This window comes from Sciurus carolinensis, chromosome 17, assembly GCF_902686445.1.
Source record: "Sciurus carolinensis chromosome 17, mSciCar1.2, whole genome shotgun sequence".
Taxonomy (NCBI): Eukaryota; Metazoa; Chordata; class Mammalia; order Rodentia; family Sciuridae; genus Sciurus; species Sciurus carolinensis.
This window is the reverse complement of record NC_062229.1, coordinates 50,088,997-50,665,712: the sequence shown is the minus strand read 5'-3', so window position 1 is coordinate 50,665,712 and position 576,716 is coordinate 50,088,997. Positions and strand designations below refer to the sequence as shown.

At 41.5% G+C, this 576,716-nt stretch overlaps 5 protein-coding genes, 1 non-coding gene and 3 pseudogenes across 10 annotated transcripts; 4 read left to right on the top strand and 5 right to left on the bottom strand.

The window, feature by feature from the left end:
• Nucleotides 1-21,365: 21,365 nt before the first annotated feature.
• On the top strand, nt 21,366-63,798 carry Galnt15 (polypeptide N-acetylgalactosaminyltransferase 15). Of its 2 annotated transcripts, none has more exons than XM_047531893.1 (10): nt 21,366-22,561; nt 37,454-37,620; nt 40,317-40,521; nt 45,889-46,056; nt 47,827-47,944; nt 49,321-49,515; nt 55,708-55,839; nt 56,250-56,354; nt 59,374-59,517; nt 61,842-63,798. In XM_047531893.1, exons 1-10 carry the CDS (start codon nt 22,020-22,022, stop codon nt 61,986-61,988), a joined length of 1,923 nt encoding a protein of 640 aa, XP_047387849.1. In that variant the 5' UTR covers nt 21,366-22,019; the 3' UTR covers nt 61,989-63,798. The 2 variants fall into 2 exon arrangements, with proteins under 2 accessions (XP_047387849.1, XP_047387850.1); XM_047531894.1 differs by having other exon boundaries at nt 21,369-22,561; nt 59,377-59,517.
• Nucleotides 63,799-74,441: 10,643 nt separating this feature from the next.
• Nucleotides 74,442-74,548, top strand: LOC124969628 (U6 spliceosomal RNA). Its single transcript, XR_007106002.1, has one exon. It is a non-coding gene; the product is annotated as a U6 spliceosomal RNA (small nuclear RNA).
• Nucleotides 74,549-99,885: 25,337 nt separating this feature from the next.
• Dph3 (diphthamide biosynthesis 3) lies at nt 99,886-106,294 on the bottom strand. Of its 2 annotated transcripts, XM_047531399.1 has the most exons (3): nt 106,071-106,294; nt 105,489-105,563; nt 99,886-102,298 (listed from the first exon to the last, which is right to left on the bottom strand). In XM_047531399.1, the coding sequence occupies exons 1-3, from the start codon at nt 106,176-106,178 to the stop codon at nt 102,233-102,235; spliced, it is 249 nt and encodes an 82-aa protein (XP_047387355.1). In that variant the 5' UTR covers nt 106,179-106,294; the 3' UTR covers nt 99,886-102,232. The 2 variants fall into 2 exon arrangements, with proteins under 2 accessions (XP_047387355.1, XP_047387356.1); XM_047531400.1 differs by lacking the exon at nt 105,489-105,563.
• A 391-nt stretch (nt 106,295-106,685) lies between these two features.
• On the top strand, nt 106,686-144,284 carry Oxnad1 (oxidoreductase NAD binding domain containing 1). 2 transcript variants are annotated; one of them, XM_047532398.1, is made up of 9 exons: nt 106,686-106,821; nt 111,932-112,083; nt 113,427-113,550; nt 113,811-113,874; nt 124,845-124,951; nt 133,109-133,250; nt 139,155-139,397; nt 140,167-140,275; nt 140,861-144,284. In XM_047532398.1, the coding sequence occupies exons 3-9, from the start codon at nt 113,435-113,437 to the stop codon at nt 141,013-141,015; spliced, it is 936 nt and encodes a 311-aa protein (XP_047388354.1). In that variant the 5' UTR covers nt 106,686-106,821; nt 111,932-112,083; nt 113,427-113,434; the 3' UTR covers nt 141,016-144,284. The 2 variants fall into 2 exon arrangements, with proteins under 2 accessions (XP_047388354.1, XP_047388355.1); XM_047532399.1 differs by lacking the exon at nt 140,167-140,275 and having other exon boundaries at nt 140,861-140,994.
• A 23,577-nt stretch (nt 144,285-167,861) lies between these two features.
• On the bottom strand, nt 167,862-369,613 carry Rftn1 (raftlin, lipid raft linker 1). Of its 2 annotated transcripts, none has more exons than XM_047532384.1 (10): nt 369,320-369,613; nt 348,472-348,624; nt 287,448-287,634; nt 261,259-261,367; nt 230,631-231,009; nt 222,589-222,792; nt 212,162-212,277; nt 178,431-178,534; nt 177,346-177,427; nt 167,862-169,228 (listed from the first exon to the last, which is right to left on the bottom strand). In XM_047532384.1, the coding sequence occupies exons 2-10, from the start codon at nt 348,614-348,616 to the stop codon at nt 168,827-168,829; spliced, it is 1,728 nt and encodes a 575-aa protein (XP_047388340.1). In that variant the 5' UTR covers nt 348,617-348,624; nt 369,320-369,613; the 3' UTR covers nt 167,862-168,826. The 2 variants fall into 2 exon arrangements, with proteins under 2 accessions (XP_047388340.1, XP_047388339.1); XM_047532383.1 differs by having other exon boundaries at nt 230,826-231,009; nt 369,320-369,447.
• LOC124969443 (cytochrome c oxidase subunit 5B, mitochondrial-like) lies at nt 242,070-242,458 on the bottom strand (annotated as a pseudogene).
• A 14,174-nt stretch (nt 369,614-383,787) lies between the features above and the next one.
• Nucleotides 383,788-384,455, top strand: LOC124969134 (glutathione S-transferase Mu 5-like; annotated as a pseudogene).
• A 59,081-nt stretch (nt 384,456-443,536) lies between these two features.
• Nucleotides 443,537-444,103, bottom strand: LOC124968276 (programmed cell death protein 6-like; annotated as a pseudogene).
• Nucleotides 444,104-451,403: 7,300 nt separating this feature from the next.
• Dazl (deleted in azoospermia like) lies at nt 451,404-466,965 on the bottom strand. Its single transcript, XM_047530544.1, has 11 exons — nt 466,951-466,965; nt 461,412-461,558; nt 461,055-461,146; nt 460,469-460,520; nt 459,294-459,357; nt 459,068-459,207; nt 457,393-457,464; nt 456,665-456,715; nt 455,832-455,945; nt 454,668-454,766; nt 451,404-451,457 (listed from the first exon to the last, which is right to left on the bottom strand). Exons 1-11 carry the CDS (start codon nt 466,963-466,965, stop codon nt 451,404-451,406), a joined length of 900 nt encoding a protein of 299 aa, XP_047386500.1.
• Nucleotides 466,966-576,716: the final 109,751 nt, after the last annotated feature.

Below are 576,716 nucleotides of genomic sequence, written 5' to 3'. Positions count from 1 at the left end.
CAGCTGGCAAGGCCACAGGAGCAGAGATGCTCAAGTACTTCGGAGATCACATCTCAACACTGTGTTGAAGGGGGAGCTATAGGACTTGTTTGCCAAGCTGGGTTTAGATCTTGGTTTTGTTCAATACCTTCTTTCTATACCCCTGTTCCTTCCCTTTTGGAATTAGAATGTTTGTGCCATTGTATATACATGTATATAAATTGATTTTGATTTTTACAGGGGTTCAAAACCAAGACTTTGCCTTGAATCTCAAATGAGACTTTGGACTTGAACTTTGGGACAATACTGGAACAGTTGAGACTATGGGGACTCTTGAACTAAATGCATTTTGCATTGTGAGATTGACATGAGATTTTGGGGGTCAGGGATAAAATTTTGTTGTTTGGATACCAGGTGTCCCCCAAAAGCTTGTGTGTGAGGCAATGTAGAGATGTTTGGATGTGAAATGATTAGATTATGAGAGCTGTAACCTCATTGGTGGATTAACCCATTTGATGGATTAATAATTCAAATAGACTACTGTGTGGTAACTTTAGGCAGGTGGAGTGTGGCTGGAGGAAGTAGGTCACTGGGGGTGTGCCCTTGGGTATTATATTCTCTCTCTCTCTCCCTCTTCCTCACTCCCTTATTCTTTCTCTCTCTCTCTTGCCATACCTTTCCACCATGATGTTCTGCCTCACTTCAGGCCCAGAGCAATGGAATCAGCTGGCCATGAATGGAAACCTGTGAAACGATGAGCCCAAAGTAAACTTTTCCTCCTCTACATTGTTCTTGTCAGGTAGTTTGTTTGCAGCAACAAAAAGCTGTCGAACACAACCTTAGAACCAATCCTGAGTATCTCAGGCTTAATTCTTCCTCTTTGGTTAAGCCACTCTTTTCTACTCTCTGTTCCTGCCTTGAGAAGAAGCAGAACTAGTCCCATTTGCTGGGACTTTCCCTGCCATGAAATCCCTGTGATATGGTAAGCTTGGCAAATCAGGATGGCTTGTAACTCTATGATCTGGTCATAGCAAATGTCCATGGGAGGACCCATTCTGAAAAGGCTCCAGTCATTTCTGAGGGCCAGGATCCTCTGAGATTCATTGGCCAAGAGTCACCCATCCAATGAAGCAGGTCAACTCCTTCACCAACCACAGATTCGTTTTCCCCAATGTTCTCCAAGATATAACATCACTCCAAATCATGTACAAAGGCACCTACTAACTGCAGTTGTGGCTGGTGAGTGTTAACAGTTGCTTTGGGTTTTTTCTTACCTGAAAACCCCACGCATGCCCTGGGTAGTGGTTCTTCTTTCTGATTGCACATTAGAATCCCCTGGGGGTCACTTTGGTGTTGTTCAAAACATCTCTATCATTCTGAATGATGGTTGATACCCATCATTCTAGGGCCTAGAACACCAGGCACTTAATTAACCCCTTCCTCCAAAACAACATTCTGAGGAAAACAAGACCCTACCCATGGTGTCCTGCAGCCCAACTTCCTACAAGTACAGGGTGACCCCATATACAGGCATAAGTCCCAGTTTAGGCAACTTTAAAAAGAAAATAAGAACATTAGTCCCATAGTCCATTTTCATGATAGTCACAGCATTTGGCACTGTCCTTGCTGATGATGTACTTGTTTTCTCTCCAGTTTCTTGCCATTTAAAGACAAAAACTCTGAAAGCTCCAGATTTCATGGGCAATGACCAAGAGGATCTATTGACTGACCAGTTGGGGTGTTCGTGTTCCAGAAATACTGGGAATTCGATGATTAATCATGTGCCTTTCTTTGCATTGGCTGCTAGGAAACTCTGAGCCAATCTGTAGTAAACTTAGCAATTGTGCAGGCTTTTCAATATGCACATTGTGTGCTGTTTTGATTTGGTTGTCATATGTCCCTCAAAAGCTCATGTGTGAGATAATGCAAGAAGGTTTAGAGGAGAAAAGATGGGGTTATGGGAGCCTTAACCAGATCAGTGAATTAATCCCTTGATAGGATTAACTGAGTGGTAACTGAAGGCAAGTAGGGTGTGGCTGGAGGAGGTGGGCAATTGAGGGCATGTTTTTCATTTTGTACCTGGTGAGTGAGTCTCTTTCTCTGCTTTCTGATCATCACCGGAGCCACTTCCCTCTGCCACACTTTTCTGCCATGACGTTCTGCCTCACCTCAAGCCCCAAGGAATGGAGCCAGCTCTCTATGGACTGAGACCTCTGAAACCGCAAGTCCCCAATTAAACTTTTCCTCTAAAATTGTTCTTGTCAATTCTTTAAGTCATAGCAGCAAAAAAGCAGACTGAAACATGTTCCAACTTTACTTTCAGTTTCCTTTTACTTTCTAAACTTACTTTTTCCTTCCACCCAGTATCCTTAGCTACCTGTCCTAGTGAATTGAATGTATGAACAAACTGCCACATATCCTCTCAGAAATGAAGAAGGGCACGATATGTGAGCAAATATAATGCAAGTGGCAATTGCTATTAGGAAGAGGCAGAGAACAAAAAGAACTGGGCATATTCTACAAAGGAGATTATGCGGAATCTCAGGACAGGAGGTTTCCAATCTCTGAGGCAAAGCTGACTCCCCAGGATCAATGGTTTTCTCTCTGATTCATGCAGAAAAAGCACGATTGCTGGGTAGTGCCTTTCAGCCTTCTCACTGAAGTCATCTCTAAAGAGCTTTCAACAGCATGTTATCCTTCCCAATCAAGGATGCAGTTATCTTGATTGGTTTGCAAGCGCAACTCCATGCCCCAGGACAGTGATGTCACTGCTGGGCTGCAGTGCAGTCACAGTTGCTCTAATCTATCTGATTTATTTGCAGGGTTATGGAAGGGCTTTTTGAAATCAATATGCAAATGTAATTTAAAATTTAAATCAATGTTTTGAGCCAAGAGCATGAGCACTTTTAATGTAGTCTTAAACACCTGAAGTTGTGGCTTGCGGTGGCTGATGGCTTGGTTCTCTATGGGGTTATATTTGCAGATGACAGGAAATTGGTTATTCCAAGAATGCTCCTATTCAGAAAGCAGGGAGGTTGCTTAGGATGTTCCCGATCTCTTCACTTTGCTCCTGCATGACTATTCAGAGGTTCTGTATAAATGGCTCAGGCAAAATATCCACATTATAAGCAACCTTTGTATCTCAGTTCATGAACTGAGTGAGATATGGTGTCTTTTTCTGCCATAGGATCTTAGTGCTGACAGTGATTCAGAGGAACATCTAATCCAGCCCTTTCCTTTTGTGAATGGGAAAAGGTTAAGGGACTTGTCCGGAATCATAGAGAATGAGTGGTAGAATCTGAACTGGGATCCAGTTCCCATGACAACTCAGACCAAGCCAGAATCAGGTGCAAAAACTTTAATTCTAGCCCCCAGGTCAACTTCTCAAAGATTTTCTCCAATCTAGCACTACTTCCTACCTACTCAACATATTTAACGTACCCTCATGTTGCCACCTGTGCTCTAGACCATCTGGACATACAGACTTCGGAAACACTGGAACATGAGCCTAATTGAAAGTTCCCATGGCGATGAGAGTTCTGGGTATGGGAAGCCAGGCCTGTCTCCTCTCCAAAGTCAGGGAAGATCTGTATTTTTGCATGCCTTTCTTTGCTGATTAGCAAGCCACTGTTCTCAAGAGTCATCTCCAGGCTTGTACACTATTTCTCTCAGGGATCATCTCATCTTTTCAAGGAGAGGGCATAAGGTCTTCTAAAGCCTCCTGTGGAGACTGCAAATGAGGACACAGTACAAATAACGTCCAGGAAGCAAAGCCCACTCACTCCATCTGTCCTGGGGATGCTTGTCCTTCTATGTGCACATGTGTTTAGGGTTGTGTGTTGATGACATCAGATGATTAGATGCCAAGCTAAAGGTATTTTCTAGTCTTTCCAAAAGGACTAAGATTTGAGTGCTGACAAATCCACCTCTTCCCTGGCTGCTAGGATTTTATGCTGTAAATGGTCCCAGGTTGGCTCTTTGCAATGCCTCCCCATCTCAAATGGCAGCTGAAAGTGGAAGAGCTCAGGCCCTGCCAAGCTGCCAAGAAGTCACAAGCTGTAGGCGTGTGACCCATTGTTTGGGTGTTTGAGATTCTAGTAATGCTGGCTGGAATTCATTTCACACATCCACCCTGCTGTCTCCTGCTCTGATCCAGCCTGCAGAAGGGAGGCAGAAGCTTTTCAAAATGATAATAAACAATGAGGTCACAGCACAGAGCCTCCCAGCCCTCCTGAACCCAGTCAAGAGAAAACAATCTCAGTGGTCACAGAAACCCTAGCATCACTTTGAGTCAAGGAATCAAGGCTGGTAGGATCAACCAGGCTGGAACTCACAAATTGGGAGATCCACTTAACCATTAAGTCACAGGTTTTCAATTGGGTGAATGTTTCAGTGAAACCGACACAGGTGCAAAGTTACCATAAGTGGTATATTTATTGTTCAAGTTACATTTTTATAGGTGTTCCTTACCTGGGAATGATAGGACAAAACAGGTTAAGAGCAGTGGCTTAGGACTGAAGAATCTCACACCAACCCCAGATTGTCTTCTACCTTAGGCTTTAATCTCGATCACCTAATGCAGTGCTTGGCACATAGTAGGTGGTCAATAAACTCGACTGCCTTCTCCCCTAGACTGTGATTCCAGAACCCAGCACAACACTTGGAACATAATATTGGTTGAATGGTTGCATTAATAAACTAATAACTGAATGAACAGATGCATGGAAGGTTAAATGGGTGGATATTAAACCTCTGCTTTAAACCAGTAAGTCAAAAAACTTGACTCTGTTCCTCACAAGGCGATTCCTCCAGTTGCTGAATGTTTACTCTAAATCTTCACCAAGTTCTCCCACTGAGGGAGCCAAAATCGATCACGCTGTGACTTGCCCTTACTAAGTACCAGTTTTCCCCTCTAGTCTTCCTGCTCTTTCTAGAGGAACCTTCCAAAGGCAAGGCAGACTTTGCCTCTGTATTCTCTCTTCATTAACATTGGAAGTCACAAGAAACACCATACTTTCTAGCTGCAGAATCACAAGACAGGCAGGTTTTAAAAAATCAACAGGCATTTATTTCATCCTTCAGGAGTACACCTGCTCTGTTTCCCCTCACATCTTCAGAATGGTTTCTTTGAAAAGTCCTAGGTTGGGCGTCCCTGTTCCCTCTACCATAAATAGGCCTCTTTTTTGGGGAGTGGGGGGTGGGGAGGTACTGCCATTTGAACTCAGGGGCACTTGACCACTGAGCCACATCCCCAACCCTATTTTGTATTTTACTTAAAGACAGGGTCTCACTGAGTTGCTTAGCATTTCACTTTTGCTGAGGTTGGCTTTGAACTTGCAATCCTCCTGTCTCAGCCTCCCGAGCTGCTGGGATTATAGGCATGCGCCACTGTGTCCAGCAGGCAAGCCTCTGATACTGATGTGGCAGCTGCAGAGCACCAAAGCCCTGACACCTGTGTGATTTTGTGTCCATTAACCAGGCTGATTTTCCTAGACTCTTTCTTAAATGTTTGCAGTTAGCGGGGGTACCTTGTTTTCCCCAGTTTGCATATTTGAAAGGATTTCTAGGACTCCACAGAGAATACTCATGTAAGACCTTTATCTTAAGGCAAAAGATTCAGTGAAGGGAAAAAAATAACGCAGGGAAGCAGCAGAAGACAAGAGACATCCTGTAGCACAAGGGCCCAGCCTTTGTGCACATAGGCCACATTGAATCTCTGGCTTGAACTGCCAAGATTTGTGCTAGGAATCCTGGCGTCAGACTATGTACTGCAAAGAGTTAGGTCGCTTGTCAAACAGTGACACAGATGAAAACCACCAGTAAAGAAGATAACACTGGGTTTACCGGGAGAGTTTTGGACTTTAAACTGCATATCCCACTGCTCTTGTCTTGGTCAGGAGTCAAAAACCAACCATCCCTAGAGATAAATGCAGAGCTTTGCCAGTATCTCTTCTGTGAGTCCTAAGACAGATTCTCAGGAGAATCCCAGGGCAGAGGGACACAACAGCCCTTCTGTGACTCAAACGTGTATCTGATCTCCTGACTCTTCTTATTGGTAGGAAGCTGGTGCGGGATTCGACCTTTTCTTGGATCCACCTTTGGAATCTCATCTCCTATCTTGGGTCCAAGTATCTGTGTTTAGCTCCATGATGAAGGGCCTTGGCTTCTCCAGGATGCCTACATTAGCTGTGTCAGAGATAACAGGAATTGACATGGGTTTTAGTCCAGCCCCATGGGGCTCCATCTTGTGCTTACGGGTTCTAGCTTGCTCTTGTTCCCCCCACATATATTTAGATATGTATGCATACGCATATATATTTATACATACACACATACAGTCATGCATGATATAAAGACATTTTAGTCAACCATACATATACAGTAGTGTTCCCATAAGACTGTATCACTTTGTGGCATTGTCACAGACTTAGTTTTATGTAACATTGTTCTGATGTTTATACAAACATGAAAGCATCTAATGACTTGTCTCTCAGAATGTATCCTTTTTGATGTTAAGTGCATGCATGAATATATATATGTATATATATGAAAACATATGTATATACACACACATATATATGTATGTTTTATATATATATATATATATATATGTTTGTGTATCTGTCTATCAATCTGTCTCCCAGTGATTCTGCTTCTCGGGTTGACTCCTAACCTCTGACTCTGCCACCTTCTGGGAGCCTCGTCATTGGTGTCTTCCTCCCAGTGTGTTGTAGAAAATACCAGATGGTGGCCAATTCCCCAGACTCTGCTTCTGCAAACACTGCCGCTTGTCTTGCGAACTTCTCCTGATGATCTCTGTTCTACGTGCAGGTGGAAGGCTGGGCAGGCAGCCCTGTTCTCAGCTATGGAAGTGGGCTAGCTGACTGTGCAAACTAGCAGATGCCAGATGGACAGCCCAATAGGCTCAGCTAATTTCTCACAAGAGGGAAAACGCCAAAACAGTAATAAGAAATCACTGGAGAACTCCATTAGCCACAAAGAATGGAGATCCTTGGACATCTCATAATCCTTGAGGCAGGAGAGTGAGAAAAGGTCACTAGACAGACAGAGGTGCCCTATCACATGAATTTCAGGGCCAACATCTGGGACATCTACTGGCATCTGCAGAATGCCTTCATGTGCACATAAGAAAAAGACACATTTTTTCTGGGCTGGTACCCAACAGGTGGGGTTTTGCACATCTCCTATCAGAGAAGTTGCAAATTGGCAGCCCATGGGCTGAAGTTGGGCTGCCAATATGTTTTGTTTGGCCTCAACCGTGTTTTTTTTTTTTTTAATTTTTTAATTTGTCGCCAACTTTTACAAATTGGGTATTTCACATTTTTTAAAAAAAATCTAAATTTTCCACTTTTTTTTTTTTTAAATTCAGAATATTTGGCGAGTGTAGGCCTTTTCCCTGCGTGACAAAAGTTGGCTGCAGCTGAGTAACAGCTGTTCCCGTTAGCCGAATAGAAGCCGTTAGCCTGATAGGAGCTCTCCAGTTCATGTAGCCACACCCCACCTGCTTCCCTCACTTTTGTTACCTGCCTGGTTTCTGGAGGCATCTAAGTTTACAAGCCCACCTCTTCCCATCTGTAGCCAATGCCATCTGGAATCCTGCTCACATCCTTTCCCATTGTAGTAGAAACCCAGACTGGCCTTCACGCTACCATCATCTACGTGTCTTTGCCTGAAAACTTTCCTTGGCAGTCAATCTCTGTCTGTTTTCCAGTAGGTTGAGCATTCCCCTTCCGGGTAGTCCTCAGCTGATGAGAACTGGTTTGAAAAAACTCTAGCTTCCACCCCCTTGGCTGGAATAGCTCCCAGGCCCATGTAGTACCCTGAGTCCCAGAGTGCCCCAGTGATATTGGACTCTAGTTACCTACAGTGATAGCTGACTTGAATAAGGGCCCTTTAAAGGTCACCTGGCCTTCTTCTTCTCTCTTCTCCCTTCCTCTACCAGTGTTTTCTTCACCACTGAATAAATTACTTATACAGTTTATTGTACAATAGCAAGAATTTTGGTAGTTACGCTCTATAAAATTGCATGGACACTGAATTAGTGCATACTGTCCCTAGGGGGCATGGAGGGTTAGGTTCCTGTGAGCTTCTGGTGATAACATCTTTGTCAACTAATCAATACATCGTCTTGTTGTATGTATGCTTGTTTTTAAGATACCTAATTTAATGTATATTGTTGAGCAATTTATATTCAGTTCAATACATTTTAAATCCAATGCTCATTAATGAGCTCTACATGGCCGGTAGCACTATAACTTATGCCTGAATGAAACTCATTTAACCCACGTTTTCTCTATAAAGCACATCACAGTCTTCTTATGCTGAGGAATGCTTGACAGCACTTGAGTACTACACTTGGGGTTCTTTTAAACAGCAAATCATCAACAAAAATGCAAAAATGCAAAAAGCATGTCACTACATAGAACATGAAGAGGACACTCTTCCCAACACAAGGGCTGAAACAAGAAGGCTGAAGCATCACTATCCGACCTCAGCTGGGAACAGGTGCATCTGGTACCTCAAATCTTTTGTTGCTCTGCACGAGTCCATACAAGTCTGTGAAAATGTCATGAATATTGATTTTGGGGGCTATGAGTACATTTTAGTGAGTGGGCAAATTCACAAATATGAAATCCATGAATGATGAGTATCAGCTCTATCCCAAGGTCCACTTCTAGGGGGCCCCAGATGAAGACAACATCATTAGAAGTGCTTTCCTCTTCAAGTCATTCAGGGGCAACTAAAAAACTGGGAAGGAATAGAATGTAATGGTTTTCAGGCATTAACCAGCAAGAAGCAGGAAGAGAGGGGAAACAGATGAAGTGAGTCCTATGATTTCCTCCATGTATTGCTAAAGAGAGTAACCAGGCTGCAGTGCAGGAAGGAGGGACCCAGGTGGAATCTCGTGGTCCCCTGAGTTAAGGAGACAGAGCTGGAAGTCTAGGGAGGCCTAGGTAGTTAGCATTTGCAGGGCAGAGTACTGGAGAACAGAGGGCGGTACACAGAGAGAGTTCCAGAGATTTGCCAAGTTTTCATGTGAATTATGATCAGATATGCATGTAAGGAAACAGCCCATTGTATACACTGGGAAAAGACTCATTTGAAAGAAGCAGAGGGAACAATCCCCAGCATACACAGAGTGGGAGTAGTCAGTGTTCCCACCAGCCAGAGTGAGAAACCCTGTAACTTACAGGGCAGCAAACTATTCAGAAAGGTCTTGTCTCAGTAGCAAAGGAAAAAACTGGCTTAAATTAAGACTGCTAAAAAAAAAAAAAAAAAATCCAGCTGTATCCAAGTAAGTTTGTTCTATATTCTAGAACAAATCTCAACAATCTTGATAGGAAAATAAAAATCTCTAATACTCAACAAGGTAAAATTTACAATGCCTGGCACCAATTTAAAAATCATCAGACATACAAAGAAGCAAGAAAAATGTGACATATAACAAAGAGAAGAATTAATAGAGAGACCAATATGACATAAAGAATAGAATTGGTAAACAAAGACTTAGAAATAATTTTTATAACCACATTCCATATGTTTGGAAAAATGGGAAAAGACTGTTAAGTAAAAACATGGGATATATTTTTTAAAAAATTCAAATGGGATTTCTAGAGAAAAAATAAGAAAGACTGAGATGAAAACTACACTGGATAGAATTAATATCAGATTATATGTTACAGAAGAAAAGATGAGTTGAAATGAAGACCACAATAGAAACTATCCAAAATGAAATTCAGAAAGGAAAATGTAAAATAAGTCAGTATGGCTTCGGGAGATAGGCCATTCCAGTGTGCGCCTGAAGTCTTATTGGAATACGGGTGCTTGTTGCCCTTGGGAAGTTCCAGAGGTGAAGCTGGATTAGGGACCTAGTTGCCTAGATACAGTGTCAAAATGGCTTCCAACTCTCCCTGACTTTCTTCTTTCAGGTCTTAGAGATTCAGTGCATTAATGCTTTTACGAAAAACATTTTAAAAAATTGACAAATGAACTTGTATATATTCAGGGTTGCAGTGTATGATTTGAAGTTCTTCTGCATTGTGTAATAAGCACCCCAAATTAACACAAGCATTACCACCCACAGTGTGTGGTGGTAGAGTAAGGACTCTTGAAATCTGTTCTGTCATACGATTTCAAGTAAACAAGGCAGTATTATTAACCATAGCCACAATGCTATACATTAGAACTTATTCATTGTATAACAGAAAGTTTGCTCCCTTTGACCAACATCTCCTCCCCATTTTCCTGACCCTCAGTCCTAGCAACCATCCATCTATTCTCTGCTTTTATGAGTTCAAGTATTTTAGAGTTTATGCACTTTTAAGGAAATTTCTTCCCTGGAAGTGAGAAGAAATGGCTATGGGGTTTCCTGTTTTCCAAGTTTTTCCTCCCATGTTTACCCTCTGTAAACACAGGCACTTTTGGTTTTAAGACTTGGCACTGTGTGTGTGTGTGTGTGTGTGTGTGTGTGACAGAGAGAGAGAGAGAGAGAGAGAGAGAGAGAGACTGGGGATTCGACCCAGGAGAGCTTTACCATTGAACTAAATCCCATCCCCATCCTCTTTAAATTTATTTTGAGACAATGTCTCCCTGAGGCTGGCCTTGAACTTGCAATCTTCTTGCCTCAGCCTCCAGAGTCACTGGGATTGCAGGCACACTCTACCATGCCAGGCAAGAGTTGGCACTCTTAAAATAGAATAATAACATGAAGAAGAAGAAAAAAAAAGTCCAAATATCACATTTAAAATTTTTCATAGCTCTTATTTCTATTGGATAGTTAGGTATATATAAAAAAAATAGACTTCCCTTTCTCAACAGACTTCTCTGAACTCCTGTATTAGTCAGTTTTTTTGGTGCTATAACAGAATAACACAGACTAAATAATTTATAATGAACAAAAATTTATTAGCTCACAGTTCTGGAAGCTGGGAAGTCCAAGGTCAAGGTTCTGGTATCTGGCAGGGCCTTCCTGCTATGTCAAAACATGACAAAGTGATCTCTTGGAAAACTATTCCCTTACTGACTATCTCTCAAAATCTATATGAAATATAGATATTAACTTTAAAAAACATGTCTTATGACATCACATTAGGGAAGAACAGAGAGATAGGGGAAGCCTATTCCCACATAATGACCCCACTCCATCAATACAAACCCACCACCACAGTAATGGCCTTAGCCCATTCATGAGGGCCGAATCTTCATGGTCTAAACACCTCTTAAAGGTTCCACCTCCCAGTACAATCACAATAGCACTTAAATTTAAACATGAGGTTTGGAGGAGATAAACATTCAAACCATAGCAGACTCTTCTCAGATAATACTAAATATACCCTGAATAAATGCTGGAGTCCTGTGGAAAACCTCAATAATTAAATAAAGTCTCTTTAAATTATGAAATATCTCAAAATTACTGAAAATAATAGACACCCATGCATTTACAGACCAAATTTTTAAAAGTTGACTTTTTTCATATTTGCATTAATCTTTTGTTTTAATATTTTGAACTTGCAGATATAGTTAAAGCCACTTTCCTCATTCTAATCCTTTCTTTTCCTCCATTAACAGAAATGATAATTTCCTGAGGGAGTTTGTAGTGGTTTTTACGTTACCACATACACTTAATATGGAGTAACATTTTGATTATTTAAAAATATTATGTTTTAAAAATTTATTTGTATTCATGTAGGTTAATTTCATTCATTCTAATTGTATCGAATATGTTACATGATGTCATGTGGACTGTTAGGTTATTTCCCATTTTTTGCCGTGAAAGTGCTTTGGTAAACATCTTTGTACGGTCTACTTGGGAACGTGTAGGAAAGTTTTCCTGGAAGTGGAAAGGGTGGGTTGTAGAGCATATGCATCTTCCACATTGCTGCACTCTGCCAAAAGGTTCACCAAGGGCACCATTTTGCACTCCAACCAACTGGGCAAGTGAGCTGTCCCTTTCCCTTACGTCTTCAATTTGGTATTATCAGACTTTTAACTTTTAAAATCAGTCTGTACCTAGATCCTTTATTCTTTTCCATCAATTTTTTTCTCATGCATGTACCAATACAACACAGTTTCACAGTTTTATGAATCCAGATGATGCTATAGTTCAGATTTTAAATGTCCCCAAATGGCCCAAATATTGAAGACTTGATTCCCAACTTGGCACTTTGGGAGGCAGTGGAAACTTTAAAAGGTGAGACCTGGTGGAAGGTCTTGAGTCACTGAGGGTGTGCCCTTGAAGGGAACAACAAGTCCCCAGCCCTTTCCTCTTTCTTTTGTTCATGCCCAGCCAGAAGGTGGATGGATTTTTCTACCACTTGTTCCCTACCATGATATGCTACTTCACTACAGGCCCCGAAGCAGCTGTGCAATTGATCATAGACTGAGACTTCTGAACCAAGAGCCAAAATAAACCATAAGTTCATTATCTCAGGAATTCATTGTAGAGGCAGCTAACACACTAGGTATCTGGTAAAAGGGATTTCCCTACTTTTCCTTCATAACTCTCATCTCCATTCTTGGCTATTTACCTTTCTGTAAGAATTGCAGGATAGCTTGCCAAGATTTACGGAGAGCTCAATTAGGATTTTAAATATAACAACAGTGAATGACTAGATGAACTTGAGGAGAATTGACATCTTTGGGATATTGAGTCTTACTATTCGGGACAATGCTAAATCTCTCCAAGTTTACTTTTATTCCTTCAATAAAATGTATAGTGTTCCCCATAAACTTGGTGAGATTTATTACTGGGTATCTGAAAGTTTTTGTTGCTGAGATTTCATTTTTCACTTACCAGACAGGCAGAGATCAAAAAGGTTAATAACACTCTCTACTGGTAAGATTATGGGGAAACAAGCATGCTCATATTTTATTAGTACAAGTGTAAATTAATACAACCTCTTTGGAGCACCATTTGCAGCAGCTCTAAATTTTCTTATGTACATCTTTATTTGGCCCAGAAATGCTACTTTCAGAAATTATTCACAAATATATGCACATACATGTGCAATTTTGTGTATATAAGGATATTTAAGGAAATATTAATATACAAGCATAAAATTGGCAACAACCAAAATGTGTATCAGTAGAAGACTGGTAAATTAATCATTGACTAATTAATCCATTCAAAGAAATATTATGCAGTCATTAAATAACATGAAACTGCTTTATAAATACTTACCTATAAGTAAGTATTTTTTCTGTTTATTTGCCTTAGCTTTAGTTTTTATTTCCCCCTGTCCCAGTGTCTTGAAGTAGTAAGTTAGGTCATTGATTAAAAATCCTTCTTTTTTTTTTTTTTTTCCAAAAAAAGTTTTTTAATGAGAAATAAATAAAGAAGAGAGAGGATATTTCTCTATCTTCTTCTTTTTTTAAAAAATACAGGCATTTATAGCTATAAATTTTCCTCTAATTACCCATAAGTTTTGGCATGTTGTGTCTTTGTTTTCATTTATTTCAAAGTATTTTCTAAGTTCCAATAGGATTTCTTCTTTGACTCATTTGTTTTTTAGGTGTATGCTGCTTAATTCCAACTGTGTTAGTCAGCTTTTCATCACTGTGACCAAAATACCTGACCAGAACAACTTTGAGGAGGTAAGATTTATTTTGGCTCATGGTTTCAGAAGATTCAGTTCATGGGTTGGCTGGCTTCAAGGCAGAAACATCATGGCGGAAGGGTGTGGTAGAGGAAAGTTACTCAGGTCATGGCAGCTGGGAAGCAGAAAGAGAGAGAAGAAGGGGCCAGGGACAAGATAAACCCTTCCAGAGCACACTCCCAGTGACCTACTTACTCTAACTAGGTTCCACCTCCCAATAGTCCATTCAGGTATCAATGGATTAATCCATTTGAAGAGTCCACAGATGTAGTCAGAACCCTCATGATCCAATCATTGCCTGAAAGCCCCACATCTCAACCTTGCTGCATCAGGGACCAAGCTATCAAAACATGAGCTTTTTGGGGACATTCCATAACCATAACACAACACACACATATTCACACACACACACACACACACACATTTATCCATGTGTATATGAATTTCTCAAATTCTTCTTGTCATTAACTTCTATTTTATTCCATTTTGGTCAGAGAACATGAAATAGATTCACTACTTTTAAATCTATTGAGGCTTATTGTATGGTTTGGCATATGGTCTATCCTGGAGAATGTTCCATGTGTACTTGAGAAAAATGTGTGTTCTGCAGTCTGTGGGTGGAAAACAGTGACATCTCTTAAAATTCCTTCCTCTCTTAAACTATTATCCCTACAGTTACTTCAGAGCATCTCACCCTCCAAATTTGAAATCTTTCTTTCATGCCCAGTCCATAAGACATTTTTTTCTTTTCTCCTTCTTCCTTCCTCCTTCTTCCTCTTGTCTCTCTATAATGTAGACTAACCTAGCCCCTCTTACTGGGGCTTCTCCTTTTCTGTTTCTTCTTTCTCCTCTGCCTCTCCTTTATTCTCTGCTTTACCCATCACCCCCAAAACAAACTAGAACCTGAGAACTGACCCAAACACAATAATTCACCTGCTTCCCCATGCCTCTTTAGTTCAGTCTCTCTTTACCCTTTTTCCTGAACCTGCATTACAAAAAGCTACCATACAACTGATAAGGAGAACTTTCTATATGGTCAGAACACTAGGGTTAAAAAAGAGCTGGGGAAAACAAAATTCTTCCTGCTAGACCTACCTTCCATGGATCACAGCCCCAGTGGGAGATCCTTGTAAACCAGTCTTCCTCAACCATGGTAGGATTATCCTCCTTCCTTAAAGTCACTGTAAATTCCTTTTCAACCATAATCTATGTCTAAGAGAACTGAGTATAAAGCTTTGATAGTGGCAGCCTCAAAGTGGGAATCAATTTGGCTTTAATTCATTATTAACACATTACCAAAGAACCCTTTTGAAGTCTCAACAACAGCAGATGCCAAGGACACAAGATCCTTCATAGCTTTCTAAGATCTTACAGCCTAGGTAGGAGTGGAAAGGTAAATGACTTCTGTGGTTCATCTCCAGGCTTAGAGAAATGTCAGATCTTTACATTTTAATTTTAAAATTTCCCAAGTATTGGTTTGTACACATCTCCAAGATTGCTCTCAGCATACTACGTGGCTATAAATACTTGAGGACTGCACTGGTCCCATCTTGGTTTTCTTTTTGCTTCCCAGGTCAAGCATCATACCTGTGCATGGTGGATAGTGAATATTGTTTGCACCATGAGTGGAGACAACCCGATAATAAACGTAGCCAGCAGGACTTCACAGTGTGTTTCCAGAAGAATAATTTTGGTTACTGCAAAGCTAATATATTGGTAACAAACACGACTCAGAATCTACTCTGACCCTGTGTGACTTCCTTCCCAGGTACAGTCTCAAAAATCCAGCAGCATCTCCAATCCCTTCAGCTCTACTGCTAGTCAGTGTAATTATTTGTGATCTGTTTCAAATATGTGCCACCAATGGGCACATGGATGCACACACACAAATTGTACATCTTCAAGTTTTAGTACAAAGGACAGTGCACCCCTTCTGCCTTCTGCATTTATTCCCTGGTAGTGGACTTTTATTCTAAGAATTAGAGAGAAAATGAAGGGCAGAGATGCATGATTCTCCTAGACCTCTCAGACCTTCAAAGACACCTGGAACCCAAATTGTGGGATATTTTCCAGGTGCTGATACGTTTTGTTCTCATAATTTTTTCCCCTATGCCCTAGCCCTTTCCCCATCTGACAACTAGATGCAGATAGTTTATTTGGGAAGAGAACCCAAGAAACAAAAGTGAGGGGGTAAGAGTAAGGCAGAGGAGAAAGATGGTGAATGAGGGATGTATTGAAAGGCATATTATTATGGTTACCTTGTGGACAATAGGGTTCAGTCCTATGAAGAACTCTTTAAAGAATTTTGTAGATCATATCTTCAAAATTCTTTCAACCAAGCCTGTTAAGTATTATCTGCTGAGATATTTATCACAAATTTCCTTTTCTTAATGACTGAAATTGCCCCTGGAGTTAAACCCCTAGCATTTCTGTCCTGCTCTGCAGGAAAGGTGACTCAGCATGCTGGGAGCTGGAGAAGCCCTCAGGTAGAGAGTTGCAGCCACCTGCGATGGTAAGTGATCTATGAGCAAGGTAACAGTCCACCTGTGGCTGCAGGTGACTCAGAGTTAGGCTAAGGGGATATAGAGCTGCCAGAATCTCCTTGAGAATTAAAAGAACAAAAGTTAAATATAGATTTTAAATCCCCTAAGCCAGGAGAGGAATGGTTGAAGGGAAAGCAAAGAGGCCTTTGATCCTGGTGGGTCACAGAGTTCTCTGTGCTCCCAAGAAGAGTGGCAGGAGTATGTCACAGAAAGTCCGTGAGCTGAGAAGAATACCTTGTGTTTGAGGAAGCAGGTCGATGTTGCAAAACCTCTGCAGAGACGTGTCTGGGGGCCAGACACGAGCAGGACCCTTCCAGAGGATTCTGACACACATAGATGATAGTGGTGAAGGCATCCTTGATGCTGCATCCCAGTACCTGGGACCCTGTCCTGGGGAGAAGTGGATAGAGAAACCCTGAACCTTCTGAGATTGGTTCCACTACTGACGAAAAGATGGGTTCACAAGCTCACTGATAGAAAAGCCAAAAATATTCATCTGGTCTTGACCATCTGAGTTTGAAGCCTGAAGTTTAAACACACAAAACACTAAGCTCCCTTTCTTCCCTCTCACGTCCAAGCAGAACATGAGCTGAGGACTACAGAGAAGAACTTGAGCTTGAATCCCTTCCTTTGATCTACAAGGACCCATTTCCTCTGAAGGTCTTAATCAGAGGTCCTAGGGTGGGTAGGACACGACTCATCTCCTCAGAGGAACAAAGGTGAGACAGGGAGCAGGGGAGGGCAGGCTCTGAGCCTCACACGCCTGGCAATGGAGGGAAAGGGGTGCATCCCTTTCCCAGTTCTGCATCCTAGATCCTGCTGTCCCACAGAGCCCAGGTAGTGAAGACCCTGAAGGTAATAGCAGGGAATTCTCTCAGGGTTGTCCCATTTCTGAGGGCAGGAGGAATAAGGTGGAGACGAAAACGACTTCTGTGCTGTGTCTTGTCGATCCCTGGTTTGCTCGGTTTTGTTTCTGGGAGGACAAAGAGAAGAGAATTCTAGCTAGAGGAGGAGAGAAGCTAAGCGATAGGGTTGCAGACGGAGGATGCTTTGCTGACATCCAGGTGATGGAGGGAGGATGGGGCCAAGAGAAGTCCCTGGAGAGCCAGGAGTTGGGAGGGAGCAGAGCATACGTGGTGGCGGTGGGGTGCCCTGGGGCTTTCAATTAGGAAAGTCATCTGCCTCCTCCAGTCCAAGGTGACTCTGAGAAGCCTACAGACTTGGGGGAGTCTGGATCCTATGCCAGGGGACTTCTTCCTTTACCACTGTGTAATGAAGCCTTGGTGGGTCCCTCAGGGGCCCATTAGAGTGAACTTCTCCAGGAGACTGATGGGTCTCCAGCCCAGAGCAGCAGGTGCAGCCCTCTGGCAATCATGCCAAGGCAGCCTATTCCAACCCTGAGCCACTGCAGCAGGCATGGAGCAGTTCAAACATTTTTTAGGCGACTGTCCATTTAGGAGTACCTGGGCATTTTATTTGCTTCAGGGTACCTTTAAAATGTCATTCCATAATTAGGGGCTGCGTGGAAACTTTGTAGAGTTGGCCTAAATCCCAGAGTCTCAGAAAACACCCAGACTTTATCTGACGCAACAGCATTCAGTTGTCTTTATATTCATTCAACAAATACTGATTGAGTGGTTATGCCAGACACAGGTTGAGCTCTGGGGAAACGGCCGTGGACAGACAGAATCCCTGCCCCTGCAGAGCTTGCATTGTATGCTGGCGGAATGAAAAAATCTGATGATTGATCCTTGAGTATTTCAACTTGTCAGATGTTGAGAAGAGCCACGGATTCTTCCCCAAAACAGGGGACATGGATAGAGAATTCCACATGTAGATGGAGGGAAGGGGTGATCAGAGGACATTGCAGAAAACATAAAAGTGAAGAAACGAGCCATGTGGGTGGATTTCTGGGGAAAGAGAGACCAAGCTGCCATAGGGACAGGGTGAAGGTCCTGGAGTGGGATGTTCTGATGAGTTTGAAGCCAGTACCACTAGAGAAGAGTGGATGAAGGTTCTGTCCCTGAGGATGGTGACAATGTCCCCTGAATTTTCTGAAAGCCTCTTTGTGTGTCATTTCTTAAAAAAAAAAAAAAGGGCAGGGGCAACTGTAAAATACCATATTCCTGAATGGTTCCCCCAAAACCTAGCCAAGTTAAAGGAACAAGGAGAGCAAGCCTGGGCCAGAAATCCAGATGCATATCATCTTGAAGGACACTGTCTTCCTGTTATGCACCCTGGGAACTAGGGCAGGTTAGCGTTATCTGTGGAAAGTTACTTTCTTGCATGTACACCAGGACAGTCGCTCCTTGGGGTGCTGGCCATGTAAGCAAACTGAGTGAGTTAATGCTGATGTCGTTGCTTCTGCAGCCGGACATATAAACCCCGCTCTGAGGGGACAATGCAGAACTGGGAGCACTGTGGAAAGAATACCCATCAGTCTCATCTAGCTGCTCACCACTGGGCAAAATGCCGTGAGGGAGAACAGGCATTGCTTGGCGCAGCACCTCGAGGGACGGAGGGGCTATCTGTTCAGCCCACTGCCCTCGAATTCTCCTTGGAGCTGTCACTGATCTCTTGTGAGCTTCCCCCGAGTAAGTCATATGTTTCTCTTGCCATTTCCAGGCACTTCCCTTTGGCTGTCTGCAACCTACCCTAGCCCCGGCACAACTGGGCTGTGGATGTGACACCTAACCTCGAAACCTCTTTAGTTATCATCTCATTAACCTCAAAATGTCCCAGAAATTCTGAACTGTCCCAGGGTGCCTGCCTCTTGAAATTGAAAGTCACACAACCTCCGTCCCCCATTCCAAAGTACTCTGATTTGGGATTTAAAAGATAGGATCTGACCATGAATCCCTAAGTGCTGTCCACTGGGCACTGTGATGGACTATTGAGAGAATAACATACAACCCATGAGTCCACCTCTGACATTATGAGTGACTGTAGGGAAAACATATGTGCGTACGTGGGTGCGCAGCTGCACATATGTATACTCGAGCACGCGTGCAGGTGCATGTACACATACACTGGAAGAAGCAACAGAATCAAAAGGAAAAACTGTGTTTTTTTCAAGACATTTTTTTTTGTGTGTGTGTGTGGTGCTGGGGATTGAACCCAGGGCCTTGTGCTTGTGAGGCAGGCACTCTACCAACTGAGCTATATCCCCAGCCCTTTTTCAAGACATTTTTGAGCTCACATTCTACCATGAAAATCAAAACAGAAAGCTCAGGGGGATAAAGAACCTGTGCTATATATACATAATGGAATATTACTCAGTCATAAAGAAGAACAAAATTATGGCATTTGCAGGTAAATGGATGGAATTGGAAAATAAGTGAAATAAGCCAATCCCAAAAGCCAAAGGTCAAAAATTTTCTCTGATAAGTGGATGATGATACAAAACCAGGGAGGAGGGGCAGGCAGCGGTAAGAGAAGAATAATTTTGGATTGTGTAGAGGGAAATGAGGGGGGCAGGCAGGGGGCAGGAGAAGGAAAAGAGAGTGGAATGAGACAGACATCATCACCCTATGTACATGTATGATTATGCGAATGGTGTGACTCTACATCCTGTAGAAATGAAAAGTTGTACCCCATTTGTGGACAACAAATCAAAATGCAGTCTGTAAAAATAAAATTATAAAAAAAAAATTGAAATAGAAAACAATGAACAAGTTTATTGTAAGAATTCCCCAGTGGCAGTTTTACCTGCTTCACTCCCACAATCATCAGAAGAAATACAGCTCACAGTGACGGTCAGCTACGCTTCCTGATGGAGTCAGAAGTCTGAGAACCCCGAGTGTGCTGGATTCCCTTCTGTCTCCCATCTTATCAGGCCCTCAGTGAACTCAGGTCTCAGAACTTCAAGTACCACCTATGTGCTGCTGAAGCCAGAGCAGAGCAGACCTCTCCCCAAACGTCAGCTGCCACATAACCCCCGGCCTGCGCTTTATTCCTCTTGGCTGTCTATAAGACATCTCTTCTGTCAAGTGTTCCTACAGAGCCACTGGTTTCACCTCTTCCACCTGCTCCTCCATCTTGATTGATGGCAAGTCTATTCTTCCAACTCCTCTGACCTCAAACTTGGACCTTCCCTTGCCTCCTCTTTCTCTCACTCCAGGGCATCAATTCATCAGCAAATCCTATAGGTTCTTGCTTAAAATATACCTGCAAGCTGTCCACTTCTCACCACCTCCACAGCTGCCACTTTGGTCAAAGCCAATAATGTCTTGACAGAGCTTGGGAGCAGTTGGTCTCCCTGCTTCTGTCCTTTGCTCCCCCACTGGCCAATTCTCAACCCATCAGATAGAGCCATCCAGTGAAAGCCCAAGTCAGATTGAGTCTCTCCTCTGCTCCAATTCTGCAAGGGCTCCCATTTCGCTCCGAGGGGAAGCCAAGATGCCTTCGGTGCTCAGGAAGTCCTGCAAGACTCCCCGCCCTCACCTCTCTCACTCCATCTCCCAACATGCTCCGCCCTGCCTGCTCTTCCAGCCCTTGGCTGTTCCTCATGCCGGGCACACTCTCCCCTCAGAACCTTCACTTTTGTTATTCTCTGCCCAACACGCTCGTCCCCAGATAGCTGTGTAACCCCCCACCCCCACCCCGCACACATGCTCAGTCTCCCGTGAATCCTTCCCTTACCGTTCAAGGTCGTTTTCAAGCCCGCTCTGAGCTACCCCACCCCCATCTCTGCTTCATTTTCTCTCCTTAGCCTTTGTCACCATCTGACTCACTGTATATTTTAATTAATCATCTGTCTGTCTCCATCATTAGCATGTAAGCTCCATGAGGTACACACGGTTTTGACTGTGTTAATCGTGGCTGTCTTCCCAAGTCCCAGAACAGTTTAGCACATAGTAGGTGCTGGGGGTGGGTTGAATGGAGGGTGCCATGCCCCACCTGCTCCAGGGTGCTCCTCCCCAGTTGCCGTGTTCTTGTGGGAGTGAGAGGGGCTTACATGCTGCCCTCCTCTCGTTTTCAGAAGGGCAGGGGCAGTGGTCCCCGGCAAGGAAAGGAGAGTCCAGTTTAGCCTGGCGGATCACCTGTGGGAGGCTGAGGGCGCCAATGTCCAGCCAGCTCCTCCCATCGACGGCACCAGCGTAGACTTTCTGCATCAGGAGGGAATACTCTTTCCTGCTCCTTTGGGTGGGGAAAGAATGCTTCCTATGAACGAGATTCAAATCTGAACTCCTGGGACATTCCTGTTTTGATTTGGTTCTAGCAGTGACGCCTTCGGGGTGTGCAAAGCCTGGGAACATTGAGGGCATTAGGACCAGGAGAGAGACGCTCGCTTGGCTCCAGGCTGTGTCTGGCAGAGGGCTCTCCGCTGAGCAGAGCTATGTGTGAAAGGAAATCAGGCACTGCCTGCCGGCTTTACATCTGTTGATCTGACCTGACTTGAAGCGTCCAAAGAGGGACGGCTGTCAGCTCTGCTTTGCTGAGAACCCACGAGCTCACCCCAGACATCTCACAGCAGCCTGACCATTCATGCAAAGGGGGAAAGGAACACATGGGACTAAACACCTGAGCAGAATGGACTCATTTTTTTTTTTCCCCATGGAGAAAAACTGGGTAAAGGGGAGCAAGCAATTCAGTTTAAAGTCCTTGTGAATGGGCTCTCGGAAAGCAATTAAAGAAAGCCACTCAGAGGACCTGGGGTGGAACTGGGGTCCTGTGGACTTTCCAATTATAAGTGGAAGCAGGTTTTACACATGCTGTTGGCAAATGTCAGATGGAGAAAAAGGAGCAGGTTAAGTGACTGGCAAAAGAAACTTCCAGGTGGAACGAGCAACCAGGTCCTGCTGCAAGCTTGAAGGAACCTGGAGCCGGATGAGAAAGCAAACTTGAACATGACCTGTTGCGTCTGGCAAGTTGCAGCAACATGCTCCTAAAGAAGCGGTACAGGCATGGACCGTGCAGACTTCAGTTCCTCCTGCTCTTCCTGATGCTGGGATGTGTCCTCATGATGGTGGCCATGTTGCATCCTCCCCTGCACACCAGGCACCAGGCTGTCACAGCCCAGGCCAACAAGCACACCCCTGAAAGCGGGTACCGCCTGGACTTTGGGGAATCTCAGGAATGGGTCCTGGAGGCTGAGGATGAGGGCGAGGAGTACGGCATCCTGGAGGGCCTGCCGCCCTTTATCTCGCTGCGGGAAGATCAGCTGCTAGTGGCTGTGGCCTCACCCAGGGCCAGAAGGAATCAGAGCCAGGGCAGGAGAGGTGGTAGCTACCGGCTCATCAAGCATCTGAGCAAGAGGCAGGATGAGGAAGCTCCAGAGAGGGACTGGGGGGCCGAGGAGGACGGGGAGGTATCAGAAGAAAAGGAGATGACCCCACTCAGCCTGGACTCGCATGGCCTCAACGAGGCGCTCAGTGCCCGCCTCCCGCTTCACAGGGCCCTGCCTGAGGTGCGGCACCCGCTGTAAGTAAGGCCCTCGCTTTCCCTTCTCTGGTGTGGCGGGATCAGGTGGCGGCAGAGTTGGGGAGGTACGCTTGGAGTGCTCAGCCTCCTCTGTTTTAGGGCAGGGCTTCTCAAGGTGTGGTCCCCCCCACTTGTTAGAAATGCTCATTCTCAGACCCCATCTCAGACCCCCTGGGTGGGGTCCAGTGATTTGTATCTAACAAGGCCTCCGGGTGAGAGCCACTGTCCCGAGAACAGAAAGTGAGGAGTTCTTGCTTGTTTGTTCTCTTCCCTGCCCAGAGCTCTTGTCCTGTCTCTAGATCATCAGGTCACACAGCATTTTCTGTGTAACACACAAAGCAGGTTGGAGCAGATGTTCTCCACGCACCTTCCAGTTCCAATGCTCCAGTACATTTTTGTATCAGGCTTATTGTTAGTGTTTGCTCTTATTTTAACATCGATGTGGCTCTTGCTCTGTGCCTGGTTTTCATTTAAGAGCTTTCCATGTACTAAACCCATAAAGTCCTGTAAAGTCTGTACCACTCTGGAGGATGGGTGCTAGTATTAGCATCCTGCTCTTTTTATAGGAATGAAAATAAGGCACGGGGAGATCAAGCGACTTGCCCACAGTCACAGCTAGTATGTTCCAAAGCAGGAATTTGAATTCCGGCATTTAAGCTCCAGACTGCCTAAACCACCACTGTATGCCACCCTCCTAATGTGCTAGACCAAGGGACTACTTCCAGTGCCCAGGAGCTAGAATACGGTGCTGACTGCAGCTTGGGCTGGCAGGGTGCCCCAACCTCAGGAGGTAAGCTGGGAAGTGTGCACAACGTGCAGATCTGTGCCCAGGGAGATGGTAGGCTCATCCTTTACACCCTGGCCCTCCCTTACCATGGCTGGCCAGGGGGAAGGGGGAGGCGCTTTGCTTACCAGCCTCCAGGAGCGATGCAGCTGGTTAGTTTGGGTGATCAAAGGCCCTTCCCTAGAAGTCATGGCTCTTCCCAGAGCTCAGAGGGTTTCCTGGAAAGCAAACATATCCTCTACTCCTTGAAGCAAGAGGATATGTGTATAGCAGCCGCTGGGAGCAGTGCATATGCTTCTCCGATCCCTGATTGGTCCCTCTCAGCCTGGCTGCTCCGTCACTCAGGCTCAGGGCCATGCAAATGCGGGGTCAGCACCTGGGTGTGAGCACCTCCTTAAATTTTGCACTCTGGTGCCTCATCACCTCACCCTGGGCTTTGCACCCCTGCTGCTCTGACCATAGGCCTTGGCTTAGAAAGCTCTTTTCAGGAAACTCCCACCCTATTCCAGTTTTGTGCTCCCTCTGCACCCTGGAGTTAGAACTCATAGCACTTTAGCACAACTGAAGCTAAGTGGTCATTGATGTATTTATTTGTTCAATGCCTACTTCCCCTGCCATGCTGTGAGCCCCAGAGAATGTTAGTACTGAATTTGTATTGTATATCCCAGCACGTGGTAAAGAAATGATTGCTGAATAAAGGAACAGTTTTGAGTTTTTTGGATGCATTTTTCCCATTGACTACAGCAGGAAGAATATCCTCATTTTGCAAATAAGAAACATTACCTCAAACAAGAGTCTTTGGCTACCAAACGAGTGTGCATGTACACTATGCATGTGTGTGTTTGTGTATGTATGGGTTGTGTATGTACTGTGTATGGTGTGTACACTGTGCTGTGTGTACAGTAAATAGATATGCATGTATGTTGTGTGTAGTACATGTGAATAGTGTATTGTGTGGTGCCTGTGTGTATGTTGTGTTTGTCATGTGATGTGTACTTATTAGAGCAGTATGGTGTGTTGTCATGTGTACATGCATGTTGTGGATATATGTTTGTGTCCATAGCACATGCATGTATTGAATATGTTGTGCACTGTGGTAATGTGTACATGCATTGTGCCTATGTGTCCGTGTGTGTTTTGATGTGGTGCTTGTCTTGCCTATGGTCTATGAATGTGTGTGCATTGTATTGTGACCGTGTTGAATGTGTATGATATGCTTGTGTGTGTGTTGGGTAAGTGTGTGTATTGCATGGGTTGCATGTATTGTAAATGCATTGTGTGAGTGGCACGTGTGCATTTGTGCAAGATCGTGTGTATTTGTGCAAGATCGTGTGTGTTATGCATGCGTCATGAAGTAGTATGTATTTGTGCAAGTTTGTTGTGTGTATTATGCATGTGTCATGAAGCATATATATGTATTATATGTATGTGGTACAAAGTGGGTGAATTTTGTGGTATGTGTTTCATGTGCAGGTGTGCATGTACTGTGTGTTGTACATGGGTGTAAAATGTGTGTATATTATGTGTGTCATGCATTTGGTGTAATGAGCACGTGTATTGTGCCTGTGTGCATATGTGCATATGCATATACTGTGATATAGTGTTTTGTATGTGCATGTGGTACATGTGTGCAAATGTTATTTGTTTTGACCATGTTGCATGTATTGTGTGTGTTGCACATGTGTTATAAAAGTGCTGTGCAAAGTGCTACTTGTAAATATATGCAACCATGCTGCATGTTATGCATGTATTGTGATGTGCATGAGTGCGTGCTGAGTAGGTGTGTAGGTATGTGGTATAAGCAGGTACATTTTAAGCCAGGTGTGTTTGTTGTGAGCATGTATATATGTGTGCATATGTGTGTGCACCTTTTTGGTGGCTGCTTATTCCAAACAGGGTAACTACTGGGCTTAGTTTGACTGGGACTGTCCCCTTATTAGCACTGGAAGTCCCTGGTAGTGGGAAAACACAACTCCAGGCTAAGCAAAACAGTTGGTCTCTCCACCCACAGCTTGCCAGGCATCCCACAGCCACAGCTCCGTGCGGAGGTGTGCAGCGCCCTCTGCTGGCCTCCACCGCTAAGTGCAGCCTGTGCAGACAGTTCTCGCCCCCAGACTCCTCTTCCATTTCGCAGGCACTAGTTCCGCAGACACTAGATCAGACCCTAGTTCCCCCTTCCCGTGGTCACTCCTCGATACAGTACGGTTCCTGGGAAGCCAAGCAACAACGCCCACCCTCCCTCCAATGAGACAGCGCTCTCCTCCTCCCACGCTGTTAAAACCAAACCGGGTCGAAATACAAGACACGAAAGAAATAGCCATGTATTAAGCATTTACTGTATGAGGGCCCTACACCACTGCTTGACCAGCTTTCCCACCAGGGCTGGGAGAACTGAGCAGATCTTGGGCAGCGGCCTCCTGTGTAGTGTACGCGGTGCCTGCCCCTGAGCTTCTTGCAAGCCCATCCGGACTCCTTATCTAGACAAGCATCTCTGCTTTCTTTTAAAAGAACCCCCAGGCCAGCCCTGGACTTTGGCCAGCCCCCTTCCTGGTCCCCAGACCTTCTCTGAGTACCCCCGGAGTTCAGACTGAATAGGGGACTTTCAAAGAAAGTTAACAATAATGCAAGACCAAAAAAGAAAAAGATCAATATAAAAATTATCCAAAGATTGCCTCAGACAAGAGAGAGAAAATTAGAGCGAACGTTTATTGAGCATGTACCATGTACTAGAGACTCTGCCAAGAGGTTTTCATTTATTTAATCTGCATAACAAACCCATAAAATAGGTTTCATCTAATGAATGAAAAAACTGAGGCACTGAAAGGTGGAGGGACCTAGTCATCTCACCAGGCGTGTCTGATACCAAAGTCGAACTCAGCCACCATGCTAGTCTGCCACTTCCCAGGCCAGGGTTTGCGCAAGTCACATGGGCTGGAAGCATTTCAAATTTTTTTTTATGTTGAAGTGGAGGAAACTCAAATGGGTCCCTGAGGAGATGTATAGGAGGAGTCTAGAGCAGCATCCTTGGTGATTCTGAGGAGTTGAGGCCACCTGGTGTCTCACCACAGGGCACCGGAGGAACTGGGTGCACTCCATGAAATAATCAACCTCAGTTCGAAGCAGCAGATTCAGCGCACAATGAAGGGAGACCTTGAAAATCTTCTGCAAGAGAAAGAAGTGAGACTTAGAGTGTGGTATCCATAGGGGTGATGTAAGTCCACTCTGATGGATCCCTTCTTTACCAGACAGTCCAGACTCACAGGGACACTTGTGCTGTGGGGAGGGCATACAACTGATTTAGAATACACAGATGAAATAAAGAGAAGGGCCCAAGATGGAGCCAAAGTCCGAGGCATAGGATTATTTTAGCCCTGCAAAGCTGCTGCCAACGAGGGGGCGGGGAGGACCAAGTCTGGCCACTTAGCCTTTCGAGCACTGGCTGCTTTAAAAGCTGTTCCAGCCCCAGCTGTCCTTTGATCACCCTGGCATCCAGCATAGGGTAATGGATTCCTAGGATCAAAGAGGCTCCGAGGGAGCAAGTGCTTCACATCTCACCATCCAGGGAAGCCGCTCTCCAACTTGAGTGTGCATCCAAGCCCTCAGAGGACTGATTCCTGGCCTCCACCCCGCCTACTTCCGATTCAGTAGGTCCAGGTTGGAGCTCAAGCATTTGCATCTCTTTTTGTTGTTGTTGTTGTTGTTGTTCTGGGGATTGAACTCAGAGGCCCTTAACCACTGGGTCACATCCCCAGTCCTTTTTTATATTTTATATGGAGAGAGGGTATCACCGAGTTGCTTAGGGTCTCACTAAGTTGCCGAGGCTGGCTTTGAACTGGAAATCCTCCTGCCTCAGCCTCTCAAGTTGCTGGGATTACAGGTGTGTGCCACCACGCCTGGCCTAGCGTTTCATTTCTCCAAGCTCTCAGATGCTGCTTCTGTTGATCTGAAGCCACCTTGAAAACCGCTGCTCTGAGGCACAAAGCAGAGCTCCTCAAACTCCAGCAGGCCTGCCAATCACTTGGGCAGCTTGTTACAAAGCAGAGTGTGATTTAGTAAGTCAGGGCAGCAGCCCAAGGGGCTAAGCTCTCACCGACGCCACTATTCAATAGCAATGAGCGACACTACTGATTTCCAAAATATGTACTGATTCTCCTGGATGAATGTTAAAAACGGAGCCTTCAGACCCCCTCACTGGAGACTTTCCATAGTTCCGAGTCAGAAACAAGTAATATGAATTTTAAAGACAGATGCTAGACAGTTCGGGGAACTACTGGTATAGAAAGTGAGTGGAGAGGTAATTAAGTTTAGGAAGGTTCCTCCACAGAGGTGGTACTGGAATCAGGAAATAGAGAAGAGAGGCAGAGAGAAACATAGTGTTCCTCCTGATCCTGGGAGATTTGTGTGAAATGTAAATATCGGCTTAGTTGCAGTCAGTTTTATTCTGTTTGTACCAACTTATAATTTGCATCACACATGGGTCTAGTCCTTGTTTTCTGAACCCACAAGTGTGACTAATTCATACTCTCATAGAATAGTGACCCTGGAGTTGACTCCTGTTCCTACCTCTTACTGTTTGACCTTGCGCTAGCCACTGAGCCTCAGTCTCTTCAACTGTAAAACAGAGTGATAATGATGGCCTTACATGGGATTGCAGAGAAAACAATAAAACATGTGATGATCTCCTCCCCCCAGTATTAAAGTCCAAGCAGAAGTTCCCCTTTTATTCTTCAAAATGCTGGGGAAGTAATTTGGAGAGACAGAGAGAAGGTAGAACTGGGGACTCATATCACCATCCTTTCTCTACCAGTTATTTTCTGTCCCTGGGGATTGCTAAATCTTCACAAACTTGGAGGCACACTGGAATTATCTGGAGAAACTTAAAAAGTCCTGATGCTCAGACTCCACTCTAGGGATTCTTATCTAGATATTCTGGGCTGAGACCTGGGCTTGGAGAGTTTAAACCTCCCAGGTGGTTCTGCTGTGCCACCTGGGCTGAGATTCAGGGCCACGAGGCACCAGGTGGTGGACACTTTGCAGCTGCAGAGAGCTGGCAAGGGGTCTCCTCCCTCTTTTTTCCCTCCTGCCTGAAAGGCCATGCTGGGGCAGGACAGGGGCCAGAGAATCACTCGGCCACAGCTTTGTTGTCTAGCAGTAAGCAATGCTGCAAATCACCAGGTCCATTCAGTTTTCTGCAAAGCCTCTGTCCCTCCAGGTCCTGAGTCATCCAGGGTGAGTCCTTGCCCCTCTGTTGGCTCTGTCAGTCTGACCTGCAAATGAGAGAGGAGGCAACGGACAGGACATCAGTCAACCTTAGAGACAGTGAGGGAATATCAAGAAGAGGAGTGGGCTGGGCTGGCACCAGGGCTGGACCTCAGCTCAGCCATCCCCGCCTGCCACCCCCAACTCCTGCTAAAAAGAGGGAAAACACCCAACATGGTCAAGCTGTGCTTCTTGGGGCTGGCTGTCCACACCATGAAGGGAATCCACCAGCTCCAAGCTTTTAGTCCTTCAGGCTAGTGTGGCCATGATGGGGCACCCCTTCTCTGTATCCATCACCCCTCAAAGGGGTTGTGGTCAGCTCAGGGCTAAGTAATTCCCCTCGGGTCAAGGCACTCAGATAGCCAGCGTGAGAGAGTTTCGTCATGTGCTTCTGGACAAACCTAGCTGGCCTTAGGGATCGCATTAGAGGAGGCCTACCTGCACCTTGCCTTTTGTTAATTCCTAGAGGAGACAGTTGGTTTTATTTACGACAGAGCCTCTCCACATGTGGTTCTCAGACCTGCAGCACCGGAAATGCAGGCACTCAGGCCCCTGTCAGACCTCCTGGGTGAAAATGTCTATTTTAACATGATCCATAGGTGATTTATATTCATGTTAAAGTTTGAGAATCTCTGATGAGGCTGGTAGTTCATGGCGTGGTGGCACATTAGGATCAACTGGAGAGTTTTACAAATCATCATGCCAGGCTCCAACTCTGACAATTAAATAGGGGACTCTAAGGGCAACTGGGCCTGAGAACCACTGGTCAAGGCCCTCAAAGGTGAAAAGGAGCTGAGACACTCAAGTTACTGAAGATGATGGGGTTATGCAGGTGGACACTGTAGGGGGAAATGAGGGTCAGGACACAAAGATCTAGAAGCAATACTTTATTGGTGGCACCATAGCCCAGAGGGATAATTTTCAAAGTCTGAGCCCCGAGCACAGCAGGGCTTTTACTGTTTTATATATAAGCAAGTTTTGGGTTCATCAAGTCAAGGGTGCATTCTATGTTCCTTACATGGGTACAAGCTTGTCAACAGCTTGGGGACTCTTAGCTCATACACTTTAGAGACTTTTACTGCACTAAGCGAAAGGGGGATTGTTCTGTCCCTGTTGCTTTGTTTTCTGCTTCTGCTACTGTGGTTATTTTTTACAGGGACCTGTTAGCCACTGCAGGCCTCTGTGGTTAAATGTCAGTAAGCAGAGCTACCGTGTGTCAGCATGCGAAACCACAACCTGTCAGATCCTAAACTGCTGAAGTCCCCATTCTGTCCTACCACAACATGGGGAGTAAGGAAGGGACAAGGAACTGTCCAGGCCAGACCAGAGGAAGGCGACAGGTGAGAGACTCACAGACCATACTACTTTGAGGGCCTTGTCCCTCCTGACATTCTTCATCAGGAGGTGGCAGGACCCTGCTCCAGCACCCTGCTCTATGTTAACTTACCTACTACTGTTTTACCACTGAGCACCACTGCCTTTGACTCAAGCAGTGGAACAGGGGCCAACTGCATCTGCCTCAGCTGAGAACTTACTAGAAGTGCAGACCTGCAGGCCCACCCAACCTGGCCCACTGTGAATCTGCACTTGACCATCTCCAGGGCCATTCAGGTACACATTAATATTGATATTGAGAGGCATGGCTGCCATCTGCCTTCTGCAGCCTCACCTTTGTCTTACCATCTGTTATCCCTCTCTGTGCATCTGAAATGCAAACTCTTGAGGTAGAGAACCTGGAGGCTCTGGTCATAATCCAGAAGAGGCTGTCCCTACCAGATGGAGCCATTGCTCCAGGACACAGCACAGGCCTCGAGCCAGTGTTCAGACTGGTGACTCTCAGTGGGTGCCCATCTCTGACCCAGGGCTTGGGGACCAGGATCAGAACAAGCCATGCATTCCCAGGAGCTCCTCAGAAAGGGGGGTCTTCAGGTAACCCCCACAAAGAGGAGGGACCTGCATACACCTCTTGAGGCCTGTGTCTGCTAATGGAGCATAGCAGGCTGGCAGCCTTAGCCTCAGATGCAGACACGAACTCCATCCACCCTTTTCCATACTTCTCTCCAGGCTGTGTCCCAGCCCTAGTCTCCCCAGGGAAGGCCGGGAAGTTGGTATTCCCAAGAGGAGTCCCAGAAATTACCAGATAAGCTGGACTCAATGCCTGGAGTTTCTCTTCATGTTGGAACTTATTTCTACAGTATTGCTCCTGATAATTTTAATGACAGCTTATGTATGTACCCCTTGAGAATAAGAACAATGTCTTCCTTCCTTCACTGAACCAAAAAAAAAAAAAAAAAAAAAAAAATCAACAACTATACAAGTTGTTCAAGACTTAGCCCAACTCTAAAGAGCAGACAGGCAATCAGGCTGTTATCAGGGCTTGAAATATGGAAGCCCAGCTGAGTGGACAGCCCCTGCTGATTTGGTGGGATCTGGGAGTCAGTAACCCCAAAACAGCTTGAGAAACCCCAGGAGAAATCTTCCTACACCTGCCCCAGTGAGTGGGGTTTGGGGAGAGCCTTAGAGTTTCAGCCAGGCCATCAGGCACCATGCTGTGACTCATTCTCTTCAGAATCATCATCCAAATGCATTTTCCAAGGGAATCCCAGAGCAGCCCTGAGAGAGCACGTGCATCTGTGTCTAAGGACAGGACCTGGGACTCCTCTGATCTGGCTTATGAAGATATAAAGCTGATATGCATTGAAACGCTCTCTGGGACCAGGATTATCCCTTTGAATCCAAGCCCCACCCCTGGGTGGGAGAAAGGTATGGGTCCCCTGTGTTGGCTAATCAAGGATGTAAACAGCTGAGCCAGGATTCAAACCTGGTTTGATTTGATTCCAAAGCCCTAGCTGCCACTCAAAAAATGAATGAATGAGGTCAGGATTGGGTTTTTGGAAACTTATGCAACACATATAAACCAAGATAGTAAAATATTCACCAGATTTCTAGCTGAAGCACAACCAAAATAGCCCCATGATTTGATACTAAAGACATACATTTCTTTCTGGATCCTCTGCAGAAGAACCTAATTGCTTTGGGGCCTTGCTTATAAAATCCAAAAGCCATTGGGTGCAGTGGTGTGCACCTATAATCCCAGTGGCTCTGGAGGCTGAGACAAGAGGATTGCAAAAAGTCAGCCTCAGCAACTTAATGAGACCCTAAGTAACCTGGTGAGACCCTGTCTCTAAATAAAAAAATAAAAAGGACTGGGGATGTGGCTCAGTGGTTAATAAGCACCCGTGGGTTCAATCCCTGGTATCTAAAAAAAAAAAAAAAAAATCTGAAAGCCTTTGCCACCCACTACCTCATTGACTGGTGCGGTAATGCTGTGGCACACTCTGTGTGGCTCATGCAAGAGTCCCATACATTTCTCTCAACTTAAAAAATCAGAGGAACCAAGGGGACTTCCTTGCTTGAGTTCCCTTGCCCGGATCACTTGCTTCTTGGTCCCTTTTTCAGTTACCTACCTTCTTTGTTCCTTCAAAGGATTTGAAGTGGCTTAGATCATAAAATAGAAAATTGCTATTACAGTGATTTTTAGACCAGATAAGAGGAAATAAATTTTAGAATGTCTTTCCTTCAGTTCCTGGTACATGCTGAGCCCCTTCCTGCCCTGGGCCTTGACCAGGGCTGTGACCTCCCCCACCAAGAAGGCCATGACCCACCCGAACCCTCCTGTGCTACCCATCCTTCGGGGCTTCGCATTGATCTCACACCCCTGCCTCCCGCGCGTCTCCTTCCGGCACCCACTACCACTGTTGACTAGTGATTTGGTTATGGGTTTAATGGGATATAAGCTCCATGATTTCAGGGACTATCTTAGTTTGGGTACCAGATTTGGTACACCCAGAGTAGACCTGAGATAGGATTTGTTTTGCAGGGATCCTAGGAACACAGGGAAGACCTCCTGGGAACACAGAGCAGAGTGTGTTTCCAAGGCCTGCCCGGGAACTCTGGGAGACCACATGGAACATGCTCCTGAGCATTACCCAGCCTCTGCTCCAGGGGTTGAGGGTACTGGGTATTAATACCAACTCTCAGAGGGGAAAGAAGGCCAAAGGGCAAAATGTTAAGAGCATTTGTGGGTAACTCTGATGTTACAGAATGGTGGCCACAGATCATATCCTGTCACAGACATATGTGTTTGGCCATACATTTTTTTTTGTATTTTTTTAAACATTGGATTAGTGATAAACATTTAATTATCAGGGAATTTTACATAAACAACCCAGGTTTCCCACTTTTTCTGAAAACCAGGAAGACCTGGCAAAACTGGGTTGAATTTCCTTCTGGTGACATAGGCTGATCCTTTTAGGTGGGTCTCTGGCTCTCAGGGTTGCCCACCAGGCTGCCCAACAGGCCTTGTAGACCTTGAGTTGGTGTTCTCTCTCTGTTCCTGGACACAGGGGTTGGCGAACTGATGAGGGGTTGCCTAGATAAACTTTAAGGCCCTTTAGGAGATCCTCATGGTTGCATCTTGGAGGATTTTTTAAGGCTTCCAGTGAGTTCACTGAATCGCTGCTCAGATTCTCCCTAGCTCTGGTCTGCCCACCCTCATCCTCACCATCCAAAGCTCTAAGGGATTGGGTGGGAGGAAGCAGGAAGAGCAGGTCTATTACAAAGCGGGGGACAGGTTTCAGCACTCTCTCTCCCCATTCCCCACCTCCCTCTTCATACCCTCTTGCTTCAGGATCCTAATGGTGACATCAGGGGTCTAGGATTGCTGAACATCGGTGAATAGAGACTCACTGCCTAGATCTTTTCTTACCATTCTCCCAATTTGTGCACACTCACATCAGCTATGGGGTGAGTGGATGCTCACTCTCACAGACCTCTCCTCCTCAAGGGAAATTGCCCTCCATTTTAACAAAATTAAATGGGAACCACCAAAACCACCTGGGTAAGCAAGGAGTTTGGAGGCTTTCGCTCCCAGTGGCTGTGTGACGGGTAAGGAGCATTTCACTGTCAGGCAAGGACTTTACGGGGATTACTGCAGGTCCAGCAGGGAACGGGAACTTCAATCACTCTGGTGGCCTCCATCGCCTGTGATCTTGTGTAAGGGACTGTACTGCACAACTCCAAGAGGCACCATCCCAAGGTGATCTCAGTGTGGCACCTGCTGGGGATCAAGCAATGCAACAGATCCAATGGTGGGGATGTGATTAAGTGGGATAATGCCTGGGGAAATTCAATCGTTATTCCCAAAGCACCTGACCAGGTCCTTCATCGTCCCCAAACTGCAGAAAGGTACTGACGGACAACCTCAGAGGCAAGTTTACAGTGCCTGAAGTCAGCCAGCTCACAGCGATAGTAACAGCTTTCAGTTATCGAAAGCTTGCTGTGGACAAAGCACACAACCTAACTCTTTGCTTATCTAATCCTCACATGGCCCTCTAAAGTAACTCAACTTCTTATCCTCATTTATAGATGAATAACTCCATGTTTTATAATGCCATCTTTTCTGTCACTATGAAAACACACTTAGCATCTGCTCATGAAACCCAAAATAATTCAGGACCAAGAGGAGTCTATGAAGTTCTCTTTGGAATGCCTACTTCCCTGATTTTCCATCTACTGGAAAGGGACCCCAAAGAATCAAAAACAATGCATCTCAAGGCTGGAAGAATCTTATAGTAATGGTGTGTCTGTTAATCATGGCAGCAAACATGCCGTGCTTTCCCTAATGTTTTATGAAGGTCATTTGGTCTTCACAGAGGCCCTAGCAGGTGAGTGCTATTGTTCCTGTTCTGAGGAAACTAAGGCACCCAGAGCCAAGTGACTTCCCTAGGGCATTTGCACAAGTGGTAAGTTGCAAAACTCCAGTGACATAATCTGAATTATCAGGAGAGACTGTGGTTACCCAGAGAATGTTCTGGAAGGCCAAAGAGAAGTCAGGTACCCTGGTCACCAGCTACTCAGCAGAGTAGGACACTCTTATCTTCTGACTTTGGGGAATTTGCAAGAAATGTGATCTTAAAGAATTAGAATTTAAATGAGAATTTGTTTCATTGAGGGGATCCGTGCCACACTCCTGGTGCTGGGTACTTTGTCAGACTTACTCCTCACCAAAACTTCAAAATGGCCACAGTTGGCATTCCCATTGTGCAGGTGTGCAAAACCAGATGTGAAAATAGATCAGTAGGCCATGGAGTTGCTGAAAGATAGCAACAGCTCACGGAGATGATCATAAAAACAGTATTTGTGCTAAATACATCCTATTTTTCCCCCAGATGGCAACAAAATAGTCACTGAGTTCTATTATTATTCTTCAATTCTCACAATAGGCACAACTGGCAAATATTATTATCCTTTTTCAAATGAGGAAATGGATGCTTACAAATATTGAGTATATTACCCAAGGAAACTTAGGAAGCAGCACAGTGATGATTCAACTCGAAATATGTCTAATTCCAAAGTCTGAGATCTTTTGACCACCTTACTACAGGGACACACACGTCTCCTTTCCAAGTCTCACATTCTGTGGGTTAGGTTGGAGAAAGGGCCCAGACCTGTGGGCAGGCAGGGCAGCCCTGTACTATAATGCCCCCACAGGAATTCCAAATCCAAGCCTCTCTGTCCTCAAATTCCCTTCCTATCTTAGAACATGGCTAACTTCCTGGCGATATGCCTGAATAATACTGTAGGTTTTTTATTTTTCCAATTCCACTGAATTCACTGAAGAAATCTGTCCTTTCCCAGCCACCAGCCCTGGTCCTAAGACCCCTAGATTTGCCTATACCCACAGCCAAAGAAATGGAGAGGACACAAAGGACACTCTGAACCCACTTGTGAGCAGGCTGGAGAGCTTTGAGGATAGAGTAGAAATTCTGGAAGTCAGAGGATTGAAGGAGAAAAGCTCTGGCAGGGGAGAATAGGGAGGAGAGAGAATGGGAGAGGGGGATGGAGGGGTGAGAGAACTCTGCAAAGGCTGCCACGTGCTCTGGGGTTCTCCTAAAACCTTACAGGGAAGCCATTTCCATGTCGGACAAGTTGTTTTAACAGCCCTGAACTCAGACCATAAGAGTTCTTATAAATATGTTCATTGTTTTATTTGTTTTAAGGATGATTCTAAGGACATCATCATCTACAGTCCATAGGAATCTCTTTAATGAATGAAATTGACCAAGTTATGCCATGTATATATATGACTATACCACTGTGAATTTCACCTTTAAGAAAAATGGGGTGGGGGAGGGAAAGGGAAGTACTGGGGACTGAAATGGAGCAAATTACATTCCATGCATGTATGAATATGTCAAAATGAACCCCAATATTAGGAATAACTATAATGCTCTAATAAAAACATTTTTAAAAGTTGGTATAATCTAAATACTCCATATTGAGTTAATGGTATGGAACAATTAAATAGTTGGTCAACTGAATGGTTATGGAAGACATCATTTGGAGATGCTGGTTGTAGAGAACACGAGAACTCTGCACCATTCTTGCAACTTCTGTGAGTCTTAAACTATTTCAAAATCAGATGTTCTAAACTGGAAGAAAAAAATTACTAGAAAGAGCGTTGCTTTCCTTAAAACACCTGGAACATGAGTTTTCTGAGTGATGATTCTGTTTTGGCATGCAGTGTCCCATTTCACTTTGGCTACAAAAAACTCAGAAGCAAATTTCAAATTCGTTCCAGAAATACCTTAGCCCTTAAGAGGCTTCAAATCTTTTATGGAAAGAAATGGCATTTACATTCTTAAACCAACAAAAACACGTAGCAAGCGTGTGAGATGTCGGTGTGTTTTTAAATCATCTAGGAATTCCGTATTCTGTTACCTGAATACACTTACCTAGAACCAATTGACCCCTCTCTGCAGGCAGGACTTTGTCTGGAGAGTCACCGCAGGTTTCCTGTGTATCAAGGGTTTTCAGCCCTATGGAGGTTATTGGAGGTTTAGGGTCTTGAGATAACCCCTATGCCAGCGTCCCTCTGAAGAGGGACATGATTTTAAAGAAAAAAGAAAGCACTTCAGAAACACATTTTAGGAAAGCGCCTTTTGTGAATAAATGTGAGTTCCACATAGTAGGTTGTTATTACAACTCATTCCACGTTGGGCCCACTCAGACTTTCCACCGACCCAAAGCAAGTGGCAAGCAGCCCACTCATCTGGACAGAAGGGAGGGAAGCTCAGACAGCCCCTGAGTGGGCAGTGCACCCTGGGTGTCCACCATTGCTTGGCAAAGCAGTAAGTGCACGAGAGCTCTGAAGGTAGACTAATCCTTCTCTACCACTCGCCAGTGGTATGACCTTGGGAACTCTTGTCCCCTCTCTGAGCCTCAACTGTAAAATGAAGCTGAGATCGCTCAACCCACTGGCTTATTTTGAAAGTGCAGTAATATGTGCAAAAGGACAAACACAGTGTCTGGCTGGTGGTCTACAACGCAAATGTTAATAACAATGAACTAACGTTTATTGTGTGCCAGCCATTGAGTTAGGTTGTGGGGATAAAAAAGAAGAAAATAGTGTCTCTGTCCTTGAATGGATGACAATTAGTGTTCATAGGAGACAATAATACACATCATCCTACCTAAGCCTTGTGGCAGCTCTCAGAGGTTGGTAATGTCATTCATTCCTGTGGTACAGATGGGGTTGGTCATCTGCCAAGAATGGTGCCAACACCCCACAAATACAACAAAAAGGGTGTGAGTTAAATAAAGGAGCTCTTGGGATCTAGTGGATGGCGCCACTCTAAGGTGCTGGGTACATGGAAATTTTAAGAAAATCCAAGGACGGCCTGGATTGGGTGAGGTCATGTGACTGGGGCAGGCCCAGCCAGGCCTGCTGAGTGAGCTCAAGGATGAGGGCCGCCTCCTCCTGACATCTCCCTGGCTCTTTCTTGCAGGTGTCTGCAGCAGCATCCTGAGGAAAGCCTGCCCACGGCCAGTGTCATCCTCTGCTTCCATGACGAGGCCTGGTCCACCCTCCTGAGGACCATACACAGCATTCTTGACACAGCGCCCAGGGCCTTCCTGAAAGAGATCATTCTCGTGGATGACCTCAGCCAACAAGGTAGCTATGGGTTTCCTCCAGGCTCGCTGGCGTGGGGGTCCCATGCAAAAAGGGGGGTTTGGGGACCATTTTAGGCAAAGTTCCCCAGATACAAAGCTCTGGGTGAGAATTCATGTGCAAGGAACTTTTTAATAAAGAGCCCCTAGGAGAAACCAGTAAGGCAGCAGGGGAAGCCAGACAGAAAAAGGGAAGAAGCCAAGTAAGTGGAAAATTCTGGAAGGGTCCTGGGGAGGGTCTCTGCAGTCTAGTCCCACTAGGGTCTCTCTCTCAGGCCCCGGTCTCAACACAGTCCAATAAATGCTGAAGAGTCACAAGAGGGTGACCATTTTTTGAGGGCTCACTGCATTCTAGAACTTGGGTAAAGAACTTTACAATTCACTCTATTTTGACCAACTCAACCACTGTCTAGACGGGGAGATGGGGGCCAGAGGAGAAAACTGATCAAAGCTGAGTCCTGCCAAGTGGGTAGAATCAAGGCTCGGAGCCCAGACTGCAAAATCTGCTCAAATGCTTTCCAGAAGTGACAAGAAATACTACTGGGGACAGCCTGAAAAGAAGGTGAACACAGAGAAGCCCATACCTGACTTAGGCTGGGTGGGAATTTCCTGGCAGACCTGTGAAAACAGGGCCAGAGTTTCTGGATCTGAAGTTGGGCCTAGGAACTCCTATTTCTAGTCAGGTGATACTGATGCTGTTGGTCCATGGCCTACTCTTTGAAAACTGCTGCTCTGATTTTTGCTTCCTACATTTCTGACTTAACTAAATGAACTCCACAGGCCCTTTCTAGCTTTGTAGGAAGACGAGGCTTCTTGGAGGGAAGCTGAACATTTTCTGAGGTTTGAAAAACATGGTTGTTTTGTTTTATCTGGTGGAACAAACTCAGGACCTTGTACATGCCAGGCAGAAATTCTACCACTAAGCCACATTCCCAGTCCTGAGAAGCAAGCTTCTAAAGGAAGTGATGGAGGACAGGCCTCTTTTCTCTAAGGTCTTCATGACAGGATTTTTTCCAACCTGACCACGGCAGAAAGTCAGACTAGCCAGAGGCTCTGGGAGTGTGTGGGTTCCTGAGCTGCATCTGGCTGGCTTTTGGGCAGGACTGATAAGCAGGCACTGGACGGGGCTGGGTCAGCTGGTCAAGGTACCCAGACGCTCTTCCAATGCTTGTCTGGGGTTGGGTCCTCCAGGAGGGTGGGAAGTAGAGGAGCTGGTGTTCGGGGAAGTGGCTACCTCCAACATCTGCAGCGCTGAGCAATCCCCCGCAGAAGGCATCTGGATCCCATGCCCAGAAATTAATGTTTTCCACCTCCTCACCAGCTCTCCCTCTGCCCCTCACCACTAGGCTGGCTCTCTGTCCACGGGAGGCCCGTGTTTCCTGTCCACACTGAGGTGCAAGGCCTTTCCTGCAACTAGGGGTGGCACTGGCTCCCTTCAACCCCAAGCCACTCGCCCCAAGTGACCTGGTACCTGCTGAGACCCAAAGTTCAGACCACAGCCACCACGCGCACAGTCCTCATCTAATCCTTACAGCCACCTGAGGTTACCAACCCTGCTTTACACCTGAGGAGAACTGGGACACAAAGCTGCTGCAGGCTCCCTGGAAACGCCTCACGTGACAGTCACAGGAGCTTAGTAGAGCCAGCTAGACAAGCTTCAGGTTATTCATCCAGGGTAATAATTTCCACATTGAATCATTAAACCAGAAAATGCATGGGATGCCCAACCCATGACAGACCCCCTGCAGATGGACTTCCCTGTTATTCTCTGGGAGGAACAGGTCAAGGGCTACCAGCTCTCTCTGAGCACTCTACCCCCTGTGATCTTCTCATCTGCCTAAAAAAAACTCTGAGAATTTCAAACTGCCCCTGCAGTCTTCCTCAATCTATTCTGGAGCTCTCACTAGATTCTTTCCTAAATAACATTAAGAAGGGAAGTTTTGGGTACATCAAGGCAAGGGCATTGGTACAATTCTATTGGAGGCTGCATTCTACATTCCTTATATGATACAAGTTTGTCAACAGTCAAGGGACTCTTAGCACACATGGCTTAGGAAATTTTACTGCACTAAGCCTAAAAGTGGGATTGTTCTGTCCTGGATGCTTTGTTTTCTGCTTCTGCTACTGCAGTTATCTGTAAGGCACCTTAGCTGCTGCAAGCCTCTGTGGTTAAATGTCAGTAAGCAGAGCTGCTGTGTCACTGTGCAAAGCCACAGTCTGTCAGATCCTAAACTGCTAAAGTTCCTATTCTTTCCTACCACAGTATCACTACAGTGAGACCACTTCAGCAAACACCACAGTGACCTCTCTGATGCTGATTAAACAAGTACTCTGTCTTTACCTGCCTTGACCACTGTCTCAGGTTGGGTCCCTGGGAGCAAAGCTGGAGACAGGATTCATGGACATGTGATTGTCTGAGTGGATGTTTTAGGGGATGAGAGAACATTAGCACGTTCTCTCCTCTCCTGGTTCTGTACACCATCCCTCCTTGGTGTAGAGAATTGTGACCCCTTCCAAACTAAGGAAGCATCTTATATCTTAGCAACAACCACCCTGTAATAATGCATTTGAATTTCGGGACCCTTGTGCTCGCCATGACTTCTAAGAGATAGTTGGCGTCAGTGACCCTGGCGATGGTCATCATAATCCCATTGGCTATGGCATCTGTGACCCCATTGACCAGAACCCTGTCGATTCCAGAACAACTCAAGTCTGCTCTCAGTGAATATGTGGCCAAGCTGGAAGGTGTGAAGTTGCTCAGAAGCAATAAGAGGCTGGGTGCCATCAGGGCCCGGATGCTGGGAGCCACCAGGGCCACCGGGGACGTGCTGGTCTTTATGGATGCCCACTGCGAGTGCCACCCGGGCTGGCTGGAGCCCCTGCTCAGCAGAATAGCTGGTGACAGGTAATGCCCTCTGGGGTCTGCAGAGTGAGAGGTGGGTTTGAGAGAAATAGCCTACAGTCTCAGTCACTCTTCCATGTAGAAGACTATCTCAAAATCACAGTGATTGTGTGTCCCTGGAGGCATACTTAGATGCTGTCCCACTTCCTAATTCCTAATTCCCATCCTGGTCTCACAGACCTATCAGAGGCTATCAGAGGGACCTTGGAGACCATCTTGTCCTACCTCATGATCCCACTGTTGAAAACACCTGAGTTGCAGGGATGGTGACCACACCCCCAGGGTCACAGTCACTAGCGACCGAGCTGTGTCCTGGGCTTCCTTTATGAACCTTGGGAACCCCAAGGTGAACTTTAAGTCTTAGGTGTGTCTAGCCCTAGCACTTTTCATTCCTATGTATGTTTATTTTTACGATCTTCCCACAGTAACCCCCTAAGTGGTGGCTCAGGCAGACATGTTTGCTTCTGTGTCCTGCAGGGGAGAAGTGACAGGATGTGCAAAGGTGTCCAGAGGCAGCTGTGTCAGCTTTCCTTCTCTGGGTCCAGTGTTCTTCTCACTGTGTATGATTTCATTTTATCTTTTTACATTTTTTGAGGAGGGGTACTGGGGATTGAATCCAGGGGTGTTTACCACTGAGTCACACCCCAGCCCTTTATTTTGAGACAGGGTCTCACTAAGTTGAACCCGTGATCCCGACTTGCTGGGCTTCCAGGTGTATGATTTCTTTTTAAGAATTGGAGAAGCTGGTCCCAACTGTGGGACACATGTTAAGCATGGATGTTGAGTCCCTTGTGTTTGCTAGTCACTCTGGTGTCATTTCTTGAATGCAGAGCTTCCTCGCTCTAGGCTGAGGGAGCAAGACAAGGCCATACCTCATTTCCTCAGCTGGAAATAAGTGCTGTCTCTGGGGAACCTTCCAGGACCCAGAATAGACCTACTTCCTGAACTCTTTTGCCCCTTTACCAAACCTTTCTCCCCATTCCCCCCACCCCACACACGGCCTCTGAGCCTGCTGTATTCCTACCTTGCCTTCTCCCTCAGATCCTCTCTTCTACATGATATGTCTATCTTCTCACCCGCCCCACACCTCCTTCATGGCTTCCCATCCACTCTGCTTCCCAGTGTCCAGCTCGTAAGCCTCAGGTGTGAGGACTTCAAAGAATAGTGACCTGCCTGGAATCTGAACTTTCATTTATGTCCACTGGGCACAGCAGTGACCCCTTTGTGGCTTGCGTTTCTCCCACACAGCCCTCGTGGGTTTCCCAAGGCAGTTCATCTCGTGGAAAGCAAAGCCACAGAGGCCACCAGATGCAGCTGCTTACAGTCAGAAAAGGGGACCTAGATGCATCTGAGGCTCATGTCAAGAGACTTTCTGTCCCCAGATGAGGAGGACCTAGTGTCTAAAAGAGAGGAAAAGTCTTTAAGAGTGAGCAGTGTGATAAGCCACAAACCAGTTACTTCAGAGTCGCAACTCCCTCCACACCCTGGTGTCCAATCTTGATTCCCTACCCCGTCCCTGGAGCAGGTCCACCACTAGCAACTTTGAATTATTTCTTTGAATTTTTTGTTCCTCCTCACCCTTTACTACCATTCCTCAGAAAATTTGTCATAATTTACTGATTTTGTTAGAATAGGACATTAAAATGCCAACTGCCAGAAAATTGTCAAATAAATATGCAAATTTATAGTATATATAATATTAGAGGTGTTCTCTAGGGTTGAGCAGTGCACAACCCCCATAACTATACATAGCAACTCTACACAAAGTCTCTCTGTGAGCAGTTGGTTTTAGGGCAGTCCTGGGAGGTGCCAACGATGGTCAGTTTCTATATAAAGTAAGAATGATGAAAATCAAGAACATTTGTATTTTTAGAGCTCCCAACGGCCTTATGCTGACTGCCTGTTCCAGTGGCCCAAGTCAAGGAGTAGAAGTCACACAGTTAGAAAAATGAAGGTTTCTAAAGAGAAGGAGTCTTCAGTAGGGGCCTAATGACAATGTCATTTCAAGACATTGGCCAAGTTGTCTCCCATTTAAAGACTGGATTGGATCCTAAGAGACATCAAGTCCTTAAGTCACCTAGCACTTGGCAAGGCTGATCCTGCTTGGTGGGGAGAAACGAGGTGGGGCTGGAACAGAGCTCCTCCTACCTCTCTGCCCTTCAAGAGGTTAAAGGATGAAGCACAGTCAGGAATCCCCTTTGTGTGTCTGTGCCTGAGCCTGAGAGCGAACGTCTATGTGCCTCCAAAAGAGCAGAAGGGCATCAAGATAACCCCCAGTTCCTTGGGGGAGCAGCCGAGTGCCCCAAAGAAACTCTCCAGCCCCCAATTCTATTCACACTCCTTGGCACAACGAATTCTCTGATCTCTCCCTGAAGTGCTGGGGTCACCAGTTCTGGAGTCACCCCTGAGCAGCAAGAACTCTGGGAGAAAATTCGGAGGCTACCTCATCTCTGTATAGAGACCTTCCCACATAAAAAAACAAAAATATGTGTGAACTTTCAAAATGGCGGACCTGGAGGGACATCCAGGTCCAGGAAAAGTGAAGAGAGATGAGGTAAACGAGGGCTATCCTTCACCGTCATGAAAGCATTGACTGGGAATGTTGAAATGCGGTTAGCTTTGGAATCTCTGGGCAGCAGGGTATTATTAGTTACCCTCATCCACTTCAGTAAACTCATTTTTGTTGACAGTTCGACTGCCTCTGTTTATCTTTTGAAACCCAAACACTTGTCCTCCTGGAACTTAGAAAGGCTTCCCAGAGGCTCTGCCTTATACCTGCCTGGGATTAAGAGGGACTTCTAGGGACTGGGAAGAGTCCTGGGTTGGGGACAGGAAAGGAGATGGAGAGTAGAAGGGTTATCAGACGTGATTAATGAATGGCATATACATGTATGGGAAGATCACAGTGAATTCCATCCATTTTTACAATTAACACATGCTAATATATAATAATTGAAAATTCACAAGTGGGAAAAATGATGGATGAGCAGACACTGGTAGGTTCCTCCAAGTCAAAAGGGGTTGCTTTTCTAGTTTACATTCAATGAATTCCAAGAACACCAGACACAACTGTGGGTACAAAAACAAAGCTAATATAAGACTGTGGGGTGTTTTTGTTTCAAATTAATCACACTTTTTGAGTCACTAGTCTTATGAATTAGTTACTAATTGAGTCCTGATTGAGGCAGCATTGTGATCCATGGGAATAAAAACAGAAAGCATCTCTCCCTTCACTCCTTGACATTCTGTTCTTCTTCTCTAATCTACCTGTACTCAAGGAGGCTCATGATTCATCTCCACGTCCCCACTCAAACTCCAGGAGAAAAGGGGAGTTCAGAAAGAAAGATATTGGGAATCAGGGCTAACAGTTTTTGGAAGTGAGATTTGCCTATGACACTGAGCTTCCAGAAATGCAAAGCAAAAAGAGAAATATGATGAGTTGCTGAGTTCTCATTTACTGATAAAAAGTCATACCTGCTGCGGAGGGACGTGGGCCAAATTATATTGTAATATTGTGTGCTTGTATGAATATATAACAACAAATCCCACCATTATGTACAACTATAATGCACCAATAAAAAAATGTGGAGCAAAAAAAGTCATGCCCACCTTTGTTGAGTACACAGCCTGAAGCATAAAGTGACTGTGTGAATGCCCTTTCCTTTCTTGTCCTATTAGGATGGATAAAGGTGGTACAAATTTGATGCAATTCTTCAGAATTCAGCTACAAGTCTTCCCTGGCTCTTGATTCTGAAATTCCACAAAATGCTTTGCAAATAGCCAAATTTATCCCCTCTATCCAATTTATCCCCATGGTAGGTGAAGACTGGGGAAGAAGTCTGAGTACCCTCTTTCCTTTCTCTTTCATTCTTGATTCACGATTTTCTTAGATCGATGCAGGGTACCCCAAAATAGTAATGACCTGGAAGGATTGAATTCCCCTTGCTTTTCAGTGGAACAATGTGAAAAAGGGAAGAAAAACCTATCTAGATCTTTTTCTCTAAACATAGATACCGCAATGCCCCACACCAGCGTCAATCACTTAAGGCCACAGAGTAACGCAGATAATTGGATTCTGGGATTGGATCCAAATAACTGGTCCTGTCTATATTGTGTGGGCTTGCTCCCGCCCTGGCTGTCTTCAAGATGGACAAAACAGAGATGGAAATCGATGGGTAAATGCTTGTGGCTGGCATATCTCCTTCCAGAAAGCTTGCTTTTCCTGAGCTGTGTCTTTAGCTACTCCTGAGTTCAGGCTGGATTCATTCTACAACACAAATATTAAACATAATTGTTGTGATGGGCCAGAATAAAAACATAATTGAGATATTGAGCAAGTAGAGAGCAGTCCTGGTGTACCTGGGTGATTGCCTGTTTAGTGAAAAAGTGAAATTTCAACCTGTGCCAATTTTCCATATCGCTCTCTCTGTGATCTTATCTCCAGAGTATGCAAAAAAATACAGCCTCCAACAGCAGCAGGAAATGAACAAATAAATCCAGACTCAGGACTTTGCTTTGCTTATAGTTACCATGTGCTCCTATATACAAACGTTAACTCTAGGGACACCTCCCGGGCTTGGTGATCCTGATTCTTCAAGCCAAGGAAGCTTTAGGATACAGGAAGAAACAAGAACTAGATTGAGTCCATGAGTCCTCTGACATTGTGTGCAATCATTTGCATATAAGCGATTTTCTCAGGAGGGGGTCTATACTTTTTCTTGATTCTCAAAAAAGAACCACGATCTTGGAATATTATGCTGAGAAAGATTTTTGTGGGAGGTAGCTCAACCTCTCACTTTACAAGTGAGGAAACTAAGGCCAGAGGGGTGTAATAGCTATTTTAAGATCACACAGCACAGCTCATTAGTGACAGAGCTGAGTCTAGGACACATTTCCTCTGTCTCCTGATGCTGTTAAAAAATGATTTTAAAAGAAAAGCTGGGGCAGGTATACTCTTTAACAAATTGGGCCCCAATTTATTATGGAAAAACATGGTTTTCAGAACGATGCTATGCAACAGAAATATAATGTGAGCCATATGTGTAATTTAGAAAAACTAATAGTCATGCTACAAAGTAAAAATCAGCAGATGAAATTAATTTTAAGAATACATTTTAGTAACCCCAATATATCCAAAATATTATTTCAACATGTAATCAGTATAAAATTTATTGAGGTTTTCTTACATCCTTTTTTCACACTAAATTTGAAATCAGAGTGTGTATTTTATATTTATACCATATTTTAGGTGCCCAATAGGCACTAGTGGCTGGTGGCTGCCATATTGGATAGCCCACGTATGGATTTGGTTTCCGTCCCCTGGCAAGTAAATGGTTTGCATCCTTTATTTGATTCCTCAATTCTTTCCAGGAGCCGTGTGGTGTCCCCAGTCATAGATGTGATTGACTGGAAGACTTTCCAATATTACCCCTCCAAGGAGCTTCAGCGTGGGGTGTTGGATTGGAAGCTGGATTTCCACTGGGAACCTTTGCCAGAGCATGAGAGGAAGGCCCTCCAATCCCCCATCAGTCCCATCAGGTGAGGCCCCATGGCACAGTCTGCCCTTTCCTGGATTCCACACTTTCCTTACAAGGTAATCTGTGCCTCAGTTTCCTTATTAGTAAATTGAGAATAATAACAGTAGTACTTTATAGAATTGTTGTGAAATCCAAATGAGTTAATATGTAAAAAGCATTTAGAAAGCTCCAGGCACTCAGAAGTAAGCATTATTATCATTGTTATATTGGTAGAGTCCAGTGAGGCTCTTCCAGAGAGCTTTGGTGGATGTCCCAATTGGAAAAGTGGAAGAGGCAGAGCTTGACCCAGTTCTCTCACCAGGTAGCATTGGAAATGCCTTCACTTCAAGTTCTTGTTTGGTATAAAGGAAGAATTTAGCAGGATGAATATTAAAACATCATAAGTCTCAAAATACATCCAGTTTCATGAGTCATTCACATATTTGGGTTTTGGACAACTATTCTGTTAAAAAAAGATGTTCTAGATATCTTCTCTGTTTAACAAAACACCTCAAACTTAGTGGTGTAAGACAACAGCCATTTAATTAAGCTCCTAGATTCTGATCATGAGTTCTGAAAGGGCATGGAGGGGTAGGTGGGTGGTTGTCTCTGCCTCTAAGAATCTGGTGTACAAGAAGATTAAATAAATTGCTCAATGTCATGAAACTAGTAAGAGGTACGACTGAAGTTCAAACCTGAACAGCCAGGCTCCTGAGACCATCTGCTTCACTACTATGCTGTGCTGTGTTGTAAGTACAAGCCTATAGTCCACTATTCGAAACTGCAGAACCCAGAGAGTTCTGAAAAACAAGCATATTTTCCTAATTCACAAGGCAGAGGAAACTACCCTGACTGATGTGGGTGGCGGCACAGCCTGATTTATCCCACTTACTGTGAATATTTGAATGTTTCACTAAAGAAATGTTGGTATGTTTGACTAAAGAGTCAAACCAGAGCTTATATGTAGTATATGACTTTTTAAAAATATTTTTAGTTGTCAATGGACATTTATTTATTTATTCATTCATTTGCAGTGCTGAGAATTGAACCCAGTGCCTCAAACACGCTAGGCAAGCGCTTGACCACTGAACCACAACCCCAGACCACAGTATATGACTTTTTCTTTTTAAAGTGATGTTCTTTTTTTTTCAGTTGTAGATGGACACAATAACTTTATTTTATTTATTTACTTTTTTATGTGGTGCTAAGGATCGAACCCAGTGCCTCACATGTGCTAGGCAAGTGCTCTACCACTGACACACAATCTCAGCCCCAGTATATGACTTTTTAAAGTCCAAAAAAATTCTGAATTAAAAACACACTGACCCCCCATGGGTGTCAGAGAAGGAAGAGGGGCTCTATGACACCAAAATTTAGTGAACATTTAAAATATGGTCTCCACAGTGCTTTGCAGTTGACATCACTTATTTTGTCAAATTTCCACAAAGCCCAATTATGAAACACTATTTTATCCCAGTTAGAGGTGAGGAAACTGAGCTCAGAGAAGTTCCATCCCTCACCCAAGAAGGGCAAATAGTGAGTAACAGAGTTGGAAATCATTTCAAGTAGTCATTACAATACTGCTTTTCAGAATTCGGACAATTTTTGTTTCCTTTTTGCAAAATGTTTGGATTTCTGACATTGTTGTTTTGCTCCATTCTTAAAATTAAAAGCACTGAGGTTCATTTGAACCCAGAGTCAGCCCACTGGAGCTCCCTGCCCGGGAGAGCCCCAGCTTCACCTGCTGTGCTCCGGGTTCTGAATTGTCCTCTCTTGCCCATCTTCTCCACAGGAGCCCTGTGGTACCTGGAGAGGTGGTGGCTGTGGACAGACATTACTTCCAAAACACTGGAGCCTATGATCCTCTCATGTCACTGCGGGGTGGTGAAAACCTTGAAATGTCCTTCAAGGTATGTCCTGGATCAAGGGAGGACATGGTGGGGGGTGGGGTGGGGGGGTGTCTCTGGAGCCATGTGTGTGGTTACAGCTTGAAGGCAGACATCAGAAATTCCTTGGGTCAGGGATGAGGCTGTGGCCAAAGTATAAATTCATGACAATGAGGTGTGTCAAACCTCCCATTTCTCACCCTTCACCTTCTCTCTTAGGCCCTGCTTTGAACTTGACTTTCAAAACCTGCTGTCAGGAAAGGACGTACTATCAATCATTTACATCTTAGTGCAAAGATTACAGAGATTCTTGTGTATTCTCTGTTCATAACACATTTGGCATCTCAATTTTTTTTTTCAGTACTCACAGTCCAAACAAATACCAACCCTACCAACCCATTCTGTGTATTGAGTAGTTTGGTCCACACGACTTAGTATTTGTCCTAACAACTTAGTCCCTGCTGGGTACGGCTTAATTTCTCAGACTTTGGAATCAGATTGGACACCCGTCATTTTTTGCCCCACATTGACTTCACCATGATAGTTTTTTTTTTTTTTTTTTTTTTAAATCACAGCAGCCTCCAAAAACCCAACCCAACAAGGACATTCATCATCAAAAGCACAGAGATATGATGTTGAGTATGAGCACCTTGAGCTTTTGTTCGCATAGTGTCCAACAGACATTTTGTCTCTATTTCTCTCAGAAAATTTAAAAAAATATCCCAGGGGCTCTCAGAGGTCTCTGAGGCACCTTAGGGCACAAGGTTTGGTAACCCCTCCTGGGTGTGTTTCAGTTCATATGCTACCTATCCTACCACTTTTTCATTTTAACTTTTATCCTTAAGAAAGGCATGAAAGGCTTCCTGTCAAATGAACTTCAGGCATTTGGAAGTGGGAGGGAGCATTGAGGAGCAGGGAGAAACTTCTGGAAGTAGGGAAGACTGTTTAAGGAAGGCTCACTTTCACATCTACCACATGCAGTCCAGTGCATTTGCAATAGAAGCCTGCAAATGCTTTCAGAAACTCTCTGACAACTAGAGGCATCTTTTTCCTGGGGAAGCATCCTTTGGGGAGTAGGGTGCTAATACACCTGGCTGCCTCTCTTCAAGTGCTGAATCTGCGCATCTGTTTCCATGGTGGCGTGCTCAGGTAGCTGTGTGGGTGTGGCCCCTCACCCCTGCATTCCATTCTGGGAAAACTGTCCCCATTCTTCCCACCTTGTCACTCCCCTGCCCAGATTCCCAGATTTGGAAACTCCACCTTGAGTACTCTCATGATCTTGACCATTTTGTGCTCATGATTTCTGTGCATCTCACCAGACCCTGACCAACAGAGTCCCTTCCTTCCCACCATTCTTGGAAGTGGAGGGTAGAGTCATTTACTTTCTCCCTTCGTGACAGGCCTGGCTCTGTGGTGGCTCCATTGAAATCCTTCCCTGCTCTCGGGTGGGGCACGTCTACCGAAATCAGGATATCCACTCCTCCCTTGACCAGGAGGCCATCCTCTGGAACAAGGTCCGTCTTGCTGAGATCTGGCTGGGGACATTCAAAGAAACCTTCTACAGGAACAGCCCAGAGGCCTTTGTCTTAAGCAAGGTAAGAAGAGAGTCAAGCAGCAGGGAGTTCTGTGCCCAGTATAGGGCCACCCACTGGAGGCTGGGTCAGGAGGACCCCTCCCTCCTGCCTGGAGGGAAAAAATGGAAACTTTTGGCTTGAGTTTCCCTGAGTTGCTCCCTCTCAAGTGGAGGGCCTGTCCTCTGTCTCTCCAAGCATCTCCAGGGGACATTACAGCTGATCTTGGCATAAAGCTCCCTGATGTCTATGAGATGACCTCTGAGGGATGTAACTCTTTACCACAGGGCCAGAGGATAGATTGGATACAGATAAATGATGAGATATGTCTCCACGGGCCTTTCATCCTGAGCAAAGTGCTCAAGGCTATGGAATTATCCAATACAGGAAACAAATGCAAGTATAAAAATAAAGAGTCCAAAAAAGTCCAAAAATTGAAAATTGAAACATTTGATTAATAATCCACCTAGTACATTTTAAATCGGTCAATTTTATGGAGTGAAACATAAATGCTTTTTAATGTGAGCTGTGGGCTCTCATTAATATTTGCCATACTGAGGTGGGTGCTCCAAGGGTGAGATCCCCAGGATTCATAATGGACCTGGAACAGCTCCCACAAGCCCCTCACCAGCCAGCAGTGCTGAGTGTGAGCTGAACATGAGGATCTCATGCTGTAGATGAAAGCATGAACCCTTAAGTGCAGAGACATCCCATAGCCAACAACTAGGCCTTTCCCTGAGTGCAGGGGATAGTCTGACAGGGATGCCCCATGGAGGAGCCCTGTGCCTGCCCTTCCTCCCTGGTCCTCTGGGTTCTGCCCCTGCTTATCCTAGATCCACTTGCTTCCTCATAGGAGTACAGCTCCAAGGCTTGGGCTGTTGGTGCTCTTTGAACCTCAAGGTTGTTTGTTTCTTTTACTGGGAAGTGCCGGGCTGGGGACATGACTCAGTGGTAAGGTGCTTACCTGTCATGTGTGAGGCCCTGGGTATGGGGACATGCTAATGATACACAAAGTCTCAGTTCAGTCCCAAGGTCTAGACAGGTTACAATTCCCTCTCATCCCCATGAGTGAGTGACATTTTTTGCACAGAGTGGCACAGAGTGATGCTACAATTGACAGTCTCCTTATTTACTCCAAGAAGGGACCTGAAATGCAGGAAAAATTCTCACAAGGACACCACACATTTCTTCGCTAGCACCTTTTTCTTCTTCCATTCCCTCCTTCTCTGTCTGTGGTAAATGTTCAACTCCAAACACCTTCTAGAAGTCTACTAGTTATTCCTAAGCACTGTGAGCACATGATGGTTTAGGTTTAAATATTGATTTTTTTAGTTGTATGATCCTGAAAGTTACTTAATCACTTAGTGTTTCTGCTTCCTGACTTGCTAAATCTTCCTTATGTTGTTGGGATAAGTTAATCAATGAATATATCCAAAGTCCTTAGAAGAGTGCATGGCACCAGGGAAATCCTGCCTGTGTATTTACTATCATCCTCATTGTCATGGCTACTAATCATCAACAAGGGTCAAGTGAGCACCTGCCCTGTGCCTTGGAGCTGTTCTATGGGTCCTGCAGGGGACACCGAACCATGCCCAACACTGTCAGATTCCTGATGGGGGCAGGAGCTCCCATAGTGGGACAGTGTCCATAAAGATAAGATTGACACATCTTAGACAAGCCCATGAGGGACACCTTAGGGAAGGTGATGTTTGAACTGTATCTGAACAGTTTCATCTCAGACGTCCACAGGACATCCAGAGGAGTGATTCCGGCCCTTAAGGGTGAGGGTGAGGCTAAGGTTTTAGGTTCTATCCAGTTGGCAATGGGGAGCAGGTGGTATTCCAGAGAGTTCTATAGAAGTTCACAGAGCTGCTCTGGTTTTTAATCTCTTAGCTTTCGTTTAGTCAAAGCATTTCTTTAATTATTTCCTGGGATGTTAGTATTTGCCCTTTGCTTTCAGAGGACAATTAATGTTGATACAGATTTCATTTATAAAGAATTCTTTAAAAAGCGTTCAATATAGCACAGTTTCTAGGGCACTGGATGAACCTCCGCCAGGCAGGCACGCTAGGACATGGTATGATGGCTGCAGCCAGTTCAATGCAGCAGCATGGAAATTATTTACAGACCTTCAACCTTCTTCCCATGATTGTTGGTGCAATTAGAAGTGCTTGTAAATATGCACTTGGCTCCAGGCAATTACAGAAGTTGGGAATTGACGTGATGCTAGCTTTTTAAAAGCCTGGCCGAGCTGCTTTCAAGAAAACTCAATCTAGTTGGTGATTGTTTTTTTTTTAAAGAACTTGTTTGTGTTTAGCCAACCTCTTAATTCTACAAAATAGAAATCTGAGATCCCTTGGGAGAGTAAATTGCTAAAGAAAAATAGGGAGAGATGCAAAACCAGAGTTAGAAGTATAACAGAACTAGAACTTGTTCTACCTTATAGCAGTTTCTTTTCCACCTCTTAGCTCCCTAACATCTGGAAACCCTAATCCTCAAACATAGGCACCACCTACTTCTGGGAACAGCTGGAATCCCATAAAGCATCTCTCCTCTGTGGTTTTGTCTGAATTTGTGGAGAGGTAGCAATGTGTTTGGTATATAGAAGGTGCTCACAGACTCACACACTCGGCAAAGGTAAGGACAGCATTTATCCTGCTTTACTGCTGAAATCTCCAATACTTGGTTCAATCCCAAGTGCACTGTAGGTGCTCCATAAATATTTATAGATGGAGAGAATGAATGGTTAAAAAAAAATTGCTAAATTGAAGCCAAGCTTTGGCATTCACCTTGAAGCTAACAATCCTGGAAAAGTCACAAGAACTGCTGTAAAGATAAAATGAAATGTGCTTTGGAGAATGTAAAGTATCATCTAAATGCCAGGCTTACTTTCATAAAATCTAAGTATGAGTTACTCTTTTGTTTGTCCACTTGGACATTCATTTTCTGACATTAAGATTATCTTTTTGTGGTACTGGAGATTGAACCCAGGGCCTCATGTATGCCAGGCAACTACTTTATCACTAAGCTACATCCTCAGACCCTGAGTGTTCCTTTTCTGATCCACAAACTCCCTCTTTGTTCATTTGATGACTTTTTCAAGGAGAATGGAGTTCCTACTGGTCAGTGAGAAGAACTTTGGCAGGGGATCTCTCTTTGTCTCTCTCTCTCAATTCATGTTTTGGAAAGGTCCTACCACTTAGTTGGATGTCAAGATTTCAGGGACAGGCCTGCCTGATGGTGTTTGATAGCATTCACTTGCTTTAAATTTAAATAACTAAAAAATAATTTTACTCTAAAGATTTCTAGCCCTCCCAAACCCTCACATGCATTTCGAGATATAGAAATTTGGGCACTCAGAAGACAGCCTGGGCCTCACTGCTGGGGGAAGCCCCCTGCCTTCTCCTCTCTCATGTGTAGTTATGCAGGAGGGAAAGCCGTGCATTTGTGTGCCCTGCACACAAGGGTTGAGCAGATTTGCCAATCTGTCTCTTCACCAAGAAAACTGAAGGCAAACTTGCATGAAGGAATGTTTCTACTTTGATGACAAAGTCCAATCATGGGAAGGACTGGGGAGATCTCAAATAAACACCAAGAATGCCAATAAATTGTATAAAAAAGAAACCTAACTTCCTTAAAGAAAAAAGTAAAAGATCCCGTTGGTTTAATGATGGGTAAATATGGTGAATAAACAAAAGATCCCAGACCCAGAGAAGTTGTTTTCAAAGTATGGAGATGACTAGCCAGGAGAAATGTCTAAAACAGATTTCAGGGTCCCTATCTCAACCAACTGAATCACAGTCTCTGAGGCAGGGCCTAAGAGCCTACCTTTTTTCTTTTGTCTATGAAAGATCCACTTTTCAACTTTAAAAAGGAGAATTTTATGATTCACCAATTATGTCTGAATAAAAAAAAAGATATAAATGCCCAATTAATTAACTCAAGAAAATTAAGGCATATCACATTGCAATTTAACTTTATAAATATTTTAAATATTTGTTACTTATTTTATATTATCAATATCATGTTTTTATTGGTCCATTATAATTATATGTAACAGTGGGATTCATTGTGACATATTCAAACATGTTCATAAATTGATCAATTTCATTCCCCAGTAGTTCTCTTTCCCTCCCCTCTTCCCTCCCCCTGATCCCCTTCCTCTACTGATCTCCCTTCTATTCTTTTTTACTGGTGCATTATAATTATACATAAAAGTGGGATTCATTGTGATCTATTTGTACATGTACAGTGAATAATCTGCCTGATTTCATTCCCCAGTACCTCTCCTTTCCTTCCCCACCTTCTTCCCCTTCAACCCCCTTCCTCCACTCTACCTGTCTCCCTTCTATTTTGATAAGACTCCTTTTTATTTCTCTGTCTCTCTCTATATATAGCTTCTGCATATAAAAGAAAACAGTTGACTTTTGATTGTCTAAGTCTGGCTTATCTCACTTACAGTTTTATCTATTTGCCAGCCGATGACATAATTTTATTCTTCTTTATGACTGAGTAAAACTCCATGATGTATATATACCACATTTTCTCTATCCACTCATCTGTTGATGGACACCTAGCCTCATTCCATAACTTGTGAACCACACTGTGATTACACTATTGTGAATTGCACTGCTATACCTCTACAATACACTGATTTTAATACCAAGGAGTGGAAAAGTTGGGTCATATTGATGTTGGTGATGAGAATCAATCAGGGCCAAGGTCCATTTCCCCAGATTTTGAAGATCAAACACCCAAGAAACCCCACGGCAAGCATAGAAAACATGTTTTACTTAAAGGATAGAACAGAGATAGACTTCTCTGCAGAGGCGGGCCCAGAGGTGGGTGTCCAAAAAAGTGGGGGTGTCCTGCCCCTTTTATATATTTTAGAGTTCCTTTGTTCTCATGCCCTCCTCCTCCCCTTATCTTAATGACAAAATGTGGGAGAGAAACCTTCCATGGGTGCCTCTCTGTGTCTGCCCAAACAGGCAGGAAAGGAACTGTCCAGGTTGTGCTTCATTAACAACTGGTACAACTCCCTGCAGGGAGGAACAATTCCCTGGAAGCAGATAGCCTTGGCAACAGGCTGGGGAGGAGGAGGAAGTATTCTAGAGATATTAGCATTTCATTTCCTCCTTTGGAACCAACTCCCATCTCTCTGACCCAATCATTTATTACCTACACTGACTGTCTTTTTGTTCCCTGGCCTCAATGTGGTAGGAATCTACATTTTTTAACAAGCTCCTGGGAATGCAGGTGCTCAGAGCATCACACTTTGAGAAATGTCAAAAGGATGTCAGTATGGCAGACTCTTACTCTTCCCAATATTTCTATCTGAGAACTACCACAGGAAAAAGCAGAATCAAGCCAAATTCACTTCACACAACTTGCTGGTCCCATTTCTTATTGTCAGATGAGAGGCCATCAAGGTAGAACTGGGACAAGGACCATGCTCTTCCTCTCATCCTGACAAGGAAGAATGATGCTGTCTGTCTGTCCCTGTCTCTGTCTCTCTCTTTGGTCTTCGGCTATTGCAACCCCTCCTTAGAGTCTCTCTTTTCCCTAAAAATATCCAGGACTTAGTTCTAAACTCCTGGGTGGTGTCCTTTGGGTCTTATCAACATAACCCAAAACATTAATTTATGCTAGTGTGAAGGATTTGACCAGATATCTGTCCTAATACAATTGTATTCTAAAGGAGGATCTCAAGGAGTGGGTATAGTGTAGCCCTAACAAATGATACATTAAGGGAGGAAATTGGGGACCAACAAGGAAAGAAAGATAAACTTACCTCATCTCATCCCTCACCCTACAGTTTCCCAACTGATGTCATCTCAGCTATCTCTAGGCCAGTTCCTGCCTCCAACAGGCCACCACACCAACCCAGGTGCAAAACCCCACTATTTCACCTGTTTCCACAGAAAAGTCACAGATATTATGGTCTTTGTAGACTAAAGATTTGGGAGGTTTTGGAAAAGGGGTCATATCAAAATCGTGCTGGTTCCACATCTCTGTCTAGGGAAGCTCCATCCAACTCTGTCCCTTCCAAACCCTCTACTGACACATGACTCCCCACCTTGGCCCGGCAGCCCTAGGAACTGTGATCATGGGTCCCTCACTATTGTCCCAGTCCTTCAGCCTCTTCCCAGCCACCTCCGTCCCTCCCCTACCATGTGAACTATCCTCATCTTCCTGCTGGTCCTTCTCCTCCCACAGGCCGAGAAGCCAGACGGCACAGAACGCATGCAGCTGCAGAGGAGACTGGGCTGTCGGACATTCCACTGGTTTCTGGCCAACATCTATCCTGAGCTGTACCCATCTGAACGTAGGCCCAAGTTCTCTGGAAAGGCAAGGCATGACCCAGGGGAGCTGTGGAGGAAAGAAGGGAGAGGGAAGATTCTCAAGACAAGAACTGCATGTTCAAATGCTCTTCCGTTGCCCTGGATGAAGTCACAAGCTCAGCAGGGCCTCAGAAACCTTCAGTGCCTCCCTGGCCTCTGTGCCAGCCTGAGGAAGGTGGCTAGGTTGCCTAGAACCTGCCCCAGATCCCCTCACCAGAACAATGTGACCTGCCTGTTCCAGGAGGTTTGTCCCTTAGGATCAGTGGCTTCAAGTTGGCCCCACACAGTGTGGCCTTAACACTGTGCCCTAAGCTTCTGCCCAGAGAATGAAGGAGAGGAGCCAGGCCTGGCCAGGGTGTCTCTGCCATGGAGATTACAGACGCTGGGATTCACTTCTGTGTGCATGTCCGCTTTCAGCTCCACAACACTGGATTTGGCTTCTGTGCGGACTGCCAGGCAGAAGGGGACATCCTGGGCTGTCCCATGAGGCTGGCCCCTTGCAGTGACAGCCAGCAGCAGCAGGTGGGTGATCAAACTTCTCAGGAGGGATAGCAGCCCAAGGAAGACTTGCAAGTGGGTGCCATTTTTCTAAAGTGCCCTTCACTTACCTCTGAAGTAGCCCTTTTCTGTGGTCCCATGTCCCCCACTGTGAAGACTCAGAACAGTTCTGTTCACCTCACCCCAAGCTATAATAACAGACATGGGCCAGAATCTAAGAATGCACTATCTTAGTTAGAGGGAAATATGGAGGTTATTCAGCCTCCTCTCTCACTTGGCAGATGAGAAAGCTGAGGCATAGAATCACTAGCTCAGGGATTGCAGAGTCAGATGCCTCCAGGGTTGAGGCAGGTCCAAGTGTCTAAGGAGAGAAGAAGGTAATTGAGTCAGGGGAAGAATCTAGATGCAGCAAGATCACTCCAGCATCCAAGTAGGACTCTTGGTCATTTGGAAGGTCTCAGGGTATTTCTTAATCTCTTTAAGATTTCTATTGTGGGAATAATGCTAAGGGAATAGAAAGCCCCCTTTGATACAGAGGGTTGATGGGTCCACTTCTTTTTACAAATTGGATGATAACCTAGCAAGTGTAGCCCATCCCCGAGTGTGTTAGTCAGCTTTGTATCACTATGACCAAACTATCCAACAAGAAAAACTTAGAGGAGGGAAAGTTTATTTTGGCTCATGGTTTCAGAGATTTAGTTCATGGTGGGTCAAGGTGAGGCAGGACATCATGGCAGAAAGGGGTGGAGGACAGAGGCTGCTCAGGATATGGCAATCAGGAAGTAGAAAGAGGGAACGGAAAAGCCGCCACAGGGAAGATGTACCCTTCTAGGACACACCCTCAGTGACCCACGTCCTTCAGCCACACCCCACCTGCCTATAGTTACCACCCAGCCAGTCCATTCAAACTAGAATGGACTGATTCAGTTACAGCTCTCTTAATCTGATCATCTCACCTCTGGATAGTCCTGCATCAACAGGAGCTTTTGAGGGACACGACACCTCATATCCAAACCATAGAGTCAAGTCTCTCTGCTTTCAGACTGTGATAGGAGTTAAGCTATCATACCCCCAAGTTCCCTAGAAAATAAGCAACAAGGTACAGTTTCTGGAGGTATTCATTGGACAAGTCAGGTGAGGTCCCTGAGCCTGGGGTGAATGAGGGGACGTGTGGAAGGTCTAGAGCGGGCTTTGCAGAGCAGACCCTGGACCTGGAGGACACATAAGGAAGGAAAAGTTCAGGATCCACCTGGCTTCTTCTGGCTCTTCCCTTTACCAGGCTTCCAGAACATACTGTTAGGCATTCACACCAGACACAAGGGATGAGGACATAAATATAAAGTGCTAAGTGAGGAAGCTAAGAGTGAGGATGACAACTGTTCAGACATAGCTGAGTTTGAATTGAAGTGCTCCCATTTGTGAGTTGTGTGTTCTTGGCAGGCATCTTACCCTCTCTCAGTCTTGGTTTCTTCATCTGGAAGTGGGGCATCTTAACCTCTCTATCTGGAAGTGGGGGTGATGGAGCCTCCTTCATGCAAACAGAAGATTAGTTCTTTTCTGTGCTTTTATTTTTCATTTTTTAATTTTTTATTTTATTTTTTGGCGGTACTGGGAATAGAACTCAGGGCCTTGTGCTTGCAAGGCAAGCACTCTACCAGCTGAGCTATCTCCCCAGCCCCTGTGCTTTTATTTTGAGGAGTCTAGTGAGGACTTCTGGAACCAGCAATATTGTAAACTAGATAAGCTGAAATTTCCTCTCTTAAATACTTAGATAGGATATGCTGGATTAAAAAAATATATGTAAAAAGTCCTTTCTTCATGAAGAAGTAATTAATTTTACAAGAAATAGAGGAAAATCTCTAGGGACAAAATCAACAGGCGACTGAACACGGAGTCATAGGGTTTGGGCTAAGCCACCTACCAGGTGGGAGGGCATGGTTTCCATCAACCTTAGGAATCCAGGGGCGTCAGCTCCCTCAGAGAGGGGTAAGCACCAAGAGCCCTCCTGCGGTCCAGAGGAGATGAGAAGGTGGAAATGAGACTCCCATATAAAGCCAGCTTTAACCTTCACAGAGGAACTCATGCTTGGAAAGTTCTAGAAATATCCACCTCCTGCTACAGGGAAATGGCAAAGAAAAATGTCACCACAGGGGATTTAAGTAGGAAAAAATTACTCTCCCTTAAGAATTGCCCACAAGCTTGCCTCTAACATGTGTTCAGTGTTCAAATTTATGCTAATTGTGTAGTCTGGAAATCCTCAAGCAGGACAAGCTACTTAATTCGCAGGGCCCAGTGCAAAATGAAAGTGTGGTATCTCTAATTTGACAATTAAGAATTTCAAGACAGTGACAGCAGAGCAGAGTATATTAAACCAAGATCATTAAACCCTAAGTAAGGCCCCATGTGATTGCATGGGTTGCATGCCCATGAAGCCAGTCCTGTCACTAGATCACAAAATTAACATAAAAATCAGTTCGGGTTGCATTCAGCAGGAACAAACAGAACAGGTTTTGTCAGGTCGTGCCTTTCAATTAGCCTCCACAGGCTTAGTGGACACAGGTAGAGCCCCTCTACAGAGATACGCACAATCCAATACTACAAAACACTGAGGGTAGTCCTGACCAGAGCAAATCAGCAGATACCATCAACAGCAGGGAAATGAGTTTCAGGAGCAGGTAAGTCCTCTTCAGAAAGAGATCAACTTGGGCATCAGAGAGGTTCCTCATCTGCCCTTCCAACAGTACACTCACAAAACTCATGGCATTCTTTATAGCTTTACCTATGATATAGTGAATAAAATAATGGAGGACCATGCCAATATGGAAATATGAACATGAGGGCAGCCTGAATGTGGGGACTTCAGAGGTCAGGGCTGAGCCTGCAGCGTGTTTGTGGACTTACCATGACATACAGTCCTGCAGACCCTAGTAGAATCTGAGGATGGCCCCTATGTGCCAGCTCTGTTGTGAGTTCTTTTTGCCTCATCTCCATCTCTGGGAGGGTCTCTTGCTAGCAGTGCTGACAACCATTTCCTCTGTCCCAGCAGCTGGAGCACACCAGCAGGAAGGAGATCCGCCTTGGCAGCCCACAGCACCTGTGCTTCGATGTCAGGCGAGAGCAGGTGATTCTTCAGAACTGCACGGAGGATGGCCATGCCATCCACCAGCAGCACTGGGACTTCCAGGAGGTGAGCAACACATTTGGGAAGGTTCAGCAGTGCTGCTGGTGGGAAAGAACTCCCAGTCAGCACATCCCAGGTTCTTCCAAGAGGTCAAGTGTTCCATAAGGCCTCGTGGAGGAGGGGGTGGGTAGGTAAAGGCAACCCATCAGAGAAATGTACCATTGAAATGTACAACCAGCATCATGAAATGTACTCCTTGCCCCACCTCTGCATATCTCTGCCCTTGATTTAGAGGGAGAGAGGGATCAGCCCCATTTTAAAGTTTATTAGCTCAGGTCACAAGTAGAATGGTAGAAAATGTTATAGAAATTGTCAACCACCTTGGAGGTGTGGTGTGGGAATAAAGCAAAGTCCCTCTCTCACTAAAAAAAAAAAAAAAAAAAAATAGTATGGCCATAGATGTATAAATATCCCTTTCTTCCTTTTAATGCACATTCCATTATGAGCTTTTCATCCTTTTGGCAAAATTTTGACTCCTATGATCTCAGGTGAAAGAAATTCTAGATCCTTCAAGAGGTCATGAAGTTCCAGACCCATCAAGAGGTTATGAAGTTCTAGATTCATTAAGGGGTTATGAAGTTCTAGATTCATCGAGAGGTTATGAAGTTCTAGATTCCCGAGATTATGAAGTTCTAGATCCATGAAGAGGTTATTCACCAATAGATAGGAAATAGGGAAAGGAAGTACTTACAGAGAATGAGCAAGTCCCAGACACAGGATTGAGAGAGAAAGTGACGGTATCCACAATATGTGTCTGCACGCAGCTTTTTCTCCAGTTCAAATCTTTTTCGAATTGAGTTAGAATATTAACATACCAACAAATCTGCATATTTTTTTAACATTTCTTTTCTTTAACTCTGCTTGGGAGTAAAGAGGATAAAATAACTAAACAACTGTATGTGCTAGTACTATCAAAGCAGACCATGAAAAGAAGAAATGTGCATAATGGAAAATTTAAGCTGAACTCAATAAACAGTTGAGAACAAAGCTCTTGGGACTTTGGTGACAAGTGAACCCAGGACTCAGGGGCCCACACATGTGCAGAGAAGTCATAGAAATCAAGTTAAGGTACATTATGGATGATCATAAAGGATCATTCTAAGCAAAACCTGTGAATAAGAAATATTTTAGAAACAGCATTCTTAAGTAAGTAAAATATTAGCAAGACATGCCAAGCATATTTTAAGCATTAAGAAATAAGACCTTAAAAAGGTTTTATCATTCAGTTTGTAAAAGGAATGTGTCACTATTTATAATAGCCACGAGTTGGAAGTAACCCACATGTCCATCCAAGGAAGAATAGATAAAGTGTGAATATACATTTATTGTAACAGATTAGTGATTTTCGTGGCTATGAGGCAGGGGGAAATGGGGAGTAATTGTTCATGGGTAATAGATTTCTATGGGCAGTGATGAAAACATTCTGGAATTAGGGTGATGATTGTACAACTTTGTGAATGTGCTAAATACCACTAAAATATCTCTTAAATAAATAAACAGGCATTTTCAGCACTGCTGAAAGTTTTTGCAATTTCAAAAAGAAATCAGATTTTTCTTGAACAGGGGATGTTAGATTCAATATTAAACCTGGTAATTTTTTTCTCTTGCTACATTTTTTTATGGTACCTTATAATTGTACATAATGATGGGATTTGTTGATACACATTCATACATGAAATCTGGTGGATTTTGAGTAGGGAGCAGTCTTCTGAGCATGACTAGTTTAGACTTTCAGTATATCCTTGAAGTCTTTCTCTCTGTGGTAACCTGGTTGCTGAAATCCTGAATTTTAGCATTAACAGGGTAGAATTGATTCAATCATTTTCTTAAAAAAAATTTTTTTTAGTTATAGATGGACACAATACCTTTATTTATTTATTTATTTTTATGTGGTGCTGAGGATAGAACCCAGTGCCTAACACACGCTAGGCAAACACTCTACCACTGAGCCACAACCCCAATCCCTTGGTTCAATCTTTTTGAAAGCAGAAATGTATAGGTAAAATGATAATGAATGTCTCAAATACAAGTGTAAATACTGAACATACTCTAGTACCTTGAATTATCATAACTAAATCTTTCTAAGAAATTGTACAATTGTACAACAATAAAGATAATTGGATTAATGATCCTCCAAGTCTTTGAATGACATCAAAATTCTAGGACGACCTAAATTAGATATTATAGGAGCCAAAAATGCTACTGTTCCTTTCCAGGCCAGTTCACACCACCTCTATTATTCTCTTAATGATCAGCACAAAACTTAAAAATATCTTTCTTTGTTGACTTTTGTGGGGAACTGGGTTTTCCTCTTTCTTTTCTCTTTTCAGAATGGAATGATTGTCCACATTCTTTCTGGAAAATGCATGGAAGCCGTGGTTCAGCAAGACAATAAAGATTTGTACTTGCGTCAGTGTGATGGGAAAGTCAGCCAGCTGTGGCGATTTGACCGAGTCCACCCTGTGGGTGAACGATGAATGGCAATGGCAGAAGGGAAAAATGTGGGCATTCGCGGTTCTGCCCCAAGGGAACTAAAGGAGTATGTTTATTCCACAAAGCAGATTCTTTTGTGCTTGTGCTCCTGGTGCAGGAGAGAAGAAAGCTTTGTGAGTCCATATCAGAAGCCCCTTCTTCTCACCCCTTATTTCACTGACTGCTGGCTGTTGAAAAAAAAAGAAAAAAAGAAAAAAAGAGTGAATTCATTGTCTTCATCACTGGAGATGATCATCATATATCACAGAAGATTATTATTATTATTTTTTTTACTAAGCACATAACACTTGCTTTTATCCCTGAAAGACCTGGGCATGTCTGGCAGCATTGGGTACATCAATCCCATGGGTCAATTTCTTGATCTTCAAGTAGTCTTAATTTGGATTATCTGTGTGGCCAAACATGAGAAGTGAAAGAGCAAGAGGATATAGTGTTCTGATAGTCCAAAAACTTTGATTAGGTTTATAGGCACCAATTTCATGTTCATTGGTTGAGCCATAGCTCAAAACGAAGGAAAGACACAGGGAGAAGCAAGGTAGGGTTAAAGAGAAGATGGAAAGGAGCTTTGGCTTGACTCTCCAGCTCAACTTAGCCAGCTGAAAAGAGTCCATAGACCTGGGATAAGACATTTTCATCTTAGTGGGAATTTCCCTGAAACTTTCTACCTCCATTCACCTGCACTAACCCTTCTCTCGCTTAATCCACCGTTGCAATAGTCATTGGTGTTAGAAGGAGCAGCACAGCCTGAGCATTCTCATAATAAATGTGTTTATACTTGATAAATTTCCTTGATGCCCTTTTATGGGATTTGCATTGACTTGAAAAGAAATAATGAACTTTGCAAAAGTGCAAAACTCCTTGGAAGGGAAATGTGAGAGCCTGAGTCAAAATTCTTACAAGAGTAAACAGTGCTGGGTGTTAATGTCTGTGAGACCTGACAGGGTCATCTCTGAGACCATAGTATTTGTCTGGGACCCTTAAATATGTCTGTTGAATTCTCAAAACTTTGGGGACAATAAAATCACAGCAGAGATAGGCTAACAAAAGAGAATGGTTCTCCTGGCTGTGACCTAGTTTGGCTATAAGAGTTGCTGAGTGGGGTTAGCTCTGCTGTTGAGAAAGCACCATTTATGCCCACTTCTCTCCCAGATGGAGCTAGCTCTCTACATGGTAAGCTTAGAAACCTTCCCTTAAAGATCCTTCGGGATGTGTCAAATAAGAATAACTAGGTAGGAAATGTTTCCAAATCATACCTATCATAACTGTGTATTCATTCTCTGTCTGCAAAGTCAATGGCCCACTGCATTTCTCCATCCTTAGAATGCATCTTAGACCTGTGTTAATATGGTAGCCACTAGTTAAATATGGTGCATTTAATGGAAATCCACTAAAATTAGACAATAGTAAAAATAGTTCCTCAATTCTAGTAGCCACATTTCAAGAGCTCGATAATCACATGTGGCTAATGGCTATTGGAAATCACAGATATGGAACATTTCATCATCGCAAACACTACTACTGGACAGCATTAGACGCATCGCCTTTCTAGAGAGGAGATTTTAGCCACTGTCTTCTTGCTTCAGACCTCTCTCTATTTAAAACAAATTCCCCTGACATCCTAAGGCTGAGATGGAACTAAAAATTCTCAGATGGCAACTTTGCAAAGGGTATTAATGATTTAAGAATAAAAATTAGATAAGACGTCTATTTTTTTAAAGAACCTTATTGTTGTCATTGTGGGTATTTGAAGTTGCTGGGATAAATTAATATAATTAAATAAAAGGCTGAATTCAATTGTGTAAGTTGTATTTGGTAGTAATTAACAAAAGGACCCAGATGGCTTATTGCTTAATTGGTTGAACAAAGCAAGAATGTGGTGTTTCTTGCTTCCTTAACCATCCCCATGATTTATGACTTTATTACAGAAATGGCTGTCAACTCAGTCCCTGGCTGGTACTTACAGACCCTTAATTTAAACAAAACAGATGACTCTATTTAGTTCTAAAAGACCCTCTCCTTATACTGTAACTAGAATTCAAATTCCTTTCTTCTCTGTGGACTCAGTATTCATTTTATACACAGTGATCAATTTAAAAGCAGAGAAACTTGGCAGTTGAGAGATCTGATTCCTGATCTTAATTTTATTTATTTACCTGAATTTTATGATTGGATTTTTTTTGCAGGGGGAGGGTACTGGGGACTGAATCCAGAGGCATTTTACCACTGAGCTACATCCCCAGTCCTTTTTACTTTTTATTTTGAGACAGGTTCTCACCAAGTTGTTGAGGGTATCACTAAGTTGCTGAGGCTGGTCTCAAACTTCTCATCCTCCTGCCTCAGGCTCCTGAGTTGCTAGGATTACAACTTAGCAGTTGTGAATAAGGCATTCACAACTGCTCCTAGTGACTGGAAGATTGAATTTTGACATTACTCCCACCAAGCTCACCATCATTCTTAAGTATCCCATATTCTTTATGCTATTTCACAACAGTAAAAGCAGATGTCATCCCTGAAAATACCTTGATTAATTTCCTATTTTGCCTCAATGCCATAGATCCCACTGACAAACTTGGAATTCTAACCCCATAGATACCAGTTTCCCAGGCCCATGACAATGATGCTGTCACTGCAACAAAACTTGACATTTTAGGGCTGGGGTTGTGGCTCAGTGGTAGAGCACTTGCCTAGCCTGTGTGAAGCACTGAGTTTGATTCTCATCACCACATACCAATAAATGAATAAAATAAAGGTCTATCAACATCTAAAAAAAAAACTTTGACATTTTAGAGGTCATGTTATCACACCCACCTTTAGGGGGTTTCATTTTCTACTAACAGGTCTTGAAAGAGCCAGTTAGACAACAAGTGACCTGCGACCAGTCACCAAATCTGGACATACAAAATGTAAACAAGTCTCATTTTTTAAAGCACTCCAAAACAACATATGTAGAGTTGTGAAAACACCAAACAAAACATTGACGTAGGCTGCCTTGTTGGACACAGTTCTGCTTACTCTACTATTTATACTTGTTCTTTTTTTTTTTTTTAACCTTTATCTTATTTATTCATTTTTATGTGGTGCTGAGAATCGAACCCAGTGCCTCACACATGCCAGGCAAGTGTTCTACCACTGAGCCACATCCCCAGCCCCCATTTATGCTTGTCCTTTAAAAGTTTTTTAAAAAGTACAACTTGTCAAATGCTTTTAGCCAAAGCCCAAAGCACCAATGGGTCTTGCTTGATCATTCAAACATCTCAGTTAGGCAAGCATAATACCCAAGGAGGAGCTATTTCCAGGATTCTAGAACCCTCTGGTATTTCTATATTAATAATAGTCCCTCCAATCTTCAACCTTCTTTCTAGTTTCAACTCCTTCTTCCATGAAATGCACTCTAGGATATGGAAGTGTGTCCTTTACATTATTTTATTACTATAAAGATCTTTGTTGGATCGGGAGTTCTTTCCACACAGGTGAAATGCTCATATTTTCTCAATGCCAACATCTTTGCCTGACTCTTGGTTTTAGAACAGACTCATCACCGTCAACTCACAGCTAGAAGGATGATTTGCAGATTCAGCCCAGACAGGATTCATGTTTGAAAATTGAAGCTTTCTCAGTTGTGAGACCGGAGCTGTGGACCCAGCGCCGGCCACCCGAACCGCGACAGGGCGACAAGTGTCGAGGCCCAGGAGTCTGGAGCTGGCCGGGTCCTAGTGCTGAGGAGCAGGGCAGTTGTCCTGCCCAGCCGCACACTGCCGCTCTGCGCTGCCTCGGGTGGCCTCCGCCTCTGGGGCCATGGCAAAGCACTAGCAGATCCTGGCCCTCGACCCACCCACAGACCTCAAATTCAAAGGGTCTTGCTAAGTTGCCCAGGTTGGCCTTGAATTTGGGATCCTCCTGCCTCAGCCTCCCCAGCTGCTGGAATTAAAGGCCTGCACTACACTAAGTCTTTAATAGAATCTGTTTATAGGCCCCTTCACAGATGAAGTCACTACAAACCTTAAACTGCGAAATCCCTGGGACAGGAAGGTGTGTTTCAAAGTGAAGACTACCGCACCTCGGCGGTCCTGTGCGCGGCCAGACAGTGGGATCATCAACCCAGGGTCCGCCTGACCGTTTCAGTGATGCTGCAGGCCTTTGACTATGACCCCAATGAAGAGAGTGTGCTACACACACACGTGAGGCACTGGGTTTGATCCTCAGCACCACATAAAACAAAATAAATGTTAAAAAAAATTGTAAAAATGACTTCAGGGAGAGATGATGAAGCTGTCAGAAGAAAATCGACACCTGAGGGATGAAGGCTTAAGGTTCAGGAAGGCAGCACACTCGGATAAAACGATCCTTCTCCACTGAATCCTTCAGAGATAACGTCACCAGTCCTCTCCCTTCACTTCTGGTTGTGACTACGGTCATTTTCATTGGATTCTTTCTAAGGAAATTCATCTTGTAGAGCGAAGTATGCGGAGTACTGTTTCTTTCTTTTTTTTTTTTTTTCTCTTGACCAGAAAAAGATTTGTTTATCTACCATTTCATTGGTAGTATGGCCCGCGGTGACCATTATTTTTGTGAGTGTATGGCATCATATACGTTTTGCCTTTAATGATCTCTTACGGTTAGAAAACACAAAAAAAACAAACTGTTCTGCTCCTGGACAAATTGTACATTACCAGATCATCACTAGCAGATGTCAGTTGCATATTCAGTCCTTTATGAAATTCTTAAATAAATAATTGTTCTTTCTTTGTGGTTTTAATAAAGAGCTCACGAATTGTTCTATGTCTTATAAATGTTATTTTAATAATCCCTTTAAATTTTATCTGCTGCTGTTGCCTCTTGAAACATGATTTGTAGGGTTGCTAATCCCACTCATTCAGGAAGCACCAAGAGGTGTTCTGTGGGAAATCCTGCCTCTTAGTGTAAATTTCCATCTACCTTTGCTAATATCATGGCAGAACTTTTCTTAGACCTCCTGAGGCAGTTGTTGAATGAGTTTTCCATCCTTACAATCCTGTCCCATGGTATTTAACATAAAAAATAAAACTGTTAACAGATTCTTGAAAAAAAGAAAAGAAAAGTGAAGCTTTCCAACAACTCCCAAACTGACAGTTGACTGACATCCCAGGACCCATGACAGATGCTAAAATGGTAGTCTTCTCTCTCAGAAAGAGACCGGGGCCAACTCTACCACAGCTTAGGCTTATAAAAGGCTCTTAACTTTTCAGTGAAGTACATACTTTGCTTTTTTTCAGAGACCATCATAAAGGCACTGCTGATCACTCCTCAGGCACAGGCCAAAGGGGAGCCCTACTTAATGTCTTATCTAAATAAGATCCAGGAGCTGGATCTTCAAGCACTGACTTCCCCCAGATGCACCAAAGCTGACTTGTTCTGAAGGGGTAAAAGGTGGCAGCTAATGGGATTACCCACCCTCCAACTCCAGCCATGGAGCAATAGTGGGAGCTGCTTTGTTCTCCAGCAGGATCTCCTGCCTTTCTCCCTGCTAATTGGCTCCAGGGAGAACACCTGACCCAAGCTGGGCCAATCAGCATATTCCTCAACAATTTCATCACTCAGACTAAGAAATTAGCCTCTCTATAAGTCACCTAAGAGATAATGTGCTGGGCATGGTGGCGCACACCTGTAATCCCAGTGACTTGGGAGGCTGAGGCAGGAGGATCACGAGTTCAAAGCCAGCCTCAGCAAATGTGAAGTGCTAAGCAACTCAATGAGATCCTGTCTCTAAATAAAATACAAAAGAGGACTTGGATATGTCTCAGTGGCCAAGTGCCCCTAAATTCAATCCCTGGTACCAAAATATGAGAGAGAGAGAGAGGGAGAGAGAGAGAGAGAGAGAGAGAGAGAGAGAGAATGTGAAAACGTATAAGATTTTGGCACCTTTTTTTCCCCACATGAACCTCGTAAGCAGATAAATGCAGTCTAAAGAGAGAATTAAAGGGGGAGGAAGAGTTTGGAAAGGAAATATAGAAATAGGAGCACAGGCAAGAGCTAGAGCATCATGATTGTATTCTGGTTGCTGGTTCCCAATTGTTCCCCAACCTGTGACTTGCTAGATCCCTGTCCCTGAAGTCCTCCCAAACATTTTGGTTTAATCCAGTGCTCCTCAAATTTTACTGTGCCCACAAATCACCTAGGGATTGTGTTAAAATGCAGATTCTGGTTCAGTAGGTCTGTGTTGGGACCTGATATCCACATTCCGGCCAGCTCCTGGGTAATGCTGACACCACTGCTCTGCCAGCCACTGTTTGAGTGGCAAACATTTAAACTATTTCAGTAGCTTTTTTTTTTTTTTTTTAATGTTATTTGGAGCTTGGAGAGTCCTCACTGTACAAGTTTTTCGATTATTCTTCTTTGCTTCTCACAAATCTCTTTTGAATTCATGGGATAGGATGGTTTGATCCTATATTTTATAGGACAATGCATCTAACAAAAGTAATAACCACCATTGTGAATTAATTTTCCTCTCTTCACTTAGTGCTCTTCCTCCTTCTCTTCTACTAGTTTTGTTCTTTTGACCACTGAAATTCTTTTTGTTGTTGTTTTAGCTATTCATCTGTGGTTTTAATTGTACCTCCTTCATTTTCCTTGCCTTGCCCTCTACTTCTCTCTTCTCATCTTTGATCAAAAACTGTTTTTCCAGGACCATGTTCTTATGACAACTTTTATCTTACACTCACTTTTCCCTTCTGAATCTCTGTGCCCTTTCGTCACCAATTCCAACTGACTTATCTTGATAGGGTGGGTGGTATCAGTTTCTCCAAAGAATTTTTTGAAGCACTGAGCAAATTCATGGCTCAGATTGTAAGCTCTTTCCAGTCACAGTTCCTCTCCTGAGGGACTCCACCAGGATGAAGCACAATAATGCTATTTAATATGAATTTGGAGGTGCTTCTGGGAACAGAGGGCAGGAATATGGCACCCATCTTGAGGAGGCAGATGGGGCCTTATGCAGAGGATCTCCATAGAAGCAGTTGTCAGGGACTCCCTGTAGAAAGATAGGCCAGGATCTGTGACCTCTAAAAGTAGCTACAACTAATAACCAAATATGAAATTAAATGAAAAAAAATCCTACCAAAGTTCAAATTTTGATTTTCTCAGTCCTCAATTCCTGCAGTAAAATTAAAACAAACATAACTAAGAAGGAAAACCACATTCATCCTCCAACACCAAAGTGACATAGTCCCACCCCCATCCTTCTAGTCTTACACCAACTTGCTCATAAACAACTTTCAACTGTCAGTATCTGTATTTCTTTGCCTAGATTGTTTTCCCCCCCAAAGTCAAAGAAAGCTGCTTTATGATATGGGATAGGCCCTAGATAGCTTGGAAGTCACATCACCCTGGAGTGCTTCTCAATCAATGGCTGACAAGAGTTGGTACATAAATACCTAAGCTACCTCCCCTCTCACATAGGATAACTCTGAGGTGCATGTTCTACACTGTTTCCCAGAGATCAGTATTGGGATTAAGTGCTAGTCACCCACGGTCATGGCTTCCTTAATAATGCACCTTTAATTGTTGACATTCCCTTTCCCACTCCCATAATTATGCTTCCTAGACTTATCCTCCAAGTAAAAACCACTTGTACTCAAATTCCTGACTCAGTGTCTCCAAAGACACATGACCAGTCTCAGTGAAAGCTTCTGTCTACAAAGCATTTTGCTTATCGAATCCCATTCTGCTTATTCATCAGTAGTCCACCCCATGCTCCAGATACTCTCTTAGTTGAACACATCGCAGCAAATTTCAAGACCAGAGTAGTGGTTTCCAGGCAACTCCGTCCAGAAGAAAGAGACTAAAGAGGCAACATGCTTAGTCCTTATGCCAAGCTTATCAGTAACATTAGACATCCCTTCTCTTGGGGAAAAGTGAGTAAGGGATGAAGAGAGGCCATTAGTGTTCCACTAATTGATGTCCCTTCTCAAAGAAATCTGATGCCTGGAGAAACAAGGTTCCTATGCATCACATGCATACATATGTGCACACACACACACACACACACACACACACACACACATTTCCCTCTCAAATTTATCTGTGTTAGAGGATATTCAGTTACACCACAGAAGTTAGGAGCAGAGCACATGATGGCTTCCCGTGATAAAGTAAGGAAGATTCAGATATGACTTGGGTACTGAGGAAGAGATAGGGTCCAATGATATGGTGAACACCTGAGATTTCATAATGAATGCCAAACAGGGTTAGGCGTATAGTCTTCAATATAAAGTTGTTTGCCTTATTGCTATTGGCAAAATTTTTAACCAAGACTTCCTGATTTGTGTGGTATGTTGGGGATGAGAATCAAGGTACAAGGCTGAGTTCCTCCTTAGCACAGGGAGGGAAATGAGTAGTCATGCAGGTTGAATGGACACCAAAGAGATTGAGTATCTGTGGAAGCAGGAACAGGGGGGCCAAGAGGGATGGTGGTATAGGAAGAATTAATCCAAATTCTTGATACACAGCACCAAACAGGGCCAACCAGGACAAATTCACTTAGTTAAGATAACATTTTAAGATTATATTAAACTGTGAACAAGGGTGGTTTTGCAAACTTTTTCTGTAAAGAACCAACTAAGGATTAAAATTTTTGGTTTCATGAGTGCTATAGTCTCTATCATAACAATTCAGTTCTGCCATTGTTGCACAAACAGGACCATGGACAATAATAAACAAATGAGTGTGGTTGTGTTTCAATAAAACTTTATTTATAAAAACAGGGGGTGGTCAGACTTGTCTGACAGCTGCTACCCCTGGACTAGGGTAATTGGCTCAGCTACAAAAGGAGATGGATTATAAGTTCTTTTGGGGAGGTGGTTTTGGAGATTGAACCCATAGGTACTTAACCACTGAGCCACATCTCCAGCTCTTTTTAAATATTTTATTTAGACACAGTGTCTCTAAGTTCTTAGAACCTCACTAAGTTACTGAGGAGGGATTTGAACTTGCAATCCTCTGTCTCAGCCTCCTGAGCTGCTGGGATTACAGATGTGTGCCCCTGCGCCCAGAGAATCATGGATACTTTAAAACACACACACACACAAATAAATTTCCAAAGAAATCATGAATGAAAATCACAGAATTATAAATTTTAAATGGGTACATTGTGTGATACGTGAATTTTATCTCAATAAATCTGTTTAAAAAAAGAAATTGTGAATGAACTTGAAAAAGATAAAACTAAATTTTTATAAATAAAAGCAAAAACAGGAAAAAAAAAGGAGGGAAATAATGTACATAACACAGGTTCTCATGAGAAGTAGACTCTAGTTCACTTTAGAAAGAGGTAAGAATAAGCAAACCTATTCTTATTAGAAAAGCAAATCCTTTTCTAAAATCAAAATAATACAACTCTGACATGGTAGCCCCTGCCTCTTTCTTAGCGGGACATACAGATTCCAGGTTCTGTTAATAGAGGTTAATAAAGCAGAACATGCTTTCCTAACAAGACCACAGGCAGCATGGAGAACAACGTGGAAGTGAAGGTTGGTAAAAAGAAAGAAGTAACTCGGAATTTTAGCCAAGCCAAAGGGATTAAATGACACAAACAGATACAACTTGATATTGATACTTTTTATCCTATGACACAGAAGACACAAAGGGCAGTGTGTGCGCATACACACACACACACACACACACACACAATTCCCTTGCATTTAGGATGGAAGGACAATCAGACACAAGCTCTTGTGTAGGGCAAGAGCAACAACTTTTACAGATTTATGCAAATCTCTGGTTTCCAATTTCGCCAGACTAACACTAACAGTAGGAGTCAAGCCGAGGAAAAGGACTTCCAATATTGAAGTTTTAGGCAAAGGCTACATGAAGCCAATAAACCTTTCTCCTTGTGCTCAGAAAACAACACTGGCCCATAAAACATTTAGCAAACAAACCCAATAGTGCCTGATGCCTGTTACTCTATGTTTGAGGTTGTCAGATTCATCCTATCCTTTCAGGTATTAGTATCAGTATATCCAAGGCTGATTTTGGAGAAAATGAAGAGCCCCAGGCACCTACCTCTCCCCCAAATCATGGAGAGTTCCAAAGAGATCCAACCCCTAGCTCTACTGCTGATCTCAGTTGTCATTGTTCAGTGAGCCTTGGCCATACATACACCAGGCACAGGGGGCATTAGCGATCTGGGCAGACAGGGGGAAACCATAACTCAGGTCTATTTACTTTTATCTTGGAGAATCTCCCCCCGACCCAATATCAGTCAGATGCCTGAAGCAACAGAAGGATGAGAAACCCCTATTCTGACTGTTCATTGGGGAGGTTCTTTTCCTCTCCAGTCAACTCTTTGAGACTGGCCTCTCCAGGGAGACCCATGGAGGCTCTCAGTGGTGGGTTAGTTTGCCTAGTGGTGGAGCCATCACTGTCCCCTTGAGGTTCCAGCTCTGTGCCCTTGACAATGACATCGCCTCAAGATCCCATCTGGTCAGGTCTCCAGCAGCCTTCTCCAATCCATCTGCCTCCCTACCCAGGTGGCTCTAGCCTAGCAGGTGGGATCCATGTGGAGATGTGATACATGTTGCCTGAAGGTGGTTCTTGTCCTACACTGTTATTCAATATGGCTCATGGTAGACTTATTGTCTAGACTAAGCAACAGGCTTCTTTTAGCAAAGAGCCATGGTCCACACTTCCTTAGTTTAATCTTAGCACTTCCCTTAGGATTGGATGCTTGATTTCATGGCTTCTACCATGGAAGAACAAGGGAGATACAGAAGCAAGGCATTTCAAGAGTTTAGAGAAAATTCAAGTAGAAAACAAAATCATGAACATTGATTGGGCAATAGACAGTAAGATCTCTGTGACCAAACATATGCACCCATCGTTAGAAATACTAGTAATAACCACAACCCTAAGCACCCAGTCAGTGCTAGATCTTTTACCCACCTTATTTCTTTTTATAATCATAATAGGTCAAGGAAATAGGCACCTTTATAATCCCTACTCTAACTTAGCTCATTTTATAATTGAGTAGTAAGGCTTCCACTTGTAAATTTTCTCAAGGGCTAGAAGAAATTTCTAAATTTTTTAGAAGGGTCTAGAGCTGGATCATCTGGTTCCAAGACTCCCACTTTTAACCTCCATGTTTGATGGTTTACTAGTATCTGTGAGTAAAGAAAATGAAGCCAAATACTGACCATCCAAATAGGAATGGGTAAAAATATGGGTCACGTTGTTTCCGAGTCTGCCAAAATTAGGTGCTTCAGTTGGGATGAGGTCAGGTGCATGTAACAGAAGAACCAACCCCCAGGGGATTAAAAATAATGTCCTTCTGTTATCTCACATGCCCAAACTGAGGATAGGCATTTCCATTCTTGGAAAAATGACTGGCGGGCATCTGTGGTCTGGGTTTTTTCCCTGAACCTTCCATTCACCATTCCTGTTGGTTTTTGTTCCTGCTATCTTTATTTTTGTTGACCAACATGAATACCACAATTCAAACATTGCACCTTTGCTCCAGTAACCCAAACAGAATGGAAAGAAGCAGCAGAAGTTCTCTAACAACATTAAAACAATAAAATTTTTCCAGAAGTTCTCCAGAAGACTTTTCTTCCTGTCCCATTGGCCAGAACTGTGCCATATGGTCACACTAAGCAGCAAGGGAGGCTGGGAAAGTAACTAAGAAAGTACCCCAGCAACAGGGCACATGGACACCAAGAACCTACCCAGGTTCCGGGAGCTGAGAAAATGGGAGGTTGGCTGATAAGTGGCCTGTAACAGCCTCTGCATTGGGGGAATGCTTCCTCTCTTAGGTAAGACTGGGTTCTGCTTCTGTCTTTTATCATTATGAAGTAAAACTGTACCACACAGAGACCGAAACCTATAAAATTCTGTGCTCACACTTCTTGGATATTATTCATTTAGCTTCTGCCTTTTTAAAATTTTTTTTTATTTATTTTTTTTATACTAGGTATTGAAACCAGGGGTGCTTAGCCACTAAGCCACAGCCACAATCCTTTTATTTTTTAATTTTGAGACAGGGTCTTGCTAAGTTTCTTAGGGCCTCACTAAGTTCTGAGGCAACTCATGATCCTCCTACCTCAACCTCCCACTTCAACCTCCCAAGCCACTGAGATTACAGGTGTGTGCCAATCTGCCAGGCTCTAGATTCTGCCTTCTGACCAACGTAGGAATCTTCGGCTGCCTCAGAACCAGCTCAGTGTCCTCAGTTTAGGGTACATGGAGGGCAAGAAGGGCACTTGCCATCTGGCTCTGAACCTCTGCCTCTAGAGTTAGTGAAACATTGTAAGAAGCAAAGGTGTTTTGATCTCTTTTATTCCACATCTTCCATCATGACAACCAATAAAATCCTACTTGTTTCTGACTATGAGAAATAGGTTCTTACTTGATTTCTAAAAGAAACATGAAGGTGAGTGATCATGGCGTATCAGTAAAGAAAATGAAACCACGTGCTCGCTTCAGCAGCACATATACTAAAATTGGGATGATACAGAGAAGACTAGCATGGCCCCTGCGCAAGGATGACATGCAAATCCGTGAAGGGCTCCATATTTTTAAAAGCACTGGAGGTACCCTCTGGGTGGACATTCATTTACCTGGAAAAGTCAACCCTGGGTCCCCAGGAAACAGATTACTATTTATATAGGAGCCCTGTCCAGATTCACTCCTTCAGGTCCTTTCCAGACCACAGTCCTTCCTGAGATGAGAATCTCTTGTTCAGGTTTCTGCAAATTATCCACTACATTTTTCAGGCCCAGGCATCCACATTTAGGGTAGTTTGGCTCAGTTCTGTTTCAGAGACAGCGTGGAGGGTGACTCTTTGATTTGGATTTGGGGCTGACAACAATGGTGGGGCGAATTCCAGAGATGAACTCGAGACCAGTGCTGTCCAATAAAGTAGCCACAAGCCAAAAAAGAAAATGAAACCAAGCAGTGATCATCTGAATAGAAATGGGGATTCACATGGGATTTATGATGATTTCTTCCTTTTTTGTATGTCACGTGAAAACCTATGCCATAGGAAGCTGACTGGAAATCTTGCTTATAACAACAGTGACAGCCTTTTAATCCCATTTGCTTTCCTTCATTGGCAAAGGGGATTACATGATAGTGTCAAGGGGTCTCTTATTTCCAGAAAACTTTCCTATAATGCAGGTGCTTAAGACACAATCCTCCAACCCTTAACTTCCAATCCTTCTCTTCTTAGTCCATTCAGTAACCACAGAAGGAGCAGCATCTGGCCAATACTCAGCTGGGCTGGGCATTGTGCTGCAACTAATTTCAATGACTATGCTTTAGGTTGTCTGCAAAGCACAAATTGTCTGGGTGACATGTTTACAATCAACACTCCAGATTATAATGCTTTTTCCAGAGTTAACTCAAGTTAGTTATCTCATAGGATCACTTTCCAGATTAAAAACAATAAATATTTATTCAATGCCTATTACATGCCAGGGATACTTCTAGGTCCTTAGCTCATGAATTTTCTGAACCACTCTGGACAACTTGATGAGTCATCTATGAATCAGAGAATTACGAAATATCATCTTCGCTGTATTTTATGTCAGCCCAGATTCAGAGTTGAGTATGTACTCTCTGGTTTCTGGGAAGGCAGAGATACTTCAAAAACAATTCCAGGAAAGTAAATGAATGTGCCTTTTGATGCATTTGCCAAGTGGGACACAGAATAGACCTAGATTTGTAAATATCTATTATTTTTTCCAACCTTGCCACGAGGACATGTTCAGCATACAGTGACCCTGAAAGTACAATTGTGTAGTAAAACTCAACCTATATCCTGATAGCTCCCAGGGGCGTCTCCAACCTTGACCCCCGCCAACCCTTGAATCTCAGATTCACTCACTTAAGCACCTTCAACCTACACTAGAGCCCAGGCGAACCATATAAAGGGTTGCCCTGCTGAAATCCCTCTCTGGCGCTCCCTCACATTCAGAGGAACACATTCAGCCTCCCCAGCACAGCCTGTCTGTATGCTCCGCACCCTCTGGACTCACCTTCTGCCACCCATTGCTCCATCTTTGAACACCAAACTATTTGTCATTCCCAAGACGATACTCTTTTCTTTTCCCTGTTTTTGCCATGCTTTCTGCCCCGAGTGCCCTACACTCCTATCACCAACCTGCTCTTATTCAGCAGGCAAGATCCAGTTCATGCACCATCTCTCCAGACTCTTCCCCACATCCCCAGGTTGAGTTAAGTGCCCATTTCTGGAACACTGTGTAGGTAGCTCTGGTTTCACATAGACCACTTTGTATCACAGGAATCACACACATTTCTTCCACGAGACATTAAACATTTTTGCTTATCTTTTTTTCCCAGAGTACCTAACATGGTATCTGACTTTGGATAGGCACATAATATACCCTTATTGAACTTGAACTGAAATGATTGTTATCGGGCACAACTTAAGAACGGACCAATCACCACTGAGAAGTCCAAATCTAAGTCTTTAAATAACTGGCCGGCTGACTGTCTCACACAATGCCCCAAAAATGGTTATTGGGAGAACAGCCCCGACCATTGGGTTGCAGGGGTTCTTATACCATAAGTCAGTACATCAATCATAAGGGTCTGTTGCTATGGTCCAAAATGACAAACTAACATCTGAAATCATTAGCAGAAGAGGAAGTCGGTCAAAATGACCTTACTTAGGTACAAACTAAAGAATGGTTACTAATATCGAAACAATCACTGTTGACATCACCGTTAACATGGTACATTGTTTAGGAAACTAGGGATCAAAAAGAGAACAATTTCTCATTATACAAGAATTGCCATTTTGTCATTTTGTATTGCCAAACAAGTCAGGCTCAGCAACTGTTGACGGGTACAGAGGTGGGGCGTTCCCATGGGAGAAGCATTTCCTACATGACATGGAGTCTCAAGGTAAAATGGAATCTGTTTAGTCCTTGCCCATATAGCCTGGCCTATAACATTTCCATGGAGTCAAATATGTCAACATGTCACAATGATAAGATCTTTCTTTTGGACCCAGAATGAGGATGAAAAGTAAAAGTTACAGAATTCAGCTTAGACACCTGAGAGCTCTTATCTGAGTTAGAATTTAAAAACCCTTTATCCTGATCTCTTTCCAGATGGAGTTAAGTTCTTCCCTTGTGGATATGACAATTCCATAACCCACATCCACCCATTACACTGCTCCAGTTACTTATTGCTGTAGAACAAGCTACACCTAAACTTAGCAGCTTAAAAAAACAGCTTCATTATTATAATTCACAATTTTGTGGGTCTGGAGTGAGTTGGCTCAACTAGGCAGTTCCTCTGCCTAATGTGATACCGAGTGATATCACTCAGTGGCATTCAGTTAGGTTGGTCTAATCTATAGGTCCAAAAGAGTTTTCCTCTCATGGCAGGGGTGTCTGGCAGGCTGGGCTCAGAGTCCCTTTCCTCTCCATGTCATCTTGGGACTTCAACTCCCATGTCTTCTGCAGGAGAGTAGTCACGGGTCTTATACCATAACTCATGTGTCTAGTTATCAATGTGGGCACCAGCCCTCTTAAAGGCCAACCTGGAATTGAAATAGCATCTCTTCAACTATACTCCTCTCCTCCAAATAATCCCAGACCAGCTCCAACTCAAGCAGGAGGGGAAACGATCTCACCTATAAAAAGGAGGAGTGGCAAAAGATGTGTAGCCATCTTTAAACCACCTCGCCAATAGGCCCAGTGTCCAAGACGGAGTCTATGTCCTAGAATCCCCAGCAAAAGTTCTGAGGTTCACTCTGACTAACAGATGCTGCCTGCCCTGAACCAATTTCTGTGATCAGGAGCTTGGGAAATACTGGTTGGAGCTGGAGGTGGAAATAATTCCAGTCAAGATTGTGGTTAAGAAATCCTGTAGGAAGGAGAGAGTGGTGGAGGTGACTGGGGAGGCATCTTATTTTGGGGTCATATAGAAGTAGAACCCAAACAGGGCCTTGGATGCTGGTGGTTTATTTGGGAGGTGACCCCAGGAAGCAAGAGCAAGGGAGCATAGACAGAGAGACAGGGAAGGAAGAAAGCCAATGAATGGTGTTTTGAACAATGGAGTTCGATGTTTCCAAATTTGAGATGCTGGCAGAACCAAATGCTCCAGAGCTGTCCCACTAACAGGCAGCAGGCTAGGACATTTTTCAACAAGCTCTCATCCCTTATTGGTTGAAGTTTATACCCAGGACCAATAGACCTTGCAGGCTGCACTCGCAAGAGCAGAACAGGCTCTGAGGTTTCTGAAGCTCCAAGGCAGAAAACTGGAGAGGTCTGAACCTGACCTGAATGTTGTGCAAGATGCATCTGAGCCCACGTGGAAGTGTCCATCAACTGAGGCTGAAATCCCATGTAGGGCCAGGGATGTGACATGGGACACCAAAAACATCGGCAGGAGGAACCTACTAACAAGGGTTCCCTGAGGGTCAAAGGCCAAACTGGACCCAGAGGGAGCACTTCTGGATCTGGGTGAAAACCCAGAGAACATCTCCTTCCATTTTTTTTTTATTATTGTAAACAAATGGGATACATGTTGTTTCTCTGTCTGTACATGGCGTAAAGGCATACCATTTGTGTAATCATAAATTTACATAGGGTAATGTTGTTTGATTCATTCTGTTATTTTTCCCCTTCCCCCCACCCCTCCCACCCCTCTTTTCCCTCTATACAGTCCTTCCTTCCTCCATTCTTGCCCCCCTCCCTAACCCTAACTGTAACCCTAACACTAACCCTTCCCACCCCCATTATGTGTCATCATCCACTTATTAGCGATATCATTCGTCCATTGGTTTTTTGAGATTGGCTTATCTCACTTAGCATGATATTCTCCAGTTTCATCCATTTGCCTGCAAATGCCATAATTTTATCATTCTTTATGGCTGAGTAATATTCCATTGTATATATATATACCACATTTTCTTTATCCATTCATCAATTGAAGGACATCTAGGTTGGTTCCACAATCTGGCTATTGTGAACTAAGCAGCTATGAACATTGATGTGGCTGTATCTCTGTAATATGCTGATTTTAAGTCCTTTGGGTATAGGCCAAGGAGTGGGATAGCTGGGTCAAATAGTGGTTCCATTCCAAGTTTTCTAAGGAGTCTCCATACTGCTTTCCAGAGTGGCTGCACTAATTTGCAGCCCCACCAGCAATGTAAGAGTGTACCTTTCTCCCCACATCCTCGCCAACACCTGTTGTTGCTTGTATTCTTGATAATCGCCATTCTAATTGGGGTGAGATGGAATCTTAGGGTGGTTTTGATTTGCATTTCTCTTATTACTAGAGATGTTGAACATTTTTCCATATGTTTGTTGATTGCTTGTAGATCTTCTTCTGTGAAGTGTCTATTCATTTCCTTAGCCCATTTGTCAATTGGGTTATTTGCATTCTTGGTGTAGAGTTTTTTGAGTTCTTTATAGATTCTGGAGATTAGCGCTCTATCTGAAGTATGATTGGCAAAGATTTTCTCCCACTCTGTAGGCTCTTTCTTTGCATTGCTGATAGTTTCCTTTGCTGAGAGAAAGCTTTTTAGTTTGAATCTATCCCAGTTATTGATTCTTGCTTTTATTTCTTGTGGCTATGGGAGTCCTGTTGAGGAAGTCTGGTCCTAAGCCAACAAGTTGAAGCTCTGGACCTACTTTTTCTTCTATAGGATGCAAGGTCTCTGGTCTGATTCCGAGATCCTTAATCCATTTTGAGTTTAGTTTCGTGCATGGTGAGAGATATGGGTTTAGTTTCATTCTGTTGCATATGGATTTCCAATTCTCCCAGCACTATTTGTTGAAGAGGCTATCTTTTCTCCATTGCATATTTTTTGCCCCTTTGTCTAGTATGAGAAAATTGTATTTATTTGGGTTTGTGTCCATGTCCTCTATTCTGAACCATTGATCCACCTTTCTATTTTGGTACCAATACCATGCCGTTTTTGTTACTATTGCTTTGTAGTAGAGTTGAAGATCTGGTATTGCGATACCCCCTGCTTCACTCTTTATGCCAAGGATTGCTTTAGCTATTCTGGGTTTTTTATTCTTCCAGATGAATTTCATAATTGCTTGCTCTATTTCCGTAAGGTACATCATTGGGATTTTAATTGGAATTGCATTGAATCTGTATAGCACTTTTGGTAGTATGGTCATTTTGACAATATTAATTCTTCCTATCCAAGAACATGGGAGATCTTTCCATCTTCTAAGGTTTTCTTTAATTTCTTTCTTTAGTGTTCTGTAGTTCTCACTGTAGAGGTCTTTCACCTCTTTTGTGAGATTGATTCCCAAGTATTTTATTTTTTTCGATGCTATTGTGAATGGGGTAGTTTTCCTGATTTCTCTTTCTGAAGATTCATCGCTTATGTATAAAAATGCCTTAGATTTATGTGCATTGATCTTATATCCCGCTACTTTACTGAATTCACTTATGAGATCTAAAAGTTTTCTGGTGGAATTTCCTGGTTCCTCTAAGTATACAATCATATCATCAGCAAATAGGGATAGTTTGAGTTCTTCTTTTCCTATTCGTATCCCTTTAATTTCTTTGGTCTGTCTAATTGCTCTGGCTAGAGTTTCAAGGACGATATTGAATAGAAGTGGTGAAAGAGGGCATCCCTGCCTTGTTCCAGTTTTTAGAGGGAATGCTTTCAGTTTTTCACCATTTAGAATGATATTAGCCATGGGCTTAGCGTAGATGGCCTTTACAATGTTAAGGAATGTTCCCACTATCCCTATTTTTTCTAGTGTTTTGAGCATGAAGGGATGCTGTATTTTATCAAATGCTTTTTCTGCATCTATCGAAATAATCATGTGATTCTTGACTTTAAGTCTATTGATATGGTGAATTACATTTATTGATTTCCTGATGTTGAACCAACCTTGCATCCCTGGGATGAAACCCACTTGATCATGGTGCACTATCTTTTTAATATGTTTTTGTATGCGATTTGCTAAAATTTTGTTGAGAATTTTTGCATCGATGTTCTTTAAGGATATTGGTCTGAAATTTTCTTTCCTCGATGTGTCTCTGTCTGGTTTAGGTATCAGGGTAATATTGGCTTCATAGAATGAGTTTGGGAGGGTTCCCTCCTCTTCTATTTTATGGAATACTTTGAGAAGTATTGGAATGAGCTCTTCTTTAAAGGTTTTGTAGAACTCGGCTGAGAACCATCTGTTCCTGGACTTTTCTTTGTTGGTAGGCTTTTGATGACTTCTTCTATTTCATTACTTGAAATTGGTCTATTTAAATTGTGTATGTCCTCCTCATTCAGTTTAGGCAATTCATATGTCTCTAGAAACCTGTTGATGTCTTCAAAATTTTCTATTTTGTTGGAGTATAGATTTTCAAAATAGCTTCTAATTATGTTTTGTATTTCAGTCATGTCTGTTGTGATATTTCCTTGTTCATTCCGAATTTTAGTGATTTGGGTTTTCTCTCTCCTTCTCTTTGTTAGTGTGGCTAAAGGTTTATCAATTTTGTTTATTTTTCGAAGAACCAACTATTTATTTTGTCAATTTTTTGTATTGTTTCTTTTGTTTCAATTTCGTTGATTTCAGCTCTGAGTTTAACTATTTCCTGTCTTCTACTACTTTTGGTGTTGGTCTGTTCTTCTTTTTCTAGGGCTTTGAGCTATAGTGTTAGGTCGTTTATTTTTTGAGTTTTACTTCTTTTATTAAATGCGCTCCATGAAATAAATCTTCCTCTAAGTACTGCTTTCATAGTGTCCCAGAGATTTTGATATGATGTTTCTTTGTTCTCGTTGACCTCTAAGAATTTTTTAATTTCCTTCCTAATATCTTCTGTTATCCATTCATCATATAATAGCATATTGTTTAATCTCCAGGTGTTGGAATAGTTTCTGTTTTTTACTCTTTCATTTATTTCTAACTTCAATCCATTATGATCTGATAGAATACAAGGTAGTGTCTCTATCTTCTTGTATTTGCTGACATTAGCTTTGTGGCATAATATATGGTCTATTTTAGAGAAGGATCCATGTGCTGCTGAGAAGAAAGTGTATTCGCTCTTGGTTGGATGGTATATTCTATAAATGTCTGTTAAGTCTAAATTATTGATTGTGTTATTGAGATCTATGGTTTCTTTGTTCAATTTTTGTTTGGAAGATCTGTCCAGTGGTGAGAGAGGCGTGTTAAAATCACCTAGTATTATTGTGTTATGGTCTATTTGGTTTCTAAAATTGAGAAGGATTTGTTTAACATACATGGATGAGCCACTGTTTGGGGCATAGATGTTTATGATTGTTATATCTTGCTGATTTATGCTTCCCTTAAGCAGTATGAAATGTCCTTCTTTATCCCTTCTGACTAACATTGACTTGAAGTCCACATTATCTGAAATGAGGATGGATACTCCAGCTTTTTTGCTGGGTCCATGTGCATGGTATGTTTTTCCCCATCCTTTCACCTTTAGTCTATGGGTATCTCTTTCTATGAGGTGAGTCTCTTGCAGGCAACATATTGTTGGATCTTTCTTTTTAATCCAATCTGCCAGTCTATGCCTTTTGATTGATGAATTCAGGCCATTAACACTCAGGGTTATTATTGAGATATGATTTGTATTCCCGGTCTTTTGGTTCATTTTTTAAATTTTATTTATTTATTTATTTATTTTTTGACACATCTTGGTTCCTCCTTTATTTGACAGTTCCTTTAGGGTAATTCCTCCCTTTGCTGATATGCTTCTTTGTTTTTTATCTCTTCCTCATGAAATATTTTGCTGAGAATGTTCTGTAATGCTGGCTTTCTTTTGTAAATTCCTTTAGCTTTTGTTTATCATGGAAGGATTTTATTTCATCGTCAAATTTGAAGGTAAGTTTTGCTGGGTATAAGATTCTTGGTTGGCATCCATTTTCTTTCAGAGCTTGAAAAATGTTGTTCCAGGCCCTTCTAGCTTTTAGGGTCTGGATTGAAAAATCTGCTGATAACCGTATTGGTTTCCCCCTGAATGTAATTTGGTTCTTTTCTCTCACAGCCTTTAAAATTCTGTCTTTATTTTGTATGTTCGGTATTTTCATTATAATGTGCCTTGGTGTGGGTCTGTTGTAATTTTGTGTATTTGGAGTCCTATAAGTCTCTTGGACTTGATTTTCCATTTCATTCTTCAGATTTGGGAAATTTTCTGATATTATTTCATTGAATAGATTATTCATTCCTTTGGTTTGTTTCTCTAAGCCTTCCTCAATCCCAATAATTCTCAAATTTGGCCTTTTCATGATATCCCATAGTTCTTGCAGATTCTGTTCATGATTTCTTACCATCTTCTCTGTTTGTTCAACTTTGCTTTCGAGGTTAAATATTTTGTCTTCAATATCTGAAGTTCTGTCTTCCAGGTGTTCTATCCTATTGGTTATGCTTTCTATGGAGTTCTTAATTTGGTTTATTGTTTCCTTCATTTCAAGGATTTCTGTTTGGTTTTTTTTCAATATCTCTAACTCTTTATTGAAATGATCTTTTGCTTCCTGTATTTGCTCTTTTAACTGTTGATTGGTGCTATCATTCAATGCCTGCATTTGCTCTTTCATCTCATCATTCAATGCCTGCATTTGCTCTTTCATCTCATCATTCAATGCCTGCATTTGCTCTTTCATCTCATCGTTTGCTTCCCTAATCATTTTAATTATGTACATTCTGAACTCCCTTTCTGTCATTTCTTCTGCCATGCTGTCGTTGGATTTTATTGATGTAACATCTAGCTTTGTTTGGGGCATTTTCTTCCCTTGTTTTCTCATATTGTTCAGGAATCAGTGGGTCATTAAGATATTGCAGATTTCCTCTATCAACTTATAATGTCCCTGAAGATTGCTAGTATATCCCCTCTTATCCTTCAGTAGCCTGAAGTCTTGGAGGAGGTTGATAATGCGGAGCTCCACGAAGAAGCTGCCTCTCTAGGGGTGGTGACCCTCAGATGGCGTATATTCCCTGCTAGTGGGCAGAGGTGCCTCCACTTGTTGACCAATGGTCATCCAAAGGGGAACTAGTCTGCGGGCTGAGGCAAGGCCTGTTTGTGCCTGTGTCTCTGGTTTTACCGTCCCTGTGGGAAAACCTCCCCCGGCAGGGAAGACTTACTCGGTGGGGACGTCTCACTGGTCAGTTCCCCTCCTAGAGGTTCCCCTCAATCTACAACTACCACCTGGGCTGGGCTGTCTTCCTCTGCAACGTTCCCAGGGGCCTGGACCTACCTCCTGGGCCTGGGAGCCTCACCCTCCGCAGGCGAGTCTCCTTAGGCTGCCTCTCCCAGAGAATCTGCCCGCAGTCCTGGAAACTTCGCTCCGCCCCTAGGCGTGTCTCTGTGCAGCTCTTCCAGCAAGAAGCCACCTAGCTCCTGGGACCCTGCTCTGCACCTAATCGCTTGGCTATGCGGCCCCTCCTCTGAGCCGCCACCTGGAGCCCCGTACAATAGCTCCGATACCCAGAGACCCACCACACACCTCCTCCTCCGGACAGCGGCCCGGTTTCCGACGCAGTCACTAGGAGTCCAAGCAACTCACTTCGCGTCTCCTCCTCCCGCCAACTGCCCTCAGCCCTAGGCAGTCACTTCAAGTCCGAGTGACCCGCCCTGTTCCTCCTCCTCCTCCTCGGGGTAGCCCCCCGGGTGTTCAGGAGCAGTGGCTCCGAGACCAAGTGACCCACCATGCTCCTCCTCCAGGCAGGCCACCGGTGTTCAGGAGCGGTCGCTTTGAGTGCAATCAACTCATCACTCGCCTCCTCCTCTGGCAACCGCCTGTGGCTCTGATGCAGTCACTCCTAGACCAAGCGACCCGCCGCGCTTCTCCTCTTCCTCCGGGCAGCCCCCCGGTGTTCAGAAGCGGTCGTTCTGGGTCTAAACAGGTAGCCACGCACCTCCTCCTCAGGCATCCGCCCGGAGCCCCAGTGGTTGCTCCGAGTCCCAGCGCTGTGCTGAGCCGCCTCCTCTACGATGATCCCAGTTGTCCGTGTTTACCGCTCCAGTGGGGGGAGGGGCGTCTCGCCGAGCAACTCTACTTCACAAAGTTCCCTGTGTTCCGGGGCTACCGCCCCATCCGGGATGCCTCCCCAACGGGAGAGACTCACCCGGCGGCTTTGAGTTGGTCCCAAGTCTCTCACTATCTCCTCTTTTGAATCTTGTGTCCTGGAGCAACGTGAAATGCAGCCGCCCCCTAGTCCGCCATCTTGAAACTCTCTCTCCTTCCCTTTTTAGTGGATCAACACTAGCCATCTTCCCTTGGGCCTGTCTATGTTCACCAGGAAAACACCTCTGGTCAAATTTGGGTGTATTGGCACTCACTGCAACAGGAAAGACAACACGCCACTGGGATTCATGAGTGTTTCACAGGAGGGTGTTCAGGGGGGCTTCTTAGGATATCAGAGTTTGGGTTAGGTGACCTGGGGAAGGTTTAGGAAGCCTACTGCTCTGGATATTGCGCTGTCAGAAAGTGGGACAATTTTACGATTGGGCATCTTAATAACTGGTAGGTAGGAGTTGTGAGAGGAAACAGAAGGGCTAGAGCTGTAATTAATTGGCAAATGCCACTCTTGTTTGCTAAGAGAGGAGCCATTTGATCATCTTTGTAGTTTTTCCGTGTTCTTTCTGTCTTTGTTCAGACTGGATGACAGTGTGGTATTGCTATTGTCTCACTCCATCCCCGTCCCAGATCCACCTGTCTGATGTTGGTGTTCCATGAAACTGTGTGCATTGGGCAGGGTGGAGACTGGGGATCCAGGCCTAGTGGTTGGTGCCTTTTTGTTTCTCAGGTGTCAGGTTTTATATGACATAGGCTCTGTGTCCTCAGAAAAATGGCAGTTGCCCACATTAGCCCAGCTTCCTGACTCTAAGCAACAATCAACTCCAGAAGCACCCAGGGCACAAGAAATAAGTGCAGATCGAGAGAACTCTTCTGGCTCCTGAAAAGCTTTTTCAAAATCTGGCTGAGACATTTGAGTGGCTTCTCTCTACCTCCTCAGTGACTCACAGCGGGAACATTCATGGAGGAAACTTGGAGTGATGCCACCAACAAGGAAGCTGACAGGGCTCACGGATCCATCTCCTGTCATTCATTTAAGGGTGACACAGGATGATGGTGACAATTCAGATAACATACCTGGTCACAAAATCCTTAAATGAATTCTGGTTGCCAGGGAGGAGAGTGACAGGCATTCCACGTGTTACCGACTCTGCTGCTGGCTTCAGCCTACACAGGAGAACTTTAAATGGAACTTGGAGCCTGTAGAGAGGTTTCTGGGACAGGATTTATGTACAACCACTATATTGAGCAATACTAATAGACAGCCCCAACAGGAGGACAGCACCAGGTATCCTAACACCATTAGGCAAATCAAAAGTTTAGGGAAATCAGCAGTTGGGGCACACAGTAAAGAAAACTACATTTCCAATGGAGGTACAGGCTCCTTGAGCCCCACCATGGCTGCACCATTGGCACTTAAACCATGCAAAGCCAAAAGAAGATCTCACTGCAACTTCTGGAAGTTCTGTTCTTTTTCATTAGAACCATGCTTAGGAATAGAGTCTTGCACAGAGGCTAGCATTCTGGATCTGAGTTGGAGATCACCTCACCTAGGCCAGGGGCAGGCTGCCCAACCTGGGGCTATGTCATTTATAATATAACTGCAAAGTTCAGAAGGGTCCTGTGGGGCACCTCTGACACCGGCATCTGTTGAGCATCCACAGCCGCTGAACAGCTCTGTACTGGCTCAGATTCCCTTGGCCCTGTGCTAAGGGCTCCACGTTCTGCCTGTGTCTTGTTCTGAAGGCAGAGCTCGTCACACAGCCAGGGAGCAAGCTGACTTGCTGATACAGTTAATACTCCCAGGCAACTCTCAACCAGTGAGGGGACAGGAACCTAAGGACAGATGCCCCAGCCTCTGGTTCTCATGTAGATAATTCTAGGAAGCATTCTGTATGATTTTGGGGTGCGTTCGGCAGAACCAGTCAACAACTTTGATGACGTGGTGATGTTGACATTTTCTTCCATCCCATCTCACTTTCCCACCCCCACCGCTATGTCCCAGGTTCACCCCCCAAGACTTCTCTTTGGGTTCTACTTTTAGGGGAACCAAGCCAAACCAGGCCCAAATACAGTCTTTCCTTATGACTCAGGCTCCCCAGACCCGTATACTTTTCAAGTGACTAACTCGAGAGCCTAAATCAGTATCCACAATATGATACATGGTTAATATTTATTGGGTGTATGAATGAATTAATATGAATAACAGAAAAGAAAGAAAAAGAGAGGAAGTGGGATGGGGAAAGAGGTTTAGGGTGGGACTGAGGATGAAGTTATCTAGCCTCCAGCTTTGGAGAGACCCCGTTCTTTCCAGAGGTCATGACTGGTAACATGATCCCATCATCCATCATTCCTCAGCTCAGAAGGCTGCTGTGGCTCCCTTTGCCTGGTGACAGACACTGACCTCCTTAATGTTATGTGCAATGCTATTCCTCCCAAACTTGACCCATACACCCTCCATGCAGGGAACACTGGTCCACAAGACTCGGGTAATTCTGAGAAAGCTGTACTAAGACAGGGTCATTTGGGCCAACTCTGAGGAAAAAAAATAGACATTTAGAAAGGGATTTTAAATTAGTTTTGTGGAGGCAACATATTATCTTGCCCATGGAACACTCCATAGCAGAACCCAGTAGGGAATAATAGATTCTGCATGTGTAGTAATACCCTTATAACTTTGGAGGCAAAAGCATAATATCATATAGCTAGAAAGAAATGTATCTCCATCAGTGAATATTGGAAATGGAAGGACTATAGTAGTAAAACATTTTAAATAAAAATGGGAGAGGGGGGAGCAGAGCTGAGCATGATGGCACACACCCATAATCCCAGTAACTCAGGAGGCTGAGGCATGAGGATCAAGGGTTGGAGGCCAGGCTCAGCAACTAAGCAAGGCCCTATCTCAAAATATAAAATAAAAAGGGTTGGGATGTAGCTCAAATGTATAGTGCCCCTGAGTTCAATCCCTAGCAATATTCCCCCTACCATTTGTTGGGGGAACAAATGAAATGCTATCTCGAGTTATTTGGTTCGTGGTTTTAATTTCTCAGAAAGCTAAAGAAGAAATATAAAAAGAGTGTCTTCCCAGTGTTTTGTTGTTATTGTTGCTACATACCCTACTGTTACCTTACCTCTTTAGAATGTGGCTTTTCATGCATAAATGCAAGAATAAATTTCAGATGAATTAGATCTGGGGTGTGGAAGATGTCTTTTATTCCAGCAAGTAGTGTGTGTGTGTGTGTGTGTGTGTGTGTGTGTGTGTGTCTAGGACACCTGTTATATTGTAGAATGCTTAAGGACAAAGGCCTTGTCAGTCATGATAAAGAAATATGGATCAATAATTGTATCCAATGGATGAACGAGGAGAGGTGTTGCAATTATTAATCATTGACTGAATGCCCGACACTGTGCTAGGTGCTTAGCACAGGCCATCGCATTTAATCCTCACGCCCACCCTACAAGGTGATCTTCAACATTCACAAAAAGGGAAACAATGTCTCTCTCAAGGTCACAAAGCTAACAAAGGATTCAAATCCAGGGACGGCGGATCTCAGCGCTGCGTCCTCCGCATTGGCCAGCGGCCTCTCTGAAAAGCAAGCTTGCGCCCTCTGGTGGCAGAACTGGAACAGGCACCAAGTCAGAGAAAAGGAATATTAAAACAAGCTACATGCCTCAGTGGGTTTGTGAAACCTAGAAAAACAAGCAGGCATGCCTGAGTCTTATTCTCACCCACAACCCTACAACTGAACAGAGACAATGCAAAACTAGAATCAGATAACCCTGAAAGGGTTTCTCTAGAAGAAGCATAGTTTCCTATTGAAATACAATTTTTTTTTCCAATACTGAAACAAAGAAAACCCTCAGCACCTCACAGCCCCTTCCAAATTTCGAGGGCTTTCCTTTACCTCAATCTGCTGCCCCCACCCAGACCCAGCATCAATAACACAGAAGATCTAAACTTGTGACCCAGGTCTCCAGTTCCTCTGAGTAGCCAGGGTTATTTTGGTGATTGCAACTCCCCAGGACAATATTACTGACCTGCCACCCACCAATCCACTCCCCTCCCAGGTACAGTCCCACCTGCTCTATTTTCCTAGGTTTTGAGGAAGGCTGGTGTTCTGTTTCATGCAGTCTGTTGACAACATTACTGAGAAGTTTTTGTTCAAGTTGCTGTTCCCTGCCTCCTGTCCTCCTCCAAACACACTACGACTAATTTTGCCCTAGGAAACATCATAGGCACCTTAGGCAGCAGACAGGTAAACAGCCTCCTAGCTTCCCCGCAGGGGGTTGGGTGTCATTCCCGCCATCTCTCCTTTCTGAAACCTCTTTTCTCTCTCCTTCCTCCCTGTAGGCTCTGCCTCCCTCTTTCATAAATACAATGAGCTAATGTAAGAACGTGTATAAAACTCTATCTAAGGATACTGGAATACAAACACAAAGTGAGTACAAAGGTGTGCCCAGAGTGAACTCCGCAGAAAGGCTGGGTTTGTGTAGGGGGAGGACACCTGGGCCACAGATGACACACCCTTCTCTAAATCACATCTAGATTGGACGCAGTGCAGAACACTGACCATTGAGATCAAAGGTGTCTTCGGCTCCTTGATGAAAATAAGATAGGGATACAAATAACTGTGACAGCAATGGAGATGGAAAGGAATCATCTCTGTGTTTTTACTTGAAATAGGGATGTATTTTTAAATGCACGGCTTTGCTCAGGCCAGGGGTGAAGTCTAAGGTACTCGCATGGCCTACGTGTTCTACTTACATGTTCACAGGTAACTACCTCCGAACACCTGTGGGAAGCATCACCGAGTGCTCTCTGACAGCTGAATTTGTTTCCTCCAAGAAACTATGACTGCAGCATAATTTTCCCAATATGTAGCAGGTCCCATCCTTGAAATTAGTCCTCCCCACAACTTTGGAATTAGGTGATGGAGGCAAAGGAGATCCAACTGGGCCCCAACAGAAATGTGGTTCTGTGTGTGTGTGTGTGCGTGTGTGTGTGTGTAAGGGGCAGCAGCAGGGCATGGAGGAACTTCCTGTCCACCTTGGAGTGTGTGGAAAGTAGATTGATTAATAAGTTAGTATTTCTTTAGCTCCAGGCACATAGTAGGTGCTTAGCAAATCTAAATAGTAGTGGCAACACTTACTAAGCACTTTCCACTGGCCTAACACTGTTCTAAGTTAAGCTAACTCACTTTATCCTTCAACAACCCCATGAGACAAGGGATACTATTCTCCCTATTTTACAAATGGGAAGACTGGGCAGAGAGAAGCTAGAGTTCTCCAGATCAAACCAGAGACAAAACAAAGATGAGACTATGAAGTGGATTCTGTGCTACATGTTTGTTGTCATTTCATTTGATTCTCATAGCAACACTGTGAAAGAATGATGTCCCATTTTACAGGAGAAGAAACTAAAGTGCAGAGATGGGAAAACATTTCCTAGAGTCACACAGCTAATAAGTGACAGATGCAGGATTTGAACAAGGATGAGTCTTACTATGACGGAGACAGAGGGACTTATTCCCCTTGCTCCTTACTGTCAGCTCATGTGAGTTGTTAGGTTGTCAGGAAGCAGCCTGGCAGTGTCCAGTGTTGTATAAATGTCAGCTGACCCTGACCGACAGGCCATGACCACTAGCACCCCGGGATTGGTTGGAGATTTGGGGACTGCAGAGGGGTGCAAAGATCTCTCCATCCCCTCTCATTCTCAGGGCGTCCTCATATTGGCAAGGACAAATGGGATTGGGGGTGAGAGGCCTGCAGAGGGGACAGTGCTTCCAAGAGGAGGCAGCTCTGGAGTCTCCCTAATCCTGGGGCCAAGGGATGAGAAGGGAGGTGGCAGGGTAGTCTGGACGCTGGAGAGGGTGGGAGTGGAATCCAGTTCACTTTTATCCTGCATGTGCTGGACCTCAGGGGCATGTTGGGTGGGGAAGGCAGAACACTGGTTGCAAAGGGAACTGGGTCTCGGGCCACCAGGGAGCCTCAGCAGCCCAAAGATTCACTCTTTCACAAATTTGCAAGACTCTTTTTTTCTTCTCCTTTTTTAATGCCTATTATTTCTGTTTATAATAATAAATTATTGGAATAATCTAATTTATAATAATAAGAGAATTTCTGGAGGAAGTCCAAGAATTACTGAATTGTTCATACAAACTGTGGTAAGTTAAAGGCAAACATGTATAGAATTCCACTTTTGTAGAAAAAAGGCAAATGCATGCCTGAATGGGTGTGAACACACACATGTATGCATGTGCAAGAGAGAGAGAGAGAGAGAGAGAGAGAGAATTGGAAGATATACAGCAAGATATTGCGAGGTACTGAGTTACACTGAGTTATTGAGGCCAGAGGGTCAAAAGGACAATCAGTGTAGGTGATGAATGATTGAGTCAGGAAGATGTTGCTGATTCAAGAGGAAATAAAATGCAAATACCTCCAGAGCACTTTCCTCTCCTCTGCCTGTTGCCAAGGCACCTGCCTCCAGGGAATTGTTCCTCCCCTGAAGGGAACTGGAGGTGATATTAATGAATGCCCCCTGGGCCACTCCCTTCCTGCTCGTACCCTGGAAGGCTTCCTCCCCACCTTTTGGCCCACCTTTTGGTCACATAGGCAGGATGGGAGAGGAGAGCATGAGAACAAAGGAAATCTAAACTATATAAAAGGGGCAGGGCAGCCCCACTTCCTTGGACACCAGCTCTGGGGCCCCCTCTCTTCAGAGAAGCCTATCGCTGCTCTATCCTTTAAAGCAAGCTTGTTTTCTACACTTGCTTTGGTGTTCCTTGGGTGTTCAATCTTCACATCAGGGAAATAGGACTTGACCTGATTCTCATCACTGGTATCATTGTCAGGGAAGCTGGGATTAAAATACTCTTGTTCTTTATTTTCTTTGTGTTTTCTCCTTTCGTTTTTCTGTAGTGAGGATGTGGTATTTATAGAACAACACGAAACACTGAAAAGTTACCAGGCACAGTGGTGCATGCCTGTAATCCTAGTGACTTGGAGGCTAAGGCAGGAGGATCACAAATTCTTAGAGCCTCAGTAACTCAGCGAGGCCTAAGAAAGAGAAACCCTGTCTCTAAATAAAATATTAAAAAGGGCTGGGGATGTTTCTCAGTGGTTAAGCATCCCAGAATTCAATTCCTGGTACAAAAATAAATAAATAATTTTATTGCAGTTTGTACCAATTGATCTCCTATTTGTCCACACGTATGTCCTTGCATCTTGTAATTACAAGCAATATGGAACCCAGAATATTGTCAGAAAATGAATTAGTTATAAACCAGAATATAGTGAAAGTTGAGCAAAAGTGTATAAATAAAAAGCAGTTATCAAAGTTCTATGGTGTAATAAAATTACTAATATTTCAAAGCATATAACTAGAATTTTTTTCTTTTTGGTTTTGACCAAATTCTTGTTTGGAATTGTCACCTGATTTGCTTTTGGGGGTCAGTTGGGGGCCCCTGGGTTTGGCAGAGGAGATGATTCCTGCCTTGTTGGTCTCATGTCTCACAAACATTAGGCACCCTTCTGCCCTGCACTCAGTCCCCAAGTGGCCTGTAATTACATGTCTGTCTGCAAGAAGGGACCCAGGCTTCCAGAATTTGCTACCTGCTTCCATTATTGAACAGTTTGACTTGGGGTTCCTTTCCACTTTCTTGAAGGAAACTTTTTTTTTTTTCTTTTTGAAGTTAGGTGATTTCAAATCTCATGTAAGGCAAAGCCCTATAGCATTTACAACATGGGCTTTTAAGAGAAGTAACATTTTGGGGTGTAAGGCCCCATACCTGGCAAGGCAATCTCTGAATCATCTAAAGTTTCTCTCCCTGTTGGTTTTGTCATTGATGGGCCTCTGCAAACCTCAGCAGCTGCTCTCTTTCCACTGTGTCTTAAGGGCTGGCCTCTGGGGAATGAAAATGGATTGGGCATCCAGGCTTCCCTCTCCTCTGAGCTCCTCTCCTCTGGAGGGATGCTTTCCTTGATACTCCATCCCACATAGAAGCAGCACAAGAATTCTTTGGTCCTTTGGGGGAACTAAAACAACCCCACCAACAAAAAAGCTCCTTTTGTAACATTGTAGAAGAGAGCAAAGATGCTGCTTGTGATTGGGTAAGCATTAACAGACTTGAGAGTAAGGTGCAACAACATGACTAAAAGGTCTGGATAGAATTTCACAGAAATTTATTCAGTGAAGTAGAATAAAGAACAATGAAAACTTTTTTATCTCCTTGAACAACAAATGGATGGGCTTCGTGATTGTTTTCTGTGTGCCTCCAGTGGCTGCTGAGTTAACTTAGAAGTATGTTTCCCATTCCAGGGGCAGAAGGAACAAAGCTGTGAATTATAAAATCAAAAAGTCAAGAGGACTCCCCACGGGAGTGTTTCCCTCCTCAAAGGAAATGTTATCATTTTATCTGTACCATGTCTTCTGAAAAACCTTTGATATTATTCTGAAAAACCATCTTTTTTTTTTTTTTTAACAAAAATTTACAGGCAATTCCCCCTCTCTTTCCTCTCTCATTGCTTGTCATTGGCAGGGATTCATGCAATAAAGAACTTACCAAAAATTTCATGTTTATTATCCCATTTGATTTTCACAATCCTGAGAGATGAGTTTATTATTCTCATATTATTGATGCAGAAACAAGCCCTAAGCAATTCTTCTAAACTTGGTGTGAAGAGCTGAGTCTCAGACCCAGGTCTTTCATATCAAATGTTTCATCTTTTTCACCCTCTAAGATTTTGTTGTCAGGACACTGTAACACAAGTGAAAAAAGAAAGGCAATGGAAGAGCAACAGGAAGTCAGGAGAGGCTTTGGTTTCTTCAGTATGTGAGTACCATGTCACATTCTGGAAGGGAGCTGTCCGGTAGAACTTTCCGTGATGATAGAAATGTTCTATACTTGAATCATCTACTATGGCAGCCACAAGCCCTGGTCACATGTAAACGTTTATACTTGAAATATGGTGGTGTAACTATCCAGGAACTGCCTTCTTAATCTTAGTCAATTTTAATCAATTTAATTTAATGTTTAAAAAGCCACGTAGAGCTAGTGGCTGCCATGTTGGATAGACCAGGTGCAGAACACAAAAACCCTGCTGGGTACTTTTCAAGAAGTCACTGAGGCTAGGCTGTGTTTACCTCAGCTCTCTGGGGTGAAGTCCTGCAAATGTCAGTTTCCTTGGGCATTCACATTAAGCAGGCTGTCCTTTGGGAAAGAGAACACCTGGTCCAGAGAGTTTTTGACTGTACCTTGCCCTGCTGCAAGCTGGTCTGGGCTTGGTCTGCCAAAAACTGGAGTCCAGTGGGGCTCTGGTTCCCCCTACAGGTACATTCTAGTATTGCTGCCAGTTCACTTCCTGCTCCCCATCCCAGTTGTGGACCAGTCCTCCAAAGGCTTTTAGACAAGCCAAGAGTAGAGACAGTCATTTGCGTATTCAAAGTTATGTCAGACAGAGATAAGTGGGACTTTAAAAGTCACTTCCCATCCCTGTTTTAATCGTTGAGAAATCAAGGCCAAAAGAGGTGACCAATATGTCCTTGTTCCATTTGTCCAAGGCACTGATCCACTGAGTTCACAGATGGGACAAGAACACATGTACAAAAAAGAAAAACAGGAACCATCTGGTCTAGGTCAGGCATTCCTTCTGCTTCTTTATGTTCACACAGTAATTCTTCAAAAATGTTAATGAGTAAGATATATGTTTGGCAAAGAGAACAAAGCTGCCAATCACCAACATATACATTTAGGTCCTTATTAGAAAAACCATTTCTGTATTGTTTTAAAAGACTTTCTGTAATGCAATTCTATTATTTAAAAATCTCCCTTGTGCAGATATTAGGCTCAGCACTCATAAACAAAAAATGCTTGGAACATATTTATTGACTGAATGACACCATTTATCCATTTTGGGATGAGTAACTACTAACACATCTTAACACATTTCCAAGCAGAAAGTTCTTCATGTCTAACTTCACTAATTTTTTTGCTCCTGCAACTCAGTATGGTACAGAGAATGCTTAACCAAGCCAGATGGACAAGTCATTAAAGACAACATTCTGCTGGGAATGTATAAGCTATATCTGGCAAACTTTATTCAAGGTCCAAAGTTTGCAGTTTCAGTTATGGCCATGCTGATCACATCAGACTTGAAGTAAGAGCTGCTTTCCTGATTTGAAAGAGTCTGGATAACAAATTGTTGGGCACCAGCGAAACGTATCAGAGAATTAATTGCAACAAAAATTCTCAGAATGAGTCATCCTCAAGTTGCAACAACCAGCAAGCAGACACAGTAGGTGAGTAGTCAGATCCCCTGGGTGCTATTTTTCACTTTTAATGATCTTGTATGAGTTTATGATCCCATTTTTCTTTATAATTAGAGCAAATAAATGTCTTAAAGTGGATGCTTATGGTAGACTTTGGAAATATTAACCTTTTATTACCAGAGTTACCTTGTGAAGGATAAGACTGAATTTTAATATGGAAAACACAGTCAAAATTTTGCTCATCTCAAAACAAAAAGCTAACAAAAATTAATCCCATGGGGCTGTTATTTGATGTCTGATCAGAGAGATGAGAGTAACTGGCTTGTTTTAATGCTTCAACTGCTTCCATTTTATTACTTGGAAAGTTGTTCAATTATTCAAACACTGCCACAGGAGAAGGAAAATGGGATTTGGAGTTAAAAGTGTTAGATTGAAATGCCAAGTCTGCCATTTAATGAATGGTAGATTTGATTAGTTTTCAGAAATATTCACTCCTTCCTTCCAACCACCCCTGTAACAGAACTGTATTTCCCTGCTGCTTATTGTTGAGATCAGGTACATGACTTGTACTGGCCAGTGGAATGGTGGCAACTGTTGACATAAGTAAAGAATGAAATGAACATGTGCCATGTGAATGGGCTCTTGTACCTCTGGCCCACCTTGTCCACTGGTCCAAGGAGGAAGAGAGACCTGGGACCAGACCCAGTCCAACCTGTACTTCAGTGTCACTCTGCCAAACGCAGCCAGGATCAGCCAACCCCCAGTTGACCAATAAACATTTAAGCAAAAATAAATAGTTGTTGTTTGGGGATGGTTTGTAATGCCTCAATTCTTGACTGACACATTGGCAATGTCTTGGATTTAGTTAACTTGGGGGTTATTATGGCTACATTATAGAGTGATCTAAATGACATGGTGTTATTTAAGAGTAAATAGTGTCCCACTCCTGCTTAGGCTTCCCAAATGTTATATGTGATGACAATTTAGCTAAATCAGGATGACACTTCCCAGAATTCCCTTTCCTATATGGTCCTAGGTTAGCACTGACAAGAGAAATTTTGTGCAATATTTGGAAGTCCAAAGTGAAGCAACGGACATCCTTTTTTATGCTCTGAAAGTTGAAGCAGGGCACCAGCAGCAGCAGGTGCTCGTATGTATTGTTGCTAATCTGCTAGCTTGCTTTGTTGTGGGCCAAGTGCCCTGTAACTCTGTGGGGAGGGCACAAGCTTCCCATGGAAGTCACCCACAACGTTGAGGTTAAGGTAGTGAGACACAAGTAGGACCTAATTTGTATTTTCTCTTGTTCACAATAGCAACCTTAGGTTCAACATCAGATGCAAAGATCACAGCCTTCCCTTAATACTTCCACAAACACATAAAGTAATCCTTATTTTAAAAATCCTTCATTTTCTGTCACTTGTGGTTTCTCTGCTTCATCTTGATTGCATCTTGATGCACTGTGGCTGAGCCTGTTGGTGTTTTAACCCAGACCATAGCATCTCATCATTTCTGATGGAGCAAGAAATGTGTAAGATTGAACTATCATTTACTGAGTCCTAATTATGGGCAAGTACCGTGCTAACTGCTTTTATGTGCATTATCTCATTTAATTCATTCCAAATCCCCCACCCAATCTGGTTCACTCTCATCCTCATATCAACTGGTAGTTCAGAGATACCTGCTATTGCATTAATGCTCCAAGTCCTCACTGCCATTTGGGATTGTAGGCAGGGCACTCCAATGCCCTCTGGGGTAACCCTGGGCAAGCTCAAGCACATGTGGTGCCCACTAAAGGCTTGTTTTCCCCATTCTCAATCTTCATTTTTGTCCAATGGCACAAATTTTGACCCCCTCTAAGTTAAAAAACACAGACCCCCTCTAAGAATAAAGTCTGGCCCAAATCTTCGCCTAGTGACCAAGTCCTGCTACCATGGTCAGATCTCAGATAGGAACTACCTCATTTCCAGGTGTTGTCACCCCCTGGGCTGAAGCAATGCCTGTGGTTCTGTGCCAGACCTTGGGACCCTCATCTCTTACTCGATATTCCTTCTGTAACGAACCATTCTGTAATGAAGCCCTCCCCCCATCAAACACCTCATCATTTGTCAGAAGACCCAGGTGGCTGCCTTCTTGGGAAACAGCGTACTGGGTCTACTTGTGCCTCTAATCTGCCTGGGTAGCCATGTCAGTTTCCCAGCATTTGCCCTATCTCAGGGAGTAGGTGTTGTCACAAGATTTTCCACAAAGATTAACGTTAGTGAGATTCTAACCAAAGTACTCAAGTGGGTTTGAGTGGTCTGTGCGAATCAGTAACTATGGTAGTTTTGTACTGCGTTGACTTGGCTAAGCTGGGAGTTTTCCAGAATTCTCTTCCTAATACGGTTCCAGGTTACAGTTGGCTAAAAACAAGATTTATAAAAGGTTTGGAAGACAGAAAGGAAGTGGCAGCTTGACTCTGAAGAGCACTGCTGTTAGAGGTGGTGAGGGACAGATGTTAAGGGGCTGATTGGGTGTTTCTCTTCCCTCTTTCCTGCAGGACATCAGCTTTATCCTATGAGCTCTACTGACCAACAGCACCCCCGAGTTCCCCACTAATGCTTGGGTGTAAATTCACAGAAGTAATAGTGACATTAGCCCCCTTCATGGTTCCCACTTCAGCAGCTGACTGCACCTCACTTCCAGATTTCTCTGCAAGCTTGAACTTGTTCACTTGCATCAGGACTTGGGGAAGGCTGGTTAGTGACTTTTCTTCCCTAATATTAGTAGTGAAGTCTGAAGACTGGAAAAAATTTTCTTTTAAAAAATGCTAATTTGCCTTCCTAGATTTTGATCAATATTCATTCAAAAATCTACAAAGAATTTTTTTTCCTTCTGTTTTAGGGCTCTTCTGCAAGTGTGTAGAGGAGGGTGGTGATTCCCTCACCCCACTTCCATCCCCATTTTAAGCAATTTTTGGAGCCAGGGGTTAGTATTTTTAACTGTTTTATGCTTTGTTTTAAACCCTTAACAGGAAATAATTTGTAAAATGGCTTCCCAGTGGAATATGTAATCATTAGCAATTTGCTTGGTGGGAAGTAGGGAATGGCAGGTACCCCTCACACAAGTTAAAGAACTCCTAATTACTTACACCTGCAGAAGCTGTCACTTTTGCAAAGTATGTAATTAGCAGCCAGTGTGAATGCTGGAAAATGTGATTGTCTGTTTAAAAAGCGGACACAGCCCAGAGGCCACCCAGATTGGGGCTCTCCCACTGGGAACATTAGCCCAGCCTGGGCTCCCCCTGCTGGCTGCTCATTAAGGCCAATTGCAGGCCTGCTGCAAGCACGTGGCCAAATGGGCTCACTCATTGTTCCATGTGCAAAGCAGGTGTGAACATTTTTTAAAAATTGGGTCCTTTTTACTTTGCAATTACAAATTTTCTGCTATTTTAGCCCAGGGGCTCTCTACCTTGGCTGCACATTACAAACACCAGGGACACTTTTTAAAAATCCTGATGTCCAAGCTGTACCTAGACCAATTAAATTTCTGTGACATATTTTTAAAGTGACCCAGGTGATTACAAATTTGTCAAGTTTGAAAACCAGTGGTTCTCAAACTTTGGCTGCATCAGAATCAGCTGGGAGGCTTGTTAAGGTACAGGTTGCTGGGTCCCATCCCCAGACCCAGTAAAGTGAACAGTGGGAGTGTCCAAAACTTTGCACTTCTAAGGATGTTGTCAATGCTCAAAACAATGTTGAATTTTTTGCCTATGTACCAAATATTCTGTATTCAAATATTTCACAAAGCTGTTTCATTCTCACCCTTAGGTCTCAGAAAAAGTGCCACACACTTGATATCTGTCTTTAAAAAGGTACCTGTCCCCAATACTATCACATTATCTGGTCTGTTTCCCTTAGGACCCTAGCCAGTCTATCTTATTTCCTTGGCTCCATCAGGGCAGTCTTCTTCACTTTGTGCCTAGCACATGGCTGTCTGCACAGACCCTTGCTGAATGAGTTCAGAGCAACCCTACTGAAGTCATATGGTCTACATTTTGTGGAACAAGATACAGATTTAAGTAACTTGTCTAAGATCATAAGGGAGGAATTAAGATCCAAATTGTGTCCTGTCCAGAGCTGGGCTCTCAAACCACTTCAAGAGTTGATCACCAACCTTAAACACAGTATCTATTCTTTTCCAGCAATAAAATGAATTACTCATCTAAGAATGCCAAACATCTTTGGTTTTACTGACAGTGACTCCAAGCTAACTTTTTGTTCAAATAACAATAAAAACCCAGAATCCAAATCCAAGTGGCCAAACTGTAGAAACAATGGCAATTTTTTTTCCTATTTAAAAACTCTTATTGTCTGCTAAGCTTGGTGCAGTGGTTGTAGTCCCAGTTATTGGAAGGCTGAAGCAGGAGGCTCACTAAAGTCCAGGGGTTCTAGGCTACTTTAGGCAACATGTTAAAAAAAAAAAAATGAAAACTTTACTGTTTGTATCAGAAACCTACTTACAATGCCCCCAAACAGATCAAGATTTCTACCTTATATAAAATCATCACACCAAAACCTTTCAATATAATATTTTGATACTTAGGAGAAAAGCTATGTGAAAACAAATGAACTGAAATTATCAGATTTTATTTAGCATGCCAATACAATTTATCCTGGTAATAAATTAATATGTACAGTTAAAAAAAAGTTTGGTGCTAAGAAAAATGCTTCTGAATGTATAAAATATAAGCAGAATCCTTTAAACAGCCAACTTAATTTTCAAACTCAGAAGTGTGGTAACATCAAGTCACTGATGAAAACTGGAGTTCCCATTTCCTGTAATTCATGATTCAGACAGTTTCGAGTTTATAAAGGTTTTAATTACCCATTCCATTCCAGTAAGCTCCCACACCTGAAATGAGAACTGACAGTTGAAAACCTTCTGACCCCATCTCCTATACCCATATAGGTGAGGGATCCACTGGCCTGGCTGGCCTCAGACTCCAGAGCTAAGCAGAGACTGGGTTAAATCAGTTCACAGAGGTGCTCCACAAATGTTTGTGGGGCTAAATAAGGCACAAGCATCACTCAGAACTCCAGTCACACCTGAAAAACCTTGGTTTTACTTTCTGCTTACTATAGGATTAATTCTTGGTATGTTCTTTCTCAAACTTAACACAGTTGCTTTAAAACAAAATCATTCTATTATTGCAGTATATCAACAATCACTGACTGCCAAAGCTGTTTATATTTCTTTTCTCCTGGGATGTTTGAACTTGGGCAACTTTTCTTCCTGTTTTATGCTCACAGTAGACCTACATGAAGGTTGTCTGTTCATGGGCAGGAGAGAAAGTTTATGTTAGCACCACCTATGATGAGCACGGGACAGTTCATTTCTCTTTGCAGGTCGCTGCCACCAGAATCAACCTGTACCCTGCTCTGTTCATCTGAGCAGTCACTTTGCTTTTCAAAGAGTGTGGATTATTTCTGGGCTGATAGTGTTCCAAAGAATCAATGAGATTTCTCACTGTATCACAAATACAGCATATAATGTACCAATTACGTCAAGCATACAATTTTGATTTATTATGTCTCAACCTAATGCCTGCATATAGCCATGCTGCTGCAAGATTAAAAAAAAAAAGTCCACTTGTTTTAACTTCCAAGGAGTGTGCAGTTCATTTATCAATCAGTGTAGAACAGTGATACTCTAGTATGCTTTTCTAATTACAGGAGTCACCCAAAACAACTTGCCAGTTATCAGTGCATTTTCATATATGCAGCAAAGTTGTGTTTACAATGGAAATTTTCCAATTTTCTCATGATTCTAATTTCTTACTACTCTCAGCACTCTAGCAAAGGAAGACCAATAGTCTATTTTCATATATTTCTCTTCTCCATGGCAACACTTCTCTGTAGAAGTGAATGTTTGGTTTGGTTGCATGCTATAGAGGCTTATTAGATGTGTCCATATGGATGTATTTACTCAGAACAGGCCTCCCGTTTTCAAGTTCATTCTCCATTGTAGATGCTTTACTTTTTAGAAGTGACACAATACTGTGATAGGCTAAAAGCACTGGCACCAGTCACAGAGACTTGGCCTTAACCCCTCTATGAACTACAATTTCATTAGCTTTATCAGAAAATAAACAAAAATACAGATACAAAAATATTTGCTCTGATCGGTAAAATAATCAAAGCATTCATTTACTAACTTGGCACGTTTAACTCCTCTCATTAACAACTTTGCTTCCTTTTTTTTTTTTAAATCTTGTCATGATTTTTAAGGAACATAAGGAATCGCCTCTTTGACCATTTCACTTTAGACTTTTCTTCCTTATTCACTAACTTGTAGTGATGGAGAAACTGTAGCCCATCTTTTCTCTTACTAGAACTCTGTGCATGAAGTGTAACACACATGACATGCTAAACAGAACATGAACATTCTAATAATGGCAAGATTGGAGAGACTGGCTTGGTGAGGGAATCTGAAGTGCAGTACTGATGAAGCAACGGATTTTCTTTAAGTTAGAATAATAAAGCTGATTCAAATTTCAAAGAAAGGGCTAATTTTAACCATCTTAGAAACTAATTAAAAATATAATCTCATTTTAACTAAGAAATCCTAATGACTGAGGTAGATGATGCTGTTATCAGATACAGAATTAGGTTTAAGGTATAAAAATGATAACTAAGGGAAAGAAAGCACTGATTTAAAATGATCTTCCTTTAAATTCAGGTGGATAATTAAGAATGCTTCCAATTCAATGTTCTAAACATGAAATCTGGGTATGACATGTCTGGGGCTCACTTCTCTATTTGAAGATGAACTCAGCAGTTGGTGAAAAGATACACATGAAAACAGAATGGCCATCCACGAAACAGCTGTCCCCTTGAAAAAAATCAGTTTCTCTGCATTTGATATTTCCATCTGGGCTCATTCTTAACTGTTCAGGATGTGGATTCCTGAAGGCTTCTTCAGCATTTTACTAATTCTTTGTTGGTTGAAGGGGCTGGGACTGTTTCTCCACACATAAATTGATCCTAAGACAGAATGAGAAATGACACTGAGTTTCTATGTCATAGATGCATTAACATTACCTTCATTTTGTTACAGATACTATCTAGTTGTTGATTTTCCCATTGCTATGTCACTTCATTTGTGTTCAAAGGCAGCACTAGAATTAGAACTTTGAAAGCATACTGGTTTTCAGTACTGAATTCATTATTTAATAAGTGCCTTATCTTATAAACATGCCCATCTTCACTTGCAAGCTACCGTTTCTAGGTAATAACATCAGTGCATGTTACATTTTCTACGTTTCCGTATTCATTATTTCAATATTTGGTCATCTGAAGTCAAATCCTTTTCAGAGTAATTCCTTCTTTCAACTAAAAGGGAAAGGGCTTCATGTGTTTTTCCAACACAGATAATCTGTAATGTCAGCTACTTTGTAAATCAAGTCCAATCTCTGATCATTAATCCTGATTTATGTCAACTGCCACAAGAACACTCTGCTACCCCTGCAATTTGATCCCTGAAGGATCAGTTACTACTCTGCCCCTATAGCTTTATTTTTCCCACCTACTGGAAATCTTCTACCTTGCTCTTTGGAATTCATGGTCCATCATGAACACAATAGTCCTTATTCTCAACTCTTCTTTAAAGTGTTCCTCTGCTCCCGATGTCTGGAAACATTTTAGGCTGACACAACTGAAGGCTGCTTACTATTATCCAATGTGAAGAGGCCAGGGATGCAGCTGAACATCCTATTAAGTACAGGTTACCTCTGCACAACAAATTATCATGTCTAAAATGTCAACAGTGCTAGGCTGAGATGAAGTTATAGCCAAGGACAGTTTCCCCTAGATCCCCTTCTAGTGTTTTCAGAACCATAGTACCACAGGGCCTGGAAGTGGGATTGGTTTCTCTTTTCTGCCACCATTCTCCTCCCCTCTCTAAAATCAACCAACTTTGAATCTTATCTCATGAGACCACACCATCGCTACTATTCTCTTTTGCTGCCATCTATCCCAGATCCCATATTTCAACACCCCTGGACAGCCACTGTATTCCTCCTATCACCTTTTCACAGTCCCTCATTCCCTAGATGTTCTCTTTACTTGGTTAAAATTCCATGGTCAATGATTATATCCACTGTTCTCTCCCTTCTTTATATTCACTTGCAAAACCACAACAGTGGTTAAATCTAACTTCCAGTGTCTATACTCACTGATGGAGCTGAGTGTTTATGATCTGAAACTGTTAATCCTCTATCACTACCAGTTACTGTACCATGTCTCTGCTTCTCTTTGCAGCAAACTACTTTTAAGAAATGCCCACATTTGTTGTCTTCTATTTCTCCATTCTTTCTGATTTGTTTTCCAACCACCATGTTTCTCCAATCAGGTTGTCCTCAGTTTTTCCCTGTACTGTACTCTCAACACCATCACAAGTTAACTGTGTTGCCAAAGACAATAATAGTTAATTCTCAGTTTTCATGTATCAGTGGACTCTGACAAGAATCTCATTCCTCCACCTTTTCTCACCTGGCTCCTAAGATATGGCACTGTTGATTTTCCTCCTTCTGCAGCGCTTGTTCCTTTTCAGTTAGCTTTGCATATTCCTCAACTTCTTCCTTGACCTTTTAATACTGGAGCACCCAAGACTCAGTTCTTTCTTTGGCCCATTTCTATCTGTATTCTTGGGATATCATCCAGTCTTCTGGTTCTAAATACTACCTATGGCTGTTAACTCCCAAATTTATACTGCTAGTTGACATGCATATTCAATTGCTTTCTCAGCAGCTCCACCTGGATGGGAAATAGCCTTCTCAAACTTAGTATATCTGACTCCCACCTATTCGTCTCTAGTTACATACCCCCAGTTGATAGTAATTCTATCCTTCTAGTTAGACCACAAATGCTGAAATCATTTCTGATTCCTCTCATACTCCATATCCAACCACTAAGAAAATCCTTATCAGTCAAAAGTGTATCCAGAATCCAAAACTTCTCACTACCTCCATTGCTCCAGCCTGGCCCAAGCCATTTCTTGCTTTGATTAGTTTAACAGCCTGCTATTTAGTTTTTCTATTTCTTTTCTTGCTCCCTCATCTACTCTGAACACACAAGCCAGAATCATTCTTATAAAATATAGGTGGGGTCATAGCATTCCTGTTTAAAAATTCTCCAGTGGTTCCCTGCATCATTCACAGCGAAAGCCAAAGTCCTTAAAGTCCTTCAACGTCTTTGTGACCTGCCCAGTTCTTCTCATTTCATCTTGCACTGTCTTCACTCTCATTTGCTGTGGTCACACTGGCCTCTTTTTTTCTTTGACAAAACCAGGCATGTTCTCATCTTAAGATCCCATCACTGAATGTTAATTTGCCCAACTCTATGTACCATGTGTAAATGGTCCACTCCCTTATCTCTTTCAAATCTTTACTTAATAAGGCCTTTCTTAATAAATTCTGTCATGATTACCTTATTTAAAATTATAGCCTCCTCCCAGACTTGCACTCCTGATCTCTCTTACCTTATTTGCTTTTTGTTCTAGAGTACATTTTAACATAAGAATAAATTGTTCAAGTTCTACATTATGATCTAAATTATAGCCCACTTCTCTTGAAATCTTGTCCCCACTTTTCCTATATTCATTTTTGAGTTCATCTTTAAGACTCCATTCAAAGTACTGATAAACTTTGGGTGACAGTGGGCAGTAATGTTTTTTTCTATCATCACCATCCTTGTGAAAGACAACAGGATAGCTAAAGATAAAATGCAACTGTAAAATTGCAAAGAGGAATTATGTTCAAACAAGGTAACTGAGTCCTACATACAAGTCAGGCAAGAAATAATATGTAACTATACCTGTCAAAATGTGTCCAGGAGCTCTAAGTTTAGTTACATATTACATAGAGGAAGAGTGTCAATTAAGATAACCTTTAAAATTATTTTTTCTTCTATTTAATACATAATACTTTCCATTAAAAAGCAGTTTTCTTTATTACTGTTTCAAAAGATAAAATGAGTTATATAACCTGAACTTTAAAATTTTAATTTATGATATGGCTGTTTGTTGTAATTTAAAATATTGTTTTAAAAAACAGTACTTAACCCAGCACATTATTAAGAGACAATCTTCTGTATTTACATATTACAGTCGGGATGTTCTAGGTCCTTGCTACTACCTCACTGTCCCTCCCTCCCCCTTTTAAAATTGATCCCTTACTTTGTCATAAATCACTTTTATAATGAGAGAGCAGCTAGGACAGGTTGCCACGTCTTCCCCATTCTCCAAATCTTCCTATAACGAAATCAAACAACGTTTGGTCAGCATAGTTTTCCCTTCGCTATCTCCTCCCCACAAACCTCTCCCACCCCTACTGTACAAATCTCTTGGAGGCTTGCCTCCCTGCAAGGTAGGTGCGCGCCAAAAAGGTCTTCCCCTTCAATTGGGAAAAACACCCAGGAAGGTAAGGCGACGTTCCGCTGTCTCAAAATCCCTAGGAAACAAAAACGATTCCCCTTCTCCAAACAAGTATCCCAAGAAGGTATCCTTAAGAGAGACACGGGAGTAGCAAAACACGGGCTCCTTGCTATCCACTCCTGGGCTAAACTGAAGGCCAGAACGATGTGCCCACCTAGAGCTCGGGGTATTATTTCGGGGTGGGAGCGGGGTGTTCAGAAGCAGGGAATAGAGAACGTGGGTGACTAAGAGCCGCAAGGGCGACGAAACCCAATTGCACAGGGAACCCAGGGGAGCGAAAACGCGCCTGCTCCGGCGAATCGCCAGGAGGGGCCCTGAAGTTACCTTGGTGATGGAAAAGTTATCCCCACACGGGCAGGGGTAGAAATACGTTTCGGAGTCCTCGTCATATTGGAAGTCCTCGATCTCCACCTCGTCGTGAAACACCGCCATGGTCGTCGGGACCGGCAAAACACTGCCGCCCCGGCCGTCCTACAGCTCCTCTAATTGGTCTAACTTTCTCAAGGCCGGCCCGGAACCGGCGTCTTCCCCACACACAGGTGCAGGAAGGGTCGCTTCCGGCGCTTAGATGATGACGCAACTCCATCCTTGGCGGCCAAATGGGTGACCGGTCGCGGTCACCATGGAGATGACTGAGCTAGGGGTGGAGACTCTGGGAAGATGGCGCTTCTTGCTCAGCAGTGTCGCGCAGCCCTACTCCCATTGGACAGTAGCGACCAATAGCGTGCGAGGCTCGCTCATGCTACCGTTACGTCACGTCTGGGACCGCGGAGACTCACCGGGGCAGGGGTGGAATCTGGTGCAGGGCCATAAAGTAGGTGCCCGGGGCAGCGGTAGACTTTGCATCAAGTCGGTGACTGTAGAAAGGCCTCGAACTGCTCGCCGAGGGCTGCAGCCTTCACCCGCCTGGCCCTCAGGAAAGGGAGGACCCTGCTCTACTTTGGTTCCAGACGGCAGTGGGAGCAGCTCAGCGTCCTCTCTGCCCTTCACGGGTGACAGACGACCAGCTCTGGTGGGGATTTCGCTTCACCAAGTGACCTTGAGCCCAGGGACAAGTTATAGCTCCTGGCTGCAGGTACATATCCGCCTCTTCACCCCAGGCATCTTCAAATAACCCATTTTGTATTGCCGAGAAGACCAAGACCTGGAAAGCAAGAACTGAATTCTAGTTCTGTATTTGCCAGGCGTACAACATCATTAACTACGATGATATGTAGTAACAGTAATAACGTCACTTTTTATTATTGGGCTTTTGTTATGTGCCAGGTATTGAGCAAAGCATAGTTTTCCATCAATCCTGGGGTTTTTAAATTCCATTTTTATTAATCTTTAAACTGAGGTACAGAGTGGATATCTTGACCAAGATCACTTACCTAGGAAATAAGGAAGAGCCTGGCTATCTCCAAAGCCCAGGAACAGACTACTAATGCGAACCCCAGTTTCTTTGTAAAAGGAATGGTGTTGATTGGCAAGATTATCAGCAGGAGGCCTCTGTATATCCTGAAGCTAAATGCCAATAAAAAGTGGTTTGTCTTGAAAGCAGTGCTAATATCTGTTTGGGGACAACCCCCCTACAATGGGGTACTGCTCCATTGCTAGGCAGTTATTCATGTATCAGTATTAAGGAATGTAGTGTTGAAAAAGCACTATTGAAAAACAAACTCTTGACTTAGAATCTGATTTGATTGCAAATGAGCTCTGGGAGTTGGAGATTTACATTCTTCAGGCCTATTCCTCTTCCAAGAAAAACTGGGCTAGATATAATCTAAGATCCTTTTCAAATCTAGCATTCTTCTTTCACCTGGAAATTAAGCCTCACTTGCTTTGGCAATCACATAAAACCTTTCACATTTTCATAACACATACTTAATACATCCCTATGCTTGTGTACTTACACTCAAGTGTTTCCATGAAATTTTCAATTTTGTGCACACTGGATAAGCTCTGCTTGGTTTTAGCTCTTTTTACTTTTTTGTTTGTGATACTAGGGATAGAACCCAGGGCCTCACACCTGATGTCAAGCCCTGAGTTTTATCCTCAGCCCTTATTTTGAGATTGGTTCTCTGGAAGTTGCCCACACTGGCTTTGAATTTTCAATCCTTCTGTCTCAGTCTCCTGAGTAGCTGGGATTACAGTTGTGGGCTTTCAAGCCCTTTTAAAGCTTGAAAAGCATAAAAGCAGAGAAGTCTTTGGGAGAAAATTCCAGAAGTACACTGATGGAGTTGGTAGAAGGTTGTTTCAGAGGTTTCACAAACAGTATTTTTGCTTAATTGGTGATCTACCCAGCAATTAGGAAACATTTGAAACTTGTTGAGGGTTAACTATGGAGATTCAGGTGTGTCTGGGTAGAGAAGTCACATCAAAGCCCACACAACTCTGGTTGCCCCTGGTATTACTTAGACAAATACCTCCCAGATAGCCTTTTGGAGACAGGCAGAAGGAGGATTCTCCTGTGTTTAGTCCCAGTAATCACAGAACTGACTTTAGTTCTTAGGTGAGTAATTTTTGAATGTACAGAAATGGGTTCAGCCATGTTTTGGCTATAGGATCTGTAAATTGGAAGGTTTATTTTTGGGGGTTGCTGGAAATTGAACCTAGGACTGTGTGCATGCTAAGCACATGCTGTATCACCCAACTAAAAGCCCAGTCCTAATAGGCCTTTTGGAAAGCAATTTGGACCTATCAAAAACAGTTTGCTGCCAGACATGCCTATAATCCCAGTGGCTCAGGACACTGAGGCAGGAGGATCAAGAGTTCAAAACCAACCTCAGCAAATCATCAAAGCCCTAAGTGAGATCCTGTCTCTAAATAAAATATGTATAAAAGAAAGGGCTGGGGATGTGACTCAGTGGTTAAGTGCCCCTGGGTTCAATCCCTCGTACCAAACAAAACACACCAGTTTGCTGGAGCATCTTAAAATCTGAGGTTAATAGTCCTAAAAGTTACAGGGGGTGTCAAGTAGTTTTTCTTTGTAATTTTACAACTTTTAAGAATTATCTAAAATGCAAAAAAGCAGCACATAACTTACTGATAGTTGACACATCGTGCTAGGTGCTGTACAAATCCTCTTTAGGCATCGCATTGTTGAAGCAACCCAATAAGGTATAGGTATCATTCATCCCGTCTTTAACATTGAGGAACCCGAGGTTTAAGGGATAAGGAACTTGTAAAGGCAAATTAGTGAATTGCAGTGAGCTATGGTGACAACTCAGATCTTTCTGATCCTAGAACCTAGGTTCTTAATTAACTGCAGTGCCATTTATGATGTGATGGTGCTTCAAGCAGAGCTAGATGAAACAACATTGATTTGGTTCATGCTGGTTCCCTTGAGACCTAGTCTTGGGAATGGCGATACTATCCTAGGCCTTCCATACTGTTTTTACCTTGCCATCCATTGTCCATCTCCTTTAGCTACAGGTAGTTCTTGTGGTTCTGCCCAGTTTGAGCTTGTACTGTGAACAAAGTAAAACCATAGTCAAGCACATGATGTAGGTTCATTTTGAAGTTGTTTGTTGTTTTTTACCCAGTGTATTTAAAGAAAACATTACAGTGACTACTGATCTTTACATTTATTCCTAAAAGGAATAGACATATTTTGTAATTACACATTTTTGAACCCCGAGAGTATGACAGCAGATTTACTTGTTTCTATAGTCATTTGAGATCACAAGTTTATCTTTTATCATAAATGTTAACACTGCTTGTATGGAAAATAATAGTGACCCAAATTCTTAGTATAAGATAGGATTTAGAACCAGGGCATAACTGTAACAAACTACATTTGATGACTGCTATTGTATGTCAGGTCAGGGGGTGTTGTTTATTGGCATTATCAAATCATTTTTTCTAGGTTGTTTGGCAAGGAGAAGAGCCAGTTAATGTTTAAGGATTTTATAGTAATGCTCTTGCTTACCAGGTACTTCCATAGACGTTATTTTATTTATTTCAGCATTCCAATGAAGCACTGTGGGTATGGTTAAAATGGTAAAAAGATGCCTTCCCCAAGATTAGAAAAGGGCAAGAAGAGCAAACTCAAGCCCAGTTCCACTGATTCAAAGTCAAGCACGCTCCTCAAACTACATGTACACCACTGAGTTTCCCTTACCAACCCCTGGGAGTCCCATTGCTTCCTCTATGACATCTAGGATTCTGAATTGACAGGTGCCTTGCTGGTCTTCAAATTACTTCATTTCAGGGGATTTGTGGTCTTTGAGGCATTCTCGTTGTCTTTCACTGCTCTGTCTCATCCAATCTGTTAGCAAATTTTAGGGCTCTAATTTCAAAGTATATTTCATGTTAATCTACTTCTGCCATCTCTGTTATCCTTTCCTAAAGATAACAACTGTTATCCTTTCATAATCTACTCCCCTTTGGCCCCTGTCCTGGGGATTGAACCCAAGGGCAGTCTAAACTAAGCTGCGTCCCCAGCCTTTTTTATTTTGAAACAGGGTCTCACTAAGTTGCCCACGTTGACCTTGAACTTGTGATCCTCCTGCCTTAGCCTCCCAAGTGGCTGGGATTACAGGAGTGTGCCACCACACCTAATTCCTAGCATTCTGTTAGACTGGAACCTCCTAACTGGACTTTATGCTTTCACTTTTGCCCCTGGATAAACCATTCTTCACAAAGCAACCTGGATAATCATTTAAAAATAGATCATATCCTCCTGATTTATTCAAACTTTTCAGTTGCTTTCTAGTGACCTTAGGGTAAAGTTCTTTTCTTTGCCATAACCTACTGTGAATTGGGTCTCTTCTGCTTGCTCAACTGCCTATCATTCTCATGTGGGTTATTAAATTTTGTTCCAAAATATTAAGCTTACTGCCCTCTTGTGTCACTGACCTTGGTTCTTTTAACATGCTAGACTTTTTCCTTGTTTTTACCTTTGTTCTTGCTTATCCCTGTGGCAGAATGCTCTGCCCTTAATGCTCTATTTGGTTGGCTCTTAATCATTCTGATCTCATCTCAGGTGTGATCCCTTCAGAGAGGCCTATCCTGATACTCCCCCACCTACTCCATCTTTCCTTTATCATGGTCATCATTTTTTGGAATCCTCCCCTTAATTTTCTATTTATTAATTTTCCTCTCACTGTAATAAAACCTCCATGATGGCACAGACATTGTACCTGGCTTCATCTCCTTGGAATAATATAGTACCTGGCATCCCTGGACTTGTTGAATGAACTGAGTGTACTTGTTGAACTGAAATCACTGTAATTTTTCTCAAATCTTATTCTATTGCTTGCAGTAATTTGTTTTACTACTTATTATTTATCAGTTTTATCATTTATGATGATTTTTCTGTTTTAGAAATAGTTACAAATCTTTGATAAAATAGAGCTTGTGAGGATACAAACATCTATGGAATATTCATTACATAGTTTTGGGAATTAATTTATGTTGATCTCCTTTGATTAGACACTTAGACTGAATATGTTGGAACCCTTGGACATATAAAAGTGGGTAATTTTTAAAAAAATACCTTATCCTAAGGACTGGCATAAAAACTTTGGAAGGCACTTTGAACATTTTTATAAAAATGCTCTATTTACCAGTAGATGGCATTCTTGGTCATGGTTATTATAGAATTTAAAAATTTTAAGAAAACAGCTTTTAAAAATTAAAATTTGTTTCCAGTTGAAGTAGACCATTCAAACAACATAGTCACTAAGATGTAGATTGTTGTATCTATTGTAAAGATACAATTTATTTTGGCAATAGTTATCTAAAACAGCAGAAAAATAATTTTTTATATTTCACTGTATAGCAGTTAAGTTTAATTGGGGAACCTGACCTCAAGTGACATGTAACTGTCATTTTAGCCTTTGACTATGGTTGTACTTTCTTCAGCATGGTAGTATCTCAAACTGGGCAGAACCATAAGAGGAACCCCCAGTAGCCAGACAAGGTGGGTGGCCAACAGATGGCAGGATGAAAACAGTGTAGAAAGGTAGGTCATGGGATGGGTCTCCTAAGTTGCAGGAGTTAAGAAAGGAAGGAAGACGGACAAGAGAAGCAGTAAGATGAAGAAGTGGGACCATGATGAGGGGGAGGAATTGAGTGGGCTTGCTATGAGTACATGCCTTCTGATTATAATGAGCCTTTTCTTTTGCAACTGATACTTACTAGGGCTTTTTCTCAGTTTCCGAAAACATTGTTTTTATGTGTCATCCCTGTCATTGCAGGAACTTAGAATGTTAGTATGTGGAAAAAGTGTCTATATTCCAACTGGTGTATATTCAAAGATGCCAGTGTAATACCAGGAACAGAATATACTGTGTCAGTCAGTCAACCAGCCATACACTGAATGACTCCTAAAATCTCATGGACTTCTAAAGTAAGTTCACCTTCTTTCTTTCAGTGATTAACAAATCATTTTTGGTTTAGCACATTTAAAGGAGAGAAACTACATTTAGTAATCTCGCATGAGGCAAAAGAGACCTTATGCTTTTTTCATTTACTAGAGAAAAATAGCCCATGGCATGTTTGTTCATAATGATGCTGCATTATACAGTGGGAAGAAGAGTTTTTATCTAAAGACTAGTTATGAAGCAGTGGGTTTTTACAATATGATTTGATTACAGCTGACTAAATTACATCTGACTTATATCACCTCCTGATTTAATCTTATGCTATTATAGAAGTGGAGTAGATTTTGTAACTGCCTGACAACTATGTTCCACATGATGAACACCATCCAGTTCTTTAATATTTCTTGTTAAAGTGCAACAGGAAGACAAATTTAGTTTCCCAAATATTAAAAACCAAAACATTTAAGAATACTGTTCAGAATAGCCCAAACTAGAAAATATCCAGAAGACTACTAACAAGAATAAACAAATTTTGCAGCATGTGACTTTATACATGTTCCCTACTGATCTCCCAAATCAGCCACATGCTGCATGATCTGTCTTCAGAGGACTATATATGACCATATCTTACATTCTCTACAATTATGTTGAAATTTTCCTGTTGCTTTGTGACATTGTAGCCAATAACATGATAGAACAGTACATTACTCGTGCTTTTGGTGATTCTGGTGTAAACAAATCTGTACTGCCACTCACATAAAAGTATAGCATGTATAATTGTGTACTGCCTCATGGTAAAGTCACTGTAAAACAGTGTGCCGTGTTATGCTGTAAAACAGCAGCCTTTCATCTCATGGTTACTGCATCTCTTGATTGCATCAAGAGGCCATGTCGATTAACTAACCTACACAGTCTACATTTATGTAAGTACTGTATGATTTTTGTATAATTACATTATCACCTGATGAAGCAGTTCTCAGAATATATCCCCATTAAGTGATGCATGATTGTGTTTGATAGCATCGAGAATTACATACTTACATGCTGTACAGTTACACTGAACCAGCGCTGAATGGTGGCAAAAATTTTGTCAGATAAAGTCAGACCCTTACTTTGCTGACTGAAAACTCATAACTGTACCAAGAGAAATTCAAACTCTTTTTCACTATTTCTTAAAATAGTCTGATGTTTCCCCACTTAAAATATTTAAAAAAAATTTTTTTTTCAGTTGTAGATGAACATAATATCTTTGTGTTGCTGAGGATTGAACCCAGAGCCCCACACGTGTGAGGCAAACACTCTACCACTGAGCTACAGCCCCAGCCCCTTTTTCTTAAAATAATTTAAAATTTTATTTTTGTTTGCTCAGGAAACACCATGGCACGTGTTGTCTTAATTTCGGGGTTGTTGCAAGGCTATGTGGGAGCAGTCTGCACTCAGGCTGCTGCTTCGAAGTTGATGCTCTGCACTTTGCGCCACCTCAGTCTCACCAGGTCAGTCATCAAGCCTTCAGAGCTGCTGATGGTTGTGGGAGGCACATCCGACTTCAGAAAGAGGCAGCATCTTGGCTTAACTATGCAGATCATCAATAGATCATTAAACTTCAGTTATATGTGCAGATTTTCACTAACCGTTTTATAGGATCCATAATATTATGTTGTATTTTGGGTAGCCGTGGTATTACAGGGGAAACTAATTTTATTATTTTTTATGAGAATAATACTTAATAACCTAATTTTACTTTTTATTAAAGCATAATGAAATCACAAAGGAAAACTGATCACTTGGAGAGAACTGCAACTGTCATGCGCCGGGAGGTCTGTATCTTTGGGGCGTGTCAGGTTTTCTGGTTGAACGGTTTGCACGTGGTTATGACTGGTGTGGGGAAGGCATTAGATGTAGTTGGTCCCTTCAAAGTGTAGTCGGGGGAAGTTTTTCTTTTCTGAAAACTTCTAAGCAGGATACGTGATAACTAATTTGAAAAGATGACAGAAGTCCTCAAATTTTTCCTTTTAACTTGGAATGAGTGGGTTGATTTTGATGGCTGTAGTATTGTAGCAATTAAAGGAAACATTCTCACAGGTTTGATGTTTAGAGTTACTTTAGGGATAGAACTACTTTGAGAGCCTACATATGAATAGCTTACCGTTTTTTCTTTTTCTTTTTCTTCGGACACTGTCTCAAAATCCTTGTTCATCCTTACTTTAGAACCACTTCCTATTTCATCAAGGGAGAAAGCACTAACATCTGAGAAAGGAAGGTGGACGCGCTTGTTACCCTTCCCATGTACAGTTTTTCCACCATATTCAGACTATAGAAAGCTAATCTGCCATCTGAAGGGGTGTCAAGGGCTGGGAGCTAAAGGATCCTCACCCTTTACCTCAGTGAGTAACTGTATTTTCATTTAAAAGCATAAATGGGATATTTGATTTTGTTTTTTTGAGTGTTTCTCACATATTCAGATATATTTAGCCTTTTTTAACACTTCTACAAACAAGATCAGAAATTATATTGTCTTATTAGTTTTAGTGTTAATAGAAGGAGATTCTATAATATAAAGGGAATTGTTTAGGCTTTCTTTAAATACTAATTCTACTTTGAGAAAATTGCTTTGGAATGAACTGAGGGTGATGTTTGTTGATTTAGCTTTAAGGTTTTTTTTTTTTTTTAAATAAGATGTCTGTAAAATTAGCTCAGGAAAGTGGGTTTATGAGCTTGTGGGCAAATACTTTTCCCATTGATGATAAATCTGAAAATACTTTGTTTACACAAAAATGCTGAATCTCTAAATGTGAAGTTTGTTAAGATTTATTTTTAAGAAGTGAAAAGCCCGTCAGTTGTGGAGAAAACTGGGTGACGGGCTTGGACTGTGCTCTTGCCTGTCTTATTTTGAGGAAGATAAATTAGAGAAAAGTGTTGGCAAACCTTTTTAAGGATCAGATAGCAAATATTTTAGGCTTTATGGACTATATATTTACAACTACTAGCACTTAATTCTCATGTGAATTAAGAACAAGTTTATTAACAAAGTTTGACTATATTGAATAACATAAAATCACAAATCCAGCAACCACTTAACTGTCTTTATAATGTGAAAACATACATGATGATATGTGCACAAATTGTTGTGATTTACCAAAACAGATTTGGCCTTTATTTAACAGTTGCCAGTCCCTGAATTAGAGTGGTCATTTCAGGATTTTACGGGACAAAATTATTGGGACTTTGGAGTCGGGGGTGATTTTTGAACCTAGTTTAGGACAAAGAAAATTAATGTAAATTCTAATAGTTTGATTGAAAAGTTGAGAATTTTAGTGCCCAGATAATGAGAAAATTATAGGATTAAAATTCTAATCATATTACTACCTTGGAGGAAGGATTTGCCAATGGCAGTTCCTCTTTTGTTTCTAATTTCCATTCTCCCAAACAAACTGAGAATTGGGAGGCAATGAGAGGAATTGGGGAAAAGCTTAGGACCACCACCTCCGGAGGACACTCCTAGCCAGGAGCAGGGCTTGGTCTTGGACTTCTTGAAATGAACAGACCCTCAGGTTGGGCCTTAACAGAACTGCCTCCCACGCTTGCCTTTAATGCAGTGTGCTTTACAAAACTCCCACAGCTCCATGTGCTCTTCACCTCAAGCCCATGAGATAGCCTAATGATAGGAAGCCATCCACATTTTACAGAAGAGGACATTGCCCAGGAGATGTCTTACAGCTTCTCCCAGGACCAAATGGAAGTGCCGGCTTAGAATTCCTAAGCCAGAGGGCCCTGTTGTCACTCTGGGAGTGAGTAAAGAATGGAGCAGTCACTTGCTAAGAAATATTCTTTCAGAATTGGGCATTGTGTTCCCTCTGGAAAACTCAGGGAATGACATTTTATGATACTGACACTTTTTGCCTGGAACTCTAAATGTAACCAGTCTGAATTGAAAACTGGACTCTGAATTGAAGGACATTTGACTGTATTGAAGTTCATATTTTTTTTCCTTAAGAACCAAAGAAAAAGAAGTCTGAGTAACCTTAGAAATGTCAAGAAGATAAGAGTAGAAGTATTGTAAATATTGTAAGAATTGTTCAGGCAAGGCTAACATTTTACTAGAGGGGTCACTGTATTTGGCTTCTGCAGAGTATTGGCCACTGAGCAAGATGTATTCTATTATAATTCGATGGGAGAGTTTGGCAGTGAAACAATTTTTAAAATTCTTATGCATTCGTTTGGAAATATGCCAGATACTGAGCGAGGTGCCAGGCATTGAAAATGATAGACCCCTGTCCTCAGGTTTTAGTGGTGCCCTAGTCTAAAGAAGTGATTTTATGTACCTAATTGATTTTGGAAAAACTAATTTTATTTTGACTGTTTGTTTGCTTTTAGAAGCCCTTTCCATATTCTGCAGTGCCTTAGTATATTGTTGCCTTTTGGTTTACAAAGCATTTAATTATATAGTAGGTTGGTACTTGCTTGTCACAACCACCCTGTCAGGGAAGTGTAGGGATCTTTATTCTTGTTTCACAGGTGAGGGAATTAAGACAACTATTTAGATACAATTATCCTGTTTCCTGATTTGCCTGAGATAGTACTGATTTATGCCTTTTATTCCTAGAGTAATTATTAGTAGCATGCCTTTTGCTCAGAACTGTCCTGTCTGACATTATATTGTTGACCTGAGTTTAAAGAACTTCTTCAAGTAAGTGGAGGACTCAGATCTTTGATAATTGAATCAGCTCTTCTTACAACAAAAATGGTGACAGTTTTGTTGAGCAGCATGTTACTGGGCATAAGAAAAGGGAGAGTCACTGAGGCACAATGAATAGGTAATAAAGCCGAAGGGCCAGGCTTCTGGGGCAGAGGCTTTTGAGGATCCTATGGTTCCCAGTGCTGGTCTTTGAGTGCTTGGCTTATGGTTTTGCTCATGTAGGGGTATGAGTGGGAGGGCCTGCTAGCTGGAAAATGGACTGTCTCCTGAACAATTCTCTGCTGGTCTCTGTGGTCTTCAGTGTGAGTAAGGGGGACATCTCTTTAAAGTACTTTACTTTTCAGTAGTTTTACACCTGATTTACTTTGATTATCAGAGTCTGATGGTCAAAGAACCTTTTGAAGATTAACTAGTGGGGACAAGCAATGCTTGGTACTCCTAGCCTCACTACAGTGTCCTCAGTGACAAATCAGAGGGTGGTAGAGAAGGACCTCAGGCACCTAGGAGGTGTAGGGAGACTGGGCCATAAGCTCTCAGAGAACTCCAGAGAAGGACAGATGGTCTGGTGGTCTGGCAGCCAGCCTGTGGCTCTTATTAGTGTCCTGGTCACTGAGAGTTGGAGCCCACAAAGGAAATAGAGGCTCCTTGGGAAAGGCATAGCTTAGCATTTCTGTAACCACAGTATCTTACACAGGGCTGACATGCTATAGACACTTAATACTTGTTTCACTGGGTAGAATAAGCAAGTATTAATCCAATTCTAGCTGATTACCCATACTACCTGAATCAGTCACTTTCTGAAATAGGAATGGTGGTAATATCCATCTTAAGAAATGAGCTGATGGTACTCATATAGTCTGTTCTTCACGAATAGAAGCTATGGAAAGCAAAAGTTGCCTGTACTACTGCTGCCTATGTCCCAAACTAGGTAGTCTCTAAAATATAGTGGCAGTATTTTTCACTGACACACTTTTGTTTGGTAAATGAAGCAAATCTAAAAGGTAAAACTCTTTTCCTTTTTTCCTCAAGGAACCTAATCAAGTAAAACAAATTTTATTTTAAATTCAGCCAACACGTATTGAGTGCCTGCTCTGTGCCCAGCCTTGTTCAAGGTGCTGGGGTTATAACAGTGCATGAGGCAGCCAAGGCCCCTGCTGTTAGAGGAACTTCATTGTGATGTGAATAACCCAAAGAATGTCACGTGAGACACACTACGAAGGAAATAAAACAGGGCCATGGGAGGCAAGAATGGCCCAGGGCAGGGGTGCCATTTTAAATCTGTGCTTAACATTTGAGCTGAGACTTGAAGAAGGAAAAGAGCTAGCCATGTGCTTAGCATTCGTGGCAGATGCCACAGTTTTGGGGTAGGAATGAGCTTGGCATGTTCAGAGCAGAGTAGGTATGAGAGAAGATCAGAGGTAGACGGGACCTACCTACAAATCACTGTGGGCTTGGATAGGGACTTGGAAGGTTTTAAGCAGGGAAATGAGTACTGTTTCATTTTAAAAGGGTCATTTATTAGCTTGATCAAGAGTTGGATTTTTGTTGGACTTTGACACCAGGTTGGAAGTTGTTGACATAATCTCAGGAGAGGTGCTGGTGGTAGTGTTGGAGAGCAAGAGAGGTACAGCCAATGGGATTTACACAGCGGGTGGGTGGCTATTAGAGAAGAAGAAACCAGGATGATTTCTAGGATTTGGGATTTGAATAATCTAGGGAGATAATGATGTAATGATGGTGGCAAATTTTCATATAAATGGAGAAGAACATGTTTAGAGAAGGAAGGGGACTCAGTTTGGTACTAATGTGGGCTAGGGAGGGAGCAGATTGAGTTACAAATGAGATAAGAGTATGAGTTTAATCAACTCATAACAGGTCATTAACTATTGATTCTGGGTCATCAGTATGTGGAGGTGCATTATACTATTTTCACTGCTTCTGTATGTGTTTAAAATTTTTCATAATAAAAAGGGAGAACATTTGGGAGAAAAAATAGTTCTGTATTGAGTATGTTAAGTTTGAAATAGAAACTCAAATAGGCAGTTGTATATATGAATTTTGAATTCACTGCTGGAAATAGTCTAAGCCATGTAGAGAATGAGGAAGAGGCCTGGGACTCAGCCTTGACCATGTCAACAATTAGAGACCACACAGAAGCAAGGGCCAGCAAAGGAGATGGACAAGGAGCGGGCAGCCAGGCAGGAGGGAAATCAGTGTTGTTGAAGCCAGGACAGTGTTTTAAGGAGGAGGGATTGGCCAGCTCTGCTAAATTCTGCTGGAAGGTCATCCCCTGATTGGCCAGAATGGGGAGTGAGTAGTCAGAATGACTGGCCTTAGTACCCTGCTGAGAGTGAGAGCACGGCTGCTTGTGTTGGAGAGAGAATGGGAGATAAGAAAGTGGAAGCAGAACCATATATAACTCTTGAAGTGTTTTGATGTGAATGGGAGCAGAGAAATGGGGTGATAGCTGGTGAAAGACTTGTTTTTCTTTATTAGTTTTTGAGAAGCAGCAAAACACCCAAGTGCCTGGATTCAGGATCTTTGCCCTGCCACTTACTGGCTCTGGGACCTCAGTTTGTGCCTCTGTAAAATGGGGATAATTAGAGCTGCCTTTCAGCGTTCTTGTGAAAATTGAATGAGTGTATGTAAAGTGCCTGACACACTGTAGGTGTTTGTCTGTGTCTCCTGATGATGTTATCTGAGATGGGAGATGCCAGAGCTTGTGTGGTCTCAGGGAGAGCCAAGAGGGTGATGCAGGAGAGTGGCTGGTTGCTGGAGTGAAGACTCAGGAAGGTGGAAAAGAGGCCAGCGCAGTGGTGGGAGTAAGGTAGTTCACCCTTCATACTGGGCACAATGTTGACTAACATAATCCAACTACAATTTGACAGAATTTTGTGGTCTTTATCAGTAAATCAGTTGAGTAAAGTCGCCTTCTTTAATCAGGGACCAACGTATCAGATTGGTATTCTGCCACCATTTAAATAATGTGGGGCTGGGGAGATAGCTCAGTCAGTAGAGTGCTTGCCTTGCAAGCACAAGACCCTGGGTTCGATCCCCAGCACCGCAAAAAAAAAAAAAAAAAAAAAAAAATAAATAAATAAATAATGTGTCTGGATCTTGGTATCCTCATGTATAAAGTGACATACTGTTCTCAGCAGTTTCCCTAAATTGTGAAATTTTCTGAACTCCAACTATATTTTTTTAGGCGCCTAAATTTCTAAGCTAGAAAACAGCTTAACAGGAGTGAACAGGGGAAGGCAGTCAGTTTTCCAAAGACCCGTTTCCTGTACAGAGACTTTTGCGTGAGTAGTAACATCAGAATATCCTACATAAAATCAATTTTTAAAATAAATATGATGGAATTTCCTCTTAGATGCTGACTCGGTCAATGCATTAAAAATGTGTAACAGTGAAAGTTGGCAAATGTATTGTTATTTTATTGAACGCTAGAAGAGTCTAAATGTTATTTTATGGAAAACTTCATTTCCTGCCATGTGTTTTAACTTAGGACATGGCTAGTTGAGGTTTTAGTTGTGAAATCCTTCGATCCATTAAGTATAAGAGCAAATGCCAATGTTAAAAGTTCCTTCATTCTGTTTTACTTATTCAATAAAAGAGTGGCTTATAACAAGGGCCACAATTATAGATCCTAATTATGTGAACTAGCTTCAGAATGAATGTGACCTTTGAAGAGATTTCATTAATATTTTTACTACTCAGTTTTAGAAATATTTTTAGATATGTATATGTATTAAACAAAATAGTTGTAAGAGGGAGACATGTTTTAAGATTATGGATTGTGCAAGGCATTTTCTATTCCAATCATGACAGTTTTGTTCAGATTATTAAGATGAATACCAGGATGTACATCACTGTGTTAATACCAAGGGATGTAATGCATCTGGGAAGATTTTTGGTCACAGACACTATCTAAATGAAACTATGGCTTAACCTAAGTCTAGCTTTCTTTCCTTCATTAAATGTTGGATGGTGAGAAATCATTAATGATTTTATTTCACATAGTCTGTCATTTTATTGTGGAGCATTCTTACTTGTCACTGCTAACATGATAATAGAGGTTTCCTTGCTACCAGGTGACTCTTGTGGGTGTTTAAAGCTTATGCATATCTAGTTTTGTGAATCCAACAGATGCCAGTTAAGCTATTAGAAATGAAATAATGTAGCTCTAGGCCATGTTTTTACAAATTATTAAACTGAAAGAAAATAATTTTTGGAATAGCTTTTCTTTTTTGTAAATATAAAAGGGAATGATAAAGGAACAGAGACTTGTGATAATTCTCATTACTTGTTTTTGAAATTAGATACTTAGAATGTGTAGCAAACAGAGGAAGATACCAGTTCTTCTGATGCAGTCCCTGCTCTCTTGTACCTTTTCCACATTTTTGAACACGAATCTGGATTTTCTGTGGCGTTCACCCTCACGCACCTCCCCCCACAACTTGTGGTGCTGGGGATTGAGCCCAGGACCTCGCATATGTGAGGCAAGTGCTGTACTACATACTCAGCCCCACCTCCCCCTTTTTAAGCAACAAAATGCTCCCGAATTTCTACCGGTCTTTGTTTTGGAAACCAATTCTAAGGGACTTTTAAATTTTCTTTCATTCTGCAGATATTTCATGAGCCTTACTACATGTTGGGCCCTGAGTCTGATCTAAGGAGATGATTTAGAGGTGTATTCTATTCAGTACCTAATTGCAGGAGGTTTGTGATTTGTGGTGAAAAAGACATGCTCATCAGTATTTTTAATTTAATATGTGCTAAATACAATAAGGAAGGCAATATATTGGTAGGGAGAGGATAAAGAGGGTGGAATGTAGAGGGAAGACCTTAAGGAAGGGGGAGTATTTGTGCAGGGCATACAGGGGTGAATGGGGCTTGATGGAACTCATTGTGGTGCATGCTGAGTGACTCAGCAAGAGTTTGGGAGATGGGCAAGTGTCAAGTGCCTTTGAAGAAGGAACTCAAGGAACTTAAACTGTTATGAGTTACTTGGAGTTACATTGGCCTTTCAGTTTTAGTTTGTTTAGTTGGGTGGTAGAGCCCTTGAAGGTTTTTGGATTTTTGGTTTTGCTGTGTGAGGCACATAGTATACCACTGAGCCACACCCCAGCCCCTTTGGGGGTTTTGAACTGGTAACAGCTTGGGTTGGAACATTAGCCATGTTCACTGATTGACTGCTTTGAGAGACATAAGAAGGAAGCCAAGAGAGCAATTAAAGTGAAAAGAAAGATGTTATCACCTGTGACAGTAGGGGTGAGGAGGGGAAAGAAAAGGTGAAATGAATTCATGGAACTTGGTCGGGTTAGGGACAGAATCCTAGAGTCAAAGTTTGTATATCATTGAAAATAGATTTGACCATGTCCAAGAGGGGTCTGGAATTGAAGTCCTGATGTAGAAAGAAGCTGGTTTTGCAGGGGCAACCTTCTTCATCTCTACATCCCCATGCTAAGCACAGTTTCAGGTGTCTGGAACTGAGTGAAGAATATGGTGGATTTAATTCTGTGCTTGATTGTACCATTTGGACAGTGCTGCCAGATGATTAAGGGCCAGCTGACCTAGGTTTGAATCTTGACTCAGCAAGTCCTAGCTAGGTGATCTTGAAGTATCGAACCTTCAGTTTTCTCATGTGCAAGGTGAAGGATAACATTGTCTCTTGAGATACAGTAGATTATTCATACCAACTGAATGCACATAAAACATTTTAAATGAGCATCTGGTATATATCCAGGATAAAGGCTCCTCAGGCATTGACTGTTGTTACCCTGGGAAGTGTAGATGTGAGCCAGGAATTGGCAGAGAAGTGGTGATGAGTAGTTAGCAGTGGGTTGAGGAGGACCTAGAGATTGCTAAGGGCCTCAACCTGGAGGTGGGAGAGGGAGTGGAGTGAGGCCCTTTAGGGAACACTCCCATTGAAGAGTAGAGTAGAAATAAAAATGGAAGAGGACCAGGTCAGAGAGGTAGGATTGACCTAAAGAGTTCAATATCAGCTAGCACAGGCAAGGAGAATGCTTTAGGATGGACGGTACTGGATTCCAAGAGATCAGGGAGGGTTGGAATTGAGGCTGAACATTGAGTGTGGGTTTGCAGGAAGACATTGACAAACCTGGGAGGAAATTACAGGAAAACAAAAGTCAGATTACTGGTGGTTAAGAAAAAAAATCAAGGAAAAGAAGATTCTGTAGGCTGAGGAAGAACTGATTGTCTTAGTAGAGGAAGGAATGGAAGACACGATTTTTAAAATATCTTAAAGACATATGACTTTTAAGTTTGCACTTGCACAATAATGAGATAGGATGTATATATAGTACAAGCCCTCCACAGTGCGCATTTGTCATCCATGTGAGTGGTCCCTTGGGGAGTGTGCAGTGGCATATATGTTAATAAATTAATAAAGCATATAATGTGAAACCAATATTCACACATTAATGCATTATAACACTTAAGTACTTACTGCGGGCTGGCAGGGTTATAAGGGCTTTTACACATTTTATCTCATTTAGTCATCTCAGTAATATTATGAGGCATAATATAAACTATTCTTAGTTTATAGCTGCCAGAGGCTAGGTAAGCTACTCAGGGTCACAGCTGCTAAATGGTGGCACCTGGTTTAAGTACCAGGCAGTGTAACTACAGAGCCCATGCTGTTAAGAGCCATATTTTGCTGCTTCCTTCATTTTGTTGCTGAATTGCTTAAGACAAGCTAGTGGCATTAGTTATCACGTCTGATGAGACAAGAAGGTGGCTATAGAGAGAGGGTAATTGAATGTGAAGGAAAGAACTGATGTTTGCTGATGGAGCAGTGTTTCAGAGGGGTAGGTGGGACCAGGTTCAGGAGTGCTAGTAGAGGGGCAGTCATGGAAAATCACCATGACTTGATCACCAAGAGACAAGGGAGAGGATTGGCAATGATACAGAAAAAGAGAGGCAAGGAATTTTGCAGGAGAAAGAGTAAGATAGGAGATATTTTAGGAGATACTTACAGGTGGTGAGGGAGATGACCATCCATCATGACTAGTCAAATGGATTTTTGAAAATGTCTCCCATTGGTGGTTTGATTAGACCTAGTAGTCTGTTGGAGAAAGTGGCCAGAATGAACTAGAATTGGGGTGGGAGGTTCATTGACCTTAATGGTTTTCCAGAGCACCCTTTGGTGGAGCTGTGAAGGTTGCCCTCCAAGGAGAGGATTGCATTTTGATCAACCGTTGCTGATATGATTTACTGCCACAAGTGGAGTTGAACCCAAGTAGGAGGTTGAAGAAAGAGTCTTACTGTCTTTCTCCCTCTTTTTTGAAGATATCCCAGGTTTAGAGGAGGAAGAGAAACACAAAATGGAATAAAGAATGAACAAATGCAGTGGAAATATTTTGAAGTTGAGGGGTGCATAGTTCTTGAGTTGATCAGTTCTAAATAGTTTCCAGGAAACAAACCCAAACTAATTGTAAGGAAGGACTCTTTGTTGCACTCACTGTTTTAAGGTCTTGAAATGTTTATATTTTGTAAAATTTAATACATAAATTAGAAGAACTAAATCAAAAAACAAAAGCATGAGTACTAACCCAGTTTTTATATTAGATTCAACACACATTACTCTGTAAAATTGCTTAAAAAGGGGTGGGGTAGTGCTTGCTTTTAATTTCTGAAATGAGTTCATCATGGACCCTGCAGAGCACAGTGGGCCTGACTCTGCCTAGTTCTGATGGAGAGTTTAAAGGTCAGGCAGGGTTGCTTACAGGTTCTGATCCCCTGTGCTGTTACTAGAGTACCTAGCCCAGTGCATGGCGTGTGATAGATACTCACCAGAAAAATGCTGGTTAAACAATTGCTCTAAAAGATGATTTTATTTTTATGCAGAGTATGATTAATATTATAACATGTCTTTCAAAAAGAACTTAATTAAAATTTATTCACTCGATAGTCAGCAGACCCAAAGCAAAGTGTACTTTACCTTGAGTAATTTTCGAAAGCTACGTCTTTGTATATTTAAAAAATATCTTAGTTCTCAGAAAGCCCCTGTTTGCCCCTTAGGCTGTGTACACACTAACCTGAGCCACAGCTTATTTCTGGCCATAGGTGGTTGCAGCGGCTAAGGTGTGTGGAGCTGCCAGTGAGTCGCCCTCAGTGAAGAGCCTCCGCTTGCTTATTGCCGATAAAGACTTTTCCTTTAAAGCTGGCCAGTGGTAAGTGGCTTTTCTTTTTTTCAAGGGTGTATATTTAAGAAGGTGTCATCAGATAGAAGGGATTATCTTTTCTTCTGGAAAGAACTTCCGTGGCTAGCTGTGTGCCCTCCCTCCCATTCCCCCAGAGAAATTCTGTTCATGGTGTGCCTTTTTTGGTATGGAGAATCTGATTCCTTTCTTAGCTTGAGCCCACTTCAGTTTTGACCCTTTGGCCCTGTCTCTCAGTCATACAATGGAAACTGCTTTAGTTTTCCAGTTTAAACAAAGCTGCTAGTTCTAGTCCATGAAACTGACAGCTCTGATTATTATGCTCTCAGGAATGCTTCCTAAAAGAATGCATTGCAGTAATCTAATCTGCCTGAGTTTTGTGTTGCTGGGAATTCATAGATTTCTAAAAATTAAGTTTTTTTTTTGTGTGTGTGTGTCTAATACAGAGTAGACAAAGCAGTCTGAAGAGAAGAACCAGTTATATCATCCTCTCGACTGAATTCCTGTGTTACTCATACCTTGCCTGGGTTAAGTTTAAATATTTTGCGTAGTTTACTCTCAGGATTCCCCAGTCAGACCCAGCTCACACACAGATCTTAAGTCTGTTCCATTCTACTCTAAGGACTAATCAGTATGCTGACAAGCTAGTAGGCCAGCTGTCCCACTGTTCCTTGGAATGGCCTCACTGAGCTGCAATTCAAGTTGAATTGTAAATAAAGCAACTTGTATTTCCCTAGGAAAGGTGTGTTTGGGTGTGTGTGTGTCCTTTATTTAAATAAAGCATTCATTTCTAAATGAGTTTTCTGGTATGTCAATCTCCATAGTATTTCTTAGGAGTCACTTGACTAATTTTGGCAGTCCATCTGGAGATGTGGTTTTGTTAGGAGGAGGATGTGTGATAATAGCAAGTGTGATAATAGCAAGAGTTAGCAGTCTTGTGTTAATAGTTTGCCTTTGAATTTAGAACTAGAAAACAAGATGCTGATTGCAATAATTTGCGTTTGTGAAGCAATTTACTGCAATCTTTGCACATGTTCGGTGATACATATTAAATGCATTTTGGCAGTTTTAGGGGGTGGGCAACATATTTACCCTTCAAAAATGGTTTAGCAGTTATTACATTGAAAAGTGAAAACTTTAATTGTAATGATCTGTTTTTCCATATTTCACTTCTGTGGAAGTGTTTGTGTCCTGTGCACAGCATTGTCTCTGTGACTTCAACTCTGAATTCTGCCAAGACTCCGACTCCAGTCTCCTGGGTAGAAAAAGCTTGTGCCTTGGTTAAAATGCTCCACCAACCATGGTGTGCCTGCAGTTGCATTAGCTCTTACAGACTGCAGTTACCTGATAGGAAAAATGTCATCATTCCCTAACTGTGTATATAGAAATGGGGTCCCCTTGTGATTCTAAAGAGAAAGTTATTCAGAGCCGGTGTTGGGTATCTCATTCCAGTGAATGGATTTGTTCCTTTCATTGACATTAGGATTGGTTTTAGTAGATGCCTCACTGACTTTTGCTTCAGAAGTCACATGAGGGTGGTGATCACTGTCTGGTTGGCAGTGACCCTTTTCCTACCAGCTGTGGGTCTGGTCCTCAACTCTTCCCCTTTTAAAAGATTGCACCCTTATTGTTGTTGACTTATTATATAGCTCTGGAGTTGTGAATTCTTTTTGGTATTTGACTTTATGATTACAAAATGACCATTTTGCGTAGGTTGGTGTTGTCCACCTGTTCCTTGCTGTTGCTAGGATTGCTTTGTGCTCTTAGGTGAGCAGGTTAGTAGTAACCTCCATGTGACATTTTGGAGAAGGCAAGGATTAGTAAAAGAAGGATTTGGGATGTGGCCACCTTCTATTCAGTGCCATTAGGATGATCAGAGGTAAAGAGAAGATTGTTCTTGAGCTCATCTCTGGGGTGAGAGATTGGGCCATGGTCCCACGTCTCTGAAATTTTTGATGACTGACAGCCTCTGACACCTGCCAAACTCTCAGAATGAGGTACCAGGACTAACTCTAAATAAATAAATAAATGTTGTCCATGACCAACTGGAGCTCTGGCTGCGCATCCCCATGTAGACCCCTTCAGCCCAGACCAGAGAGAAACCTTAGGGGGCTTTTTCTACACTACAGTGTTTTTACTGGGCATTCCAAAGGGAACTGGTTCCTATGCTGGGAAACCAGTTCATGAGCTCTAGCAATTCAACCCAGATAGAAAGGCCACAGGAGGAAACGATCTCAGAAACATCTTTCATGTGAGCAGGGCTAAACCTCTTGGACTCCTCTCACCAGTAGGTTGACAACTTGCTTAGCAACCAACTTCTTTGTGAGTCCTGCTCTTGACCTTGTCAGGGCTCCTCCCTCCTTGTGGAAAGATTGGCACTCCCTCTCAGGGCTGAAGTATGGCACCAACAGTCCTCATGCCAGGTATGATGACTCTGTTGACTGTGGTACTTGCCACCTGTCTTCAGTGACTGAACTGCTGTGGATGGGGTCCATCCCCAGAGGGAGGCATTGTGGCCTCATGCCTAGAGACTGCCCTGTTCATGTTAGAAGTCTGCCTACTTGCTAGTTCTGTGATGTGGGCTGTTCTACATTCCTCTGGGCTTTGGTTTTTCACATCTTTAAAGAGGGAGCAGTAGTGTTCCTGTTTGGGGCTACTTGGTGTTTTTTCACAATGACTAATGTTAACTTCATTAGTTTGATTTTATTTTTTATTAGTGTACTAGTCAGCTCATCATCACTATAACGAAAATACCCAATAAGAACAGCACTTTCAAAGGTTTCAATCCATGTTTAGCCAGCTTCCTTTCTCTGGGCTCAAGGTGAGGCAGAACATCATGGTGGAAAGGATGGCAGAAGAAAGCTGCTCAACTTATGGAAGCAAGAAAGAGCAAAAGAGAGAGAGCATGTGCGAGAGAGAGCACAACTGAGACTGTATGTTCACTCTAGGAGCCAGGAACAAGATATAATCCCAAAGGGCACACCCCCAGTGTCAGTTCCTCCAGCCTTGTCCTGCCTGCCTACAGTTACCACCCAATAATCCATTCAAATTATCAATCCATCAGATGAATTAATCCACTGATGAGGTTACAGCTCTCTCTAATCATTTCACCTCTGAACATTTCTGCTGTACCAAACATGAGCTTTTTGTGTTAATAATTAGTGTTTCACTCAGTCAGCTGGACAGGTGAAACCCAGTGGTCAGATTCCTGTTGTTAGTTTCTTGGCCAGTTCTCCTGCAGTGAGATGTTGGTTCTGTCTTTAGAGCTGTGGTTAAGTCAGTGGGTGAGTGAGTGCACACTGCCACATGACATCACCGATGGTGCTGTCAGTGATCAGTCCGTTTTGGGCTGTCCAGAACGTGCCTGAGAGGAAGCGAGGCCAAAGCATTTTTGCAGCAAAAAGACTTGGTCCTGATATAAATTTCTTTGCTAGAAAGCAACTTTGGGGCCTACTAGGAGGACACCAAGAAGAAGCAGATAAGAGAAGTAAGATTAGATACTACCCACCATTGAGTAGGGCCACTGTGTTGTAGACAGCCTACAAACTACACGGCTGGGTGCAGTAGCACTGAATTTCACACAACCATACAAAGTGTGCATTCCCCTGCTCTTCGTCCAGGCTCTGTCCTCTGTTGCACTGTGTTTGACTCTGTTTAAATAGCACCCCCTCTTAAGTCCTTCACTCTTGGTAGAACTGACTATCCCGCCTCTGCTCTGTCTCCCTACTTTAAGCAGATTTTATCATAGCCCACTTATATGTATTTATGTGTTGTTTTTTCTCCCATTAGAATGCGTTTGTTGGGGGCAGGAACCGTAGTCTCTGTACCTCCCACTGCAATGCTGTCTGTGGTAGGCAGGTCCTCTCAATGGTGTTCACACAAGTGAGGAGCTCTGAGAGCTGTAGCAGGGGACTAGAGTTTGGGATCTCATAAATATCATTGTCATTTGGCCATGGTTTGCATGCCCTGTGTGCTGGGCACTGAGATCATCTCTGTGGATGGGACTTCGCTGCCTGGCATGTCAAAGTTGGACATGAACGTGTTGCTTTACTACATACCTGGATCCCTTTTCAGTTCTGCTTATACATAGTAGAGGCCTCTGCTCAGGGTTCCCAGAGTGCCTAATCCTACAAAGGGTGTTTTTTAAAGGTTTGTGTTTAAAGCTTAATTCTTTCACAGACAGGTATTTTATGAAATATGTACTGTGCATATTTTCTTAAGTACTATCATATCAGAGTTTTAATATATTTGAATTTTTCTGTATCTTTTAATTTAGGAGTTTTTTTTTTTTTTTTTTTCCTGAAAATAGCTTTCTGAAGTTACTAAAAAGGGTTGATCCCTTTCATCTAAGAAAAAGGAATTTATCAGCATCGAGCAGCAGAGGGTGCTGGAGTTCAGGAGATGAAGCAACAAAAGTAGCTCATTGATTTTATTTATTTTTATACGTGGGTATAGGGTAGACACTGTTTCTCCTTTCTGATAGCATACGGCACACATGTAAATAAATGGGTACTATGGTGTTTACAGTTTTTATATCATCCAAAATGAAAGGGGAATGAAAATATTCATGGAGGAGAGTCGAGTGAAAGTCGTAAAAGTAGGGGAGGTGACCTTTCCTGGAGCACTTCTAATCTAGAGCTGTTTTTTTTTTTTTTTTTTTTTTTTTTTTTTTTTTGGTATTGGGATTGAACCCAGAGGTGCTTTACCACTGAGCCACATCCCCAGCCCTTTTATTTTTTTATTTAGAGACAGGGCTTGCTAAGTTGCTGAGGCTAGCTTTGAACTTGTGAGCCTTTTGGGATTACCGACATGTACTGCTGTGCCCGGCTAGAGCTGTTTTTAAAAACTATAAAAAATGAGCAAATATTTAAGGCTGTAGATTAGAGTAAAATATATTTTAAGGTTATAGATCAAACTGATAGGAAGCCCCTTGTGCTTTTCATTTAAGCAGTGTATAAGAAAACATCTGGAAACGAGATACTTTCTGTTGTTGATGGCAGAGAAACATCTAGAATGAATTTTAAAGTTTCCAAGACATGGGGATGAGAATTTTTTTTTTTTTGATGCCAGGTTCTAATAAATTTTTCTGTCCTTTTTACCAGATTTGTTGCATTTCCTATAATTCTCACCAAAAAGGATTTCTGTGGCATAGAATTTTTGGAAACTTGAAACTCCTAAGAGTTTTAGGCTGTAAGATGTGGTTAGAAGAAAAGGAGAAACAAGCCTTTCAGAACACACAAAACCCTATCAGCCTATTTAAGTTGGGCAAAATACCAGCAGAAGTGTTTTTGTCCCCTTCTTTTTTGTACTTCTTTTGAAAGTATTTTATTGAGATACAATTTAATGCATAAAATTCAGTCATATAAAGAATACAATTCACTGGGTTTTTGTATACTCAGAGTTGTTTGTTCATCAGTCTAATCAAATGTTAGGACATTTTCATCATCCTACAGAGAAACCCAGTACCAATTGCCATTCATTCCCCATCTTCCTGCTTCCATAGACAACTATGGACCTACTTTCTATCTCCCTGGACATTCATATAAATGGAAACATAAATTGTGTGATCTTTTTGTGACTTCTTTATCTGACTTCTTTCAGTTAATGTGATTTCATGGTTCAACTATGTTGTAGCATGTATTAGTACTTCATGTCATTATATGCACATATCATATTTTGTTGATTTATTCATCAGTTAACATTTAGCTTGTTTCCATTTGGGGGCTATTGTGGATTATGCTGCTGTGGCATTGGTGTTCAAGTTTCTGAGTGGACATATATTGTCCTTTCTCTTAAGCCTAAACCTACGAGTGAAATTGTCAAGCCATATGGTAACTCTGTTTAACATTTTCATTCACTGTCAAAACCGTTCCCTAAAGTGGCGGTTTTGCCATCTGACATTTCTACTAGCATTATGTAAGGGTTCCTATTTCTCCAAGCTCTCATGAAACTTGCTGTTTTCTCACCTTTGGATTATGGTCATCCTATTGTACATGAAGTGGTAGATCACTATGGATATGATTTACATTCCCCTAAGAACTAATGATGTTGAACATCATTTCATGTGCTTATTAGTGTTTTTATTTATTATTTTTTTGGGTGCTGGGGATCGAACCCAGGGCCTTGTGCTTACAAGGCAAGCACTCTACCAACTGAGCTATCTCCCCAGCCCCCTTATTAGTGTTTTTAATATCCTTTTTGAAGAAATGTTAGTTAAAACCCTTTGCTTGTTTTAAAGTTTGGGTTTTCTCTATTACTCAGTTAGAGGGATTCCTTAAATCTGTGAATACAGGTCCCTTAGTAGATGTGTAATTCTACTAAGGGACCCATTCTGTGGGTTGTCTTTTAACTTTCTTGACCATATTTGTAGCACAAATTTGTTCATTTTTATGACGTCTAGTCTCTGTTTGGTTTTACCCTTGTGGTTTGGTGTCATATCTAAGAAACCATTGCCATGAAATCATCTCCTGGGTTTTCTTCTAGGAGTTTATTATTTTGGCTCTTATTGTTTAAACCTCTGCTCCAGTTTTATTTTTTGTATGAGGCGGGTGTCCCAACATAATTTTATTTTTTGCGTGTAGATATACAGTTGTCCCGGTACCATTTACTCAATAAACTATTCTTTTTCCATTGATTTGTCTTGGCACTTTTGTCAAAAATCAATTGACCATAAATGTAAGGGTTTATTTCTGGATTCTTAATTCTTTTCTGTTGATCTTTATGCCTGTCCTTACACAAGTACCATGTCTTCATTACCCTAACTTTGTGGTAACTTTTTCAACCTTTAAATTTCTTTTCCAGGATTGTTTTAATGATTCTGGGTTCCTTAAATTTCCATTTGAAATTTTTTTAAATTGTCCATTTCAGCAAGGAAACCAGCCTGGGGTTTGGTAGGTATTGCACTGAATCTATAGATAAATTTGAGGAGTATCGCCATCTTAGCAATATTGTCTTCTAATCTATGAATGTGGAATGTCTTTCCACATATTTAAATCTTTAATTTTTTTCAATGTTCTATAATTTTCAGGTACTTGTTAAATTTATTCCCAATTATTTTGTTCTTTTTTAATGCTATTACAAAAGGAATTTTTTCTAAATTGCACATTTGGATAGTTCACTGCTAGTGTATGGAAATAGCTTTGTTTTGTTTTGTTTTTGTATACTGAAATACTACAGCCTTATTTGCAGTTAGTAATTCTAATATATTTTTAGTGAATTCCTTTCAATTTTCTATGCATGGGATGATGCCATCCGCAACTTATTGCTCTCCAATCTGAATGTCTCATATTTTCTTCTCTTGGTTGCTTTCCTTGGCCAAACCTCTAGTGCAGTGTTGAGTAGAAGTCATAGGATTAGATATCTGTGTTTTATTCCTGTAGGGAGGAATTTTCATCCTTTCATCATTAAATTATAAGGTTAGCCATGGGTGTTTTGTAGGTACCCCGTGTCAATTTGAAGAAGTTCTCATTCATTCCTGGTATCTTGAGTGTTTTTATTGTGGAAGAGTGTTGCATGTTATCACATGCCTTTCCTGCATCTAGTAAGATGATCATGTGGGATTTGTACCTTATTCTATTAAGTAGTATTGCATTGATTGATTTTCAAATGTTAAACCTTGTATTTATGGGATTTTTAAAAAAATCTTTATTCAGAAGGGGTATTGTTCTGTAGTTTTCTTGCAGTGTCTTTGATCTCAGCATCAGGGTAACACTACTGGCCTCATCGAATGCATAAGAAAATGTTCTGTTTTTGGAAGAGTTTGTGAAAGGTTAGCATTACTTTAAATGTTTAATGGAATTTACCAGTAGTGCCATCTGGACCTGATCTTTTCTTTGTGGAAGTTTTAAAATTACTGATTCAGTCCTTTGACCCCTTATGGATCCAGGCCTTCTGTTTCTTCTTGAATAATATTTGGTAATTGTGTCTTTTTAGGAATATGTGCTTTTCATCTAAGTTAACTATGTTTGATACACAGTTGCTTATATAATTTCTTTATTTTCCTTTTATTTTTGTAAGGTTGATGATGATAACCCCTCTTTTATTCTTAATTTTAGTAGTTTATCTTTTTTTATTCCTTGGTCAATTTAACTAAAGTTTTGTCAATTTCATTTATTCTGCCTGTTTTTAGAATTGCTTCAACAGTAATTATTTATTTATCTTTTCTTTTAGGATTGATTTCTTTATTCCAGGAGTCTCTGTAGTTGGTGGGTTTTCAATATGCTCCAGTCCCAGACTACTAGAGCAAGAGAGAATGATAGAGCTGGCAGTGAAATATACGAACCACCCGCCTGCCCTCTGGATTCACAATAAGGTAAGCAACCACCTTCTTTATATTTGGAGATCTGGGCATCTCTGCCTCCCCCACATTTGTGCTTGGCTCACTTGATCCACCTGAAAACCCTGGTATTGAGTATAAAGGGTACATGTTCACACATAGTTTCCTAGAAAGGGTAAAGAAAGAGTCTTGTTGGTATGTTAAGTATGACTCAGAAGTACTGGGATTTGGAAATAGTTTGTCTTCACCAAACAATATTTGGTGAAATACTATTATAAATTTAAAACATTTTGCATTTTATCCAAGTTTTTGAAAATTGACCATTTGTTATATAAATGGTAAATCTATAAATTAGACTATTTTACTATAATCATCCAAAATAAAGGAAATTAAATTATCATTTTTTCCAGTATTCAGAGGGGAAATTACCTCTGATTACATAATACTGTGGTGCCTAGAGATGAGAACAACTAAATCCATGGTGCTTTCCATTTCAGCCCCTGGAGAGCTCTTCACACAGCATTCTGAGAGCTAATCCAAATGTAACTGCATACTTATATTTAACACATACATTACCACAGGGCTCAACCAAATCCTATGTAAGCTGCCTGTCATTGCTAGAACTCTGATAACAAAACCTGAACTCAGAACAGATCAGTTGCTTAGTTTTTGACCCTTGTCTCCTTTATTGCCATCCTCTTTATGATTAGAGTGTGCCTCCTATATTTACCAACAACCTCCATCCTCTTCCAGGAATTTTAAAAAATCTCCTTTATCAAAAAGAAATGTATGATACAAATATGGCTTAAAAAATTTAGTACTGTCCCTTTATTTTCATGGAAATCATTGTCAACAAAGGAAAACAAAAAACAAAACGTAAACCTTATTTTCAGCAGAACCTGGAACATACTCCAGTATATTTTTAATTTTGCAAAGAATTGTGTTTATGTAGGAGTCACATGAGACTAAGTAGAAGAAAAAGGCCAATAGTAGTGGATCCTACAGAGCACCAACAAATACATGTGTTGGGGTGAGACATATCTCTTATCTGCCTAAGTTTGGAAACAAGGTTGAATTCAGTGACTGCAGAAGTCCCACCTGGTTGCAGCACAGTTTGTTTAGGAGAGAGGGCACACAAAGAATCACATTGACCGCCATATTTGTAGGAAGTAATATGCCCTTGTAGTGGCTGAAGAAAGCTGCTGTTCTGGTAAAACTAACTAGCTTAGGACACTGTCTTGTCCCATCCCCCAATACAGAACCTTCTTGCAGATAATTGTTCTTCCAGAAGATCATATTTGATCTTAATTTCTTGAAAGAAATCAAGGAAGGCGTGAGTAAATATTCATGAATTAGATTCAACATAATAAGTCACTCTTCCTTACATTGACTTTTAGATTTATTATAACATTAATCAAAATCTTAACAGGAGTTTTTGTAGATACAGACAAATGATTTTAAAATTTATATGGAAAATAAAAGAAAATGGAATAGCAAAATAGTTTTGGAAAAGAAGCATAAGAAGTAGAAATCACATTACTCAAATTTAAGGCTAAAAGTAAAGCAATAGTAATCAAAATATTGGGGTACTAGTGAAAAGATACAGATCAGAATATAGAGTTCAGTAATGTGGCCATTTATTGCAAAGGTACTAAAGAAGTTCAGTGGAAAAAGGATAGCCTTTTAAACAAATAGTGCTAGGATAATTTTACATCTATATGCAAAGCAAAACAAAGAGTTTGACCTAAACCTTATACTTGAAATTTAAAATTAACTCAAAATGTAAACATATTTTGAAAGTTCTAGAACAAACAAAATACTGAGAACTTGAGGGCAGGCAGAGTTCTTAGACATGACACTGAAAGCAAGAGTCAAAAAAAAAAAATAGGACTTAATCAAAATTCAAACTTTACTTGCAAAAGACTTAATTTAAAAATAACCTACATATAGACTGGGAGAAAATTTCGCAAATCAGATACCCAACACAGGACTTGTACCCAGAGTGTTTTATACAAACACTCAAAAACTCAAAAAAAAAAAAAAAAAAAAAAAAAAAAAAAAAAAAAACTCAAAAATCAATAAATTTTTTAAATGGGCAAAGGATTGGATAGACACTTCACTAAAAAGGATATGAAGATGTCAAAGGATATTATGTCCTTCTACATGTCCACTGTGTCTGTTCAGGACTGTCCCCAGGTGCTTGCTTGCCTTGGCATTTCCACTGTAAATGTATCCTGTCACATTTTTATCCTCTTACCTTCTGAGTCTCCTTTGGTATGACCTTAGCTGCCTCGTTCCTTTTCAGAATTATCTGTAGATTTTTCAACCCGTTACTGTCTTTAGGTTCTCTGAGTCTCTAAAACATGCCATTGGGGTGAGACCAACAAGATGTCTACTTGCCCCTTGTCAGATTTCAAGTGAGCACTGCCATCCTAGTTCCTAGTGCTCTGTGAGTGTGTGAGCATACAATACATGCACACGCTGCCCTGCAGTTGTTCTTGGCACCCACATGACCTGACCTGGTGCTGGTCCAGCCCTCTCTGCTAGGTTTCATGCCTCATTGGCATTTCAATGAAGGAACTTATTCTTAGAGGCTGTAGAAAATTTCAAAGTGGCATTGCCTGAGTGCACCTCCTAATTGTGGTGCCTGTTCTCTGCCCAGTGGGAGTTACAAACAGCCTTTATGAAGTCAGATTTTCCTTGGAACCACTTTCAGGTGGCTATTTTCCTCCTGAGGATTTGTCTTATTAAGCTATTAGGGTGGACAATGGAGGCACGTGAGTGTCTGGGTGGCAGCAAGCTGCTCTGTTGAGACATGGGATAAAGTGCCATAAATGTCTTCCTTTATTTTATTGGCTTTGGCTCAAGCTCTTGGCAGGGTAAGGGGTTCTGGATAGCTATTGTGTACTGGGCTTCAGTTGCTGTGGAAAGGCTTTTTATTTCATAAGTACAAAATCTATATGCGAAGTTGATACATTTCTATGTAATTGAAGGTAATGTCCTTTTACTTACATGTTATGCTATGCAGTGTTTTTTAGTCTTGTGTTCTTGCTATCCTGGCAGTTTTTATTGATTGACAAGAGACAAAGGTGGCTTTTGATTCTTTCCAGATGCTAGCAAATTAGAAGATAGATCTATTGAATATTTTTGTCACTAAAAAGACAGGTTTCTTGGGTATTATCCTTCTCTGGGGTATATGTTCTTGCCAGTTCTGGGGTAGAACATACTCTAGTTCCTAAAAACAGTGAACTAACAGCTTTCTTTATTGTCATTGCTAAGCACATCAAAGATGGCCATTGGAAAAAATAATTTCTCTCAGTGTCTTTTACTCTCAGATTCTTATTATAAAGAGAGATGTGTATGGGAAAGCAAGAGAGATGGAAGATGTAGGAAGATGAAATCAATTGTCATAATTTGGCAGAGTTTCTTATTTAGATTCTATTTTCAAGACTTGAAGGAACATTTTAAAGCACTTTGGTAGTCATTGCAACCATTCCTAGATTGTGATTCCTAACCAAATGCTCCCTTGCTGCTAATTTCTTTTGTCAAAATGAAAACCCACTTACTCATATAACAATCTCCTGCATATTTAAAATAGTTAAATTCAGACATTTTTCCCCTCAGAGAAAGGATTTCCATTCATTTAACAGTTGTTTACCAAAAATGACCTATTTTATGAATTCAAATAATTTTCATTTTTTCCCTTATTTTTCTCTAAGTTTAACTAGTCTTTAAGTATAGAGCCTCAAATAAAATTCCTGTCCAAAAGTACTTGCCACTCACCTGCCCTATGAGTTGCCAAGGTATGAATGCCAGAGGTTTGGTCCTCAAAAGATGTGTGTATGTTAATACTTGAGAGAGTTCATTTACTTGATTTACACCAGGAACATGTAATGGGACAAACCTATGCTTTTAATACAGATTTCTTTTTCCTAGATTCTGTTTTTTTAGTGATGAAAGAAGGAAGCAGGCCCACCCACCACCTGTTCTCTGTGACAGCCACAATAATGAAAATACCCTCTTACATAGAGCCTGATACCAGCAGGGAGTTACCCCTACTGTGAGTCATTTGATGCCCACAACAGCCTGAAAGTGGACAGGGCAGGTGCCGCAAAGGCTCAGAAGTTAAAGGACTTACTGAATTTCATTGAGCTATATTAAAATTCATTCCTTTGACTAAGATCAGTATGTTTTTCTCCAGAATGAGGAAGGGATTCTCAATCTTGTCAGATTCATTGCCTCCTTTATAGAACTATTATGAATGAAATTCATAATTGAGACACATAAATTTAAAAAGAAACTATACTACAAAGGAGAAGCAAAGCAAAGTGATCAGAGAATACGTATTTCATTATATAAATGTGTAAGCATATCTGAACTAGATATAGAATGGAGTGGTTCAGTGGTTGTTCCTAAACATAGAATAATCATGAATACCCAGTCTGCAAATGGTGATACAGAAATGGTATATAGGTGACAAAAGAACATGTCACCACCAGAGCATGTGGTTTTCCAGCACAGTGAATGTTTGATAAGGTTCTGAACACAGCCAAATAAAATCTACGCAGTGGTACATTCTGGAAAATTAAGACCAGATAAAACCTATACAAAAAAGTCTGAGCTGGGTATGGTGACGCACGCCTATAATCCCAGTGATTTGGGAGGCTGAGGCAGGAGGATCACAAGTTCAAAGCCAGCCTCAGCAAAAACAAGGTGCTAAGCAAGTCATCGAGACCCTGTCTCTAAATAAAATACAAAATTGGGCTGGGGATGTGGCTCAGTAATCGAGTGCCCCTGAGTTCAATCCCCAGTACCCCCACCCCCCCCAAAAAGTCTTGAGTTTATTTGTAAATAAATTAGAGGCTAGTCTCAAACGTCTCAGACCATTACAAACCAGCTTTCATCTGTGCATGAACTATGGGCCATTCAGAAGTCACTGTCAGGACAGTCCTGTGTGCTGCAGATAATGGTGTGGTGGTCAGCCAACTCCCTGAATAAAATAGCCCTGATTTGTATTGTTTGCTGATTTCTGTGCTGTAACTACTCCAATGACTGCCTTTATACTACCAGGAGATACTGGCTCACAAAATTCCTGCAGATTTAACCATCGGTTTAGTAGGTGTCAGCTCTAGAACTTCACTAATTTTGTGGGACATCTGACATCTCTTTTTCTCCCTAAATGCCAGTTGGGTTCCCTAAATTGTTGTGACAACACACCACAAGTTTTCGAAACACCCCATCAGGAGCAGTTTGCCCCACTGAGAACCAGTGTTAAACTCTGGTGGTATTTCTGGTATAAGTGACCTCACCAAATAATTCCTTTACCTGGGTGGGTCTGTGTGAGACTCACTCCTGGTGTGATTTCTAGCTGCCTGTTTCTGATGCTCTGGGGAGAAGTGAGCAGTGTTGAACAGTATTGCAGTGCTGGTCTATTCCTGCAAAACTGATCTGACTGTACCCTGCCTGGGATTAGGAGGGAGACTCCAGTATACTTGTCAGCTCTGATGAGCCCAGAGCACCCTACATCATGACACTTGTTCCATCCTGCCTCTATTAGCCTTGATCAGAACACAGGAATACCACTTGGATAAAAGGAGACCCATACTCCAGAGCTCTCCTCTGCTGGAGTCCATTACCACTTTTTTCAACTTCATTACCTGAGAAGTTAACAAATGGCAGAATCACTGAAGCAAGTCCCCTTTTTTCAGTACTGGCGTGGGTGTGCAGTTTGAATCACAGAGGTTGGGCAACAAATGGCCTGCATCATGTACAAATGGAAGTAATTCAGAGTCCTAGGACAACTGAGAGCAAGCTATACAAATAGTCCTAAATAGTGATAAAAATGCAGAAGGTGGATTCGGTGGGTTTTATTAAAGTGGAACATTTTGTTTAACACCAGTACTATAAAGGACTAAAAGATCTTTTTCTTTCCTGTCTTAGTGTACACTTGACTCTGAAGTGGCTGTAAGAGTGGGTGGAGATTTCTTCTTTGACCCTCAACCCACAGATGCCCCTAGAAACCTTGTGTTGATCGCAGGAGGAGTTGGAATTAACCCCCTGCTTTCCATCCTGCGGCACTCGGCAGATCTCCACCGCGAGCGGGCAAACAAAGGAAGTGGATATGAGATAGGAACAATAAAACTGTTCTACAGTGCAAAGAATACCAGTGAACTCCTGTTTAAGGTAAGGGGTGGGAGATGTATGTTTCATCATTTGCTGTAAGCAAACTTGTGTGGTGGTGTTAATCATCCACAAACATTTCTTCTCTAGGTTCTGATTTCTCTGCAGGGGTTCAAGCAAAAGGCTTGCAAGGCTTAATAATGCTCAAATGAGAAATAACTGACACGTCTTATCCAGGACAATTAAAACTACTGGTGTTGAGGAGGCTCTTTGTTAAGGGACGGGATGAGGTGGATTTGGGTGGGAAGGAATCTAAGAGATCAGGTGACAGGAAAGTCATGATGACACTGTGAGTCTAGAAAAGTCAAGAGACCCACAAGTGGGCTCGTGTGTCACAGGAGTAGGTAAGACCTAGATTGTTTGGACCCAGCTGGGTAAATGAAACCCCAGCAGTTGCATCTGTTGGAACTAAGTATATTCCATGGAGAAGGCTTAGCAGCTGCAGGAGTGAACAAAAGAACAGAAACAGTTAAAAGACAACTGTGGTCAGTGAAACTGCTGCTTAATTGCCAATGCTTGAGAAAAAGGAAAAAGAAAAACTCCCTGAGAGTTAGTAATATGCTTGTTAGCATATTCAGATTTCAATTAAAGCCAAATAGCCCTCTGTACTCTGAATGCTCTGGCCTGCTAGGCTGCAAACAATATCTCTCTAAGTAGAGCAAGAGCGACAGACGTGTGTAGAATGTGAGTTGTGGTTCGGCATCAATGGTTGGGCCCATCTGTTTTGATTATTTAAAAATTGTAGTGTGACCAAATATATTTGACATTCCAGAAAAATATCTTCGATTTAGTAAATGAATTTCCTGAGAAGATTGCATGCAGTTTGCATGTTACAAAACAGACTACACAAATCAGTGCCGAACTTAAGCCATACATCACGGGTGAGTGCCCTAAAGATATTTTGACTGTCTCCATGCAGTTTTATGGTGGACAGGGCTGTCATTAGTTGGGCATAGATGCTTTATCGTTGGGAGTTGCTGACTGGGAATGTCACTATCGGGAATTGAGAAATGATTCATCAAGGAAAAATAAGGAAATACTTAGTTGGATTTTTGTACATCCAGGTTTCCTATTGTCCATGTTAAAATTTTATTTTTCACATATTTTAGGAAGCTTTTGCATCATCACTATACTGTGCATGAAAAACTTATATTTCATCCTTGCTGAATGGATTCCATTTGCTATTAATGATCATTTAAATTACTTGTGGTTTCCCCTGTTTGGAAGAATTTTGGTAAAAGTTTTATTTACTTTGCTGAAGACAGCTTTACATCTCAACCAAAGGCCAGTATTGGCCCTCTCTGCAGTATACTGTGATTAGCTTCCCCTAGGTTTAAGAATCCTGGAGATGTACTGAGCTTGAGTTACAGCAAGTAAACACTTTGCTGAGTTGTGGTTAATCCATCCTCATTTCAGAATACCAATAATGTCTGGCTTAATTTGGTGTTCATTCTGTTTTTTGGTAGAAGGAAGAATAACAGAAGAAGAGATAAAAGACCATATTTCAAAAGAGACTTTGTTCTATATTTGTGGCCCACCTCCAATGACAGATTTTTTCTCCAAGCAACTGGAAAACAACCATGTTCCCAAAGAACACATTTGCTTTGAGAAGTGGTGGTAGGGAGCCGGCAAAGGCGGAAAAAAGAAAGAAGTGAGATCCATTCCAGAGAGTAAGAGATGTTACTTTATATCTTCTGTGGCAAGGTGGATTTACCTCTACTTGAGTTGTCATAATTTTTAAGGCTTCGAACTAAATGACAAGCTGGAGAATAAAAGAAAAACTGGCTGACAGAAACTTCTTACAAAGACTTCATTGATCAAACTATTTTTTACTATATTGATTTTCTTTTATCAATAATTATTTATCTCAATACAGATGTTTCATTACCCTTATAAGAAAAATTGTACTTAGGTTTAATCATGAAATTGTGGGGTTTTGTGTGAACTGTAGACTATCTTTAAATTATTTGACAGCAATCCATATGTCTTATATTCAATGAACTTAGAATTTTAAATACATTCTTAATAATTTACTTTGAAAATTATTTTAATGCCTGAGTTAACTTTTACCATGGCCTGAAGCCTTATTTGAACATCAGAGCTGAGTTTGGAAATGGAAAATTAAGAAAACTGCTTTAGGGAGTTGAATATCTAGCATATTTGCTGACATCCTACATATCATGACCAGTTGTTAATTTTTTCCCTAGTGAAGCTCTTGATGTCTTAGCTCTCTTACTGCTTTAGGTGGCTTGTTTGGGACAAAGGTGTTGACTGCTGTGTTCCATGTTGAATCTGCCTTCCCAGACTGTCTGGCTGTGGGAGTGTGCATAGGATTGGTTAGGGAGATAGAGCCACTTAAAAATTCTGCTCCTCTGCTATTTATTTCCTTGTTTTTTCAGGGTTGTACCTGGCACCAGCCAGTACAGAACACATAACTGGCTAGATAACTGAGAGAAAGCAATAATGTTTTAATACCTTAATGGGGCAATTCCCAGAGTAGATGGAAAGAGTGGTATAGATTCATCCCAAGGCTGCTGTGTTGGAACTGCTAAAAAGCAGATTGTAATTCTTGCCTTTTTTTATTTTTAAGATTTTTTAAAATCCAAAAGAAGTTCATGGGCTGCCTGAGGGCTGGCCATTCTTTTTGTGACAAGAGGTCTTAGACCCAAGGCTGTCAACTTGGAGGACAGTACAGGGTGAAGGGAGCCTAGCAAGGAGACTCAGAAAGTGCTAGAGACTCGGAAAGCCCAGTTGAGATTCTGTTCTTGAGCTGATGAGAGAAGACAAGTTGCCCTTTCTTTGTTGTTGCAGCCTCCCAGGGACTGCAGGGCTTGAACACATAATTGGTGACCCCTGAAGGGGGCTGGCATCACCACTGTAGGCTCTGTACTGTTTTGAGTTTCATCAGGTTTCAAGCAGAGATTATTTGTCAATTACATTTAGGTACCACCTAGTGACTGGGGTATGTCCTGAGAAATGTGGTGTTAGGTGATTTCATTATTATATGGCCATCAGGATGATGCTTCACAAACTCAGATGGCTATGATATCAATTGTTATATGGTGAAAGTGCAGGGTGACTCATTGTTGACCAAAATGTCATTATGTGGCTCATGACTATTTGATTCAGATTTGAATTCAGTGGGAAGAATAGAGGGGCTTTTAGCCTGATGGGCATTCTGGGAAATGATCACCTGAGTTTCAGAGGTGAGGGGAATGTCAGAAGCTCTGAGCTGCCACAGGGAGCCCTGACTTACCAGTTGGATCCAAAGTGTCCTGGTTGAAGGCTAGGGTTGAGAGCTGAGTACTCAAGAGGCACAGGAGCACAGCATGATGACATTCAGGTGTGTGGGGTCTTCTTCAGGGGCTCTTCTGCCAACTGGTGAAGGTAGCTGGCAGGGGAGAGACCTGAAGGCACAGAGAAAGAACCCAGCCCAGGCCTCTGCGTCAGGAGTGGAGGTACAGGCTGAGCATCCTCTCTACAGCAGGGAATAGGAGCATAGCGGGAGTTTGCTCCCTGCCTCTGTCCAGCCAGCACCATGCTGTGTGCCTGCTGTTGTCCGAGAGCAAGGGCCAGCTGTCCTGGAGATCCCAGCTCTGCCTGCCACCCTGCTGCGGACTCACTGTCACCATCTGTGAACTGCTGAGATGGGCCAGGTCTTGACCTTTGTTTGCCTGCAGTGTTGTTCCTTTCAGCTCTGTCGTTCCCATGCTCAGTGCTGAATATTGTTTTCTGCTCTGCTGGCCAAGAATGTCCTATTGTCCTTACCTGCCAGACCAGTCCACTTGTCTTTGGTACTCCAAGTGAGCAGACCATAGCTAGGGTGGCTTGGAATTTATAGGGTGGTTACTGAAGAGAATAGACTAGAGCAAGCCCCTGGGCCAGGCTGCCCAGGTTCAAATCTCAACTATACTACCTGCTATGTAGAGGACCTTGAGCAACTCACTGAACTGCATTGTGCCTCACTTAAAATTACCAACTTGCAGCTACAGGTGAACAGGCAACATAACTACTACCTCCCTCAGGACTGTTACAGGGATTAAATATGATCACATGTAAAGTGCCATGCGAACACACTGCATGGGTATTTTTCATTATTAATTTGCTGTTCCTTGTCCTATTCAGAAAGGATTTCAAGAGGCCTGATGACTTAGTATAGTAATTTGTAATTATCATATGGGTAGGGATCTGTCATTTAGCACTATACGTAGCACATAGTAGGTACTTTATAAATATTTGTTATGTAACGGTCTGCACAAAGACGAGCTGAATTAAAGGACTCATTAAGGATCCTTTGGCCCTGTGAGTTTGTGAAAATGTTTCTCATGACAAGAAATAGGTTAGTATGAGTCTTGCTCAAATTTTAAATGTTGGTATGGTCACCAGTGTGCATTAGAAAAATGAAACAAGTACTTGGCCTTCCCTAAATAGTTTACCCTCACAGGGGCTTTCTACAAGGCAGGGTGAACATCATCACCAATAGGATGTCTTCAGTTGGTCGCAGAGCCTGGAGATGTTCACTGGGAGCCTGATTCTGTTCAATAGCCTCTACTAAAAAAAAAAAAGAAAAATTCCAAGCATATACCATAATAGAGGAGATAGTAGAGTGAATTCCCATGCATCCATCCTCCAACTTTGGTGACATAAATTCTTCAATGTGTATTTCTAATAGATACAGCACCTCAACATGACCATAATGGAATCATCATACTCAACACAGGTCACAGTGATTCTCTTCTATGATCCTCTGTGTTGCATACCCTCTGCCCCTTACTGGCCTCGTGGCCTCAAAAGTCCATGGTTTGGATGTGAGGTGTCCCCCAAAAACTCATATGCAGGAAGGTGTTCAGAGGAGAAATGATTAGGTTGTAAGAGTCTTAACCCAATCAGTGGATTAATCCCTGATGGGATTAATGGAAGTGGTAGGGTGTGGCTATGGGGTATATATTTTGTGTCTGGAGAGTATAGTCTCTCTGCTTCCTGATCACCATGATGTGAGCTGCTTCCCTCTGCCACCCTCTCCTGCCATGGTGTTCAGCCTCGCCTCGAGCTCTGTGGAATGGAACCGGCCTTCTATGGACTAAGACTAAGACCTCTGAAACTGTGAGCCCTCAGATAAACTTTTCCTCTGTAGTTATCCTGGTCAGGTCATTTAGTCACAATAGCCAAAAAGCTGACCAAAATAGTTCCTATGGCAGGAAAGATGAGTTCTGACCCTTAACTTGGCAACTGGAAACCCTTGGTGATCTTGATAATGTGGATGGTAGAAGTAAAAACCTGGGAGTGGATTTAGGAAGAGTTGGGAGAAGAGAAATTATAATGAGTGAGCATGAATAATAGTTTTGAGGGATTTTATTGTAAAGGAAGTAAGAAGATGGAACCGTAGCTGGAAAGGAAAGTGGAGTCAAGAAAATACCATTTATTTTACTTGTTTTTATTTTTAAGAACTTTCTTATTGGTGCATAATAATTATACAGAATAGTGGGATTCATTGTGGCATATTCATACATGCACATGACATAATGTGAACCGTTTCATTACCTCCCCTTGTATTCCACTCCTCCCTCTCCTTCCTCTATCCTGTTGTTCTGTCTAGACATTTTCATGTGATTCCTTTTTTTTTCTCTAGAGCTCCCACATATGAGAGAAAACACCCAACCCCTGACTTTGAGTCTGGTTTATTTTGCTTAATGTAATGCTTTGCATTTCCATCCATTTTCTTGCAAATGACATAATTTTTTCTTCATGGCTGAATGAAACTCCATCGAATATATATACACCCCACATTTTCTTTATCCATTCAATAGACAGACCTAGGCTGGTTCCATAACTTGGCTGTTGTGAACTGTGCTGCCATAAGCATGGGCATTTATCTCTACAGTATGCTGACTTTAATTCCTCAGGGTAAATAGCAAGGAGTAGTATGGCTGGATCATTTGGTAGCTTTAGTCTTGAGGAACCTCCATACTGATTTCCATAGTGGTTGTACTAATTTAAAGTCCCATCAACAGTGTATAAGGGTTCCATTTCATGACATCCTTGCTGACAGTTATTTGTATTCTTAATTATTGCCATTGTCACTGGAGTGAGACAACATCTGCATAGTTTTCATACGCATTTCCCTGTCTGCTGAGGTTGTTGAACACTTTCATATAATTGTTGTCTGTCCTTTTGAGAATTGTGTGTTTAGTTCATTTACCAATTTATTGATTGGGTTTGATTTTTTTTTTTCAGTTTTTTATATATTCTGGATATTAGTCCTCTGTCAGAAGAGTAGCTGATAGATTTTTTCCCATTCTGTAGGCTCTCTGTCCACGCTATTAACCCAGTGAGTCCCAAATTTTCAATTGCAAATATTTCAACAGAATTGACACAGGTGCATTAAAATAGAATGAAATCATAATCTAGAGTTTATTCTTTATTGTCATTAAGAACAATAGTGCAGATTGTCCTATAAATAGGACACTGGTACAGTATAGTATATGTGTAAATGTATAGGATAGCTTATATACACATGTGTATATCACACACGTATGTAAGCCATCCTGTAAATGGGACATTGGGCAAATATAAACATGCGATATAAAAAGTGATTTTTAATGATGTGTTCAACAATGTGGTGGAAAGGAGCAAAGCACTTCAAAGGGTTGCAGTACATTTTTGTAATATGTTGTTGGTTTCGCACAACGTGGCTTATTTTGACGTTGTTCTTGCCACTTGAGAATAATGCTTCTCATGTCAAATCGACATCTGGGACAATAGGTCTGGGAGTATGACCTTTCCTGATGGTTTCTCCGTACATTGCTTTAGGTACACTAAGCACATGTCTCTTTTTGAGATCTCTCTTGTCTTTGTTCATACATCTTGAATAATCCTTACATTTATGATGACTATATCAATTATTTGTGCAAAGACCAATACCATTTTTACCTCTAATAGACAATTATTTGACTACACAAAGACCATTATAATTTTTTACCTCTAATAGAAGTGGACTATTTGGAAACCAGTTGTGTTTGTCCACATCACCATTGAAAAAGTTAGACACCCACTACCTTTGGTTGAGGTATATCGATTTTACTTTTTTTTTGCATTTTTGAACTTTGCCAAGTGGTTCCACCGTATTATAGGTTGTTCCAACAATGACACGTTTGTTATCAAATCATTTTGCAATGAGAATTTCATTATTTGTATTGAATTTGTAGCATTTGTATTGAAATTGTAGCTTGCATTTTCATCAGTGTTGTTGGTTTCAGAGGACCCTTGTTTAATCTGGTTTTTTTCCCTCATGGTGCCCTTAGCTTGGCATTCAGTGTTTTGAAGGTGTACCAAGTCATAACTAGTGAATAGGTTGTCAAATGTGAGTGTGATTGTGGATTCTCTACCTTTTCAAACAGGTAAAATGACCTTACTCTCAAGCAAAAGATTATTGTTGGATCCTTCTTGAACACTTTTTTCCCTCATACAAGTTAAAGTCAGAGCAATATCCCTGTATTCTGCACAGGGCCCCAAATTGTAGCTGAATCGCATGGGCTTACCTCTTATAAATTGTTTCAGTGAGTTTTGTCCATAACATGATGATCATTTCACCCACTGTCAAATATTCTTCAGAGATGCCAAAAATTTACCAGAGATTTTATTTTTCTGAAGCATTCAGAATAAATGTTTTCTCTAATATATTCTTCAGAGTGTGAAAACACTAGTCACAACTTGTCAGCAAATAACCACAAAGAGCAACATGTTAGTGTTTGTCAGGTAGTAACACATGCAGTACAGTACACACTATCATGAAGTATACGTTGTCCCAGTGTCCTGCTTATACGACAGGTAACTTTGATCATTTGAAATACAGTAAATTCCTTGAAATAAAATGAGAATCTAGTTCTAGAAAATGCTTTCATGAGTGCATTTCTTCAGTTATGCATGTACTGTTTTGTTCAATTGAACATTTAGTAAAAGTAACTTTTGAAGTAAAGTTTGTCGTTTTCACAATGAATTTTAAAATATTTCAGCTGGGCTGGATGGCACATGCCTGTAATCCCAGCGTCTGGGGAGGCTGAGGCAGCAGGATTGCAAGTTCAAAGCCAGGTTCAGCAATTTGGTGAGACACAAAGCAACTTAGATGACCCTGTCTCTAAATAAAATGTAAAAAAGGACTGGGGATGCGGTTCACTTTTTAAGCACTCTACCTTCAATCCCCTGTACCACCGCCCCCACCAAAAATTCAAATACTCTGTTACTTTTCCCAAAAGAATGGAACTCTAGAAACAGTATTTGTTTCAAAGTTACTACAGGTAGTAAATTTTCTGTTTTTTTTGAAATAATTGTCCAGTATTTGGGATGATGGGACAAAATTTAATAGTTTCCTTTGCTGTGTGAAGGTTTTTAATTTGAAGCCATTCCATTTATTGATTCTTGGGTTTATTTCCTGAGCTTTATGAGTCTTACTGAAGAAGTCATTGTTTGTTCCTGTAAAATTGTTAGTGAAAAAAAAAAAAGCAAGGTGGGAAAAAAAAAAAAAAAAAACTTAGTGTTTCACCTTTTTTCTTCTAGCACTTGTAGAGTTTCTGATCAAATGCCCAAAACTTTGATCCATTTTGAGTTGACTTTTATGTAGGGTGAGAAATGGGATTTAATTTCATTCTTCTACATATGGATATCCAGTTTTCCAAGTGCCATTTGTTAAAAAGGCTGTAGGCTCTTTTCTCCCAACTAATGTTTCTGGTGCCTTTGCATCTGGGTTTGTCTCTGTCTTCTGTTCCTTTGGATTACTGTTTTTATACCAGTACCATGCTGTTTACTTTTTTACTGAAGCTCTGAGCTGCAATTCAAAATCATGTACTGTGATACCTCCTGCATTTCTCTTTTCAATCAGAATTGCTTTGGCTATTTTGGGTCTTTGTTCTTCCATATTAATTTTAGGACTTTTTTTTCTAATTCAGTGGAGGGTATCATTAGTATTTTGATTGGGATTACACTGAATCTGTAGATTACTTTTGGTAATATGGTCATTTTAACAATATTAATTCTACCTGCCCATACATATGGGAGGTCTTTCCATTTTCTAATGTCTATTTCTTTTTTCAGTGTTCTGTAATTATCTTTGTAGAAGTCTTTGACCTCTTTAGGTAGATTATCCTATGTTTCTGTTTTTGATTTTAGAGCCTTTGTGAATAGACTTGTTTTTCAGATTTCTTTCTAAGCAGGTTCATTATTTGTTTATAGAAAAACTACTGATTTTTGTATGTTGATTTTTGTTTTTTAATTCTCCTACTTGCTGAATTTATCTAGAAATTTTCTGGTGGAGCCTTTAGGATCTTCTAAGTATAGGATCATACCATGAATAGGGATAATTTTACTTTTTCTATTTCCCCCTCTTACCCAATCCCTCTGGATAAAATTGCAAATACTATATTGAGTAGTGAGAGCAGACATCCTTAACTTGTTCCTGATTATAGGGAAACATTTTCAGTTTTTTCCCATTCCACATGATTTCAGCTTTGGGTTTGTCATATATACTTTTGTTAGACTTCTGTATCTTGTTTTTTCAGGGATTCGTCATGAAGGGGTGTTGCATTTTGTTGAAGGCTTTTTCTACATCTGTTGAGAGGATCATGTAGTTTTTGTCCTTTATTCTGTTTTTGTGGCATATTTATAGATATAAAAATGTCAAACCATCCTTTGCATCCCTGGATGAAGCCATGTTGGTCATAATGTATGATCTTTTTGATGTGTTCTGAATTCAGTTAGCAAGTATTTCTTTAAGGAGTTTTGTACCTGTATATATCCATGGATATTGGATATATAAATTTTATTTTATTTTCTTGATGTGTCTTTATCTTTTAGTATCAGTGTGTTGTTGGTTCTGTAGAATGGGTTTAAAAGTGTTCCTCCCTCCCTGTTTCTCAAAATAATTTGAAGAGTATTGGTGTTGGTTCTTCTTTAAAGATGTGGCAAAATGTAACTGTGAATCTGTCTAGTTCAGGGCTTTTTGCTGGGAGCTTTTTTATTACAACTTTTATCTCATTGCTTGAAACTGGTCTGTTTAGATTTTCTATAGGCTCTGGTTCCAACTTTGTAGGTCATGTGTGTCTGGAAATGTATTAGTTTCTTCTAGATTTTCCAATTGATTGGAATATGGATTTTAAAAATAGTTCCTAATGATCTTCTGGAATTTCAGTGGTGTTTGTTGTAATATCCCCTATATTATCTCTGATTTTATTAAGTTTTTTTTTTTTTTTTTTTTTTTTTTTTTTTTTTTTTTGCGGTACTGGGGATCGAACTCAGGGCCTTGTGCTTGTGAGGCAAGCACTCTACCAGTTGAGCTATCTCCCCAGCCCTTATTAAGTCTTTTTTAAGGGGCTTATCAATCTCATCTTTTCAAAGCTAACTTTTTATTGATAACTTTAATACTTCTTAAAAAAATCTGTTTTATTAATTTCAGCTCTCATTTTGTTACTTCTTTCCTTCTGTTGGTTCTGGCATTGGTTCTTGTTTAAGACCTTGATGTATCATTATGTAATGTACTTGAGATCATTCTGATTTTTTTTTTATGCAGGTATGCATAGCTATAAATTCTTCTCTTAGAACTACCTTTACTCTATTCCACAGGTTGTATTTCTGTTCTTGTTTGATTCTAAGAATCTCCATGTGTTTGTGTAGTTTCTGTAGGGTTTTTTGTGGGAGGGAGGTTGGGTTTTTTGTTTTGTTCTATTTTTTGCTGTTGATTTGTAATTGTATTCCATTATGATCAGATAAGATGCAAGGAATTATTTCACCCTTTATCTCTAAGACTAGCTTTGTGGCCTAAAAGATGATCCATTTTGAAGACAGTTCCATGGGCAGCTGTTGTTGAATGAAATATTCTGTAGAAGTTTGCTAAGTCCATCCATTTGATATGCAGTAAGTTTTCACTTTGTAGTATCTTTGTTGTTTTATGTCTGGATGACCTGTTAAGAGAGGTGTATTGAAATCACCCATTGTTATCATATTGAGGACTAGCTGAGCCTTTTTGTTGAGTAGTTTGTTTTATGAAATTAGGTGTGCCAACATTCAGGGCATAAATATTTACAATATTCTTCTTGTTGGATTATTCCCTTTACCAATATGCACTGACCTTCTTTATCTCTTCTAATTTTGGCTTAAAATCTGTTTTGAGACTAGCTGTTCCTTCTTGTTTTTGGATTCCATTTGCATGGATTACTTTCCATCTGTGAATGTCTTTGCCAGTGAGATATATTTCCCTCAGGCAATATATAGTTGGGTCTTATTCTGTCTTTTTTAATTGGAGAATTAAAGAGCATGTACATCAGTGTTGTTATAGCAAGAAATATATTACTTCATGACATTTTATTTCTAATGTTTGATTTGATCCTAATTCTCATTTGCTTATCTATTCTTCTAATGAGATTCATTCTTTCCTTACCTCTCGTTGTTTTTATCTTCTGTGTGTGGGATTCCTTTAAGATCTTTTTCAATACTAGTTTAGTGGTCATGAATTCCTTTAGTTTATGTATATCTTGAAAAGTTTTTATTTCTTCTTTAATTATGTAAGATTTCCTGAATATAGCAAACTAAGTTGGTAAATATTTTCCTGCAAGGCTTGAAATACATCCTCCTGGCCTTTAGGGTTTCTATTGTTATTCTAATTGGTTTATCTCTGTAAGTGACCTGTCATTTCTTTCACAGCTTTTAAAATTCTTTGTGGATTTTTGGTATTTTAAGTGTAATGTGACATGGGGAGTTTCTTTTCTGCTTTTGTCTATTTGGGGTTCTACATGGCTCCAGTATCTGAATTTCCATCTCATTCCCAAGGTTGGGAAAATCTTCTGCTGTTATCTCACTGAATAGTTATCAGTATCACTAGCCTGTCTATCTTTCCTTCAATACGAGTGATCCTTAAGTTGGATTTCTTGATGTTTCAGAGTTCTTGAGTATTCTGATTATAGGATTTTTGTTTTGTTTTTATTGCCTAGTGTTCAGATACCTTGACTTGAAGGCCTGAAATTCTTAGACTTACTGATATCTTATTAAACTTTCAATTGAGTTTTATTTGAATGAGTTTATTTCCAGAATTTGGTTCTTTCTCTCTCCATTGTGATACTCTTGTATAACCTACATTTTCTCCCTTAGTTTATTCCTTAGGTCATCTTTTAGTTCATTCATCATTTTAACAGTCAACATTTTGAATTCTTTATTGGGCATTTTTTCTACTTTGTCTATGAGATCAGTTACAAGTGTTATGAATTCTTGGGGACATCTTGTTTTCTCCTGTTTCCTATATTTCTGTGTTATTTGTACATCTCCTGGAATGGATCTATTCCAGTGTAATATGAGGAATTTTTAGTGAGCTGCTTTCTCTTTACCATGTGCCTCAGGCTGTCAAAACTCCCACTCAGTGTGATCATGGTGCTGTGTTCGATCCCTAGAACCATTCTGAGATAATGATCACTACTGTGACCACCAAAAGCAAAGCTATATGCCAGTAAATCTTGAACATATTGAAAATGTTTTTCACGACTCCATTAATCTAAAAGTGGAAAAGGAATAATGCTCGAATATAGAGTGAGATACTGTGTATTAAAGTTACTATTAAACTATATAGGGCATGAAAAGGGGTGGGGAGAAAAAAATGAAGGGGGCAGAGATGCAAGAAAAGGGAGGAGAGTATAAAAATGAGCAGGGAGAAAAAAAGACTAAATCCAATTAACATTTAAAACATTAAAAAATAAAGTTGGATAAAGGAATGAAATACCAAATCATGGAGGTAACCTGTCACATCAACACTGAAGATAATATCAGTGAAATTTTTTTAAAAACTGACTGTTAGAGGGTCTTTAAATTATTCCTTGCTCAACTATTTGAAAAAATGCAGAGGTTTCTTATTGGACCATTGGGACTTGAATCTCATCAGGTTTTGGGGTGGGAATGTTAGTAAATGGTCACACCTCAGCTTGTCCTCTTGAGTTTCTCTAGGTGTAGAGGGAATATCCACATCAGTCATTTTTACTGTATTGGGAAGCTATATATTAAGTTTTTCCCTGTCTAGTTGAGGTTTTTGCTTCAAAAACTGTACAGAATTTTGTCATCTAGTCTGTCCCTACAGACCTTATTCCACTTGCCTCTGACATGAATCTGGTAGTCTCCCTCCATTTTTTGGTATGTCCAGATACCTATTAGCTCTTGGGTCAGAGAAAACATCCTGCCTGTGGCCTAGCAGCCAGTTCTCTACCTGATTGGGACTGCGATCTTGTGTACCTACCTGTATAAATGCTTTGTGCACCCAGCATTGTCAAAACAGGTGTGAGTTCACCTGTATAGTTTAGGGGGTGTGGATCATGGCAGCCCATAGCAGAGGCATGGGGCAGTGACCCTTGGCTGGGGTATGTTTGGTTGCTGGCTTCTGAGGCACATGTATTGCTGATGGGCTCCATGTAGCTTTGGTGGGTCACTGCTGGGACCCAGTAGTGGCCAGCATCTGGGGCACACACATCTGTGGGCTGCTTTTGGGGTAAGTGTGGCACTGTTGGGGTGTGGGCAGATTCTGCCAACTGTTGGAGTGCTTGTGGTTGCACCTGCAGTGTCAGCAGCCTGGTGCTGTGGTGTAGTTGGTGGTGGCTGGTATCTGGGGCATGAATGTCTGCAGATGGCTTCTGCTGACTGCGGGGGTGGCTCACTACTAAAGCCAGCAACAGGGACTTGTACAACTGTGGCCAGTAGCTAGGGCACTTGCCACTCCCCAGGTGCCACACTAAGAGTGACTTGCTTTCTGTTCTGCACCCTGTTCCTCTTTGCAACATTACAGGAAGGGAGGTTTGGCAACCTACATTTAGCAGGGTTCCTCCTGCCCAGATTACTCAGCTTGTTTCAGAGGCCTGCCTTATGATAGTATTTGCTCTAGGTGATAATTTTGCTCTAGTTGATAGATTAACTCCTTCCAGCATGGCAGGCTTAGGAATGGTCTCTACAAAATGGCTGCTTGCCACAGATTTGCACCAGCAATGTGAGATAAGCTGTGCACTTCTCACCAAGTGGCTTTGCAGCTCCTGTCTCTGCTTAACAGTCTTTCTTTTCTATGGTCATTGTTTCTCAAGTATACTTGTTGTCTCATCCACAGCCCAGTTGTGCCAAGATAGTGGGGTAAGTTGGAGAAGGGCCAAAGAAAGTCCCCAGAGACAGTGTGTGAGATGGTTTACCGGGGAAGGCTTACAGGAAATCAGTGACTGCCCCAAGAAGAGATCAGTGGCAACAGACCAAACAGATAGCACCTCCATCCCTCCAGGTGCTTCACCAAGCTGCTATTCTCCACCCCATGATGTTTTTGTCCAGTGGTGGCTGGCTAGGTGAGTAACACGTGCCCTCTGCAGTGCCCTCAGTTTCATGCCCGTCCTCTCTCGGGGGTGTTATATGTTAGGCTGCAGAAATAGTGACATCTTCAGCATTAGCTTGCTTATATGACCATCCCAAGAAGCAACTATCATGCAGGAGCGTAGCTTTCCACGAATAACACTAACTTGCCCTAGTTTCCAGTGTGCATGAGAAAGCTTGTGTCCTTCATAGTATATAGTAGGCCTTTCTTGGCCCAGCCATGCTTTCATTGTTCCCTCAACTTGGATAGGTTTTTGGGAACAGAAACCTAGCACTCAGGAACATGCTGCCCTGTTGCCCGGGGGATTTATGGACAATACTACTTGTCAGCTTTGCCTTTCCCTTTTCTTCTTTGTTACCCCTACCCCGCAGCCCACCCTGGTGAGGGTTAATGAATTCTTTTCTATTTTGTTTTAGTAATCAAAATTTGAGTCCAAGTGACTGCCCAGTATTGTGTCTTAGCACATTCCCTGTTACCCACCTCTCTGATCAGTGTTCTCACTGCTTAAATTCCAAGTTGTGGAAGGGTTGAGATTTGCTGCCTAGTTCTACTCTTCCATCTTGCCAAACCCCTATTTGTTGTTTTTTAAACTTTTTATTTTGAAGTAGTTTTATATTTAAAGAAGAGTTGCAAGATTCACAAATACCCTTCCCCCAGCTTCTCCAAATGTTAACATATTTATCAAAACAAATTAACAGCATAGTTAAATTGGTACAGTATTAACTTAGCCACAGATTTAAGATAAGAGAAATAGACCAATTGTTTAAAAACTGAGTCATTCAGTGGGAATCCAGTTTGGGAGATAAGTTTTTCTAGAGATGAAGAATTGATTAACTGTCATTTATTGATCATCTATATGCTGGCATTGAGGAAAGTATAAGACAAAAGTTATCTTGAAAAGTGAAATACCTTGATAAACTATTTTTAATGAGGCTAAAGAATGATATAAAGTATCTTCTGTGAAGTATATTACTGAAAACATTTCAAAAAGATTAAAAACAGATGATCTGGAGAAAATGTGTTTTTGGTACCTGTCAATGGTTAGAAGAGAAGCTGTGGACATTGGATGACTGAATAGTTGGAGTGATGGCATCATTAGGGGTAGAGGGTAGGAGGGGGCCGTGGGAAAAGGCTGCACCCAAGCTTTGCAGACAGTGCTTAGGAGGGTACTAGGGTTAGGGCTAGTTATACATGTGTGCTTGCAGGTACAAATACTTGCCTGTGAACAGTTGACTGCTAAACGATCCAAGTCTCTGAGAACTTTTTTCTTTCTGAATGGAAAATAGCAATTTCCTTCATTCCTGGTATTACAGATGATCATATGCTGATACTTTAACCTGAGAGCTGTTATTGCATTTTTACTTTAAATCAAACTGAAGTATATTTTTCTCATCTCAGAAAATAGATGTCTTTAATATTACTCTTCCCTAATATGCACGTAATCTGTCAGTGTGGTGATGACATATAAAGATATCTACTAACCCATTATCAAATCAAGGCATCATTTAAAAATGTTCTGTGTCTAGGAATCCAGACTTTCCCAGTTGCTGATTGGCCATCTTTATCCAGTCTGTTCAGATTTCTTAAAATGCTGCAGGAGCCTATTGGCCTGACCTAGTCCTTTTTCTCATCCATATGTTCCATTTTGGTATACTCGAGCATAAGATTTTTTTTACTTTTTTTTTTTTCTTCTTAAATTACCTGATAAATATGACCATAAATTAAATGATATGAAAGTAGGAACTCTAAAACGATGAAGCCCCTTCTCCCTCATCTCATTCCCATCTCATTCCTTCCTGGAAGAAACCTTTATATAAAGAGTTTGGTAGGCATCCATTTAGACATTTTACAGTAGATTGTCCTTGTATAATACCTAGCTGTATGTGCTTCTGTGTATCACCCTTTTAACACACTCCACATTATGGGTATATACCATAATGTACTTAACCGTACCTCTGTGGCAGACATATAGATGTTTTGCAGTTTGAGATTAGTACAAACAGTATTGCAGCAAATTTGTTCATATAAATTTTCTACATGTATTCCTATAAAATTACTGAAGTGTCATTGCTGGTAATGACTAGAGTTGATTGCCAAATTACCCTATAAAATGCTTAATTTATATTCTCGTAAGTTATGAAAATGTCCATTTCAAGCCAATAGTAGATACCCAATAGATATGAAATAGATATTTCAGTCTTCAGATATTTTTTCCCTAACCTGTTGAATGAAAAATGAGCTTTTTAGATTAACTTTTTAAATTAGATTTTGGATTTTTTTCCATTGCATTTTTTACCTAATGTTTTCTTTTTGGCCATTTGTTTTTTTGAGAATGGTGTGTTCTTTTATGTCCATTTTAATCTTACTGCTTCGAATTTCCTTATTAAAACAGCTCTAATTCTTTGTTTATATATATATATATATATATATATAAAAATTAGATATTTTTGTCTGATCTGTTACTAGTCCCTTGTAACTAATACCAAAAATTTAAATTGATAGTCTTTGCCCTTGGATTTTTTTGATATTTTCTTTAGATAATTTATAGATCTTTAATCCACTGGGGATTAATTTTTGTGCTCGAAAGGAATAGGGATCTGACTTTTTCCGTTGACTCTCCAATTTCCCAGCACCATTTACCAAATATTCTGTACTTTCCCCAGTGATTTCAAATGCTTCCCTTATCACATACTAAATTCCCCCCAATAGATTTTCCCTCTAGACTTTCCACTGTTTCATAGACCTTACTTTGCTTTGATATTATATTTAGTTTCTTAATATCTACTTTTATGAGTATATATTACATGTTTTAATGGGATTCACTTTGATTTTCATACATGCATACAGCATGCATTGGATTTCCTTTTACCCTTAGCCCCCTGTTTTCCCTTACTCCCCACTCTCTGGCACCCTTCCCAGTTCCTAGTAATCAGTAGTCTACTTACAGGTTGGGTTTTTTAGTTTCATGTATGAGAGAACAGTTGTCTGATCTCATATCTGGTGTGGCTTGCATAACATGATATCCTCCACTTCCATTCTTTCTGGCTGAATAATGCTCCATTGCATATATATCCCATGTTTTCTTTATCAATTCCTCTGTTGACGGACACCTAAGCTGATTCTGTATCTTAGCAGTTGTAAACATAGTGGTGCAGTAAGCATGGACATGCAGGTATCCGTGTGCTGACTTCATTTTCTTTGGATATATACCCAGGAGTAGTATAGCTGCTATAGTTTGGGTTTTTGAGGAACCTTCATACTATTTTTCATAGTTGCTGTACTAATTTATATTTCTACCAATAGTGGCTAAGAGTTCCTTTTTTCCACATCCTGGCCAGCATTTTTTTTTTTTTTTTTAATAATAGCCATTCTTACTGATGTGATAATGGGATCCCATTATAATTTTGATTTGTATGTCCCTGATGTTTAATAACATTGAGCATTCTCCATATATTTATTGGATTTCTTCTTTTGAAATGTTTGTTTAGATCATTTGACATTTTTAAATTGGATTAATGTGAGCTGCTTCCCTCTGCCACCCATTCCCACCATAATGTTCAGCCTCACCTCAAGCCCCAAGAATGGAGCCGGCCTTCAATGGACTAAGACCTCTGAAACTGTGAGCCCTCAAATAAACCTTTCCTCCTCTATAGTTGTGGTAGTTGGGTCTTTCAGTCACAGCAGTGTAAAAGTTGACTGAAACAGTCTATTTGTCTGTTTTTATGCCACTACCCTGCTGTTTTGTTACTATGACTCTGTAGACCATCTTTAAATCGGTCGTTATTGTGATTACTCCAGGCATGTTCTTTTTTTTTTTTGCTCAAGACTGCTTTGGCTATTTGTCTTTCCTGCTTCTGTATGAATTTTAGAATTTTTTTTTCTATAAAGAATTTCATTGGCATTTTGAATGGGGATCGTATTAAACCTGTAGATCACTTTTGGTAATGTGGACATTTTAACAATATTCTTCCAATCTATGAACATGGATGATCTTTCCATCTTTTAGTGTCATCTTCAATCAGTGTTTTTTGATTTTTAATTGTAGAGGTTTGTTACTTTTCCCATGGTTTCTGGCTGGGCTGGGGCGGGGGGAGTCTATTACTAATGGGATTGCTTTTAGGATTTTTCTCAGCAAATTCATTGTTGGTGTACAGAAATGCTACTGATTTTTGTATGTTTTGTGTCCTGTTACTTTATTGAATTTCAGTTCTAATAGTTTTTTAGGTAACATCTTTAGATTTTTTCATGTAAAAATATAATAGCATATGCAAACAGGAGTAGTTCGACTTCTTTTCCTATTTGTATGCCCTTTTTTTTTTTCTTGCCAACTTCTCTGTCTAAAATTTGTAGTACTGCATTGAATAAAAGTGGTGAAAGTGTATACTCTTCTTGTAGAGGAAGTGTTTTCAGTTTTCTCCCATTCTGTATTAATGTCGACTGTGGCTTTGTCAAATGTAGCCTTACTATGTTGAGGTATGATCCTTCTATACTCATCAGGGCTTCTATCACAAAGGGATGTTGAATTTCATTCAATGCTTTTTCTGAACTAATATTTTTCTCCTTTCTGTGTATGCAATGTATTATGCTTATTTTGAATTCCTGGAATGAAACCAACTTTATCATAGTGTTTATCATAGTGTATTTGACATCTTGTCAAATTCAGTTTGCTAGTATTTGGTTAAGGGTTAGTGCATCTTTTTATGTTGTACTCTTGTCAGGTTTTGATCACAAGGTAATACTGGTCTCAGAATGAGTTTGGAGGGATTTCCTATCAATTCTGTGGAGTAGTTTAAGAATCATTGGTAAGATTCAGCAGTGAACCCCCCATCTTTAACCCTGGACTTTGCTGGGAGAATTGTATTACTGATTCAGTCTCATTATTTGTTATTGGTCTATTTAGGTTTCTTATATATCCTTGTGGTTCAGTTTTGATAGGTCATATATGTTCAGAATATCTATTTCTTCTAGATTTTTACTTGTTAGCATATAATTGTTCAAAATAATCCCTGATAATCCTTTGTATTGCTCTGGTGTGAGTTGTTACCTTTCTAAGTTTTATTCATTTGGGTTTTATGTCTCTCCTAGTCTACAATTTGTTTCCTTTCAAAGAATGAACTCTGGGTAGTTAAGACTTACATCCTTGAGATGAATCATGAAGTGGTCTCAGGTGCTTCTCTTTGATGCAGGCACTCAAACTACCCTCTTAGTACTGCTTTTGCTGTATCCTACAGGTTTTTTTTCTCATTTTCAAGGAATTTTTAAATTTCCTTTTGACTTCCTCAGTGACCCACTGTTGATTCAAAAGTGTGTTGTTCAGTCTCTATTTGTATAATTTCTAAAGTTTCTCTTATTCATTTCTAGTTCCATTCCATTGTAAAAAAAAAAAAAAAATGAAACAATTATATCAAGATTTGGAGGTGGGGCTATTGATTTCTTTTGTGACCTAATACATGGTACATTCTAGAGAATGTTCCATGTGCTATTGGAAAAGTATATTCTGCAGCTGTTTACAGGAATGTTCTGTAAATGTTAAACCCATTTGATCCATAATATAATTTATCTCAAATTTTTTTTTTTTTTGGTCTGGAGGATCTACCCATTGGTGAGTAGGGTATGAAAATCCCCTGCTATTATTATATTGGAATATCTTCATCACTTAATGTCTAATTGTTTTATAAAATTAGGTGCTCTGCTATTAGGTGCTTAGATTTACACTAGTTCTATCTTGATGAATTGGTCCATTGACTGTTATATAGTGCTCTTTGTCTCTTAAAATGTTTTGTCAGATATAAAAAACTACTGCTGCCTGCTTTAGGATTCCATTTGCTTAGACTATCATCTTCTCAGTCTGCCTTTACTGGTGTTTTTTAAATAATTTTTTAGTTGTCAGTGGACTTTTATTTTTTATTTATTTATATGTGGTGCCGAGAATCAAACGCAGTGCCTCACACATGCCAGGCAAGTGCTCCATCACTGAGCCACAACAGCAACCCCATGGTGAGTTTCTTGTAGGCAGCATGCTATTGGATTTTTTAAAAATCCATTCAGTCTATCTTTTAATTGAAGAATTAAGTTCTGTTTACATTCAGCCTGTCATTTTGATTTTCTTCTATTTGTTCTGAATATTGTTTGTTCCTTTTTACTCATTTTTTTGGTTTATTGAAAATGTGATTGTTTTGTGCATCTATTCTAATAAGAGTTATACTTTCACATGCTATTGTGATGGTAGTTACCTTTCACTTATGGATGTAAACTCACATGAGCATCTTTTGTAAGGCTGGTAATGGTCATAAATTCCTATTTTTGCTTATCTTGGAAAGTCTTTATTATTTTTCTGTAGGCTGCCCTTGCTGGGTGAAGTAATCTTGGTTGGCAGTTATTTCAGGACATCAGATACATCATTTCATGCCCTCATGGTATATAGGCTTTCTGCTAAGAAATCTGTTAGTCTAATGGGGTTGCCCTTCTGTTGTGACTTGGTGCTTTTCTCTTGCAGATTTTAAAATTCTTTTCTTGTACTTTTGACAGTTTGTCACCATGGCATATCATAGTAATCTTTTCTGGTCATGTCTGTTGAAATTCTGAGAGTATCTTGTACATGGGCATCCATGTCTTTCTCAAGATTAGGGAATTTTTCTGTGCCCCTAACCTTTATTTCTTCCTCTTCTGATATGCCAGTGATATAGCCATTTAACGGTGTCCCAAAGGTCTTGAGTGCTGGGTTTTTCTTTTCTGAATGTGATAATACAAGGACCTGTCCTCAAGCTCTGATCATCTTTCAGTCTTTGTTCCACTCAAATCTAGTTTTCTGTTGAGACTTTCAACTGAATTTGACTTATTCAGCTCTCCATTTCCAGGATTTGTTTGGTCATTTTTCAGAATCTCTATTTCTTGGCTGAATTTCTCATTCAGATCCTGCACTGTCTTCCTTATCTGCATTTTCCTGGATCTCATTGATTTTTTTAAATTATTCTTTTGACTTTATCAGGCATTTCATTCATTTCAGTGTCTTTGCAGTCAGTTACTAGAGAGCTTTTTTTCGTATTTGTTCTTCACGTTTCTATCACTTTTGTGGGGTGACCTTCTTAGCAAACAGCTTTCTTCCGAATATGCGTCTTGGGATATTGATACGTTATGCAATGCTGAGGTTATTTCCAGCCGGGTGCCTCTGTGTAGTCTGTCTATAGCTTGTTTGGCTGTGTTTTGGCACACAGAGTCAGACAGTTCCACCCTCTCTGTGGGTCACACAAGTGTGTGGACACTCTAGCAGTTCAGGGAGATGCAGTGCAGACAGCAGTGTGTGGGTGCACCCTGGTTACTCCTGCCGTGGGAGTGGTGGCCTCCATCTGGTTGAGGGGGTTTTCCCAGGCATTGATGATAGTGGCTGTTACTTGAAAGGGTCTCTGGCACTAGCTGCTCCAGTAATGGTGAGATGCCTGACAAACTAGATAGTTGTGCAGGCCCCGGTGTTGCATGGGGAGGAACCATAGCTCCCTCTGCATGACACGCACATCCTTGCTTTTCAGCAATGTGCAACAGGCAAGGTACAGAGAGGTGACTGGTGTAGGTGAGGTTACAGCAGCTGTAGTGTTCCTCTCTGCTGTTTCTGAGTGTGCCTGTTCAGGAGCAGGACCTCAGAATCCACTATCCTTGCCTGGGGGTGGGACATGGCTGGGGGATGGAACAGGAGTGGGTCCAACCAGGAAAAATTCTATGGGGTGCTTCCAGAAGCAAGGGAGAATGGAATGCAGCTGACCCCTGTTTCTCTCTTTACCTAATTCTTAGGTTGTGCACCCACAGGATTGGGTGACGGCCACAGTTGCTCAAGACTGCTTCAAATTGGTTCCACTGCTCTCCTGCCCACAGGAATCTAAGAGTTCTTTTTCTGAATTGTTAGTGACAGGCGCCTGTGCACAGGGCCGTGGGAATCATGTGGGTAACTGTCTGTATCCTGGCACCAGTGTGAAACCACACATGCCTGGCAACACGTGGACTCAGAGTGCAGACTCCCCAACTTCCCAGTTCTTGAGGGCAGTACTATCCTCTGAACATCTGTCCCCTGCAGTGCAACTCTGTCAAGAGGGTTTGTGTCAGAACCATTCTATTGAACCAAGTTTGGTTCTTGAGGCACCTACCTGCTGAGCCCGTGCAGTGAAATGTCTGTGGGGTCCTAGAGGCATCTGACCCCCAGAGCAGTACAAATTCAGAAAATAGGTCCTTTCTAAAGATGGCTCCTGGTTACAGCCTCTTGGGGGATGATAGAAATTCCTTTTCCAGAGCCAGGCTACTATGCAGATTTCAGGTTAGTTACCTAGTTAGACTGAAATTTTTCAGTTTCCTGTGCTGGATTTCTAGTACCTGTGCTGATAGTTTGCTGGGATTCTTTCTTCCAACTTTATCTCTGTAGAGGGGCAACTCCTCATCTCCAGCTGTAGAGTTGGGCAGCAGGCTCTAGTATATATTGTTTCTCTTGTATGCTATTGTCCCACCTCTCAGGAGCTTACAAAGTTTCCAGCGTTCTCCTATAATCACTCACCTTGATATGCCACTGTACATCTGTTGCTTTGGTGTTTCTTTGTGGAGGAGCTTATGAGTGATAGGTGCCTCTAATAAACAATCTTGCTGTCTCCCCTCAATTACTTTTGCTTTTTAATATATTCTGTATATTCCTTACTACTTTTTTTTTATTTCCAGGTTATTTAAATACAAATAGATCCCATGCTTAGTGTTATATCCGCAGAAGTTGTAATGGGAAATAGTAATTCTGGGGTTAAGCTGAATTCAGCTGTGATCTGGATTTTGGTTGGCACTCTATGAGCAATTGAACATGACAGCAGTACCTCTCTAATGCCAAGTGTTTTATCTCATTAAATTGCCCTGTAATATTTATGTCAGGCAGTATGAACGATGTTCTCCCATTTTACTAACAAGGATAATGAGACTGAGTGGACAGATTGCTTGCCTTAGGTCACATGACTGGGGAGAGTGACAAAGTAAGGACTATAGAACTTGGTCATCTTCTCTCCATGGGACTTTCCTCTCTTACTCTTAGCCCCAGACTTCTTCCAGAATCTTCTGCACTATTAAATGGGGGATCCTCCTCCATTTTTTTTTTTTTTTTTAAACCCAGCCAACTAAAGTGCCCATTTCCAGAGCTGTCTAGTTAAATTTGTTTTGTTTTAATCCATCCAGGCTTATTCTTAAGAGACTTCAGGAGCCTAGAGAGAATGGTTGGTTTGGTGGCTCAATGGAAAGAACATGGCACCAGGCTTCTGGAAATGTTGGTCATTCCTTTTCTACAATTTGTTGCCTATGTGACTTAGTCCACCTCTGTCATGTGGTCTGCTTTCCTTATCAGTCAAGGTGGGGGCAGTGGGTAGGACTTTCAGCTTTGCCACTTCATAATTTCATGGGGGGAAAAATAGGCTTTAGAGAGCAAAGGGACTTGAGGTTGACCTTCTGTTCAGAGATGACTTAGATGTGTCTTCACTGGCTTCAAATGTTTGATGAATTGTTGCAATGACTTGTTTGCATCTCCAACGCTGACAGAATAAGGAGGAGCTGTCTTGGAATAAAGCAAGAGAAGTTTGGCTTGATGTAGAGGACTTCTAAGTCTAGAAGTCTAAGTGTATACTGTTGATTAAATTCTGGAGTCAGGGCTCAAGAGAAGGATAGAATCACCTTCAGTAAAAATTAGCACTTGCCTGTTGGGGCTTAAAGTGGACTTGACTGAGGCAGGCCAATTGATAACTCCCCAGGTTCATAGTGAGAGTTTGACAGGTACTAACTTAGGCATCTGATGGTCCAGAAATTCATCAGTTTTATGGCTATTCATTCTTTTAAGATGGTTTTCTTGCTTTCATAATCAAGGTTGGAAGCACCCAGGACTAAAGGTTGACAGAGAGATCCATTACGGCATTTTAATGCTTCCCCTGATAAGTGAAATATATTTCTCACCATTATTAAGCCTTTGTGTTATTTAAGAGCAACAGAAAATACAAATATTTGATTAATTGTTGCAATAACTATTGTTTGCAACCCCAATGCTGACATTAAGGGCAACAGAAAATACTAAATACAGAAGTGTAAGTTTTAGTCTATCAGTTACAGGGTGACAAACTTTTCTTCTTTCACCTGTCAAAACCTGATTAAAAACTGTTAACCCAATTCATTCCTAATCCACAGTTTCTGCAGTTGTCAACCAGGGTGGCTTCCCTTGGATGTGTGGCCAAGGGTATTGCCTCAAGTACCAGCATTACCATTAGAAACCTTCAGAGTCGAGTCAGGCAGTGCTCTTGTGCAATTCTCCTCCTTCCAAACTTTAAAGACCTAGTTCATCTGTCAGGAGGCATCAAGACTTTTTCTAAGACTTTGCTAGTGACTTTTTTGACTAATGCTGAGTTGATCATTTGAGCCCTGAAAACATCCGTGCAAGCAATGGCTGTCTCACTGGAGTGCTTGTTACTTCCACGAAATGCCTTTGATAAGGACAGTGCTTATCAAAGGTTCTGGTAGGGTGGCTTCAGTAACTCCCAAATTGATGACAAACTCCAGCCAATTTTTGCTCCTGCTCTGATTTGCCGCCCTTCTCTGCTATAGGCCACCAGCACTCCCCATCTGAATTAAAGTACTGATCTGTTCACTTGCCTCTGCACACCATTCCCAATCAGTAGCCAGAGAGATCTTTTTAAAAAATGCAAATAGGATGTCATTTCCCTGCTTCTGGGACTGACCAGAGGGGTCCCTCTCAATGCTCTTACCACAGGGACCAGAATCTTTAGCCATGGGTCACAGGGCCCTTTGGTATTTCTTCTCAGCTCTTAGCACAGCGTGTAGGAATTTAAACTACTGTGCAGTGAACAAGCTTATCCCTCATTCCCATGTAAACAGTCTCACTGGGCACAGTGGCACATACCCATAATCACAGCAGCTCAGGAGGTTGAGGTGGGAAGATAGCAAGTTTGAGGCTAGCCTCAGCAACTTAGTGAAATCCTGTGTCAAAATTTAAAAAAGGGGGGCTGCAGCTCAGTGGCAAATTGTCCCCAGGTGAAATCCTCAGTACCTACCCATTCCCAAAATAAATTCTCCCACACAGCTTGGCTGCCTCTGCTGGAGGAAGTGCCCATGTCACTGTCTGGCAGGCCTGGGGAAGCAAGTGCCAACCAGGTTCCCAGAGCCAGCTGTTCTGCAACCAGAGTTAGTCGTTTCTGTGACCAGACTAAGAAAACTATCAACAGGAACCTGTGGTGAACATGGCTTTGCTTCCTTCTCTGGCAACAACCAGCTCAGAAATCATAGCCAAGGGCTTAATGGGTCTTGTCCTTAGATCTAACGTCCACGTGCTTCCCTGTTGCAACTCTGGGCGTCAGGGACAGGAAGCACGGACTCTCCTGGGAAGCTGCATTGGTCATTTTGGTGGGTCACTGAACGGGCAGAGCACTGTGCAGCAGGGGCCCACCCTGCACTGCTTATGGTCTGGCAGGACCTCTGGAAACAGGACCTACAGCAACAACTGGGAGTCAGTGCCCAGCTCCTGGCTGCCCATGAACCCCCTTCCACCTCTTGCCAATCCTTTCATGGCTTCCTCTTTATCCCAGACTATTGTGAGCCCCAGCAGAGTGCCTGGGCCACTGCTTCCTGCAGCATTCACCCCGCACTCGGCATGAGCTCAACCAAAATGTGGTGCATGAGTGATGTTTAGGGACAACATATTCCTATTAAGGCCTGCCACCACTGAAAACTGTCCCCAAAGACGGTCTGTGATGGAAATTGGACCTTGATTGACTTGTTCCAAGTACTGATAAAGCAGGCTTCATAAGCAAGGCTTTGGAATGCTCCTGCTGAAGCTTTTTAAAACTGCTGTCTTCAGGCATCAACTCTAGTGAAGTGTGATCAGTTTGGAGATTTGAAAAATTCAGATTTTCAACTGAAACTTACCTTTTTGTTACTTAAAACCACTACCAAATAAATTAGGAGTTTATAAATATCACTACAGTATGTCTGTTAAGGTAGGATATACTATGCTGTAGTATCGAAAACACAAACATCTCAGTGGTGTGGCTTAGAGCAGAGGTTATTTAACAGCCATGATGGTCCATCTTGAACTATGCCAGGGGTGCTGGAAATAAAGGGCTAAGGGTTCTAGGTGTTTTTAAAGACCAGGCTCCTAAGTGGCTTCCATCTGCTCATGGCCCCAAATTGCAAGAAGAGGAGCCCATGGATCCTGGGCAAGGCTACCAGTCACTGCTACCCACAGCCTAAGCACTTTACAGCCATCTTTATGCTCACAAAAATCTGATAAGGTGAGTACTCTTAGCTCCTTTTTTAACATTTGAGGATAATGAAGAAATTAATCTGAGGTTAAAGGTATAGATTGCATGTCCTAACCAGCTCTCCAATTCTGAAGCTTGGATGGGCTTTTCCACTACATGAGCCCAGTGTAAAATCGCGTCACCACTTCACAAACATAGATTTCCTCATGCTGTACAAATGTCAGTACTTTGACTTTGTGGCCCTGTCACTTGAGAGCAGTGCACCTGCATTACTTTAAACATTTGATAAGAATTCATCTCCTTCTTCCTCCTGCCTAATGAGTGATGCTAAACCACCCACTACTTTATCCTGACCCTGCAGAGGTGCCCAGTGGGTCTTGGAAATACATTCTCAGTGAAAGAATCGGAATTCATCCTCTGCTTCCTAGGAATGTCACATTTCAGTCACCTAATCACCCTCAACTCCCATTCCTTGTGACCATTCCAGTAGCCACAACCCCAAAGACTAACACCACATGCACAAGCCACGGCAAATCTGCAGCTTTTGCTAAGTTACTGGGGCCTCCTCGAAGGATGGCCTTCTACCCTGTCATGGTCACAGGAAGATAAGATTTCCTTCAAGAGCCCTCCCACTTGAAATGCACATGCAGGAGGTTGTGATTGAGTGTTGGGGGCCTTGGTTCACCATTTGGAAAAAGTGTTTTATTTCCTGAAGAACAAGCTGTGATTCCATTCACAGAGATCCTGTGGCTTGGCCACACCTTAGAATCCCTAGGGAGCTCTAAAAAAAAAAAAATCCCCATGGCCAGGCCACCGCCCAGACCATTCATTCACAGACTCTGGGAGTAGGCCCTGGGCATTGGTGTTTTTTAAAGCACCCCCAGGGATTCAAGATGCAGCTAACTTGAGAACCTCCACCGTGGACTAATGTTTTGCCGGAATCAGCAGGAATGCAGAGAAGGGAGGGAAAAAACAAGACCTTCTGGAATTATTTGTTAGCCTGACACTAGGGCAAACTCCAAGGAATTCAAATTAGCTACAGTCACCTTTAATTCCTGCCCAAGCAAATACAGTCAACATAAATGTCACTTAATAATTGAGAAATGCACCCAAAGCTGAGTGAGATAAGGTCCTCCAGCCTGGGATTGTATAAAGTTTCTAGAGTGGTTTTCATCCAGCCTCTTAGGACTAGTGTATTTTTTCAAAGTAATGATCCTTTAAACTTTGTGCCAAGAGAGATTTGTATTAAATCAAAGTGCTGAATAGAAATTAACAGTGCAACTGTGGAAAATGTCATTTTAAAAACTAGGTATCTTTTTAAGAAAAAAATCTAAACCTAGGTGTCTTTAAATTTGAGTCTTCAACCTTTAAGCTCTGAGGGTTGGGTGGGGGTTTGTCAAGAGGGAACCACTGAATAATACAGCTGTATACAGGTTCTCAATTTTGCTTTATAAACATTACAGATGGGTTTTGTTTTAATAAACTTGCAAATGGAAAAGACTTGCTTCATTAACTAATTTACTTCAAAGCGTGGGAGCATGCTTAGAAACTGAAGTGGGGTTTTTGGTTTGTTTAGGAAGGTATTTGTCTCCTCCCCCCACACCCCTTACTTACCTGGTGGCATCTGAATGTCATTTTCCATCTTTCTACAGACGACGAGAAAGCACAGCATGTCCAGCTGCTCTGCAGTGTTCCATAGGAGCTTTGTTCTCTTCCCACAAATCATCAAGCTGCCAGGAGTCAGAAACTTGTAAAACATGAATAAGGGAATCCTTTGGACATTAGGCCAGGGCTTTTGTTGTCACACGATAAATACTCACAAGGCACTAAACTCAAATGATTTATTGCTTTAAGTAACTAAACAAGAAAGAAGAAACAGGCTGTTGTTTCAATCAAGACAATTGGCATTCTCTCTCCAAGGTTTGCCAGATGCGTCTACTTAAAGCCTTAACAATACTTTCTGAACAATATAAACACATGAGACATAGCATACATGGGTAACAACTTGGCCAATGATACACTGATTAAAATAGCACATAACGAGGGCGCCCAACCAGCCTGGATGCCCTGAAGTGACAGAAGTAACGTGTATTCATAGGATGTGCTGAATACAAAACCTTTCAATTCTTTTTTTGGCATTAGTACTAACACAGAACACTTTTAAACATTCTGCAAGAGTAGGTGCACAAAGAATCACCTTTTCATTTCCAAATTCCCAGTATCTAGCACTGTTTTGAGAAAGCCAGGAGGCTGGGCACCTCCCCTCCCCACTGTTGTCACTTTCTTTGCCAAAGCAGCAGGGTCTAGCTGGAGAAGAGAGCCCACAGGACTCTAGGAGGTGGTTAAAAGTCACCAGGCAACTGCTGCACAAAGCAGCAGGGGACAGACACTGCCCTGGCAGGGTGGGAGGGGAACAACAGTCTTGATTTGGAGCCAGGGATGTCCATGGATTTGACCCAAATGCGCCCTGGTGGTCCTGTGGGGTGGTATAGGCACTGGATGGTCCAGACCCTCCCTCAGGAGGAGTGGTGGAGTCAGGGCTGGGCCGCCAACCCTGAGGTCTAAAGGAAGTCACCTGACCTAGAATCCTAACACAGGGTCATTACGCCACCTTCCTATCAGATGTGCAGAAACCAACACTGTCAGAGACCGGCCCTGGGAGGGCCCAGGTGAGCTCACAAGGAGAGGTCAAGCCAAGCCAAAGGGTAACACACAACACTGGGCAAACCAGCTGCTGGCAAGGTGCCTCGGGTTTGCCAGCTCATCTAGCTTCAGCGCAGATTGCCCGAGACTCAGTTTTCTTCTGCTGGAGCAGGCTCTCCAACAACTTCCTCCACACCCCCATTCCCAGCATCCTCTCCAGGATGGGAGTGCCCGGGGGCCACCGGAGCCCTACTGAAGCTGGCAGGACCATTCTGCACAGCCCCACACTCCACAGGCCCCCCACCCAGAAGGCCGGCAGGGGCCATCTCTTCTTCCCTGACGTCTTGCACAGGGACCTTCATCTCCTCGGAGGCCCCATCCTCTTGTTGCCTAGCCAGCACACAGTTTCCCACATCTCCATCTTTGGGGAACTGGTCTTCTAAATTCTTCTCATTTTCTTCTGCTAGTCGTTTGTCTCTGGCACTGAGTTTACCTTTGGATTTTCTCATTTGCCTGCTGTGCATGTCTTCTCGGGAAAATCGCCACTGAAACTAGAGATCAGAGAGTGGGGATAAATACACAGCCTCTGTGACCCCAGCTTCATGCCCACGTCACGCGAGCCTGACAAAACTGCCAGGATTCCTGCGTCAGCACCAACCCCAAGTCAGCCCACCCCTGTCCTGCCCACCCTCAGTCTGCTCCATGCTGAGGGGGCAGTCGGGTGCTTGTTCTGATGCACCCCTTACCAAAGTGGAGAAAGGGGTCCTGAAATCCTGTCATTTGGAGCGCCAGGAATGGCTCCTGGTGCCATTTTTGCAGCTGCTCATTTCCATTCTGATCTTACTGTGGGTTACTAAGCACTGGGCCTGCATTCTCCCCCAGCACAGGACGTGGGGCAGATGCTGTTCCGTGTCACTCAGAACCTTCTGCAGGACTGACAGACCCCTTCCTCAGTTGCAGGGACTGCTGCCAGCCCTCAGACCATCTTACAAAAGGTCCTTCCCCGGCACCATGGTGACAACCAACAGCTAGTCCAGGTGGGGCATCCTAAGGGCATGCCCTCCAAAAACTTCCTCCACTGAACTCTATCTAGCAGGCTGCTTCCCAGGAAGCCCAACTCACAACCAAGCATTTCCCCATGTGACAAGGACTCAACAGGTTCAGAGTCCCAAGGTCACAGGACCAATAATAGACCTGAGCAAGAACCCTGGTCTCATCAAAGTGCTAGAGAAAGACTGCCCAGGAAAGAAGGCCCAGTCACGCCACTCCCTGGCCAGATTGCTCAGCCCGTTTTCTCAGTGACCTACAGGATACACAGGGATTTTGGTTTTAAGGTCCCGCCATGGTCACTTCCTTCCACTTCAGCTGTACCACACTGGTTACACCAAATATGTACTTAAATCTTAAGACACTGTGCAAGAAAAAGGGAGCCTTTAGTTCCTACAGTGTCTCACATGGCTGGAGAAGGGGGCCCAGGAATGCAATTGCGCCTTCAGTGGGAAACTTTTTCAAAGCACTCACTTTTGAGTGCTTTGCTATGAAAAACCAAACATATGTAAATTTTTAAAAACCAGCCCATCTTTGCAGAGTTTCCCATGGCAGAGATCTATTTCCTTAAATAAAACATTTGCCTAAACACTCACAGGGTTTTGAGATTTAGTGTATCATGGGATTCGCTGGATTTTATACCTTTTGGACAAAACTGGTAAATTTTGAATATTTCATCGAAGTAGAGAAAAAGGAGTGAAATACATGTTAAGGTCAGGATTTGACATGTATCCTGTCCTCCCCCACCTCACCCCCCAAAATCCCCAAACAAGTTCACTTTACAGTGTTGGGTGGGTTTCACCCTTGGTTGCTCATTTCTTGGGACATTGACACTGTAGCTACAGACGTTCCTTTGGGGACAATTGGAACTTCTTCCACACAAGCTACCTGTTTCCCATGGTAGGACCACTCCACAGGCTAAGGCACCTTAGACCCCACTCAGCTTGTAGATATGCTCACTTCAGCCAAGACTGCCCAGCAGGCATCTGGAGGTGACACAACGCACCAGAGGACACTGATTTCAGACCCCAGTGTGGCTGCTGCTGCCTGCCACACCCACCCTCCAGAGTTCTTGGGCACTGAGTTACCACAGTTCCTAACTGCTGCCTTGTGATTTGTAGCTGCCATTGCACTCGGATTCTGGCCCAAACAGAAGAGCCCTTTTAAAAAGTGGATATTCCCAAGTAGTCAGAACCTCTTCACATTTTACATATTTTTAGAGAGAGGCCAGTTAAGCCTGCCTAGATAGAAATAATCCTCAGAGAAGGAGGTCAGCTATTGGGGAAGTCAGAGGAAATTTTGCTTCTACCATAAAGTGGTGTGATTGTTTTGGCTAAGTGGCCCTTCATGCTAAAATGTCAAAGTGCTGTAGTGTGGCAGCTAAGCCCCGAGTTCAGATGCATTCTGGTATCTGTTAGCTGTCAGTCTTTGGGCAAGTGGTTACCCTCCGACCCTCTTCATGTCTAAAACAGTTCCTATCTCTAAAATAGTTGTCTCTGTGCCAGGGCCCGTCCACACCATCACTGATGTGAACAGCACCCTCCTCAGTTGTGTGGTGTACTGCTGAGAGCAGTTCTACCACCGGCCAGAACTTCCGTCCTTGAGACTTGTCAGTTTCTAACATGAGCCCAGATATCCTCTCAGGGGCTGCTCTGGCCAAATACACAGAACTCCCACAGTCCCCTCTGGATGCCTGGCCACATCGTTTCCTGTTCACATTTTGTTGATCTCATACAGTCCAAGAGAAGTGCACAGGCTGTGGGAAGGCCCATGGCAAGCACACTGGTCACTTTCTCCATGACTCTCCTGGATTGTTGGGCAGAGAAAGATTCAGAACTGTCCGTGCTGAGCTTCGCGGGAACTATTTCACCATTTTCTATCCTTCAACGTCATGACAGAAGAATCTACCAAGCCAGATGCCTTCTAGGACTACACTCTTTTCTGTGCCCCCAGATGGATTTGTGGGTGACCTCATGACTCCCTGGCTGCCCGTCCCACAACAGCTGTCATGGGTGCTACAGACAGATTCCCAGGAAGCTCTGACCCTGCCCTTCCCTTTCCTCTGTCTCCCCTTTGCAGGGGGAGGCTCTCAGGAAGAGGCAGTGGCCCAAACTCAGGAGCTGCATAATCTGGAAGCTGAACTTAGTTAAGAGTCACGAAAACAGACTGCCTTAGAATACCTGCTGAGGAAGGAACAGGAACACACTGCAACAGCCACTGTGTCACTCTGGATCAGGGGTTTTCATTTCCCTGAATCCCAAAGCAAGACCCTCATTCAGCATGAGTAGTGCTATTTTAAAGATGATCACAGAGATTCAGAAGTAAGCAACTTGCTCCAAATCACAGAAAATAGTGCTGGAATTCAAACTCTGATTTTCCCAGCTCCACCCTTCTAGCCTTTCTTTCTTGGCTACAGGCTTGAGTCTCTTGCTTCAGAAGGAAGTGAGGAGAGGAATTGACAGGAGAGGCCACACCTTTGGAATACTTAGCCCAAAGCCTACTGTCTTAGCCTTCAGGCTTTACAAGGACAAGATGTATCTGCTAGGTCAGGTGCTTGACTCATTAGGCTGAGTAATGAGCTAATCAGAGTCCAGACTCAACTGCCATTAAAAATACTTCATTTCTGCTTATTACAAACAAATATCTACACTGAAGTCTCCTTGACAGGCACTTTTTTTTTTTTTAAACTGGCAATTGAACTCAGGGCACTTAATCACTGAACTACATCCCCAGCCTTATTTTGTATTTTATTTAGAGACAGGGTCTCACTGAGTTGCTTACAGCCTCACTAAGTTTCCAAGGCTGGCTTTGAACTTGCAATCCTCCTGCCTCAGCCTCCTGAGCCATTGGGATTACAGGTGTGTGCCACTGTGCCCAGCAACAAGCACATTTTTAAAAAACCAAGTATGATAAAATTGGAATGGAGGTCCACAGTTTATTCTGAAAAACAGGCCAAATTAGTCACTAAGATCCTGGCCCTTTGCCCTCAGCAGATACCAGGATCACTGGAGGGCTCCTTAAAACAGCTGCCCACCCTCCCAGAGGGTCTGCCCCAGTGCACCTGGGAAGGGAAGGCAGACTCTGAATCTGACAAACTCCAGGGTGATGCTGATACTGCTGGTCTATGAACCACATTTTGAAAACCACTTAACTACGAAAAAACACCTGGGCAGGGTTTTTTCTAGTATCTAGGGAAAAAAATATCTCCCCAGCCTCCCTCTGCCATCAGGGAACAACTTCCTCTGTCTCCCTCCCTTCCACCTTCTGCCCATCTCCTTCACCATGAAGGCCTAGCTCTTTGTCCTGTAAGCAGAGGACAGTCACAGTCTTGAAAAAGCAACAAAAACTTCAAGACCCAAGGCTCAAAAAGGAAACACCTCAGAAAGCAAAGGAGAAGCCAGGGGCACGCATGCTTCTTTGGCTCACCTCAGACAGTGTGTTCTGCTTTCTGAGCAGAACCAGGCAAAGTCTGAGCTCAGCCACCAACAGCCTTCCAGAACCAGATCATGTGCAGCACCTGGGTGTGCCACCCAATCCAGCTGGCCACCCAACTCAGAACTAAGAGGAAGAAAACCCTTCGCCTTGCAGTAGTGTGTGTCGAGAGTTCAGCGGGGGCTGATGCATTTAAATTGCATGATTTAATAAGTCGTCTACCATGTGTCCACTTCAAGAAGTTTAGCTGCAAGGAAGACTTCTGCCTAATAGAAATCACCTATTCCCTTTGAAGGAGTTTAGTAGTTGCTTTGAAAAAAAAAAAAAAATCACACATACACAGAGGTTTCTTTCAAATGCTGAAAAGTCTTGGAGAATTTCATCCACGTTGCTCATTAAAAGCGGACTGGATATGCCACATTGTTGATATGCCCATCTTGCGGTTTCTTTCAAAGTTTCAATGCTAGATTGTAGCGTATATGTGTTCTGGGCTCAGAATTGTGATTACTTATTCATCAATTCAACAGATATGTGTCGAGCTCCAACCAAAATCCAGGGACTGGGTGAACAGTAACAGAGGGAAAAGTCCTTGCTCTCCTGAAATGAACGTCTGACTCCCAGGAGAGGGTACACCAACGAGCACAAATCCTGAGACACCCACCGAAGAGTTCTGTAGGGAGGTTCTTCCCCATTGTGCTGTGAAGAAGCCTGGCTTGGCCTCGAAGGAGAGAAGTGTCCCAGGAAAAGGGTGCCGGAGGGGAGAGGAAATGGGAAAGTATATTCTAGGCAAGGGAACGGCCAAAGCAAGGCCCTGTGGCCAAGGGGAGCAGAGGAGTATGGACGCTGGAATGCAGAGTAGGGGGCTGGCTGAAGTAAGAGGGGGCCAGATCACACTGGACCTTGTGGGCCACAGTATTGATTTCCATCTTTAAAAATAATACCAAGTTTTTTGGATGAATGGGTAAAAAAAAATATGGTACATATGCACAATGGAATACTACTCAGCCAGAAAGAATAATGAAATTATGGCAATCGCAGGTAATTGGAAGGAACTGGAGACTTAAGCTAAGTGAAATAAGCCAATCCCAAAAAACCAAAGGCTGAATATTCTCTCTGACATGTGATGCTCGCACACAATGGGGAGTGGGGAGAAAAGTTCATGGGTTTAGATAAAGGCAAATGAAGGGAAGGGTGGGGAATGGGAATAGGAAAGAGTAGAATGAATCAGACCTGACTCTCCTGTGTTCATATGTGAATACACAACCAGTGAGACTCCACATCCTGTACAACCACAGGAATGGAATCCTAATCAGAATAAGTCACACTCCATGTATGTGTAATGTGTCAAAATACACTGTCATGTATATCTAAAAAGAATAAAAAATGGGACAAAAAGAATAATACCGAGTTTTAGAAGTGTCCTAAGGAGTGGGGTGATGAGATTCATTTCACTTTTTAAAAGATCACTTTGGCTCTGAATAGAATACAGGCCTGTTACTCATTGAGGTAAATCATGGGAAAGAGACATGGAGGGATTCAGGAGTTTCTAGGACCTAAAGCTGACAGATCTTAAGTGTAGGCTAAATATAGAGGGAAGGAGAGGGTAAGTCAGGGGGACTTACCCCTGGGGGACGGGTGCTGTTCCTCTAGATGGGGCCAGGTGGGCCAGGTATGGAAGGGCAAAGTCCTGTGCATGCTCTTGGGTGGAGCAAGGGACAAGAGGGATGGAAAGTCCTGTGCAAAGCAAAGGCTGAAAGTGCAGGCGTAAGAGCCATCGACGCTGAGGTCCTGAGCGAAGCCCTAGGGATGGACGATTTTCCGGGAAGACTCTTGTTAGCGGAGGGGAGAGAATCTCAAGGAACTTGAGTATCAGAACACGGTGGAACAGAACCAAGAGAAAACAATGTGGCCCACAGTGTCAGAGACGTGGGTGCCATTATGAGGACTAGATGGCATCACCAGGGGATACGGACCAAGGGGGCAGAGGCATGAAATGATGGGACAAAGAGATACGCTGAGGGCAGAGGAGGCATTCAAGATGTTTGGTGGCATAGTCCCCTCTCTCTGGGACTCTACCAGTGAGGTGACTTGGAGGGTTTCACGAGAGCACAAGTGTTTGACACTAGCCACCTCCAATCTTGAAATGATACACAGGCACATCAAAAGAGAAAGCAGTTTATCTACATTTATAGCACTGATTAGGGCTGGAAGTTCTTACTACATTGGGGGTGTTGGGGGAGACTCCCATCTTCTCCAGTTTTTCCCCCAAAGAAAGTCCATCCTACCTTCTTGGAGATTGAACTCTCTGTAGCTACATCCTCAGCCCTTTTTATTTATTTATTTTTTTAACTTTTGAGAGAGGGTCTCACTAAGTTACCAAGGCTGGCCTCTAACTTTCAATTCTCCTGCCTCGGCCTCCTGAGTCAGTGAAATTACAGGTGTGTGTCACCACACCCAGCCTGACTTATGGCCACTGACTTGTCCCTGCCCTGCCAGGGCCTTCCTACCAAAGTCAGATTGCACCACAGCAGACACCTGGCAAGGAAAGACAGCACTGTCTCCTTGAGGGCCAAAGCCGGATTCCTTCCAGCGTCTGGCAGGAGACCTCACGTGTGCTGCTTGTCGAATGTCACTTTCTGTGAATAACGCCGTCCCGGGAGCCTGTGGCAGAGCAGCACTGACAGCGGCCGTGGCCATCCATCTCCCAGCCTGAAGCTGACTGCTCCTGGCGGTTAATAGTGGATCAGCGGCTGCCTGCTGGCCCACTGCTGCTGTCACCTGTCACATTACCATCCCGGAGCCTGGAGAGAGCCCTTCCTCTGCACTCAGCCCATCTGGCTTCAGGTCCCCACTGCCTTGGCATTCCTTCTGAGTGGGCACCCCCTGGATTTGTTGGCTGGTGAAGGGCTACTCCAATCTGTTCTCTGGCTGGATGCTCCTGCCTGGGCCTCTGTGTCCAGAAAACACAAGGAACCAACCAAGAGTGAGGAACGCGGGGATGGCGCAACCGTGCAGAGGCGAGCAGGTCGGGCAGGTTCTGCCCAGAGTGTGGCCTTAGCCACCAGAGTGGAGTGAAGTGGCTCCAGAAGATACCTAATGAGCTTTGGTGGATTCGTTCAAGTTCCTGGACTCTTCCTGAGCAACCGGTGACAAGCCCACAGCGTTAGACAGCTTTCACAAAATACCCGAGAAAAATCAACTTAAAAGGAGGGAATGATTTATTTTGGCTCATGGTTTCAAAGGCGGGTTCAGTCTGTGGTCGGTTGGCACCATTGCTTTTGAGCCTGTGGTAAGGCAGCATGTCATCAGGTAGAGGAGCTGCTCACATTTTGGTGTCCAGGAAGCAGAGAGAGAAAGGGGCCGGATCCCTGTAGCCCCGTCAAGGGCGTGCTCTGATGGCCTAACTTCCTCCCACTAGGCTCCACCTCCTACAGTTTCCACCACCTTCCAGTAGCTCCATCAGCTGGAACCAAGCCTTCCACACATGAGCTGCCGGTGGATATTGAATACTCAGGTAAAGGCTGCAAAGCATGGGAGTGTGAAGCCTCAGAGTCGAATGGGAGGACTTGAACTCAGCTTTAGGTGCAACTGTACCCAGGACCATTCATGAGCAGTCTAGCAAGGGGGAAAACACCCTGGGAATCCCTGACCATCGCCTGGCCCGGGACTTGCTGCCACATGCTGTGGCTAGCCTCCATCTGCCTCACCGGCTATTACTGTGACCATCCATCCTTGACAGGTCAGAGCCTGTCAAGAAGGGACTCTAACAGGGTCTTTCCGCCAAGACCAGCAAACATTTATGTCCCGAGGGATCAAATGGGCAAGCCAGCACGCCAACCAGCTTGTCGTGGGATTACAATACAGGGAAGCCAGCTATGAGCTCGAGCTGTCCACAGTCAGACTGCAGCTGATGTGGTGCCCCTGATTTTGGCCTTATGAGACAATCTGGCATCTGGGGGGCATCTAGAAGAGCCTGTGTCCTCCCTCCCAGCCTGGCCTGCAGGAGGCTGGCAGAGTAGCCCTCCGGCTCCCTCGGCAGCCCCATTTTAGCAGCCTCAGGTGTGATTCGGTTTGCCAAGGACCTCAGGTGTTCCCTGGGCTCCGAAAGCCCTTGGAAGTTGGAGCAGGCTCCCCACCCAGCTGCTGTGGAAAATGCACCGGAAGATGAAGCCCTGCTGGGGTTCCTTACCTTTGACTCCTTCTTCTTGATTTTCTGAGGTAGACACGGTCTCTGGAGAAAGACAATCTGCTTGGTGGAAACGCTCCCTTCCCTGCAACACAGCGAGCTGAGACTGAGTCATGCTACACCTGGAGGAACCCCAAACCCAGCCCGGGTGCTACAGTCCCTAACTTCACGACAGTGAGCATCATCTCGCTGCACCGTCTGCATCGCGTGCCTGAGCCTGTGATGTCCAGGTCCTCTGCCCACCTTCTGTCATGGTGGGAGAGGCCACCACAGGGAAGGCACCACCAGATGGTGGGAGGTGAAGAGGTGGCTCCACTCCACTCACCCACCCCCCAGGCTGGGAGCTATCTCAGATGACCTGCAAATGCATTCTGGGTATCCCTGAAAAACAGGCTCCCTAGCTGGAAACTCCTTTCCCTTGACGTGAAGGAGCAGCTGGCATCTTGGTCTAATGGGGACATGCTGGCTGCTTCAGTGAGTCTCAGAGGCAGGTCCTCTCTCAGGTCTGTGTTTGGTAATTATGGCAGGGATGGGGGTGTAGAGAAGGACCTGGGTGATGAGCTCAGTCCTCCAGCTGTGACAGGACAGCTGGCAGAGGTATGGCCAACATGAGCTCAGCCACAGCGCGGCTCCTGCAGACACGCAATGCCAGGTGGGCAGCACCATGGCACCTGCTAATGGGCTCTGATCCACATGAACAGAACTGGCAAGGGTGGCTCGTCCCTGTGATATGGGAAGGCAGGCCCCACAGAGCTAAAGATGACAAATAGTGTAAAGGAGAGCATCGTTTTCTCTTGCCTCCACCCTTCTGGTTACCTTGTAAAATCTCTACCTTGCAAACATTTGGCCCAGATGGTTAATCTTATTCCCCCGGGGCAGGACGGATTCACAGGGCAGAAAGGGGGAAGAGGAGCTCTGTGTGATGGTGGAGAAGGCCAGATTCTGGCTCCGCGCCTCCCAGCTGGAGGGCTTAGGCACCAGCCTTGTGGGCTTGTCGCAGGATTCAGTCATCCACGTGGAGTGCTTGTTAGGAACAGTGCCTAGCACAGAGTAACTGTTCAATAGTAACAAAACCAAGTCACTGTTACCTGGTAGTCTTGACGACGGGAGTTGGTAGCACACAGGTGAGCTGCCAGCCGTAGGCTGCCAGTGAGTTCAGCAGGGGCACATAGTCAGTCTGAATCTCCACACCCTGGGGGAGAAAGGCCACCATTAGCATCACTGCTACCTCGAGCCACCTCCAAGCCACACAGGACACTGTTCCATCTCCCAGCCCAACAAAGCCAAGAGGAGGTCTGATGTGTGCCCAAGAGTTAGATTTTGGAGCCAAACTGCCAACATGGGATTTCTCTGACACAGTCTGTGTAGTTGGCAAGGAACTGGAGCCAAAAGATTAGTACATTAATTTTGTTTTATTCTTGTCTGGACAAATAGCCTCCTGTGAGTTGCACTGAAGAAACACAATCACCTCGCCTCAAAGACACGTCCAGCGCCTATGATAACACACACTGCTCTGGATGATTTCAGAGTGTCGAGGGGTGTTAAATTGCATTTGCCAAATGATGGAGTCATTTGCATCCAGTCACGGCATGGCGTGCACACGTGCACAGGTGCACACGCACACCCATGCACACGCAGAAGCAGCTTCACCTGTGCTACCCACCCTGCCGTCCAGAGAGCGGTGAATGCTGCCCATGCTTTATTTCAAATTAGCAACCAGGGGACTAACACTGATATTTCAATTTTAAAATGCAGCCCTGCTCACACAGGGAGACGGCCCCAAGGTCAGGCCAGCACGCCAGCTAGGCTCCTCAGCAAACCTGAGAAGACACCCCGGACTTTGTCATTGGCCTCAGAAACTGTCGAACGTGCTTCCAGATTCCCTGTGTCCCACAGGTCCCCACAACTCATTGTCTAGTGTTTCAGAGATGCAGTGGTGGCACAGGTGAAAGACAGCACAGCCTGCCCCGGGAGGTCACAGTGCACAAACAGGACAGTCACCAAAGTACAGAATGGACTGCTGCCAGGCCCATAGGCTTCGAAGCGTCAGCCAAAGGGAAGATCCAGGCCACAGTCAAAGCAGGCTTTCAGGAACATGCACAAATTATAAGACGAAGCTGGGCCTCAAGCTCCGAGCAGAGTGGGCTTCGCTTGGAGGTTTCGGTGTGCTATACCCTGGAGCGCTGTGCTGGCGAGGGGAGTGGCCCTGGTGAGGCTGCCTGCTGGTGGCCATGGGGGAACGAAATCAGCTCATCTGGCTGCCCTGCACTTGGGAGCCAGAAGGAGATGAGAGAACAATCTGCCGGCCTCTTCAGATGGCATTTAAAGTTTCTCTAACTGGGCACCAGTCCCACCGTGCCTACACCAACTCAACCAAGCCCCTCGCAACTAACATGTCCTTTGGGAGACTCAGTTTTCTCAAATGTGTCCAGTAAGTATGGGCCTAGGCAGTGGCTTTCAATGCCTGATCCTGAAGCAGGCAGCTTGGGCCTTACCTGGAACTTGGGAGAAATAGATTCTCAGGACCTGGCCCAGACCCACTCAATCAGAAACTCCAGGAGTGGGTCCCAGAAACAGTATTTTAAAGAGCTCCTCTCAGTAGTTCCTTTACAGCTAAGCATGAAGCCACTGCCTCGATAATCTCTTAGGTTCCTTTGAGCAGTGGGGGAAAAAAAAAAGTCTAATTCTCCAGCCAGAATCTATCAGCTGTCACTCCTAATCTAAGCATTCCCATTATTCTCCATGTAAGGAAGAAAAAATAGATGGACTTTTAAAGGATCAGCTGTCTCTGAGAAATGCTGCTGGGGCAGAGAGTGGAGGTGGGAGGGGAGTCGGGAAGAGAGGGAAGGGAGGAGAGAACCATGTGATCCGTTTACGGGAGGGTGCAGCAGGGGATGCCACTGGGCCCCTCCCCAAGCCCCAGTCACAGGACATGGCCCAGCACTTAGCCAGCGGGCTCCTTTCCGCAGGCCCCCTGGGTACACGGGCACCCTCCCTTCCAGCCCAGCACCCTCAGCCAGTATCCCTCCTGCCAGGCTGGACGAAGAGCCCCGTGGCTATCGTAGCCAGAGAGCCCCTGCCTCCACGCCTGCACTCCCGGTCTCAAGAGAGAAAGGGGGGAAATTTGTAAATCCACATTCTACAGCTTTGCGAGGTTATGATTACTTGGGCCTATCAAGAATAACCTTCCCACTTTATCAAGCACTGTGACAAACCCGCCACAATCAGACAGTAGCCATAGCAACCAGGACAAGCTTTGGCGCCTCACAAAGCCCTGAGTGGCAGAATGGAGTCCTTTTATTGGTGGCTGTACCCTGGCCGGGTTTTCTCTGCGTGAGCCCAGAGCTGCAAGACAATGAAGGACCCCTGCAGCAGCCTGACCTGCCTGCTCAGACGGGCCTCACCGGGGTGGCTTCTATTTTGCTTCCATTTTATTTCATTTTGTCACCTTAAAGAGAAAAACAGCAGGATTTCACCCAAACAGGGTGGGAGATGTCAGCCAGAGGGTGTGGAATCATAAAAAGACCAAAAGGAAAAGGGAAAACACAACCAAACATTACTGGTCCTTGGGAGGGTTCAATCCCAAGTGTTAATTCCTGGTCATCAATCACGTGGCGAGTTGATGAGTGAAATCCAAATGGTAGGATGAGGTGTGACGCTCTGCCAGGCTCTCCCACTCCGACTATTTGGGCCGTCTCCATTTAATTAACGTTCAGTGTGGCTTTCCGTAAGCATCTATCAAAGGCAGTTTGCATATTATCAATGCAGGAAGAAGACAGCACTTCTAAAACACGAGACCAGCCCCACGCAGAAGACACTTTTAAGTCCATTAGCCAAGAAAGGTGGTAGGAAACGGATCTGGATGGAAGGCTCACTTTGATCTGCTTTTTTGTGACACTCTAGTGAGGAGAGAAGAAAGCAGTAACCGGCACTCTAAAGCCAGCCTGCTTATCAAACGAAAAGACATTTCTTTCTGTGAGTCAGAGCAAAAATTTTAATTAACTCTCCACTCTCTTGTGGTGGATACGTAATCTCCCATCACACCTGGAGTGTTAAAAAAAAAAAAAAAAAAAGTGGAGCATGTCCTGTGGTTTTTCAACTTGTATAAAAGGAATTAATTTGTATTTATGGCTCTTTTCCCCCTTTGTTCCCTGTAATTTCTCCAGTGGTTGCAAATCAGCTAAGAAAACAGACATCCAACACAACCTTCCCTTAACCCTGCAAAAATGTAGCAACAGATCATAGAGTTTACTAAGAAATGCATTTGTCTTTCGATAATTTTTAAAGATCCTCTGTGCCGGCAAAGAATGAGGAACTCACATATTGGTCCAGTGAGAAAGTTCAGACCCTGAATACAATTTGCTCCTGCTTTTTCCCGTGTTTCGATTTGTAGAAACAATCTGGGAGAAACACAGTCTGAAAGAAAATATTTTGCTCTTTATACATGACAACAAATACATGATTGTAGATGAAGAGAGGAATTCAATTTCCCTGTCGAAAGGTGCTGGGAACCAAGTCCTGCACAGTTTCCGTACCTGAACAGTGACTCGGGACAGTTTACTTCTGTTCCTCAAATCCACAGGACTGAGTGAGCCTTTACCTTTCACCAGGAGGGCATGTGAAGTCAGAGTCCTGCATAAAGCACTTCTACATCTTTTGTAATTACTACCAAAATACAAATGCCCCAAACTCTGTCAGGGTATGTTTATTTGCTGGTATTATACTTAGCAGTTTTAGGTATCTTTTGATTTTCTACTATGGAAAATAAAGGTTTAATGCTCCCATACACATTTCTCACATCTGTGTGTCCCAAAATGGTTATAATCTTAATTAAATCGAACATCAGTGTTTATATTATTACAACTTAGTAAATATCCCTCAAAGCTGGGTCAGGTCAAGTATACACTGTGACCATGCCTTCTTTTTTAAATAAAACCCTTTATTTTTCCTGGAGTTAACTATTACTTCAATTTTTTTCATCTCCCTGGTAGTATGTGAACCTACAATTAATTTGTTCTACACAATGCAGTACCTCTGTTTTATGCCTAAGTGCATTGTCCCATATCTTTCTATTGGAGACATCATTTCTGGGAGCTCTCTGAATCGTTGCTCCAATGGTCTGGCTGCTTTCCATGCCTAAGTTCTCCATACACTGGTGTAAATGGATAGTGTGTATGGTATATTGTCTTTTTTGGTCTCCTCATTTTACTGAAGCACATCTTTTAGTGGCTCCATAGCAAACAGTGTCCTGGGAGTCATTTGAATCCCTGCATTCCTTCCTCAAGATGCCTTCGTCTTTACCTTTAACTGACATTTAGGATAAGGAAGTTGGGCTTAAACCTATTTTCCATCAAAATTTTGAAAATACTGCTCCATTAATTTCTAGCTGGTGGCATTGCTATATATACACACACATATACTTATTTACACACGTATATGTGTGGTGTGTTTCATTCCTAACAATTCTTGAGTATAACCTGTTTATAATGCTCTGGAAATTTAAATCTTTTCACGGTATTCTAGAATTTCACAGTAATGTGCCTTACTGCAGGTCTTTTTGACTCAAAGTAATGATCTTGCAATCTGAGTATTCTTGTCCTTTAGTTCTAAAAAGGAGATTTGTTTTTAATTAACTTTCCTCCCCTCCAATTTCTGTCTTCTCTCTGTACCTTCTACTAGTCTACATGTGGTATTAATGTTTTAATTTTATTACCATCTCCCCTATTTTTTTATTCTGTATTTTACCTTCTTAGAAATTTCAGATTTCCTTCACTTTACCTTCCAATCTTTTTATTATGCCTTTATATTTTCTGTTGCCCTATTTTTAAGACCCAAAAGTTCTTTTGTTTCTTTTCTTATAGCATCTTGTTTTTGTTTTGTGGATACATCATTTACTTTTAAGAGGTTTCTTTTTATCCCTGCATTATCTCTACAGTTACACATGAGGGAGATGGAGAAGGAGGGACCTTAGGAAGATGGAGAAGGAGGGACCTTACGGCACCCAATTAGGTTAAGCCAAATTTCTGGGATTTCAGCTCCGCAGTTCACCACTGGGGGCGCTCTCCCCTGGTGACTTGGCCCTCTTCTCACCCAGGTGACTGCTTCCTTCACTTTGCTAGATCAGTTAGATTTCTCCACTTTCCTTCTTCTAAAACTTTCTTGAAATCACTCATCTTTTCCTTCCTCCTAATCTTTTCGTTCTTGTGAGTATCTATCTTGATCCTCACTATAATCTTGGTAGTTAGGTTCTATGAACTCTGAATCAGTGACTATCCAATTGCTTCCCCTAGGGGAAATACAGGGTTAGGTTCTTATGAGCCTCAGGTTAAACATTTTTGTTGCCTGATCAGCCCATAACCTTGTTTTCTATTGGTTTTGGCTTCAAGACACCTTATTAAGTATATATTGTTGATTCATTAACACTGAGCTCACAGTCAGCAGCACTCAAGCCTGAATGCAACTGCTGTAACACCCATATTGCTCCGTGAGATACGTGACAGCATTCTGTGCTTACAAACACTAGAGCACCTCAGCACTGTTCTTGGGGGAACCATTTAACAGCAAAATCACCGAAAGACAGCACAAAAATGTAAAAGTGTGGCAGTAAGCAGACTGAGAAAAGGAGGGTTGCTCACAGCAGGAACACTGAGACAAGAGGCAGAGGAAGGCCTTGTACCTCCTCAGCACATCCGGTGGCTCAAATGGTCTGTTCTGCCCACGTCTGCAAATGACCATGAAGATGCCTTGTGGATTGATTTCGGAGTTTCAAGGAAATTTCCGTGGGCTGGTGAATGTGCAAATACAGAATCTGTGAATATGGGGATCACCTCTATTTTCTATTTTTAGCACTTCTTTAGTATCATTTCACTTGGATTTTTCATAACAGAAGTAGATGCCTGTGTCAAATTATCCTCATTTAACACGATTTTCTTATTTTAACATTTAAAGGGCCCACCAGAAGCCCTTTCCTAATAACTTAGACTCCAGAAACCAAACAATAATATTGATGACATAAAAAATCCATCTGCATGACAATAGACAACATACCAAATTCAAAAGACAAATGAAGAAATGGAAAAATATTTGTAGCTCATATTACAGATAAAAAGAGCTTCGAGGAATTGATAAGGAAAAAGTCCAATAATCTAAAGTTTGTCAGTTGGACAGGATTTGAAGTTAGATCAAAGAAAAGGAAAATCAACTGGTCATTAAACACATGAAGAAAAAAGCAGAATCTCATAAGAAGAGAAATGCAAATTAAACTACCCTGACATTGTTTTCTTGCCTATCAAATTAGTTAAAAAAAAAAAAAAAAAAAACCCTGCAAGTTTGACAACATACTTTGTTGATAAGACTGTCGGGAAACAACAATTTTTTCACATTGCTGACAGGAGGGCAAACTAAGTCAACCCTTGTGGAGGACAATTTGACAGTATCTCTCAAAATTACAAATACATTTACCCTTAGACCTAGCAATCTCACTTCTGGGAATTTATTCTACATATTAAAAAAAATGAAAAATGTACAAAGTTATTCACTGGAAAACTGTGATAGCAAGACGCTGAAAAAGACCCAAATGCCCATCAGTGTTAGACTTGTTAACTACATCATGTTTTCATATGGAGGCTGGAGGAACTGGGAATTAATGGCGGCTCATGTGTTGAGCCAGGGCATATAGGACAAGGGGTGGGGTGATGAGAGGAATGGATGCTCCTCTAAACATGCTGAAGTTGAGGATCCTGTGAAGATGTCTTGGAGGCAGCTAAATGAAACAGCATGTAGGTAGACAGCATAACAGCCCCAAAGATGTCTACACCCTAATCCCCAGAGCCTATGCATGTGTTCCCTTACATAGTAAAAACAAATTAGTACAAACACTTTGGAAATCAATATGGAGATTTCTCAGGACTAGGGATGGAACTAGCACATGACCCAGCTATCTCATTCCTTGCTAAACTGGCAGACTACAGTGATCCCCGCACCCCAATTCAGAATAGCCAAGTTAAGGAACCAGCCTAGGTGTTGGTCAACAGATGAATGGATAAAGAAAATGTGGTATATATCCACAACGGAGTTCTATTCAGCCATAAAGGTTGAGTGAAATTATGTCATTTACTGGTAAATGGATTGAACTGAATAGCATCATTCTAAGTGAAATAAACCAGGCACAGAAAGTGAAGGGTTGAATGTTTTCTCCTATGTGGAAGCTAGAGAGAGATAAAGAATAAGAAAAGGTGGATCTCGCCAGGCAAGGTGGCACACAACTATAATCCCAGCAGCTTGGGAGGCTGAGGCAGGAGGATCACGAGTTCAAAGCCAGCCTCAGCAAAAGCAAGGCACTAAGCAACTCAGTGAGATCCCACCTCTAAATAAAATACAAAATGGGCTGGGGATGTGGCTCAGTGGTCGAGTACCCCTGGGTTCAATCCCTGGTAACCCCCCCTCCCCTGCAAAAAAAAAAAAAAAAAAAGAGTCCTGCCTATCTATGATAGAGGGAACAAAGAATCCTGACCTAGAACTTTTCAAAGAAACCATTCCAAAGATGTGAGGGGAAACAGAGCAGGTGCACTCCTTGAGGAGGAAATAAAGATCTGTTGATTTCTTAAAATCTGCCCTTCTTGTGATTCTGCAGCTAGAAAGTATGGCCATGAGCCAAGGAACATGGGTAGTCTCTGGGAGCTACAGAAGATGAGCAACAGACTCCCTGGTCCTCAAGTTTCCAGAAAGAATGTGGTCCTGGCAACACTTTGACTTTATCCCCTTAATACCCATTTCTGATTTCTGGTGTCCAGATAATGAACCTATGTTGTTTCAAGCTATCCAATTTATGGTAATTTGTTATAGCAGCAAAAAGAAGCTAATCCACCACCAATGTCAGGCTATCCTTTGAGTGGAGATAAGAACTTGGAGGTGTCAGTCAGCACAGGATGAGGTTCGCTGAGGACCAGGTTTCCTGGGGAGGGGGATGAACCAAAGATGACGCCAGCCACAGCAGTACATGGGCAGATGAGGGTCCAAAGTGGAGACTCACAGATGGGGAAGGAGGAGAATGCCAAGCCAAAAGGGAACATTTCACCCTATGACTGGATGCAAAGTGGATGGGACAACACTGGGGCAGGCTTGCAGAAGACTCAGCATGTCTGTCCCTCAGCATCCTGAAGAGTGAGGCTATACCTGGTACCACGATTCGTTCAGTCTCCACATTCAGTAACCCTGGCTCTGTGCTGGGCACTGACGCAAAGATGTGTGAGCTCTTCTGCCCCAGGAGAGCCAGGGCCAGGGGGGGAGGAGAATGGGCACATGGCTCCCCACCAGATGGAAGCTCATGCACACATGGGGGAGGGAGGGACAGAAGCGATGGCTGGCCCCTGCGTTTTCTCTGGATAAGGGCACACACCCCTGAAGCCAGCCGCGGGCCTCACCCTCATCCTCCTCCAGGCCTCCCCTGTGCCTGCCAGCCAGGGGGAGGGACAGGCGGTACTGGCCGGCTGGAGATGTTGTTTTCCTCTTTGTTTTACACACAATGCCCCAGAAAAACATTTTGCTGATATGTAATTAGGCCAACATAATAGAGTCTAAGAGAGCAGTCATCTCATTTTCCACAACTTTGGCTTTCAAAATGTTCAAAGAGAATAAGTTAAAAAAAAAAAAAAAAAGCTTAGTTCTTAGATGTAAAAAAGGGGGCAGATGAAAATACACGTAGCCTGTAGAAAGCTTCAGTTCTAAGACCCCTCGCCCACCCCTGCTGGTGAATTCATATCTTTGCTTGATTTTCTGTACCAGGCAAGCAGGGCAGCTAACTCCACTGTAGCATTTTAGGAGCTCGACAGGATAATGGATAATAGTTTGGATAATAGTTGTTATTATTATTTGAAGTACATTGTTTGCAAAAATGGTCTCAATTACAACCTCCCTGAAAAGGCCACTTTACAGCGTTACTCTGCAGCTTCTTGCATAAAGAGGGAGAGACCATTTCTCCACCTCTTGAATCCAGGCTGGTCTTGGAACTTGCTCTAACAAACAGAATCTGGCAGATGAGATGATGGAAATTCTGAGCCCAGGCCTCAGGGGACCTTGCCCCTGCCATGAGGACAAGCCCAGGCTAGCCCATAGGGTGATGCCAGACACATGCCCAGTCCATCGGCGGACATGTGGGAGATGCCATCTTGGACCAGCCAGCGGCCAGACAATCCATCAGCAATTGCATATACATGAGTCCCACTGAGCTTGGTGGAGCCTCACCCACATGATGAACAAGATTCCAGCCAACCTTTTTTTTTTTTTTTTGGTACTGGGGATTGAGCCCAGGCGAGCTTTACCAGTGAGGATCCCCATCCTTTTTTGAGACAGGGTCTCACTAAATTGCTAGGGCTGGCCTTGAACTTGTGATCCTCCTGCCTCAGCCTCCCAAGTTGCTGGGATTACAGGCTTGCACCACCACACCCAGCCTCCACTGCTATTTTAATTCACTAAGCTTTGGGGTGCTTTTCTATGTGACAGAAGCTAACCCGTATCTTATTCTAGGGAGAGCTGACCCAAGCAAACTTTCAGGAGGAAAATCTTAGTGAAAGTCACCTTGATAGGGAACAGACAGACCTAAGTGGAGGGCAACATGAGGCTAAGGGAGTAATTCTATAAAAAGGGCCCAGTGCTGAACCCCACATGCTTTCCTTTCCAAGAAGCAATCTGCCTGCAGCCCTGCCTGGCTTAAGTGGACAGAATATGTTACATTCCTCAGCAAACTTCCTGCTATCTCTGTGTGAGTGTGTGTGTGTGTGTGTGTGTGTGTGTGTGTGTGTTGTTTTTTTGTGGTGCTGGGAATTGAACCCAGGACCTCATGCATGCAAGGCAAGCACTCTGCCAATTGAGCTATATCCCCAGCCCTCTTCCTGTTATCTGAAGGAGAAATGCAGACCTGAAATAATGTCAGTAAGAGAACACAAGATGCCCTGAAGGGAAGACTTTTGTGACCCCTTCCACAGAGCAGATGCTGGAACTCAAGGAGATAAGGATAATTCCTCCTAACCATAAAAATCTAAGAATTTATGGTTAAGAATCCAATTAGAACCAGTCAGCTTGGACCAAAGTGACCTAGAGTTGTCATGTCAGTGGGGACTTGGAAGTCTGATGTCACCCTGCTGTCAGTCAAAAGTCAAGAGGTGGACCTGGGCAGGACTCTCTGGAAACTTCTCCAGGTACCCTACTAAAGCTAGAGGGCAGGAGAGGCACTTTGAGAGTGTCACCTTTTCCCCTTTCTCATCCCTCCGAATAAACTCATTGCTTGTTACTCTGAGCAACATGTCTGAAATCTTATTGACCTGATCGCAAGAATCAGGGTTTAAGGAGGGCCTTCACACTGCCTCAGTTTTACAGAATGTTCTAGCTGAAGGGTTATGGAAAACAATATTCCAAAAAGACAGCTCCCCAAGAAAAATAGAGGGACAGTGTGGCTCGGGAGGTGGGAGGGGAAACTAGCCAAGGAACAATGGGCCCTGGGGGAAAGGGGCAGATACTGAATGCTAGACCCTAAGCCATGACCTTCCTGCTAAACAGAAGCACAGCAAATACCAATAGGCAAGATTTGAGTACTCATCCCTGGGATCTGGACTCTCATCTCCCCAGACAACACTGAGTTTCAACCATTTTACAACTACCTTCCTAAATTAAAGTGTTAACCTGTACAACTAGCCCCTGACTGTCAAAACTGCAGGTACACAACTCCCAATGATTACATCATTGTACTCTATAACACCAAAATCCCCTTTGTAACTGATGGCCATTTTCCCATCTGGAAAATGGGCCCGAATGGCACCCGAATCTGTGAAGGAATAAAGGTTTCTCTCAATCTGTCCAGGTCTGCCTCTGGTCCTTCGTGCTTACACTAGCCATGTAACAACCTCATTTGATTTAAGAGAAATAAATAACAGGTACCACCGGAAGAGACTCAGTGTTGCCAGTTTTTCACCATGCTCGATGCTGGCACGCCTAGCCTTCATTTCCTCCATGCCAGACACATGGTGACTTTGCATGACCTCTGGAGGCCTGATGTCTAATGAATGGTAACCCACCATGAGGCCCAGCAGTGCCACCAGCCTACCCTGAGAGGGAGAGATAAAAACCCAATGTCCTAGCTTAAGAAGCTGCTGCCCTGGCTTCTCCCAAAGTGCCATGCCAAACTGGCAGGAAAACCAAACCTGCATGTGTAAGATAACAGCGCCCCGGATTCTGGGACACGCTGGTGATCGGGTTCTGGTATGCAAGGTTTCTCTGAAGTCCTACTTGGAAGGCAGGTAGGGCAATGAAGAGATGGGATGGAGGGTCAGGAGACTGATGGCTGTACCTGGTTGCATGCACACAGAGACTCTGGTCATCGGTAGGGACAGACGCTATGGTTCCATGTGCAAACAGTGCAGTAACTCAAAGCTGACAGATCTTGTGAGCCACTCAGCAGGACCACACGGAGCGACAGCCTGGGGCTGGGAGCCTCCGGAAGCTGACACCTTACACACACACTAACTGCCTGCATAGGGGGGAAGCAGCTTTGTTTGATAACAATTAAACAAGAAACATTTTCTCCATCCAGGGACTTGCCAAGTCCTTCCCACTTGCTTTGATGAGTGGGAGGAAATTAGACTTTCTGGGAGTCAATGAGATTTATCACTTTATTACTCTCTAATTTTTCACCTTCTCTGTTAGCTAGGAAAGCAAGAAGATTGAAAAAAAAAGTGCTTTCCTAAGGTATACGATTAAAAGATATTTATTTGAGAGTGGAGGGACAGGAAAGGGAACTTGAAGCGATGTCAGTTGTCACCTTTACAGTAGATCCTGACAGCTTACCAATAATCATAAAATGGTAATCCAAAAGGTTTCTTTGAATAAAGCTTAGTTCAAAATCTTGAGAAGGAAATGGAAATGTTTGTTCCACTGTCCAAGTTAACAAGGGACAGAGCCACATGAAACACCTGTGATTTTTCTCACCCTTTCTCTACCTGGTATATTTGAGGTGCCACATTCCGAATCAGCATTGGGGCAATCACAAATTGGTCAATATTCTCTTTGTCGTGACCCAAATGTCAGCATCTTGTTGCTATGGTTACCACCATTCTAACTCAACCATTCTTCCACGCCCCTCTCCTCAAACCAAATTACACTGTGTTAATCCCACAGCATGGCCTCCGAAGACCCTGCTCCTGGTAAATGCATATCTATTAGGGCTTCTGAGGCACCAGGAACCTCCAGCTGGAATATCCAGCCTGCAGGACATGTCAGACCCCTGATTATAAATGACTCCCCACTGCCGCAGCAATCTACCTCCCACTCTCTCCAGCTCCCTGCTCTGACAGGGATAAATCCACCAGAGCCTGCAACAGATGCACTGCTGGGTTCCCGTCAGCATCTGGACAGTGACCTGGCAAAGGACAAGCTAATGAAGAAAAAACCAAAGTCAAGAAAATTAAAATAGTCCCAGAGAGTTTGGACAGATCTAGAAAATCCTCCTCCCACCCTCGGTTCCCTGCCTTAGCATTTTAAGCACGTTAATCATGCTTAGCATTTGTTTTCTGTTTATTCCTTTCTCCTGCACAGGAACTCAGTCTTCACAAGAGCAAGGAGTTTATCATGTTCTCAGTAAATCCACACCCCCACTTAAGGAAGCATCTGCTCAATAATTAGTTGAATAAACAATTATTAGTTAAATAATGAATGCACCCATCCTAGTAATTTGTGGGTAGGTTCTGCTATCATGTCTTATCTTCTCAAAGTCTTATCAAAATTCTTGTCAATTACTTCTACCAAGACTTGAGTTTGCTCCTGGAAATGTGAATTTATCTGCCACAATGCTGCATTACCATTCTTCTGGGCGTTCTGTATATGGAAGTAGGAATTATATTTATATAAGAGGTTAAAAGCAGAGAGTCATATGCTGGTCACCAAGCACCAAGGCCACCTGGCATTTTCATAAACACAAGTTATTAAGCTGGCTACACACAAATTCATCCCTTCCCTGCTTCTGTGTCACTGCAGTGTGTCACTGACTGTCCTATCGGGAGGTGACATCTACTTCTCCATCTTGACTCTGAACTGGGTTTTGTGACTTTCTTGTCTCAATTTATGACCTGCCTTCTATAGCGTTCTCTTGTGGTCCTTACTTTTTATTTCATTTTATCTTATGTGGTACTGGGGGTTGCACCCAAGGGTACTCTGTCACCAAGCTACATCCTCAACACCACCTCCTTTTTTTTTTTTCTTTTTTTAAAGACAGGAGCTCACTATAGTTGCCAGGCTGCTTCAAACTTACAAATCCTCCTATTTCAGCCACCCCAGTAGCTAGGATTATAGGCATGTACTAATCAAGGAGACATTAACAAATGTGATACCCACGAGGGCATGAAATAAGCCAGCACTTTGGGGCTTGCCTGTTTGCTGCTCTTGAGAACACCCTATGATTTCACCTTGTGAAGAATCCTAGGCCAGCCCATGGGTATCAAGATACTTGTGGCTCTGGTGCCCTAGACCACAGCCAGCCAAGTGCCAGACATGAGTGAGGCCACACTAGATCATTCAGACATGGGTTGACAGGATAGCCCAGCAGTGAGAAGCCGACCCGCCCTAGAGAAGAATTTCCCAGCTGACCCAAAGAATCATGAGCCAAATCAATGGTTCCTGGAAGCCACAAGCTTGGAATGGCTGTTACACAACAAAAGCTAACTGATTAAATCTAGAAAACAAAATATCCAACAAACATTTAATAAGAGACATTCTACAGGGTTCTCTCAAAAGTGACTGTCTACATATCAGAGGGTGTCTGAAGAATGCTATGGTCCTAGTAGATTTTTCAATAGGATGATGCTTTTGTGAAAATCCTGATCCCTTTCTTGCCCAAAACCTTTCCTCAAGAATTTTCAAGATGAAATTGAAGGTAAAATGTGTTTCCATGGTTTAAAAGTTCACTATAGTAGTTTTAAAAAGTAAGGACCTCTCTGGTACCATAGTGCATGCCTATAATCCTAGCTATTAGGTTGGCTGAGGTAGGAGGGTTTGTAAGTTTGAAGCCAGTCTGGCCAGCTATAGTGAATTCTTGTCTTAAAAAAAAAAAAAAAAAAAAAGGTGGTGGTGCTAAGGATGTAGCTTGGTGACAAAGTACCCTTGGGTACAACCCCAGTACCACATAAAATAAAATGAAATAAAAATAAAAATAAGGACCACAAGAGAACTCTACAGAAGGCAAGCCATAAACTGAGACAAAATATTTGTAAGAGACATATTTGATTAAGGACTATACAAAGAAATCTTAAAATTGAACAAGATAAAACAATCCAATGAAAAATGAACAAAAGATCTGAACAGACATCTTACCAAAGTAGGTACACATTGATGGCAAGTCAGCATATGAAAAGATGCTCAGTATATGCCATTAGGAAAACGCAAATTAAACAATACGATACCACTACTACACAGCCAGAATCCAAAATGTTAATACCAAATGCAGTCTAGGGTACCTCTGAGCAACAGGAACTCCCAGACATTGCTAATGGGAATGCAAAATGATAAATCCACTCTGGAAAACAGTTTATCAGTTTCTTACAAAACTAAACATACTCTCACCATATAACCCAGCAACTGCACTCCCTGGAATTTATACAAATGAGCTGAAAACATTTGTCCACACAAAAACCTGCTCATGGATGTTGATATTGGTTTATTTATAAAAGCCAAAACTTGGAAGCAACCAAGATGTCCTTCAGGAGATAAATGAATAGATAAACCATGGAAATCCATACCATGGAAAAAAAATTTGTCACTAAAAGGAAATGAGCTATCAAGCCATGAAAGACATGGAGGAACCCAAAGTCCATGTTACCAAGAGAAAGAAGCCAATCTGAAAAGGCTACTTACTGTATGATTCCACCCATACAGCATTCTGGAAAAGACAGAATAATGGAGACAATAAGATCAGTAGTTTCTAGGGATAGGGTGGGGAGGAGGAATGAGCAGGCACAGTGCACAGAAATTTTAGGGCAGTGGAAATTCAGTCTGATACTCTGAGGGTGGATCCATGCCATTATACATTTGTTTAAACCCATAGAACAGAGCTGGAGATGTAGCTCAGTGGAAGTGCACTTGCTTAGTATATTAGAGGCCCTGGTTCAATACCCAGCACTACTTAAAAAACAAAACTCCCACAACCCATGGAATACACAACACCAAGAGCAAACTCTAATGTAAGCTACGACTTCTCGTTATCATTGAAAGCTCAATGTAGGTTCACCAGTTTTAAAAAATGTACCCTCTGGTGTGGGCAGTGGATGCTGGGGGAGGCTACGCTTGTGTGGGCAGAGGACTCACAGGAATTCTCTGTAGGTTCAAGTTCAGTTCAGTTTTGTTGTGAACCTAAAGCTGCCTGCAAGTATAAAGTTCATTCTTTTAAGAATGAGGATGTTTGAATTAAAAGTGATAATGAACTAACTACAATGATAAAGAATATTCATGATTTACAGGGGCAAGAAAACTAACATCACTGAAAATCTACCAGTGAGAAATTAGTTAAATAACACAATTGTTCATAAATTGGAGTATTTTATGGCCATTATAAATGATGACGTAAAAGCCTACATAATGACACAGAAACATTTTCAGAATATACCACTGCATGCAAAAATTTATGATAGTATGAATGATGTAGTCCCATTTTTGTATTAAAAAAATGTGCACCATGTAGAGAAAATACACAGTGAAAGGCTAGACACCAAGATATGGGGCTCTCTTCTCAGTGATAATGACAGTAAGGCTATTTTTCCTTTTTTCTTTTTCTTATTTGAATTTTTGAAATTATCTTTGATGACCAGGTATCACTTTTTTCAACTTTTTTTTTAAAGACTTTTTTTTATGTTTTAAGTTGTTGATGAGTCTTTATTTTTTATTTATTTATTTATATGTGGTGCTGAGAATCGAACCCAGTGTCTCACACATGCCAGGCAAGCGCTCTACCACTGAGCCACAACCCCAGCCCCTCAACTTCTAATTGATAGAATTGAAATGAGTCTCCTAAAATTCACCTATGTGATGTCTACAATTCAATGGTTTATGCTGTATTTACAGAACTGTGCAAAAGTTACCACAATCTAAGTTTAGAACATTTTCTACCTGTACCTACTAGCAGCCTCTCTCCTCTCCCCTACTCATCCTCAGGCATGTACTTTCAGATTTATCCCATCTGGACATTGCATATAAATGGACTCAAATAATGTGATCTGCAACTGGCTTCTTTCACTTGAGCAAACGTTCAAGATTCATCCCTGATGTAGCAAGTATCAGTATTTTATTCTTTTTCATGCCATACAATATTCCATTATATGAAGAAGGTACCACAATTTTGTTTATTCATTACATCATGAACATTTAGGTGGCTTCCATTTAGGGGGTATTATGAATAAAGCTGCTACAAACATTGACATACAGGTTGTTATGGTTTGAATGTGGTGTCCCCCAAAAGCTCACATGTGAGAATGCAGGAAGGTTCAGAGGAGAAATGATTGGGTTGTAAAAGTCTTAACCCAATCAGTGAATTAATCCCAGATGGGATTAACTGAAGTGGTAGAAGGAGGTGGGAATGGGGGTGTGGCTATGGGGTATATATTCTGTATCCGGAGAGTGGAGTCTTTCTCTGCTTCCTGATGATGTGAGCTGCTTCCCTCTGCCATGCTCTCTGCCATGATGTTCTGCCTCACTGGAGCCTCAAGGAATGGAGTCAGCTGTCTATGGACTAAGACCTCTGAAACCATGAGCCCTCAAATAAACCTTTCTCCTCTGTAATTGTGCTGGTCAGATCATTTTAGCCACAGAGCAAAAACCTGACAAAACACAAGTTCTTCGCGTGGACATTTTTTCACTTCCCTTGGATATACGCCTAGGAGTGGAACTAAATAGTTATATGATAACCATGTTTAACATTTTGAGTGATTGTCCACTTAACACTTTTGTAAAAAGAAAAGTATAGGGCTGGGGATGTAGCTCAGTTGGTAGAGTGCATGCTTTGCATGCACAAGGCCCTGGGTTCAATTCCCAGGATCTCACACACACATACGCAAAGTATAAAATTAAAACATAAGATGAAGTCATCAAAAGCCTATCAACAAAGAAAAGTCCAGGACCAGATGGGTTTTCAGCCGAGTTCTACAAAACCTTTAAAGAAGAGCTCATTCCAATACTCCTCAAACTATTCCATGAAATAGAAGAGGAGGGAACCCTCCAAAACTCGTTCTATGAAGCCAATATCACCCTGATACCTAAACAAGACAGAGACACATCGAGGAAAGAAAATTTCAGACCAATATCCTTAATGAACATCGACGCAAAAATTCTCAACAAAATTTTAGCAAATCACATACAAAAACATATTATAAAGATAGTGCACCATGATCAAGTGGTTTTCATCCCAGGGATGCAAGGTTGGTTCAACATCAGGAAATCAATAAATGTACTTCACCATATCAATAGACAAAGTCAAGAATCACATGATTATTTCAATAGATGCAGAAAAAGCATTTGATAAAATACAGCATCCCTTCATGCTCAAAACACTAGAAAAAATAGGGATAGTGGGAACATTCCTTAACATTGTAAAGGCCATCTGTGCTAAGCCCATGGCTAATATCATTCTAAATGGTGAAAAACTGAAAGCATTCCCCCTTAAAACTGGAACAAGGCAGGGATGCCCTCTTTCACCACTTCTTTTCAATATTGTCCTTGAAACTCTAGCCAGAGCAATTAGACAGACCAAAGAAATTAAAGGGATATGAATAGGAAAAGAAGAACTCAAACTATCCCTATTTGCTGATGATATGATTGTATACTTAGAGGAACCAGGAAATTCCATCAGAAAACTTTTAGATCTCATAAGTGAATTCAGTAAAGTAGCGGGATATAAGATCAATGCACATAAATCTAAGGCATTTTTATACATAAGTGATGAATCTTCAGAAAGAGAAATTAGGAAAACTACCCCATTCACAACTGCATCGAAAAAAATAAAATACTTGGGAATCAATCTCACAAAAGAGGTGAAAGACCTCTACAGTGAGAACTACAGAACACTAAAGAAAGAAATTAAAGAAAACCTTAGAAGATGGAAAGATCTCCCATGTTCTTGGATAGGAAGAATATTGTCAAAATGGCCACACTACCAAAAGTGCTATACAGATTCAATGCAATTCCAATTAAAATCCCAATGATGTACCTTACAGAAATAGAGCAAGCAATTATGAAATTCATCTGGAAGAATAAAAAACCCAGAATATCTAAAGCAATCCTCAGTAGAAAGAGTGAAGCAGGGAGTATCGCAATACCAGATCTTCAACTCTACTACAAAGCAATAGTAAAAAAAACCGGCATGGTATTGGTACCAAAATAGAAAGGTAGATCAATGGTACAGAATAGAGGACACGGACACAAACCCAAATAAATACAATTTTCTCATACTAGACAAAGGGGCCAAAAATATGCAATGGAGAAAAGATAGCCTCTTCAACAAATGGTGCTGGGAGAATTGGAAATCCACATGCAACAGAATGAAACTAAACCCATATCTCTCACCATGCACGAAACTAAACTCAAAATGGATTAAGGACCTCGGAATCAGACCAGAGACCGTGCATCTTATAGAAGAAAAAGTAGGTCCAGAGCTTCAACATGTCGGCTTAGGACCAGACTTCCTCAACAGGACTCCCATAGCACAAGAAATAAAAGCAAGAATCAATAACTGGGATAGATTCAAACTAAAAAGCTTTCTCTCAGCAAAGGAAACTATCAGCAATGCAAAGAAAGAGCCTACAGAGTGGGAGAAAATCTTTGCCACTCATACTTCAGATAGAGCACTAATCTCCAGAATCTATAAAGAACTCAAAAAACTCTACACCAAGAATGCAAATAATCCAATCGACAAATGGGCTATGGAAATGAATAGACACTTCACAGAAGAAGATCTATAAGCAATCAACAAACATATGGAAAAATGTTCAACATCTCTAGTAATAAGAGAAATGCAAATCAAAACCACCCTAAGATTCCATCTCACCCCAATTAGAATGGTGATTATCAAGAATACAAGCAACGACAGGTGTTGGCGAGGATGTGGGGAGAAAGGTACACTCATACATTGCTGGTAGGGCTGCAAATTAGTGCAGCCACTCTGGAAAGCAGTGTGGAGACTCCTTAGAAAACTTGGAATGGAACCACCATTTGACCCAGCTATCCCACTCCTTGGCCTATACCCAAAGGACTTAAAATCAGCATATTACAGAGATACAGCCACATCAATGTTCATAGCTGCTCAATTCACAATAGCCAGATTGTGGAACCAACCTAGATGTCCTTCAATTGATGAATGGATAAAGAAACTGTGGTATATATATACAATGGAATATTACTCAGCCATAAAGAATGATAAAATTATGGCATTTGCAGACAAATGGATGAAATTGGAGAATATCATGCTAAGTGAGATAAGCCAATCTCAAAAAACCAATGGACGAATGGTATCGCCAATAAGTGGATGATGACACATAATGGGGGGTGGGAGGGGTTAGTGTTAGGGTTAGAGTTAGGGTTAGGGAGGGGGGCAAGAATGGAGGAAGGAAGGACTGTATAGAGGGAAAAGAGGGGTGGGAGGGGTGGGGGGAAGGGAAAAAATAACAAATGAATCAAACAGCATTACTCTATGTAAATTTATGATTACACAAATGGTATGCCTTTATGCCATGTACAGACAGAGAAACAACATGTATCCCATTTGTTTACAATAAAATAATAATAAAAAAATATATATATATAAAAGAAAAAAATAAATAAAATAAAATTAAAACATAAAACTTATTAACCTTATCAGACCAGTTCTTGAGTCTTCTTAAGTCTACTTTCTATGTGATATAGGCAGTAAGAATATCTTCTTCAACCTCAGCCAAAGAGTGTTTAAGAGTCCCCTCAAAGAGAACATGGATTTAAAAGCAATGGATCAACTACACATCCAAACTTATTAAAGATGGAAGGCATGAGGTGGTCCACCAATTCAGTGGTTCTTGGGTCTGGCTGAATTTTTTTTTTACACACAGATCCCCAATCCCCACCTGCAGACCTACTGACTGAATCTCCAGTGGGGACAGAGAGGCTTGGAAATGCATGTTTTCAACAAGCCCATGGTGAATCTGAGGATTGACAAGGTTTGGGAACTTCTCAAGTCCTCTGCCCACCTGGATCATTCCAGTATCTGGGAGTGGACAACCCCAGGCTCCAGTCACCGCTGAAGAGTTCCACATTCACTCTTCAGCTGAACCTAGTTTCTCTGTCAAAAGTCAACACAAATAGAAGCTATACCTTTTATTGCAAGTCAGCCCTTCAAAGATACAAAGCCAGCTACCTGGTGGCCCTTGCTTCTTCCTCCTCCAAGAAAGGTTATGCCCAATTGTTTTCAGCCACTTCCAGACACATCTTCTACCCATCTGTCCATGTTGCTCATCAAACATGGGGGTCGTGGTAGAACACGAGACTCCAAGACAGCCAGCCACAGATTGAAGAACACAGGGATCAGTACCTCCTGTGTTACATCTTCAGAAACGTGACCAAAACTACCTTTTCTAAGCCACCTCATTCAATTTATTTGTTCAGCCAATGTTTGTTAAAATCTCACACAAAAGGAACTAATGTGGATCCAGGGAGCATAAGTGTCAGAAAAGGCTGGATCCTTTTCACAGCAACTTGAAAATGTAAGTAATTCTAAGATAAAGCCAAATACGGTTGTTTCAAAAGGAGGGGAGAGCAAATCCAGCTGACGGTGTCACAGATGGCCCCATCAAGCTGGTGGCATTAGGAAGTGTGAGTATAAGGGTCTCAAAAATAAAGACCTGAGGTAGAGGAGGGTACTAGCAAAGGGTGGGCAAGAAAGGAAGTGTGATCTGAAACTCCAGTTCGACACAGCCCAGAGCCTTTGGAGGGGAACAGCAGGTACATCCTTGTCTTGCATTAAACTCTTTTTCATTAGAAGTGCTGTCAAATCAGATATTGCCCATTCTGTATTATTGATTCTTTTCATTTAAATGCCATTGAATTTTTATACTTAAATGTATCCTTATTACATTTTATTGTACTGGTTTTGGTTCAACATTCATAAACTAATAGATAATGAGATTGGAAAGGGTTTAAAAGAACAGTAAGCCTACCAAACAAGGAAACTAGATCAGTCATTTTCAAGTTTGACTTGTGTCTTTTTTCTTTATTCTTTTTTTTTTTTTTTTTTTTTTTTTTTTGAGTAGTAGTGGGATGCTTCCCATAAGCATCAGTTGTAATCTTATGCATCCAACATGAAAAAAACAGATAAATCCAGCTGGGTGTGGTGGCGCATGCCTGTAATCCCAGCTGCATGGCAGGCTGATGTAGCATGATTGCAAGTTTGAGGCTAGCCTGGACAGCTTAGGGAGACCCTGTCTCAAAATTTTAAAAAGTTAAAAGGGCTGGGGATGTAGTTACATGGTACAGTGCCCCTGGGCTCAATCCCCAGCACCACAAGATACAAACAAAACCAGATAAATTCAGAAAAAGCAGCCCTGGTTGACACTGGCATATGTGGATTATCCAGAGCCTTCTCCAAACACCACTGCAAATGTGCCTTGGTCCTCTTCCACTATGTCCAACTGGAATGCTTCTCAGATCCAAGAACATTCTTCAGATCCTCATGGCCACCCAGGATATCCCATGGCCTTCCATCTTGGGTCTCTGGTAGGAGTATCACCTTCTAGACCTCGGCACAAGACCCAGAGAAAGGACAAAGCCCAGGACGACATCATAGGCCCATGAACAAAGACCTCCCTGCAATTAAAGCGTGTCTTTGCTGAGCAAAGACTCTCAACACTCCATACATAGCCCCTAATGTTTAATTTAGCTTAATTAAAATTCTTGGCCAAGTGAATTTTTAAAAGAATATATTCCAATGCATGGTGATAACTAAACAACTATGAGAACATCCTCCAACCCTTTAGGCTCATTGATACTTCAGTTCTCTTTGGAGAACCATTTGCTCTAACTTCATCTTTGGCTCTTTTTAAAAAAACAACTTTGTTTATATTTTTTTATGTGGTGCTGAGGATCAAACCTGGTGTCTCACATGTGCCAGGCAAGTGCTCTACCACTGAGTCACAACCCCAGGCCCCACCTTTGATCTTAAGTTGCCTATGTACTTTAAAAGTTATCACAGGAGGCCTGCCTTAGTACATTTTCTGTTGCTATAACAAAATACCTAAGGCTGGGTACTTTATAAAGAGATTTATTTAGCTCACAGTTTGGGACCCTGAATACTCAAGATCAGAGAACTTCATATGTTCAGCCTCTGGTGAGGGCCCCCTCAGCTGGGTCACAACATGGCAGAGAAACAGAAAAGAAACTGGCTGCTTGCAGACAGTACCAAGCTTGTGGGATAGCCTCGCTTTATAACAACCTACTTTCACAAGAAGTTACTCTGAGAACAGCATTGATCCCAAGGGCAGTGTCTTCCTAACTTAATTACCTTGCACAAGATCCACCTCTTAAATGTTTTCAATACCAGCACATGGGGGACCAAACTTTCACGCATTTGAGTCTTTAGGGTACGAATCACATCCAAGCCATAGCAAGGCCACATGGAAAGCCTGAGAAGGAATGTTCAGCCCCTCTGAACAAAGACCAGCTCCTGGCTCAGATCAGCAAGGAAACAAGGATCTCAGCCTGAAACCATAAGGAATAGAATTTACCCACATATCAGAGTGAGCTTGCATGTGAAATCTACCCCAAAGCCTCCAAACAGGAACCCTGACCTGGAGATGCCCGATTTTGATCTTGTAAGACACTCAGTGGGACTGGGTAGAGTACTTGACTAGCGTTTGCAAGGCCCTGAGTTCAATGCCTAGAACCACCACCACCACAACAAAAAGTCCTAATTAGAAGACCCTGTCAGATAACTGAGCTGTGACACGGTCTTCTCCCCTCGATACTACTGGCTCTCAGGCCTTAGGGCTTGGGACCTGGCCTGGGATCTTCACCGCAGACCTTTGAACCACAACACTGGCTTCCCTGCATCTCCAGCTTGCAGACTGAAAGACGGCCTCCATAATCGCATGAGCCAAAGTCTTCTAATAACTATGTACCTGTACACCCATGTGTACACACTCTCTCCCGTTGGTCCTGCCCTTCTGGGGAGCCCTGATGCACACATCCTCCTTATGCTGCATACACCAAATGTTTTAAGCATACTATTTTTCAAAACCGCCCTTGTCAAATGACTTAAAACCGTGGTCATGTCTTTCTCACTCTTCCCCGGCAACGAGACTCTAAATTCACCGTGTCCCATGACCTCCACCAGAGAGGCACACTTCCTCTCCCGTCTCCTCCACTTTAAAAGGTCCCTGTGATTGAGGGGCTGACACCACCCCACAGAAAATATGACAACGGAAGAGAAATTGCTGATGGGTGTGGAAAAGCCCAGGGGCAGGGGCGGGGGTTCATTTTTCATGAGCGCAGTCCTTCCATGGAGTTAATAGCAATCAATCCGTCCTGCCCGAATTTCCTCCATCCATTAGGCGTCAGTTGCTGACACACCGTAGGAACTGAATGCATTCTACTGTCATGTACAACTAATAAAAATAAAAAAAATTTTTAAATTTTTGAAAGGCCTCACTTGCTCTTATTTGTACCCAGAGTGGAATAGGGACATCAGAGAGGAGAATGGAGCTTATAGAAGAGAAAAGTGTGTCTGTCATTCCTCTGTCCAGGCTTGCAACAAGTCCAGTCTTCTAAACACCTGTAGGAGCATCCCTTGCCTTTCTGGTCCCACTCAGTGGCACATGCTGTTGGCTGCCAGAGGCAACAGCCTCTGGATGCCCAAGTCCCACTTCCCAGCTGACACACCCTCTCCAGCTCCAGGGGACTGTGACTCTTGACAGGGTCCGTGACTCAGCCTTGCCCAAGGAGACCCAAAGGAAACACAGCTGAGGCTTCTGGGAAAGGTGTTTACTTGCTAATAAGGATGGACACATGGCAAGAAAACACTGATTCTGTTCTTTACTGTGCTCAATATGTTCACCTGTGATGTCTGGATCTGCTGCAGCCACCTTGTGACTAGAATCATGAGGCGAGCGCTGGCAGACAAGCTGAGGACCAGTGTACAGAAAGGTCACAGGATCTGGGTCCCTAAGGATGTCCTTAAGCTGCTGGAATAAAGTTCACTCTGCAACCACCTTGCTTTCCTCCAGACGTCCTGTTCAGTGAGATGAGGTGAAAAATACCTACTCCCTGAGCCATTTTTAGATGGACTTTCGGTGACTGACAGCATCCTAACCAATACCCATGACCACTGCCCTTGTTCTCTGACCTGGGAACCTCTCCCCACGCCTCTCTCCCCTCCATTCTGGTTCATCTCTCCAAACCACATGATTTAAGAACTAGTCATCCTGATGTATTACACTGAGGAAGTCCCTACCATGGTTCCCTTCAGCCCCTACAAGAAGTTCAGGATCTCTCCAGCACCACTAAGTTCTCACCAACTCTTCACATGCAAATAGGCTGTCAAGTACACCCTCCAGGGCATCCTTGGAGAGAGGTCCCCAGTGTCACACCAGGTTCCCAGGGCTGCTGTTTACACCAACTTGGTGGCTCACAACAGTAGAAATTTATTCTCTCACCGTTCTGGAGGCCAAAAGTCCCAAAGTAGTATCACTGGGCCCAAACCAAGGTCTTAACAGGCCTGCACTCCCTCTGGAGGCTCTGGAGAGAATCCACTCCTTGCTTCCGCCAGCTTCCAAGGCTGCGGGCATGCCCTGGCTTGTGGATGCATTACTGTCTTCTGGCTTTGCAACGTCTTCTTCCCTCCGTTATGCAAATCCCCCTCTGCCTCTGCTTATGTGGACATATCTGATTGCATTTAGGGCCTGTGCAGATACGTCCCATCTCAAGACCCTGAATTTTAAGGCCCATCCAGATAATCTCCCATCTCAAGACTGGCAAGGATCCTTTTTCCAAATAAAGTAACATTTATAGGTTTCAGGGATTAAGACCTGACATTGTTGGGGGGTATTATTCAGCCTGTTGTGTACCCCCAAATCCCCAACATCTTATTTTTACTCCTACATAATCTTCCACTTGGTACTAGCACCCCCCCCCCCAGGAAGCCAGAGGTCTAGCCATCATCTGAGTCCTCCACTGCTCCAATCCACACGACATTAGGGACCCCAAAACCAAGGGACTGCTACCAAGGAGGGAGAAGGTAAGTTCTGGATGAAAATTATGAGAAAGAGACTGCTATCCAGGGCCCTACTCCTCAGCATAGGACCAAGGCTCTGGTTAGAAGTCAGGACTTGATGACTTGATTTTGTGGATTTTTTTGGGTGGGGTGGGGGGTGGTCACCGTTTTTAAATATGATCCCTATGGTTTTGAGAAGACAAATGACTTACTTGGGGAACAAAGACTACGCAAACTAAGTTCTCCTCTGTTGAGTTCCTAGCGGTTATGAAGCCCTTTTTGGAGACCAGAAGAGAAAAACTTTCAAAAGTTCAAACACATTCAGTTCAGTATGGCTCTGTGGCAAGAACTGGAAGGGAAGCTGGTTCCAGGTGGAAGTGTCCCCCTAAAGTAAAAGTTGGAGAAACCAAGGAAACCTCCGTGACTGCAGAGGTTGGCAAGTGCGGATTTCTGAGGCTAGAAGTGGGTACCTGACTCTCCAGGAACAGTGACACAGTGGAGAGAGGAGAGAGGTTAAGGGGGAATGAGTCAGGTGCACAGGACTGTATTTATACACAGGGACCTTTGGAGATCCAGTTCAAAGCACAGGATACAAGGAAAAAGAACACTGAAGAGGATAAAAGTGCAATTATTCAACTCCTATTTTACCTCCTTTTCTACAGGGAATCAAGTAAAACTAAGGTCTAGGGCTGGGGTGCAGCTGATGGAGCACTTTCCTAGCACGCACAAGGCCCGGAATGGACACCCCGCACTGCAAGATAGATGAATAAATTCTAGGAGACTTCTGTCAACTATTTTCCCCCATTAACGGCATTGAGTTATTGGTATCTGTATTAGTCAGGGTTCTCCCAAGAAACAAAACCAACAGGATATATGTAAAGACATTCGTATCAGTTATCTATAGAAACTTATTTGAAGAATTGGCTCACACGATTGTGGGGGCTGGCAAGTTCCAACGTTTCAAGGAAAGGTTGACAGGTTGGAAATTGCAGCAGGACCTCATATTGTAATCTTCTCGAGTCTGCAGGAAGAATTCCTTCCTCTTCTGGGGACCTCAGTCTTTTCTCTTGAGGATTTCAACTTATTTGACAAGGCCCACCCACATCATGAAGGGTCATCTGCCTTAGCCTTCCACTGGTGTGAATACTAATCACATCTAAAAATATCTTAAGCAACATCCAGACTGGTGTTTAATCAAACAGCCATACTGGCACATAAAATGAACCATCACGGTATCATTCTGCAACTTTTTCTTCTTCACATTTTCTGGAAGTCCTGGTGTCAGTTTAAGGTGAATGACCTCCTCCCTAATAATGTATCATCCTTTATTCAGTCATTCCCCTACTGATGGACATGTTTGGTGTTTCTTTCTATTCGTAATGCTGAGATGACATCCTCACGTGTACATTCTTGGGAACACATGCATATGTTTCTCTAGGAGAGATGAACGAGAGATTCGGAGCTGCTCAATCATGGGTGAGGTGGGAATTTTAAAAATTTAATAGAGGCTGGTGATCTGTCCTCTAAAGCTCCAGCCTAGAGATCTAAGGAAAGGGGACAGCACACTGGTCTGTCACTCTCAGGGCCAGGTGGGACACAAGGAGAGGATAAAAGTCAAACCACTGAGAGTTGCTACAACAGATCATAGGTACGTGGAGCCTGGCCCATGCCCGCTGCAGTGACGAGCAGCCACCTGGGAGGGCTGTGTGTCTCCATTCCTGTCCTTTTCATGGGAATGATTCTTCACAGAAAAACCATCTGAATGAATCACAGGGAAAAGGCAGAGAATGGCCGACTTTGGCACCAAAGGCTATGATCTCAAAGCCAAAATAATTATCTTGGAGAAACCATGGCAATGAAAAAAAAAAAAAAAAAAAAAAAAGCCAGATGGTTAAAAAGAACAAATATTGGCTTCTTTGTCAGAGCAGAAGGAGGTGCGTTCTAACACCCTAGAAATGGATGGGTTTTTTTTTCCTGGAAAATTCTAGTGTGGATTCTTCAAAGAGATGGTTGGGAGTCTCTGGAATCAACATCGATCCCCAGAGCCCAGCAGAAGCTCATGAAGCACAGGTGAGACCCAACGTACTGTGGCGCAGGATTAAGGGACAGGATTTCAATTACAGCAACACTGTCTTACATAGCCTCTCGTGAGACCCTCAGGGATAAATAAGATGAGGAAATATACTGGGCCCAAAGGGTCATCTGAAATGCCTACAGAAGGGTCAGGTTAGCGCTAGGGACTGGAGGAGAGACCCCCACAGCACGCCAAGGGGCAGTGACCTTGATCCAGTCTGTTCAATGCTGGGATGACATGGGAACCACTTTACATGTGCAACTTCAGAGAAGCCCAAGCTAGGATGGCCCTCCAAATCCAGGATGATGTAACCATGACTATGAATGTCCCAACAGGCTAGAAAAAGAGCAGAAGTTAATAGAAGGAGATGAACAACAGACAGAACTGAGGATGGAGAAGAGTTGCCTTCCTGGCACTTCACGGGACCAAACATGATGTCTTAGAGGCCGTCATGGGTGCCTCCACGCCATGTCCCTCTTCGGTACACTAGCAGAAGTCTACAGTCCAGCCCAGGAGGTCAGGGCCTCAGGGGCAGCAGCTGCTCTCCAGTCTACCTGTCACGCCCTTCTGCCAATCACCAACGGAGCACATTGGTGTAGGACCCGTGTGTTCCCAGGCCTGTTTAAGTCAGTTAGACCCAGTGCCAGCATTACACATCTTAATTTAAGTTATCTAAATTGATAAACACCAAGTGCACAAAAAATGTGTCTCTGAAAACCAAGGTGAATCCTTCACAGAGATCCAACGAAGGATAGCTGGTTAAAAATGACCAACTCTGGAGCCACACTGGGTGGTGCACACCTGTCATTGCAGCAATTCAGAAGGGGGAGGCAGCAAGTTCGAGGCCAGCCTCTTGGCAACAGAGAGAGAGACCCTGTGTCAGAAAAGGCTGGGGTCTGAGCTCAGTGGTAGAATTCCCATGGATTCAATCCTTAGTGCCAAAAAAAAAAAAAAAAAAGGAAAGAAAGAAAGAAATTAGATGACTGTGATGGAATTAGATGTGGGGGAGGGGAGACTGGAAAAGACTAGAAACAAATCAAGACAATGGGCTCTGTAGTCAGACCCTTCTGTTCTACTTTCAAGAAACGAACGCCGCTCACTGTTGGTAGCACACCTCGAGCGGGGCTTATATAAGACAGGTGAAGTGGAATTCCAATAAGCGGAACCCAAATTCAAAATGACTGGCAAGTGGATGTGGATTTCCACATTTTACATTAAAATAAAATGTTAGGTATAAATATGATCTTAGGTTCTCTGTCTCTGGCCTCTTCAAGGAACCCACCCGCTCCATACCAACTGCATCTGCTATGTGTGCTTTTTCCACAAGTTTATGTTCTTTTCTGGCACCAAATGTCAACAGGAGCACTAGTGAGCTAGAACACAGTCCAGGGAGAGGGACGATGATGGAGAAAGCTGGACGGACATCTGGAGGTGTCCACAGACTCTGATGGGCTGTCCAGTCCAGATGCACAGAGAAGAGGGCCTCTGTCAGCCCGTCTTGCTCTTTACCTGTTCACCTTGCAGTCCTTCCCCTTCCTTCCAAAGAATCACCATTCCTGCTTACGCTCCGGGTCGTAAACTCCAGGAAAGTCAACAAAATATCTACTACAAAGGCCCTATGAATGGACCCTTACCTTCCTCACAAATGCTTTTAAATCTTAAGCTGTGGGTTTGCAACTGAGAAAAACGCAGCCATCTGTATTTGACAGCCCAGCGCCCAACCCTCTGGTTTTAGAAGGGAAGGCAGTAGGTAGAGGATCTGTCTCACTGAGGATCCAGGAGACTGATAAAGTGGTGTTTGCTGAGGGCTTACTCTGTGCCAGGTTCTAAATAGTTTCTCCTTTAAATTTTCATCAATTTTGACACACTGTTACCAGTATCTCCATTTATAAAACTGAAAAATGGAAAAACAGGGATTGGTTTGCTTTTCCTACACTCAGTTGCTCAGCTGGGAGTTGGGGAGCCAGGATGCTCTCCTTGGCCAGACTCCGGAACCTACACCCTCTTCTCAACATGCCGCACTGTCTGCAGAGCTAAGAGCCGGGTCGGCTTTCTGGTGAAGTGGTGTGCGCCGTGCTCATGGTGTGTGTAAGGAGGGAAGCCAGGGTGAAGTGGCAGGGTTAGAACGGTGCCCCTGCAAACAGAGCTGGGGTACAGGGACAATGAGGCAGGAGAGGGGCAGAGCAGTTCCAGTGGTGGGAAAAGAGAGAGAGCTGGAAAGAGTGTTTTGTGGTCAGAGTCCAAGAGGTTAGGCGCTGGTCTGGGAGGACAGTGGTTGCCAGAAAAACAGGGTCAACTAGAAGCCAAAAGGGACCTGCCCAGGGCTGAAACAGGAAAGAGCTTTCCCACAGGTCAAAAGGGTGGGGAAGAGAGGAAGTAGCTGGACTCGGTAGTGGAAGATGTGAGAGCTGGACAAATACCCACATGCCCTGGAGAGGGGCTCTCTGTGGGTTGGAGCAGGGGTCTGATAGCCTCTGTGAAGAGCTTAGCCATAGAAAAAACTGTCCCCAAGTGAACATTGTGCTGGTAGCAAGCTCTAAACACTAAATTCCTCCAAGGCTGGAATTCTTAAAGTGTGGTCCCTAGACCAGCAACATGGGCTCACTTGACAATTTGCCAGAAATGCAGATTCTTGGCCCCTCAGATACACTGTTATAGACTGAATGTTTTGTGTGCCCCACCCCCACCAATTCACATTTCAAGGCCCTGACTCCCATAGTGCAGATGGGGCTTCTAAGGAAGTAAAGTTAAATGAAACAATAAAGGCAAGCCCCTGATCCTATAGGATTAGTGTCCTCATGAAGAGACATATCAGAGGGTTCACACGCTCTGCCCACCAGCATGCTCAGAAGAAAGGCCATGTGAGGACAGAGTGGCCACCTACAAACCAGGAAGAGAGCTCTCACCAGAAATCAAATCCTGGTCAAAAACTGATCTTGGACTTTCCAGATGTGAGAGAATAAATTTGCCGTGTAAGCCACCTCATCTGTGATATTTTGTTCTGGAAGCCCTAGGAGATTAGGATACCTACTCAGGAGGAAATCATGAGGTTAGAACCGAGACATCTGTTTTAAAAAGCTCTCCAGGTGATTTTGACACAAAATCAATTTCGAGAACTAGTCTACCCGTGGGCAGAATCAAATGGCCTACAACCTAATTCGGAGAGCGTTTATTGGAATGCCTTGGAGAACAGAGATGAGTATTTTCAGGCCAATGCATGGAAAATCAGTCCATATGTAGGAAGGGGGGGGGTCCTTTTATTCAGCAGGAAGTGACCTGTGAGCTGGGTCCTGAAGACTGCCCATGCCAGCTACAGGGGGAAGAGACCCCTGTAAGATGGCAATCTCAGAGGCTGGTGCTGCTAATGGGGGCTGGGAGCTGCTTCCACTATGGGAAATTCAGAGCTGCTTCAGAGAACAGAGGGAAGAGCAAGCCTGAAGACTGGTACAGAGAAAAACCAGTGAACAACAATAAAAATTATATTATAAAAATTAATAAGACTTGTTTCTGCCTAATTGGCAATCTTTGTATCATAATGGTGAAAGGTGAAGAAATAAAGGCTCATCCAGTGGATCTGGTAAAGCTTAAAACTAGCTCTCCAAAGAGGGGTTAAAAAAAAAAAAAAAAAAAGAATCCAGGGGTTGCCAATTTCCATCATGGTCAATTTCAAATTACCAGCCTGATGTCACTGAATGTGGAGTTTGGGAGAGAGGTGCAGAACTGGTTTTGAGGACTAGTAAATGCCACTGAGCCGACCATAGATCTTTAAAACCCAATTTCCAAGGATTCCTGAAGGGGGGAAACAGCGCCCAAAACTAATATCAAAGAGATGATGGCATCAAAATAAAACATCAAAATGAAAAAAGTTCAAACATCTGATAGAGAAAGCAGATGAACAAACATAATGAAAATCAACCTGCAATTCCAGAAAACAATTGTGAATAAACATTACTCTTTCCTGATGGAACATCTTAACCATACAAGTGATCTCTTTTTTCAACTATAAAAGACAACTATCTCCTTATTTTAGTCTATAATCTCATCTCCCTCCCACAAACATTTTATGTACAGATGACGCATACTTACAGTGGTTGGACTTTTTCAGACAATGGTTCAAAAGTTATATGCATTCAATAAAAACCATACATCCGATTTTGAATGAGCTCCTTCCCCAGGCCAGTGACAGGTAAGATGATACTCTGAAGGGCTGGGCAAACGCAGGGAGGTGCAGCTCCCAGTCAGCCACACAATCATGAGGAGAAACAACTGGAACTTCACTGTGTGCTAAGTAGGGTGCTCAATAGGCTAGGCATATCAAAGGCATTTTTGACCTCAAATATTTTTTATTTCAGATGTGTTAATGATTACCCCATCATAAGTGAGGGTACCTCTGAGTTCACCTATACTCTAGGTATTCACCAAGGCTGCAGTTTCAAAGGCTGGAGAAAGACAAATCCGTGAGTACTCTTTCCCTTATGCCCCTCATCAAATCACCACAAACCTCTACAGAGTCCTTCTAGACCATCCTTCTAGACATTGCTCCCCCCTTCCCACAAAAGAGATTTTATTAAGTGGACAGAGTGTCTGCCCACAGGGTGAGAGAGAGACAGAGAGAGCGCACACAAGAGAGAGAGCAAGGGAGAGAGAGCTAGACATTGGTTCTTAATGGAGTGAAGCATCAGAATCTCCCGGAAAAGTTTTCAAAATACAGTAGAGTTTCTGACTCAGTAGGTCTGCGTTTGGGCCTGAGAATCTGAATTTCTAACAACCGTCCAGGTGGTGATGATGCAGCTGGTCCGGGGACCACACTTTGGGAACCACGTTTGAGACAAGCACTGCCATTAAGTCATCTTTTTTGAGGAGACCACAAAGCCCCTCCCTGAATGGCCACATCCAGAGGCCAAGGAGATCCACTCATCCCTGTGGCCTGCCAATCACTTCCACACACGCACATTTCTGGGTGCAGTCGCGTATCACTACTGTTGCAGAGAAAACTGAATGGTCCTGTTTTAATCGGGTCCTGCTACTCTGCTTTATTTTATTTCATAACTCCCCCTCCCCACTCCTGGCCTTTTCCCGTGGGCTGGATGAGCAGCACTGTGCCAGTGGAGAAAGTGCAGGGTCCTGAGCGGTCACACGCCCCGCCCACACTGGGCCCTGCATTCTGGACTGGGCCTCGCTTCCTCCAGACTCCAATTCCAGTTAGGGGCTCAGAGGCCGGAGAGAGTCTGGGGCACGAGGGTCTCATGAGAGTCACTGACGGAGCCTGATTGAAAACCAGCTCATCACCTGATTTCTGATTTCCTTTACAACATACACCCTCAGGACTTCTGGCCCCTCTACCAACGGGCCCTGGATGCTGTGGACGTCACAAGGCTTGTTTTTGATTATTCCAGCTTCTCTGTGTCCTCACAGTTGGCACACTACAAACAATTATTCCCCATCACTGCTGGAATGAGGCTTGGCCTCAGCAGCCCAGCTCCTCACTTCACACCCCCTGGGAACTGCTGTGGCTTAAAGGTTGAGTAGCAGTGGCCTGGGGGCATCTAATTTCTACCCACTAACCAGGCACCAGGGACTGCCTCAAGGCTGCAGGCATGGCAGAGACAGCCGGTGTGGCCAGCACTAGCTGTCTGGGGGCCTGTGTGCCCCACAAAGAGCTACATCCACCTCTGTCTCACTCTGGCCTGGAGAGCCCTGGGGTAGTACCAACCCTGGGCCCTCAGGGCATTCAGAAATCAGTCCTTGATGTCCAAAGATTCCCTTTACATCCCAGATGCTGTATGCACAAGACTGGTTTACAACTTCTGCACTTCATAGCTGGACAAAGGTCAGCGAATCTTAGAAGTCGGTCAGCTCCTTCAATGCACCAGAGGACCGTGGCCAGAGGAATTCCTCTGCCCATGGCTATTTGGTGGCCTCACGGTTCATCATTTCTCAGATACATAATGCGACACTGAATGCATAAACCTTGGGTGTGGGACTTCATCTCTCTGTGCCTCAGTTTCCTAACTGTAACACTGGGGCGATCACAGCACATATCTTATAGGTTTATCATGAGGATTAAGCCAGCTCCTGGGCAGAAGTCTCTTCTAGGGATGGCTGGCAGAGGGAGGCCAGGAACTGTAGCTCCAAAAACAGCATTGCTCTTATTATTACGGAGGCCACAAACTATACACTTCCCTCATTATGTCACGTAGAGTTTTCAGTGATGTGCAAATTAATGAAAGACGACTCTTTCTACCTGACAGTCTGGCACATGCAACATAGTTAATTTTGCAGAATGGGACTAGTGAGGCCCACCCCTACCTGGGCGGGGAGGCCTGGGAGGACTAAGGGGGTCCTCATAGTGTTTACCCAGGTGAGCTCCATTTCAGACCAGAGCCACAGCTGAGCCCCACCATCAGTTGGTCTGTCAGTTGCATGGAGCAAGCAGATAAAACAATCGCCGCCCAAACAAAAGAAGCGCCCGCTGCCAGCCCCACACTTACTTCCAGGACCGTCCATTGTTCAACAACAATAGCATCATAGCCCTGTATGGTTTTGCTATCTTCTGTGGAAACAGCTTCAAAGATGAATACTCCATCTGTCAAGCCGGGTAAGGAATCTGTGGAAAAGAAAAAAAAAAAAAAAAAAAAAAAACCAGGGGGGCTGTGTAAGCCGTCTGTGGCAGAAGCCTTACAAGCAGCAAAATTTTCACTGCATTCATTAATAATCCCAATCAGAACATCTTTTCAGCATGTTAATTAAAGAAGGCACACACAGCCATAGAGTCTAGCCCCATCAGAATGAATGAGACTAATTTACCTCGCAGTTTTGAATAATATCCTTGATTTTATGAGCCCACATTTCATTGTTAGCAATCACCATTGATTTCACGCGTTTACCTTCCTTTTCACACTCCAGCGTCAGGATGCGCTGGGGAGAACTTATCCAGGGTAAAACACGTCCATTTGGAGGCATCTTTTTTTTTTTTTTTTTTTTTTAAGAAGAAAACTATATTTAGGTGAGGGGGATTTTTTTTTTTTTTTTTTTTTAAGGAGGGGTAGATGCAACAAGATCTGAGCCTGTCGGGAGCCTTCGAGAAGCGTTGATTCTAGGAGACTCACATGATGTGGCTGTTGTATCCATGACATTTCAGGCAGCTCTTGTCAAGAGGTGGAATCAGGTGGGGGAGGTCGGGGGGGGGGTGGATCTAAATGACTGACCACTGAAAACCTTTCCTTGAGCAATTGCTCTGGTCAAGGCATTGGGTTCTGAGTTCTGTACAATTCAACAACCACATATTAAACACACAGAGACGGTCATGGGCAATGGGGGTTTAAAGAAAAATAGAACAGGGTCCTGTCCCTGCAGAGGATACAAAGGGAAGCCTCTTCTGTCCTTTCTATGTTCAGGTTCCTAGATGTCCTAGATTCATTTAGATAAGATTGTGGAAAAAAGGGCAGATTTAGAAGCCCATGGTCTGGGTCCAGGCTCTTTCAAGGAAAGTTCTGTGGCCCTCTCAGGAGCTTGGCTTCTCATCTGTGAAATGGGGTTGTGGACAGATACTTCCTCCTAGCCTCTAGAGTCTACCAACACTGCTCCATCATACTTTATGGGCTGAACTGTATCCTGTCCACATTGGTAAGTTGAAGTCCCAACCTCCAATGTGAACATATTTGAAGATAGGGCCTTTAAGGGTCATTAATGTTCAATGAGGCCTTAAGGTGTGTGACCCCAATCCAAATGGACTGGTGTCCCTGGAAAGAGAGACAGACAAACACTCACACACCAGAGATCTCTCCTAGTCCCCCACCCTGGGTGTATACCCTTGGCCATGTAAGGACTCAGCAAGATGGCAACTGCCTGAAAGCCAAAAAGAGAACCCTCACCAGAAACCAACCCTGCTGGCACCTTGATTGTGGGCATCCATTCTCCAGAAATGGGAGAAAATAGACATCTATTTACTTTATAAGCCACCCAGTCTGTGGTATTTTACTATGGTGACTCTAGTTGACTAATACAAATAAAACAGTGCCTGTTTCAACAATATACTATTTTCAAAGGACAATTTTTAATAGAAGAAATCCATATTAATGTGACTTTTTTTTTTTTTTTTTTTTTTTTTTTTTTTTTTTTTTTTGGCAGAGAGGGAAGGGAGACAAATTCAGAAAGTTCCCTAAATCACACTGGAGTTCCTAGAACTGTATTTTCCAGAAGTGTCTCACACACAAATGACAAATGTGAACACTCAACTATCTGTAGTGTGTCTTCCTACAGACTCCCATAAACAAAATGAAAAGGTCATCAACAGGAGAAAATCATTTACAAGCATAACAAAAATTAATATGAGGCTAAGCTTAACATTCTTCATATATAAAGTGTTTACAGATCTATAATTAAAATATTAGAAACAGGCAAAGACTATGAACTAACAATTATTTAATTCTCTCTCCATAGCTAGCAAATATTGGGAAGAAAACCTCAAACTCTTTTTTTTTTTCCCCTCAAATCAGCAAAGTTTGAAAAGAGAATTCTCACTATGAGTAGAGGTATGTGAATATGGAAAAATAAGGGGATAAGGGAATTTTGACTGTACCATCTTTTTAGAGGGCAATTTAATAATGTCTGAAGTGCCTACCACAAAATTTGACCCAGAAATCCTACCTCTTTTAGCTTGTCCTGAGGCAATAATCACCAGTGCCATCAAATAATTATCTACAGTCATCTTTTATAAAATTACTTAAAAACTTAATCGAAATGTGCAATAATCCAAATATTCAATCATGGAAAAATAGCTAAATAAATCATATTTCCAAACAAATACTATACTGTTTTCCCCAAAATACCCTGGGAATTTAATCTTTCAGGAGAATGCTTCACATACAATATTATGGGGGAAAGAAAACAGGATATGAAATTGCAGTATGAGCTGAGTAGAGTTCATATTTTTTATGTTAAAAATGTGAATTTTTATGTTAAAAATGTCCAGACAAATAAACTTTAAGAACATACAGAAGATCCTAGAAATAGGTGCGAGTGGTGGAATCAGGTATAATTTGAATTTTCTCATTATCCTCCTCTGCAGCGTTAATCTAAGAGTCAGACAGGTGTGGCAAAGTAAATGGACAGCACTCCTGTGCAGCTCTGGAAAGCAGAATTAGATTCCAAACACTGCAGAAACAATGGGGACACCATCTAAGCGGAGAGGACCTTCCTTAGAGTTAAGTCTAGAAATGGAAGATTGGGCCTCAAAAGGGTAAGCAACATGTTCCTGGAAACACTCAAGCTCACCCCAAGTGACCTTCTGGCTACTGGCTGGTTCATTCTGACACCTCCTGACCACCATTATGTGCTGAGCTCTCTGTGGTCACTGGAGATCTCTGAAGCAGCAAGATAAAGTCCCTGTCACCACAGAGCTTACCTTGCCATGGAGAAGGGAGACAAGAGCAGAACCTCAGAAGCGACAGTGCTATAGGAATAGTGAGCTACAAGGAGAGCCAAGGTGGAGGGGTGCCAGTGACTACTTCTTTCTGAAAGGTGTGCTCAGGTTAGGGCTTTCCGTTCTGAGTAGAAACAGGAACTGAATTAAGCAAGTAAGGGGTATGGATCTGCAGGGTTGGAGACCCAGGAAGAGGAGGGAGCAGCCTTCATGTAAAAGCAGAGTAGAAAGCAGCCAAGGACCGATGAACCACAGAATCATGAGGGACATCAACACTGAAATGACTGATGGGGAGAAGAGTGAATAAGGGGTTTATCCATGTGGCTTGGTTGACCTATGGGATGCAAGCGGGTGAGATACAGAGGCTAGAAGAGCATGCGTGTGGTTTAGCTTGATCTCCCACGTCTCTGCTACCACTGTGAAAACCAGTTAGTTCCCGGAAGATAAACAACACATGAAGTAGAGCTGCCCCAAAGGTGCCGGCTTGTATTAGTTGAACTACAGATCTGTGAGTGTGCCTATCTGAGATCATCAGGGCTGCCAACAAAGCAGCTCAGGCTAACCAGAAAATCCAGGGGGATAAACCCCTACTCTCTACACCAGTGAGTTCTGAAGCGGATTGTTACACAGCATTATTGTGGCAACAGCTGACTGATAACAGTGCCCAACCTATATGAGACCAGTGTGCTCTCCTCAGCCTGGGGGATAGGGATAGTCTTTATTCCAGAACGACACAGAATCCTGAACAACCTAATAAACCATGGCAATGAGGGTGTTTCCTGGAGCATAGAAGCCTTATCCAGATAATAACTCAAGCTGGTAAGAAAACGTTCCATTTCCAGTAAAATCCCTATGGGCAAAGCAATGCCATGCACCAGTTTCTTATTTCCTATTTGGAGAGTCTGTTATTAAATAGCCTCAGCAAATGTAAGCTTGCCTCTTTCATCTGCTTCACAGAATAGATTCCCCCAAGTGTTAGTTCACAAGCCTCCTGGGATGGTTTTTATAGGTGACCTGGGAGAAAGAGCCACTCCTCAGATGACCATATGACAAGTATTTCAGGGTCCAGGACAAGCAGCTTAGTCAAAACTCTCAGCAATACTCCAGAGTTGGAGCCTCTGTCACAACAGGGTTGCCTGAATAAACCCCTTTAAATAAAGCATCCCAGTCCTGACCTGGGGATGTTTGGGACCAGAACACTCAGTAATTCCTTTGGGATCAAATCAACATAACACATATTTCCTCGAGGCTTCTACAATAATGTGTTATAGTCAGCCCCTCGATCTGCAGGTTCCACAGCCATGGATTCAACCACTACAGATCAAGTTGAAAAGGTTGTAATGAACAGGTATACACTTTTCCCCTTCTCCTAATTCCCTAAACAATACAACTATTTACATAACATGCACATTATATTAGATGTTATAAGTAATCCAGGGATGACTTAAAGTATACAAGAGGATGTATGTAGATTATCAGCCATTTTAGAGTAGGCACCTGAGCCTCCGTCCACAAATTTTGGCATCTGAAGGGTGGTTCTGGAACCAAGCCTCTGTAGATACCAAGGGATGATAGTAATCTAATCTCCAAAGCTTCTACACACACATCTCCTCAATGGAGGACCTCAAGTCCCCTAGGCGTGCCTACCACGTGCTTTAAGTACTAAAGTGCCCAGTTCAACATAAATAACATAATGGGCTTTCACCTGCCAACAGCTGAGTGCAGCAGAGTTGGGACCAGGAAGAGGAAGGGGTCACTTACAGTCCATCCAGACTTCCTCTCTGCCTCCTGCCTGGCTTCCCCTCCTTCCTCCCAAGTTCCAGGCCTAGGAAGGGGGCTGTGTGGGTCCTCATTCACCATCTGCTCTGTGCACTGCCTGCCTCCCACCCCTCCACCCAGGCTCTGCTCACCAATTCCAAAATGCTGATTCACCTGCTTGGCTAAGAAGCAAGTTCAGAACAGCTGTCAAAATTTGGTCATCTGTAACAGCAAAAAAGTCAATGAACCACAGAGAGCAGACAGCCAGGCTTTTAAAGAGCCCCTTGTTTTGACGGCCCTGTCCACTCCCCATGTCCTCATTACCTTCACGGCTCAGCCTCTCTGAAATGTGCACCGAGTTGGGTATAAATAGGTCTATCTGAGAGTGAAGCCTCCCGATGTAGAAAGGTTAAACTGCCCTCCGTCTATGGAAAACATTCCATTATCACTGCATTTTTTATTAAAGTAAAGATGCTCCCCTACTGTGCACAAAAAGCTATTTGCTCTGGTATTGTATAAATATTTGATGCTGATCTTTTGGCAAAAGGCCACCTTGACATTCCAAGCTTATGATTTACAAGAAGGATGTGGGAAAAGAAGATCTGCCATGCTATCTCAAGAGGTAAGGTCTATGAGGCAACCACTCTCTCCCATAGGCGTGAAGACTCTGCCCATCAAGCTGGACCCTTGTGTTGCTCTCCAGAGTGTAACCTGGAATGTGCACGCCAGGGCAAGCAGTCAATGTATTCGGTCTACTTTTGCAGGTTTACAAACAAATGTTATTATTCTCCTTTTAACAGGCGAAGCTGGACAAACTGTCCACACTGGGGAGCAGGATCGTGGATTCCTTGCTCTCAGGGCCCTGTTCCCCACTGGAAACTGCATAATGTTCTCAGTACTGTGATTCCAGGAATGGCACTGGCCAACCACAGAGCCATAATTGCACATGTGGTCATGCCGAGGTGCAATCCAGTGCAAACCTAATCACTGGCCAACCAATCTGGGACAACTGTGGCATGTTGCTATCCAATCATGCTACTACTAATGTGCTCCATTAACTGAAGAACGAGCAGGCTGCTGCCTTCTCTTACCTCTTGAACCCCCCACTGCTGCTCCAGGCCTGCGTGCCTTTAGGATTCTCATTTTGAAATGCTGAAGCATCTAGAGAAGGTGTTACTCTTCTTCAGTGACAGCAGGGATTAGCCTGTAAGTTTCAGTGTCATGAAACTGACTAGAGTATTTCTGGCTGAATGTGAGGCTCTCTGCCCACCTGGGTTCATGGCTTCTCATAGAATCCTCCTAAAATTTCTGCAAGCATCATCATTCCCTTTTAGATGAGAAAAGGGAGATGATGAAACTTAAATAATTTGACCATGTTCAAATGGAATGCAAGGGTCAAACTAGATCTGAAATGTGGTTGGTTTGATCCCAAAGCCTGTGCTCTTGTGACAACTAAGAAACATTTATTGAGCTACTACTAAAATGAGCCAGATGCAGGTGATGGACAGACAGACTAGATTTCTAGTCATGGAGCTGGTGCTCTCTGGCCATTGCACTGTACCCTCTGCCTTGGTGTTAGGGTGTTCAGGCACTGAGATGCTAAGAGTGGCCCAGGGAATTGCAAGCATGACTGTATAAAATATATGTTTCTCTGTCTTTAAAATTTGAAATATGCATTTTTTTTAACGTCTGTAGGATATGCTAGGTGTCAGAAAATGTGGGGTAAATACACAGTGCCACTTGGATTTAGATGAAGCTGGGACATCAGGGAATTCTCCAGGATGATGTAGTGGGGGTTGGAATGGAGAGACATGGGCATAATGTGACCCCTGTGTCACACAACATGCAGATCACTGGGAATGTACTCTAGTCAGATTTTCATTTATCAAGGTTGTAGAACTAACTTCTGTTTAAAGGAAATAGTGGCCAAAAAAAAAAAAAAATGACAATAGCTGGGCATGGTGGCACACACCTATAATCCCAGCAGCTCAGGGGGCTGAGGCAGGAGGATCTTGAGTTCAAAGCCAGCCTCAGCAACATGAGGCACTAAGAAACTCAGTGAGACCCTGTCTCTAAATGAAATACAAAAGTAGCTGGGGATGTGGCTCAGTTGTTAAGTACCCCTGAGTTCCATCCCTGGTTAAAAAAAAAAAAAAAAAAAAAAAAAAAGGTGATTAAGGACCCCACGAGGCACTGATCCAGACAGATCTAATGCAGGACATTCTGCAGGATATGAGGCTAGCTTCCTCTGAAGCAAGCAGGGGCAGAGAAAAGGACGCTCCCAGGTGAAGAGAGATGTGAGGACAGGGTCATCTTGTGCAGCATGTGTTGCGGGACTGGATTCTGGTTTGGACAATCAGCAATAAAAGGCATTTTTTGAAACAAAGAGAGGAAGGACCACCAGGGTAAGAAAGGGCAAGGACAGGAGGAGGGCAGGGCAGGGGCAGGGAGAAGGCCAGGGGAGCAGAGTGAAGGTGGAGATGGGTGAGGGCAGAGTAAGGAATGCAGGGCAGGTGACAGAAGGGGCCAAGGCAGGGCAGGGAGAGATGAAGGTGGCAGCCAGCTCTGTGGCCGGTGATGGCAGCAGGGACTTGGTGAAGCCCTTGGTGAGGAAAGAGCCTCCCAGCCAGGCCTTTGGGTGGGGCCTCTCCCACTCCTCATAAAGAGCCCGGTCAGGAGGGTCCCTCCCCGTCCCTAGAAATACAGACTCTGGCCTTCGCCTCACTGTATGGGGGGCTCCTGAGGCTGCTGTCTGCTCTGCCATGTGGTCCCTGGGCTCATTCCTGCTGTTCCCTAATGGCGACCTATGAGCCTTCCTCTCCCCATCGGCAGGCCACCCATGACCCTGTTGGTGGCCTCAACCTCCCACCACATAGCCACCTCTCTCCTCCCCTGGCCTCACTCTTCCTTCCTCTCACTGCCTGGCCATGTTCTTACCAGCTTGCAACCTTGACAATGACATAATGTCTCTGTGCCTCAGTTTCCACATCTATGCTGTATTCCACTGGACTGAGGACTGAATGAGGTGCTGTTAGAAACACCTGGAGCAGTACCAGCACTGAGTCCTGCAGGCCCAGGTCCTCTCACTGTGCTCTCTGCTGTGCCTGGAGCTGGCAGGGCTCAGGGTGGGGCCTCCCCAGCCAGAGACACCGGCCCAACCCTGGGAGAGGAGTCCTGGAAACCACCAGCAGAAGCCCAAACCTGGGGAAGGTACGGGTGTTTCCATGTCCTTGGAGGTGTGAAAACAGAAGCTGGAGTCTGAACTGGGTGATCTGGATAAAGTTCTCATGAGTTTTGTGACTCTGGAGTATAACTTTTATGATTTTAGACTATAAATACCCTTTTAAGAGTCATGAATGATACTTTCCCAGGTGGCAAACAGCTTGAAGGTGCATCTAGCTCTGCCAGGTTTATTAGTAAGGATACTAATTACCTCTTAGAAATAGGTTCCTTTCATGATTATGATTAGTTTGCCTTTTTTTTTTTTTTTAAATTCTGGGAAAAGAACATATGCCCATTTCTTCCCTGCAACAGAAACCCTGGGCTTTCCCAGAGCAGAAAAGCCTTAACCCACTAACATCACCCCGATTCACACGGTCCTCCCAGCAGAAACACACCGGGAAAATCACATCTCAAGCCAGTGTGGGTTTCAATGAACTCGGTTCAGAGGCTTTTCAACCCTGGCTGTGATGAAGCTGAGCCACTGCCCGTGGCGCTAGACTAGACGCTGCAGATGCCTCGGGCTCAGCGGAGGACTTCACGGTTGCACTTGCCAGGGGACGTTTCACGTTCTGTCTTCAAGGCAGGAAGGCTGCCTTTAACGCAGCTAGAGCCAAGGGAGGCTATAACAGCCTTTCACACGCCGAAGGCAAATCTGAAGAAAAAGCTGTACAAATTCTCTGTGCTTTTGGATGCATGGATGGAAAGAGGGGGAGAGGAGGTGAACTCAGCCTTGACTGCCAAAACCATAATGGTGAGAGACACTCAACGGCTTTGTGAAATTTCAAGGTGTTCTCCCTGGGGGGTTCGGCTTGCCCCTGACATATTCAGACAGAGAAAACTTCCGTTTGGATGCACCAATCTCCTAAGAGGAGATAAAATTACCAGGGGCATCCTATGCTGCTGCTACTGCCAGCGCATCCTTAAGAAACGAGCCATCATGTGCCCAGGGAGAAATGTAAAGCTCTACACAGTCACAGAGAACTTCTAGGGGCACTAAGATAAAAAAGCTGCTATTGCCCCAACCTAAGATGAGTGACAGGAGTCCCTGCAGGAAATATCGGGCAAAGAGCCCGATATTTAGGAATAAAGCGTGCTGCCCCTCTATTCTATGGTGCCTCTCGCCAAACAGACAAGAGCCCCTGCAGGCACCATCACCATGGAGGGTTTCCTTGTGCACAGATAGGTTATCAACCTTGCTGCCAGGGAACAGAGGTTAATTCAGTTGCATCCATGAAACATATACTCTAGAACTGCACTGTCCAATACACTAGTCACATATGGTTCAATTTGTGAAAATGAAATAAATTTCAAGTACTCAGAGCCCATAGACGGGCTGCCACACTGGATAACACAATATAAAACGTTCCACCATCAGAGAAAGTTCTATTGGACAGCATTAGTCTGACTGTATTCTTAGTGAGCTGATCGCCTTCCTTATGTCATTCATCCATTATAACAAATGGCTATGGCCCAGTGCACTACGCAGTGCCTGCTGCTACTATGACATGTTGAGATTGGACGTGGATATTTAGAGAGTAACAAGGGATTGCATCCAAACTAAGACCTATTAGTGCTGTGTCATCTTCTGAGGCATTGAATGATTCAAATATGTACATTCAGAATTAAGAATAGCATCTCTATTCTAAGGATGCCTGTTGGCATTTCAAGGATTGCCAATAATATGGAATCCAAACTCCATTCCTGACTCTGTTAATTCTTGAGAGAGAAAACTGTGGTACGGTTGATGCCCCCTGCCAGGTTTTGCTGGAATCAACAACTTTGGTGTGACGCTTCGCTTGCTTAGGAACCCTGCTGACTGGTAGTCCTCAGGATCTGCACATGCTGGCAGGTAGGCCCACTCTCCAAATTGCCTCCCAGCTTCAACACACCCTGGAGACTTAACTCGCCTTCATGTTAACCCGAAGCACATTCTTTTCTTGACACCTTTTCCCACTGTGGGCAGACTTCCTTCCCACCTTGGAAGCTGACGTTCATAGTACTATTCCATGCAGCAACTCCCCAGAGATAACCCACTCCCGGGGAGGGGTTCAGGTGCCATGACACCCAGACACTGTGTGTGTAGCTTACAGAAACTAGGCGGTGCCATTTGTTTCTCTGCCGTCAATTCCAAGGTGCCGCTGCTACTTCAAACTGTAATAGCATCTGCAAACAATTCACACTCTGGCGTGGCATGATCCCATGGGGTAATTAACAATCCCAGGGAGTCATCTTTTTTTAAAAATCTCTTAAAAGCAACAGAAACAGAGGCCATCTTCATTGAAACAGAATCCCACCTCCACACCTCCCCCATTTCCAAAGATACCTGGCTGACTCCTGCTCAGGTCACTGACTTCGTGGGAGCTGCTCAAGATGTGTTAATTAGAAATCAAATGCTGCAAGTTTATTGGCTGAATGAACAGCTTTCTAAATGGAGCAGGCTCCAAAGACAGGTTAAGCTTATAAAATTTAGAAGCAGAATTCTTAAGGACCACCCAACTGTGGTGGATTCCTTACCATTCGCCATTCCAAGGTGGAAGACTGCATTCACCAGCACTCCTCCTTTCCGGAAGTGGTCACTCATGTGCTCCAACCAGTTGGCATCCAAACTGCTCACCGTCTGGCCATTTTTGGAGACCCGGAGAGGAATAGTGACAGGATAGTATTGCCGGCACTTCTGATGGTTCTTGGGTTTGTTGAAAAGGGCAAAGATCTCCATTTCTGTTGAGATTTGTAAAGAGGGTGGGGAAAGAAGAGGTCAACCAGTGATAGAAATCTGCCTCGGTAGGTTTAGCGAAATCTCTCAGGAGCCTAAAGAAAGGATACCAACAGTGAAATCTATGAGGCTGCACTGTTGCCAAGTAATAAAACTTGATTCCAAGTAGTAAGTTGTGGCTGGGCCATGTCAAGTGACATGGGCCTCAAAGGCTAGGCTTCAGATGGGGGACTTAGGTTTCGAATCTGGAGTATAATGAATTAATATCTGCGATTAGTTTGTACAGTTAGGAGATAGAGCAGAAATTTCTAGAAATACATACAAAGACATGTTGGAAGTGAAAACAGACATACCTGAGTGAGATATGGACTTTTATTTAAAAAAAAAAAAAAAAAAAAAAAAAGCAAATGTAGAGATTCACATAAAAATAAACACACTGCTCTAATTCCAGGAACTTTGTCCACCCCTGAACTATTTATAGACTACAGTGGTGTTTCCTGGGGCCTAGCCCATAATACTTAATCAAGTACATCAAAAATACATCGATATGTAAAAATAAATATGCGCCCGTAATGAGGGTTCCTGTCTGCAGTGGCAGATCAGCTCACTCAGCCCAGCAGGCTCTGGGAGTGAGGCTCTGAGCTTTCCATTCTTTCATTTATAGCTCAGTTCTTCAGAAATCAATAGTCACTACCACCCAGCTGATCTATGCCTGCTGTACATGCTGCCAGGTATGAGTTAGCAGTAGCTGCCTCCCAGAGCAAAAATCTGCAATTTCAACCTAACTCTGAAGGTCTATTTTTGCAATACTCATTTAGACAAGCAATCAGAGTTGACCCAGCTTAGAAAGCTTTGCTTACATAGGCTTCTCAAGAATATGCTTTGGTTTCCAAAAATATCTTTTGGAATCTTAAGAAAATCCCCAGTCTTCTATCAAAGAAAAAATTTAAAGGTCATAAACAATGGCTGACATTAGCAAAAAGGACAAAGGACATTCATGTTCCCCACATGGGATACCTAGACCTACATTGTGGGATGCTGTTTCCCAAACTGTAGTATTTCACAATTTCTGTGGTATCCAAATACTGGTTGGATTATTATTTTCTTAAATTGGTGTACTTTCCATTATTTAAATAACTGCATTTTCAAAGGAAAATTTGCTACATGACCATAAAGGCAAACCTCTACCATTTGCCATAAATAAGAGGAATAACAAGGCTCATTAATACAAAATATAGTAATCCATGTAACATCTAAAAGTTTCTCATATAGGTACTGTATTCTGGGACAAAGGAGGTCTTCTCACAGTCACATCTGAGTAAGCCTCAGTGGCGTTCTCTGGGCCAATGAGACTTATCAGCAACAGCTAATGAACAGGAAGGTCATTTCAAGCTGTCCATCCAAGAGAACCAATACCTATCTTCAGAAGTGACCACCAGGATTTTAAACACCAACTCTAGCCTGGTCAACATCCCTACCCCATATTACCTTACCTTTCTTAGTCCACCTGACTGACTCGAGATGCCACCTCCAACTAGGAAATAATTTCACACAAGAAATGAGATCCTGGTGTATGGAGCCAGCAACCACTAGACTATTTCATGACTTTTTGAAATATCAGGCATGGTGGCATATGCCTGTAATCTCAGTGGCTCAGAAGGCTGAGGCAGGAGGATTGTGAGTTCAAAGCCAGCCTCAGCAAAAGCAAGGTGCTAAGCAACTCAGTGAGACCCTGGGGCTGGGGATGTGCCCCTGAGTTCAATCCCAGGTGCTCCCCACCTCAAAAAAAAAAAAAAAAAAAGAATGGAATGATAAAGAGGGAAACAAGCCATACACTGGGGAGTGGGAGTCGGGGTAAGGATGTGAACTGAGCAATCAGGGGTTTTCTATCCCAGATGCCAGGGATTCAAATAAAAATGGCAGCTACAAAGGTTAAGAGGATGAGCCATGCTTTAGTGAATCCCTGAATCATTTGTATTTCTTCAAAAGCAGACTCTGCAACCCTTCCATGTGCAGGCTGTCTGGAGAGTGATGCTAAGAGAGAGAAGGAGGGAGGTGGGATGGGAAATAAGGAGGAGATGAAGCCAATGAAATATGCATTAATGAGCAGGTTACCACTGGGGCAATGGGGGCTGAGTCCCACAGGGCACCCTGAGACACTATATAGAAAACACCTCAAAGGGACCCCCCAAGAGCAATGCAGTTGGAGTATTCACTCTCATGGTCTGGAGGTCACTCCCGAGGAACTAACTCCCCAGAGTATCTACCCTGCATGTTCCCATTCCCGAGAAATGCTGGTGAGCTTAGAGGCTAAGGAAACCGTTAGCTTGGCCAGAACTACCTGCAGGTGACCCCTATGGTGGGCCAGAGCGCCAGTCCCTAAGTTATGTTACAGTCACGCACAGACACAATAGAATTAAAAAGAAATCACAGTTGCTTCACGAGGAGTTTGGAAGTGACCAAAGTCCAAACCTACAAAGTAACACTGGATCCCACAGAAAGATCCCACACTCAAATGACCAGGCAAAACCCTCAACTTTCCCCAATGCGTAATGAAACAGAAAAAGGGGAAGTGTCAAAAGGAGAAGCGAGGAGGCTGGAGTGGGCGGAAGAAGAGAGACTTCTGACAAGGTACTCGGTGCTCAAAGCATTCCGGCCTTCCCGTCCTGATCCTCCCCAGGGGCAGGACTGAAGCCAGAGACAGAAATAAATTTTTTCAGGAAGGAAAAGGAAATGCTGCTGGAATGAACAGTCTCCAAAGCCTCAGGGGCAATGAAATATTGGGAGAAAACCTGATTTCAGATGCGTAACCCTTTAGGAGACTCCTCTGTCCCACTGCCTCCTTGGCCACAGTCTTCTCTCTACTCACATGGAAACCAGCCAAGAGAAACTGTCCGAACATGATCCCCTTTGATGTTTTTATGGTCCGATTCTTCAACACACATCTTCACATGAGCAGGCATCAAGGATTCCAAAAAGAAGCCCCGAATTTGTCTAAATTTTCTCAGCTGCTCTGTGACTCCGCCATGACCTCAGCAGGAAGATTTTTCTAGACATGGGACAAAAAGTCCCAAAGGAATAGGGAGAGTATTGCTTCCGAGAACATTCTGAGAATGGTTGAAGCACTGCTCTAGCTGAGGGCCGGAGAAGCACCTACTGTCTTCTTGTCCTTCCTCCTGGTTCCCGCATGGGGGCCTTGCCTGGTGGCAGGTAAGATTCCTCATGTACAGCAAAGTGCTGGCACTGTGACAGGAGCTGTGATGTGTCTGCTAGATTGACCTGAGCCAGACAAATGGAGAAAGCTGGGAAGGACAAGCTGGGGCTGGCTAAATGGCCCCCTCCTCTCAGGCCTCCTGGGCTACGGGCAAGTGGGAGCAAAGAGGCAGGTGGCCAGCTCTGAGGCCTATGCCTGGGCACAGGGACTTGGGCTCAGGATGGAAGTCTGCACTCTTGTCTTCAGGTTCTGCCCCAGCAAGCTGTGACTTGAGGGTGAGCCATAGGGGCTGGCTGGTCAGGTTTGGAGTCAAGGCTGAAGAGAGAATATAGAGTTTGAACTCAAGTGTGGGCTCCGAAGGCCAGACTTAGGAGGAGAAGGCTGCCAACAAGTTGGCTGTGTTGGAAGGAAGAAGTGGAAGTCAGATGCAGCGGGTGGCCTGAGCTGGGTGGAGTCTGCACTGTGCCAAGGCCAGGCGCAGGGGGAACTGAGATGAAAGGTCTGCCCTGGGAGGGCAGGTGCTGTGGAGGGAAGGGAGGGCAGAAGGGCCTGAAGCTCTCCATCCAGATTCCAAAGTCTGGGGAAGGCTGCCTCAGGCTCCGTCAGGCTCAGGACTAATACAGGGCCTCTTGGTGGCCCACTTGCTAGGACATCAGAGGTGACGTGCACACACAACAGTCCACAGGTATTCAAGTGTGAAGTCCATAGCAGTCCAGGCACCTGCACCATGCTGATACCACCCCTGTGACGCTCCACTCTCCAACCTCCACAGAGGGGGCAGCACTAGCTCTAGGCCCAGAAGCATTAAGCAGATGTCCCAGATCCACAGACGGTGTGGGAGAGCCAGGAGTCTTGCAGATCCAGAGCCCTGGGCTCCTTCCCTAGTCCAACAAGAGATCAACTTCATCAGGACACAGAAAGTGGGCACCGGTGGCCACAGGAGGGACTCAGTAGCTGTTTTTGTTTCTGGACTGAGTCAAAGGCCTGAAGGAGAGGCAGAATCATAGGGTCAGACTATCCTGAGGGTATGAGGAGGGGAGGGTATTGGCCTGGGGAGGGAAAGAGCCCACACATCAGAAAAGCCCCTGAGTTTCAGGTATCTACACTGAGCTGGCTGCCAGGGAGATCTACAGAACAAAATCTCCTCAGCCAGAACTGCAATTGAGAGCAGCGACTGCAGCTTCTGGCTGGAAAGTCTTAGCAGGTAGGAAAGCCAGTGCGTGGAAGACTTAGAATAATGATTTTGGCGATAGTGAGAACAATCAGAATTTGAACGAACCTGTTCAGCCTCATTTCTCTGACTGAAGTTGTCGCAACAGAGACACTGGGGCTCAGAGGATCACTGCACAGCCAGGATTTCAAACCAATAAGAAATCCCCTGGTGTGTGGTGGGTGCAGCTGGGGTTGTAGCTCAGTGGTAGAGCACTTGCCTAGCATGTGTGAGGCGCTGGGTTCGATCCTTAGCACCACATAAAAATTTTAAAAAATAATAAATGAAGGCATTGTGTCAATCTATAAGAACAAGAAAAAAGAACTTTTAGAAAAACAAAAAGAAAAGAAATATTTCCAGAACCAGGAAATAAAATTCAATGAGCAGGAAGAGAAACCCAGGAGGGCCTAACTGGGCCCTGGGCTGCAGGGGTGGGAGGGGTGGCCTGTCCCTGCTTCCAGGTGGAGACTCAGGGAAAGTCCTGTCTGAGCTGTCACCTCCTGGAGTCTTCTCCCCTAGGCTTCCTATATAGGAAATAAATTAAGCGAGAAGGAGAAGGAGGGGGAAGGGGGGAGACTCCCTCTGGATGTTTTTTAATTGTCTTGCTGTGATTGCCTATTTAAGCCCACCTGGCAGAACGAGGAGTAAAAACACTTCACCCTCCTTAGGGGGCCCCAGGAAAAAGGCAAGCGAGATGAGAGCGGCAGGGAGGGGGCCGTGTGTGTGCCGGGGGTGACGGTGAGCTGTCACCTTGTTCCCAAGGAAGGAAATAAGATTCCACAGGGAAAAGATTAGGAGCGAGGCCAGGGTTCAGGTGAGGGCCATGATCCATGGGGACAAGGTCCTGGATATCCAGCTTTGGGGGGGCCAATGACCTGACTGTGGTAAGAGACTTAGCTGCATGCAAGGGACCTTCCGTATCTGTGGAGTGGGCTTCCTAGTAGTGTCTTCTGTTAGGAGCCGTGACGAGGAGTAACTGAAATGACAACCAGGGAGGAGTCATAACAATGCTCTCAGGGTGACCACCATCAACAGCCTGCCCGTGTAGCCACTAGTCACCCCAGGGTGTTACCACTGATGGAAAAGCCAAAGGCTCATTTTTTCTACAAAAAGATAATTTTTTTTTTTTAAAATAACAGTGAGATCCTAAATTGCAGAGACCTGTAACCTCACTTACTCTTGAAAGAGGTAGCTGAGTACCTGGAGAGATTGGAATTGGGGAGGCTTAGAGAACCCACATAGCTGAAGTTCCCCTCCACTGTTGGGCTTACACCTACATTAACACCCATTAGCCATTTACCAGCACTATCTGGGTCACCAGCAGAAAATAGGGTCTTGGGGTGGAATACAGGCCCACATGCTTCAGGAGGAGGGGTTTCTGTGCATTCAGCTATGGGGAGTCTAAGTGAGGTAAACAGGTAGCCACAGGGCAGCAGGAGGGCACTGGGCACCTGGGGACAAGTCTTCCCAGTTAGTAATTCTCTGGGGTCAAACAGAGGCAGGAAGCCTAGAAGGAGTCTCTGAGAAAGGTGGATTCTGGAAGGCTGCGGGTAGCGGCACACTCCCTAGGGAATCTCAGTATTAACCACCTCCTTTCTCAAACCAGGGTTCCATGAGGGGTGGAGGTCAAGAGCCCAGTGCCTGAGCCCAGGTGGTAACAGCTCACACTGGTGAGCTGACAGCACTGAGCAGCTTTGAAGGTACATCTCACCTTCCCATATGAGAAGGCAATCACGGCATCCAAGGCTACTGCCTAGCCACAAGGTGGCTGGAATGGACAGAAAGACTGGACTCTCAACCATGATGCCATATGCTTCCTCACGACACCTCCCCCTCTGCAGGCCCTGTGGCTGGCCTGAACCCTCCCCCAATGCTGGATGACAGCAGGTGTCCCCAGAGTCCCACCCTCCTCCTTGGGATCAGCATGCACACCTTACCTACACCTCAATGAGAAGACAGCTTTGAACACTGATTGGGAGGTGCATGCTAGGTCTAAATGCACTCTCCGAAAGGGCGGAAGAAGTCTTCCAATCCAGTGAAAGCAATCAGGCAAAGGGAGAGCACTACTTCAGTACACGTTTAAGAAGGATCCAGACCTTGATTAAATAATAGCCCTATATATCCCAGAATTGAGGTAGCTCCAGTCTCTCCCTCCAAGTAACTTTGCAAATAAACCCCCAGAAGAAAGCATCCTATAATTTTCCTTTCAAGAAATACAAATGTGGCAAAAGAAATCTTTTCACCTTGTTCTTCACTCTCAAAGCATAAAATGTTCCTTATCATTTGTAAGAGGCCAATTTCAAGAACGAGTAACTAAATAGTAACCACATTAACCAGGGATATGATCCAGAAAGTCCTAAACAAACAGCCCTCTGGGGGCCGGGTGATCTCCTGCTGTCAGTCTCAATACTTGTTCATTTTCCAAAGACCGGAAGAGGCCCCACCGCTAATGTTAAGTACCTTGCTGTCAGGAAGTAGCTGGATGCTAGATTTCCTGGAGAAAGTAGAGAAGAGGGAACTCTACGGAGGGAAATAAAGAGAAATGTCACTCCCTGTCAACCAAGGGCTTCGGGAAATCTTGTCAGGAAAGACCAAGCAGAGAGGCAAAATGGGATGGAGGTCCAGTCCCATGGCATTCATGTTCCAGATCTGCCAGTTTCCCGCCTAGGACAACAGGTTTCCTCTCTAAACCCCGGATTACTCCTCTGACAAACGGGCAATGATAACAGAGCTCACCCACATACATCACAAGGCTGCCTGGAGAATTGAGGTCGGTCTTTTAAAAAGCGCATTGGCACAGGGCCTGGCCCTCAGGAAGTATTGATACACGTTGCCTATGATTGTTGCTGTGCTGTTATTTGAAATCCTCACACCAATGTGCCGGCTCTCATGTCTCCTTACAATGTGACTAAGAGGATTCTCAGGCTGGTGGCCTTTCCTCGGTGGAGTGTTCTACCACAGTGATTTGTCCCTGAAAGCTGGCTGTTTACATTGTCATGAGTTGAATCACAGTTTCCCACACGAGCTGCCCTCAACGGGTGTTTGTGACTTCTTGCTGTAGGCAGACAGTCAAAGCAGTGACGTGCAGGGTCTCAGTGGTTCCCGGCAGGCAAACACTTCCTGTGCAAGGGCACAGTGATGCAAGAGTGCAGGAGGTGCAGTAACTCAGCGTCTAGAAGTCACTAGAACCGCATCTTTTGGAACAACTGCAAGTCAATTTCATATGGCTCTGCTCGACCCTGAAGTCAACTTCAGCAAGTAACTAGCTGGGCGGCCCAACTAAGTAATTGATAAAGTTTCTAGTGTTTGATGGACTGCTGTGTCTACGCTTCCCTCTCTTTTCCCTAAAATGCCCTGGGAAGGACTGGAGAGCTGTTAACCTCTCCAGTGGGTCAAAACGCGCAGTGCTTCATACTTACTCCTAGAGAGCCGCCCTGCGTGTGTGTCCGATGGGTCACCATCTGGTCCATCCAGTATAGGGCTCATCCCTCGTGGGGAAACTTCTCCACCCTCTCCAGAGGATAAGCTGGGCTCCTCAGTGAAAGGCGGCTCTCCTGTGTGGCCTGGGCCAGACTCTGGGCTCCCATTCATCCCTGCGGGAGCAACACACACACCTGCAGCCCCTGGGTTCTCATCCTCCAGCGATTCGTGATCCCCGCGTGCCTTTTTTGCAGCCCTGGCCTCTGTAGCACTGTTGGCCGTGGGTGCGAGAGGGCTGCCATCCGCCGAGTTCACCGGGGAGTGGTACTGAGGAATAACGCCGACGAACTTCAGGCCCCGACTTGCAGCCTCCTGGACCTGGGAGGTCAAAACAAAGGCAAAAGCGTGAATGGGATGGTTTATCAAAGGATGCCTGCAGCACCCCGCATCTCACTGAGCTGCTTCACTGTGAACAGGGAGAACAGCAGGCTGCAGAGGCCCCGTGCCAGCAAGGCACCCTGGACCTGGCCCCACAGGGATATGCAGGCTTGGTGTGTTCACTACCGATGGAAGCACGAAGCTTTGGGGAAGGGTTGGGACCATCCCTCCTTAAAATGCTAATGCTAATGGTCCCTATTGTTTTTTTTTTTTTTTTTTTCTTTAAACAGGTTCTAAAAGGATAAGCTCAAATAAATAGAGTTTGAAAGAAGTTCATTTTGATAACAATTTTTTTTTATTTCTTTTTCAGATGAATTACCTACTTCCTGCCCATCAGGCTACCTTATAAATATAGTGCATCTAGCCAGGCATGGTGATGCACGCCTATAATCCCAGAGGCTTGGGAGGCTGAGATAAGGAGGATTGTGAGTTCAAAGCCAGCCTCAGCAACTTAGCAAGGCTCTAAGCAACTCAGTGAGACTCTTGTCTCTAAACAAAATACAAAAATGGGCTGGAATGTGGATCAGTGGTTAAGTTCCCCTGGGTTCAACCCCCGATACCAAATAAATACATAAATATATACAGTGCAGCTTACAACTGCATGGTAACCACCAGATGGCATCTTATGACCCAAAGAGCTTCCTTTTTGAGTCCCTAGTTTTGACAGAGAAGGTCAGAGGTGGTGAAAGACTCCATGGGACCCTCAGGCCTCAGGGAAGCCAAGGAGCTAGTAGTCTATAACCGACCCACTGCTGCAGGCAGGCCCTGGGCTCTCCAGTGCCTCATAGCCCAGACAGCATGGGCAACAGGAAACTATTCCTTCTTCCTTCCTGTGCCCCCAAGATGGGACAAAGAAATCTACAGAGTCCTGCAATACTTGAACTCTCTTTTGCCCTAAAAAGTAGCCCCAGCACCAGTGCATTTAATAGTCAAAACTTTGAAAGAAAAACTGAAAGTGGTAGCCTAATAAAATCAAGAAGAGCCAGAGGGTGGGCTGTAGGGGACTTTCCAGGCAAGGATGCTCAAGACACATACGTCACCACTGCATAAGGAGGCAGAAACCCCAGAGCTGTCTAAGTCTTAGTCACCACCCCCTAAGTGGATGACCTCAGAAAATCTTGAGTTCTCCACAGCAAACATCTACTGCTGTTAAGAATGAGTAAGAAATACCATGGGGAGCTCTCTGCGCCAAGGGGAAGCTAGTCTCACAGCTCTCTAATACACCACCCTAACGTGAAGTAAAGGGTCGTTTCAGTTCCACACCGTACATTCTGGAAAAAAGTCTAGAGCACGTGCAAATGTATGGTCCAATCTTTCTACAAATTACAGCCTGTACTAGACATAACAACAATAACTATCATCTGCTGCAGGCCTATTATGCGCCAGGCACATGACTAGGTATTTTACAGTAAGTCACTTCGTTTAATTCTTCAATGACCATTCATGGCATCGTAATCTCCATTTCAAGATGAGGACACTGAGATTCATATGAAAGTCATAAAACAAGCAGTGAGAAGCCAAAGTTCAAGGCAGGCCTGACCCCAAAGTGGACTCAAGATCAAGTGGACACATCTCAAGACATCGAATGCATACATGTCCATGGTCACATCTGTGTCCACTCACACACATGCTTCGGTCAAATCATTCATCAAAAGTTAAAAAAAAAAAATACCCCTTAAAGTAATCCTTTCCATTCTGAAAATTTACTGTTCATTCATTAATTTGTGATGTCCACCTATTTTAGAAGTTATCTTGGAAAGTTTCTAAAAGAAAACTCAGGAAATGAAAGTTCTTTAAAAGAAGTTTGGGGAGATAATTATACCAAGAACCTTATGCTATCACCTACAAAGCATAGCTCTGAGCTTCCCGGTGACAAAGGCAAAAAGAGAAAAGGCAATGAATTTTACAGGCCCCAGATGAAATGAGGAAATCACCTTGCACTAGTAGTTCCTGAGACTACTGTCTCACCACACAGGAAACATTTCTAGAAACGGATTCCACCGAGGGCTCAACCACAGGCCAATCTCAACAGGAGTCAAGGCAATGGCAGAGACACGTGGTCTGAAGGCTCTCAGAAAGGCTGGGCTTGGAGCCCAGATGTATCACCCACTGGTGTGGGGAACCACACTGGGTGAAATAAGCTCTGTGCCTCAGTCTTCACATCCATAAAATGGGGAGGGTCGTGCTTCCCTTTTGCAGCGACTCTGAAGGTCAGACATAACATAATGGTAAGCATGCTAAAGGGGCCCAGAGAAGGCACATGTGGCCATCATGATTGCTGAACCTCTCCCAAGATCAGCCCTGGGCATCTGTGGCCCTGCAGAGACTGCTAAGAGTCATCCATAGAGAAAAGAGGATGATTCTGGACACAGGGCATTTTCCAGTCCCCCTCCTTCCTCTCTGGGATGTGAAGAATCAGAAAGGCTTAGACATGTAAATCAGACTTCAGCCCTCTTCCCCACAAACCCAACAGCTGTTTCCTTTTGCCATATTGTACCATGAATTTATCCCTTAAGCTGGGAATTCTTAAGTGCGGTAGCCTCAGCATCCCCTGGGAATGTTTTAGCAATGCAGGCTCTCAGACCCTCAGACCTACTGAATCAGCAACTCTGGGGGTGAGGCCCAGGGACCTGCAGTTCACAAGCCTGGCTGGGGACCCTGGTGCACCCTAGTGTGTGCAAATCACTGCTGGGGAGCACACACTTCATGAGGCTGGGGCATTCTGCTGTGTCCCCAGTGATAGAAGGATGTCCGGCAGATATATAACAGTTGAGTGGATGAATAAATACATTAAACAATGAGTGAATAAGCATGTCTTGTCTCCTAAACAAGTTCCTTGAAGGCTGGATGGGGACAGGCTAATTTTTTAGCTTCAGAGTTCAACACATATTAAGTCCCTATACTGGTCCAGACCAACACTCTGCTTAAGTACTGGGGAATCTGGACCCTCAAGATGATCCAGCCAATTACTGTAAACATATTTTAAAAATAATTACACAAACACAGAACAAGTAATGCTCATATTATTATGTTTTATAAAAAAAATAAAGATTCCAAGCTTTATAGACATAGTATTAAGATGACTCAAATATTCATACATAAACCATACCCAGAAATATTCACTAACATAAAAACATCCATGTTCTTGGAGAACGGGAGATATAAGTGACTTTTTCCTATCTGTGGGTAATTTTTTCAAAATGTATTACCATTAGAATTGAAAAAGGTAAATATTTTAAGAATTACTCATAAGGGTGGTAAATGGAGTCATGAATGTAAAGGTATTACTAAAGTGACAAGGACCAAAGATACACTTTCTACCTGAAGGAAGGTGGAGAAACATTTGTCACTGAAAGTCAGGGCTGTAACCAACAAAGTAACACAATAGGGAGGAGGGTGGTAGAAGTGGAGTGTGAAGCCTTCAAACCCTATTTGTTCTTCAAAATGCTGTGCTTGACAAAATCTATTTGGGTAAGAAATCTGAAAGAGGCTTTGAAGGATGAATAAGAGTTCACCAGAGAGGTGAAGGAAAGAAAGCAGGGCAATCCATGTAAAGGCAAGAGTTATCCTGAGTAAAAACCTTGATGGTGTAACAGCCTGCTAAAGAAACTTCTAGAAATATTTCTCAAACACGACAAGAGAAGCCAGGAGCACCAAAAAAAAAAAAAAAATTGAGGCTGGACTAGAAACCACTAGGACAGACCACATACATTTTTGGATATCAAGTCAGCAAAGGCTATGAGCCAGCAGACCCTGGGCTTTCCCACCACAGTAACTTCAATAGCAGAGGAGAGTGGCATCTCAGGGCAAAGCTAGATTTCTCTGAATACTCATCTTGTATTTTAAATATCAATGCAGATTTCATATCCTGTACCGTGGTACTGCGTGGTATTCAAACCTTTCTAAATAATGCTATAGTTAAATGCTCCCTCCATCCCAAGTCTTCCAGAAAAACTAACAAGATGATGAAGTATCTTTGTGCTTAAATCTTTATCTGCATCCTCTACTTGCTTGCTTCAAATGGATTCCTGAAAGTGGAATTAATAGGTCAAGGGTTATTAACTTTTCAAAGGATTGGTACAGGCTGCCAAATTGTTTACCAGAAAGGATGAGTAGTCCTTTTTAACCAGAAGACTGCATTTAGATTTTTATAAAAATCGATATTTGGCTAGCCCTTAGGGGCCTTGAGTCTTCTGGTTTTCTACCTTACCCGAGGATAGACACTTTCATTTCTCTTTTTCGTAATGTCATTTGACCATGTATATAGCTAAATGGAATCCTGTTTCTCATTCATTTATGGGCTTCTTTGAACAAGTCTCAAGTGCATAGTAATGGCAGGCACAAGTGGTGGACACCAGGGTTCATCCTCAGCCACCAGCTCTCCTCAGCTCTACTCCCCGCTTGGTGACTCTACTCGTATAGGTGTAGCCACCAATCACATGTTAATTATTCCCAAATTTGGACCTCTAGCCCTAACTTTCCTTGGAGGCTCAGACCTACAGGGTCACCAGTCACAGATGATAGGTCCACCATCAACCTCGTCTCTGAAGCTGGAGTCACTCAGACTCCTTCCTCAGCTCTTCCCTTTCTCTGATCCTATGCATCCATCCACCACATTCCACCAGATTCACCCTGATGTTTCTGTAACCCTGCCCCCATTCTCCACACACCCAAGGTCACTTTACTTCAGGCCCTCTTCATCTGTAGATGGACACCACCGTGACTTCATGCTCCATTAGGTTCTTCATGAGCCTGGGATCAATTCAGTATGGAAGGACAAATCAGGACTCGTCAGGTCCCCTTAGCTGTGGAGTTCCCAGAGACCGTCACATGCATGACCACAACTGCGATCAGTGAAAATGACTATTGACATTATGCAACTCTTCCATAAAGAATTTTCACTTGCATTTCTTTTAGGCCTCAAAATACTACCTTACAAAAGAGAAAAGTGATTAAGAGATTATATGACTGATCGAACTTCTCAGAGTTAATCAAAGGCTTTGCCTGGATGTAACTCCAAGTATCTAAGGCCCCAACTGATGCTCCTTCAACAATACTAATCTTTCCACTTTGTATAATACAGCCTGGACCAAGGTGCCCACTTGCATCCCAGTGTAAACTGAAATGTACTCTTATTTCTGCTGTCTTCTTAAACCATCCTGCACCTAATCCTTAAAGGAGTAATAATGGCTGGTTCAGGAATCAAGAATTAAATAGAATCATTTTAACTGATCCAAGACTTTATTCAATTACTCTATATTGTATAAGAACAGTTTCACAATAACCCTAATCCGGGATAATGTTATGAAAAAGATTTCTTTTTTAAAATTAGTTAAATAAGAAGTCTTAAGTCTGTGAAAAATTGTATCATCTTTGGTTATTTATCTAAGGGATCATTTTTATTAAAAAACAACATGACAGTGGGATACCCCAGAAAAATTTAAAATGGATTGTGTGTTGGTCAACTTTGCATCGCTCCTGCCAATTCACATGATGAGAAAAACTTAAGGGAGAAAAAGTTTACTTTGGCTCACAGTGTCAAAGGTTCGGTCCATGATTGGCCGACTCCATTGCTCTGGGCCTGAGAAGGCAGAACATCATGGAGGAAGGTTGTGGCAGAGGAAAGCAGCTCAGGACATGACAGCCAGGATGGTCAGAGCTTGAGTGCAAGAAGTCAGAGATAATATAGTCCCCAAAGGCATGTGCCCAGGAACCTACTTCCTCCTGCCTTACCCTACCTGCTTACAATTAACACCCCTGAATCCAAAGTATTAATCCATCAAATGGATTAATCCACTGATCAGGTTATAGCCTTCATAATCTAATAATTACACCTCTAAACATTCCTGCCTTCCTTCACACAAGTGTTTTTGGGGGACACTTCATATCTAAACCATAACAGTTAGGAAGGTCACTCTAGCCCAGGTAAAGGAAGCTTCTCCCACCACGTTTGACAGATAGCTGCTACACATGTATAAGTTCCATCTGAATGATAAATGTGATAGAATCTCTATTATTAATGAGCTAATTAATGCCCCAAATCAGAAACGTACTGCTTTAAAAAAAGTACAGAATACTGCTACCCATGACAGCTATTGGCCACATGTGGTTATTTAAATTTAGATTAATTAGAATCAAAGAAAAATTAAAAAATTCCTCAGTCACATTAGACACATTTCAAGTGGTCAGGAGACACTTGTGGCTAGTGACTATCCTATCAGACGGTGCAAACAGCATTCCATCATCAAAGAAAGTTCTATTGGACAGTGCTGCTGAAGGGCCTGATAAATCACATAAAATGCTGAACAACAGAAATAGGAGTTTTTGACAATGATTTGGTCAAAATCACTGGTGAAATGAGACAGACATCATTACCCTATGTACATGTATGATTACCCGAATGGTATGAATCTATGTCATGTACAACCAGAGAAATGAAATGATGTACCCCATTTGTGTACAATGAATCAAAATGCAGGCTGTAAAAGAAAAAAAAATAGATTCACACACACACACATATCCCAAGTACACCCTAGACCAGGACACTGTCCACTCTGACCCTCGCTCCTCACTCATGGCCACTTTGGCAAGCCATGACATTTGCAAGGAGCCCATAGACAGACATGCACTGTATGTCAAGGACAGCCACAAAAATGCTGTTCTGGGTTTCACGGTTTAACATGAGAATTTACAGTGAATATTTTATCATACCCACTCAGCCCTTCCCATCTTTTGTCACCTAAACTCTTGTACAGATTTTTGAAAAGGAAGACTCAAAAATAACACAGGTTTTAGCTCACATCTGAAGCTGTCTTTAGTTCTGATGTGTTAACACTTTGCTTCAGGAATTGAAAGATTTGCCAGGCATTTCTGGGTGTTCAGCTTTGTTATGGGGCCATAAAGAAAGATCACATCGACCTTGTGGGTAGTATTTTCTCTTTTGGTGACTGCCTGTTCTTAGCACAAATCTTGACAGGCGTCTGAAGACCTAACGCTTGAACCCCACTCTGCCACTCACTAGTTATGCTACTGGTCAGTTGATTTATCTGGGCTTTGGTTTCCTCCTTTTTAAAATGGGGTCAATAATATTCATTCATTCATTCCATTAAACTTACTGAATACCTACTATGTTCTGGGTTCTAGAGAAACAGTAGTGAGCTGGGGAAATGGGCACTCCTTCTGCCATTTTGGATTTCATGATTTGGCTTAACTCAAAAGGTAACTCAGACTCTGAACAGTTAACTGGTTCCATTTTTCTCAAACAATCTTACTCAGTTTCAAGGACCTCTGCTTGTCCTCAGACTCCTGGAAGAGCCGGGGTAGCAGGGACGAGACAACCCTTTTTTCTCCTCTGCTATGAAGGGTGATTTGGTACGAAGCTTGAAAAATGCTATAAGAACTCAACAAAATAAAAATCCCCCTAAAAAAACAAAAGGAAGAAGTAGAGGTCAGCGTTCTAGTGGTTCACATGGAAATCGTACAGCTCTCAGATGAAGAATTACTTCAGGACAAACAAAACGAACACCTAACTATCTCTCTTATATGTACATTATTTGATAGGAAGTAAAATCCAAAATTTGCTCATGACATGCAAATACTAAAATGAAGAAAATATCAAGCAAATGTTATATAAGATAATTGATATGTATAGCAAAGAAAACCAAATAAGCAACCAAACACTGTGATACATGCTGCTATCCCAGTGGCTTGGGAGGCTGAGGTAGGAGGATCGTGGGTTCAAAGCCAGCCTCAGCAAAAGCGAGGCACAAAGCAACTCTGTGAGACCTTGTCTCTACATAAAATATAAAATAGGGCTGGGGATGTGGTTCAGTGATTGAGTGCTCCTGAGTTCAATCCCCAGTACCAAAAAAACAAAAACAAAAACTAAGCAACTCTCCATCTATTACAAAATGTTGATATTCTGGTCAAAACAGTTTATCAGTGCTGTTGATTATTGATCTGCATAGACACAGCCTTTATCTACTTCACAGAAGACAACTCTGCATACCTCCCTCAGGCTGTTTATGATTGTTTATTACTTTCTGGAGTCACCACGCAACCTCCAACCACTTCACTCCACAGAGTAGGCTGCCCTGATAGATGGACAGTCAGACAAGAAGGGGCACAATGCAGAGCCAACATGCTAGAGCCCCCAGGAGTCACTGCTGGCTAATTTTCATTGGCCCGGCAAATCCTTAATCTCCCTCAATATATGACCCTCTGCAGAATTGAGCCTTGAGTAGTTTCCTGTGCTTGGACCAGAACAATGGAGCTAAACAAAAACTTCAACCCAAAAGGACGGTGTCCCCTAGGTGGAGCACTGAGGACAAGAGTTGGCACTACCACTCAAGATGTAAGCCCCTCAGACTTCTGTTAAATTCTGGTGCATACACACAGAAAAAGAATGGATAAACCAAACCTCAAAACATTTTGTAAGCAAAGCATTTAAAAGAGACTTTCATTAGCGTTCCACAGGTGTCAAGAATGTGTGCCAGACTTCAGCTTGTTTGTTTTGAGGTTGCCTCAATCCATGGCTGGCAAAATAACCATACCTCGGGTAGAATCTATGAGTGCAGAAATGGTTTGGGGGAAGAATTCATATAAGGATCAAAGCTAGCCAAAGTCAAAAGGTAAGAAAGTATCAGAAATTCTGTAAGGAAAAGCAAACATTCCATGTGCCTGCACCAAAATCCATAATCCCAAGAGTTAACATTTACTGAGAGTTTACTGTGTGCCCAACACTGTTTCGAAGACTTTACATGGATTAACTTGTTCAATCCTTATGATAATAATAGTAGGCATTCCTTTTTGACTCCCATGTTACAGATTAGAAAGTTAAGGCACAGAGAGGCTGGGCAATTTGCCCAAGGTCATATACCCAATAAACAGCACGTTCTCCTCTGTTACGATGCTCAGCACTAGCATTCACTATAACATATCCTATACTCTAATGTACACTGACAAATATCAGGGGCTAGATCTTAGAGTCGTGAATCTTTAGAGTCTGGACTTTTTATTCAGCGAGATGTGTTTTAGTCAGCTTTTCCCACTGCTCTGACCAACAAACCTGACAAGAACAATTTTAGAGGAGTAAAAGTTTATTTGGTGCTCATAATTTCAGAGGTCTCAGTTCATAGACAGCTGGCTCTGTTGCTCTGGGTAAGAGATGGCAGAGTGTGGTGGAGGAAAGCAGATAGGAATATGGCACCAGGAAGCAGAGAGAGCAGGTTCACCAGGAACAAACTATACACCAGAGGCATGTCCCCATCGACCCAGCTCCTCCAGTCACATCCCACCTGCCTACAGTTACCACTCAGTTAATCCCATCAGAGGATTAGGTTAAGACTCTCATAGCTCAATCACTGCACCTCCAAACCTTCTTGCATTGTCTCACACATGAGTTGTTGGGGGATGTCCAATATCAAAGCCATAAGATGCTACGCCATGGTTTCTAAGCATCAGTGACACAATCAGACCGGCCTAAGGAAAATGAAATTTCCCACCAGGATGCAGTATGGATGGAGGCTGGGATTGGTAAGGCAAGAGCTGGGCGATAGGAAACAAAGAGTGGCTGGGGGCCGTGCAGTCACTTCAGAGTCCCTGGGAGAGGTCCTAAGAGCCTGTGCTCGCCACAGGAAAGAATGTGAGAGGCAGAAAGTAACCAAAAGGAGAGACAGTAGCCTGTTGACTAAAATGTGACACACCACTGGACTCTTACATGTAAAACCTACCATTCAAAGAAGGACTTTTTAAAGCAAAAGCAAAGCAACTAATTACACTAGGATGACTGGCATGAACTGAGACTGTCCAAGCAAATGGCCACCTATTAAACATGACCAGCAGGAAAGACCCAGAAAGCTGCTTGAAAAGACACACAGATGACTGCTCTTTCTCATCCTTCCCCATCCAGCACACGATCCACTTCTTCCAACACCATCCTGCTCCGACATCCTCAGCTCTCTCTGTCTGGCCCATCCCACGGAGGTCAACCCACCACAGTCCACCTGAGCCACAAGGAAGGCTGCTGTAGGCTACACTGTCCTACAGTTCTCCACTCATCCCTGCCCAACTATCTGTGCTTCCCCTCAGAGCTTCTCTCTCCCCTCTTCAGTCCCACTTCCACTCCTCTCCTGTCCCCTTATTTTCCAGAAATGACCAAAGATGAATCAGGCCACTGCTGAGAACCCCTGACCCCATGACCTGTTCTTGCCACCTCTAAGTACAGCACCCCTCTTTCTGCCCCCATATCAGTGGGGTCTGGCCAAGGCTAAACCTGGATGGGGGAGGTCACCTTCTCTGGCCAACTGGAGGACCTGATTTCACTTTTCTGTTGTAGCCTCAACCTCTCCCTCTCTACTGGCTCTTCCCACTTAGCATACAGTTACATTTAAGCCATCTTAAAAAAAAAAAAAAAAATGGGGTAAAACCAAGCAGCAGGAAGTAAGCTTCCTGCCCCACACCCTACCTCACTGGCTCTACCTCCACTTCCTGCCATCCCCTGGACCACACTGCTAAATTCCTCAGGCCCTTTCACAGTCCTTGCCACCATCCTCTCTTGGACATGCCAAACAGCTGAGATTCCCTCCCCACGAAGAGGCTCCGCCTTGGCCTCGCTGCCACACCTCTGCTGGTTTTGCTCTTCCATGCTTGTCTGTTGACAGTCCTCACAGCAGCTGGACTGGCCTCTGGAAGGTGCTTATCAGTTAGTGTGGCTTGTTAAACACTCCAACAGATCCCAGCTTCTGCCCCTGGTCTGCAGCACCCAACACCCTCCCCACGCCCCCACCCCACTTTGGTCTGGGGTTTGCCCACCTCTGAGGCCATATCCCCTGCCGCCTTCTTCACTCCCTGCCACCTTCACAAAACTTTTGTGTGTGTGCGTGTGTGCGTGTGTGTGTGTATGTGTGTGTGTGTGTGTGTGTGTGTAGTCACTGCAGTGGCTGAACTTTATTGGAAAAAAGAAACTTTACAGCACATCCTGAGTGAGCGAGCTCAGGGGCTCAGTGGGCAAACTGCTGGGGAACCAGCTTGTAGTGGGTTCCACACTTTGGGCAAGCCGAGTCTCGCCTTTGTGCAGCCAGAACCAGATGACAGCACTGCTGTCCTCGTCACAGATGCAACCCACAATTCGCTTGTTGGTGATGGATGGGACTAAGTTAGGGTCTTCCTTGGTGCCTGAAGCTGCCTTAGGGGGAAGTATATTGTACGGGTCCTGTCCCTTCCTTGCAGCCATCATGACCTCCTTCTCCAGTCCCGTGGTCTGCTCATCATCAGTAGGAATACCACCTCCAGAAGCCATGGAGCGCCCGGCAGTCACCCCGTTGGGACTGCGGGCCCTCAGGGCCTGCACAGCCAGCACTCCCGCTCTGAGAAGTAACCCTGAAGCCATCACGCCTGCTTCAAGCAACAGCACTTTCGGGCACTTTTTTTTTTTTTTTTTTTTTTTAACCAGCAGGGGCTGCAGTATGTGCAGATCCCCATTTGGGATGCTGCTCACCTCAGTCTTCCAGTGACTTACTCCTCCAGTTGAATGGGAGCACCATGGGGACAGGGACCTTGTCCATTTCATTCTGAGCTACGTTCCCAGCACCTGGAACTATTCCTGGTACGTAGCACGTAGGCAACGAACATTCATTTAAGGAATGAATAGGCAACACATTACATTTTAAGCATCTGAGGCCACCTCCAGATGGAAACTTCTATGGGTCTACAATTACAGGAAATAGCCATCTGAGGCCAATCACGTTTTGAAAATATGTTTATCTGAGGTTCTGAAAACCTGTACACCATTTGCTATTCCTATGGTCTTAATGGCAAAGAAAACTGAGGCCTAGAGAAATGAAGGGAGTTGTGGGTCTAGGGGTACATTTCAGAAAGCATCACCATTAAAATGAGATTATTTGCAGCCCTTAGGTTTCCTTTCCGTCTCTTAACAAATCAAGTCAATCTTCCCCTCAGGACAAAGAAAAGAGGCAGCAATACAAAATTTGTTAATATCAGTACTTCTTAGCAAGGTAAAAAATGCCGTGAAACCAGACTCACCAAGACTAGGCAATGAATTTCCTTAAAAAACAAACAAAAACAACAACAACAAAAAAAAACAAGCATCCCCAAACAAACAACCCTGGAGCTGTCAAGTTGACAATCCCAATTTTACACTTTGGTAATACCAGTGACCCTGGAATTATAAGTGTGGGGCTGGGAATCTCAAGGGCTTATTAGAACTCCTGGGAATGTTCTGGAAAACCAGTTTTAGAGTCCTCATGGAACCCAAATCTCAGCACCACAGTCAAATGATTGAGGCAAAAGAACATAAGTTTTAAAGAATTTAACCAGGAACAGATGTTTCCCTTCACACCATGTTGCTTTAACATCTAGTATTCCGACTTTTCCTCCCCCCACCATTCCCTGATTTACATAGACTTCCAAAACATTAATGAAAGGCACTTTAACAAAATGTTGAGACGATGTGGTCAGGCACTGCTATCCTAGTTTTAACCCTTGATTTAAAAACCTTGTTCTATTCCCATGACTCCAGACCAACAAAAATATAACAAGGTCCTAATGGTATTTGAAACTCCCATGGTAAACAAAGCAGTTAAACTAAGTACTTGGGGATGGTTTTCATTACAATGTGCTAAAGAAATGAATGTTTTATTGTTCTTTTGTAAATACCCTGGAGAACCCTGGGACGGTTTTTCTGGAAGATGGAAATGATTTGAGAGTTTCAGATCTCATGAAGATATGTGATCCCTTTGAGTAATAATATGTTCTGGAGGGGGAAGAGGGAGAATTTTAAGAAATATATAGTTAAAAATTATTTTCAATGCTCATTACCCTTACATTTAATACTACATTCAGTTTCTGTTTATCACAAGTTACAAATGTACAGAGCATGAATGAGCAATGATGCTTTGTTCTGATGCCTTGCCTTTGTTTTTATTTTATATTCTCAAAGTTCTCTCCTAGTAGGACTGAGACTGAAAATGAATATAGCACATCTGATTTCATGTAGGTGACAGACTGCATTTTCCAAAGATGGCCAGGACAATACTCCTCATCTCATATGGTCACACAAGAACCTTGCTACACCCCCACCAAGTGGAGGAGTCTGTGTTCCCTCAACTTGAACCAATGTAGATCTTTGTGATGCCTCATGAGTAAGGTGAGAAAGAATACTCACCTCGAGGACCACTTAAGGACTGGTCATAAAAATCCCATGAACTTCTATCTCGTTCCCTTGGGATACTTACTCTTAGAACCCAGCTGGCATGTTCCAAGGATGCCCAAGCAGGTGGTGGAGAGGCCCATAGCTAGCATCAACTCTTCAGCCATGTGATTGCGCCATCTTGAAAGCGGATCCTCCAACCACCAGCAAGCCAACCACTTGGTACCACATGGAGTAGACATTAGCTATCTCTGCCCCGTCCTGCCCAAATTGCAGACTTTTGAACAAAATAAATGACTGCTGTTATTTTAAACCAATACGCTTTGGGGTGGTTTGTTACACAGCAAGAGACATCTCTAGAAATACAATAACGCTCACTAATTCATACCCATAGGCAATACCAAGCTGCAGTGATTTCTTGAAGTGTAAAATCCACTATCATCTATAAAAGATGCAGTTAGAAGCACCTTCAAATATGCAGAAATGTAAACAAGGGTAACACAAAAGCTCCCATGAAGTGGGTGTTCCAGGACTTGTTTTAATGAAGAGGTAAGAGCAATTTGTAATTAGCCTCTCAGTTTGTGATGCTGCATCCAAACTGCTGGAACAAACAGGTACCCTGAGGTAAACAAACACTGCCCCTGCAACGTGGTTTACATTATTAATCTGCTTAGCAAACCTGTAGGCAAACGTAGTCTCAGTTCTTGTTTATCACAAGTTACAAATGTGCAGAGCATGAATTAGTGATGATGTTTTACTATTCAAGAGTGACAGAGTGATGCCCATGTTCCCAGGCACAACTGGAGTCTGCAAGGGTCACAGAGATGTCATGCTTGAAGCTTAGGAAAAATCCCATCTGTGTTGTTCTGTAGGCATCATAGAGAGAAGCTTCCCTCGCCCCCTGGGGAGTGGCTCAGAAGTTAGAGAAGCAACTGCAGCTCATTCAAAATAAGAAGTCATTGAAAATAAACTTTCTACACCAACTGAATGATGAACAGTTCCATCAAAAAACTATTTCCACCAGGAATACATTTAAACATTTTCTTTGAAAATTTTCTATCTCTTCAGGCATTTTGTTCTTCTGACATCTACTCCCTGTATCCTCCATATCCCAGCCTTTCTGAAAGTTTAACTGCTTTCTGCCCAATAACTCCATAATCCCCACCAATAATACCCCAATCATCTAAATCAATAACATCCCTACTTCCCATCTCCCCGAGGCACCTTCTCAACCTAGGAATGATGCCATTGGGCTAACCAACTAAAGATGTAGAATGGGAGAAGTAATGAGATGGGAAACCTTGGTTTAATTCTGTTTTCTGGTATTGTTTAGGCTCATATTAATAATTTATTATTCAAATACTCAGGCCTCTTCCTGACATACATATCTTGGTTTATAGCTACAAATTATAGCACCACCCTCCTAATGGTAATCTGTCCAGTTTTCCATTGTTTTAAACACTTAGGCCAAAATTTGTTATGGTTTAGATATAAGGTGTCCCCCATGTGTGAGACAATGCAAGAAAATATAGAGGTGAAATGATTGGGTTATGAGAGCCTTAACTTAATCAGTGGGTGGTAGCTATAGCCGGGTAGGTATGGCTGGAGGAGCTGGGTAGATGGCGGCCTGCCTTTGGGGTATATATTTTGTCCCTGGTGAACAGAGCTCTTGCCATGTGCTGAGCTACTTTCCTCCACCATGCCCTCCCACCATGATGTTCTGCCTCACTTGGGCCCAGAGCAATGGAATTAACCATCTGTGGACTGAGACCTCTGAAACCCAAAGTCAAAATAAACTATTCCTCTTTTAATTGTTCTTGTCAGATCTTTTGGTCACAACAATGAAAAAAATGACTAAGACCAAAGTGATCCAAGAAGTGAATCATTTAAAGTTTAGATTTTTCTCATGTCAGATGTGTTCTACCAGAGCATCAGAAGGCAATGTTTATTTCTAACCTAAAAAAAAAAATTGTAAAAATAGCAACCCTTGAGCTCCAATTACATTTATTAAGAAAAGGGACAATAGTTACCCACCCACCCATCAACATCATTGTATTGGATGAAGACCGGAGGGAATGCTAAGAAGTGCCAGCAAAGCCACCAAACAAGAGCCAAGTCTCAGCTTGCCACCCTCCTAGTCCTGACCTAATCAGGATTCTAATGAGGGGGAAATCATTTAAAAGCAAATTGATCATAGAGTCACAGACTATTAGAGTTATTAGCAATCTTAGGGATTATGATTCTAGGCCAAAGGTTTCCCTTCAGAGAAAACCAAAAGAGGAAAAGTGGGAACTTCACCTCAATGACAGCTTATGTTATTTGGTGGTGAGTTTCCTTTACTGGAATCAGAAGAAAATTCTGGAACAGAGCTTTTAAAGTTCCAGATTTCTCCTGGAAGAGGCAAATCAGTTTCAGTAACTGAGTGTCTGGTGTCCAAGTGCCTTCTCCCCCTCCCCCAGGCCCTGGGGCCACCTTTGACACTGCTCGCTTGGAATCCAAGGGGATCTGGCTCTTTGACTAGGAGTTCTCCAAAGGCAGAAAAGGGAAAAACCTTACATAAGTTGTAATCCTGCTCTCAAAACCCTCAGGAAAGGCAGCACAGAATCACAGGCAATCCAAGTGAAAGTTTCCAGTGTCAGGGGAAAGATACCGCAGGCAGCTGAGCCGGCTGCCAGGATCAACTGCGCTGCTTCTCGGAGGAGACACCCCGCCCTCCACATGCCTCGAGGTTAGTCCAAACTCCCACTCTCATTATCTGTGCTGGATCCCAGACAACCGTGACAGACAGGAGGCTTCACGGAGGGGGGTGCTCAGCACCTCTTGACACGCAGATGGGGGGCGGTTCAACTAGTGCTGTAAACCCAGCGGCTCTCACATGTGTTCACTGGCGGTGCATAATTAGCACTCAAAACATGCTCCATCTTCATAAAAAGTGTACGCACACACATATACACACACCCTTCCCCCGCCCCCCATGATAACAGCAGATTCCACATTTGTCAACCTGTCTGCTGAGAAGTATGAGGTGGAAACAGGTGACATCTAACCCTCACCAATCATTTCCCAGAGGGGTGACTCAAGTTTCAACCACCCCAACCATAGAAAAAAGCTACTGCAAGTTATAGGGTTGGTGGGCAGGGCCAGGGGGGTGGGGACTGTATAAATGTCTCCACCCTCTATCTACTTATCCTCATGGGGTTGACTTTCAGGGACATGGTCCTGTGCAATTCTGATGGCCTGTCAGACTTGGAGTCACACAGTCCCTTGTTCCTTCATCCCACAGCTACTCATCGAGCACCTTCTACATGACCAACAGTGATCTCAACGTGGAAAGAAAAACAAGAAACAAACAATAACTAGGTACAAAGAGCATCTCCAGAGGTGACAAGAACTACAGATCAAAGTAAAATGGAGAGGTTAAAAAGAATCAAACACTAGAGTGGAGAGAGGGCAAGGGGAAAGGTGCTCTTTTACAAATGAGGGGGCAAGGTGACCTTGAGCAAAGATTTGCAAACAGGGTTCCAAGGAGGTATCTGGAGAAAAGAAGCCATAAAAATCATCTCCCCTGCCAACAGTTAGACCCATATTTGGCCACTCCAGCAGGATGATCCAATTCATGCTGAGCTGGGAGGTGACCCACAGTCCAGCAGTACTCAGACACCACACAGCCTGGGCACAACATGGAGATCGCCAGCATTTCACCCAAAGTGCCCCTTCTCTGAAATGAGGGAACTGCTGTGTAAATTCACACCTTTACAGATCCTCACAACACAAGGACTCTTGACTCCCAAGTCACTTTAAGTGGGACAATGAAACATTTATTGGGGAAAATAATACATTCATCAAAGCAAGTTTGGGACATTGAAGTAATCTGATGGACTTTTATTATTATTTTTTTTTTTAAAGAAAATATGTTTAATAAAAATTTAGGACTGGGGTTGTGGCTCAGTGGTAGAGTGCTCACCAACATGTGTGAGGCCCTGGGTTTGATCCTCAGCACCACATAAAAATAAAATAAAGGTATTGTATCCACCTAAAACTAAAACAAAGTATTTTTTAAAAAAATTTAAAAGAATTCCTGCAGCATAAAAACATTTAGGGTGCTGTAGTAGGCAATCTTCCTTAAGAGAGCCTTTAAAAAGCTGGAATTCTATGCACAAATGAACGGGAACGTACCATCACGATGTGGTGAATGCCACAGTCACAGGGCTGAGCTACAGATCCATTAACATAGTCTGAATCGTGTCCTCTGCTGCTAGGAATCACCTTTGGGAGGAGTGAGTGGCTCTAGAAGGGTCCAGCTGGTGGTCCTATTCTTCCTCCTGACCTGGGTGTTGGGGCTCTGGCACGTCATTTTGTGCAAGTTGTACACTCGTGATTTATGCACCCTCCTGTATGCATGTTACCTTCAATAAAGAGTTTTTCTTTGAAAGTGACAGTGGTTCCATTATGCAGATTTCTCATTCACCTCTGAGCTGCACAAGGAAAAACACCTTATCCTAATGTTAGATGAATGAGCACTTGTAACTCAGGATAGAGTTTCCAGCAATGCATCACAAATGATCACAGTGCTGAATCCCAATCAGGATGACAGTAAATAAGATGAACCTAAAATCTATTTGATGCCGCCACCCCCCCCAAAAAAAAAATCACTGTATGGATGAGGTTCCTGAAGGCCAAGATGGATGAGAAAAAGCACAGGAATAAAATTGTTCCATGAAATGTAAGCATGTGGGGGTGGGGAGCCCTATTTTCAAATGTATGTGATTTAAAACACACATGTATAACTAAATTAATATTAGAAGCAGAAACTTACTTATTTCAAATGTATTCCTAAAAGGTTATATCTTAAAGCTGGCCCCAAATTATGTTTTGGAGGATTTTTTCATGGAGAAATGGGAGATTCTCTTTAGTGACCTTATATTTGGGCACATATGCCACACACAGTTCTGGGCTCCACCTTCCCCTGGGGCTGACAAGACTCAGTCACAAATGTTTTGTGTCAATTCAACTTAGCAAACTGAAAACTGTTTAAATAAATGAATTCTGTATAACGGTAGTCAGATATGTCTAATAAGTACTTACAAGAAGACCAAGAAGTGAAATTTTTTATACTATTTAACTTGAATTAATTTTAATTTTTAAAACTGAAGCAGTATAGAATGTTTCTGTTCAACACAACTTTATTTTGTGGGATGTTTTGTTTTATTGAAAATTTTGCATCTGAACTGAGATGTGATGCAAGTGACAGGTTTTGAAGACTAAAAAAAAAAAAAAAGAGTAGATCTCATTACATGTTGGGAAGGATATACAAGGTTACATGAACTATATTAAGACAATTTCATTCTTTTTATTGCTTTTATAATGTGGCTATTAGAAAATTTAAAATATATATTTAGGTGGCTCATGCTGGATTTCTATTAGAGCAGTTTAAAAAGAAAATGCTATTTTTGATCAGAGACCTTAGGGGAGAGATTTAAAAAATGAGAAATCAAAGCTGGAAAAGAGGATCTACGTGAATATCTCATGAACAGCTATTGCAGAAAACATCCAGGGCCGGGGAGCAATAAAAGAAAGTAGAGGCCCAGGCAGAGAGAGAGGAGGGAAGGCAACCAGCACATCTTTTAAGAGTGGTCAGATTAGCTGGGGCTGACCCAGATAGCAAAGTAAATGCTATCTATGATCCCACAGCTGTCAACAAATCCAATTGACCCAATTTTTGCTGACTAGGTGTTGGAAACCCACTATGTCTGTTATTAAAGAATGACAGAGGTGCCGAGCACTCGCCTTTTGAGGGTGACAAAAGAGGGAGATTTTGATTGCTCTGCTCCAAATCTTCCCTCCGTTAGAGGTTTGAGTGAGGATGAGAAAACACAGTTACCCAGAGTATCTGGGCAGAAAGACTGGTTTTAGTGAACCAAGAAAATACAATAAAGTACTTGACTCATGGGAGTCTATGGTGATTCTGCACAGTGTTGGTGTTGGAGATGGAACTCAGAGCTTCATCCATGGGAGGGAAGTGTTCTAGCACGGAGCCACATCCCCAACCCAGTGACTAATTTATTTATTTATTTTTATGCATTTTTCTCAGTAACTCATTTTAAAAAGAGAGGAGACCTGCTGATGGATAGATGAAAATATTGTGGTGGGTGTGTGTTAATTAGAATATTTATTCACTGCTTTAAAAAGGAGATCCTGCCCTTTGTGACAACGTAGAAGAATCTGGAAGGCATTATGCTCAGTGAAATATGTCAGACACAAGAGGAAAAGTACGGTACTGTATGATCTCACTAGTATGTGGAATTTAAAAAAAAAAAAAAAAAAGCCCAAATTCACAGAAACAAAACAGTGGTTAGTTACTAGGAGTGGGAGGCAGGGAGGAAATGTGGAGCTGTAGGGCATAATTACAGGTCTGCAGGATAGACAAGTCTAGAGGTCTAAGATATATCATGAGCACTATGGTTATAATATTATATTGTGCCTTTGATATTTAAGAGATTTTATGCACTCTTGCCACAAAAACAAGGATAAAAAATGATGGATATGTCAATTTACTATAGTACCCATTTCACTGCACATAGCAAAACATCATGCTGGATACCTTCAATATATCTAATAAAAACAACTTTTTTAAAAACTCAATGAAAATAAAGAGAATGACCCTCACCCTCTGGTGACTACCTGTGATTACCTGTGGATTGTAAGTGGTCAACGGATTCCTCATTTATTTAGTACATTTTCCAAACCATGCTCCATGATCTAAAGAGCAGTTTGGCAGGGAGAGGCAAGGGGAAAGATCTCAAGCTGTATTTAAGACATCCTGAGGTTAAGTAAGCAGGTTTCTCACTGCAGACCTTTTCAGAGCTTTGACTCTTCTAAGGAGCATCATGAGAGCTTCTAAAAGATCCTCTGAGAAGTTTATGATGTACATGTCTCCCAAATACACTGGACTGCGGGAATTCATGGAGGAGCATCCCAGGGTGGGCACACATCCAGAGCCTTTTGCTTAGAAGAAAGAACTCCAAATCTTCAACTCTTTTGGCTTCGTTCTCAACCCAAAAGGAACAGACTATCTATTGTAAGCAATGACAGCCAAAACCTGGTGGCTGCTCCAGCATGTCCCTCACTAGACTCCTCTGGACCCATCTCATGACTGTAAGAACCAGGTAACCTCAGCTACCTATGGCCATAGCCGTGCCCCAGAGAAGCAGCCATTTGACCCTCACTTTCAGGGCTCCCAAGCTGCTCTATGAGCAACCCCATGACCAGGCGTCAGGCAAAGTGGTGGAAGTCTCAACACCATCCTCCTCCTCCTGACAGGGGAGATTGTGGAGACCACGCCAGGAGAGTGGCCAGGCCTCCTGAGGTGACAGTGTTGCAGACAGGTGACAGCATTCACAGGCACATAGCTGACACCTCCCTTAGGGACCTTCAGCTTCGCCTACAATTAGGCTCTAGAATAATCTATTTTTCTGAATTTGGGGCAATTTCTCTGCAGAGACCACACAGGAGCACAGGCCTGACAGATGCAGGCTGCCCACAGCAACAACAGGCCACCACTCTGTTCTTATGCCATCATAAGGGATCTCAAGTTATTTTTTTCTGATTTAACTATGAGTTCTTTCATTGTTATTTCATGTGACATGCCCTCTGAATGCTAAAAATTACATAAGACGGCAATGTTTTCCATGAACACGTTCTAATCCCCTGGTGGGATATTAAAATTCAGTTGCTTAATAAACAGTTACATTAGGAGAACAATGAAGATAATGCCACAAACCAATGGAGACGACCTTAAATTTTAAAAAACCAGACAAAACTTCAAAACTATCCTCAGAATAACACAGGAACACATGAGTTCTGTGGGGGAAAGGGCAGTGGGTTTTCACTGGAACCCAGAGATATTTTGGATCAGGCTTTGAAAAGATATGGACTGGGAGGGGCAAAGTCACCTAAACAGGGATCACTGTGACTTACTGGCCCTCCAGTGATGGCTGTTTCTGACTATCAGCCCCTGGGGCACTGAGAGCAGTGACAATTCCCCCCTGAATTGTCCCTTGGCATCACCCCCAAGCCTCCCTCCTGCCTCTGGAGCATACTTTCTGTCTGCGTTCTCTGCCCCGCAGTAAATGCTGGAATTCCCCGGGCTCAGTCTTAAGCTCTCTTCCTTCCTGCGTGATTTCATCCCTGACCACAGTTTCAACCACCATCCTTCAGCCATCGTCTCCGCTCAGACCTCTGCCCTGGACAGTTCCATACTCATCCTATCTCAGCAAAGCCCCCCGCCCTACCATGTCCTGCTGCACAAGTTAATCTGCCCAGTCCCCTCCCTCACTATCATGCCGTTATCTCCCAGACCACCGCTCCTGCCCCAATCCAGGCACTACCCACAGTTGTTCCAATCTTTCCAAAAGGTTGCTGGGTCACAAGAATCCTTCTCCAATGGCTTCCTTCCACTGCACTTAGGACAGGGACCCAAATCCTTAGCCTGGACTGAGAGCTTGGCACTGGGGACTCTCCAGCCTCATCCCATGTCACCTGACCACCCTTCATTTCTGTGGTCAAGCCAAAGCAACCTCCTGTCTGTCCTAAAACAGAAGGTGCTCCCTCCCACCACATGGCCTTTGTCCAAGCTATTCCAGTGCCCACAAGCTCTGCCTCTGATCTGGGTGCAAACACTTCAGGGACTGCCACCCTGGGCAGGATCCCTGCCCACTCTACTTCAGGGCACCCCCTCCCAACCTGCCATTATACATCTGTCACATGACTCTGCACTCATGTTTCTGTCCTCCACTAGAATGTAGGCTTCTTGTGACCAGGACAGGATCCACATTGGTTAAGGCATTCTCGTACTGCCACAGAACAGGTCTCCCAAGATCCTCTCAGAGAAACATGAATGAACCCTAACCCAGGGGCACTGGGGCATGGGTTCATGCAAACAGAGGAAAAACGAAGTGCAAGAATATAGCCCCTTTTCCAGGGAGTGATCAAGCCCAGCTAAAGACCTCCTGCCTCCCTGTAGGCTCAAGCTGATTTCAGCTAATCTCCCCGACAGAACATGAAGATCACAGGCCAATAAAAATAGCAGGAGGTCAGAGGATCAAGAGAGGCTGGGGTTGGGGAGAAGAACCTTATAAGAAAACAGAGGAACTCCGGACAGCAGTTTCTCCATCTTCTCCCCCAACATGAAAATCTAACCTTCCTCCTACCTCCTCTCTGCCCCTCAAAGGAAGAGGGTCTCTGTTTCCAAGTATGCAGCGGATGCCCCTATGGTCTCATCCCCCCCTGGCCAGTCTCCGTCTTTTATTATCTCTGATTTATATGAACTTTTCCCTCACTACTGGCACCTTCTAGTTTTAAAAAGACTCAAATCTCCCACCTTACAACATAATTTTCTTCTACCTGGACCTATTGCAGACATCACTCTCTCTCCTCTATACATTTACTCTTAAACTCTGGCGGGGTGACCCCACCACCATCACCCACCACAATTGCTCAGGCAAGACTGATCAGAGGTCTTGGGTGTCCCAAGTCCAACAGGCCCTTCTGACTTGAGTGATTTCCTGCTTTTAAAACTGTTATCTGTTTTTGTTCGTTTGTATCATAGATTAAACCCAGGAGCACTCTTTTTCTGAGCTATAACCCTGGCCCTTTTTATTTCTCAGACAGGGTCTCGCCAGATTGGCCTTGAATTTGCAATCCTCCCAAGTCAGTGGGATTATAGCTGTGCACCACCACACCTAGCTCTGGTTTCTTTTAAAAAAAAAAAAAAAAAAAATATATATATATATATATATTTTGTTGTTGTTGTTGTTGTTGTTGTTAATGGACTTTATTTTATTTATTTATATGCAGTGCTAAGAATTGAACCCAGTGCCTCACACATGGCTAGCCAAGTGCTTTACCACGGAGCCACAACCCCAGGTCTCTGGTTTCTTCTTGAAGCTTGCTTTTCCCTTAGATTCTGCAATATCCCACTCTTCCATTTCTCCCCCTACTTTGTCAAAGTTCTTTTTCTCTTCCGAGTGACACAAAAATATTGCTTTGTAACACACTGGAAAAACCTGTTCCTTTACTGCAGTCAGTTTGAAAAATTCTGGTCTAGATCTTGCAGTATTTTTTAAATTGATCTATGTGCTCACATTAAAAAACCAAGAGACTTCACGAGAAGAAGATAAACACCATCAACTTCCCTAAAACAAAGCAAAACAACTAACCAATCAAACAAGAAATCTCATAATGCTGGCTATGTATTTCTACCGGGCAACAATGAGCTGTCACTCAGCAGTGGCTGCCCGCTGGGACAGGCACGTGCCACCCAGATGACACATCCTCACGTTTCCTCATTGTCTTCCCCTGCGGGCCTCTGTGGGCCTCTGAGTTTACAACTGCATCTCCACTCCTAGCCTCCTCCTAAGTTCCATCCCCACAGCCACAACGGCCTCTGGAATGTTCCATCGAGTGTCTCACTGGCCCCTGACATGCCCATCACCAATCTTACCACCTCTCTGCCTGCAAATGGCTACTCACGCCCATCATCACAGATGACCCCACCTCATACCTCAGTGTCTCAGCATCATTCTGGGCTCCTCTCTCCCCTTCTGTGACACCAAGTCTTAAGGATCCTTCCTCCAAATTCCTCTTAATTCATCCATGACTTGACAAACTTTGATTTAGTTCTGGAGACACAACAGTGGATAAGACTCCCCCACCCAGCAAGACCTCTGTCAGCCTCCAGCCTCCAGCCTCCAGCCTCCTCCTGCCTTCAGGATGCCCTCATTTCCAGGATTCACCACCACCACGACCCCCATTCCATTTTTTTTTTTTTTAACCTTTCTCCCAACTCTCACCAGATTTGTCTTTTTTTTTTTTTAAACGTCACCGTTCTCTTGGTCTGGGGGTTGATGGGGACACAGTGAGGATAGGAAAACCTTTGTAACATCATTTTCTTTTTACTCTGAACCAACGTCTTGTGCTAATTAAGACTGTACACGGCGCTTATAGAAATCAGGCTCTGGATATTCCATAATCATCCAGAAAGTAAATGAGGAGTCATTTGTCTGTGGACAAGGTTTTACAATCCTGGGATTGTGCTGCATTAAGAGGAACCATTGAGATTTTAGAAGGCAGGTTGTGTGTGCAGGCTGGGGCAGCAACAGCAGCATTTGGGTGTCTGAAGGGCAGTGCATCTTGCTTAGTCCAGGCCACTGAGTTTGGGAGTACGTGTTCTTCAGGCACTAGACAAGGCAGGGATGGGCATCAGCCTCCCTGCAGAGGCTCAGTGTAAGACACACTAGTTCATAAGTAGATCATTTGAGTCATTGGTTCTACCACATAAGGGAGTAACTCTCAGGAACAGAGTCCAGTGCTGAAGGCCTGAGAGCACAGGTCGAGTCTCACCTGGACAAGAGCAGGGAGTGTGGTTTTCTCCTGTGGGCAGGATGAAGCAACTTCCATCCAGAGAACCAGACACCCAGGCCTGGAGCCCCAGCTGTGCACCAGACACGGGTTACCCACCTGCCTGTCATGCCCAACCTCACGTTCGGGCTCAGAGAGCATCACTCTCTGTCCACAGAGTGATGTACTATGCAGGACAGGTGGAATAGCCAAATGACCACAAGTGTGGTCTCAGAGTTTAAATCCTAGGCCTGTGGTTCACAGGCACAATTTTGGGCAGAATGCATCTGTGCCTCAGTTTCTTCGCCTGTCAAATGGTGATCCCCACTTGACTTCATAGGAGTGTGATAAGAGTTATGGATATAGTGCATGCAAAGCACCTCCCGTTAGGTTCTGCCCCATTAATACATAAATATGGGTCCCTGAATTTTTTTTTTTTTTTTTTTAATTTTCCTGTATTTCTGCCCTGGGACTCTATGCCATTTCCTGTATCTGACACACTTGAGCTCAGCTGAGTAGGGCCCTGCTCCAGGCAAGCAAAAGAACCTTGCAAGGACAGACCTCCTTTTCCCTTTGTCCATCCAAACAGGACTTGGAGTGCTCTTAGCCACAGGCCTTCGTTCATGCTCCTGCTCATGCCAGGACAGCACTGCGTGCCTCCCTCTGCCCCTTGGAGCATCCATCCCTCACTCCACACTGTCCCCCACACCTCTCCCCAAGCTTCCCCAGCCCACCTGGCCAAACAACCTTCCTGCTGCTTCCAAGTCCCTCTGCTGCCCACTGGGGCCTCTCCTAGGGAAGCACTGATCCAGGCTCCCTCAGTTAATGGTCCCAGCTCCTAGGCAGAGCCCTCATCCCCTCCGAGCTTAGTGTCCTCATGTCTAGAAGGAAGATGTCACCATCGGCCTGGCCTCTTGACAAGAATTTCTGTGAAGCACAAGTGAGAAAATGTATGAATGAATCTGAAAAAACTAAAGTGCTTTCTGAACATAATGCACTGTCCCAAGAAGCTCCAAAGACTGCCAAGTCACTGGAATGAGCATGCAGATTCCTTATTCTGTCCCTCAGTCTTCTTAACGTACCTCTGGGATCTCTGAAGAGTAGGAAGTCTCAAGAGACTACCACAGACCCACCAGCCACACAAGGCAGGCTCCAGATGTACCTTGGGGGACAAGGGCTCAGTCCTCTTCCCAGAGGAATTCAGGGGACACTTGCTTTCCCACAGACTCTCAACTCTTCGTCCCTTGAGCACTCAAGCTCTGGGGTTTGGAAAACACTCTCTCCATGTCTGCCTGTAACCCTGTGCTTTAATGTTCTGTGGTCTATAATAAAATTTCCATAAAGGCTGCCTGGCTGAAACACAGCAGGATAAACAAAACGTAGTAACTCAGAGCTTCCATGACTACAACCAAGAGAATGGAGTCACCTTAACACAACTTCACCCTCTGCAAAAAAACCACGCTGGAGAGGGGCTGTGAATCGTGGCATCTCCAAGCTAATTTTACACGACACAGATACAAATGACTGTTTTTCCTAATTATGAGAAATAATGAAATCTCCTCTCCCTCTTTCTATTCATGTTCTCTAGTCAAAGGTTCCTGCCAATTTAAAACATTTGGTGCAAAAAAATAATACTGGGACATTGTTCTTAAGGAAAAAAAATTTAATGGGCTTAATTCTAATATGCAGAGAAGAATATGAGCTTATCCTGCACAGTGGTACAATGAGTTAATTACCATCTCATCCTAAGACAGATCTACTTGTCACAGAAACAGGAGTCATTATTTCACACAAAATAATGACCCATGTAAAAAGTAATGACCGCAAGCTGTAGCAGTCAGTGTCACAGCTTCATCTGGCCTAACTGAATGGCAATTAACAAGTGTCACCATATATATGTAAACAGGGACCAAGCTATTCATTAAATATTTACAATGAGAAAACACAAATGGCATTTAGTCTACTTCTCAGGAAGCACCTGTGTTCTTCTACCTGTGTGATGACAGAAAAATTTACACACATAAAATTCTGCCATCCATGGAACAGTCACAGGTCCTGGAGAGGGGCATTTGGATTCCCTCTCCAGGAATACAGAGGTGGCATTTTCTCTAGAAATCGTGTCCAACAACAGAAAACAGGAGCAGAGGGAGAGACACCCAGTCACATCATTTCATCCCTCTTCTTGGGTTGTCTTGGCCACTGGCCCAGAAGCTAAAGCCACAGAAAGCACTGACAGTCAGAGATGCTGAATCCTTCTAAACCCTGGTCTTCGCTACTGGTAGGCAGGGTGGAGGTGAATGCTGGGGTGCATGTTGGGGTGACCTCAACACAGCTGGCTCCTCCAAGGCAGCAGTGATCATAAACCATGCTTCTGTTGAGAGGTAAGAGACTTGGGGATACACATCTGGTGACAAACTCCAGGTCAGAAATCTCAGAGCTGCCCTACTGTGCAAGATGTCCAGTCTGTCCAGATCTAATAATTTTTATGTGGAAGCTAACGTTACAAGAGCAGCAGAGTGAAATGGTGGGTTCTAAAATATATACCATTTCCAAATGTTAAAAACAGAATTCTCATGCAAGTACAGAAGGAGTATATGTCAATCATCTATTTAATAAATTACTGAACAAATCTTTAGATACTGGTGTGTATGTGCATGCACACACATATATGTACTGAGTAGGAAATAAAGATGCTGGAATAAAATCTAAGTAAAACCTGTTTGTGTTGATCAACTTTTTGTCACTGACCAAAATACCTGACAAAACAACTTAGAAAAGAAAAAGTTTATTTTAGACTCCTGATTTCCAAAGTCTCAGTTCATGGTTGACCAATTCTATTGCTCTGGGCCTCAGAAAAGGCAAAACCTCATGGTGGAAGGGCATGGAGGAAGAAAGCTACTCAGCTCAGGAAAGCCAGGAAGCAGGGAGAGAGCTAGGTAGCAGGGATAACATAATCCCCAAGGGCACACCCCCAGTGACCTACTTCCTCCAGCCATGCCCCACCTGCCTACAGTTACCACCCAGCAATCCATTCAAATTATTAACCCATCAAACGGATTAATCCACTGACTAGATCACAGCTCTCATAACCTAATAATTTCACTTCTGAACACTGCTGCTCTGCCATGTGAGTTTGGGGGATGCCACATATTCAAACCATAAGATTGGCTAATGTCCTCTAAGGTATAAAACCCATAACTTTTAGGTTATCTTCTGTTGGGCAGATGTCCATCTCTACCTCAGTATTAGAGGAACACAGCATCTGAGTGGTCCATAAATTAGACTCTGGATTCTTTAACACCCTACATATGCACAATTCAATGGCTAGTCATGTGATAATCTGGTTTGGTTGAGACCAAGACACTATGTCCCATGTTTTCCAAAAGCATATTTGATAAAGTAGATAGAGCCTCAGGTCCTTATCCAGATACTCCTCAGATATTCCAAGCATCTCGGTTTTCATTACGACACCTTCTTTCAGAATTGTGTCTCCTTAGCCTTCAGATCCTCAGGTGATTTCCCCTCTAGGAGCCCCCACCCAGTTGACTAGAGAATTGTATTTGCAACAATCCAAAGGAGATGGTCCCATTTACACAACATCTACATGAGTCAGAAAAACACTCCTGTTCTCAGACTTAGACGTGTGTAAACAAAACTCACTCTCCCCCCACCCTTCCTAAATCATCATCTGAGTTCTACCACCATCTTAGTAGAATTACCAGAAACTTTGACCTAAGACATCATCCGATTCCTGATCTACAGGTCTTGGCTCTTTCCATAAGGGTGGTTATTCCCAGGGCCTTTTGGGGTCTGGATACTCAATAAATGTTGTGGGGACAAGAAATGTCCTTTAATTTTCTGCAAAACTCCTCACAATAGCTTCCCACTGTTTTACTGCTGAGTGCTGGCTCTCTCTAGCCCCTTCTCTGGCCCATTTCTCTTTGTATAGTAGCTCTTCTGATCTTTTTTAAAAGCTAATCTTTAAAAAATTTTTTTTGGTTGTAGGTGAGCACAATACCTTTATTTTATTTATTTTTAAAGTGGAACTGAGGATCTAACTTAGTGCCTCACCTGGGTTAGGCAAGCGCTCTACTCCTGAGCTACAACCCCAGCCCCACTTTGGATCTTTTGATTCCATCAACCCACTTCTACCTCAGGCCTTGGATTGGAGGCTTCCCAGCCTGCCCCAGCGGCTACGTCACTGACTCGTCCTCATCTTCCTACCTCAGCTCAAGGCACCATCCAGATCCCTGCACACACTGGACCTGGCATCCACTCGCTCCTGGGCTCAGCTGCTTTCCTCCTGCCAATACTCATGGGCAGGTGTCTCCCTGCCCATCAAGACAACTCCAGGGAGGCACCACAGCTAGTTTGTTCTCTGCATCCTGGTACCTAGTACTATTCCTGGTCAATGCTATTTATTAGTGAATTCACTAACTGGCTCATTTGGCCCCAAACCAACCACACTTAACTGTACACTGAATTGTCAGTGACAGACTGCATATACCATTGTGGTATCAGAAGGTGATAATGGAGTGGAAATTTTCCTATTGCCTAGCAATGCCATAGCCACCCTAACATCGCCGAACAGCACACTCACATGTTTGTGCAGATACTGGTATAAATAAACTGACTGCACTGTCGGTCCTATAGAAGTATATCACACATAAACACATACAATCCATAAAATGGATAGTAAATGACAGTTACTGGTTCATTTAACATACCACATTTTATCTTTATTTTAGAGTATACCTCATCTACTTAGATAACCTTAAAAGTTTACTGTAAAATGTGTGCCATGTTCTGCTTGCAGCAAACTCATGCTCCATGGTTTTCATCAGAGAGGTTTGCACAGGTCGAGTTTCGGACCTGTACCGCGTAGGTTAGCCTACGTACACTCTGTGATGTTTGCACAATGAGAAATCTCCCAGTGACGCAGTTCTCAAACACATCCCCATCATTAAGTGACTCACAGCTGTACTCTGGAAGACTGGGTAAAGGAGGTCAAGATGAACATTAAGAAAGAACTCAGCCCAGTTGGGGGCAAGGACATCCCTTCTGCCGTAAATGTACTGATTCTCAAGTAAACCCTTCAGTTAGGCACAAAACCTCATATAGCATGAAAAAAAGCTCAAAACCAGACACATTTCTGGGTGGATACAAATTCCTTACTTCTAGGCAATTATCTCTGATATGACTGCAGGCCAGTGCCCAGAGACTCTGGCGTGTCCCCACGTCAGGAAAGGAGGGGGCTGGTGGCAACAAACATTGGAGTAAGGGTGGGATCTGGGCACTCACACCACCTTGAGGGTTTGAGAGCAAGTCTCAGTCGTGGGCCTGCAGGTCTGGCAGCTGTTAGCAACACTCTAGCCCAAAAAGTCAGGACCCAGGGTCCTGATGGCCTAGAGTGGTGGGGGCAGCCACCTTTGGTGAGTCAACTCTAGCCTGAGCCGTGAGTGAGAGGGGAAGCTCCCTAGGAGCACTGTTCAGGGGGTCTAGGTCACCGTTTCCCCCAAAGCCTCTGGAGTATGTCTGACCTACCCTAAACCTGTGTGCCCGCCTGGTCACTCAGGCAGACGCTCCATGAATCTGTGCCATCGAGTCCCGCCCCTAGCACTCACCTTCTTAACGAACTCTGGGATGATTTTTTGGTCTGTCAGGTGGTCTAAGGAGGAACAGCAATCTAATTCCAAGACGTAACCTTCATTGTGAAGATCAGTCTTCTGAGATCTGAAGAGAGAAATACACACACAAAGACTGAGATGTTGTATGATAAATTTTTTTGTTTGTTTTAAAGAATCACTGGCTGTTTCATGAACCTCCATTTTTTTTTTCCTGAAAGTAACTGCTCAACAATAATTTATGGTACACAACTCAAAGAATATATATAGTTCTATACCATAAAAAGTCCTTCAAGACATATGGACCATGTGGAAAACCTCACTACAGAAGGATAGGTTCAGTATAATATGGCTTATACAGTAGGACACACGGACACACAGACACACACACACATACACACACACACACACAAGTACACAGACTTCAGGAACATGTGTCCCATTTGTTTCCAGCTTCCAGGGAAAGACCTAGTATGACCCACTTCATGTCAATAACAGAAGTTACTTCCAGGCATGGGGTGGCATGGGGATGTCAATTCAAAGACACTTTAGCCATAAATCTCTCCATTTTTCACTTTTAATGAAGAGAACATAATCCTATATTGCTTAGAAAATTAATTTTAAAAAGACTTTCAAAGGGTTCAACCCCTAGAGGGCGATCTGGCAAAAATCTATCAAAATTAAAAATTGAATCAAAGAAAGACCATGAGGCAAAACTCCATGTAGAAATTCTGGGAAAACTCAATGTGCAGGGTGGTATGAACTAAAGGCTTTTGGACTTGGGGTCATGGAGACTCTCACCAGCATGCCCGGCCGTCTCTGCACACAGGGTCCCTCCCTGCGTCCCCACCATGGAGACCTGTATAGCTCCCAGCTCAACGCTGTGCCATTCAGGAGAACCAGCAGCAAGTGGTCACAGAAGGAAGCCCGACCCTCAGAGTCATCCCTTCTCAGGCCTCTGTGTGACACTAAGGGGGGGTTGGTCTAGGGAGTTCCTGGAAGCTACAAAGTTGTGGGAAATTGAAGGGGATTTCACTGGCTCAACCAGACCAAAGGCAACAAGAGGAGCAGTTAGAGATCAACAGAACCCACTGTCTCTCCAGGAAGGCTGGCTGTAAGGCGTAGAAATTAGAGACCAGGGCTCTGAACTGCTGGTCCAGGGCTCACACCACATACACAGCCACTCTGCACTGGCAAAGGAGTGAGCAGGGCCTCCTGGCCCACTTCTGCTCCACAGAAGAGGGGTCCCTGCCACTCCTGGACAGAAAATACTTCACTTCTGAGGCACAGACATCTCACCAGTTTCTGAATGCGGATTTTTACAATATTTTTTAAATGAATATCCAAGATTCTTAGGTAGCATTAAAAGCAATTTATGCTACCATTAACCATCTGGGTATGATTTATGTGAAATTTAAAAATGAAAAAAAATGAAAGAGGATTTGCTTTTCCACAGGTGTACAACTGTGGTTTGGTAAGCAAACTTCAATAGCATATTTTTGTTTTATTTTTCCTTCTAACACATCCTTTCTAGGGTAGGGTAATGAGGTGCATATGCTTGAAATGTGAAAGAATAAATTATTTCAAACTGGTCAACCTGGAATAAATGAAATTCTAACAGCATAAACCAATTCTGAACCCTAGTCTTCTTGCCTTAATACTTGATCAGAGAACTAGACTCGTGTTTTCATTTCTCCCCCTTAGAAGATCTAAAACAGAAGAGTCTAGACTTTTTAAAGAGAAGACTTGACCAAGACTTGCTATCATATATATCATATGGGGTCTCAAACAACAAAGATTGGGATAGGGCTGGAAGTTCCAAATGTAAAATCCAAGTTGCTCTCTCTGTCACACAGAGACTAGAGTCACACTGTACAATGTTATAAATATCCATTGAGATTTTAAATGATTAGGTTGAAACATTATGATCATTTCAAAACAAGTCAACACACTGGGTGTGGTGGTTCATGCCTATAATCCCAGCAACTCAGGAGACTGAGGCAGGAGGATCATAAATTTGAGGCCAGCTTGGGCAACTTAGTGAGACCCTGTCTCACCATAAAAAATAAGAAGGACTGGGGATGTGGCTCAGTGGTAGAGCAACCCTGGGTTTAATACCCTGTACCACATACATACATACCCAAATAATAATTCAATACCCAATCCACTCATTAACACTCATAAAACAAATGGAGAGAAGACGAGTCCCTCTGTAAGCAACCCCCAATCCAGATTCATAAGGAATAATCTTCAGCACAGGAGGAGTTAATAGCCACCATCTTTGGTTCTGGAAGAAAGTTCTGGAAGAAGACAAGCAGCTCTGGTTCACATCACCAAATAATCACTCCAGTCACATCTGAACTGAAGGAGGACAAGGATCAACAAGAACAGAAATTACAAATTTTCTACATGAACTCTGAACAAATTACAGCTCAGCTGATGGTTTCTTGGAAAATCAAACCAAATGCATGCTGGGAGAATATGTGAGCCACTGGTAAGCCCTCCCTTGCCGTTAGGAATTTGCACCACAATTTGAAATGAAAGGATGATGACACTGAGGAAGAGGTGGTTAAGGTTCCCTCTTACCACCTCTGGGGACAGGACACCAGCTGCCCTGGCCTGGAAGTTTGCTCTTTGGGAGGGTACAGTTGTGGCCCAGGAGGGGCAAGACTGGGTGGAGGGCCACAGTTACACAACACCCTCTCCCTGCCACTAACCCTATGGGAGGATCCACTTGCAAAGTTTGCCTACAGAGCTTCTGGGCACTAGCTGGGGAGGTAACATGGTTGTCAAGGCGCACACTCCCTAAGGTGACTCCCACCCCTTGATCCCTACCTCCTAGAGTCCACACCTTTGAGCATCCCCCTCCCTAGAGTGGGAACAAGATTTATGTCTTGCTCATACTCAATGGCACTTGGTAAGGAGGCACACCTTACCATGTGATGCCACTCCTGTGATCACATGACCTCCTAAGACTCCACTTTGCAGGTTGGAGTTAGAGATTCCCCTGCTGCCATGCTGTGAGAAGCCACATGGCAAGGAACTGTGGGCAGCCTCTGGTCCACAGCTGCAAGAAGACAAGATCTCAGTCCTATGACTATAAGGATAAAAACTCTGTCCGCAACCCTTCCAGGGAGCTTGAAAGAGGATCCCTGCCCATTCGAGCCTCTGAAGAGACCACAGCCAAGCCAAATGAAATCCTGAAGAGAACAAGACAAGCTATAGAAACTGAGATAATCAGGGCATGCTGTTTTGAACCCCTAATTATGTCAGAATTCACTCCAAAGCAAGAAAACTAATACAGTTCCTGAGAGGGAAGACATGGCAGCACTATGCTCAGAATAGGCCTCTTGCTGGTGGACACTTAGGCTCAGACCCATGAGATCCAGCAAGACACCTGAGAGCAGTCTCTTGTCAGGTGACCAGTGCTCTAGGTCCCTGAGGGCAGGAGCCACCCTGGGACAGAGAAGCAAACATCTCCTAGAAGCAGCCTCCACAGGCCAGGGCCTGGCTATCCAAGGGACCAGCACAGAAGGGAAGAGAGATTGTGAAGTCAATCAAGTGTCTAAGGAAGAGGAGCTAACATGAAACTCCCAGCTGAGTAGGTTCCTGCTACCTCCCATGGGGAAGGGGACATGCCAGTCATGTTGCCCTAAAGATCATGCCATTGTATTATTTCTGTTTTTGTCAGCTGATTCACCACTGCGACCGAAAGACCTGACAAAACAATTACAGGAGGAAAAGTTTATTTGGGAGCTCACAGTTAGAGAGGTCTCGGTCTGCAGATAGGCAGCTCCATTGCTTTGGGCTGAGGGAAGGCAAAACATCAGGGTGGGAAAAGTGTGGTGGAGGACATGACAACCAGGAAGCAGAGACAGCTCCCCTCACCAGAGAAAAAATTTACCCTACAGCACACCCCCATGACCCGCCTCCTCCAAGTTTACCCTACTCGTCTACAGTTACCGCCCAGTTAACCTCTCTCTGGGGATTAATTCACTGATTAGATTAAGGCTCTCAGAACCCAATCATTTCACCTCTGAACTTTCTTACATCGTCTCACACATGAGCTTTTGGGGGATATCTCAGGGGTAAACCATACCAATCCTGGAAAAGGACATGGGAAACCACCAAACTTCCCCTGCACTAGAACCCTGATGGCTCCCACTTCTGGAAAGGACAGCGATCTGGGTTTAAACAGTAAGGAAAAGGAAGGTCCCAGAAGACGTTTCTGGAGATGTGGGATTGACTACCAGCAAAAATCTCTCAGTCTACCTCGTCTGAAGTTCAATACCAATGGTCTCCAATTAAATAAAGGTGCTCAGAGAAAGCGTGGCTAGCAGGGAAACGCACTGCCTCACTACTCCTCAGCCCCAATTTGATAAATCCCACTAGACTAGTTGGAGGCTGCAGGTTCTAGGTTAACTAGACGTGGGTCATTTGCTAGTTGTGAGACTTTAGGCAACTGACCAGGCTTCACTCTTTCACTGTTAAGTGGGAATATTGTGAGCAGCTCTCTCTCAGAGATCCCATGGGGAACTGGAGAATAGAGACCCTACCGGCCACGGGGAAGATGGTCTCCAAGACCTCGAAGGGTGCTGAAGTACTGTAAGCTGCTTAATTTTTAAAAGCTCCCTCTGGGTATGGGCAGGGAGATAAGAGACCACCTCAGGAGTCCAGGGCAGAGAAGATGGTGGCTCAAAGTAGCCTGGCAATGTTAGTGGTGAGAAGAGCTAGAATCTGGCTACGTTTTCAAGACAGAATCTTTATCATTTCTATGTGGACAGGTTGTAGGAAGGGAAAGGAAGAAAGCAGACGATTCCAAAGATCCTTGCCCCTGGATTTAGAGAACGGATGAAGGTGTCACAACTATAATGGGAAGGCTTAGGGGGCACAGGCTTGGCGGGGGTGGTGATTGGCAGTTCAGTTTCAGATGTGCCGACACTGACCTACCCAGCCTACATTCCACTAGAGACGTGCTGTGCAGTTGAAAGTCTTTCGAATCTAGAGGGGACCAGAGATATAAATTTGGGGGTCAACAGCTTACAGGCGGTCTTTTTAAAGCATGAAGCTGGATGAGATCTTTATTAATGAGGAAAGAAAAGAATCCAGGACTGAGTTTTGAGATCTTGTATCATGAAGAGGTTAGGGAGAAAAGAGGAGGTAACAGAAAAAAGGACAAAGGAGGGGTAACCAGGGAAAAAGGAAGAAAGTGAAGAGGGCAAGTTATTATAGAGGTTAATTCAAGGAAGTGTGTGCCCCAGAGGACGGAAGGAACCACCCTGTCTACTGCTTCAATGAACAAACTCACAATCCTCACTCTAACTTATCTTTGTGAAATCCCAAGAGGGACCTGTCCTATGAAAGCAGATATGAAGAATCTGTTTAATATGTGATTATCCTGTTAAGTGGGCAGATTATCAAATTATTATGTCCTTTTGGTTCAGAATAGCTTGGGTCTTGGACATGTCTCAGAAATGACAGGGGGGGAAATGAACTACAGAGAACTCTGACGCATCTCACTTCAAAGCACTAGGAACCAGAGGGGGGGGGTCTAATCTCAACCACTGCAATGGGATTTCCTAATAGGAAAGGGGAATGAAAGGATATTACTGAGCAAAGATGCAATATCTCGAACATCAAGAATGAAGAAGATGAAATGAATTCAGATTCTTAAGAGTGTAGCAATGTGGTATTTACAGGCATGTAAACTTGGAGATTCTGACTGCTGGAGACAACAGAGTTGCAACTAAGACATCGGAGCCCAGTTAAGTTTTTAGAAAGTCATCATACCAACTAAATGCAGTATGGGTACCCTGGACTGGATCCTGGAACTGAAAACAGACATTAATAGAAAAACTGGTAAAATCCAAATAAGATCTGCAATTTAATTAGCAGTAATGTACCAATGTCAATTTTTTAGTTTGACAAATGTACTATGGTAATGCAGGATATTAATAGCCCATTAGATTGAGGTGAGAAACTTGGTGAAGGGCATATGAGAATTCTCTTTAATATCTGTGTATCTTTTCTGTTAAACCTATAATTATGCCTACCCTGGGTACACTGGATCTGTCACTCTCAGGATATTTTTCTTGGGAGATAACAGGGAGAGTCCTTGGAAAAGGGAAGACACAGAAAGACTGGCGAGACCAAGAATGAAACTCTGACACCGTCAGAAGAAAACAAACCTTCAAGTAAAAGGACCACAGAGTGGTGAAACCTGAAGATAAGGTGTATGTTTCTTTTCTCAGAAAAACTCAAAGGTACTTCCAACTTCTTGCTTTCCTCACATTTTATTTTTTATTGTGGTAAAACATACATCACGTTTACCACCATCATCATTTGAAAGCATATAATTCAGTGTCATCAAAGTACATTGACAATATTGTACAACTACTATGACTATCCATTTCCAGCCCTTTTTGATCATCCCAAACAATCCTCATTTTGTGGACACTAGGACTTGGATCAAAATATAACTTGGATCAAAATAGAATGTCAACAAGTAAAAAAAAAAAAAAAAAAAAAGAAGAAAGATTAAACACATGCTTCACTTGTTAAATAAACACATAAAAGTAGTTTTATACACTGAGCATGTGTACACAAATCTTTGCTAACTGCAAGGAAGGGGAGCCAAGAGCCCTTGTGCCCATGTGCTGAAGTACCTCAACTGTCAACTCCTCTGGCCACAGATGTCAGACTGCTCAAGAGCACGGTAAGAGACCACCTGCACTGTGTCACGCTGACCCTCCTTACTCAGACACTAACATAACTGAAATAAAAACTGCACAAGCTCAGAGACCAACCTGGAGATCCTCACTCATCACAATGGTCGCTTCTGCTAAGGGCCATGTGTGCATTCCCCAGGTCAAACGACAGTGGCAAATGCAAAGGTCCACAGGCAAAGAACGAAAGAATGTACATACATGTTCATCATGTCCACATATCCATATGTGCACATGCAACATACCTACACACACTTTGTTCTGATCAGAATACAGGAATGTCCACCAAAAAATATGTTCTTTCCTACTTTTTTTAAAATTTTTTTATTGTTTTATTGTAAACAAATGGGATACATGTTGTTTCTCTGTGTGTACATGGCATAAAGGCATACCATTTGTGTAATCATAAATTTACATAGGGTAATGCTGTTTGATTCATTCTGTTATTTTTTCCCTTCCCCCCCACCCCTCCCACCCCTCTTTTCCCTCTATACAGTCCTTCCTTCCTCCATTCTTGCCCCCCTCCCTTAAATATTTTTTTAAAAATACTTTTTTTAGGACTGGGGATATAGCTCAGTTGGTAGAGAGCTTGCCTTGCAAGCACAAGGCCCTGGGTTCAATCCCCAGCACCCCCCCCAAAAAAATACTTTTTTTTTTAAAGATGTTGAGAGACTTTTATTTTTTTCATTGATTTATATGTGGTGCTGATAATCAAACCCAGTGCCTCACACATGCTAGGCAAGCGCTCTACCACTGAGTCACAAACTCAGCTCCCTCCTATTTTTCTTTGGAGACCTATCAGATGACTCCCTCTCACATTGCCACTTTTGAGAGCAATGTGGTCCCATGATAAAAGTCCAAGCACGAGACTGGCGACACGTGATAAGCACTGCCATGGTGCTGGGGAGTGTGGTGGTTTAGATATGGTCCCCAGAGGGTTTATAGGTAGGAAGCTTGGACTCCAGCTTGGTGATGTGAGAGGTGACGGAAACTAAGAGGTGGGGCCCAGTGGGAAATAATTTATTAACTGGAGGCTCTGCCTCGAAAGGCATTAATGTAGTTCACATGGGACCCTAGTTACGTCTCATGAGAGGTAAAACAGCAAGACAGGTCCCCGCCTGCTCTCTTGCTCCTTGTTTCACCCTGTCTCCTTCTCATGCTCTCTATGATGCCATTTGCCATGCTATTTTGACTTAACCTCCAAAATTGAGCTAAATAAACCTATTTCCTTTATCAAGTACTCAACCTCAAGTATTTTGTTACAGCATCACAAAACAAACCAATATAGGAGGACAATGGGGAAACTGTTAAACTGAGCAAATTAAGAATGTGAAAAGAGAACCTACAGAATGGGAGAAAATCTTTGCTAGCTACTCTTCTGACAGAGGATTAGTACTCAAAATGTATATAAAGAACTCAAAAACTTAATACCAGGGCTGGGGCTGTAGCTCAGTGGTAGAGTGCTTGCCTCACATGTGTGAGGTACTGAGTTCAATCCTCAGCACCACGTAAAAAAATAAAGATATTGTGTGTCCATCTACAACTAGAAAAATTTTTTAAAAATCTTAATACCAAAAAATAAATAACCCAATTAGTAAATGAATTAGACACTTCTCAAAAGAATACAAATGGTTAACAAATGTATGAAAAAATGGCCAAATTATTAGCAATTAGGGAAATGCAAATCAAAACTACACTGAGATTTCATCTCATACCAGTCAAAATGGCAGTCACCAAGAAAGCAAACAATAATAAAAGCTGGAGAGGATGTGGAGAAAAAGAAACACTTTTATGCTGTTGGTTGGATTGTAAACTAGTACACCCACTATGGAAATCAGTATGGAGCTTCCTCAAAAGACTAGACATGGAGCCACCATATGACCCAGCTACACCACTCCTCAGTATTTATCCTAAAGAATTAAAGTCATCTTACTGCAGTGATACATGCATACCCAAGCTGATAGTGGCACAATAGTCAAATGTGGAACCAGCCTACATGTCTGTCAATGAATGAACGGTAAAGAAAATGTGGTGTATATATACACACAATGGAGTTTTACTCAGCCATAAGGAAGAATGAAATTATGTCATTTGCCAGAAAATGGCTAGAACTAGAGACCATTATGTTAAGAAAAATAAGCCAAACTCAGCAGGTCAAGGGTCATGTTTTCTTTCATATGTGGAAACTAAAGAAGGAAAAGGAAAAGAAAGGTGGCAGAGGGGTATCTCATGAAAATAGAAGGGAGATCAGTAGAGTAGGGGAAATGGACAGGGGGAGGGAGGGAGAGAGAAAGGGGAAAAAACTGAGAAATGAGATTGGCCAATTTATATTGTTAAATCGTGTGCAATGAATCCCACCATTATGTACAACTATAATGCACCAATAAAAAACACGGGAAAAGAAAAAAAAATCAGTAAGTACAATTTAGGGCCAGGAGTAAAGGCATTAAACACAATTTAAAATTCTTTTGAAAGGGAATACTCTGTAGGATTTCATGTCTGATTTTAAATTACTTTTGTTTACTTATTCTTACTTGCTTAACCAAATTTATTCATTTTTATTCCTGTCTTTGAATTTCAACTCAGTGATTTCTGGAGCACATATTTTTCAGATAGTGTTTTTTGATGACTCTTCTCTTTGCCTCTAAGACAAAATAATGTATTTTTTTCTCCTTACCTTGTGGACTATTTTTCTCTTTTATCCTTCTTTAACCAGCCTTTAAAAGTTGACATCTTGGAAGAGCTCAACACTAGATTTTGTTCTCTATCCACTTTACATTTCTTACCCAGGTGATCTGACCCATGACTCAGTATTAACTACTTGTTTTGCTTTATGTGTTATATATTTTGCTTTAAACCAAATCCTCTGAGTGGCAGATCTGATTCCTTTTTTCTTTTCTCACTCTTTTTTTTTTTTTTTTTTTTTTGTACTGGGGATTGAACCCAGGGGTACTTAACCACTGAGCTACATCCCCAGCCCTTTTTATATTTTACTTAGAGTCAGAGTCTCGATGATTTGCATAGGGCCTCACTAAGTTGCTGGGGCTGGCTTTGAACTCATGATCCTCCTTCCTCAGCCTCCGGAGTCACTCGGATCACAGGAATACAGCATCATGCCCAGCTGATTCCTTCTCTTAAGAGTCTCAAAGGCATCTCAGGCCGATTATATCTAAAACTAAATATATAATCTTTGTTTCAAGCCTAGTTCTTTCCTTGAATTCCCTTTCTCAACAAATTGTGCTATCTTCCAAACATTTGCACAAGCCAAGAAGAGATGATCCCTCAAACCTCTATTTTCTCCAATGGTGTCTAATCTATCACCAAGTCCTATTGATTTCACTTTCCAAACATTTCTGGAATCAACCTGTTCTCCATCTTCACCATCAGTCTAGGCCAACAGACTACTGCCACCTGCTAGAAATATTGAAGTCCTGAGAACCCTACGGTACTTAAAAGGTATTCTGAGTACTCCATAGACTGCTACTATTCAAATTTAACCAGAGTGACTTTTTTTTTTTTAAACATCAATCAGATCTTGTCAAAACAACTGCTTTTACCTAGAAGACAGAAGTACAACTGAATTTTGTATTGATTTTGTATTCTGTGGCTTTGCCAAATTAGAGGTCAAACCCTTTTGTAGATTTTGGGGAACTTTCTATGTCTATGAAAAAAGACAGTTTTTTCCTTACCAAAAATAAATAAAAACTGAGTTTATACCCTAGCCATTACTAGGAATTCCAGGCCAGGGTTGCCAAATCTTCTAATTTTTAAAATGAAATAATTTAATTGTATATTTTTATTCAGGCCACAACTGTCAAATCTTGGCTCCAAACAATGTGGTTTTGTTTGTTTGTTTGTTTGTTTTACTTTTAAATGGTATGTAGGCCAATGTCTTTGGGATTGAAATTATCCTATTGCCACTAGACTGTGGTCTCTGGGTTACAAATACAAAGTTCCAATGGGAACCACAGAAGGCTGAATGTCAGGCATGGATAAGAGCAAACAGATTATCTAGTTGTATCATAATCAAAATAACTACCGTATCAACCTAACACAGATATATCAGTATCAACCTAACACAGATATATCACTCATTGTAATGGCTCAGCAGGATTTTTCACCAGAGAGAATGACAATGACCAGTACATTTACACAACCCCCAACTCCACTCTCCATGGTTGGGGCATAACCTTTCCTAAGCCATTAACAATACCCGTTTCCAAGAAAACACTATTAACCTGTGTGAGTGCATTAAACATCCCAGATCATAGCAAGTGTGACAGGGTGCCAACTTGTAAGTCAAACACTTGTTCTTGTCTCGTGGGCAGATCTGATCTAAAGCTAGTAAAAAGCAAACGTCTGTCAAAAAACGATTATAAACCATTCTTTTAAATAATAAGCATGTGACTAAAAACTATCATACACATTACTTTTAAGTAATAAACATGTAATAGGTCTCACTTCAACACATAAATCCCTTAGCTCACTTCAAAGACCATGAGTTTAAACAACGTCTTCCGTTTCCAGGCATGGCTTAAATTTCAGTTATAAAGAGAAAAAAGAATGTGTAGCTCATCAACAGGGTTATTTTTGCTTCGTTTAGAAATAATCATAAGAAATGTGACAAACACTAACTTAAATTACAGGGCACTTCTCCAACCAGAAAAAAAATTTACTAAATGTCAGTTGATATAAACAAAATTTTTTTATCTCTGGGAAAAAGGAAGAAATTGTAAGCTATATTTTTCCTCCAAAGCAATACCAGGTTCAAGTAGAATGACAGAATTTTTTTTTTTTTTAAAAAAGGAACAGTAGGGAAATAAATTAGCTTATGGATCTGAAAAAGATTTGTCAATGAAAGAAAAAGAGACTATATATACTTTTATCAACTTATGCATTACTAGTGGCAGTAGAAGTATTTATTCATTCATCTATTCACCAGCTGCTAGGCCACCAACCACACATGAGAAACTGAAGGCACTGATTTAGATTCTGCCCTCAGGAAGCTTACAGTCTATAGGGGAAGATAAACCATACATGAACAGAAGTGCTATGAGAGTTCAGTCATTTCCAATATGAGGGATCAGGGAATTTTTTAAAAGCAAAGGAACATGTGAGCTGCTGGAGGCTGTGTGGAAATTAGCCATGGGGCAATGGAAAACAAGACATTCTAGGCACTGAAAACAGAAATTAGTAAAGATCTAGATGGGAAAAAAAGAGCATGAGTTATACGATGGAAATAATAAATGTCAGTTTGGAAAAAGGTACCTGAAGGTGGGGCTGCTTGTTACTCAGCTGAATCAAAGTCATGACCTAACAATTGCAAGAATGAATTCACTGTTAGAATGAACCTGTGATGGAGGCCTCTGCAGTGGCTAAAGCAGAGTGGGAAACAAAGATGTAAAGATGGGACTCAGCTTAATTCTGGTAAAGGTGAGTCATGGGTAGTGTAGAAGATGCTGAGATAAAGATTTTAAATAATTAAGCAGGTGATATTGTGTACAATGTAGTAAGAGGGGAAGAATGTTCTAGGAGAGCAGGACTGAGAGGTGAGCTAAGATTCTTGTAGAGGGAGTGGAGTAGCTGGATAGGACAGAGTATTTGCTCATCCCTGCAGTTGGGGGGTGGTGGTGGTGGTAGTTAGGGTAATAAACTGGTATTTGCCCTGATGTTTTCAGAACAATGGGGAAGAAATTTCCCAGAATGTTTAATGACTACTCCTCTAAAAAATGAATCTACAAAAATAATATGATGTATAACTATATAGAACAAAAATAAATTAATTAATTAAAATAAAATGAGGGTGCTGGAGTGGAAAGTTTCTCTTAATTGTGAAGCTTAATACTCCGGGGGGGGGGGGGGAAGTCAAGTAAACAAATCCAAGTGACTCTTCAAATAAAGCACCTAACTTTAGAGTCCACTGGAGGAGTTTAGAGGAGGAAGTGGAAAGGAGGAGAATTAACACATCCATGATGGGTCACTGTCCTTTCCTCCGATTTTCCCTCTTTCACCAATGACACTTACACACTTCTGTTGAAAGGATTTTTCATCTACCAGAATATTCTAGAAATAACGGGAAAGGATGGGCAACAGAAGCCCTCACCTCTCTCTCTCTCTCTCTCTCTCTCTCTCTCTCTCTCTCTCTCTCTCTCTCTCTCTCAGGGAGCCCAGCACAACCTGCTGCTTATGCTAGAGAAATCTTGCCACATCCTGTCTCCATACTTACAGTTAGGGCTGGCTCCCTGGTGATAAATCAAGCAACTGTGCATGACAAGGAGTTCACCGCAAGTCTTAAAAAGCCAAGAGAAAAAAAAACAAACACACTTTACCTCAGTGCTCCATGGATAACACAGCTATGAAAGAATTTCAATCCCCAGCAAGCTGGGCTACAGAAAAGAAGAGGGCAGTCACAGAGAAAGGGATTAAGGAGAAGTCCTGCTCTCCTGTAGGCTACTCCCTTTCTTGGAAAGGAGTAGAAGGAACTAGCATTAGTAATAACACATAATTAATATTTTATCACAAACAACACTGAATAAAAGCATGTCTTCCTGACATCTGCTGATTCAGAAAAAAGTCACTATCTGCAAACAAAAAATAATGATAGTAACACAAGAATGGCCTTCAAAAGACTTTCCTGGGCTGTGACCAGTTGCGTGACAGGAAGTCTCTTCTCTATTTGCGTTTACAGCATGTGTTCTAAATTCAAGTTTGCTTACTGTGTCTTCTGTTCTAGATCTTTCTACCTGCACCCACTGACTGTGTTAGGCAACTGAAATGTTCTATATTTGTATGTTTGATCAAGAATCATTTTGCCACTTGGACACCTTGAAATGAGGCTAGTGCAACTGAGGAAGTGAATTTTTAATTTATTCAAATTTAATGAATTTAAATGTATGTGGTTACTCATGGAGAGTGACTACAATATAGGAATAGCTAAACTCTATTCTCAAACTTTAATGTACCCACCCATTATGGCTTCTTCCTAAAACGCACATTCTGATTCCAGGTCTGGGGGTGCAGGGCTGAGAGTCTGCACTTCTAAGGAGCTTCTAGGCTATGTTGATGCTGCTGGTCCATGAACCACACTTTGAGTAGCAAGGATTTAACTGGTTCAAGAGTGACAGTGTGGCCCAGAAGTGACATGAGTCAATTATCTTCTGTGTGTGTGTGTGTGTGTGCGTGTGTGTGTGTGTGCGCAGTGCTGGGGATTGAACCCAGAGCCTTGTGCATGCAAGGCAAGCACTCTACTAACTGAGCTCTATCCCCAGCCCTCAATTTTTTTTTGAACACATACTCCATCAGAAAAAGAAAAAAAACTCCCGAGTATCACTGTACTAACACCTAACTTCTTACATGTTATAAAGCATACATACAAAGCAAAAAAAAAAAAAAAAAAAAAAAAAAACTGAAAAGATAAAACAAGCTTTTCTCTATAAATCACAAGAATTTCATATTAATATGTACTATCTTGAAGCATAATGTCCACTTGAAAGGAGATTCATTGTTAACAATAAAACTAGTAGATCCACATTTCACAAAGTCTTCCTGATAATCCCAAATTTCTCCAGATCAATTCTAAATAGGTGGGCACCAATGCTTTAAAATTACACTAACAAAAATTACACTAACAAAGCTCTTACAAATGGTGAGAAGGATCAAGTAGTTACGTGTGTGTGTGTGTGTGTGTGTGTGTCTGTGAGAGAGAGAGAGAGAGAAAGAAGGATAGATTTTACATTTATATTGATATTCTCTTCAACCTGCAATCACCTGATAGAACTTTTTTTAAAACCATAAGTGTATTTCATGAGGTTTAAACACTACAGAAAACAATCCATAAATCCACTTTGCTGAGATCCCAGCTGAAAGTATCCTTCTGAACCCAGCCTGCTCCTAGGACACTGCCCAATTCCTATAGGACATGTGACCTGTGACCTTCACAACAGGCCAGTGCAGCTTCACTCTGAATGCTAAATATCAGCAATGCTTCATTTCTCTAATTTGTCAATAAAAATGAAGAGGCTCTTCAGTTCTTCCTCATCGAGAGGGGTATGTCTATCCCTCCCTGGTAACCATTGGTCTACGTATTTATTTTCAGAATAATCCCAAAACTCTAAAATAAAATTTACTTCCAACAATAACATTGAACTTTATGTTCTTGAAAATATATGGTGGACATTATTCTCAAATTAGTATGTTAATGTAATTACAATTCCAAAAGATTTTCCTGGGAATTGGAGAAAATTGCTTTAGGCTTTATATGGGAAAAATCCATGTACAAAGTTGCCAAGAGCCTGTAGAAGAACAGTGCTCTCTCACCAGAAACACCACAGGTTATAAGCAGAGTAGTGTGGTGTAGGGGCTGGGGCATAGCTCAGTGGTAGAGCAGGTGCTTAGCAAGGGCAAGGCCCTGGGTTCCATTCCTAGGGTGTGCGTGCACACACACGCACGCACACACAGAGTGTGGTAATAGTGTCATAATCAGTAAATACAGCAAAAGAACAATTAAGAATCAGAGTTAGATTAGGGCATACACGGAGGATAATGTAAGAAACGCCATTGGCAAAGTCGGCTAGAAGAAAATAGTTAGGTTGTCCCAGTGGAAAACCTCTCACACAGCGGTTTTCCACTGGGACAATTTTGTTCATTAGCAGACATTTGGCAGTCTGGAGATTTGGGGGTGTCACAACCATGGGGATGTGGGGCTTCCAACCAGCACCTAACTGACAGATGCTCAGAATGAAGCTAAATATCCTACAATGCAATTATCTGTCCTAAAATGTCAACAATAGGATCAAGGCTGAGAAATTCTATCCTAAACCTTAAGCTAATCCCACCCCTACTCCCCAAAGGTTAAAAAAATTAAAGAGGAATAGTACAGAAGTAGACAGATTCAGACATAAACCCTCATTCCTCCTCTCGTGAAGTATGTGGACTTCGATCTGGACAAGTCATTCTGAGGCTTATTTTTTCTTTATTTTGGCTTCAAGAGTAAAGATAACATTCATCATGAAGCATGAGCAAAGACTCAAGCCAGCCCCAGCAATAATAAACTATTGCTATTGCAATTATTATCCCAAATGATAAATTGCACTAACAGCGCCTACAAACATGAATATTCTTCACAAGAATGTTTTGTTGTTCCTAGTAAGATCCAGGTTTTATACCAGCAATCTTGGGGATTTAAGCTTATCCAAGTTTGAGAATGAACATTTCAAGGACACAAGTTAGGTACATTATAAATCCCTGGTGCGGGGAATACGTTTACCTCATTCTTTAACAAAGGCTGCTGTCTTAGAGGACACACAACAGACACCTAACAAACACATTTTAATTTTGAGGGAGCAGAGAAAAAATAATGTACTCATGGCCCTAGAGCCATCATTTGCAGACACTGATAAGCCCCAGACTGCTTGCTGAATGGGGCCATCCTGGGAGCTCTAAATGGTCATGGTGGCAGCCCTAAGTACAAACCAGTCTGAGGGTTAGCAAGACCTCTGGTCCTCCAAGCCCAGTCACAGGGACTGAGGATGCTGCAAAGTCCAGAGCACCGTTGGAATTCTCTAAGGTAATTTTCTGTACGTGCCAGGTTCTTTACCATGAACCACGAGATGGACGTAGTCCTAAACTCACTGCACATCTCTCCCCAGACACACACACTTCAGTCCTGGATAACTTCTTCAGCCTCACTTTCCCAGGATATAAAGTGGGACATGGGAGATAAGGGAAGATAACAGAATTTTTTGGCTACAAAATAGCACAAGTATAAAACCTCTGATGCACGCATAATAATGTTTTCAACAAATATTAACAAAAACAACCATCATGAGGACACAGTGAGAATTAATTATAATACTTAACACACACGGGAATGAAGCAAAGTGCTCTCAGACCCTCAGGAACAGGTGTTGTATGAATACAAGCTACTAATTTGGTTTTTAAAGTCTTTGTAGCCATTTTAAGTTCCAACTCAGGGTCTATGAATAGGAAGCAAATGAAATGATCTACTCCACTAAATCATATTTATAGCATTTACCTCTTTGTAAAATGGTTCCATCTTTCAACTATTTAAAATATTATAGAAAACAGTTGGGTAGATTATAGAGATGATCATTATACCAAAATCTCAAGAACGTTTAAGTCACTAATAATGTCTTCATGTGCATGTGACAGTTATTTCTCACCTGCTTCTACATTCATACCCAAAAATGTAAAATTCAATTAGTACTAGTCTTTTCTAAGACTTATCATAACCAATAATGTCTGTTATCTTTTGGTTTGAAAAACATACAATCTAAGTTATCTCTGATTGACAAAGAGGAGAAAAGATTTTTTAAAAAGACTGTTGAGAAGATTTAGAGTCAATCTGAGTTCCTAAATTTAATATGGAGTAGACTATAAATCCAGAAATCTAACACTTTGATAAAATTATTTGCAACTAAATTACCTACTCTGCGTGCAGATGGCCCTCAAAATCGTATCTAAGTGTCCCTATGGTGTAGGTACACCTGCAATGCCACAGAATAAATCTTCCTTAAGAGTCTGTTTTTATTTCAAGATTGTACACACATGCAGGAGGAGAGGGCTTTTATTTTTTTTAATTTAAAAACAAACACGCATACTTCAGGGTACTATGGTATTCGCCTAAGTTTTAAGATCCACAGGAAATTTCAAAGAAATTTAAAGCTGGTGCTTCTGTGGAGGTTACCAGCTAGAGGTTCCCAGCCATCCCAAAATACTTCTGGGGAAATCTTGGAAATCACTAGTATGCTAATTCTCACTCTCAGAGGAGACAAAAAATAAAATAAAAAAATAAAATGTCGGGAAAGACACAGGCAATCAAGGGCAGCTATAAAACTGGGGGGAAATGAGCTCTCACACAAACTGAGCACGTCCCTCTCACTCTCTCCACTGGGATGAAGGCAGACACTTTGGAGAAGAGAATAAGAGTAAGTAGGCAAGCCATTTAGGGGTGTGGATTGGAAAAGAGCTCTCCTTCCCCAGGAGAATGTGGCATTCCACTGGCATATTAGATTGGAAAGTGCAAACACAATAATTAACAGTGAATCTTGAAACTTCAACACACCAGAAAAGGGTGTTACTCCAGAGCAAGACAGGGAAATAGGAGGAATAAATTAAAGTAGCCTTGGTGGTGCTGGACAGCTCCTCGGGGGGTAAGGTGGCAGCCTGAGAGCTAATCAAGTTCTCCACACACCTCGGGAAGCTCGAGAAAGCTATAAAGGATGATACCACTCCAGAAATGAGGGGCAGCTGCCAGCAGGAGTGGGCGCCCTTCCTAGTGCTGAATCCAAAATAATGACCTCTGTGCTAAACAAGCACCTTCTTATTCCCTGATCTGATTTAAGAATAGAACTTCAAATCTCCCTCCCTGGATTTCTGCTCTCTGGGAAAACAACCGCTTCTGCCGTTTCCCCATCATAGTAACACACGTCAATCACAGCTGAACCCAGTGCTACTTTCCTTCCCCACGTGTGGTTCCAACAATCAGCGCCGCCCCAGGGCTGATCCCTAGCCTCGTGTGTGAGCGTTTTTCTAGGGCACACCCCCGTAGGCGCTTCCACCCCCTGTGTATTTCGCTTAATTATGAAACCTCTTTCTAGAAGCCCTGTAATTCTCCCAAGAGTCAAAGTAATTGGTAAAAATTAGACATAAAGAGATACAAGTCCACTTAAAGAGGATACTTTTGACTGTAATTTTAAAAATAATTTCCTTTTTAGTTTCAATATAATTTTGTACTTTTCCCCAATTTTGCCCTTTTCAAATGCCAAAGTAAATGTTCGTGCTATCTTGCGGACTATAAAAAAGGCAATGTAATGCATTTATACCTCACTTAAGGTCTACAAAGGGTTTCTTTTCTTTGAAGGCCATCCTGTGGATGTTTTTCTTAAAAAAAAAAAAAAAAAAAAAAAGAGAGAGAAATAACATACTCTTGTGGCAAATCACTGTTATTCTGGCAATGAAAGGATTGTGTGTGTGTGTGTGTGTTTTCCATTACTCGGAGTCCATGCTTTGTGGCTGCATTATCAATATGCACTTTTGGTATTGGTAAACAAGTAAACCAAAGACAAAGCCACCTTGTAATGAATTTATGATTTTGGGGTGGTGGTGTAAACAATAGTGCAAAATTCCATGGCATGTTTTTTTTTTTTTCCCAACTTTATCCAAGAAAATTGTCAAGTAACACCCACTAGCACTTAAAGTAGTGAGAATCCAAAGATGAAAGAAGGTTTGGCAAGGAGGAAAGGAGGTGGGAAGACATAAAAAAAACAGTAACAGAAGAGTATGAGAAGTCCAATGACTACCATGTACGAAAGAAAGAACCGGGACTAGGGTTGTGGCTCAGTGGTAGAGCGCTTGCCTAGCATGAGTGAGGCACTAGGTTCAATTCTCAGCACCATATAAAAATAAATAAAATAAAGGTATTATATCCATCTACGACTAAAAAAAATTAAAAATAAAAAAAAAAAGGGGGAGAACCGGCCACCTGAAAGATGTGTGATTAACTCCACCAAAGTATCAAACAGAAATCTGAGGCGGCATGAAGGCAGTCACTGGGATGGTTTGGGGATACACAATGCTATCCTATCTTGAAAAAGTGAGGCCACATTTTTAAGAGAGAAGTTTTCACAGAAAAGTCCAGTCTTCTGATTTTTCTCATAAAAATACAAAATCTGGAAACAGCAGGGCAGAGTGAAGGCACTGGGTGTCTAATTCCCTTGTCCTTGCTCAACAAGCCCTGTGGGCATCTGAGTTTGCAAGCCCTCTCTTAGATCAAAGGCAGAATCTTCAGGAATTTAGACTCCTTGCTTTAAAAGGGGAAACAAGAGGTAATGGCTGACCACTCTTTAATACCACTCTCTAAGATTTGCTTTCCTGGAAATAAAACAGCAAAAGCCAAAAGAATTTTCCCTCTGTGCATCACTTGACACCGGGTGGCCAGAGCTGACTCATTCAGCAATCTGTGCTGCTCATAAGTACTGGGGAGCACAGCCTGCTGATGTGGTCTAAGAGGGAAAATTTCTCAGACTTCAAGCATATGGTCAACTTGGAACAGGGCGGTTCACTACAGCTCTCAGCAATGCCTTGCATCTTTTCAAAGAATCCCTGGGGGAATCTGGAATAGAATGAGGACCCAGCAGCCTTGGCTGCATCAGCACATAGAGAAGTGGGCCCAAGCCTCATGGGCTTCCCACGGCTTCCCAACAGCCTCACTCCAGATCCAGGACCCAGTCCTCTCGTGCCTCTGCTTCTCCTCAGCCCTGTGCTCCAGTCACTCTGTGGTCCACGTTCTGCTTTTCCAGGCCGCAGGCTGTCTTGGGCATTGCTCTGCCTGGGAGGCCCTTCCTACTACCTCTCTCTCTGCTCCAACCCACCCATCATTCCAGACCCAGAGCAAATGAGAGCCACAAGCCTCCTTTTCTAAAGCTCCCCCATTATCAAATTCCTGTTAGAGAGGCAAAACAAGACCGTTAGACTAGCTGGGCAATTCCGTAACTTGTACAGAAAGTTTATGGCCCCCTGGTAGATTTTGAGATCTCAGGGCTCCTTAGTCATCTTCACACAGTAAATTTATGTAACATTTATTTTAGAAAAATCCAACATATAGGGAGGAAGATTTACCACTTAAATGAGTACCAGTTGTTCTACTCAACAGGAAGATGAGCCCCAGAAATGGACTGGAAAAGGGATACGTTGCGTTCCTGTTCCTGCAGTTCTCTTTCCCACAGATGCCTCTCTAGGACAAGCATCCACCCCACGTGTGAAAGTCCAATGAGCACTCACTACACGCCCAAACCAGCTGAATTCCCCAAGGGGTTCATCAATGGAAACAGTCATCTGATCTGGTCCTGAAGGAAAACACATACTGGTCAGGCCTAAAGCTGCTACAGTATTACATTTCAAGGGCACTTAAAAGACTTTCAAGGGCAATTTTGATTATATGCATTTTCTACCCCTGTGCATTAGTTATAGTTCCTCTGTGTGCCCCACCCCTGGTCAAAAGGCACCTGATGGTGCCTGCAGAGATCCTAAGTGTCCTGGTCCCTGTGCCATATGAGGCATTAGTCCTGGGGACCTAGACCTAAGAGGCTTCAACCCATTAGTGAGGAAATACACCAACAATACTGAGTGAGCTCTAAACTCCAGCTGTATATGTGAACGACAATGGCCAAAAACAGTAGTACTTCCATCTACAACTATAAAACAACCTAGAATTGAATCAAACTCACAAAAATTCAGAAGTGACATTTTAATAACTGAACTTCTCTTAGCTATCAAGTTGTGAGATCTGTAGCAACCCATTCTAAGGAAAACTACTCCCACCAAAATGAAGGACAACTTAACAATATGTAGAATTCAAAGTGAATTCAACTATATTGTCTGTTAAGAATCACTAAGTGATCCAAAGAAAAAGTCGAGGAAAGGAAGCACAAACTTTTCCTACTTATTTGTGAAGTATTTCATATATTCAGCTATTCATTCCTGAGTCAGTTTTCAAAGTAAGTGACTTTGACTCAATTCAATGCACTTAAATCAAGAACAATTTACAGTTAGAAGTGTAGTTGGACCTACCATCTTCAAATGAAATGGCAGTTATCAGAATTTTCAAAAAGAAAAGATCTGATAATTTCCCATGGATTCAAGTGAAATTTGTCAAAATGGTAGAGATTTCAGAGAAATGTTAGCGCCTCTGGAATGACTCGTTAATCGTTTAGCTAGACTATCAATGATGCTCTTGGATTATCCTCAAGCAACCAGAAAAACATTATAAAACTATCCCACCCCATGTTCAGTTCTCCTATGTTTGCCCAAAAGAAATATGGTCCGAGTTAAAAGCTCCTTCTTCCTTACAGTTCTTGGTTTCCTTTCCAGTAGGAGGTGACACCTCCTTTTTTCAGAGTCCCACAGCATAAGAGACACACCTGAGCTCAGCAACATGCAAGTGTTCTCAGACAACAGGTACCTGGAGGGTAGGCTCTGCACCCAGCCGAGCCCTGTACCTGCACTGCTACCTTCCCACTAAGTACAGCTCTTGGCACAATACCTTAAAAAGGGTACAGGCATACCTTGTTTTATTGCACTTCGAAGATTTTCTTTTTGGGAGGATACTGGGGAGTGAATCCAGGGGCGCTTAGCCACTGACCACAAACCCAGCTTTTGTTTGTATTTTATTTAGAGACAGGGTCTCACTGAGTTGCTTAGGGCCTTGCTAAGTTGCTGAGGCTGGTTTTGAATTCATGATCGTCCTGCCTCAGCCTCCTGAGCTGCTGGGATTACAGGCATGCACCACCACGCCCAGTTTGAGGATTTTTTTTTTTTTAAATAAAAATTGGAGGTTTGCGGCATCCCTATGTTGAGCACATCAATTGGTGCCATTTTCCCAACATCTCAGCTAATCATAAGTGTCTTTTAGCAAAATTTTTTTTAGCAATAAAGTATTTTTAAGGTGTGTACCTTGGTTTTTTAGCTACAATTCTACTGCACTTAAGAGACTACAGTATAGTATGAGCATAACTTTGATATGCACTGGAAAACCAAAAATTTTTTGTGACCCACTTTTTTGTGATACTCATCATGGTGGTCTGAAACCAAACCTACAATATCTCCAAGGTCTGCTTGTACAAACCCAACAAGTGTTCACAAATGAATGAATGAGGGAATCAACGCAAGATCAAATTGTTCTTTCCTTTTCCTTGGTGTTGCTAAATACCCCAAAGCCCAGTTATTTGCTAAAAACGTTGCATTCACCTTTCAAACACAATAGATTGATAGCCAAGTTTCAAGTAGTCATGTCATGTTGCTTCTTGGTCACAAACTTCATTTGGACAGATAGTAACATAGAAAGTCTAGCCAGATCTCTTTCAATGTGCCCTACTTAGAAAATGTTAAACAGACATTTACTCCCTTTTTGAGAGCTAAATAATTTCATTTAACAGCATCTACAGCTGTCAGAACTTTGGCAGTCTTTGTGAAAAATATCACTTTAACTGTCCATATTAAAAATTAATCACATAAGGTTTTCTTTGTTTTGTTTTTATTACTTGAATTCCCTACCGACACAGAAAAAAAATTCTGTGGGTTTCTTTGTTTGCTTATTTTTAGTACAGTGGGGGTCTTTCCCTCATGATGTGAAAACATATGGTTATCACACTGGCCAGGAGAGAAAATGCCTGTGCTTTAGAATTATATTTATAATGACCCTGCTTCCAACTTCCACCACTCCACCCGCCTAATACCACTGAGGATGGAAGTACAGGAGATTCTCTCAGCCATTTTTGCCTTGCTTCATATTGTTAATTACCAAGTTTCTGTGACTTTCTTCTTAAAAAGCAGTTCTAAAGATCCAACATGAAGTTAACATAGAAATTCCTTTCTCTGTCTCTCTCACCAAGGAGCTCCAATGCTCACTGAAGTGCTCAAGGCAAGTCACTCAGGCATGTTGGACCAGAGTGAACTCAAACCCAAGGAGACCACCATCTTCCCTGTCGTGAAAGCCTTCCTGCACACCAGTGTCTTATTCTTCTTAAGAGCTTTACCCATTTTTCTCTTGTGGAAATTTAGTTCATCTGCCTGTACCTGTTCTCAGCAGGAGTGAAGAACTCCTCTTTAACCCCTGTCCAGTTCCACTGCTGGCTTGTAATGAACGATCTGTCAAAGTGGTGGTTCTTATTCCTGAAGAGGCACTTCCTCACTCACTTCCCATCAGACAACTTAAAGTGCGTACAGGACTTTCAAGTCATGTGGTACCAACCCCTCACGGTATCAATTAGATAATGGGAGGCCCAGAAAAAGCCACAGAGGTGCTCCCCATGCTCCACCACTTAGTAGGAGCCAAATGCAGTCTGGAACACGGGTCCTGCCACCAGAAGCTCTGTGTCCTTGCTCACTTTGCCGGGTCTTAGAGCTCTTCTGGAAGTAGAGTGGCATTCCCCAATAGTGTTGCTGAGTCCAGGCATGGAGCTAGACAAGTAGTCAGGTCTTCTACACCCTTGCTATTCATCGTGTGGTCTACCGGCCAACAGCATCAGCCTCATCTGGGAACATGTTGGAGATGCAAAGCCCAGGCCTTATCCCAGACCTGCTATTTAATAATATCCTCAGGACAGTCATTGGCACTTTCAAGTTGAGAAATGCTACTCCATGGCAGGGGGGGAAGAGGACACATCTTCACATTTTGAGTTGATGTATTTACAATGTGCTGACTTCATGCCCCTGCTGTGCTAATATCACCTCCTGTTGCAGCATTATACTGAGGGATACTCCTGCAATATGACCCTAAAGGATTTGTCTCTCTAAACACTAAGGTCAACAGAAAAAGTCTAAAGAATAGGATCACCAGAGCCCACTGAATACTTTATGTAACCTGAAAAGCACATAGTCAGCATTACTGTTTAGATGAGGTGCCCCTAAAAGCTCATGTGTGAGACAATGTAAGAAGGTTAGACGTGAAAGGATTGGGTTATGAGCGCCTTAACCTAATCCGTACATTACTGGGCAGAGGGGGTGTGTGGAGGAGGTAAGTCATCAGGGACATGTCTTTGAGGTATTTTGTTCCTGGCTTGTGCTGTGATATATATACGTTGTCTCTCTGCTTCCTGGTGTGATGCCTTGAGCAGCTTCCCTCCACCACACTCTTCTGCCATGATGTTCTGCCTCATCTTTGGAGCGGAGTCAGCCATCCATGGACTGAGATCTCTGAAACTGTGAGGGGCAAATGCCTCTATAATTGTCGTTGTCAGGTCTTTTGGTCACAGCAAGGAAAAAGGTGACCAAAATAGTAAGCCTATTTCATTTTGTTGCATTTCTGAAATTGTTTTATTTGAAGACTCGTGAGTGATAAAATGGAAGGAAGAATTACTTCACCCAAGATCAAAGATACCCATCCTCACTTTTTTTTTCCAAAAAGAGGTTGTTCACAAGAATTGTGGGTGTAGGAACACAGCAGGTGCATCATGCCAGCATTAAGAATGCAGAATAGGAGCCAATTGTCCTGGGAGCAAGTCAGAGTTCTACCTGTTGCCATCTGAGTGCCCTTGATAAAGTCTGCCTCAGTTCCCTCCTCTTTAAAAAGGGAATGCTGGGTTCAATTCGCAGCACTGCACATAAATAAAATGAGGGTCCACTGACAACTAAAAAATAAATATTTTAAAAAAGGGAATGCAAACAGCACCCATTTCATGAGCTGATGGAGATGAAATGATACTTGTAAAGCTTAGCACATAATGCACGCTTCATAAATGTGAGCTGCAGTCATTACACATATCCTATGTGTCAGTGTAACTTAAAACCACTCTGGTCCCCAGAATAATTTCCTCTTGCGATTGACCCAGGTATTGATCCACAGCCAGTTGACAAAATACGGAAAAGGCAGACACTGAGCAAAGTTCCACCCTACAAAAAAGAAAGGGTTTCTAGACTCTAGCAAAGGCGTGCACTACCTTCCACTTGGAATTCTAATGCATGGTGACATGGACTAAGTGCCCTAGAGCATGATCAGCCATGAGGAAATAAAGGAAAGAGAAGTCCACCTTAGTCACGCAACCTCATGCCTTGCAGCTGTCCCTTGTGGGCACACTAGTGAAACACTGTCCACTGCAAAGCAACTTTTACACAGAAAGAAAGAGGAGCAGTCCTTAGCACCCTCTCTCTCTAAAACATGCCCGGTGTTATCCTTCCTTCCATGTGAGTTAGCCAAAGGACAAATCTGTTTTCCAGACTTCATTTCAGTTTTTATTTTTATAAAAGCAGCAAAAACATTGCACTCTCCATTCCATCCTTTTTGTTTAAAAAAAAAAAAAAAAAAAAGCACTTAAAATTAAATTTGCTCTTTTGGAAGGATCAGTCCCACTTCTTTTCCTAATTAGGCCCAATCAAAATATAACAGTAAGCATTCTGCTGGACAAGCCAAACTGAAAAACATCCTCCAAGCCTTGAAAATCAAAATCAGATCAAACCAACAATAGTACATGATTTGAATGCGTTTTTATTTTACCTCTCGAAGGTGACCGACAGAACTTACGGGAGGGGGTTTCAAAATTTTTAAAGCATTCCTAAGACTTTCGGGGGGAAGACATCAATTGTATATGGTCTTTAATAAAATCACTGTGTTTTCCAGCCATGCTTTTTAGATTAATAGTATTGTTATATTTTTACTAGCTGCGCCATGCGGGGAGTACACCTATTCAGAGGAAACATTTTTCTAGCTGAGTTTAACCCAAGAAATTAAAGGACGGGATATAAAAAAGAACACTCAATTTGCAGTCAGGCGTGGCATTTGTTTTCCATCACGGGAGGCTCTGAGATTTCTCTCTGGTTGTCTTTTTCCCTAATCTGCCAGAGGGCAGAGGCCCTGGGAACAGCCTGCATACTCCCTCCCATCCTCTCCCCTCCCCTCCCCTCCTCCATTCAACACAAAGTAGCCACCACACGATGCTCACTGGTCCTTACCTGTCAGTCTTCTTGATCAGGATGGCCCTAAAGATGTGCTCGAGGGGCATCTTCTCCTGCTTGTGAGTGGGCTGCACAAAGGGGTGCAGGGTGGCCAGAGAGAACCCCTGCTGGTACAGCTCCAGGAGCTGGGCAGGCAGGTCCCTCAAGGAGGCCAGCCTCACAGCTGAGGACCGTGGGAGCTCCGCTGGAAATGGAGAGAGGAGAGAGGCTCATCAGAGACCCACAAAAGCTGCCCTCGGAACCCCACTCTCATCCCTCTCCCTTTGCCCTGGGGGAGGACCCTCAGGGTCACCTTTTGCTAAACATGAAATTATTCCTGTCTTTACTGCCTTCAAGAGACTTTATAAGCACCCTGTCATTCACAACTCATCCCAAGGCATCGGTGATGGGAGGTCTTACATCTAGACTCACTTCTCTCAGTGACCTCAATGGAAAAGTCATTTCCACCCCAGGGGGAGGGAAGGAAGGGAAAAAGAAAAAGACTATACGCAAATATAAAACGGCCAGGTGGCAAAAAGTGACATAATCGGTGTCAAAAGACAAAAAGAAACAAAATTTCAGTGACACTTAAAGGTGAAAGTTTCTTAATTTGCAAAGAAACTACCATCTTCCACCTACATCCCCCTCAAAATAGAAAAACGGGCAAAGTGTATGAACAGGCAGTTGCTTAAAAAATGTAAAAGGTCAGTCTTTATTTGAAAAGTCACATCAACTTAGCAGAAGTTCACATATCAAAACAAGTAAGATTTTCCCCTATTATACTATTTTAAAATTTGGATCTTAAATTCAGTTATTTTTGAGAAGGGAAGACAAGGCTCAAAAGTTAAATGTTCATGTGTACATGTAATGAGAAGTCTACATCCTGGTCCTACCTCCCCTTTTATCCCTAGAGGCAATGATTTTTATTTATTTTTTTTTGTAGATGCATTAACAATTATTGAATCAGGCATAATAAAGACTTGTGTTGTGCATAATCTCCCTCCCCTTCTACACAGATGGCCGGATAACATTACACACCTGGTTTTTCATCAATTGATAGTATAATTTTCCTACAGACCATTCCACAACAGTACCCAGAGCTTTTCCTCATCAATTTTCAAAGATCAGTAGTGTGTTATGTCATAGGTTATATAAACTTCTGCTTCTATAAGGCTTTAATAAAAATATCCCTTCGTAATTTCACATATATATATACATATATATCACATTAAAAAAATAAATTCTTATATGTGGAATTGCTGGATTACAGAGGATAATTTTTTTAGATATTGTCAGATTTTTTTCCATAGAATAGTATAGATTTACCCACTGTCAGTAATATAGGAGAGTGTTTCTTTTCCCATGTCCTAGATAATCTCCTAGAAAAAAATTATCCCTGTGAGGTATGAATTTTTACTTCTATGTAATTTGTATTTTTTCTTATTAAACGTATCAGATTTTAATGCTGCTTCTATTCTGTGAACTGTCTTATGTATAATCTTTACCTAGTATTCTATTGTATTATTGGTCCTTTTTTCTATTTGGTTGTAGGAACTCTCTATATATTAGGGAATTCAGTTCTGACTTGTGATAGCAGTTGCAAATCTTTCCCCAATTTGTAACTTGCCTTTTGACTTTGGATTTTATCATGAATTCTTTTATGAAGCTGTATTTGTCAATCCTGTCTTCACTGGCTTTGAGTTTCATGTTATAGAAGACATGGGATTATAAAACAATTTTCCTGTGAATTCTTATAGTACGTATTTCATTTTTTCATATACATCTTGGGTATATTTAGACTCTATCTTGTCCAAAGTACCAGATGTGAATTGAACATCTTTCCCCCAAAGTTTATCCATTTTTCCTCATTGATTTGACTTTTATCATACATTAATAAATTTACTTAAGTTTAAGACTATGATCTATTTGTGTATAGCACTTTTTTTTTTTAAACAATGTTTCATATTATGTTTTCATATTTGGTTAGGCTATTTCTTGAATCATCCTACCTTCCTATTTATTTTCCAAATCTTGTCCAATTTGTTTTATTTTCCAAATGGTCTTTAAAAATCAGCTGATTAAATTCCTCCTTCTCTTCCCCCAAATGTTGGTAGTTTTATTGGCACATGTTCAAATTACAGCTTACCTGAAGGAGAATGGATATTTTCCACCATGCTATCCAACCATAACTGATTTATTCAAGTCTTCTTTTGGGTCCCTCAGGAGCATATTACCGTTTTTCACTTGGATATTGCATATTTATCAAGTTTATTCCTAGTTATTTTATTTCTATTAGAATAATAGATTTTTTTTACTTCTATAATGCCCATGCTGGTCAAACAACCACACATCACAGCTGGTAGGAACAGACCTTTGTGGAGGATGCATTCAGACCTAAACACCAAATACACACCCCTGCCCAACAAACCCACAACTGGTGTTAATCCTACAGTGTATTCATAGATTCTTTCAAGATATATGGAAATAGCAACAGCATCACAGCCACACAAAACAGGCCAAGACAGTCGCCGGCTCACCAGGTTCCAACCAGCATAGAGCCACTCTCAATGGAGGAGGTCAACCTCTCACTATAGAGGAACATGAGGGCACGACACCCACATGAGTACAGAGATGGCTGTCCTGGAAGATTATCCTTGCCTGGCCATGCTCCTCCACAAGCTGTCCTGGGCCCGGCTGCTTTTCTCTACCTCCTCTTCCCCAGGAGATGGTCTTTCAGATGAAGGGGGCTTTGAACAGCCACGATCTTCCTCCAAGCACCACTGCATCCTGGACATGGAGATGTATCTCCTGCTGGTTACATACGTTCACCCGAAGAAGTTTGTCACGACAGACCTGAGACTTGTGTCTCCCCTGTTGAGTGTCCCCCCAATAGTCAGTGGCTTCGGCTTACACCAAGTTATTCAACAACAACAAAAATTCTGCTTCCGATTCAACATTTCTCAAAGTGGTAAGTCAGTTGGGGAGATGTGAATACTGACTGGATATTGAGGAACTACAGAAATAGTTTAGGTGTGATCATGGTACCTGGGCACACACAAAAAAATGAATCCTGACCTATTAAATGCAGTTTGAGACATGATGCAATGAGACCAGATGTCTTAGATCCATTTTAAAGTATGTGCTGTTGGGCAAGTGGCTAAGTCTGCAACAGGAGACTAGACAGATAAAACTACCTGTAACACCTGGATAAGGAAATCTGGGGGTCATCATTCTGTTTTATTTTTATAAATAATTGGTTGTCTAAATGAAAACTGCAGAAAAATAAACACTAAAAAAATATGGATATTCACTATACTATTATTAAAACAGCAAAAACCTGGAACCAAACAGTTCTTTCTTGAGGACTAGTCAATAACAGGATACCCTAATGATGAATCCTATGAACATTAAGAAAGTTAAGGTAGGGGGCTGGGGTTGTGGCTCAATGGAAAAGCGCTTGCCTGGCATGTATGAAACACTGGGTTCTATTCTCAGCATTACATATACATAAATGAACAGAATGAAGGTCTATCAACATTATAAAAAAATTTTTTAAAAAAAGAAAGTTAAGGTAAATCTATTATGTACTGATATGGGTTATGTCCAAGCTGCATTGCTAAGTTAAAAAGAAGTGTCTCACAGTGATGACATAGTTACTCTTCCATTAAAAAAAAAAAAAAAAAAAGACACAAATAAATTTTTTTTTTCTGAAAGAAATTACAAAGATGTAAACATTGAACAGGGACAAGAGTAGGGAGAAAGATGTAGAGAGGTCATTTTTACTTAACACTATCAAAACTATTATAGGGTCTGGTGCTGTGGCACACACCTGTAATCCCAGTAGCTCCAGAGGCTGGGGCAGGAGGATCACGAGTTCAAAGCCAGGCTCAGCAACACAGTGAGACCCTGTCTCTATAATAAAATATAAAAAGGGCTGGGATGTGGCTCAGTGGTTGGACACCCCAGTGTTCAATCCCTGGTACAAAACAAATAAAAAACTACTATGGGGATCATTTCAATGGAGAGTTTATAAAGTATTCTTATTTTCTTCATTATATTTAAAAATATTTAAAGGAATGTTTTTTAAATGCTCATTGTTTTTAAAAATTTAAAGTCAAAATCTAGGGTATTTAAGAATTCTGTGTATCATTAGATGCTGTGGCTCTCATTTCCATACATCACGCAAGAAATTTACAGGAAAAAAAAAATCCATAGCAATGATTCACTCTAAAGCAAGTGTCCAGCATCTTGGCGAAACCTCCATTAATAACAATAACCAACTGTAAGACGGGTCAGAAAAGCAGAAAAGCATGCAATCTCTCCCCTAAAGGATAGTTTCTGGGTATATTCATAGAAAACAAAAATCCAAAGGCAAATCTGGTAAAGACTGCAAGAGCTAGAGTTGGAGTTCAGTGGCAGAGATCTTACCTAACAAAATATAAGGCCCTGGATTTGATCCCCAGCACTGCCAAAAATAAATAAATCTGAGCCCTTCTGCAATTTTCTCTACAGTTCAACCTTTTTTAAATGTGTCTGGTATTTCAAGTTCTTACTGCCGTAATAAACCTTTGCTAAGATTTTGTATTTACATATTTGTTTCCTCTTATGCATTCTGCTATAATAATAATAACAACAACAATAATAACAATAATAAAAAAAACCCAAGCAGCTGATGTATGTAGAATTCGGTCCTTTTTTTTTTTTTTTTTTTTTTTTTTGTAACAAGGTCTCACTCATTGCCCATTGCCCAGGCTGTCCTCAAACCTTGGAGGAGGAGCTCAAGAGATCCTCCCACCTCAGTTTCCTGAGTAGCTGGGACTATGGGTATGTGCCTCCAAGACCAGACACAAGATAGGATTCTACTGTCAGCAGCATTCCTCACTGGTTGTTGACCATGGCCTGTAAACTATTTCCACTTAGAAGTGGAGAAACCTCACCTGTCTTTCATCATAAGCAGTTGTGACAATCAGATGGATTGATGTGCATGTAATCAGCAAAGCCCACCACCGACTGTCAGTCAGCAGCGCTGGCAGTGGTGGGCGGGGGTGCCTGACTGGGGGCCTGGCTGGTTGAGCATGGTGATGACAATATGGGACTAGGGCCATTAAATTGTTCTCCACTCGCGCCCCTCAATCTCCGCATTCCCAAACCAGTGCACTAAAAATATTAGTCAATCAACTGCTTTATAGTTAAATACTTCCTGAATAAAACATAATGCCTTTAAAATTTTTATCTTAAAATCTAAAGATGTATCTCCTGTCAAAACTCAGCAATTTTACGGCTTTAATTTTTGGTATGCGTACCGTCAAAGTAAGTTTAGCTTCATGGTTAAAAAACAAAAATGAATCTCAACAATCTTATCACAATAAAAAAAGAGTACCATTGTAAATATGATTAAGAGCCTTAATTTCATTTTTCTATTTGAACCTTAACCTTAAAAGGAGAAAAAAAAAAATGAAAACCTGAGTTCTTATAAAGTGACCAATCCCCCAATGTTATTACTAGAAAAGTAAACAAGGGAATGACTTATCTGTTTGGATGTTCATACTAATGGTAAGCCGGTTGGTCTGTTTCCCACCCTACCCATCAGAGAAATCTCTTTGCTGTTTTGTCATAGTTGTCTGATTTCATTTACTGATTATGTAACCTTGGATAAGTCACAAAACTCCCTCCCCATCTCCTGGGTCCTTTCCTCATTTATGAAATGAAGACCCTGGACAGACCATTGCAAAAGGAGTTTTCAGCTTTAAAGATGTAATGACTTTATTCTTTCTACTTGGAGACTAAGGAATCTGTTTCTAACTGAAAGGTAACATTGGATAATACAATGAATGTTTCAGTGTGAACTGAAAAAGTCCCCCCTCCCCCACCCCGGGTAGAACCAAAACAGGAAGACATCTGTTGCCAGCAGGCAGGGTGACCAGCCACAGCTGAGGGTGTCTGCCTCCAGCCTGCCTGGACAGCAGAGGCAGCTCACCAGGGAGTGCAGGGGCTTCCCAGGGGAGTTCTAGACGGTACGACGTTTGCTCAGGGGTAGGGCGGAAAGGGGTGTTCTAGGAGCATTGCTAGGGAAAATGGTCCCTGTCATCCTGGAGGAGTTTTATCAGGAAAATGGTATTATTCTGAAGTTACATAAACCAGTATATAACAAGTTAAAATTTCTAATCACAACTTCAAATGTAGAAGATAAGGGACATTGATGAGGCAGCCCCAGCCACTGCTACTCTGCATGCAGAGGAAATGTCATCCTGCTCAGAAGCCAGGGAAAGAATGATGATCCCTGAAGTCCCACCTGGCCCAGGGAGGCAGCATCTTGCCCCACCTGGTCAGGTTATTGCCTATGGGCACATGAGCTCACTGGTGCTGGAACCTCTAATTCTACCTTCAAGAAGTCAGAAATTGAAAATCTGTCAATTTTCAACCCAATACAACTCAAAGTCAAGACCTGGCAGGCTACCAAGTCTAGATGAGGCATTTGATAAATGTGGGGGATGGGTGCCCCACACTCCTTCCTCACCCTGTTCCTGCACTGTTGAGGGGCAGCTGGAGCATCAGCAATTCCATATTGAAAAGTGCATGTAACCAGTCACTCCCACATCTCCATCATGTGTATCAGACTTCAGGGACACCTGTGCAGGTGTCTGACACTGGTCTCTATTTCCTAACCCCCCCCTTTCCTATATTGGTGTGGAGATGAACAAAGAGTTTAGGATCCCATAATTATATTTTCAATCTCTTGAAAATCTTTTTTCCTGACAATTACCAAAAGCAGGCTTTTCTAAAATCGAAATATGGAAACGACTGTTGAACAAAGGTATTTTGGGGAGCATGAGAACCCTAAGTTCTTTTTAAATAAGTGGGTTGTTTTTCTTTCAGAAAGTAACCATTTAAATAAATAAACCATTATTCCAAGAGTTAAAAAAGAAAAAAAGAAAAGGAATGAAAACAGAGGGAAAAACATAATCCACAAAACCACACATTTCTCAACACTCCTGGGATAGAGTAGGTTTTGTTTTTGCTATGACTATGTTTTGTTTAGCAAAAACATTCGCAGCCACAGTTACTCCCTGGAAATGAAGCTCATCAGACACCCTTGGAAGAGACCAAGAGATAATGTCTTTGCCTCTCAGACCTAATAAGAAGCCACCACAGGCCATAGCTGCACGCCCCGTTCCACTCCGCCACGCAGGCCACGGCGGCAACAGCCCCTATTATTTTACCCAGCAATCATTTGTGACTTTAACCTAATTATTCAAAGTCCGACTTTGCTTTTCTAATTACATCTGCTAATGGATCTGTCAATATCAAGGAGCACAAAGCCAGGGCGACAGCACCTCTCTCGGGGAATTTCTCACAGGTGAAGCTGATAATGACACTGTTCAACCAAAATAACATTTTTTTTAAGTTCCTTAAAGACTGCTATTTCTACATCAGTCTGCCTGGCCTTTGTAGTAGAGTCCTTTTAGCAAACTACTAAAAATCAATCATTTCTCAATGTGGAGCTTTTCAACCTATAGGTAAGGAAAAGGAATTCAATTCTCTAAACCTTTGCAACCCATGTTGTCTATATGTGTCATTTCTAAATCTGTGAAACTAGTTAAAATGTTCACTGTAGGGCTTTTAAACTTCTCATTTCTGTCATCTTATTTTAAAAATTAAAGTTTCTAAAATGCAGGGGGAAAAAACGAAATTCAGGAGATCACACCATTGTGACAATATTTTTTTTAATTAAAGTAATTCCCATAACATAAATTTAATCACTGTAAAATGAAGAATTTGGCATTAGTACATTTATAAGGTGATGCAGTCATCAACCCTCTAGACCTAAAACATTTTATCACCTCAGAAGGAAACCCATACCTAGGAAGCACCATTCCCCAATCCTCTGAACTCTGGCAACGACCAGTATGCTTTCATAAAACACCATTTTTACTTTTGTAATTGCATATATTTAAGGTAAACCCATGCCTTGATACACAGGTATTGAGTGATCCCTACAAACTGCCACACACCTCCTCTCTTGGTGACCTTTCCCTGACACGGATGCACATGCACGTGTGAGGGGATCTAAACTCTACTCTTAGCAAATGACCAGCATACAATATTGACTTCACTTCACCCTGGAGTTCTAAGACCACTCGCCCTATGTAACTGCGGCTTGGTCTCTTTTTCTCTGCCACCCAAACAGCTATTCTACTGTTTACATTTATTTTTTTCAGATTCCACATACAAGTGAGATCATGCAGCACTGTATCTTTCATTCTGCGTCTGGATCATTTCACGCAGAGTGTCCTCTAGGTTCATTCATGTTGTTGCAAATGGAGGACTCTCTTCTCTTTTAAGGTTGAATAATATTTGCGTGTGTCTGCACCACAATTCCCCTGTCCACTGACAGATTCTTGGGTCGTTTGTGTCTTGGTTATTGTGAATAATGCTTCTGCAAACACAGGAGTGCAGATACTTTACTTTGCTTTGAGTATATACCCAGAAGAGGGATTGCCTAGGTCTTCAGGAACCTCCACACTGTTTTCCATGGTGGGAATGTAGGTTGGTGCAGCCACCAACAGTGTACAAGGACTCCCTTTCCTCTCCGACTCTTGCTATCTCTTGGCTTTTTGGTAAGAGTCATTCTAACAGGTGTGAGGTGATACCTCATTATGGTTTTCATTTGCATTTCCTGGATGATTATTAACAAGCACTCTCTTATTTATCTGTGGACCTTCTTTATGTCTTCTTTGGAGAAATGTCTATTCAGTTACTTTGCTCATTATTTCAATCAGGTTATCTGGCTTCCCGCTATTGAACTGTGCGAGTTCTAAAACACGCTTCTTAATAACTTAACTAAATCATGGATAAATACAGAAGGGAAATCTCTGAGACTAAAAGCACTCCTTTCAGCTTCTATAAACCAAGGATTCTGCAGGCCAATCAGGGAGTAAGTAGCAAAGCCAGGGAAGCCTCATCTAGTGAGTTCTTAAGAGGCATCCACCAGACTCCACAACACTAGCAAAGCATCAGGCTGTCATGGCAACAGGGAAGTGGGAGGAGGGGGGAGTTACTGGTTTGTCATTTCAAAGGGTCACATACAGTCACTGAATTACACATACACACAGACAACGCCATATTGTAAAAACTTCAGTGTCGAAGTGATGAAAGGAATCTACCTGAGTAATTCCCATGACTGTACCACTCATTTCACCATTTTGTCAGAAGACCCAGGCTGATATTCTTCAAAAAATACCAGGCCTCCTCCTGCTTAAGTTTAGCGGTGGGTACTCATATTAAAAAACAACACATTAGAAACTGAACCCTGGACTATTAATAAAACATTTCACACACTTAAAAATACATGTGGTAGAGAAGAGAGGACACAAAGGATCACCAAGTCTTCAGAACTGCTAACCAAAGTAGTCCACACCAAATCCAAGGAGAGTTTACGAGTCAGAGGGAAGCTAGGTGTCAATATTTTATGCCGTTTTCCTAATTGAGTACAACAGCATGATAGCTGACACTCTTGGTAGTTCTTTTTTGATTTTGAGAGTACACTGAACTGATTGCATCAAAGACCAGCCGCTAATGAATATGTACAAACAACATAGAAATTAAACTACGTAGAATGTGAATGAGACCCTATATGGATTTCTATGGCAAAGTCTCAAGACGCTGTATAGAAGTAATCAGCACTGAAAATATAACACTGTTGTGGTGATATATCAGAAAAATAATGCATCTTTGCAAGGCGCTTACGAGAAGTCTCAGCTTCAACTAAGTGTGATCACTCGGATAGCTTCTAAGACGGGCGTGTGAAAAGCTGAGGATCCCATCAAAGGAGCGCTTCCACAGGCAGCAGGTACTGAGTCTGCAAACCCATCCGACCCTGGGGTCCACATGGCCCCTCTACAGCTCACACATACTCTCACCCCTCCATCATCTGGAAAAGCCTCTAGGAGCCAGGCAGGGAAGGAACACTGCATTTTCCAAGTCTGCAACAACCAAGCACCATTTAAAACCCCCACACCCACACAATGTGGCCCTTCCACAGTAGAAAGTCTGGCGACACCATGGCTCATCCATAGTATAGACTGTTTAAAAACTTTTAAAACTAAGTTGGGGGGAGGTTGGGATCATGGCTCAGTGGTAGAGCATTTTCCTCGCACATGCAAGGCACTGGGTTCGATCCTCAGCACCACATACAAATAAATAAGATATTACGTCCATCGACAATTAAAGATATTAAAAAAAGATTTAAAAAAATATGTTGGATCCATAGCTCTCACCTGGAGTGACAGGTAGCACAGACTGAGAAGAGCACGATGCAAAATGATACCTGCACTCTGTGCCCATTTTAATACAAGCCAAACCCCCATGAATGTGTCACTGGGAGGTTAGCATTATTAAAATCAGGGGGAGGGGGAAAACAGATCATCAACCCTTTTTAAAATTACTTGCAATGCTTCACTTCAAAATAGCAAAAATAATGTCAAATGTGACAGAACTGAGTAAGAGGGCAATTACACTGAAATAACACTATTAAGTTTTTGATGGTCACTGTCAGGACCTGGATCATCCTCTAAATTTCATGGGCTTAAAGAAAAAAAAAAATTCATGAGGGGGAGTGAGAGATTTTCTTTATATCTACTAGTTAATTAAAGCACCCTACCAGAAGCTCCCTCCTTCTCTAACTCTCTCTCTCTCTCTCTCTCTCTCTCTCTCACACACACACACACACACACAACTTGCTACCTGTGTTGTTCAAGACAGCAGCCACTCATATAGCTACTCAGCACTAGAAAAGTGGCTAGACTCACTGAACATGCTAAAGTATAAAAATATACACCATTTTCAAAGACTTAGCAAGAAAAAGAATGTAAAATATCTAAGAAGTTTTTTGTATTAGTAACAAATTGAAATGACAATATTTGGGATACATTGGGATTAAGCTGAATAATATGAGTAATTTTACTTGTTTCTTTTTCCCATTTTAAAATGTGGCTACTAGAAAATTCAGACTCCACATGTGGCTCCATAGAAGCGTATTTCCATTGGGCAGTATTTCCATTGGGCAGTCTTGTTCTATATTACCACTTACCAATCATTTGTTTCACAGCATTAATCACAACTTTTAATTACACAAACTACTCAATGACTCCCCCCTACCCCCATCTTCCCCACTAAATAAACTCCACTAGACCAGGACCCATAGGACCCAAGCCAGGTTTATTTGCCAATAAGCAGGCCAACCCAGAGTGCCTGGAGCAGGTTCATCAACAACCATCATTAAATGAAGAAATTCTCCATTGACAGGGCCACAGCCCACATTGAGAGATCAGCATTTTCCATCAGACAGAGTCCAGTGTAAGATGCTACCTGTGGTCACTCTGGGGGATGGTGAGGTCTGAGGTGCCCACACACTCTGGGCCCCAAAGTAGATTAGCTATGAGATGAACATGAAAAAAATCATTGTTCCTGGAAAATCAGTGGTCAGGGTAAACTCTGAAAAAATTTGGGAACCTTTTAAAAATTGGGGTAAAATTCATATAACATAAAATTTACCCTTTTAACCATTTTAAGTGGCATTAAGACATTCGGGGTGTATAACCACCCCTCCATCTGTCTCCAGGAACTCTGTTGGCTTCATCTCCCACTCTACCTCGCACCTCACCTGCAACAAGGACAAAGGCTGCCTTGCCTTCATTTCGCTGTCCTTCCTTTCTCTGTCCCCGTGAGTATGAGTGGGAGATACAGAAGCAGCAAAAAAGAAAAACGCTGGTAACAGGTAGTCAAAAGAAGCTGCTAAGAGCTGGAATAATTCACGACGGTGCCACTGAGAAAATCAAAGAGCAAAGGAGGAACATAAACATTGCCCTTTGTAGAGAGGGCCAAATAAAGAACGGACAAAGATCAGGGCTGCGTAACAAGGAGGGACTGGGAACCTTCACCCCATGTTGCAGAAAAGGAAAAACTAGAAATTTCCCAGGAAGTCTGGTACACCCAAGGGTCTGAGCACACATCAGTTTGGCGTGTACATAGGGCACAAGGTAATATGACTATTTTTATCCCAAGTTATCATCATCAGGGTCCCAATACTGTAACAGAATTTTACACTGGTTTAATGTCTTGGGAGACTTTTCAAAAATTTCTGAATGATATAAAATAATGCGTGATGGAAACAGTTGGAACGCTAAAAATTCACCATATGCAATACTTATTTCAAGAGGCTTACGGCAGAATAAACTCCACTCTCTGTGGGCTGAGCACAACTTCTGCCCCTAAGTCAAACCCATTTGTTTGTTCAGAGGTGCTGCCCCACCCCCACACCAAGCACCAGAAAACTACCACCAGTGGATTCTCCCTTTCCTCACTCTCTGTGGAGAGAGCCTATGTTCACTGGGACAGTCACATAAGCCATTCATAAAACTCACAAAAATCCCATATGTTGTAAATGCATTTTAATAAATAATGTTCTTCCATGTAAAATGTCACAAAAGATTCAACAAAACTCAGTCAAGTAAGAACAGGAGCGGACAGTCCTCGTGCTCTAAATAAGGCTTCCACACCTGCGTTCTCGACTTTGCATGAACAATTACCATATTCACGTGCAAACTCCCAAATTGGTGCATGGAAATAGATAATCGTACACATGAGTTGAGAGGCTCCGCTCTGCAAGCCAATTTGCATGCAAAATTGTCATCAGTACCTCTGGTTTATTTTTTACCCGTATGAGATGGAGTCTATGATGCCTTGGGAGGCTGCTTTTATGAGATATTTTTGCTCCCACTATAAAAATGAGGTCCCTTAGGGCATTTAGGCGTCTATACACACCCATATGTCTCCCCCACACGTACACATACTGCCTTCTCATGTATTCCAATGGAAAAGGAGGAAAGTTTGAGAATAAGATCAAGTAGAACAATGAGGAGAGAGCAAATGGCCAGCGAGATATTATTCAGAATAATAAAGGAAAATAAATTTAGTGAAAATCAACAGTTGGCACAAGAAGGCAAAGAGGGATTTTAACCAGGCAAGAGAGAGGACCTTCCTAGCTTTCCAGAAATGACCTACTGAAATGGACCCCTGGGAAGGTCTTGGAGACCATCAGTGAGAATCTGACAGACATCTCCTATAAGTGTGTACAGGGAGTCTAGAGGTTTTCTCTCACACTGCCCTTCTTCCCTCCCTTCAGACCCCCTTCTTCCCTCTATTCTACCCAGTGGTCACCAGCCACACATGGTTAAGCATGAACTGAGATGACTAAAAGTATAAAATACACAGTATTTCAAAAACTTAGTATCAAAAAAAAGGTAAAAATCCCCGCAAAATTTTAAGTTGATTACAAGTTAAAATAACTTTTTAGTGTACTGGGTTAATATTGGGTTAAAATACATCGTTAAAATTAGTTTACCTATTTTCCTTATTCATTATGGCTATTAGAAAATTTTAAATGACATGGCTTATGTTCTATTTCCATTGAATAGGTTGGTCCTGAAACCTTTTGTTTTAAGCAGATGTGTTTTATTATAACCCCCACCCCCCCCCAAAAAAAAACTATGATTTCCTTCTCTACAGTTTAATATGGTGACAATTTAATTCCTTATCAAGCATCCTTTAGCTATAGCTAAACCCGTGACACTAAGGAATGGGGAAAAGCTACCCAAATCTCCAGTGTGGGATCGAATGAGCAACTTTATTCAATCTTTGTTTTTTTTTTTTAAATTAAGCTTTTTTATTTATTTGTTTTTATGTGGAGCTGAGGATTGAACCCAGGACCTCATCCTAGGCAAGCACTTTACCACTGAGCTACAACCCCAGCCCTCCCTCAATCTTCGCTTTTTACTAGCTGTTCCTATTCCACACTGGAGAACACAAGCAAAACTTCATCCTGCCTTCAGTTTGATGTTTTGCTCCCCGAGCCCCTTGAATGCCTGCTCTTCAAGAATCGTTAGTAACACAATCGCACCAGTTTCTAAAGTGTTTCCTTCCCAGGAGCACTTGGGTTTTCAACCCTTTCCTGACCCTACACTGTTTGCAAGTCCAAAGCATCCTCCTTAGTCACACCTTCCAGCCTACATGGGATTGGGGAGTTGCAGGCTGCGAATCACTGCTCTGCTGTAACTGCTGGAGGCTACCAGCCTGCCTGCACCCCAACAGAGACTATTCACAGCAGAAATGTCAACAGACTCTGTGGCCCCTCTGGTTTGTTTTGTGAAGTCCCTGGAAGTGCTTTGTACTGGATTTTCCAGAAATGCAACATCTCTTCATAAATGTGTCTGTGTGGTTTTAATGTCCCAGCTTAACCTCCCTTCCTCCCTTCCTGTGCTTCTTGCCAGATTCCTTAGTGGGTGGAGTCTGGGTGCTTCGCAATATCCAGAATTCCCATGCAATACCAAAATGTGAGAAGTGGAATCATTTTGTTATAACCACAAAGTTGGTCTTCATTCTACATAAAGCAGATCAATGCAAATAAATAGAAATTTGGAATTGAATTATAGGACAGAAAACTAGTTATTTACCAAATCTGGCTGAGGCAGAGTGATGGGTGGTGTAGTAGCTCAAATTTCTGCTTCAGATTCAGATTATCTGGGTTTGAAGCTCAGTGCCACCCCCTTACTAGTTATATATTTGACTTTAGATGAATTATAAACCTTTATGGACCTCAACTTTGTTGATAAAGATAAAACTAACACCTGCTATCTCATTACTAATAATAATCCTCACAAATTATTGCCAAGCATGACAGATCATCATTGCCATAAATTGATCTTTATGGCTGAAATCGGCCTAGTGCTACATCAATGTTCTTTAGTTTTCACACAAGACTTTAAATCCGCAGCCTAGGCCATAGGCCTGCATGTTTTCTTGGCAGACCCTTTTGAAATGCTAGTGTAACTTCTGTTCTTTTCTGAATGGGAGCCCAAAAATAGGACCATAACTCCAGGACTCTGAAAAATAATTAACACACCCAAGCTACTGCTTGGGTGAGTAGTTGAGGGACTACTGCGTCCAGGACAGACTCCGCTGTAGCTTCTGTGATACCTATGGCAGGGACGTGAAGGGAAGGGAGAGAGACCTCTGACAGAGGCAGCCCAAGCCTGTGGAGCTGGTGCCAGAAAACAGCACTGTCCCTACGAGTGAGCAGAAACCAGATGGAGGACAGCAGGTCTCAGTGAAGTCCTGACAATAGTGCAGAGAGCTAGAACCCTGGTAGGAATATATTTAGGGCACAGCACACAAAGGGCACCGTCAAGAGGGAGGTATCAGGCATCAGATGAAAGGTGATGGGATGTGGTACCCCCATTCTGACCACGCTCCTTGCTGTCTTAAATCCATCCCCAAATGTGTAAAATTAAGCATGTGATGAGCAATTGCTTTTATGAGGGAGTCACAGAAAGTCAGTCTCTCCACATCCTTCCTGTTAAATTTTAGATATGAGGTGTCCCTCCAAAGCTCGTGTGTGAGACAATGCAAGAAGGTTCAGAGGAGAAACAATTGGGTTACGAGTCTTAACCTAATCACTGGGTTAATCCACTGATAAGATTAATTAGGCAGTAATTATAGGCAAGTAAGAGTGTGGCTGGAGGGTGGGTCACTGGGGATATGACTTGGGGTGTATATTTTGTCCCTGGTGAGCAAAGTTCTCTATTGCCATGTCCTGAGGTGCTTTCCTCATCCGTTCCCTTCTACCATGATGTTCTGCCTCATCTCAGGCCCAGAGCAATGAGTTGGCCATCTATGGACTGATACCTCTGAATCCATCAGCCAAAATAGCTTTCTTCTCATTGTTCTTCCCAAGCCTTCTGGTCAGTGATGAAAAAACATTAACCCATAATTCCTAAAGTCCTCTAACTGCCACAAATGCAGAATCCTATCCTAAATTCTTCTATCCCAGGTCCACCCTGCCTATAACTCTACACGGGAATACTTTAGGAACAACGTCTAAAATGAAAAAAATAAGCCCTAAATGTCTGTCCGTATCTATGGCTAAGAAAGGGGAGGTTAAAAAATTATTCCCAGCCACACCCTGGCACACAGAGCAGGCCGTGCCAGAGAGGGACTGCAGGCAGGTTGGGGGACCTCAGGGATCCACTCCCCCAGGATAGGATGTGACTTTATGGGTTTAAACAAAAAGATACAAATCTTTAATCAACCTAAACCCTATCAAAGGGACAACCCTACACCTAAAGATGGGTGGATGAATGCACATTTTGTGTTTTATGCTGAAATATTTCATATACGTAGACATAATATATATACATTATATATAATCAATATAAACTTTTAAAGATAATTCCTTGTCCCAAACAACTTTTTGTATTTACTGACCAATTACAAAGCTGTGATGATGGGGGAGGGGGCTCAGGACGGTGAGGAATGGTACCATCCCTCCCTAGACTCAAAGATAGTTCTGGGCAGAGAAACGCAATGAAGGCCTGTGAGAACAAGTCAACAGTTAACTGACAACCTCCCTACCTGTTCTTGCCCAACTATCAAATTCTTTCCCACTTTGTGTTTTAGAGTTTGTTTTAAGCAGATGGTTTCAAAGGATTTTGCAGCTGAGAAAGCCCTTAGACATGATGCTAGCATTAACAGATAATATTAACACCAAAGAAACTGGCATCCACTGAACATATGTTATACACCAAAGTGTTTTATGAGCTTTATAGGTATTCTCACTTTGACTCTCAAGCAATCTCTCTGCTCTGTACCATTATTATCTCCAGCTTAAAGATGACGAAACTAGACCAGAGAGATTGAGTAACTTCCCCATGGTTGCAGATGCAGTAATCTAACATTCAAATCCAGGCATTCAGCATCTATGTTCTTAAACTCTTCCCTCTGAGGTTTCTCTAGTTCTCTTAGCCAATCTTCTCGTTCAACCACTGAATGAACCAAGTCAGTCTTCTTAGATCATAAAGTGATGTCTGAAGGGAATAAACAATTGGCTGCGGGGACATAGTTAGCAGCAGAACAGGACTGGAGAGAACCCCACATTTCCCATTTCTGTGTTCCCTCCACTGTGCCTTAGAACTGTAGTGAAGGCAGCAGTACAAAGTAACTCTGGTCATGAGCACCTGCTCTTTTCTTCTGCACAGCTGTGGAGCCCTTCAGAGTCTTTGCATTTTGCTTAGGTCTGCCGATAGTCTACTGCTTGGGCTCAGTGGTTGCCTTGAAAGGTCGATTACAGCTGAGAGAAACAAAGCCTTTTATAACTATGAGAAGGTTTAAGTTGTTCAGTGAATTTGGAAGTGTAATCATGATTGGAAAAAAATTAAGTATGAATGTGTGCAACATGTTTACTGCCACAGAAGCCTATATTGGGAAAACCAGATAAATAAGAATAGCTCTGGAGTGATATAAATAACCACCACAAGCCAGACATGCTTAATTTCAGGGTATGACACAGGAAAATAAACAAAGCTAGTGTTTTAAAAGCAAATCTGATTTTCATATTTAAGTTTTCATAGTGATATTTAAAGATTTATAAAGAGGGGGTGATGAAAATCAGGTGAGCAAATGCAAATAACATGTTATTGACCTTGTCTACATCCCCAGACTTCCTGCCCACAGTGCAGAAATGGAAGGTGGAAGAGCCAAAGCCAGAAATAGGGCATCAAGCCAGCCCCTCCACAGAGTATGCTCACCACCTGGTCTGAGCCTCCCCTGGTCTGAGACAGGGCCCACTGTGACCAGGATTGCTCAATCACAGATCTGCCTTCCCAAGATAATCATGTGTACCGTTTTCAATAATTTCTATCACAAGGATGATTTTCTAAAACCTATGCTCATATATCTTTATAGGCTCAAGGTCTGACCAGCATTGTCAAATTGCCTACGTTGATCTCGTCAAGACACAGCCCAATCTTATGACTATTGCCCCATGACATCACTAACCCAATAGGTGACAAATGATCTTACTGCTTTAATCTGAATTTCTGTAATGAGGTAAGAATCTTTTTACATATTTCACAGGTGATATATTTTCATAGTATATAATTCTTCCTCTTACCTACATTATATGTACATAAACATGTACATAAATACAATTACATATTTCTTGACATTGAATATTTCTGACCATTTTTCCATAACCTATTTTTAAATCTGTAGTAACATTTTATGTAAGATGGATATTAGTCCTTCATCTCAGAGTCCTTACACATATTGCAGTTGTGTTCCTCTTCTCATTACCTAAAAGTTTTTAAATTGCATGTGGTCAAAACTTTCAAAACTTTAAAGCTTCTAGACTGCAGGGTATACTTGGAAAGAATTGGGACAATATCTTCACATTTAAAACTCCCTCTAATTACAAGTAATGTCACTGTTCCCCAAAATAAATGCTCTGAGCTAGGTTTCCAAAGGTGACAGGTTGGGCTTGGCCTCCAGAACAGGCCCAAGCAGTAGAGTATGCACATGCACTGAGGCCCAGGAACAAAGCATTTGAGTGACAGCCTCTCCAGAGGCTGAGTTAGAGATCTAGGATCCTCCTCCCTCTGAAGTTACTAAGATATCTTTCTTTCTCCCTGTTTAATTTTATAAATTTTTGTGTTCACACCTAAGGTTACATATTTCTTGGTTATTAAATAAACAGAGTTAGAAAGAGTTGGAAGAGACTCCCATTTTACATAAAGGGCAACTGGGATTTCTCTGTTCCTGGCTCAACGTTATGGTAAGTACTGCTGGAAAAGAGTCACAATAGAGTCATGGTCTCCAACATCAGCAGGATCGTCGATGCCCATGTCCCTATCACCCCTCTCCTAGGAGGAGGTCCTGACCTGAACCACACTTCATCTATGTCATGGCTCCAGTCACCATTTCTTCCCCATCACTTCCACGTGCCCCCTACTCCTAAATCTCCATTTCCTGCTGGGCCCGTTTTCCTGAGTCCCAGGGCCACATCTTCAGTTGATACAGAAAAATCTTCACCTGCAAACTGCAAAGGCAATCTAAACCAAACCCTACCATCTTCCCAACACTGGTTCTGCCTCTTGCATGCTACATGGCCTATGGCATCCCAACCAGGCAGCATGAGTTCCAAACCTAGAAGACAGCCTCCTCTCCTCTCTTGATCATCTGTACATCTGATTGGTCACTGAGCTGTCAGTGCTCTCTTGAGCTCTCCTTTCTACACCCCTTCCTCGGCACAGCTGCCATCTCTGCCTTGAGGAGCCTCCTCTCACTGCTGACCTCCAGGTCCCACTCTGCACCGTGACCACATGCAAGATAAGAGGGCTGAAACATAGGGCAGGCACATCTTCTCCCTGCCTGAAACCCAGGCCCATCGTCTGGCTCAGAGAGTCTCAGAGAGGATGGTTCTGCCTCCTGCGGAGCATTCTGGCAATTTGAGGGGCACCACTGATAACCACAATGGTGGAGAGTCACTACTGAAGGTGAAGACCAGGCAAGCTAGACACCTACCATGCACTGGGCAGCCCCACAAAGAATCATCCAATTCCTACACAGTTTTTGAAAATACCACCGCATATTTTTTTATATGTGAAAAACCTGTCTAATTATCTAAGACTAGACTCTCACTCTGCTTTACATAGAAACAAAATAATTTTGCACAGTTTTTTGTTTGTTTTTTTGTCTGTTATTGTTTTTTGCAGTGCTGGGGATTGAACTCAGGGCCTCACACATGCTAGGCTAGCATTCTAATGCTAAGCTACATCCTCAGCCCCTGCAGTTTTAGTAGAATTGAAGTTTCCAGGAATATACTCCTGGCGTAAGTCAGTGGAGATCAACTGCTAGGAAACTTTTCCTACCTAGTTGTTGAGCCCACATGCATCAGGATCATCACTTGGGATGGGGAAGAGTGTATTTTTGGAAAGCAGACTCTCAGGCTGTATCCCAGATCTACTAAATCAGATCTGCATTTCAAAAACCAGGACCATGTACTTCCTCCACCCACTCATATCTAAGGATTGTATGAGAGGCTATCCGGAGTTACATTTTGTAAAAGATTGTTAGGCCAAAGATGAGTTCATGGAGAAACAGTCCCCCATCAATTAATAATGCCTGCATGGTGGTAGGAATGGGGGAATGCAGATATAGTCAACCCTCTCTGCTCCAGATCCTCAAGTTCCAGATCTGTGGATTCAACCAAAGTCCAATCAAAAATAATTTTTAAACAGAAGAAAGATCGATGGAGTAAAGGAAGGGGATTGAGGGAGAGGAAGAAAGGGAGGGATAAGGTAAAAACAGTGGAAAGAATCTGACCTAACTTTCCTATGTACCTATATGAATATACCATAGTGAATCTCACCATCATGTATCCACAGGCATTAAATTATTAAAAAAAAGAAAAAAAAACTAAAAATAGCAGAAAGAACAGTAGAGTAGAGGGAAAGGAAGAGGGGGAAAAAAGAGGGAAGTACTGAGGACTGCATTACAATAAATTATATTCTATGCTTTTATAATCATGTCAAAATGAATATAACTACAAGGAACAAAAATTATTTAAGACGTTACAACTGTATTGAACAATTTCTCTTCATTGCTCAATACAGTATAAATAAGATAGTATAACAGTTTTCACTGTATTATGTATTATAAATAATCTGGAGAGAATTTAAAGTGTAAGGGAGAATTTAATAGGTATATGCAAATGCACCTTTTATTGTGCTGGGAATTGAACCCACGGCTTTGCACATGCTAGGCAAGAGCTCTGCCACTGAGCTACACTCCCAGACCTTTTTGAAAAATTTGAGGCAGGGTCCAAGTCGTCCAGTCTGGCCTCAAACTTGGGATCCTCCACCTTAGCCTCTTGAGTCGCCGAGATTACAGGTGTGCACCACTGTGCCTGGGTAAATGCACCATTTTATATAAGGAACTTGAGCATCTGCAAATTTTGGTATTTGCAGGGCACCACAGAACCAACGCTCCATGGAGACTGAGGGAAGGCTGTGTACATAAAGATCCCAACTCTCCTTTCTCCCCCCCTTCTCGTTCCCTGTCTACTTAGGGCATCCTTACCCTTCTTCACAACCCGCCAGCCAAGGCCTCCCTCCTCCTCTCAAGGCCCCATCTAGCAGTTGTAAGTATTAATATCACAGCTTTATAGTGTGAATCTCTAGGGAAGGCAAGAGAAACCTTGCTGGTTTTGTTCTCACAACTAGCGCTTTGCCTAGCTCATAACCACAATGAAATACTTAGCAAATGAATGCATGAGCAAAGAAAAAAAAAAAAAAAAAAAAGAGCAAATACAAGCAGTTACAGGGAAGGACTAGAACGTGGTACCCTCCTCTGCACCATGTTGCCTCTCGTCAAGATCCTGGTCCACCAACAAATGGCAAGGAAGGGCAGGCTGATAAATAAAGCCTGGCAGTCAGCAACCCTCCCATCTGGGGTCCGAGATGGAGACCTCCAGGCCAGAAACACCCACTTACTCACAGGAGCCAGCCGCTGTTAGGATCAGCAAACAGCTGAAGCAACAGCCACACAGGACAGTCCAAGTTTGTTTAGCTGCCGTGTGTTTGTGAGGAAAACTTGCCCTGCGGTGTTTTTCTTCAACTCTCACTTGGAGAAACGATGTTATTTTTAGCAGGTGGGAGACACCAAAGAGGCTTACTTGGCAAATGAGCACAATCTGTTCCCCTCTGCTTTGTGTGTACACATGAAATGTTCACGCTAGTAGCCGGAGGTTTTCAAATCCACCGGGGACAGACTCCATAAACAGGTTGGGGGCAGGAAAACAAAACCCAGGGATGACAAGAGTGCAAATTAACCCTGGAACCAAGCAAAGAACTAGTGTTGATGGACAGAAAACAAAGCAGCCAGCCATATACAAGGATTAGAAAGATTCTGAATAAGGGAGCATTCTGCCCAGAAGTTTTCTTAGGAGGAGACGTTAACACCATTTATGGTCCTCCAAGTCCAGGATATGAGCACTGGGGAGGAAGTATCCACTGTGTTCAAAGGACAGTGGCCCTGGAAATTCACAACTTGGGGACACTGCCATCCTAACTCAATCCTCAAGCTCTCAGATAATCAACGAAGAGTCAACATACTCTCATGGTGAAGTAATAAACGCACATGGCAAAAATGCCACAGCTATACTGCTCCACAGAATCAGGCACGTGTCACGATGATAACGAAGCATCAATCTGTGAGGAGACGATGCCAAGGAGAAATACAAATTGGGCTTCTCCAACCCGCATGGAAATGAGAAGATTCTGAACTAATCAATTAGCTCGCCGTCCCCGACCTCTGCTCCCCCTCCATCTCTGCATCATCCTTCCTCTTCTGGAAATTTCCCGGGAATCCACTTACTACTTTGTGATCACGACAGTAAATGAAAATCAAGTTCTCTGCCGAACTTGAGAGAAACTTTACATTGTAATGCAAGACGAACTGATTAAGGGCACTTATCTGCACACAGCTAATTCTTAAGATCGCAAAGCAGAGGGGATGAGATATCAGGAAGGGGGAAGCGTAGTCCTGATCACACAGAAAAATGGGTCCCGGCACTCGGCAGGCGGCCTTATTAACAATTACAGCAACCAGGGCTCTTCAAAGTAATGCCTTGGACATCGGAATGAAGACTCGAGCTTTGGGGGACTGAAGTGGGAAGAATACCTTCCCCTTTAGAAATTAAGTTGCTCTGGGTTTGGGGAGCATGCTTAAAGACACCAGGTAGCTCAAAGAGGGCAGTGGTCTATATTTCTAAGGTACATTTCATCTCACCTGACCTTATGCCTACTGGAAGAGAACTGCAAACTCAGGTATGTTTAGAATATATTTATTATGAAAAATAACATACACCCTTCACTGACCTCACTTAAGAATCCCAGGATGACTTTCACTTTTAAAAATTCTTGAGGACTCCCTAAAAGCTCTTTTTTGTAAGGTGGGTTACATGTTTTATCTATTGGCATTTATCATATTAGCAAATTTAAAACTGAGACTTCCTTTTTTTTGGGGGGTGGGGGTTACTGGGGATTGAACTCAGGGGCATTTTACCACTGAGCTACACCCCAGCCCTTTTTATTTTGAGACAGGGCCTCACTAGGTTGCCAAGGATGGCCTGGAACTTAGAATCCTCCCGTCTCAGCCTCCCAAGTCCCTGGGATTACAGGTGTGCACCACAGCGCCTAGCTAAAACAGACTTTTTTCCCATCCCCATTCCTTTTCACTGGTGCATTATAGTTGTACAAAATGATGGGATTTGTTTTCATATATTCAAACATGCACAAAATATAATGATATAATTTGGTCACTGTCCCTGCCCAGCACTTCTTCCCGCCCTCCCCTCTTCCTACCGCCTGGCCTCCTTCCTCTAATCTACTGATCTCCCTTTGCTATTGGTGCAATCACCACCACCACCACCCCCACCACACACACACACACACACACACACACACACACACACACACACACTTTCCTTTTTCCTCTCTGGCTTCCACATATTGGAGAAAACATATGACCCTTAGCCTTTTGAGTTTGACTTATTTCACTTAACATAATGGTCTCAAGTTCCATCCATTTTCCTGCAAATGACAATTTTATTTTTTCCTTTCTGGTTGAAGAAAACTCCATTGTGTCTATATGCCACATTTTCTTTATCCATTCTTCTATTGACAAACACTTACGCTGGTTCCATAGTTTGGCTATTGCTGTTATAAACATGAATACGCATGTGTGGCTATAACATGACAACTAATTCTTCAGGATAAATACCAAGGAGTAGTATAGCTGGGTCATATGGTGGTTCCATCCCAGGTCTTTTGAGAGCCCTCCATATTGATTTCCATTGCGATTATACTAATTTACTGTCTGACCAACAGTGTAAAAGTGCTACTTTTCCTTCATATCCTCTCCAGGATTTATTAGTATTTTAAATTTTTTTTTTTGTAGTTGTAGATGGACAGTATGCCTTTATTTTTTTAATGTGGTGCTGAGGATTAAAACCCAGTGCCTCATACATGCTAGGCAAGTGCTCCACCACTGAGCTACAACCCCAGCCCTTATTTGTATTCTTGATGGCTGCCATTCTGACTAGTGTGAGATAGAACATGGTGATTTTACAATGTATATGTAGAGTTTATCAAAACATCACTTTGTATACCTTGAATGCACAGGACTTTTATGTATCAATTATACCTCAATGAAGCTGAAAAATAAAAACAAAAAGGAAAAAGATGTCAGTGTAGTTTTGATCGGCATTTTGCTAATTGCTAATTATGCTAAAATTTTTTAATATATTTGTTGGTCATTTATATATTTCTTCTTTGGAGAAGTGTCTGTTTAATTCACTTGCCCATTTATTAATTGGATTTTTGGGGGGTTTTGGTGTTAAGCTTTTGAGTTCTTTATGTATTCTGAATATTAGTCCTGTCAGAAGAATAGCTAGCAAAGATGTTCTCCCATTCTGTGGGTTCCCTCTTCACATTCCTAATTGTTTTCTTTGCTATGCAAAAGTGTTTTAATTTGATGCCATCCCATTTATTAACTCTTGGCATTGTTTTCTGAGCTTTGGGGTCCCACTGAGAAAGTCATTGCCTGTGCCTAAAAAAGCCAGAATGTGGACCCTACATTCTTATTATTTTTTTTTTTTAAACAAGGGATTGAACCCAGGGGCACTAAACCACTGAGTCACAACCCCAGCCCTTCCCCCCTCCTCATGATTTTTTTTGTTTTAATTGTAAACAAATGGGATACATGTTGTTTCTGTTTGTACATGGAGTATCAGCATACCATTTGTGTAATCATACATTTACATAGGGTAATGATGTTTGATTCATTCTGTTATTTTTTCCTCCCCCCCACCCCTCTTTTCCCTCTATACAGTCCCTCCTTCCTCCATTCTTAACTCCCTCCCACCCCCCATTATGTGTCATCATCCACTTATCAGTGAGATCATTCGCCTTTTGGATTTTTGAGATTGGCTTATCTCACTTAGCATGATATTCTCCAATTTCATCCATTTGCCTGCAAATGCCATAATTTTATCATTCTTTATGTCTGGAATATATATATATATATTCCATTGTATATATATACTACAGTTTCTTTATCCATTCATTAATTGAAGGGCATCTAGGTTGGTTCCACAGTCTGGCTATGGTGAATTGAGCAGCTATGAACATTGATGCGTCTGTATCTCTGTAATATGCTGATTTTAAGTCCTTTGGGTATAGGCCGAGGAGTGGGATAGCTAACCCCAGCCCTTTTTATATTTTGCGACAGGGTTTCGCTAAGTTGCTGAGGCTGACTTTGAACCTGAGATCCTCCAGCCTCAGTCTCCCAAGCCACTGAGATTACAGGCATGCACTATTGAGTCTGGCTGAGCCTACATTTTCTTCTAGAAGTTGCATAGTTTCTGGTCTAATTCCAAGGTCTTCGGTCCATTTTGAGTTGATTTTGTTCAGGGTGAGAGATAAGGGTCTAATCTCATTCTTTTTACTTCTGGATAACCAGTTTTCCCAGTACAGCGATTAAAGAGGTCGTCTGTTCTCCAATGTATGTTTTTGGCATCTCCATCAAGGATCAGATGACTGTAGATGTGTGGAATTGTTTGTGTCTTTTCTAAAACAGACATTTTTAAACCAAGAATATCCAAGCAGGAATGAATCATTGACAGTGCCTCTGGAAAATTCCACTGTATGTTTGAGAAATTAAGAGTGAAAAAGGCAAACAAAGAACTTGGTATTATTTTGAAAACAATCTGGAACATGGGAGTTCCCAGGGGTCCCAGACCACACTCAAACACTGGCCTACAGACATGTCTGCTTGACACAGATGTCAACTCCGCCAAGAACCACTTCTGCTCTAAAAACACACACTCCGTGTATTATGTGTCAATAAAAAAAGTTTTGTTTTATTTTTAAATGACAGATGTCAGCTCTATAAGAATTTCTGCAAGTATATGTGAGGCTTTCTGGTAGCTGACAGGAAAACGGGCTCTTTAATCTTTTACAGTTCAGCACATTTGTTTTACAGCCTCTGCAAGTACAGATGACTGAGTGCTTCTATAGAGTGGGGCCACTTTCTCACCAAGACTGGGCCTATCTGAGCAGACTCGGTCCCTCGCATCGACCCAGCATGCAGGTGGGCCTCTCCCAAGAGGCAGTTTAGCTTAGTGGTTCAGAGTGAAGGCTCTGGTTTTAGGCTTCCTGGGTTGGCCACTTGCCAAGCGACACTGGTGGGTGACCTAGTCTCTCAGTGTCTTGTTTTCCCCAAGTAAACAAAGGAGAGTAACTGTAATTGTCTCAGTAATTATCTGTTTGACACCTCAAGAGATCTAGGTCTGCTTGGGGTGTGGGGTTGGCCTCAGGTACCGGAGTCCTGATCCTAGGCTGGAGCAGAGAGGAAAGGGTCAAGTTCTATACTCACTGACATTTGGAAAACATTTTCCCTGAGAGTGAAGTGAATTTTTCCTTTCCCTTGTCATTAATTCTGTTCATCTGCAAGAAGCCCATCTATCTTCAGCTTTTCCTTTGTGCCAGCTCTTCAATATTGGATTTTTATTGAGCTTTTCCGTCTTTGTAAATCGTAAATTGTCCTTTTGACGTCCATGAGGACAAGCAATTTGACCCCCACACTCTATTTGCATATCATAGTAACAGCCTCTTATTTAGATGTCAAATTCCAGCAACTAAAAACTCAGATACATACACACACACACACACACATGCCAAGAAGCCAAAATAATTCTCAAAAATCATAAAACTTTCCATATACTTCAGGCCCCCTCAGAGAGTCCCTCAGGCCTCAGCTGCTCATTTTACGCACATATATAACGTGTCCATTCATCCGTTTTTCCAGTAGATTAGAAGTATAAAAATCAGAAAAATAATTTGAAAATATGATCCTTAGTTCCATGAATTCTTTTGAAATTACAACCAGTACTATTGGGTTTTGTAAATGAAATTAGTCTTAACAGAACCAAAACAGAGTTAAGTCATGCCCAGAAAGTATTTTAGACATCTTAATTCTTGTATGAAGAAGAATTTGCCCTAGTGAAAGCATTTTTCATTTTCTCGTATCTCAAAAGACCGAAAATTAAAAATCAAACTCCACACCTGAAATTTTAAGATGTTCTTCAAAATTCTAGTCCATGCTCCAAATTCACTTGCTTAAATGGCTGTCACTTATATCTTTAACAACTTCATCAATGTCATCTTATATAGGGGAAAACATGAAAAATGAACCATTATAGAATTGCTGGCATTATTTGTTGAAATGCTAGGAAAAAGTAAGTTCTAAGATTTCTATAAAATAGGTTTTAAAAGAAGTTTATGGATTTTTGTTTCTATAACTTTTAGTCATATGGCATTTGCAAACTAAAAACTAGGAAAATTATATGTGATTTTTTTTCTTCTCAAATGGATGAAGCCAAGATGCTTTTGAGAGCATGAATTTTCCAAATGATTGACTTACTTCAACACTTTGTATGAGGCACAGCTTTGTTCTGAATTTTTATGAGTTTTAAAGTTGGTCCAGAAATCATATGTGAATATTACAGGAAAAAAAAAAAAATCAGACAACGTAGTATATGTATAAACATGGTGGAAGAAGCAAATCCTATGGATAATTCTGGCCCTGCACAACAGCAGAATTGTCAATTTCTCTTCCAATGTGATTTCTATCTATTATTTTTATATTTGTATATTTATTGGGGGCTGGCAAGATGAAGTACAAGAGTTTTTATATGAAATAAATTCAGAACAAATTCCTCTTTTTTCCTACCCCCAAGGCCCAACAGGCTTATTAACAACCCCACAGTCAGGTACAGTGGTACACACCTGTAATCCCAGCAGCTCTGGAGGCTGAGGCAGGAGGATCACAAGTTCAAAGCCAGCCTCAGCAACTTAGCAAGGCTCTAAGTAACTCAGTGAGACCCTGTCTCTAAATGAAATATTAAAAAAAAAAAAAAAAAAAAAAAAAAAAAAACTCCACAGCCCAGAGAGAGTACTTGAGGTGGTTTGGGTAGACATTTCATTGGAACTCATGAGCCTGGTTTTATCTCAGCAGACCTCATTCTCTTTGGACCACATCTGGGCAAGTCAAGTGAGGCGGGAAACAGTGATGACATCGATGATGTCAACAACCAACACCACTGCCCAGGACTAAAACCTCACATTTCAATTAGAGGTTGGTTGGGTGGGGAGTACACTTTTTAAAACCTCAATTATCTTCCCAGTTTTCTCCTTTTTTGGCTAGGGAGAGGTATCATGAAAGAGACCTGTTACACAGATAACTAATGTAAGAGACATGTAAGCAGATGTCTCTTGGGGGTCTTATTTTCCAAGCCATCATTCAGGATTTAAGGTCTAAAACTGTAAAGAATATTTTAGAGCCAGTTGGTTCCAGAAAATCTGAGACATGTGGCCACCACAACTGTGATGTGGCCCGTTCTCTCCCACTCACTCACCCCTGCCCTGACTCTGTGCTGGACTGGATGGATTTCAATAAATGACATAGCAGGCTGGTCCCATGGTAAAACAGACAGGTCTCAGAATGCAGTTTAGTCATTCTAGATCACGATATGGAAAGGCCACCAAGGTCTTCAGGGCATCACAGCTGCAGTGACAACATGGGCCAGAGCCAGGAAGAAGAAGGATCAAGTTCAATGTATGTGACCTGATAGCACAATCACAACATGGGCCCATTAGGCAAGGTGTAGGTAGAAGCTAATGACCTGAACCTAATTTTCCTTTGACCATCTTTGAAGAGGAATAAGCTCTGCTATAATGAGTCTCCTAGGCAATTTGAATATAGACATTACAGCAGGACTCAATGAACAAAAACCTCTTACAAAGGGTAAGTCTCTTGGCATACACTCAGGAGGTAAGTTGGAGACATTTGTTTAAAACTCTTCCATGAATTCACAATAATCGAACTTTAAAATACTCCCTATATTCCCACTTTTAGTTAAAAATACATCTACATGCACAAATGCATACACATGTATGTACTTTCCACTAGTAACCCAAGTTAAGTACCTAGGCCTTGTCTGTAATAATCTGTCACACTATAACCCAATGGCCAGGCCCCAGACAATGGTAGAAGCTTTAAGAGAAAGAATAGAGCCCTTTCAGCCAATTATACAATTACACACTATGACCATGTTTACATTATCAAGGGGAGGCAGACCAAATTACCTAGCTACTTCAAATTAATAACCCCATTTACCTCAATTATCTGGCAGGCAAGGTCTAAATAATCTAAGTAATTACCTCAATTTATTCAGACAGTATAGATTTGGCCTGTGCATTCAGAAGTAATTTTTTCCTTCCAGAACTCTTCAACCATCAGCAAATACCAAAATGCACAACAGCAAGCTCACATTGGCTTCGTCTATAAGCAGTGTAAGCAAATTCTCCCCATTATCTGGCAGATTAAAATTTATGACACTCTTGATAATCCAGGTTTAAAGTTATGGGTTTCTTTTTTTTCACCTGACAAAAATTCATAAAACCACAGAATTTTCAAAGTAGAAAGTATTGACCAGGGCCTGAGGTCTAAAAGCCAGTTACTAGCAGCAGTTCATGCAGAAATCCTACCTACTGACCCACCATCGCTAAGGAAAGGAGGAAGAAGTCCAAAGCCCCAGAGGTTGGGTTCCAGTCCTAGCCACTGACTAACTACAACACTTTTGCAAGTTTCTTCACCTCTCTGAGTCTTCATTTACATGATGATGGCGATAATGGAACCCAGCTTACAGAATCGTAAGTAAAATGAGATCACGCATATAGTACATTTAGCACAGTTCTTTGCACATAGCTACTGAGGCTAAGTGCTTGCTTTTATTATTTCAGCATCATTACTTTTAATGGGCTCCCCCAAAAGGATAGGTCCATGTTTTAAATCCTCAGAACCTATGAATATCACCTTCTGTAGCAAAAGATATGATTACATTAAGGATCTTGGGAAGAAGAGATTAGTTTGGATGATCCAAGTGGCCCCCAAAACAATCACAAGTACCTATACAACAGATAAGCAGAGGGAGTTTAGAGCAGACACACAGGACAGAGGCAATATGGAGATAGAGATGCAGCTAGAAGCCAAGGAATATGGACAGCATCAGAAGCTGGAAAAAGCAAAGAAAGGCTTGGCTCTCTGGAGCTTCCAAATGATGTGTGGCCCTGTGACACCTTGATATCAGGACTTCCAGGCTCCAGAACCAAGGAGAACATTTCTGTCGCTTTTAAACACGGTTTGTGGTGATTTGTTTCAGCAGCCCTCAGAAACACACACTACCTTACTGGACCCAGCTCTCGTTCAACCATTGAACTATGCAGATGATGTTAACAATGACAATAAGGCCACAGGTAAGGTGCCCGGGGAATGGGAAACACCAAGCGTTACAAGGTAAGCTTGAGAGAAGCAAAGCAGCAGGACCATCCAAGTGACAGTGAGCAAAAAGGTCTGTTTGGAGGAGAGGGTTCAGGAAAGTCAACACACTAAGCACGAGGCTGGGGGTTCACCCTGAAATGGTCTTATCCACAAGCTACAGAAACCTAAAATGCCCACATATTGCTTGCTTTCAAATAGTACTTTTGTCTGTTCGCCACTTATTTTTTCCTTTGTGTTTTGTATGCTTGGAGTTTGTACGACTTCTTAAATCTATGGATTGATATCTCAAAATCTGGGGAAAGTCTTAGCTATTATCTCTTCAAATACTGCTTCAAATCCCCTCTTCTCCTAATAATCCAATTATATGTATCTTAAGACTACTGTGTCTGACCTATCCCTTATGATCTATTCTAAATATTCTATTTTTTTCCTTCTGCACTTGAATTTGAATGATTTCCATTAACCCTTCTCCCAGCACATACTGTCATCTTCTGCTGTGAAACCCCCATGCACAGGGTTCCTAATTTCAGATATCTACCCCCAGGAAGAGAATGGCTGTTAACTCTTTATACTTTCCCATTCGTATCGAAATTTTCCATATTTTCATCCATTTAAAAAAATACTTTTCTTGAACACATTAATCAATTATTTTAAAATCCTCGTTTGCTCTGTTCATTCTGGATCACCTGTGAGTCTGTTTCCACTTGTTTTCTTTGGGAGGGGGTCACACTGGCACACCTAATAATTTTTGAATGAATACTAGACATCATGAATGAAAAACTGCAGAGATTTCTGATGGATTTATCTTGCTCAAGAAATGGCTCTCCTCTTCTTCCAGGCAGATGGCACTGGGAAGGAAGCCAGGGCCAATCACCTAAGCCAGTGAAGGTTGCTACACTCCCGCTCCTGGTTTGCCCATGTTGCTAGGACTTGGGCCCCTAGGACTTGCCATTACCTGATGCGTTTAATATGCTCCCCTCCTCCTGGCCTCCCAAGCAGATCCCGAATTTCTAATCCTGATCATCTCAGCACCTCCAGGCTTAGATTTTGAACCTCCTATCCCATGTGGTTTCAGGATTTAGTATCTGTCTTGATGGGGAAAACCAAATGAACATCTGAGACTTCTAAAGTCTCCAATTCTCTCTCTCCAGTCCACTCCCATGAGACTACCGAAAGTTTTACTCATTTCTTTTTCTGAGAGAAGCAATCCTCTGTCCAGACAAAGCCAGCATCCAGAATCAACACCCTGCCCTCGCCCCCACCAGGGAGAAACCAAGCTCACCTCTCCTCAGCTCTCCCCTTCCTGGAACCTTAGCCCCCTGTTCGTGACTGTGTCAACACTTCCCAGATGACTTTAAACATGATTTGGAAAAAAATTATATGGGATTTTTTTTGCTGGAGGGGAAATTATTAGTTTGTCTCAAACCACCCAATCCTAACTAGAAGCAAAAATCCCCTCTTTATTATATTTTTCAAAACCCTCTCACTATAATATATAATTTCCCCTATTAGAAAATTAGGGCAGCATTTATTACTCTCATTTAGACCAGGGGTGGGCAAACCACAGTGAGTCAGCCAAGTTCAGTCACTGCCTTTTTTATAAATAAAGTTTTATTGGAACCCAGCCATCTCCATTCCTGTACATACTGTCTATGGCTGCTTTGGCACAACACAAGCTTTTGCAGAGTTGAGTAGTTGTGACAGAGGCCATGTTGCCCAAAAGCCCAAAATATCTGCTATCTTTCTCTTCATGGAATAAGGGTTGCCAGGCTTCCCTTGCTTTACTGGGTAGTGACTAGAAAGAAGTCACTAGTCACTAGTCTGGAAAGAAGACTGCATCCAAGTTTCCCTGATTCTTATTCTGGTCACTTCCCCATTCTTTTAAATTTTGTTCTTATCACAATGATTTATTATAACCATTCTTCAAGATGAACACAACAAGGAGAGCGAAGCAAGTCTGAGACAGTCCTGGTAAGGAAAAGGAAGCAGTCTCAACACAAATAGGTAAGGTCCCTTCTGTCTTCGGAATGTTAGGGGAATTTCAACAGTCACCTTGGAAATCTGCTAACACAAATAACAGAAGCAACTATTCAAGGATGCCACTTCGAGGTAAGAAAATCTTAATATTGCACAGCACTTTTTGTTGTTGATGTTCAGAAAATGAACATATAAGGAAGAACAATGAGAAGAATCCTGAAGAATGTGTTCAATTTTTATCCATTTGATTGCTAAAAGCTTTCATCAAGGCGATTCTCTAAGCTGGGGGAGAAAAGAAATCCCAACAGAGGATGGCAGCTCAGAGGGACACACACATGCTATGCCTGATTAAACAAAACAATTTGAAAAAATCTGATACAGTTCCAAACTTAACAATGGCTCAAAAGAAAGGCCAGTTGTTTCATTTTCCTCCCCCCGCTTCTGTTTAATACAAGTACATGGTAATTTACTTCTTAATAAAAATTGTACAATCTGATGAGTGGTACAATTTAGCACCCAATGTCAATTATGGATGCTCAAATTTTCAGAATCTTAACACCACCCAAATTATCTATTCATCTCTCTCTCTCACACACACCCCAACCCCTCTGTTGGAAGCAGTCAGTCTTTTTCTTTTTACTATATCTTAAGCAGAAGGCTGAGCAGGACATGTCCACATCCTGACAACAATGGAGCCCCATCTTCCCAGGGAAGGATGGCTTGAGAGGGCAAAGCAAGACATGAGAGAAAGACTAATTTATAAAATAGGGGAATCATGCCCTTAAAAAAGAAACTCCTCTAGCAGGGAGGAAGGAAGGTCTCTCAAGGGCCCCCCAACAGGATTCTACAATTGTTTCTCCCAGTATTTAGATTTCTCTGTAGACTGAAAGGCAAAAGCAAAACTTAGCTCACATGGACATGAATGATCACCTGCCCACTCTGTGCCACTCCTGTGCTTTGAATTCTTCAATGGCTCCCCAGTGTCCAATTTTGGCATCTACAGCATTCACAGTGCTGCACAAGCCTGTCTCTCTCATCACACTGATTTTTTTTTAGCCACTTTTTGCCCTGGATGGTCAGTTCTTGCAATAAAAAACACTGCCAAAACACATCCGGTGGGAAGGCAAACTGGTGCAACCACTCTGGAAAGCAGTATGGAGATTCCTTAGAAAACTTGGAAAGGAACCACCATTTGACCCAGCTATCCCACTCCTCAGTACACACCCAAAGGACTTAAATCATCATACTATCATGATGCAGCTACATCAATGTTCACAGCAGCTCAATTCACAACAGCTAAGCTATGGAACCAACCTAGGTGCCCTTCAACAGATGAATGGATAAAGAAAATACAGTATACATATACACAATGGAATATTACTCAGCCATAAAGAAAAATGAAATTATGGCATTTGCCAGTAAATGGATAGAACTAGAGATTATCATGCTAAGTGAAACAAGCCAATCCCAAAAAGCCAAAGGCTGAATATTCTCTTTGATATTCGGATGCTAACACACAATAAGCTGGGGAGGGAAGAATAAAAGTTCACTGGATTAGACAAAGGGGAAAGAAGGGAAGGTAGAGGGAATGGAAACAGGAAAGATGTAAAATGAATCAGACATAACTTTCCTATGTGCACATATGAATACAGGATCAGTATAACTCCATATCATGTTCAAACACAAGAATGGGAAGTTATACTCCATGTAGGTATAATATATCAAAAGACATTCTATTGTCATGTGTAACTAAAAAGAATAAAAATTTTTTAAAAACCCCACACCATCCATGATCCCAACTCACAAAGGAATACAGTTACACTGTATATTAAAAGGGTGGTATATTAAAAGTTCAAGCATTTTGCTTTATTTTTAAAGGAAAAAATCTCTGTAGTCATGAACCTATGATAGTAAAAAAGATAAAAATTACTAAATTAGAGAGCTCCAAGAGACCTCTGAGGTCATCTACTCCAAATTCCTCAACCAGTGGTTCACGAGGCCCATAAAAGGATTCGGAGGATTCCTTCCACTCCCTCATAAACACTACAAAGGCGGTGTCAAGGGAACAGCCAGCCCGGTTCCTTTCTTTCTGGGCCTAAATCGTGTCATTCCCGATTTTCAAAGAAAACACCAACCACCCTCAGAAACCAACTCCCTTTTTAAACGGGAGTTTCTTTCAACCTGTTACTGGAGAATTTGAGAAGCAAGCCTGCAGAACAAAATGGCCTGCTTCACCAGGCCAGGACGTACTACTGATGGAGACGGACACACACGAAACTGGACACACGAGAGACGGCTGGCTGGATGACCACGCAGATGGCCAGTCGGCAGTCACGTCAACACATGCGCACATCATGGGCTCTCCATCCATGATGCAGCCCCGCAAGTAGCCCCGACCAGCACCAGGCAGAACTGCCCTGCCAGGTCCGGTTGAGCCACAGATCCACAGAGGCGTGGCAAGTAAGGCAGTTTGGTTTTTTTGTTTTTGTTTTTGTTTTTGGGTACTGGGGATTGAACTCAGGGGCACTCGACCACTGAGCTACATCCCCAGCCCTATGTTGTATTTTATTTAGAGACAGGATCTCACCGAGTTGCTTATTAGCACCTTGTTTTTGCCGAGGCTGGCTCTGACCTCACGATCCTCCTGCCTCAGCCTCCCAAGCTGCCAGGATTACCGGCATGCCGTCACCAGGCCCGGCACATAAGGCAGTTAAGTCACCAGTTTCAGGGTAGTTTGTGACACAGCAATAGACAACAAAACAAACCATCGCAAGCCCCTTCTAGACAGGGTGCCCGATGTAAGTCGAGACACAGTGGTCATGCTACAGAGAAGGGGAGAGCATGAGGGGAGGCCACCTGACGAAAGAGGCTGGTTAACCAGGAAAGAAACACCAAGGCCAGCCGGGGATGGAGGGAACAAAGCAGCACACCCAGAGGTCAATTCTTCCCTGGACAGTGTGGAGAATGGGTTTTTATGAGCAGTGCTCAGTCTAATGCCACATGTGAGGTGCACAAAACTAGAAGCGTGGGCGAGGTCTTCAGGTAGCAGAAAGCCACCCCACAGGCGACTCCTCAGGCTGAGGGCCTGCACTGGGGAGCCAGGAGGAGGGAGGAGTGAAACCAAGGGATAAACAGAAAGATGCTGGAGAGAGGATTCTAGTTGATGTGATGCATCGGGAGTGGCAGGAAAAGACAAGGATCAATTAGTGCACCTTGGGCTTTCGATCAGGGGAACGAACAAGTAAAGGTCAGCAACACCTCACTTATACTGAGGCCATGTAGCTCACAAACCAGCTGTCCAGAATAGTCACACCCCTTCACACACTCAAACAGCTTCCGTGGCATACCACGTCACTTGGTAAGAGTCGCACTCCATACCGCGTGGCCCGTGCCACCTCGGGGCTCACGGCTACTGTACTTCACCTTCTCTACCTCACCCTGACCCTGACCCTGACACCTGACCCCTTTCTGATGCTCACGAGGTGAGGTGCACTCCTACCCAAGAAGCCTCGCATGAGAGAAGGGGACAAGGCCAAACTTTAGTGAAAGCCCAGAGATTAAGGGTGTGACAGAGCAAGTGCTTAGATGAGGCCCCAGAAGCAATGAGGGGACAGAGCCAGGGGAGGGGAGCTGCAGATGCAAAAGAGAACAGCATGCCAGGTGCGGTGGTGCCCACCAGTAATACAGTAGCTCAGGAGGCTGAGGCAGGAGGATGGCACATTTGAGGCCAGCCTCAGCAACTTAGTGAGGCCCTGTTTCGAAACTCAAAATAAAGAGTGTTGGGAATGTGGCTCAGTGGTAAAGTGCCCCAGGTTCAAAAAGAAGAAAAAACAAATAATAGCAGTGGACAAACTCCATGCTTCAGGCAGATTAAAGCAAATGGATACAAAGTTCAGGGAAAGGACAAAAAGAAAGGAAGAAGAAATGGAGGCAAACTGTCCACAGGACCTGGGGCAGTGGGGAGTGGGGAGGAAGCTGTAAAAGCAGATTGTCCCCCACCCCCCACCACATGGCATTTCAGCAACACCCAAAGAGAGATGCCACTTTGGGGAAAGAGGCTGGGAGAATCAGGCTGTCTCTGACGAGGAACCCCAAATTAATTCCTCAGCAAACCTTTCCCATTCATTATCGTCATCTTTTCTTCATAAATCAAGTCGGCCAGACTCGAAGGCCGGAGCCTTCGGGAAGTGCTGACTCAAAACACAAACATCAATATGGAGCCTGCAGACCCCAGGACGGTAACAGGGTGAGACGTATTTATATTCCACAGTTGGCAAGGCCTCAGCACGCTGTTCACTTGCTAGAAATTGTCGGCTTAATTTATGTGGCTCATACCTCATTCCCTTTCAGACGGCAGGCTTTTTATCTTTTTCATTTGGAAACTTATCTTTAGGATTTTCCAAATCCTCGCTGTCATGAATTTTTGATGTACTGAATTCTGTCTCGAGTTTCCTCACAGAGAAGCAGGGCTCCTTTCGAGGCTGTCTGCCGACAACCCCAGGACTGTCAAATGCGTCCCCAACCCCGAGATCAGTCATCAGATCCCGATGGCAGCCACACAGTGAGAGGGCCAGGCTGCTCCCTTTGATGGGGTTCTCTCTTCGAGCCACTGAAAGACTTGAAGGCGTTTCTTCCCATCTCCACTGTCTTTCAAGGAGATGCTTCATGTGCATCTCAGCCCAGTGAGCAGGAGGGCAAGGGGAGGGGGAGGCATTTACCAACAACCCAGCATTTCAGTTAAAAATTTTTTTAAAAGATTTCATTCAAGCCAGGCACGGTGGCACACGCCTGTAATTCCAGTGGCTCAGGCAGAGGCTGAGGAAGAGGCTGAGGCAGGAGGATCAAGAGTTCAAAGCCAGCCTCAGCAATTTAGCAAGGCCCTCAGCAACTTAGTGAGACCCTGTCTCTAAAGAAAATATACAAAAGGGTTGGGAATGTGGCTCAGTGGTTAAGCACCTCTGGGTTCAATCCCTGGTATCAAAACAAAAAATAAAATACTCAGAGAAGAGATCAAACTCAAATCAGATCTGAGATGATCAATGGTAAGGAAGTTGTGACTAGCTGAGTCAATTCAAGCTGAGTCAACCATCAACCACCGTAAAAGATGACTTATCTGAGACCCTGCTGCCCCAGGACAATGGGGCAATAAAATCTTTATAATGGAGACAAAAAAAAAATATGCCACATAATTAGACAAAGCCAGAAAAGGGTACGTACGCTTCCCCTTCCTGTGGCTGACCTGAAGGGCACACGTGCAGCCATTTCTATGCTGGCAAAAGGCCGTCTGCTCCCCACTCACTCAGCCTGCCTGAGCCACATCCGGCACCAGGCCACCGAGGTGGAGTTTCCTTTGGCAACAGGTCACTAACAATCCTTGAGTTCCCCGGCCACCTCAGGCCCAGATAAATACCAGAATAAGTGTCCCTACTGCACAGGTACCCAGCTATGTGTGAAACAGACCCCAGCTGTGTAATGAAGCAGCCAAGCACACAGCTTCTAGAGCTGGACACCCTGGTTCGAATCCTAGCTGTGCTCCTCCCCAACGGTTTCCTCATCTGTAAAATGGGTATAATCACAAAACATACTTCATCGAGTGCTACGGAAATTAAATGAGTCGAGATTCGTTTTGAACAATGCCTGGCATATAGGAAGTGCCGCACAAGGTGACTCTTGTTGCCATTATTGTTCTTAGTAAGTACTTTCCAATGGTATCATTGTTATTCAGCACTCCACAAAAGCATGAATTGCCATCCATTGCCAGTAATGAGGAGGAGGAGGAGGAGGAGGAGCAAGAGTCATCACTCCACAACAGGATCTTTACTATTACAAAGCACTCCACAATAACAAGAGTTGCCATCAGCAGCCAGTTGGGAGGCTATCACAGTTAGGACAAATCTGGGGCACTGGCCATAGGAATGAGAAAAAGAGCCACACCAAGAGGTACCATAAAAGCAGGTGTGTTGACTACAACAAAAGCCAGGTGCAAAAGGTATGGGAATGCAGATGTGAAGTGGGACTCCAAGAAGCCACACCAAGAAGAGGAGGAGAATGGGTTCTGCAGAGAAAGGGGGCAGGACAGGAGACCAGGAGCTTGGTGCACATGCCCAGGTCCGAGGCCCCTCAGGGACTCACCCGGAAGATGGCCCCCGAGCTCCACAGATGTTTGCTCACCTTGACATGAAGCTGCTTTTTTTTCCCCTCCTCACACTCAACACTGACTAGACACAGAGCCTGGCCCCCATGGGAAGATGGGGCAAATTATCACAACAAATGCATCCCAGGGACACTTTCTGTTGACAGAGACATCTCCCAAAAGTTCGCTCTGCCCCAGGCACTTTAGGTAAGTTACCTCATTTCACCCTGACAATGACTCTGGGGCTGAAGACTCAGAAAGGTGAGGTATCTTGGTCAAAATGGCAGGGTCAGCCAGGAGAAGTGACGTGTGTTAACCTGGAGATGGCGGACTGTAAGCCTGCCCTCTGAACCCCAAACCACAACCCCACCCTCACCAAAGAGGGGCTCTTCAAGTTCACTGGAATTGGCAAGGAAGGGCTCAGGTATATTCTCAGCAACTGTAAAGTGGAAAGGAAATTTCCCTTGGACAACCACTAAGCAAACTCACACGAGTGCAGAGCAGATAGGCAGCAACAGAGAAAGAGGGTACCAGGCCAGACCAGACACTTGGGTTCTGTCATCACTAACAAGCTCAGAGATGTAACTGCGCGGGACCTTCATTCATGCACCTTGAAAACAGGGATAGTAATATCTGCGCTTCCAGCTCCTCTTCTGCTATGGCTGAGGAAGCTCCTATCAGATCAGCTCTCCTGCAGATCACAATTATAAACTCAGGACGCAAAAACCAAAACAACTTTCTAAGGGCACAAGATAAGCAGACACTGGGGGGAAGTTAAGTACTGAACTGGGACACTTCTTGTTATTGATGGCTGTTAGCCCAAGAGCAGACCCAAGTCTACACCACAGGGGCAAGGCAAAAATTCAGACGGAAACCCACAGTCTTACTGGCTTGAAGAAACAGGACAGAACACAGGGTTATTTCAGTTACTGGAACATGAAGGGGAATTCCCAGAAAGGAGAGATTCAGAGAGGCCTGACATCTATGTATAAACTCTGGCAAATTCTCTGGCAGATCCCTGCACCACACATACACGAAATACTGTCCAAGCAGCTCAGCCAAGGCTAAAAGAACAGTTCTGCTGCCATCCAGGAGACAGAGCCTGCAGCTGGAGTCCAACTGTTTGCCAAAACAAAATCAACACTCATCAGAGGAAAATAACAGAATCCAGAATTTCCATAACATAATAGACATGATGTCCAGGATATAATCCAAAATTATTCCAAATGTCATAAAAAAATGACCCAGTCTTAAGAAAAATGACAACCTACAAGGAGTAATCTCAAGTTACCCTAGATGTTAAAATTCAGACAAGACTTTAAAGCAACTATCCCAACTACTCTCAATATCTGTCCAACCTATGTCACTGATGTGTTTAACACTAAACTATGGTCAGGCAAGCAAAGTGTGCTTTGAGAGGTTTCTTATATATCATGCTTAAAGAACAAAAATATAAGTAATCCCACTTTTCAGACTAACCATTTAACTATGTATCACCTTTCTCCTAAGGACAAGTTATATTCAAGGACTAAATTGGGGCAGGTGGTACCAGGGATTAAACCCAGGGGTGCTTAACCACTGAGCCACATCCCCAGTTTATTTTTAAAATATTTTATTTAGCAACAGTGTCTTGCCAAGTTGCTTAGGTCCTCACTAAGTTGCTGAGGCTGGCTTTGAACTCCTGATTCCCTGCCTTGGCCTCCAGAGTTGCTAGGATTACAGGCATGTATCACTGTGCCCAGCTTCAATGGCTGAAATTTTTTTTTTTTTTTTTTTTTTTTTTAAGTCAAAACCCTGTTTTGGAGCCTGGGGATATAGTTCAGTAGGTAGAGTGCCTACCTTGCATCCCTGGGTTCAATCCCCACCACACACACACAAAACAGGGTTTTTTGTTTTTGTTTTTGTTTTTTTTTTTGTTTTTTTTTTTTAAGTAAATCACAAAGACAACCAATAATGAGTTGTTATAATTCAAAACTTATAATGCCTACATACCACCATAAATCATTTTTAAAAAGCAAAATAAGTCACATAACAGTCTCTCTCACTCAGTGGGAAGGGTCAGTATCATAGTGGTTCTCATCGTGAGCTCTGAGGTCAGACAGCCTGGGCTCAGATCCCAGCTTCTCAGCATAAAGGCTCCCCAGCCTAGGTGAGTTACTTAGCCTCTCTGCACCTCAGCATCCTAATGGAAAAGTTGAAAGCAAAAACACCAGCTTCTCAGGATGGTTGCAACAACTCAGACTCTGCAGCAACTTGGTACACATTCACAGAACAAACGGTGACTGAAAAGAAGGTGAAGAAGAAGTAACCTGCCCAGCATTGGCCAGTCAGCCAGTGACAGAATGGGAGTCCAACCCTGCAGCCATCTTTGCCTTCTAAATCACCTCTTGGATTAAACACTCATCCTTTAAGTGGACCCCAAAGCATTGTAAACCATTTATCCTTAAGTATTATAGAACATGCCAAAGCCAAAAATCACAACTTTGTCATGATACAATCTTATAAAAATCAGAGTATTTTAAACTTCTGTTTATCCCTTTGAATTTGAAAGGTTTTACCATGTGATTTAGAAAGACACCACTCTTTTTAAAAGGTGCTCCTAGGAAATTCACACAAGTCCCTTTTCTAATCAATCACTTTCACCGGCACCTCCATGGGGCCTCAAAATCCACTTGCACCTCATCACCAAAAGCATCCTCGGACAGGAGGGTATCACTGCTGTGTGTGTCAGTGTCCAGTGGGGTCTTGGTCCTGAGAACTTGCAGGTTCTCATTTCTTACCAAATGAGGACTGGGCCAGAGGTTCTCGGCTCCGATCTGTACCTACTTAAGATGATCTCTGTTGCTTCCTTATATTCAGTGCTTAATTAATAGCTATATTTCACTTCTACAGCCCTTTGCTCAGTCCCAGGGAGGAAGAGCTATGTGGCGAAGGACACGTCGCCTCCCTTGTGGCTTCCCGTCACCCCACCTTTTTTTTTTTTTTTTTTTTAAAGTTCCTACTCCTTGGACAGCCCTCTGCCTGGACATCATGATCCAGGGCCAAGCACCTCCTCAACATGGTTCTCAACTTCTCTCTTCCTTCCCATTTCCCTACAGCTGGCACAGCAGTCAAGAAGTTGAAGCTGAAATAAAACTACCTGAGGCGTCTAGGAAGGAGAGTCACGCTGAATACATTTGGGACTTGGCCTCTTAAAAAGCAGGTGTGGCAACGGGAAGCCACCGAGAGAGGCGACGTGTCCTTCCCCACATAGCTCTTCCTCCCCTAGAAGTGAAATATAGCTTATTAAGTAAGTCCTGAATATGAGGAAGTAGCAAGATCATATAAATAAGATGATACAAATCTGAGCCAGGAACCTCTGGCCTAGTCAGAGAAAGAAGAAATGAGAACCTTTAAAAGACCCATTTAAATGACAGGCCCAGAAGAGGACTGAACTGGGAGAAGTCCAAAGGGTTATGGAAACTTCTGGCAGGCATATATGGTGGAGCACTGGACCAGAAGGCACTGATGAGAAAAAGAACATTCTAGAATTACAAGGATGGACTGGTCTGATTGAGGTGTGGCACCTCACAAGGCCAAGACAATTCTTAGTAATGTTTCCAATTTCAGGAGAATGTGATTTCCTGTCTGAAATAGAGGTGGGCTTTGTCCCAACACATGATGATATTCACAGGTCTGGTCTTCTGATTACACCGGAACCATGACTTCTTAACCCAAAGTAGCTAACACAACCTTAAATTGATTAAAAGTCGAGGAAAGAGTGGCCACTGTAGAGCATGGTGAGAGGAGTCACCTAGAGATCTGGATTCTTCCAGTGGCTGGCACTAGGTTGACTGGCCCCCTGCAAGTGCTTTCTCCACCAATGACCTCAGTTTATGCATTTGCACAGGGTCAGACTTGGCTGGGGGCGACCTCAGAGGGTTCCTCTCCCTTCTAAGCATTCCTGGGAAATCACTGTTGTCCATAAATGTCCTCATCAATAACATCCATTTCCCAGATTTTCTGAGGAAGTGACTTTGAACTGTCACACACACATACAAATAATAACCTCAGACTGCAATCGCCCATCTACTCCTTTAGTACAACTCAATTCTGTTGGGTACAGTACACCACCACCATCCCCAAAACTAGGCAAGATGCCATGATATCAGGTCACAGGGAATGTTGTCCACTGCCAGATTTCCAAACCTGATCATCTTATTACACTCGCTGATAAATTCACTAAGACCCAAAGTTTCTTAACTGGATGATCGCACAAGGCCCACAAAAGCGCTCAGTATTCTTGAAAGCACTGTCAATATAAAGCATAACTACTGCACCCCACCCTACTGGCTTCTGTTGCCAAGAGACAGCTTCCCCAATGTCTCCCTTCTCTTCCCTACCCTGCCCTGTATCTCTGGGCCACCCTTGTCCTTTTGAACACCAACTTCTCTGACATGCCTATGGCCCTGGTGATGCCACATTCCACATTCTACCCTGGGGTTGGGAGGCCTCTCTGCCACATCCCGTGTGAATGAGAAAAGGGTTAACTGCCGGAGGAGGATGTTGGCTGTATATCACTCAATTACCCAAAAACTTATCTGCTCAATAAACACACAAGAGCCAATACTCCTTTTAAATGAGAGGGGGCATGATGGATCTGGCCATATCAGCTCTGGCCTCTAACAACAACGACCAGTCGCCCAACTCTCTTATTTATAATATACAGGTAAAGGGGGTCCAAGACCAGGAGGAGCTGTCTGTGACGGACAGGATAGGATGGAGTTAGGGGAGCCATTCTCTTAGAGGGAATATTCCAGAAGGAGACAGGGAACCACTCCCAGGCAGCACCGCATACTTCCCGGCAGTTCCTAGAAGCTGGGCATCTACGTCCCATGGCTCAACCTAGTCCGATTCTGCTAAATAAGGACGGCTTCCCACACTACCCTGCTGACAGTCACCCAATAGGATGTTCAACATGCCCTCTGACAACATCCTAAAGGTAGACAGGACCTTGGAGAGGGGTCCATTAGGACAAGCATCCTTATTTTTCAGATGAGGGGAAAAAGGTCCAAAATAATCAATCATCTCCATCATTCCTTCTTAGGCAAGAAATTCTCCACTTGTATTTAACTCTTCTCTGTATTTGGGAATAGTTACCACTGACCAAGAATTATCTATGGTTCTAACCAATGTCTTTTCTGATAATTTCATTCATTTCTAACACTAAGAATCTTACAGATAAGAAACTGAGACACAGAGGGGCCAAGTTACTCACCCAAGGTCACAGAGCCAATGGGACAGGTCTCCCACCAGGTCTACAGGCCTCAAGCCCAGATCTGTGCCAAACCAAAGTCCACACTTTTAATCGCTCCACCAGCCCTACTCTCCAACGTGCAGGGTGATGGCCTGGTAAACAGCTGATTAATTAGTTAATGCTGCTGCCATTTATCCTTCCCCAACATAAACTCAGGCTTATCCTGGGCCTTGTAAGAAAGATGCCAGCTTGTCCCCAGGAAGCCAGCAAGCCTTCTGGTGATGACTGATGCTGGGAACAAGAAGCTGGACATCTATGGGTGTCTGATGGCCACTTTAAAGCACTCAGAGAGGTAAAGAAAAAAAAATAGGCTCCCATCCAAAGCAATTTTTAAACCACTGATTCACCGCACAGCACAGCACTGAAGTCAAAAGTGCCTTAGCCACCACTGTGTTTGCAAGACTCTGTACATTTACCAAAGCACCATTTATCAGCCCAACAGTCCCTGTGAGGCCAGCTGGGAGACAACACCCTGACAAGGTACAGTGGACTCTGACAGGATGGGAATAGAAGTTGAACCAGTTCCATTTCTTCCAAAGCCAGAATATAAAGGTCTAGCAACTGCAGGGTAGGAGAAGTGGGTCCTCTCTTAAGCCTTCTATACTTAGAATTTTGCTTTCTGGCCCCACAGTTTCTTGATCTGCTGGTTTCAAGGTCTTGGTTCCTGAGAGAAGTGTGCTGTCTCCAGGAGACACAGCTATAGTTTCAGGACATTGAAGCCAAGATGTCTCCTTGGCCATTTTTTGGTTTATAAATGCCTCAGAAGCAAAAAGGCAAGGAGGGTTGATTGTCATGCTTGTCGGGGTGAATGATCCCAATTCCCAAGGGGAAACTGGATCCCTGTCACAAGGTTGAGGGCAGGGAAGGGTATGTGTGGACCCAAGAGTCACTGGAATGTCTTGTCTCTTGTTCCTTCCATGTCCAAGAGGAGACAGCAATGGAGAACTAAAGCAACTGAGACAGGAAGAACCACAGAGGACTTAGCTCCACAGATTGTTCTGGGAGGACCTAGACCCCTACCCCAGGCCACATGCAGAGCCAGCTGATGGTTTCCATATCTGAACAAGGCTAATCCCTCAACTCGTTCCGCCAGTCCCATCTTAATATTCTACATCCTTCAGTCTGAACCAGGAAGATAACTCATGCCATCTAGAGACAGACACCACGCCCACTGGGACTTCACGTCGTTGAGTGGAGGAAGCACGGTTGCATGGAGCCAGGAAGAAACAAAATTGTTTTGTCATGTGAAATTACAAATGAGAGGGGAATGTGTGGAGGCTGTGAATCTGAAGGAGCAGGTTGTGCTGGTCCCTTAGCAGCTTCAGCTCCAAATGTACCCTTCTAGGTTCTGATGTGTGAAGGGCCCACACTGCATTCCTCCCACGCCATCTGAGTGCCTACCAGGTTCCTGCAGTGGGGAGATGAGGTGGCAGAAGCGAAGAAAGGGACCTCCTCCTCCTCCTATTTCCAGCACTTCTAGCTGGTGCCAATCTCCAGTGTCTATTGCTACCCTGGGAACCAGTCTCACCTAATTCCTCCACACATACTGAGGAACAGTAACCAAGATAGAAATGGTCTGTATCCTCCACATACTTAAAATCCAGCAAAAGACACTGCCAGGAAGGGTGTCAGTGGAATGGTGACATTCTGGGACTTCTGACCACTAGCACAAATAGATAAGGACAATGGTAGCAAACCACATTCAGAGGGTCAACTCAGACTGTCGTCTATGGGAAGTCAAGGTACCTTTAAAGAAAGCCAGTGTGCACATGCAAGTTTAAATTATCCTGCAAAAATGGAGTTTTTACGTGAATCATTTCACTAATTAGGCACTCAACAAATGGCTTTGGCCTGGAGGCTCAGCAGTGGACAAGGCCAAGTCACGCCCTTGGGGAGCTTAGTACAGCTGGAGGACACCATAAATAACAATAAATGATAACATAACAAGATTTCAGATGATGACAAGTTCCATGAAGAAGATAAAGCAGGGAGCAGGGGTCAGGAATGAGGAGGGCGAGGGGAGGGAATGTTTGGGACAGGGCGGGAAGAGGAGGGTGCTCCGAGCTAGGAGGAAGCCCTGAAGAGACCTGGGACGAAGCCTTCCCAGCAGAGGGGCTCCAGGACACCACCACAGAGAAGCACCCGGGGTCACATGTCATGGGGTCCTTGGAGCCATGGCACTCCAAAGGAGGCTCTCCAGGGCAGGGATGCCATTAGCTGGCTTCCAGCAATCCCTTAAGTCAGACACAGCTCAGCAGCCGAGTTCACGTGCCCACTCCGGCACGCAGTTATTTTTCTTTACTTTCAATTTGCATCGCAAGCTGGAGAGAAATGAATTACATCCCCCTGGGTTTCTCTGTTCCGTACAATTAAGAAAAGCTATTTCTTAGTCACAGGGCGGATGACGACACCAAGATTTCCCATTTTCTCTCTGCAGGAAGGCTGTCATCACTCAATATTAATTGATCCTACTTTTCATCCATAAAGCAGGGCTGAAACAAATTTTTGGTCCCCAAAATGGCAACTATTACACTATTAAGGTAAATTATTAATGGCGTCTCCATCAAAGCACACTGGCGTTCACAGGGCATCAGCTGCTTCAACTCGTGCCGTGTTTCCTTAATGGGGAAAAATGAGTAAATTATTATATTTCTTCCCCACGCTGGATAAATCACCAGCACCCATTCACTTAAGGTTTGCCAGGGATTTTCCACCATTTCATCAAAACTAGGAACACACAGAAAGGGTGCAATGTGTCTTCAGCTCCCAGCAGGAGAGCATGTCAATCGAATGCAATTTCATTTTCCTGCTAGAGAGTGGATAATGCGAAAACAGCAAGAAGATGCAAGAAGCTCAAAAACTGGGGAGACCTACTGCCGTGTGTGTGTGTGTGTGTGTGTGTGTGTGTGTGTGTGTGTTTTCCCATAGACAAAAAAATTTGATGTTTATTTCTAAAGCAGGAGGACTGAATTAGAGGATCCTAGTTTTAAAAAGAAAGGAAAAAAAAAAAAAAAAACCCCTAGTCGTTCATATCTACAAGTGAACAGCCTACAGTGAACTGAGGGCCTATGGGAAGAGCCAGCCCTTGTTCCTACTGAGGGTGCTCGCCAGACGCGGGCATGTAGGGAAGAACAAGTCTCAAATTCAAGGGAGGGCTCTGTGGCGCAGTTCTTCCAACCCCTGCTCAGTCATTTATTTACCAGGAGTGCTGGGGCCTTGTGGAAGGCGACCCACGGGCCATTTGCATTTTGTCAATACGTTTAAATGTCACAAGGCTTGACTTCCACAGCCGGAAGCCAGGCTTCTCCACTCACAACCAGGCTGCTAAAAAAACTGTGGTCCAAGCAGAAGGCTTTTCTTAAACATATAATTTAGTTTTGAGAAGAGATGAGCTCTATTCAGCAGGGCTGTGGCATGAAATTAGAGATGCTGGGAGGTGTCTCCATGGCGTCAAGGAAATGATAAGGGTGGAAAAGTGAACACAGCCGTCATTTGCTTCCAGACTAGGAGAAAATCACTGAGGAGATCACTCTTGTTAATGGCCTTGAAGGAGCAGTGCACTGCTAAGGGCTCACAGCTGCCCCTTCCTCTGGAAACTGCCCTCCACCAAAGTCAACAAAGCCACCTCCACAGAAGCCACCTGGTGGGTGAGTTTAAGAGAATTAAAACCCATTTATACCCTTTATTCTAGCTATTTTTCCTGGAATAGAGAGGCTGGAAACAGAAGAAAAAAGAAAATCCCAATATTTCCCATTTACAGATGGGGAAATAGTGACTTTCCCAATGTCACACAGCTAATAAATGGCAGAGCAAGAATTTGAAGCCTGTGTTTGACAATTCCACAGGCTACCTGTCATAGGGGGGAAGATATTTGTAACATAAACTGCCTGTGTTAATACATAATGATGTGTAACAAATTAGCACAAAACTTACATTTATTCTCTCACAGTTTTTTGAGTCAGAAATCCAGGTGCAAGCTTAGCTGGGTGCCTCTGGATCAAGATCTCTCAGAAGGCGGCCTCAGGTATCATCCAGGGCTGACGTCACCTCCAGGCTCCCTTGGGGGAGGATCCACTTCCAAACTCCTGCACATGGCTGTTTGCAGGATTCAGTTTCCCTAGGCTACGGGACTGAGGGCCCTATTTCCTCAGTGGCTGTTAGCAAGTCTCTCAGTTCCCTCCCACTTGAGCCTCTCCAGAGTACCATGCAAAACATGGCGGCTGGCTTCCCTCAGAGGGAGTGAGCAAGAGAGCAAAAGTCCAAGACAGATGCTGCAGTTTTTTTGTGACCCAACCTCAGAAGGGGCAACCCATCATTTTTCCTGTATCCTATTCACTAGGAGCAAGTCACTAGGTCCAGCCCACTCAAGGGGAGAGGATTCCACAGGGCTTCCATACCAGGAGGCTGGGATCATCTTAATGGACACCCACCAATGTTACAATAAGCAGAGAAGTGGAATTGAAAGTTGCTTCCCCCACCCCCTCAGTTATCTTGGTTCCCAGCTCCAAGTTCAGTACAGCACTCCAACATTCCTGGGGGAAAAAACCTTGATGGGTTCACCTCGCTGGGACACTGATTTCCAACAACTGCTTTAAAGGTTTCTTTTTGATTTTAATTGTTTCTGTCTAATCCATTTATATGAAGTTCACAGTAAGAAACTACTGAGTAGAAATGGGAAAGGTTTTTGGGTTTTTTTTGTCTTTTTTTGTTTGTTTTAACAGTTTACAGATTGGTAAGAAAAGAGGCAAGAAGAGAAGCAGTTGGGCCACCAGGTTGGGGGATAAAGCGAGGCAGTCCAGAAAAATGTCAATGACTTTCTCTCCATTCCTAGTGCATCTTTGTGGCAGCACCTCAGCCCAGGCTGTTAGGAGAAGCTGCAACTTTTTTTGTTTTGTTTTGTTTGCAGTGCTGGGGATCGAACCCAGGGCCTGTGCATGCGAGGCAAGCATGCTACCAACTGAGCTATATCCCCAGCCTAAAGTTGCAACTTTTAACAGACTTCATCACATTCTGGTCAAAGAGACCATTTCTCACCTAGGAAGCCATATGGACTGCAGGGGGTACATGCCCAGGACACCTTCAAGGCATCTCTGAAGTCCCCAACAGCTCAGCCTGTCAACATCAGCAGCCAACCCAGGAAGCTGGTTTGACAAGACACTAACATAGGAGTATTCAAAATTACAGCTGGGTGAACCCAAAGATTAGACTTGACTTAGGATTTCCAGGGCCTTCTTGGACCATCAAACAACAGACAAATCTACAGGCATGAAGGATCCACCAGGTCAAAGATAAATGACGTGAGTCAAGACAAATGCTTCTCCACTAGGGCTGTGCCTAAACTAGGCTGGTTTCAGAACACATTCATCACTCTAGAATTCAGTGGAACGTTTTAGACTCCTTTTTCTACACTGTAGGTCATCAGTAAATATTCAGTTAATTAATGTTAAATGAATGTCAGACAAGACTGCTTCTTCCATTAAACCAAATCTACCCAACAAGCATACCAGGAATATGTTTCCCATCTGTGTCAAAAGCAACACCGATTCCTCATGACCACACGTGGTGCTCATGCCTACAAACCAAGTTTAAGCCACAATGCCCAATGGAAATAATCCCCTTCTTAACAAGGCTCAAGGAAGCCGTCAAAGAAATGTATACTCCTCCTGATAAAAATCACATATAAGCACCTGAAAAGCACATTCTTACAAGAATGGGAGAAAAAAAAAAAATCAGCAGCCAAGTATAGAAAGTACTCCTTGCCTACATAACCTTTATTTATCACAAGATCTGACCTGTAAACAAAGAACAGCATGTTTGAAATGGAGAACTCAGGAAATGACTTTCTAGACTTAATGACAACGACATGCACCTTGAAGCCAGACTCACCCACCTTTTCACACCAGAATTGCTCTCAAAAATATTCTATAGATAAAATTCAACAGGTCTCCCTTCCTCTGAAATAGCAGTGAAATCTGCTCAAAGTCTAAAATGATTCTGAACCCCACTGAAATGGGATAAAACCTCTCAATACAAATTCTCTGAAGCAATATTGATAATAATCATTAGTAGGGCGCGTAGAACATTAACTTGTTTTCTGTTCCACTTTAACCAAATTAGATTAAGAAATTATTACCATTATCACAGGGCTGCTTTTATGAATCCCTGCAGAAAAAATAATTTGGTTTTGCTTTGACAGATAATAGCCATCACTAGGGAATTTCATTTTACTGAAGACAGCCTTAAGTCACTGAAATTTACTAGTTGGGTTACACACACACACACACACACCCGCCCCGAGTCCATTTTCACACAAGACTGAGTATTATTTCTTGGGTCTGGATTTCAAGTGTCTGGGAAAAGAGCGTGAAGAGTTTTTACATTAAGAAAGGAATGCAAAGAATGTCAGGCTTCTCTTAAATCTAATCTTACTACCCCCATTAGTGTGTATGTAACAATAACATTAGTGCTAACAGCAGACACGGTTGCAACATCAAAAGCGACCATAGAGGAGGTGCATACAGCAGCTCAGAAAGGTCGAAAGCCATGTCACTCATACTATCTCATTCATCTTATAAATCCCTGCGAACTGCACAAGCACATTTATCTGCTGTGAGACAAGTCTAATGGGAACCGATTTCCTTACCACTCTGCATATTCTGTTTAAAAACAGGGTCTGTTTTTAGCACACCTCCCAACAGTGCCTCAACCCATAACTCATGCCACTCACTTCCTTGCATGAGTCTTAAAAACAAAAACCAACCCTGAGCAATTATAGAAACCGGAAACAAAAATGAAACCCAGGTAGAAAACTAAGTTCATGGCACCCAACAATCACTTTTGCCCGAACGAATTAAAGAAATATACACAGGCACACTCTCCATGAAAACACTGCTGCACAGTTTATTAATGAACAGTGAAAGGAAACAGAAGCTGAAAGTGGGTCAGAAGAAACTGTTTAATCTAATAGTCTGGAAATTATACTGGAGGGAACAGATGGTTTCACAGAAGTCGATGCTACCTAGAGGACCAAAGAGCAATTTTCTAGGAAAGAAAAATGCTTCCCTACCCTATTGCACATACTGTTTTTAGCAAAGGAGTCTATATTCAACACAGGACAAACTGAGCTTGGCATGTTTACAAAACTAAGTGGCAGCCATCCACACATCCAAGTTCACACTAGGCCTTCTCGATCTGAGTTAGAGGTCAAACTTAGCCCTATTAGCAAAGAGTAACACGATATTCCAGCGGGTGATTAACCAACATTCACAAGCTTGGTAGTAAGAAAAAGTGACCTTCAATGTAGCTCGTAATGCCCAGACACCCTGGGCAACAGTGAGATGCACGTGCCATACAGAGATGGAAGGCCTCAGTGCAAGATGTGTCTGCACCAGGCAAAACCACCCTGCCGCTGTGCCTCCCTGTCTGTCGAGCAGAGCTAAACAAAGCAAGCACCTCCAGAGCTGTAAGAACCAAATGAAGTATATGAAACTGTGCTGCAAACCACACAGTCCGGTACAACACTGAGGTGCTAGTCACATCCCACCACCTTTGATTCACAAAACATACAGGTAAGTTCTCCCTCCAGGAGCACAATCCAGAGGAGACCAGTCTCTGACAGGGGCTTCAAATGACACGTCGGAGCCTCCTCAATCTCAAAGTCATAAACTGCAAGACCTTTGATATGGTCCACATTGCTTAAGAGCAAAGGATTTAAAGACAGCAAGTCTGACTCTAGCCTACTACATATTTGAGGCAAGACCGTGGGCATGCTGGGAAACCGCATTGAGCCTTGTTTCCTCATTTATAAAATCTCGATCCTTCTGAGGATTGATTTACACCAAGCACAGGGTGTGGAGCCTCTGCTCTCATGACTGTTAACACCAATAACATCACCAAGCCTGTGGCTCTCCTCACAGTGGGTCATCTGCAGGGGTGCCCTGCAAGGCCAGGGGCACAGTGGCAGAATAGCCTTTGTGCCATTAAGATTATGTGCTGTAACATGAGGACCCTCCCTCCAGAATGAGCTTAAGATTTGGGGGAGGTAGTAGGGCATAGTGGTGCATGCCTATAATCCCTGAGGCTCCTGAGGCTGAGGCAGGAGGATCATGAGTTCAAAGCCAGCCTCGGCAACTTAGTGAAACCCTGTCTCTAAATAAAATATAATAAGGGCTGGGGATGTGGTTCAGTGGTTAAATGCCCTGGAGTTCAACACCCTTATACCAAAAAAAGTGGGGGGATATAAAGAGTCAACACCCCAACTCAGATTGTAGGGCCTCCTACTTTCTGCCATAATATCAAGGGAAACTTGGGGTCTCCCTCCTATCCTTCCACTTTCCCTCCTCCCTGGCTTCTAATATTTTGCCTCAAGGTTTTTGTTTGTTTTTACCTACCAAAATATGCCATCAACGTCAGGGACTTCCTCCATCCTGAGGAGTTGCAAATGTTATAGATGAATTTGTTATGTTCTAAAGCGGCAGGTATCGTATTTAGAGAGAGATAATAAATACCTCATTAAGGGATTGCAAAACAAACACTTCAGGGTCCTTGAAGCGCTATCTAAAGGAACCCCATGGTGAAACCCACTTTAAACCAAGAATCCTCTTGTGATGCAAAGAGCTACCCAGTTCCCCCGATTTTTCCCTCCTCCCTTTCCATAGTTTCCTAGGTGGGGCTTCCTTCCCAGTGAGGGGGGCTACACCTGCAGCCAGCCGTCAGTGCTAGCAATGCCCTGATACATCACTTAAAACCTTAAATGGTCGTCCACCAGGAAAAGTCAGCATCTTCTAACTGGTTCACTTCTATCCATCTTATTTCCCCCTTTTATTTATTTTTGTGGTGCTGGGGATTAAACCAGGGCTTCATGCATGCAAGGTAAGCACTCTACCTCTGAGCCACATCCACTCCTATCCATTTTACCTTCCTTTCTCACCCAGGAACCAATCCTGTCCCTCTGCCTTGCTGTACATTTCCTCCACCATGTGCCCCCCATGTGAATCCTGGTCCTCCTTCTCCTTCAAGGTCCAGGGCTAAAAGTCCTATAGGGGACCTTCCCTAAGATTCCAGCCTTTGGAGCAGTTCATCTGCATGAACAGCTCATTTTTACACCACTGACTGTACCAGGATTTCCCACTTTATGCCATATCACATACTCACACAACGCAGTAGGAGAGACCAGGTTCTCAGTACTGGAGGAACTGCAGGAGGTTCAAGCAGACCTGAAGGGAAACACAATCTCCATCCACTGCAACCCTCCTGAAGGTCATTTATTGGGATGGCCCATGTTCATATCAACCACTGGGCCCTAACACATGCCTGCTCACTCATTAGCAACTTCAGTTGCATATTGGCATCACCTGTAGTTTCAAAAAGTACTGACATCTGGGTCCCTTCCTCCAGACTGACTTAATTGGCCCGGCAGGCAGTCTGGGCATGGGAATTTCTTAAGCAAAGTTGTGTCAATTCGTGATTTTTTTAGGACCATGGTCTGTCTTCCCAAATACAGTACAAAGTCACTTTAAGGAAACACTTAGAAGTTGGTCATAATATAGAAGTAGATAACTATTTACTGAATTTATTTTATGCTAAAAAAAATCATGCCAGCATCTTCATTTGTACCATCTCTACTCAAGTAAAAGGTATCTGTACTCTATGTGGTAAAGGTTCTCAAAGTGTGGTGCCCACAGAGTATCTATAGGTACCACCTGGGAATATGTTACAAAGGCAGATTCTCAGGCCTTACCCAGAGTTACCAAGTCAAGAGACTCTGAGCTGGGGCCTGTTTTAACAGGCCCCGGGGTGATTCTCCAGGTGATAACGCTCAAGCTTCAGGGTAATGATCAGTTCCAAAGGCTTGCAGTCTTGTCTGGAGGTTCACATTATTTGAGGCAACTCCTTGGAACTTGCCTATCATCTCTGACTTCAGGAGCCCTGAAATCAGAAGGGTGAACAGTGCCAGGATTTATGACTAACTATTAAGTACTCAAGCTCTTAGCCAAAAAGAAAGAAAGAAACCCTTTAATTTCTTAATTTTTAGAACATGTGACCCATCTTTTCAGATTAGTGTTTCTCCCAGCTGAGAAATGAGCACAAAAGGACAGTTATGTGGACAACCATCAGCAGCTGCTTCTGTCGCTGTTTAGGGTTAATGTTACCCAGACTGGGAAGTTAAATCTGGACCAAACATTAAGTGATTCATTGCACAATATACATGTTTTGAATAGTGACTATCACCCTGTGTTCTTATCATGACCACCCAAAATTTATATACAGTTTAAGGCTCAAATGCTGGCAGCCCAAATCCAAGTATGAGCCTGGTCAGCACAATGTGGAAGAAAACATCCCCAAGGTCAGCTCTTAAAGACCCCTCAGACAGGAAAACCACAAAGATGGGAATTTTAAAAATGTGGCCATGCGGCCCAATCCTCAAAATTGTAACATGTGTCGTGGGAATGTTTTATAAGCAAGAATTTAAGAGGGGAAAAAGAAGGCAAGCTAGAAAGGACAGATAATGGGGCATAAAGACAAAACCTTGAGCGTTTTCAGGTTGACACCCTTTGATTTAAACTCACCAGTGTGCAGGAGACTCAGAAACCAAGGAAGCCCAGAGAGAAGACTCGACCATCACAGAGGCAAGGAGTTGGTCTACAAACTTCCAATAGTGTAGGGGCCTACAGCAAGTGACATTTTTTTCTGGGGATTGAACCTGGAGGTGAGCTACATACCCAGTCCTTGTAACTTTTTATTTTGAGACAGGATCTCACTAAGTTGCTGAGGCTGGCCTTGAACGTGGAATCCTCCTGCCTCAGCCTCCCAAGTTGCTGGGATTACAAGTGTGTTCCACCACACCCAGCAGCAAGTTATTTTTATAACCTCTCCAAACATAGTTTTTTGGTGGTGTTGGGGATTGAACCTTGGGCCTCAGCACGTTAGGCAAGCACTCTACCACAGCCCTTATAACCTCTCCAAACTCTCACTAGGTTTTGCTATACTATAGAGGTGACTCCACCCACCTCATATTACTGTTGTTAGCTGGTTTAAAAGAGATGAATATCCTGCTGAATAAATAGTAGCTCTAATTATTACATGTAAAAATTTAAGCTACTAACCCACATGCCTTCTTATTGGACACATAAAACTTACAACCCCTCTGGAAAACAGGCTGTGTCTTATAAAGGTAAATATACATTTGCCAAACAACCCAAAAATTCTACTTCTGACATATTTATTCAATAAAAATGAACATATGTCCACACAAGACTTGTTCACAAATGTTCACGGCAATTTTTTTCATAATAGCCCCAAACTGGAAATAGCCCAAATGTTCAATGGGAGAGAGATTAAACAAATTGTAGTGCATCTAAACAATGGAATATCACTCAAAAACAAAAGGCAATGGGTTCTGGATTCATACAACAGCGCGGATGCATCACCAAAACATTACGCTGAGTGAAAGAAGCCAGACGCTAAGGAGCACATCCTGTGTGATTCCATCTACTACGTTATTTGCAGAGAGGCAAAATGAATCTGCAGTGGTGGGAAGAAGGTCCGTTGTCTGGACTGGGGCCCCCTGAGGAAGCGCTCCTGGGTGAAGGGAAAGTTCTGCATCTTGAACATGGAGGTGGTTCTCCAGGGGTTTATAATATTGAAGCTCATCACTTAATACAGGTGTATTTCATTGTGTAGAAATTCGACCCCAGGACATCTGTTCACACAAGCAGCACTGAGAGAGCACGCAGCAGCACTCACAGGTTGGCCCTGAGCTCTCTCCTTCATGGACATCAGACAAAGCCTGGCGAAAGAAACATGGGCTTCCGGTCTGTGACTTACTACCTATGGAAGCAACTCCCTCATCTGAAAATAAATAAGAGAAATAATGCCTTGCCTCCAGCTCTCAGGGCTCCTTGGATGATTGAGCAAGCGCATTATTGGAAAATGCTTCAAGAAGAATCAAGAGCACCTGGTGTGTGACCTCATGCCATCCATCCAGGGGCGCCATTAAGTCCACCTTCTCTACATCCAGCTCTCCCTCAGCCTCCAAGCAGGTCCTGGGACCTACCTCCTGATCGCTCTTGACCCACCCACTTCCTCTTGTCCCCATTGCCACCATCTTGGCTGAAGCCATCTGAGCTTTGCTGATGACTACAATGACTTCCAAATGGTTTTCCCTCCCTGGCTCTTGCCCTTTCTATTCTCCTTCATTCTAAACTCAGAGAGATCTTTCTAGAATTTGAATCTGATCATGACATACTCTCTTCTGACCTGAAAACCTTGAGTCCTCCTGAAAAAGCCATGACTCTTTAACCCAGCACTGAAGATCTTTTGTCCTCTGCAACCCCCCCTTTCTTCTCCCAAAAGTCACACTCCAACTAAACTGTGGCTTCCCATAAATGGAATATTGCCTCTAAGTTTTGGTCCTTCCCGTGGGTTATCCCCTCTGCCTGGAAAGTTTCTCTCCTTCCCCCCTTTCTCTTCCATCCATCTTTTGCCTGACTAATGCTAAATATACCTATACATCTTAAGCCTTTCGCCCCTCCATCAATATCTGGGGTTACCACCATCCCCATTGTCACCATCAATCTTGTTCTTCCTCTGAAAGACATTTTGAACCAATCTAGAGTAGTGGACAAGACTGGTGCTATAAACTGAACCATATCCCCCAAATTCCTATGAAGTCTTATTTGCAGCTGACTATATCTGGGGTAAGCAATTAAAGTCAAATGAGGTCATCAAGGTGGGATCCTAACCCAGCAGGATTAGTGTCCTTAAAAGATAAGCACCCACATGCTCTCTTTTTTTCTCCTTCCCTCCCTCCACCTCCTCTCAAACTCCCTCTCTGCTATGAGAGAACACAGTGAGGACATAGTCAATTCTCACAGGTTACTATCTGAGAGCCAGGAAGGGAGTCCTCACCAAGACCCAACTAAGCAGTATCCTCTCCAGTACACAGACTTTCAGTTTCCAGAACTGAAGAAAATAAATGTCTATTGTTTAAGCCACCAGCATGTGCTATTTTGTTACAGCAGCCCAAGCGGACTAAGGCCATTGGGAACATCTCCTGTCTGGTTCACCCATAAATTCCCAGAACACAACATCTGGCCCCAAGCCAACATTTAGTCAGTATGTGTAGAATCAATAAAATGCCATCCTATGGTCACTATGAACCCAAGGACAAACACACATGATAAATTTGTACATTATTCTGAATGAGAAATGCAGATTCTGACCTAAAACCCAAGTCTTTCTCCCTTAAAAACAGAATAGTGCTGTCTCACATAATTTTCTGAGATGGTGGAAATGTTTTCTATCTGTACTGTCCAATATGGCAGCCACCAGACATGCATGGCTACTGAGCACTTGAAATGCAGCTAGTGTGAAGGAGGAAATGAATTTTTAATTTTATTTAATTTTAATGATTACATTTAAAAAGCCATGTGGCTGGGGGATCCTGTACTGAACAGCACAGGGCCAGAGAGTTCAAGCAAGGCCCAAGTCCCGTGCACTCATCTCATTATATTTATCACTCTCTGTGCCAACTGTCCCTAGAACCAAAGGAATAAAACACAGTTGATTCTCACAGAGTCGACACAGGTAGCTTTCAAGTGGTATTAGAGTGGCCTGGCACAGAGAAGCTGGCAAAACACACATATCAAAGGGATAATGAGGCACCATTTTGCAGAGACTGTGATGCTTTAGGGGCCTCCGTCTGCGATGAAACTCAGCAAAGGGCAGGTTCATCCCTCGGTGACCAGACTTAATTGAAAATTTAAGACCCAATCAAATCACCCAGAATTGAGATTTTTGGCAGCTTATGTGCGTTGCTGTGAGGTTCCTGCTGCTTTTCGCCTCTGCCAACCTTACAAGTGAGGCTGCATGTTCTAATATCATCCACAATGGCACCAAGCTTCAAGCAAGGGACAAATCCACGTTAACTCTAATCCTGATTTTTTCAAAAGTGCACATAATCCCTGTCCTTCCTAAGCCATGAGATGAACACTGGCCAATACTCTTCCCCTAACTTGTATTTGCTTAAAAGTCAGAGGAGCATCTTCTCTGTGAAAAATAAGGGTATTAAGTGCACTTTTAAAAAATCTCCTGTGGAAAATTATGTCAAAATCTTATGGAAGGGCTGGGGATGTAACTCAAGGGTAGAATTTGCCTAGCATAAGCAAGGCACTGGGTTTGATCCTCAGCATCACATAAAAAAATAAATAAATAAAATGAAGGTGCTGTGTCCATCTACAACTAAAAACAATTTTTTAAAAACCTATGGAAGAGGAATATTCATATGCCTTTCCACATAATGCAAGTTTCTCACGAGAGTGTTCTAACTGGTATTAATGCCTTATTCACCTAGAATCTTGTAATTTACATGAGTTCTGATGCCCAAAAGATCGAGGTCACTTCCTAGATCTAGGTCACTTCTCCTGTAACTTCCCGATACAGCATCTTTGGGCAGGTTACTTAACCTCTCTGAGCATCTGTCTCCCCATCTGCAAGAAGGGCTGAGTGTACCCATATAATTTGCTGGGTTACTGCAATGATAAAAATGACAGAAGCCACACAAGATGAATATTCATAGCAACTTAATTTAGAATGGTCCCAAACTGGAAACAACCCAAATGTCCGTCAACAGGTGAATGGAGAAACAAATCGGCACATCCATACCATGGAATAGTACTTAGTAACACAGCAGGGATGAACATATGCAACGTGGATGAAGCTCCAAATGGGCAAGCTGAGGGAGTGACAGAGACTGCATACGACATGACCAAAAAGAACACACACTACCCGACTCCACTTATAAAAAAGTTCTAGAAAATAAAATCAGTAACTGAAAAAGTAAAAGAAAGCAAATCAGTTGGGAAGGGGGAGGGATGATAAAGGGGCAAGAGGAAACTCTGGGGCAAAGGAAATGTTCTGCATCTTGATGTGGTGATGGTTTCACAGGTTTGAACACTTTAAATACATGCAGGGTAGTGCACTGCATTACCATTTAATAAAGTTGAAAAATCAGCTAGGACAAAGCGAGATCAGGAATATAATGGCACATAGTAGGCACTTAACAAGTGCTAGCTCCATTCTGGACAAGGGTGAATAAGCTCATTAGAAAAGTTGGGGAGGGCCAGGGATACGGCCCAGTAGTAGAGCGCTTGCCTCACATATGAAAGGCCCAGAGTTCAATCCACAGCACCTCCCAACAAGGAAAGAAATAAAAAAAGAAGAAGAAAGAAAGAAAAAAAGAAAAGAAAAGCTGAGGACGCTGCCAGGGAAATGGATTAACACAGAGAACACACACCTCTGGGTTTACCAGGACCCAAACATTTAGGACAGGCTCTCCTCAGCTAGAAAATGGGAACAAGGAAGAGGAACAGAAAGATGAACAGGCTTCGTCTTTGCCCTGAAGGAAATACAAATAGGTTTAATGCATGATGTAATAAAAGTGTCATAGGACGATGCTGACAAACTGCAGGCGTGCAGGTGAGTAATGCTGGTGGGATGGATGTCAAGAAGGAAGATGCCAGGTGGGTGGGGTCCTGACAAGCAGTAAGGGGCGGGGCCTGGCCGAAGCAGAGAAGCTGGGAAAGGAGGGTCCTGGGGGCGCAGGCCGAGCTACAGCCACAGCACATGCTGTCCTCCAGGGCATGCGTGGGAGACAGTCCCAGGGCCAAGCTACAGAAAGCCCCGAGCATCAGCCTGAGCCTCAACTTCATCTGCCCAGGGGAACCTGCCAAAGAGTTGAGCACGATCAGATGTGTGTTTTACACAAACAGGTCCTATCTAGAGGGCAATTTGGCGATTTATCAAAAGTCCTGACGTTCGCATCCTTCAACTTGGCAATTCCTGAGGAAATAATCAGAAATGTACACAAAGATTTATGTACAACATTGCTTATCACAATATTATTTATAATAGCCCAAAGCCCAAAATAACTTAAGTGTCCAATAAAAGGGGACTGCTAAATAAATTATAGCACACTGAGTGATTAAATCATATATAGTCGTTAAATCATACTTGCAGAGCATGTGGATGACACAGCACATACCTCACCATACAATGTGAAATTGTAAAAAAAAGCAAGAGGCAAAAACACATGTTGAGCGTCCATTTGACAAATATTTATTGATTAGGCACAATCCTGAGCACCCAGGATGCAGTAGATAATAAAACAGACACCATTCCTACACTAAGGGAAGGAGATTCTGCTTTTCCAAGAAGGAAGGCAAACAGAAAACAAGAAAACAGCCATAAGCAAAATCCTTTGATGATATGAAGGAACTCAAGAGGGGAAAGAGATGGGGGAGTTGCAGGGGAGGTAGAAATTTCAAACAGATGTCAGGAATATCTTCAGAGAGGAGGGGTTTAAGAAGATGAGGCAAGAGGATCTCTGGGGAAGACTTGCAGGCAAAGATGGGCAGCAGGAAAGCCCTGGGAAGACCTGGGGGATCTAGAAAGAGGTAGGCAGAAGCAGCAGAACACAAAAGACAAGCTGCAGGAGAATGAGATCCCAGGGAAGCAGTGACACCAGCGGGGGAGGCGAGAGGCCCCGGAGGGCTCTGAGCAGAGGAGCAAAGTCATCTGTAAGACAGGGGTAGAAGCAGGGAGGACAGGCAGGACTTTTCCCAGTTGTGGTCCAAGCTCGTTATAATGGGCTTACATTCATTTTATAATCAAAAAACAAAAGATAATGCAATCAAAAAACTCAGAGCAGCAATGCAGATGCAGCACTCAAGCACAGGGAAACTAGCAAGGAGGTCAGGGAAACTGACAGACACCATGGTGGAGCAGCAGGAGGCAAAGAAGAGCACATATAGCTCATGTTCCTGGAGCTTTCGTATGAGCAAAATTATAAAAAATTACTGAACAACCCAGGGGCGCCTCACCACTGACCTACATCCCCAGCCCTTTTTATTTTTTATTTTGAGACAGGGTCTCGCTAAGTCACTGAGGCTGGCCTGGAACTTGCAGTACCCCTGCCTCAGCCTCCTGAGTCTGGGATTATAGGCATGAGTCACTGTGCCTGGCTTAAAATGACTCTTCTTAATAATAAATATAACCAAGATGCAAAAGTCATAAAAGAGAGAAGAATTCCCCCGTAATCTCAGCACCCTAACAATGGCATTTACTAGCTTGGATACTTCCCTCTTGCTTTTTCATATAAACATCTGGATTCCTGTAAACTGTCCCCTTCAGGCAGGCCTGCCCTGGTTCCTCACAGTCCCTCTCCTGCCCACTCTTCCTCTTAGGCTCCAGCCAGAGACCCTGTGAGGGGCAGGGCTACATAGCCAGGCAGGCCCAAGCCCTCGGGTAGGTCACCAGGAAAGCCAGGCTGGGGGTGTACTCACCAGCACTCAGAGTGGTGAACTCCAGGAAGCGGTACTCATAGGCCACATCCACCTTGGTTTCCACCTGAGGCCTCTTCAAAGTCGAATAAATATTCCCAGGTCGTTTCTCATCGCGCTTCTCGAACTTGTTCAATCCGCAACCCATTTCAGCAGCTGCAAGGCAGAAGGAAAACAAAGAGGGGGACAGGACTGATCATTTTCCCAGATATTTTGTTTATAAACACCAAAATATCTCTAAAAGACAACAACAAATTTTCCTGAGGAATGTGTAAAGGAACTCAGCCTGTAAGAAATCGTGGATATAAATTTCATACAGGTCCAGAAGAGAGGACTCCGCTCCATGTCCAGGTGCTGTGTCCTTCTTTAGGATGCCATTACTAGCCATCTTGTGATTTTTAAATGACACCAAAAGTACACCTGTTTATATCCTTTTTTTCCCTATCCGAGGAAAATAATACCTCAGAGTGCTTCAGTTCCATGGCAGTCAGTATACATGATTAAAAAATGGGATCTAAAAAGCAATACAGTGCATTATGGTGTCATCCCGTCTGTAGAAAAACAAGAGATGTGTCACCTTCCCTGTGGTTGCTAAGAGAGAATAATAAGTTGTTGTTACAGTTTCTAAACTCTGGAGTCCTTTCTACCCTCAACAGTAATTATTTAGACAGGATATTCATAAAACATCTCTCAGAGTAGAGGGCCATAGTTTTATGGGCTTGTCTAAAAGTCCGCCTTTTCTTTTTTAGCCCAAACCACAGGAAATAATAGCAGCCATCCACACTCCGAGAGTCATTTCAGACCAAAATGAAAACTGACTGAACACTGATAGCAGAGCCAGGGAGATTGGAAGCAGAAATCCATGCGTACTAGAGTGAAGATCTATAGCTTCTGTTTGAAAAGAAAATGGAGAAATGTTAAAATAATGTGCACACTCGGGTGGGCTGAGCTTCTACCCTTTCAAGGGATTAAAAACAGTGAAGCTGCTCTGTTTATTTAGGCAGAATGACATTCACAAAATGACTCCGTCCACTCCCCAGACTTCAGGGAAAGATATTTCCTTTTGTGCCCTGAGCATGAGCCATATACTTCCCTCCTGTCTGGGGTACCGGGGCTGCCACCAAAACATACTTCACAAAAATATTAACTGGCCAAGAATATCACCCACAGAAACACGGTGACTGTTTCCTCTTGCAGATAAGAATTTCCTTTCGCTCAATCCATTCACTAGGTACCCAGCTTCCTAAGGCAATTTAGCAAGTTCCAGAAAAACGAATGGAACCTCAAAAAAGTCATGAGGGTGGGGAGAGTGGAAGGAGACGGGTGGTGTAACCACCACCAGGCTATACTTTTCAGTAATTAAAAAAAAATGTCTGAAAGAATGGATGAGAACAGGAAGCCTTACTTATGCCTTAATAAGGGAACATTAGTGTCCAAAGGGCCAAAGTAGACATGATTTATGTGCAGTCTGCATGAACTGATTACTTGTAAAATACTCTGTAGTTCTGCAGATATAATAGCTGATGTGTACAGAGGCCGCATATTTAACTGCCAAAAAGCAAGCCGATTGGCATCCACTGCAGCAAAGCAAAGAGGAAATGAATGGAGAGGTTCCTAAGTGATGGGCACAGAGAACACTGGTGAGATGGGCAAGATGGGCACCATCACCACAAGAACAAGAATGCAAATAGCCCAAAGGCTATTGCTCACTGGGTGCATTTCCTGCATGCATACTATGGGCAAAAGCACCATCAGGAATCCAGACAGCGTGGTCTTTGCCCTCAGGAGGTTAGCCTGGTGAGGGAGATAGGACCCTCGAATTATAACACAAGACCAGAAGTGGAGAGGGTACTGCAGACAGCCTTCGTCGCACAGATTTGGAACAGGACTAGGTAGCAATGGAGCAAGAGCTGGGCAAGGGTTTAGCCACGGAAGCAGGAAGCTGTGAGGTGTGGAGGGGAAGGGCAGGCTGGAAAGGTAGCCTGAGGTTAGAGTGTCAGAGAACCGGGGCCACACGCTCACACACTTGGTGTCTTTGTGAAAATCAGAAAAGGTGTCCCCTTCTCTGAGGAATGCAGTCCTGCCCCAGCTGTGGCTTACTGAGTGGATCAAGAGGTGCATTTAAAATAAGCTCCTACTTATCCCCTTTACAACCACACACGGCCAGGCTGCCTCTGTAGGGGGAAAGTTAAATAGAATATTTCAGGATTGAGCTAGTCGTAGACAAAAGCATGGAGGTGGAGGTAAAGACTTCTTAAATAGGGCACAAAAGTTTTCTAACTACAAACAGTAAATCTTTATAGAGTGGCATAGATGAAGACTAAATTTTTCTGTTCCTCAAAACACATCTTGAAGAGAGAAAAGGCGATCCAGAGCATGGAAGATGCTGCAGCACATTTATCTAATGACCTGCTGGTCAGCCAGCTCTCTAAGAAGGGGAAGAAGCCCTAACTTGCAGTGTTTGTCCATTTCTGCAGTGTAAACGCTCCCACTGTGCAGATTTCAGGTGACCAAGGTGATATCACTGAAACTCTCATGAACCAGTGTGAACTGGCTCTGCACACACCGCCTTCACTTAACAGAGTGATTTTATCCACAATCAGAGGACTCCTACGAAGCAGCAAGGAATAGACCCACTACCCACAGCAAACTGGTGAGATGCCTGAACAAGCTAGTCACAGTGAGGATGTATAGTGCCCACCATGGAAGGTCAGAGGAAAAGTAGCTCAGCCTCACTGCTCATCAGGGAAATCAAAGGAGCATTATTATGAGCCACAACACACTCCCTATCAGAACAGCTAGTAAGGTTTTAAAGTTGATACTACAACTTGGGCATCCTTAATCCCAAAGTCCAAAATCTGAAATGTTCCAGAATTCAAAACTTTTTCAGAGATGATGCTCAAAAAAGTTTGGATTTTAGAGCATTTTGGAAATCAGATTTTAAGAGGAGGTAGGGGAGAGGTGCTCCACTGATAAAGTCTCAGCAAATATTCCAAAATCTGAAACACTCCAAAATCTGAGACTCCTCTGGTCCAGAGCATAATGAATACACCTGTACTAAGTGTTGGTAAGGACATGAGGCAAATAGAATTCCCCTAAACTGATAGCAGGAATGTACATTTGTACATTCTGGCAATGTAAGGAAGCTGAATATAAGCCTCTTCTGTGACCCGGCAATTCCTCTCCTAGGTACACACAAACCACCATGTTTACATGAGGGCATCAAAGGACACATACAAGGCTCACACTATCACCCCTCCTAATGGCCCTGCATTGGGAACCACCCAAATGCCTCTCAGGAAAAGACATGAACAAATCGTGGTATATTCATACAGCAAAATATTATAAAGCAAAGAAACACAGAAGCTAAGAGTACACTTAGCAACATGGTCCAATGTAAAAATAAAAAAGGAGAGGGGGAAACCAGACACGAAAGAGTACGTCCTTCCTCTTCTCTCTACGCAGAGCTCCAAAACAGGTAAAACTACAGCACAGGGTTAGAAGCTGGGGTCCTGACCATCCTGGGAACCGTGACTACCTGAGACCACCAGGGCACTTCTGAGGAACTAGTCATGCTCTTTCTCGATCTGGGTGCAGGATACTCAGGTGCTCAGTCTGTGACAATTCACTGAGCCTCTCAGTACTTGTGTACTTTACCACTCTCAAATTTCACCAAGGTAGGCTGGGGATGGAGCTCAGCAGTAGAGAGCTTGCCTAGCATGTGTGAGGTTCTGGGTTCAATTTCTAGCACCATAACAAAATAATCAATTTTCCCTGGGTTCGATCCCCAGTATTACAAAAAACTTTTTTTCTTTCCACTGAAAAGTTCAAAAACTAACGAACATGTGGTCCTGCAGGTGTACAGAAACATCTCCAAACAATAAAAGTAGGTTGAAGTTGCAAAACAGAACTGTCCACACACTGGGAGTGGAGCCCTCTGAATTAGAAGGGAAGGCAATGGTTATAGTGGGCATGTCATCTGAGGTCAGCTGCTCTGATGAAGTTACGGTGCGTACACCACAGAGCTCTGAGGACAGAGGACTGTTTCCTATATCAGGTTGGAGGCATGTTTTCTATCCCGGGCCCGACTTGGGACTTACGGGACACAAGGCTGAGGAGTGCACAGGTTGTCAAGCAAGGGAAAGAGTCGGCCTTGACCTGCCACATACTCCTGCAGACCGCCTAGCTCTGGAAGTCTAAGCGACTGGGGACCCCCAAGAAGAAACCTCTTCTTCAAACTTCCTCCCATTTTTATTACCCTATGTTAAGGTTTGGATGTGAGGTGTCCCCCAAAAGCTCATGTGTGAGACAATGCAAGAAGGTTCAGAGGAGAAATGATTGGGTTGTGAGTCTTAACCCAATCAGTGAACTAATTCCCTGATTGGGATTAACTGGGTGGTAACTGAAGTGTAGGGTATGGCTGGAGGAGGCAGGAATTGGGGGCATGGCTTTAGGTATATTTTTGTATCTGGTGAGTGGAGTATCTTTCCATGCTTCCTGATCACCATGTGAGCTACTTCCCTCTGCTACTCTCTTCCGCCATAATGTCCTGCCTCAACTCAAGCCCCCAAGAATGGAGCCTGCTATCTATGGATTGAGACCTCTAGAACCATGAGCCCTAAAATAAACTTTTCCTCCTCTACAATTGTGCTGGTTGGGTTCTTTTGTCACAGCAGTGAAAAAGCTGACTAAAACATCCATTATGTAAATCCTAGCATTAAAGGTTCCTTCTTTTGAAATCATAATTGCCCTTCAACACCACAAATATCTCCAGAGAAAAGGCAACAAACTAGGTTCCTGGCAGCCACGAACACTATAGTATGATTTAATCTTGTCTATAGTTTTCTATTTAATTTTTAAATTTTAATCTAACTTCTTCTACAAAGAACAGACTCCCTGACATCGGAATGGAAGGTGTTATTAGGATATATAAGAGAGACTCAGAAACTGTAGAAAATGGCAGAAGGCCAGCAGGTACCAAGCAGCATTAGAAAAACTTCCAATATATAACTTTGAATTTAAAGTTTCAATCAGACTGTTTCAAACTTGAAGTCTCTGTCCAAGTTCACCCCAAAAGTTCATGCACTTGATATCAGAAGACATAAAAGAGTTCTGGGCAAATCACCCATGTGATCAGACACAGAAAAGATAAAATAACACCAGCCAGACCTGAATCCTTGGGGTCTCAAACTTAGAGATCTACAACCCTGGTTAAGCAATCACTTTTAAAGCATGGCTCTCTTTGAGAAGGGAGACACACAGAAGAGTTGTTGGCCATCCGAACTTTGGTATGAATTTGTTTCCCTTAGTCGGGAGTTGTGGGCCCTACCCTGCTGGCTAAGGGCATACCTGTGTTCCTTTTGTTTACTCTCTGTATTCTCCCATCAACCCCTACACCTGTCAAAATAGGAAAGAATTTTGCTAAGTCCCAAAATATCAATTACAGTGCCTACTATGCACAAGTAGGAAACAAGTAGGAAAACAAATAGGAAAAATTTAGCTTGCAAAAGGAGGAAAAATACAATATAACTGTGCTACGTTAATGTTGAGTTTTGTGAACTTTACTGTTTACTATGCCAGGTTCCCAAACCATCTCACATCAGAGGCTGGATGGGTCTGGACCTTTGAAGGCAATGGGAAGGAAGCAGAGAGAAGAGTCCATGTAACAGTACTGTTGGATGCAGACAGAAGACCCCTGGTGTGCTACTCAGGGAGTGTTTCTATACAGATATGTCTCCCTCACGGTTCAAGGTCTCTAGAAAGGCAGAAGGTAAATGGTGAGTGAGATGGTTTTTAAGTATGGCTCCCAAGTCCACTGACACTTCCCCACATTGAGAGGTGAGGTCTATGTCACCTCCGCAAAGTTGGATTCTGGGACTGCTTAACCAATAGAATATGACAGATGGGGGCTGAGGTTGTGGTTCAGTGGTAGAGCACTTGCCTAGCATGTGTGAGGCACTGGGTTTGAGCCTCATCATCACATAAAAATAAATAAATAAATAAATAAAGTATTTAAAAATTTTTTAAAATGAATATAACAGAATGGCAGTGTCAGTTTCTGGACCAAAGCTTTAACAAATGAGGAGCATCCACATTCTGACTCTTGGGATGCCTGCTCTTGGAAATCCAGTCATCATGCCATGAGGAAGTTCGAGCAGCTTCAAAGAGGTCCACATGTACGGGAACCAACAGTCAGCACCAACTTGCCAGTGAACCATCATGGAAGTAGGTTCTGTACGTCGGGCAAGCCACCAACACCATGTGGAACAGAGACAAGCTGTTTCCATCAAGCCCTGCCCCAACTGCAGGCCCTGAGCAGAGTGAACCACTGCTGTTTTAAGTCTCTACGTTTTGGAGTGGTTCATTTATACAATAGGTAACTTATACACCAAGTTGCTCAAGATAACCACCACCTGTCATCTCTCAGTTGAGCACTAGTTGAAGTTGGTCTGCATTCAAGGAACCTGAATGGTTTAGTCATTCACCCTTGACAGGACATTTTGGTTGTATCTAATTTGAAGTGGTCATAAACACTCATGTAGAGATTTTTTTGTGGATATATGTTTTCCTTTGTTTAGGACAAATGCCTGTAAGTGGGGCCACAGGGTGCTATGGTAGGTGGAGGGGCCCTGTATATAAGCAATGCTTTTCTTTGCATGGGCAGGATGGCCAGATACTGCTGCCACTAACAATGTGGTGGAAAGCATGACCCCTGGGAGACCAAAGAACTGGCCCTCCACCACCAGCCCACACTGGGGCACTGGAGCTCCAGGAAGACTCATGAGCAGCCATGCTATTTCTTCTTTGGTGTTGCTTGTGTTTATAAAGGACACATGCTAAAAAATCCCTGTGTCTAGTGAGACTCCCTGGTCTCACCTATGGTCCACCAAACTCCTGTAGCTCCACCCCTCCAAATTCCTATGGCCACCTCACCTTGACACTAAAGTAAATCAGTCTACTTGTTTTGTATGTGAGCTGATTGTTGGATCGGCTTTCATGGACAGCTGTAGAGAAGTTCGGTTTTCTTCTTATGTCTTCGTCTTCTCAACAGACATCCCTGCAACTATGTCTATGGGACCAAAGGACCAAGAAGAACCTTCCTTCCAGGAAGTCTTCAAGTAAAAGAAAAAGAGGAGGCCTTTCCTTATTCCTACAGGGAAACTGGGAAAAGGGTCAAAATATACATCTATTTCTCTAGCAGAAATTGGCTAAGATTATTAGGAACTAGATGCTTTCTAAGAAGGAAGAAACGTTAATCAGAGGAAGGTTCTGAGACTCTAGCTGCAAGGAGAGGATGTCAGACATTGCAAAGACCAGTAGGAAAACATCCCCTGAATTCTGACATCCTGGAAAATCAATTCTTTCTGAATCAAATCTAAAATCTACAGTGGACCAGCTGTCAGCTCCATGAGGGAGGGAACGCCTGTTCCAAATTTATTCATGCAGCCACTGAATTAACACACATTTAAGGTCTACTCTGAGTCAGGCGCTAGCTCAGCAAACTCAAAAACTGGGAAGGCTAGGCCTTGTACTCGAGGATGTCCCAGATGAAAGGAGGACAAAGACAAGGAGCAGTCACACAGGATACAGAAGTCTGGTCAGAGTGTGGGGCATTGGACAGGTATTTGGAGAAAATCACTGTTATGTGAAACAGAGATCACCATAGACTTGACTTCAGATGAAGCTGAACAGTAATGGGGCACAATGTCCTTTGTCATTTTAAGTGTTGACATGTTGAAATTATTATTTTAAAAGCATTGCTAACTTGTTTATGAATTGCTTCCCAAGATACCCGTAAGACACTGGAAAATCACTTCAAAAGATCACCTTCTTGAAAGATGATTCAGTTGGAGTTTATAAAAGCCTCAGTTTAAAAGTTCATTTTTACTATGAATTAAGCATGCACACATTTAAATAATGGGGGCAATAAATGTACTTATATTTTCAAATACAAATTAAATTCATTAAGAGTGAGCCCTCATTTACCACACTTGCCAGTAATCTGAAGCAGCCTGTAAAGCTAATTTTAACAAATGCCAACAGCTCATGACAAGCAACCAGAGACGGAGCAATTATATGCAATGATGCTGGATCAGCTGGCAAACTCATTTTTTTCATTTCTACACTCAAATTCCATATTTGAAGACTCAAATGTGTTTATTACATCATTCAGTCACTCAAAGTAAGAGCTGATGATCTTAATTAAGAAGTCTTAGCATCTCTCTCAATCCAGAAATATAAATGAAAAACTTGAAATTTCAGTCAACTATTCAGTTGGTGTCAAATTTTGATATCCTGCAAACATAGTCTAAGAAACCCAAGGAAAAATAAAATTTATCCGTTGAAAGCATTCATGATCCAATGCCAAGTATAAGGAACAATCGCTATAAAATGGCATTATAATATGTTACCAACGTTTTAAAGTGTCTATGGGTGTATTTGTACAAAAGATCCAATCTTTTTTTTTTTTTTTTAAGCGAGCAGGACGCAGACCACATGTCAACAGAACTTTCCTCTGGGTCATGAGAACATGTGTGACATTTTCAAGTTCTCTACTTTGAGCATGCATGGCTGTCACCATTGAAAACAGTGGCTTTGGTGAGCCTCCTGGTATTTCATTCTGTGTGGTCCCCTCCCACACTGAGTAGGGCCAACTTCCGTAGCCAATAGCTACTGGGGAAATGACAGAGTGGTTTCCTAGATGTTGTGGAAAGGATAGAGTGTGATTTCCAAGGTGAGGTTCTACCTATCTCTCTCCTGGATCATTTGCCCTGGGGGCAACCAACTGCCATATTGTGAGGACTCTCCATCAATCCCCAAGGCAAGGAACTGAGAGGTCTCCGGCAACTAACAACTAACTAACTTGACACCCCAGGTGCAAGAGGACCTGCTGCCCAGTTGACATCCCCCCCGCCCCCCCACCAAGCTGGGGCTGGAACCCAGAGCCCCACACACACCAGGCAAAACACTCTACCACCTATCCACACCCCTAGCCCCCCAGACCACATCTTGAGCGCAACCTCAGCAGAGACCCAGTGGGATGATGAATGTTTGTTATTTTAAGCCTCAGAGTTTGGGGATAATTTGTTATACACTGATAGATGATATACAGACAGTTTAGGTTAAAAGTCTTGCTCCTATTGGAGAAGCTGCACCGTGGGGTTGTTGAGAGCAGACTTTTCAGCTGCCAAGTTTTGGAGTAATTTGTTACATTAACAAAAGATAACTAATACAAGTGGTGTTTACAATATAAAAGAAAACTCTTGCCTACCACCCCCATCCCCACCCTACAAACTATCAACATCTCCGTGGGGGATCCTGAGTATATTTCAGCCCTGCTGCTGTCTCAATCACAAAACAGCTCCCTCTGAGAACCTGCTACACAACCTGTGGTCCCTAGGACCAGCACCATCAGCATCACCAGGAACCTTGTTAGAAATGTAGGTTCTCTGCCCCACTCAGGCCCGTGGAATCCAGATCTACATTCTAACAACTAGTGAAGTGTAAGACACCCTGGCTGCAGCTGTGGTTCTCAATCTTTGGTTACACAAAAGAATCACAGGAGATCTGTTAAAGGTCTTGATGCCCAGGCATTGGGGGTGGGGCCCAAGCACCAGGACTTTATAAACCTCCAGGTGACAGCATACAGTCAGGGTTGAGAATCAACACTCTAGGAGTCAACCTAGTCTTTTTCCACTCCCAACCCTGTCCCAACAGCCGGGGCTCAATGGGTCCCAGGATCTTTCCTGAGCCCCACATTCAGGGCTGAGAGCTAGAGAGCAGAGCTCAGTCCTTTGGTTCCCCACCCCCAATCTCCTGAATCTCTTTTTACCTCTGATGTCCCTTCCCCAGTTCCCTTGCCATCCTCCCAAACATAGGCACACCCTGAATTCCCATCCTCAGGCCTCCTCCTGTCTCATTTTCCTACAATTATTTTAATTATAAATCACTTCAAACATATGGAAAGTATAGAAAATGAGACATCCAAGTGCCTGCCACCTGGATTTAACACATGCTTACACTTTACCTTATTTGCTTCACATCTTTTTTTTTTTTTAATTTTTTTAGTTGTCAATGGATCTTTTATTTCATTAGATGTGGTGCTGAGTATCGAACCCAGGGTCAAGGACATGCCAAGCAAGCACTCTACCACTGAGTCACAACTCCAGCCCCACATCTTTTATTTTTTGCATAAATAAGACTTCTTGGACACAGCTCTATGCCCTCTCTCTGTAATCCTGCATTTACTCTTTTACTCTCTATGCGTGACACCCAGAACAACAGAGAACAGATTCGGAGACATTCCCAGGGCCCGGTGACCTTTGTATTTCAGTACCTATTGCAAGGCACCCCAGGCTACAAAAATGCCTAACAGTCCTGCTGATTGCGTAATGAAGTCTAAACAACTTAGTATTTGTTTGTAGTCCGATAACCTAGTGGGATCGTGAACAAAACAGTATGCTTAATTGAAAGTAAACATTTTCTTTCCTTCTTAAATAACCATGAACACTTAACTAATTACTTATTAGAAGGTGGACCTTGCACAGCTTCTCAAAACTTGAAGTCACATTGGACATCGGCATCCTCATTTCCTGTTCTACAGTGATTTTCTTAGTGACCACTCAGAATCCCACTTGACAAAGGTATGATGTGATCAAGAGGAACATGTTGCTCTCTTAATACTGATTTTGTGAACCACCTCCAGTTCATAGTGCCATCTGACAGGTGTTGCTGGGTTTCCCTAAAAATGGCAAACTATCCTTTGGTCCTGCTATGAGCTTGCTGCAGTGTCCTGGGGTGCAAAATTTGGGTTCCACCAATATATGGCATTGTTGGATGCGCTAAGAGATTTCCACACAGGCTATTGTCTCCCCCTTAGCAATCACATCCCCTCTCTTTCCCTAATTGAAAACTGTTCTAAGCAAACACTTTCCATCTCCCTCCCCAGGCTGTTACCCTCTCCAGCTCCAGACTGACATCCCCTAAGACCTGTTCCAACATCTACATCTGGAACTTTCTCACCACTTCCAGAAGTCTATGCCCCGAAGAGAACTTGACATCTTGCCCAACAAACCCGTTCTTCCTCCTGTTTCTGTGGGCAGCACCACTGCCCTGTTAACATCCAAGTTCAAAACCCCAAGTATCAGTCTGCTCCTGCCACGGTCCTCACCCTGCAACTGGCCTGGTGACCAGTACGGGAGAATGCTTCCATTCCTCTACTCCATTTTCTAAACCAACCTGCCATTTCAGGATCATCCAAAGCCTTCCTTGGATCTGACTTCTCCTCACCCATCTAATTCCAACACCAGCTGCCAGATTAACTATTCCATACCACATAAGTGGCTCAGAGAGTGTAATCGTGTCTGCGGTCCAGCCTGGAGTCCTTAACCCCAATCTCACTCCAGCCTCCCTTCTGTCCAGTCCTGTCTCTCACTGCTGACCCTAAAGTCAAGTCAGACCACCGGCTGCTAACTCTTATATGCACCCAGAATTCTTCAAACACCCTGCCTCTACCTCCACTGGAACCTTCCCCTGACATTCCCTTCTCTTCCTCCAGGTCCCCTGGATTAGTCAGGGTTCCCGGAAAGACAGAACCAACAGGATGTGTATGCATGTGTCATGTGTGTGTACGTATGTATAGACAGGTAGGCTGATAGACAGACAGACAGACAGATGAGATAGTGACAGAAAGAAACAAACATGTTTATTTTAAGAATTTGGTGTATGTGATTGTGGGAGTTAGTGAATCCAAAATCTTCAGGGCAGGCCAGAAGGCCAGAGACCCAAGGGAAAGTTGATATTATAGTCTTGAGCCTGTATAGAGTCAGAATTCCACCTTTCTTGGGGTCCTCAGACTTTTAAGGACTTCAACTGATTGGATGAGGCCCACCCACATTACAGAGGGTCATCCGCTGTCACTCAAAGTCTGTTGATTTAAATGTTAATCACATTTAAACAGCAAGAGGTAAACTGGTGTTTGACCAAAAACTGAGCCCTGCAACATAGCCAAGCTGACAGAAAATTAACCATCACACCCTGCTTCAAGGCTGGATTCTAGCAAGACTGCCTAAGTCAATCCTGCATTCTACAAATATGTATGGCGCATTCAGTAGATGCAAGGCCCTGTTCTAAATGCTGGTCATACCAAAGTAAAACAAAAGTAATAATAATAACTTTACCTTCATGGGCCCAATCCTCAGGACCAGAGAAATAAACAACAGACATATAAATAAAAATAATAAATAAAATTCAATTTTTTAATTATGTCAAATAGAAAAATAAAGGAGAACGGAGGGAGAGCAAGAGATAGCAATCACAAGATTTGCAGGGCTGGGGTTGTGGCTCAGTGGTAGAGCACTCGCCTAGCATGTATGAGGCACTGGGTTCAATTCTCAGCACTGCATACACATAAATAAATAAATAAAAATAAAGGTCCATGAACAACTAAAAAAAGATTAATTTGTAAATTATATATATATATATATATATTTTTTTTTTTTTTGGTACTGGGGATTGAACTCAGGGGCACTCAACCACTGAGTGACATCCCCAGCTCTATTCTTTTTTTTTTTCTTTTTAATATTTTCGCTATAAATGGACACGATATCTTTATTTTTTTATGTGGTGCTGACGAAGTGCCTCACACATGCTAGGCAAGTGCTCTACCACCGAGCCACAACCCCAGCATCCCCAGCTCTATTCTTTGTATTTTATTTAGAGACAGTCTCACTGAGTCGCTTAGTGCCTCTCTTTTGCTGAGGCTGGCTTTGAACTGGCGATCCTCCTGCCTCAGCCTCCAAGCCACTGAGATTATAGGCATGCACCACTACACCCAGCTGAAATTTGTATAATTTTTAATATAGGATGATCAGAGGATGCCTCATCCTAGTGACATTTAGGCAAAACCATGAAGGCAGCAGAGCAAACCCTGGGATAAGGTGAGGTAGTCCTGGTAAGGCAGTATAAGAGCAAACAAGCTGGAGTTTGGGGCCAGGTTGGGGGGCGGTTTCAGTCTGCTGGAGGGCAGCCAGCCTGCCAACACAAAGGCAGACCCCACCGGGGAGGCCAATCCTGCAGGCCTGGCTGTGGGCTGTAAACATTTTGGCTTTACCCAGACTGAGCCGGGAGTCTGGAGGACTTGGAGCAAGGGAAGAGCAATCACCTGGCCATGACCAACCATGCAGTGGGGAGACCAGAGCCAATGAATAGACATGGGAGCAGCGATCAAATTCTAGGTCTCTTCTGAAAGTAAGATAATGAATTTATTGATGGACTGGAAATTTAGGAGGAGTAAGAGGGCGTCCAAGACACCTCCAGGGTGGGTCACCTGACCAAGCAGAAGCTGGAGTGACCATCTTCTGAGGAAGCCAGGAGTGTGTTTTAGCCACATTAACTGCATCCCAGTGGGGGCAGGGGCATGGTAGGCAGCTGGATGTACCAGCCTGGAACTTCTGCCACATCTGTCCACCTGAAAGCAGACCCTCGGAGGCAGCAAGCAAGTCTTCTTCATCCCCAAACACAGCATCCCGAGGCCCTCTCATGGAAATGCCATAGATACTGACTCAGTCACATTCTTAGGGAGTAGGCAAAACACTTTTGTACTAAAGAATGAAGAGTCGTCTTTGAATTCCCCACCCCTGCCCCTTGCCACCAAATTCCCTTTCATAACAGTCCAGCAGAAGGTACACAGGTTCTGGAACCATTTTTCCTGGGTTCAAAACCTACTGAGCATATTTCCTGGCTCTGTGACCTTTTCAGGGAAGACTTTTAACCTCAGTTTTTTCATCTGTAAAATGGGTATGACTGTAGGGTAAGGATTAGATGGGGCAGGATGAGTTAACATTTGACAGTGCTTAAGAAGGTTCAGGTACACAAAATGAGCAGTATAAATGTTAACCTCTTCAGTACTATATGAGCATCACTTGCTGTCCATTCTAAAGAGTCCTTTTAACCTGCTCAGTCCTGTAACCATAATGACACCACACTAAAAGGGTGCTCATAAGGTGTCACAAGACACTTCAAAATCCCAAAACCTCTCCAAACTTAAAAAAAAAAAAAAAAGAAAAGAAAAGAAAGAAAAAAGAGTATTTAAATTAAAAGTCTGACACCTTTGTATTTTGTAGTTCTAAAATTTGGTCACACACAATGCGGTCGAGTTCCACCAACAAGAATCCATGATTAACCCAATCTCTTCTGTTTTAGTCAGCTTTTTTGAGGCTGTGACTAAATGGTCTGACTAGCACAAATATAGAGGAGGAAAGGTTTATTTGAGGGTGCACAGTTCCAGAGGTCTTAGTCCATAGGAAGCTGGCTCCATTCTTCAGGGTTCAAGGTGAGGCTGAACATCATGGTGGAAGAGTGTGGCAGAGGGAAGCAGCTGGCATCATCAGGAAGCAGAAAGAGAGAGACTCCACTCACATGTACAAATATGTACCCCATAGCCACACCCCCAATGAACCACTCCCTCCAGCCACACCCCACCTGCCTCCAGTTACCACTCAGTTAATCCCACCAGGGATTAATTCACTGATTGGGTTAAGACTCTCAAAACCCCATCATTTCTCCTCTGAACCTTCCTGCATTGTCTCACACAGGAGCTCTTGGGAGACAACTCACATCCAAACCACAACATCTTCTTAACTAACTTTATGGGTACGATCTGTTACAACAACATCCCCAAATCTGAGGAATTGAACACTCATTCCTTAACACTTGAAAGGCTCCTCAGGACAAGTGTGAAATCAAAACAGGGAGTTTCAACACACACACACACACACACACACACACACACACGGGGAGCTGGTGATCATTTGTAAAAAATTAATTCTGACCCTCAAGGAGGTCTGCCTGTGGAACAACAAAATGGGACAAATTCAGTGATAAAAGTCAAAGGAAGTTCTCAGTGAAAGGCAGCTCGCTGCCTAGTCAAAAAATACGGAAACCTCTGGTCCAGGATCATAAAACAGCGCCAGTCGGTCAGTATCACTCACACAAAGTGACCAAACATACCTTGTGTTGATTTTCCACCTCTGACTGTTCACACTGCCTCTGACACCTGAAGATTAGCTTCCCCCATCTTTTGAACCAGATTCTGGTACAACGAAACTCACAGAAGAAGAAGCCACAGTACAACTGGGACATTGAGATTGCCAAACCTCTCCATCACCCTCTGCATCCCAGGGCAGGCCAGACCCAGGAAAACCCCAAATGAGCCTTCAAGTACACCAAATGGAGTCTCTTCCATCTCAAGTCTTGGCAGGTAGCCATCACCATAGAATGCGACCTGATTTTCTAGCTCTTGGGTTCTGGCCCGCTGAGAGTGATTTTTCTTCCTGAATTCAGCCCAGGTAGGGAGTAAGTCACACAAATGCATATTTAAAAGCTGAATCGAATCCTTATTTGGAGAGCAAGGAATTAGCAGGGCTCAAGCAGTGGCTATCACTCGCCCGCTGTACTGATCTTTTATGAAAACACATCTTGGTGAAATATGCAATGATAATAATGAAAGCCCCTCAGGGGGGGCCCAGGAGAACAGGGAAATTCAAATTTATGTCAAAAACTGAATGTGAATGGGAAGAAAGATTACAACGCGCGCGCACACACACACACACACACAAAACCTTTAAAAGGTAAACATAAAAGAAACATCAGCTAAATTTATCTCTTTGTCAGTGAAAAATAGCCTAAGCCTTAGCCATAGCTATTGCCAATTCCTTTTCCCTCCATATTTCTTACTGGTACATTATAGTTGAACATAATGGTGGGATTTGTCATGACATATTTGTACATGCACACACTATAGCAATATAATCTGGCCACTATCATTCCCTAGTATTTTCCCTTCCCCTCCCCTCACCTCCTCCCTCCCCCTTTTCCTTTTCCTCTATTGATCTCCCTTTGATTTTCATGAGACCACCCTCCCCACCTTTCTTTTCCTTTTTCCTCTCTAGCTTCCACATAGGAAAGAAAACATACAACCCTTGACCTTCTAAGTTTGGCTTATTTCCCTTAACAGAATGGTTTCAAATTCTATTTTCCTGCAAATCCCATAATCTCATTTTTCTCTATGGTTGAATGAAACTCCACATTTTCTTTATCCCTTCATCCATTGATGGACACCTAGGCTGGTTCCATAGTTTGACCATTGTGAATTGTGCTGCTGTAAACATGGGGATGCACATATCACTACAGTATGCCAACTTCAATTTTTTTAGGATAAACACTAAGGAGTGGTATAGCTGGGTCATATGGTGGTTCCCATGCCTAATTTTTGTGAAACCTCCATACTGACTTCCATAGTGCTTATTCTAATTTGTAATAGGAAATGTTTACTAGGGAGGTGCACTGTCAAACAGCTTTGGGCAGTGAAAAAATATTTCATATCTCTGCTATTCAACTTGGTGGCCACAAGACACTTGGGAGCTAGTGAAACTGAGGAAGGGAATTTTAATTTTATCTAAGTTTGATTCATTTATATACACACATAAATAGCCACCTATGGCTAGTGGACACTGTTGGGGCAGCTCAGCTACGGACACTTCAGCCCAACAGCTGGCAATATTTGTTTTTCTTTCAATAAAATCACAATCCTAGTCAACCAATGTCTTAAATTGTGGCCCAAATTAGTACTTCTACATAGGGCCTGGCCACACTGAACTCTGCAACCTTAAAAGAAAAAGAAATTCTAAAGAAAGTGCTTCAGTGTACCATTTCCTGTAACTTTGTTCTGACTAACCGGCTGACATTTCTATTAGACGACGGTTTCACGTATTTGGAACTCTGTGCCTGTAGATGGATTTGGTATTCGTGAAACCAGAATGTCATAGTCTTTCCCTTTAAGGTCTCAAAAACCCGACAATGAGAAGTTAGAGCAAACAAACCTGGCTAAGTTTCAGTTTCCTCAAGGCTAACATGAAAATAGCATCAGTACTCACCTCTCATGCAGATTAAATTCAGATAAGGCATATAAAGCTCCCAACAATGCCCAGCAGAGTAAGCTCTCAGCAACTTCTAGCTGTACTTATTTTGTTAACAACAATCACAAAATGTGGTACTAATAAAGAATGGTGCTAAACAATGTAAGTTTACAGTTGGCAAAGTTTTCCTAGGTTCAAATATCTGTCTCCCAGGCTAGGCTAAAGTGGCCTCTAGTAAAATTCATCTTGGGGCCCTGACATTTTGGGACCTGCTGTCAAACTTCAGAGAAGCAATGGCCTAGATGGACACTGTGAGTTATTCAGTCAATGGGCAGGCCCTATGCTAAGCTCTCTATACTAGGTTGAGTGGAACAGTCCCCAAACCCAGCACAACATCTCAAGACTGCCCTATTGGTCATCTGACCCCCTGCAAAGCTTGGTCAGCACTGGGACACATTGAGGAAACGTAAAAATTTCATCCTGGATCCCACCAGGAAGACAGGTTAACTTTCTGCTTCCTGACCCAGCCAAGGTCAGGTTCTGTGGCAGGCCCCATGGAGAGGAATTAAGGTGTAAGGGGACCTGAGGGGGCCCAGCCCATTTTCTCAGCCAGGATAATAAGAGGGGTGTTGACAAGCCATGTTTCCCACTGAGAGGCCAAATCACTGTCACAGGAAAGCTGTTCTATGAGCCTTCAAAAAGCCAAATCTGACCTGTCTCACAAAGCAAACACAATCCCTTTCAACAGCCAGCTGCCCAAACTAGTGAAATCCAAGGGGAATCTCTACCAAATTCACATGGACAAGACCAACAGGCCAGAAATCCCACCAGGAATTTCTAAGCAGAAGTTTAGTGGAATTCTGTGGGGCCCAAGGGTTATTTTTCTTTTTATAGAAAGCACTCAATCAATCTTTCACAACCAAGGGTACATTCCCCAGTGGAATACCCTTCTCCGATCTCTAAAGATAAAATATTCATCAGATCATCTGCAATAAAATTTAAGCTTAAGCCCACTTCCTGGCAGAGTCAGGGACTCTTATAACCCCTCTACCTACAAAAACAACATGTTCCAGACTGTCTCAAGTGGTCCCAATTTCTGGGTCCCTCTGGCCCCAGGAGAACACTAATCAAACCATGGTCTTGAATTTGGGATAGGAAAACAGGATTGTGGTGTACTTTTCAAGAATCTCATACTTGTGTTCTTTCCTGGTAGGACTGTAAAATGGTAACACCATGTTGAAAAAAAATCTGGCAATTTCTTACCTCCTCTGGGACCCAGCAATTCACCCTATTTATCCATGAGACATGAGAACATATGTTCCTGGAAAGACTTGTGCACAAATGTTCAAAGCAGTGTTGTTCACAATAACAACAACAAACAAAAAATCCTGTGCAAAACCCACGTGTTCATTGACAGGGGAATATATAAACACACTGTGGTACAGACCTGCCTCTGAAATATTACACAGCAGTAAAAAAGACAAAATTACCAATATACACAACATGCTTGAATCTAAAAAACAACATACTGAGTAAAAGGAGCTTTACATCCTACTGTACACAGAATTCAATTTATATGAAGTTCAAGAACAGGCTAAACTAATGTATGCTAAAAAACAGCAGTGCTTGCTGTGGATAAAGTGGGGACGAGAAGTGACTGGCAATGGGGATGAAGAAACTTTCTGGGGCGATGGTAATGTTCTCTGTCTTGACAGGGACTAGGGTAACCCAAGGGCCTGCCTCTGTCAAACATTCTGCGAATGGCACTCTGAAGATTACTGCATTTCATTTTATGTATATAAATTTTTCCTTAAACCATGGTTGAACTTTCATAAAATGTGTGCTGAGATGTTTGTAAGTGACCTGTGCCAATGCCTGTAATTTACTTTAAAATGAATAAAACAATAAGCTGCTCTGATGGATGGGTTAAGGGGCAGATGGACAGAGGTATAATGATGCTAATATAACAAAATATTAATTAGAGTCAAGGTATGGTATTTGGGTGGTCTCTGTTCTTGTAACTTATCTTAAAAATGGGATGTGGAGTGGTGGAATAGAGTAACTGCCCTTCCCTTAGTCCACCAAGTGAGAAATTTGGCAAGGCACCCAGGACCACCACACCACGGGACCACCTAGTTTCAATTCTGATGAGAAGTGAAGACTGGAGGAACAAGTAGCTTTACAGGAACCCACATCACTCATGCCAAAGATTTTCTGCCTGTTTCCCTACAGACAAAGCAATTATTTGAACATAAGCCAAAAATTCCTGCTCCAGAGGGAGAAAAAGAACTCACTGACTTGTATTCCCAATTTATTCTATTTCAATTCCTGCATCAAACCTATTAGCCAACTGCACAATAATCCACTTCCATTTGCCCCATATCCATGCAGCCAAAAAACAAACAAAGAAAAACCAACCTAGTGACTCGCTATACAAATGCAGCCAGAGGATGATGTCCCAGTCCTGGGGCTGGAATTTCTCAGAAGGGCCAGAAACCCCACTGAAGGCAAAAGAGGATGCAGAGCTCAGTCTGAGGTTAGAGTGATTTCACTGAGGTTAGTGCATACGCACCAAAGAGCCCCAAACAACTTGTTGCTTAACCCCTCTGTGGGTTGGTGACATCTGGGGTCACTTGCACTTCCTTGGAATTCAGCTGTTCGAAAGTACAAATTAGGAATCCCAGTGGCAGGGGCACGTGGGGTGCATAGTGGCCCCATCCACAGGCCCAGAGGTCGCTCACATTACAACTGGCTTCCTTCCTGGCAAGGCCTCGCTTATCCTGAGATGACACGCGATGGCAGAGGTTGGAGACGCCCTAGTCTGACTGCACGCCCAGCATCTGAAAACTGCTGTACCAACGACAAGAGGAGGCTATTGCTGGGGACCAGGACAGACACTCACATACGGAGATCTGTGCCAGACTTAAAAAAAAAAAAAAAAAAAAAAAAAAAAAAAAAATTCTTTTGACCTGTTTATTTTTAAGCCCCCAAACAAACTCACTGACACCACCCAGTGTCCCTGGGAACCACCCACAGCTACAGAGGCAGCTGAGCCCAGCAACAGAGGCAGCAGAGAGCGTGCCTGGGTCTAGAACCTTGGCCTCCACGCGGTTCTCCCTGCCAAAGACAGTGATACCTGAGGTGAAGGGCACCAACCCTGGCCAGGGACCCAGGTGCGCGTGTCTGACAACCGGTTTGCTGAAATATACACCACCTCCTCCCTGCACTGACTCAAACCCATCCTAGTGTCCCCTGCACTAATGAAAGTAGTTTAGGATAAAGAGAAAATCTCTTAAAGAAGGGAAGATCCCCATTTGAGTGTCAGGGACTCTCCGCGTCTCGAGTCTCTGTGCCTACGGCGGTAGCAGTCCCTCTTCTGAGAGCGCGGCACGTCTGCTTCCCCCTATCCAGCGCCTGGGTCCTGGGTGCAAGCCCACCTCCGGGGCGCATGCACAGCGGCAGTCAGGCGCAGCTCCACGCCGCCCTATCCCACCCACCCCACCCCAGGCCCGCGCACTTCTGAAAACCTGGACTCCAACGCCTGACCTTTGCCGAGGACCCTTGCAGCAGTGTACTCCGAACCCACCTGTAGCCTCAAAACTCCCCCTCTGCGTCCTTCCTAGGCGCCCCTGAGAGCCCAAAGCTCACGACCCCCAACAAGCTACTCCCGAGTGCCTCTCCACAACGAGCCAGGGATGATGTTTTTTTTCCTCCAAAAAGTTGGTCTGAGACCCTGGCGTCCCATCGATCTGCCCGGGTCCCCATGCCACCCGGGGCAGGGGGGTTCAATTGGCACCTCTGGAGCCCCGGCACAGGACAACCTGCAGGGAGGTGCCACGGAGGGCTCGCCCTGCCCGCCGGGTACCTGGTCCTCAGGGCCAAAAGGAGGGGCCTGTGCACGCCGACACCCTGAGCCCTGCTGTGCCCCCACCTACCTTTCGCGACCGGCGGCGGAGAAGGCGCGGACTCGGGTTCCCTGAGACAGCGTGTTGCGTCCCGGGAGGAAAGTTTGTGCCATACAGAGGAGGCGGCGCACGGAGGACGTGGGCGCCAGTGGTGGGGGCAGAGGATGGTGGCGCGGCGTGCTCCTGTGTTAGTCCCTCGGGTGATCAGTGCTTGCGTCCCTCCCCGGAGCCCGCGGCCGCCGCGCTCCCGCTCACTGCGCCCTGCGCCCGGCGCGCTCCGGCTCCAGCCCCGACGCGCCCCCGCCGCCGCCGCGCGTCCGCCGGCTACACTTCCTCTTCCTCTGAACTCATGTGCAAAATATGCTGCGCTGCATCTTCAGGGGAAGCCAAGCGGCCCCTGACAGCCGCCGCGGGAGCAGTGGGCCCGCCCAGCGCCCCCTCCGCGCCCTGCGCCCTCTCGGAGTTCTGCGCTGCCACATCCACGCGGCCAAGCTGTGAGCGATTCTCGCCGCCTTACAACCCAGGGGTCCTAGGCTTACGGACCCTCCCTCTCGACCCCTCCTAACCAAGGTTGTGTGCAGTCAGGAGAGCCAGTGGGATACTAGGATCCCTCAAGATTTGAATCAGGATGCTGGAAGGGCGACTGCCATCAAGGTGCTGCTGTCTGGGGGCAGAGGGAGGGGAAACCTTAAGAGAGGACCATTCCTCCACCCCATTCCACAGGTGGGTGCGTCTCCAGTGCTGCCCAAGTTCGTTCTTGGAAGTTGGTGCTTCAGGAGAGGATTAATGCCACTGTTCCCTAACCGAACGCTATTGTACCTACTCCAGGTGTCCACAGGTCTGAGACTATCTGGGAATCATCTAGCTTGGCATCTTGAGGCCGCCCAGGGGGACGACATAAAGCGCCAGGGCAGGGGTGCATTACCAAAGTGAATATGTGAAGCATTGTGTCCATTCTAAAAGATTTTCTTTTTTGTGGGGGTTTTGGGGACTGAACCTGGACAGGATTTACCACTGAGCTACATCCCCGGCCCATTTTCTTTCTTTTTTTTTTTTTTTTACTTTAAGACAGGATCTCACCAAATTGTTTAGGGCCTCACTAAATTGCCGAGATTGTTGCCCTCAAACTTGCAATCATTCTGCCTCAACCTCCTGAGCCCCAGAGATTACAGGCATGTATCGGGAGTCCAGCAAGATTTTCTTCTTGAAACTGTTTAAACAAGGCAAAATTACCATGTAGAGGTTAAGAGCGGAATCCTAGAGCCAAATGGTCTGGGTTGGTTTCCTGGCCTCTGTGCTTACTCCTGTGTGACTGCTTTGGGCCTGTTCATTTGTCAAATAGCACTTCCCCATGGGTTATTAAATGTAAAGTATTTAGGAAGCACTCCATAACTTAGTTATTATTATTATAAAGAGACTGGAACAAGGAGGCTGAAATAATTTAGTTAATTATCTCCATTTTCTGGTTGGACAAGGAGGAGTTCCTAGGCATCTGAACCTCCATCCACCAGGGCTGGTTTAGGCCCCAGTGTATTTTAATAAGGTTCTTCTGGCACTAATAACACCCCCAGGGGGTAAGGAAGCACTATTTTGTTTTCAGTAACTTGTCTTGTTAGCACAGTTTCTCAGAGATATTCCCTTTACCCCTTCCAGTTGTCTTCCTCCCCTCCCTCCACCACTGGGTTTTTGCTGCTGTTGTTGTTTGTGTTTGTTTTGTTTTGGTTGGTGTTGTTTCCCCTTTTCCCTTCCCACCTATCACTTTCTGGCCGCACTCACTAGCATTACCCTGATTTTCTCCCTCCCCGCCCCCATACACACTTGAGCTTACCATTTTAGAGAAAATAATAAGACCAGGTGCCAGTCCACTCCCAGGTTCAAATAGTAGTGTGTGGAAAAAGGGTCCAGTGACACCCATCCATGAAGCCAAAGGGAGGGGTATTTATGTCACTTAATGATCCTGCCTGAGGCTTTGAGTTGCTGTCAGGGCCCCTCTGAAAAGTCAGGACCCCTCTGAAATCTTTCTGATCCTTTGATGGCCACTACCCTGGAAAAAGAAAGCAGCATTTATAGGTGTTAACCAGTAGTTCACATGTCAATACAGGGTATATAAGGGAAGAAAAAAGATAAAAAGGAGTGTCACATCACATGGTGGTACTTGGGGGAGGTAGTTGATTTAAGCAAATCATTCCCACTCTAAAAGAGTTTTGTACACAGTTGTGTTCTGGTGCGTGGTTTCTTTTGAAACACCAGGTCCTTCAGGTTAATAAGCTATTCTGATTGTTTCCATTTTTTTCCACTCAATATTTTCCTGGGTACTAATGCTGTGTAATTGCTTGGATCTTTGTCTTTGAGGATTTTCTAGAACTCTTGACCTTTCTTCCTAAATATTCTGATTCTTCCTATCTAGCACATAGTAGGTGTTCAGTGAACATTTATAGAATTAAATGGAAGAGGCATTAGCATCCAGAGCTTTTAAAGCTCTGTGTAACCCACATTCGGCAATTCCTATTCTCTTTCACCTGAATATCCAGCGAGGAGCCAAATGTTGTATTCGCTTATGTTATAGAGGAAGCCACCTTGATTTTCCACTTGGCTGCCACGAGCTGGCCAGCCAGGGAACAGATCCTGGGCAGCTGGGCCTTACCTCTAACTGACCTCGTCTACCCAGCATCAACCCCAAAGATGCTGGAACTGTATCCTGGTGGGTTACCTTGGCAACCTCACAATGTCATCTGTTAGAATGTCCTAGGGCGGCAGCTTTTAATTCTATCACAGCGGTCTCATCAGGGGTCATGTAATAGTGCTGTTTTTCCTCTGCTCACACTTCCTCCCCCTATGATTTAACACTAAGTACTTGGGGAGGGAGCCGAACACGGGGAAAACCAAGCTATTACTGCACGACAGGTCACAGATGTCCCCAGAACTGGGGTCCCGAGTGATCTAAATCAATAAAATGCAGGCCCCGAGTTAATGGGGCAGCTGGTTCTTCTTGCCCCCACCCCCATGGAAAGAAGAGGAGTTGAGCCAGTCTAGGCAAGTGTAAGAAACAACCGTGGCCAGACTGCACAATTTTTATAAAAAGCTCAGTTAAAGGAGTCCCTGCTGGTGCAATTCTTTCTTGGCCTAAGCGGCACCACCCAACTCTGGAGATGATTGAGCCCATGGGTACCAGCCGCTGAGCAGTTTTGCTATATCCTAGCTGTGCTGAGGCTTGGAAGGAAGGACGATCCTTCTATTCTGCCCACCTGCTTCCCACCCCAACCCATGCCCAGCCCCATAATCTCACTGAACTCAACTATGCCTTTACTCCCAAATCTACTCAAAATAACTCCATTCCCCATTATTCTGTAGAGAACAATAGCAACATATGGCAGAAAATGAGCCCATCAAAAACTTTGGGACTTAAAGAGTTATTGTCTGAATTGTTTATTTACAGGACCACAAAACCCAGAACTTATACCCACCACTTGAATGGCAGCATTTTGGGACTGGTAAGAGAGATAAGAAAACTCAGCTCTACCCCAGAGGTACAAGAGTTAGTCATCTTTATTATCACCTTTAATATTTTAAGTGGTTTTATAGCCATAGTGAGATCACAGTTTGGCCAGTGTTTTATACCACACAGTCACCAGAAGCCCCATGGAGGGTAGGCAACAATGACTCCTGTAAGGAGACAATGGCAGAGGCTCCTGTGCCCCAGAGCCAGGGATTTCGGAGGAGTTCCCTGCCCTTTGTTCATTGTGACAGGCACAGCCCTGACAAGCTCTTGCCACCAGGTTACATTGGAGCAGAACGCACTGGTGCCGCTGTCAAAACATGCCTTTGACTCCCTCAGTGGTGTGGGAGTGTGAATTAGGATGGGGGACAGGGAGCTTGTTAGGGTGTTTTCTGCACATGCATTGATCTGCCAAGGCCAGGCACTCTTGTCCAAAGTATAGTCAAACTGATACTTTGAAAATGCCACCCACAGGCATCACCAATTTGAGAAAAGGTTGAATGACAGCCAAATATTCCATTCATTCCCATACAAAAAATATATATTTCATTATTATTATTATTATTATTATTATTATTAATTATCCAGCTCCTGAATCCACTCCTCATTTTACCTCTGAATTCCCAGTCTGAGTCAGGCAATTCAGGAAGCAGGAGCCCTCCTGTGGCTGAGACAGAATTTGCTCTCTGGAGCAAAGAACCATTAGAGACTGAATTTCAGGAATATCATGTGAAGCATGCTGCTATTTGCAGCCTTGTTTCCCTCAGCTGCCTCGAGAATTGTCTGGCTTTGCCAGAAGCCATCCATATCCACCCTTCTTCATGGTTTAGTCCACTCGTGAGATGCATTTGTGGACTGACATTTGTGAACAAATTATTATTAGAGACAGGATGATTTTACACATACACACACACAATGTGTTCCACAGCTGTCAAAAAGAAAAAAAGAAAAAGAGGGATTGTGGGGGAAATTGTTATAAGAATATTAGGATGTTATTTGTATGTATTGATTGATATTCTCCTTCCACCACCTCTCCTCCGCCTCCCACTAACTGCACTGTACTATCTGACCTTCTTCCCATCAATGTAGACAGGGAGAGGACACAGAGTTGACATTAGGGAGAGTTAGCATAAAAATACCAGAAAAATAAAAGTCAAACTCTTGGCTTATGGGTTTCCAAAGTCAAGGTCCAAATATAAAATGGACAGATATGAAAAAATAGGAAATCAAGCAGAACCACTGTTCCCTACCATATCTCTTATCCTTCCACTACCCACCCACCATCCCATACACACATGCCTTCCAAGAACCCATGAAAGCTGCCAGACTAGAGAAAGGGGAGCAAGGAGAGTCAGAGGGGATATATCACTAGGGAGGGACTGGGAGGACTCAGGAACTGACTGGAGTCAGAATTCAAAAGCCCACCACCCCCAACTCAAGTGAAAATTATCCCTCCATATCCTTGGGAGTCTTGTGCAGAACTGTTGAGCTGTGGGAACTTATGCAGAGGGAGCACTGTAGACCTTCAGCGAAGAAGGACAGGTGCCATTCTCCCACTGACACTGGGCAATGAACTCCCATCAGCAGCCAGAGCACAACCTATGAACCATCTGGAAAGAGTAACTCTTGTTCCATAGGTTCAGCACTCACTTAATAACTGGGATGTCCATAAGCCCTTGAGGTGGAGGGGACAGCCCTGGTACTCCAAGAGGCAGCGAGAAGATCCAAACTCATGAAACTTCCCATCAGGCCTGAACTTAGAAGAACCTGGATGAACCAGCTCAGGATCTCCCTTATGAGGCAGCACTTGATTGTCATCTATGCTGTCCCCCAAGTATTTGTTCCTCCACTTCCATGGAAATTGCTCTCCTGGCTCCTTGTGATTGCAAGAAACTGTAACTCATTCTGGTTGATGAATTATGAGCAGAAGTGATATGTATCATTCCCTAATAATTAGTTAATTGTTAGGACAAGATCCTCCAGGCCTCTCTCTTCCCTCTATCAAGGCCTCTGGCAACATTTCATATGATACTGCTCATCAGTCAATGTTACCGAGTGACTGTGAGAAGCTAAGCCCTTTATCTGGCCTGTACTGATTATATAACATGAATAAGAAATGATTTATTTGTAAGCTAATGAGACGACAAAATTGTTTGTTTCTGCAGCATAACCTAACCTATCCTAACTGATATACCCTACTAGAACCCATGGTGCATTCTGGAAGGCAGCACAATCTTATATGGGAGCTGGAAGACCAAAAAGAGGGATCCAATTAGAGGAGCATTTCCCGCATAACCTGGAATCCTAGTAATTCTCCAAGCACCCTGTAAGAAAAGCCTATAATCCAAACAGCAATAAAAGTGATCACCTAATCCGTCATTTAAAAAATTTCTATTGAGGACCTGCTATGTGCCAGCACTATGTTAAGAACAAGCACTGTTCCTGCCCTCAGAAAGCGTTCGCACTACACCCTCAGCAGTTATCCATAGATCTAAAATGAAATAACGCCTAGAGAAATTGGGAGACTTGCCTAAGTGACACAGTCAATAAATGCCTAACTGGAACTTAAGCTGACTCCAAATTTTGAGCTCTCTTCACTCTTCTGACTACTTTAAAATAACAATCAGTATAGCTTTAAGTTTGCTCTAAAGAGTAAGTGGAATTCAATTCCAGGCTACCTTGTCTCCCTCCTTAATGTTTACTGATACCTGAAACTTCTCATTCCATAATTAGTACCTCAAACAAGGCTTGACAAATAATAGGCATTCTGTAAATGTTTGTTGACTGAGAAAAGCATGCGTGAATGAATAAACGAGTGAATTGAGAGGCTTAAATAATTGCAACTATTGATTGAAATATTGGAGGCATTCGATCTTACTCATACAGAATCATAACCAAAATTTCACTCTTGTGCCTGCTATGAAGGAATCATTTTGGAAGTACAGATTGATACTTTTTAAAATCCCAGTATTTCCTGCTGTTTCCTGTTAATTCTCCCTTTTTTAAATCAATTTGGAAACCAGCTTAACTATGTGGCATCTGAAACCCAGGAATGGTTGTTTTAAAGGAAAGATTTTTTAAAAAATCTTGGACGTCTCAAAAATCTTGGACTCTTGAGTTTCAAATATCCAAGGCAACTCAGAATTTAGAAGAAGAAAAGAAAGGAAAGAGGGTGTGAGAGAGGGAGAGGCAGGCAGCAAAAAAGTGTCCCCATCCCCTCAGATGCAATAACACATATCCAGATTGCAGAGGGAGAAAAGGCTGTGAAGGGAAGCAGGAGGGAGCACACGGTAAAAGGTGAGCAACAACCTGCGCCTATGGCTTATTCAAGAGGAAGGGCAGCAAGTGTCACTGACTTCAAAGTAGTTTGTATTGAACCAACTATCCTACAGAGAAACTCTAAACACAACTCTCTGCAGACAGTGGAAAGTGACTACAAATAGGCAGAAACTAGACAGGAACTGACATTTAGAAAATGGAAGCATCAGTGGGAGGGTTTCCCACATTTTTATGGCTTTTCAGCAAGGACAGACCTCAATTAGTGCCCCAGAGGGTGCCAAAACTTGGACAGAAACCCACAGTCATGCCACCTGAAGAATCAGAGGACAGAGTTCACAGCGACCACTGCAGCTGACGATAGAGACCTGAGGAACCCCCCAGGGTTCCCTGGACCCCCAGCATACCATGGAGACACAGATGACCCCTGATGTGACAATACTGAAGTGCTAAAGGACTCTAGTCCCACAAAGATGCCCGTGAAGGTACAAAAGCAGCAAGATACTCTCTTGTCCTGCAAAAAACAGGGAAGTTAGCTGAGGGACCTGCCCAATGGAAGCCTGGTGACCAACCTGAGGGACGCTACAGCAGAGAGCAGAATGAAATGCCAGTAGGCCACCAGATGCTGTGAAGATTCCCTCAGACGCCACCCTGGATGTGGAGGACACAGATCGGGGCAGTACATCCTATTCATGCCTTCGCCCAGAACTCCAGGCAGCTGGGACCGAACTTAGAATTGATTAGATACAAGTTTCTGTCACCTCTCTCATCCTCTGATATGGGCTTAGAGAAACAGAAGGTAAGTTTTATTCCTAGCACCCCTGAGTACCTACTAATATGCTAATATTCTAATGCTAATATGACCTAAATGTGTGTGTTTGAAGCAAGGGAGAAGTTGACAGTTGAAGGTTGATGGATGATCCACAGATAGGAACAGAAACTCCACCTAGAGTTATTTCCCCCATGACTTTCGGGGACAGTTCAGGCTCTTAAGCATGAGCCCAGCTTCTTCAGATACCTGCTCCTCCGCCCCCTCCAGCACAATTTCATGTACAGGGATGTCCTCCCGCAAGATTTTGTTAACTGAAGTTTGTCTGCATAGCCATTTATTCTTCTCCTATTTCCCCAACCACTGAGGGTTCTGATCCAGTCACTTTGTTGCCATGAAAATACCCTGGCTTTTAAAATAATACAATGAAAGAATGAATGGACAAATTTGAATGAAAGAGTGAGCAAGTGACTGCAGTCATGCCAGGAACCTGTGCTTGCCTCTTGGGTTAATCTGGTTTCTTGCAAAGCCTGCTCTTTCCCTCCTCCTGACTCCTGCTCTCCGATCCCTCTGCAGAGGCATTTAGAAGGTTTGAGTGTCATGGCCCTGGCCCATTTTCCTCCCTCCCATTGTCTAGTCGACTTTCTACTCAGCTGAAATGGAGGTTTTGGAATAGCCCTCTCTGTCAATCACTGCCGAGGTCCTTTCTTTCAGCCCTGGAGTGTCCAGGCCCATGTATGGCAGGCTGACAGCCCTGCCAGCCAGGGAAAAGCATTAGAGACGCTTTTTAACAGGACTAAAATCCTGGTTTTGGCACCCGGCCCTGGCTGAGGAACAGCTGGATGGCAGTAGGCCAGGCTCAAACATCTGCCTTCTTCTCTGGGCATTAGTATCAAGCATCGTTGTTAATGCTATTATTAAGGAATTATCAATATTTTACAAGTGTTGCCACTTCTTGAAAAGACAGCTAATTAAGTCAGGCAGGACAGGACCTCGGTGGTCAAGACACAACAAGGGAGGGCCTTATTCTCAACTCCCCTTTCCTCTCAAGGTCATTACACTGATTATCTTAAAGAGAGCAAGGCTGAATCCGAAAGGCACGGCTCCCCTTGTCCTTCCTATAATCCCAATCTAGTCCCCAAGCAAGAGTCCTTAAGTAACTTTCATTGTGGATAATTAAGAGCGTGCCAACCAGGGTAGGGTTTGTATTGCATTCCAGAGAGATGGGCTCTGGTCACCTTAAGGTGTAAAGAAAATTATAAACACACATTTGGATAGCTCACAGGATTCACGGGCACACTGAGGAACCAGGCTGGAGCCGTGGCTGTTTTCTAAAGGTGGCCCACAGCTATGTCTCTGGCCTCACTTGCTCTTCCAGAGCCCTCATTCTTCCTCCAGGAGGTAGAGACTAATTCTTTTCTTCTCCTTCATCTGGGCAGTCTGTGATACCTTTGTGACCAATGTAAAGCCACATAAAGCAAAACTGTATGATTTCTGTGGCTGGAAAGTAAGGTTTCCACCTAGATAGCTGGAATATATTCACAAACAGCTACCATGCAAGCAATCCAACAGCTCCAGGCCACCATGTTTTGAGGACTCCTAAACTGGCCAACACCAAGACCACAGAGAGGACTTGAGATCACATGGAGAGAGAGAGAGAAACAGAGGAAGAAATGCCCAGCCAGCCCTCAGCCACTCCAGCCCCTCAGGGACTTAAACTGTAGGAGAGACTTGAGTCAGAACTACCCACCCAGCCCAGCCTTCCCCAGATCCGGACCACAAATATTACAAAAAATAACAAAAGTATTATTGTTACTTTGGGCCACTGTGTTTTGAGATCAGTGGTGATACAGCTGATCAGTCAACAGAGCAATCAGGAATGAAGACATACAAGAAAAGGATCAGAAATGACTTGTTCCAACAGGACCTTCTCAGGAGCTTGATTCCTGCCACCTCTCCCAGAGTTCACACTGCTCGGTCTCTGGTTCTATAGAAATGTATAAGAAAGTGGACAATGCAGGGCTCAGTTGGTAGAGATATAGCTCAGTGGGTAGAGTGCTTGCCTTGAAAGCACAAGGCCCTGGGTTCAATCCCCAGCACCACAAAAGAAAAATAAATAAATAAAAGAAAGTGAACAATGCTTGTGAACCCCAAAACATCAGAGTGTCAGATGGATTATTTTCTTAAGGGCAAAGTTAATAATCTAAAGCCTCAATTGTGCAAAATGATCTCCTCCCTCCCCAACCCGTGCCATTCACTACTTGTTCCACTGTCAACCAAAACTAAGTTGGGTGCTCTTCTGTCTGGGTAGACCCCTATCTTGTGACCACATGCAAATTTATTTTTAAAAGGATACTACAGTCTAAATGTTCCCACAAAAATCATTTGGAGAATTAATCCCCATTGTAAGGTATTAAGTAGGTAGAAATTCAATCCGACTATGGTGTTTTTGAGGTGAGACATTTGGGAAGTAATTAAGGTTAAATGAGGCCAGAAGTTTGGAGCCCTAATCCAATGGGACTAGTGTCCTTTTAAGAAGAGCAGACACCTGAGCTAGGATGTTCTGGCCACAGGATGCCCTGTACTACAGAGTGTCCATCAGCAAGGACCTCACCAGACACAGCTGCCTGAACCAGAGCTGAATAAACCTCTTTTTCTTATAAATTACCCAGTCTGTAGTATTCCCTTATAGGAGAAAACAGACCCAGACAGGGGCTGTATTTGGAGGGGGGTGGGTGTCATTTTTTATTTTGAAAATGTTGGTTGAAATATTCAAGAAAAATACCTCTAAACCCTTTAAAACACACACACACACACACACACACACACACACACACACACACACTCACACTTGCGGCCTTCGCATATTAAGACTCATCAACCTCAAATCATTTGGAGAGACAGCCCTGTGGCCCACAAGGGGACTATGATAAAAAGTGTTCCTGCTAGTTTTTGAGAACCTCTAGCTTACCTTGGCTTCCAGTTCCTATTTTTGGTTCTCATTATGACACTTAGAAGAAACCTTCATTAGCATTTTTACTTAAACAAAACCAAGATACAATTAGCAGCTGCTTCAGGGTTTTCAAACCCTGACATCTGGGAATTTCCCGGAAAGCATTATTAATATTACAAGCAAAATGTGTTCAGGAGGGGAAATATAGCCCTTGACTCATCTGCCTGACCACACAGCAAGCACAGCACCTCCTATTCTCCATGCACGACCCTCCTGGATGTACCCAAATGACTATAACTACACACCAGTACCCATGCTGCCCCATTTCAGGATGCTGGAAACCTGGAGAGCCACAGCCTGCCTGCCTGTGTTTGCCAGTGGGAACATCAACAGCTGTTGCTAAGACTTGATTATTTTGGGGTTGCCAGACAGGACCAAGCAAGATTAGGTCAAAATACATATTTGATAAAGTTTTAGGATTGGCATCTTGGGTCATGTTTCAGATCTTATCGCTGAATAACAAATGCATTGATCTAAAACAGAAACGACCTTTTAAGATTTTCTCATGGTGTCTGTGCAGCAGGAACTCCAGAAAGGCTCAGGTCGGGGGGGTTTGGCTCAGGGTCTTTTACATGACTGTTGTTAGACGAAAGACCCTGAGATGGAGCAGAGTGCAAGATGCTGGAGTGGCCAGGGCTGGCAAAGTCTGTCCCTTTCCCCGCTTCTCCCCAGGCCTCTCTAAGTGGTATCTCTATGGGCTAATCAGAACCCTCACACAGAGGCCAAAAGTTCCATAGAAAAATTCCTATGAGCAAGGCAGAAGCTCCACCTTCTATGACCAAGCCTCGGAGCCACAGACAATCACTTTCACCATACTCTGTTGGCCAAAACAAGTCCACCCAGAGGACAGGGATACCCACCCAAGTGAAGAAGGACCTTTTAGAAAGAACTTGTGATGGGAAGTAGTGTGTCGGCCATATTTGAAAATGGTAATTTTGCTGCAGATTGAGTGCCCTAGAAGCAGAAGTTGAAGTAAGAATTCTCGTGTGAGTCATTTATGAAGGAATAGGGAAGGAGAAGCTAAACATGGATATAGTTTCAAGCAAAAACTCCTTGAGCCTGGTTTTGCAGGAAGGGCTGGCACATGCATTATCTGCAGCATCTGTCCCGCCATGAGGCAAAAACATTAGGACTTTTGTAAATGCACATCAGTCAGTCACTACCTTAGGGAAGCCCCAGGTACCTGGGTTATAACCCCCCGTGACCTCATCACATGGTGACTCCAGTTGCTCAAGGGAATTTTTCAGGCAAGTTTTGCTGTATGAGACCTTAATAGCAGTTGGTAGAAAGGTCACTGAAGATCGGAAAAGAGCCTCAAGAACCTCTGCTACACTAGGGTGTGAGGGCTAATTTCTGTAGTGACTAGCAGGTAAGGAGCTGAGTTTCAAGGTAAGTTCGAGAGGGTGGTCCTCAGGATGGACGGTGTTGAAGAGTTGAGTAGAAAGTACATGCTTGGGGCATCCAAAGTATCTAATTCATCCAGGATTTGGGGACTCAGTCAGAAGACACTTAGGATCCACTTAAACTGGCTTAAGCATAAAAAGAAAATGTATTGGTTCATGAAATGTAAAAGTCAATAGAAGGTGCTAAAGCAAGCTGGATCCAGGGCTCCAAGTACTTTCAAGATCTGGTTGGCTCTTTCTCTCTCTCTCTTCTGCTCTCAGCTCTTCTTTCCTCTTTGCGGATTCTATTCTCAGGGAGTTAGGCCTTTTTAGATGGCCAGATGACTACCAGTGATGCCAAGCTCATTTCCTCTTCTCTCAGCAACTCCTGTAAGAAAAGGGTCTTCCTTTTCCAGCCAGCGTACCAAAGTCCCATCACTGAGTGTCATTGTCTCTGATTAGCCTGATTGGTCCCTGAACGAATCACTGTGAATGATGTGATGTGACATTCTGATTGGCCAGGCCTGAATCACATACCCACCTTGGGAATGAAGATGTAGTTGATTCTCTTAAAAAAGCACGAATTGAAGGTAAAGGAGAGGCAATGTCACAGGAAAGGCAAGGAGCACTTACCAGAAATGGGATAAGACTAGAAAGGGATAACATAACAGGAAATTCAAGACCACACCAGAATCCAGTCGCTGGTGAACTAGAATAGCAGAGTTACAAGGATCATGGTAGACACACTGACTCTATTCAGAGTCAGACATCCCTGAGCCTACGTTGACTCCAATTCCTCTGCCTGGGGAGAATCTCGATTCCAGAATTTGGAGCCAGAGTCATGCATGTGAAGAGTTAGCCACCCAGGAGAAGCTGTGTTGCTCTGCTTTGGGGGCTGGAGGATTTGAAAACAGGTCAAACAGCCGAACCATTTTGTTCTCCAGAGGGGGTCCTTAATGACCACCCAAACTTTAAAAACTCTACCAGTAGGTTTTGTTTGATCAAATCTCTGATTAAGATTTGAAATCTGTAAAATAAGATCATTGAAGAAAGTCAAAGAAGTTGATTTTAATTAACCAGGAGAAACAAACTGAAGCACATACACGCAACAGAGATGGGAGAGTATTTTAATTAAGTCATCTTTCCTATTAAAGAAAGATGGTAACTAGCCATTCTTGGGCTCTACTGAGGATGAAATAAAAAGCAAATCAGCTTAATTGAGCCACCGGGGAATTAAACATGAGAAGGAATTCTTTGTTCATCATTGGCCTAAATTTTAAGCTCTATTTAATTGTAAGATTCCTCTGGGTAAAGAGTTGTGTCTTCCTCATCTTCTCCAAAGTCTGAATGGAAGGATAACTGAAAACTCTGAGAGTAAATCAGAAAGACAAAGACCTGAACTAGCTTTTTTGAGATTTTATGTCTGACTACAGATGAATTTATTGTATCAGATATATTTTGATTGCAAATACCAGATAACCTGATTTTGGTGGTTTAAACAAATGGCAGTGGTGGGGGAGTGTTACTCATATAACAAAAGTTCAAAGGCAACAGCAGCCGGCTCGGTTTATAGCTCATGATGCTTTGGGCTTTTCCCTCACAGTTGCAAAATGGCTGCTGTAACTCCAGGTATCACAACCATCAGAAAGATGAAGGAAGAGGGAAAAGACAATATGCATATCAGGGAAAATATATAACTGTCCAAGAATCTCAGAGTAAACATACACTTATGTCTTACTGGTCAAAATGTGTAACCTGGCCACCCTACCTGAAAGATAGCTTTGGGAAAGAGGTTTAGAATAGAGATTAGATCAACCCAATCCACAGTAGTTGCATTATTTTTGCAAATATATACCTGTGAACAAGGTGTGGACACGTACATATTTACTATGGTCAGTCTTCTTACTCCTGGGATTTATATGGATCACTTATCCCTCTCAAACTCAGCTTCTCTTATTACTTGTTCACAGTTGGCTCTGTATGTAGGTTTGGGAAGTACTTCTCCCCAGGCTTAATCATGAGATGCTTGATCCCCAAAGATGGCTACTCTGGCCACAGGTGTAAGCACATGACCTATACCTAGCCATTCCTGATAACCCAGTTACCCAGTCCCGGTGATTAGCCTATCACATGACCCTAGCAAAACCAACCAATTACTCCTCCCCCAGGATTTTATAATATTTAGATTTAGAGAAAAGAATCTCTTATCATTTTTGATGATAAAGCTGAAAACAGGATCTACTGGCCAACATCTCCCTGCCATGTGGAGAAAGCATATCTTTAAAGGAGAAAATGAGGCCCCACAGAAATGTACAGTTTAAAAAACATGCGAGAGGGCTGGGGTTATAGCTCAGTGGTAGAGTGCTTGCCTAGCACGTGTGAAGCACTGAGTTTGATCCTCAGCACCATATAAAAATAAAATAAATAAGATTTTAAAAGTATTGTGTCCATCTACAACAAAAAACATTTTCAAAAAATTAAAAATAAAAAAATAAAAAATGATAAAGTCTCACTGCTCTAGGTTTTACTGCCTGTCTTGGAAAGCCTGCAAGTTACCTCACCATGTTGTCCAAGTTGTCTATGGTTCTGGGTTCTGGGGATATTCGTGGGCTGGTGCATGCGATCCGCCTGCTCCTAGAGTTCACTAATACATCCTATGAGGAGAAACAGTATATTTGTGGGGAAGCTCCTGAATATGATGGAAGCCAATGGCTGAATGTGAAGTTTAAGACAGACTTGGACTTTCCTAATCCTCCCTATCTCATGGATGGGAAGAACAGAGTAAAGCCATCTTGCACTACATCACTCACAAGCACAACATGTGTGGTGGATCCAAAGAAGATTCGAGTTGACATCACAGGGAACCAAATAATGGATTTCCACATGCAACTGGTTCACCTCTGCTACAACTCTGACCATGAAACAATGAAGCCTCAGTACTTGGAACAGCTACCTGGACAACTGAAACTTGGTCCCCTTATTCCTGGGGAAATACTCATGGTTCACAGGGGAAAAGGGAAAAACTTACCTTTGTGAATTTTCTCACCTAAGATGTCTTAGACCAGAACCATATGTTTGGGTTTAAGTACCTGAATGAATTTCCAAATCTGAAGGCTTTTCTGTGCCGCTTTGAGGCCTTGGAGAAAACAGCTGCCTACTTGCAGTCTGACCACTTCTTCAAGATGTTCATCAATAAGATGGTCAAACGGGGCAACAAGTGTATTTGCTGAGCAAGAGAAACTGCTTGTTTTGATCCATCCTGAACCCAGGGACCTGTACTCTTCTCTGCTCATTCCAATAAGTAACACTTAGGTTAAAAATAATTAATTAATTAATTAATTAACATAAAAAGCATGTGAAAACAAGTGGGAGAGAACTGTTGCCAATCTTGTTTGTGTCTTTGAATCCGGTTGTGGATAGACATCCACCTAGGTGGCCCATAAATTCCCCTTCTTGCTCTCGCTGGTGTAGTTGAATTTCTCTCCACTGCATGTAAAAGTCTTGATAAAATAAGAGGTTGGACCAACACCCAACAATGCAAATGCCATTTATTTGGAATGAAGGAAGAAGTTTGCCAGGGGGAAACCAGGGAAATGCTTAGTGAATTTATGTCCAGCTAATAAGATTTTTTAAGCACTTAGAAATACCATAGTATGCAACTGCTGCTGTCAATTACATTTCTGTAATTGTTTTCTGTCATTTTTTTTTAGAGGTCATTTAAGGATCTCTAAGATGAGCTGCAAATGCTGGCTGTCCCTCTGCTGTAGTTACTTTATGTACTGGAAAATCTTACCATGGAAGGGACTTAGAAAGGCAGCCTGGTCAGATGAGAGTGGCTGGAATAGGAGCCAGATATCTGAGTTCCTGCCTGTGCTGGGTGGCTTACTGGTGGTGTGGTCTAGTGCAAGTTTCTTGGTCTCTCTAGGTTTCATTTTTTTCAACTGCTCAACCAAAGGCATGACCTAAAAGCCTTCTGAGGCCCCTATCCCCTCGACTGCTTTTTTGTAAATAGGATCACTTAGACCAAGGCCCTGATTTTGCTCACAGGGTTCAGGGACTTCTCAGATCACACAGCCAGGACACAGGCTAACACTGAGAACTCCTGACTCCTAGAATGTTCTCTGGGTGCAACTGATTTCCTTGCCAATTATAAAGAGCGGGCTCTCCTAGGTTGTTAGGACATTCTTTCTTTGAACAGCATCCTGACTATCTACCTCTGTTTTTCCAAGCATGAAGAACAAGACATCACAAATTCAGGTTCCACATGGGTCACTTCTCTTGCCTCTCTTCATGGGCCAGGAGTCACCCCCAGTAACTGACTGCGGTCTTGCAAATGCTTGCACTTGGCACAAAAGGGCCAGAGACAGAATTTAAATGCATCCTGAAGTTCTGTTGGGGCATAATGGGGAAAAGGCCATTTGGCATCCATGTCCCATAGTGGTGGCTCTCTGTGTCAGACACCAAATCATCAACCAAGAGGATGATCAGACACCACAGAGGCTTGGATTAACTCAGAACATGTCCAGCCACCTCCTTCTCTCCATTGTCACACCAACAAGAATAGTGTAGGAGGGGGAGAATGGTCCTGATCACTGTCTCCTCCCCACCATCATGTATGACTGGGGAAGGGGTCACAGGTGCTCCACAGTAGTTAAAATAAAGGGAAGAGGGCACTGGGCTCTCCCATGTGCCTGGGAAATTCTTGGTTTGGTAGATTTGATGATGCATGAAGAGCATCTCCAGGCAGTCTGGGTGCTACTGAAGAGGATCTCTTCTATGAGAACCTGCCACTCACTTAGCTTTGCTCTGCTAATCTGATGAGGAATTTGCTTTGGAAGGAACATCTCAATTGATAAATGTATCCTGGAGAAATGCTGAATGACATGATCCTACCAGATGAGAGTTTTCCAAACATTTTTGACCATGACCCACAGGAAGAAATACATTTTACCCCACAATCTGGTACAAATACATTTGTATGTGAAAAATTGAAACCAAGCATTGGAGACATGAAACCAGCTCCTACTTTGTGTGTGATATTTATCTGCACCCTGTTCTGTTCTGTTTGACTCAGTTTCACTATCTTTTGGTTGTTCTTGTTGTCGTTGTTATTTTGGTACTGGGGATTGAGCCCAGGAGCACTTAAACATCGGGCTACATTCCCAGTTCTATTTATCTATCTATCTATCTATCTATCTATCTATCTATCTATCTATTTATTTACAGGATCTCACTAAGTTGCCGAGGCTGACTTTGAACCTATGACCCTCTTGCCTCAACCTCCAGAGACATTGGGTTTGCAGGCATGTACCAGCATGCTAATTTCTTGTTTTAAATAAGGAAAATTGATCCAATGCTGTTAGGAAAACAATGCTTCTGAGACTTCTTGTAGCTGTTTGTTGAGTGTCTAAGACTTTGCTTCCTGGGTATGAAGGCCTAGTAGGGAGTTGTTATGATTTGAATGTGAGGTGTCTCCCAAAAGCTCCTGTGTTAATGCAGGTATATTCAGAGTGAAGTGATTGCACTAATCAGTCCATTCTAGCTTCATGAACTAACTAGGTGGTAACTGTAGGTACGGCTGGAGGGGGTGGGTCACTGGGTCTAGAAGGATGCATTTTTCCTGCAGCCTCCCAGCCCCTCTCTCTGCTTCCTGGCCATCCATGAGCAGAGCAGCTTCCCTCCACCACATTCTTCTGTGATGATGCTGTGCCTCACCTGGGACCCAGAGCAATGGAGTCAGTAGACCATCAACTAAACCTTTGAAACTGTGAGCCAGAATAAAATTTGCTTCCTCCAAGTTGTTCTTGTCAGGTATTTTGGCCACAGTGATGAAAAACTAACACAAGAGTCTTGGTCCAAAGTTGGCCATTCAGAAATGGATGGAGCTGGAGAATATCATGCTAAGTGAAATAAGCCAATTCCAACAAACCAAAGGTCGAATGTTTTCTCTGATAAGTTGATGCTGATACATAACGTCGCGGGGAGTGGGTAAGGGAAGAACGGAGGAATGTTGAATTGTGTAGACAGAAATGAGGGGAGGGGAGGGAACTGGGGGAAGGAAAGATGGTGGAATAATACAGATATCATTACCCTATGTACACATATGATTACCCGAATGGTTTGACTCTACATCATGTACAACCAGAGAAATGAAAAGTTGTGCTCCATTTATGTACAATGAATCAAAATGCATTCTGGGGTCATGTATGACTAAAAAAAAAAAAAAAAAAAAAAAAAAAAAAAAAAAACTTAAAAAAGAAAGAAAATTAAAAATTGGCCATTCAGGAGGTTCCATGTTTCCCAGCAGGACTGCCTCAGGGTCCCTGCTTTGCTGAGCCGTGAGTCATAGTGACATGACTCTGTCATTGGAGGCTGACCTTAGAGCAACAGTAATGGGGCCCTTAACCACCTCTGTCCTTGGAGGTCTCCTCCTTCTCCCTCTTGCTCCTTCCTTTAATTAACAGTAAATGAATGTCTGTCCTACAAACAGCTATAATAGTAGAGACTGGTGAGAACCCCGGTGAACCCAACCCAGTCCCTGCCTCCTGGACCACACCAATTATGACTGGTTGTCCAGGTCTAATTGACAGTGCAGTTGTCCTGGGGATAGCGATGAGGCCTTGGCTGTAGTTATGGTGGGAAGGAGGAGGATGGCAAGGTAGGAGAGATTAAAGAGGCTGTATGAGTAGAAATTAGAGACAGAACATAAGTAGTGGGGGAGAGGAGACCGGGATGCCTCCCACATCTCTTAACTCACAATGGCGCAGGTTCTCCTTTTAGAAGCAGTCATTGGCAGTGAATGCAGAGACAGGACCACTGCCCTGCCAGGTCCCCATGTGGACAAGACTACTTGCTCTCTCACCCCCAGACACCCTTTTACATTCTGTCTTCCTGCCAACCCCAGGACCTCTGTTCCTCTTTTTTGGCATTCATTTACCTCAGCTGCACTGAGTTTTCTGGATTCAGCCTCCAGGGATGCTGCATGTTAAAGAAGTCATGCATCCCTAAAGACCTGGAATAATTCAAGATTTACATAATTCAAGAGCAATCCGTCCAAAGCACGATGTGTAACTCTGTTTCGGGACTGCAGTGGCTCCTCCATGTGCCAGCAGCATAAATCTACCTTTTAACCCACTCAGTCCTCAGCTCAGAAATATCACCTGGTCCTTAACAAGTTTTAAATTTAAGGGGTTGAGTCATTTTTGTGTCTTGTATATAAAGTAAGACTTTATATTTTCTATTGCTGTTTAGAATGCCCAGAATGTAAATTTAAGTAGATCGTGGTTACTTTGGGTTTATGCTTCCCTGCAGCCTCTGCAGTGTGCAAGCAGTCTCCCACACCTCCTGGAGCCAGATGCTTGTACGCAGATTTGTCCATGGTCTTGGACTCCTATTCCAGGCTGGCTCTTCCCAAAATGGTCAAGATCTGTAAGCAGACCTTGAAGGAGAAGACAGGACTTCTTGGGCAGGGACAGGCTCAGAGGGCTATTTGGAGATAGTAGAAAAAGAACAGAACTTTGAAGGATGGATAGGGCTGAAGGACACAGAGAGGAGGAGAGAGGCCACTCAGCACAGCATACCTAGGTGCCTCTAACAGGCAGTCTCAGGTAGGGGGACAAGCGGATAGAAGAAGTTGTCAGGGAAAAAAAGTATTCCTGTTTCCCCATATCCAGGCATCTTTTTCCTTTAGGCATCTGTTTTGACTTCCACAGAAGGGACAGAGATGCTATTTTACATATATTTGCATTGCCAGAGCTCAGCACAGTGGCCTATATTAGGAATGTAATAAAAGTTCACTGAATGACTGAAAGTGAAAGCATTACACAGGGTCACAAGACACTTGTCCTGCTTAAGAGCTGATTAGTTTTCCAACATATGTTAATGGAAAAATTCAAACCTGACAAAGCATTAAGAGAATTGTACAGTGATCACCCATGTGGTCTTCACCTAAATTCTACAGTTGATATCTTATTTACTTGCTTTATCACATCCCTCACCATTGGGAAACCTACCTACCCACCTGCCCATGCATTTTCTTTTTCAATGCACTGTGAAGTTGTAGATGTAAGTAGGCTTCACCCCTAAACATTTCAGCCTGCACGTCATTACCTAGAGTCTGATATTTGTTCACATTTCTTTTTCCTTTTTTTAAAAAAATATTCATGTGGTAAAACACGTAACATCAAACTCGCCATCTTGACCATGATTATGTGTACAATCAGTGGCATTAATAATTTCACATTATTGTGCAAACTTCACTGCCATTCATTTCCATAACTCTTTTCATCTTGCAAAACTAAAATTCCATGCTCATTAAACAGTTACTCCCAATTCCTTCCTCTCCTAGCCCCAGAAATCCATCATTCTTCCCGTCTTTCTGAATTTGACTACTCTAGGTATCTGATATATATGAAATTATGAAGTGTTTATTCTTTTGTGCCTGGATTACCTCATGTAGCATAAAGTCCTCAAGGTTCACCCACACTGGGTCCTTTATAAGGCTAAATAATATTCCATTTTATGCATACATCACATTTTTTCTGTTCCTTCACACTTGAATGGACACTAAGGTTGCTTCCACCTTTGGGCTCTTGTGAACAATGCTGCTAGGAACACAGGTGTACAAATATCTCTCCAAGTCTCTGCTTTATAATTCTTTTGACTTATACCCAGAAATGGGATTGCTGGATCCTGTGGTAACTCTATTTTCAATTTTTTGAAGAAAGCACACTGTTTTCCACAGCGACTGCACCATTTTACATTCCTTTCAATGATACAGGAGAGTTCCAGTTTCTCCAAATCCTCTTAATGTTTGTTTTGTTTTGTTTTCCATTGTAGTCATCCTCTTGGTGGATGCGAGGTGGTATCTCATCATGGTTTTGATTTGCATTTCCCTAATGATTAGTAATGTCAAATATCTTTTCATGTGCCTTTTGGCCATTTTTATAGCCTCTATGGAGAAATATCTACGCAATGTCTTTGGCCTCTTTTTTGCTTTTGAAGTGAAATTTACCTATGATGAAATGTGCACACTTTAAGTGTACCATGACATGAGTTCTGACAAATACATCTTGAACCTCTGCCAAGGTATGGAAAATTACCATTATTCCAGAAATTTCCCTCTGACCCCTTCCCAGTCATTTTTTTACCCCTCACCCTTCAGAGGCAACCACAATTCTGGGGGATTCTCTGCCATAGATTAATTAATTTTCCCTGTTACAGAACATTAAATATGTGGCCTCATACGATATATGTTTGTGTCTGGCTTCTTTCACTCAGCAAAATGGTTTTGAGACTCATCCACATTGTGAATATTGTCATTCCTTTTGATTGCTGAGCAGTATTCTTTTGTATAAATAGGCCAGAGTTTGTTTATCTATTCTTTTGTTGGTGGACTGGGCTGTTTCTAGTTTGGGGCTCTAATAAATAAAGCTGAGAACACTCTTGTTCAGTCCTATTTTTTATTATAACAAAAGCAAAATATCATGAGCTTGAAGCTTTGATACAGATCTCCAACTAAGCCTGATAACACTTGTGGGTAGAAAAAAAAAACAGCAAGTAAGAGTTGCCCTTTTGTGGAGGGTTTACCATGAGCCAGACCACCTGTGAGTTCTCCTTTATGATTGATTTCACTGAATCCACTTGGCCCTGTTTTCCAGATGAGCAAACTGAGGCTTAGAGGAAAAAACTGACTTGCCCAAACTCTAATAGCTAACATATGGCAGCCCTTAGCTTGCCTTCTGGAAAGTACCATAATAGTGACCCAAAGGCCAAGAAGAGATGAGTATGGCATTTTGATTTTTTAGTTATTTGCAATTTGCTATGATACTGCTATCTTTTTTGCCTTCTGTGATGGGCCTTAATTATAATGAGGAAAGTAGATTACAACTTTAGAAATAAAGACAATTTCTTTATTGTGAAATCTTCAGCCATAGCAAGGATCTTTAAATAAAAAAAATTATCAGTACAGTCAACAAAGAAACTTTCTTATTACAAATTACTAGAAAATAATAACTCCAAAAGTGTTTGCTCAGCTTTTTGTCAATACATAAAAGCAGATATGTCCAAATTGGAAAGTTTTTCCAGGCAACTTGTGGAGGAAGGAAGGCAAGGTTTATGACTAGTGTTTATCTAATATACAATAAATGCTGGGATAGCCCTCTGCTAGGTCACTGATGTACATTTAACCCATCTCAACTTCTCAGCAACCTTGATATCCATTCTCTCCTTCTTACTAAGTAATGGAACTCCTGATTTTTTAACTAGACATGTGGCCTCACAGAATAAAGATATATTTTGTAGCTTCCTTGATCACTAGATTTGGCATATGACTGAATTCTGATGGACGGAATCTGAACAGAGGGGGTGTATGCACTTCCAGGAAGGATGTGACCTAAAAGGGAAGTGCACCCTTCTTTGCCTCTTCCTCCTTCCAAATGAATGGGAGCAGATGTACTGGAGCTACAGCAGCTATTTAGGACCATAAGGTGTAAGAAATGTGGCAAGAATGACAGAACAAAAATACAGAAATCCTGGATACTTGATGACTGTGAAGCCTCCATGCATGTTCTGGACTATATATCTCAGAGTTTATGAGAGAGGGAAATATACTTCTCTTATTAAGCTACTGTTACTCTGTGTTTTCTGCCATTCTAGTTGAATGGAATCCTGATATAGGAGATACTGCCACCCTCATTTTACAAATGAAAAAGACTTGAGTCTCATGTTTCCATAACCAGAGTAAATTACTTCCTTAAGGAGAATAATTCTCCAACCCTGAAGACGTTTAATTTACCCAACTCCTAAAGCTGAAAGTGTTGAAGTGCCAAAATATAATGTTCCCTTCAGGTTTCACTTACTGGTACCATGCTATGTGCCCACAGATACAGAATCACGCACTCTTTCCTAAGGGTAGTCCTGGAGAGACTTCAAGTCACTGTGGGTTTTTAGTCAGGTTTCAATGGGCAACAATTCTCTGCATGTGACTTTGGAAAATTACTTAACATGCAGACCTGTTTATTCTCTAAATTGGAAATGAGAGCAACAGGGTCCTTGCAACAGGGTCCTTGGAGGGACAGAGGCTGCACAGTGCCTGACTCACTAAATGACCAACACATGGTAGTTTGTATTATTCATCTCTGGGCCTGGGCTGGAGTCAGACCATCTAATTATTTCTTTTTCCATATTTTCCTCTTGTCCATTTTGGGGCTTATTTCCTTTAGCCTCCTTCCCCAAACATAATTGAACAAATGTTCCTTTTCTTCTTGCAGAGACTCCCCAGCCTGCCCTATGTTCACTCAAATCCCTCAGATGATAACTAACTGCACCTTTGCCTTAACCAGGAAATAAAACATGAATTACATGGTTGCCAAACCACAGCCATGGGCCTAAGTTCTTAAACGAATTTTGGCAAGATATTGGATGTTCCTAAGTCTAACATTTCTGCTGCTCATTCTCTAAAAGAGTTGGGGAAAAAAACCCATATTACAGAAAATTTTGTTCTTTAAAGCCACACACTAAGCTAAACACCCTCTCAATGGTGCCTGTAGAACCCATGTCTATGTCCTTGTGGGGATATCGTCTACAGATCTGTTTGAGCAGGGGAGACTTCATCAGACATATCTGCCAGTGCACTGCTCCTTCTGACCCCTTCTCTCTGTCAGATGAACTGTCCTGATGTGATAATGAACACCCAACAGATTAATGCAATGGCTTCTCACCCATAGTCAAGAGGTATTTCAGGGAAGGGGCATAGAGTTTTTATACAATGACCTTCAAATCCAACTGCATGCTTTATTATCCATGAACTCAGTCTTCTAAATGTTTCTGCAAAGGGTTATACCCCTACTCTTTTAAGTGTGTATATGTTAATGTGATTAACAAAATACTTAATTAAAAAGCATATAAGCATTGGATAATCAATAGATACTAAATACATACTTACAATCATGCAGGGGATTAATAAACCCCTAGTTTAATGATATTCAACAAGAACTTTCTAGAAAAAGTCCCACAGCTAATAACTCTTATGGTGGAGCTTCAGACACAGAAGCAGTTTAGTGAATGGATATTTTGAGACCCCCAGACCATTTGATTAACTTCTAATCACACTGAGATGTGATCGTGTGCAGCCCTGCTCTGCTGAGAAACATAAACCTAGAGGTTGAGTCAGGGCCACTGGTGTCCAGGGAGCATAGCATGCTCCACCTCCTTGCCCCCAGCAAGATCAGTCCCCCAAAGCATCAAGCACTCAGTGCCTGACAATCATAACCATAGATATAGCAAGGAAAAGAGACAGAAAAATTGAGAAACTAGCAGTGGAAATGTGTATGGGTAGGCAAACTACAGACCACTCATTTTGGTAAGGGATGTCTGATTGCCAGCAACAGAAATGAACTCTGGACAATGCAAACCAGAAAGTAAACATGAGAAGATTAGGTGAAGAACCCAGGACTCAGGAGGGAAAGAAGGAGGATCATGGTAGCAGATGCTTTTGGGAAGGGATGAATCGGTTCCAACCATTTTCCACCTCTGGGTTACTTTACCAAGATTTGGATTCTTTGGAAAGAGTATAGGACTGTCCAGAAGAAAGCAGATGCCATGAGTGGTAGCCTCTGCATCTGTTCATCCACACAGGGGAAAGCATGTTCCTCAAAGAAAACTAGGACACTGCTACCAGAAAAAGGGGGAAGAAGACTGAGCATGGAGGAGACAGTCTTAGCCCATCTCTCTAGAACTCCATCTTTTCATCTGTCAAAGGGAAACCGTTGTGGACACAGTATGATACTTAATGAGATAACCCAGCATAGTGTGTCATAGGGGGAGGGGCCTAATATGTAGTCTTCAGAATTTTTATCCAGAGATCGATAAAGCGATCATTGAATCTGCAAAGAACGCATGCCCAGCATAGGCTAAAGACCTTTCAAGTCCAGTCACTCCATTTCACACATCAGAACCTCAACTGAGGGCAAGCAGTGGATTTCTGCATGTGTGACATATCACTTCCAGCTAGGGTAATAAAAAATAAACTGAGTTTTGCATGACGCCTTTCCTGTAGGCAGGCAGGGGCTCTGGAGGAAGTCAACCCAATGGACAATTCATCTGAAGTCAGAGGCCAATAGAACTGTTATTTGTTTCCTGATATTAAAGATCCCCCCCCCAGCACCTTTATAGTGCACAGCCAATTGTCCACTGAGGAAACTACTGCAGCCCGAATAGATTTATTCTCAAATTGTATTTCGTTTTTATTTCCCACAGACAATCACCCATCCCTTCCCCTTACCAAAAAAAAAAAAAAAAAAGAATGACTATCGGTCAAAGTTACATTTTACTCACAAATTTTTCAACTTTTAGGATCACTTATTCTGACCTACCCCTGGGCACTTACCAGGCCATGCCTGATGGATGGGCTTGGCTGTTTTCTTCATTCTTCCATGGCTTGAATTTTTGCCAGTTTACATATTTTTGTTTAGTTTCAACATTTTCTCATCAAACCAGAAGTTTCTGTTTCTTTACTATTTCAGTTTTTCCCTGGCAAAAGTGAAATTTGACAGAACTGATAAAGCATTATTCAAAGATGATGCTATTACAAGGAATGAGTTTCAAAATCCAGGTCTGTGAATATGTTTGAAATAATGAACTAAAAGGCTTTTTTACCTTTCAGGGTTATTTTTTGTTTGTTTTGTGATGCTGGGGATCAAACCCAGGCCCTGATGTGTTTTTGAGTTTGGCCCAGTTGCCCAGGTGGGCTTGAACTTATTTTTCTCCTACCTTAACCTCCTGAATAGAGGGGATTAAAGGTACACACCACCTCATCTGACCCAGGGCATTTTTTAAATGTTAAAAATAAAATGATAATGGCAGCCTTTTCAGCCTGTTAATGGTTGGATTTCACCCTAAGAACAATGGAAAGATACCAAATGATCTTTGAGACAATGAGGTGACAAGATTTGTGTTTGTAACAGATTTCTGTAGTTGAGAATGGATTGGAGAATGGGGGCTGAGAGTGAGAATGGAGCCAATGGTCACAAGGTTATTGTGTTAACCTGGACAGGAGGTGATGCAGCCTGGACCAAGATGGCGGCAGCAGAGTTGGAGAGAAGTAGATAACTTGAGAGAATTGATTAAACTACTGTGCTACAAATACAGCTGAATCAAAATCTAAGATAGTAAGCTAAATAATTCTATACAAAATAGGGCAAAATTGCATTCATAATTAGATATCTCGTCCTTTTTTTCGGAGTGAATATTATAGCCAAAGGTAGTCAATAGTGTTACATTCACATCCTTTGGATTTGCCTAGAAGGTCAAGAAAGTCAGCATTCAAAGACCCAAATTCTTAATGTTTTAGAATGATAGTTTAAGATAGTCAGTGCTGAATAACTACTGATAAAAATTTTTCAAGAAAAATCCATTTTCCCCTTTTTCCATGGCAGATACCCCTTAAATTGAACATTAAGTGTATTTATGGAAGAAACATTGTCTTTATGCTTTCTCTCCTGAGATGGATGATGTTCTTACTCAGAGGTAAACTGTCAGGATAAAGAATATCAGGAGGATGAATTGTATGATGTTTTAGTAAAGTAAGGTAAATATTTTCAGAAACACAATTGTGGCTTTAAAAAAACAACAACCATTTTTTTTTCCCCGTGGAGAAGAGTTCTCCTTTGAGAACAGAAACCTTTCTTTATAATTTTTGTAGCCACACACAGATGAAGAATACGAAAAAGGTATAGCATGTCAATTACAAGATCATGGTTGAATTTAAACAAGAATGGGTTCTTTCTAGAGACATCTTAAATCTTCAACTCAGGAATTCTAGTTTAAGATGGGAATGATTGCTCTTGTCTTTAAAGTCACTCTAATTTCCTTCTCGTTAAATATTTTATACCAACAACACTGTAGATACCCAAAAAAAAAAAAAAAGTTTGAGGATGAAAACCTGTTTGGAAAAGGGCACTGTATTAGTCAGGCTATCTGCTTCTACATAAAAACTGATTTATGACTCTTGTGAATCAAAGAAGAAGTGCTGTAATGTGTTTTCATCCATTTCCTATTGCTCTAATGAAATATCTGAGACCAGGTCATTTTTAAGGAAAAGAGTTTTATTTGGGTTCTGGAGGCTGGGAAGTCCAGAAGCATGATGTTGCCATCTTCTCAGTATCTGGTGAGGATCTTCTTGCTGCACCAAAACATGGCAGAGATTATTACATATGAGACAGAGCAAGTGTGCTAGCTTGGGCCTCTCTTCCTCTTCTTATAAAGCCACAAATACCACCAGGGGACTCCCTCCTCATGACCTCATCTAATCCTAGTTACCTCCCAAAGGCCTCATCCCAAATACCATGACATATGAATTTGGCTATAAAGTTTCCAACACATGAACTTTGGGAGACACAATCAAACCATAGCAGAAGGAAATCTAGGGCTCACTAACTCGATGTTAGGTTGGAGGTCCTAGAGCCAAGTGGCGTCTGAAAAGGACCATGTCACAGGAACTACGCATACTTTTTCTCAACCTGAAGTGGACCACAGCTCCACTTGCCCTATAGTTTTTAGGATCCAGAGTCTTCAGGGAAAGCTGAGCCAAGGGGCAGAGCCCTTTTTCCTGGCTGTGTTTCTACCTCCCAGGCCCTACACAATGGAACACCGCTCAAGAGGAGATTGTCAAAGGGGAGTAGATGCTAGACGGACTCCAAATGACCAATGTCCACTCCAGGCCAACTCCTCCTCTCCAAGGCCACCTCGCAAAGAGTTCTTTACTAGGTTCCTTGAATTTGATAGATTTATCCAAAACGGTTATTAATTCATATCCTACTAATTTGATATTTATTGTAAGAACACATACAGGGACAGAATGGAGTTTAACAATGGCATTAACAAAGATAAAAAGGTTTTTAATAAATAAAAGGTATCAACAAAATGGAAGATTATTTAACTAATAACTAAATTAAGATATCTAAATGTTCTGAGACAATAATGAATTGATTGATAGTAAAAATCACAGAAACAGATAAGTGACTGGGGCTAGAATTTAAATTTGACTTTTTTTAAATTGTTAAAACTTAGGTTCTATCAGAATCAGACCAGAGACCTTGCATCTTATAGAAGAAAAAGTAGGTCCAGAGCTTCAACATGTCGGCTTAGGACCAGACTTCCTCAACAGGATTCCCATAGCACAAGAAATAAAAGCAAGAATCAATAACTGGGATAGATTCAAACTAAAAAGCTTTCTCTCAGCAAAGGAAACTATCAGCAATGCGAAGAAAGAGCCTACAGAGTGGGAGAAAATCTTTGCCAATCATACTTCAGATAGAGCACTAATCTCCAGAATCTATAAAGAACTCAAAAAACTCTACACCAAGAATGCAAATAATCCAATCGACAAATGGGCTATGGAAATGAATAGACACTTCACAGAAGAAGATCTATAAGCAATCAACAAACATATGGAAAAATGTTCAACATCTCTAGTAATAAGAGAAATGCAAATCAAAACCACCCTAAGATTCCATCTCACCCCAATTAGAATGGCGATTATCAAGAATACAAGCAACAATAGGTGTTGGCGAGGATGTGGGGAGAAAGGTACACTCTTACATTGCTGGTGGGGCTGCAAATTAGTGCAGCCACTCTGGAAAGCAGTGTGGAGACTCCTTAGAAAACTTGGAATGGAACTACCATTTGACCCAGCTATCCCACTCCTTGGCCTATACCCAAAGGACTTAAAATCAGCATATTACAGAGATACAGCCACATCAATGTTCATAGCTGCTCAGTTCACCATAGCCAGATTGTGGAACCAACCTAGATGTCCTTCAATTGATGAATGGATAAAGAAACTGTGGTATATATATACAATGGAATATTACTCAGCCATAAAGAATGATAAAAATTATGGCATTTGCAGGCAAATGGATGAAATTGGAGAATATCATGCTAAGTGAGAAAAGCCAATCTCAAAAAACCAAAGGATGAATGATATCGCTAATAAGTGGATGATGACACATAATGGGGGGTGGGAGGAGTTAGTGTTAGGGTTAGAGTTAGGGTTAGGGAAGGGGGCAAGAATGGAGGAAGGAAGGACTGTATAGAGGGAAAAGAGGGGTGGGAGGGAAGGGAAAAAAATAACAAAATGAATCAAACAACATTACCCTATGTAAATTTATGATTACACAAATGGTATGCCTTTATTCCATGTACAGAAAAACAACATGTATCCCATTTGTTTATAATAATAAAAAAAAACTTAGGTTTTTTTTTAACTTGGAGGAGGAAAAGTTTATTTTGGCTCACAATTTCAAATAGGGTGATAGCCCTTATGAACCAATAAAGTTTGACCTTTTTTACTTTTTTTTGGTACCCAGGGGCACTTAACTACTGAGCCACATTGCTAACCCTTTTTTATTTTTTAATTTTGAGACAGGGTCTTGCTAAGTTGCTGAGGCTAGCCTTGAACTTGCAATCCTCCTGCCTCAGATTCCCAAGTCACTGGGATTACAGATGTGCACCACCATGCCCGGCTAGTTTTTTAATTTTTTTTTAAGTCAAACTTTAGCCAGGCACAGAAGTACATGCCTATAATCCCAGCAACTCCACTGAGGTAGGAAGATTGCGAATTTAAACCAGTCTCAGCAACTTAGCAAGACCCTGTCTCAAAATTAAAATATTTTAAAAGGGCTGGGATAAATAAAAAATGAAATTATATAATTTGCAGGAAAATGGATGGAACTTGAGACAATCATGGTAAGCAAAATAAGCCAAACTCAAAAGGTCCAGGGGTAAATGTTTTTTCTTGTATGAGGAAGCTAGAGAGGAAAAAGGAAAAGAAAGGTGGTGGACAGTGATCCCATGAAAAGCAAAGAGAGATCAGTAGAAGGAAGGGGCGGTGGGTAGAAGGAGGGGAGGAAGGGGTTAAGTGCTGGGGAGTGATAAGGGCCAAATTGTGTTCTTATATTTATTGTGTGCATGCATGAATATGTAACAACAAATTGTGCATCATATACAACTATAATGCACCTATAAAAAATGTGGAAAGAGAAAAAAGGGAATGGGAATGTGACTTGGTGGTAAAGCACCCAAGTAACAAAATGAATGAATGAATGAAACATTTAAAAATAAGAAACTTGGTTTTTTACTGGTACAGAGACTAGAACCCAGGTCTTGCGCATATCAGATAAGTACTGTACCATTAAGCTAAATCCTCAGCCCCAAAAGAAGAAACCTGATTGTTCAAATTCTGTCATCATTTAGAATTTCATTCTTACTGACCAGATCCTTTTAAGAAAGTCCCTTTAATCATCAATTTCTTCATAAATGTTTTAATAATGAAGACTTCTTATATTTGTACACTTTTCTAACTATTTTCATGGTTATTAACTTATCCATTTTCCACCCTCTCATACCAGGTGGGTAAATTGTTCCCGTTTTACAGATGAGGAACCTGACATTCAACAATCCCAGGTCAGTAGTAGGTGTCAGTGTTCATTGCCTTATTCTTCTCATGACCCCTTGTTACTATGTCTTCATTTTTTATTTTATTACAGTTTTGGGAGTATATCTGAAATCTATAATAATGGAAGAAATTAATGCCAAGCCTATTCATTGATAAATGCTCACTGAGACCTGTTGTATTGGTTAGGGAACTGGCTTAAGTACAATGACCCAAGCAAAATAAAAGTTTGTTTCTCTCTCACAGACCACAGGTCATGGGTAGTTCAGGGAGGTTGATCAAGGGACACAATTTATTTTAGTTTGCCATTTGTGTTGGTCAGCTTTTTGTCACTGTGACCAAAATAACTGATAAGAACAACTTGGAGGAGGAAAAGTTTATTTTGGCTCACAATTTCAAAGTTCAATCCATGGTCTGCTGACTCCATCGCTTTGGATTTGAGCTAAGGCAGAACATCATGTTGGAATGATGCTCAGCGCATGGTGACCAGGAAGTGGCAGGTGGGGCAGTTGCCACAGGGAAGATGCACCCTTCCAGGGAAAGTCCCCAGTGACCCATCTCCTCTAGCCACACTCCACCTGCCTACAGTTACTACCCAGGTAGTCCATTGAAACTAGGATGGACTGATCCGGTTACAGCTCTCACAGTCCGTCATTTCACCTTTGAATAATCCTGCATTAGCACAGGAACTTTAGAGAACACCTCTCTTTCAAACCGTAACATCATTCCCACTACTATCTTCTAGGCCTGAGATTCTGAAATTTTCTCAGTTTATAGTTCCCTTAGTATCTCAGTAATTTTTTCCTGACATCAGGAGTTCGAAAGAAATATCCAGAAGATTTATTTATTTATTAGTTAGGTCGGAACAATTTAATAATTATTTATATCTTAACAACTTCGTAGCTATTTGAGAAAGAACATGAATAAATGGAAATATATAGAATTTTTATTTCATCTTTAAATAACCATGATTTTCTAAAATTATAAACATATATGCCTGCTGGTCACTGCACAACTGCTCATTTCTTGGACTCTGAATACTGCCATTGTCATTTCCTATTCCACACTGATTTTTTTACAATGCATTTTTTTTTATCACAGCAACCATCTGAAACCCAGCTTCGTATAGACATGATGTCATGATCTAATGTTGAAACTGTGAATTGCCACTGTTCTATGGTGCATGCTTGCAATCCCAGCTACTTGGAAGGCTGAGACAAGAGGATTGCCAATTTGAGGCCCAGCCTGACAATTTGGTGAGATCCTGTATCAAAACAAAATATAAGAAGGTCTTGGGGTGTATCTGAGTGGTAGTGTCCCTGGGCTCAATCTCCAGTACTAGAAAAAACAAAACCAAGCAAAAAACTGAGAAGTACTTTGAGCTAGTAATTTTTCACTGTATCATACACATTAATGAGTTTCCTTCAACTCTGAGAAGTTGGTATACAACTTTGAGAATCCTGACCTGAGATTGTTGTCTTTGTCCCGTGGTTGTGCAAGAAGTCACTGTGCTCTGCCTCAATGTGGTGCCTCTGGAAAAGCAATGCCTTTTGACCTCTCTGGCAATCACTTCCTCCGCTCTTCCCAGAGTCCTCTCGTTGCCTATCAGCACAGGTGTTGTGGCAGGAAGAGTAAGTGCGAATGATTTTATCAATAATTTCCTTGCTGCTGTTCCTTAGCTAGTGGGGACCATGCTTTTCTCATTCTGTTTGCCTTACCCCTAGTGAGAAGCCTAAAGAAAAAACTCACCCTATTTATCAAGTCCAAATGATGATCCATAGGCTCCTACATGTATTCTGAAGTTACCTATGCAGGTGCTTACAGACACAGGAGGAGATGCAGAAGACTTTAAACTGTATTGAACTATAAGGAGAGAACAAGTTTCCCCTGCTTCCATGCATGCCCCTCCTGAACACTGGCAGGTTATGTTTTAAATAGCAGGGGATAGAGGAGAGCCCATTCTAATGAGAGCTGAACCTTGTGAAGACATCTCAGGCTCCTCCTGGTGAAGGACACTGGAACTACTGGTCATCTCAAGAATTACCTGGGGTCACATAATCTGTCAATTCAGTTCAGTGAGCCCAACATGGAGCTCCCAAGCAGGTGGGAGAGAAATCCATCTTGTTTGACTATGTCTAGAATTGATTTCCATTTCAAACCCTTATTCTGCTGGATGATAGAAACTTGATCAAAGGCAGTTCAGTATTTTCCAATATTACACTGAACGAGATGAAATTGCTGCTGTTTGATCATTTCTAAACAACAAAAATGGCAACTGTCTATGATTGAAAAGATAAGTCAGTTCCATTGTTCTCAGGACTTGTGTCTCAGTTCCAGGGGATTGTGTGGTGATGGAGCAGGCAAGGAAGGGCAGTCGTGCAACCAGGGGCTTCCTGGTTCCACTCTGTGGTGCTGGAGGTGTCCTCGGGCTCTCCATCATCGGTCCATGATGGTCTCCTCTCTGCCCCTGCCCCGTCTACACAGCTTCCGTGAGACTGCACCCTCTCAGTGAGTCCCACATCCCTCTCGGGTGCTGGGAAGTGTATGTGGTAGGAACCAGACACGGCCTCCTTTCCTGGTAAAATTCATCAATATACAAACTCCCACGGTGCCTACCTCTCTCCTCTCTTCCCCACTCTCTGGGATGAGAAAACCAGCTCCTGCAACCTCATGTGTTCTGCGGAGTCTATTTCTCCTGGCATACACTTAGTGCCTTTGCTCCTGCAGGATTCAGGTTTGAAGCTCCTGCATCTCTGAAGCTTGGGTGCGGGAGACAGAAAACACTTGTTTCTCTTCCTCTCCCTTAGTGTCCCTCCTCTGTGACAGTGAATGCCTCCCAGTGTGGCTCAAATAGAAGAAGCCTCTACAGCTATAAATAATTATGAAGATTAATCTCAGAATATAACTCTACTGTGTAGTGGGGTGTCTGGCTTCCCCTCGTGCCTAGGTCTTAACCAGGTGCCTAGAAAGGGCACAGGGAATCAGGAGACCGGGTGAATCCTTACTTCCCATTTCCAAGCTGTGCAATCCTGGGCACGTCACTGCACCCCTCTCTGAAACATCAGTTTTCTCAGGCCCTTAGGGTCAGGAAACATACCATCCTAAGTGGTCAGAGATAGGCAGAGAGAGAAAAGTCTTCTAGTCAATGAAAACCCAACTACCTCCTGGCTGCTTTAGGAATAGCAAGACTGATTGTGTTTGAAAAGTCTCAATCTATTATATTTGAAGTAATCTGTGTAGACTTAATTCCTCCTCATGTATTCTCTAGTTAATCCAAATGAAAAAATACACAAAGCACATTTCTGGCATGGCTATCACTTGTTTAGATGAGATGTGTGGGGATACACCCATTTTCCCACTCAGCTGTATTCCTGTTTATTCCTGTGAACACACGGTCTCTGAAATTGGCAATGACTTTCTCTTTGTTATATTTACCTTCCTTTCCAGGGCCAGCCCAGACTCCTGGGTGGATTCGTTTCCCATTGAATTACCAGAATAGGGCAGAATCTGATAGGAAGGACTGCGTGGAAGAAAGCTGGGTTCCCAGGCCCTTACACAAGGGGATTTGTCCTCCTATCGATGCTGCAGCCCCGGGGACATCCTGTCCCCTCCACCAGCATTCTTTCTCCAGGGGCAGTGGCCTTTTCCTTTGTGCTTTCACACAATTAGGACTAGGTGGAGCCTCCTGCCTGGCATGACTAGAAAGACCCCGCCAGGCAGAAATGGTCCCCTTTTCCCAAGCCAATGCTAAGGGCTCAGATGATGGACCCTTCTTTGGGGTGTCTCCACCTATGATCCTTTTAAAGAGGAAATAGCCCCCAAAATGGGTTGAAACACCAAGCATTTATAAACCAGAGGCCTTACAAACTTCGCTTTTAGCACGTGGGACACTTTTCAAACCGCAGGACAGTTCTGATCTCCAGTAATTGAGGAAGAGTCAGTAAGGGGCACAGAAGACAGCAGTCAGGTTGTGCTGGAGACCAACCTCAGGGCTTAGGGACAGGTAAGGCCAGAGCGTCATTTCCTGGGTCTCCAGTTAACTATGGGCCTGCCTCTTGTCTGCTGTGTCCTGGATGTGGTGACACCTTTGACCTTCTGCCTGCTAGATATGTGACTCCAGATAAGTCACTTGACCTCCACCTGAACCTCAATTTCTCCTATAAAATAGGAAGAATAAATAAACACACCTACTGCACAGGGTGATTTCACTGAGAGAACGTGAAGATTAACTGAGAGAACGTGTCTCGGGATTTTGTGATTTGTACAGCAACATGTGAATTTAAGCATAGTTTTTCCTGACTTATTTTAGAATCTTTTGGAAATAACTTTAAGTAAGTCCTCATGTTCAACCTTTACCAATGCAGGAATCTGCTGCCTGAATCTTTTCTATTGGGAAACTTACCTTTCTTTGATGGGAAACTCACTACAACAAAGCATTTTGACTTAAGCCACATCAAGTTCTAGATGGGACTTCACTTCCCCAGTAACTGAGGAAGGAGCATCATGCAGATTGGGTTGGCCAGGTGTTTACAGATGTGTCTAAAACTTGAAGTGATTGTCATTCATCTTCCCTTTGAAGGTTAAATGTGTTTGTTTTCACCATCAGAAATATATTAACATCGGCTTAGGGGCCATGGTCAGAAAAATAAAGGGAGAAGGTAGATTCACATGTGCAAGGCAGTGGATCTGTTGTACAAAGTGGAGTGAAATGTTTTGTTGAGGACTACCTCACCTCATTTAAAGAGGTTTCCTGTGACCTGTGTAAATGTGGAAGAAAGCTTCTTCCTTTTTTTTTTTTTTTTTTTTCCTTTTTTTGGTACTGGGGATTGAACTCAGGGGCTCCAACCACTGAGCCACATCCCCAGCCCTATTCTGTATTTTATTTAGAGACAGGGTCTGTCTGAATTGCTTAGCACCTAACTTTTTGCTGAGACTGGCTTTGAACTCTGGATCCTCCTGCCTCAGCCTCCCAAGTCACTGGAATTACAGGCATGTGCCACTGCACCCAGCTTCCTCCATTTCTTTTTATTCAGGAAAGCTCAGAGACATTTCAAAATATTAGCGAGACTATTAACTTAAATTTGTGGTGCTTTGGACACCAACATATGCTCCCAAAGTCAACACATTTGTTGAGGTTTAGTTTCAGCATGAAGGTAAATGACTTTTAATTTTGGACATAAGATTTGGTAAACACATGAAATTAAGTACTACTTTGGGGAATTTTTACAGAAGGGAGATAGGATTTTCTGAGTGTCAGGGCTTAAGTTTAAACCTTATGATTAGTACGAATACATCAAGGCAAGGAGAGAGATACTGGAAAACAGCGTTTTGCAAACAGATGTGCAGCAGAATTCAAAATCTCACACATGTATTACATCAGTGGCCTAGAAGGAATCACAGAGAGCGCTTAGGAGAAATCAAAGGCGAGCATTACCAGCTCGCAGAGAAGTCACTGACCTTGAGCCTTACAGAACTAAATGACAATTATGGCAGAAGCTGTTGTTCATCAGTCCTCCTTTTTCTTCATGAAAAATTAATTCTGTTCAGAAATTGAGCAGCAGAGATTCTAAGAGGCTGGGTCCCACCGAAGTCTCAGAGTGCAAACTGTGATTATTCTGCACCCCAAATCATATTTCCCTGGTCAGTGATTGATTTAAGATGGGACATGAGACACGATTCCGGCCAATGAGAAGTCTGCTGGAGGTATGTCTAGGGAAGCTTTCCTCAGTCTTAAAGAAGCCAAAGTAATGTACTGTTTCTGTCATTTGGATGCTGCTAAGAAAGAATGTGCGTGATTCTTGGGGCTGTGGCAATCATTTTGCAATTATGAGGGGAGATGCCTGAGACAAAGGCAACATTCTTAGGGTGGGAGTAGGAAGATGGAAAAATCACACAGTAACATCTCAATAGAAAAATAAATACGTAAACAAAATTATTAGAAATGTGAAAAACTTACTACTAATTTAACTAGTGACTATAATATCAATTATAATGAATTTTAGCAAATTAGAAATATTTTGAGGGTTGGGGCTGTAGCTCAGTGGTACATGTGAGGCACTAAGTTCGATCCTCAGCACCACATTAAAATAAATAAATAATAAAGCAAAGGTATTGTATCTATCTACAACTAATATACATATAGATATATAAAGAAATATTTAGAAAGTTATAATGCTCAGCAAGAATGAAGGGAAATGGGCATTTTTGTTCTCTAATTTGGTAGAACCATTCTTGAAGGCAATTTAGTAATATGTATCAAACATCTATGCATTGCCTGCACGTTGACACAGAAATTCCATGTTTGGAAATTTATCTTAAGAAAATTACAAAGGATATGAGCAAAATGTTGGTACTTGTTTATGATGTTTAATAAATATAGAATTAAAAAAGTGAATCACCTAGCCACAGAATGGGGATTTTATTATACACCCACTGAAATGTGTTTCCCAACATGGAAAAATATTTTTATTCATTCATAAGAAAAAAATAAGTTTCAAAATGATATGTATAATATGATACCATTTAGTAAAAATCAAATTTTTGAAGCTACACAGTAAAATATGACCCATGTTTTTCTCTGGTCATTTAGAATTGTGGGCACTTTTAACCCTCTTCCTTTGGCCCAAATACATTATTTGTTAATAAACGTATCATACTTTGGAAATGAGAAAAATGTCGTTAAGCTTAAAAGCATTTTCCTAAATAAAAAAACAAAAAATAAATAAGAATTTCATTTGTACGTTTTGACCAATTAGTATATTATAAGACAAAAGAAAGAAGAAGGATAATATGTCAGGGAGGGAAAAAAAAAAAAAGGAAAACTCCAGAATGGGAGAGACAAAAAGAGAGAACAGTAAACATTTCTTGGTTGCCCCATGTTAAAGAAAAGTCTTAGTTGAAAATACCGAGTCCCAACTCAAACTAGCTTGATTAGAAAGGAGAGCTTTTAGGAGGATATTGAAGTATCTGAAACAATCAAAGGCAAGATTGTCGGAAGGACTGAGATGTACAACAGACATTTCTTGCTTCCTTACTATGGGCTGGGTATAGCATGAGTTTGGTGCTCCAGCTTCAGTGAACTGAAACTCAGTCCTCCCTTCTCAGATGGGTTAGGCTATGCTTCAGTAACAAGTAAGTCCATACCTCAGTGGCTTAACACCACAAAATAATTTCTCTCTTCTTTTGTTGGGGACCAGTGCAGGTTGATGAAGGGAACTTTGCTTCACACGACTAGCCACTCTGCCATCTTGGAGGAATGCCATTTGGATCACGTGGCCTCTAGGATCTATGAGGCAGGGGAAGAGAAAATGGCAGAGACACACTGGTTCCTAAGTGATCCATGACCTCCACCATATTCAATTGCCAGAACTCATCTATACAGCTCAACTCAACTGCAGGGGAGACTGAGATGTACATGACCCATCATCCTCTTTGCTATAGATGCCTAGCCTTTTTCTAGGAATCAGAGAAAGACTGAAACAAAGGGTTGAAACTGAGAAGCTTTCTGTGTATTCTTACGTATGTCCCAAAATTAAAAAAAAAAAAAAAATATATATATATATATCATTCTATAATTAGAATATTTCACTACTTTATAGATGAAACTCCTCTTTCTCATTTGATGATCTGAGTACATCTTTACAAGAAGCAAATTAACTAAAATTAAAGCTGCATATTGGAATTATATCTGTTCTCTTTTTTTTTTTCTTTTTTCTTTTTTCTTTTTTTTTTTTTTTTTTTTTTTTTTGCTTATAGTAAGAGATTGCAAGGCCTAATGCTGGAGTGAGTGATTTATTCAATATTCCTTGCAAGTGGGAAATACAAAAGAATAAATATATTTTGATTTGAGAATAGATTCCCCATAGTAATGTGCTGATGGTTAAAACTGATCTGGCCTCTCTGGGTGTAGCTCCTTACACCTTCTTACACTTTGAAATAAAAAAAAGTGTGGGGGGGCAGGTAAAGAGGGGCAGGCCTTGGTGTTGCTCAACCCTGGGGCAGAAGCAGGTACAATGGGGCTGTCAGAGTAGCCCTCCCTGCTGTGCCCAGCAATTGGCTTGAACTTGAAACAGAAGTGTTAACCTCATGGAGTGCAAAGCCCATCCAGCCTCTCCATTTTCCTCATTGTGGCTTTCAGCAGAGCTTGTTGGGGGGAAAAAAGGTGCTGTTTAATTCCTAATTGTGCAGAGCAGCTGATCAGTGTCTGTGCGACTTCTTGAACAAAGAATGCATTTCAGACCTTCTTATTGCTTGCTTACTTCATTTAAAATTTAACAGATGTCAATTGTGACACATAAACACTTTCTCCCTAGGCGATGGATTAAGACAAATTTCATTTTACGCCTGGCACGAAAGCCACGCTGTATTGTGTGTTGAAAGACCATTTTTTTGAAAGAAAGAAAGAAAGAAGGAAGGGAAAAAATCATTCTGACTTAAAATCCCTTAATAATAGAAGAAAACCAATTTCCGCAAGGGCATTGTCCTGGAAAGCTTTGTTGGCTGAGGGCGCCACCTACTGGGCATGTTGAGGATGACATGAAGGTTGTGGCAGTTATTCGTGCACTGTCACAATGGTGAACAGGAAGGCCATGTGGGGCTGGGAATGCAATTTGTGAGGATTTCCGGCCGGATGAGACGTTATCTTCAAGTTCTGTGTCTGCTTCTAATTAGTTACATAAGCCTGGGCAGGTCCCTCTCTGAACTTGAGGATCCCTACCTAAATGGAGCTTCTCTGGGGCCTTCTTTGTGAGATTGTTGAGAAGTGTAAGAAAGGCTGTGTTTGAAAGTGGGCTGAAAACCGAGGCTTTCAAATTCTGGTTACTAAATTTGAAATTCAGAATTGATGTAATATAATCCCGAGGATCTACATGTTTTGTGCTTCCCCTTTTGGGATAGGCTTGGTTTCAAAGGTCTGCTTCTCAACATGGGAAATGGTTAATGGATGCCCTCAAGGTTGGAGAGGTCACAGGAAAGTGTGGGGATGGTGGTGGATGGGACATTTCAGGGGGTGGCCAGCTGAGACAGGCCAGGAGACATGGCCAGGTTTTCCTGTTTACCAAAAGAAACCAACTACCCCTATGTGATCTCCTGCATCATAAGTGTTCCAATTTTTAAAACACTACAGGGACTAAGAAATGATAAGTGGTGACTGAGTTCAGCTTGGCTGTCTGGAGCTGGTGCTTACTGCTATTCATTTCTACAGACATGTAAGGATATGGCGAGCTAGGAATGCAGCCTGCTCTGCCTAGGAGGCTGTGTGTGGGGAAGGGGACCCCCAGCACTCTGTCTGGGAAGAGGAAAGTGGGGATCTAATAACAGGAATGGGAAACAGTGGTTCTAAAATCACCATTTTACTAGCTCTGAGGTAAGAGGCTCAGCCTGATGGAGCCTAAGTAAGCCTCTCCCTGGTCTCAATGCCCCCTTCCCCACCCCCACTTCTCTTTCTCCCCTCTTTCTGAAGCCTCCAGGCTTCCCTGCTGAAAACTGCCAGGCAGTTGCTGGAGACCACTGAGAAAACTATCAATCTGGGAGTCACACTCCACAGATACTGTCACTTGCTATGTGGCCCTGGGCAGCTATTGCCACCTCTCTGAGTCTTTGTTTCCTTGTTTATAATGTAGGAAGGGAGAGAAATGTCTTTCCTGGCTTCTTAGAAGGGAACCTGGTCATAGGTGATGATGGATGAGACAATGCTTTGTGAACTTGAAAATGCGAGCAGGATCTGAGAGTTATTTTAAAACTCTGCCATGTGCTCCCAATGATTCTTAAATCCTGGAGGTACAGCATTAAGATAGGATCGTCAAGGGCTTGGAATGTAGCTCAGTGGTAGAGAACTTTCCTAGCATAAGTGAGGCCCTGGGTTCCATCCCTAGCAAAACACACACACACACACACACACTAAATAAAAAGAAGTAGTAGAAGAAAGCATCATCCATCCATTCATTTTCATTTTCAGTTAATCACTCATTCATTTTGACAAACATACATCAAGAATCCATTATGTGCCAGGCACTTCCAAGGAATGACCAAGATGAACATGGATCTTCCTGTCACAGAATGTCAATTCTGGAATAAGAGAGAATAAAAGGAAAGAAAGAAGACAGGGAGGAGTGATGAAAAAAGAGAATGAGCAAAGGAGGAAGGGAAGGAAAAAGGAAAGCAAGAAGCAGGAAATGGGCCATGATAAGAGTATTTATACCACGAACACCGATAAACTACAAATCAGGGTCCTTCTTGTGTGCTGGCCATAAACATTTACCATCCACCACTGGAGCCAGACAGAGGTCAGATCCCAGGAGTGAAGAGCTAAGGGAGAACTCTGAGCACAGGATAAATATGATTTGCTATCCATTCTATCCATTTTTCACAGGTTACTCTTCTACCCTGAGGACAGACTGTAACCAGGCAGCAGCAGCAGGAGGACTAGAAGGTCATGGCAGTGACCTAGGCAAGAGATGGAGGCTTGGGTCAGATGCACATAGGTTGGGGTGTGTTTTGGAGCAGGGCTGACAGCGTCTGTTCATGGCTCGGCTGAGAGGGAAAGATAGAGGTGCAGCTGGTAAATCTTATAGCCGCACTTCCTGTCCATGAGGAGCTTATGGTTAAGTGGGAGGAAAGACACAGGCAATAATCTAGGAATTCACAAATAACTGTGTAGTTATACTGGCAATGGATGACACAGAGGGGACCTCACGGGGACCTAGCCTACTCTGGAAATGACATTGAAGCATTATCAAGGTGAGGCAAGGTCCAGTTATGTAGCCATGGAAATTCTTAGGGTATTTCTTCAACTTTGATTAGTTCTGCAAACACCTGAGTCCCCAAACATGTCAGTATTTAGTAACGAACAGTGTCAGGAGAAATCGACAGCATGTGAGCCCTTGCAAGCTGCCTGCCTACCAACTTCCGTGTTCTGTCTGTTCAGTTCAGGTCCTTGGTGAACTGCTGGAGTAAGAAAGCAAATGGTGGAGATGCAAATAAAAATGGAAAATTGGAACAGATTTTCTAATGGGCAGGGAATGCCAAAGGAGAAAGGATTTCTAGTGTGAGTGGATTATTTGATAGTGTAGGAAGGAGAAAGATGTGGAGGAGAGCAGGTGCCTTACTGAGGACAGTCGGTTGTTTTTTTTTTTTTCTTTTTGGTAGCAGGGATTGAACCCAGGGGTGCTTAACCACTAATTCACATCCCCATCCCCACCCCTTTTTATTTTTTATTTTGAGACAGGGTCTCACTAAGTTGCTCAAGGCCTTGCTAAGTTGCTGAGGCTGACTTCGAACTTGCCATCCTCCTGCCTCAGTCTCCCAAACTTCTGGGATTATAGGCATGCGCCACCATGCAGGGCTTGAGAAGAGTCTTGAGGAAGGAGATGGTGGTGATGAGTTTCTGTAGGGCCGATAAAAGATAGCCTCATTCAACCTATTCTGTATTGACCATCTCTGGGCTTGTTATAAAAGCGCAGAATGTATTCCATCACCCTTGGATTCGGGGTTTGACTATGTGACTTGCATTAGCCAAAAAACTGAGATGAATGGAAATAACAATTAACTTAGTCCCAAGATTTAGACCTTACAGACTTTCCACCTTTGTTACTGCCAATTTGCTATTGTCTCTCACAGGAGAATGAAAGACATGCTGTAGAACCAGTCTAACAGCATCCTACCTATGTCAGCCACAAAGCAGCTGATCTTCAGACAGGTGACTAATAATACATAATTGTTGTTCTGCCTCAATGAGTTTTGGGGAAGTTCATTACACAGTAATAACTGACCAATACAAGAATAGACTAGGTATCCAGCAATGTAATTTTCCCATTGGCCCTTCTTTATAAGACTAAAGTAGAAATTTTAATTACTTCTAAATTCTTTCCAGATATTTATTATTTCCAGATTATTACTTTAAAATAATATCACCTTGTCAAGACTGGGTAGGAAGTGGCCTTTGTACAATCCAATTAGACGTGTTTGAATTCAGGCACTTACTGTCACACCTTGCCATTATCCATAGAAAGTTCATCTATGGAATTTTAAGGAAAACAGAGTAACTATAGCTCTTTCATGTAATAATTTGCTTTACCCATATCTGATGTGCTACTTATTAATCTCATATAATCTACTGTTCTTACTCTGATAACAATTTTAAAGGAAATAATAAACTATTTCTCATCTATGTCAGTGCACATTCTAAATCACATTCCCAAATTATTTTTAATATGAAAGAACTCGGGTTTCATTGCTGGCTTTGTGTTTTTTAAAGTGTCATCTGTAGCTCAATGTAACAAAATCACAAAAATCACCTAGGGCCTTTGCTCAAAATGCAAATATTGTTTACTCTTCCTCTTCCCTTCCTTTAATAAACAAGGCAGACTTAACACCACAGCTGGGACAGAGCAAGACAGGTGCCTACACCGGCAGCTGAGGGTGGAAGGAAGATGAGTCAAGGTGGCTTAGTAGCTCAGAGCAATGTCAGAGCACAAGCAGGGCAAAGGAGAGGGTCCTGCAGAAATGCCACCAGTGTGTGAACCACAGCTCGAGCAGGGTGTCGAAGAGGCAGCCCAGCAGGGAAGTCAGATTCTGAGCAGGATGAGCTGGACGTACATCCATGTGTGTGGCCTGTGGCAAGGTGACAGACCTTGAGCAGAGTGAAGAGGGCAGCTGTCAGAGAAGCAGCATGACACAGGCTTCTTAAAGTCCAAGTGGAGTGAGGTGGGATTCCATGTGGTGGGTATGGTGGGGAGACGTGGCCCAGAGTGTGGGTTCAGAGTCCAGCCCAGACAATGAAGGCATCCGCACAGAGGGACATTCTGGTGCGGCGTGTTGGAACCCAGGTTGGGCAATATCATCTGTGTTCTGGACAGAATGGTGGTGTAGGTGGGAGATGGGATCATCAGAATAAAGAATTATAGTAATGTCTTATAACACATTGACTACAATAAGACATCTCAAGTCCACATAGATACAAATGAATGAATTGGAAGTTTCATGAGGAAGGGGCATTCATATATATTTATATATTCATATATATTTCAGTATCACTCTCCACCAAAAGAGGGGCTGGGGATGTAGTGTTAGAGCCCTTCTCCAGCACGTGTGAAGCCCTAGGTTTCATCCCCAGCCATGAGGGGAAAAAAAAGGAGAAAAAGACTACCTTTTGGTGGACAAACTTGTTACCACCTTAATAACATAATTCAAATGGGCATCATAAGTAATGACAAATTGGAATCATGCATCACTGAGAAGAACTAGCATCTGTACTGTGCCATTTTGCCAAAGACGCATAATTTTAATTTAACCAGAAGAAAATAAACAAATTGTGGCACATTCTACATAATAACTGACCCACAATCTTGCAACGTGTCAAAAGCAAAGAAGTCCAGGAAAGACCAAGGAAGTTTTCCAGATTAAAGGAGACTAAAGACACAAGGTAGAGAAATACAACATATGATTCTGAACTGGATCCTTTTGCTTTAAAGAGCATTATTGGTATAAGTGGGGAAACCTGATGAGGTTTGAAGTTTAGACTGTTGAACTGAGTCAGTGTCAATTTTCCTGACTGCAATGCTTATATTGTGATCTCACAGAAACAAGTCCTTGTTTGTAGGAAAGGTAGACTAAAATATTTGGAGATTTAAAGTGTATCGTACTTTTACCTTTTCATAAATTTGCTAATTGTGTCAAAATTTTAATGTAGCATTTAAAAGTACTACCCAGGACCTTCTAAATCAGATTTGGTAGGAGGCCCAGGAGCCACTCTTTCCTCAAAACACTTTACTGCCACCTGCTGGGAAACTGTCATAATAAATAAACAAATTTACAGTTGACTCTATAGAAATGTCCTCTAGAATTTTGCAGTGCATGTCTTATACAACAAACTATGTGTCAGTCCTACTGGTAGGCACCACTGAAATAAGCGCCTTTTCTCCTCGTCAAAATAAATAGGAGGAACTTCTGTGGGCACCCACGATAGAAAATAACAGCAACTATAATTATCTTCTCACTTGAGACAACCAAAATAAAAACACAAATTAAATGACACAATGGCTTTTAAAACACCAGACATCAGCCAATGAAGGGCAATCTCTGAAAAATGCGTAACAAGGTGAACCTTATTTCCTTGAGTGACTTTTCAGACTTTGGCCCAGAGAAGGGAAACTGAGGTACATCACAGAAATTCCCTGGATGGAGGAGACAGAGATGAGTCCAGGGAAATAAAGGCAGGCAGAATTGTTAAGACGGTAGCAGTGAGGTCAGGGCTATACAGAGAAAGGGACTTAAAGATCGGTAAATGGTCCCCCTCAAGTATTCTGCAGGGTGCTGATCAGCACATGCATGTGAGAAATTACCAGAGGCACAGAAAGACCCATCTGAAAAATCAGTGCCTGGCACGCATGCTTAATGGGTTTGGAGTATCTGTTTGTTATAATGAAAACCTTTTGAAAATACATAGTCTTAATGTTTGTAGAACATTGTGAATGTAATTAATACCACTGAGTCATGCGCTTTAAAAAGGCTAAACTTTTTAAGGCTAAATTTTATGTTATATATTATCCAAATTGAAAATTTAAAAATGACTGAGGGTGTAGTTCAGTGGTAGAGTATCCCTGAGTTCAATGCTCAATATTGTACCAAAAAAAAAAACCAAAAAAACTGAATAAAGATGATCGACTAAACAAAGATAAGGTGTTAGAGGGGTTATCACACATATAAGTTAAAAAACAATAACATACAGGTTGAGGGGGGGGACATAATGTAAGAGTCTTACACTATATGTAAAGTGGTCTCCTATCACTTGAAAGTATATTGTGATATAGATATGCTGAAAGAATACCCAGATCAGTTAAATTTAATAAAGTCTACTTGAACAAGAAAAAGGTTCTGGAACCTGGCAGCACTCCAGGCTGAAGATGGTTTAGAATGCCTTTCCCCACCACATGTACAGTTTATATTTATACTCAAAGGGAAGTGACATATAGAAACAACCTGATTGGCTGCAGCTGGCACTTGCCTTGTGTAGACATGAACTGGTCAGGTGGTAGCCTGTGATTGTTTAAAGTCCTACTGCCCTAACTGGCTGAGATTTAGTTGCTGGGTTACAAGGGTATACTTTTATGTTAGGTTACATTTTGTCTATGTATCAAGCTAGAGTACAATTCACTATGTACAGAGGCTGATTTGGGTCAAAATTTATCACCCCAGTATGGAGACAAGTTTAGACCAATCTTACTTCAGTTTAACAGGTGAATGCAATTACTAAAATGATAAAATAAAGAATTAAAGCTAAAAACTCTATAAAGGAGATAAATCAAAAATAAGAAGAAAAGACTCAAAGTAATTACCTCAGCATCCATCTTAAGAAATTTATTTTTTTAATGCAAACTAAGCCCAAAGTAAGCACAAAACAGAAAATAATCAAGATTAGAACAGATCTCAATTGTAAAGTGAGATGAAATTGACAAATTTCCTAAAAAAAAACATAAAATGCTGGGCTAGGGTTGTGGCTCAGTGATAGAGCACTTGCCTGGCATGCATGGGGCCCTGGGTTCGATCCTCAGCACCACATAAAAATGAACGAATAAAATAAAGGTATTATGTCCATCTACAACTAAAAAATATTTATAAAAATAAAATGCTAAACTCAGTCAAGGAGAAAAAAATCTGAACACCCTTATGTTTTTAAAGTAATTCAATTTGTACTTAAAACTTTTCCTACAAATAAAATTCCATACCCAGATGGCTTCGCTAGTGAATTCTACCAAACATTTAAGGAAGAAATAATACCAATTATAGACTATTCTAGAAAATTGAAGACATAGGGATACTTCTATAAGACCAGAATTACTGTGATACCAAAATCATATAAAGCTATTACAAGAAAAGACAAATACAGGACCCAAATTCTCCATGAACACAAGAAAAAATTTAGCAAGTCCAATTCTGAAATACATCAAAAGAAATTATCATGACCATTTGGAATTTTTCCCAGGAATGAAAATAATTTTAAAATACTTAGGAATAAATTTAACCAGAGAAGTTAAAGATCTCTATGTTGGGGGCTGGGGTTGTGGCTCAGTGGTAGAGCCACAACTGGCACATGTGAGGCAATGGGTTTGATCCTCAGCACCATATAAAAATAAATAAGTAAAATAAATGTACTGTGTCTATCTACAACTAAAAAAAAAAACTTTTAAAAAGTTGTCTAAATTATGGCATTTGCAGGCAAATGGATGAAATTGGAGAATATCATGTTAAGTGAGATAAGCCAATCTCAAAAATCCAAAAGACAAATGATCTCACTGATAAGCGGATGATGACACATAATGGAGAGTGGGAGGGGGGCAAGAATGGAGGAAGGAGGGACTGTATAGAGGAAAAAGAGGGGTGGGAGGGGTGGGGGGAAGGAAAAAATAACAGAATGAATCAAGCATCATTACCCTATGTAAATGTATGAATATGCAAATGGTATGCTGTTACTCCATGTACAAACAGAAACAACATGTATCCCATTTGTTTACAATAAAAATAAATTTTAAAAAAAGTTGTCTATGTTGAAAACTGTAAGACATCAATGAAAGAAATTGGAGCTGACACAAATAAATGGAAAGATACCACATGTTCATGGACTAGAAAAATTAATACTCTTAAAATGGCTGTACTATCCAAAGTGGTATATATATTTAATGTAATCTCTACCAAAATTCCAATGGCATTCTTTACAGAAAAAAATAATCCCCAAATTCATTAGGAAGCACAAAAGACCTCAAATGCTGAAGCAATCTTGAGAAAGAACAAAGCTGAAGCTTTGTTCAAAGCTGTGATTCAAAGGTACATAACAAAGTAACAATAATCAAAACAGTATGGTACTAGCATAAAAATGGACAAGTAGATCAATGGAACGGATTTGAGAATCCTGGGGGGTGGGGAACCCCCATGCGTATATGCATGGCCAACTAACATTTGACAAGGGCACCAAAAATACATGACAGGGACAGGACAGTCACTCAATAAAGGGTGTTGGCAAATGGCTATCCACAGGCAAAAGGATGAAATTGGACTCTTACACCATTCACAAAAAATAACTCAAAATAGATTAAAGATTTAAATGAAGACTTGAAACCATAAAACTTCTAGAGGACAAGAGAGGGAAAAGCTTCTTGACATTGCTTTTGGCAAAGACTTTTTGGATAGGACATCAAAAGTGTAAGCAACCAAAAACAAAAATAAATAAGTGGGACCGCATCAAATCAAAACTCTTCTGCACAACAAAAGAAACAAGAAAATAAAAAGACAACCTGCAGAATGGGATAAAATGTTCATAAATAATACATCTGATAAGAGGTTAAAATCCAAAACAATTTTCATACAGCTCAACATCAAAAGAACAATCTGATTTTTAAATGGGCAAGGGAGCTAAATAGACATTTCTGCAAAGAAGACCTCTATGCTTGTCAGATATCTGAAAAGATACTCAGCATCATTATTCATCTGGGAAATCAAAATCAAAATCACAATGCGGTATCACTTCACTCTATTAGGATGGCTATTATTAAAAAGGCAAGTGATGACAAGCATTGGTGAGGATGTGGAGAAAGGAAATTTTATATATGGTTGGTGGGAATGAATAATGGTCTAGCCATCATGGAGATTCTTCAAAAAATTGAAAAAAGAGGTAACTTGCAATCCAGCAACCCCATTTCTAAGAATATATCAGGAGGGAACAAGATCAGTAGCTGGAAGTTATCTGCACTCCTATGTTCCTTGCAGCATTATTCACAAGAGCAAAGACATGCTAACTACTTAAGTGTCTCTCAATGGATAAATGATTGAATTGTGGAATTTGGGGTTATTATTCAGCCATAAAAAGGAGGAAATCTTGTCATTTATGACAACATGAATAACCCTGGAGAACCTTATGCTAAGTGAAATAAGCAAGGCACAGAAAGACCATTACTGTATGATCTCACTTACATGTGGAATCTAAAAAGATCAAACTCATTGAAACAGAGAGTAGAATAGTGGTTGCCAGGGAAGGGGAGTTGGAGAAAGGAGAAAATGTTGACCAAAGGGTACAAACTTCTACTTATAAGACACACAGGTTCTGGGGATCTTATGTACAACATGGGTGGTGATGGATATGATAATTAGTTTGATTGTTGTAATCATTACATAATGGGTATGTACTGTCTACCAACTCTTTATGTACAATCTTTATTAGTCAATTAAATATTATAATATAAATAGAACTTTAGAAAAAGGGCAGATGTATTAAATGAAAGTCTAAAAGAAGGAAAGTTCAGTTGAGTTTGCTTGTAATTAGAGAATAAATGAACCCAAAGAGGTTACGCTTTCCTTGTTCAATTAAACATCATTGAAAATGGAAACCATCAAGTATTGTGCAATAGTTCTGTACAGTGTGGTAATCTACAAGATCAAATTCCATGCAGTATCTAAAAAAAGCACTGTGAAAATGTTTATGGTCTAATACTAAATGAATAAAGATGGAAGAATTATGCTTAAAATCATGGGTGACAACTCTTTTCTCAGTATTAAAATGATTTGAGCAATAACTAGTAAAAATAAGAAGGGAAATATTTAAAAGTTATTGATTTTAAATGTATGGCTAAAATTGGTCACACCTAATTATTTTTTTATGATTCAGAAGCTAAACAGATGGTTTAGGGAGGAAAACCCAGTGACCCCATGAAGCCAATGATTCTCTAGGTACTGATTTTTAAAGAAGGCTTTCCTGGAAACTAGGCAGCACAACAGCAACCATCATTTAAACCAAAAAGTCAGTTTGAAATATCGACAGAGTAAAGTTTCTTCTCTAAACCGTTTTATTGGAAGGTCCAATTTTTGTAGTGCTGAAGTAGAACCTGAGATCAGGCATCACAAATCTGCAAAGTTAGTAGTTAGGCTCCATGAAACTTTCTAGCCAGGAATTCCATCATCTGAGTGCCTTGGCAACTCCAATCAGGCAAGAGATGAAACTCCTTTCACCCAGAACCTGTGTTCCTGTCATTCCTGAGGCCCCCTAGGTGTCTATTGAGGATTATATGAACTACAGTTCACAAAGGCACTTTGCCTTCACTCCACAAGGCCTATTGAACACCTATATTGTGGCAGGTTCCACATGCTGGGTGTACAATAATGAATAAAATGGAGTCCCTGCCTTGGAAGAATTTACAAAGAAATAGTGGAACTACAGGTGCTAGGAAACTGCAAAGAGCATGTAAATGTTAGCTTAATGGCTTCTTTTTAACATCAAACATTTTTTGTTTTATTTCTTCTGTTCTTACATTCCCACTATAGAAAATGCAAACAGTGCAGAAAAGAATAAAGAAGAAAGTAAAAAAAATCCCTGAAATTGTACTATCAAGAAGTAAGCACCGCTAACGTTTGGTGAATATCTTTCTTTTGCATTCATGTATTAAATACATGGGAATTATACTCTAAATGCTATTTTTTCAGCTTTTGTTTTCTAAGCGGCAGTATGAAGTAGATCTCCTGAGATGTTCATTTTTTAAGATAGCATGTCAGCTATTATTATATGCCTTGGCCTGCCAGGCATGGCAGCATAGGCCTATCAACCCCAATGGCTAGGGAGATTGAGGCAGGAGGATCACGGGTTCAAAGCCAGCCTCAGCAACTTAGCAAGGCCCTAGGCAACTCAGTGAGACCCTGTCTCTAAATAAAATATTTAAAAAGGCTAGAGATGTGGCTCAGTGGTTAAGTGCCCCTGGGTTCAACCCTGGCATCAAAACAACAACAACAACAACAATAAAAAGACAACAGAATCTAACTCAAGCCACTGTCTTCATTCACTCCATCTTCTCTTTAGGTATGTCTCTTGTCGCAGGGTGAAAGGAAACCTGACCTTGGAATTGAATAGTCTAGGTTCCAGTAGCTCATCCTACTCTGACCTTGGTCATCACTTAAGGCTCCCCAAGTTCCAGTTTTTCTCTTCCATAAAACAAGGGTATTTGTCCTCCCTCAGGGTCTTCACACTGGCTGTTCCTTCTGCCAGAAACTGCTAAGAACAGGTAAGAAAAAAGCAAATTATGAAGCATCGTGTCAAGGGCTACCTCTCCCTGGTACTCAAGACAGTCTGCTTTTGACTCAGCATCCAGGGTTACGCTTCAAACATGTGAACCAAAACACATCAATTGCTCTGTTCAAAAACATTCCAGTGGCTACAAACTCACTCAAAGTAAAAGCCAGGGTCCTCAGTGTGGCTTTCAAGTGCTTATGTGATCTGGATGCCTGTTACCCATTTGTGTTCCCCGCCACCCCGACTCCATGGCAGCCATGCTGACTACCTTGCAGCTCCTCAAAGCCACCTCACTCTTGCCCCTCAGGGCCTGTGCATTGACGGTATCCTCTGTCTAGAATGCCTTTCCCCAGATACCAACATGGTTTTCTTCCTGATAGCTGAATCTCTGCGGAATTGAAACTATCTGAGTTGAGTAAGGTCTGTTCTGACCATCTGATTTAAGCATTGATACCCCATCCTGCTGCAGCATCCTGAATCTCCTTCACCACCCTGCTCTACCACTCTGACACTTGACACGGTTCTGTTGGCGCAGAGGATTCAACACTTGACACGGTTCTGTTGAAAGATCATCCTCCCTCTTGGGGCCATAGGCATGGCTTGTCTCCATGTGCAGTTGCTTTTAATACTAATAATCAATATATTCTTAGATTCAGATTATAGATAATACGGCAGAGATTTCATGGTGCTGGGACACAAAATAACATACAATAAAGTTTAATATTAATACTTAGATGAAATCATAAATAAGCAATTATGATATGCTCAAATTTGTAAGGAGTCTGTGATTTCTTTTAGTATACAAATTCTCTAAAATTTATAAATGAGAGTGTATTCCTCTGAGCTTTGATGTGGTGTTTGGTCTTCATTGCTTTCTTAGTGTTTATGATTAAGTTTAAGGATATTTTTCCCACTTAATAAATAAATAGATTAATCATAAGTACAATTTGTATTTTTCCTATGTCTAGTTAGAGTTTTAGTCCATCATTGAGTACATGAAATAGAATAAATATTAACTATAAGCTGATTCCTCTATTCTCTGTTAGTAATAACAAAAACATTCCACTGTTAATAACTAACATTAGTGTTCTTGAAAGGGGTAACTTCTATAGAAATTTAATGACGTATTCTTTCAGGGAAATTAAAACTAAATGGAGCATGGTGCCCTTTACCTTGCTGGGAACTGTTTTTCTTTTTAAGCTATCATACAGTAAAAACATGTTTCTTGAAAAAGATCATTAATTGTACTCCTGAAGATTTTTTACTTAACATTTCCTTGTATTAACTATGAAATGATGTAATCAATACCAAAGAAAAAACATACAAAAAGAGTCTGTGAACAATAAAGATTCAGACTCAGCCTCAGAACACTTGGTGTCTCTGTGTGCTGTTTCTCCACCGCACCCACGCCTCCCATCCACCTAGGACTCGCGACCGCTGCTAGGACTGGACCCGGGCACTGCAGCATTCTGAATCTCCTTCACCACCCTGCTCTGCTCACTTTCTAACAGACTAGCATATATTCACTCTTTATTCTGCTTACTGCCTTTCTCCCTGACTTGAATGCAAGCTCCATGAGGGCAGGCATTTTAGTCTGCTTCGTTTGCTGATACTTCTGCTGCACTGAGCACAGTGTCTGGCATACTAGATGTGGACTGATTACAGCTGAATGGGAGATGGGAGGGCTGCCACATCCCTCAACTCCAGGGGCCACTCTTCATGCTGGAGTCCATGTGCCTGGCATCTCTTGGAATTATGCACTGCACAAGCTATATGACCCTGTGTGATGAACCTAAAACAACCTAGAATTACTTTGTCAAAAAATATGTTATAACATAAATTTTTTTCCCTGATATACAAAAACATAAAGAAGAAAAAAAAAAACCCAAATCCTTCAACCTATCATTTGCTGAATGTCCTTCTAGACACTTCCATATTGATAAACACATGAATCTTCATCTTACATAAATGGCTTCATAGTACCTATGATAGACTAAAATACGCTTCATTTCCCCCATAGTATATTATGATGAACTCTTCATGTCAAAAAATACAAATCCATATCATTTCTTTAAGCCATCTTGCAAATTAAAACCCATAAACCAAATCAACCTGGGTTTTGTTTTTGAAAACACAGTTTTATTAGAATATAGCCACACCCACTGCTTTACATATGATCTGTGGCTGCTTTTGTTCTGCAATGGCAGAGTTGATTATTTGTGACAGAAGTCATCTGGCCCACAAATCTATGATATTTACTATCTAGTCCTTCACCAAAAATTTTGCCCATCTCTGTTTTGAGGCCAAGTATTAAATAGAGTTAAAATAAAATACTTGAAGTATTCCTCTTTTGGTTCACATTTAGCTTTATTGCCGATTTTGACTGAACAGGTTATATGCTGTACATCTTTGGACAAATGCCCAGTATATCACCTTAGGATAACTTCCTACACGTGATTTGACTGGGTCAAGTGTGAGCTCTGTAAAGGTTTTTGAATACACAATTAAAATGTCCGTGGAAACACATTCTTAAACTTCATCTACTTCTTTTTTGGTGTGCAGTACTGGGGATTGAACCCAGGGACACTTTACCACTGAGCTACATACCCAGTCCTTTTTAGTTTTTATTTTGAGACAGGGTCTTGCTAAATTGCTCAGCCTGGCTTCACACTTGCTGAGGCTGGCCTCAAAATTGCAATCCTCCTTTCCCAGTCTCTCAAGTTACTGCAATGAAGTGTGTTGCACTGTGCCTGGCTGATTTCATCTATTTCTAGGCTTTGGTATTTTCTTTGTGTGGTTTGGTTTTATTTAGTCAACTTAGTTAGTTCCTTTTGAAAAAGTTCCACCTGTATTAGCTCAGCTGAGGTCAGGAATTTCTGTCCTCATGGAAGTCACCAGCTTGCCAAAGACAGAGAGAGCTCATGGTTGGCCGACCTCCAAACAGAATAGACCAGAGATTTGGTGGAGAATAGAGGCTGAAAACTTAGGAGAGAGGCTGAAAACTTAGCCAGGGGCTGAAGCAGGATACTTTGACCCTACCATATGAGGTGCCCTCTGCACTCTGGATGTTTCCACTCTGTCCTTTTGACCTTAACCAGTTACTAAGAGTTTAACTCTCGGTACAGGATAAATGTAGCTTTCCTTCTCTTTCTGTGCACCTTTGACTCTGCTTCATTAAATTTCCTCATTTATTATCTGAATGGTAAATACAACCAATTTTTGTCTAATTTCTAGTTGCCATTACCAGTAGAATTAACACAAAATAAAACTGACCAAATGAAACTATACATGGCCAAAATTTCTATTGCTTAAAAATGGACAGAAGGGTCAAAAAAAAAACTTTTTTACAAAATTTAAATCTATAAAAATTTGACCTTAGAAATTTGGGTTTGGAAAACAAAATCAGAAATCAGAAGAGTTGAAATTAAATAAGGGAAAACCAGTCATAGCCTGTGAGCAAATACCAGGAGAAACATATGTCCATTTTATTTTTATTAGGACTCCCTATGACCTCACTTAAGACATTGTTCCTAAAGTTGAATGATGTATGAAGGTACAGAAGGTGGGAAGCAGGAAAGGAAAAGTGAAAAACCAATGAACCAACATCTCCAACACCATGAGTGACTTTGTTAACTTTTGTGTCCCCTCATCAAGACTGACTCTCGGCGAGGGTTACAAAATTTCAAGAAAGACCAGTTAAAAACTAAACTGTCTGAAATGATTGTGGTCACGCAGATGAGATTTGGTTTTCAAAAGAGGAAAAAAAGACATTGTTAGGTTCTTGAGGGTAGGGGGTTGTATTATCTCTATATTTCCAGCACTTAGTAAAGAACTGCTGTAGTTCTTTCAGAGAAATGAAGGACGAGGGCGAAAAAAAAAAAAAAAAAAACCTGACACATAAATAAAGTATCTGTCATTACTTGAATACTCAAAATTTGTCTAGTTTAGCTCAGTGTTTTTCAACTTTGTCTGCACATCAGCATGATTGGGGAATGCTCCTTCACTTTTTATTGATATATTATATACAGAAAAGTATACCTGTCTCGAGGAGGTTTTAAAAATTGATGATGCTCCCCAGGAAGGTAAAAACTAAAGACTGACCATACCTGGTGATGTGGCAAACTTATAGAGCAACTGAACACTCTCATATCACTAGTGGAAAAGCAAAATAGTACAATTACTTTGCAAAAGAGTTTAGAAGTTTCTTATAAACAGAAACTTACCATATGACCCTGCCATTCTATTTCTAGACATTTACTCAAGAGAAATGAAAACACAAGGACTTTTACCCAAATGTTCATAGGAATTTATTTATAACTGTCAGTAACTGGAAATAGCTCAGATGCCTACTAACAGGTGAATGGATTAACATAATGTGATACCTTTATACGATGAAATACTCAGCATTAAAAAGAATAAATCACTGACACATATAAAAGTATGATGACTCTTAGAAAACTATTCCAAATGACAGATGCCAGTCTGCTTGATTCTGTTTATATGAAGTTCTAGAATAAGCATGATTAATCAAAAATAGCAAGGTAAATCAGTGACTGCCTGGGATGGAATAAGGGGTGTTTGGGATGATGGAAGTATATTAGAATGGTATTTATATAGGAGAATATACATTTGTCAAAACTTAAAATAGATGCATTCTCTTGTATGTAAATCACACCTCAAAAAAGTTGATTAAAAAAAATGATTGTAAACCAGACTCCACCTCACACTAATTAGATTGGACTCTCTGAATGGTATCCAGACATTGAACCTATTAAAAAGAAATTCCTGAGTGGTTCTATGTGTAGCCAGAGTTGAGAACTATTGGTTCACCTCTAAGCGATTACTGGGTTAGAAAGGGGAATAAAACAAAATATTTTTTTAAAGGAGAGGACATGAAGGCTCAAAGATAACTTGTATTTTCTTCTTTCAGTTACTCTGTATTTTCAAATTTTTCATGAATTACACAATTTTTGAAAGCAAAGTTATTTTATTATTTCTATTCTATTTTTATAGACTAGAAAATAATATTAAGTAATATATTTAAAATAATATTATTTTATTTATTTTCTATTCTGTTTCTCTTTACTCTTAAATTTTGTTCTACTACTCATTTGGTTATTAAGTCTTCATCTTATTTGTTCAGATAAACCATTACTTGATATTTATTCACCCAAGGTTGATTAAACATCTCCCTTATACAAAGGACTGGTTTAGGAACTGAAAGAGCAAAATAGAAGACAGAAATCTCCAGGAAATCAAAGGCACAGGTAAAGTAGAAGTACACATTTATTTTTATGGGAACCTCCAAACATTATAAGGAAACAAAGTCAACAAGCGATAAGATGGTGTTACACTTATTCTTAGGCTTCCAGAAAACAATTTTGAAATTCTTTTAAAAAGTTAAAATGCAGGGGGATTCAAGATGGCAGATGAGAAGCACCCAGCACTCATCTGCTCCTCTGCAAGATAGAAACAGAACAGTAGGTGTGCAGCAGTTCTGCGAGGTGGGTGGCCATGGCCAAATGTTGGGATTCAACAACAGAAGAAGACCTGGAGGAACCCAGAGATTTTGGATAACTAAATTGTACTGATTGCACAGCAGCACAGCAGAGGGAAAGGGGGAGAGTCCCAGAAAGCTGTACCAGTGTAGAATTTGGCACCTTTCAGATATTGTCTAAATAGATTTAAGACCTGAGAACTGCATCGTGAGCTGGTTCTAGAGAAGTTCTCTGCACTTCCCAGTGTATTGTCATGGAATTGTAACCAGGAGCCATCTTGAGAAAGGTCCTATGGTCTGAGCTTACTACTCTGGGGATCATACGTCCCTGCATGTTCCTGCCTTCAGGACCCCTGAGCCCCATGGCAATTTCACTGCACTAGTTCAGTGGGTGGCTGCTTCATGGATCAGATCGGCTGGAAGAAGAGACACTGACACAAACCTGCTGACAATTCAGTGCAGTGGGAAATCAGAACATGACACAGACAAGAGCAGAAGGGAACCAACTAACAGAGTTCAGAGGAGCAAAGAGTCCTGTGTGATTCTGCCTGGGAGCCCAGTCGGGGTGGGGGAGCACCAGGATCATGTGCAATAAATTGCACAGAACCCCCAGTCTCACATCCTCACAGCACAGATCTCCCTGTTTTCATTGCTTCCCCCATTTTTGGTGGGGGGGCATCTTTGGATGTACCAAGGGTTGCCCCACACTCAGAGTATGCAGTCCATAAAGCACCAGAGAGAATCTTTGCTTAGTGATCTACATTTTGTTCTTTCTTGTTAACAAGTCTCAACACCAGCCTTAGCCTTGCCCTTGGAACATGCAACCTGAAAAGCAATGGAGACAATCTTTTCTGGGCAAGCTCCCCATTCTGTACTAGTTTATTTCAGGATTCGAAGAAGTTGAGAGGAGTTCCAAGTAGCTTCACCCACAAATCACTACTGCTCGTCACTTGGTAAGCACCACAATGGAAAGAATTTTGTCCACAGCCTGAGAGGATAGTAATAAGAGAAATGCAAATCAAAACTACCCTAAGATTCCATCTCACCCCAATTAAAATGGTGATTATCAAGAATAGGTGTTGGAGAGGATGTGGGGAAAAAGGTACACTCATACATTGCTGGTGGGGCTGCAAATTAGTGCAGCCACTCTGGAAAGCAGTATGGAGATTCCTTAGAAAACTTGGAATGGACCCACCATTTGACCCAGCTGTCCCACTCCTTGGCCTATACCCAAAGGACTTAAAATCAGCATACTACAGAGATACAGCCACATCAATGTTCATAGCTGCTCAATTCACAATAGCCAGATTGTGGAACCAACCTAGATGACCTTCAGTTGATGAATGGATAAAGAAACTGTGGTATATATATACAATGGAATATTACTCATTACTCATAAAGAATAATAAAATTATGGCATTTGCAGGCAAATGGATGAAATTGGAGAATATCATGGTAAGTGAGATAAGCCAATCTCAAAAAACCAAAGGACGAATGATCTCACTGATTAGCATAATGGGGGTGGGAGGGAGGAAAGAATGGAGGAAGGAGGGACTGTAGAGAGGGAAAAGAGGGCTGGGAGAGGTGGGAGGGGGAGGAAAAAATAACAGAATGAATTGAACACCATTACCCTATGTAAATATATGATTACACAAATGGTATGCCTCTACTGCATGTACAGAGAAAAAAGTTGTACCCCATTTGTTTATGATAAAAATAAATAAATAAAATTTAAAAAAAGAGAGAAGCTTTGATCAACACAGGGTGTGATAATCCACACCCCCGCCCCTTATTCAAGGACCTCAGTAGGGAGAAAATGCCTAACTTTTTATTCATATCATTTTTTTTTATCTTTTCTCCTCTTTTAAATTCTTTTTCCTTTTCCCTTTTAATAATTTTTTACTTTTATTTTATTCTGTATTTTCCCTTTTCTGTTGTTGTTGCTGGTATTTGGTTTGTTTTAATCATATTTTTTTATCTGTTTCTCTTTTTTTCCCCTTTGGTGATGGGGACAGAGTCTAGGATTGTTAACATTTTGTGGGTGGGGGTATTCTGCCACTAAGCTACACTCTCAGGACAGCTGCGAGGGGAATTACGCCTAGTTACAGTCATGACCTAGTTCTGCTTGAACCTTGGTGGATATTTCAACTTAAAGAATAGGGAGGAAAAAAGACCCCAGCTGATGATCTGTCCCTAAGTGGGTCCAGTTAGAGGGTCCAACATCCTGCTCCTGGACAGTCAGCCCCACAGTAACAGAAGAGAGAAATAATACAAATGTGTGTACACCATACCTATAAGGGTCCTTGGCATCAGTCACTTCCATGCCCTGTCAGACTGCAAATCACTGACATGACGGGATGTGAGTGTCACAGATGGGGAACTGTGATAATGGCCCAAGCCTCTCCCTATTAAACACTAGAAACTGCACTAGTGACTTAACAGAGGGTAAGTGCTTCAGGCCCCCTTCACTATGACTGCAACAGTCAGTATCAGAATTGCTTTCAAGTATGGTCAACATCAATGGTACCCATGGAAACCTCCCACCATCTGGTAGGGGCTTCCACTCCCACAGTAGGAGTAACCACAGGGGTGTGCCCCCACATAATCTGCTATCTATACTATGTCTGTCTAAATTACCAGAGAAACTCCACTTTCATTAGACTTATACAGAAAGAAGGTCCCTTGGTCTTCAATGTAGTTTGCAAACCTACTAATCACACACAAAGAAGCCACAGGGAAAGTCCAATTGGAATTAAACTGAACACTACACAACAAACTGATCCTCAAGATACATCAAGATTAGGTTGCTTACTAAAAAGGCCCTGACATCAAAGTGGCTGAGATAACCCTCCCAAAAAACACCCAAATCTCAACTTAGAAAACACAAGAAATATGAAAAACGAGGTAACGTGACACCTCCTAAAGTTCATAATTCTGTAGTAACAGGCTTCAAAGATATCAAAGTGTATGAAATGACAGAAAAAGAATTTTAAAAATGATTTTTAAAAGTGAATTCCAGGAGAGTACAGATAAACAGTTGAATGGATTAAGGAAGACGAGGCAGGCTATAAATGAGAAGATCGGTAAAAAGATGAAGATTTTGAAAAAGAACCAAACAGAAATCTTGGAATTGAAAAGGTCAGAAAGTCAGATTAAAAACACAGCAATAGACTAAGTCAAGTGGATGGGAAAATATCAGAGCTTGAAGATAAATCTGACAAAATAATACACTCAGACAGATATAAAGAAAAAGTAATGAATGGACAGAGCACACAAGATTTCTGGGATACCATTAAAAAAATCAAATATCTACATAATTGGCATACCCAAGGGAGGGATATACTGAAAGCATAGACAATCTATTCAATAAAAGAAGAGCATAAAATTTTCCATATCATGGGAATGACACAGATATCTAGATTCAGAAGAAATTAATTTATAACCACAAACAGACATGACCATGAAGAACTTCTACACAACATATTGAACTGCCGAAAGTACAGGACAAAGAAAGAATACTAAAATCTGCAAGAGAGACACATCAAAACATTTAAAGGTAACTCATTAGACTAACAACAGATTTCTGAGAAGAAATGTAACAGGACAGGAGGGGATGGAATGATGTATTTCAAGTCCTGAAAGAAAATAACTGACAAACAAGATTGCTATTCCCAGTAAGACTATCTTCTAGAAGCAAAAGAAAAAAAGGGATCTCCAAGATAAACTAAGGGAACCAATGACCACTAGGCCAGCATGACAAAGGATATTTGTGTGAGTCAGCTTTTTGTCACTGTGATCAAAATACTCAACAAGAACAACTTAGAGGACAAAAAGCTTATTTTGGCTCAGTTTCGGAAGTTTTGTCCATGGTTGGCTGACTTCATTGGCCTAGGCCTGAGCATCATGGCAGAAGGGTATGGCAGAGAAAAGCTGTTCAGTTCGTAGCTGCCAAGAAGCAGAAAGAGGAAGGGGCCACAGGGAAGATGAATCCTTCAGGACATGACCCCAGTGACCCACCTCCTCCAGCCACTCCCCGCCTACCAACACTTAACACCCAGTTAGCTCATCCTAACTGGGACATACTTACTAGGTTATAGTTCTCATGATCTAATCATTTCACCTATGATTATTCCTGCATCAGTACAGCAGTTTTTAGGGACACCTCATATCCAAATCATAACAACACATAAGGGAATCTTACATCCAAAAGAGAAAGATAGATAAACACAATTATAAGAATACATGAAAGAATAAATCCACTTATCTACCATAAGTGTAGACACACAAATGAGAAGTAGAAAAGAATCAACATCAATATAGTAAGTCATAAAACTTTTAAGATGAATAAGAGAGGAAGAAATGAACATTGAATATTCAAAATAACCAGAAGAAAAAGAAAGGGACAGAAACAAGTACATACTTTTCATTAATACATCTGGATGTAAATGGCCTTAATTCTCCAATTAAAAGGTGCAGACTGACCAAATGGATTTTAAAAAATGAGACCAAACAATATGCTGGCTACAAGAATCTCAAAAGACATGCACAAGCTGAAAGAGAAAGAATGAAAGATGATATTCTAAGCAAATGAATCTGAAAGCAAGCAGGGGTAGCTATATCCATATCTAAAAAAATAAGGCTTTAAGACAAAACATTGATTAAGGGAACAATTCATCAAGATATAATAATAATAGATATGTACTAAACATCAGAACATCCAATTTGATAAATACTACAAGACATGGTGTTTGGTTAGTTCAGCCAAAGTTTTGTCAATTTGTTTTATCTTTTCAAAGCAACAACTGTCTCACTGATCCTTTGTATTGTTCAAGTCTCTATTTCATTTCTGTTCTGATCTTTATTATTCGTTTTCTTCTACTATTGATTCTACCCCACTTTTACCAGTAGATCATCAAGATCAAAAAATCAACAAAGAAACAGAGTTAAACTGAAGATCAAATGACTTAACATACATATATAGAATATTGCATTCAACAGCTATAGAGTACACATCCTTTTTTTGTTGTTGTTTACCAACTAGTCATTTCTTTACTGAGATTATCTATTTTGTCTTTTTTTTAATTATTTTTTATTTATCTTTTAATTTTTTACAGACTGAATATTGATTCATTGTACACAAATGGGGTACATCATTTCATTTCTATGGTTGTGCATGATGTAGCTTCATACCATTCGTGTAATCATACATGTACATAGGGTAATGATGTCTGTCTCATTCCACGATTTTTCATACTCCTCTCCCTCTCATTTCCTTCTGCATAATCTAAAGTTTCCCCATTCTTCTCTCACTCCCCATAGAGTACACATTCTTTTATCAGCATATGGAACTTTATATAGACCATATATTAGGCCACAAAGCAAGTCTTAACAAATTTTAAAATATTAAAACAAGAGAAATTGCCAACAATATACAAATGCCTGGAGACCGTTGGACATTCTACTGAAAGCAGTGGATCACTGAAGGTTATCAGAGGGGAAATTGTAAAAAGTATTTGAATCAAATAAGCAGTACTAAGAGGGAAGTTTATATCAACGAGTGCATTCAAATAAATAACCTAATACTGTATGTCAGGGTCTTAGAAGTACAAAAACAAACCAAGTCCCAGATCTGTAGAAGGAAAGGAATAAAAAAGATCAGTTCAGAAATAAATGAAACAGATTATAAGAACAACAGAAAGGATAAATGAAACCAAAAGTTGGTTCTTTGAAAAGATAAAACAAAATTGGCAAAACTTTAGCTAAACTAACCAAAAAGAGAAGACCCAAATAAAACCAACTTAGAGATACAAAAGGAGACATTACAAGAGACACTACTGAAATTCAAAGGATCATTAGGGACTATTTTGAAAAGTCAGATGCCAATAAACTGAAAAATCTAGAAAGAATAAACAAACTTCTGGACACATATGACCTACTAAATTTGAACCAAGAGGATATAGAAACCTAAATAAATCAATACCAAGTAATGAGATAGGACAGTAATAAAAAGTCTCCCAACAAAGAAAAGTCCAGGATTGTGTGGATTCACTGCTGAATTTTCCTAGACTTTCAAAGAAGAAGTACCACTGATTGTCAAACTATTTCATAAAATATAAAGGGAAGAAACCTTTCCACACTCATTCTATGAAGCCAGTATTACCTTGCTGGCTTCCAAAATCTGTTAATGATACACACCCCACACCCCCCCACACACACAAAGTAAAACTAAGACCAATATTCCTGATGAACATAGATAAAAGTGTTCTCAATAAAATACTGGTAAACGAATTTTCAACAGCACATTAAAAAGATCATACACCACCACGTCATGATCAAATTTCACTCTAGGGATGCAAGGATGGTTCAATATACACAAATCAATAAACATAGCACACAAATAAAATTAAGGATAACAATCACATGATCAACTGAAAAAATGTAGAAAAAGCCTATGATAAAATTTAATATCCTTTATGATAAAATCCCTAAGTATAGTAGGTATAGAAGGATTATATCTTAACATAGTAAAGATTATATATAATAATCCCTTAACCAACATCATACTGAATAGGAAACAATAGAAAACATTTCCTCTAAGATCAGAAATAAAACAAGTATGTCCACTTTCACCACTGTTCATCAATGCAGTGCTAGAAATTGCCTAAGCAATGAGGCACAAGAAAGAAATAAAAAGCATACAAATAAGAAGGGAAGAAGCTAAAGCATCCCTGTTTGATGATGATATGATTCTATACACAGAAAATTCTAGGGACTCCACCAAAAGACTTTTAGATTGATTTTTTTTTTAAATCAGTAAACTAGAAGGATACAAACCAATAAACAAAAATCAATAGCCATTTTTTTTTTTTTCGGTGCTAGGGATTAAACCCAGGGCCTTGTGCTTGCAAGGCAAGCACTCTACCAACTGAACTATTCCCAGCCCTCTCAATAGCCTTTTTTATACACCAATAATGAACTCTCTGAAAAAGAAATTAGGAAAGTAACCCCATTCACAATAAACACAAAAAGTATATCTAGGAATAAGCCTAACTAAGGATGTGAAGGACCTCTACAACGAAAAATCACAAAACACTGAAAAAATTGAAGACGACACAAGAAGGTAGGAAGACTTCCCTTGTTCATGGATTAGGACAATTAATATTGTTAAAATATCCACTCTAACCAAAGAAATCTACATATTCAATGCAATTCCCATCAAAATACCAATCACATTCTTTGTAGAACTAGAATAAAATCCTAAAATTCATAAAGATGCACCATAGATCCCAAATAGACAAAGAAATCCTGATTAAAAGAATAATGCTAGAAACATCACAATGCCTGATTTTAAAACATACTATGGGGCTGTGGTAACAAGCAACAGCATGGTTTTGGGCATAAAAATGAACACATAACAATGGAACAGAAAATACAGAAATAAATCTACTTATTTTCAGCCAACTGATACTCAACTAAGATGCCAAAAATATACATTGGAGAAAGGACAGCGTCTTGAACACATGATACTGAGAAATCTAGAGACTCATATGTGAAATTACTGAAACTATACCATTCTTATTCTGTATAAAAATCAACTTAAAATCGATCAAAGACCTTAACACAAGACCTCAAACTTCGAAACTACTAGGAGAAAATATAGGGAAAGCACCTTAAGGTACTGGCATAGGCAATGATTTCTGGACAGGAGTTCAATAGCTAAGGAATCAAAACAAGAATTGACAAATGGGATTACACCAAATTAAAAGGCCTCTACACAGCAAAGGATAACCAATAGGATGAAGAAAGAACCTACAGAATGGGGAAAAAACCTTTGTCAGCTATTCATCTAATGGAGGATTAATATCCAGAAAATATATAGAACTACAAAAAATCTGATAATAATAAAACAAGCAATGAAATAAAAAATGGACAAAACATGACCTAAATAGACACTTCTCAAAAGAAGTACATATGGTAATAGATAGATAAAAATTGCTCATTATCTTTAGTTATCAAGAGAATGCAAATCAAAATCACATTGAGAGTCCATCTCACCCATTAGAATGGCTATTATCAAAAAACAAACAAACAGGGGTTTCAAGATGGTGGACTAGAGGGTGGCTGCATTTCATGTTGCTCCAGGACGCAGGATTCAAGAAGAGGAGATAGTGAGAGACTTGGGACCAACTCAAAGCCGCCGGGTGAGTCTCTCCTGTTGGGGAGGCGTCCTGGATGGGGCGGTAGCCCCAGAACACAGGGAACTTTGTGAAGTAGAGTTGCTCTGCGAGACGCCCCTCCCCCAGCTGGAGCGGTAAACACGGACAACTGGGAACTTTGCAGAGGAAGCTGCTCAGCACAGCACTTGGATTCAGAGTAACCTGCAGGGCTTTGGCAGCTGCCCAGAGGGGCTGCATAGGCAGGCGATTAGGTGCAGAGCAGGGTCCCAGGACCTAGGCGGCTTTTCAGTGGAAGAGCTGCAGAGACAAGCTGAGGGGCGGAGCGAAGGTTCCAGGACTGCAGGCAGCTTCTCTGAGGAGGGGTAACCTAAGGAGACTCGTCTGCAAAAGGTGAGGCTCCCAGGCCCAGGAGATAGGTCCAGGCCCCTGGGAACGTTGCCTGGGAAGGCTGCCCTGCCCAGGCGGCAAGATACCCTTCTCCCCGCTGGAGCAGTGAACACGGACAGCTGGGAACTTTGCAAAGGAGGCTGCACAGCACAACGCTTGGTTTCGGAGCAACCTGCCGGGGCTCCGGCGGCTGCCAGAGGAAGAGCTGGGCGGCGAGCTGTTTGGACTCAGAGCAACCTCCTGAACAACAGGGGTGGGGGCTGTCCTGAGGAGGTGGAGGTGTGCAGGGAGTTGCTTGGTCTCCAAGTGACCACACAGAACACCGGGTGACTGCCTGGAGGAAGAGGCGAGCGGCAGGTCGCTGGGGCTCGGAGCATCTGTACGAGGCTCCAGGTGGCTGCTCAGGGGAGGGGTCGCATAGCCAGGTGAATAGGTGCAAAGCACAGTCTGGGGTCCTAGGTGCCTTTTGGTGGAAGAGCTACACAGAGACAAGCTGAGGGGCGGAGCGAAGGTTCCAGGACTGTGGGCAGCTTCTCTGAGGAGAGGCAGCCTAAGGAGACTTGTCTGCAAAGGGTGAGGCTCCCAGGCCCAGGAGGTAGGTCCGGGCCCCTGGGAACGTTGCCTGGGAAAGCTGCCCTGCCCAGGTGGTAGTTGTGGACTGAGGGGAACCTCTAGGAGGGGAACTGACCAGCGAGACCTCCCCACCGGGTGAGTCTTCCCCGCTGGGAGAGGTTTTCCCACAAGGATGGTAAAACCAGAGACACAGGCCCAAACAGGCCTTGCCTCAGCCCGCAGCCTAGTTCCCCTTTGGATGACCACTGGTCAACAAGTGGAGGCACCTCTACCCACTAGCAGGGAATATACCCCACCTGACGGTCACCACCCCTACAGAGGCAGCTTCCTTGGGGAGCACCGCATTATCAACTTCCTCTAAGACTTCAGGCTACTGAAGGATAAGAGGGGATACACTAGCAATCTTCAGGGACATTATAAGTCAATAGAGGAAATCTGCAACATCTCAGCAGTCCACTGATACCTGAACGACATGAGAAAACAAGGAAGAAAATGCCTCAAACAAATCTAGATGTTACATCAATAAAATCCAATGACAGCATGGCAGAAGAAATGTCAGAAAGGGAGTTCAGAATGTACATAATTAACATGATAAGGGAAGTAAACGATGAAATGAAAGAGCAAATGCAGGCATTGAATGATCGTACCAATTGACAGTTAAAAGAGCAAATACAGGAAGCAAAAGACCATTTCAATAAAGAGTTAGAGATATTGAAAAAAAACAAACAGAAATCCTTGAAATGAAGGAAACAATAAACCAAATTAAGAACTCCATAGAAAGCACAACCAATAGGATAGAACACCTGGAAGACAGAACCTCAGATATTGAGGACAAAATATTTAACCTTGAAAACAAAGTTGAACAAACAGAGAAGATGGTAAGAAATCATGAACAGAATCTCCAAGAACTATGGGATATCATGAAAAGGCCAAATTTGAGAATTATTGGGATTGAGGAAAGGCTTAGAGAAACAAACCAAAGGAGTGAAAAATCTATTCAATGAAATAATTTCAGAAAACTTCCCAAATCTGAAGAATGAAATGGAAAATCAAGTTCAAGAGGCTTATAGGACTCCAAATACACAAAATTACAACAGACCCACACCAAGGCACATTATAATGAAAATACCTAACATACAAAATAAAGAAAGAATTTTAAAGGCTGTGAGAGAAAAGAACCAAATCACATTCAGGGGGAAACCAATACGGATATCAGCAGATTTTTCAATCCAGACCTTAAAAGCTAGAAGAGCCTGGAACAACATTTTTCAAGCCCTAAAAGAAAATGGATGCCAACCAAGAATCTTATACCCAGCAAAACTTACCTTCAGATTTGATGATGAAATAAAAATCCTTCCATGATAAACAAAAGCTAAAAGAATATACAAAAAGAAAGCCAGCATTACACAACATTCTCAGCAAAATATTCCATGAGGAAGAGATGAAAAACAAAGAAGCAAATCAGCAAAGGGAGGAGATATCCTAAAGGAACTCTCAAATAAAGAGGAACCAAGTCGTGTCAAAAATAAACAAATAAATGAATAAAATGAGTCAAATGACCGGGAATACAAATCATATCTCAATAATAACCCTGAATATTAATGGCCTGAATTCATCAATCAAAAGACATAGACTGGCAGATTGGATAAAAAAGAAAGATCCAACAATATGCTGCCTACAAGAGACTCATCTCATACAAAGAGATACCCATAGACTAAAGGTGAAAGCATGGGAAAAAACATACCATGCACATGGACTCAGCAAAAAAGCTGGGGTATCCATCCTCATTTCAGATAATGTGGACTTCAAGCCAAAGTTAGTCAGAAGGGATAAAGAAGGACATTTCATACTGCTTAAGGGAACCATAAATCAGCAAGACATAACAATCATAAATATCTATGCCCCAAACAGTGGCTCATCCATGTATGTCAAACAAATCCTTCTCAATCTCAGAAACCAAACAGACCATAATACAATAATACTAGGTGATTTTAACACACCTCTCTCACCACTGGACAGATCTTCCAAACAAAAATTGAACAAAGAAACCATAGATCTCAATAACATAATCAATAATCTAGACTTAACAGACATTTATAGAATATACCATCCAACGAAGAGTGAATACACTTTCTTCTCAGCAGCACATGGATCCTTCTCTAAAATAGACCATATATTATGCCACAAAGCTAATGTTAGCAAATACAAGAAGATAGAGACACTACCTTGTATTCTATCAGATCATAATGGATTGAAGTTAGAAATAAATGAAAGAGTAAAAAACAGAAACTACTCAACACCTGGAGATTAAACAATATGCTATTATATGATGGATGGATAACAGAAGATATTAGGAAGGAAATTAAAAAATTCTTAGAGGTAAATGAGAACAAAGAAACATCATATCAAAATCTCTGGGACACTATGAAAGCAGTACTGAGAGGAAAATTTATTTCATGGAGCGCATTCAATAAAAGAAGTAAAACTCAACAAATAAACGACCTAACACTATAGCTCAAAGCCCTAGAAAAAGAAGAACAGACCAACACCAAAAGTAGTAGAAGACAGGAAATAGTTAAACTCAGAGCTGAAATCAACGAAATTGAAACAAAAGAAAAATACAAAAAATTGACAAAATAAATAGTTGGTTCTTTGAAAAAATAAACAAAATTGATAAACCTTTAGCCACACTAACAAAGAGAAGACGAGAGAAAACCCAAATCACCAAAATTCGGAATGAACAAGGAAATATCACAACTGACACAATTGAAATAAAAAACATAATTAGAAGGTATTTTGAAAATCTATACTCCAACAAAATAGAAAATTTCGAAGACATCAACAGGTTTCTAGAGACATATGAATTGCCTAAACTAAACGAGGAGGACATACACAATTTAAATAGACCAATTTCAAGTAATGAAATAGAAGAAGTCATCAAAAGCCTACCAACAAAGAAAAGTCCAGGACCAGATGGGTTCTCAGCTGAGTTCTACAAAACCTTTAAAGAAGAGCTCATTCCAATACTTTTCAAAGTATTCCATGAAATAGAAGAGGAGGGAACTCTCCCAAACTCATTCTATGAAGCCAATATCACCCTGATACCTAAACTAGACAGAGACACATCGAGGAAAGAAAATTTTAGACCAATATCCTTAATGAACATCGTCGCAAAAATTCTTAACAAAATTTTAGCAAATCGCATACAAAAACATATTAAAAATATAGTGTACCATGATCAAGTGGGTTTCATCCCAGGGATGCAAGGTTGGTTCAACATCAGGAAATCAATAAATGTAATTCACCATATCAACAGACTTAAAGTCAAGAATCACATGATTATTTCAATAGATGCAGAAAAAGCATTTGATAAAATACAGCACCCCTTCATGCTCAAAACTAGAAAAAATAGGGATAGTGGGAACATTCCTTAACATCGTAAAGGCCATCTACGCTAAGCCATGGCTAATATCATTCTAAATGGTGAAAAACTGAAAGCATTCCCCCTAAAATCTGGAACAAGGCAGGGATGCCCTCTTTCACCACTCCTATTCAATATCATCCTTGAAACTCTAGCCAGAGCAATTAGACAGACCAAAGAAATTAAAGGGATACGAATAGGAAAAGAAGAACTCAAACTATCCCTGTTTGCTAATGATATGATTATATACTTAGAGGAACCTGGAAATTCCACCAGAAAACTTTTAGATCTTATAAGTGAATTTAGTAAAGTAGTGGGATATAAGATCAATGCTCATAAATCTAATGCATTTTTATACATAAGTGATGAATCTTCAGAAAGAGAAGTTAGGAAAACTACCCCATTCACAATAGCATTGAAAAAAATAAAATACTTGGGAATCAATCTCACAAAAGAGGTGAAAGACCTCTACAATGAGAACTACAGAGCACTAAAGAAAGAAATTAAAGAACACCTTAGAAGATGGAAAGATCTCCCATGTTCCTGGATAGGCAGAATTAATATTGTCAAAATGGCCATACTACCAAAAGTGCTATACAGATTCAATGCAATTCCAATTAAAATCCCAATGACGTACCTTACAGAAATAGAACAAGCAATCATGAAATTCATCTGGAAGAATAAGAAACCCAGAATAGCTAAAGCAATCCTTCGCAGGAAAAATGAAGCAGGGGGTATTGCAATACCAGAACTTCAACTATACTACAAAGCAATAGTAACAAAAACGACATGGTATTGGTACCAAAATAGACAGGTAGATCAATGGTACAGAATAGAGGACACGGACACAAACCCAAATAAATACAATTTTCTCATACTAGACAAAGGGGCCAAAAATATGCAATGGAGAAAAGATAGCCTCTTCAACAAATGGTGCTGGGAAAATTGGAAATCCATATGCAACAGAATGAAACTAAACCCATATCTCTCACCATGCACGAAACTAAACTCAAAATGTATCAAGGACCTCGGAATCAGACCAGAGACCCTGCATCTTATAGAAGAAAAAGTAGGTCCAGAGCTTCAACATGTCGGCTTAGGACCAGACTTCCTCAACAGGACTCCCATAGAACAAGAAATAAAAGCAAGAATCAACAACTGGGATAGATTCAAACTAAAAAGCTTTCTCTCAGCAAAGGAAACTATTAGGAATGCGAAGAAAGAGCCTACAACGTGGGAGAAAATCTTTGCCAATCATACTTCAGATAGAGCAGTAATCTCCAGAATCTATAAAGAACTCAAATAACTCAACACCAAGACTACAAATAACCCAATCGACAAGTGGTCTAAGGAAATGAACAGACACTTCACAGAAGAAGACCTACAAGCAATCAACAAACATATGGAAAAATGTTCAACATCTCTAGTAATGGCATTTGCAGGCAAATGGATGAAATTGGAGAATATCATGCTAAGTGAGATAAGCCAATCTCAAAAAACCAAAGGAAGAATGATCTGGCTGATAAGTGGATGATGACACATAATGGGGCGTGGGAGGGGTTAGTTTTAGGGTTAGAGTTAGGGTTAGGGAGGGGGGCAAGAATGGAGGAAGGAAGGACTGTATAGAGGGAAAAGAGGGGTGGGAGGGGTGGGGGGAAGGGAAAAAATAACAGAATGAATCAACCAACATTACCCTATGTAAATTTATGATTACTCAAATGGTATGCCTTTACTCCATGTACAAACAGAGAAACAACATGTATCCCATTTGTTTACAGTAAAAAAAAATCTACCAAAAAAAAAGTAAATGGGAGGTTTTAATATTTTATATGTAAACATATATAAATATGGAATTTAGTATATTTAATATTTAATTTTTAACACTTAATATTTTAACACACAATCAATACTTTGAAAATTATTAATGAGATCCTTTTTTTTCATACTAAGTCTTCAAAATCTGAAAAAAAAAAAACAAAAATAGCAAAAAACAAATGCTGGCAAGAATGGGTAGAAAAAGGAACTCTTATACATTATTATAGACATTATGGAAAACAGTATGGAGATTACTCAAAAACCTAAAAATAGAACTACAATTCAGCAATACCTCTGGATATATATGTGAAGGAAGTCAGCATATAAAAGAGATACCTGCATCCCCATGTTTACTGCAGCATTATTCACAATGGCTAATATATGGAATCAGCCTAAGTACCCACCAACAGATAAAAAGATAAAAAAATGTTTCTTATCTTGACTGCTGTGGTGGTTTCACAATTGTATATATATTAAAATTCACCAAATTGTACCATTTAAATGTGTGCAGTTCATTGTACTCCAAATATATTGTAATATAGTTGTAAAAAAATTTTTTTTGTAAATGAAGGAAGAGAGGGAGGGAGGAAAGGAGGGAAAGAGAGGAAATTAAAGCAAGAAAGACTGAAAATGTGCCTGAATGGGATTCTTGGTGTATAATTTGTACCTCTGTCTACAACAGAGATCCATTTTGGGCTAGGGAGAGAAACCTAGCACACTCCCTAGAGTTTGAAGTCTGTTACTAATAGATGAAGCTGCTAGTGGAGAGGTGGACACTTAGGCTAGTCCTTCTCAGAACCTTGAGATGGGCCGTCTCAGATCCCTCAAAAGAACCTGTTTGGATGGCAGACATATATCAAAGATACATGGGGCAGAGTTCCAGCATTTCGGTCTCACTGATTCTTTAGAGTAAATGTGATTATAATGTGTCAAAGTCTACAAAGAAAAAGGTGCCAAGAACTTTCAATGGGGAAAGAATAATTTCATCAACAATTGGTACTGGACAACTGAACACCCACATGCAAAAGAATAAAGTTATACCTCTACTTCATAACATATAAAAGATTAACTCAAAATGGATCAATGACCTAAATAAGAGCTAAAGCTGTAATTCTTAGAAGAAAACACAGAGGCAAATTTTCAAGACTTTGGATTTGGCATGGATTCTTAGATAAGACAACCAAAGCACAAAAAATAAAAACAAAATAGGCATATTAGACTTCATCAAATTAAAAATGTTTGTACATCAAAATACATTATTAGGGGTGTGTGTGGCTTAGTGGGTAGAGTGTTTGCCTAGCTTGTGTGAGACCCTGAGTTCAATCCCAGTAGTGGGATAAAAGGAGGGGGAAATTTTTTTTTTAAATCAATCAAGAGGACTGGGAATGTGGCTCAGTGGTAAGTGGTACAGCACTTGCCTGTCATGTGTGAAGCCCTGAGATCAATCACCAGAACTAAAATATAAATAATTTTATTTAAAGTGTTCAAGAAAGATAAAATCTAATCTATAAAAATGGGACAAAATGTTTGCAAATCATTATCTGTGGTAAGGATATAGTATCCAAAATATATGTATTAAAAAACCTAACAACTGAACAAAAAAGACAAACCAATTAAAAATGAGTAAAAGACAAAATATCCATTTCTACAAAAAATATATACATTTGGCATACAGTATATAAAAAGACACTCAACATTAGGGAAGTGAAAATCACAATGAAATATCACTTCATATCCACTAGGATGACAATAATTAACAAAAAGAAAAAGAAAAAAAGAAGTATTCATGAGAAATTGGCCCTGGCACATTGCTGATGGGAATGTAATATGGTTCAGCTGCTGTGGAAAAGGGTTTGGCATCCCTCAAATGATTAAATATGTGACTCTAAAATTACACTTCTGGGTAATACCCACAAGATTTAAAAATAGGAATTCAAACAAGTACCTGTACACACATTGTCAGCAGCACTATTCACAATAGTCAAAAGGTAGAAACAGATCAGATGTCCATCAACAGATAAAAGGATAAACTAAAAGCAGTAAATCCAGACAAAGGAATATTATTCAGCCTTTAAAACAGATGAAATACTGATACATGCTACAATGCTATGCTAAATTAATGAAAACATGTTATGTGAAAGAAAACACACAAAAGGTCATACTGTTTGAATTCATTTACGTGATTATCCAAAATAGACAAATCCAGAGACAGAACATATGTTGGTGGTAGCCACTGACTGTGGACATAAAAAGGATGGAGACAAATTGCCTAATGGGTAAGAGATTTTTCTTTGGAATGATGCGAATATTTTAGAACTAAATAGAGGTGATGGTTGCATGATACTGTGAATGCACTAAATGCCATTTTAAATTGTATTTATTCTTTTTTAGTTATACATGACAGTTGAATGTATTTTGGCATATTATACACACATGGAGTATAACTCACCATTTCTGTGGTTGTACATGATGTAAAGTTACACTGGTTGTGTATTCATATATGAATATAGGAAAGTTATGTCTGATTCAGTCTACTGTTTTTCCCATTTCCCTCCCTCTTCCATTCCCCCACTCCTCCCTATCTAATCTGGTGAACCCTCACTCCTACCTCCCACCCACAACCTGCATATTGTGAGTCAGCATCTCCATATCAAGAGAACATTCGGCCTATGGTTTTTTGGGATTGGCTTATTTCACTTCACATGATAGTCTTCAGTTCCATCCATTTACTGGAAAATGCTGTAATTTCATTGTTTTTAATGAATATTCTTTTTAATATTCCATTACACACATACACACAAACACACACACACACACATATATATATATCACATTTTCTTTATTCATTCATCTGTTGAAGGGCATCTAGGTTAGTTCAATAGCTTAGCTATTGTTGAGTTAAGCTGCTATAAACATTGATGTGGTTGCGTCACTATAGTATGCTGATTTTAAGTCCTTTGGTTATACACTGAGAAGTGGGATAACCAGGTCAAATGGTGGTTTCATTCCAAATTTTCTGAGGAATCTCCATACTGCTTTCCAGAATGGTTGCATCAATTTGCAGTCTCACCAGCAATGCATTAGTGTGCCTTTTCCCCTACACCCTTGCCAACATTTGTTACTTGTGTTCTTGATAACTGACATTCTGACTAGAGTGAGATGAAATCTAGTGTAGTTTTAATTTGCATTTATCTAATTGCTAGGGATGTTGAACATTTTTCTATATATTTGTTGACCATTTGTCTGAAGTGCCTGTTCAGTTCCTTTGCCCATTTTTTGATTGGGTTATTATTATTATTTTTTGGTGTTAAGTTTTTGAGTTATTTATATCATCCTGGAGATTAACGCTCTATCTGAGGTGTAGGTGGCAAAGATTTTCTCCCATTCTGTAGTCTCTCTCTTCACTTTGTTTCCTTTGCTGTGAAGAAGTTTTTTAGTTTGATATCATCCCATTTATTCTTTTTTTTTTTTTTGAGTCTGTACCTTTACTTTATTGCTTATGCTGCCTGTTCCAATGAATACAATAAACTCCTTTTAGAAAAGTAAGGCACATGAAAGCCTTCTATGCAAGTTCCATATTATTTTAAAATTCTATTGGATGATAAAAGCATTTCCACTACAGAACTGGAGATCTGGGAAAGCACACGATGTAATTTGGGAGCAAAACACCTGAACCATTTCATTATTACGCTTAGCCTCATGGCACAATTAGCAAGCCAGCAAACCCAGGGTTTACTACGATGTAGTGGCTGCTACAACTGCAAAGCCCTAGTCAGCTTATCCACATATGTACAGTCAGGTCCCCAATTGTTAACCACACAAGATCTGACAGAAGAACAGCATCCAACTGCGTCTGGGTCCCGATGTGTCACAGAGAAGGAATTTGGCATTTTCAGTCTTTTCTCGTACATTGTGCAGTAGTCCCCGAGGCCCGCATTATACGACGCTAAAGACCTTGGCAGAGATACTGCTCACAGGATACCTGAATCCAGCTGTTCTGCTCCGTGTCGTAACATCTGAAGATACCTGTCAACCTCTGCAAGACAAAGCAGCCCTGGATGAAGTCATCAAAGGCGATCTGCCCTCGTCCTTGTCTGTCAAACTTCAGAATTAGGATGGCGTGGAACTGGTCAGAGAGCTGGTAGCCCAAACCAGAGAGTGCCTGCTTGAGCTTGTTCTTGTCCATCATCCCGGAGTTGTCCCTGTCGTAGGTGCGGAAGACATTCTGCCAGTCTGTGATGCACTTCCACACGCCCGTGAACTCACTGAAGTTCACACCAGCCTTGTTCTCCCGGTCAAACATTGAAATGATTGACCTGACAGTCACGGGGGTTAAACGGGGTCCACGTGCCACTGGATAGCGCTTGCTGAAGTTCATTGCCTGATATCACCCCACTGCTGTCTTTATCAACTCGCTGGAAGACATTCCTCAGGAAGCTCTGGTCCAGCAGGGCTGCGCCTGCAGCTGGCCCTGGGTCGTAGCCCGGGCCGGGCGATAGGAGTAGGCGGCCATGGATTCAGGCGCCGGCAGTTAACGCGGCTCCATTCGGGCGGCTCAGCTTCCGCTTCCTTGATTCTTGATTTCACTTCATACTCTCCAGGAATCCTGTTGAGGAATTTGGTTCCTAAGCCAACAAAGAGATTTGGGCCTATTTCTGCTTCCAGTAGGCACAGAGTCTCTGGTCTAATGCCTAGGTCCTTGATCCACTTTGAGTTTTGTGCAGGGTGAGAGATGGGGTCTGATTTCCTTTTTGGTACATATGGATTTCCAGTTTTTCCAACACCATTTTTTGAAGAGCCTATCTTTTCCCCAATGCATGTTTATGGCGCCTTTGTCTAATATGAGATAACCGTATTTATGTGGGTTTGCCTTTGTGTCTTCTATTCTGTACAATGGTCTTCATGTCTGTTTTGGTGCCAATACCACGCCATTTTTGTTACTATAGCTCTGCAGTATGATTTAAGGTTTGGTATTGTGATGCCTCCTGCCTCACTTTTCTTGCTGAGGATTGCTTTGGCCATTCTGGGCCTCTTATTTTTCCAAATGAGTTTCATTAACTTTTTTCGATTTCTGTGAAGAATAATGTCATCAGAACCTTAATAGGTTGCATTAAATATGTATAGAGCTTTTGGTAGTATGGCAATTTTGACAATATTAATTCTGCCTATTCAAGAACATGGGCGATCTTTCCATCTTCTAAGGTCTTCTTCAACTAAATGCCATTTTTAAATGGTTAATTTGATGATAATTTCACCACAACAAACTATTTGTTAAAGATTCTGCAAAGGAAGAAAGTTTTTTCATTTGTGACACATGTTCCTACCACCACAAATGTTCTATGTAAAACCAATCATTGCATTGTTGAGTGTTCTCAGTATTTAAAGTTCTCCCAGAAAAAGAATCTTTCTAGAATATATTATGAAGACCCTAGCATAATAAGCTGCTTTCTGCTGACAAAGGTGGTACACAAAAAAACTACATCTCAGAACACAGCATGGCATCTATTCACTAAGCCATGGTCAGTGCATATAAGGAATATTTGTGAAGTTCTGGTCCCTAAATGTAAAGACTAGATAAAGACTAGGTAAGCCTGAGTGAGAGGTGGGCAAGTGAGTGGTGGATGGGAAGCTAATCACATTAATATGTTGCCCAATTTAATCTCACAGAAACCCTATTAAATAGATACTAGAATTACTGTTTCATTGAGGAAGAAATTGAAAGTCAGACAGAAGCCTGTTCAAGCTCACTCAGGAAGTGACTAGGGCTGTCTTAAAAGTTCACATTTTTTATGACATTCTAGCATGTCAAAACTCAATATCTAGTATCCCAAGGTGGATTCTAAAGTGATCAGAGGCATAAAGGATTTAAAAATGTTCACAGCAGCATGTTAACAGCTATCGACCAAATCAGTAAAATTTAAATAATAAAAATTTTAAAATAAGGCCCAATTGTTCCTCAGCAAGAAAAACAATAAGCCATGAGATATTCAACTAATATACTAAAGGACAGTGAAAATACAATTTGCAGTATGTATGATTCTAACAATGTGCAGGCAAAAAGCACGATGCAGTATAAAGTCCTTTCAAAGTTCAAAGCCATGAGAAGAGAAACAAATTATTTAGTAGATTAAACCAAAATTAAAATTTAGTGGTTATTTTTCATTGGGGAGAAGGTGTGATCAGGGAGGGCATATAGAGAATTTCTAATTAATAGAATGTCCTATTAAGTAACCTCTGGTAGTTTATTATTCTTTAAAGGTGTACTTATTTTCATATACATTTGTGGGAATTATGAATTTTAAAAATATACATATAAAAATGATATAGATAATAAATATCCAAGACTACCTCTGGCATTTGTACTTTTAACATATTATTTCTGATTTTTCTTATTATAATTCTTGTTAAGGATATAAAAAAGTTAATTCCAAGACAGGAAAAAGAGCAGTCAGGCTATACTTTTCAAAAGTCATGGGTGGTTAACACCATTTTTCAAATTTTCCAGATGGGCCAAAGGCATGGTTCTCTCTCTTCAGGAGACAAGTATAGTATCTCTGCCTCCATAATGTCCACCCCACCATGGGTCAGCTGAGCCTCATCCTCACCCCCAGCTTGGCTGCACTTGACCTTGGAACTCAAGTTTGCCTTTGTAGTCATCTTCTCCTATCATTCATCTGTGGTCACGTCTTGGTCTTCAAACTTCATTCAATTCACTTTTTGGCCTGTTCATGAGTTACCCTCGACAATGGACAACTGGTGCTCCTGGGCACAGGTTTGTTAGAAAGATGAATTAGGTCAACAAAATCCCTTATGAGCCATAATGGACTGGACAGGGACATTTTCTGAATCTAGCTATACTAAAACTAGGGGTAGCCTGAGATGTCATACTGAGAGATCCTCATCTAGGGCAATATTTCTCAAAGAACATGTTGTACAGATCAGAATCACCTGGGGAACTTGGTAATAGTGCAGATGTTTAGGCCTACCTGACCAGAATAAGAGCATCTAAGAACAGGGTCCAGGAGTTTGCATCTCTGAAAAGCATCCAGATGATGGTTCAGATGTTCTTTGACTTCCCTGTGAGATTGGTATCATGGAGGATACTTGTGTATCAAATACTGATCTGAACTAATCATTGACACAAACTTTATAGTGAGTATATAGGTTTTTATTTTGTCTAAGATAGACACTCCATTACCCAAAATGAGGAGCAACAACCAAGTCATGTCAGAAGAAAAAGGCAAGTTATAAATTTTTCTTATATAGCAGGTATGCAGTCTTAATATTATTCAGGTTTTACTCACACAGTAAAGCAGCCCAAACACAAGAGGTCAGCATAGGTAAAAACAAAGAGGAAATGACACCTGTATTTTAAATGACCTCTCTCCCTTTTCACTGGCTCAGTCAGATTTACTGGGGGAGAGGGACTAATGTAAAAAAATTTCAACGAGGGTACAAGGAAAGAGGGGACATGCCTGGTCCATAAGTGTAGGGTAACTGTCAGCTCTGCCTTTTTTCTATAAATATTTCATCAAAGATTGAGCCAGAACAGTGCATTTTATTCTGGGGAAAAGACAATAGATGTTGACTGTCGCCTTAATGTATTTTTCCTGGATTGTTTTCTGTAAAAAGGACTAATTATGTATTATAAAACTTCCAACTTTCTGAACTGCTTGAAATGTTACTATTGCTTCAAATTTATAAAGAGTTTTCATGACCTGAATATCCCCATCAAGCAAGCATTTGTTCTACTGTTAAAGACCTACTGAACTGGATCTGAGAGTTTTATATGTGGAAAAGGCACATTCCTGGCAGGCAGACTTAATGGAGGTACACATAAGATACAAAGTCTTGCCTTGGGAAAATGAACTAGAGACTCAACTAGAAAACTTTCTGTTTCAGACCAGTTAAAAATGTAAAATATAGCTACCATAGAGCTTAATTGTACAGTGGTACTTTCAACTTCTGTACCAGGAGACAATTTTTTTGCACTTTCTTGGGATTGGCCTACAGCTACAGCCATATTGGACAGATGTTTTTAACTCTAAATGCAATACAGAATTACCTATCATTTCTTTGCTATGCAGATTGAATATTTTGCATGAACATTCAAAAACGCATGTTTATAGTTTGAACTTCTTATGTTTATTGTTTTCTACTACCAAATGTACTGTCTACAGATGGAAAACTCGGAGTCTTTGATGGGTGGTGAGGAATTGCTCAAAAGAATCAGTTACACACAGAGAGACATATTACACATAATGCTGGGAAGGCCTAGATTACAGTTATCAAAATATGTACAGGAGCAATCCTCATCTAGAAGAAGTGTTTCAGGGATTCCAAATGATCATACTCAACAGCTGGCCATATTTGCAAGACTTGGTCAATGGAAAATACTGCCGCTTTTTTCTCCCTTATGGTTTCCCACCCTCTCTATTGCCGTCTTTGTGAAAGCAGAGTGGCATGCCGCCTTACGCTGCTGCTCCTTATTACCCTCAAACGACAGCAATGAAAGCAGGCAAGGCAATTAAACAGTATGGCAGCCCATTTTTATGAGTTTACCTTTAAAGACAACCAAGAGAATTTTAGAGTGGATAGAGGGGTTTTACAACTACAGGGAACTGCTGTAGAATTTTTTTTTTAAGTTAATGACTTTTGCAATAGGGTCTTATCAATACTGAATAATTAAACAATTAAAAAGGAAGTTTTTTTAAGAAAAAAAAACTTTTAAGTTTTGATTTTATCATAACCACAACTCTTTACAATAAAGTGCTATATGTAGTTTTTAATGCCAAAGATTCAGTTTTGTGTTAAGAACTGTGTAGTAATCTGCAACTGCAGATATACTTGAGATATCATCAAGCAGTTTAAAGCAACTGTTTTAAAGATATGTGTAGTCTAGTTTGGGATTTTTAAAATATTAAAACATCCAGCTTGGATTAGAATAACCAAATATTCTGAGTAATGGTTAGTATGTATATTTGCAGGTATACACATGAATATGTATGTGTATGTATACACAACACATATATACATACACGCATCTAAAGACCACTAATTTTCAGCAAATTATACACTGAACAATCTTTGGTGATTCAGAAGCCACTCTTGGTGTCATAACTGATTAATTTTCTGGCAATGAGTCAGTTAATTAGAGGCTAACAAGTGACAAAATACAACACAGGGGTGTCTAGAGTGGAAAAATTTTTTTTCCATGGCCTCAACTTCCAGAACTCAAGAGTACTGGAACTAGAATTGGAAGAGGTAATGAATATTGATTTTCTGGACACATCCTTATGTGAAATAAATACAATATGAAATATCCAAGGTTTGTTGGACAAGCACAATACCCCAAAACAGAAAGACCAGGGAATCAGGCCCAAAGTGTGCAACAGACAGAATATTCTTTCATCAAGGGACTGCAGTTAGACATGTTCTCCAGCATTCCTAGTAGGCACTCTGTTCATGCACTGCAATGGAACCCACTGTTACCCATTTCCAACTCAACATTGGAGGGATGTATTGTCTCATGAAAATATGTATATACATGCATATGTGCACACATGTATACAAGAGTATATACACTCACATATATATATATATATATATATACACATCTCATTTCTTCTAAAAGAAAGCAACAAAATACAACATACCAAAATTTGCTTTTATAAGCTACCAGTTTAGTAAATTGAGCAAAATTTATGCTCTTGAATCTCAAGGATCTAAACCTTGTCACACAAGATCCAATTTCCCATTTCTTTAGATAATATGACAACAAATAGTTCAAAAATACTTTTGAAAAAATTTTCTTTATTTATTCATTTATGCAAAGACAATATCAGCAATAGGTTATAGGAGCATATTCTACGTTTAAAATTAATCTTCCATTTTGAAAGGTTCAGGAGTTTGCCTCTTCTTTCTACCATACTGTAAATACCTTACTCCAACAAAACAGTGGACAAATAAGTTTATTTCCTTACTTTTCCTTAAGGTCATACTGGGACAATTAGAATTGGCTCTTCAAAATTTAGGTATCATTTATAGTAAGCTAGAGATTTAATCACAGAATGACACATGTAAGAATATGACAGCACCAAAAAAAAAAAAAAAAGTATTTTTATAAGGACAAATTTTAGGACATTTTCTAATTCTGAGGTTTAAAAAAATCCAAAATCCTTTTTGGAGATCTTTAAGGCTCTGCCCTTCAGATCCAGAATGAAAATTATTAAAACTTATAGACCATAATGGGCATTAGTGATAGGGCCCATGGTAATTATATCAGATTAGGGACAAGCAGCCTCCACATTTTGGGGAAGGGGCCAAAGGAAGGCCAGGAAGGCACTTTAAACTCATATCCATGGCAAGTCAAATAATTCTGATACAACTACTTCCCTTAAGAAAGTATTACCCCATTGTTACCTTTCCTAGGCTTACCCCTCAAACTGCTCATACTGCTACTTGACTTCTCTACACAGTTCTAAAGGCAACCTCCTGGAAGAATACAGGAGTACAGACTAGAAAAACAAGTCTGGATACAACAGGGGCCCTGGTATTCTAGTTGTCTGTCACAAAGCACAATGTTCGATATGGAGACCAGCTAATCTAGAAATAGATTATTAACTTTGACTCTAGCGTGTTCTTGAAATATGTTTATGAAACAACTCTTGTGGTTTAGAAATGCCAAAACTACCTACTTTGACTCTTAGGGACATCTTACTTTACAAAAAGAAATACAGTAGACTAACAAAAAAATCTACGTACTCTACAATAAATAACTAATTTTAAATGTTTTTACAAAAACAATTCCTTTCAGATACTCTGATTAACCTTTAAGTGACGTAAAAAAATTTCAGCATTCTTTAATACCAATATTTTTCACAATTTAAGATACAGCCATCGAGTTTAGCATTTCAAGGAAAAAATAAATAAAAGAAAAAAAAAAGAAAATGTTAACTCACTAAGAAGCTATATACCTAGTAAAGTTTAGTTTGTCTTGGATTCTTTAAAAACAATTAGGCCCAGAATTTTAGTTATCCTAATTATCATCCCAATCAAACAGGGTATGTGTGTGTATGCATGTGTGTGCATGTGTGTATGGTTATATTTGTGTGTTTGTGTGGTGTGTGTGGATGTGTGTTTGTGTGTGTGTGTGTGGATTCTAGATAAAGGTAAAAATATTTTAAATAAATCTAAGACCCACTGATTGGACTGTTTAGAATCTGTTTTACTGGGTTTAGATAAGAAGACTTGAATAAAGCTAACTGTATATTGAGTTCCACTGATTAAAAATGCAGTTTAAAAAATGTTTTGTGGTAAATTTTTAGGCAAATAAATGCAAAGCACAATACTGTAAATACTGTACTGTTCAAAGGTATTTGTTGGAGAAGTGAAATGCTTGCATTCAAACTATCAAAATTCTGACCTTTCAAAATAAGTTTTTAAAATAATTGACTATTAGTATTTGCTTCTAAGCCTTAAAATGCTAATTCCAAAAAACCCCTTAGAGATAAATCTTAAATTATTCCAACTACTTTTTCAATTATTTGAAAATTATTTTTATACTTATTTACTTTCAATTATCTTTTACTTTTAACTACATATTGAACAAGGAACCAATTTCTAATTAAATATCTAATAAAGAACAATTTCAATGTAAAGTAAAACTAAATAATCTAATGTAACTTAAATAGAAAGTTTGAGTGCGATGTCAAAATTTAGAATTAAAATTTCTATAGTAGTGAACAACTTTCAGTCTCTTCTTAATATTCAAAACCAGCAACTTCCTGAGACTAGAAAGTTAGCAGAGAAGATCAAACAGATTTAAGCACTGCCCGACTTCTTCTAAAGTGATGCACTCTTTTATCCTAGAAAAGACAGAAACAGTCTTTACTTCACTGAAATTTTCCTATTATTGACCTAAAAGAGTTGCAAATTACCTAACACATTTGTTTTAGTTTAAATATTATAAATGAAAGAAAAGGAGATCCTTTTGGAAACACTTTCCTGAACTTTGCAATAACAAATGCACCAAGGTTGGCTAGTTTTATTAAAATTAAAAAAAGTATACCAGTGAACACAGAAATTAAAGAACACAGAATCAATAATAATTTTAAGTACTTCTTAATGCAGTATATCCCAAAGACAACTGGTGAAAAATACATACAATTCTTAAAAGTATTGTTTTTACTATCTGAATTGCACCTGGTAGAAAGCATAGTTTGAGAAAAGCATTCCACATCAGTCTGAAATCCCGCATTTTTAGGTTAAAAGATGTTAACTTTTGGTATATTTAAAGGCATATCCTTAAGTTATGAAGATAAACAATTTAGTAGGAAGAAAAGAGAAAAAATTTTAATAGTTGTCCTCTCTGGTTGATTGGTCCTAGGAATGCCAATGGATACCAAAATACTGAAAGTTCAAATCCCCTATATAAAATAACAATGTATTTGCATATAACCTATGCAATCCTCTGGTATATTTATTTTTCTTTCTTCGTGGTGCTGTGGATCAAACCCAGGGTCGCTACATGCTAAGCAAGTGCTCTACTGTTGAGCTACATCCCCAGTTCATGCTATATACTTTAAATCATCTGCAGATTATTTATAATAACAAATACAATATAAATGACATGGAAATAGTTGCTACACTGTTTTAGGGAATCACAGCCAAAAAAAAAAAAAAAAAGTCCATATGTGTTCAGTACAATTTAAAAAAAATTTCTATCTGTAATTGCTTGAATTTGAAGATGCAGGACCTGGTGAATAGGGAGGACTGACTTGCAAAATGCAAAATTTTCTTTTCACTCTATGTTGCCAACAGAGGTGCACATAAAAGGAAGTAAGGTCATAAAAAAGAGAATAGAGATCAATAAACCAATAATAGTGTTAGTAATATTTTCTTTTTCTAAACAATTAACTGTGCCCTTTTCCTAGGGATTAGATTAAGCTGTCATTACTGTCATTATAAAGAAGTGACTTCTAGAAATCTTGTAACCGGTCAACAGGGTAGCATCCCAATAGGTTAAAGCCTAGAAAAGTGGCCACAATCACTATATTTCATATATCAGGTAAGAAACATAAGATAGTGAAGGGGACTGAATTAAGAATGAAGAGTGGAATTTACCATGGAAATAAATGTATTCCATGGATGCATCCAATTTCAATCAAAACATTTAGTCAATTTAAAGGTCTAGATGTTAAGACAACCGCAGGCTTCCAACTTCTGACTCAGCCCAGAGGAGCAGAAAGTTCTAGAGTTTAAAGGGAGGCTTTTGTCTAATACCAGAAGAAAACTATCTAAAGGCTATTTTTTGCTTTCAAACAAATCAGGTATGTACCACCTATTTAAGCTTCAGAACTCTGGGCAAGGTAAGCTGTCATATAACCCTAACCCCAGTTCTTTCTATATTATACTGTTCTATGTAGAATAAAGCAACAAAAGAATAAACATCAACTTTAAGTGAAAATGCTTAAGTCCTGTTACAAAGATGGTAACTTAATGCTATTATGGCTCTACTCTTTTGCATTACAGAAGTGCCTTGATAGGCCTATTTAAAAGGTTTTAAGTTATATCCTAAGGTACCCATTCACAGATGAAATAAAGCTAATCTCCTCTTTAAACACACAAAAGCGGTAGTTAAAAACTTCCCTTTCAATTTAAAATGATGCAGCAATTTTGAACAAATTCTGGAATTCTGGCAGTTCCTCAAAAGGTTAAACAGTTACCACTGCTGACTCCATAATTCCATTCCTAGATATATATTCAAGAGAAATAAAAATATATGTCCACATAATAACTTGTACATGAATGTTCATAGCATTATTAATAAGAGCCAAAAGGTAGTAACAAGGAAAATGTCTTAGCAACTGATGAAGGGATAAACAAAATGTGGTATATTCATAAATAAAAATTTTTGAAGTACTTAGTGCTATAACATTGACAAACCTGGAAAGTATTTTGCTAAGTGAAAGACAATCACAAAAGTCATGTATTTTATAATTCTACTTATATGAAAAGTCTACAATAGGAAAATCCTTAGAAAAAGAAAATAAATTAGTGGCTGTTTAAGGCTTGAGGGTTTGGTGGAAAATGAGGAATGATGGCTAATGGGTAGGGGCTTTATTTTTAGAGTAATTAAAATATTCTAAACTTGATAGTAGTCATGGTTGCACATTCTGAGAATTTACTAAAAACTATTGTATGGCATCTAAATTATAATCTCTACAAATATACCATTAAAAAACTTCCCTTACCAAACACGATATTCCTCTTCATTGGACTAATCAGTTGCATACATCTTTTTTATACTCACAGACTCAGAACTACAGGGACTCTAGGGAATTTAGTACTATGCATCCTCATTTCAGACTTGTAAAGACTATAATCTTAAGGTCTGGGCATACAGTTGAGTGTAGAGAGAATACTTAGCATGTTCAAGGCCCTGAGTGCAATCCCCAGTGTGTGCACATGTATGCACTCACACACACAACACACAAAACCAAAACCAAATCTGGAGTCTTAAAAAGAATTAAATTAACTGTCCAAGGTGGATAGAAGGATTAGAAATCAGATCTTTCTTAAATTCAAAAACCTACATTTATCTTCTACTTCACCAACTTGGAATCAATTTCCAATTCTTTCTAATTCTGTTCTTTTTGACTTTACCCCTTCTTCCTCTGTACATTGTTCAAGTATAACATCTGAGCAGACCACTGCTTTTGCTCTTTAGTCCAATATCCATGTATTAAGTTCTGCTTTCTAAATTTTTCTTTTAATAGTTGGTCAAGTCAATGTTTTCTTTCAACCATTTCCTCTCATGAACTCTTTAAATTACAAGTTTCTGCTTGCTACAAGTTTCTTCTATAAAGGCAAACTACATTTTATTAATGTTTAAGCACTACAAAACACACTGCTAGATAAAACCCATTCATAGTGGTTTACTGGGTTACAGTTAAAATGTCAATACTTCAATTAAATGCTAATTTAAGTAATCTCAAAAATAGGTATACTGTAGGGGGAAAAGATAATTCGATACTAACACTTGTACTTTTTTATCCTGCATATTTCTTTCATACCTTGAAGTAGTCATCTTGACTAACAAGAGAGTTTCTCAGTCTGTTCTCTGGATTAAATAGACAAGATACCACTGTCTGTATACTTCTGTCCACAGATTTCTGAAACACAAAAGTTCATGGTAATCTAAAGACTACTCTCTTCACTGTTAACAGATTTTTCAAAGTTTAGAGAACATTTGTTTATTTCTAAAGAATTCTTATGTGATTCATAATTCTTACCACATATCAACTAGTATGTAAATTTTCTCCCAAATTAAGAATCTTAGTGATAGAATAGTTTAAATAGCTCAAGTTATTAAAACTCCACGATATTCTGCTTAAAGGTCTTTAATTTCTCCCATTACATTAAGAAATAAGACACTCAGTGTTTCAAGAAAAGTATTCAGAACAAAAACCTGATAATGTAATTTTACTGTAAGCTATTTTACATTTTGTCAACTTTTAAAACTGTGTATCCAATTAGGGAATTTTTTACTCAGTAGTTCTCAGCATTTTTTTCCACCAATAAAAACAGCATGGTATTGGCACCCATGCAACAAATGGATGAAGGATTCCTCCAATTCATCAAGGTTATGCCTTTTACCAGCATGTCAACTACTTCTACACTTCCACTGAACAACATACATTAGAATTAAAGGGTTAGAGTATTGTTATTTAGGAAACCACTCTACTTCTTCAGTATTTGAAATAATTTCTACTGCCTCCACCATTCTTGAGAGATGCTGTTATATATAATGTTATGGAGAGAGTATCATATGTATTACCATTTAGATAAGTAAATGTTTGAATCATTTGTAAAAGATTAAATTCATGCTAATTCCTCTTTCAAGGAATAAAGTTGCAGAAACCTATCTGTAGCATTCTGCTAAATCACATTAATACAATATTTATTAATGTATAATTTTAAAAAACTGAAAACAATGAAATTGGGATGAGAGAAGGACTGAGTCAGAAACTATATGTATACATGGAAACTTTTGGAGTGTCTGAAATCTTATTAACCTTTATATTAATTGCTAAATACTAGTGAATCATGTAAGCTCTCAGTTTATAGCTTTCATTTTTAAATCTGGGCAAAAATGACTGCTTCTCAAAGGGTCATTATTTAAACTTGAAAGAATAAATATAAAATATGAATATCAGTAAACAAAATTAGATGTTTGCCTTTTGTGGGCCATTTCCAGAGGACGAAGTAGCTTCATGAACTGAGCATTCATTTGGTAAAACTTCAGCTCCTGGATCAACTTCATTGCAATGGTAGTTAACAGCTGTGTAAGCCTACATTTGAAATGATAAAGTGTAATTAAAAAGATACACAGATACATTTCTAAATAATACAGTCAAAATTATGAGCTGATATTTTAAGGTTTAATGTAGGTTCTGCTATATTATTTCAGAATTTTGTTTTAAATTGAATAGCTAAAACAGAGTTTTATCTTAAAATTTCTCAATATAATAAAAGGAAACTAATTTGTATTAAGGGAGTGCCTGAGAATTTTAACCAACATATCCTTCAAATATCCAATCCTGATGAAAAACAGAAGGTAACAAAAGCTCAGGTGTTTTAGAGGTAGCACCCACTTTTGTTTTATTCCTTTTCTTATTTAACTATATTAATAGCAAAACACCTCTGTTTCTCTTCAACAGATCTTTATGGGTAGCAAAGTCAGAGGCTGATTTGGGGCATATTAAAAATGCTAATTCTGAATCTGTATTAATACTATCTTTCTTGGATTACATATTGTATCAACAGGTAACTGAGCACTTATATACAGAGCAGCCATTACTTGGGCACACAAAAACTTGAGAAATAAAATGCAGTTTTCCCCATGGGAGTATATAACTGGATGAACAAAAAATAAAATATAATACATAACATAAAGGAGCATTTAAAATATTTATATACATACATGATATGACAAAAGGTCAAGAAGCATACATAAGAAAATACATTTAAATTAAGAATAGGAACTATATGCTAGGGTAATTTATTTTACCGGAGGTATAACATAACTCCTTTGTTCCCCAGCAGGCCACTGCGGTGGCATCTTTAAAAAAGGAAACAGAAATTATTCAAATATTCCTACACATCTTTACAAAGACAGGAGACAGAAGAAAGATATACTTTACATTTCCAATACTTGAGGTTCTTTTGGTTATTTCCACATATAAACCCCGACTTTTTCTCAAATTTCTGGAACCAGCATTTGGTAATATTCAAAGAATAGTGTTCTTTGAAATTATTACTACAGATATGGTCATGGGTCATAAATATGGTCATTATCTATGGGAAGAAATATAGAGAACTACTATGCTGTAGCAGCCAGTGAAAACAAACAGTATGAAATGGAATTAGAATTTTGTGCTCTAAGAATTGGGTAATAATTTTATTTCAACCTATACTCCTAGAAAATTAAAAGTCAGACTGAATGTTTCATGTATTTGGCAGCTATGAAGAAAGAATGCATCTTGAAATAAAATAAGAGATACTAAATCTTAGAAAATAGTTCTAGAGAAAAGTTCTTTCCTAGTCAAAATAACATTCCCTTACTTCCAAGTAACATAGAAATAATCTTAATATACCCTTAATTCTAAACTAACTCTATTTTTTCTATAATTTTAGGCACACTTCACTGGTTTAAACAACATACCATTTGAGAAATTTATATAAGTAAAAGTCACAATAATATTCCAAAGTAAGTCATTTTTCTTTCCCTTAAATTACCTGATAATTATAAACAGGCAGCTGATATCCAGTAATAACCTGAACTGGTGAACTTGGATAAGGAGGATATGCCTGAAAACAAAATTTACAGAAAGAATAGATTTATAAGGCAAATTTTCTTAAAAATAGTAGAATTAAGGAATATTATTACTGATACAACAAAAATTAGAAAATTAAGAAATCTTAGTTATGTTATATATTTAGTTATATAATTATTTATTTTTATATATGCAACAATTCATATATTGCCATGAATATATTCATGTCAATTCATATATTGTCAATGAATCAATGACTGGCTTCTAAAGAAGACAATATTCTCTTCCAAATGTTAGCCTTTTGGGAAGAGAGAAGGGCAGGCTAAATGACAACCTAACTGGTTTTCCAAGCTTCTGTTCACCTCATTTGTATATTTAACCCCACCCAGAAGTTCCTTCTTACATTGGTAACAAGACTTTATTAAGACAGATTTCCATGTAAGCTAAATTAATATATCTGTTATTTTTATAAAAGGATTTTTAGTATTGGATTCCTTGGGTACTACTGATGGGTAACCTGTAGTACCCCTACAGGCTGTTTTTTTTTTTTTTTTCTGTACTTTATTTCTGAAAGTTAAGGACAGTATAATCCAAAGCCAGAACAGGGACAGTATAATAATGTCTTACATGCTTCAATATTTATTCACTGAAAACACAAATAGCATACACAAATACATAAGACTCGGTAATGGTTCACAATAAACGGTCCCTTGCCCAGCACATACAAGGCCCAGGTTCAATTCCTAAAATGAAGAAAGGAAGGAAGGAAGAAAGGAAGGAAGGAAGGAAGGAAGGAAGGGAGGGAGGGAGAGAGGGAAGGAGCAAAAGAGGAGAGGAAGGAAGTAGAAGAGAAAGGGAAGAGGGAGAAAAAGAAAGGAAGAGAGAAGGAAGACAGGTAGGATTTTTCTTCTAATTATGTTGTTTAGAACAAAAAAAAGATACACCTTACATTTCAGGTAGATGAAAAATGTAAACAAATAGTTACTGTAAAACTATTTTACTAATTTTTTTGTTTCTCTTCTGGCAGAGAAAATATCAAGACAATAAAGTGAAGAAAATAAAATGAACTAAGAAGAAAATAAAAGTTATTTATCATCAAGGGCAAAAGTAAGTATGTCAAATTCCACTTTAAATACTAAACAGGACAATACAAATAATACACTAGAAACTTGTTTAATGATATGGTAAAACACATCAGAAATCTATCCAGTCTAGAACTAGAGTAAATACAGAAATCACCAACCTACATAAGGAGGTATCTGGACATTACTGCAAATAAAGAATAGGTAGAATTGAAAAATTTAGAAAAAATAAAACTAGGCTGACGCGCGTGTGCGCACACACACACACACACACACACACACACACACAAAAGCTTCCTTCAAATATATTCAGAGCTACCACATGAGAAAGAAAATATTTATTCTACATGACTACAAAAGGTTTATGATGTAAACAGGAGTAGGTTTTAGTTTTAGCATAAGGAAAAACCCCAAAATGAGAGATTTCTAACAGAAGTAACAAGTTTCTCAGGTATTCCAATAGGGACCATATTATCGCTTTTTCCAGAAATTATGGATATGATTTCAGAGGGCAAGAAGGCTTAAATAAATAACAGGAATGTAGGCAACTCTTACCTGAACATATTGAGTTATAGGATTCATCATGGTTGGAGGCTGCATGTAAGTTTCAGTGTTAGGATTACTCCAAACACTTTGAAACTGTGGTGGAGGAGGAGGATTAAAAATCAAAGGACGTGGCTGCACATGATAAGCACCTTTTTAAAGAATATAAATAAAATCTAGTTTTAGTTTTCTGAAAGCCTATAGATATTTCAATAAGAACTATTTCTTTTTTACTCACATAAATTTTGTTTCCTGATTGCAGGGCCCAGTTTCAGCTTTTTACCATGGAAATTTATCTGTGACTGAAAACAAAACAATAACAAAACTCTAAAATTCCTATCATAATAAATGTTGGCAAGGATGTAGGAAAAAAGGTACAGTCATACATTGCTGGAGGGACTGCAAATTGGTGCAACTACTCTGGAAAGCAGTATGGAGATTCCTCAGAAAACTTGGAATGGAACCACCATTTGGCCCAGTTTTTCTCACTCCTCAGTATATACCCAAAGGACTTAAAATTGGCATTCTTCAGTGACATAGCCACATCAATGTTTATAGCAGCTCAATTCACAATAGGTAAGCTATGGAACCAACCTAGATGCCCCTCAACAGATGAATGGATGAAGAAAATGTGGTATATATACACAATGGAATATTACTCAGTCATAAAGAATGACTTTATGACTTTTGTTGGTAAACAGGTGGATCTGGAGACTCATGCTAAGTGAAATAAGCCAATTCCCCAAATCCAAAGGTCAAATGTTCTTTCTGATATGTGGATGCTAAAATACAATAAGGTGGAGATGGAAGAACAGAAGTTCAGTGGATTAGACAAAGGGGAATGAAGGGAAGGAAGTGGGGACAGTAACAGGAAAGACAATAGAATGAAGTGGACATAACTTTCCTATGTTCATATATTAATACATTACCAGTGAAACTCCACATCATGTACAACTACAAGAATGAGACCCTAATTAGAGCAAGTTATACTCCATGTATGTATATGTCAAAATACACTCCACTGTCATGTATATCTAAAAAAACAAATAAAGAAGGGGGGAGGAGTTCCTGTAATCAGAGAAGGTCAATGATAAGTATATATAAAATAATATTTGTCACCATGAAACTACCTTAGTTATTCTTGCTACACTAATCAAGGTCAAGAGCTATCAAGTAGAATTTGATCAAAAGCCTTTCACCCTTTCTCCAACACTTTCTGTCTCTATTTCATGAAGTTAAATGCTCCAAAATAAGTTCTGACAAGTTACATAAGGTTATTCTTAATTTTTGATTTTGAATAGGAACAGAAGTATATCTTTCTTCATATTTTACACAAGACTGAGTCTACTCAAGACTCAACATTAAATACTGTATCAATACACTATGTAAGTTTTCCATAAGACTACTACTTACTTCTACTATCTTCTGCACATCCACGTCATTGTAAAATGAAACAAATCCATAGCTAGAAAGGCAGATAAATAAAATATAAAATCATTATCATATAGTATGTGATTAAGAACTTCTAGTATTCTATGAAATGATAGAAGTGATAAAGATAAAAGATGAATAAATACTATGATAAACAATTTTAAGATATCAGGTCCTTTACAAATACTGGGTTTTAAAAAAAAATTTTATCTATCTCAGAATGTGCTAAGATTAAGGTAGTATATGAACCTCATTCACTAACAAAGAATTCCTACCTATTAACCTGAATTTAACTTATATAAAGCAAGATAGTTAAAATATAAGACAATGTGAAATGTGCAAATAAAACACTTATTTGATAAAACTAATGAATCCACTTGTGTGAAATACAAACTTTAAGAAAATGATTAAATAAAAGAGCCAAGAACAAAACTTTTACCCTTTACATGAACAATTAACAAAGCAATGAACTTCATTTATACAGTGTCAGAATACTAGTTCTGAAAACTTCTCTTACATGCTGAGGTCAGATATTTTTGTTGGTTTATAGTGAACATGTTTAACTCACCCTTTGGACACACCAGTTCGATCCGTGATTATCTTCACTTCTTTTACTGAACCATATCTAGCAAAGAAACTTCTGATTTCAGTTTCATCCATCTATGGAAAAGAGTTTAAGAGTAAAAATTCAACATTCAAAAATCTTAATTCTACTATAAGAGGAGATTTGGTGAAGTGGAAATATCTTTCAAATGCATACCAAACTACCTGTAGCTCTTTGTCAAATATTTTTGGTACCTATGGGTTAAACACAAAACCAATTTCAAACCTACATGAACTATGAAAAACCTCAGGTTTGCAATAGGGCCTAAATCCTATTATTCATAGTGTACTTAAAAATGTAAATAAAATATGAATACAATACCCTAACATCAATTCCTCCAACAAAAACGGTGTTTGGCATGATTTTGCCTTCTGGTAAAACATAGCCTTGGCTGGTGGTGGTTGATGAGGACTGGGTGCTGGCCTCTCGGGAGATGGTTGAGTTTGGAGTCTCAGAATTTGCAGCAGACTATAATTTTGAAGGCAAACATTGTAATTAGATACACAGACAAAAAACATACACAGTGTGAAACCTAATTTTTGTATTTGAGTATAAAATATTGTGTAAATTATTTTCATTACATGATAATTAGATTTGTCTTCAATATATCTTAGTTTAGGCTCAGCATTTAAAGTTAGCAAAGCTAGACTGGCATAAAATTTTAACCAAAGGACATAGTACTCATCATCATCTTTTGTACAATGTTACGGAAAAATAACTGATTTTATATTTTATAACAATATACATAACTTGGTATAAAAACAAAGTTTAGATTTATAAAACTAAAATTTCTCTGTACTGATAAACTTTCATTTTACTGAGTACATTAATAAAAAGTACGATAAATCTTAAAAGCCCAAAGTAAACAAAAAAAGCTACACACATAAGAAAACAAACATGAAAATGTTAAACCAATCATTTTGCTTCACCTTTCTAGACACCAAAATTAAAAGGAATTTTCAACTTTAACGTTCCCAGTGTTAGTATACTTGCCTTACTTTAGAAACGAATTGTGAAAACATTTGCTCACCTATTATAGCTCCTGCTAAGAAGGGGAATATAATCATCTTCCCAATACTAAAGGTGTTCAAAGTATCAGTTCCATTGATAATTCTAATTTTCAATGATAACATCTTTATTGTCAGATAAAGAAAGCCCCCCACACAATGCATTTTTTTTCTGAATTCTGATAACATCAGTTTTTAGTCTTCCTCTGGTAGACTCTAAGGTTAACTGTAAATTTTCTAAAGCAAAATTTACTGGCAATATTTATGGTGAAGAGGCAAATATAGCTCAGTGAGGAAAAAACTGATTTAGTCAAGAGATCTAGATTCATGTCTCTTACTAGGTTGTAAGCCATTTACTTGCCAGCTGTGTGTCTCTAGGCAAATTACTTCAAGAATGAAATGAGGTAACATCTGTGAATTCATTTTGTGAAGTATAAAGTAGTATACTGCCAATATAACTTAGTGTCCTAATATTCTTATTTATTTTCAATGGATTTTTTGAAAAGCATTTCTTCTAGTTTTACTATTTTAGATTTTAATATTTAGTTTTATTATTTTTAGAAACTTATTTTATAGGTACTTTATTAACAACTAATTGGAACTTCAGAAAACTATGACACACCCACTCATCTGGCATACATTTATGAAGTAAACTAACTATAAGAATAAACACTAAAAGCTTCAAAACAAAGAGAAAGCTTTTACATACTTGTTTATGAAAGAAAATTAAAGACAAGAGAAACCATCCGAACAATTAAAAGAAAAAAAGGAGAGTGATCTTTATAGAAATTTTAGAGGTGAAATCAAAATTGTCTAATCATCAAAGTTGAGGTTTTTTGCATTTCTCTATTCATTTAAAGTAATATTTGCTGTTTTGTGTTTCTACTTGAATACTTTCTTATTATACAATGGTATTTCAGGATACTGGAGTAGCAAAGAGTAAAAATTTCCAATTTTTATCCTTCTTTCAATGTCATTATATTTTTTTAAAACAGGAATACATTACCTAAGCTGCATATCTTGGACTCCTGAGAACCTGATTAGATATACCTTCCCCATTGAATCCCTTCTCAATTAGATCAGTCGACAACCGAAAACACAAAAACAGCGGTTCTGAAATTCTTACAAAATTCCTTTTCACCTCAATCTTCCTTCATTTTTGTATGAACTCTGGATACATTTTTTTTGATAAATAAACCATTTATAGTACTATCTGTCTCTGTACCATAATGAACAGATGCATTTTAATTTACAGTTGTAACATCTGGATAGAAAACCATGCCAGATTATAAAGGGTTATGATTCTCAATAAGGGGAGATTTTGTAACCCAGGGGTACTTGACATTGTCTGGATATTTTCAGATATGATAATATCCCACAATGCAAAGGATAGCCCCCACAACAAAGAAATTTGTTGGGATGTTGCCCAAAATTTGCATAGGGGTGTGGCTGAGAAATTCTGTCATAGTGTCACCAGAATTGAAGAGGAAAATTATTGTTGGGGAAAAACTATTCATTGTTAAGTAAAGTAAGTCTTTTCAGGATGTTTCCTTGCTTGAAATATGAATGTCTTAGAAAGATCTTTGATATTTTCTAATTCTCATATTCTATTTGCAAATATAAAATGGATATCTGAAATAATAAATTGGTAAGGAGGGAAAAAAAGTCATTGGGTATTATCAGTAGTCTTATTTGGACTTAGGCCTTACAAACTGGATGCCTGCTTCCACCCTTGTATTTGTAGAAAAAATGGATCAGTAAATACAAAATTCATTTAATTGTTTTAGTGTAACATCTTAAATTAAGGAAGGAACCACCATGTCTTAGTTCTTAGCCAGCAGGTGGCACTCAAAGCTAACAAAGTAAGGAAAGCACTCCATTTTAATAAGATCCAAAAGTAGGAATGTTTAAACCCCTACTGTGCATTTATATTTATAATTTACATTACCCACAATCAATAAGAAACACTTTGGTCACTTAAACTACAACCAAAACTACAAACACGTCTGCTCAGGAGAAAATTTAATGTTAAAAGTACAACCTTAACCATCAATAGTACACAGCAGTACTATAAAGAAATTACATTAAGTGTTATAAATAATTATTTTTATCAGTTATAGCTTCAAATGATTTGGTGGGGTTTGAAATGAGAAATTTTAGGATAGTAAGTAAGGATGAATTTGGAGGTCATCATGTACACAATTCTCATCACTGCTATTTACAATAATATACTCCATTATATTTGGACATCCATGATGAAGACAACTAAAAGCTAAAAAATTATCATTATTAAAGCTCCTGATATCTGCTCTTTTGACATCATTATTATGTCTCTATTATGTCTACATAGTAAACAGACTGATATCTTTCATGTAGACTGGGAAAAAAATCTAACTTATGGTCACCAAAGTTATATTCAGAGCAATAGGAAGGAACTTGTCAAGGGAGGTTAAAACTAAGAAAATGAAAATCAGAATAAAAACTAAATAAAATCCAAATTGTATTCTTAGGCGGGGAATAAATAAGTAACGAATAAGTGATCCTGACAAAGCTCAGCAAGAAAGCAAAAGTATGTATTAGACATGAGAAAGAAGGTATGACCACAAGTTATTAAGAATGTTATATGGAATAAATAAGGAGATTTTGAATTAAATGGTTAACTTTCTATAAGATTTAACATGTAAATCTTCACAAAACAATCTTAAAAGAACAGACACTTGAGGATGCCTAGTTCAGTTTCTCTAGTTTTCCAAACCATACAGAAACAATTATTAGTGTATGCATCTCATACTCCAAGACAGCAGAAACAATGTAGGTAGAAGAGGCAGAAAGAGAAAAACAAATTCAGATACTTTTCTTAAAATAATTTTAGAGCCAAGCGTAGTGGGGCAACTGGGAGTAAGCCCAGCTATTAGGGAGGCCAAGGCAGGAGGATTACAAATTCAAGGTTATCCTGGGAAGCTTGGGGAGAACCTGCCTCAAAATAAAATAAGAAGGATTGGGGATACAGCTCAGTGGTAGAATGCCTGACTAGCTGTGGAAGACCTTGGGTTCAATCCCCATATCAAGTAAAAAGAAGGAAAAATTTTTTAAGGCATTTGATAAAGTTAACATGGTCTAAATAACAAAGCCTTATTAAGGAACTATACCCTTGCCCACTTACTGAGATGCAAAATTCTAGCAGTGTATTTTTTAAATCCCATAATTAAGTAGTTTATATTGGAAATTCAAGGATGGTTCATTCTTAGAAAATCTGTTATTTTAATTTGTCACTGAAAAAGCATCTGATAAAATGCAGCATTCGTTTTGTAACTTTTTAAAAAAACAAACAACTTATTTTCTATCAGTCTAATTCTAATCTATCACTAAATTTAAGTTCATTAAGTCCCAAGTTTTCAATTTTCAATTCTGTGAATATAATATTCAAACATCATTTCAAAGTTACCACAGTGGTATAGTTGTTGCTCAATTTGAGTTTTTATAGGCATTCCACATCTGGGACAATGGAATTAAATGGGTTGAAGTGAAAGTCTAGAGTCATTTCCATTCAAATTAGGAAGGACATTTCTTTAATATCACTACAAAATTTTTCCACTGCCAATGACAAAGGGTTAATGTTTACATAATTTTTATGAATAAGAAAAAATACAAGTAAAACGGTAGACCCAGAATTTACAAAAAAATAAATTTAAAAAGCTCACAGTCAATGATAAAACTTTACCAATGATGTTTAAAAAGGCACATCAACATAGTGAAACATTTTCCAGTTGTTAGGTTGGCCACTTAAAAAGTCACAACTCTCACTGGAAAGGGTGTGAAGAAAAGATTACCTTACCCACCATGGGGAGGGGGGAAGAGTGGAACACACATACCAAGCATAGCTTGGAAAAGCTTATTGAAATTTAAAATAATTATAAAATAAGCATAACCTAAAAATTGCACTTCTGGCAACTTATCTCAAGGAATTAGTAGTACAAGTTTACCAAGATATTTGCACAGAGCTATCTGTTATAGTATTAACATTGAAAAATTGGGCTGAGGCTGTAGCTCAGTGGAAGGGTGCTTGTGAGGCACCACATAAATAAAATAAAGGTATTGTGTCCATCTACAACTAAAAATATTTTTAAAATACTGAAAAATTATTCATCCATGAATTCAGGGTAGTGAGAAAAGTATAACAACATTATATATATTTAAAATTATTTTAAATTTATCTTTGGATTAATGGCATACTATATTAAAGATGTAGGTTGTCAAATAGTATTACATGGCATAATACAAGTTTTTAAAACAAAACTTACCTACCCATATGCAATATGAGCCTATAGATAATCTAGAAGGGTATACGTGTGCCAAAATTTAAGTTGTAGTTGCTGGGACTGAGGCAGATCTCCACATTTTTAGTTATTATTTTCAAGTTAATGAATATTTTATAACTAGAAAAGCAGCTGTCATTTTCTCACTTTAATACTGGAGAAAAACTGTGCTTCAAACAACTCACTGTTGATTTAAAAAAAAAACTATCAACATGGATAACTACATGTTACACGGATTATTGCAAAATTTACCTATTTATATTTTTATTTTAATATTTGTGAAAATAGCAATTTCCTCCCTTTACCTCTAAAAGAGAAATGACTAAGTGAATGTGCAATAGGTAACACACACGTTTGTGACTTAATGGTTGGCCAATGAATTTACGACAGTTACATCTCGTGGTGGGGGAAAAACAATGCCATTTGTAGAAATTCATACATAGTAACACCACAGGATATCTACAAAATGCACATTTTATTAAAAATTTCTGATTTGAGAGAGGTAAACCCCTGGATCTGATCTCATGAGGTAACTACGGCGTCGGGCGACATTTTGTGCCCGATGTGGCCCCATGGGGCCACCATCAGCCTCTGCGGAGGCGCGAGGGGCCTCGAGGGTCCTCCAGCCCCGGCCCGGCCCCACCCCCGAGCTGGCGGACAGCGCACTCAGTATGGCTTCAGGGCAGCTCCCCGCACGCGTCCAAAACCCCATCCCACCGCCCGCAGGCTGCGGGAGGGCGCGCTTCAAGACGAAGCTCCCGCCCTCCACGTCCAAATCAGCGACATCCTCGGCAGGACCACGCTGCTCGGCGGCGTTCGGACGCCAAAGGCCCGACGCCGCCTCGCGGGGGCCGCCAGGCCAAATCCACACTAGCTCGCTCGCGGAGCGGGCCGCTGCCCGTCTTCCCCCGGAAACGCGGGGCTGCAGGAGCGGGGGTGGGGCAGCAGTGGGGTGCCCCGCGCCCCAAACCTCCGGCAGGGGCGAACGTGGCACTGCCTCGGAGTCGGCGGAGGCGGGAAGAAGCCGCTGCACGAAGCCTCGGGCCCTGCACGTGGCGGGGGGAGGGGAGGGCTCCCAGGGCCGCACCACCACCACGCCGCAGGCATCCTGCCCTCTCCCGGTCGGCCAGGCCGAAGCTACGAGGCCGCCTCGCCCTGCACACCACCGCCTACGGCCTGTCAGGCAGGCACCCCGAACAAGGAGAGCTGGGCAGCTCCGCTTTCACCACCCCTTCCCCTTCCTCCAAAGGCCCAATTCCGCTCTCTCTCGAAGACCCCGCCGGCCATGCGCCGCTCAGGCCTTTCCCTCAACTCACCATGATGGCGGCAGCCAGCAGTTCCGCCGATGCGACTCGACGGGGAAGCAGAAGCTGCACTTCTGGGCTCCTGAGAGGCCTGCTGGCCTGTCTGCCCGGCCTCCGACCGGCAGCGGAGCCAAAGGCAGAGGTGTGAGGAAAACCAGGGGCCAGCAGCGAGGCTGAGGAGCCCTGGAGGTGAGTGGCCTGGCTGAGGGGCACCGGAGGACTGAGGCGTGGCCTGTGGGGCTCCTGGAGGTGGCTCCTGCGCCGAGTACGGGGGCGCGTGGCAGCCGCCTCAGCCAATGGGTGACAGCGCCCCCGCCCCCCGCGGGGGGAGTCAGGGGGGACGTCGGGCCCAGCCAGGGGGTGCGCAGGGGGTGCGCGTGGGCCGGTGTCGGGGGGAAGCCTGGCGTGTACGGTCCTCACACAGGTGGAGAGACAGACATACAGATGCATGTCACCTCAAAAATGTCTTTGAAGCCCCCTCGAAATAAGCATGCATACTTAAATATATGTTAAAGTTAAAAAAAAAATTATGTCTAGGCTGTAGTTTCAAAATGGCGTCTTGAACCCACAAATTTAGTCTGATTCCAGATTAGCTCAGTTGCCCGGCCAAAATTATCGAAATGTCTACAGAAATAGAAAATAGGAGCAAATCTGTGGAAAATAAGGTAGGCAACATCAACAGGCCAGACACTTAGGTGCTTTTCTGTCACATTTTGAGGTAGATGGGGTTGGATGGGAGGAAAAGCCAGATGGGTTTGCCAGTATGGCTTTCAAAACCTTCGTTCTTTCGAGAAAGTTATTGAGTGCATAAGGTTACCAGGTACAGCAGAGTGAACACAACATTTCTTCTGAGCCTTAGGGAGTTTAAATTGTAATGGGAGAGTTTATCTTCTAGGCTTTTACAGGAAGAAGCTAGGCCCCTGCCTAGAGAATTCTAGAACATTCTTAAGGTTAGAGAAGTAGGACCTCCAGCAAGGACAAACTGTGGGGCAGTTGATGGAGCCAACCACACAACTTTGGGAGCCATTCTAGTACATTATACACATAAGGATAACTGGCTATGACTTTTTATTTTCAAACTTTTAAGAGCTGACAAAATGGTGGACTTCTATATATGAAAACTTCCTTAGTACAGTAATGCTGGATAACATAACTAATCTTATTTTAAATGTGTTTTTATAGCTAAAACCATAAGAAATGAAGGGAAATCAAATACCAAGTTATGAAAAATGAAGATAGACTGAAAACCAGAGCAGTGACAAACTAATTCTTCTATGACCCTGGGTATGGGGGCTGGGTTGTAGCGTGACCATTCATACTAGTTTGCCTAGTACTTTCCTGGGTTTGGTACTGGAAAATGCTAACAGCCCACTGAGGTTGGTCATCTTCATTGTGGGCAAGGTGTTAATTATCTCTATAACTCCAAGCCTAGATGTACAGTGGTAGGAGGTAAGGACTTGGAGTAGTGCTGAGTAGGAGCTGGAATTGAGTGCCCTGCATAAAGTCAATGTCCGGGAAAGGCATCTTCCTCAGAGAAAGGATGGACTAGGGAAAATGGAAAACAGGAAACATTCATGAACTGAAAAGAAAGAAAAATCATTGAACTCTGATTAAATTTTGAAAACTTAGAACTGCATTTCCTAAGTTTGGCTTTTAAATTTTTAGCACATATGTGCTGTTGCACTTTTGAAATGAAGAAATTGGCCCTTCTACCCTGTCATCCCCACTCCCCTCAAAAAAGAGCAGGAACATGCTGCATCTGGAATGCCTACAGAAATAAGCATAAAACCAACTTGGAGGAATACTTCTACAACTTTGACTGAAAAGGATTCTCATAAGAAAAGGATCCTTTAAAGATAAGCTCACAATAAGAAATTATAAAACACTCTACCATTAATGAGAATGTCATGCAACAAAGGTTAAAAATGTCAAAAACTTACAGTTTCTTTTGGATTCTTTGGGTTCTGTGTGCTTTATTTTTCTCATACCATTTTTTTCCTGGCAACTTATTTGGATAATATGTTCTACATATTTTTAAAATCTTTTTAGTTGTAGGTGGACACAATACCTTTATTTTATTTAATTTTAAGTGGTGCTGAGGATCTAACCAAGTGCCTCATGCATACTAGGCAAGCGCTGTACCACTGAGCCACAATCCCAGCCCCTGTTCTGTATATTTTTAAGTAATTATTATTTTAACATCTAAACTTAAAATAGAAAGCTAATATCTTTACTCTCCTCTTGCATAAACCAAAGGCCTCAGGATGTTTTAACTCTGCACACTCCTTTCCTAGTTTACATTATTCACTATTTTAGTTTTAACCTGTTTTTCTTCTATAAATTAGACATTGCTTTTTAGATGTTACCCACATATAAAACAATATTTTGCTTATCATTTCTGTGCATTTCTCAAATATTTCTGCATTATTTTCCTTGTGCCTGTAGTAAATTCTTAGAATATCCTTGAACGACAGCATGATATGAAAAAATTTTTTTTCTACCTGCAATTTTTATATTGCCCTTGTTCCTTCAAGATAATTGTACTGAATGTATAATTCTAGATTTACTTAAGTTTTTTCCCCTCAGAAGATTGAACATATTCTATTATCTTGTGCTTTCTAATGCTACTGAGAAATCTGCTGTTAGTTTAATTGCTGGTTAAAAACTATATTTCTGTGGTGTTCTGAAGTTTCACAATTATGTGACTAGGTGGAGTTTTAAAAATTTGTTGTTGCTTGAGAGCTTTAGGGCTTTCTGGATATATGTACTAACTTTCAACAATTTAAAAAACTTTCATCCATTTTCTTGTCAAAGATTAGCTAGTTAAGGAATTACCCTATTTTTCTCATTTCATTTTCCAAAAGTGTTTCTTACAGTTATTTTTTTAATCATGAGTTTTTCAAAGGTTGGAGGTGCTTTCTTGAAACCCAATGACATTTTCATTTCATAGAGGAAAAGAATGTTTGCTTAAAATCAAAATTGACTATAACTATTTCCTTGCATTAAGATTAGTAGTGTGATTCATTTAAGTTAAGAAATAAATATATTGCTTCCTTGTCCTTCAAAGACTGATAGTAGAGGAAGAAAAAAGGCTGCTATTTTAAAATCTCTGCCTGTGTTCACAAAGCCTCAGACTTTAACTCAAATGCTTACATTGGTATAGGCACTCTGGAACTTCATTCAATTTATAGATTATTTTCATTATTTTTTGTTGTGTCTGGTCTGAATAGTGAAAACAATTTTTTTACCTGTTTTTAATTGACTTACTCTTATCATAACCAATAACATTTGCGAAATCAGAGCCTTTGTGTTAGTTGCAGTGCACCTTAAAATTATGTAAGTATTGAACTTAAAATTTACAACAGTGTGTATGTACCTCTTCGATTAATAACACACTTTTGGAAATCTAGACTACCAGAACTCTTGAACTAATTTTTAGATATGCAAAGTTAAGACCAAAGGACTAAGAGGTAGGGTGTCAAATTGTTCTGCATAATAAATAAGAGTAATTGACTTTCAAGGGGAGAAATCGAACAAGGCAGAAAAAGTGGAAATCTTGGAATGTAGAGAAAAGAAAGAACTTTGCAAAGTGAGAAGGAGTTGGAACCTGCAGTTATAAATGCTATACCAGTACCCTCCAGTCATTTGGGGAGCATGTAAAAATTCACATGCCCATGCTTCCCTCCAGACCAACTAAATCAGCTGAGGGTGAGACCCAGACATCACTATTTTGTTTTTAAATGATGTGTCTCAAATTACTCCCATATGCAGCCGAGTTTGAAAATTGATGCTGTAGAATCTTGTTTGTTTCTCAAAGTGATCCTCAAACCAAATCCTCAGACTTCAAGTCACCTGGGTACAGTATAACCTCAGACCTTACCCTGGACTTGTATTGAATTAGTACATTTTAACAAGATCTTCAAATGGCTCACATGCACACTGGAAGTTCAAGAAACATTGACATAGAGGGCATTTGTTATAAACAATTTCCCTCCCTGGATTGAGAATCCTTGCATGTTGAGAGACTACTTTTCCAGCCAGTCTCTCTTGCAGCTAGAGTGGCCATGTCATCCACATAACACCAATGAATTGTATCACCCTAAATGAAGAGAAGATTAATGATACCTTAAAGCAGGGACTGTGGAGAGTACCTTCTGGAGAAAGGTGACAAGAGCAGTAGCAGCCTTTGCATCCAGAGCTGTCAGTTATGCAAACTGATATAATTTAGTGCCCAAAGAAGGCGGCTGAGACTTCTTCACTGGATCAGTTCTGTACTACAATTTTGTCTGTCATTACTGGAAGCAGATTTCCAATCTGGCTTTTCAGTCTTCTTTTGAGATTTTTGTGAGATAACTGCCCAATAAATTTTAATAAGTTCCTTTCCTGCTTAAATCAGCCAGAACTTCTATGCCTATTGCTTGACCGAAATAGGTGACAAGTGAGGTCAGCCAAAGTGCTTTTAAGAAAGTTAACAGCTAAAACATTTATGGCTCTTTGCTCTGTGATTATGTAATGTAATGTCCCTCTATTGCTTCCAAACTTTTGTAAGATTTCACTACTTTCAAAAAAGCCTACTGCAGTGATGTTTTGTGAGGGGTGTCAAGGAAAGGGCCTTCTTTCCCTCCCTGTTGCAACATGGAATATAGACAAGTACTGCATGCTGGGCAACAAGATGATCCACAGATGAAATAATTCAGCAAGAAAAGAAGTGTGGAGCCAGAAGTATCCTGGAAGAGCATAAATCATACTCCTAGAATTCCCAGAGAACTAGGAAGAGATATGTATTATTTCCCCTGCATGTGAGCTGGGATTTGAGCCAGTTCCATTTAAATCTCAAGGTATGGTGCCTCCCATTCTGTTTGGTTTGTATCATATGGTCCAGTGTAGCAACATACATACATACTTGCAAAGCCGTCTGTTCACTAAGCAGTGTTGCTTAAGTTCTGCTTGTTTGCTTTTAACCCTATTAGTACCTATGTGATAGTTTATTTTTAATAAACTAATCTTAATCTCCTAAGTAAGTTGCCTGCATTTGGGTTTTGGTCTGGACCAAGCTGACCTAATCTTCATAATAGCCTCAGAGACTTGCTTAATGAGATAACTCTGAGAAGTGATTGAGTTCTTAATAATAATAGCCAGGTACTGTGACACACACCAGTAATCCCAGAAATTCAGGAGGCTAAAGATGGAGGACTGCAAGTTTGAGGTCAGCCTTAGCTACTTAGTGAGTCCCTAAGCAACTTAGGGAGACCCTGTCTCAGAAAGTAGAAAGGGCTAGGGATGTGGCTCAGTGGTTAAGCACCCCTGGGCTCAATCTCTAGTACCAAAACAATGGCAACAACCAATACCAATAATGACAACAGACGCTGATACTAACATGGTATCTACTATGTGCCAGGCATTATTGTAGCCATTTTCTATTAGTTAACCTGATCCTTATAACAGTAATAGTTACTATTATTATCCTCATCTGTATCCTTCTCTGTATACAGAGAAGAAATAGAGATAAACAGAGTTTAAATAATTTACCTAAGATCACACAGTAAATATCAGAGCTACAATTTAAACAAACAAATTTCTGTTGTTTGTAATTCACTCAGTTTAGAGTATTTTTGTTACAGCAGCACAAACAGACAAAACTGATACTGGGAATGGGATATTGCTATAATAAATATCTCCTAATGCAGAAACAGCTTTGGAACTGGGTAATGGGTAGAGGCTAGAAGTTTTCAAGTGTGTCCAAGAATGAACCTGTTAAGGGTGATTCTGATGAGGGCTCAGGAGGAGAGGAGGAAAGCTGTAAAGGAAGCCTTGATCTTCTTAAAAATATGCAGGTGTTTGTGAATAGATTGTTGGTAGAAATTAGGAAAGTATAAAGGCAGCCTGATGAGGTCTCAAATGGAAAAAAGGAACTTGTTATTTGAGACCAGAGGAAAGGTGATCATCATTATTGACTGACAGTGAAGTAGAATGAATCACGTTCTGATCTAATATTTATGGAGTGTGGTTTTGTTTTAGCAGTCTAAACAGACTCACATGCCTGTATTACCAGTTACTTGGGAGACTGAGGCAGGAGAGTTGCAAGTTCAAGGCCAATCTGGGCAACTTAGTGAGACCTGTCCCAAAAGAAAATTTTAAAAAGGTTGGGGATGTAGCTCAATGGTAGATCACTGACTTAGCATTTATGAGGTCCTGGGTTCAATCCTTAGTACTAAAAATATTAAAAAAGTAAAAATATGCTGGCATCTGGTGAGGACCTTTACTGCTTCATCCCATGGTGGAAGGCAGAAGGGCAAGAGAATTCATGCAAAAGGGAGAGAGGGGACAGAGGCAGGCTCAGAGGGAGAAGAGCACCAAATTCATCCTTTTGTCAGGAACTCACCTCTCTCAATAACACACTCCTGTGATCATGACATGAATTCATTAGTCCCTTAAGGACTTAAACAGCTCCTAAAGATACCACTTTCATATCCATTTCCATAGCTTTATTCTATATTTAGTTTTTATCAATTTTTGAGAATATACATGTTTCAAATACTTAAAAATTTAACAGCTAGGGTTTAAGCAGTTACCCCCCTTTTTGGTACTAGAGATAGAACTCAGGGCCCTTTACCACTGAGTTGTATCCCTAGTCCTTTTATTTTTTATTTCAAAACAGGGTCTCACTAAGTTTTTTAGGACCTCACTAAATTGAGGTTGGCCTCAAACTTGTGATTCTCCTGCCTCAGACTCCTGAGTCCCTAGGATTACAGGAGTGCATCACCATGCCCAACTTAAATTCCCTTTTGGCCTCTAACTCTGCATCCCAGATTCCTCCCAAGGGATAATCACTGTTGGTAGTTTGGTATAAATTCTTTCAGGTCTTTTTATAAGGTATTCTCTTTTATCTGGTGGTATAAAATATTGATATTTGTACTTAAACAAAGTACTTGTTCTAATAGAAAATATGTAATACTTTTACTGTGTTTATAGAATATATAGATATAGATGGTGTAGATTGTGGCTCAGCGGTAGAGTGCTTGCCTAGCATGCATGAGGCACTGGGTTCAGTTCTCAGCACCGCATATAAATAAATGAAAATAAAGGTTCGTTGACAGCTAAAAAATTTTTTGACAATTGCTTTTAACTGTGGCATAATTTTACATAATAATGGATATTCTAATAGTTTTTAGCCATTCCCTGGTCAATGAGCATGTTTCTACTTTTTTGTTGTTATAAATAATATGCAATAAGCCTATTTCATTGGAACCACATGAGTATTTTTGTGGAGTGAACACCAAGAAGTATAAGTCCTGGGTCATGGAATTTGTACATGTTGGGGCTTAGGAAACAATACACACAAGTATTCTGAATACTTTGAACTCATGAAGCTATCTAAGCTTTCTCTGATTTTCTCCCCTAGTCCCTCACCCTACGCCATCTCTCATTCCTCTTTTGTTTCCCAAAGTATAGGAAGGGGGTTTCTCTCTGCTATTTTTCTGTGCTAATAAATATTCTAGAGTTCCTTAATACCAACTGTATCATATTAAATTTAAGCATTTCAGCCTGGCTCTCAGAACTCTTTTAATGCATGATCCCACCCTAGCTAAGCCCTCATCAGACTGTCTTACTAACATTAACAGTCTCCTGAGCTCCTTCCACTTAGAATATCTTTCCAACTTCACTTTTCCTGTCTGAATTCTACATGTTCTTGAAGGCCCAGTCAAGTTTCAACTTCTCTGTGTATTTTTCTCTGTCTATGCCACCTTTATCTTCCCATCTTGTAGCTATTTAAGTTCTCACAGTACATAGTGTGCAGTTTTGGGTGACATCACCTGTGAAATGGGGAAGAGCTATATCAAGTCTTCAGATTGGCATTGGGTTAATATTGTTTCTGGCACTGCACTTAATGACACTGGGCAAGCTCCTTAATCTCCCTGAAACTCCATTTGCTCATCTATATAAGGACATAATATTCTTTTTAATTAAAGGATCATAGGAAGGATAGGATAGGTAGAAAAATAGGTATATAGTGCTTAACATCATGCCCACCCAGAACATGAAAAACTACACCATCGATGCCAATGATTTCCTTCCTGCCTTCATAGTTCCTCTGAAAGAACCTACCCCTGCCACAGCTTCAGAAGAAAACTAACATTTTAGATGCTGTTTCAATTTAGGTAAGAGTATGCCTCATTAAAAGTAATTAAATAATACCAATTTTAAAACAAAAATAAGCTAAATTACCATGAAATCTGAATGTAAGCAGTTCTAGTGTTTGTGTCAATGCTCAGTCATGGCTCTGAATTGGTACTTCTGGGAATCAGTACTATACAGCATGACTTTCATACTCACACAGCAGAATAGAGTGTGGAAGGAAGGGACTCTCTTCCTGCAACTCTTAAAAATTTGGGAGGAAAATCTTTCTTAATGGGCTTGCTTTTGTCTCTTTGGTCAGAACTGTGTGATGTGTCCACTTTCAGCTCAAATGGAGTCTAGGTAGGTACATATGTGGCAGAAGGGAAATGCTCTCATCATAACTGACTTGAAGCAGTTTCAGGTTAGCTCTTGGGCTTGGGTACTTTCACACCAGAAGACAGCAGTGTGGGGTTCCATTTTCAAGGAAGACAATGAGATGGCTACCCTTTAAGCAACTCGAGATCACACGTCCTCTTTCTTCTGGTCAAAGATTATTGAGTAGGAATGAACATTGGCCCAAGTTGAGTCCATCAGTTCTCTCCCATAATGATTTTTAAGAGCCCAACTTTTCTGATTGTGGTGCCTCAGTAGGATAGCTGAACTTTGGAACCTTGCATTCTATGATATAACCCTGTATCCTTCCAATAAAAGCCAAGTTTAGTGGGTTTCTGTTTCTTGAAATTAGATGAAGCTTGATCAGTTCATAGACTCATTTATATGGTCTTTATTAACAATAACTAAGATAACACCTATTATACTATTAACTGACATATGTTTTTAAATAATTTTATACATGTTTGTCTCTCTTGCACAGTTGATATATTCCTTAAGATAGAAATCAACCATATTGATTATTCTTCATAGTTCTTAAAACAGTATCAACTACATGGTATGAAGATGTCTTAATGTATGTTGATTGATTGATTCATTGGCTGCTATCATTTTTAGTTAATATTTTCAGCTATTCCAGAATCAGATAAAAAAGAAAAAAATTGTAATATATTATCGATCAGATTAGAAAATTGCAATTCCAGATCACTGGTTTAATAAATATGAAGTCTTTAAAATATAGTAAATATAGAATAGAGAGAAATACTCCAATATTGAAATAGTGGTTATATTTTCTCTAAGCAGTAGTGCTATGAGTCCTATCTTTGGGTTGTCTTCCTCATACTAACCTATATTAGTAAACCTTTCAAATTTTCTACACACAGGACACAGATTACTTTCTGTTAAAAAAAAATTCAGAGAGGCAATCAGAAAAAAAAATTGGCCATTTTCATTTAGTGTATGTTTTTTAATTTCCTTCTTTTTGTTTGTTTGCTACAAACAACTTTATATTAGACACACCAACTTGAACCTTAACTGAATAGTTTATGTTTTGGATTTTGATTCATTTTTCATAGGGAAGTTTAGTGCAGTTTTTAGCACACATGCTACTAAATTATAAATCTTCCCTGAAATAACTTTAGAAATTCTTATTTAATACATGATTTTAAAAATGAACAAAAGATTTCTTGACTGTGTCTTATGTCTAAAATTAATTTGGTTTCTTGACATTTCTGCTTATTATTTAAAAGGAATGCTACTCTGTTCTTAGGCCATTCGAATGTTTAATGGGTATTTGTGTAAAATCTGACAAGTAAAAGCAAAATTCCACCAGAAAGTAATATCACTAAAGTTTTTGTTTTGAGACACAAATTAGACAAATTTTTTTTCAAACATTGAACACTGAATTTTATATCAAACAGCCTTAGTTTAAGTAAATATTCATTTCTGTGAAAACAAAATTAATATTAGAAATCTTTTCATTTGTAAAAAGAGAGTCAACAGGTTCCAGATGTTGCAACTGGACCACAGATGTATCCAAAATAACAAAAAAGAGAAAACATTTTTTAAAAAGTTCTAAGCAGAAACATTGCCATTTATGATTCACTTTAGGGCCACCAAAACAAAACAAAACAAAACAAAACAAAGCAAAAAACTGTACTCCTGTACCCAATAAGTAAATGCTATTGTTTTAGCAAAATGTTTCATGACATGATGTTATAAAAATACCATACTTTGCTATCACAGGTTTGGCAGCAGATACACAGGTTTCTCATCTTTAAAATTCTTCAGTTGATATTATAAGCATTGTCAGATAAATATTCACTCATGCTATATTCAGATGTGCAAGGAACAGGTAACTTCTTTAACTTCCATCAGCAGCCCCCAGTGGGGCTTCATGGGAGGGTAGGAATCAGGGTAAGCTCTAATCTGACCTCTTGGAGTTAGCCCTTTTGAGGTACATGCATTTGGTTCATGCAACTCCAAAGTTGCTTTTCCCTGATTCTCTAGAAAATGGCAGCCAATAGATAGACATTTTTTAAGACCTGAGGGTGGTGAAAGAAGAAAGGCTGCAGGATGACCAACTGAGTCAGCATTCTGTTCTGGTGGCCCTGGGGGCAACACTTCACTAACCTGACCCTCCCTTGGCTTGTGCCAGGCTGCAGCTTCTGCCCTGAGATGCATGTAATGGCAGGTCCAAGGAGTACCCACTTCCATGCTCTTCTGTGAGCCCCACCTCAGTCCATCCACAAAGCATAGCAAGGGAATGGTGGTTGCTGGGCTTATGGTGGACCTATCTCCTGTCCAGCCCAGCTACCCTATCACTCTTACTCCATGCTCCCTTCTACCCACAAGGCTGCTCCTCCCTGGATGCCTCAGCTTTTGGCTTTCATTCCTTTGTCTCATACACCCTGACCTTCTGGGGTTTTGACCAAAAGAGGGTACTTCAGGACACACGATTCTCACAGCTTGAGCTTTCCTTTCTTCCCACAATGCATCAGTGCAAAAAAAAAAAAAAAATGAAAGGGTGCCCTTTCTTTCCTCTGTCTTGCTTGACCTCCTCATCCTTATTTCAGAGACTCTCTCCGCTTTCCTGAAGCTATAATGGGGCTGGAGATAGACCAGTTCACCCATAAAGGGAACATAAAAAATATGGAGAAATTGTCTAAATATTTTACCTTTCCTCTAAGTGTCTAAGGGTTAAGTTTGTTTGAAGTACAGTCTCAAAACAAGTGCGACATAAATAAAATTGAAGTTTTAAAAAATTTTCTCATGTAAAAGTCTGGAGATGGGCAGTCTGGGGCAGGTATGGCTCTAACAAGTTCCCCAAGGCTCCAGGCTGCTTGAGTCTAATAGCTCCATCATGTGATAAGTTTATAATAAAGAGATTAATAAAGAAAGGAAGATATTAATTACCTATTTTTAACATCTGCAATTGAGGTCATGTAGCTTACCCCTAGGAAAAGTCTGCATGTTTGGGGGGACAAAATAATTGGCTAGTTAAACCATTGTTTGGTTCTGAATGCTATTTTTGAAAAACAGATTCTTGGGCTGGGGTTGTACTCAGTGGTAGAGTGCTTGCCTAGCAAGTGTGAGACACTGGGTTCTATTCTCAGCACCACACATAAATAAATAAAATAAAGGTTCTTTGACAACTAAAAATATTTTTAAAAAATAGATTCTTAAGAATTAACCTTAAAAATAAACCTTGAGCATAGCTTTGCAGTTTAGAAGATTGAATGCATCATTTGGCATGGGCAGAATATTACCCCACTGCCTAAAATGCCCCCTTCATCTTAAGTGCATTTGGGGTTGTATATTGAGTCCCTCTCTGTTTTATCTTCAAGGTCTCTTTAGAGAATTTTCCCTACCTTAGATTTTTTTCTGAGAATATAAATTTTAAAATATGGGTTTTTTTCTTTTCATATTTTTGGTGGGCTGGAAGAATTGGCAAAAAAGAAGACAAGAATAAAATCTCCATTTGTGTTTGCAACCTCTCTAGAAATTGAATTTAGCTATATTGCTGAGAATTTTCTAGAGTTTCTCAACTTTAAGTGTCTTAAAATTTTAATTTGACCCAATAAAATCGAAAACAACTTCAAACAAAAACTTGTACATGAATTCTTATACCAGCTTTATTCCTAGTGGCCAAAAAGTGGAGACAACCCAAATGCCCATCAATTGCTGAATGAATGGACAAAATGTAGTAACACCCTCCGTAAATGGACTATTATTACTCAGCAATAAAAAGAAACAGCACTGACTTACACTGTATCATGGTTAAACCTTGGAATCATTATGCTAACTGAAGTAAACCGGATGTAAAAGAACTCCTTGCATAATTACATTTATAAGAAATGTCCAGAAAAGACAAATTCATTGATACAAAAAATAGATTGGTGGTTGCCAAGAGTTGGAGGAGAGAGAAGTAGTGTGTTACTGCTCATGGGGATGGGACTGCTTTTGAGGATGATAAAAATATTCTAAAATTAGTGTTGATGGTTGCATGACTTGTGAATAAGCTGAAAACTACTTTTAAAAGTTATGGCACAGCCAGGCACAGTGGCACACACCTGTAATCCCAGCAATTTGGGAGAATGAGGCAGGAGGATCAGGAGGATCATAAGCTCAAGGCCAGCCTAAGCAATATATCCAGGCCCAAAGGAACTTAGTGAGACCCTGTCTCAAAAAAAAAAAAAAGAAAAAGTTGTGGGGATGTAGCTTAGTGTTAACACCCTTGGGTTCAATCCCTGGTACCAAAAAAAAAAAAAAAAAAAAAGTGGTACATTAAATCTCTATGAAAAAATCAACTTATAATGGTATTTAGTTTTGATTGCATATAAAAATATTTATACTCTATAAACTTATTCTGAGATTGAAAGAAGAAAGTTTCATAAACTGTGTTTATCTCAAGCAAGTAATAAAGCAAGTAATAAGTGCTTCAAAGTGAAAATGAAAATTCACATACTGTTTTCTAAAAAGTGAAGGAGGTGAGCTATTCAGGAGGAAACAGTTGAATTTTGGAGAAGCCTCCTTCAGTAGCCCAAAACAAAGCAACAAAGTACTCTAATAATATTGTTCTTTAATTTTTTGGAAATGTGATTTTTGTTCATGTTCTAATGTAAAGACAAAATTTAGAAATGTAGTATATAATTTCCTTATAAGCAACATTATTTCTAATATTAGGCAGGCTCATGATTTTTATGAAGTCACAAAAACACTATTTCTCATATAAAATGTTGGTGAAGAATGGTTTATTTTCAAAAGTAAAATAGATCTTGATAGGGTTTATTATTTTTACTTATTTATTTATTTTTTTGGTAGCAGGGATTGAACTCAGGGGCACTCAACCACTTAGCCACATCCCCAGCCCTGTTTTGTATTTTATTTAGAGACAGGGTCTCACTTGCTTAGCACCTTGCTTTTGCTGAGACTGACTTTGATCCCTCTGCCTCAGTCTCCTGAGTGACTGGAATTACAGATATTGGCCACTGTGCCTGGCTTGATAGGGTTTAGTCTTAACATAAAAATAATTTGTTTTTGATTTTGTCGTACAAATTGATTTGCAAGTCCAATTTTGATCTTTGGCTCAGTTGATCAGTGACTATTTTTGTTGTTTTTAATATAATCTGGTTGTGCATTATATCTCATGAGTTCTCATTAATTTCCTGTCAATTAATTATACTTTCAAAAATGTTTTTTGGTCAAGCACATTTTGGAAATGCTGCTGTGGTTTAGTTCTCTGCACAGCTTTATATCAGAAAGCTTTATTTAGTAACAATGTATCAGGTCATGATCCAGAAACTAACAATCCCAAAATTTCAATTGCTTCTTTTAAAAAAGTTCATTTTAAGTTTATACTCCTTGCCTCAGATGGGTCAGTAGGAGCCTCAGCTCATGTTCAGCATGATCGGTTCACTCTCCAAGTTCACGTTCATAATTTTCTTGGCATTGCAGCATCATGCATGGGCAACTTAAATGCACTATCCCAAAGCAGCACATGTTTCTTCCACTCACCTTTCATTGTTCAAAGCAAAATGCACAACCACACCCAATTTCAAAGGGGACAGAGACATGTAATCCTATTGTGTAACTGAAAGGAAGAGAACCCAAATACTGAATAGCCCTGATGTCTCCTCTCTAGTTCAGCCATTGTCCAATAGAACTATACTGGGAGCCCCAAATATAATTTCTAATTCATTTGTATGACCAGTGAAATAGCAAACAAGCAGGTGAAAATAATTTTAATAATTCATTTTATTTAAACCAATTTATCCAAAATATTTCAACCTGTAACTATAAAATTGAGATACTTTATTCTTGGCAAAAAGTGGTCCTCCAGGTTGAGTGGTGCAGACAATTCCTAAGATGCCATCTAGAAATGCCCTCTTAGAAATAGTTGCCTGGGGTCTAAGGATCTGATCTTATAAGGCTGCTCCTAAAGGGAGTCTTATGAACTTCCTCTTCTGGCATTTCTGCTGGCATCCCACTGGCCATTTCACCTCAAGGCAAGGAAAAAAGTCCAGTGTTCATAACTGATTAATGATCTGCAGGGTATTTTGGAGTCCAGAGTAATTATTTGAACAATAAAGGGGGAGAGGAGTGAGAACTTCCTGCTTTAACCTCATGGTCATTGGTTGAGGACAAATGCTAATGCCTGAGGATAGAACCTCGCTTCTGCACTGGTTACACTTTTCTGTAGATTTTGGCATAGGGAGATCCTGACTGAAAGGGGCCTCCGGTGCATGCTCTGTGCACTGAGGGTGCCACACCAGGCATTCTGCAAATGGGGATGCCTCAGCCACTGCCTTTTCTCCTACAGATTTTTAGTGTAGCAGCAGTGGAAAGAGAAGTGTCTTCTGTGGTCTGCTCTGAACACACAAAGTAAATTTTGCTTCTTCTAATTATTCGAAATCTCTCAGACAAAGCTCAAGAGCTAATTAGCAGAGTTCATTTACTGTCACTCTCACACAGGGGAATAAAGAATTTACAACCAGGTCACTAGGTGAGTGTAATTCATTATGAATGTGCAGGGCCTAAAGATTTATTTAGCAGTATTAATAATATTTCTTCATTGTACACAGATTGAATATATACTATATTTTCTAGTCTCTTCAAAAATAACACATTATGTACTTTTATGAGAATATCCAATTTGAGCTGTTAGTTCTTTGTGTAACTCAAGAAGGTGAGACACAAGGAATTTAAAACTTTGTATTTAAACAATATTATTTGGATTCTAGAATCTGAGTGAGGATACTGATTTTTGAAGCTTATGCAGAAACCCTCTGTCAACATTTTTCTTAGGCCTTTGGGTATGAATTCATACCTAGGTTGAGTTTTTCCTTAAGAAAGGCCCTTCATAGGGCTGGGGATATGGCTCAGTTGGCAGACTGCTTGCCTTGCAACGCCCTGGGTTCAATCTCCAGCACCACAAAAAAAAAAAAAAAAAAGAAAGGCCCTTTGTGTTTGTTTGTTTTTTTAATTATGATAAAGGAGGGGGAAAGAGTGTGCAGTTCAGCTTTCTTTCTTTCCAACTGATGTCTTATCAATAAATTTCTACATTCTTGGATCAATTTCTGGCGAGCAGGACAAAACGAAATATGTAATGTGAGTTCAAGTGAGGTGAAATGAGGCTGTTTACTTGACAAAATACCTGTGTTTTTGTTCTGTTATAGCTGGGTGTTTATTTCTGGCTCTTTGCACCAGACAGTGTTATTGAATAGCCTGGAACTGGACTGAGCATGTGGTTCATGTTGACCAGTTCTCATTCTTGCCCCATCATTCTTAGACACCCTTTTGTGGGAGATATGTCAGGACCTCTCCAAACAGAAGACAGACACAGGTCACTGAAGGTTACCTTAGGTCTTATGTAGGCCTGGCCCCTCTGGTTAGAGAGTCTCAAACCATGCTGGAATCCTGATCACTGCCTGTCTTTCCTATCTGTTTCATCTTGGTTTCAGCCTTTTCTCACCTCTTACACCCTGTGGTTTCCTTGAACACACTGTGAATGTTCTTATACCCATGCCTTCCTTCTTGATGTTCTGTCTTTGATTAAAATTAACTTCTGCTCCCTCTTCACTGACTTTCTAGATGAACCTTTACTCATTCTTAAGACCCAGCTTGACTTTCTGTCCCTTTGTAAAGTTGTTCTAAAATCCCCTGCTTCCATTTCTACCACTGTGGCTGGAAGTTAACTGCCACCTACCCTGTATTTACAAAGTACCTAATGATTCTCTTTCTCTGGTATAGCACTTAAACCACCTGGTTTCATAGTATCAGGTCGCCTCATGTAACTTTCTTATGCTTTTTGAACCACAGCTTCATCATCTGTGAAATGTGAGTAAAAACATTCCCCACCTCATAGAGCTATTGAAAAGACATGACCCTTGCAAAGCCCTTACTTAGCACAATGCCTGGCACAGAGTAAGAACTCCATCAATGACAGCTATAATCATTATATTGTAATTATCATCATAATTATTCATAATAAAGAACAGTGGCAAAAAGTTACATGCTTTGCAGGATTCAATGGTGAGACCCAAAACCAGTCTTTCATGTTCTATTCCATTTCTTTTTAAAAGCATTTTATTATGAAAAATTTCTAATATGCAAAAAGTGAAGGCATAGTATAATGAATCCCCATTACCCATCACCATCATCTAACTTCAACAATTACCAAGTACTGTTATAGTTGTTTCACCTATTCCACCTTCCCCCACTCTTTCCTGATTACCTTTTTTCTTTTTGAAGATCTTTTTTTGTTCTTGTTGTAGATGGACACAATACCTTTATTTTATTTGTTTTTTTTATTTTTATGTGGTACTGAGGATCAAACCCAGTGCTTCAAACATGCTAGGGCAAGTGCTTTACCACTGAGATATAACCCCAGCCTCTGACTACCATTTTTGTATAGCTTCATTGACATAATATCTCCTTACCATGAAATTCTCACACTGTAGATGTACTGTTTAGTGATTTTTAGTAAATGTATAGAGTGATGCAGCCATCAACCACAATCCAGTTTCAGAATCCACTCCTTTTTTTTTTTATTTAAAGAGGGCAAAAGCAACTCTTTCTCCCATGGCATTACTATGTTTTACTTTAAGTAAATGTTATAATGATAAGAGCCAACCATCACAGAGGAAGACCTGGCATATGTGGGCATTTTTGCATTTTCCATGTCTGCTGTTATGGTTTAGATGTGGTGTCCCTCAAAAGCTCACATGTGAGATAATGGAAGATTTGGAGGAGAAATGATTGGGTCATAGTCTTAACCCAATCAGTGATTTAATTCCATGACAGGGATTAACTGAGTAGTAACTGAAGTGGTAGTGTGTGACTGGAGGAGATAGGAATTGGGGTGTGACTTTGGGTATATATTTGTATCTGGCAAGTGGAGACCTCTCTCTCTGCTTCCCGATATCATGTGAGCTGTTTCCCTCTGCCACACTCTTCCTCCATGATGTTCAACCTCACTTCAAGCCCTGAGAAATGGAGATGGCCTTCTATGGACTAAGATCTCTGACACAAAGAGCCCTCAAATAAATCTTTCTTCCTTTATAGTTGTTCTGGTCAGATCCTTTTAGTCACAGCAGCCAGAAAGGCAGACTAAAACATCTATTATCAGAGAAAGTTGTTTTCTCCACACCGTGAGAGTGTTTTGGAAACAGGAGGGTCTTTGGATTTATCAGTCTACTTTTTTTAATCCTTTCCTCCCCATGCAATGAAGGCCATCTGGCATTTTGAAAAGGTAGAAGATAAAGACATGAAAAAACAAATTATAAAATGCTGCTGGAGGCTGAAATGTTTGTTTAATATGTGTACAGAAAAAAAAATAGATGGTGTCACTTATAAAAGACTTAGTGTGGTAAAATGCTGTTCCCTTCTGACTCCAGTTCATGCTGCTTTGGTCAGCTTAGCACATTGTATTTACCATGTAGATTGTAATTATTTTCAGAAACAACAACATTGGCTTTAATTTCTTTTTTTTTTTAAAGTCGGACAAAACGATAGCCAACTCTGAGCTATGTAGAGGGAGTTGATATGGCAGAACTGTGGCTTGCTCATTTGCTCCACAAACATTTATTGAGTTCCTCTGATAACAGAGGTTATCATAGCATATCATCTGGGTGTGGTAGAAAGAACAGATGTGAATTCAGTGCATGATACTGCTATTCAACTCTAAGCATCAGTAACCTTCTCTGCAAAATAAGAATAGGAGTAGTTCCTACTACACATGATTATTTCAGAGATTAAATATACCATGCATATAAAATATCTACATTGTGCATGGCCATTGATAACATTTAGAAATTGGTAGAGCCCATCTTTATCCAGATGTTACCAGGTTCACAGGTGTTTTAGGACAGGTTCTCTATAAGCAGAGCCTGGAATGCAAATTTGTGAAAGTGGTTACTTAGGGAATGTACTCCAAGTAAAGGCTGTATGGGAAGGAATAGAACAAGAACAAGATAAGGCAGGAAAGAAACCTGGGAAGGGTGTGAACTCAGGTAGTCTATCCTTGACCTGACCCAGAGGGTCTATGGAGCATCAATGGCACCATAGCAGACAAGAGGCTAGGGAATGTAGCTTAGTGGTGGAGTGCTTGCCTGTCATAAGCAAGGCCCAGAGTTCAATCCCCAGCACCATAAAACCCAAAGAAGCAAAAAAAAAACTGGAAAAAAAATTGGGGGAGGGGTTGTTTGAATGCCATACTAAGGATTTTAACATTTATTATGTAGTCAGTGAGAACCACTGAAGTTTTTTGAGTATGTGAGTGAGCTGATCAGAGCTGACCCAGGCTCCTTGTTGTAAGGATGTTACAGTTTGGATGTGAGGTGGCCCCTAAAAGCTCGTGTGAGACAATATAGGAATTCAGATTTGAAATCTTTAGTTGATGAGGGATGTAACATAAAAAGAATAATTGATTAGTACTTTGAAAGGACTATAGCACTGTGGTAACTGTAGGCAGGTAGAGTGTGACTGAGGGAAGTAAGTCACTGGGGATGTGCCTTTGGTTTATATTTTGTCCCTGCCATCCCCTTACATCCTGGCTGCCATGAACTGAGAAACTTTCCTCCTCCATGCCCTTTGGCATTGTTATTCTGCTTCACATCTCCACCCCAAAGCTAGGGAGTCAGCCAACCATGGACTGAACCCCTCAAAAACTGTGAACCAAAAATAAACTTTCCCTCCTCTAAATTGTTCTTATTGGATATTTTGGTCATAGCAATGAAAAGTTGACTAATATAAAGGCTAAAGACCAAATTCTTTGTCCTGACCTGTAACAACCTGCATGATCTGGACCTGGCTACTACTATCTCATCCCCCAAACGTACCCTGAGACATGTGCTTAGCATCACACAACCACTCGGGAGAGCTGGCTGGTCTGGTCTCTATCACCCTCATGCATAGGGGCTTGTAAAAGTCACTTAGCATCTCTTGCCTCCATGATCCTTATTTAAAAACTACTTACTGCAGACTAGAAATGTGACTTACAATTTTAGGGCCTGAAGAGACCTTGGGATCACAAGCATTAGAAGATTCCCTGAGAAATTATCTGGGCATCACAGCATGCATACAAAGGAAACCTTAATAGCATTGTAATACAGTCATGCATAAGAGCCCATATTCATTCACACATCAGAACATAAGACCAGAAGGAATCATCAACCCTGGGAAGGGCACATTCTAGAAGGCCTTCTGAAGGTGAACTTTGAGCCATGTTTTGTTAAAGATGGAGAGAGATTATACCTTTCTCAGAAATGGTAGAGGGAAAAACATTAGTCCTGGGATTCTTGGCAAATGTAAAGACAGGAGAGGAAAATACTGAAGTCCTATGCTGATAATTCCAGAAAGCCTACCTAGGGGTGACTAGGGTGTGTTCTCATGGGTGACCAGGCTAGAGCAGTGGGAAGTGGATGTGCTTGATAAATAAGTAATAGCCAGAAAACAATGTAGATAACAGGTTTAAGGTAGCTATTTGAAAAGTATATTTTGGCTTTCAAGTAACTAGGGAAAATATTTTTATTCTGAAATAAATTTAGACTTTGAGAAAAGTTACAGAATAGTATAGAGAATTTGCATTTACCCTTCACCCAGTTTCCCCTGATAAATGTTATATAACCATGGTACTGTTATCAAGATCAGCAAATCAGCACTGGTAAAATATTATTAGAAATTCTAGGGCTGGGGATATAGCTCAGTTGGTAGAGTGCCTGCCTCACAAGCACAAGGCCCTGGATTCAATCCCCAGCACTGCAAAAAAAAAAAAAAAAAAATTCTAGACATTATTCAAATTCTATCAGTCTTCCCACTCATATCCTTTTTACTGGTCTTGGATCCAATCCAGGACCCCTATGTCATACATAGTGATTTTGTCTCCTTAGTTTCCTACAGCCAGTTATTTTGTAAAATGCATAGGAAAATCCTCAATTAAGATTTGTCTGTTTTTCTTCTTCTCAACATTAGATTGAGGTTATAGTGTTTTGGCATAATATGATCTTAGTGCAACCTATATGTGGATACATGATATTAATGTGTATCATTATTGGTGATGCTAATTTTGGTCATAGGGTCAAGGTAGGTGTCAGACCATTTTGTCCTGCTATAACAGAATTCCACAGACTGAGCATTTATAAACAATAGAAGGTTATTTGACTCATTGTTCTGGGGGTTGGGAAATCCAAGATGGAGGGGCCATATTTGGTGAGGGCCTTCTTAATACTTGTAACATGGCAAAGGGCATGACATGGCAAGAGAGCAAGAGGGGGCCGAACTCACTCTTACAACAAACCCACCCTCCAGATTATGAATGCACTCCTGAAATAGCAACATTAATCTTTTCATAAGAACAGAGCCCTCATGCCCTAGTCACTTCTGAAAGGTCTCACCTTTCAACACTGGCATTGGGGATTAAGTTTCTAACACGTGAACTTCGGGGGACACATTCAAACCATAGTGGAAAGTCTTTCAAATTTCTCCACTGTGGACTCACCATTAGGGAGAAAAGAAAAAACAAGAAAACCCTGTCTTAAGTCAGATTTCATGGGATCTTACTGGATTCTTATAGATTGTATCTGACCATGTTCCATTTTAAAAGGGGTAGTTCATTCATTTAATTATATTATTTAGTGAGTTCTTACTAAATGTTGGGCACCAGACTGGGTTTGGTTGTGAAAAAGACAGACATGGTCCCTAACCTTGTGGAACCTAGCCGAAGGAACATTGCCAGGACGGTAGCCTGGGAGGACCGGAAAGTGTGGTTCCCAGGTCATTGGAAGATGAGTAAGCTGAGATTTGAGGAGTAGTAAGAATTATCCAAGGAAGGGAGGTTGGCTCTTTGGATGGAGATCTCTGACTTTTATTTTAAGCTCCTATTTTGATTTTTATTTATTTATTTTTAAAATTATCATTATTCCTCTCTTTTTTTGTGGTACTGGGGATTAAACCCAGAGATGCTCTGCCACTGAGAGCTATATCCCAGTCCTTTTTAATTTCAATTTATTTTTTAATGTATATTTTTTAGTTGTCAATGGATCTTTTAATTTATTTATATATTTATTTATATGTGGTGCTGAGTATGGAACCCAGTACCTCATCCTTGCCAGTCAAGCTCTCTAACACTAAGCCACAACTCCAGCCACTATTTAAAAATGTATATATATATATATATATATATACATTTTTTTTTGTCAATGGATATTTTATTTATTATTTTATATGTGGTACTGAGTATCAAACCTAGGGTCTCACCCATGCCAGGCCAAGGATGAGACAGATCATCATGGTGTAAGTGTGTGGTAGAGGATGGCAGCTCAGGACAGCCACCAAAAAGCAGAGAGAGCTCTCTTCACCAGGGACAAAATATAGATCCCAAAGGCATGCTCCCAGTGACCCACCTCCAGCCATACCCTACCTGCCTACAGTTACCACCCAGTTAATCTCTATCAATGGATTAATGCACTGATTAGGTTAAAGCTCTTGTAACCCAGGCATTTCACCTGTAAACTTTCTTGCATTTTCTCACACATGAGCTTTTGGGGGACACCTCATATCTAAACCTTAACACCAAATAATGACTTAAACGTGATTTTGGATGGAGTTGTGTACTCTTGGTTCTCAAGTCTGTAACTACACCGTCAGTTCTCCTGAGTCTTCAACTTGCTGACTCCAGATCTTTGCATCTTGTCAGCCTCCATAATCATGCAAGCCAATTCTTTATAATCTATCTCTCTCTATCCTCTGCCCAGTGTATTTCTTATATTGATTCTGTTTTTCTGGAGAATTCTGAATAGTACATAACTCTTCCATGTATAATCTATGGTGGTTTTATAAAGTGACTAAACGGAACTGTATTTTCCAGAATTCTCTTTCCTGTATGATTCAAGTGGGTCACAAGAGACATTTTGCATGAGACTTGGAAGCAATGGCTATACATGCAGGGGGCAGAGTTGAGGGGCTTTAGAGGTAGTGAGAGCAGAGGCTGTTGCAGCTCACACACCTTGTTGTTGTCTGCTGGATAACCTCACTGGTGTGGAGCAGCAATTGAGTTTGTAGCCTTTCTACTGCTCCTGAATCCTTATTTGGCTTCTCTGAACTGAACCAAGTGCATAGTTAGCTCTGTGACAAAAGGCATGTGATTCTACTACAGGACCCCTGCACCACTGATGCTGGAAGCAATAAGAAGCCTTGGTTTCAGTCCATCATCACAGACTCCAGTTTGTACTCATAGATTCCAGGATGTCCCTCTATTTACATCAAGATTTTTCAGTACTATTAACATTTGGACTGGGTAATTATTTATTTTAAATATTGTCCTATAAAATTGTAGGATGTTTAGCAGCCTAGCCTAAGTACTCACTATGTCAGTTCCCTCCACCCAAGTTATAACAAGCCAAAACGTTGCCATGCATTACCAAATGTCCTCTGAAGGGCAATATCAGCCCTGGTTGAGAACTACTGCTTTATCTCCATTTTTCCTTTCCAGCTGCCTGCCAAAGATTTCAGCCTCTTAATACCAGACATGGAACCTTATAGAGGCTTATAACGGAATCCCATAATTGTGAAAGGTCAAATCCCTAAATAAATCCTTTATTGTATATCTATCTCTTAGTGGTTCTGCTTCTCTGACCAAATCCTGACTGACATCTCCCTTAGAGTTGGTTGAATCTTCTTGAATCTCTTGGAACATTTTACTTCTTTTTTTTAAATTATCCCTTTATTTTTTAAGTAAAATTTTTTTCTTCAGTGCTGGGGATCAAACCCAGGACCCCATGAATGCCAGGTCTACCACTGAGCTACACCCCCAGCTCTCATCACCTCTTACCAACCCTACTATAACCATCCCCCATCCCAGTACCCCAGTTGAATAAATCTACCTTGGCAGGAGGATAATTGGATCCATCATAAGCGTGCGTGGTGCATAATCTAAACATCATCCTGCCTGCAGAAATGTAGACTCCTTTGCACAACTGGAGTTTCCATGAGCTCTCTGAGCTGAGGGCAGTGCTATGGAAAGTCTCTGTGGGACCTAGAACCAGTAGGGATTTTATTTCTTTGTTGAGAATCTAAGCCTCAAGGGATCAATTAACAGGCCATGTTTGTAAAACCTTTCAATGTAATATTAGTATATTTTTTCCAAAGTGATTTCTATACAAATGTATTATATACAGAGAATCAACATTTGCTTTTCACTTATTCTCTAGATCAGGAAACCTAGAAGAATATAATGTTTGATATAGCCAAATGGAGCTCTATCAGCAGCTATGATCAAGGGCTTTATTTTCTGGTAGAGGGATAAGGAATTCTCCTTGGAAAATTATCAAGAGTTAGATTGAGGTATGATTAACTCATATCTCTTCACTTTACATTAAGTTTTGCTAGCCTGGCTTTGTGCCTAGTGTTAGGCTTGTGGCGATCAACCAGACAGACAAGATCTTTGACCTCATGGAGTTTACAGTGGACTAGGAGAAACATTCATTACACAAATAATCACATAAAGAGAATATGAAGTTATACATTGCATTAACCTCTATGAAGGAGTAGTATAGAGTTCTGTGAAGCACCAAATATAGATAGCAGGGCAATGAGGATTGGCTTTGCTCAGAAAGTGATGTTGGCTGAGACCTGAAGGATGAGTTGGAGTTGTTGAGTGGGAAGTAGATGGAAGAGAGTTCCAAGCAGAGATGGGAAAGAACATCATGCTTTCACAAAGCTGCAAAAATGTTGAAGTACCTAGAGTCTGATAAATAAGGAAAAAAGAGACAAGGGGTCAGATTACTCCAGGAATTGTCGGCCAAGTAAGGTACTTGGGTTTTATTCTTAAGGCAGAGTCAATGAAAGGCCTAAAGTCAAACTTTCTTTGGGAAAATGACTTTATCAAGGGAGCAAATCATATGATTGTGCTGAGGAGGTTGGGGGTGATGAGGGAGTAGTCCAGGCAGAGGAAATGCCACAGCCAGAGATCTGAATGGCATGCTTCTTGGGTTCAGAAACTTCAAGGAAGCCAGTGTGATTGGAGTAGAGCAAGCAAGGGGAAAACAGTGAAAAGAAGTGGGGGCCAGAACCCCTAGGACCAGGTGTGCCATATAGGGACTGACTTTTATTCTAAGTAAAGAGGGAAATATGAGGAACTTGATTTTACAAGGATTATTCTGGCTGCTGCGATATAAATCTATGAGGGTGGTGAGGGAATAATTAGGAAGACTAGTTAGGACTTACTGTAATAACTGAGGCCAAATGGTGGTGGTGTAGACCAGGATGGTAGCAGTGGAGCTGGTGATAAGTAGATAGGAATCTGGGTATACTGTGAAAGTAAAGTTACAGAATTGCAGTGACTTGGATACAGATATAAGAAGAGGACAGTCAAGGATCAAGGATCAAAGATCAAGTTGCTTTTTGATCTAAGCAACAAGAAGATGGAATTGCCATATATTGAAATGTGGAAGACTGAAGGTAAATCAGATTTTGAGATCATTAGCCTGTTTTGGACATGCTGAATCTCAAGATGCCTATCAGACACTTCAGTTTCCATATCCAGTAAGCAATGGCTACAAACCTGGAGTCAGGGGAAATGTTAGGTTTGGACATGGACATTTGATTGTCATTTGCACATAGATGTATTTAAAGCCATGCAAATGGATAAGGTCACCAAGAAGGGTGTATGGATAGAGAAGACATGAAGACTGAGAACCAATCTGGTTTTTCTATCCAGGAGGAACCATCAAAGGAAACTGAGAAGTAGCCAGTAAGGTAGAAAGAAAACCCAAAGAGTCCTGAAAGTCAAATGAAGAAACTGTTTCAAGGATAATGCAGTAATCAATATGTAATGTGAAATTATGGTTAAAAGTTGACCATTGGATTTCCCAACATAGCAGTCACTGGTAATTGCAGCTTGGGTTGCATGGCAGGGTAAAAAGCCTGACTACAATAGGTTAAGAGAGAATTAAATTAGCTGAATAGAGGACAGTAAATATGTGTAATTCTTTTGAGGAGTTTCACTCTAATGAATATGAGAGCAGCGATAGGAGTATTAACTGGGACCGTGAGGTCAACAGAGGGATTTGTTTATTCTTAGGATAAGGGAAATAATTCATGCTTATGTGCTAATGGGAATGGTCCAGTGGAGAGGCTGGAATTGAGATAGCAAAGAAGGAACTGGCCTTGGATAGAAAGAGCACAGTTCATAGAACATCCTTTGGAGGGGGAAGGCAGTATCCTTGGGAACACAAGACTGTGGGTAGATAGATGTCATGGGGGAATTTTCAGAAGGTTCTCTTCTGGTTGCTTCTATTTTATCAATAAATTAGGTCATTGCTGCAAGTGTGGATAGGAAAGGAGGAGCTGGGAGTTTGAGAACAGAAATTAACATGGAGGAGAGAGGGAGAGAAACAGACCAGAGAAACATCATATACTTGGTGGGCCACATTAAGTTCCTATGTGATGGTGTATTTTACTTTGTTCATTTTTCTAGCAGTATGCATGCAGGTTCAGAACAAAGAGAAGTTTTGTTAAGTAAGAACAATGAGGCCAGAGAGGGAGATAAGGGAGACATGATTTTAATTGATTATGGAATTCAGACTGGGTTAAAGAAAAGAATGAAGACATGAAGAAGATTGAGGGAGAGATAAAGTTATAGGAACAATGAATTTTTAGGTCCCAGAGGGTAGAAGGATTGCTAGAATTGGGATATGGGATAGGCAGAATAATGGCCTGTGCAAAGAGGTCCATGTGCTAATTCTTAGAATCTGTACACATTAGATTACCATGGGAAGGGGAATTAAAGATGCAGATGGAATTAAGGTTGTTAATAAACAACCTGAGGACAGGAAGATTATTAGGATGGACCCAGTGTAATCACAGAGTCCTTAAAAATGGAAAAGGTGGCAGAAGAAGAGAATCGGTGGTATTGTGATGAAAGAAGCAGGCCAGGGGGACAAGACGTTAGAAGGACCCAGTTTGCCTTTGCTAGCTTTGAAGATGGAAGAACATGGCCACTGTGTTAGTTAACTTTTTGTCACTGTGACCAAAAGCCTGACAAAAACAGGCTGGAGGAGGAAAGACTTACTTGGGATCACAGTTTCAGAGGCCTCAGTCTATGGTTGGCTAATTCTGTTGCTTTTGGAATGAGGTAAGCCAGAACATCGTGGCAGAAGGGCATGGGGGAGGAGAGCTGAGAAGAGAAAGAAGGGAAGAGAGTAAAGAGAGAGAAGGAGATGGAGACAGAGGTGGAGGATAAAAAAGAAGGTGGTGGCAGCCAGGAATAAGATATTGACCCCACGGGCATACCCCAGTGACCTACTTCTTCCAACCATGTCCCCTGCCTACAGTTTCCACTGCCTCCCCAAATAGTCCATTCTCTATCAATGGATTAATCCACTGATGAAGTTCGAGCTCTTATGACCCAATCACTTCCTAAGATGGGGGACCAAGGCCTTAACACGTTAGTCTTTGTGGGAAACTTTATGTCCAAACCATAACCACCACAAATCAACCGCCAGATCCTACAGAATGGTACACAACCCTGCCAGTGTCTTGATTTTAGCTCTGTGAGACCCATGTGACATACAGAACAGTAAGATTTGTGTTGTTTATGTTGCTAAGTTTGTGGTAATTGGGTTGCAAGCAACAATAGAACACTAACATGGTATACTAGATGGAATGAGCTAGACATTCAGATTATGCACCTGAGATTATGAAAGTTTGGACTTAGTTTTGGGGGTAAACCAAGGTCAAGGATATGGCGATGGTGTACATCTGGGGTAAGGTAGTCACCCAGATTGTTGGGAGAACACATCTCATAGACTAGACGGTTTAAAACCAAACTTTTGTCATGATTTCTGTTCATTGGCCAAAATTATGTGACAAATTATGAATGTGTTGGGTATTTTGTTTGTGTTTTTCCCTGGCAGGCATACCCAGCAGAAATCTTGTGTCCTCCCCACTCGCCCCATTCCTGCAGCTGATCTTTATTAGTGTTTACTGCTCACTGGCATAAACTGTGCTGCTCAGAATTGGATTAGGGGGAGATCTGGTCTAAATTAAAGCTGTGATAAATGAGCACTGTTTACATTTCCTCACACCCACCCTTCTCCACACACACATCAAATTACACTGCAAATGAAATGCAGAATAAGGCAAGGAAGGATTCTGTTCTTCATTAACATGTAATTATAAAATGCTGGGGCTCCCCTGCTGGGTGGAGAAGTAAAGCCCATAGCAGGAGCAGGAATGCTTGAGGGTGGGAGATTCTTTGTTGGTATCAACTAGGGGAGAATTATTATTTTCACATTTTTACTAAGAGATGAATGAAAATGAGGTCTTGGATCTGTCCCTCTCATGAAACTATAACGAGGAAGGAAAGTGAATGGGCAGAACTGTTCATATTGCAAGACTTGAATCTAATGGTTTGTTCTCTTCAGATGCTTTTGTTCTTGCTTCCTTTTATTAATAAGACAAGCAATTTGATGAGTGACTTCTAAGTCAGCTTTACTTCCTGCCTTTAAACCCCTTGGTCTTTTGTATAGATGTAGCACTGATATATAAATGTAGTGGTGATGGTAGAGGTGCTCTCAATTTACTTCAGTTTATTTTAAAGATAGAGTCTCAGCCCTGGGAGGTGAGAGAGATAGAACAGCACACTGCATGACCCTGGGATCTTGCAACTTGTTAGCATCTCAGGACAGCTGGCGGTGGGCAGAATGTCGTTCTCAGAAGCAGCTCAGTTTCTTTATCTGTATAATGGGGATGATAATAGTCCAGTGGGTCACACAGTTAACTGTGAGAACTCAGTGGGACTATTGATAAGAATGCTCAAGGAGGGGATGTTATTATGGTTATCATCTCTACTCTTGGCAATGAAATGTGGAAAAGAGACAAGAGGAAATCTGACTGTCTCTTTCCAGTCATTCTTTCCCAAACCCTGGGCTATTTGAGGTTTAATTTAAAAGTTTATATATAGTCTTTTTAAAATTTGATTCTTAATAAGTCATTTCTTTCTACAATACTTTCCCAAATTATAAATAGGAGGGAGTACCAACTAGTTTTCTTATCAATGCATATAGTGGTAGAATGAGCTATTCTGTAAAGACATTTTGGTAAAAAAGATACATTCTTCCTTAAAGAGGTTATAAATGTTCTTTAAGGATGAAGTTGTCCTTTCCAATATGCTAGCCACCAGCCACATATAGCCATTTAAATTCAAGCCAGCTAAAGTTAAATTTAAAATTCAGTTCCACTATACACATTTTAAGTATTCAATAACCACATGTGGCTAGTGGCTACCACATCAAATGGTGAAAATACAGTGAGCATTTCTAACATTTTTCTATTGTGTTCATGATAAGTGACCCAAATTGGAGTTCAGTAAACACAGAATAGAAAGTAGAAGAGATAGGGGCACAGTGTTGAAAGAAAAAGGGGGAAGTAAGCAAGAGACATTTTATTGATTTCATAAATTTGTAAAGAACCAATCTTGCATTTTACTGTGATGAAACCACAAACACTGAGCAAATTGCCCATAAATTGTCTGTAGATGGTGTGGGAAGGAAAATTCAATAAATATGTTTAGGCTATTGAACATTTTACTGTTGTACATCATTTTGCGTGACAGAAATTTGTTCATTCAACAAATATTTATCAAATACCTCCTGTGTGGACATCTGGGGAAGAGTTTTCCAGGGATATGGAGGGAAAAGTATGTCAGGATAAGAAGGATCAGGAATGTGGAGGTGGGAAATACACTGGAGAGCAAGAGTAGATTAAATAGATTGATCAGAAAGGGCTCACCTTAGAAGGGGAGATTTGAGCAAGAAGAGAAAAAAGTAAGTGTCTTGTGGCAAGGAAGAGATCCTTAAGCAAGAGGGTGCCTAGCATGGCCAAGGAACAGCAAGGGCCAATGTGGCCAAGCAGAGTGAGCAAGAGACATGAAGTCTGAGAGGCACTGGAGAAGGAGGAAGGGCAGATCACCCTTAGTTTTATAGGACCTCATAAGTACTTGTGTGAAAGTGGGAGTCATCAGATTTTTTATTTTATTTTATTTTTATTCAAGACAGACTGATGACTTAGATTTTGAACAGACTCTTCTGGATCTTGATTTGAAAGGGTGGTAGCTTGGACCTGGCTGATAACAGAGGAAAAGAATGAAAAATTAGAGTTAAAACCGCACCCAGATCCTAGGCAAACTTTTCCCAGACTATTTCTGTTCTTCTGGCCTACTCATCTCTCCTGTAAATCATTTACACCCCCTCTAAAATTGCCTACTCCCACAACTTCCCTTTCCCCTGTGAAGAGGGTATGCAAGTCTCAACCATCTGTCCCTTCTTTGAGTTTCACACTTCGTGGGACTCCAGTGTGCTTGCACATTTATTTGTATGCCTTTCCTCCTGTCAATCTGTCTATCGTAGTTTGTTTTGGCAGATTCAATCATCATAACTTCAGAGGCTAGATGGGAAGTTTCCTTAGCCCCTATAAATGTATACCTATATACATTGTGTTAGTCAGCTTTCTGTTTCTATGACATTCAACTTAAAGGAGGAAAGGTTTATTTTGGCTCACAGTTTTAGAGATTTCAGTCCATGGTTGGTTTACTCCATTGTTTCTGAGCCTGTAGTGAGGCAGAACATCAGGACTGAAGGGCATGGCAGAGGAAAGTCACTCAGCTCCTGGCAGACTAGAAATACAAATGAGAAAAGGAAAGTGAAGGAGGCAGTGGGGGAGGGGAAAAAAAAGCAGAAAGTTAGAAAGGTGACAGCCAGGGACAAGATATAGTCCCCAAGGGCACACCCACCCTCAGTGACCTACTTTCTCTGACCATATCTCAGTTGCCCATAGTTTCTACCTCCTGCCTGTAGTCCATTCAGCTGTCAATGGATTAATGTACTGATGAGGTCAGAGTTCTTATGACCCAATCACTTGCCAAGAGCCCCACCTTTGAACATTGTTGCACTGGGGACCAAATCTTTTAACACATGATCTTTTGGGGGACATTCCATATCTAAATCATAATAGACATTTAAGTGACATCTCTGTCCTTTTGCGGTATATTAACTGTTAGCCACGTATGTCTCAGTAGAGCACTTGAAATGTGACTAGTCTAAATGAATGTGTCCCTGTATATGCAAAGGATATAATATGAAATAAAGGAATATAAAATGGCTCATTAGCATATATTTTAATATTGATTACATGTTGAAATGATAATGTTTTGGTTGTAAACTGGGTTAAATAAAATGCATCACTAATATGAATTTTACATTTTTTTTTTTTCTTTTGGGTGCTGGGGATCAAACCCAGGGCCTTGTGCTTACAAGGCAAGCACTCTACCGGCTGAGCTATCTCCCCAGCCCTGAATTTTACCTTTTTTAATGTGACTACTTAGAAAAAGTTGCAAATATGGTTCACATTATATTTCCATTGGATAATGCTAGTCTAAAGCATTTTCTATTCTGCTTAAAATTTTTGAAAACGAATATCATTTCTCAGGGAGAAAGTTATTTGTAACACTTCTCCCTAGTGTCTTTTCAATTGTGAAGGAGAGGATTCAGAAATCATTAGTGACATGAGCTATATCCTCCAGGAGACTTCCCTGCTGCAGGGGAGCCCTTGAAACCTGTCCTAATCCAGAAGCCATCTTATAGGGCTTTTGACTTGTGGTTTTCCCCACATCTACCAGATTGAAGGCAGCAATTATCACCACATTGTCTGACTAAATGCTGCCAGTGTTGTCACAAGAGCTGGTTTCTGGCAACTTTTAGAGATCAGCAAGCTGCCCTCCCTGAATAGATAATGAAGGTTGGGGTGAAGCCCTCATAGCTCTCCTGTGTGGCTTGACACCTCCACTTGCAAGATAAGAGGGAATAATGGTTCTAAGAACCCCTGGGAAGTGTGGAGGGGATGCCTGCTGTTCTCTAAAAGGCATTCTAAGAAAAGACTTCACAGAAAATCAATTGTTATCACTTAAGACCTTTCCTTTAACTCACTATATTCCATTGTACGCTTATTTTTTTCTTAGAAAAGAACAAAGCAATGTGTGAAAAATTGTATACTGTTCCTGTGGTGTCTTTGAAAGCAAGTTTATAAATTCCTAATATGCATTACTATACATCAGTAGTCTCAAAGAGAATAGGGTGTCAATAAAAATCATGCCCAGGGACAGATGATGGTTTTCCAAGCAGGGAAAAAAGGCATTGTTGAAATTGAATGATATGGGTTCAAGAAAAATGAAATGAATTTGAAGAAAGAACAGCTTTAGAGGTGAAACACAAAGCTCCCCCTCCCCTACCCTGAATAAGGCTTCCTGGCCCTTTTCATTCTTTTGCTTCCCTGTGGCTTGAGGCTTCCGTTCTCCAGGAGAATTCAGGCAGTAGTTCTGCTGCATAGGCCAGGTCCTATCAGTTCACCATTTCCCAGATTTGCTCTCTCTTTCCCCAATAATCCTTATTAATAAATCAAAAGTTTTAAGTACACCATTCACTTTTCACCCTAGCATGCTGTACAGGATTAAAAGCATGGATTCTATCTGCTTACAAAACCTGAGGTCGAATGTTGCCTAGCTGTGCCATCTAGAGGAAGATGTGTAATCTCTCTGAGCCTCTCTTTCTTCCTCTATAAATGGGAGCGCTGGTTTCCTTTGTCCTGTGAAGTGGCTGTGATAGTCAGTGAGGTAGCACATATGCGTTGGGATGAGGATCTGGCACATGGGAAGTACTCAAAAATGTTAACTATTATTGTTGTTATAAATTAGGTACAATTTTACAGAACAAACTATAAGTTAGGGATGTTTGCAGTTCCCAGATATTAGAATTTCATATTATTCATTGTGTCTTATTTTAACATAAGGCACTGAACAATCTATTTTGGGTCCTTGTCTTTGATGAGGTTCAGGACACACTACCACAAAATATGGCACCTTGACATTTGAGGAAACAGCAGAAGGAGGAAGGTCACTCTCATCTTCCCCATGCCTTTGTCTCCTGAAGCAGGTCATAAGGCTCTCATTTGAGAGTTGCCCTCCCTAGACCTGGAGGACAGGAGCATCCTTATCTCTGAAGACACAGGAACACAGAATAATCTAAACTAACAGGCCTCACTAAATTCTCCCATTAGATCATACTCTTTTATCCACCAATCATATTTCTCTATGATTGTCCACTCTTCAAGTCTAAGTAAAAAAATATACATTTACCTATTTCTTAGGGTCTTCATTTCCTTATCATGGCTCCTGTATCAGTAAAACTTATATTAAATAAATTTATATCCTTTTCTCTTGTTAGTCTGTCTTTTGGTATAGCCTTGGCAATGAATCTCAATGGGAAAGAATACTTCTTTTCCCCTACAATTTACAGGCATAGCGACTATCCAACTGGTTATTTCTTAGTGTAGTTAACTAAGAACGGGAATGGTATGCTTCTTCACACACACACACACCTCCTCTATTAAATAGCCAAGCATTGATAGAACATTTGCACACAGTATAAAGTGCAGCTTCCAGCTGGATTTAAAAAGCTTGGTGTAAGGAAGAGTGGTACATACTCCTGCAGAAGAAGCTTTGCTTCCTACTCTAGTAGTGTTTTTTAGGACTGTTGTGAGTATAAAGAGGGTCAGTGCATGTACACCTTAGCTCAGGGGCTGGTATGTGTTAACCATTCTTAATTTTCTCACTGTTGGGAATGTTTGGTTGATGATAACTGAGCCACTGGCTGCATAAACTCAAGAGTCCCTGGAATAAGTAAGAGTCTTTGATATTGCATCATAGTCCAGACACGGCATCAAATTACCTATGGGCTTTTGGGTCTGAAGATTTGATAAAAATCTGTGCCCATTTCTAGATATTCAGCATGTTTGCTTCAAGATGAACTCAAGAACATTTCCTGCTGTTCCCCTTCTTTTAGAGAGAAGGAAATCCAGAGAGCTCCTTGAATTTCTTCAGGCTGAGAATAAAATCTATGCCCTGGCCCGGCTGGGAACCTCTGACACGTTCTCTGGCTAGCATTGACTAGCTAGATCTCCATATGTCTATCACCTGGCTTTCATTTCTGTATGTTGTAACTGCTTCTGTGGGGCTGCAGAGAAGCAGCCTGGCCACTTCTCCCCAGTTTGATCAAACTGCATAGAATTCCTTTTTCCTTTTTCCATCATTTGTTTCTCATGCCAGTAGGTGGCCAAATCCAACAGCATGGGATCTGGGCAGGCACTCTAGCTTGGCTGCCAGTAACACCCAGAGTAAAATTGTTTGTGGTCTCATAGCCTGTTCCTGCCAACTTCAGGCCTAGAGCACTGAGGAGTCATTTAAAATGGACCCATTAAAATATTTGGTATAAAATATTTTAGCAGAAAGTTTACAATGTGCTACATTGGAACAAAGCAATACAAATTCTTGACTTTGGTCCAGTATGGACATGGGAGAGAAGAGCTCTTCCATTCTGTCAGCTTCTGTGGAAAGTGAGCAGGCTGGGTGTTGTGGTTTGGATGTGAGGTGTTCCCCAAAAGCTCAGGTGTGAGATAGTACAAGAAGGTTCAGGGCTGGGGATATAGCTCAGTTGGTAGAGTGCTTGCCTTGTAAGCACAAGGCCCTGGGTTCAATCCCCAGCCACCACAAAAACAAAACAAAAAAGAAGGTTCAGAGGAGAAATTATTGGGTTGTAAGAGTCTTAACCCACTCAGTTATTTAATCCCCTGTTAGGGATTAACTGAAGCGGTAGGGTAGGGTCTGCCTGGAGAAGGTGTGAATTGGGTTTGCGAATGGAGTCTCTCTCTCTCTCTCTCTCTACTTCCCTATGTGAGCTGCTTCCTTTCACCACACTCTTCTGCCATGATGTTCAGCCTTACCTGGAGCCCTGAGGAATGGAGCAGTCCTTCTGTGGACTAAGACCTCTGAATCCGTGAGCCCTCAAATAAACTGTTCCTCCTCTACAATTGTGCTGGTCAGATCCTTTAGTCACAGCAGCGAAAAAGCTGACTAAAACACTGGGACTCAGGTGTTGACTGTTCAGTGGCAGCTGGCATCAAGCAAGAGCAATGATTGTATCAGATGTGGCTGCTCTCCAGATAAGAGAAACTACAAATTGAAGGGGTTGAGTTTGAAATCAGGCTGCCCTGGGGCTTATCCATTTCATTCTAGCTCTAGCACCTGTCCTTCCCTTCCATAGGAGGGCACAGTGGGGGCCAAGGAGGTCGGGTGGGAGAGTAGAAGATGGACGTGTGGCATTAGTGGACCCTGGTTGACAGTTCCATGGGGATAGAGAGGTTAAAGGGACTGGAGAACAAAGTAAGGGGAGCTCAAGACAGACTGGAAGAGTAATAACCATTTTATGGAGAAGGAATCAATAAACAAAATACTTCCTGGGTATTTTCTCACTCTGTGGGGCAGATACATGATTATCTTTGAAGGATATCAAGAATGCATCACCCCCAAATTATGTATGAGCTATTTTGAGCTTCAGACCTTTAGCAGCAGGAAAAGCTCTTAAAATAGGGCACAAGTTTTCCTTTTGTAAAGGAAATTTACATTTATAAGAGATTTCTCCTTCTTCCTTACCAAGAAAAGGAAGTCTTAACTCTTCACTGATTTGACAAGCCTACTCCTGTCCCACCTATCACTCAGAAATCCCTTCTCCTTGGTTTAGTCTGAGGTGGTTTATAAACCCAAGTGGATGCTCCCATGTGAATGCACAGTGTACTTGTTGGTAAACTTCTCTTTGTTTGTTTTGTTGGTCTACCTGTTGCATTTCTAATGTGCAGGGCCCAACCTGAGAACCTAAGACGCATGAGGGACAACAGTTTTTTCCTTCCTCGACATCCAGGTGAATTACAGGAGACTCCACAAGCTTATAGAACTCACCTGGAGTCACAGCCATACTAGGTTGGAGAGCTAGGATTCAAACCAAAGTCCAGCAGTCTCCAAAGTCTCAAGAGCACCTACTTTCTGGGCTTTAGTCCCCTAAGCCTTGTAGAGAACTGGGAATATATTCATTCAAAGCATGCAAACAGTGGGTGAACAGGCCAGGGAGAGAGGAGCATGCATCTCAGTGAGAGGAAAAGTTTATTGAGAGATTGAAGAAAGTTCCAGGGAGTACATGTGGTAGAGTGTAGCTCATGGATCTCCCTCTAAGAAGCGTGGGATCACTCAGATCATCAGAGGGGCGCTGGCTATCAGAAAAGGAGAAATGGGAGCAGAAGGTACCAAATTCCCTAGATTCCTGTGTCAGACACTGGGGGCAGTAGTGGGCTCTACTCTCTTGTAGCTGTAACATATTCTGTACAGAACTCTGATGAGGACTATGAGAAAGAGGCCAGTCCCTACCAGATCTCCTTTTTAAGAAAGTTACAATCTTCTAGAAGGTCAAGGTATGCACATGAACGCTAATTCCACAAGATGCCTTAGAAAAAGTCAGATTGAGCTTCATTCACATTAAACAGAGAAGTTTCTCATGATAGGCTTACAAAGAAAAACTTCACTGATACAGCGGTATCTGAAGAATGGGTGGCTGCTTAATTCAAGGAGTGGGGAGGATTTCAGGCAGAGGAAAGAGCTATAAGTTGGAGAGAAAGACAGACATGGTTCCAAGGGAGAGAATGTGGGGAGTATCAGATAAAAGAACAGGAATTGGGGGTGAGAGGAGATACCAGGAAAGAACCAGAAGAGGATCTAGTGGTACAGATTCCAGAAACGCTCTTAATAGCAGGAAAATTTATCATGAGCTGAGGGAGAGATAGCAGCCTGTACTCTTCCCCAGGCCTCAAGAGAACTGAAAGGGCAGGAAGAACTAGATGTTAGGGTAAGATTTCCCAGGCTTGCTTCCCTAATATAGTCATTGTTTAAGTGTGATCCCCAATTGGGAGCATCAACATCATCTTGGAAATTGCTAGAAGTACAGAGTTTCAAGCCCCACCCCAGACCTACTGAATCAGGGGCTGGGCCCAGAGTGGAGGTTTTAAACAACCTGCCAGCTGATTCTGATGCACACTATAGTTGGAGAGACACTACTCTAGCATGTCCCTCCTTAAAGGACCTGACCGACTTCCTTAAAAGAGCAGCGCAGTGCTCTTGTAGCCACTAGAGGACATACTGTACTCTGTATAGTGGTGAGAATTACTGAATAATGACATTCCCAGTGGTCATCTAAGAGGACAAAAGACTCCAGAGGAGGGGACTGAGAGTATAGTGGTGCTGGTTTTGCTGACACAGGGACACTTCAAGGCAAGATGCTTTGGAAATGGGGCTTCTATTGGGTACCACAGATCATGCATCAGGCTGGGAGCCCTGATTTTTTGGAGTTCCCCCTGTCTCTGGGATCTGCCAGTCTTTCAAGGTTACCCATCTACTCAGGGCAGAGCTAAGATATGCTCTGAAGGATATGCAGAAGTTAGTGAAGGGAACAGATTATGGAAGAACATTCTAGATTCAGAGCAGGTATGTGAGAAGAAGCAGGTCTTACTGAAGAACGACAAATGTTAGTCATGTCAGTGTGCCTTGAGTGCAGAACCTGAGTAAGTGTGTGTGAAATAGGTGGTGGCAGTTAGGAAGATGTTAGAATGTCCAGGTCCCTATAGAACATACTCATCCAGAGGTTGGCAGTTGGAAAATGTGAGTTATTTGGAAGACAATATTTATAACCCAGAGTAGAGGGTCTGTTAAATTCAGTACAAGAATTTCCTCTCTCTCTCCAAATCTCAGTTTGTGGTTCCTGTATCAATTTAAAAATGGAGCTAACACTTCCATTAGTTAATTTTTTTGTAAATAAAACTCCTTTATAACAAAGATATCATGATATAAGTCAACAGCAACAGCAAAGAAATGGTATAGTCTACTTGGGTTAGCAAATAAAAACTCCTGGATCACATAAAAAACAATTTTTCAAAGAAGTAATTGCTATGATTTATTGAGAGCTTACTGTAAAGCAGGCACACTTATTATGTGTAGGCAACTTGCTTTCAGTAGTTCATTTATTCTTTGTGACAGCCCTATGCTTTGTGGGGAGATAGCAGTTTTCATATTTTAAAGATAGGAAAGTGAAGCTCACTGGCTTAGTCACCCAGGTAGACAAGAATAAAGAAAGGAGTCAAACACGGTTTTCTGATTCCAGTGTCCAGGCTCTGTACCTCTTGGACTTTCTGTCCCCTGTGATCTGACTCACAGTAGACAACCTGGAGATCTGGATTTGGCAGAGACATGAAGAGACAGAGAGAGAGAGAGAGCGAGCCCTAGTTTCCCTGTCATGGGACAGGACTGGGGAACTGGGACATTCTAACCTGGAAATCCATCTCTTTCTTTTTACCTCTATTAGATCTGATCAATTTTTGAGAAGTTTACCCAGTATCATTTGTCTGGACTTTTCATTATAACTTTTCAAAAATGAAAGGCCTCATAAATAAGTATTTTCATCAATGAGACTAAACATCAGAATTAAAATTTTATAAATTGCAGGGCTTTTTGATGTCCTTGGGTTACCCTGGGTAAAGTCATTTACATAATAAAGTGATTAATTATAATTTGGGTATTGGGTATTGTCCAAGAAGAGCAGAGGAACAATTTGTGTATGTGTGAGAGTGTGTGTGTGTGTGTGTATGTGTGTGAAGGACAAGATGAAGTCTTATCTCTGTAGTGAATGTTGCAGAAATGGACAGCATACACCATTTCCCTTGAATTATATGGCATTTTCCTATTTTCCATGCCTTTACTTCTTTGTTCTTGTTCTTCCTTTCTTCCTCCCCCTCACAAAATAGAGCAAAACATTCTTTCCTCTGTCCCATTCAGTGCCATTACATCCAAACTCAGTCTGAATCTCCCCTTATATCCCTAACATAAGATATCAGAATGGTCTTGGTCATGCTACAGTAACAAACAATCCATAAATGTTAGTGGCTTAAAACAATAAAAGTTCTTTCTTGCTTATGACATAGTTCATTGTAGGTCAGCTGTGGACAATGTTTTACATCATCCTCTGTCAAGGCTACAAACTGATGTGTACTCCACTATCTGAAATGTTGTCATTATGGCAGGAGAAAGGGAATGTGGCTAATTTGCTTACTGACTGATAAAGGCTTCCCTGTGTCATTTCTACTTACATGTCCGTACCTAACTTCATGAGGGATAGCACATCCTACCATTTTCTACTAGAAGGAGGAGAATCAGACATACTACTCAACAGCACTCATGACTGGCACATACCCCCAAGAGGTTATCAAAATATTTACTCAAACATAAAGATAAAATTCTGGGTACCAGTAGTTTTACACATGGAATCTCCCCACCCTACTCTCTCTCTGTACACACACACGCACACGTACACACACATAAAATTAAATACCAAAGATAGACTGTTTTTGTTTCTCCTAGAAGTGGCCTGGGCATGCAGGGAAATGGAAGAAGAAAAAGAATGGAAGAGCCAATATATGCTAGGCATTGTGTTGGGAACTTCACCTGTGTTGTCTCTCATGCTCCTAAGAACAAGGTAAATATTTTAAATTATACTTCATAATGACAAAACTTAGGTCCAGAGAAGTTACATTCATGGGCCAGAGTTAATCTAACTCAAAGAGAAGTCCACCCTTTGGTAGAAGGGTGGAGGTGTGAAGGGCACCTCTAAATCCTTAGAATTTGCTGAAGTGTCTTTGTTATTCATCGTGGGCTCCTTGGGACACACCTGATGTTGATGCTAATGAGATGACTCAGGGTGAGACTAACAACACCAGAAAGACTAAACATGTGATTGGAGGATTGGAATATGGGCCACACAATATCATTCCAACCTCTGGGGAAAGAAGGAGGCTAAAATTTGAGTTCAATCACACTGGACATTGATTCATTATTGGGCTAATGAAACCCAATGAAAACACTGAATACTGATGCTTAGATGAGCTTCCAAAGTTGTCAGTGCTCCATGCATGTATTACCACACACTGATGCAGAAGGAAACATGTCCTTGAGGACCCAGAGGCTTCCTGTTTGGAGCCCTCTTAGTTCCAGGTTCCTCCCTACATATTTCTTTGGATTACAGTTGTGATTTGTATACTTTTGCTATAATAAACTGTAATCCTAAGTATTATATTCTTCTGGGCTTTTACAATTTGTTGAACATGAGGGTCTCTTTTAGGACTTCTGAATTTGTAAACATCTGCTCTGCAATGGGATGATCCTGGGGACCTCCAAACTCGTGTCTGGCATCAGAAGTCTTGTGCAGACTGGGTGGCCTTAAAAGAAATTGTCTTTAACCTCAAGTATGGATAATTCCAGACACTAAGTAATATACCTAAGCCCACACAACTCATAAGTGTTGGAACTGAGACTTTCAGGTTGGTGTCTCTGTTACAATGTATTCAGGAAAGAGTTTGGTTTTATAACCATCTAATACTCCCGTAGAAAATAACTGTGTAACTCCTATTAATCTACACTGCCCTATTTCTTATTTCTGCATGTGGATCAGAGGTTCTCATCTGGGAGTGTTTTACCCTGAAGGACATTTGAAAACATCTAGGGGCATCTTGTGGGGTAGCTCATTCCAGCATCTTGTGGGCAAAGGCCAGAGACGCTGCTAAACATCCTACACTGTACAAGACAGCCATCTCTACCAACAGTGATCTGGTGTAAGTAGTACTTGGGTAGGATTGAGAAACCCTAGAGATATGTTTTCTCTTGGAATTGCATAAATGAGGACAACACATTCTTACATATATTTCTCAACTCTCCAGGAAAGGTTAACAACCTATAAATAATATGACAAAAAAGTACAGTTTAACTAAGCAAAGATCATCATCTTTTTCTTTACTCATCAGATGAAGTTCCAAACAGGATGCATTTTCCCAGAGGGAATGACAGTCACTTCCTAGTTAAAGCTACTTTCCCCATATATAATGTATTTAACTCCTCTGAGAAGCAAATACCAAAAAAGATTAAATGTATAAGAAATAAGAGGAACACTTATAAGAAAAAATGGAGAAAGATCAAGGAAGGACAGAGGGAAGGAAGGAAGGACTTTGGGTTATAGTGTAGTTCTGGTAAATATTTGGCAAGGCTGTCAGGGTACCTTGATAGAAAGTCACCCACATCTGAGAAGTCCTACAAAGGAACAAGTCTGCATGAGTATTCCTCCTTCACTCAGCCATTGGTTAAGAGCAGCCCATGGGAGATGTAGCTTGATGCAAAGGTAGCAGTGGACTTTAAAGTGAAGCTCCTTATTTTCTTTCAGCTGATTCATCATTGGTATATAGGAACACATTTGATTTATGGGTGTTGATTTTGTATCCTGCTACTTTGCTGAATTCATTTATGAATTCTTGAAGTTTCCTGATGGAGTTTTTTGTGTCTTCTAAATATAGAATCATATCATCAGCGAATAGGGGATAGTTTGAGTTCCTCTTTTCCTATTCATATCACTTTAATATCTTTCTTTTGCTTAATTACTCTGGCTAGAGTTTCAAGGATTATGTTAAATAGAAGCTGTGAAAGAGGGCATCCCTGTCTTGTTCCAGTTTTTAAAGGGAATGCTTTCAATTTTTCTCGGTTTAGAATCATGTTGACCTTACTTTAATGTGTATAACTTTTACAATGTTGAGGTATGTTTCTACTATCCCTATTTTTTCTAATGTTTTGAACAGGAATGAATGCTGTATTTTGTCAAATGTTTTTTTCTGCATCTATTGAGATAATCATGTAATTCTTGTCTTTAAGTCTATTGATGTGGTGAATTATATTTATTGATTTCCATATATTGAACCAACCTTGCATCCCTGGGATGAAACCACTAGGTTATGATGCACTATCTTTTTAATATGCTTTTGTATGCAATTTGCCCCTTCACAATAACCTCAAAAAAATACTTGGAAATCAATCTAACAAATGAGGTGAAAGACTTCTATGATGAAAGCTACAGAACACTAAAGAAAGAAATTGAAGAAAACCTTAGAAGATAGAAAGATCTCCCATTTTCTTGCATAGGCAGAATTAATATTGTCAAAATGGCTATACTATCAAAATATTATGCAGATTTAGTACAATTCCTATTAAAATTTAAATTGATGTTCTTCATAGAAATAGAAAAAGCAGTCATGAAATTCATTTGGAAAAATAAGAGGCCCAGAATAGACAAAGCAATCCTTAGCAAGAAAAGTAAAGCAAGAGGCATCACAATACTAGACCTTAAATTATACTACAGAGCTATAGTAACAAAAACTATATTGACACATGAACAAAAAGGCACAAAGACCAATGGAAAAGAAGAGAAAACACAGAGACAAACCCACTTAAATACAGTTATCTCATACTAGATAAAGGTGCCAAAAACATATATTGGAGAAAAGATAACCTCTTCAACAAATGGTGCTGGGAAAACTGGAAATCCATATGTAGCAGAATTAAATTGAACCCCTATCTTTCACCCTGCACAAAACTCAACTCAAAGTGGATCAAGGACCTAGGAATTAGACCAGAGACCCTGCACCTAACAGAAGAAAGTGTAGGACCAACTCTTCATCATGTCGGTTTAGGAACCACCTTCCTCAACAAGACTCCTAAAGCTCAAGAAGTAAAATTGAGAATGTTAATATGTTTTTATATGCAAATTAAAAAGCTTCTTTACATGAAGGGAAACAAGAACATGAAGAAAGAACATACAGAATGGGAGAAAATCTTTGCCACCTGCATCTCAGAGCATTAATCTCTAGAATATAAAAAGAACTCAAAAAACTTAACGCCAAAAGACAAAAACAAAACAAATACAAAATAAAAAAAAATAACCCAATCAATAAATAGGCCGAGGAACTGAACAGATACTTCACAGAAGAAATATGAATGGTCAACAGATATAAGAAAAAATGTTCAACATTCCTAGCCATTAGATAAATGTAAAGTAAAACTACATTGAGATTTCATCTCACTCTAGTCAGAATGGAAATTATGAAGAATACATGTAACAATAAATGTTGGCAAGGATGTGGGGAAAAGGGTACTCATACATTGCTAGTGGGACTGCAGATTGGTGCAACCATCTTGTAAAACAGTATGGAGAGTCCTCAGAAAATTTGGAATGGAACTGCCATTTGACCCAGTTATCCCACTCCTCAGCATATACCAAAAGGACTTAAAATCAGCATACTTCAGTGGCATAGCCACATCAAAGTTTATAGCAGTTCACCTCAGAATAGTTAAGCTATGGAACCAACCTACATGCCCTTCAACTAATGAATGGATAAAGAAAATGTGGTATAGATCACACTGCCCACTGCACTGAGCAACAACTGCACTGTGGCTCCCCATATACCAATACATGGCTCTCTAGGCTTGTCTCCATCTTGGGACACTGCAGCCACCACCATATCCCCTTCCACATGGTAGCCTTCACCTTAGGACAGTGGACAGGCCTGGAGGCAATCCCATCTGCCACAGTGCTGCATCTTTGAAGGCTGCCCAACACTACCACACAGCCCACCCTTGCAGCCCCATCTCTGAAAGCAGTTGCCTCCACCCTGGGATACCTTGCCACCATCTTGAGTTACCTCCACTGCCATCACTGCCATCTTTAGTTGGGGCAGCTTCCATTGTGGGTCACTGGCAGGGACCTGGAAGCTCAGCATCTAGGTACCTACAGGTTTGATGCTGCTGCCACCGCCAACTAGGGACATGGATGCTTCCATCTAGGGACAATAGCCAGCACCTGCAAGACTATCACCAAGGTCCCTGCAGGCTTGGTTATACCTGAGAGTCTCTTCCTCTCTCTTTTCCTGCTAACAGCTAACTTCTTTTGATTGCTCTTTCACTCTTCGTATGATCTAATATCTGTGTATTCTCACCTCCTACCTCATAAATATCACATCCTACCCCCATTCTTTGTCCACCATTAGAAACTGTAGACCCTATTGTAAATCTACTGTTTATATTGTTGATAATAATTGAACACATCATTTCTCTTCATTGCAACAAAACTGTAAACGTCTTAATAGGGGCTATTTGGTTTAAGGCTGCATATTGTTTGCATTGGGTGCTGCTAATATTGATTGCCCCCTTAAAATGAGGTGTTAGAAACCTGCAGGGACACTATGAATCTATAGGGTAGAAATTGTTATATCTTGGATCCACTAGAGGGGAAGATATGTGACCAACATGAAAAAACAAGGAAAGAAAGTGCCCCAAACAAACCAAGATGCTACAATAATAGAATCTATTGACAACACAGTAGAAGAAATGTCAGAGAAGGAGTTCATAATGTACATAATTAAAATGATCTGTGAGATAAAGGATGATATAAGAGAGCAAATGCATGTAGCAAAAGATTACTTCAATAAAGAGATAGAAATTCTGAAGGAAAAAAAAAACAGAAATCCTTGAAATGAAGGAAACAATAAACCAAATTAAAAACTCAATAGAAAGTATTGCCAACAGGCTAGATCACTTGGAAGAAAGAACCTCAGGCAGTAAAGACAAAATACATAATCTTGAAAATAAAGTTGACCACACAGTGAAGATGGTAAGAAATCATGAATAGAACCTCCAAGAATTATGGGGTAACATGAAAAGACCAAATTTAAGAATTATCAGGATAGAGGAAGGCACATATTTATAAGCCAAAGGAATGCTCAATTTTTTAAACTAAATAATATCAGAAAATTTCCCAAACATGAAGAATGAAATGGAAAATCAAATACAAGAGGCTTACAGGACATCAACTATACAGAATTACAACATATCCACACCAAGGCACATTATAAAGAAAATGCCTAGCATACAAAACAAGGATAGAATTTTAAAGGCTGCAAGAGGAAAGTGTCAGATTACATATGGGAGAAACCAACTCGGATCTCAGCAGATTTCTCAACCCAGATCCTCAAAGATAGGAGGTCCTGGAACAAAATACACCATGTTCTGAGAGAAAATGAATACCAACCAAGAATCTTATATACAGCAAAACTAAGCTTCAGATTTGATGACAAAATAAAAACCTTCATGATAAACAAAAGTTAAAAGAATTTACAACTAGAAAGCCTATACTACAGAATATTCTCAGCAAAATATTCCATGAAGCAGAAATGAAAAGCAACAGTGAAAATCAGCAAAGGGAGGATCTACACTAAAGGAAAAGTCAATCAAAGGAGAAACCAAGTCAACTAAAAAAAACAAAACTAAAACAAAATGACTGGGACTACAAATCATATCTCAGTAAATAACTGAATTTTAATGATTTTAATTCATGAATCAAAAGACATAGACTGGCAGATGGGATTTAATAAAAAGATCCAACAATATGCTGCCTTCAAGAGACTCATCTCATAGGAAAAGATATCCACAGACTGAAAGTGAAAGGATGGGAAAAAACATATCACTCTCATGGACTGCTAAAAATCAGAAATTTCCATCCTTATATCAGATAAAGTGAACTTCAAGCCAAAGTTAGTCAGAAGGGATAAAGAAGGCCATTTCACACTGCTTAAGGGAGTCATACATCAACAAGACATAACAATCATAAATATTTTGCCCTAAACAATGGAGTACCTATGTACATCAAACAAACCCTTCTCAATTTTAGGAATCAAATAGACCATAGCACAATATTGGGTGACTTTAACACACCTGTCTCACCACTGGATAGATCTTCTAAACAAAAACTAAACAAAGACACTATAGAACTCAATAATAAAATCAATGATTTAGACTTATATAGAATATTCCATCCATCAATGAGAAAATACACTTTTTTCTCAGCAGCACATAGATTCTTCTCTAAAATAGACTCTATGTTATGCCACAAAACAACTCTTAGAAAATACAAAAAATAGTGATACTACCTTGCATTCTATCAGATTATAATGGAATGAAATTAGAAATAAACGATAAAATAAAAAATAGAAGCTACTCCAACACCTGAAGACTAAATAATATGCTATTGAATGATGATGCATGGATAGCAGAAGGTATAAGGGAGGAGATTTAAAAAAAATCTTAGAGGTAAATGAGGATACCAATACTACATATCAGAATCTCTGTAATACTATGAGGGCAGCGCTAAGAGGAAAGTTCATTGCATTGAGCTCATTCATTAGAAGAATGAAAAGTCAACAAAGAAATGACTTAACATTACTTCTTAAAGCCCTAGAAAAAGAACAAATCAACCCCCAAAGTGTAGAAGACAAGAAATAAAATCAGAACTGAAATCAATGCAATTGAAACAAAAGAAACAATTAAAAATACTGACAGAACACAAAATTGGTTCTTTGAAAAAATAAATAAAATTGATAATCCCTTAGCCACACTAATGAAGAGAATGAGAGAGAAAACTCAGATTACTAAAATTCATGATGAAAAAAGAAATATTAGGACAGACACTATTGAAATACAGAAGATAATTAGAAATTACTTTGAAAAATCTATACTCCAACAAAATTGAAAATCTCAAAGACATCAACAAATTTCTAGAGACATATGATCCACCCAAACTGAATCAGAAGGACATATACAATTTAAACAGATCAATTTCAAGCAATGAAACAGAAGAAGCCATCAAAAACCTACTAACCAGGAAAACCCAGGACCAGATGAATTCTCAGCCAAGTTCTAGAAGACCTTGAAAGAAGAACTAATACCAATACTCCTCAAAGTATTCCATGAAATACAAAAGGAGGGAACGCTTCCAAACTCATTCTGTGAAGCCAATATCACCCTGATACCAAAACTAGACAAAGATGCATCAAGGAAAGAAACTTCAGACTAATATCCCTGAAGAATATGGATGCAAAAATTCTTAATAAAATTCTGGCAAAATGCATATAAAAACATATTAAAAAGATAATGCACCATGATCAAATGGGGTTCATCCCAGGGATGCAAGGTTGGTTCAACACATGGAAATCAATAAACATGTTCATCACATCAATAGACTTAAAGATAAGAATCATATGATCATCTCAATAGATGGAGAAAAGGCATTTGGCAAAATACAGCATCCCTTCATGTTCAAAACACAAGAAAAAATAGGAATAATAGGAACATACTTCAACATTGTAAAAGCTATCTATGCTGAGCCCAAGGCCAAATCATTCCTAAATGGAGAAAAATTTAAAGCATTTCTCTAAAAACTGGAATGAGTCAGAGATGCCCTCTCTCACCAATTCTATTCAACATAGTCCTTTAAACTCTAGCCAGAGAAATTAGATGAAAGAAATTAAAGTGATATGAATAGGAGAAGAACTCAAACTATTACTATTTGCTGATGACATAATTTTATATTTAGAGGATCCAAAATTTTCACCAGAAAATGTCTAGAACTAATAAATGCATTCAGCAAAGTAGCAGGATATAAAATCAACACCTATAAATCTAATACATTTCTGTATATCAGTGATGAATCCTCTGAAATAGAAATTAGGAAAACTGCCCCATTCACAATAACCTTAAAAAAATACTTGGTAATCAATATGAAAAAAGAGGTGAAAGACCTCTACAATGAAAGCTACAGAACACTAAAGAAAGAAATTAAAGAAGACCTTAGAAGATGGAAAGATCTCCCATGTTTTTGGATAGGCAGAATTAATATTATCAAAATGGCCATACTAACAAAAGCATTATACAGATTCAATGCAATTCAGGTTAAAATCCCAATGTCTTTCCTCACAGAAATAGAGAAAGCAATCATGAAATTCATTTGGAAAAATAAGAGACCGAGAATAGACAAAGCAATCCTTAGCAAGAAGAGTGAAGCAGGAGGCATCACTATACCAGACCTTAAATTATAATACAGAGCTACAGTGACAAAAACAGCATGGTACTGGCACCAAAACAGACATGTAGACAAATGGTACAGAATAGAGGACACAGTGACAAATCCACATTAATATAATTATCTCATACTAGACAAAGGTGCCAAATACATACATTGGAGAAAAGATAGCCTCTTCAACAAATGGTACTGGGAAAACTGGAAATCCATATGCAGCAAAACTCATTTGAACCCCTATCTTTCACCCTGCACACAACTCAAAGTAGATCAAGGACCTAGGAATTAGACCAGAGACCCTGTGCCTAACAGAAGAAAAAGTAGACCCAAATCTTCATTGTGGGGGTCTTCTCTGCTACGTCCCATGTGGAGGAGAAAAGGGTTAACTGCTGGAGGAGGATGTTGGTGGTTTTTCTATCTATTACCCAAAAAACTTATCTACTCAGTGAACACACTAGAGCCAGTACTCTTTCATACGAGATGGGGCATGACGGGTCTGGCCATACCAGCTCTGGTCTCTTACAACAACTAACCCAACTCTCCTTTATTTATAGCATATAGGTAAAGGGGGCAAGGACCAGGAGGAGCTTCTTCTGTGATGGATAGGGTAGGTTAGAGTTAGGGAAGCCATTCTCTTGGGGGGAAATTCCAGAAGGAGACAGGGAACCACTCCTACACAGTGCCACATGCTTCCCTGTATTTCGAGAAGCCAGTCCTCTGTATCCCAAGACTCAACCTAGTCTGACTCTGCTAAATAAGGATGGCTTCCCACAGTTCATCATGTAGGTTTAGGACCTGACTTCCTTAACAAGACTCTGAAAGCACAAGAAATAAAATCAAGAATCAATAAATGGAATGGATTCAAACCAAAAAGCTGCTTCTCAGCAAAGGAAATAATCAATAATGTGAAGGAGGGCCTGCAGAGTGGGAGAAAATCTTTGCCACACACATCAGATAGAGCATGAATCTCCAGAATATATAAAGAACTCAAAAAACTTAACACTAAAAACCAAATAACCTAAGCAATAAATGGGCTAAGGAACTGAGCAGTCACTTCAGATATACAATCAATCAACAAATATATGAAAAAAGTTCAATATCTTTAGTAATTAGAGAAATGCAAATCAAAACTAAGATTTCATCTCACTCCAGTCAGAATGGCAATTATCAAGAACACAATCAAGAATAAATGTTGGCCAGGATGTGGGGGAAAAGATACACTCATACATTGATGGTGGGACTGCTAATTGGTATAACCACTCTGTAAAGCAGTATGGCATTTCTTCAGAAAACTTGGAATGGAACCACCATTTGACCCAGTTATCTCACTCCTCAGTTTATACCCAAAGGACTTAAAATCAGCATAGTACAGAGATACAGTCGAATCAAAGTTTACAGCAGCTCAATTCACAATAGCTAAACTGTGGAACCAACCTAGATGCCCTTCAATAGATTAATGAATAAAGAAAAACTGTGGTATATATATACAATGGAATATTACTCAGTCTTAAAGGAGAATAAAATTATGGCATTTGCAGGTAAATGGATGGAGTTGGAAAATATCATGTTAAGCAAAAGAAGCCAATCCCAAAAAAACAAAGACCAAATATTTTCTCTGATATGTGGATGCTGATCCATAATGGGAGGGGGCAAAGGAAGAATGGAGGAATTTTGGATTGGGCAGAGGGGAGTGAGGGGAGGGAAGGGGAATGGGGGTGAGAAAGATGGTGGAATGAGATAGACATCATTACCCTAGATATATATATGATTACACAAACGGTATAACTCTAGATTGTGTACCAGAGAAATGAAAAGTTGTGCTCCATTCATATACAATCAATCAAAATGCATTCTGCTGTCATGTATAACTAATTAGAACAAACAAAAATTAAAAGTCAGAAAATGTGGTATATATACGCAACGGAGTATTACTCAGCCATAAAAAAGAATAACTTTATGACTTTTGCTGGTAAATGGATTTGGAGACTATCATGCTAAGTGAATTAAGCCAATCCCCCAAAACCAAAGACTGAATGTTCTCTCTGATATGCAGATGCTGACACAACAAGGGGGGTGAGGGCAATAATAGAAGCTCACTGGATTAGACAAAAGGGAATGAAGGGAAGGGAAGGGGTATAGGAATTGGAAAGACAGTGGATTGAATCAGGCATAACTTTCCTATGTTCATATATGAATATACCACCAGTGAAAGTCCACATCATGTACAACCACAAGAATGGGATCCTAATTATAATGAAGTATACTTCATACATTTATAATATGTCAAAATACACTCTACTGTCATGTATATCTTAAAAAACAAATTTAAAACATTTTTAAATAAGTAAAAAATAAAGTGCAGCTCCCAGGTCTGTTGGTCAGTTTTCAGTTCCTGCCATTGAAGATCAGAGAGGCACATTCTCATAACCACTGCAGCTAGTAGGCACATTTCTCAAGTTAGCATTTGTAGCATAATATGTAGCTTTTCCTTTCTGTTTCCTGAAATTTAAGCACTTCTGATCTCAGGATATGGATCAGAAGTTTTCATGTTTTTCTTTGAAAATTTTACAGTCACTAAAATCCAAGATTACTGAATTAACAGCATTTGGATTTGACCTGCTGAAGTGCAAGATATGCTACCCCAAAATATGACTGTAGGAGAGACCAGAATATCCCACTCCAAATATGCCTCTTTCACATAGGATTATTTTGAGCTGGTTATTTTGAGAAACTGCAGACACAGGAGTTCTGAAAAACTCGTTTTGTGAGAGAAATTTACATCTAGAAAGGAAATCTCCATTTGTATGGTGTCTGTTGCTCTGCACCCCAAAGAGAACACTAAATCATTAGAGATTGGAGAAGCTTAATCAGTGGAGAAGATATCTGTTGAAATCTGCATAACAAATCTTACCTTTTTTATAGTATTTTTTCCTGGGCATCTCATCTTAATAAGGACTGTTTTTCTTTGTTTCAGAGAATGTTGGTATTTAAACTTGAGTTCTAAGACTACCCCTTTGAGATCTATTCTAGAGATGTACTCATTTGTCAGGGTTATCTCCCAGGAGAAGTGGCAGGAGGCTGCATGTTATTAAACGTGTTGTTTTCTTCTCTTGTTAATCTGGCTTTTGTTACAGGGAATCCATGTAAGAACTCATGAAGGGTGGGGTGAGAAATTTATTTTTTCTTCCTTATGTATTCTTTTTTTTTTTTTTTGCAGTGCTGGGGATTGAACCCAGGGCCTTGTGCTTGCGAGACGAGCACTCTACCAACTAAGCTATCTCCCCAGCCCTCTTCCCTATGTGTTCTTTAAAGGTCTACAAATAGCCAATTAGTACATGATCCAAAAGAGATGCTTAGATTCTTAACAGATTTTCAAGATACTTGTCATTTAACTAAAACTTGGCATTAACTTCCTATTATGGTTTAGATATGAGGTATCCCCCCAAAGCTCATGTGTGAGACAATGCAAGAATGTTCAGAGATGAACATTATAAGAGCTGTAACCTAACAGTGGGTTAATTTGCCAATATTGATTAACTGGGTGGTATCTGTAGAGAGGTAGGGTGTGACTGGCGGAAGTTGGTCACTAGGGGCATACCTTTGGGGTTTATATTTTGCCCCTGGTGAGCAGAGTGTGCTTCCTGGCTATCATATCCTGAACTGCTTTTCTCTGCCACACCCTTCTGCCATGATGTTCTGCCTCATCTTGGGCCTAGAACTATGGAATCTGCTGACTATAGACTGAACCTGTGAAACCGTAAGCCTGAAATAAACCTTTCCTCCTCTAAAATGTTCTGGGCATGTATTTTGGTCACAGTAATGCAAAACTGACTAACACAACTCTCTGTTGAAGCCTGAGAAACAGAGGCTTAAGTGAATAGGGGTTTAATTTCTTCTTACACAGCTCAGGAGTCTGGAAGCAGGCAGTTGCTGCTTGGATTCAGTGGTTCAAGGCTGTCAAGGTCTAGATCTTGTGATTCTCTTGGCATTTCTCTCTTGGTCACAAAGTGTGGCTATAGCTCCTCCTATCCATAGAGGGAAGGAGAAAAGAGACAAAAGGGTAATTGCTATTGAAAGTACTCCATCTTAAAGTGCTCTTTAAGTTCCACCCAACAACTTCAGCTGACCACTATAATCTACAAAGAATACTTGGGAATGCCATTTTTAGCTCTGCACTTTGCCACTCCCAGTAAAGCTGGGACTCTCTTGGTGATGGAAGCAATCACTTTATTTCTATTTCAACCTCCTTTTATCCCATTTGTTAAAAAAACAAAAAAAAAAACAAGCTATTCTAGGCAATTCTTGATTAACAAAATCAGTTCAATGTTTTCATCATCAATGACATTTAAACTCAGTTAATTCAGATATCATCTATTTATCTCTCTTTTGCCCTAGGAAGGGTTGGGAGAGGGGTGCCTATGTGCTGGGTACACATGCCATGATAGTGAAAAAGTGGTGGGTTCTGGGCCTTGGGGGCCCACAACCGACAACCATGGATCTGTCTATGTCTCAAATGTCTAGTATTAGGCCTACTTACTCTTCCTTATTGGTGTGCCACTATTTTTTTTTTTGGTAGCTATTTACCATCTTGGTCCAAAGAACACTCTATGACGTTTGCCATCTCCTAGGACATTTCATGGAGCCAGGTATAAATTTTTCACTTTTGGATACCTATCCCCAAATCTATCTGGAATTCTATCATCCTTCAATAGAAAGAGAAATAGGGAGCAGAGCTCTGTCCCAGAGGTCCACATCAACATATAAGCCTAGAACCCTTTAGTTGACCCTCCCTTAGCAGTGTAGTTACCTCTGACCTCATTTCAAAGAGCAGGGGAGTCTGAACAGTCATCTGTTGAGTTTCTAATCTGTTGGGTTGGGCAGTGGTTTTCAACTCTCAAGTGTCTATTAGAATCACCTAGAGTGTAGGTGGATGGGAGGGGTCCTTTAAACATATCAATACTGAGGCCCCATAGCAAGATATTTCCATTCATCTGGTCTAAAGTTCAACCCAGGCAATGGTATTTTTTAAAAGTTCCTCAAGTGATTCCAGCATGCAGTCTGCTGGAAAGCCAGTGGTGACAGTTTATGCTATATGCACTGATTTCTTCAGAGCTTTATTTTTGATTCTCTAACAAGATTTCATAACTTGAAACTTTTTTTTTTTTTTGGCCCTAAAGCATAGCTTTCATAAACCAAACCTCTGAGTTTCTATCACAAATTTCAAAGGCCTGCTTAGAAACTCAAAAGCCTAAAATATGACTCTAAATTCTCTGTTGTCTGCCTTCTCAAGCAAGAAACTAAGAGGCCAGCCTGGACAAGTATGGAAAATAGCAACTCATATATTAAGATAGTACCACTTCCCCCATCTGTATCAGAAATAATCTCAAAGAAGCTAATTCTTTCCACAGCCTCTGGCCCAAGAACTCACATCTAGACATTTTCTCTTAATTTCACTAAGAGAAAGTTTCTTAGAAACTCCCTGTATTTTAAACTGCTTTATAGTGTTCCCTATTATAGACACAGGAGGGGTGCAATACCTTTCCTCATCTCTGTTAAGAGTCATGGTCAACACTGTTGTCAACCAATTTAAATTTAGAAACTGCAGAAATAAAAGAACTTACTTTGGGGATGTAGTTTAATGGTAGATCACCCCTGAATGTAATCTCTAGTAATTAAAAAAAGCATAGAGCAAATAGAAATATCCATTAAACAAAGTTCTGGTTACCTCTTGATAAATGTCTTGAATATTTGGACACATTGTCATTATCTAGTTGTTCTGGTCATTCCAGAACCCTGCAAAGGGTAGAAGTGACCAAAGCTCACACTTCTAGGTAACAGCTTGGGACATTCATAAGTCCTGTCCCCTTAATGGCCACCAGATTCTGTCTTGAATAGTTCCTTGAATATTTGCTTCCATTGTAATTATTCTTTTATTTTCACACTCCTGTTAACAAAAGGCAGGTTAACAAGAGAAGCACAACAAATTTATTTAATCAAAGTTTTATGTAACACCAAAGCTTTCAGAAAAGGAGAACCAAAGACTCAGGGAAAACTGTCCATCTGTATGGTTAGGTTTGAAGAAGAACAGACATCCATGCAGACACATGATTGGACAAGAGGGTATTGATTAATGATTAGAAACTGAGGGAGGAGATCCAGCGACGTCTTCTTGGACTCTCTGTGTAGCATTCCTTCCTCCAGGGTATAGAATAGGATGCTTCTGGAACAAAGGTTGGAGACAGGGTCTCACTGAGTTGCTTAGCACTTTGCTTTTGCTGAGGCTGGCTTTGAACTCATAATTCTCCTGCCTCAATCTCTTGAGCCTCTGGGATTACAGGCTTCCACCACCACACCCAGCTGAGAAACTTTTCACAAAGATGAGAATGGGATACATTTTCTTGAGAGAAACAGAACTTTTTTTCCCATAGAAGTAGGAATAGTTATCAATGTTCGGAGTATCTCATGTAGTTCAGATTTGATTATAGAGGAAATTCTTTTATTTGCAAATCCATATATTCGCATTCAACTGGGTTATATACTTTTTCCTTGGGCTAGTTAACCCAGTTGGTTACTGCTTGCTGCTACTAATGTCAAGGTTAAGCCCTTCTTCTCTGCAGGGCCTAATTATCTTTGCTGTGTTCCAACACCTTCTAAAATACATCACTTAGTTACCAAGGGGACCAGGCAACATAAATTAGAAATGAAAATTTCCAGAGAAATTCAAGACCTTTTCTGGAGGAAGAGGTAGAGAGAAGACACATGTTTTTCTTTTCTGGAAGCCAAATGACAGAAATTTTGGAAAAAATTATTCATTGAACTTCTTGACATTTTATTGTTTTAAAATTTTAAACATACAGAAAAGTTGAAAGACTTTTAGGTAAGCATCCAGGTACCCATAACCTAGATTCTAACATTAATGTTTTGCTATCGTTGCTTCATCCTGTGTCTAACCATTTGTCTTTCTCTCTCCATCTATTCAGAAAACCTATTTTCTATTTTTATGCATATCAAAAAAAATTACAAAAATCAGTAAAAATCATCACTTTGGTGTATCAGTTTTTCCTGTTGGTGCTGGAACAAATCATTACAAACTTGGTGGCTTCAAAGAACACAAATTTATTATGTCAATTCTTGAGGATAGAAGTCCAAAACGGGTCTTCTGGGGCTAAAAATCAAGGTGTCAACAGAACTGCATTCCTTCTGGAGGCTCTAGGAGAGAACTTGTTTCCTTAACTTTTGTAGGTTCTAGAGGTCAGCATTTTTCTTGATTCTTGGCACCTTCCTCAATCTTCAAAGCCAGCACTGTAACATCTTCAAATCTCCTTCTTTTGGGGACCCTCTTGTTGGGTCTCAGAACACAAGAGCCCAAAGTATGGCACATTGGCATGCTGACTACTTGAACTAAAGGATATTGGACTCCTGAAGTTAATCATATGTTGGGGCTTAGAAAATGATATCCTGGGGCTGGGGTTATGCCTCAGTGGTAGAGCACTTACCTAGCATGTGTGAGGCACTGAGATCGAGTCTCAGCACCACATGTAAATAAATGAATAAAATAAAGGTCCATCAACTACTAAAAAAATTTTAAAAAGAAAATGATATCCAAAAGACTGGCACTTTGATATGCTGTGAGAGACTTAGAGACTCTGAGAACCAAGGTCCCTCTTACATTGTCTTATTTCTCCCCCTCAAGCATAGGAATAGGTTCTGTCAGAATTCCCTTATCCACAGAAGACCAGATATGCCAAAGGGAAAAGGATTGCCTTCCATCCCATCCTGAAATCTCACTAGCTGTTGCAGAAAAGATCAAGGCATATAGCCACACCTGGAGGACTTTGTCACTGTCTCTCATTCTTATGTAGAAGATAACGTCTGACTCACAAATTCATTCATTTTTCACTAAAAACATTTGACACCTCTCAAAATTATCTACATTCCCCATTCTCTCCTTCCTCTATGGAAAAGGATTATAAACTTTTAAATCATGTTGGACACCTTAATAAATTTGTGTTTCTTTTTTCCTATTCAATCTATTGTCAGTGTATTCGAGTGTCAGTTTATTTAGTATATTTGGAGGACAAAGGGAAATGTTTCCTTTTGCCCCTACATATAGTTCCTGTTTTATTCAACTTTTTTACTATTGTGACCAAAATATCTGAGGAGAACAGTTTTAGGGGAGGAAAAGTTTACTTGGGGCTCCCGGTTTCAGAGGTCTCAGTCCACAGATGGCTGACTTCATTGCTCTGGGCCTAGGGAGGAAGTGTGTAGTAGAGGAAAGTGGCTCAGGACAAGGCAACCAGGAACTAGAGAGACTAAACTTAGATCACCAAGGACAAACTATATACCTCAAAGGCACACCCCCAAAGACCTACTTTCTTCAACCACACCCTATCTGCCTAGTTAATCTATTCAAGTAAATTAATACAGTGATTAGATTAAGACTCTTACAACCCAATCATTTCACCTCTAAACTTTCCTGTATTGTCTCACATATGAGCTTTTGGGGGACACCTCATATCTAAACCATAACAATTCCAAAATCCATTTTTCTAAATAAGATAACAAATTTCAGGGGCTTAGGATATGGATATCTGGGGGGAGGGGCAGGAATTATTCTATATAGTACAGCATGAATAACTTTTTCATTCTTAGTATTCTTTTGTGTGTGTGTGTGTGTTGGGGGTACTAAAGGTTGAACCCAGGACCACGGCCTTGCACATTGCTAGGCAAGAACTCTACCACTGAGCTACATTCCCAACCCCTTAACGCTCTTTGAAGGTTTACAGTCAAAAGAAAATCTTACTCCACATATGGATGGGAGCCCTAGGAGGAACCAGTGAGTAGAAGAAGAGGAAATCAAAAAAGGGCAGAGTTCTTGGAGCCTGAAGAATTTCTAGAGTATTTAAGAAGGGGATGATCAGCTGCTGTCATGCTGCAGACTGAACAAGGGAGATTGTCAAGATCTGGTCACTGCCCAGACTTAGCAAAGTAGAGGTCACTGAGTTCCCTGTTCTCGTGGCATTGGGTCGTGGGGGTGAGTGCTTGGTTACAGCAACTTTGAGAGAGAAGTTGCTATGGTGTCCTCAAAGAGGAAACTGGAAATCCATAGGTAGCAAAATGAAATTAAATCCCTATCTCTCACTCCACACAAAACTCAAAGTGAATCAAAGACCTAGGCATTAGACAAGAGACTCTGCACCTGGTAGAAGAAAAAGTAGGCCCATATCTCCATTATGTCAGCTCAGGAACCAAACTCCTCAATAGGATTCCTAAGTACAAGAAGTAAAATCAAGAATCAATAAGTGGGATGGTATCAAACTAAAAAGCTTCTTCACAGTATACAGGAAACAATCAAGAATGTGAAGAGAGAGCATACAGAATGGGAGAAAATCTTTGCCACCTGCAACTCAGAGCATTAATCTCCAGGATATACGAAGAACTCAAAACACTTAACACTAAAAACAACAGCAACAACAAACCCAGATAACCCAATCAATAAATGGGCAAAGGGACTGAAAAGACATTTCACAGAAGAAATACGAATGTTCAACAAATATATGAAAAAAATGTTTAACCTCCCTAGTAATTAGATAAATGCAAAGTCAGACTACACTGAGATTTCATCTCACTCCAGTCAGAATGGAAATTATCAAGAATACAAGTAACAATAAATGTTGGCAAGGATGTGGGGGAAAAGGGTATTCATACCTTGCTAGTGAGACTGCAAATTGGTGCAACCACTCTGTAAAGCAGTGTGGAGATTCCTCAGGAAATTCGGAATGGAACCACTATTTGACCATTATCCCTCTCCTCGGCATATACCCAAAGGACTTAAAATCAGCATACTACAATGACGTGGACACATCAATGCTATGGAACCAAACTAGGTGCCCTTCAACAGATGAATGGATAAAGAAAATATGGAATATATTTACACAATGGAATGTTACTCAGTTATAACGAAGAAGAAATAATGACATTTGCTGGTAAATGGATGGACGTGGAGACTACCATGCTAGGTGAAATAAGCCAATCCCCAAACCAATGGCCAAATGTTCTTTCTGATATGCAGATGCTAATACATAATAAGGGTCAGGAGAGGGAAGAATAGGCGTGCTTTGGATTAGACAAAGAGGAATAGAGGGAAGGGATTGGGGATGGGAATAGGAGAGACAGAATGAATTAGACATTACTTTCCTGTGTTCCTATATGAGCACATGACCAGTGTAATTCCTCATCATGTACAACTACAAGAATGGGAAGCTATACTCCATGTATGTACAATATGCCAAAATACATTCTACTGTCATGTAAGAACAAATAAAAAAATGTTTTTAAAGTATCCCTGAAGGTCCATGTGTTAATGGCTTATTCCTCAGACCATGGTGCTGTTGGGAGGTGTTAGAGACTTTTAAGAGATAGGGCCTAGGGGGGAGGTCTTCCAGTCTTTTTGGCATGCCCTTGAATGAGATATTTCAACTCCAGCACCTTCTTTTTCTGTCTTTATAGTTCTGACCATGCAGTGTGTGGTTTTCTCATTGTGCTGCCACAATGAAGTACTGCCTTACCGTTTTAGTCAGCTTTAGCATTGCTGTGACCAAAATACCTCGCAGGAACAATTTAGAGGAGGAGAAGTTTACTTGGAACCCATAGTTTCAGAGATCTCAGCCCATAGATGATCAAATCCATTGCTCTGAGCCCAAGGTAAGGCAGCACATTATGGAAGAAGAGCCCAGAGGAAGAAAACTGCTCTGTTCATGATGGGGTCAGGAAGCAGAGAAAGAGAGTGGGAGAGGGAGAGGAAGGGGCCAGAGGGAAGATGCACCTTTTCAGGGCGCACACCCAAGTGACCACCTCTTTCAACCATACCCCACTTGCCTAGTTACCACCCAGTAGTCCATTTGAACTAGGATGGACTGATTAGGTTACAACTCTCACAATCCAATCACTTTACATCTGAATGTTCTTCCTGTATTGACAGGAGCCTTTGGAGGACACTTCATAGCCAAACCATAACACTCAACACAGGACTAAAAGTGATACAGCTAACCAATTATGGACTGAATTTTCTAAAACTGTGAGCCTTTTTTCCTTCATAAGGGAATCTCCAGCATTTGTTATGGAAAGCTAACCAACACAGAAGGGGAGGAGATGAACTTGAGTGGGTATAGGAGAAGGGCATGAATCTGACATTATTATTATTATTATTATTATTATTATTATTATTATTGTCATCATCATCATCATCATCATCATCAATCTGACATATTTTCAAATATTGACTGTGTTTTATGAGTTTCCCAAAGTAGAATACTAGAGGAAGGATAGAGTCTGTAAGTGCTTACTTGTCCTTATCACAGTTCAGCAGGGACATCACTGATGAGAGTCATGAGACACAGATGTCCTAAATTCTGATACTTTTCTTCTTTCCTCCTCTTTTCTTTCGTTTCAGCTTAGCTTTCACTTATTTATCCATTCTTTGCTTTTTTTTTTCATTCCACAAACTTTTATAAGCCCCAAAACTTTAAAACTTGAATCCAACAGAGGGATTAGCATGAATTAGCTAACAGTAAAATTCTTTCCGTTTCTTAATAAAAATCTTTCATTATGTTCTTGAGAATGAACATATTCTTAAGTTTCAAAACCAGTTGGTTTTATCTTCCAAGAACACTCTCTGATTTAGTTGCAGACATTTCTGTAGATAGTTCCACATGCAAATGTTCCTATGGCACAGTTTTTAGAAATAATTTTTGGAGAGCAAAGGCTGGGCAGCACTATATGAACAATTTATATTATGAATTTCATTCACTTTAAAAACATAATCCATTCTTTTCCCATTTTTATGAGTCCTCCAGAAATGAATGGGTAATGTCATGAATGTTTCCAAATTTTTTCAGATTTCACATTTCTGTATTTAATTCTTTCTTGACTTTCTGAAACTCCTAAATCTTCCATTTCCTCATCCATATACATATGCCTTTTGCTCTTTTTGTGGTTCACTGTCTTCTGCTTAGTTTCCTTGAGATTTCTCTGTCTCTGGTGTGACTATTGATGATACACATACCTAAGCAGATGGTTTAATATTGTTCTTTTGATTATCCTATTTCTGGCAGTGCTTTCCTCACTGTCCATTATGTGATTCTGATAATCTCTTTCTCCCATGCTAAGATAATTTTCTCACATCTTATAATTCACTTTCTGAAAGTTAGCAATTAACAGTTCAATTGCACTGTTAACTTCCTGGCTTAAATAAAGGAAATAGAATCTTTATAACCTTAGTATTTACCTGGTCAAATGGGCACCACATCTTTAGAAGGAGAATGGTGAATTAAAATGCGCTCATTGGTGAGTAATCAGCAGTGGGAAAATCATGTCATGAGCAATGATTGCAGGAACTTGGAGAGTTTTGTTTGGAGGAAAGAAGTCTTGGGTAGGAATGGGGAGAGTTAGAATGAAAGAAAAAGAATTTGGCTGGGATGGAGGAGAGCCAGTTGAAGGTACTAGATGTGAAAATATAATTGCCAATATAAAGAATGGATTGAAGAACTGAATGGATACCAAATGGATAGAATCTAGAAATAGACCCGTATGTGCATGGATGGTTGGTGTGTGGCATCATAACCTGATAGGGGAAAAATGGATTCATTGACAGTCTCTGGTTCATTATATGAGGAAAAAAAAAAAAAAACACTAGGATTCAATCCTTGCCTTGTTCCATACATTAAAAAAAATTTTTTTAGATGGCTTCAAGGCCTAAATATGGGTGGCAAAGACATACATTTATTAGAAGAAAATACAAAATATTTTTAGGTCATAGTAAAGAAGAATTTTTCTAAATACCAAAAAGTACAGATCATAAAGGAGACAACTGATGTAGTTAATGACACCAAATTAAAGATTTCTAATGCCAGAAAGTTTAACAGACAGCTGATAGATTTGGAGGTGGCAAGGTGTTAATAACTGACAAAATCTAGAATATTCAGAGAACTCCTGCAAGTCAGATAAAGATAAGAAAAGAGGAGAGAGGAGGAGAGAAAAAAAAAAAAAGAAAAGAAAAGTTGTTGTCCTGATGCCCTGCCCATGGCCTTCCACCCATCCCTGGGTTCACCTGCAGCTGTGCTGGATGAATTCCTCCGGGTACACAGCTTCCCACCTCAGTGTGGGAGCCGCTCTTTCTCACCCTGAAGGTTTTCTCAGGTGCTGTGGAAACGGGCTCAATTTAGGTGAGGTGTAAACTGGAAGGGGTACTGGTTGAACCCCCGCCACCCAGGGACAGTCTTCAACCAATGAGGGCCAGCGGGCAGTGTATAAATAACCGTTTCCTCATGTCTTGTAGGACAATCCTGAGGAGCGTTCAGTGAGGCTCCTCAGGGTTGCAGCAGGACAGAGCCCTGGTTGCCTGCAACAATAACCTGCTCGTGACCTACCCTTTGGGGTTTTCTCTCCCTTGCTTGCCTTGCTGTCCTCACTCCCTCACTCATGTTTCTGAGTAAATGACCCACACCCAAGCCCAAATCTGAGTGTCTGTTTTCAGGGCGACCCAAATTAGGACAGATGTAAATAGACATTGCACAGAAGGGGAACTAGTAAAGGCTAACAAGTATGGGAAGAGGTGATCGACTTCAAGAGTCAAAAGGAATGAGAACTAGGGTAAGCACCACTTTACCCCAAAAGTTTGGCAAAAGTTAAAAATCTGGATTTTAGAAAGTGCTTACGAGAATGCCTGCACAGGCTGCTTCACTAGTGCTGTCATTTGGAGAGCAGTAAGCAGTGCTGAGTGGATTTGCATATATGCACATCCTACAATCTCACCTCTCCTCTCCCATATATGCACCCCCACAGACTCTCACATACCCATCCTGCCTGGCCGACTAGTTGAGCTAGTCTTCAGTGCTCCTGGTAACCTTATTACAGTTCCCAGTCCATCTCTCTCTTTCCCAACTTCCCTAGTACTTTCTTTTCCTTTCTCACATTCAACTGATGACCTCACTTAATTAATTGAGAATATGGAAGCAAACAGAAAAATATTGCCAGGTGCTCCCATTGCCAATTTAAGGGTGCCTGTCTCCTCCTCTGCCTTCCTCTCTTCCCAACACTAACTCTGCGCACCTCTCTCATCTTCTTAAGAACTATGCCCTGGGTGGTCCTTGGTGTCTTCTGCATCATAAGTTTGTCCTTCCCTGTTGGATCATTCACATCTTCCTACAGCAATTTTTTTCCTAAGAATTGTCTATAATTCCTGGTCTTCCCCTTACTGGACACATCAACATAAATTGACATAATGAATGATTTCCTCTTTCTTAAAGCCCTTTCTTTACTGCCCCCAGGATACCTCTCTCTTGCTTGATTTTTCTCTCATGGTTTTGATATCTCACTTTGCTTCACTGGTGGCTCATAATCTTTCCAGACGCCACATGTTACTTTGCCCCAGCGTTCAGTCAGTCCACCTGTTCTTAATCTACACTCACTTCCTATCCTTGAGTTAAGCATCAAATTATTGGATGACATCCTCATTTTATCTTCTGCTCAGACCTTGATCCCAAATTCCAGAAGTCAATTGCCTTTTCCACAGCTTCAGTTGGATGTCCAATAAGCATTTGAAATTGAAAATGTCAAAGTCAAATAATTGACTTACCCCTTTGTTATGTTCACAGCCCAGTTGTGCAAGGGCAGTGGGATAGGTTGTGGGAAAGCCTGGGAGACATATGATTTATTGGGGAATGCTTCCAGAAGATCAATGATTGCTTCAAAGAAGAGTTCAGTGGCGACAGGTCAGCGAATAGCACTTCTGTCCCTCAAGGTGCTTTGCCAAGCAGTGCCTCCTCCAACTCACATTGTTTTGTCCAGTAGTGACCCACTGGATGAGTGACACATATCCTACCCATAGTGCCCTCAGTTTTATGCCCACACCCACTCAGACAGATTTTATATGTTAGACTGCAGAAGTAGTGACATCATCAACATTAGCTTGCTTAGTTTGCTTATTTGAACAGCATCCAAAGAAGCAACTGTCCTGGAGTATGTGTAAGAAAGTAGCTTTCTACAAATAATGCTGTGTTGCTCTCATTCCAAGGGCGCATAAGATAGAGTCAGTATCCTTCAAGGTAGTATGCATCTGAACTTTTCTGACCAGGCTTACTCTCACTGTTCCCTTAACTTGGCTAGGTTTTAGGGAGCAGAAAGGGGGCATACAAGGATGTGGTATTTTTCTGTAAGACTTGTCTTACATTCTGAGTAAAGTGGGAAGGATTCTGAGGAAAAGAATAATAAGTTCTGTGTCTTAAATGTGAATTCAGTTAAAGCCAGGATTTAAGGTGAGCAGTGTTTTCAGTTCAAATTGTTCTTAAATATTTCCTTAGAATTTTGCCCTGTGGGAGGCCACCATGCTAGAACCCCACACTTCATTAGAAGCCCAAGTCATTTTGCCAGAATATTGGAATGGATCACTACTTCAGCTAGCCTGTGTTTGGGGGCTGACATGTTTAAACAATAGAATCTTTAAGCAATAGTATCACACTCAGCACACCAAGATATTTTATTATGAGAGGCACATGGAACCCCAAGCCCAAGTTCATAAAATAAGATGATATACCCTAAAACCTGTTTCACCCCATCTTCTTATTTTTCTTAGTAAATGGTATGACCCCAGCTTTCCAACTGCTCAAGTCAGAACTCTTGGAAGTCATCCTTTATACTTCCTCACACATCCCACAACTAATCCACTGGTGAACCTCATTGGGTTTACCTCCAAAATAAGCCACAGAATTCCTACCCTTCTTATCACCTCCTTCATGTCCAGGCACCATCATCCCTGCCCAGGAACACTGACTACAGTGGCCTCTTAACTGGATCCTCCCTTTCCTCTTTATCCTTCTACAGTCTTAAGCACTTTGCTTCCAGAAGGATCTTTTTAAAAAATAAGTCTATATACCACATTTTTTGTTTATCCATTCATCTGTTGAAGAGCATCACAGTTGGTTCCACAATCTAGCTCTTGTGAATTGAGCTGCTATAAATATTGACATGGCTGCATCACTGTAATATGCTAATTTTAAGTCCTTTGGGTATAAACTGAGGAGTGGGATACCTGGGTCAAAAGGTGGGTCCATTCCAAGTTTTCTGAGGATTCTCCACACTGCTTTCCAGAGTGGCTGCACCAATTTGCAACTCTGCCAGCAAAGTAAAAGTGTGTCTTTTTCCCCACATCCACACCAACATCTAAAAAATAAAAGAAAGAAAAAAGAAGAATAAAAAATCTTAGATTAATATGGAAAAAAAAAGTCAAGCTGGGGCTGTAGCTCCATGGATCTACTTGTCTAGCATGCACAAAGCCCTGGGTTCAATTCCCAGTACCAAAAAAACAAACAAACAAACAAAAAAAAACAACTAAGTCAGATCTTATTATTCTTTTCCTCAGAATCCTTCCCACTTTACTCAGAATATAAGACAAAGTCTTTTCATGACATACAAGACCCCACCTGATTTGGCTCCAGCCTGCTCCTGGGATCTCATCTCCCATGCTCCCCTCCTGCCACCTCTCCGCCTCTCCACTTTAGCGTCATTCACTGCTGTTCCTGAAACCTGTCTTACAGTTCCCAGCTCAGGGCATTTGCACTCACTGTTCCCTCTGTCTAAAATGCTCCTTTTCTAGATATCCACATGACCCACTCTCACTTCATTCAAGTCTCTACTCAAAGTTACCATATTCTTGCCGGGCGTGGCAGGGCGCACACCTGTAATTCTAGTGACTTAGGAGGCCAAGGCAGGAGAGTTCAAAGTCAGCCTCTGCCACTTAGCAAGGGCCCAAGCAACTCAGTGAGACCCTATCTTTAAGTAAAATATAAAAAAGGGATGGAGATGTGGCTCAGGGATTAAGAGTCCCTGGGTTCAATCCTTGGTAACAAAAAAAAAAAAAAAAAAAAAAAAAAAAGTTACCATATTCTTGGAGAGGCCTTTCCTGACCCCTGTGTCTGAAGTAACATTCTTCACTCCTCTTTGTTCCATTATCTTGATTTATTTTCTTCTTTGCACTTACAACCTAGCATTATGTATTTATAGTCCCCCCCCACTAAAGCAAGAGAAGGGGCTTTGTCTGTTTTTAATCATGATGTATTTCTAGCACCTAGTCATATTTAGCATAGAATAGACACCCAATAAATATATGTTGAAAAAAAGGAATGAGCAGGTGCACAAATGGAGAACTAGGCAGTTTTATTCCAGAATATTTCATAATAAAAATCTTGAAACAATTGTAATACCCTTCAGTGAGAGAATGGAGGAATAAAATGCAGTCCAAGAGAAAAGAATGAAATACCATTCCCAGTTATTACAAGAAATAAACTGGACTCATATATCCATACATCAGTATGGGTAGGGTTTTTCTGTTTTTTGTTGATTTTTTGTTTGTTTGTTTCTGAAGCTTGAACCCAGGGCCTTGTGCTTGCGAGGCAAGCACCCTACCACTGAGCTACACCCTTAGCCTTTTTGATTTTGAGACAGAATCTCACTAAGTCACCCAGGCTGGTCTTGGACTTGTGATCCCCCTGCCTAAGCCTCCCAGTAGCTGGGATCACAGGTGTGCGCCATTATACCTGGCTATCGGTAGATCTTAAAAACCCAAAGTTGAGGGGGGAAGGTAACAAGAAGGATAACATATAGGGTATGATAATGACTAAACACTGGAATCGCAAGTGGGGTATAAAAGGCAGATTTTTAAAAATAAAATAAATAAAAACATATAATAAGATAAAATAAGGAATCTTCCATGGAGCAATGATGACGTCATGCTGTGAGCTGGGTTCAGTTTTATGTGTAAAGTTTAAAACTAAAAACCAAGCCAAAACCAATCAACAAAAAACTATGAAAAGAAAGTAAGAATTGTTTCTGGGAAGTATTCGCTTCACTGGGGGCTATGGGAGAGGATCACTAAGAGCTATAGGTGAGGTGGCTGGGGATCGATCCTGTCGTGGAAACAAAGGATGGAAACAGTGTAAACAAAGAGCAATAAGAGGACGTGCAGTTGGCAGAAAGCTGTGAGCAAAACCTCAGAAGAAGGAAAGCTGAAGACAGAGAGGCAGGTCCACACCCTTCACCCATGGTTCAGGGGTTGTGAGAAGGGGAAGAACAGGAAAAGAGAAATTGAAAACACTCCCTGAGATGAGAGGATAGAATGCCTTGGGAAACGCCATCTTCTAAGGATTTATGACTTGGTTCTAATGTGAATAATATTAATAATCTGTGACATTTATTAACTACTTACTATGTGTCAAAAATCTTTCATGAGTGCCCTATATGTTTTATTTAATTTTCTTCTCACAGGAAGTCTGTTATATAGGTTGCAATATTACCTTTATTTTTACCAGTGAAGGAAATGGGACTAAGCAAGGTCCAGTAAGTTGCTGGGTGTCATGCAACTATTCACAGGGAAGCCAGGATTTGACTTCAAGCAGCCCAATTCCAAGATTCCCACGTTGAACCTCTGTACTAAACCTCCTTCAATGAAACATAGAGATCCATCAAAGGTGGGGGGGTGGGTTTCAAGGTAATGACATGGGATTTTAGCAGGGCGGGCTCACCACAATGTGCAGAATGGCTTGCAGAGGGCAGAGACTGGAGGGGAGGACCAGTGAAGCAGGCTGGTGGGGTTGACTGTGAGCAGGACGCATGTTTGTATGACGACCCTAATGTGGTAGGTATTGGGGACAGGGTGACGAAAATGATGGACGTAGGTCATTAACTAAGAACCTAAAACAGGAGGAGCAGTGGCCTTTGCATATAGTTGCATCTCTTAACGTTTCTGCAGTGCTAGGGATGGACCCCGCATGGTAGGCAAGCACCCTATCACGGAGCTCCACCCCACCCCTCTCCACCCCCAGCGAAGGCTTTTCAGAAACAACTCTTATTTTCTTCTCATAGTTCTTCTGTTTTGGAAGTCTTTTTATTAAAATAACAAATGTTTACTCCTAATGTACTCTCAATATTTTGTACCCTTGAAAAAAATTATTCAGAAAAAAGTCACTGTTTTAGAATTTCTCTTGATAGCCAAAAGTAGAATATTTGCCTTTGAACATGGATACCCTTTTCAAGTTAATAACTTTTTTATCTGAAAAAGCACAGGAGATGGTTTAATGGTCATCTAAACGACAGATGTAACTAGAACTATAGTCTGGTCTTTAATGCACAATTATAGAGAAATGTAAGGTCTGTGTTTATGGATAATGAATGTGTTATCTTCAAATAGATTTTAAAAGTCAGAATGAATAGAAATTTTAGCTGGCAGATCAAAGGTGCAAATCAAGAAAATTCATCCCCAGACAGAGGTTGCCCAAGGCGTAGTGACTTTTATGAATATTTATATATTCACATGAATAATACTGTATTTGCCTTACTTAGTAATTTATTTGAATCTGTTAGACATCCTTTTTATTCATAAATGTAATTGCACCGCTATTAAAATGACTATAATATCTGATACCTTTGCAGACATTTATCTTATTTTTTTTAATGCAGGGATGATTATGAAATGATGTCTTCCTAGAAAGTTGTGCTTAAACAACATGTTGGTAATGGGAATCAGTTCTTCTCAGCCACCATCTTTTCTCCCTTGCATATTATAGAGTTACTTCCTGATTCTTTTTTTTTCTTTTTTTTTTTTATTGTAAACAAATGGGATACATGTTGTTTCTCTGTTTGTACATGGCGTAAAGGTATACCATTTGTGTAATCATAAATTTACATATGGTAATGTTGTTTGATTCATTCTGTTATTTTTTCCCTTCCACCCCACCCCTCCCACCACTCTTTTCCCTCTATACAGTCCTTCCTTCCTCCATTCTTGCCCCCCTCCCTAACCCTAACTCTAACCCTAACACTAACCCCACCCACCCCCCATTATGTGTCATCATCCACTTATTAGAGATATCATTCGTCCTTTGGTTTTTTGAAGATTGGCTTATCTCACTTAGCATGATATTCTCCAATTTCATCCATTTGCCTGTAAATGCCATAATTTTATTATTCTTTATGGCTAAATAATATTCCATTGTATATATATACCACAGTTTCTTTATCCATTCATCCATTGAAGAACATCTAGGTTGGTTCCACAATCTGGCTATTGTGAACTGAGCAGCTATGAACATTGATGTGGCTGTATCTCTGTAATATGCTGATTTTAAGTCCTTTGGGTATAGGCCAAGGAGTGGGATAGCTGGGTCAAATGGTGGTTCCATTCCAAGCTTTCTAAGGAGTCTCCACACTGCTTTCCAGTGTGGCTGCACTAATTTGCAGCCCCACCAGCAATGTATGAGTGTACCTTTCTCCCCACACCTGTTGTTGCTTGTATTCTTGATAATTGCCATTCTAATTGGGGTGAGGTGGAATCTTAGGGTGGTTTTGATTTGCATTTCTCTTACTACTAGAGATGTTGAACATTTTTCCATATGTTTGTTGATTGCTTGTAGATCTTCTTCTGTGAAGTATCTATTCATTTCCTTACCCCATTTGTCGACTGGATTATTTGCATTCTTGGTGTAGAGTTTTTTGAGTTCTTTATAGATTCTGGAGATTAGTGCTCTATCTGAAGTACGATTGGCAAAGATTTTCTCCCACTCTGTAGGCTCTTTCTTCGCATTGCTGATAGTTTCCTTTGCTGAGAGAAAGCTTTTTAGTTTGAATCTATCCCAGTTATTGATTCTTGCTTTTATTTCTTGTGCTATGGGAGTCCTGTTGAGGAAGTCTGGTCCTAAGCCATGTTGAAGCTCTGGACCTACTTTTTCTTCTATAAGATGCAAGGTCTCTGGTCTGATTCCAAGGTCCTTAATCCATTTTGAGTTTAGTTTTGTGCATGGTGAGAGATATGGGTTTAGTTTCATTCTGTTGCATATGGATTTCCAATTTTCCCAGCACCATTTGTTGAAGAGTCTATCTTTTCTCCATTGCATATTTTTGGCCCCTTTGTCTAGTATGAGAAAATTGTATTTATTTGGTTTTGTGTCCGTGTCCTCTATTCTGTACCATTGATCCACCTTTCTATTTTGGTACCAATACCATGCCGTTTTGTTACTATTGCTTTGTAGTAGAATTGAAGATCTGGTATTGCGATACCCCCTGCTTCACTCTTTCTGCCAAGGATTGCTTTAGCTATTCTGGGTTTTTTATTCTTCTAGATGAATTTCATAATTGCTTGCTCTATTTCTGTAAGATACATCATTGGGATTTTAATTGGAATTGCATTGAATCTGTATAGCACTTTTAGTAATATGGCCATTTTGACAATATTAATTCTTCCTATCCAAGAACATGGGAGATCTTTCCATCTTCTAAGGTTTTCTTGAATTTCTTTCTTTAGTGTTCTGTAGTTCTCATTGTAGAGGTCTTTCACCTCTTTTGGGAGATTGATTCCCAAGTATTTTATTTTTTTCGATGCTATTGTGAATGGGGTAGTTTTCCTAATTTCTCTTTCTGAAGATTCATCACTTATATATAAAAATGCCTTAGATTTATGTGCATTGATCTTATATCCCGCTACTTTACTGAATTCACTTATGAGATCTAACAGTTTTCTGGTGGAATTTCCTGGTTCCTCTAAGTATATAATCATATCATCAGCAAATAGGGATAGTTTGAGTTCTTCTTTTCCTATTCGTATCCCTTTAATTTCTTTGGTCTCTCTAATTGCTCTGGCTAGAGTTTCAAGGACGATATTGAAAAGAAGTGGTGAAAGAGGGCATCCCTGCCTTGTTCCAGTTTTTAGGGGGAATGCTCTTCTAATGCTCCTCCCTTGTTTCTGCCCCAGCACATTCAGAATGAGCTTTCAAAAAGTAGATTTAATTTTATCGTCCACTTATTTTAATATCTTTTATGGGCCTATTGCTCCTGATCATTACTGTAAGGCTTTTATGACTTGGTGGCTGCCTCCCATGACCTTTACAGCATGCTACTTACCTGTCTCCCTATATTCCAACTACAGTGATCTCTGAATTCATTCATGCCTCTTTCTACCTCAGGGCCTTTGCACATGCATTGTCTTCCTGCTGAAACTGTCCCCCGGCCCTCAAGGCACTCCTCCTCCTATACACCCTCTAGTTTTCAGTTCAGGGTCACTTCATTCATACTTATGTAACCCTTGCATTCCAGGAAGTCTGAGTGAATGAAGTTCCTCCTTTAATGAACTGTTATTCTAGTGAGAGAGATGTAAAGTAAACTAATGTGAAAATATATAGCATACCACATTTCATGTGCTAAGACAAGTAATAAAGCAGAAAAAGGAGGGAGAAGCCAAGGTGAGGGTGGAATTGATACTTTAAATGGGTGGGCAGGGAGGCTCCTGTAGTGATGGGACATTTGAGTAGAGAGTGGAAGGAAGGGAGACAGTAGGCTAAGTTGCTCCCAGGGCAGAGTATTCTAGTCAGAGGGAACAGCAGGCACCAAGGCCCTGGAAGCAGGAGCGCTCTTGGCTGGTTCTAGGAAGAGCAAGGAGGCCAGTGTGGTTGGAGCAGGGTGAGCTGTGAGTGGGGTGGGGGGTGAGGGAGATGAGGTCTGAGAGGCAGTAGGGAAGGGGCTCCTCACCGCAGAGGGCCTCGTAGGCTGTGGTAAGGATTTCCCTCCAAGTGAGAAGGGGTGCCTCTGGGGGGGTCTGAGCAGATGAGCAACACAATTTGACTTCTGCTTTTGAGGATGCTTCTGGCAGCTTGAGTATAACAGACAAGAGTGGACGCTGGGAGCCAGTGGGGAACCCATAGAATATGTCCAGGTATGGAATGATGGTAGGGAGGATGGAGATGGTGGCAGGAGGGAATGGAGAAGTGACCAGATTCTGAGTGTATTTCAAAGGTAGAGGAGCCCTCCCCAAACTGGGGTCAGATCCCCATGCTGTATTTTCTCATTGAATCATTCAGTTCAAAATTATATATTTCTTTGTATGATGATGTGACATGGTAAAATTTGTTACTATTATTCAGCGATCTTTCTGCCTTGGAGAGAGAGAAGACAGACTCATAAGGAAAAAGGATACTTCTCCTGGATTTTGAGAGTCAAAAGTTTAGGCCCGCCCCTGCCTGGAAAGTTCTGGCAGAGGCAATAAGTTTGGAAGAACGCATGTGGAAAGCCAGCAAGACCTCTTGATACTGCTGGTTATCCATGATGAGTTCTGCTTCCTCAAATGTTGACATTTGAACATTAGAGAAGTGACCGAGGCATGTGAAGAAAGCAAGTTTTATTTAAAAAATAGTAATAGAGACTTCTTCCTGGAGGGAGAAGTGGACCATAGCTGGTGTCCTGGTAACCCAAGAAGTGAGAGTATCCTGCCCCATTTATACATTTTAGGCTTTCTTTGTTCTCCTGCCCTCTTCCCCCTTATGTCTTTCCTTCCTGAGTATGTGACTAGGCCCAGGAGATGCCAGTGGAATGGCCAAAAGGTGAGAAGCAGGTGGGCTGGAAGGGCCAAGGTGGAGTGGTAGGGCAGGAAGGGAGCAGCAGCCCAGGGGGCATCAATTAGAAGCTCCCTGTCTGCTCAGAGGTACTTCATTAGCAACCTTCTGGGAGGGGCAGGATAGGCAGGTAATCTTGGTCATCAAAGGGCTCTGGAAGCATTAACATTCCAATCTCCCAGGGGTGGTCTCCATCTTCCAGGACCCAAACTGGCCTCCATTTGCAGGATCCTACCTGATGACCTATCTACACTGACTGCCTGTCTAATTCTTGCTTCACTCTCACTGTCAGAATCAGCCCAGGATGCCCGGGTCAGCTGGGAAGAGAGATGAAGAGGAGGGAGGAGAAAGAAGATCCCAATTGGTCCAGGTCAGACTTGTGCCCGGTTCCCCCCATGCCAAGGCCTGGGGGAGGTGGGGGCAGAATGCTGAGGTGTGGCAAGGTCCTGAGGAGTGCCTCCATGGTGGGTCTAAGTAAACAGGACCTATGGAGGCCACGAGGGGCGTGGAAGGTCCTGGGAGCAGCATGCAACCCTACTTGCAACTCTAGGGTTGTGCTATCTGCAGTTTGGTAAAAATGTGCCATACCTTTGCTGTCTCTTATGGTGGCCGCCAGCCGTATGTAGCTACTGAACACTTAAAATGTTGTAGAGTGACTGAGAAGCTGAATTTTTAACTTTTAATTAATTTAGATTTAAATAATCATATACAGTATTAAACAGTGCACCCAAGATAGGGCATGGAAGTAGAAGTGTTAAACAGCCCCACAGTTTTTTCTGTGGCCCTATATGGCATGGGGACTGCAGATGGCTCTCTATGCATCCTGGAAATTCCTGGAAGTCACCAAGAGGGCTGGGCCCAGAAGATCCTATAGTTAGGAGTAAGGGACCCAGACAGAATAAATACATCTCCGCAGGTGTTAGTATGAAAGATGATGGCTGAGACCGGGTGCTTATTACCATAGTGTCTTGGTTTAGTAAAGTTCACTTTCCCTATTGCCCTTAGACTCAACTGCAGGGAAAAACAGGAAGACACTTATCTGGATTGAGATGAAGATTCTATTGCCTGGCAAAATAAACCCTCTTAGTAAAATGTTTAAGTCAGGGAAAGAGAATACAGTGAGACATGTCTTGCATACTTCAGTCTGTAAACTGATATACAGTTATGTATTCCATATATGTGTGTGTAACCATTGATCTCTGACAATTTTATTATGTAATTATAATTATAATATATATCATATGTTTATTTTATTATATATGTAATTATAATTATATGTATTCTCTATATATAATAAAATTGTCAGAGATCAATAATGATTCAACTATGTTGGCTGAATAAAATTTTTTCATGGTGATTGCCCTGAAGAAAACTAGAGTTTTATTAACTAGGAAGATGGGGTCATTAGCAGTGTCAGTGAATCCAAGTGCAATGAGCAGGTTTCTACATCTACTACTCGGCACTGTGCACATCTTAAATGTGAATTCAGTTAAAGCCAGGATTTAAGGTGAGCAGTGTTTGCAGTTCAAATTGTTCTTAAATATTTCCTTAGAATTTTGCCCTGTGGGAGGCCACCATGCTAGAACCCCACACTTCATTAGAAGCCCAAGTCATTTTGCCAGAATATTGGAATGGATCACTACTTCAGCTAGCCTGTGTTTGGGGGCTGACATGTTTAAACAATGGAATCTTTAAGCAATAGTATCACACTCAGCACACCAAGATATTTTATTATGAGAGGTACATGGAACCACAAGCCCAAGTTCATAAAATAAACTAGTGGATAGAAATGCCCCCGCTGTTTAAATAGTTGCCCACATGCACGGAGCATATGGTGTAGAGGTGCAGTTCAGAGCTTGTGCACTGAGACAGACTGTCTGGGTTTAAAAGCTTGCTCCATCACCAACTAGCTAGGGCTGTGACCATGACCTTGGGCAACAACCTCTCCCCACCCCCGGCCACTTTTTTTTTTTTTAAGAGTACTGTAGATTGAACTGAGGGTCACTACACATGATAGGCAAGTGCTCCACCACTAAGCTATATCTGCAGTCTGCAACATGAGCCCAGGAAAAAGGACTGATGATGGCACCAACCTCACAGAGGTTATGTGAGAATTGAGTGAATGCAGGCAAAGCTTATGTGTCTGGCCTGTGATAAGTGCCTTGGGAAGCTCAGCTGTTTCTATTGTTGTTATTCCATAGTTGTACTTACTCCTGTTAAATGTGCATATGATTCTACTCCTGGGGGCATGCAATCAATGTTTGTTGAATTAATAAATAAATTAGAATATTTAAATTACTTTATTTAAATATCTGATTAATATTCAGTCAGCAATCGTTCCTAACATTGTCACTTTAGTATTTTTGAACTTAAATTATTCTGTCTTATGTTAAGGAATTCACTGGAGATGGGGAGGAAGTTCTAGATATTTAAAGGAAAACAGAATCTAATTCTTAACAATGCAAATATTCATCACAGGGTTGTCTGTGTAAATATTAGGAGTTTAAACCATTTAACCCCTCTATATCTTGGTCAAACACAAATGGTTAGAATAAGAGTGTTTTGCAAGTGGCTTCCCTGAGGTGTTAATAGGTGTTCTTAGATAAATTTGGGAAACCTAGGGGTCAAGTTAAATGGATTACTGCTGTCTCCTTTTTCCTGGCTGCATTTCTCAGACTGCTTCAGGTGAATTTGCATTGCAAATCTCTGGAAGAGTATATAGAATGAGTATTCTCCAGGCTTGTTTGATGACAAAACTTTCCCTCCACCCCCAATAGCTGTGGAGCATCCTGCAGCTCCTCTGTCCTATGCTGGGTGCCTTTGAGGTCCCTCATCCATCTGACTCTTATGATTCTCTAGATGTCTAATGATCAGTAGGTGGAATTTTCTCTTATCATAAATAGTTCAAATCCCCAAATGGTGCTCTGTAAATGTCCACACAGGACCTGTTCTCATCTTTGCCCATAAGTTAGAATCATCTGGAGAAAATTTTTAAAAACTGATGTTCAGGGTGCATTTCCAGATATTCTGTCTTGACTGATCTGGGTGCTGCCTGAGCATGACAGTTTCAAAACTCTCCAAGTGATTCTAATGTGCAGCCATGGCTGAGAACCACTGGCCTAGGGGAAGGAATCCCAGGCTGGGACACATGATAACCAGGGTCAGAAATGCAAAGGAATATAGAGTTTGTATGAGGAATTAAAAGGGAAAGACAAAAGGGCTGGTGATTCAAACCCCAGAGAAGTATTGGAGTGAGTTGTGTGAGGGAAGAGATGAGGCTCCCTAAGCAGCTACAGAAGATGGTGTGACCGTGGAGGATGGAGGTGCATATAAATGTGGCCTGAGGACCCAAATGCAAAAGCACACACTCCCTTCAAAACCAAAACTAAACCCAAATGCAAAGGCACACACTCCCTTCAAAACCAAAACTAAACACAAAAGAAAACAGAAATCTCAAAAACAAAGCAAGAAACTTGACCTAGACTGATGGAAGTGGACCCCATTAGCCAGATGATCTATCACTTTTCTTTCATGTTGGGAGTCACACCAACGAGACTTCCCTTAGGCAGAACTCCAAGTTTTAGAAGAAAGTCTGAATTTAGCCAGATTGCCTGTCTTCTGAGAGAACTTGTTTTGGGTTTGCTTCAACTGAGGCCATCGTGTGCCCTGTTTCCTTCCACCATAACCAGGTTTATAGGCTGTGAAATCATCTCTCACAGGTCATGGGGTACTGTCTACTGGGTCTCCATAGGACCCAGTGGACAAGGGAGGAAGCCAGGAGCAAATTCACTTTGCAGGTTTCACTCAGCTGCAGATGAGCCCAGTGGAAGATGACCAAACATCCAAACCAGCATCAGAAGAGAACAGCTGAGAACAGTTCAAATCTCATACACAGGCATTGTTCCAAGAGAGTACATCCTGAGGAGGACAACATAGCCCCCAGATGTTTCTAAGCCTAGGAGGGCAAATCTATGCAACTGCCCTTCATGCTCACTCTGGCATGCATGACAGACATCAGTCACTGATCATAGTGCAATTTTACAATAAACTTGGGTGTGCTTCTCAATACAGAGCTCCAAACAACTACCACCAAGGGATCAGAGTTAGACTTCAGTGACCACTCCAGGCTGTATTTGTGCTCAGAGCGTTGTGGGTGGCAGCAGTATGGTAGCCAACAAAGTCCTATTGATTTATTCACTTATTTATTAATCATTCTGATATTGAAAATACAGAAATCTTTGCGTAGCACTGTTGTAGGCATTGGGAATACAGCAGTGAATAAAAGGCATGATTTTTACAAATCAGCCAAACAAACCCATATAAATATATAAAAATAAACTGTTGTAAATGCTACTGAGGTTTTAGAGGTTAATGGTTAATGTGTCCCTCCTCCCCATTCTAGCCCCTACATTGGTTTAAAAACAGCTAAGAGATACAGGAGTCAAGGAGATGGAGATGGAGATAAAATATCACCTGAACTTGTTAACATGCCATTCATGAATTGGACTTAACACTTCTCTCCCCTCAAACCCCAGGCCATAGGGACTGGCTTGTGCCATTAGCCTGCTTTGCAGGTGTAGAAAATTATTGACCATCAATGTATTCAGTGGGTGGGGATGGACCAGGCAAGCATCCTTAGATCCTTCTCCCAAAATCACCAACTGGAGGAGTGGTTGCTCCTCCACTGGGACAGGGGCAAGAAGTCAGGTATATTATACCAATGCAGGATCTATACCCAGTAGGTAGAGAGTGCAGTGAGGGGTAATAGGAGGGTTACTTGTTTAGACTCTGGATGTTAGGAAGTCTCTTTTGAGTGAGACACTTAGAATACTGCCCCGCACCCGCCCCCCACCCCAAGCAGTATGGATCCAGAAACCAACCGGCTTATCTTCTGGATTAGATCCTACAGTTTTTGATGTTAAGAAGTTGAGTGTTTTCCTAAATTATGTAATGGCACAATATTGAGCAGTTTAGGCAGGGGAATGAAGTGATCAGCTTTGCATTCTCAAAAACTTACTCTGCCAGTTGTGGGACCAGAGGAAGGCAAGAGATAGAATTGCCAGCATTAGAAAAAAAAAAATCAGCTAATAAATAAATTAAATCAACAATAAATAAATCAATAAACAGGATGCCCAGTTAAATTTGAAATACAAATTAACAACAAATAAACACATCCCCAATATTGTATGGGACATATACTTTAAACAGATTCAATGCATTTCCCAGCAAAATTTCAGTGACACTGCTTCATAGAAAAAGCAGACATGATGCTCATTTGTAAAAATAAGACACCCAAAATAGTCAAAGAAATTCTTAGTTGAAAAAAGCAAAGCAGGAGGTATCCCAATACCAGACCTTAAATTATACTACAGAGATATAGTAACAAAAACAGCATAGTATTAGCACCAAAACAGACATGAAGACCAATGGAATAGAATACACAGAGAAAACCCACATGCTTTTATAATTATGTCAAAATGAATTCTATTGTCATGTATAACTAAAAGGAACCAATATAAATTATTCATTGTTTTACCTGAAAAACCAATTTTAACTGGGTATCCTGTATTTTTTATTTGGCAACCCTCGATGGGAAAAAAGTAGAGAAGACAAGTAGAATGCAGTCACAAGAGTTAATGATCATGCATATGGGGAGATGGCATAGATTCCACTCCTATTTTGGAAGTAGACTCTTGGAGATGGATTGATGTGGTGGGTGAGGGAAAGAGTCTGGGGTCAAAGGCAACTGAGACTCTGTTGTGAGCCGTTGAAGTCAATAGACAGAGGTGCCATTGCAGCCAATGTCACAGGATGAGAATAAAATTAGTTTTGACATTCCAGTCTGCCACTCTCCCCATGTAGCGACATTTGCTTTAACATTTACCTTTTTATTAATTGGTTTCAACATAATCTGCTATTGAAACTGAGACAGAAGGAAAAGGCTTTCTGCTCTGCCAACAACAATAACAAAAAAATAGCATATATGCCTCACAGTCCAAGAACCACTGTGCCTAACATAGCATTGCATGTGACTAGGAGAAATACTAAAAACTTCTAGACTCAGTAGACAATGTAAACTAAAATTAGTCCACAGCAGGAGGAACACTGTACCATGATCTGGCCTTTTGATGGTGCGAACACCTCCCTTAACTCCTTTCTCCTTCTCTTCTTCTTCCTCCCTCTTCTCCTCCTCCTTCCTTCCCTTCTCCTTCCTCCCTTCTTCATCCTCCTTTTCTTTCAGTGCTGGGGTTTGAACCTAGGGTCTCATGCATGCTAGGCAGGTACTCTACCAATGAGCTTCACCCTCAGTACCCCTTATTTGCTGATTATGTAAAAATAAGATTAATACAACCTATCCTATCACATAGCTTTTGCAAATAAAGTATGAATTACAAATGTGAAAATGTTACTTTAGTAACATTCAGGAACTATTGTGAATTGGATGTTTGTGTCCCCCAAAAATTCAAATCCCCACTGTGATGCCCAATGTGATATTATCTGGAGATGGGGAATTGGGGAGGTTATTAGGGTTAGATTAGGTCATGAGATGGAGCCCTCAGGATAGAATTAATGGCCTTATAAGAAGAGAAAGGGACATCAGTGCCCCAGTATACAGCATCTCCCACACTAACACAGAGAGGAAAGATGACTTGAGCGTTCACTGAGAAGGTGACCATCTGCAAGCCAGAAGCACAGGCCTCACCAGAAACCAAATGGGTAAGAACCCTGATCTTAGACTTCTGGTCAAGAAGAATTAGGAGAACTGTAAGAGAACAAATTTTTCTTGTTTAAGTCATGTTGTATCTAGTCATTTATATGGTAACCAAGGCTGACTAATACCAATACTATTATTTTTATAACAGTAATTAGGTGTAAGCCAGCAAAAATTTTACACCAAAAAATAAATAAATAAATAAACAAAATCCTTGCTATTTTTGGTCTGCCAGTGAACTTGCTGAATCTGTAAGCTAGGCCGCCTCTGGAGCATGGTCTTAAGTCTTGGAGTAAATTGCATTGTGTTTATTTCCTTGCCTTCTCCTTTTCTTCCTCCAAAATACACACATTAAGGGCAACCTTGAAAAAAGAGATGTCACAAAAGGTGTGAGTGTGTGAGGAAGGGGAAGGCAGCTTGTTGCTAGGAAACCAGGGAACCAGTCTAGCTAAACAGTAGGTGCTTAGGAGCTGTGTGAATTGTGCTGATGCATACATGCATGTGAGCACCTGGGGCCTTTCTCTTATAACACCAACTAGAAAGCTGCTTCATCCAACCCTTCAGTTGGAAACCTGGTTCTGACATCGGATGTAAAATGATGCTGATTCATGTGTAGACTAGTAAGGTCTTCCATTGCTAGAAAGAGAAAAACCCAACTCTAAAAAAGAGAGTTTGTTATATAACTGGAGATTCTAGGGGTAGATATTGCTTAGGATATGGTGACTTGAATGATGTCATTAGCTATTTTTTACCATATCTGTTTTTCTCTGTGGTTTCATTCTCACTTCTTTGTCCTGGCTGTAAGTGGGTCCCAGCCGATGGTCGGGAATGGATCCTCTGGCTGCAGAACTCCAGGTTCCTATTGTCTCCAGGAACCATCCTTAAGCATAGGAAGAACTCTTCTTTCCCAGGATCCAAATATAAAAATCTCAGAGAAGGGATCTGATTATTCAGTGTGAGTCACAGGCTCTCCTGTTGGACTGATTACTATGGCCAGAGTAACAGGGCACTCCAATTTGCAGCCCTATCAGAACTGCATGAAATAGGGAGAGACAATTCTCCCAAGAAAAATGAACTCTGTTAAAAGATGAGGAAGTGAAGTGGGCAGGTCAGAACATTAGATATCCACAGTAGTACTTGAAAAGACATCTACACTGTTTGCTATGACTTTAATTCTAAGGAAATTTTTAATCAAAATGACATATGAAGAATGCTCACTGAAGCATTGTTTTTCATAAAGAAAAACTGGAAACAACGCCAATGTACATCCGTAAATATACAATAGATTATTTTATATTCATATAGTTTATTACTAGAGAGCCTTTAAAAAAGAGGTAGAGTTATATTGACTAACCCAAAAGTGTGGCCTATATATATGTTAAGAGAAAAAAACAAGTTGCAAAAGTGTTTAAAATGTAAATTTTTATAAAAATTTAATATTCAGAGAAATAACCTTATAGGTATGTGCTCCAAATTCTTGGGGCAGTTTGCTGTTGGATTCCTTTTTGTGTGTTGTATACTCTTGAAAGTATGATATTTTACAATGTGAATATTAATTTTGTAGTTAATAAACCAATAAAGATGAAATTTCAAAAATTTATCGTGGGCATTTAAAAACAATAGCCTTATTGATGTATAATCCACATATCATGAAATTCATTCTTTTAAAATTTACAATTCCATAGTTTTTAGTATAGTCACAGAGTTGGGCAACCATTGTCACTACGTAATTTCAGAACATCTTTTCATGAACTTATTGGATATTTGTATATCTTCCTTGGAGAAGTGCCCATCCAAATCCTTTACCAATTTTAAAATTGGATTATTTATCTTGTTTTTATTGTTGCATTATTCTGTTTTATTGTTGTTGTATATTCTGTGTATAAATACAAATATTGTTTCCCAATCTGTAGGTTATGTTTTGACTTTTTTGATGATGTCCTGTAAGGCACAAACATTTCTAATTTTGGTTAAGTCCCATTTCTCTGTTTTGGATTTTTTCATAGCTAAGAACATGCTACCTATGCAAGGTCATAAAAATTTATACCTGTTTTATCCTAAGTCTTATAGTTTTAGCTCTTAAGTTTATGTCTATCATCTATTTTGAATTGTTATTTTTATACAATATGAAGTATGGGTACGTATAGTAATGAATATGACCTCGCCCAAAGAGAGTGCTAGCCTTTGCCTTCAGTTTAGTAATCTATGTTATACATGATAGAAGTGTCCTTGTTTAGGGTGTCAGCTCACCACACTAGATCATAGGATGAGTCTGACCACACTAGACTCAACCTTGTGATTTAGAGCAGAGACTGGCCATGCTAGAAAGACCAACTGTGTGATTCAGAGTGGGGACTTTGTAGCAGATGGTTCAGTTAACCTAGAGATTGAGTTCAGTCATATAAGCAATTGGTCAGTCATATGAACATAATGTAAATCTAATATAAACTATGAAGACTGAAGCTTAGGTGAACTTTCCTGACTGGCAATACTCTGTGTATATTGTTCGACACCAGAGCTGGGACACTTCCACTCCATAGGAAGTGGAAAGCAAAGGCTTTGTTTTTGGAACCCTCTAAGACTCTGCCTGTGTCTTTTGCTTTAACGGATTTGTGTATCCTTTTCTTATAATAAACTGACTTGTGTATCATTTTCCTATAATAAACTATCAGCATAATAGTTACAGTGAGTTCTGTGAATCTAGCTAATTAGGAAACTTGAAGGTGATTTGGAGACAGCCCTGAACTTGCAGTTGGTATCAGAAGTGAAGACAACCTTGTGGATATTGTACTTTTTAAATCTTTTAGTGCCCTTTACTTATCACAGTTGGTGTCAGAAATGGGATTTGCTAGATCAAACCTGACTCATTGATGCCTGTGGTTGGGGAAGAAGAGGATGAAAGGGCAGGTCTTAAAGAATTTTTGATTTCTGAATGGCTACGGCTTTACCTGTGGCATGGAACTGTAGCTGTGCTCTGATTAAGTTACCATAAGTAAAAGTTTCCAGTGGAATTTAAAAATAATGAACCTAACCCTCAAGGAATTGTCTCACTGAATGCACAAGGAAATGCAGAGTAACACAGAGGAAATGAAATATACAATCTCTTGGTTACTATTAGCAATCATAACTAAAATGGACTTAAGGGAGAAGGTTGGGGTGAATCCTGACTCTAGGTCATGTTTGGATTCTGACTGGTTTGAGCTGTGTCTGTTAGCCTGTAGGGCCCCTACAAATGGACATTGTTAAAATAGAAATAAATGAAAATGTTGGGGTGGATCCTCATTTTGAGCCAAGCTTAGGTTTCTCCTGATCCAAGTTATAGCTTCTAGCCTGAGGGCCCTACTAAAGAAAAGTTATGCTGAAACAACAATGAAGAAGATTACAATGATTTGTAAGAGAATGGGCAAAATAAAGGAGAAAGAAAAAGGGACATATTAGGGTACTCATCCAAGCAGTGTGGAAATCTTTAAGCACTTATTAAGAAATGGAATGAATAAAGCAAAAATTAATGGGGCCAAAGAGAAGAACACAAATTTCCTAACTGAGTGATCTGTAGAGATAAGGAACCACATTATTCCCAAAGGACAGCACAAAGACCTGCACATGGACCATCTGGCTTTCCTTATCCTAGTGACCATGGAGTTTTCCTCTTCCTAGAGGGTATCTTGGAGAGTAGATAAACAGCCAAGTTGGATCCTTGAATCTAACTAGTGGGTCGATTGTTTATTGTTTTTTAAATGACCCCCATTATGCCTATTTGGCTTCTATATAATTTGGGGAAAAAATTTTTTTTCTGCTGTTTATCAACAACACCCACAAACAAAACCAACCGGTCAAAAATTTTAGTTAACCTGGAAGAGACTATTTCAAGTAGGAAAGTACTATAATAATTTTAATCATTAAGTTTAGGATTTTACAGTGTTTCTTCCCCTTCACTGGAAAGAATGCCTGAGAAGACAATGAGATCAGTTCTGGAAACAAAGGAGCACTGCCTATGCATAATTTAATACTTCTGAATTGTAGTGCTTATATTTTAATCCACTTTGAGTCAAGTAAATCAAACATAAGTGATTTGGTTCAGCAGGTTAGAAGAAGGCAGGGGGATTCTTTCCTGAATACACCTCACCAGAAAATTCCTATGGTACCTCCAGAGCCAGTTGGAGGCGTTTGAAAACCAGTGATCCATCAGGAGAAATTGATCCTTCAATCTTTTAATGACTTCTCAATAACACAACTGTTTAGTTAGTGGAAGAGCCCATATCGGCACCATGGAAATTAACTTCTAGGACTTTAACAAGGACTAGACCAAGCCAACATCCTTTCTTACCAGCATGTTGAAATTTTCCTCCAACTAAACAATGTATTTTGCATTCTTGATTAACTACTTTTGGGACCAGGGCTCTCTTTTAAACCAGTGTTAGATATGAAGTCTAATTCCACAATTCTTGCTGCTTGTTTTATCATGCTGCCTATTTCTAGAGAATTTAAAATTTTTTTTTTTTTTTACTGTAGATTTATAGATCTCATAGTCTCTCACAGGGGTTTTTCAATCTTATCATTCTAGATAATTATTTGTTGGAAGGGACAGGGAACTGTCCTGAGCCTTGTAGGATGTTTAGAATTATCCTAGCCTTTATTCACTTTATAACAGTAGTACTACTGCTCTACCCTTTCACCAGATGTGATAAATATATCTCTAGATATTGCCAGGTGTCCCTTGAGGGACAAGATTATCTTCCATTATGACATAAACTGATTCTAAGATAGACCTCTGGTATACTCATAGTTGACCTTTCTCCCATGAGGATGAGGGTACTGGAGAAAAATAATTGCATGGTCAGGAATTATCACTCTCTTCCTCAAATAGTGAATTACACTCTTGGTTCAGGCTGTCCCACATCTGTAGGGATGATTACATTTTAGACAAGTCTGAGGCAACAATTGGTGTCCCCACTGATACATTAGATAGCCATTAGAAAGAGCTGGAGGTCAGTCTGAGGATATTGCTGAACCTTAATGTTCAAGTCTTTTTGGTTTGGCTACTTTATTACTTGCAGCTAAAAGAATCCTAACAGACAGTATTACCCTATATATATATATATATATGTATGATTATATGAATGGTGTGTATCTACATTGTGTACAACCATAGAAATGAAAAGTTGTACCCCATTTGTGTACAATGAATCTAAATGTGTCTGTAAAAATAAAAAATATTTTAATACAAAAAAAATCCTAACTGATGCCATTAGCCTCAATGGATTCCTGTTGAATACTTTGGTACCTTATTGATCAGGACTAATCTGATTCTCCAAAGAGTTTATAATATTTAAAGATTATTAGGTACTGTTCTTACCAGTTCTGATGGGGAAACATGGCTCAGAGAAGAAATAACATAGAGTCAGAGTCCAGTGGGAAAATCTTCTGGATCTTACTCTCTTGGTTTGATTCCTAGAACAATATTGTTAGGCTTGGAAGTATGGAAAGTACTTCCTCTGTGTATCCCCATCCCTTTCAATTCTTCTAATGTATTCCCTTCCACTAATATACTCATTCAACAAATATTAATTGATTGCCTGCAATGGGTCATACCCAATTTTGGGTCCATAGATGCAGAGGTAAGGAAAGAAACCTTTGGTTCTAGCTCTCACAAAGTGTATGGATAAAAACCAAAAAAGTAGAAGTGGAATAAGTGAACAATATTTAAAAATAGTGTTTTTGTGGCAAAATATATATAACATAAACTTTACAATTTTAACCATTTTTAAGTATACAAATGCATGGTTTAAAGTGCCTTCACAATGTTGTGCAACCATTACCACTATCATTTCTGGAACTTTTTCATCATCTTCAGTATAAACTCTATGTCAATTAAACAATAACTCTATACTTCTCCTTCCCCACAGCTCCTGGTAACCACAATTATTCTTTCTGTCTATGAACTTATCTATTTTAGGTACTCATATAAGTGGAATCATACAAGCAATATTTGATTTTCTATGTCTCTTATTTCATTTACATAATGTTTTCAAGGTTCATCTGTGTTGTGAGTTGTTATCAGAAATTCATTTCTTTTTAAGGCTGAATCATAGTCCATTGAGTGTATATGTCACATTTGGTTTATTCATTCAACAGTTGATGGACATTTGGATTGTTTCCACCTTTTGGCTATGCATAGTGCTGTTTGATCACTGGCATACAAATAATCTGTTTAAGCTTCTGCTCTCAGTTCTTTTGGGTGTACACCTAGGAGTACAATGTGAATCATATGGTAATTCTATGTTTAATTTTTTGGGGAACCACCACACTGTTTTCTTTTCTTTCTTTCTCTTTTTTTTTTTTGTACCAGGGATTGAACTCAGGGACACTTAACTACTGAGCCACATCCCTAGTCCTTTTTGTATTTTATTTAGAGACAGGGTTTCGCTGAGTTGCTTAGGTCCTCGCTGAGTTGCTTAGGGTCTTGCTAAGTTGCTGAGGCTGGCTTTGAACCCATGATCCTGCTGCCTCAGTCTCCTGAGCCTCTGGGACTACAGGCATGCACCACCACGTTCAGCCACCACACTGCTTTCTATGGCTGCTGCACCATATTCCATTTGCACCAGCAATGCACAAAGGTTCCAATCTCCCCCCTCCTTTCTTTTTTTTTTTTTTTCCAGTTTCAGTTGTTCTCAGAGCAACAAGCATGGCATGAGGTTTGGGGGCTTCAGTCTTGGAGACAAGGGCAGGGTTGCAGGTCTGTCTTCTTGGCCTGAGAATATTTGGGATCCCCCAACTGGGCCATCCAGATCACCATTCTGGAATTGCCAGCTCTCTCCTCTCTCCTCAGTGGACAGGAGAGTGGGTGGGAGGGCAGCTTCACCCAGCAGGAGCCACCATCTCCTCTCCGTGGGACACCCAGCCCCTCTCCTGGGCAGGACCCTCAGGGCCACACAGGCGTGTCTAGATCTCCCTGCCCACAGGGCGAATGTTGCCCATTTTGTGCTCTCTGACCCACAGCTCTCTTGTCTTTGGCCAGGTTCACTTTTTGAAGCAGTTGGTCCACAGGCTCAACTGTGCTTTGGTTGAACATGTCCATCTAATGCCGCAGCTGTGTGTACTGGCACAAATATTGCCGTATCATCTCCACCCTATCTGCTTCCAGCTGCTCCAACTCCAAAGTGTTAGTCACCATCTCTTCAAACCACTTGGACTGGGCCTGGTTGTAGAGGTCCACACAGCACATGAGGTCATCACCAGCCTGTGTGGACTTCCTCTGTGCCTTCTTGATGTCCTCCTCCATCCTGTTATTCAACTTGATCTCCAGCTGCTGGTTCTTCATCTCCAGGTCTCTCTGCTGCTCTGTGAGAGCTTTCTGGGCCTTCTCCACCCATGCATAGTGGCTGGCGAGTTTCTTGCAGAGGTCACCAATATGGTGGTCACACTTTTTCATGTCTTTCTTGAAGTTCTCATGAAAGTTCATTAGGGGCTTCTCTACCTCGCTGTGAAGCTTGGCGGAGAACTTGAGATGAACTTCTGCTTCATCCACCAGGCTCTTCTTCACCTGAGCCCATGCTTCTCCCAGGGAGCCTTCCTCATGGGCAGTTCTGAGAGAGCTTAGCCAAGTTCTTTGCATATTCTTCTTCAATCTTTATCCTCTCTCAGATGAATTCAAACATTCTGCATTTGTTTGCCCTTCAGTTGCTTTTGGAGCAGCAGTTGGAACCCTGCCACTGTGCCATGGCCTTGGGGGTCTTTCTTATTAGCCCAGAAGTAGTCATAGTAGTTCCACTCCATTGGCTTCAGCAGCTGCTATTCAGGCATTGTGTCTGGGTGAGGGAATGTCATGCAATTTATCATCTTTTCTGTGTGGTCACCTTTATTTTTAAAATTATATACTTTGTCTTCATTGCCTGAGGTTTTGTCTTCCAAGTGGTCTCCTCTGTTGGTGCTACTTTCTACTGAATTTTTTTTTTTTTTTTTTTTTGGGTGCTGGGGATCGAACTCAGGGCCTTGTGCTTGCAAGGCAAGCACTCTACCGACTGAGCTATCTCCCCAGCCCCCTGAATTTTTATTTTGGTTTATTGATTCCTTCATTTCAAAGATTTCTTTTAGATTTCTTTTCAGGATCTTCATTTCTTTATTTAAGTTATCTTCCATCTCCTGAAACAGCTCTGATTTCACTTTTTATATCCTCCTTAAAGTCGTGAAGTTTTACTAAGTAAGTTCTAAACTCCTTCTCTGACATTTCTTCTACTGTTTGGTTAATGGAGTCTATAATTGGAGCATCCTGGTTTGTTTGGAGTGCTTTATTCTCCTTTTTATTTATTTATTTTTTTCATTTTGTTTGTGTGTCTTCCCATCTAGCTGTGGGGATCTGAGGCAGTACAGTTTCTACCCTGTAGACTTATAGTGTCCCTGAAGGTTTCCAGTACCTCACAAATCTGGGTTTCAGTTTCCATACGCTCCGCCATGCTACAGTCCCAAGATGGTTCCTGGATTGCAGAGGATCGGTTAACTCCAGTAGAGAGTGAACGATATCTCTCCCCATTCTTTTTTTTTTTTTTTTTTTTTTTTTGCTGTACTGGGGATTGAACTCAGGGCCTTGTGCTTACGAGGTAAGCACTCTACCAGCTGAGCTATCTCCCCAGCCCTCTCCCCCCATTCTTGTTGATACATTTTTTTTTTTTAAATAGTAGCCAGACTGGTGGAAGCAAAGTGGTATCTTATTGTGGTTTCAACTTGCATTTCTCTGATGAGCTAGTGATATTACATCTTTGTGTGTGCTTTTTTTGACCATTTGTGTAACTTCTTTGGAGAAATGTCTATTCACATCTTGATGGAGGATAACATTTTAAGGTATGTTACTTATAAGTGGGTACAGTTTTTCACACCAACACCCTTGTGTATTAATTTTGATACATGTTTAGTTTACCTTTTAGAAAATTCTGTATAAAATGTTTCTCTAGACTGTGCATTCTTAATCATTATCATCTTATACTAGACTAAGAACAAATGTAACAAGAAATTGTCTGCTCCCATACAAGGACTCCAGTGCAGAGGAAACTTTTGGAGCAGATTGCTCTTCCGTTCAGGGAATACTTCCAGACCAGGTCCACCTATAACCTATCTCAATTTCCTGTACTACTGGCTCCTCTGGGACCTTCATCTGCTCTAGCTGTGACTTGCCTCCCACGAGACAGACATTCTTACCCTATATGCATGCATGATTACACGATTGGTATGAATCTACATTGTGCACAAACATAGAAATGAAAAGTCATACCTCCTTTGTGTACAATGAATCAAAATGCAGTCTGTAAAAATAAAATAATTAATTAACTAAAAAAAAGATTTGCTGTTCTGTCTCTATATAATTTCCTCATTTTCTCAGAGGTGAAAACTCCGTCAGATGGAATCAGCAGGACACATTCTTATGCCCCACCTATCTTATCACAACCAGGAGCCCTTGAATTCCTATGTCTAACATGAGGCCCTGTGAGGTGTGCAGAGTGCTTAAAATGTTTGGAGTGGTGGGTAGTGGGTGGAACATGGTTACCATAGAGTTTTCCATGAGATAGCATCTCAACAATTTCTTTGTTTTTATTTTTTCATTGTACAACAACATTTGTAATTTTTATGCTCCCATAGACCAACAGACTGTGACTTATATTTCGTAATTTCCATAAATTATATCATGTATTTTGGACAGATTTGTCATGTTTCTAACAATTATACTTTTTTCTTTTTCCTTTCTTTGGTTTGTTAGATCTTTCCAGGTGAAAACTGGACAATGTAGAGGGCAGTCTCCTCTCGGGCCCTTTGCTTTGACACAGTGACTGTGTCCCTGACCTCTCACTCCACCTAGGGAGAGAAACAGAGTAGAAATGTCATATTGACTCAGACTAGTGAACTACTCAGCGTTCATGGGTCAGTATTCTTTCCCTTGTAATATCCCTTTACTATATAGCAACATTCTCAAATATTAAACGTACTTCCCAGGCATCCCCAAACTTCCTTTAATAAACTATTCATGGCTTTTATAAATGCTTCTGCAATGTTGTATCATTATTAGCAAATATATCCTCTTGGGTTTTTTTTTTTCACATATGCTAACAATGTGCTTTAGAAAGAAAGACAAAAAATGTCTTGCTTAATGAGCATTACATATGTTTTACCAAGGTTTTCTCTCAGAAGAATTTATATTCTAATTTGTGATTAATTAATTTTCTTCAATAATAGAAAAATAGTACTTAAACTCCTCAACTCATATCATGGGTAGACTTCATTGAAAAATATTTCACAATATTGAAGGTGTCCTGCAGAAGCTATTGGATATGTATTTTTCCATTGTATATTTAATCTTGTATGGTCATTTTGTGTGTGTGTGTGTGTGTGTGTGTGTGTGTGTGTGTAAGAGAGAGAGAAAATATATTGGGTAGCATCTGTCCAGTCTTTCATAAAAATGGTTCAAAATAATAAAAATGTGGCTTGAATATTTATGGGATTAGGAAGTAATTCAGGAAAGGTAAAAGTGTTACTGAAAGTATCACTAAAAGTGATAGAGCAACAGCTCCACATCCACTTTTAGTAGCCACCTTGCATGATTAAAGAGAGGACTATGAATTTGTATTTCACAGAAGAAACTATCTTTTCACCCAGAATGCTGGGCACCTGGCACCATTCCCAGGCTTTCTTGCCATCTTCTGACTGATAATTCAGGGATCCAGTCTACTTCATGCTCGTGGTTCTATCTTCTCAAATGTGCTTCCCATGATCACCAAGTAGGGGAAGAAAGGGCTAGAATACTGTCCAAATTCTACCTAGGGGTCTTTATTATGTCACCCTGCCAATGGCAGATTTTATTTTGCAAAAATGATCCAAAGAATACCTCCCATCCTACATTCTTTTTCTGCACTGTGATGTTGATTCTCCTTGTTGTTAGTCATACTCCATCTCTTGAATTCTGATGGACTTGAGAAAGGATGTTATGTGACTTCAAAGTTATAAAGCTTCTGTCTGACTTTCCTGGTACCCCCATCAATGTCAGGTAGAGGGGTAAGACATAGTCATTCTAGCTAATAACTCCAGCTGAAGTCCCTGCCTACAGACCAAGAGACAGAGGCCAGACATGAGAGAGAGAACCAGATGACTCTACCCGCAGCCTTAAGGCCATTCCAGGTAATAAGATGGAGCAGAGTTTGTGTGTCTCTGTTCAACCTAGCCCAAATTATAGATGTGAGCTGAATAATGTCATTGTTGTTAAGCCACTGGTTTGAATACTTTGATGCACAGCAATAACCAATACAGAGACACATGTGTCTTCTACTGACTGTCCATTGTCCATAACTAGTCACATGGCCGCACCTAATTGCAGAGGGTCTGGGAAGTACATATGTGCTCAGGAAGGAGAAGACAACCTGACATTGGTGAGCACTAATAATGCTTCCAACAATGACTTTGTATTAATATACTTAGTGTGTGTGTGTGTGTGTGTGTGTGTGTGTGTGTATATTTAAATTTTTTTAGTTGTAGATGGACACAATATATTTATTTATTTTTTTGTGGTGCTGAGTGCCTCACACAGGCGAGGCAAACTCTCTGCCACTGAGCTACAACCTCAGCCCCAGAACATATTTTTTGATCACAAAGTTAATACAGCCGTAATGTGAAATTTGGCAAACATAAAATGGTATAAAGAAGAAAATTCAAATCACCCAAATCTCTTGACCTAGAAATGATTATATCAGTTAATATTTTTGTTTCCTTTGATTTTATTCTGTTTACACTTAAAAAATTAAAATTGTAGTCATTCATTTTTAATTTTTTTCACTTTTTTATTGATGTATTATAGTTGTACAAATTGATGGGATTTATTATTACATATTCACATGTGCACACAATATAATAATATAATTTGGCCAATATGGATTTGTTTTTACATTAAAAATGTATCTAGGGGCTGTGATTATAGCTCAGTAGTAGAGCACTTGCCTAGCATGTGTAAGACACTGGGTTCAAATCCTCAGCACCACATAAATAAAGGTTAAAAACAAGAGAAAGAAACTTAAAAAAAAAACCTGTCTAGTTTACTTACACTAAAACTTTGTGCTGAGATTTATAATATTAAATTTGCCATTTTCAAGTATATAACTCAAAAGCATCTGGTATATTCAGAATGTTGTACAACCATCACCACCACCTATTTCCAAAATACTTTCATCACCTATAAAGGAAACCCTGTACCCATTAAGCAGTCAGTACTCAACCTACCCTCTTTTCCCCAGCAACAACTAATCTGATTTCTGTCTCTATGGTTTTGCCTATTCTGGATATTACATATAGATCGAATCATATAACATATGACCTTTTGTAACTGGATTCTTTCATGTAGCATATTTTCAAAGCTCATCTATGTTGTAGTCTGTATCAGTACTTCATTTCTTAAAAGACTTGATCTTATTCTATTGCATAGATGTTCCACATTTTGCTTAGCACATGGACATTTGGGATCTTTACACTTTTTTTTTTTTTTTTTGGCTGTACTGGGGATCGAACTCAGGGCCTTGTGCTTTTGAGGCAAGCACTCTACCAGCTGAGCTATCTCCCCAGCCCCCGGTTCTTTACACTTTTGGCTATTGTGACTAGTGCTGCCTTAAACATGTGTGTATATGGTTTAAAATCCTGTTTCAATTCATTGTGGAAGCAGAGTTTCTGGGTCATGTGGTAATTCAATGTTTAACTTATTGAAGAATTGCCAAGTTGTTTTCTATAGCAAATGCACCATTTTACGTGCTCACCAGTGATATAGGAGTGTTCCAGGTTCTTCTGCAACACTAGTGACTGTCCTTTTAGAAAAATGTATAGTCATTCTGTCATAGGTGGGGTGGTATTTCTTTGTTGTTTTGATTCACATTTCCCTAATCACTAATGATGTTAAGTGTCTTTTTACATGTTATTTTTCCATTTGTCTATCTTTTTAAAGAAATTTCAATTCCTTTGTCCATTCTAAAATTAGATTGTTTTTCCTTTTGTTATTGAGTTGTAGAAGTTCTTTTTATATTTTGGATATTAAGCCCTTGTCAGACGGATGACTTTCAAATATTGTCTCCCATTCTATGAGTTGTCTTTTCATTCTCTTTCTTTTGATTTATAAAGTTTTAATTTTTATGAAGGCCAATTTATTTTTTATTATTTTGCTTTATCCTTTAGTTGTCAAGTTTAAGAAACCATTGCCAAATCTAAAGGAGATTTTTACCTGTTTTCTTTGAAAAACTTTATAGTTTTTTTCATTACATTATCTTTTTGAACCATTTTGAGTTAATTTTTGTGTCTGGAATGAAGTAATTGTCCAACATCATTCTTTTGTATGTGGAAATCCAACTGTCTGAGTACCAGCTATTAAAGGATACTGGGCACTTTTTGAAAATATGACTTAGGTGACACATGATATTCCATAGTACATCAAGCATTGGTGATTCACACCCTCATCACTTTGTGATATTCTAGAGATGCATATAATTTACTAGATTTCTAGAGATGCATATAATGTCCACATCTTTCTTTAAAGAACTGTCCAACTCATAGCCCTTGTAAAAGCAACCTCTAGAGACTTTGTGATCATTGCTTTTAGACATGACTGATTGAACTACATGTAGACACTCAAGCCAAAGATGGACTCAGCACATCTTTACTTTGGATAGGTAATAGGCACTGGGATTATTATGGTTTGGATATAGTTTGTGTCCCCCAAGGGTCCACTGTGATTAAAGGTTTGGTCCCCAGAGTGGCACTGTTGGGAGATGGTAGAACTTTGGGAGGTGGGACCTAGTGTGAGGTCCTTAGGTCATTGGGGGAATAAAGTAGTTCATGACCCTTGCTGGTTCTCATGCAACCCCTTGAGTTCTAGCTAAAGGGTTGTTATAAAAAGCTGGGGTTGTGACTCAGGGTCAGAGTGCTTGCCTAGTACTTGTGAGGCACTGAGTTCGATTCTCAGCATATAAATAAATAAAAAATAAAGGTCCATCGACAACTAAAAAATAATAATAAATAAAAGCCTGAGTTTTGTCCTATTTAGTCTCTCTGCTCCTGGCTCAAGATGTGATCCTTCCTCCACACATGCTATACCATCTGCCACTCACTTTGAAGTTCTTGATCAGAATTAATGCCATACTCTTGAGCCTCCAATACTCTGAACTCAATAAAACTCTTCCTAAGTATCCTGTGTCAGGTGGTTTTGTTAAGGTTACGAAAAACTGAGTAATACAGGAATACTGAGACTATGCCAACTAGATTTGTGAAAATAAATTTAAAGGTAATATAAAGTCCGGGGACTGAAGTCATTAAGATGAGCTCTGTGTGAAGGGGATGGAGGAAACCAGCTACAAAATCAGAAAGAAATAAGACTATGAGAGATAGAGAGATTTGTAGGATATTAACTTTCTAGTTCTCCCGAAACCCATAAGAGGATTGGAGTTGTGGCTCAGTGGTAGAGTGCCTGCCTAGCATGTGTGAAGCACTGTGTTCGATTCTCAGCACTGCATATAAATAAATAAATAAAATAAAGGTCCATCAACAACTACAAAAAAAATATATATATATGTAAAAAAAAAAAAAAAAAAAAATATATATATATATATATATATATATATATATGTAAAGTCCACAAAATGTTCTGCTTCCTTTACTTCCACTCTTTTCTGGAGTTATTTTCTGTGAATGATTGTTCCTTTGCAAACAAACTTTCCCTGACTAAAGTAGTGGTTAGGAATCATGGTCGCAAGAAACAGAAACCCAGCTCAGCTGACTTAAGGCAAAAAAGGATTCATGTTGACTCAAATAATCCCAAAGTCCAGGTTTGACTTCATCTTGGGCCTCAAAAATGTCACCTAGAACTGGTTCTCTCCATTTCTCAGTTCCACTTCCTGTGACAGTTACTTGATTCCTATCCTCTTAGGAATTCTCAACCTCAGTCACTCAGTAAACAGTCTCAAAAGACTAAAAGAACACTTCCCTGGTAGCTCCTGCAAGTGTCTGGGATTCACTGTGCTTGTGACCACATTACATGAGTCATGGCCCATCCTGAAACAATTCCAGCAGGATCTGGTACCAGGTCTGAGTCATACGCCTACTGCCAGTGTAGGGGAAACCTCATTGGAACCACACAATGAGAATGAGGAGGAAGGTTTCATAAGGGAAATTTTGGATTCTTTAAAAAAAAAAAAAAGGCTGAGTAGCTGAAGAAACAACAGAATTTCAATACAGCATTTAGATAAATTCCACCTATTTTTGCTATTGCAAATAATACTTATGTGAATAACCTTGTATTCATTCATATCTTTTAATACTTTTTAAGATATATTTTGAGTTTTTTTTTTTTTGTTGTTGTTGCATTACAAACTACCTCAAATGTAGTGGCTTAAAACAACAGTGTTTTATTTCTCACTCTTCTGTTGGTTGACTGTATTCAGCTGGAAAATTCTGCTCCATGTGGTATAGCTGAGCAGTCTCTCCTCCGCCAGGGCCTCTCTCTATATGGCCTCTTATCATCTCACAGTGTGGGCTGAGCTTCTTTATGGTTTAGTGGCTCGCTTCCAGGAGCTGGAGAATGGAAACTACCAGGCAATTCTCTTAAGACCTAGGCCTGGAAGTCCCACTGCATCACTGCACATCAGTCTCTTAACCAGTCACAAGGACAGCCCAGACTCATGAGGCAGGAAAGGGCTATAAATATCCTCCTACAAGTGGAAATACTGGGCAAAAAGTAGGCATATTTTAAGGTTCATGATACAAATTGTCCCCCAGAAATATTCTACCACCACACCCCACCTCAGTGAATAACATTATATGTCTCACCATGCAACTGGCAATCCTTAGGAATTTTGTAGGTTTAATGATAGCACTGTGATTATTGTCTTAGTAATATTAGAGAGGTTAAACTTTTTCATGTTACTTATTGGTCATTAAAATACTTTAAATGTCCATGGCATTAGGAAGTATGATGTAGCATTCATATATGTGCCAGCATCTAGTTTAACAAAAATCATTCTTCTATGGAATGTTCCTTTGGATTCCATTCCCTTTTCTCCCTACAAAAGGTAACCATTATCATGAGTTTTGTATGCATACTCACTTCCCCTTATTTTCTTCTCTTGTTTTTTAAACAACTTTGTTGAGTTAAATTCATATCCTATGAACATGTATGATTACATGAATGGTGTGAATCTACATGGTGCACAACCATGGAAATGAAAAGTTGTACCCCATTTGTGTACAATGAATCAAAATGCAGTCTGTAAATTAAAAATTTTTTAAAAATTCATATCCAGTGATCCCATGTAAGGTATATAGTTCAATGGGTTATAGAACAGTCACTGAGTTGTGTGGTCATCTCCAATCAACTTTAGAACATTTTCCTTATCCTCTATAGAAGCCCTACAGTCTTTAGCAGCAACATTCAGTCTCCCTTTCCCACCCACCTTATCCTAAGTAATCACTAATCAACTTTATATCTGTTTAGATTAGCCTATTTGGGGCACTTTGTACAAATGGAATTATAGAATCTCTGGTATTTTGTGTTCATTTTCTTTCACTCAGCATGTTTTCAAGGTTCATTCACATTATAGCCTGTATCAATACTTCATTATTTTTCATTGCTGAGTAATATCCTAATTGTATAAATATTCCACATTTTATTTATCCACTCATCTCTTGATGAATATTTAGGTTGTGTTCACTTTTCAACTATTATGAATAATGTTATTATGAACATTAATGTAGTTTTGTGTACACTTATATTTTCAGTTCTCTTGGTGTGTTTTAATACCTAGAAACAGATTTGCTGGGTCATATGGTAACTGTAACCTTTTGAGTAGCTGTCTTCCAAATTGGTTCCCACTTTTTCAGATTATTTTCTAAAATGACTACACCATTTCATATTCCCACCAACAAGATTCCAGTTTCCTGGCATCCTTACCAACACTTTTTATTTTCTATCTTTTTAACACTTTTTATTTTCTATCTTAGAGCTATCCTAGTGTGTGCGATGTAGTATCTCATTGTGGTTTTGATTTACATTTCCCTGATGACTATGATGTTGAGAATCTTTTCATGTGCACATTTGCTCTTCTTGTATGATTATTAAACATATATGTTTATAATTATAAATAAACTGTTTGTTTTACATGTTTTGAATTAACATTAGAATTCTTTATGTAAGAATAATGTATGTAGGTGTACATTTTTTTTTTTTTTTTTTTTTTGTGGTGCTGGGGATTGAACCCAGGGCCTTGTACAGGCAAGACAGGCACTCTACCAACTAAGCTACATTCCCAGACCTAGGTGTACATCTTTATAAGATGCATATTTCACTAAATTTAACACTTTTGGGTTCATTCATGTTGAATTATGTAGCTGTATTTTAAATTCACCTTTGCAAATATTCCATTCTGTATTTATGGCACAATTTATTTATTTATTCTCTTATTGAAGAAATTTAGGTCATTTTCAATTTTTTTTTGCTGTTATAGACAAGGCAGCTGTGAATACTTTCCTATACAGATGCACAAATGCAAGACTTTCTCAAGGGTATAAATAGAAGTGGAATTTCTGGGACATAAGGCATATAAAATTCCAACTCCAGTAGACAATGCCAAATAGTCTTCCAACATAGTTGTACCAGTTCCTATTCCTCTAACAGTGTTTGAATTTCTGCTACTCCATCATTTCTCCAACATTAGATGGTATTGGACTTCTTTTTTTTTTAATCTTATACTTTAAAAAGGTTTATTTAGAATTATGACTTGACATCATCTTAGTTAATGGGATGCAGATCTGCCATGTATATATATATTTTTTTTTAAATTTATTTTTATTTTAAACAAATGGGATACATGTTGTTTCTGTTTGTACATGGAGTAACAGCATACCATTTGTGTAATCATACATTTACATGGGGTAATGATGTTTGAATCATTCTGTTATTTTTTCCTTCCCCCCACCCCTCCCACCCCTCTTTTCCCACTATATAGTCCCTCCTTCCTCAATTCTTGCACCCCTCCCACCCCCCATTATGTGTTATCATCCACTTATCAGTGAAATCATTTGTCCTTTGGATTTTTGAGATTGGCTTATCTCAGCATGATATTCTCCAATTTCATCCATTTGCCTGCAAATGCCATAATTTTATTATTCTTTATGACTGAGTAATATTCCATTGTATATATATACCACAGTTTCTTTATCCATTCATCAATTGAAGGACATCTAGGTTGGTTCCACAATCTGGCTATTGTGAATTGAGCAGCTATGAACATTGATGTGGCTGTATCTCTGAAGTATGCTGATTTTAAGTCCTTTGGGTATAGGCCGAGGAGTGGGATAGCTGGGTCAAATGGTGGGTCCATTCCAAGTTTTCTAAGGAATCTCCACACTGCTTTCCAGAGTGGCTGCACTAATTTGCAGCCCACCAGCAATGTATGAGTGTACCTTTTCCCCCACATCCTCTCCAACACCTATTGTTGCTTATATTCTTGATAATCGCCATTCTAATTGGGGTGAGATGGAATCAGTGTAGTTTTGATTTGCATTTCTCTTATTACTAAAGGTGGTGAACATTTTTTTATATGTTTGTTGATTGCTTGTAGATCTTCTTCTGTGAAGTATCTGTTCATATCCTTAGCCCATTTGTTGATTGGGTTATTTGTATTCTTGGTGTAGAGTTTTTTGAGTTCTTTATAGATTCTGGAGATTAGTGCTCTATCTGAAGTATGAGTGGCAAAGATGTTCTCCCACTCTGTAGGCTCTCTCTTCGCATTGCTGATAGTTTCCTTTGCTGAGAGAAAGCTATTTAGTTTGAATCTGCCCCAGTTATTGATTCTTGCTTTTATTTCTTGTGCTATGGGAGTCCTGTTAAGGAAGTCTGATCCTAAGCCAACAAGTTGAAGATTTGGACCTTTCTTCTATAAGATGTAGGGTCTCTGGTCTGATTCTGAGGTCCTTGATCCATTGTGAGTTGATTTTTGTGCAGGGTGAAAGATAGGGGTTTAGTTTCATTCTGTTGCATATGGATTTCCAGTTTTCCCACCACCATTTGTTGAAGAGGCTATCTTCTCTCCATTGCATATTTTTGGCCCCTTTGTCTAGTATGAGAAAATTGTATTTATTTGGGTTTGTGTCCGTGTCCTCTATTCTGTACCATTGATCTACCTGTCTATTTTGGTGCCAATACCATGCTGTTTTTGTTACTATTGCTTTGTAATATAGTTGAAGTTCTGGTATTGCGATACCCCCTGTTTCATTCCCGCTAAGGATTGCTTTAACTATTCTGGGTTTCTTATTCTTCCAGATGAATTTCACGATTGCTTGCTCTATTTCTGTAAGGTATTTCATTGGGATTTTAATTGGAATAGCATTGACTCTGTATAGCACTTTTGGTAGTATAGTCATTTTGACAATATTAATTCTACCTATCCAAGAACATGGGAGATCTTTCCATCTTCTAAGGTCTTCCTCAATTTCTTTCTTCAATGTTTTATAGTTTTCATTGTAGAGATCTTTTACCTCTTTGGTTAGATTGATTCCCAAGTATTTTTTTTTTTTTGAGGCTATTGCAAATGGAGTTTTTTTCCTCATTTCCCTTTCAGCTGTTTCATTTCTTGCGTATAAAAATGCTTTAGATTTATGCGTGTTGATTTTATAGCCTGCTAGTTTGCTGAATTCATTGATGAGGTCTAGAAATTTTCTGGAGAAGGCTTTTGGATCCTCTAAATATAGAATCATGTCATCAGCAAATAGTGACAGCTTAAGTTCCTCTTTGCCTATTCGTATCCCTTTACTTTCTGTAGTCTGCCTAATTGCTCTGGCTAGAGTTTTGAAGATAATGTTGAATAGAAGTGGTGAAAGAGGACATCCCTGTCTTGTTCCTGTTTTTAAAGGGAATGGTTTCAGTTTTTCTCCATTAAGAATGATGGTAGCCATGGGCTTAGCATAAATAGCCTTTACAATGTTCAGGTATGTTCCTACTATCCCTATTTTTTCTAGTGTTTTGAGCATGAAGGGGTGTTGTATTTTGTCGAACACTTTTTCTGTGTCAATTGAAATAACCATATGATTCTTATCCTTAAGTCTAGTGACATGATGGATTATGTTTATTGATTTATGGATGTTAAACCATCCTTGCATTCCAGGGATGAACCCCACTTGATTGTGGTGCACAATTTTCTTAATATGTTTTTGGATACAGTTTGCCAATATTTTGTTAAGGATCTTTGCATCTATATTAATCAAGGATATTGGTCTAAAATTTTCTTTCTTTGATGTGTCTTTGCCTGGTTTGGGTATGAGGGTGATATTAGCTTCATAGAATGAGTTTGGTAGGGTACCCTCCTTTCTATTTCCTGGAATACTTTGAGAAGTATTGGAATGAGTTCTTCTTTGAAGGTCTTGTAGAACTCGGCTGAGAATCCATCTGGTCCTGGGCTTTTCTTGGATGGTAGATTTTTAATGGCTTCTTCTATTTCATTGCTTGATATTGATCTGTTTAAATTGTGTATGTCCTCCTGGTTCATTTTGGGAGGAGCATATGTCTCTAGAAATTTGTCAATGTCTTCGGTAGTTTCTATTTTGTTGGAATACGGATTTTCAAAGTAGCTTCTCATTATGTTCTGTATCTCAGTGGTGTCTTGTGATATTTCCTTTTTCATCACGAATTTTAGTAATTTGAGTTTTCTCTCTCCTCTTTGTTAGTGTGGCTAAGGGTTTGTCTATTTTGTTTATTTTCTCAAAGAACCAACTTTTTGTTTTGTCAATTTTTTGAATTGTTTCTTTTGTTTCAATTTCATTGATTTCAGCTCTGATTTTAATTATTTCCTGTCTTCTACTACTTTTGCTGTTATTCTGTTCTTTTTCTAGGGCTTTGAGCTGTAATGTTAGGTCATTTAGTTGTTGACTTTTCATTCTTTTCTGGAATGCACTCCATGCAATGAATTTTCCTCTTACTACTACTTTCGTAGTGTCCCAGAGATTTTGATATGTTGTATCGTTGTTCTCATTGGCCTCTAAGAATTTTTTTTATCTCCTTCCTGATGTTTTCTGTTATCCATGTTTCATTCAATAGCATATTATTTAGTCTCCATGTGTTGGAGTAATTTCTGTTTTTTATTTTGTCATTGATTTCTATTCTCAGTCCATTATGATCTGATAGAACAGAAGGCAGTATCTCTATTTTGTTGCATTTCCTAAGGGCTGCTTTGTGGCATAACATATGGTCTATTTTCGAGAAGATTCCATGTGCTGCTGAGAAGAAAGTGAATTCACTCGTTGATGGATGGAATATCCTATATATGTCTATTAAGTCTAGGTTATTGATTGTGTTATTGAGTTCTATGGTTTCTTTGGTTGGATTTTGTTTGGAAGATCTATCTAGTGGTGGCAGCAGTACTTTAAAGTTGTGTTGTGGTCTATGTGGTTCCTGAAATTGAGAAGGATTTGTTTGTTTGATGTACAGGGATGCACTGTTGTTTGGGGTTATGTCTTCCTGATTTATGGTTCCCTTAAGTAGTATGAAATGTCCTTCTTTATCCCTTCTGACTAACTTTGGCTTGAAGTCCACTTTATCTGATATAAGAATGGAAACCCCTGCTTTTTTACTGAGTCCATATGCATGGTAGGTTTTTTTCCATCCTTTCACCTTTAGTCTGTGGATGTCTTTTTCTATGAGATGAGTCTCTTGCAGGCAGCATATGGTTGGGTCTTTCTTTTTAATCCATTCTGCCAGTCTATGTCTTTATGATGAGTTTAGGTCATTAACTTTCAGGGTTATTATTGAGATATGATTTGTATTGCCAGTCATTTGACTTATTTTTGGTTTTTAAGTTGGTTTGGTTTCTCCTTTGAGTGGTTTTTCTCTAATGTAGTTCCTCCCTTTGCTGACCTCCATTGTCGTTTTTCATTTCCTTCTCATGGAATATTTTGTTGAGAACATTCTGTAGTGCAGGCTTTCTATTTGTAAATTCTTTTAACTTTTGTTTATCATGGAAGGATTTTATTTCATCTTCAAATCTGAAGGTTAATTTTGCTGGGTTGGGATTCTTGGTTGGCAACCATGTTCTTTCAGAGCTTGAAATACATTGTTCCAGGTCCTTCTAGCTTTTAGAGTCTGGGTTGAGAAGTCGGCTGCTATCCGTATTGGTCTCCCCCTATATGTAATCTGATGCTTTTCTCTTGCGGCCTTCAAAATTCTATCTTTATTTTGAATGTTAGGCATTTTCATTATAATGTGCCTTGGTGTGGACCTGTTGTGATTTTATGCATTTGGTGTTCTATAAGCCTCTTGTATTTGATTTTCCATTTCATTCTTCAGGTTTGGGAAATTTTCCTTTGGTTTGTATCTCTGTGCCTTCCTCAATCCCAAAAAATTCTTAAATTTTGTCTTTTCATGATGTCCCATAGTTCTTGGAGAGTCTGTTCATGATTTCTTTCCATCTTCTCTGTTTGGACAACTTTATTTTCAAGATTCAATATTTTGTCTTCATTGTCTGAGGTTCTGTCTTTCAAGTGGTCTAGTCTTTTGGTGATGCTTTCCATTGAGTTTTTAATTTGGTTTATTGTTTCTTCATTTCAAGGATTTCCGTTTGGTATTTTTTTTTTTATTATTGGCTCTCTATCTCTTTGTTGAAATGATCTTTTGCTTCCTGCAGTTGCTCTTTCAGCTTATTGGTATTATCATTCATTGCCTGCATTTGCTCTCTTATCTCATCCTTTACTTTGCGAATCATCTTAATCATGTATAATCTGAAGTCCTTTTCTGACATTTCTTCTACCATACTGTCATTGGATTCTATTAATATAGAATCTAGATTTGTTTGGATCATTTTCTTCCCTTGTTTTTTCATGTTGTTCATGTATCTTCCCCTCTAGCAGTGCAGATCTGGGGTATTGCAGTTTTCCCCCTGTAGGCTTATAGTAGCCCTATAGGTTTCCAAAACCCTTTCTTTAAGGGGAGATCAATATTAGCAGTGCCCAATTCAGACACTATGCAATCCTAGACCAAATAGCCCCTATGAGGACAATCACAAAATTGACATAATAAGCAGAATGAGTTCAAATATTATCTTCAGTAAAATGAACAGATTTGCAATAAGGTCTGCAGTTTCAAATGGAGGACAAAGAGGATGCAGAGGGATGTAGAATGTGGCTGTTAATGGGATAAGAAAAGAATATACAAAAGTTCTAGATAATAGAAACGGTGAGAGTGTAATCAAAAGAAATTGGATGTTAGCATGCAAAAAAGGGAGAAAGAGACTCTGAGGAAACAGGTAAACAAAAGGAAAAGAGAGCAAGAAAAGTAAAGAAATAAAAACTTAAATTTTTCAATAAGGAGAAAAAAGAAAATCTACAGTATAACAGTCATATAGTAAAGAAACCTCCCAGAGTTCAGTAGCCTGATGCATGAGAGGTACCTGACAATGAGCTTCAAGCCTCCAGCAGGCATCTCAGGATGGGATTTGCCCCACCTAAAGATCGGAGCTCTGGCTTCCAGGATTATCCAAGATGGTCGCTGTGGCTTTGAAATGTGTTGGCAAATGGGGAGCTGCAGCTCAGGGTGTGGACATGGTCAGCTGGAGGTCCTGGAGGTGGGATGCGGTTGGTCAGGCAGGGGTCCTGGAGGTCAGGTGCGTTTGTGTGGTTGTGGGATCCTGGAAGCCTGTTGTAATCAGTCAGTCTGGGGTCCTGGTGATAGGGTGCAGTCAGTTGGTCTGGGGGTCCTGGCGGCAGGGAGCAGTCAGTCAATGTGAGGGCCCCAGAGGCAGGGAGTGATCCGTTGGGCTGAGGGATCCTGGAGATGGGGCTCAGTCAGTTCGGCCAGGGGTCCTACGGGGCCTGGCTATTGTCTCAAAATGGTGGCAGCCAGGTGTAATCAAACCTGCAGGTACTGTAACAGTGAACTTCTAGGCAACAGCAGGCAGCTGGTGCTCCACTGGTGGTCGGCGATCAGTTTGCTGACTGTTGTCAGATGATTGGGAGGTGAACCTTGTGCGTTGGGTGGTGGATAGGTGTAAGGCAGGCGATGGACAGGCAAGAGGCAGACAAATGGTGAATGATAGGTGCCTGATAGTGAGCAATCTGCACTCAAAAAAGGCATCAATATGCTGGCAGACTGCAGGTGATCACAGCAGACAAATGGGGTAAACAGCAGGGGATCGATAAGCAGCAAAAACTGCCTTACCAAGAAACAGATATCCTCTGCTTGAAACCGGAGTTACGGAGCGACAAGGAACGCAGCCTCCCTCTAGTCTGCCATCTTGGATCTCCTCTGGACTTCTTAATCTTTGCTTATTTTTAGCAATGAAATTGTATCTCAATATGATTTTTTAAAATATTTTTTGTTGTCAGTGGACCTTTATTTTATTTACTTATATGTAGTGCTGAGACTAGAACCCAATGCCTCATACATGCTAGGCAAGCTCTCTACCACTGAGCTACAACCCCAGCCCTTCAATATGGTTTTAATTTACCTTTCCCTAGTTATTGAGATTGAACATCTTTTCACATGTTTATGATATATAATATTCTTATGTTATATTTTTTCTTCTCTGAAGTACTAAGTGTTTAGTCTATTTTTCTGTTGTTTGTCTTTTTCTTATTTATTCGTAGAAGTTCTCTTTACAGTGTTAATACTGATACTGGCCTCTCTTTTTATTCTCTTTATTATACCTTTTTTGTTTGCTTATTTGTTTGTACCCAGCATCCTCAGCCCTTTTTGTATTTTATTTAGAGACAGGATCTCAGTAAGTTACTTAGGGACTCATTTGTTGCTGAGGCTGACCTTGAACTTGTGATCCTCCTGCCTCAGCCTCTCAAGTCACAGGGATTACAGCCACCACACCTGGTTATTTTACCTTGTGATAAACAAAAATTTATAATTTTATGTAACTAAGTCTATAATCATATATGATTTTTGTGCCTCTTTGTACCTTAAGGAAATTCTTTCCTTACTTCAAGGTTAAAACGCCATAATCCAAAATTATCTCCTAAGTTTTACATCTCTGCCTTTCATATTGAAATATTTGCCTAAATTAGAATTAATTGTGATGTGTGATATGAGGAAGTATGTGTGGTACAGAGTAGGTGACTAATAGTCTCAGAACAATAGGAAATCCCAATCTTTCCCCACTGGTCAGCTTTGCAAATGAGGTCACATATCTAGTTTCTGCATATGTGTTACTCTGTTTCTAGGTTTTCTGTTCCATTGGACTTTTAACCTGTTATTTTGTCAATATCATACAGTTTTAACAATTGTATCTTTACAGTATGGATTGATATATCTGGTAAGACAATCCTCCAGTTTGTTCTCCTTTCTTGGTAATATATCGACTCTTATTTTTTATTTGTTCTTTTTAGATATACATGACAGTAGAGCATTTTGACATATTTATACAAAAATGGAATATATCTTATTCTAATTGGGATCCCAGTCTTGTGGTTATACATGATGTGGAAATTCATTGTGATGCGTTCATAGATGTACATAGGAAAGTTATGTCAGAATCATTCCACTGCCTTTCCTACTCCCTCCTCCCTTCCCTTCATTCCCCTTTGTGTAATCCACTAAACTTCTATTCTTCCTCTCCTCCCTTGTTGTGTGTTAGCATCTACACATCTGAGAGAACATTAGACCTCTGGTTTTGGGGCATTGGCTTATTTCACTTAGCATGATAGCCTCCGGTTCCATCCATTTACTGGAAAATGTCATAAAGTCATTCCTTTTATGACTGAGTAACATTCCATTGTGTATATATAATTTCCACATTTTCTTTATTCACTCATCTGTTGAAGGGTACCTAGGTTGATTTCATAGCTTAGCTATTGTGAGTTGAGCTGCTATAAACATTAATGTGGCTGTGTCATGGTAGTATGCTGATTTTAACTCCTTTGGAGAAAGAGTGGTTATAACCAGGTCAAAGGGTGGTTCCATTCCTTTTTTGAGGAATCTCCATTTTGCTTTCCATAATGGTTGCACCAGTTTGCAATCCCACCAGCAAAGTATGTGTGTACCCTTTTCCCCACATCCTTGCCAACATATTATTACTTGTATTCTTATTTGGAGGGCAGGGTACTGGGGATTGAACTCAGGGATACTCAAACACTGAGCCATATCCCTATTTTGTATTTTATTTAGAGACTGGGTCTTACTGAGTTGCTTAGTGCCTCTCTTTTGCTGAGGCTGGCCTTGAACTCTTGATCCTCCTGCCTCAGCCTCCCAAGCTGCTGGGATAAGGTATGTGCCACCACACCTGGCTGTTACTTGTATTCTTGATTGTTGTCATTCTGGTTGGAGTGAGGTAAAATATCAGTGTAGTTTTAATCTTGACTACTGTGATTTGGATCTGGAATATCTTCCAAAAGCTTGTGTGTTGAAGTCTTGGTCTCCAATGCAGCAATGTCCAGAGGTGAGACTTTTAGAAGTAATTATATCCTCATAGTTCTAACCTCATCAGTGGATTAATAATTTCAATGGACTACTGGGACTACTGGGAGGAAATAGAAACTGTGGGCAGGTAAGGCATGGTTGGAGGAAGTAGGTCACCGAGAGCATGCCCTGGTGAACTATATCTTATCTTCTCTCTCTCAGTTGCCTGGCTACATCAACTAATCAGCTTTCTTCTGTCATACCTTTCTGCCATGATGCTTTGCTTCACCTCTGGCCCAAAGCAATGGATTCAGCAGACCATGAACTAAAACTTCTGAAGCTGTGAGCCCCATATAAAACTTTTGTCATTATCATCAGATATTTTGGTTATAGCAACAAAAAGTTGACTAACACATTGACCCTTCACTGTTCCATGTAAATTAAAAAATGCAGATTGTTAAGTTAAAACAAAAGCTTGTTATAATTTTTTTTAATTTCACTTGACTCTGTAGATTAATTAGGGGAGAATTTATATCTTTATGAATTTTCTGACACATCAACATGGCATAATAAATTATCTCTTATTTTCGTCCTTTTAAGTACACTTCACAGAAGTTGTTTAATTCTCTCCATCTGGCCTTTCACATCTTTAGTAGGTTTATCTCTAGGTATTTTATGTTTTTTATGACATTAAAAATGCTGACTCTTTAAAACTACATGTTCTAATCTTACTAATGTATAAAAATGCATTTGACTTTTTCTTACGAACATGTTCAGCTCTTTAACTCATGTTTTTGGGTAGATTGTCTGAATTTGACAATGTAGACATCATGTCAATTGCAAATAACAAGTGACTATTTTGTTGTGTCTCATCCTGCCCTTATTCTTTAACTCCTTGTTCATATATTAGAACCTTTACTACTAGGTTAAATATAAGAATTGATTTTACTCCACTGTGATTCTTCTTTACTTTTGAAGCTGTGCTTGTGTTTGGAAATAGAAATCATTACAGAAGAAACAAAAAAAAATTAGTAACTTTTTGCTGTACACTCCCCAAAATAATTTTCTTGATATTTGTCTATATCCCTAATGTCTTTATTTGTTCTCATTAGTTAAACATGACAAGTAGAATGCATTTTGACACATGATACATGAATGGAGTATAATTTCTCCTTCTTCTGGTTGTACACATTGTAGATTCACACTGGTTGTATAGTCTATATGCACATAGGGTAATAGTGTCCAATTCATTCCACTATCCTTACCCCAAAGTACCTTTATTCTTCCCTAGCTCCTCTTTATTGTAAGTTAGCACCTTGATACACTCTTTTATCAATTTTACCAATTTCCAAATTTTAATTTTCAAATCATAAAAGCAATATGAACTCACAATGAGAACTTAAACAGTATTGAAATGTTATAAGGAACATTAAATCCCTTACTTCCACTCTCCAGAACTTTGTAGCTACTGTCAGTTTCTTGAGTATTTTTGAGGGCATTTTATAGGCAAAATATATGTCCTTTTCTTTGCACATAGTTTAATAACATAAAACTCCTCTTCTCCCTATTTACTTATACTGGCAGAAACTGCTGTTTATTACCAATATCTTATTACCTATTTCTTTCTTTGCAATATAATAGAGTCTCAGGCTTTTAGCTGAGTATATGGCTGCACAGAATAAAGATGACATTTTGCTGGTTGCAGTAGTGCACACCTGTAATCCCAGCAACTCGGAAGGCTGAGGCAGGAGGATCACAAGTTCAAAGCCAGCCTCAGCAAGAGCAAGGTACTAAAGCAACTCAGTGAGACCCTGTCTCTAAATAAAATACAAAATAGGGCTAAGGATGTGGCTCAGTGGTTGAGTGCCCCTGGGTTCATTCCCCAGTACCAAATGGAAAAGAAGAAGGAAGGAAGGGAGGGAGGGAGGGAGGAAGGAAGGAAGGAAGGAAGGAAGGAAGGGGAGGAGGAAGAGGAGGAGGAGGAGGAGGAGGAGGAGGAGGAGGAGGAGGAGGAGAAAAGGGAAACATTTTATATTCTATGTTGCAGAAACATATGACCCTGTGACCAATTCTGGCCAATGAGATGTAAACACTGATACATTGTGGCATTTATGACATTGTCCTTAAAAGACAGCTGGAATGTACTTATTTCTCCTTGTTTTTCTATTTTTGTAATGCCTGAGATGCAAATGTTATTCTGGAGTGATAGTGCCTGTGTCGTATGACAGTCACATCATAGTGGTGATGGAGTACTGATGGGAGAATTTTAGGTCTCTAAGAACTTTGTGGAGCAGAGCTGCCTACACTAGCCTAACTGCCCACCACTGTACTTTTACATGAGAGAGAAATAGCCCATCATCAAGTAGAACCACTGAATCCAAAGTTTTAAGTGTTGATACTGTCACATTTTTTTCATTTCAGTTTTTTCCTCATAGAAGTTTACATTAAGGTGTTTGAGAGTGCCAGTTTCCACATATCTTAAGGTGTTTTCAGACCACATGAAGAATAGCCATAGATGCAGTTGCAAATTTAGTACAAAGGGAAGAGTGTACTATTAATAGAACTGAAAGGCACCCTTGGAAACAGCTTGTGGCTGATAGATGGAGAACAATAACTTGGCTTAGGAGGAAAATGCCCTTGGAGACCATCTGCTAAGGCCCCTCACCTCCACTTTACAGAAAAATACACAATGTCTCGCAGAACTCCAGGTAGCTTGACTTAATGGGCAGAATACATCTAGATGTCAGTCTAAGTGCTTTTGTTCCACAACTGGGCAAGTCATATCTTCCCCAGCCTCGCCCTCAGTTTCTTTACTTTGAAAAGAGATGATATTAAATCTCACAGAAATATTACAATTCCCCCCCCCCCCCAGGTACTGGGGATTGAACTCAGAGGCACTTCAACCACTGAGCCACATCCTCAGCCCTATTTTGTATTTTATTTAGAGACAGGGTCTCACTGAGTTGCTTAGGGCCTTGCTAAGTTGCTGAGGCTGGCTTTGAACTTATGTCAGCCTCCCGAGTTGCTGGGATTATAGGTGTGTGCCACCTTGCCTGGCAATATTACAATTATTAAATAAGCATTTCTATATCCTCATGCAATCCCTGGCACAGAGGTGCTCAAAAACAATCTTTCCCTCCCCATTACCACTGCTCACCCAAATTTCATAGCACCCTGTCCTCAGTGTGCTTCCTCCTTCAGCAGCCCTGTGCTCATAAATGGTGTTAAGGACTGTTTGCAGAGATATTTGGCTCTTTGACCATCCTTCTAACCTAGGATCAGGTTTCTCTCCTGTCAATCTGTAGCTTTAATCTTTCAGTAAGATCTTAGCAACTATGGGAAACTCACAATTTGGGCCTACCTTTAGTAATAACAGTGATAAAACAGATTTCATCAGTAGGTGTTTGAAACCCAGCGTTTGGCTGAGTTTTCTTTGTTAATCCCTGATTTCAAAGGAAGAAATGATTGTTGCCTATTTACTTTGTGTGAGTGGTCTTCTCAGGTCAGCAGAGTCCTATTAATTATTGAAGGGAACAAACAAAAGCTTTCTTCTAAGTTTCCTGCTGTGCTGTAACTTTGTATCTTAGGGTATTAGTTTAGCTAGCTTCTGAACCAGAGTGAAAGCATTATACAGGCTTAGGCTATATCAGCTCTCTTACACTCAATGTATTATAAGTTTGTTATTCCCATAAATGTCCTGTACATCAGAATTTCCTTAGCTGTCTTCACTGGTCACCTCCATTTTATTAGTGACTACTTCCTGTATTTCTAAATATAAGCCCATTTATGTAGAGCAGGCAGGCATCAAAGTGTTGGTGAGTTTTTGTCTTCTTCAACAGCCACAACAATGACTTTTCACAGAGCAGTTGCTGAATGGTTAAGTGAATAAATTTTTTAAAAATGAATGAATAAGCAAGGAAGTTTTGCTCTGGATTGGTATCTTAAATATTCAGGCGTGCTATAAAGAACATAGAAATTCGTGGGTTGAAGAGGTCATAATCTTCATGAAAGAGCTTTCTTTAAACTCTTTTTTAAAGAAATGAGTTCAGTATCAACTGAGAAAAGGCTTAGTGGACAATCTTGCAACAGAGGCCGGCCAGTCATGAAAGATATATATCTGGACTGCCTTGTATTATAGAACTTTTCTTGTTCTGAATATCCTTGATATTACAGCTGTCAAAAACAAAAACTGGTATTTCAGATCTGTTTCTGAAATCTTTTAAGCTAAGGTCACATCAAGAATTGACTTTGCAGCTACTAATTTAACACCTTTTAGATCCGCATAAAAGTGTGTTGTGTTAAAGCAGCAAACCAGTGGGGGGGGGGGTCTCTCAGCCACGTCCTGTGTGGATGAGAAAAGGGTTAACTGCCAGAGGACAACGTTGGCTATTAATCAATCAATTACCCATAAACTTATCTAATCAATAAAAACACAAGAGCCAATACTCTTTTTTTAAATGAGAGGGGGCGTGATGGGTCTGACCATACCAGTTCTGGCCTCTAACAACCTGGAGTAGCCCAACTCTCTTTTATTTATAATCACACAGGTAAAGGGGGCCAAGAGGGAGGAGCTTCTTCTGTGATGAACAGGATGGAGTGGAGTTTGGAGAGTCATTTTCTCAGGGGAACTATCACAGAACCAGTCAAGGAACCACTCCCACACAGTGCCACATACCCCTGGGCAATCTGGGACATTCCTCTGTGGTAGCCAGTTCCTAGAGGCCAGACCTCAGTGTCCCATGGTTCAACCTAGTCTGATTCTGATAAATAAGGATGGCTACCCACAACAGTGAGTGCTGCCTTTTGGATATTCAGTTTTATATTTAGTTGAACACCACCCTGGTGTATTTATTTATACCATCTAATATATGGCACACCGTTGTAGTATGTATAATTTTATGATCCCTATTTCCCTTTGGATTCATTTTAAGCATCTAAATAAATTGCTATATTGTGCTTAATGTAAAAAAGAAAGAATTGGCTTAGTGGAGAATGACAGGAAGCCTAAAATAAGAGTATAAATCCTATATAAGTTACAGTAGTATAATTTGTGTAATTTTCTCTCATGTAGAAGATGCTCCAGGGTCTCCATTCAGGAGACATTGTGCTTAACCTACTGTGACAGACATTCAGGCTCCTATCTTCTTGTAGTGCTGCTGTGTTACTTCCACCTCGTGGTCCAAGGTGGCCAGATGGAAAAGGGAAGAACACACCCTCTTCTTTAAAGACACCTCCTAGATTTTGCTTCTGTTACTTCTA

What these genes read in the sequence shown, in the direction of transcription:
- Galnt15 (XM_047531893.1), top strand. Translation starts at nt 22,020, where the DNA reads ATGCTCCTAAAGAAGCGGTACAGGCATGGACCGTGCAGACTTCAGTTC. An exon ending in GGATGACCTCAGCCAACAAG is followed by an intron (nt 37,621 to 40,316) that starts GTAGCTATGGGT and finishes TGTCGATTCCAG; the next exon opens with AACAACTCAAGTCTGCTCTC. An exon ending in TCCCCCATCAGTCCCATCAG is followed by an intron (nt 46,057 to 47,826) that starts GTGAGGCCCCAT and finishes TCTTCTCCACAG; the next exon opens with GAGCCCTGTGGTACCTGGAG.
- Dph3 (XM_047531399.1), bottom strand. Translation starts at nt 106,178, where the DNA reads ATGGCGGTGTTTCACGACGAGGTGGAGATCGAGGACTTCCAATATGAC. An exon ending in ATAACTTTTCCATCACCAAG is followed by an intron (nt 105,564 to 106,070) that starts GTAACTTCAGGG and finishes ATTTCGTTATAG; the next exon opens with GAAGATTTGGAGAATGGGGA. An exon ending in TAAAAGTGATTTATGACAAA is followed by an intron (nt 102,299 to 105,488) that starts GTAAGGGATCAA and finishes ATTCTGTCTTAG; the next exon opens with GATCAATTTATGTGTGGAGA.
- Oxnad1 (XM_047532398.1), top strand. Translation starts at nt 113,435, where the DNA reads ATGGCACGTGTTGTCTTAATTTCGGGGTTGTTGCAAGGCTATGTGGGA. An exon ending in CCAGTGAACTCCTGTTTAAG is followed by an intron (nt 139,398 to 140,166) that starts GTAAGGGGTGGG and finishes TTGACATTCCAG; the next exon opens with AAAAATATCTTCGATTTAGT. An exon ending in ACTTAAGCCATACATCACGG is followed by an intron (nt 140,276 to 140,860) that starts GTGAGTGCCCTA and finishes GTTTTTTGGTAG; the next exon opens with AAGGAAGAATAACAGAAGAA.
- Rftn1 (XM_047532384.1), bottom strand. Translation starts at nt 348,616, where the DNA reads ATGGGTTGCGGATTGAACAAGTTCGAGAAGCGCGATGAGAAACGACCT. An exon ending in TCCCAGAGTTCGTTAAGAAG is followed by an intron (nt 231,010 to 261,258) that starts GTGAGTGCTAGG and finishes TTGACCTCCCAG; the next exon opens with GTCCAGGAGGCTGCAAGTCG. An exon ending in CCCGTCGTCAAGACTACCAG is followed by an intron (nt 177,428 to 178,430) that starts GTAACAGTGACT and finishes GCTGTGTTGCAG; the next exon opens with GGAAGGGAGCGTTTCCACCA.
- Dazl (XM_047530544.1), bottom strand. An exon ending in CTATAACTCAATATGTTCAG is followed by an intron (nt 457,465 to 459,067) that starts GTAAGAGTTGCC and finishes TTTTGTTTTCAG; the next exon opens with GCATATCCTCCTTATCCAAG. An exon ending in CTGGAAATGGCCCACAAAAG is followed by an intron (nt 454,767 to 455,831) that starts GCAAACATCTAA and finishes TTTGTGTTTCAG; the next exon opens with AAATCTGTGGACAGAAGTAT.